Source organism: Camelus ferus, chromosome 25 (assembly GCF_009834535.1).
Source record: "Camelus ferus isolate YT-003-E chromosome 25, BCGSAC_Cfer_1.0, whole genome shotgun sequence".
NCBI classification, from domain to species: domain Eukaryota; kingdom Metazoa; phylum Chordata; class Mammalia; order Artiodactyla; family Camelidae; genus Camelus; species Camelus ferus.
Window position 1 is genome coordinate 17,301,579 of NC_045720.1, and position 576,716 is coordinate 17,878,294.

A 576,716-nucleotide genomic window follows, 5' to 3' on the forward strand; every position below is an offset into this window, starting at 1 on the left:
GGTAAAACTAGTGTTCTCTGGCAGTATAGTTTTATAGTGAATGTCATCTCTTCACTTCTCCAACAAGAGAAACCTTTATTTTAAAAGGGTTAAAGTGGGAAACAGTTTATTGGTGATACTGGCCATGAAGCCAGAAGAGGCACACACATACCCACAGCCTTAGGCCTTGGCAGCTTGCCTCCGAGCCCTACCCCATCAGGAGACTTGGGAAAGAGCCAAGAAGATGGCCAGGTTGCAGAACTTCATGTTGGCTGCTTGGCCATAGGGCCACCTCATTACTGCAGGGACACTCATTCAGGGACAGTTAAAGAACTCTCCCCAGAGCCAAATAAATTGAATACTTGGTTGAAGGATTTAGTCTTGAAAAAGAGACCTAGAAAGCAGTAAACCTATTGAGAATAAGACAAATGGGCTTACAGAAATAAGATAGCAATTCTAAATGTATCCCTCTTTTTATTGATCATAAGCAGCATTAAAAAGTAAATCAAAATCAACTGATTGTAAAGAAAATTCCATTCTCCTGTTGGCCTGTAGCATTTCGAAGATGATTTAACAGGCTGACAGATTTTCAAGATGGTTTTTTTTCCCCAACACTTTAACTTAAAAATTTTCCTTTCTCTTCCCAAACCTCTTGGCAAATGTACATGACATTAAGTTAGGGATTCACTCATTCCTTTATCCATTCATTCAACAGGAGTTTAGTGAACACTTATCAATGTGTCAGGCACCGTGCTAGGTGACCAGGAAACAGAGGTGAAAAATAGATCATCCTTGTCCTTATGAAGTTAACTGTCCACCTGAGTCTCCTAGTGTCCAAGTCAACAGTAGAAATAAGACGGGAGCAGCATTACTACAGAGGCATGGACAAGGAGTGAGTGATACCAGACGTAATGATCAACTTCACATGGAGAGGATTCAATGATGGGAGACTTTCACTGGATACAGATTTCTTCTTCAGCATTAGTCAACATTGCTCAAGTGATCCATTTTGGGTCACATTTCAGTAAACCAGTTGGTCTTAAAGCAAGACTTGTCTTAAACCATCTATCAACTTCATTTTATTTTATTTTATTATTATTTTTTTAATAAACATTTTTATTGAGTTTTTAGAGACATTTCATTTTAATTAGCTTTGCTGAGATATGGATTTCTCCATTTAGCCACTCTCTCAACAAACATTTATTGCACACAATTATGTGCTGGGATAGGTAGGGAATTCTGGCTTCCAAAGTGAGTAAAGGAAAGAAGAGGTAAGGATTGGTTTGCAGGGAATAACGGGAATAATTGTGGGGCCAGGTTAATCCCGTGTTGGCAGCTAAGAGAACATTTAGGAGGCTGGGCTTCATATATTTAAAAATCAATTTCCCACCTTACGTTAAAAGACCAACTGGTGCACATCACTTACTTTTCAATTAAGGGAAGGATCTCAGTGCTCCCAAATCAGCAACTGAGCTTCCTCATAGAAACACGTCGATCACCATAATAGGAATGATCTGATTTAAGGCCATACATAGGCTACACACACATGCATAGAACACATACAATATGCTTATAGTTTTCTGGAAGTTGATTTATGATTCAGACAGAAAGGACAGACGGCAGGAACGCCATGGTAATAACTTGCCTGCATTTTAAAGAGGCAACCTTCTGCCCTGGCTGTCTCAAGCATGTTACCCTGAGTTCCACACTGAGGAAAGCCGGTCTTGGAAACAAGCCTGGAAGGCTAAGAGACCCAGAGACCCAAGTGGTGGGTGTAGTGGGACCAGTAGAATGCACCAGAAGCTGTCAGAATGTGATAAGGGGGCATTTATCTTAAGGGTGTGGGGAGAAAAATGAATTAGGCTGCAACTGGATTCTTCATTTGGAGCGGGGGTGGTGGGGCAGGAGTTGAGGGGTGCACTGGGCTCCTGTAAGGACTCTTTTTGTTTTTGTTTTTTAAAGAGCACCCAAGCGGAGAGCACGGAGATAGAATTTTTCTTGACACACCAATGTACAAGAAGAACATATATTTGGTAACGTTCGCCTCCCTGCACCCTGAGCAGCTGTTCAGCTGCAGCAAGCACTCCTCCTTCCAGGCAGGGAAGGGGAAGTGTGCTGCACGAAGTTTCTCCAGTCGCCAGTGAGAGTGAGCCCTGGGGCCAGGACTCCAGAACCGCCCCTCCGCTGCTCCCTGGCCAGGCAGCAGGGTGTCGGACACAGCCAGTGGTCGGGAAGCAAAGGCAGGGAAATCACTCCAGGGGAAGCCCTACTGGAGAGTCCTGTCTAATTTAGACAGGCAGAGCACCTGAAGTGCTGTCCTCTGACTACGCCTTCTTAAAAGCAGGGAGCAGGAAAGAGCATCTCCCAGAAGTCTCCCTCTTTGCTTTGTGAGACTGTAACTCCCCAGGCAGGGATTGGGGCTGTCAGGGAAATGTTTTCTGTCCCCTGGAGGTGAGACTTATCGGAAGTGAAAAACAGGATGTACCCACTTTGAGTCCAGCCACCCTTTTCCAAGGAGTGATAGGGTGGACATCTGGTTTCCTAGGTTCATAGTCACCTTCCTGACAATTTTTGACAGGTGCCTAGGATGTACAGGTGGCAGTGAGGCCTGGCCAGGGTAGAGAAAGGCCCTAAGTAAATGAAATACATGATCCAGTCAGGGATGGCGTTCACTGGTTCCTTTGTTTCCTTCTTCCTTCCTTCCTCCCTCCTTGCGTCCCTCCCTTCCCCCACTGCAGTGTCCTGGTGCTGCTCACGGTCTGGTCTTCTAGGGGCAGCACCATCACCACTTGAGAATTTGGTAGGAATACAAGTTCTCACGTCGCACCCTGGGATGGGCAGTCGCTAGGACTAGGCAACGTGACGTCACGTCCTAGCTGAGGTCACTCAAAGACTTGGCTAGAGGCTTGGATGTTCTCTGTCACTCACTCACTTGCTGTGAAGGAAGCCTGCTGCCATGTTGTGAACACCCTTTGCGGGAGGCCTCTGTGCCAGGAAACTGATGTCTCAGGTCCAGAGGCCACAAAGACCCGAGGTCCACCCACAGCCCCTTGAGTGAGCAGGGAACTGGATCCCATACCCCACTAGTCAAGCCCTGAAATAACACCCGCCCCTGACATTTGACTGGAAAGACTCTGAGCCAGAGAACCTGACTAAGCTGTGCCCAGATTACTGACTCCCAGAAACTGGGAGATGAGAAATGTTCATTGTTTTCAGCCTCTAATTTTTGGTGAATTCGTTGTGCAGTGGTAGATAACTAACAGAACTACTGAATGGGAAACTCTGCACATGGGGCCCTGGAATGCGTATTTTAACATGTTTCCTAGGCGACGGTCATACAAGGTGGTTTGAGAAGCACTGCTTGTGACTAAATTAAGAGTGGGGGCTTTGGAGCCAGAATGTCTGAGTTCAAATCCTAGCTCAGCCGTGTCCCAGCTGTAACAGCTTGAGGCTCTTAACCTCTCTGGGCTGTCATTTCTTCTATAAAATGTTAGTAACAAGAGTACATACCTTTAGGTATGTCAAGATTAGTTGAATTAATTAATATACTTAAAACACTGAGTGTATTGCCCGGCCACAATGAGTGTGGTAACTTAGTGATGATTCATTCATTCAACAAACATTTGTAAGGTACCAACTGAGGGTGAGGCATTGTACTGGCTGTTGGAGTTACGAAGATTAGTAAGACATAGTTCACTTCTCCTGGGACTCTTGTCCTAGGAGATGGGCATGTAAAAGAATAAACACAAGCAAAGGTTAAAATGCTGGGGATGACTTCTGGAGCCCAGAAGATGTCAGTTCTATGGTGGATGAAGGCATTAGGGTGAGCCATAGTAAATGGGGGAATTGGAAGTTGTCCCCAAAGCTTCACCTCAGTTTTTCTGAGTCTCTGCAGCTTCCTTTTTATATAGAAAACCGGCAGACCTGTCATCACAGACAGCCTCCTTAGACAGCATGCGGGGCTTGGTGTCTTATTCACAAGGCTCCGGCCCCTTGGTCCTGTTTTCTGCTCCTACTTGGGCAGCCCGTAGTCCGTCCGGCCGTCGGTTGTCGGCATCTGCTCTGCCTTCTCTCTGAAATTTCCCTCCCCATTTCCCCCTTTGCAACACAGGATCCTTCTCACCCTTTACATCTCTGTTTACCTGCTTCCCCAGGGAAGTCTTCCTGGCCACTCTGTTTAAATAATGCCTCCCTTTCAGTCCACTTGTCACGTCCCCCACAGCACTGGAATCTGGCACTTACTTAACTGGTTTACTTACCCGTATGTCTCCCTGGGTAGACTTTGCAGCCTTTCCGGGCTAACACTCGGTCTGCTGTTCTCACCTGGAACATGCCCAGTGCCCAGTGCCCTCCCTGGGACATAGTAGGCATGCAATAAGTATTTGTCATGGATGGATAAATGAATGAATGGATATGTCCCTTCACAGCCACCATAGCGCTTCAGCATGATTTGCTGAAATGCCAAACTTAATCAGGATTCAAATTCTGGAAGATGGAACCAATGAAAAACAGAACGTGAAACCAAGTCGCTTTAATTCCAAGGGACTGTGAGAGAGCTGGGAAGGGATGGAGAGTGGGAGGCCATTACAGTATTTAACATTTACAAAGTACCTCCTCCTAGGTGCTGGGCGCTGTATTAAGTGTTTTATATGCGTTATTTCACACACAGCCAAAGTAATTATCATCTGGGAGAGAAGATGGGGAAACTGAGGCTGAGAGCCCTTAATTAACCTGCCAGGTTGGTGCAGAATCATGACTGAACCCAGGGGAGGTTGGGCCCCAAAGCTCTTAGGTTTAACCACGCTACTCTCCTGCCCCCAGTGGAATGCAGCTCATTGAGCAAATATTCTGCACAAATAGAAGTGTACACAGCTGAACAGCTATATGACATTAGAACACCAGACCAGACAGGGAAATATTAGAAAGGTTTCTCGGGAGACGATATCCACCAAATAGGAGCTGGGCTATGGACAAGCGGTGGGTCATTCACCGTGGCCCCGCCCCCCACCCAGGGGACCCCACGTTGTGCAGTAGAACGTCCCACCACCTCCAAGTGATGTGAGTGTTCTCACCCTCGGAAACAGGTTTGGTGGTCTCTTCCTAAACCCCCAAAGGACTAGCATTCTTCTCGTCAAGGCAGCTTGTAATTTACAGCAATCGCAGTTCCTGTTGCAAGGGATTCCAAGATCAGACAAGCCAAGGGGAGGTGACAGGTCAGATCTGAGCTTAGATGGAGAAGTTGTTGACTTGTGGGAGGAGGGTAACGGTACAAGAAGTAGGAAGGAGGAGCCGTCTGCTTTGTGCCTGGAGCGATCTTTGACTGGGGGCTCCCATTAACAACAAGCCTCCACAGGCCTAAAAGAACAAGAAAGGAACCAGGCTTATCCAGTCTTAAACAGCACTAAAGTCTGCATTTTTCCCCTGTGATGAAGAATTATTGGGCCAGTAGCAAGGGTAGGTTCCTTCCTGGCAGAAGAGAACAATTAGGGAAAATGAGAATATATCTCTGTGGGCAATTCCCTTCTCAAGGCTCCATGAAAGCCAGAACGTGTATTTTTAGTCTGCTTTTTGCTTTTGTGACATTTAAATATTCAGATTTTCAAAGAGACAAAGCCTATGCTGAAATTTACATATAAATATATTGAAATATATTTAAATATGAGCCTTCTTCATACCTTGTTTCTTGGAGTTCCTGAGCTGTCTACACTTCCATAACAGGATCAGTCTGTGGGAAATGAAGAATAAATGTGTCTGAAGAGACAGAGGTAGAGCTAGACTTGCTGGGAGGTTAATGTACTGCAGTACACCTACAGTTATGTGGAGTTTATAATTCAAGCAATGGTTTTGTTTGTTTCTATTGCAAGTTTTCAGAATGAAGGTTTATCTCGGCCAGAGGGCAATCCCAGTTATGCAGACTCTGGTAGATTTATGTGTTCATTTTTACCGACTTAGAAAGTCTACCGGCTCCCGGAAACTGACTTGGAGACTTCCTCTTAAGACTTCAGGAATCCAGGATTCCTAGATATAGAGGAAATTTGACCAAAGAACAACCTTGGAGCATCATTCAAATAACTAGCACTACGGACCATATTATCACCTTGCTAATAACAAGTTACCCCATATACGAGACATGGGTCACCAACCTGAAATGATTTTGACAATCATGAAGCACACTTATATCACTGAAATAGATAGGGCTGGACATGATTTAACCTCCTGCGAGCGAGCTGGTAGGTATCGCAGGATCTTGCAGGGTTTCTTGTTTATCAGGGTGGACGTCAATAAAGACGGTACCACAGTAGCACAGAAGTGCCGGGTGATACAAAATTTTCAGTGGATAGAATATAAGACAAACTTGATTCTACCAGGCATCAGAAGTTAGTTTTTTTTTAAGTGAAGGGAGCATTGACAGACTATTGTGTAACAAAAAAATGTTACAATCTAATGGGGAAAATTGGCTTGAATTGTGGGTGTTTTCCTGATTTCATTACCTTCAATAGTTGACATTTGCATTTCTCATCTTCTCTCTGTTGCTTATCCATAAATGGATGTACAAATGTTAACAGGGACCCGCACACATTTAGCTTCTTCCTCCCCTAGTAAATTACACCATGGAGCCAGTTTTCTGGTGATCATTTCTTTCCATGTGGAGCTTAGGCTGTGTGGCGCATGCATGGTTATAGAGATGGAAGTCTCTGGAGAGAACAGAAGCTACCAAGACAAGCAAGCAGGGTAGAGCGTCTGTGTCTTCCACCAGGGGTCAGTAAAACTTTTATAAGGCTCCTAGGATGGCATCCAGACTGAGATAAGGGCAACTTCTTTGTCACCCTTTGTCTCTCAGAAAATACTCACTAACAAGAGGATGTCCTGTCACTGAAAATAGCAGCTAGTTCCCGCGAAACACACGTGGAAGACGCAACTAAATATAAATATATATGACTTGGACTATATCAAACATTAAAGTTAAGACCGTAGAGAAACTTCTCCAGTTTAAATGTGCAGTTTTAATAAATACTAAGGCAAGCTATCTTACCTGATTAGAAGTCACCGGCTAATTGTCCAGTGGCTTCATTGGCTTGACTTTGAGTGTCATTGTTTCTGTATCACAAAAACAGGACTTAAAAGTTTCCCTTCTCTCCTGGCTTGCTCTCCTGGCTTACAACCATTGTTACTGTAAGGAATAAAGACTTTTGAAATATATAGTAGATACATAAACTTGACTCCTTGCTTCTACTTTTGCCCTACCATCAGCTAGAGGGAGCTGTTAAAAATGGAAATCAGATCATACCATTACCCTGCTTAAAATCCTCCAAGGCTTATCCACCCCACGGAAAATAACATCCCAACACTTAGCCCCGCCTGCAGTGCCAGGACATGCTAAAGTGCCTGCAACTTCTCTGATCTCCCTCCTGCTCCCCTTCCCTGCCCTCAGCACACTCCAGAAAGCCTTTCTGTTGATGCTCTAACTCGGTGGTTCTCAAAGTGTGGTCCCTGGATCTGCAACATCAGCATCACCCAAGAAGTTGCTAGAAATGCAAATTCTTGGGTCACACCCTAGATCTACTGAATCTGAAACTCTGGAGTTGGGCCCCAATGGTTTGCCTTTGAACCAACCCATCTAGTGATCCCCATGCCTGCCGAACTTTGAAAACCACTGGTCTAATTCTTTGGATTCACTTCTGCCTCAGGACCTTTGTTCTGGCCAGACCCTTTGCCTGGTACAATCTTCCGAAGGACTCTCTTGTCACAACTGGATATCAGCTGAAAGGTTACCTCCTCACTGGTCATCCTTTTTAAAGGGAGCCTCTTTGCTCTTCCTCATCTCAGTCTATGCCATTATCCTTTTACTTCCTCCATGGAACTATCTCAAATTACCTTGCTTACTTATTCATTGCTGTTTGATGTCTCCCCTATTAGAATGAGAGCAGACACCCTGTCTATTTTTAACACTGTGTGTCCCCAGTGCCTAGAATAGGGCCTTGAACATACAAAGTTCTTAGTGAAAGTTTCTTAAATTAATGTCTATGAGATTTTTTGATCAGTCTGTCTTGCAGAAGGGAGATCAGCTAGATTCTCTAAAGGAAGCTGCAGGGTTGTGGCAAAGCCCTGGCATGGAGTCAGAAGATGAGGGTCAAATTCTAAATTCCCCACTTGGAAATCAGCTGACCTTGGGTAAGTCATTTAACTGGATTAATGGATTATGACAAGGGGTGATGTTGTCTCATAGAGGCACTTAGCAATATCTGAAGATATTTTAGGTGTTGATGGGGGATGCAGGCGGGAGTGAGGAGCAGTATAGGCACTATTGGGATGTGGCCAAACATCCTACAGTGCACAGGCCAGCCCCCTGCAATAAAGAATCACGCTGAGCGAGATCTCAGCTGTAGCCGGCTAAGAACGCCTGAGCTAGTCTTAAATTCTCACTAGTAAAACAGGGATAATGTTCTCCTCTGAACTCAGGGTTTGATGATGCTCAAGCAAAATTCTTCTCATGAAAGCATTTTGTAAATGACAAAGGACTACAGACAAATACCCTTGGTGTCTGGCACCAGGCCTTATGCAGAGTAGCTTCTCAGTAAATATTTGTTCAAGGAATGAATGAATGAGTTGCAGGAAGCCCCTTCCCAGGACTGAGTTTCTGTTTCCTCATTTGACACGGGGAATAAGGGTGGTACTGAAGTCCTAGGAACCTTGGGAGGCTCATAGAGACGATGTGCAGAAAGCAGCTGGCTCAGGACAGGGCACATCTGTGCCACAGTTGCCTGTAGTCAGGTTTCCTGGTTGGTTGCCCTGCTGGGAGGAGCCTGGGAGAGCCTCTCTCTTCCACTCCAGTTTTCTTTCCCTTCTCTTGTCCCACCTTCTACAACCAATCAGCGCACCCTCAGCAGAGTTTCCCAACCTTTCTGGGAGCCCAGAATGCTTACTGTTAGACAGCCCATCAGCATGTCATGAAAACATTAAAATGTGCCCACATCAAATAAAAATTATGGATGACTTTACGAAGATTGGATTGCCTTGACAGTCAATCTAAAGGTACATTTTAGAGAATTTAAGCATCTATTAATTTCAATATTTGAGTTTGTATTCACATTTTGGACTCAATCATTATTCTCCTACAGCAAATATAATTACAGACCCTTGAAAGGCATTTGTACCTTTGGTGCTTTATACATTACAAAACAGTCTTCTTTGCCTTTTGCCCCTCGGTGAGTTTTCCCTCTTCCCTTCTCCTGTTTGCTCACAATAGTCAATAACTATTCCTGTAAAGCATCTGGAAACTGTTGTGTCTTTGGTGGCTGATACTGCATGTGTGCAGTGCTGTCGACTTGCAAACACGAGCTCTTGCACGGTGTCCCTATTTCTCCAAGAGTGTGATGATCAAATCTTACATTTGCCACATGCATTCTGGACTGTGAAACACTTTCTCATATATTCTCCGTTTGTTCTTATTTGATTCTCACAGTAACCCAGTGGGCTGAGCACAACATATATTACAGTTACTCCTGATTCCCATTGAGAATCTGAAGCTTAGGGAGAAGTGACTTGCTCAGGGTTATAAAGTAAGTGGCAGAGCCAAGATGAGAATCCACAGCTTCTGGGTTCCATGGGTGCCATGCTGTTTTCAGGACTTTAGTCAGCCCGGGGGAAAGTTACTCCCAAAAGAGGAAATTAAGCAAGGCTTGAGTTACTGGGATAGCTTTAGCTTTGTGTCTGTATGTGATACTAGAACTCTAGCCTTGAATGTTCTCTATTTGCCCTACAGACAATGGGATCAAATTAATCAATTAGCTCAAAAAATACTTATTTAGTGATGGGCACTGTTGCAGGTGCTGGTGATACAGCAGTGAACTAAAAGACCGTGTCCTTGCCTCATGGAGATCACGTTTTAGATGCAACAGATAAATGATAAACTGACAAATCAATATTTACTATGCAGACGTCAATCAGTGTTAAGGAAAAATAAAGCAGTTGAAGGGATAGGAAAACTGGGGAGGGGTTGCTATTTTATTTAGGGAGGACAAAGGTAGCCTCAATAGTAAGGTGGCATTTGAGAAGAGGCTTAAAGGAAGTGAGGGAGTGTGTGGTGTGAATACCAAAGGCAGACTAGCCAAGCATGTGCAAAGGCCCTGAGGCAGGGCCATGTTTGGCATGTACGAGAAACAGCAAGGAAACCAGCCTAGCTAGAGAAGATTGAGTAGACTAGGATGCAGCAAGAGAGTTATTGGCAGAGAATGAGGGGAAAAGGGCCTGGCCAGGAGAGGTGGGGGCAGTTAGGGAAGATCCTGCAGGACCTTATAGGTCCTTGTAAGGGCTTTGGCTCATATTCTAAGACAGGGATCCCTTGAGGGCTTTGTAATTCCAGAGAACTACATGATCTGACAGTTGTTGTTAAAGGATTTATGATGGCCTGATTTGCCTTATGTTAAGATTGTCCTGGTTCGTAGTATTTCCACCTCGAACAAGGGACTCAGGGAGTTCCAAAGAATACAGTAAACAAGCAAGCAGCTAAAGGATTTCAGCTAATGAGAGGGCTGGGAAGAAAATAAAACCAAGGGAGACACAACGACGACGTTTTAGGGGGCTACTTTAGATTCCAGTTGGATTCTGAAATGTGGAACTTAGGCAAAAAAAATTACACATGTAGCACAATGTACAGTTTCCCGATTCAAAGAGGCTGGACAGACAAACATTATTCTGCCTTTTTAAACGAGAAACTGAGATTCAGTCAGCTTAAGCCATACACCCAAGGCACTGGTAAATGATGGATCTGGGGTCTGGATCCAAATTTTCTCTCATTTTCAGCTCCAAAGTTTTTCTCACAGTATCCACCACTAGGGAATGTGACAGTAGGACTGAGTAACCCTGGAGCGTGGGATGAGGGAATCGGCAATGGTCAGGCAAGACAAGAAAAATGTGTTAAAGCAGAAAGAGATGTAAAAGAACAAGGGACAGTAACCAGCTCCCATGAAGGTCACACAGGACAACTGGTAGGGTGTAGAGGGGTGGCCATCCCCTCGGCCCCAATGCCACATATAGGGCTGAGAAAATCTGCACTCTGATCTCAACAGAAGGATCCCGGCCTTGGATGGCTGCTCTCAGCAACCCGGGCTAGGGGAAGCCCTGGGTCGCATGTGGTTTCGATCACTGCATTTATCAGCATCGTTGTCACTGTATTTGGAATATGACTGAAACCTCATTTCTGCCCCAGGCCTGTCCAAATTCTGCAGGGGGTACAAGTCAAATCTGGAAAAGCTATCTCATCTTTGGCAGACCAGAAAGAGGGAGAGACTTCAGGAATGTACAGTCATGTCCCACCCACGCCCCTTCCCCCTTTTATTAAAAACAAATCTGAAACAGCAAATGTCTAAAATTTTCCACTTGATCATTCACTCTGCCTTGTTATAACCATGCCCTTTGTCCACACCCGCTGGAGTTTTTTGCAGCCTGGGGGAAGCTGGGAAGTGTCTGTCCCTAGCTTTCAGTCACTCCCATAATAAACAATCACTAAACAGCTCGCTGCCCTAGGCAACTGTTTGTCCAGCTTGGCCAGGCCCTGAGACTCAGGCTGGGGAAGGGGTGGGAGGTACTCTCTGGAAGCACAGTTCAGGCTCTGAGGCCAGGGAGCTTGGCTTGGACTAGAAATACTGTTTGGGAGTTAGCACAGCTTCGCGGGCTTGGAGGGCCTGCAGAGGGACTCCAGATCTTAATCCGAGTTGTCCAGGGAAGTTCCCTGGGGGTAGCAGGAGCTTGGGGCTGGGGTGTGGGAGGGCAGTTGAAAGAAGGACTAACAATCTTGTACTAATTGGAAATAAGGTCATTTCCTGCCTCAAGTCTCTCATCTACATCTGGGACAGTTGGCAGTTCTGCTAGTCATCCAGCCCTAAGAGACAGCTCCTTAAAAACCACCACCCCACCATCACGAAAAGAGAGTAACATCACTTTAGGTACTAGGAGCTCAAATTAACCGGGTTCTCCTTCAGCTATTAGAAAATCTTTTTTTCCGCTGTGATCGAATCTCTTGGAAGCTCTGTTCAGAATAAGCAAGGGGCTTCGGGAAGCAAGGAGAGGATGTGCACAGGGTTACTGAGGGTATGGGATCGGTGTCTTCTCTCAGCAGAGACAGACATGAAGAATAGCAACGGTTCTTCTTGATTGTAATATTTCCTCTTTATTCTTGGGGAATTGGGGGTGTCTCCTTGGGGAAAGGCTGTGTAAGGAATAAGGAACCTGTTTAAATGCTTTGCATCCTTTTGGTCGGCGGTTGCTTTCTATGAAGTCTTTCTTTCCTCCCGCATCCCTCGGGCTCGCCCCACTGCTCCAATTTTCAAGCATCCTTCCCCAGGAACCCGTACACTCTCCGCCGCCTGCTGGGGAAGGCGTTCCCGGTAGGAAGCCAAGGAGACGGGATTCTTGAGGGCGCCCAGGGCAGCCGGAGCAGCGGGGCCCGGGGAGCGCCGGCCGGTTCCCGGTTCCCCGGCTGCTGCGCGCCCGCCGGCGCCTCTGGGAGGCGCTGGTTCCCGGCGCGGCGGCAGGAGGCGGTGCGGCCCAGGCCGAGGACCGGGCCGGAGAGCGCCAAGGGGCCGCGGGGCTCTCACGGGGCTGCCCCGCGCCCCGCCGGCCCGCCCGCCGGCCTCGGCCTCGGCGCCCCGGGGCCCCCGCGCCGCCCGCACCCCCAGCGCCGCGCCGGCGCCTCGGCCGGTGGCCGGGGGTTATGAATGGGCGCAGCGGAAGCACCGCCCCCCCCGGACGTGACGCTCGGCCAATGGCAGCGCGGGCTGCGTGGATGGATGAGGTCAGCGCTGTCGTGTCGGGAATGGAATGTGTAAGTGTAACATTCAGAACCGGGTAACATTCGGCGACCGAACGCGGCGGTCGGCAGCGATCGCGCGGGGGCCTGCGAAGCGCCGCTCGGGGCCGGCACTGCCCGCGGGGAGGACGCGCCGCCGCCGTCACCCAGCGCCGCCGCCGCCGCCGCCGCCTCCACCAAGCCGGGCCGCCGCGCGTCCCGGGGGCCGGCCCCGCGAGCGCAGGAGTAAACACCGCCGGAGTCTTGGAGCCGCTGCAGAAGGGAATAAAGAGAGATGCAGGGATTTGTGAGGTTACGGCGCCCCAGCTGCAAGATGCACTAGCCGGCTGAACCCGGGGATCGGCTGACTTGTTGGAACCGGAGTGCTCTGCACGGGAGTGTGTGGATGAGTTGAAGTTGCTTTCCCGGGGCTCGTTTTCCGCGCTGCCGAGAGGAATCCGAGAGGCAAGGAAATCACTTCGTCTTGCCATTGATTGGGCATCGGGAGCTTTTATTCCCCCCTCTCTTTCTTTTCCTCCGTCTTGTTGCATGCAAGAAAATTACAGTCCGCTGCTCGCCCGCCCTGGGTGCGAAATATTCAGCCCCGCTCTCTCCCGTCCATTGTGCAACCCAAAGATGAAAGACCGAAGGGGAGAAAGTTAAAGAAATCGCCCACATGCGCTGGATCAGTCCACGGCTTGGGGAAAGGCATCCAGAGAAGGTGGGAGCGGAGAGTTTGAAGTCTTTACAGGCGGGAAGATGGCGGACTGGAGCTGAAAGTGTTGATTGGGAAACTTGGGTGATTCTTGTGTTTATTTACAATCCTCTTGACCCAGGCAGGACACATGCAGGCCAAAAAACGCTATTTCATCCTGCTCTCAGCTGGCTCTTGTCTCGCCCTTTTGTTTTATTTCGGAGGCTTGCAGTTTAGGGCATCGAGAAGCCACAGCCGGAGAGAAGAGCACAGCGGTCGGAATGGCTTGCACCACCCGAGTCCGGATCATTTCTGGCCCCGCTTCCCGGACGCTCTGCGCCCCTTCGTTCCTTGGGATCAATTGGAAAACGAGGATTCCAACGTGCACATTTCCCCCCGGCAGAAGCGAGACGCCAACTCGAGCATCTACAAAGGCAAGAAGTGCCGCATGGAGTCCTGCTTCGATTTCACCCTTTGCAAGAAAAACGGCTTCAAAGTCTACGTATACCCGCAGCAGAAAGGGGAGAAAATCGCCGAAAGTTACCAAAACATTCTAGCGGCCATCGAGGGCTCCAGGTTCTACACCTCGGACCCCAGCCAGGCGTGCCTCTTTGTCCTGAGTCTGGATACTTTAGACAGAGACCAGTTGTCACCTCAGTATGTGCACAATTTGAGATCCAAAGTGCAGAGTCTCCACTTGTGGAACAATGGTAGGAATCATTTAATTTTTAATTTATATTCCGGCACTTGGCCTGACTACACCGAGGACGTGGGGTTTGACATTGGCCAGGCGATGCTGGCCAAAGCCAGCATCAGTACTGAAAACTTCCGACCCAACTTTGATGTTTCTATTCCCCTCTTTTCTAAGGATCATCCCAGGACAGGAGGGGAGAGGGGGTTTTTGAAGTTTAACACCATCCCTCCTCTCAGGAAGTACATGCTGGTATTCAAGGGAAAGAGGTACCTGACAGGGATAGGGTCAGACACCAGGAATGCCTTATATCACGTCCATAACGGGGAGGACGTCGTGCTTCTCACCACCTGCAAGCATGGCAAAGACTGGCAAAAGCACAAGGATTCTCGCTGTGACAGAGACAACACCGAGTATGAGAAGTAAGTGGCTCAGCTGACGGGCCTCAGCGGGTCAGACCCCGGCCCTGCCCACCTGGTCAGGTGTGAGATTTGGGGGATGGGGGTGGGGCAGAGGAACCCTCCGGTCCTCTTCCTCCTGCTCTGAGGCTGGGTCTGAGCAGCCTGGTTCGGGCGTGTGGCTGGGAGCTGAGGACTCAGAGTGTGAGCTCCTTGGGCAAACTGGGAAGCCTGGAGCACTTTCCTGGGCCAAGTAGGTGACAGTGCCTCCCTCTTGCTTGGAAAACCGTCAGGGCGATGTGTCTCCTACGAAGGGTGTGGGTTTGATTCACGTTTGGAAACTGCACTTCCCCAGGGGTTCCGGGAGGGTGTTTGTAAGGGGGTCTTGGGACCCGAGAGTCTCTGAATCCATCCACAGTCTGGGGACCTTACCCCAAGATTGATTTTATTTGCTTTTCTCATGAGCAGGGGGCAACTGCTTTCCCAGGAATTTTCCATCCTTCAATTGTCATCTTTCTGTAAACCTTAAATTTGAGTTAGCAGTGGAAGTGCTTTAATTTTAACTATGAAACTTTCTGTGTCTGCTTCTTTACTCCCCATGGCATTGACTTTTATGAAGGGAAACTGTAAGCAGGTTGGGGCCTGTGATCTTGCATTCATTCATTCATTCATTAATTCATGTATGTTTATATGTCTCTATCCTGCCTCCTCAGGAGAAGCTGTTTTTAAAAATCTGGGCCTTAGCTCCACTGCTGTAAACTCCAGTTGCTAATTTAGATTTCCCTTTCCCTTTTGTCTTTATCAATTTGCATGTAAATCGGAGACTGTTGCTTGCTGAATGGGCGTGAGATGCCTCCTTAGTTTCTGGAGTGAAGCAAGTTTTGTCCAGTTGCTAAGTAACTGAGTTGGATACTTTGTAACCCTTCTCACTCTTCCTTTTCCTTCCCAGTGACAGTAACTGGCACACTGGACTTGGGGTCAAAACAAGTTTCCTTGAACCTGCTGTAACCTGAGCTTGAAGAGTCAGTTTCCTGGTAGATGGGGTGGGAGCCCCAGACTCTCACTTCTGTCTGGCTGAGAAAGAGTTAGTGAGCTCCTACGGTGCATTTCCACGTTACGCCAGTTAAAAACCAGAGCAGCCTTGTGCTACCCTGGGAAGGATGGGGAATCTCTCAGCTGAGTACAAGAGGAACTGGCAGAGGCTGGCGGATTTTGCAATTGATTCATGAATTGCAGAATAGGGGAAACGCTTCGCAGACCTGATTGGAACAGGAAGGGGCATGGTGGGGAAACGACCCTGAAATGAAAGGTTTGATTGTTGTCTGCGGATTTCCTCAGACACTCTGGCCTCTCTGCAGGAGTGATTGGGAGGGAAATTAAAGTCCTCCTTGATCATAGACACTGAAGGAGAGAGTATCAAACACTGGGATTCCCCAACCCCTCTTGCTTTTCAAGCATTAGAAAGGCCCGAGGCTGTAGGGTCAATTATGACTCTAAATTTTACTCTGTTTCGGGGACAGTTATGTGTGAATGTTGGGTGCATTTGCAATGGATTAAAATTTTCTGACAAAAGAAACAAACTGTGGTTAGTAATGAATGCTTTGTTTACACGACATTTACATTGACCTATTCCTGTGGGTGCTTGTAAGAAAAAAAAATGCTTATAGCCTTTGAGGAATTTCTTTGTCTGGTTTATGGTGGAGTAACTCGAGATGAAGTCTAACCTTTCAGCATCTTATAAAGCAGTCTCATAGCATTTTGCAGAAGGATCATGATGGTCTTCATTCTTCTAAACGGCCTGGAGCTGAGATCTTACCTTAAGACATTTGAATTATACATTTATTTGGGAAACACTCTCAATCTGATACAACAGTCATGTCTGCTTTATTCTCCTAGTCCCCTAATAAATATTAGATGTCTCCATTCTCTGCTGAGGCTTTTTCTAGAGATTGGCAATGAAGGGAGGAGGGGTTGGTTTCCTAGAAACTTTAATTTTTGCTAATTAAATTTCACTCATTTTTGACCTCTTTGTGATTGGGCCAAGAAATCTGACACCCACGCCCTTGTTTTGGTGTATGTTTAAAGACCACAAGGGGTCAGGCCTCAGGATTTTGTCTCCTCTGAAGAGTGGCATTTAGTTAGGAAAGTAAGTTGCCTCTTTTCTCCCGAGCAGGGATTTCTTTCACAGAATCACTACTAGATTTTCTCCATTCCCCTTTTGCCTGCTTTCCAGCTCTACCCTTGTTTCATAGGACAGGATGGCGCTGCAGAGTGTTTGCATTCCTTAGCCTGGTCTACCTGGAGTTTTAACTCATCCTTCTCCCTGCATTATCTGAATGCTTTGTCTCTGAGACATTGTTGCCTTTTGCCATTGACTTTGGAAGATAGGAACTTTGCAGAATGAGCCCTGACTTGTGAGAATGCCCATGTAGCAGGCATCCCGTGTTGTCCTCAAGTAAGCGCAACTCTTGTACTTTACTACTTAACACTGATGTTAGTCCGCCTCGCGTGTGTCAGATGTGGAACTCCTCAAATCAAATGCTGATCTCTCTCCAGGCTTGTAGTTAGGTCTGTGGAAGTCATCTGTCTGAGTCTGACTTCTCATACTGACTTCATCTTGTGACTTTTGATCGATCACCTTGAACCTCAGTTTATCCTTCGGTGAAATGGGTTTTAGACTGCTTCAGGGAACCCTAAGCATTCATTTGATAATGGCTTGTAAAAACGGGATCAGTTTTCATTTACTTCTCTCCTTTATTAGTGAGTGCCTAGGAAAAGGCTTCCTAGGTTTAATTTGCTGCCACTAGCGACCACATATAACTTTCCTTTGGACTTCTGGGATCTGGTAATTAGATTGAAAATTTATGGTGTCATGGTTGATTTAGGATACTATAGAGTATGTACAAGCATATCAACTAAAAAAAATTGCTTTTAGGGAAATTTAGCTTCATGTGGCAATAAAGATTTAGTCAAGGACTTTGGTCTCACCTGCACTTTTGTGAAAATCAAACTTGTATTACTAAAGATAATAGAAGAGCTACATGGAAAAAAGGAAAATACTTTTCTTTAATAAAGGAGCCGTATTTCTGACCCAGACTTTCAGGATTGTATTAAAACATCCATTTTTATGACGCCCATAATTAATTTTCATCAGTTCCATATATTAACAGACGTAGACGACACCAGCTAAAATAAGTTGCTGCAGTGATTACATGATTTGTAATGAGGCTCTCGAGAAATTCTCTTTTACATCTTTTGAGCTTCTTATGCATCCTTACAGAATTACTGGATTTTTGCATGAACTTCCTAGTTCAAATCCCTTCAAAGGGGAAACTTCAAATTTGGTTTTCTGAAAGAGAAGAAAGAGAAGGAAATGAGAGGTGGCTTCTATCTTTGACCCCTCCCAGGAAAGCAGTGGTGAATATTTTAAGCAGCTCTTCTGGGAACAGGCAGGATTTTGTGCAGACCTTTTGGACATCTTTTCCTGTGTTTGTTGAAGCTGTTCCTCACAGTCCTGGTATTTTTAGGGTCTTGAAGGTAAGTGATCATTCAGTTTCCAACATCCTCATTTTACAGATGTGGAAACTGGCGGATAGAATGTTAAAGGGATTTGTTTAAGTTCAGCAAGCTGGTTAGGAGCAGGGGTAGCCCTAGAAAGCAGGCTTTCTGCATTTTCCCCTTTGGTATTCCATCAATTACAGACACACTTGAAAGCTCTCCAGCCAGTGGAAGATCCATACTGATGATGTTTCTTATGGGAATTCTCTTGGAGTCATTTGGAAAGCTGATAAAGACGTTGGACAAACTTTGCAAACAAAGAAAGCACATACACGCACCATTTGTCACCTAGTTTTAGGGCATTGTCAGACTTGAGAACTCTTGCTCTAGGGCCTGCATTTTTCTTTTCATTGCTAACTAAGGTGGAGGTCCCCGGAGCTGTTTAATCTAAGTAGGAGTTTTTTGGACCTTTCAATTTAGCCCTACGCAATTTAGGGAATAGGCTGTGAATTCACTGAATGGTAAGTTGAATTCAGATGCATTTATCGCCAAAAAAAAAAAAAAGCATACAAGTAAATGATTCTATGTTTATATTCCCCATCATCCCAAACTGTATTACCCGACACCTTGGGCAAGTGTGATCCAGCAGTGAACCCTGGAGGAATGAAAGGTGGAAATTGTGCTTCTCAGGTTTTCAGTGTAAAATATTAGCACCTTTTACCCCCACAGGTATATGGTAGCACAAGAGCATTTCTAAAATAAACCACATAAGCACAGTTTTAAAATAAAGACAGGGCCAGCCCTTGCCAGATTATGAAGTTGGCGATCTATCTTCTTGCACTGAGGTTCTGATGCTTCCTGCTCCCTCGTTTCTCACCTGCTCTGAACTTGCTTTCTGGAGCACACCTGAGAGCATTTACAAGGAACCCCTAAAGGTTGCGGTTTGGGGCGCTACTTCTAGGGACATTTGCGAATTGATTGAGTCCAGTTCACCAAGTGACACTGGAAAGAGGAGTCTGTGACCTGAGCTGGGAGCCTGGAGGAGGCTGTCCTTCAGAGAATGCCTCGCTGCTAAGATTTGGGCAGGCTCCACCCGTGGAAGGCCCCCTTTGGTCCCTGTGACTGTGACGGCAGATTCAGATGCCACAGATTTGGCCGAAAGGGGAACTGTCATACACACAGGTGGTGATTGTTCTCTTTGTCCAAAGGCCTGTAGATGTGCCCTGCCAGGGCCCAGTGCTGGGAACACCTGCCGGCAGTGATCTTGGTTGGGTTCACTAACGTCGCACCGAAGGTGCTTGACAGGGCCTGGCTGCTTGGCTCACAACCACCTTGTCGGACCATTTTACAGGTGTGTAAACTGAGACCAGCTCTGGTGAGGTGGACTGTCTTCGGCTGCACAGCTTGTAAGTGGCTGACTGGAGGCTCCAGCCCAGATTTTCTGGCTCCCATTCCTCTTGTCTCTGTGAGGCCTGCTGCCCCCTCATCACAATCACTTTTCGTCACAGCTTCTTCAGAGCAAACCCATTAGGCTGAGTGGTTACAGATTCCGCCGTCCCCCAAGCATGCTCGTGTTTGGACATGAACGCTAACGACTGATTGTTTTTCCTTCAAAGCTCTTCCTCCTGTGACCAAATTCCTTTAATGAACAGGGACTCCTCCCTCCAAACTGCAAGAGATTTGTTCAAGGCCTGGTGTGAAAGTACCTTTCTTGGCTCAGTGCAGCCTTACGACAACTGTGTGTAAAATCCCCATTTTACAGATAGGAATCCTGGCCCCCAGAGGCGAGAGGAGGAGCCGTGGTCACGGCTGGTGAGAGAATGGCAGTGTTGGAGCTGGGCGTCCAGGATTCCAAAGGCCACCCTCTTTCCTCTACAAAATGTTGCCACCTTCGAGAATCAAAGGAAATTTCTACCTGTTGACAGTTGTCTTTAGTGAGTTTATTATGAATCGGGTGTTTGTATGTCCTATCTTTTTTTTTTCTCCCCCACCGCTTTCATTTATAAACACGTTTCCCCGGGAAGAAATTTGGCTTAGAGATGTGATCAAGATGGCCCGTTGTTTTGACATTTAAGCATTGACCTCTTCAACTGCTCCATTCAGCGAGCACTATAACATTGTCTCCGTAGATTCTGCCCTTAAATCTCTCCTGGAGCTCGTCTCAGAAAAGGGAGGAAGTGAATTGTGTGTGACCTCTGCCCTCACTGATAGCACCTTGCAGGGGGTGCCCTGTACTAGGTGTCAGTGAACCGGTGAGATGGGACCGGAGTGACTGTTGCCCCAGGTGGAAGGTGTGATCCGAGGGAAATGGGAGGCCCACTGGCAGATTCCATTCCCGACAGAAGGGGCCAGGCTTCTGGAACGTGGCATATCACTGCTGCCAGGCCCTCGGGCTCCCCAAAGGAAGAACAGCCCTTAAAAGATGTTAGAAGTCACAGAGAGCCTTTGTGGAAAATTAGGAAAATGCAAAAGATATGACTATGAATATAAATTTCTCCCTTAGCCCCCCTGATAAGAGCTAACCACTGTTATTAAACTTTGGTAGTTGGCCTTGTGATTATATCATTCTATCTCTACAGATCCAAGTACATTGCATAGATATGTTAATTATTATTTAATTAATAGTCAGTACATTCAACACATTTTCCTGAAGTGCCTTGTTTGTGTCAGACACATAGGTGTTGGAGCTGGGGTGGCCGGGAGTGAACAAATGAACAAAACAAACTCTGGGCCACTCTCATCTGTCAGTTTTATAAAGTTGAGGTCAGACGTCAAATGTATTTTGGCACGTTGCTTTTTTCTTAACATGTTCTGAGAGCATTTTCCTCCCCTACTAAATAGGAAAATCCTATTAAAACTGAAGTGGGATTTTTAATGGCTGCATGGTTTTTCTTTTCTTTTCTTTTTTTTTAGTAACTCAGAGCTGTACCATAGTTTATTTACATTTTCTTAGAGATTTAACTTGCTTCCCAACTCTTGCTTTCTGTTATTATAATTCTGTGATGAATTTCACTGTACTGAGGATTTATTTTCTTCATGACTAAGGTCTCAGAAAACACAACTTCCTTTCTCCCCCAGCCCCCAACCCAGTCCCTTTTGAAGGAACAGCTAGTTTTGAGGTGTGTCTGAGCACCATTTTAGTGAAGGAGCCACCATTAAATGACTGCTTAGATAAACACTTGTAGGTGTTAATTGGTCCTGCGGGGGGTCTTTGAAGCGCCCACAGCTTCTGTTCCCTTTGAAATTTTGTTTTCGATGGAGCCAAAAACCTCTGTTTGTCTCTTACTGAGCAGACTTCTCCCTCCCCGTGCTCTGCAGCCTTTCCCGGGGTCTCGGAATCTGAGGGCCTAGCCTGGGTAGATGTCATTTTTTAAAGCTAATTGTATCAGCTGATCAAAGCCCCGGTTGCTTTGCTCGTCGGTTGTTGAGTCTGTGGTCCTTTGGAGGTGGCTTTACCTCTGGGGCATCCAGGTCAAGTCTGGGAGTCTAAGTGCAAAGGAGGCACTGTTCTAAGAGATTTAAAAACCAAGACAGAAAGCACGGTGAACCAGATATGCCTAGTTAGTTCAGGGCTTTCTTGGCAAGGTGATTGCTCTGAACAGCAGTAAGACGGAGGTGGGCCTCCCCGTTTCCTGTACCCTCTTGTCTTCTGGGAAGCCGTTTGGAAGGGAGCAGTGACCCTGGATTGGGGAGGTAACTGACTCACACACGTTCCTGGACTAGGTGCTGAACCTCTCAGCCTCAGTTTCCACATCTGCGGGTGGGGGTCATAACACCTCACGGGGTCGGGAAAAGGTACACATGAGGTAGGGTGGGCAAAACCTTAGAAATGCCTATGCGTTCTGCAGGGTGGTGGTGTTACCAAAACCCATCTTCCTGCCATCTTCTAATCAACCACAGAGGTTTGCTCACAACCTGGTTCTTAACGAAGCCACAGAAATAACTGCTTGCCTCTTTCTTGATGCTTCATCCCCAGGAAATTGTGCTAGATGCGCTGGAAGCCCAGCCGTTGTTTCTGAGGGCTGTGGAAAGACCTGGATGGGGCCTTGGCACTTGCAGGTGGCATGGGAGCAGGTGGAGGGTGGTCTCTGGGGCAGTCAGGCACTGCCTTGACTCTGTGTCTTCCATGATCCCTGGGTGGCTGCTCTAAGAATGCCGGTTGTCCCTTTTGCAAATGACTTGGAAATACCCTCACCGGTTGAGGGTGACAGCTGGAAGGATACCTTGTATGAATGGGCTGGTTCAGCAGGCCCTTAGGTTGGGAAGAGCAGAATATCACTCAGGCCACCTTAAGTCACAGGATTTTTTGTGAGGGGATGTGGAGCAGAAGCTGGACTGGAACTGTTCCAGTAAGTTCCCAGGACCCAGCACAATACCTGGGGTCTGCTCCTTTCTTCCTGCCCTGGGATCTTCATCTCTCCCCTAGCTGGCACCTCTGTCCCCGTGTGAGTGTCTGCCGACCACTGGCTGGCCTTCCCTGAATTCTCTCATCCAGGCCCTGGAGGAAACCAGCCTGATTGGCTTTCCTGGGGATCAGTGCTCCTTCTGGGGAGAGCCATTCATGTTGGGCTATGTCTCCGGGTATGGTGGTGACTTCACAGTTAAAAGGCTAACCTGTCTCATGGCTGTACTTGATTTACTTGGTGGCCATCCTTTTGCAAAGAACAGCCTTACAGTTGCTTCCTGGGGCAGGGGCCTGTGGTTAGGGGAAGTTGGCCGGGGCAGGCACTGCTGAAGCCATATCCTGTTGGCACTGACATGTTTGAGCCTGGTGGATGATGGTGACAGCAACTCATATTTCTTGAGAGTATACTATGTGCTGCGTAATGGGCGGTCTCTGCTTTAGTCTTTCTCTCCACCCCAGCAGGAAGATACTCATTTGAGATGCAACACGAAGTTCAGAGAATCTTTAAGAGCGACTCCCCTTAGAGCCCACAGCTCAAATATCAACCGAGGGCCGCCTGACTTTGGAACCACGGCCCCCGTACTGCTTCTGCACAGCTGGAACCGAGGTCACAAAGACCACACACTCGTGAACAATAGTGTGATTGATTTACGGAGTATCACTTGTGTTTCTCACCTCGAATTTATTTAATCGTCTGGCAGAGAGACAATCCCTAACCAGCTGGGTAATCTGGTTTCTCAGCCCACGGCAGATTAAAAGCAGGCAATTGAAAGGAGAGAGGGATTCTTGCAGGCAGATCTGGGAAGAAGGGACAGCTGGCAACCTAAATGGAAGGAAGCAGGCCCGGAAATGATAAAATGTAACACCCAGGTGAAGTAACGCAGCGCTGCGGTCGGAGAGCAGCTGGCCCCGAGCCTGAGCGTGTCCCACAGACGCCTCGGGAGCGTGCCTGTCAGCCCCGCCGCCTAGCACCGTGCCTGTCACCAGCTGGGCTTCTGTAAATATTTGATGAGCTACAACGCAGTACAGCCCTGACTGCGAGCCATCACTGGCCTTTAAGAAAGTAGAGGAACAAGTAATGGATTTTATAAATTTTTGAAACTCATATGGGTTAAAACAAAAATATTTTTGGTGCCCCTGAGAAGAAGCTCTCCATTTGGAAACTTATCTACCAAGTTTAGCAGATTCCTCAAGGGCTCCGGATACGTGGGGTGTCCTTGGAGTTCGCTATCAGAGGCCTGGTCTTAGTGGCTAACTCCGATTTCTGGGTGTTACGATGCATATCGGTGCGTTAATGAGAACTGTAGTTTTCTGGTGGTGTGGGCCTGGAATGCTAGTCATTCTTGGCTGACTAGTGCCCCCCGAATGACTTCTTGGGCCTTGGGCTCAGGTAGAGGTAGTGGCCCTGGGCCAGGGCTGGCCTGCCCACCCCAGGTGTGGGATACGGAGGCTGGGATTGGAGAAGGGACATCTAGTCTGTTGCTTGGGGGTTGCCCTGGTAAGTATAGCTTTCTTTTTCCTACATCCCTAGGGGTGCCCGGGGTGGGAACTGATGGGTGGAAGTCCAGAATGGGTTTCACATTTTGTGCGTGTATCTCAGCACCCTGGCAGATGGGTAGAAATCATCCACAGCATTTCTGATAAAAAAATATGATCAGGCCACCATCCTGAACTCACCCTGGAGCCTTCCCATAGTTCATTCATGTGATATTAAGGTGGGATTGGCCCAGCTCTACCTGACTTCCCACCCCCAGGCCCTTGGCAGAGACCACATTCCTCCTCCTCCTCCGTCTCCCCACACGCCCTCTTCTCTCTTTCTTGGAAAGCTGTCCCCCAGCTCCATTTTATTTCTTCCAGAGTCACTTCCTTGATGCCTCAGACTTGGTCACATTCTTCTGGGATGTGCTGTTAGAAACAGTTAATACTTGGCCACAGCTGTGGTTTTTTTTGTTTGTTTAACTCTGTTTTTCTCTCTGTCCAGTAATTGTATAGGCCCTGAAGGGAGAATCCATATTGTTTTTTCACTAGTTTACTCAGCAGATACTTATTGAGCACCAACTGTGTACAGGCACTGGGGATTCAGCAGTGAACCAGACATGCATCCCTGCCTCAAGATGCTCACAGTCTAGCGACTGGAGGCTGAGACACGTCAGTTACGGCAGGTATGAGAGGTGCTAGATGAAAAGCAGCGTACGGAAAGGGCTGGAGGCAGTGGCTCTCCACCTGGGGAGCTTCTGGAAACAGGACCTGGGCAGTCAGACTCTCTGGGGATGAAGTGCAGGTTTTTAGAAAGCTCACCAGGTGGTTTGGATGCAAGGTGAGAATGGGAGTGGGGGCTTTACAGCTTCAATATTGGGGGAGGGAAGGTCCTGTTGGGAAAGTGACATTGAACTCACTCACTGTCAGACCTTCACCGCTTAGCACCGTGCCTGACCGACCCACACTGGGCACTCAGTTTTTGTTGGATAAATGAAAAAAAAATTACATTTATTTAACTGATCAAAATGTTACCACTGTTGACCGTATAGTCAAAGTATGGATTCTGTGGACATCACTCTCTTTGGTTCACAGCACAGGCCTCCCTGCGCTGCCCCTAAGTTCATCATTTGCCAGTTTACCCAGAGTTTCTTTTCGTTTTCAAATGGGACGTGTGTGTTTTCCAATAAACTTTTTTTTCTTTTTCCTCCAAGGTAGTTTCTTTTCTTTCTTTTTTTCTTTCTTCTTCTTCTTCTTTCTTTCTTTCTTTTTACTGTTCTGTTGGAGATGAGTTTCTGTGAAACCAAGTTAAAATGAACTTTAAACGGGCTTTACTGCATAGTATCAATCTACCGAATTTATTGCTACAAGAGAAACCATTATGGTCTCTTTGTCGTTTCATTTTAACAGTCTGTAGATATGGGGATTTTTGTCCCCCCTTAATTGTTGCCCCCCCCTCCCCCAGGTGGCTGGTTGCATATAACTTTTTGGCTTACATTTTCTGCTCAGGTCACATCGCAACTCTGTGAACTGATACTGAAGCATTGCCCCAGAGTATAGAGTAACATACTGCTTAATTGAGCTATCAGGCTTCTAATGAATTCATATTGAGATTTATTATTTAATTAAAAAGCAAAGAAGAACAAAAGCAAAGGAAGGTGTACAGTTGTTTCTCCCAGTGGCCTCTGTTTCCTGCGTTTAAAATCTCCTGGCTTGTTTGTGTTCGCTAGTAGAACTGTGTGGATATTGCATAAAAGTATTTAAAGTGTATAGACTGAAAAAGGAGAACACACTGTATCACAATTACTTGCCTTCTTAGGCCTTAAAGTGGATTCAGATTTGCTGGCAATCATATGACACTTGATTAAATGTGAATTATGTTTTATGTTTTCACAAAGCTTAGGAAGGTCATTTTCCAGAATGATTTCTAGGTCTGTATATCTGAACCAATCTGAAGATCTAATCAGAGGGGATCTAATACTGAAACGCTTTAGCTTTATGGAGAGACAGAGAATACATTTTTCTTGAAAACACCATTTCTTATATGCTACATGCTCCTTTAAAATTCACACTGCATTTAAAAAGCTACCTTTAAGCAACACCTTTTATGATAACTGCATTTCTCAGTATGCAAGTGTGATGTTGCAAACCTGTAAATGTAGGGCCGTCAGTCCTTTACTGATTCAAAGGCTGGAAATGTATAGTATTTTCTGTATTTAGATTGTAGAGTTATATTACATGTTTTTAAAAAATTGAACAGTATTTTATGCTAAGATAAAATCTGAGTGTTTCCTACACTTCAAAGAAGGAGTAGTGTTTTCCTGAACTTACTTTAGACTTAGTCATTTCTAAGGGGTAACCCAAGAAGGGTAAAAGAGGGCAGAAGGATTAACTATCAAAATAAATCTTTAAAAAAATTTGAGATATAATTGACATATAACATATTAGTTTTAGGTGTACATCATAATCATTTTATATATATATCATATAAATTGACAAATTATGATATATAGATATATTTTGAAATCTCATATGTGTATATTGCAAATGATATGTGTGTATTAGCAATATACGTATATTGTGAAATGATTACCACAGTAATTTTAGTTAATATCCATCACTCCCCATCGCTTCAAATTTTTATTCTTGTGATGAGAATTTTAAAGACTTAGTCTCTTAGCAACTTTCAAATATACAATTCAGTGTTGTTAACTCTAGACCCCACACTATACATTACATCCCCAGGACCTACTCATCTTGGAACTGAAAGTTTATACCTTTTGACCACTTTTACCTGTTTACCATTTCTACCCTCCACCACCTCTGGCAACCACCAGGCTCTTCTCTGTATCTGTGAGTTTGGGTTTTTCTGGATTCATAAGTGAGATCATATGGTATTTGTCTTTCTCTTTCTGGCTCATTTCACTTAGCATAATACCCTCAGGGTCTATCCATGTTGTCCCAAATGGAAGGATTTCCTTCTTTTTTAAGGCTGAATAATAGTCCATTGTGTACATATACCATATTTCCTTTATCTGTTCATCCGTTGATGGATACTTAGGTTGTTTCCATGTCTTGGCTATTGTAAATAACACTGTCAAAATAAATCTTAAGTCTCTATAAAAATAAAGCTCAGAATTAGCACCCTTAAATTCTAAGTATGAAGTAGGTGTTCTAGGGGGTGTTGGGGACTGTTTGAGCCTCCTTGGGCCTCAGTTTCCCTTAACTGGTTTTCCTGCACAGGGTCCTGTGAGCTCATCACCACTTGGGCTATCAGATCTGCACACGCATGTCTGTGTCTGTGTGTCTGTCATTTGTTTGAGGAGAGGAGCACGGTGTTCAGTCATGCTGTTGTGGTATCAGTTTTATCTGGGGGGACGAGAAATTAGATCATGGAGGTGACCTTAAAGGTCTAGTGTAACTCTTGCATTATATAGATAAGGAAGTAGAGATCCAGGAAAGTTGGGCAACTTGCCCAAGGTCGTGTAGCTGGTTGTGACAGTGGGGGATGGAACGCATATCTCTCGACTTCCAGCCAGGGGTGGCATGGAGGTCATGCACACGGGCTCTGGAAATTGTTGCCTTGAATTTGAATGGTGGCTCTGCCTCTCGCTGTGAAACCTTGGGCAATGTACTTCTTTGCTTCCGTTTCTTCCTTCATTGAATGAGGATAAGAATAATGCCTACTTCAAAGGGTTGTTGCTGTGAGAATGAAGTGAGATTATATGTAATATGCTTAACACAGTGCTTGGTACCTGGTAAGTACTCAGTCAGTAACCCCTGTCACTGTCATTAATCTTTCTGTTCCATTAAACCATGTTAGTCTTGTACGATTTCAGATTTACTGTTTGTATTTACCATTGTTTTCATTTTGTTTCTTTCATTTGACCCATCAGTCGACAGCTCGTTATAACTGTAGCGTCCACTATGATACAGTAGCACGAGACGTATGGAAGCTCAAGGTGGTTTGACGAGTGCCCAGAATTCCAAGCACTTGTGCCTGTTGTCAAAATACAATAGACTGTCATTTCCCAGTTGTTCAACCAAGGGTGCAAATCATTCATTCATGTGACTTTATGTCTTAAAATTTTTTTTTTCCATTTACAAAAGTACGCATGTTTCCCCCCAGTTCTGCGAAGCTAAGCCATCTCATGGGTCTGCTTGTTCCTGCCTCTTGAAAAAGCATTAAAACCATGGGAGATGTGCCGGTGGCATCACCTGAACTGACTTTTTGAGATAGAGAAGATAATACTATTTCTTTTTTCTTTCGCAGTTCAAGTAGGCAAAGGAGAGCCATCCTGTCACAGTGGGGTACTTAGCAAATCAGAAAGTGGTAACAGTGGATATCTTTCTACTTTTCCACAATTTGCATGGCTGTTAACAACTGATGACTTTTTGTAGGATGACATTAGCAGCTGCAGCAGAACCCAGACCTCAGTACCCTTTCTGCATGCTAAGTTTAAGCAGCGTGTACCTATCCTCGATGATAAACTTACGACAGCAGCCAGAGCGAACGTTAGGGAGCAAATTTTAGCCTGTGTTCTGAAGATTTGTGAGGGTTCAGACACATCATAATTTATATTTTCATTCTTTCTCTCAGGAGACACAGCTGCAGTGATGAACAAACATGCTGTAAGAGCTTTTCTATAATAACCATTTCTGCCACCAAGCCCAGATGTGATCTGATTCCTCCTGGACTCCACACTGTAGCAGCCCTTACTATGCTTGAGATGTGCCACGGGTCGTAGTCTGTCCCTTAGCGCTCCACCACATCCCCCCCAAAGTGTATTAGAATGGGATTATATCCTTGTCGTAAATCACAGAATCACACAGAATGCTCTCTAACATCAGCTGTAGAAAAAGAGACTCCAGGGAATACTTCATTAAGTATAAGTAAAGTGCGACCTTCCTGCCATCGCCTCAAACATGATACTTCCTGGCTCCAGACAAGAAGCAGGTGTGTGTTTTATGCACAATAGTGACTATAAGCCTGTATTTATTTATATGTGGAGTAAATATTCAAAATCCACCCCCCCCGGGAACATTACTGGATCAGTGTTGAATATTGGGTTTGTTTTTTTTTAAACCAAGAATCAGCTGCTTTTTCTTTTTCCCCCTCTCATTCCAAAGGACTGCCACAAAATAAAATGTGTCCTTCTTTCTCTCAGTAAGCTGACTTGCAGGTTCCGGTAGCAGCGAGGTAAAAATACCGTATTGTATTTCCAATTAACTCATTTAATTAGATGAGGTGAATTAATTGGATTTTTTGACACGTCTCTTAAAGTCTAAAATACTCCCTTTTGGAATTCCCTGGTAGAGTGGCCTGGGAGCTCTATCCATCTGGCCCTGCTCCGGACGTGGTGTAAGACCCAGCATTTGAAGCCTGTCATTTGAGTCTCCCTTGGGGGTGTAAAAGTGGCCCGGCGATTTTCAGATAGTAGCACATAAGTCAGCAGGCCCAGGGCCTTCCCTGGTTATCACCAGGCTCATCAGCAGAGGCTTGGATTAAGCATTTCTCTGTCCACACACAGCAGGTGAGATGGTAATCGAAGGGCTTGTTTCCATCCCGTGTGGATGGGCCCTCTGACGCTTTCCCTCCCCACACTGTTCTCTCACCCCGTGTAATGTTAGGGTTCTGCGAGCTTTGAGGGACCTCCTTTTATCCTGTCATTCCAGGGCCCGGGGGAATTCTGGAATTTAGATTGGGGCTGTTTTAAACCTTAGATCATTCTACCTTGCATGATAATTATTTAGTTTCTGGCTCTCTAGGTGTATTGCTGGGTGAAGCTGGCTCATTCTCCTCTGTACCCCAGAGTTCAGCCCCCACTGGAGTAGCTGCCTTGATAGGTGCTTAGTTAAAGTTACCACATTTGATTAGCCCATTGTAGTCCTTTCATTGGTCTAGAAATTCCAGAACCCAAACAGATGGAGGTTAGACTATGGCATATACTGGGATTTTTCATCTTTTTTTTTGTTGTTTATTGTTTTTAGTTTTCTTTTTCTTTCATATCTATCTTTTCCAAATATAGAACAAGGAGCCAGCCCCCACCAAATTATTGGGATCAAAGCACCCAGCGCCTCCCTTCATGGTGGAAAAGTGCCTCTAATAGGCTCTTTCTGCACCATTTGCCTCCAAACATCTTTTGATCACCAAGTTATTTGGATGTTTTACACTTTATATTCTACTTGGACTTAAATCGGTGAGTCTTGTCTCAAGACTCATGTATTTGTTTTTCATCTGTTTCCCTGATATTTCCACAGTGCTGAATGTATAGTGGCTTCTCTAGAAATATTTGTCAAATGAATGTCTTTTGGTCACAGTGGCCTGTAAGTGCAGAAAGAGACTTTTGGAACTTCACAGGAGTCTTTCATTTTGTTTGGATGTTGATACAAACATCATGGGATGTTGAATAGAAAAAATACGTTTAGAATTCCTTGCCTGAAGTTCAACATGGGAGGAATGCAGCTAGAGGGTCACCAAAAATCAGGTGATGATTTGCAGCTTTGAAATAACTTGCGCCTTTGACTGTCACTTTAGCAATGAGTGGGTTCCTGGTCATAATTCAGTAATACCCTTAACGCCTGCTTTATGGACCTTGAACTGTATTGTATCATCTGAGACCTCAGTTCTTGGCCAGGTACTGTTGCTGTTGCTTCAAAGCTCACTTCCTTCTGGGGAGCAGGCTGAGAGGGGGAAGTCGTGGAGGAGAACGGTGGTGGAACTCTCCAGGCAACTCTGCTTGTTTGGTGTTTTGGCTGCCCCCTCCCAGGAAGGGACCAACTGTGCCGCTGAGGAACCTCAGTCCCCACCGTCTGCTGATGAATGGGGCACCGCAAGCCATGCTCAGCCACCCACTTGTAGTGCCATCAGCATTCCTGGGCTCTAACCGCAGAGCAGAAACCACAAGCAGGAGGCACAGGGATACAGGTCTGTGGCATCAGCCAGCAGGGGCGGTTTCCCACAGGCGGGCTGCAGCTTCCGGCTTCATCCCCGGGCTGCTTCGTTCCTTTGCAGGCCTTCCCTGGGTACTTCTCTGCAGAGCAGCTCCTGGCCCCTGCCGTTCCCACTGACAAGGATGGATTTTACACACCTCTTTTTCCTAGGCACTCTCCAGCTGTTAACAGGACCATTAGAGGCATTCCTTTGTGGCTGTTCACGAAAGCCCTCCCTCCAGTCTGAGTCACCTCTCCCTACTCTCAGCTTGTGTTGACTTGTGTGCGTATGTGTGTGTACACACACACACACACACACACACACGCACGCACAGGGACACACACGCACAGGGACACACACCCACCCACACACTTCCCCTCTCTCTTCCTGTTCCCTGACTCCATACCTTACGTCAGGCCTCCTCCTGCCATTCAAGTCACGCCGCTGTAGCTCATAGGGGTTCCCATCTCAGAAGCTCGAGTTTACATTTAACTTTTAAGATAGAGCCACCCCAGGGAGAGAGAGCATAAACCACAACCCAGTGAATGTTTTGGGGGGAAATTTTTTTTTTCAATTGTGATTACAGATTGCAGAAGTAATACTTAAGCATTATTCAAAGTTCAAGCATTATAGAAAGTGAAAGTTACCCATAATACATCATATATCACATTGAACAGTTGAATATATATTTCTTTTTTCTAGGCACATAACATATTATTTATTTTCTGGAAAATAGGATTATTTTTAATATATATACATCTCCTCTTGAAATTTCTTTTTTTACTTACTGAGTTTTATACATTATATATATAGAAAAGCATTATATATATATATACATATATATATAAGGCGTTTTTCCATTTCAACACATATAAAATCTCTCCATTTTAATAGCTATAAGGTATTCCATTGCAAAAATAATTCTTTGATTAGGTTACAGTAGAGTATAAAGTGTGGCATTTGATTCCTGATCACAGTCTGTCTTTCTGGATATTCATCCTTGATTCTTGATCTGGGAACAAGGGGTACTCTAAGTATATTTTTAGCAAAATGAGTTTTTTTTTGGGGGGGGATAATGAGTTTAAATATTTTATTTTCTCAGTTGTCCACACTCATTTAAAAATCTATTTTAAAGAGGCTGAAAAAACCTTAGGATTTTAATTGCTTTTTTAAATATAAAAATAATAGTTTCATTTTTTGATTTAACCAAAAGACTAAAGTCCACTAACCTGAAAAGACATACCAGTCTCATGTAAAGTGATAAAAGGCAAGCTTTCCCTGAATCAGGACTATTCTGAGATTCAGAATTGCAGACAGGTGGAATTTGGGGTGTGACCCCTTAAATGAGTGTGATTTGGAAGAGTTTGTAGATAATTCTTTGTGGGAAGTTGGTTGCCAGACAAAATTGCAAGCTGTTTCACACTACTTCACATAACGCTTTCAAAATGTCTGTTTATTTTCTCTCTTGGCACAAGTGAGTAGAAATCATAACTGGTTAGATGATATCAAAGTCTGGGACCAGGGTGGAGAGTGGGTCTTGCTCTGATCTGATCAAAAGCAAACAAGAAAACAAAAGCAAATGGGAAAAAAATGAAATTTTTCTTATTGTGGGTCTAAAATGCTGCATGCTGAATTTTCACTTTCTTATTAGAACTGACAGTTGAACAGATACGATTTATGTCTTTGGGGTCAGGGAGAAACTGTCATATTTTAGCTCTTTTCTCTGTCTCCCCCTCCCCCCACCCATTTCTTCCTGCCCTTCCTTCCTTCCTTCCTTCCTTCCTTCCTTTCTCTCTTTCCTTCTATCTTTCCTTCTTTCTTTCTTAAAGCATGGCTGTATTAATCAGGATAGCAACCACTGTTTGACATGTCCTTCTGCGGTGTTTGCAGATTAAGTCTGAACCATGCCAAAAATCACTTTGCATTTTTCTGGATGGAGCACAAATGAACCTGATTCATTCCATCTCAACAGTTTTACCCAAATGGATCAGGATAGACCTGCCTGATTTCATAAAGGAGGATGAATGTGGAGTGTGGTTTAATACAGGTGCCATTAAAACACTTTTCTTTCCCCTCACCTCCAGGTTGTATGTTTCCATGAACATTGGCCTTAATTTACCCCCGAACAAGCCTATGAATGACCTGCTCTAGTATCTCTTACTGATTTCAGCTCCCAAGGAATAAGCCTGGGAATGTTTTCTTGCTCAGCTCAGCCAGGAGGGGAAGGGGTCTTCTGCGGTTGCTTTTTCGATACATTTACTTTCTACCTGCTGGCTTCAAACAGTATTAATTTTTATGTGCTCTTTGTGCATTGTGTTTAATTAAAAGCAGTTCTATTCACAGAGGTACTTGTAGGATTTTTTTTCCTCCTGAAATGAATAAAACAAATAGACATCTGGTATTTGTTTTGTATAACACAATCCCTATAAAATGAAGAGTAATAAAACATAATTATCTGTAAAGGCTTGTTTTATAAGCCCGAGAATGGGCTTGCTTCTAGCAGGTTTTTAAATTCTACTCATACAATAAAGAATTTCTTTGTACAATAATGCATAACAACAATAACAACAAAAGCTTCCCAATTACATGCATGAATTCAACTTATCTTTATTAAACACATTTTTTTTTTCTGGTATAGCGCAGATGATAAAAGTTCGTCATCACATTCCTTCTAGGTAAATACGTTAGGCTGAGGGAAAATCTTTAGATCCTGTTTGATATTCTGTTTAATGGGTATAGCTATATTTAGGATTCCTCCCCACCCACATAATTAAAGAAACAGTTTTATATCCTGTGATTTTTTTTTTTTTTTAGGTTACACGCCACTCTGGAGATTCTAAAACCTTCCTTTCAAACAAAGTACACATCAAACTTTTACATACATTTTTATAAGGTTTGCAGACTTTCTTATCCTTGGTTAAAGACTCCTGCCAATGCCTGATAATTATTTTGAAAATGGTACTTACCATCTGAAGCTAAGGTGTTAGCTTTAGTGTATGAGTATCTGATGAAAGAAATTGCTCAGCGGTTTGTAGCATTGGATTTAATTTCAGGGTTGAACGTCTTTCTAGGAATGGAGGAATACTCTCATCTGAGGAAAAAAAAATCCCTCAGATTGTGGGAAGTATAAGAATTATTAATTCAGAGGTGGACTTGCTGTCAGGCTGGATGGCGGATCCTCCACCCCATGGGCTTCTGTTCCCAAGACTGTTTTTACTGTTTCTCTCCGGTGCTAGGGGCGAGCCTTGAAGTGGCAAATTCATCCTCTGAGGTTGTGTGTCCATTGCTGCAAGAATAAAAGAAGCAGTAACAAAATCATGCAGTGCAGTATTTCACGGTGACAGTTTTATGTGGTTGTGTGATGTTGCAGAGTCTTGTATGTGATATCGACCCTTTTCTTTTGAATCAAATCACAGGGTTTTATTGGAGAAGGGAGACTTCGGAAATAACTGAGTCTAACACAAAATTAAGCCCCTATGTAGTTATCCCATTCTGTTATTAAATTAATTGCTTACAGGAAGTAATAAAGTACATATGTATGTTATATAGTACGTATATTTATGTCCAGTTCAAGTAATGATTTCTAGTTTTAGACTTCTCTTTTTTTTAACCTAATCTTTTGGCATTGAAATTATACTGAAACATTTATATGATTGTGAGTGCGAGGTGCATTAGACAGATACTTGGTTCCTCCCTTCGTGTTGTCATCTATTGGAGAATAAATAGCTTAAAATTAGAGCGTCAGTTCTCCATCCAAAGGGAGGCTGAATATTCCAGTTCTAGATCAGCAGTTACTTTGCGTGCTTGTTTGCAATACCATTTTTGAACATACTTGGCAACTTAAAGTACCCAATTAAAAATCTCTGTGGAAAGAGGAAGTCTGTGGATGTGCAATTAGTCCTTGGGATTCAGAGCGTTTCCTTGATGTGTGGAGGGCCATAATATGAAATCACCGGACACAATAGCTTTGTGCCAAGAGCTTAGAATAGAAGGCATTTTCAGGATATATTATTTCTGTACTCTTGTTCTTAAAATGGTTTACCTAAAGAGGCTTCCAACTCTGTAAAAATACTGATGGTGTGGGAAAAAATGTGCCTGTGTGAAAAAAATGTGGCTGTGTGCTTTCACAAAATTTTAGGTAATTGATAAATCGTAACTGGTCATGTAAATGTTGGACAGTACATAACCATTATACAATGGTTGCTTAAGTTCTTAGACTCTCTTTTTATCTGATTGACAACCTCCTCCTCCCACTTTTTATTTTATTTTGTGAAAGAGATGAGGATTAGGTGCCAGAGAATTTGCCAGATGTGGTGTGGTTCCTTACTAAAAAATGAAGTCTTACTGGGTAGAGCCAGATAAGCTGAATATTCTGAGATTATTTATAGTGTTTATGATAGAGACCCAAACACTAAGAATGTAATAGCTTTCCTTATTTACAAGTCAGATTCATCCAAGGGATATTATTCTTTTATTTTTCTGGTGCTAAATGTTCCTTTAAAATAGATTATCAACGACGATGCACAGTGATACGAAAATTTGTTGGCGGTAAAAATGCAGGACAGATAAGCCTTTTCTTTTTAAATGCTCTGGACCCCAAAATGTCCATTTAATTTAAGTGAAAACACGGCTTTTTGCCTAAGTAAAGTCACAGACACACACATCATATAGGATACGTAAGTGAATGGGAGTCTGTGGCTCTTATATCCCGATTATGTAATCGATGCCTTCCATGAAAGCTTGCAAGGACGTGAATGTCTATTAAGCAAATTAATTTTCCCCAGTGACTTCTACTGTAGAAATGGTGTTGCCTTCCACTCAGCTGTGAATGAACTATATTCTCAGGTAAGAAAACCAAGAGGAAAGAAAGAGAGGGAGAAAAGAGAAACTCTTTCAATACCATAAATCTAGAGGCAATATGAACTTGCTGATGAAGCTTTTGATGATGCTCAAAGTATTGCCCCTCAGAGTGTCACAGTTAAGCTATAGTATGTGACTTTAATAACAAAATGGCGATACACAATCGTATCACAATTCTGGAGGTGTTCCTCGTTTGCCCCACCCTTCCTCCCACTATTCCCTTGGGAGAGAGAACCGGCGCCAAGGCTTTAAGCAAATCAGTTATTTTAATAGCCTCAGCATCCTTGTCTCCATACTGTATAAACTTGACCTCCAAGTGTTGTTTTGTGAATAAGCTGAATATACTCACCTCTTTGGAAAAACATTTTCCCCTACCCTTTCACCAATTTGTTACAAGATCTTTGCAGTAGGAGTGTTAGCAGGTGGTACATAATGCCTAGCGATTGTGACAGCCACACTTTGTTAGCAGCAAAGTCTCATCCCAGTTCCTTTCAGTTCACATCTTTTGGGGCGCGATATGGACTGTGTATAAGGCTGTGGGCTTTGGGCTCCCACCAGCCCAAACACCTGACATGGATTTGGCACTAACCGTGGAAGGAACATCATCTGGAAGGAACTATGCTTAACACACGGTTCCATCCGATCCTTGCGAAGGCCCCACATAGTGTACATTAGGCCAGTCTCCATTTTACAGGACAGTGAGGCTTAGACTTGTTAAATGACTTGCCCAGAGTCACTCAAAGAATAAGGCAGAGTCCCTATTTGACCCCAGCTCAGACTGGGCTCTGGAGCCTGGACCCTCACTTATCACCACACCCCAAGTCTCAGCCTGGGCTGTGCTTTCAGAGTCATCCAGGGACTTTTCAAAACACCGATGTGCATGGACTCAGCATCTCAAGGAGGTGGGCGTCTGTATCTTGAAGTGACCCTGATGCTCTGCCGGGAGGCTTGGCAACGACTGAAATCCGTAACACGCCCAGCTTGGTTTCTTGCTTGGTTGTTGAACTGCTGAACAAAAATCTGATCCCCGTGGTCTTTGAGCCTGTCGTCGGGTCAGAGAGACTGATGTGCACACAGCCAGGCCTGTGCAGGACGCATTATGACAAGTGCTGGGGTGGTGTCTTAGTCTGTTCGGGCTGCCACAGATTGGGTGGCTTACAAACACCAGAAATTTCTTTCTCCCAGTTCTGAAGGTGGAATCCAGGATCAGGGTCCAGCATGGTCAGATTCTGGTGAAGGCCCTCTCCTGGGTGGCAGACCGCCGTCTTCTCACGGTGTCCTCACAAGGTGGAAGGGGTGAGGGGTCTTTCTGGTGTCCCTTTTATAAGGTCACTCATCCCATTCCTAGATCTCCACCCTGCTGACCTAATAACCTCCCAAAGGCCCACCTCCTCATTCTGTCCCCTTAGTGGTTACATTTCAACCTAAGAATTGGGGCCGTGGGGGTGGGGGTGGGAACGCAAACATTCAGACCCCAGCGGGTAGTACAGACTTGGTGCTCTGTAATAATTCTGGTGCGAGGGCTTACAGTGGACCAGGAGTGGTAGCATCTAGAACACGGTCACTTCAGCAAGTCCTATTTATTTTAACTCAAAGAAGTTCTTTGCTCCTTACTCTCTAAACCCTACAATTACTTTGGTCTAGGGTCTCAGGAAGGTCGTACTCAGAGATCTTGAATGTTCCTCATTCAGTTTGTCTGGGAAAGCCTGGGTGATCAGACCAGTCATTTGTATATTTCTCCTCCCCAGAGTAATGGGTGTGGTCCTCGGGTCCACCTTAATGGCATTATTAGGTCCGGGATAAGTTACCAGCTAGGACTAAGCAGGCTGGTGTGACGGGGTTGTCTTTTACTTTTTTCTTATTGAGAGACACTGAACAAAAACTAGTTCTTGATCCCTGAGTTTAGAAAACCTCTGTTGAGCTTATTTTATGCTGGGCATGGAGGACACCAGGGTGAGAGTGACCTTTTGGGAACCAATTAAATTAGTGTAGGTTAGGAAGAGAGGTGTTGAGGTATCAACCAGAGCATAGGCAGGAGATCTAATGATACTGGGATTTAGTTCTTGGATTCATGGTATTTAGAATTTGGATTAGGGCCAGACTGGCATCGACAATCAGGATCATTAAACACTTACGGTGACTGTTGAGTGATTGGCCACATAGTAAGGAGATATGTTCATAACAGCCAACAGAAGTGGGGGCTAGAGGGAGAGTATTAAATAGTACAGTGTTCTCCTTAAAGGTTCTTTACTTGTGGAGAGGGTTGTTCTGTAGATTTATTCATTCATGCATAGACTATGCATTTATTAAGTGCTTTCTGTGTGCCAGGCTCATTTAAAAGTCTTTAAGTATCAAACTTTTGGTTCTTAGTTAACTCAAGTTCAGAGTTTAGCTAACGGCTTTGTTTTATCCCGAGAAAGAATTTTATCAAATTATATGCTTAATGTAAGAGGGAAGGTCTGTCTCTCCATTCCCCCAAACCCCACCACCAGTTCTCCTGTTAATGCATCTTTCCAGTCAACTCCAGGAGGTATAAAAATTTCTTGAGCCATTGTGTATCCTGGTAACACAGACTGAGAAATTGAGAAGAGAAGTTGGAAGAGAAGTTTAATCATTAGTGCTAGCCTCACCGTTCTGAGAGTTCAGGTTTCTTTCCCTCACCACCAGCTTAATTCTTTCTGTCCTGTTTTCAATTTCAGAAGAACTTTATAATGTGTGAGAAATTAAAGTGAAGTTGGGAGAACCATCCAAGATGCCATTGGTGATGTGGATAGGGGCAACTTATGAGAAAGTTACTTGAAAGTGGATTTTTTAAAATGTGGTCAGCTCAGTATGTCATACATAATTACATTTAGTCCCAAACGGGACAGACAGCACTTGGGATGCACTGTCTGTATGTTTGGAGCTTTTTGGTTGAAGAGAATATTGACACCCACATTTTAAAAAATTAGCCCTTCTTTTTCTTGCTAAAAGAAACCATAGGCATCTGATAAAATACCCTTGTTTTAGCATACTCAGTCTTACTATGACTTTATAATGGTTTTATATCTGGAGAGTTTTATTCACATTAATATGATTGAGAAAGAGCAGATAGATCTTATGGGGGAAAATGTAGAATTTTTCAAATAATAAAGTTAAAAGGTTTCCAGTTGTAATTTTAAGCTGTCCTCCCATGGGATCTGCTTTTAGAAACACATTTTCCCCCCAGGCGTGAAGAACAATGCTTCTTAGGAGAATGGTGAGACTTACCACATGGGACTATGAGACTGTTCTTGTTGCATCGTGTTAATGTGCATGATGTGAAGGTTTAGAAATAAACACACCCCTGGACTCAACAGGATTCAGTTAAGACATCTACTATTTTTAATGTATTTTGCTATTTTGGATCTGTCATGTTATCTTAGGGTGAGAAAAGCCATCCACTTGCCTTAGTCTGAGGTCATGGGTGGCCCTCAGTTCTCTGTAATGGACTAGATGATGTTACGGTTTTAAAATAACTGAAAATTAGCATTTTTTTTGTCCCCAGGGTTATGGTGGCAGCCGTCTATCAGTTTTATGCTATTAATCAGGCTCCTCTTTTACAAGAACTCCATGCCCCCTCCCACCCCCACCGGAAGTTAAATGTCATAATTTAATACACCTAAGTAACCTGGCTAATAAAATCCTGCAGTGTTTTGTTTTGTTCTCAGCTTCTGTGACAGTGTGAAGAGGGAAGTGAGTAGTGTAGGGGTTGGGTTGAAAGAGGAGAAAACGGAGCAGCTGGAATCCCCCAGGGACAGGGTAAGCGATTGTTAATACATCAGCAGTAGGAGGGCTTGTGCAGAAAATACGACTGTACAATTAAATGGGGCCATTAAAGGCACACCTGCGTCAATTCATTAAGTGACAGTCGTGATTTCTTTGTAAGTCTCTTTTCGTCTCTCTCCTCCTGGGACTCAGGAACACAGAGACTGCCAGGGAAGAGCCACTGAGATACCTTCTCCTTCGCTCCCTGCTTCGTGGGTTAACTGTCTGATGAGAACACTTTATGGAAGGAAGGCCCCCCAAATACCTGTTCTCATCTGTAGACATTGGGAATGAAAGCAGGGCGTCCTGGGGGACAATCCGGTACTGCATTCCAAGGCATTCTTGGCTTTATAAGCAGATAACTTCTGTAGAGGAAATCTGCTTGGAGATAAAACAAAGTGAGTTTGGGGGGAAATTTTGGGTTCAAACCTTCTTACTCTAGAAGAATACTGAATTCATATTTGTCAATCCTGTGTAAAAAAAAAAAAAGCTGCAGAAATGTTTCTTTTTTTAAGAAAATGATGTATTTTAAAAATCATTTGGAATCTGATGACCTGCATCACTTCGTGAGAACTTCCAGGCTTAAGTTTAGCGGTTAAGCATGTTTTATGCCAAATGGTGTAGTAGAGATTCTGACCTGGTTAACTTTTTTCCACGTGACTTAACTATTTGAGAATATCCCACCCCCACTTCCTGCCCTGTTTCCTCATTGGTAAAATGGGATGCTAGTAGATGTCTTTTTATAGTTGCTTCATGAGATTAAATGAGATAGAGAAGGGAAAGTGTTTAGCAGGTGCCTGGCACAGGAATAAGTGCTCCCTAAAAATTAACTAGTTTCTTTATCAATGTAATTTTAGGACCAAAAAAAAAAAAAAAAAGGAGACTTAGAGATCTTATCTATCTATTGAAGGGTAAGACTGTGAGGAAGCTCAGAGATGCTCAGAGATATGTGTTAATTAGTGGAAGAGCCAGAATTAGAGTTCAAATCCTACGGCCTTTCACAGACTCCAGTGTCTCCCATAGTGTGGGGTTCTTCTGTATTTGGTAAAGGAGGGTGTGCCCTTAACGAATTCTGCCTCATTTTCCTGGGTATTACACAGCTTACAGGGACTGTATGGACTTCTCCATTTGGCCTCAACATTTTTTCTAGCCCCTGTTATTACATATGAGACCTGATTTATTTTACTTTGTTACTGTTTTTTTAATGGCGGTACCAGGGATTGAACCCAGGACCTGGTGCGTGCTAAGCATGCGCTTCACTGCTGAGCTGTACCCTACCCCCTGAGGTATGGTTTTCCTATATTTACGAATAGAGTTTCAAGTTTTCCATTGTTCAGGTTCCTTTGGGGGGCAGAAATCCCTGCACTGTGGAAGGTATTATCATTGCGTTTTAAAGGAACCACCTTTAGAGAAAAATTCATCCTTTACAATGATGCCCGAGGCCTGTGAAACACCATTTAAACTACAGGTGATTAAAAAAAAAAAAAAGGGCAAGCATTTGATAGAAACCAATCTCCCTTAAAGACTAATGTTTCAGTCTCCATTGGGCCTTCTTCAGGGGAACTTCAGTGTGTTTTGCTGATGGCCAGATCCAATATATGGAGGAGGTTGAAAGAAAAGGCAATTATTTTCTGAATTCATCTATTAACTTCCAGACTTGATATAGTGAATCTAAAAAAAATGATGTTAGATAATAGAAGTCCAAGTGCTTAAAAAAAAAAAAGTATGACATGTCTCATAGGTCAGGGAAACAGATATGCGATCAGATTGCAGGATGACAGGACATTCTCATTGATACCAGGCAAGTGGCATTTATCAGCTGAATGACTCAGGAAGCACGGATGATTTGAACCAGTGGAGGCATCCTCTATACAGTTTTCTGCATTGCCTTGGTGACTATCTAAAGTCTCTACTGAATAGACACTGATATTCATACGTCCAGTTCAAATCATAGCATTTGCTGTTTCCATGGCCAGCTGTATAAACCAGCCTCACCACCAGCCTGATTTTTTACTCACTTTTATCTCTTTCAAGACTCAGCTGTAGCACCTACCTCTAAGAATGTTGATGTACAGAGGCCCCTCTCTTTGGGGTTCCATAGCACCCTACTCTTGCTTTTTCCCCTGGCCCCTACGGTGCAGTATTATCATTGTATTACAACCATTTATTTAGTGGTCTCTTTTTCCTAATAATCTTCGAGCTCTTTGGGGACAGGGACCCCTTTGGTCTTTTCATCAGTGCCAAGCGGGGTGCCTGGAGGTAGGAGCGATGTTCATTGAACAACGAATGAATCATTTTCTGCCACAACCTGGCTTCAATGAGTTTCTATGCCCCGGTAACCTTTTGTAAATGAAACTATTTTTATATTATTAGCCATTTCTAGTCTTCCTTTCTACTGCAGTAATTTTTGATTTCCACGTAAATCTTGTACCCACTGCCCGCTGCCCCCTACACCCAGTGTGGTTCACGCTTTGCTTTGCTTTTTTAATTTTTGGAGAGGTGTAAAGTACAAGATAGACTATAATGTGGGCTAAATCCCGGGGGCTGTTCAACTTGACAAGACCCTTTTAGCCTTCCAGAATGTTGAGAAAGTAATTAGTGTGGGGGTAGGGGGGGAAGTATTGCAGAAATGGCCAGCATTCTTTGTATCCGAAAGAATGTTTCTCCTTGGTGATGAGGTAGGCATTGTCACCCTTCTGAATACGTCCTTAAGCAAAGCACAAAAACACCAGCAGGGCCAAACAATGACCAGCGGCTCTCCCTTTGGGGTTGCAATCCCTTGTATGGCTAAGTTCAGAAATGGGTTTCCTGTTCAGATTTTTGACGAGTCATAATGTTGAGTGGCAGGCTAACCTTTGAACTGTCTGGGTTTTTGACATCAAAAGGAATTCTATGCTTTACGAAAAATGTTTTATTCAAGGCATTAATACTCTTAAGGCACAGAGGGATGTTAGCATTAGACTTGTGGATATCGTGGACAAATTAGTATCTTTCATTTGCTCAGTTTATTTGGATTATAGTTTTTTGTTCGTTTGTTTTTGTTTTTTAAGATGGAGAGGTCAGATTTCCCTAGTTTTTCAGTATGTTGCTTTTAATACCCAGAAAATTACTTTTCCTGTGTAAAATTGCATTTGATGAAAGCGGTTTTTTTCTTTTTGAATGACTCAGATATTGCCCTGATTCTCCAGTCCGTCGAATGGTGTTAATTTTACTCATGAAAAATCTTGATTATGAGGGACAAGTTTTTAGTGACATCTTTATAGCATATGACAACTTGTATAGCAAAAATATCAATCAGTAAGTGTGTGTGTGCTTTTAGCATTACTGCTCCCTTCATGGAATTTAAAATCTTAACTCTTGTTTTGGCAGCAAATTTTTGCACGTAGTAGGTTCTTAACATTGTATTAAATCCATTTGGACTGTTCTTTCTGTTCTCAATATCTAATCTGTGTGTTTCAATGTCACTCCAGAGTTGTTTTTTGTTTTTTGAATTTTTCGCTGTGCATTGGGAGATATAGCATGTTTGGTTTTCCTTTCTTAATTTTCTTTTCTTTTTAACTAAACACATCCGTTACTCAGCATTTCCCTATTTATGAATAAGGGTGATTTAAATCTTTTCAGCGTGGTTTGATATGATATGTATTGTAACCAGAGGTCACTATTTTTTCACTTTACTTTCTTAATTTGTCCTTCATTTTTAGAAAAATGACTTACATGCTTATTATGTAAAATGCCTTTCGTAATGACCTTTGGGGCTGAGACTGTTTTCTAAAATGGTCTTGACCTAGGAAAGGCTTATTATGAAAATTTTAAAATTAAAAATTTAATCAAATGCCTCTCATCCTTCAGCAGATAAATAGTAAGTTATATAAAGAAAGGGTTGGGAGGGGAACTTGTAAAGTCAAAAGGACTTAAATGATATAACAACTTCTGTTTTAAAAAATGGGCCAGACTAAATCATCATGTCTAGGGGAGGCATACTTGGGTGATAAAACTATAAAGAAATGCAAAATACGATGACTGTTAAAAGCAGTCTATAAATATGATGCCAGTAGTGCATAGAGTGAACATTCAATTTATGGCAGAAGCATTTTGGTATTTGTAAATGTTCTAATTTTTAAAGAAGACACAAATGAAATCACATTATAGGCTACAGATACAGATTTTAATTGTAGCTGACTTGACAGTACTGAGTTCTTAACAAAAATGAGGACTATTTTCTGAGGTATGGACCTAACAGAGACACTAGGTAGAAAGGTAACTCCTTTTTTTAAATTGTGAAGTATATTTCTTGTCACTATGTTTGCTATTTGTTACTAGAGTCTCTGTGTTAATTTGAGTTTTATTGCTTTTCAGAATAATTAAGACCTAAAAGTCTCCTGCTGAATTCTGCTTGATTTTGTGATTTCTTTGGCTTTGTTCATTCATCCTATAAATATTATTGAGCAACGTCACAGTGCCATGTCTTGCGCTGGGGCTGCAATGATTGAATACAATAAGGTGACCCGGTTTCTAAGGATCTCCCAGGACAAAGTCTTGAATAGTGAGTAAAAATAATGAGTAAGATTCATTCTTTTTGCTATAGAAGTTGCTGGAGCTCCATCTACAGTGCCATTACTGGGTTATATGGCCTTATGCGTTGGGTCCCTGTTTGGTGGGGTTTTCCACAGGGTGATCTCCGCGGAATCTTCAATAGGGAAGCCTCTGAGCTGGACCCGAGGGGATTGTGCAGAGCCTGGTGGTAGCTGTGGAAGGCTTGAGAAAGCCCGAAGCCAGAAGCCCACTGCTCGCTGGTTCAAGTACAGCACCATCCTTGGCATTCCTAGCATACGACCTTGAAAGACAGTTTATTGCCTCCTAGGTATTCTGGACATTGGAGGAATCATTTGTTTATATTATTTGTCAAAATAAAATGGAAAAGGCACTTTCTGGAAGAAAAATGAACCTGTTTACTTAACTGCAATCACTTGGACTTTTCTAGGTGTTGTTTCTGTAACTGAAAATTCTGTCTGGAAACTGATTTTTCATCTCCCTTCCCTCCTCTCTAGTTTTAAAAGGGGGGAAATTGGAACACTGCTTTCCAAACATTTTAATACAAATGACCCCCAGAGTGAAATCTATATTATTATTATTATTATTTATTCTTTCTTCTTCTTCTTCTTTTTAAATTTTTCTGTAATTGTTGCTTTCCTGCTTGTATGAAGTCAGATGAAAATTACTGTATAATTTCCATTTGGTTGCCTAGTCAATTTTGTAATCTGATTACAAGATAAAAATAATTTCAGTAAATGATTTTTCTAAAAGGGAGGCTCATCTCTAGCTCTGAGAAATTCCGTCAAACATTCATTAAATCAGATACTTCTTTATAATAGTAGCTTATAATTTGTTGAGCACTTACTCTGTGCCAGGCACTGGGCCTCCTATGGACACCCAAGCTGTTCTGGGGCATGAGGGTGAATGACGGACCTTTGGCCTCCAGGAGCTCAGAGATGGGAGGGTCCTGTGGGGAGAGGGGCTGAGACAGACTCATTCGCAGGAGGAATGATTACTGAGTGACGACGAAAGTGCATACAAAGACTTTGAGCGCAACAGAGAGGCACCCTGAAAACTTTTTACTGTTTACATTTGTTGTTAAAATTTCATCCAAAGCAGCCAACCTTGTCTACGTTCTCCGGAACGGAAGTCCAAAATTGATTACAGTGGACAGTGTTCAAATCTCCACGACTGACACCACTTCCTTTCCCTTCTAGAATAAGAGTGTGAAGGAGAAAGTGAAGTTTGTTCTTGAAAAGAGGGTAACACTCGCGTTTAAAAGCCGTTGGGTTTGTGCTTTGTGGACTCGGGGATCCTATAACTCTTGTATTATCAACTGGCGACTTTTCTTTGAGGATCTTTTGGAGTAATTTTATGTTTTGTTTCAGGAAGATGCTTCCTTGGCCCCTGAATTATGGGAGTGGGGATATATAAATCTATCCCCAACCTAAAACACAAACCTGGTTGTATTTATTCTCTCCTTTTGGTAGGTAAAATGTAAAAGAAAACAGAATAATTACACCCTACAGTACAAATAACAACTCCTTCTTCCAAAGGAACTTATTTCTTTGTTTAAATAAGGAGAAACTTGGGTGCTCTGACAGTAACATTATTTAGTGTACAGCGCCCCCCCCCCCCCCCATTTCAGACATTTCCGTGCCTCCCAGTGCACTCCTGAGGCTTCCTTAAGATGGATGGATCAGCCGCCCTTCCATCTGTCTGTCCAGCCGAGGTGTTAAGAGTGGAGACTAAACAACCAAGGTTCCTAACATCACAGACGCTTGGGTCAAGCCAAGGCTTGGAGTTGGAATTCCGTGGCTCTGTCCTTTGTCAGCTGCAAATACTGCACAGCCTGGGCTCTCAGAGCCCAAGACTTGACGCTTTCTGATTCTCTTGCAGATGCCGCTGGAAAGATGTTGTAGATAAAAAATGACTGGGTCTCCATTTTCTGGATCGAGGTAGATGATCTGTTTTGAGAGTTTGGACTTGAGCTGAAGCATGACTTAAACCAGTAACAGCTGTCAAATGTTAACCAAGCCATTATATTTGAAGGGGGAAAGGAAAACTTGTAGGAGAAAAGATGTCCTTTTGGAGTATGAGGGTACTTGAAACCCCACTATTCCAGTATCGTTTTATTGCAGTCATTGGAAATGAATGGGACTGGTATCCACACCTACTGGAATGGATCTAAGTAAGACACACAGCCAGCTCTCCTCTCCCTGCAAATCCCAACCTCCTGTGGTCCAGATTTTCACATTCCTCCCAATTTGCCCCAGAGCATGCTGTGACCCTCATCCATCTTTTTTGCGTTTAACAAAGTTGTAAAGGGATTTATTATATGCTTTCCATTAGTCTTAGCAAAGCTGCTGTCATGAATATTTAATAGCGAGCACAGTTTGTTTTCTTTTCCTTTCTTTCCCAGTGTCTCCCTTCCCCCACTTGCTCGCCTTCCGCTAGCTAGGAGCAATGTAAAGGTCTCTCAGCCCCGCAACCCTGGCCATCCCAAAGTGGCACTGGGTTCTCTCCATTCAAAGCGTTGACCCTATACGGCAGAGGCTCCCCCCCCCCCCCCGCCCCTGCAGCGGTTTCTCCTTCCTCGCTCTCTTTGGAATTGAGGTTCGTTTTGCGGCGTTTCGTGGTGGCGCGGGACCAGGACCCGCGCGCGTGGGGCTCTGCCTCTGCCAGTCTCGTCTCCCGCTGCCTCCTCTGGCGCTGCAGCCCAGACACCCCCACCCTAATCGCCTGGGACCGAGGGTCTTTTCCTTTGAACTTCACTGAAGCACAATGGCTGCTCTGCAGCTTCGCTGGGACTCCCTCGGATGCATTCCTGACACTTGCACGGGTCGCTGGTCCCTTTCTCTTTGCAATAGCAAAAAGGATGAATGTCTGGGACGGAAAATGACTTTTGAAGACACGAAAAGATTTACCGTGTGTAGAGCAACCTCTGAACTTCGTGGTGGTTATCTCGGAAAAGTGCATTTTTCCTTTTGGTGGCTTAGATCGTCTCCCCCCCCCCCCCACTTCCCTTCTTACCCTCATCCCAGCATTTACTTAGGGAATTTTCTCATTTCGTTTTCACGCCGTCCCACCCTCCACCCCTCTCCCCGTTTCCTTTATGCTTTGTCTCCTCCTGGGCCCGGGGAGTGAGTCTCTAAAGGGCAGGCTCAGCGGGGACTGAAGAGTTAAATCGTTCTCCGCAGGGGAAGGTTAAGGGCACTGAGTGGAGCCACTCTCCCCCTCCTGAAGTCAAACCTGCCTGAATTCGGGAGCTGGGTACCTGCCCTAAAGTGCTGTTTGAAAGGTTGGAGGAAGAAATCCATACAAAATATTTAGCATAATATTGGATTATAGTAATTGCTCAATAAATATCAGCTATATGTTATAGTTAATATTTTTATACACATTTACTTATTTCCCTGAAATTTCTCCTTGTGGTCTCAACAGTTCATATGGGTTCTAAATCTTTTCCATTTAATTAATTTTAGTAGAATGGAATAATGTTAGAGGCACTGAGCTAGATTCTGTTTATCCTTCATATCTGTGTATATGGTTTCTTTTTGCCTTGGTTAAAAAGCTAAGGAGTGTGAACTTAGATTTTTCTTTATTTCAGGCTTTCACTTTTTGGCTTTTCACTGTCTCCGTGTATACAGGGCCTCTCTCCTTCCTTCCACCTGTTGGTTCAGACTTTAATTTTGGTTCTTTTTGATGTGATTTTACCTACTAAGCACATTTTATAAAACCACAAAAATATTGTTTCTTCCTGGTCCAGAAGGCAGGGGATTCTGCTGGCACTTCCGCGAGTCTCCATTCTTCTCCAACGTCTTCTGCATATAACAGTGAAATCTCACTGTGCCTCCTTCTACTTATGATTGCAGACACTATGTTCCAAGTGATATCTGATCTACGTTTTAGTTTTCCCAGTGAAACTTTTTGTACATCTAGTAGTGGAACCAGGCCCGTGTGTAAGTCAACTTTATATTGGAATATCAAGGAGTTATTTCTTACAGAGAAAAAAAAAAAGGTCACCACAGCTGAGAAAGTCACCAAGCAAATGTTTACCACAGTCTGTGTTCATCTGGCCTTAGGCTCCTGTGGAATCATTCTGTTCAACGTCCAATGAGGATCCTTGTGCTAATTGTTACCTGGTGAGTTCAGTGCACCAACCATTCAAATGCACGTGGAGGAACTGAATGGGAACTCCAGTAAGATTTATCTTCCGGCAGCTTATTCATCTGTAAAAGCTAGAAAACCATGTGGCAGGCCTTGAATATAAGTGGTTCCCTCTTTCTTGAATGAATTATTTTTACTAGATCCTGGATCTTAAGTGCTTATCTATCTCTGATGAACGCCTACCACCTTGCGCTTGATTGATGGGAGTGCTGCTTCATTCTCTTCGGGTAACTTAAAATTTGAATTTGTTGGCTTGCGGGTAACCTTAGCTCACTAATTCACAGTATAGTTAACAGTCAACTAAAAATAGTCTGAAAGATTTCTACAGGGGCTACTAATTAAACATATCCTCTTCTCTCCAATTTGGTAGACTTAACTACATATATTTCTAGATTGAATTTCTTCCTGATAGATGTGGCCCCCAGTTCTAGCTGATGAGATAATTTTGGATTCTGCCCCTGAAATCTTTACCAGATTCTCTTTCGCAGCTTCAGGCCTCCCTCGGGTTTGGGCAGCCTGTCGCCCGTGGCTTTGATGGTGATGTTGACAGAGCAGTGGCCCTTCGATTAGTCTCCGTAGACCTTCTTGCCTTGAGTTGCTACAGGCCCATTAGTAGGTCTCTTTGGGTAAAGGGTTCCACTGAGTGCTTTCCTGCCCATTACTTTATCATGCTGTGAGGCTGACTGGAAAGTTCTTTTCAAACGCCTGGCTAAAATCCTGACACACTTGTGAGGAGACGTTGTTACGGATGAGCAGAAAACAGGTATAGCCAGCTCCATCTCTAGAACAAACCAATTTCCATATTGATTTTGACCTCTTCCCGTTATGTTTTCCCTAAGTAGGACTTTCACTATGAATATTAATTGATATGAAGTTAACAGGTGCCGAGGGTCTTGTCACCAGGGGCCAGGGAGTGGAGAGGGAAACGAAAGGGGGTCTCTCTCTTGGAGTAAATGAAGAGTCTTGTTGAGTCAGACAATTAGGTAACAATGTAAGGCAATACAGAATTAAATGCTGTATTATGAAGAGCAGATTTTACAGGATGGGAAAAATGATTCTCTTCTAACATTTCTAATGTCTTGAACACATTTCAGAACTGTTTCCTGCAAGCCTTTCTTCTCTGTTCTGAGGCTGTTCACTGCCATTGAGACTTTTCAATGATAACAGTTACCATTTTCTGAGTACTTACTGTCTGTCAGGAGATTGGCCTAAGAACTTAACTGATCTCAACTAAATCGACTCACACCACACACCTCTGAGGTGGTTATGCTTCTTGCCTGCATTTTATAGATGAGGAAACCAAGGTGAGGAGGCTCATACCTGCCCAAAGTGAGCTCTGATGAATCCCTTCCTCCTTTTGCTATGAGGGTAGGTGAGGGGAAGCAGGGCTGCATTCTGGGAAGAGAGAGAACCTGGATTTTTTTGGGGGGGGCGGTGGGGAGGTAATTAGGTTTACTTATTTATTTTTAGAGGAGGTACTGGGGATTGAGCCTAGGACCTTGTGTATGCTAAGCATGCGCTCTAGCACTTGAGCCATACCTTCCCCCGAGAACCTGAACTTTTAATCCTTGCTTCTTTTTACCGACTCACCTGTGTAGGTAGGACCCTGGGCGGGTTGCTTCACCTGTCAGAGCGTCTCAGTTATAAAATGGGGGTGGGGGTGGTGGTTTTCTGGATTTAAGTGCCTTCTATGCAGTAGATGCTCACAGAGTGGGAACTCTTGTTTATTAAAAGCAATGATATGAATATCATGGTCACATTCTCCGCCCAGAGAGGCCTGTTAGAACTGTAGAGAAAAGGAGCATGTTTGTCTTGATAAGTTTTTAAACCCCAGTACCAAGTATATTGTTATAGTCCTTTGTGGAGTATTTATGGAATGGATGGATGGAAGGACAGACTAGGATAGGGATCAGAAGGGTTCCTGCAGCAGACAGGAGCCATGTCATTTCGCAGTGGAGTTATTAGCTTTACTCACCATTTGTTCATTGAAACAGCCCTTGTCTTAGCCTTACTTTCCACCATTTGCGACGGTAATTGTCACCACCTGACTTCTTTTTCTTCAGAAAACACAAACAGAGCTGTCGCTTTCTGTCTTGGAGATTTTAACAGTAAAAACTCACCATATCATTAACTCCTGCCTTGTAATCCAGACAATATTAAAAGGACATTGTACCTTCACAGTGTGTCAGTGCACACAAAGAACTATGGGGTAATTTTACCCCATATTAATGCATTGTCTCAAGGAAGGTGCTACCATCAGATGGCAATCTATAAAAAATGGCCCTTGAGACCAAATGCTGGCACAGTTATTTATTCTTCAATTATTTATTCCATCCTAAGGATGGGAATGCTGACAGACACTGCAAAATGCACTACCTACCAATTTATGGCAATTGAGCGACGACGGAATCACTGGCCGACTGAAGTAGCTTTTTATTGACACTATTTTTATGTATTTAAGTTTCGCATCTTAAGTGTGTTTACAACACCCACTGAGATGGCTGGAATGAGAGGCAGTTTTGTTCGTAAAAGCTGCGTCAAAACAAATAAATTAGCGTTTAGTCGGAAAGGGTCAGATCACAAATGGAGGTTTTTCCAAACAGCCTCAGGAACATTCAAATCACATGCTTAATATTTTATATGATTTTATATTTAGATTGGCAACTTTATGTAAAGTCTTTTTTCCCTTTTTAGTACTTGGGCCTCTTGAGATCCCTTTTCTAGCTGAGAGAACAGTTACACTTAGTCTCCATTTGCAGTAAGTAATTTCAATTTAATTTATGTCAAGGGAGATTACCAGAAAGTTCCTGCACTTGTGTCTTTCTTCTCCACTTAATCACATTGATAGATACTGTTCTTATGCTTCCAACATATTATTTGTACATGATAAAAATATAATTCCTATGAATTTGCACTTAGCGGTCATAAAAGAATTTGTTTGGACTTAAATCCTAAAGTTTAAGAGATTATTTATATTTGTATTGATACTGGAGTCCAAAAATTGAATCTTTTGAATTGAATGGCATAGCTGTCTTGGAGATCAGTTTCAGTTTTTCTTAAATTGGTTATTTTCAGTTTTGATTTTTCAGACTCTTTGGTTAATCTCACCCAGTTAATCTCATCTTCTGAGATTTTGAAAAGAAAAGTAATTTTAATTTACATTAACTTTAAAATGTCCTTATGCCAAACACTAATCGATTTGAGGGGAATGATTACATAAACAAAAATCCCAAGAGCCAGAAAGGAAGAACTTAGGAGATATATATATATATATTTTTTAGATTCCACATATGAGCTGATCTCATATGGTATTTTTCTTTCTCTTTCTGGCTTACTTCACTTAGAATGACATTCTCCAGTGACATCCATGTTACTGCAAATGGCGTTATGTTGTCGGTTTTTATGGCTGAATAATATTCCATTGTATAAATATACCACATCTTCTTTAGCCAGTCATCTGTTGATGGACATTTAGGCTATTTCCATGTCTTGGCTATTGTAAATAGTGCTGCTCTGAACATTGGGGTGCAGGTGTCATTTTGAAGTAGGGTTCCTTCTGGGTATATGCCCAGGAGCAGGAGATATTTTTTGAAATAACCATAATGCTTACTCTGGGTGTATGCCCATGTGTGCGTACACATGCATTTTTTATGGGACATGCAAACCCATATGTAGACATTTAAGATATGCTTTAAGACTCTTGGGATTATCGGGAAAAAAGTTAAGTAAATAAACTAAAAAAATTTCAAAACACATTCCTGGAGTACCTCGAGTGAAAGTGCACCATCAGTGTTACATTTCTGTATAAATCAAATTTACTGACATTTCCTGACACAAAACTTTTATGATCACTTTAAACTTAGATAATAATCAGGTGCATCTACTTTTGACAAAGTGACAACATGTAAATGATCAAATTTTTCCTTTAAAGCCTCATTCTCATGGGGAAAATGGGTATGGATGGATATCATCTAATTCATAAGGTTCTTGTCAGAACAGACGGGGAATCAGGCTAAAAATCACCTTGGCAGGCAGCTGTTAGTGATTGACTCTGCCAGAGTCCAGGTGTGAGGCTGCCCTTTGGTTCTGTGTGAAGAAATCTTAATCTCAAAGTGATGATGGGCTGTTGCCTCACTTTGGATAAAGTGTCACCCGTGGGAAGTTAATCTCAGTTACAAAACCCTGATACAGAGACGTCATGGGCAAGCGGGAAGATCTCAGTGGCTTTTTTCCATCCAACTAGTGTGTCCTTTCTCATCCTCTCTTGAAACTTGTCCATTTCTTCTAGGTTGTCCAATTTGTTGCTGTACAGTTGTTCCTTTCTCATTCTCTCTTGTTTCTTCGCACTACTTGCTTCTTTAGTGAATCCAAGCTATGAGTCTCTAAGTAAGAACTGCTGTTTAATGGATACTTGCTGTGAACCAGATTCAGTGCTGGCAGGAGGCATTCATGGAGAAGTCCTTCCAGCCAGGCTCACTTGGCCTTGTTGACATGGTGGCAGTGTCCCGGAAGGGCAGGAGTGAAAGCTACAAACTTTTTGCAGTTTGGCCTCAGACTGAGCAAATAAAAGCAGCAAAATAATAATGGTCATAGTAATAATGCAAACAGCTCTTCTAGGAAATTTAAGACAAATCTCTTGTTTGTTGAATATCGAAAATATTTACCATTAAAGATTATTTTAAAATTTCTCTGAGACAGTGTCCTGTTGTTTCATGGTCATGTGGATTTGGAACATATTTTTGTAACACATTCTGCCACCTAAAAAATGGCAATTTTTTTTTTCCAGATACAGGTGTTATGCAAGTTTATCTTTAATGTTACTGTATTATCCAAACGATTTAACATGTGGATAAAAACCAATATGATCTTTCTTCAACACAAGTAAGATTTCAGAAGTATATCTACATTTTTTTAGCTTTCTTGCAAGATGCCAGTGAGAGCCTGACCACATTGTTTAAGAACCCAGACTTTGGAGTCAACTGGGCCTGGGTTCCAGGCTCCACACAACTTTACTGAACCAATTTGCTTAGCTACACAATGAAAATAATATGTCTGTGAAAGTCTCTATGAAGATTAAATAAAGCCATTTGCGGCAACTTGGATGGACCTAGAAATTATCATACTAAGTGAAGTAAGTCAAATGGAGAAAGACAAATACATGATGTCACTTATATGTGGAATCTAAAAAAAAAAAGATTTAAATTTTATTTACAAACCAGAAAGACTCACAGACATAGAAAACAAACTGTGGTTACCAGGAGGGGTAAGTGGGATTGGGGGGGGAGTGTGGAAGGGACAGATTAGGAGTTTGGGACTAATAGATACACCTTATTATATATAAAATAGGTCAACAGCAAGGACCTATTGTCTAGCACAGGGAACTAGATTCAGTTTCTTATAATGAGCTGTAATGGAGAAGAACCTGAAAAAAAAATTGTATGTATGTGTATAACTGAATCACTTTGCTGTACACCTGAAACTAATGTAAATCAACTACACTTCAATAAAAAATAAGAATTTTAAAAAAAGATTAAATGAGAGTGTGTTTCTAAGATCAGAATACTGACGGGGGCCTACTTCAGGGAGTCAGAAAATTGTAGTTGCAGTTGCTGCCGTTACAGATAATGCTCTGGAAACAGGCCGTGGTGGCTTCTTTTTGTAGATGGTGATTAAGCTCCCCTTCCACTGTGAGGAAATAAATGATTGACTTCCCTTTCGTAGTTGCCACTTGGTTGACAGCCTGGTGCTTGTGAATCATGGATCAACACAAGTGTTAGCAAGTCAAAAGAGAGTTTAGCAGAAGTAGCCAGTGTCAAGATAAGGTCTCGGATTTAATGTGCAATTTCCAAAAACCAACCAGCCTTTAAATGTCTTATCCTATCCCTGCCAAGACCTCTGGATAGTTGCTTTGCAATTCTAGTAATTGGGTGAGGATAATTCCCATAATTTCCAATTAGTATTGATCTGACCACTGCTTTGGCCTGGGATGAAACCCCTTTGTCTTGGTCTGATTTCCTTAACTGTGGTGTGCACAGTCCAGTTTAAATCTAGGCTCAGTGATGTGTGGGGTCCACACTGGAGAGTTCACTGGACAGGGAACAGCCAATGAGCACGGTAGAGCTTACTTCTGTTCTACTAGTGTGTCCTCTCTCATTCTTTTTATTCCTTGCTTCTTCCAGCCAGTCCAAGCTCCGTCTCTCTAAGTCAGAACTGCCGTGTAACGAACACTTGCTATGAGCCAGACCCTGAGCTGGTAGGAGTATACAGACTCCAGGAGGGAAACCTCAGACTTGTTCATGTGACAGCCACATCCCAGGAAGGCAGTAAGTGGAAACTGTCAGCTTCTCATAACTGAGGCTTGAAAGTCTTGCAAAATCATTTCCACGACATCTTTGGGTCAAAGCTAGTCACCTGACTAAACCCAGCGTCAGCGAAGGAGGAGGCTTCTCAATGTCGTGTGTAGGGGGGGAAGGTTATCATAGCCACATGGCTGAGAACCTACCAGAGACTTAGAGATAGCAGCTGCTGTTTCCCCACGTGGCTTCATCATTGACGAGCGGACATTTGTCCAGTGGAAATTAGGGGGCAAAGCATCTATGGGACTAGGTTTTAGCTTTTTTAAAATAACTTTTCCTTGAGAAAGTTCAGCTCCATCTGCAAGTAGTTGATGAGCACATCCATAAAATTATCTAATTTTTAAGCAAGTGCAATGGTTAAGGCTGAGACCAAGAGAGATTTCAGTCCCCTGCCCAAGGTCAGAGCACGGACTTCAGCCTCTTTCTGCTGCCCCACCATCCATTTGGAAGAATTGGGACAAGAGGAGTATTTAAAAAGTGCCTACTCACTAACCTTTCTCTTCCTAATTTTCTCTACATACAAATATGCTCAGATTCTTTTTTGTTTTTATTGAAATAGAGTTGATCTGCAATGTTTCAGGTGTACAGCAAAGTGATTTAGTTATACATGTATACGTATTCTTTTTCAGATTTCCTTTCCATTATAGGTTATTACAAGATGTTGAGTATAGTTCCCTGTGCTATACAGTAGGTCCTTGTTTATCTATTTTATGTATACTAGTGTGTATCTGTTATGGTCGAGTTCTTAAAAACTTATCATTGGTTGTACTTGGTTTGCAAAATGTGTGATTAAAACCAACCTTTCTTTAGGAAATTCCCAAGGTATAATTTCAAATGAAGAGGCTCTCTTTTTTTTCTCCTCTGAATGCCTCACCACAATATGCAGTTTTATAACACATCCCAGATTCTCAGATTCATTTGGTGAAGACAGTGAATTAAAACCCTTATGAATTTTTCTGACTTGAAGCTGGAGAAGAAATAGAGGATTGATATAACTCTGTGAAGTCATGGTGGTCCTGCTCTTTCTGGTCTGTTTGTTGCTACCATTTAGTTCCTTGTGTCCACTTTTGAGAGTCTCTGGAATGCTACTCTTAGACTCCTGAGGAATTGAGAGTCTTTTCAAAAGACTCTGTCTGGAGGCATATTTAAAATCATATTTAAAAGCATGTAGCTCCTGTCTTAAGTGTATGTCTTCATTCATTAATAGTAATTTAAGAACTGAGAAGTTAATACTTCAAGTAAAACCTGCAGCAAAACGGTCTCATACTGGGCTTGTGGTCTCACAGGTGAGGCCAGTTGGGAAACTGAAGGCCAGAACTTGGGGCTAACACTGCACTGTTATTTGTGCCAGGGTGTTCAGTTTGTCTTGGTTCAACAGACTCCTCCGTCTTCCCACAGAGAAGTCAAAAGACCCAAAACAGCAAAACACCTGCATGTGGTAGGAACATCAGCAGTAAGGTGAGTTTGGTGGTCACATCCATCGCCGTGTTCAGCTCTGTCCAAACTGTGATTGTGTGATTAGCACTTAAGCAAAAGCTTAGGAAAATGCCTCATCCCCTTTTGTGAGAGGTAGAAAAATCTCTAAGTAGCTGCTTTCATTGAACACTGCAAGCCTCGTTGAGGTGTACACCTTTTATACAAAATCCTCTAGATGAACTGCAATGGAAAATACGGGTTTGTGATCATTTTGAATGATGTGTGATTGCCTTGATTAGCACTATAGTTACTAAGCAGATAAGCACATCTTTGTTTTAAAGGGAACTTGAATTTTTTTTTTTTTTTTTTTTACTATAACTGCCAGTTGCTTAATCTCTACCATCTTTAGTCTGTTTAAAAGAAAAAAAAAATTTCCACCTAATCTGTGCTTGTCAGTGATGGCAGATTTCAAAAGTAACTCAAGCTGAAAAAAAAAAAAACACTCTATAGAAACCATCATCAGTCAAAAAGTTTGCATTAATATTTCATTTCAGATAAAAATGAGACATTTCCTGCTTCTGTTTTCCAGACTTGCATGCACCTTTGATGTTCCATAAAGCCGGGCATTCATATTATATTGAGTTTATTAATTCATAATGACCTAGTAATAGTTATGGGGTGATTGGAAGGGATGGGTAAGTCACAGAAAAATGGTAAGCAGAATAAATTGCACATTCTTATTTTGGACAGATAGTGTAGCATACAGTTTCCCTGCTTTCTTCAGTTTACGTAAAGAACTTCTCTTCCTGAAACACTGATCCAATTAGGCCAACTTCTTGTTTAAAAGCTTTCTATGCCTGCCCCTTGCTGTAGTTCAAAAAAAAAAAAAATCAGGCTTTGAAAAAATCAGGCTTCTGATGATTTATGTCAGCTTAGGTCAGATGCCCTCACTTTGTTGAGTCTTGAGATGATGCCCCAGGTAAGGCTGACCCGGTCAGTTCCTCCTCTGCTTCCTGAGTCCTTGAGGGATCTTTTTGTAAAGCGTGACTCACCCTGTGTTGGAAGTCTGTGTCTACAAGTCTGACTCCCTCCCGTGGGTAGAGCTTACCTTTGGAAATCGAGGCTAACCAGGGCTTGACACATATTAGACCTCTGCCTGTATACGGAGCAAGTCCATGGATGGCCTTCAGTGGAGTGGTTGAGCAGGCTCCAGATGATCTTGTCATGGAATCTATGTCGACTGTGGAAGGACTGCTGAGATACAGAGACCACCGTGATCAGGAAGCCCGAAAAAAGTCATTGAATGTGTATAGATGTCCCTTCATTTGACCTCTAAGAATGAATGAATGCTACCTGAGAATTTTTTGTTTAGTTTGTTTTTAATGAAAATTGGTATCTTCTTTCTTCTTCTTCTCCTCCCCTTCCTCCCTCCCCTCCCCCTCTTCCTCCCCCCACTCCTCCTCCTTTTTTAAATAAAGCTTGCCAGTACAGGTCATTTTCTCCACGTTTCCTCTGGAATTTTTTTCGTTACCAAGGTAATAATACTTTGAAGTTTTGAAATTTTAAAATCCAATCAAAGCATTTCACCTAGTGACTCAGATTTTTATCCTATAAAAATGGGCATAATGTTTTTGCTATTCCTAATTTATTTTGAGGGAGACAGAATGGAAATCTTACTTGATCTACACATCTTTTGCAAAGTTGAACAACTTAGTCTGTTGGACTTTTTGCTAGAAACCAGCCTGTACTTTTTAAAAACCTTGGAATGTTATTTGGCTGATCAGCTAAACATACAAGTACCTGACTTGGCTTCCACCCTCTTAGCTTTTCAAACTACCCCGAGACTTAGCCAGTGTTGCCCCTCACCCCGTGGTGAGCTGAGCCAGTCGCGGTGAATTTACATTATTTTATGTTTGAACATTTGGGTAGAAAGCTGCCGGATATTGAACCTTGTGGGTTATGAAATGGTTTTAGGTGTGTAATGAGGCACACCACGATTCTACACAGATGGACAATTTTACTAGCACACTTTCTCAGAGATGTATTTGCTGGCTACTCCTGAACCAAACCAAACAGTTTCCAAATTGCCTTGCGTACCACCCCCAACTTAAAGACTCTTGATTTATAAGCATCTCTCTTTCACTGGAGTGGCTGCCAACGGATCCCCTTCCCTGTTTTGGTTGAATGTGCTTTTAGTTTTGGCATGAATTGTCTTTGTTGATACGAATAAAACAATAACAGTAATTTGAGGCTTTATTGGACTTGTGCGCCAGCCCTTCTGCCAAGCGCTCTGCAGGCGGGGTTTAGTTCATTCTCACTGCAGGGCTCTTGTGATGACTGACTTTAGATGAGGAAGTCGGGGCAGCGAGGGGGGAAGTAGCTTAACTCCGGTGCCACAAACATGGTTTGCAGAAATGGACTTTCTGTGGCGTTTCTGTGTGTCTCTACGATGCTGCCTCTTCCTTCCTCTTTTCAAGCTCAGAAATCTTGCCTGCAAATCACTTACACTTGAGAACATCCATTGTGTAGCCATTTCTGCTTTTCCTCTCACCTTCTCATGATGTAAAGAAAGAGAAAGTGATACTAGGCGAAATTTTAAATATATCTTCCTCAAATGGCTCTCCTCAGTGAAGAAGAGCGGACGTGCTCCCAGGGCTGTGATGGTGTGCTTTGTACCTGTTGCAGCTGAGCTGGGTGGGGTTGCAGCTTGTTCTCGGACGTGCTGAAACAGCCCCTTCAGGGCTCAAGGTACATACCTCTTCTGAATCGCCTCTCCTTTGACATGAGTTCTCTGCTTACTGGGACCTAGAAAATGTAGACATTTCCAGCAACCCACAATGTTAATGGCCCTCACCAGCAGAGACCAGTCAGAACCACAAGTCACCCACTGAGACACATTCTAGGGTGAAACGAGGGAGGAAACGCAAGCATCACACGAAGGCTGCCTCTTTGAGCTTCTGAGGCCCCTGGTACCGGCTTCTTAGAATACAGGTTGGTGGCTGCAATCTCGAACGTTTTCAGGGCCCAAGCTGTTACCATGAGTGGAGTGCAGGGTGGGAACCGAGATGGTTATCTGCCAGGAAAGCGGGGCTAGGGCAGGAGTGGGGCAAGAGAAGTTGGAAATGAGGAAATTTTAGGGGAGATCTCCCAATTTTCAAAAATTCTAACCAGTTCCACCCTTTGGAAACGTCTGAGGGCCAGACACACAGTAAATGGACTTACTAGTATTTGACTAAATGGAATCTGAGAAAGATTTATCTTTTGGGTAGGAACATAATTCACAGGAAAGAAGTCACTTAGTCTTCATTTTGAGTTGCAAATATTGGAAACCCAGCGGTCCTGGAGCACTTGATGCCTGGTAGAGAGCCTTGATGATGGCGGTGGTATTTGCTGAAAGGTCATCTGTGTGGAGCTGTAGGGACACATTCTTTAAGGAGTAGTTTCTTGGGCCCCATGGCTCAGTTGCATGAGATTCCAAGTGATTTCATAAGTGGATCCATAGTGGGCGCAGAGGCTACGGACTGAGGTCTTTTCTTTGTATTATTCCATTCATGAAACTAGTTTCAGACAGAGAAGCAGAACCATGGTGGGTGTTTTGGGATTAAGGGTTTTTTTTTTTTTTTTTTTATAGAAATTGCCCCTTCCTCAAATATGAGAAGAACTGGGGAAGTGAAGTCCTTGTAGGGGGACTCAGGATTAGAGACCTTTCCACCTGGTCCCAAAAATGGGACTGCAAAGGGGAGGCACATGAGGGTTCTCTAAAAGCCATTGCCTTTGTTTCTGTATAGTTCCCACCTCTGTGGCCCACAGTCAAGTGTCTAGTGATGGGCTGGGGGTGGCCATTGATTGGGATGAGAAAGGTGTGAGAGCAGAAGCAAGGACAAGCTGGGACCCACCGGGCACCTTCCATCTGTCCATCTACCTCCTCAGAGTAATGAACTGGACTTCATTCTACTTTCCGAATCTCGCACACACTCCTCATATGGCCAGCTTTAACTGGACCATTGGAGGGAGAGGATTACATCAAACTGGAGCTCCCACGTATCCCAGCTGACAAAAGTACCGTCGGCATACTTTATGAATAAGAATGACTATGTCCTTAGAACTGAGCTACTAAAACTGCTGAATTGTTTCCTCTGCCCCTAAAAGCCTTCTCACCCTGAAACTCAGGACTTAAATAACATATTTTCAGGACTCTTGCCTTGGCCAGGCCAAAGGTGTTTTTCTCTTTAGGGTCCTCCTAGCATTTTATCAGCCATTTATCTGTACATTAAAGTTAATTGTTTTATCTGGTATTCCTGACAAATTTTAGTCTGGTGGGTTGGAGGAAAGAGGGGTATTTGGGACCATCATACAGAGAAGCAGAGGGCAGAAAGAAACTTTGGAGGTTAGGTTGAAGGAAACTGACTTCAATTTTGCCTTGGGCCCAACACACAAAAATCTCCTTCCTACCTTGTAGTTTGGTCTGCCTGCCTGTGGTCTGCCTGTCAGTCAATCCATTCATTCATCCATCAACATCTGTATTCATATTGGTCCATATATATATATATCCTTGTCTATGTATTTATCTGAATTTATATGCAGTATATTTATCTAATCTATATCCTGCTGTAAACGTACATTGAAAGCCTTTTAATGGAAACTTTTATGGGTTTTTGATTATCTTATGTCAAAAATATTCTGTAGCAGAGAGATATAATAATCCTCTTTAGAAAGAAATTTTAGTTCTGGAAATTCTTACACAAAATAAACTTAAAGCAGTCTTAAATGTCAGCTTCTTATCAAGCCTTTCGTGAGATAACTGGTTTCTCTGCATATGAGGAGATGCTCGGATAAGTGAGAACCCGTGCTGCTACCTAATTGGTCCATCCTTTGTCTCACCACAGAGTTGTGAGAGCGCTAAGTCTTTGCAGTGAAGGGAGGCGTGTTTGTAAGTTTATGGCTGAAGTTGGCATTTTTTGCCAAAGTGTGAGCTGCTTTTAGGTGATACCTCAGCTTTTTATTGAAGAGCTGGCTACCTCTATGTCTTGATTGGTAGGTAGTATGACTGCTGAACAAGATAAGGTAAATTACTTTCAAACCTTAGAACATTAATTTGGAAGTTACCTAGCACACAGCGACAGGTTTTTCCTTCTTATTTCCCATAGCTGCAACTAGACTCTTTCTTATCACCTATTACCAATTTAGTAGATACTTTTTAGTCAGTTTTGCTTGCCACAGAAGTGACCAGACTCCATCTTTCCTCCTGATGGTGTAAGTTTCTGGTGTATATTTATGTGTGTATGTGTGTGGGTGGGGGTTATGTGATGTCGAAGTGCTGAGAGATAAATTGTCATCAAAGACTATTCTCCCGAAACAGCTAAACATTCTGGGTAGAGATAGTGGTCTCCTCAGGTGCTGATCACTTTAGATTATTTTTTAAAAAGATATCAGGCATGTATTGAACTCCTCCATGTTCTGGGCACTGACCTGGGTGCTTGGCCGTTCTAGGTACTCAGTGGGAAGATTGCCTACTGGTCATAGCCGAGGTGCAGAACAAAAGGATGGAAGCTGAACAGTCTTGAATGCAACCCATCCCATTCGTTAATTGACCACATATTTATTGAGCCTCTATTTTATGTCTCGGGAATTGGGCTGAGTGCTGAGGATTTAGTGGTGAGCAGAGACAGCCCTGTTGGAGCGTAGAGTGCAGCTGGGAACAGACAACCATCAGATGATTATACAAGTAAATATAGACAGTACTCACTATGGTAAATGCTCTGAGGGGACTTAGATGCTGTGATAGGAGCGTGAATTGGGAGCGTAGGCACGGGGGTCAGGAAAGCTGGTTTGGAGAAGGCAGGGCTCTGGGGTGGAGGTGTGCTGTGGGAGGAGACTGGTCTGTCTGCCACGCCTGCATTAAGCCGTCCTGCCGCCCTGTGCATGCTGTAATTGGAAGGAAGAGCATCTTTGGGGATGTTTTGCTCCACATTCCATCCCAGGGCCCATTTTAAGTCACATCTCCAGGGCTGTTTGGTAACAGGGCATAGTTGGCTCTTGCTCCAAGGGGCTGTTCTCCTGCAGGCTGACTGAGTCAGCCTCCTGGGCTCTCCGACCGCACCTGCCAAACCCACCAGGCACTTCATTCCCGGCCAAGTTTGGAAACTCACACAAAGTTCCCCTCCAGGCCCTCTTCTAGGAGAACTCCTTGACGATTTGCCCTGTCCTACTGTTTTTTTTTTTGTTTTGTTTTGTTTTTTTTCTGATCACATCAATCTAGTTAGTGTGCCTGTCCTCTCTTTGTGGGAAGCTTGCTGTGTGTCTAGGCCAGACCACCCAGTGCCCGATCCCTCCCTGGCCTTCCTCGCAGATGGTCACCCAGGCTCAAATCACAGAGCGTGCTGCTTTTTCACCCGGGGCCAACTGCTTCTCTCCTGAACACTCCCTTTTTAGACTTGCCTGCGCACGTACCGGTGGGATGTTAGAGGCCAGGTGCACTGGGGAGAGGGGAGGGGAAGTCAGTCAGTATACAAGGAGTATTTTTTTTTCCCAATTCAAAACTATCTTTTATTGGAACAGGATGTGCATCCATAGTAAGTGCTTGGTCAGTGTCTGCTGAATGACCAAATGGTGTCCGGGATGAATTCGCCAGCTCCCAGTCCAAATCTGAGGACTCTGGCTGGTTGCCACCTAGGCTTCGATCAAACAGCTGTATCTGAAAGTTTTATGTTAGAATAAGGATCCCACACGTTAGATTTCTGCAGAATAGGTGAGCCCCAATCTCTAGCTCCCCCAACACCCCCGCCCCCCACAGCCACAGCAGTCAGAGAAAGCTGGGGAGTTTATTAAGGGAAATATGGCAAGGAGGATTTATCACAGCCTTCCTAGAAACTTGCTGGGGTTCCCTAAATCCACTCATTTGCTTGCCTCTGATGGGTGAATAACCCGGCGACTCACAGTGCGCTACTGGTGCGAAGGCTGCAGCATGTTCCCACTAGTTTTGTCCTGTAAGACCTGGGGAAAAACGCTTCTATTTGATGTGTTTTTAGGCACAATGTGTCAATTCTTCTGAGACTTTTGTTTAACTTTTTTGTTTTTCCTAGAGGAGGCACGGTTTATAAAAGGTTTGAGAAGCCCTTTGTTAGATGGTCTTTTGTTTGCCGTCTGACTTCGAAGTGGCAGAGTGATCACTTAAGGAGAAATCAGTCTAGAGAAATTCGTCAGGAATAATAAGAATTTCTGTTTGAAGTCCTGAGGGGGCTTAGTCATTTTTTACAGTAGATATTCATATTAACAGTAATAATACCCATATGTATTGAATTCTTACCATTCACTAGGGTACAGAAGTACGATTGTACATGGATTATGTCATTTAATCTTTATAACAGCCCTATGAAGGAGGTCCTATTGTCTTGATTTGATACAGCAGGAAAGTGAAATAAGGTTACATTATTACTAAGGGATGGGTCCAAATGACAAGACAAGCCATCTGTCCTGGGAGAACATGCTTCTAGCTCTTCAGGCAGCATGCACTCAATAAGAGAGCACAGTTTTGTTTCTCTCATCTCCATTTCCTTATGCTGGAAAAGGGTTCAAAATCGAACACAGCTTTGTGATCTGGCCAGATTTTTCTTTGGAGATGGACGAATTTAAAAGAGAACGACAGCTTGTACACGGATGTTCATAGTAATTTTATTTGTAATAATCCTACACTAGTCACACCATCAATGCCCCTCAACCCTTGGATGGAGAAGCAGTGGCATATCCATGCAGTGGAGTCATATCCAGCACCAGGAGGGACTAAACTATTGATACACACTAACATGGGTGAATCTCACGATGCTATGCTGAATGAAAGAAGCGAGAGGGAAAAAGGAGTGTGTATGCCATATGATGCCATTTATATAAAGTTCTGGGAAATGCAAATTAACTTACACTGACAAAAAGCAGATCAGTAGTTGGGGACGGTGGTAAAGAGAAGACCAGGAAGAAACTTTCTAGGGTGATAGATCATTAACTTGATTTTGGAGATGGTGTCATAAGCATGGATATATTGTCAAACTTACCAAAGTATGCAATTTAAATATGTGAAGTTTATCATAAGTCCGTTATATCTCCAATAAGCTGTTAAGGTATGTACACTAGGGGAAAGCAAAAAGAATGATGTGTTTATATGTGAGGGAAATAGAAGAGAAATGTGTGCAGTGGGAGCCTCATTTACAGAGTGGCCTCTGAACCCCAGAGAGGTTGTTACTGTTGAATGCATCCATCAGTGAGTGTTTGTTGAACATTCTGCCAGGTAGTTGGGGAGTATCGGAGGTGTGGGTGAGACACAAGCTTGCCTGAACTTGGCAATGGGACCCCTTCAGAAAGAGCCTGAGCTTTGGAGTCAGTTGGGTGTGGATTTGAATCTAGGCTCTCCAGCTTCTTGAGGATGCAGCCTTAGAGCTCCCTTAACTTCTCTTAGCTTCAGTTTTGTCACGGAGGAAACAGAGACAACAGTATCTTTATCTCATGGTTGTCTTAAGGATCTTAAAGATACAGCAAAGGCTTGGCCAAAGTATGAGGCACACGGTAGGAATGCAATGATGTTGATCATTATTATCAACCCTGCACGCTGACGATGCATTTTAACTTTGCAACCAGAGGTCCAAATTCTAGGGGAAGGAAACAGTTGCTGTGTGCTGGTCTTCTCAGGCAAAACTTCACTTGAAATAGCTTTTGAAACCTGTACAGGAGTTAGATAAGTGAAATGAGCCAAGTAAAAGTGCAGAGATTGGGCTACATAAATTGGTATTTTGGAGTAGGGTGGGGAGGAAGTCTGGTTGGGAAGAACAAGAGAGCCTGCTTGCTGGGAAAGATGGTTCCTAAAGAGTTTTGGGCACAAACAGCATAGAGACTTGAAGGCAGTGGTGAAGAAATGGAATGGGGGACTTACTGACACAACAGAAACAGAGTCACAGACATGGGAAACAAACAGGGTTACCGGGGGGAAAGAGGTGGGAAGGGATAAATTGGGAGTTCGAGATTTGCAGATACGAACTACTACATCTAAAATAAATAAACAAGTTTATACTGTATAGCACAGGGAACTGTATTCAATATCTTGTAGTAACCTATAATGAGAGAGAATATGAAAAGGAATATATGTATGTATATGTATGACTGAACTATTAAGCTGTACACCAGAAACTGACACAACATTGTAAACTGACTATATGTCAATTGAAAAAAAAAAGGAATAGAAGAAAGAAAGATCTGTGTCATGAGGGCTCTTACCTGACTGTTCAGCATTATTGGCATTTTGGTCTGGACAATTCTTTGTTGTGGGGCTGCCCTGTGCGTTGTAGGCGGTTTAGAAGCATCTCTGACCCCTGCCCCAGGGATGCTGGTAGCACTCCAGCCCCTACCTAGTCACGACAATCACAAATATCTCCAGGCTGCAAGTGTCCCTTGGGGGCCACTGAAGACCACTGCTCCAGGGGCGAGACCAAGTGTGACTGAAGACAGTATTTTCTTTTCCATGTTGGAAGGGAGAAAGGATTGGAGCTCCAACAACGATGGAATAAATTATTCTAGTTGCAGAGGTTTGGAGGTAGAGTGGTTCAGAGCATTGATCAATGGATTCAGGTCCTGCCCCTGTCACTTAGGAGCTGCATGGCCTTTGGCAGATAACCTATTGGTACTTCAGGTGCCTTATCTGTAAAATGGGGTGATGATGGTACTTTCCAGTGGGGCTGTTGTGAGAATAAATACATTGTAACTGAAACCATGAATCATTTGTTTGAAGAAAGCAGCCTAGCGCTGCTTCTTTTATTCAAAAGACCGGGAAAGCCGTGTATAGGAAGACAAGGATGTCTTCCTGTCTAGCCATCTTGAGTTGATTTTTAAAGTGCCCCTTCTCTTGAAAAGACCAGTTAAAAAATTAGTCTGAAAAGAAGGCATTGAGAGAGAAACGTGGAAAATGCTACTTTGTCTCCATGCTGATTCTTCCTCCCTGAGCCCATGGAGAGATCCTTGTGATATTATGTAAAAGACAGGTGTCCTTGAGCAGAGCCGAGAATGATAGCTAAGGCTTGAAGTGGCTGTCATTGAACTGAGTGGCTGTGTGCTGGAAAGGAACTTCTAGGAGTGGCCTTGGCCTCGGGGAAATCTCCTTGTTGGCACTGCAGGAAGGACATTGCAGACACCAGAGCGGACCGTGAAAGAGCCTCCCCTCCAATGGGACTTTTCAGTGACACCGGAGACCCCGTGTGATGGCCAGATTGCCCAGCCGAGTCTTCTGCTGCATTTACAACATGCGAGTTTCAGAGGCTGCTGAGGAAATGCTATCAGGGATGTGTGAGGCTTCAGTGAGTGAGAACTTCCTCCCCGCTGCCCCAGCGACACGAGAGCCTAGGGCCTGGCAGCATGACGGGTGCAGTGGCTTATCAAGCTCATGAGTGGCGGCTGGCCCCACTGTGTCCCACAGTCACAGAAAGCTCCCCTAACACTGCGACAGTCCAGGATTCGCTCCCAGATTCCTCAGATTCCAAACACAAAGAGGTGCCCTAGTGCTGGAGTGATGGCCCCAGGGGAAGGCAGGTTATTTTTTTTAAGCCCTGGTGTTGCCTTCACTACAGACAGATGGGCCTCCTCTATCCTAAATAGAGGCTCTTTAATAACATTTGCTGCTTCTTATTAACTTAATTTACTCACCTAATCTCATGAATCTAAAGTGCTTTGGAACATCATTTGAAATGTTCCAAAACAAAGTAGGAATCATTTGACTCAGGACTTCCATTGGAGAGAAGTGACTATTCAAGGAGGTTTAAAGAGTTTTTGTTTTTGTTTTTGCGAACCTTTAAGAGAGTTGAAGCTTCTTCTGGGGTCTAACACATACCATTCTGTGAGCACCATGCTTACATTAGGTCAGTGGTCTTTAAAGTATGTAAAATCCTGCCAGTAATTCAGGTTCATTTGATGTGCTGGTTGAATTTATTGTAGGTAGGGCCGAGTTGAAGGAGAAAAAGAGCAGAGATACAAGCTACCCCAAACAAAACCCTGAATAGCAGACACTGAAATAAAAGCAAGATGTTCATCCGTGTCTTGTTCTGACCTATTGATTGAAATAAAAAAGTGTAATGATTTAAAAAATCAGAATGCAAGTGTTAGGAGAAAATGTTCTGAGGATTTTTTTTTTTTTGACAGTCTTTCCTAAACATTTCAGGCTGATTGACAGAGAATAAAAATCTAAGATATTCCCTACTGGGCAGTGTTTTGTGATACCTTAGTCTCTGAGTTCCAGGAGAGGCTTTAACCATGTTCACTTGCCAGTCCTTTACCCATTGTTAAAGGTTGGAAAATGTTAAGGGTTAGTTGACATGATTCACATACAACCTTGATATAGAAAGACGTCGAGCGGGCAAAGACTTCTACTCCTGGCTTCTAAGTCTGGTTCCTCTATTCCCCTCAAAGCTGTTTCTGACACTTAGAAATGCTCCCACGCCCAGCATACATACACTTTTCAGGAAGCATGCAGTATGGTAACCGCCTTTCCAAAGGCCAATGGCAAAGCCACGTCTGACTTCAAAATGTGGTTACTCTTTACGTTGGGAATGCAAAGCAGAAAACAGCAGGCCAGCCGTGTGCAGAAATAAAGCCAGGAGAGACAGTATATTTTCAAGAGCAATTTAGTGCGTGATTGATCTTACTGATACTGCTAGTGTAGTGTTTATAGCTGACTGGCTTTGCCCGCAGCAACTGGCCAGCACTCCGGGTTTACGAAAAATCATGGGAGAAAATACATTGATTAGTTGGTAAGTTAACTCCACTCTCTAAAATTAGGAAGTCAGCCTGTCATTTCTAACTTGGAAAGATGTTCATAATGTAATATGTCTAACTAATCACTGGCCAAAGTCGCCTTTGTTTTCCTGGCCCAACCAAATCATCTTACTTTTGTGATTTTCAACTGCTTTTACTCAGTCTTCTTTTCCCATCAAAATACCTGAGAGGCAGTTGTGCCCGGGAAGCAAAGTGAATTTACAGGATGCTTCAGAGACTTTAAAAAACAAAACAAAACAAAAGATGAATTTCAAAATTGTATGCTATATGTGGACTGGAGTTCATTTTATTTTAACATCACTCTATCTGCATGTATGAATTACCATTCTCTACCAGTGTCGATGGCTGGGCATTTTTTCACATTCTTTCTGTGTGGTGTGATGGAGAAGACACTTGTCCTGTCCTGAAGTGGGAATGGAGGTTTTAAATGACATTAAACATCACAGGACATCTTCCCCTGATTCTCTCATCTAATTCTTAGGGCAGTATAATCTGTCTTCCTCTTTACTCCTTGAAAAATTAATCGAGATGTTATCTACAATCAAATGCCTTAGAGCAGGGCTGGCAAACTATGGTTCAGAATGGCTTTCCCATTTTTAAATGGTTAAAATAATCAACAGAAGAAAAACATTTTGTGACATGTGAAAAATTACCTGAAATTCAAACGGCAGTGTCCGTCCGTAAAATTGTATGGGGACCCAGGCAGGCGTGCCCGCTCAAGTGCTTGCTGTCTCTGGCTCATCCTCCCTTACAGACTGGAGTCCTTGCAACAGAGACTGGATGGTCAGCACAGCCTAGAATGTTTACTCTCTGGCTCTTCACAGAGAAGGTTGCCTGTCCCTGGTGTGGAAGCAGGTTGAAAATGGAGAACCATCAGTGAGAGAAAAAGCAGGAGCTTTAAAGGCAGGCAGGGTGGACTCCATGCCTCGGTTTCCTAAAAGTAAAATGATTACAGATTGTTCTATTTTGGAAGATTTTGGTGAGGATGAAATGAGATAATGAATGTAAAGCGTGTGTGTGTGTGTGCATACCATATACGTAATATATAGAATACTTTATGTAAACATACTATATATGTATAGATGAAGTGGAATAATCTGTAATAATATATATCTATTAGTATAATAGGTATATTAGATATATGTTATATAATAATATTTACAGAATATAATAATACATACAATATGTGTGTGTGTGTGTATACACACCTCATACTCAGTGCTTGCTTGTGTCTCTCCCTTCCAGTGCAACCAATTTTTCAAGTTCATCTTCTTCCCTCAGGTCACCTGTTCAGACACAACCGTAGCAGAACATACCCTTTTCCAAGCCTGACAGTGGCTGACGAGCAAGAAACTCCTTTCTCACTCCCACCCTTCTCCTTCCTTTATTCAGCAGCGTCTTTCTTTCCTCCGCAAAACTGGTGGCGTTCAGCCCAGCGAGGGCAGTGAAATGCATTTTACCTTGAGATGACTAGGTGTACAGAATTGGTCTTGACCTAGAATGAAAGAAAAGCACTGCCAGGCATCATCCGGTCGGTGGGACTCCAGAGAAAGCACCCGGCGAGAGGCACCTAGAGCACTGACGTCGGGCGGAGAGTTTCGCATGTGGCAGTGACATTCTGAGCCCAGAGCCCAGTGTCTCCCCCGCGGACCCTAGGGAGCCCCCCGCTGTCACGTGGGGCCGCTTCCACCTGCCGGGCTGTGTTTTTTTCGGCATTAACACGCTCCTTGTTAAGCCGACTCGGTTGCTTTCTAAGCCGCATCTCCACCCGCCAGAAAGAAACACAGAGCCGCTCAGCGTGAAGGTGAAGGTTCTTTGGCAGCGTCTTCCGCTTCTCTTAGTGAGCACGGCAAACAGAGAACTCCCTTCTTTCCGACTTAAGTTACACATATTTTTTTTTCCTCTTTTTTACTTTCAAAGCTGGCAGCCTCATGAGAGCGGCCATTCACAACGGCTGCGCCTGGGATGCGGGGCGCCACGCATGGGGCCTTTCTGGCCCTCCTGGCCCCCTTTCCCTTTGACCTGTCTCTGTACCGTGTATTATTAGCCACCTTGCGAGGTCGGAACTTTGCCAGCCGCTGGCTTCTGGATGCCGGAGGTCGCCGTCTGAATCTGCTGCCTGTCCAGGAAAAGGAGTTAGTTCCTACTGTCAGTACCAAAAAATAAAAATTAAAAAAAAAATCAGATTGTCTCAAACTCTTTTAGGTTGTTAGTGTATGTGATAAGTAAACTGGAAGTAAAACTGATGCTGTGTGCCCATTACAGTTTGGGTTTTAATGTGAATTTTGTTCGGATTGGTCAATGATGTGCCCATCTGACCTTTTACTTTTCTTACTGTTAAAAAAATGAGCACACACCTTTCTTTCTCCTCTTTTATCAATATTTTCTCCTGACCCACCAGTCCTAATGAGTTGGCGGTAAAGAGGTTGAGGGGTATAGTTTCAAACCTTTTGATACTTGGCATTTTCCGGGGTGGAGTGAAGAACCAGCTTTAGTTCTTGTTATTGGCTTCTGGTGACCGTCTGGAATTATTTTATAGATTGTGTTTGGCTGCCAGCGTGGTGCTTGGGTGTGATTAATTTGTGCAGTTTGCCATTGGATAAATAATATTCATCCCTTGGATCCTTCCTTGTTCAGAAGGGATTAGCCAAGTGAACTGGAAACCATGCCTTTGCAGGGAGAGCTTCTGCTGTTTGTGATAATCAATGAACAATCTAGTGGCTGATTTAATTCATTTCTTACAGAACTAGCTGACTCATTGGCTCTTAACGCTCCTTAACTTCTTATGTAGTGTTTTAATCTTCAGTTTCTTACACATCCACCAATATTCTCGTGGATATAGTTCAGAATTTAACATTCCCTGGAAACCTTGCTCTGGGAATTCAAAATAAATACCTCTTGAAATGAGATTCAAGAAAGTTGTCTTTCGGATGGGTCTGTTTTTCTCTGCTTTTCTTCTCATAGAAGCAAAATGCTTTGAATAAGTGCAATGAACTTAGTGTTTTTGTTTTTGTTTTTTTAAAGGAAGGGTTAAAAGAAAATAGAGCAAAACACAGGACACACTAGAGGTCTGTATGCCATAGAACTCTCAAAGCCCATAACTGGAAAAAAAAAAAAAGCCCATAATATGGCTTTGGGTTTTGACATTGCATCATTTATAGGCTAAATAATTTATAATTACGCTTTTGCCCTGCGGGATGGTCGCAGCGTGTTCCACCAGGAGGCTGGGGTTTCTGTTCACATCTACAGTTCACTTGATTAATGTATCAGATAAGTGACTGCAAAACAGAGGGGTCAGTTTAGGGAAGCTTTCTCCCTTCTGGCCATCCTTTGCCTTTGAACAGTTGCCTCCTGCATTTTGTTCATCTGAACACTGCGTTAACTTGCGTGAGGTAGGGGAGCTGGCTTGTTGCTCATAAATTGTAGTAACGTGTCTTTGGGCTGCTGAGAAGTGAAGCGGGAAAGGTCTCAGGTACTGATTTGTGTGTGTGTGTGTGTGTGTGTGTGTGTGTGTGTGTGTGTCTCCATGGACTAGACTCTGCTTCCCCACCTCCATTTTAGCCTAAATTTCAATAGCAGGTGAAGGTAGGGTTGCAAAATTTAACAAATAAAAATACAGGTGGTTTGGTAAATTTGAATTTCAGATATACAGTGCATAATTTTTTATTATATTGTATTGATTATATTTTATCATATTGAGTATGGTGTTTTATCTGGCGACCCTAGGTGAGTGTTGTGGTGCTAGGTTTCTCTGTGTTGAGGGCCCCCAGGTTAGACTGTGTGTTCAGAGGTAACTGTGAGTGGGATGTGAGAATGGGAAAAGAGGATGCCGTTTAGTAAGCATTTTTTATATCAAATCTTTCATTGTTAGTCCTCAGCTCGTGAGAAACATATAGTCATCCCCCAGTATCTGTAGAGGATTGGTTCCAGGACCCTCATGGATACCCAGATCTGCAGATGCTGGAGTTCCTTATATAAAATGGCATAGTATTTGCATGTCACCCATGCACACTCTCCCTGATACTTTAAATCATCTCTAGATTGCTTAAAATACCGAATACAATGTAAATACTATGTACATAGTTATAAATGCGATGTAAATGCTATGTAAATAGTTGCCGGACACTTGTTGCCGGACACATGACAAATTCAAGTCTTGCTTTCTGGGATTTTCTGGAATTTAAAAATTTTCAAATATTTTCGATCCTCAGTTGGTTGAATTCATGGATGTGGAACCCAAAGAGATGGAGGACTGACTGTATTGTCAACCCTTTATCCCTTTGAGGATAAAAATAGCTAACATTTAATGAGTGCCTTCCATGTGCTGGGTGCTGTTCTGAGAGGTTTGCTGTATCCTCATTCAGGACTTGTAGTCACCCTACAAGGGTTAAATACTGCCAAGATTCTCATTGTACAAGGGGAGAACTGAGCTGAGGTCCTGTAGCTTCTAAGGGATTGTATGGAGTTGAAGAAAAAGGGTGCATGGGGAATGTCTTGCACCAGGTCACGTAATTCGTAATTAGTGGAGCCAGGATTTACACATGGTCCCTTCACTCCAGCAGTTTTTACTTTGGCTTCACAATGGACCCCCCCCCGGAAAGCTTTAAAAACTACAGATAACCATACCCAGGGCCGACCCCCAGAGAGTTGGATCTGCTTGGTCTAAGATTGGCTTGGCTCTCAGCATCTTTAAAACTTCCCCAGGCAAGTCTCGTGTGTCGCCAGGACCTAGAGCAGCTGCTTTAGGTCAGTTTCGGAGTAAAATGAATGACTCTCCTTCGGAACTCTAGTCACTCTCTGTGGCCATTCCTTTAGTTCCTCCTCCTCCACAGAAACTCACCGTTCCAAATCTGGCAGCTAATTTTTCATGGTTTTTGTTTCTTCAAAATTATTTTCAGGAAGTCCTGGTGAATATATGTCGGGGTAGACGCAAACCACAAAGAAGGACCTCTTGGGGGTATTCTGTTGATGGATTTTCTGAGCCAGCGTTTCTTTTTCATTCATCCATTATACTTCCTGGAGGAGAGGGGTAGCCCTTTGTTCCTCATTTAGCTCCAGCTGGGTACCAGGCTGGGGATTGGAGGAGGTCCACAGATGAATAAAGCAAGACCACGGCCCTCCAGGGGTTCTCAGTTTGGGAAGGGAAGTCTATAAATGGAGTTTGAGGTTTAATTTTCTGAAAGTCACTTCGGAAGAGTAAAGAGTATTAAGGAATTCGGAGGTGGCAGAGGCAGGGGGAGGTGGTGTGGGGAGTGGCCTCCGCAGTCTGCCGCCTTGGCTGGAATTCCTGCCCCACCGCTGATAAGCTGCCCTCTCCATCTCCGTGCCCTCGCTGGCCCAGGGGAAGTTCCAGTCCTTTGACGGGAGGCGAGAGTCAGTTAGTGCCTGTGGAGTACACACCGCCAGCCGGCCCGCCCGGCCCAGGGTGAGAGCTCTGTCAGTGAGAGCTGCCAGCTCTACGCATTGCTTTACTTTTTTTCAATTAAAAAAAATTTTTTTTTTTTTCTGTGCAGCACTTTAAGCTTTCCAGCTGGCCTTGGCTTTCTGCTGATGGGCCTAGAGCCTGCATCCTAGGTTACTAAACTTTATCTCTTAGTCCTTGAATTCACAGCGTCAAGAGTTTCCTTTCGTTTGGCAGCCCATGAGGAGTCAGGAAGGTGCGTGAATAGGGAACTGGACCCAGTTCTAGAAGGTAACTGGTGATGCAGTAGGAACTGGAGTGGGATGCGATGGGACCCCAGGACCCTGGCTTAGCTTAAAATAATAGTAAAAAAAAAAAAAAAAAGATATCTAAACCAGAAGACAGCAGACATAGAAAGAAGGGAAAGCTTTTGGTACAAGGACTCAGACACATATTACATGTGGTGGATGGTGAGAGAGGGACTGAGCTGCTCAGGCAAAGTTGCATTACAACTTCATCGCAAGCAAAGCAATGCCAGGTTCCCCGTTATTTTGTGCGTGCTGTGATTGCCCGTTTGGGGATAATGTAGACTCTCTTTCTGTCTAACCTCCACTGATTTAAGAGCTTGAATGAAAAATGCCTCGCACCACTACTACCATCCCATCTGTCCTTTATGTTGAACTTGTGCTTTCTTACCCTAGTTTGTGTAAGTCTTAAGTATAATACTTTGCATAGAGAATCGATAAATCTTCTGTTGCTGTTTGACCAATGGGGCAATGTCTTTTCTTACAGACAGTTCTGCAGGCAATAAATACTTCTAATAGTCTGAGTACGTTTACTTCTAAATGGGAGTTAGAGTCGTCAGGCGTCTGCTAATGCCAGGCTCAACTTACAATTCCGAAACAGAAGGCAGATGACTCGCAAAGACTGTTCCCACTCTAGATTTTTAAGGTCGCTGGAAAGCTTCTGTTTTTGCTACAAGCTCTGTACTTTGTGTACGATGTGTTGAGACTTTTAGGAGATTGCTGTGACTTCAACATTTTAGCTTTGCCAAGGTAGCCTGGACCAGGGGTTGGCAAACTTTTTTCCTGCGAAGTGCCAGATAGTAAATATTTTAGGCCTTTGTGGGCCATAGAGTTTCTGTCACAGCTACTCACTCTGCTTTTATGACATGAAAGCAGCCACAGACAGTATATAAACAGATGAGCTTTGCCATGTTCCAGTAAAACTTTGTTTACTAACACACGTTGGGGGCCAGATTCAGTCCCCAGACAGTCATTTTCTGATGCCTGGCAGAGTGTGTGGCCTGGGGGACCCAAAGCTTTTGGTCTTATTGACCAGTTCTTAGCTGTGTGACTTATCCTCTCTCAGTTTTCATTTTATCAGCTGTAAAATGGGGTCAGTAGAAGAACAGCTTCCTGGGGGTAATTTTGATACTAAGTGAGATCACACAAGTAGTTTGGCAGAGTGGCCGGAAATAGTCAGGGCACAGAAAATGTTAAAGGAGAAAAAAAAAAGAAAAGAAAAGAAAACACTGGTCTGTTTCAGTCTGTGATATACAGTAATCCTGAGGTTTGACTGCAGTCATTTTAAGGCAAGGAGAGACCAGTGAAATAAAATTGTTGAAGGATGGGTTAAGATCCGCAATGAACAGATGTAAACTAGTTACATATTGGCTTCTCACAGACTAGAAAAGTTGATGCGATCATGGAAAAAGCCTCACATGGCCAAGGTTGTTTATTCTTTGGTTTTTCTTCTTGGAAATCTCGTGTCATTCCCTTTCTGGAAGTAAGCTTAGACTTTTACCTACTTTTTGATGTAGATTTGGGCTCCCCTCCCTCAAGGTGAGGTGTAGGGAGGCACCTCTAGCAATGAGATGTAAGAAGCATTTATTGAGCACCTGCTGTGTGTTCACATTGTGGGAGGTGTTGTGACTGCAGAGGGAGTTTTCAGTAATCATGGAGCTGACAGCAGAGTCGGAAGAGAAATGCATGCATATGTGAACCAGCCAGGCGCGGTGCAATACAGTGTATAAATAAATGAAGGCTTGCGTGATGCAGGTGGGTCATGTAAAGGTACTGAGGGAATTCAGTGTGAGAAAAAAAGTCCTATCAGATGGTGTTAACCTGTGGGAGCTTCGTGAAGAAAAATCTGGGTGGGGCCCTTGCAAGTGTAGTCCACTCGGCTGGGTAGATCTATTTCCTAGGAAATAATTCTGCCCTGTTCCACAGAGGCATCGATTTTTGATGGATAAACTGTCTCCTCGTTTTAAAAATGGCACCAAATCACCAAGGCAGTGACGTAGAGGGTAGAACTTTGTGGTGACAGCCCAGGGAGCAAGAATGGCTTTAGGCATTTGCTTGGCTTCACACTTCAAAGAACCTAAAAGTGAAGGGTGATTTATTTATTCATGAAAACATGCCACACATAACTGCTCCTTATGCCTGGATTTCTTGTTGTGTGTGGTCAGGCTGATCTGGCGAGAGCCATGGCAGACAGAGAGGTGAGGGGCAGTCCTCCCGCTGGGATGGCGGTTCCACGGAGCAGGCAGGCATTTGGGGCTGTTGGGTTCATTGCCATCTGCCTGGCATATTGGAACAGCGTGTTTCATAGAGTTGGAGCTCAAGAAATAGTTTCAAAAGAAACAGTTGAGGTGTGCCGGTTACCCTAAATTTGAGACTGGGCATCTAAGCGGAGTAGTCTAATGACAGAATGACCATAAAACAAGTGAGGATAATCCAGTAGGTGGGGCTGTGATCCGTGTTCAGGCGGGAAGACATAAGAAAACCAACTGCCCATCTTGGATTCAGGAAGGCTTCCTATGTGCAGTTGTATGAACTTGGTCTTTGAAGAGGGGCGGACTTATGTCAGGTATATCAAGGCCAGAAGAACAGGGAAGGGCAGACCTCCCAACAGGGGTAGTTGGGCAAAAGGCATGGTGGAATTAAAGAACAAGGCAGATTCAGGGAATCCATAACAAGCGCTTTGTGATTAGAGTGAAAGGCTCAAGAGAAGGGTCATTGATACACATACTCGGAGGGTGTGGATAGATGATATTTTAGATGTGCTTTGATGCGGGGACCACAATTTCTTGGAGTCCCTTCTTGTGCCCTAAGTATCAAAGACCATATGAATGTCTCCATCCTTAAGGGGGAAAGTAAGTTCTTTACCAGAGCAAACACTGGGGAAAGAGGAGAGGGAGGGGCCTCACCCATGCCGCTGGCTGGTTGGCTGCATGGGTGCATTGGGCTCAGTGGTGCCGGGAGTGGTGCCAGATGTGACACTTGCCCAATATAGCTGTCTTAACATTTTTTGTTTTGTTTTGTTTGTTTGTGTTTTGTTTGTTTTTTAAATACATCTAGCATACTTCCTCCAGCTTGTAGGAAGTCACATTTTCTGCTTTAAAGAATGTCAACCATTTATTAAGGGTACGTGATTCATGTACCAGACCCTGTTCCAAGGGCTTCACCTCCAATGCTTGGTATGGAATTCTTTTAATAGCCCTATGAGATAGGTATTATTTTAATCCTTTGTCTGTTTTGTTCCCTGCTGTATCTCCCATGCCTAGAAAGTTTCCTGGCACGTAGGAGATGCTGGATTTTGAAAAGATGAGTCCAGTGCAGACATAATTTGGCCAAGTCATACTGGTTCTATGTAGGAACCAGAGACCAATACTGGATGACTTCATAGTCTGGGTTCTTCACCCCTCTGATGCCTAGAGGGGGAAACTGCAGTGTTTTCCAGACTTGAGGTCTCCTTTTTAATGTTCTAGTTGTGGAATGCCTCTCACAGATACTTTCGGTCTTTCTCTAATTTGTTTTGGTTAAAATATTTACACTATATCAGGTACTGTTTAGAAATGGCTTTGTACTTTATCCATTTAAAACAATGTGTGAGTTTATTTCTCCTAATTTCCATCTACTGATAATGCTTGTTTTGCGCAAGAGTGGGGTCCCTCTGCAATAATTTAAATTCCTTTTCCTACTTTCTCTAGAGTGTTTTTTTGAGGCCAGTGTTTCCTACTCTGGCTTGAATATATCACTTGGGGAGCAACATTTGGATGGCAAGATTTCTTCTCTAGAGATTCTGATTGATTTGGTCTGGCTATGGTAAAGCAGATTCCAGACACAAAAAGATAAGAAGAGGGGGATATGATAAAAGTTACTTGGGAGGGTATTGTAGGAATAGGGGACAGAGCTGGCAGAGTCTTGCAGGTTCAAAAGAGCATTGGAAAAAATGGTGTGGGTTCATGTGCCTCAAGGGTGTGGGTGGTGGATGGGGTTGGGAAAGATGAACCCCAGGAACTAATAGACAGACATGATCAAGGGCCTTGTGTTCAAGGCTCAAGAATTTTAACTTCATCATGGGCCCAATGCCTTATTTAGTGGGTATGTTTTTTATCCTTATCGATGATCAGAAAAGTAATACTTGTCCATGGAAACATTGTAGAATAAACTGACCCCAAAAGAGAAATGTTCTCATAATTCTAACCTGCCCAACTCCAAAGAAATTACTACTGTAAAGTGTTTTTGGTGAATCAGATGAGTGACTTGGAATTATAGTGCTGGTGGTGGATAAGATGGGGAAGGGCTCAAACAAGATGTTATCCAGTTCCAGTATCCCAGGCAGGAGATGACTGAGGCTCTGAACTAAGGCACAGGAGGGTGCAGAAAAGGAGAGGCAGTGGAAAGAGATGTAGACGGTGGAATGGATAGGGTGTAGAGGGGGGCGAAAAAGGTAGAAGGAATCCGAGGGACCTCTGTGGTTTCTGGCTGGGTTAACTGGCTGGATAGTGGTGTCAGTGAGAAGGCTGAGGAATCTGATGGGAGATCATATCGCTGGGGACATGTCAACTTTGAAGTGCCCAATGGGGTGTGCTTATGAAGAGGTCGATTAGCCAGCTGGAATTACGAAAGTGGAATTTAGGAGTGAGTTGGAATTTACGAATGTGAATTTGGAAGCCAGGGATACATGGGAAAAAAGAGAGAGAGAGAGAGAAAGGGAGGCAAGAGAAACAATAGTAAAATGGGTCATAACTGCTTGAGTGTTTTTGTTTGTAAAGAACTTCTCATGCTGAAAAAGTAGAAAATTTTAGAGAAGCCATCATGTCAACTTTTTTTTTTAAACTTTAAAGTAGTCCAAATACAGATTATTTATGAATTTTAGAGAAATGTTCACTTTAGATTCCAGGTAGGGTCATTCCCAGAGCTTTGTGGTGAAAGAAATCGTGTTTCTGAGGATACTTTTTAAAATGTTGCACTGAAAAAGCGTGACTCTTGTGAGTTTTGAGTTTTGGATATTGGGGGTGTGCATGTATGTGTTTGAACTGAGTTCATAGAAGTTACATCTGAAATCATTCGTCTTCTGGGCCACCTTTTGGTTTTGGAATACATTAAAAAAATTTTTATTCCTCTAAATAGTCTAGATGAAGAAGAAATGCCAAGCATTATATCCTAGTTTAAAAAGTTTGAACTTAAAAAAAGGCAGATTTTTAAACATTTTTTTATTGATTTATAATAATTTTGCAATGTTGTCAAATTCCAGTGTAGAGCCCAATTTTTCAATTGTACATGAACATATATATATATATATTCATTGTCACATTTTTTTTCTCTGTGAGCTACCATAACATCTTGTATATATTTTCCTGTGCTATACAGTGTAATCTTGTTTATCTGTTCTACATTTTGAAATCCCAGTCTATCCCTTCCCACCCCCACCCCCTTGGCAACCACAAGTTTGTATTCTATGTCTATGAGTCTGTTTCTGTTTTGTATTTATGTTTTGTTTGCTTTGTTTGTTTGTTTGTTTGTTTTTGTTTTTTAAGATTCCACATATAAGCGATCTCATATGGTATTTTTCTTTCTCTTTCTGGCTTACTTCACTTAGAATGACATTCTCCAGGGACATCCATGTTGCTGTAAATGGCGTTATGTTGTTGGTTTTTGTGGCTGAATAGTATTCCGTTGTATAAATATACCACCTCTTCTTTATCCAGCCATCTGTTGATGGACATTTAGGCTGTTTCCATGTCTTGGCTATTGTAAATAATGCTGCTATGAACATTGGGGTGCAGGTATCATCCTGAAGTAGGGTTCCTTCTGGATATAAGCCCAGGAGTGGGATTACTGGGTCATATGGTAAGTCTATTCCTAGTCTTTTGAGGAATCTCCATACTGTATTCCACAGTGGCTGCACCAAACTGCATTCCCACCAGCAGTGTAGGAGGATTCCCTTTTGTCCACAGCCTCTCTGGCATTTTTCATTTGTGGATTTTTGAATGATGGCTGGTGTGAGGTGATACCTCATTGTAGTTTTAATTTGCATTTCTCTGATAATTAGTGATATTGAGCATTTTTTCATGTGTCTATTGATCATTTGTATGTCTTCCTTAGAGAATTGCTTGTTTAGTTCTTCTGCTCGTTGTTGGATTGGGTTGTTTGTTCTTATTAAGTTGTATGAGCTGCTTACATATTCTGGAGTTCAAGCCTTTGTTGGTTTCATTTGCAAAAATTTTCTCCCATTTCATAGGTTGTCTTTTTGCTTTACTTATGGTTTCCTTTGCTGTGCAGAAGCTTGTAAGTTTCATTAGGTCCCATTTGCTTATTCTTGCTTTTATTTCTATTGCTTGAGTAGACTGTTCTAGGAGAACATTTTTGAGATGTATGTGAGATAATGTTTTGCCTATATTTTCTAACAGGAGGTTTATTTTATCTTGTCTTATGTTTAAGTCTTTGATCCATTTTGAGTTTATCTTTGTGTATGGTGTTAGGGAGCGTTCTAGCTTCATTGCTTTACATGCTGCTGTCCAGTTTTCCCAACACCATTTGCTGAAGAGACTGTCTTTATTCCATTGTATATTCTTGCCTCCTTTGTCGACGATTAGTTGACCAAAAGTTTGTGGGTTCATTTCTGGGCTCTCTGTTCTGTTCCATTTGTCTATAAGGCAGATTTATTTTTAAAATTTACAATAGCCATGTTATTTGTCAGTGGACTTGTGGCAGATTCTAATAGTGTGGTTCTGGAAAGCACACTGACTTTTCATGGCTTCAGATCTGGTTTGCTTCCCAGCGCTGCCCCTCACGGGCTTTGCACAGGAGACTTGAGGATTAAGTTACACTCTGGATGAAGAACTAAGCACAGTTCTAACCTGTCCAGGGTTAGTATTAGAGGAAACACTTGGGGGTGGGGTAGAGCTCAGTGGTAGAGCACATGCTTAGCATCATCATGAGGTCCTGGGTTCAATCCCCAGTACCTCTGGTAAAAAATAAATAAATAAATAAAAATTGTCCCCTTTCCATTCTTTCCTCTCCCGCTCCAAATGCATGCTCTGTTTCTAAGACCCTTTTGTAACGTTCTATTTTAACATACTAAACATATTGTCAGAAACCGTGTTTCCCAAAACATATGGTGTAGTTTATAATTTCTAATTTAGCTTTTTCATTAAAAATTGAAAGCTTTTTCACTTTATAAACTTCCTTCTACTATTAACGCCTATGTGGGGGTAGTGGTATTCTCTTTCTGTTTTTCTGGTGGTAACTTTCCCAGCAGTGTGTGTCCTGGGTCCAAATAGAGTATGATAAGTGTCATGCTTTGGCCATTAGCAGAATTATTTCTCTCGCCTCTGCAGCCTGTGGCAAGGGTAAATCAGAGAGGTCCCTGGCCCAGTCCCCTATTTGAATCGGTGGTCATTCTGAATGTCACAGCAGCTGGGAAACATAGGCCCCATTGGGAAAGCAGCAAGTGAGAGTCGTGTCCAGTGCTGCTCTGTTCCACGGTGCTGCGTGGCATCAGGACTGTAAGTCCGCGCATGAGGCGGAGGCCGTCACTTGGCCATCTGTGTGATCCAAACGCCAGTTTGCTTTTCCATCATTGTCGGGTCTGCTGTTGTTTCTATGCCTGAAAGTGTAGCCTCCAAGAAAAGCCCACAATCTAGAACTCTGAGAGGTGCTATCAGCCTTTATCCCTTTTCTCTTTGAGAAGAAGATGTAGACTTTGCTCAGCTTCTAGAAATGTCGTCTGAAGATCGCTGGAAGGAAGTGTTTGGAATGGCACATATGCTTGTGATCCTGGTAACCAAGGAAACATGTCCCTGCTGCAAAGCTTCCTTTAAAAAAAAAACGATAGTACCTTTAGGGGATTGTCTCAGAATCACCCACAGCAGGATTCCAAAGGGATCTGAAATCAAACTAGGTCACTTCCAGAAGCCGTATCAAGAATTAACAAAGTACACGAAGAGCTGCCTTTTTAAAAATCCACTGTTTCGAAGAGCAACCTAATACATTGTGGATGTTATGTTCTACCGTGTGAATAATCTGAGTCTTATATCCATTATAATGGATGTTGAATGAATCTTACTGGAGTGAGCTTTCCTCTGTTTGTCTTATTATTTGTCTTATTATTATTATTATTATCATTGTTTTTAGTTTGTCTCCTATTCCCAGTGAATCTTTAGATTCTCTCCTCCCCTTTAATAACAGTCAGTGATTAAAATTATACAGTGAAGATCCAACTCAACAGCGACCCAGCTTTCACATGGATTTTGCTAATACATGCATCTTGGGTAGAAGCGTAGAAACTGGAGTTGATTTAGAAGATAATCAGATACAAACTTTTCTTTCAATAAACTGAGAAACTGAATCTATAGGAAGGGTTACTTAGAGGCAGAAGGCACGCCCTGAATCTGAATGTATGCATTTGGGTGACGTTCTTGACACAAAGACCTGAGAGCTGGGACAGGTCCTGCATGATCACCAGGACCACTGTAACGTTTATTTTTGTTAATATTTGAGATTTCTGAGCACTGGACAACAGGAAAGCAGTACTGAAATCACAAACAGCAGAAGGATTAGGACAGTTCTGTGGAATGCAGAGGCCTCAACCTCATATGCTACAGCGGCCAGACAGTCTTTACAAGTATGCAGACTGGTCTGGCGTAAAAGAACAGGGCAGGTATTTGGCGAACTGCAGGGGGCACAGATACCTGAAGTTACTTTACCTCTGGAAGGACTCTTGACAGTCAGAGGGGTGGCCACCCGGCCCTAGACTTTCTTGTGATAAACTGTAAACTGAATTTGTGCTGCATTTTTCTCAAGTGATATGTTTCATAATTAAAGAGGTTGAAGTGGAAAGAAGTGTACACAGAATTCTCACTTGAGAGCAAGTTTTACACCTGATGCCTGGTTATGAATTAAATTTTATACCTGGGAATAAAATTTCAGCTTAGCTTAAAAGTTAAATTCTTACCGTCTGTGAAAGACACTATGAAGCTTTGATGGGATTTTAAAGATACCAGATGATTAGGGTCATGAAACACATCTGTGTTGTCCTGAAGCAGTGGTTCTCCACATTCAGTGCACACCATAGTCACCTGGAGGGCTTCTTGCAACAGATGGCTGGGCCTCACCCCCAAATTTCTGATTTACTAGGTCTTGGGTGGGACCTGAGAATTTGCATTTCTAATAAGTTTCCAGGAAATGCTGCTGCTGCTCCAGAAACTGAGATTTGAGGACCAGGGAATGAAAGGAAACCCAACAATTTCCTTAACTTAATATCAATATTGCATTGAACTTGGTGCTTTTATTTTCTTCTTGACCCACGTGCTCAGCCAGTCACTTAAAGGCTGTGGCACCTTAGACAGACTCTCAAAGAGTGGTCAGTGTTTAACAGTTGGCTTTCGGGTTGAGGAGGAGCTCTATTTTGTACTGTTGCCAGTTTCTGTGGTGTGAGTACTCTCACCATGGCCTGTTTAAAGCTACCAATATCACATCAGCTGCCTGTGTAAATTTCCTGAAAATTTAACGATTGTCTTCACCACACCTGTGAATCATAAGGAAGTGTCAAAGGTCACAGTGAAATTTGTGCACTGTTGGTGGGAATGCTGGTACCACCATTATGGAAAATAGTATGGAGGGTCCTCAAAAATTAAAAATAGAACTACCATATAATTCAGCGATCCCACATCTGGGTATATACCCAAGGGAAATGAAAGTTTCTCAAAGAGGTAGCTACACTCTGATGTTCATTGCATCATTTTTCAAAATAGCCAAGATATGGAAACAACCTAAGTGTCATAACATGGATGAACCTTGAGGGTATTATGCTAAGTGAAATAAGCTAGACAGAGAAAGACAAATACTATATGGTATCATTTATGTGCAGAATCTAAGTAAGTCATAACTCATAGAAGCAGAAAGTAGAACTGTGGTTGTCAGGGGCTGGGCGTGGGGGAAATGAGAAGATGTAGGTCAACGGGTACAAACTTTCAGTTATAAGATGAGTAAGTTCTGAGGATATGATGCTCAGCATGGGGACCTTAGTTAATGATACTGTATTGTGTACTTGGAAATTTGCTGAGAGTGTAGATCTCAACGGTTCTCACCACCACCATGAAAAAGGGTAAATACGCAAAAAAAGGAAAAAGAAGGAAGGAGGGAGAAAATTACTTTAACCTTACATGAGACAGGCTTTTACCATCTCTTTGAGGGTTAGGTACGAAGAGGGAATAAAAAAAAAAACTCTTGTTTATGCCTGGGCAGTCCGATGAAGGTGATAGTTGTCCAGGGGGTGTAGACACTATAGTTTAAAGGTCAAAGACTGGCTGTCTACAGAGGAGTTTGATTGGCTCTAAAGCCTTTTAATTTTGAGTTAGTTGCTGACTTGAACTGAGGTTTTTTTCATATGAAAAGAAATCTAAATTTCTATCTTTTATTGGATGAAAAGTTAGAAGTTGTGGCAAGTCCAGGCTCAGATTTTGCTCATCCACCATTAGCTGGAGCAGAGTACCAGCTGTTTCCTCCTCCACCTGTTCCCCATATAGGCTGGGCGGGACCTTCCCAGTCTACCCATGTCCCCAGGCTCTCAGCTATGCTACCCTTGGACCTGCTTCATCCAGCTCCGTCCACTGGCTGTTGTGCCCTCTGCACCATTTGAAGATACAGATCCAGGAGAAGGTGTATCCTCCTTCATGGGTGCAAATTCCAGTGGGGAGAAGGGAAGTATTTGATCACCTTGAAGGACCTTAAAATTATTTTTATTTTAGTTAGATATTCTTTTTTTAATTTTATTTTTTATTGAAGTGTAGTTGATTTACAGTATTTGTTTCAGGTATACAGCAAAGTGACTCAGTTATACATACATATATAAATGAATTTTATTTATTTATTCTTTTTAGTAGAGGTACTGGGAGTTGAGTCCAGGACTTCCTGTCTGCTAAGCATGTATATGCTCTTCCACTGAGCTCTTAACCCCTCTTCCCCGGTAAAAATTTAAGAGTAAAAGTGGTCAAGTATCTCTTTTTGTTGTTTCTTTAATGTTTTCATCCCCCTATCCTCCCTTTACTTGGGGAGGGGGAGAGGAGGAAAGAGAAATTACACATTCTAGAAACAGAAGGCAAGACCCAGAGAACCCTCTAATTTCTCTTTCTAAACCACAGACCTGAGACCTAGATGAAATTATTCCTGATAAGAGAATACTTGCTCCCAGGTGGTTTAATTATTGTTTAGATGGTATAAACACTTTTCTTTCCCAAGTCCTGTTATTTATTTGTCACTCTGGTGTTTCTTTTCCCATTTTTTTCTCAGCATCTTGAGTCTGCCCTGCCCAGGTTGGTTTTTTACATCTTTAGCTTCTGTTAGTATCGGGAAAACCCACAGCAGAAGAAAACCCTTCTCATACAATCTTTGACCTGCCTGAACCACACTGTGGTTATTTTATTTGAGGGTGGTGGCATGCGGGGGAGATGTTCTAAGAGTCTGAGAGAGAAAGGCACGGATTTAAATCTGATCATTATCAGATTGAGAGCTGAATACCTTGGCAACTTTCACGAGGAAATATCCCTGGGAATTTTTTCTGGATAAACATCATTCTTAAGTTTTGACAGCATGCAGAATTGAGGCCACCCACATTGCGTGGAGTACAAAACCATTCAGTGACGTTTAAATGATGTGTTTCAAGAGTTGGGTTGAACTTGTAATTTAACCTGGGGGAGAGTAAACAAATACTTGTGGGAAAATATTTGTGCTCAAAATCAATAAGGAATGGGCAGGAAGTTGCCTGCATTCTGAGAGCTCTACTTTGCAGCTGAAGTTAGTACCCAGTGGCATCTGTCAGTTGCAAGGAGAGAAAAGAGCAGCGATGCTGACTCTTGGTTGGGCATGTCGACTCGCCAAGGATCACTGCTTCTAGCTCCTTCTCTTACGGTGTTCAAGGTCAGTTTATCCACAGACCAATAATCAGTAAGATTTATTCAGCATTTCACTTTGTGCCACATGGTACAACACAGGAATTTAGCACTCTCAAGAGTCTCACTTGTGAGACAGAGAAACTGACTCTTCGAGGAGTCAGTCAGTCTGTGCTGGTCACACAACTCACGTGTGAAGGAGCCAGGCTTCGGGTCCAGCTCTACCTGAGTCTACCTTTTGAATCACATATTATCTGTAGAAGTCACAGCCCTTAGGAAAGGATTCCTTATAGGTTTTATTTTTCCCATTCATAAATGTTGAATCTACAAACGCATCCCTAGAAGAGTTTCTTATTTTTTTTTAAATTTATTTATTTATTTATTTATTTATTTATTTATTTATTTATTTATTTATTTATTTGTTTGTTTGTTTATTTATTTATTTATTTTTAAGAGTTTCTGATTTTAAACTCCTAACTCCTGGGTACATGCAGTTCTTTGTGTGTTGCCCAGCGTGTACTGTCTATCTAATGGAACATGAACATATCTTGATTTTAATACATATTGATGTATATATTAGGGTGAGTTTATCTCCCTTTAACCTTTATTTTTTTCCTTGTAGTCATTTCACCCACCACCCAGCCAAGTATATAAGGAAATAAATATTTTAAACTTTGTTCTTTCACTTAGAAAATGAGAAGACATCAGGTTTTGGATACCCAGCTAAATAAAGTAGGCAGATTCCTATATTTTGTAAACAACCACAGCATCTGGTGGATGGAGCATGTTAGAATTTCCATTGAACTCTCACATGTGTCAGTTTTCTGCGAACACCTGGTACTCTCCCAGGAACCCGGAAGTGTGCTTTTTATGAAGAATTTCTTTTTCCTCGAGGCCAGAAGCGTCTTGTCTTTTCTCTGATGTGGCTCTGGGCCATCGGTGGAGTACTGGCAGCTCTGGGAAGAGAATGGCTGCTTCAGGGGCCCAGGCATTGGGACCGTCACCATCTGTCCAGGGTTGCAGGCTCTCTTCCCTTTAGATGTGGTCCTCACCACAAGGGCCTTTGCGGGTTGGAGCCACAACCCTCCTTCTTCTTCTCCAGTTACAGCTACCTAATTGGTTGTAAAATGTTCACTTGTAGGTGAAAACTCATTTTGGCAACCATCAATTCCCACTGTAATTCACTTAGAAACTACAGCGTTTCTATTAATGGAAAAGTAAGCCCAAGCATCAAACAGCCTGCCTAATATGTGCTGATAATTGCATGTTGTTGATAACTGTAAACTCTGAGATTGCGTTAATAAAAGGTAATAATTTCCCAAGACAGCCTGGAAGGGAACTGGGGACGGCTTGCAAATTCAGCCATTGCCATTTTGCCGTGTTTGGCTGTGCTTTTAGTTACTGGGAACTGATCTGAGTGCTAATTATGCACTGGGAAAAAATTTTTTTTGGAGTAAATAAGGGTGGTTGGAGATTGAAAGCTTTGTGTCGACTTGAGGATGGGGTGACTGCTGGTGGGGCAGGTGGTTTTCTCAGATCACTGTGAAGAGCTCAGAGCACAGTGGTGAGGGCTTCTCCGAAGACTGCAGCCCAGCAAAAACCTTAGATGGTCAGTAAGGAGTCTGCTTGCCTTTCAGATCCACATTTCATGTCAGCTGATACTCAGAGCAAGTGCTTGTAGAGAGACAGGGGGCTGAGGATAATCAGAAGACTGGGACTCTGTCCCTTAATTGAATGCCCTGGACCAGATCCATTCAGTTCACTGAACCTCAGTATCCTTGACATTTGCAGACTGTAACTAGTCTGTTAGGGCTGTTATGAGCATGACATGAGATAATGTAGATAAGGGAGACCACTTTGTAAACTCTCTAAGCATGAGGAAACTGGATACCTGCCCTTTCTTAATTTCCTGATGTGACAAATCGACCCAGGGAATGCAGCCCTGGAAATCTGTTCTGTGTACTTGAGATTCTTTCAAAACACCACCCCTGAGTAGTGCTTGTAGTTTCTCTCTCTCTCTTTTTTTTAAGATGATTATTAAGAAATCAGTTTATGACCTATGCCTTGGGGCTGGAAGTGCCTTTTTTGGTAACAGATTCCTGCGGCTTGCATTGGGTCATTACTTTGGGCAATCTGATGCCTAAGAAGATCTTGCTCTCCGTGTTCCAAATGAACCCTCTTGGGCTTGGAAAGACACTGTCTAGATTGTGTGACTAACGGACTGTTGAAGGTGTTAGACGTGGCGCAAGAGTCCAGTGAGTCAGCGGCTGACTGCCGTCTTCACTAGCTAATGCCATTTTTTCCCCGCAAAGATAAAAGACCTCCCCTGCCCCTCAAACCATTAAGTTGACTGTAATGGCGTTTATGGCAGAGCTGAAAATCAAATGAAAATCAAGTTACTGCTACTTTCTAAGGGATTTTTTTCACTAGTGGCTCAACATGGGTCAGACTGCTTAAGAGAAGGAGGATGACTAGATTATGTCCTTCAAGAGAGATCTCAGAAGTTTATGGAACCCTTTTTGAAAATTTGACAGTTTATATGCATTGAAAACCTATAACTAGCAGGCAGGTTTGTTGTATTTAATTGCATTAAAGGAAGTAAAAGTAGCCGAGTTGGAAGAGAAGATTCTAGAAGAGATTGTCACCTTTTATCAAGATTACGCCATAGACTCTGAGTCAATAAAAAGTAATCACCCAAGCCTTTCCTTTTGGGATGCGAAGGAAATGGATGCCGTGTTGTCTTCTACACTGTCTTCTCTTCCAGCCCACACTTGAACTGAGTGCTGAGGGTATTGTGGACGGGGAGTGTGCATCCTCTGTGGGCTAGAGTTCCCTTGGCAGAGCCAGCGTGGATCCCAAGAAGATCATAGGGCTCGTCTTGGACCCCTGTGTCTCTTGCTGCACAAGCGGAGACCTCTGTGTATTTTCATCACAGAGATGGGGATGAGTGGTGTCTCTTAAGTCTCAGCATAACTGCAACCTCTGTAACTCAAGAGACAGTCCTGCAATAGAGGGTCATCCTTTCCCATCCACAGCGTGGCATCTTTCTTCTGCATGTGCTTTTGTCTCGCGTCTTTGCTCTCTGCAAAACTTCCTCCAGCCAGAGATTGATGTGCCGGGGTGATTTATGGCAGTGATTGTCGGGGACTTTTGAAGCCCATCCAATTTCAGGATTTGGCGTCTCATTTCTTGTCATTTATGGCACATTTGATGAATTCTCGCTATCGGCTGACATGTTTCATAATTGTCAAAACTTTGATTGAAGTGGTATTTCTGGAAAAAAAAAAAACACAACAACTATGAAGAGGGGAAAAAAAAAGCTCCTTCACCACATTTTGTGTGTGTGTGTGTGCCCGAAACTGCTTTGCGTGAGGTTCACAGCCCCATCATTCAGCCACGCAGTGACTTGCTGACCTTGCAAACCCGTCTCCTCACTCTCCTGTTATAGTCTTGTTCCCGCATTTATGGTGCCTTGTATTTTGCTGGTTTGGGCCTTTCCTCATCCAGATGGTAAAAGCTGTTGTACATAGCACTTTGGGGAAAGTTTCTAAGCTTTTCCTTCAGGCGTCTTTCAAGGCACATCTGAGTGGGGCTTGCATAGATAGTATCAGCTCTTTCCGTTATCTTAAACCCGGTGTTGGTTTATTTTGTTTTTGTTTTCACTCCACGAGCCAACATTCTTTGGCTGGAGTGTCTCTCCAGCTCTCTAAGTCGCTGACTGCTTTCAAAACCTAGCAGTCTGCTTGTGCACTGGGGAGTCCTCCTCACAGTTAAGGTGGCAAACATCAGGAACGGATCGAGTCCCCTCATACATAGAGTTGATTTTGTTGTTTATTTTTCTCTTATTTTATTATATTTTTGTCCACCTCAGTCTTGTGCATCTTCCGAATTCAGTGAAAACTGTTTATAGCAACTGACTTCTTTTCTGGCCCTCTCTGTCCCCAGAGTCCAGTGACAATGAAGTCTTTCTTTTACCCTAGCTTATTACAGTCTGTCACTTTCCTTCCCCAGCAGCCATCACTAATACCAGTTTCTTTTGTATCCTTTTAGAGCTATTCCACACACATATAAGGATTCATTAACACACATACGTAGAAACACACACATACATACAGACATCAATATAAGGTTTGAACTCATAAAGCTGGACTTCTCTTGCTACTGTTTAAAACACACCGATATCTGTCATCTCCCTTGGGCTCATCAGATGAAAGAAAGTCTCCTTATGTCCTACCAGGACACGCCTCGTGGGATCTGGTTCCCCTCTGACTCCGGCTCCTTGTCACCAGTCTTCTGGTGAGACTTTCTCTATTCTCCAAGCCTGTCCCGTTCTTATGTTCTTCTGAAGCCTTCCTTGGTCCCTCACATTACATCAGTTACCCTGATACATGCTGCCTAGTGTCCTGGACTGCTCATTTATAGCGTTTATCACGGTATATAAATTCTGTATTTGTATGATTATTTGAATAGCGTCTTTCTTCCTCTACTAAACTACAAGTTCCATGAAGACAGAAGCTTTTCTTTTCTTTTCTCTTTTCTTTTCTTCTTCCTCCCTCCCTCCCTTCCTTCTTCCTTCCTCCCTCCATTCCTTCCTTCTTCCTTCCTTCCTTCCTTCCTTCTTTCCTTCCTTCCTTCGAAGCCCTTTTTATCCCTGGAGCCTGCGCATTGCCTGAAATATAGTAGGGTTACCATAAATAATGGTTAGATGAATGGACAATGAATGACAAACAAATGGCTGGATGAATGGGTGTATGAGGTGGAAGCTTCCTTTGGGTCAGGAGGAAAGGCTGCCTTTTGGAAAACGGTTGTACTTTAGTATCAAACACATTTTTTGCCTGTAAACTCTAGGCACTTTCGTTTTGTTGTTTCTAACCAATTCTTAAGCAGTCAGCCATTCTAGAAAGGTTGACGACAAAGCACTGTCAAGAAAACCTTGGCAGTTAAATAGGATATTACCTTAGAGCACTCACACATTCTCACCTTTCTGGATCTATTCTGGTTTTTTTTCTGGTTTATCTTTTTAAGTGTAAACATGCCTGTTTTTATTTGGAAAATTCATCTACCTTGTCATCTGCCAATGAGGCATCCAGAAGATAAGGCGGGGTAGATTGGAGAGAAGAGGGAGGGAAAGGAGCGACTTCCATGCTGGACCTCGGGTCCAGTGAAGGGAAGACCACGTCAGATATCCGTGTTCCCAGCATCTGGCACAAGTTTAGTACTTGGTACCTGGTGTGGAGCTGAAGTGGGACGATGAACAGATGTACAGGCAGAAAGGAAGAGATGTCACTGCTAATTCCGGAGCTGACATTACCGCTAATGAGCTGCTCTGTTTCTTTGCTCAGGTCTCGCTTCTCATAAGCTGCTGGACATACGTATGACTTACGCCACAGCCACTTTTTCTTTCAAGTTTACCATCACTTTTTTCCTTTTTAGTTTTTTTTTTTTCTTCTAACTCTTGTGTTTTAATCTTTTGTCTCTGAAAGAGACAAAAAAAAAAAAAAAAGAGGAAGTGATTGGGGCAGGGGTGGGGTGATGGATTGTTAGGTACAGCTCTGCCTCTAGACTTGGACTCATTCATTTTTTTGAAGGCTGAGGATTTAATTGACCATCACTGTATTTCCCTCGTAGCCTGGGATTCTGTTTACATTTATATCGGTCTACTTCTTGCATCTCAGATGATCCAGAGTCAAGGTTTTCCTATTCTGAAGCTCCCCTTCTGCTGACTGAGCTTTCTTCTAAACCAGAGTCAGGGTAGGTGTACTGGCTGCTGATTTCCCATGGTGCGGATTATGGCAGCCCCATACTTAATTGCCAATGGTCAGGAACATTCCTTCTTTTTTTAAAATATATTTTTATTGAAGTATAGTTAGTTTACAGTGTTCTGTCAATTTCGGGTGTACAGCACAATACGTCAGTCATACAGGAATATACATATATTTGTTTTCATATTCTTTTCACCATAAGCTACTACAAGATATTGAATATATCTCATCTGTGTTATACAGTATAAACTTGTTGTTTATCTATTTTATATATAGTAGTTAGTATTTGCAAATCTCGAGCTCTCAATTTATCCCTTTCCACCCCCTTCCCCTTCTGGTAACCATAAGTTTGTTTTCTATGTCTGTGAGTCTGTTTCTGTTTTGTAAATAAGTTTGTTTGTCTTTTTTTTTTTTTTTAAATATTCCACATATAAGTGATATCATATGGCATTTTCTTTCTGTTTCTGGCTTACTTCACTTAGAATGACATCCTTCAAGTCCATCCATGTTGCTGCAAATGGCATTATTTTATTTTTTATGGCTGAGTACTATTCCATTGTATAAATATACCACAATATTGACGGATGACTGGATAAGGAACATTCCTTCTTCATAAGAGTTCCTGAGTTATTTATAATTAGCCCACTGTTTTGTTTGTTTTTGTAGCTGAAGTGTTTGAAAATCGCTCTTAAGTAAAATTGTCCTTCTTTACCTTATTCTCTGCAAACTTCCTTTTTCCTTGGCTAATCACAAAAGCCAACCCAACCCTAATTCATCCTAAGTAGTGAAACTGTTTTGCTCTTTCATGAAACATTTTCAATGCTTATGTAACATTTGGTTATTTTCCAGGAAAAAAAAAATGGGACCTTGCCCTGAAATTTTGTGAGGCTTCTGATTTGGTTTCTGACACCAGATGGAAGCAACAGACTTAAATCCCCGACCCACCTGCCCCTCTTTTCCTACCCTTTATTCATTTGACTTTTGACTTTTGATACAGTTCTCACATGTTAAGATATGCCTGGGTTCCAAGCCTTATGCTATGAATGATCCAGGGTTCAAAATACTTGACCTTCACCCTTTTCCCAAGGCGTTTACCTCCATAAACGATAGGACACTCTTTCCGTCATGAAAAGTAATTGGTTGTTTCTTTTAATCTGCACAGCTGCATTCCAGAAAGTAGTAAATCTCTGGAATTATTGAAATAATGAGCAACAATTAGAGACATTATTGGGTTGACCTTGGGAGCTAATCTTAAGGGAGATTAAGAAGATATCCTTTTTTTCTATATCCCTTCCCTATTCTTTTCCCCCCATTATATATTCATTTCTATCAGCTTCACAGATACCGAACACGTTATTGACCTTAGGTAACATAACCAGTACCTAATGAGAAAGTCGTGACGGAGGTTTCACTGATGGTCAGTTTCCCCAGAACTTCATGAGTCAGGAGGCTGATGAAAATTCTTGGTTTTCAGCCAAGTTTCTATTTTATTTCAGATGGAAAACCCCAATCTCCCTCTACACTCATTAAAATAGATTGATCAGGGCAACTTAAAGTGATCAAGAGGACAAGGTGGTTTCCAGATAAAGTGAAGAGCAAAAAGGTGTGGACCTGAGAGCTACAGGTTGCAGGGAGCTGTGTAGGGTGTGGGCAGGTGCAACCTGGGCTTGCTCGGCAAATCCCAGAACGATGGAAACTTTTAAGCTGGAAGGAAGCAGTTTGAGTTCAAACAAAAGGAAATGGAGTGTCTGCCCAGAGGATAACAAGCATCTCAAGCTCATTATCTCCAGCACCTGTACCGTCTGAAATGTCACGATATGTGTTCAGGAATGATGGAGGCAAAGCCCAGTGATGGCTTCTCAACATCCAGGCAACGTTTGGATAGCACTCCAGCCTCTGAGTACATCATTAAACAGTTCTTTTGTCCAGAGTTATGTTTGGATGCCCTTGTCAGACATACAGTCTGGAAGAAACTATAGACTTCTGGTCTGACCCAGGGTGACAATTTTTGTGCTCTTAAAATTGGCCATCCTCCAAAAGTGTCCATTTTACTGTGTTCATATCTCAGTACCTGAACTTCTACAGAGAAATTTTATTTGAGTCATAAATTTTTAATGTCAAAACCCTCCTGACAATTATTAGCTAAATGTTTAATCCAAAAGAGAGATTAAATACATATATCTTATAACTTAGCTACCAAATGACTTTAACCCAATGAAGATTTTCTGTTGGAAGCAGTTTCATAAGACTTTGGGGAGAGACACCTGAAGATCACATATTTTAGTGGACATAACAAAACCTTTATAATACATTATTAACTGCCCACTGTATGAAAAATATGTTCACAGTAGCTACCCAAAGTAAATAGTTAGGCAATCCTTACCAATTAAAGCCTCCTTCTTTTAAAAAAAATTTTAAATAAAAGTGCATATTTGTGCAATAAATGATTTATAGAGAAATTTTAATGTGTAAGCTTTCCACCGAGTCTAACTGAAATTGGAAAGCTTTGAAATGAACTCATAAATATTGTTCTAACATACAAAAATATACTGGAAGCTGTAAAACGTACAGCAGTTTATCACTGAAAAGTTAGGCTGTGTTAAAAGATGTAGATCTGGTTTAACTCTGTCTTCCCCACAGGGCTCAGTAATAACTTTGTCTATACTGAACATTTTGCAAAGTACTTTTTACATATATCATTTTATTTGATCTGTGGAACCACCCCTTCAAGTCGGAAGAAGGGTGGGTATTCTCATCCTGGTTTTAAATGCAAGGGAGCCGTGGTGGAGGGTGGCTAAGCGACTTGTTAGACGGTCAGTAAGATAACAGAGTGAGGACCTAAGAACACACAGACTCGATGACTCACAAATCCAGGTCACTTTCCCCTCAGCCATGCTAACCCATAATATAACACTATTCCATCGGGTAGAGTCCTAAACTAACCTCAGACTGTGCCTAATACCGAAGGGCACATGCTACATTTTAATAAAAGAAGACTATGACAGCAAGGGTTAGCTTGCACTCACGCCTTTCTGTAATGCTGGGTAGCCGACTATTTCAGAAAGCTCTATGTTTGCATCTTTGATCAGATCATACACCGAGTATTGTTTTATAAAGGATCATCACAGCATCTGTAGTGTGTGTGTCTTAGACAACACAATTAAACCAGTTCTGATTTCACTCAGTGCTTTCAAAACCACTTCTGCCTCGGACACCTGCAGTCAATACCTAGGTCTGGATCGAAGTGTAGCGCAAAAGTTAAAAGCAAAGATGTGTAGAGAAAAGACCACGAGCTGTCTCTTTCTAATTCTAGCAAGGCTGGGGGTGGAAGGGGATTTGTAAATAGAATCTCTGATGGCATCAGAGTGAACGCTAATAGTTAGAGTGAAATGTCTAACATTTTTTGTAGCTGTAGGAACTGACCAGATGATTGAGTCTGTTGGCCATCTCTAAATGAAATTTTATTAAAATTCTCACCAGACAAGCATTTTGGTAAGGATAATAAATAAAACCCCAAGTACAGATTTTAGGTTCTCTTCTTTTATAAAAAACACAACACATTTTTTCCCCCAGAGGCCATTGGAAGAGCATTAAAATAGTAAGTCCTGATGAAGGCTGTGAACAATCCCTCAAATTGATAACCAGGGCTGACTGGCTGGCTTTGTTGCAGTATCTTTTCCATGCTGGGCTAGTCAGAGATCTGAAACATGAGACTGTAAAAAGCATTCTTCGTGCATTGGATGTATGGCTTTTGATTATTTATTTAACCACTCTTATTAGAAAGCAGTGTTGATGGTGGTGAAGATGGCAGAATCTGGAACCTGGATGCCTGGGTTCCAGTCCTGGCTGTGTTGCTTACTAATAGGGTAAGTCATCCTGGGCAGCTGTTTAACTTTTGCAGCTATAAAAAGGGGATGTTAACAATATTGAGTGCAAAGCCAGTATTTAAAATAGTACTTGGCACACAGAAATCTTTGGTCTCTTCAGATCACTGTGTTAAGAATGCTTGGGTTTCTTCCTTGGAAAATTGCTTGTTTAGGTCTTCTGCCCACTTTTGGATTGGGTTGTTTGTCTTTTTTTCTTATTAAGTCATATGAGATGCTTATATATTCTGGAGTTCAAGCCTTTGTCAGTTTCATCTTTTGCAAAATTTTCTCCCATTCTGTAGGTTGTCATTTTGTTTTGTTTATGGTTTCCCTTGCTTTGCAGAAACTTGCAAATTTAATTAGGTCCCATTTGTTTATTCTTGCTTTTATTTCTATTGCTTGGGTAGACTGCCCTAGGAGAACATTTTTGAGATGTATGTCAGATAATGTTTTGCCTATATTTTCTAACAGGAGGTTTATTGTATCTTGTTTTATGTTTAAGTCTTTGATCCATTTTGAGTTTATTTTTGTGTGTGGTGTAAGGGAGTGTTCTAGCTTCACTGATTTACATGCTGCTGTCCAGTTTTCCCAACACCATTTGCTGAAGAGAGTGTCTTTATTCTATTGTATATTCTTGCCTCCTTTGTCGAAGATGAGTTGACCAAAAGTTTGTGGGTTCATTTCTGGGCTCTTTATTCTGTTCCATTGGTCCATATGTCTGCTTTTGTACCAATACCATGCTGTCTTGATGACTGTAGCTCTATAGTATTGTCTGAAGTCTGGGAGAGTTATTCCTCCAGCCTCTTTCTTTTTCTTCAGTTATGCTTTAGCAATTCTAGGTCTTTTTGGTTTCATATAAATTTCATGATCAATAGGCACATGAAAAAATGCTCAATATCACTAATTATCAGAGAAATGCAAATCAAAACTACAATGAGGTATCACCTCACACCAGCCAGAATGGCCATCAATCAAAAGTTTACAAATGACAAATGCTGGAGAGGCTGTGGAGAAAAGGGAACCCTCCTACACTGCTGGTGGGAATGCAGTTTGGTGCAGCCACTGTGGATAACAGTATGGAGAGTCCTCAAAAGAGTAGGAATCCCACTCCTGGGCATATATCCGGAAGGAACCCTACTTCAAAAAGACAACTGCACCCCAATGTTCATAGCAGCACTATTTACAATAGCCAAGACATGGAAACAGCCCAAATGTCCATCAACAGGTGACTGGATAAAGAATAGGTGGTATTTGTATGATAGAATACTATTCAGCCATAAAAAATGACAAAATAATGCCTTTTGCAGCAACATGGATGTCCCTGGAGAATGTCTTTCTAAGTGAAGTAAGCCAGAAAGAGAAAGAAAAATACCACATGAGATCGCTCATATGTGGAATCTAAAAAAAAAGAACATAAATACAAAACAGAAACAGACTCATAGACATAGAATACAAACTTGTGGTTGCTGAGGGGGTGGGGGGTGGAAAGGGACAGACTGGGAGTTCGAAACTTGTAGATACTGACAGGCATATGTAGAATAGATAAACAAGATTATACTGTATAGCACAGGGAAATATATACAAGATCTTGTGGTAGCTCACAGTGAAGAAGAATGTGACAATGAATATATGTATGTTCATGTATAACTGAAAAATTGTGCTCTACACTGGAATTTGACACAACATTGTAAAATGACTATAACTCAAAAAAAAAAGTTAAAAAAAAAAGAATGCTTGGGGATGGGGGGTGGGGGTGGGGGTGGGAATAAAGACTCCGGGCACCTCAAGGCCTGGGAGAAACCATTCCATCTCTATGGAGATGTAAGGATGCCTTTCCTGGGTCCAGATGATGTGAGATGAATAATCACGGGAAATGCATCTTTTCTGCAGTAGAACCTAAACCCACCATTTACTTATGGTTCTACTGACAGTTTAATGCTGGCTTAGTCATATTATTCACTATTCCTGTTCTGACAAGCATGTCTCTGATTCATCTTCTTTCTTCCTCTCTCTCTCTCCAAACACACACACACACACACACACACACACACACTTTTTTTGAGTGTAGCATTTTGGAGAACTCCTTAGCGTTACATGCCCTCAAGACTTCGATCCCCCTCTGTATAGTAGTCTCAATCTATTTCTTCCATTTCCACCTCCTTTTTTGGTACTGCCTCACCTTACTCTTTCCTAAATGAAAGGGAAAGGAATTAATTAAAGTTAGAGAAATTAATTTTAGGTTGGGTTTCAGAAATGAAGAAACCTGGATTTCTTAAGCAACTCACATTAAGCGAGGTTATTTCATGTATATTAAGTTTGGGTTTTTTTTTTTTTTTTTCCTTTCTTTCTTTTTTCCCTCTGCCTCTGGAGCTACCCAAAGCACATTGATCACTTTTTACAACTTCGCCATGATAGGTGCAGGAGTTGCTTTTTTATTGAACCATAGATTGCAGCATTATAAAACACACTCATTCAGAGGAGTAATGAAGGCCATTTTTAATTGCACTCGGGAAGCAGGGCACTATTATTAAATTATACCTGCACCTGTATTGGAAAGAAGAGAGAGGAAACCAGATCATGTTTCTCGTTGCGATTTGAGGTTTCCCAGAGCTGAAGTGAATTCAGGGCTGTGTGACAAAATTTGGAACTTCAGCCTTTTGGGAATGTGAGTCAGAATTTCCCCAGTCCTGTTATTAACCTTGGATACTCACAACTGTTGCAAGTCAAACACCCAAGGGGTTAGTACTCTATGGTTATTTACTGGTGGGTGACTATACATGCACAAATGGGACACAGGGGCACAGGAAGGCTTTTAGTTAAAAATTCTGTATACGTACATTGTATTAGTTTGCTGGGGCTCCCACAGCGACATGCATAAACTTGATGGCTTTAACAACAAAAACCTCACAGTTCTGGAGGCCAGAAGTCCAAGATCGAGGTGTCAGCAGGGTTCCTTCTGGGGGCTGTTAGAATCAGTCCCATAGCTCTTACCTAGCTTCTGGTGGTTTGCTGGCAATCTTTGGTGTTCCTTGGCTTATAGGAGCATTACCCCAATCTTTGCTTTAATCTTCACATGGTGTTTTGTGTGTGTGTGTGTGTGTGTTCAAATTTCCTCTTCTTATAAGGATACCAGTCAGATTGGATTAGGGGTCCACCCTGTTCCAGTATGAACTTGTCCTATCTTAGCTAATTACATCCACAAAGACTGGTTCCAAATAAGCTTGCATTCTGTGGTACGAGGGTTGAAACCTATGCATTGAGGGGGATACTAGTCAACCAGTTTGTCTTTTTTGGTATATGTATGTATCACAATGTTCTGCTATAAGTTGTTGAGAATTTCTAAGAAACGTGGAAATTAGTTGCAAGAGAGAAAAATTCCTTCTGCGATGAACAGCTCTAATTCCCTCCTTGACATTTCAGGGACGCATTCTGGAAAGTGAAGTTGCTCTGAGCTAGTGCCTGGAAAATCCTGTGCAAGCGATCATTCCTTTTGTTGCGTGCTTCCAAAGAGTCTTTTGGCAGCCCTGTGCTTAGGCCAGAGGCCTCCACGTCCGGCGGTTTAGGCATGTGTATACACGATTGTGTGCAGGGTTGTGTGAAGCCAATTATGGTTGGAAACAGCCGCTTAGCCGGCAATTAGTTTCCTCGTGATCTCGAATTATGCTGCTTTAAATTAAGACTGTGCAGATTTGAGTGGTGTTGGTAATTTACAAAAGACATTTTGGGGTTATAACTAGAAATGTAATCTTCCAATTAGGTGGTTTTCTATCTGATACCTGTTTTGTTCATTAAACTGAAGGCCTAGTTTTAGTATATTTCATCTACTTTCTAAAGCAATGGTGAGAGTTTGCACGTCAACCAGGTGAATGGGGATAGGGGCAGAATCCTGAATCTTTGCCTGCACCCTGACCCCAGCTTTCTTGAGTACCCAGTTTCGGCTTTATTACTGTTTACTTTAGCAACTCAGGTAAAAACAAGCATCAAATAACTCTTCCGTTGCATATAAACCCTGAGGTTTTGCAAGAGACAAAAACCTTTCAAAAATGAGATCTGTTGTTTAAATAGGAAGCAGTGTTCTACTATTAACCCAGGCCAGCCAAGACATGCTCTTTAATTAGCCTACAAAAGAGAGGCTAATATGTAGGGAGAATGGAATCGACTTTACTTAATAATGTCTTAGAGGATTAAAATGCATCCTAAGGTGATCAGATTCAGATTCAAGGAAACAACTGGATAGAAGTAATTTAAGTTCAAGATGATGGACATCTTATCCTTATAAATACAACTGCACCAGTCCATCTGGGGGAAAAGGATGCTAACTGATGCATTTTCCCTCTTTCACTGGAAATTTTATAAACGTACTATGCCTGCAGAAGTCCACACGTCACAGGCATGCAGCTCGATTATTCTTCACAAAGTGAACTCCTCTGTGTAACCAGCACCCAGAACAAGAAACAGAACCTTGAAGTCAGGGAGGGTATAACTCAGTGGTAGTGTGTGCTTAGCATGCATGAGGTCCTGGGTTCAATCCCCAGTACCTCCATTAACAACAACAACAAAAAAACTAAATTAAAAGAAAAAACCTTAATTACCCCCCCCCCCAAAAGGAGAGAAAAAAAGAAACAGAACCTTGAGAGGCTGTCCTGTCCCTTCTAGTCACTAATTCCAGGTTTTGTGATTACATTGAAAATTTTTTTAAACTTTTTTTTTTATTGAGTTAAAGTCATTTTACAATGTTGTGAAAACTTTTTTTTTTCTTAACCAGCAGTCAATACTGATAATTTTTGAGAGCACACTTCCAACGTGTTGCTTTAGTTGTCGGTTAATTTTTACTGGGAGCATTTCCATGTTTCTTGTACACCCTCCTGGAGGTTGGGTTTAACTCCTGAGAGTGGGGCCTTCTGGCTGGTGTGACACAGAGCCGAAGGTGGCATTTACTGCCTTGCAGCCACGTCCTCCAGCCACGTCTTGCCTTCTGGTCTCCCCTCCAAGCTGAATTCCTGGGGCTCCGTGCAACCAAGGCCATCTCCTCCTTCACCTCCACGTCTTGCACTTGTGGTTGCCCTGGCCAGGAGCCCATCCTCCCCCATCCGCTCACTCCCATCCTGTTAGTTTTCTAGGGTTGTCAAGTATCACACACTGGGTAGCTTTAAACAAGGAAATTTGTTCTCATGCAGACCTGGAGGCCGGAAGTCCAAAGGTAAGCTGTTGGCAGGGCCGTGTTCCTCTGAAGCCTCTAGACTTCTTTTCTTGTCTCTTCCAGGGTCTAGTGTCCCCAGATACCCTTGGCTTGTGGAAGTCTAAATCCAATTTTATCTCCACTTTCTCATTTCTTCTACCTTGGGTCTGCCTTCACTCGGCATTCTCCTCTCTGTGTCTCTTTTCCTCTTCTTATAAGGTTTTTAGTCATATTGGATCATACTCCAGTATGATCTCATTTTAACAAATTTTATCTCCAGTCTTACTTCTGTTTGTTTATTTACTTTACAAAATTTTTTGGCAGGGGTAATTAGGTTTATTTATTCATTTAATGAAGGTACTGGGGATTGAACCCAGGACCTCATGCATGCTAGGCATGCACACCACCACTGAGCTATATTCTCCCTCCTTATTTCTGAAAAGGTCACATTCTGAAGAATTAGAATTAGGACTTCAACATCTTTTGAGGGGACTCATTTCAAGCCATAACACCTACTTTTCCCTCTTTGTTGGTTTGAATGTCACCTTCTCCAGGAAGTCTTCCATGATATTCCTATTTCCCAGCATCTGGCTTTGATGTCCCTTTTGACACCTGAACTCCCTCGTTGTAATACTCCTTGGCATATCTTATAATTGTTCCTTTGTTTTCATTCTCTGCTAGACTCTAAGCAGCCTGATGTCAGGGATAATTTAGGGTATTTTAGAAATAATTGTTTTCAAATTATTGGAAGTGTTACATTATAGGAGTGGGGCGACATTTACGCCTTTTGAAACCATTTGAAATATTGATACCTGCGTCCTCTTCATCATTTCTCTTCTGGGGGAGAGGCAGTGGTACTTACTGGTAAGAGCAAAGGCTTGGATTAAACATTGCCCCCCTCTCTCGAGTTTTTGCCATCGTGGATGAACAGTTTCTAAATCCTTGGTTTGAAAGCATATGACTGTCGAGCAGATGTGGTATCTGGTTCTCTCCAGGACCCTAAGCAGCTTACTGATCCAACAGTTTAAAGACTGTTTACTGACCGCGGTAACATTACTTCTGGTTGCCTGTCTTAATTCATTTTAGATTAATCTGTCTTGTAGTTCGAAGGAAAATGAATTGAGTCAGTAACTTCAAGAGTTATGTAAAATCTGTACAGTGCTAAATAATTGAATGGGGTTTTATGTACAGTCTTGAAATTGGAATGTCAATTTGACACAAATGCTCCAAAACAGAGTTAGATGAGCTGATCTGCTCCTCCTGTAAAAGCTTTGAAATGTCCATTGCTGTGTCATTCCAGAATGTGCCATCGCTCTCCTTCGTGGAATTTTCAGGGCCCATTAATTTTCCTTGAGGACATTAACTCTGGGAGGTGAGTTTGCAGGTTAGGCGTGGGGTTGAGGTTTTAGGGTGATGGTGTCCAAACCTCAGTGTGCTTAAGAATCACCCAAGAAGGTCGTTAGGGAGGATGCTTTCTGGGTCCCATCCCGGAAACTCTAATTTGGTAGGACTGTGCTTGGGGCCCAGGAAAGTCCTTTGCAACCACTGGTGGCTCTTAGGCTGATGTCCTCAAGCCATATTTTAGAGAAATATTGGTTTAGGGGATGTGAGGGGGAGAGTATGGGAACTTGAGAAGAAACTCAAGACAGTTTCCCATCAAATACATTTATCACAACCAGGCGGGCCAAAAATTACTTTTTTTTTTGAGTGGGAAAAGGGGAATGTTGCCAAGCCCCCCAAAATAAGTTTTTGAAATTTCCCTGGAGATCTGTGGGAGGAAAGCTAGTGTATGATTCTTACCAGAAGATATATGTGAAGTCTCTTATCAACACCTTTAATCCCATTTTACGATGGGAAAGACTTGAAGCTCAAAGAGCAAAGACGACGAACACTGGGTGAACACCTACCAAATGAAACAGCAACGATATTAGTGGTTATTACCATTATCTTTATGTCGTGTGCCCCACAGAACAGCCCTGTGAGGTGTCATCACTGCCATTTACAGATACAGAAAGTGAACGTCCGGTAGTTCAGGTAACCTGTCAGGGTGACTCGTTTAGTTTGTGGTCGAGCTGGGATTCACACACAGATCTGTTTAACTCCAAAATCCATGTTTTCCGTTTTTTTGTTTTTTACTACATCAGGTAGATTTAAGATCCTTGTGTGGCTATAATTACTAGGTAAGATGCAGAATGGCTAGTTAAATTTAAATTTCAGCCGACCAATGACTGTTTTTAGCATGGAGCATAAAGTCGTTGGATACACTTACACTAAAAACTTAGTGGGTTATACTAAGACTCTAAAAATCAGTGGGTCTCCCTAAACTGTAAACCACATTGTTTACTGAGATTCACATTTAACTGGGCATCCTGTACTTTTAGTTGCTAAATCTGGCAGCCCCATATATGGCTAGTGGGTTTCAGGTTATAAGGTCACAGCCTCCTGACTTCTGACTCCAAGTCCAGCCCCCACTCCTTTCTGAGTGCCGCATCCTGTCTACTGTCAGGTGTTCCCCCCACTTCACTTTGAGGCTAAGTGAATAGCTCGTCTGCCCTGCTCCTCTCTTCTGAGTTGGGTAAAGCCCAGCTCAGGTCAGAGCAGAGTCTGCCTCAAACCAGCGAGCGCACAGACGTAGCCAGCACTTCCTTCACTCTACAACCTGGATATTCTCATTCACTTAATTTTAGAGACAAGACCAAGGGCCAGGGTAAGTTTAGAGACAAGAGTGAGAACCAGGGTCAGCTACTTTCTTAGTGATGATAGAAAGAATCAGGCCACCACTCTGCACATCACATTTAGGCAAAGGCTTTAATTTTGGGTGTAATTAAAGTTAGAGCAATAAGGGTGAGTTAAAAAAAATAGATCCTAGGATAACATTTTTTGTGAGAAAAATAATAATTATTTTTAGGTTAATGTTAGATTGAGTGCCTGATAATAATTATCTTTTTTTGGTTAATGTTAGATTGGATGCCCATTAGGTTGGGCAGTTTACGTACATCATTCTTAACAGGCTGCCCTGGGAGGTAGTAATTATTATCACCCCCGTTTTAAAGATGCGGGAGCTGATAGGGAAGTGATGTACGCAGCCGCAGGTGTAGCACTGGTGGCACACAGACCTGGGATTTCAGCCGGGTGTCTCTATCCTACAGCCCTGCTCTTATTTGCCCTGTGCTGGCACCAGTGCTAGAGCTCTCCAGCTGGGCTCAGGCCTTCCACAGCAGACTGCCTTGTCAGGTGGCCTTGTAGGAATCTGTTCTCTGGCCGCCGGAGGCCCACAGCTCTGAAGGATGTTGTGCGCCCCACCCCCATCCCCACCGGTGTGCTAGTGAAGGACTCAGGACTGAACCTGCAGCCACCAGCCGTTTACCCACCCCAAATTTTAGACGTACTTGCTTCCCATGATCAGGGTCACTCCCGACGTGACTTTGGATACCTCTGGCATACTGGAAGGCCACAGTGATTTTTCAGGAATAGACCTTGGCCCAGGGGAAACACTGATATGTCTTACATGTGCTGTGGAAGCTTCCAGCATGCCTTCTTAACTCTTGATGATTGCAGAGTTACTTTGGAATTAAAACCAGCATCTGGCACGCACTTCAGTAAAGTTTCCCTGCTTTTGATGAGAGCTTTTGGAAGCCTCCGTCTGTGAGTTTTCCTTTATCAGTAAATGATAACAAGGCGCTTTAAAGAAAGAAACACGTTCATGACGGCAGTTCTTGTGTGAAGGAGAAGCACGGAGACAGAGCCAGTCTTTGAAGCACGGTACCCTGTGCTCCTGCGGCTGCATCTGTGAGCATCTCCCCTCGCACCAGGGCCCACTGCGTCTGACGTTCTCTCATCCTATCTGGTACTCTGATGGCGACAAATAGCCTCCTTTCTAGAATCATTTATAAAAACAGACTCTTCCCATTTCTAAAGTGATGAAAAGGGTTCCTTGAAACAGTGAGATCAAAGATGAAGTTGGGAATTTGTCCTTAAGTGAACATTAACTGCATGTCTTGGAAGCATGGCAGATGGAAGCCTGATCCTTTGAAACGCAAATGAAAGCCTTATGAGCCAGAAAAGGGGGAGAAGTGGGAGGTAGGAGGTGCAGGGAGTTCTGGAGTCAGACAACGATCCCCTTCCACATATGGGATTTAGGGTAAGTCATCTTTGCCTCTCAGAACCTCACTTTATTTACCTGGTCTGAAATAGTATGAATAATGCTGATCTCAGAGAGTCCTGGCAATTAAGCGAAATATTGCATATGAAAGGCCTGATGGGCATATATAGAATAGATAAACAAGATTATACTGTGTAGCACAGGGAAATATATACAGGATCTTGTGGTGGCTCACAGCAAAAAAGAATGTGACAATGAATAAATGTATGTTCATGTATAACTGAAACATTGTGCTCTACACTGGAAATTGACACAACATTGTAAAGTGACTATAACTTAATGAAAAAAAAAAAAAAAAAGGCCAGGATGCTGACTCGGACCCAGTATTTGCTCAGACCTTTTTTTTTTTTCCTCCTCTCCACATCACAATGGGTAGTGGGAGATGGATTTTGATTTATAGAGATCTCATTTTATAGACAGATTTTTGTTTTAGGGGAAGGAGATAATTAGGTTTATTTATTTATTTAATGGAGATACTGAGGATTGAACCCAGGACCTCGTGCATGCTAAGCCCTTGCTCTGCCACTGAGCTATACCCTCCCCCGACCCCCATAGGCAGTTTTTTAAATGAAAAAAAAAATTAGCTGTTGCCTGATTCCAGCTATTCATTCATTACTGTTTATGGCAGAACAATTTCATGGGCACCTGCGTTATTCCTGGGACTCTTCGAGCCACTGGGGATAGAGTATGAATGGGACAGGCTCAATTCACACCCCTCTGCGGCCTCCTTCGTGGATGATAGGCCAGTCAGTCTGCAGATGGAGTGTACTTGTAATGTCGGGTGATACCAGGGTTCTCTGGGGAGGGGACTTTTGAGCGTAACACTTCCTTACGTAACCTTCCTTAGCAGGTGAGTGGCTGCTATGTTGAAGATGAGGAATAGCCATCACTGGACAGTTAAGTCTTTCCTCTGTTGTGTGTAAGTTTTCTTTCTTGCATCTTTCTGGCTCTCACTTTTCCTTACCCCTCCTCTCTCCTCTTCTCTGCCATTGTCCTCCCAGCATCATGTCACTGGCCAGAATTGAGTTACGCCACAGAAATCTTTCATCAAGGTGGCTCTTCCATTGGGATGTTACTGTAAAGCTTGGCAGCATGAGAGTTGGCTGCGGAAGTAGCTTCTAGCAACAAAGGAAACTGAGATGGGATAGGGTGAGAAAAAGTGAGATGAGAGCTGAGAGAGTTCTTAAAACTTTCATGAGGGTCCATGAGCCAGTGAGAACAGGTGGGGGCCCCTCTGTTGCTCCTGAAAATTGATACCTTCAGCCCAAAGTGATGGAAGGCGCCTTGTCAACTGATGTGCTCCATAAATATACTCCTGATAGTCCTGAATGCTCATGTCAGAGTAACTGCTCTAATGCTTCTCCCTTTAAATAGGTGAGATGGATTTTGGGAGATCAGTGTAATGCATTCAAGTAGAATTTATGTTAGTTTTCTTTGTCAGCAGCTGCAGTTGGAATTCTTTCCAACTAGTGGTCCAAGTACTGTTCTTTCCTTGTTATTTTGCCGAGATTTGCTGAGAGGTAGAGGTTGGCGGCAGGGTGGGGAGGTGGAAAGTAGGCCAACAAGTCTGAAAATATACAGGGATCTTGCCAGCTCCAGATCCTAACATCTGTCTTTTGACAGGCAAATGAAGACACTGAGGGGCGAAGATTGCTCCAATTTATTTTTCTTAGAGCTTCTCCTGCTCAAGGGTTCGCCTTCACTAGCACTTAAGCCTGTCTGTATCTCCTAGAACTCGATATTCTCACCAGCCTCTCCCTCCCTTTGTTAGGACTCAGTGTGCCTTCGGGGCAGGCAGATGTGGACCCAGTGCTGGTGTGTACGGCATGCCTTGCCATTGCCGAGCCTGCAAACATTGGCCGGTGTCTTGCTTTGACCCACTCTTTCTCCATGTCCTTTTCTCGAACTGCCCTCTATGGACCAAAGCCACGAATCTCCTATGACCTCATTTTCTGGTACTGAAAATGGGGACTTGTGATGTTGGCCAGGTTTTGGATGGTTCTTCTAGGATTGAGAGGTAATCTGGAAAATGTAGTTTGGCTGCCAAGAATTGGGTGTTTCCAGGACATTTTGGTGGTTTATTAGAACAACGGAGAAGAGTGTTAGAACACTGGAGAAGAGTTTTAGAATCTGGGAGGTGAGGTTACTTTCCCAGAGCAACCCAGAAGCCACTCTCACCAGAAAGGACTTGCAAACTTCTGAAGTCCCTGTTATGACCTTTGGCCTTTCCCTCCCCACGCGAAGTCATCGGACACCTCATTTCTCATGTTGTTTTCCCCAATCTTCTGGGATTTTCATCATTAACATCCCTTCCCCGTTTCTTATTGTGTTTCAATTTTGTTTTGTTTTGGGAGGAAGGTAATTAGGTTTATTTATTTATTTTAATGGAGGTACTGGGGATTGAACCCAGGACCTTGTGTATTCTAGGCATGCGCTCTACCTCTGAGCTATACCCTCCCCCGCTTCCCCATTTCTTTTTAAATGTTCTTCTGGTAGTTCCACTACGGAATTTATTCTACAGATATACTTACGTGGGTATGAGATGACCTATATGTAATTAATAATACTCACGCTTGCTGAGCCCTTACCCGGTTTCAGGAACTAAAGATTTTACATATTTTAAACTCATTTCATTCTTAAAACAACTCTGTGAGGTAGGACTAATACTGTCTCTATTTCTCAACACGACAATGGAGGCAGGAAGAAATTCAGTAACTTAACTACAATTTTTATTTTACTATAATTTTGTTTTTAACAACAGAAGATGGGAAACAACCTATTCAATGTATGTCTAAATAAATATGTAAATGCTTCATTCATACTATGGAGTACTGTGTCATCACAGAAAATGGTATTGACTATCGTCATGTAGTCATATGTAGAAATCTCCATGAAACAGTGAGTGAAAACAAGTCTGTGTATGGAATATAAAGTGCTAATCGTCTCTAGAATTGGTTGGAGGGGAGATGTGACATTTTTTCTAATATTCAACTGTTGAATGGTAGTGATCATCTATGACGGGAAGGGGCCCGCGTGGAAGATGAGAGACAGAGGTAAAAAGGAAGTTTTTCCCCCGCTATACTTTGATACCTTTTGAACTACCTGACTGTATTATCTATTCATGGTGACCTAAATAAATGTAAAATAATATTAGAAATTTCTGCAGTACAAGCTATAATGGACAAAACATAAATGAACCAACTCACTTTGTAGTCAAAAGAGCAAAATGACAGTCATCACAGATGTTTTTTGGCCCAAGCACTTGCCGTATGTGATTTGTCCCCACCAACCCTTGCAGGGTACTTGGTATTAGCACCATTCACGGGTGGGATGCTGAGGCTCACGAGAAACAGTTGCTGGGTGAAGGCCCAGCTCTGACGCAAGGACCGTCTGATTCTAGAGTCCACTGCAGGTTTTTTCCTTCTGTCTCTGTAGACTCTCTGCACCTACTAGAAAAGGAACCTGGGCTAATGAAGTTCAACTCGTATGATCCAGATACAAAAACACATTTTACCAGGTTTATTGGAGGCTCCATGATGAGTTAGTTATGCTTTAAAATGGAAATCTTAAATTATGAGACTCTCTTGCTGGTGTTCTAGAGCTATTCTTTAGTCCTTTGAGACTTCCTTTTTTTTTTTTTTTGAGTTCTTAATATTTTACTGGAAAATCACTGTGACATCTGTCAAATAGAGACTTTATTTTTATGAATAAAACTAGGGAGTCCTTTGGTCTGGCGTTTCTGCTCCAGATTGTTTTAGCAAGAGTCAGAATCCCAGGAAAAATGCTGTCTGAACCGGGGTGGGGGGGCATGGATGGGCTTTCAAGAGTTTATGTAGCTCCAGGAAACTTTTCCGTGTGTTGATTTGCGTGGGGGCATTTTCCTTAAGTTGGAGGGTAGTTTTAAACCAAGTTATCAAAGATATTCACGATCCCCTGGGTTGTTCAGGATTTCTCCTTAGACGGTGCAGTGATTCTCATGGAACCTGCAGACAGGTTTTCTACGTCCATCCAGTACTTTTCAAAAAGTGAATCAATTGCCAACTCTAACAATTGGGAGACTTCATGTAAAAACCTGGGCTCAGGGCTTAGGTAGAAAAGTTGGGAGGCTTGACAGCGTTCGGCTTGCAGTTCTGTGTACCGCGGTCTGCGGGGCCCTTTAACGGGGTGTGCGCTCTAGTTTGCCTCAGCCCACGGAAGTCAAGGCCAGCCGGAGACTACATGGCATTGACTTGGCCTGAGGAGAAGTGGGTTTTGGTCTCTTTCTTCCCCAAAGCAACTCTTAAAACAGTGTGCATCATTTTTTGCAGAGGATGACAATGAGACTCAGGTTAAACGCCATCACCTCCCGTTACACACTGACGTGGATCAGGAGGACGTGGAACTTGAAACCAGATTATCTGACTCTATCGTAATATTTTCTCCACTGAACCACCGTTGTCACCTGTTACTATTTTATTTGACCCTCATATGCCACTAGCGCTAGGTAAAGAATTATATCCATTTTACAGATGAACAAACCAAAACTTAGTCCAGCTCTGAGAAGCAAGGTCCTGTGTACCAACAGGCCGAGCTGGCATGTGGTCCCAGCTTTTCTGAATGCAGACACTATACCCTTTGAGTTGTAGGTACTCATGAACTACAGAGATTTGTATTAATTCTGAGGTTCTCTGCAGCTAAGACATTAATGATTCTAACATATTTGATTCCAAACAGAAGCAGGAAAGGTGGAGGGACCCCCCCCCCCCCATTGTTGATGTTGTTTCAGAACTGGTGGAAAGTTCCTGGTGTCAATCAGACGACGACTTATAAAAGACTCATTTCCTGCAAGGCACTAACTGGTCTGGGAGCTGTAGCACATGGCTGAAAACTAGGAGAGATGTTAAGTGGGGTAACAGATTGCTTTCCAGAGTCCTATAATCTTTAATGGGGAACTAGCTGTATACACCTGAAAGGATGTAAGCACCTTTATAGAGGCTAAACCTCAGTAAGCACAACGAGTCACATTCTTTTAACTGTGTTCTCACCAGAGAGCAAAAGGGATGCTGTGCTGTGTGATATCAGTCAGAGACGACTGCCTGATGGAGAGCCACTGTTGAGTGGTACTGGGAACGTATTCATGAGTGCTGTGTGCTAGCCGGTAAATCTGTAAGGTGGAGGTTCTCTGCTACGACTGAGAAAACTTAGGCTGTGCTGTTTTCCCGGATGCTTCTTGACCCGTTGAAGAGTTTGCACTCAGCCTACAACCTTCACTTACACGTAATATAGAAGCAGAGGTGCAGAGAGGGCCCGTTATCTCCAAAGACGACAAAACGTGGTGAAGGCCTGGTTTAAGTGAACCAGGGTTTAAATCCTGGCTCGTCCACTTACCAGTTTGTGTGACCTTAGATCATTAATTTAATTGGCCTCTTACTGCCTCAGTTTTCTGCTCTGTAAAACCCAGAGAATAAAAAATTCATAAGCCGTGGAGCTGTTGTGAAGTTCAGTGAGTTACGTGCGAAAAATACTTGGGACCGAGTCTGGCACATGCTGAATCCGGGCATAGGTGTTGGTGGCAGCGGCTGCTGATGCTGTTTTATCATCGTTGAGATGCTGTTTCCTGCCTTGCTCAGGTGTAGCAGAAAGGGCTTGCGATCTAGAGCCCAGAAACTGGTGGGCGCAGATGCCGGGAAGGGGCACCCTCTGGGGCTCTCTTTCCTGAGCCTTAATGTAAGGACATTAGACTAATTCCCCAGAGTCTGCCCTGCTGCAAACAAGTCTGGGATGCCCTTCCATCATAAGAAGCATTACTAAGTGCTTGGTGGTCTGTGAGCCTGGGACAGCCGCCTGCACACAAACCCCTTGTTGTCAAAAGACAGCTGAACTTGGGGAGGACTGTGGGCTTTGACTCTGAGCTTTGACTCTGCTGCTCCAGCTATAGGATCTCATGCAAATCACTTGTTTCAGGGCTTTTGTCTCCTCCACGCCATATAAAAGTGGGATAATAATATCATCTTTCAGGGTATGTATGGGGAATGAATAGTTTTTGGTAAATGTCCTGCAGTGTGTGGTGGCCTAGGAGGCACTTGGGAAGTGGCAGCAGCTCTCAGTATTGTGATGAATGAAAAATTCTGGTCTCAGATCCCATAAATCAAAATACCCTAACTCCTTGGGTAAGACTGTTGCCTAAAGTCATCGGCATATGTGAAAACAGATACATACTGCTGATTGCATATTACTTGAAGAATGTGGGTAAATTAATTGCATCCAGAGAAGGGGGTGACTTTCTTGAGATTAAATCAAAAGGAATTTCCTGGGTTTGTGGTGTAAGGGAAGTTCACAGCCATGGCGGCGGTTAGAATAGTGTGGAACTGAAACGCCAGATGCAAGGACCAAGAATAGTGATTCCAAGTGGTTGCAAAAGTGATGGAAGGATTGAGCAATGGACTGAGTTTAGCTGGACATCTACCATGTTCCATGTTCAGTTTCCTTCCTTTAATGGCTGAAATATTTCGAGGTCAGTGCTCCTTCCTCCCCCAGCCAAAAACAGCTTCTTTTTTTGTGTGTGTGTGGTATATTTCTGCCCACCCTCTCTGTTTCTGGCCTGCATTTGCTGATTCATTCAATAAATATTTACTTTGTATCTACTATGGATACAACAGATCCTAGAGATGCAACAGTAAAACACACATGTGCACACGTGCACATGTACACGTACACACATACGGGCACACGTGCTCATGAATCCCTCCCTTTGTGGAGTTTACATTCTATTTGAAGAAGACAGAAAAAAAATTTAAAAAGCGTTCGATAAAATATATAGTTTGTTCTCCTTAGGATTGTTGCGGCTTTCCCCACTTTTTTTCCCCTCGCCTCTGCTGTTCTGGAGGTTGTGTGTTCTATGTCTCCCTCCCTAACCCATCTTTTTGGATCCCCTTCTCCAGGATATGCTGAACTCCTAGCTTTTATTCTGTGGACTGGGAGATTTTGTTGTATACGGGGCAGATCTCCTTCTTTGTGCACATGGAAGCACAGTCGGTCTCTCTCTGTCTCCTTCCCTCTCCCCCTCCCCTGCTTGAAGGTAATAATCTAACTTCAACATCCATGATATGATGACTTGCCAAACGCTCTATTTCTAGTAACAGTTACTAAGGAATTGTGAGAAGGCTTCGGAAAATGGCACTTGGCCTCTGCTTAGCTTTTATTCAGATCGGCTGTTTTCCAAGGCCCCAGAAGATCAATGATACATGTAGTACGAACGGGCAGTTGCAGGGTCAGGGTGTATTTATTGCTTGCTGGGGCATGTTATTGACCAATAAGAAGTCAAACAGGGCCTGGCTACACCGGCTAAGACATGGCCTCTGAGCCAGTAAGACAAGAGATCACCTCAGGCCACTTCCGTTTACACGGACAGGTGTGCAGACGGACTCAATGTTTGCTGCTCTAGGCATCCGTGTGTCCGCCAGGACTTCGGCTCATTTGGTCCCGGTGGAAAGGCTTTGAAACTTGTGCACAAAGCTGTGCATTTTTTAACTCAGCCAGTCTCAAGGTGTACAAGGATTGTTCATTTTGAAACCTCTGTTAATACACCCAAGTTCACTGCAAGGTTTTGCTGGGTGTGATGTACCAGTTCTGTTTCCTTATACTGATCGATCGATCGATCATCTATCATCTATCACTTCTACCATATCTCTGTCTTTCATCTGTCATTTATCTTTATACACACAAACCTATTTATAATGTTCTCTCCTTTGATAGTATAACTTGGCATTGAATGAAAGGGGGGACAAGAGAGGTTTTGATAACATGTAATGAAGTACAAGCACAGTGCACATATGCTTGGATGAATCAGGAATCCCAGAGGTACATTATTCAGGAAAAAATCAAACTCTCTCTCTTTCTCCCTCTCTCTATATAGTATATATTAAAGAAATACGTAGTGAAAGATCTCCTTTAGCTTTACGTTGTGTTCTAAAACTCAGCTCTGAGGTTTATGTTCTTGCTGTGAAAAATAAAACAATTTTATGAAGTTTTAAAAGAGTATTTCTCTTCCTTTTTCTTCCTAGGTGTCAAAAGTACTGTTTTGGTCAACTATTGAGTGAGGAAGGAGAGGCTGGAGCAAGGAAAACAACAGGAGTCCTCCCCGAACCCACAGTGAAATCGTCCTTTCACTTTGGTTCCTTGAGCTGAAATAGCATGGAGGATTAGGGTTGTGTGAGCCTCAGACAATCTGAGATTCATGTGTTTCTCTAACCACCTGCCTTATAGTGGACATTTTTAGCATGTGTTTTGTGTGTGGGAGGACTGATCAGAATGGCATTAGGCATTCAAAAGAGTATCTAAAATTAAAGCACAGATGTATTTTGGATTCTATGATTTAATCACATTTAATGAATCTACAAAAATGTTAGTGACTTAAAAGCGGGGCTCGGGGTGGGGGTGCCAATCGTTGTGACCACTTGCACTGTCTGCAACGCTAGTCTCTATATGGTCCTATGATCCTATATGTAGGAGTTAAACTGCAGAGCTTCTCGTGTCATTTTAACCAGAATCATCTCTCTTTAAAATGGGAATCAAATATTGACTCATTGGTTGGTTGGGCATAATTAAATTAACTTTTCATTGTTTTGGGTAGTGGGGAATTTTTTGTGCGGAATCTGGTTGTTTTCAACCCAAGAGTTCGGCAGTCCATTATTTAGAAATAATTCTGTGAACCACTAAGTTAGAACAACCAACTTTATAAGTGATAATACTGTGTAGTCACTGTTGGTTTTTCACATTCTCTTTTAAAATCTCATCCCAGAATTTCTGAAAAGATGAGGAGGAAGTAAATGAATATTTCCCCAGGACCTGCTGTGTCCTGGGCATCGTGTTGTACAAGACAGATGTGCCCTCCTTTCTTGGGCCCCTTGGGGTGTTAGGCATATTACCTTCCTTTCCGAGTGGAGAGAGAGGTTAGCTAACATGGGCAAGGCCACCCAGTTAGGGAGCAGTAGAGCTGGAATTGGAATGTAGTGCTGACTTCTGGACCTGGAATCTTCCTGCATCAGTTTTAGGAAGATGGGCTCATTAGGATTTATCTGGGGTTTCACCAGTTAACCTTTGGGAAGATGGGCCTAGAAGACTTTACCATATTCGGTCGTCTTGTATCTGTGCAATAACACTTTCATATTTGTGGCTCCTGTTTGCAAGATCAGCATGATTCTACAACAGGAACAAACTCCCTCCCTAAAAATGCAGATTTTACCATTTGCACAAATGGCCGTGGATTCTTGCTCTCAAAGAAGATGCTTTGCAAAAGCACCAGACTGCCAGTCACAGAGGATACTCCAGGGAAGGGCTGCACAGTCAGGATGTCTTCCCTGGGGATGGGGGTGGTGGGAGCTCCTTGCGGAGCAGAAGTGAGCCCTGGTGAAACAGAGCTGTGTATTCAACCGCAGGGGTTCAGGGCAGGAGTGTTCAGTTCAATGACTGTTTACTCCTTACCCGTTGCTTTTCTCTTCCCCATTTTCCATCCTGCTTTAAGGAATGTAGGAGTAATACAGTTTTGCAAAGGGTCTTCAAAAGTTCTAGTAGGAAAGATTGTTTTTCCATGTACTATGACTGCATCACAAATTACTCCAAAATTTACTGGCATAAACAGACATTTATTATGTTGATGGATTCTGTGGGTCAAGCATTAAGACAAGGCAGAGCAGAGATGGCTTGTCTTTGTTCCTTGATGTATGGGGCCTTAGCTGAAGAGCTCAAATGCCTGGGCTGGGAATCATCTGAAATAATGCTGTCTAATAGAACTCTCTATGGTGATACAAAGATTCTTTATCTGCACTGTCCAACATGGCAGCCACTGGACATTGTGGTTATTGGGCAACTGAAATATGGCTAGTGCAGTTACAGATCTGAATTTTTAATGTACTTAATTTAGATGTAAATAGCCACTAGAGGCTACCATGTCAGACAGTGCAAATCGGATGGCTTGTTTACACAGTGAGGTATATACGTACTGTCCAGTATGGTAGCCACTAGCCTCTAGCTGAGAATTTAGTTGAGGCTGTCTCCATTGGAATAGCTCTCCACGTGGCCTGCTCTTTGTCATCACGTGGTGGCTGGGTTCCAAGCATCTTGAGAGAAAGAGCCAAGGCACCTAGGGCAGGAGTAGACAGTGTTGCTTCCACCATATTACATTCATCATGGCATTTACAAAGTCCCACCCAGGTTCAAGCGGAGGGGCAATAGGCTCCATTTATTGACGACAAGTGGCAAGGTTCTGGAAGAGCATTAAGACTGGGAATATAACTTTGGCTATTTCTCCAAAATATAATCTGCCACAGGAGTTCCAGGTACCCAGTCCATTCACATGTTGATTCATTCAGCAGACACTGAGCACTACTCTGTACCTGCACTGCGTTCCTTAGGGGATGGCAGTTGAAGGTAATGATACTAAAAACGAAGTGGAAGGGGTGAGCGGGGAAGGCACTTAGTATCTCCACGGCAGTGTGTTATGTGCCGGGATAATATGTAGAGAGCAGAGACGATTAGCTGAGACATGTAGGAGTCTCTTTGAAGAAGCAACGTGGAAACTGCATCTTACGGTCGTGCTGGGCTGACTGAGGAGTTTACCAGAGAGACACGAGTAATTTAAGCAAAAGGGCAAGCCTGTTCACAATCGGAAGGGCGAAAAGCTAACTTTTCCTGGGGATGCCTCAACTCCCCAGTGCTTGTTCCAGAAAGAAGGCTGTGCAGTTACCCTGCCGACCGCATCCTTGATTTTGCCTGTGTGTCCCCACCCACACCGTGCATACTGAGAACCAGCCGCAGACCCAGCAGGTCTCCAATCCAGAAAAATCCATAGCCCAAGGGGATATCATCGATGAATTACCAACAAGTTGCCTGTCAGCAGGAAACATGGATTGGATTAGAGAGTCCTCATACCGCACTGGCTTTTCTAAAGAAGGTCTGGCTCTGAGAGAGGAACAAAGATGCCTGAACACATGGTCAGCATTGAAAGCAAATATTGATTGTCCCCCGCTGGGGAGCCCAGCTAGAGTGGGTTAGAGTCTGATGTCAAAAAGTGCTGGGGTGTGGAAAACCATGAACTGTGCTGATTGACCAGAATAAAAGCTCCATCTATTTTTAAGAGCTCAAAAATGAGGGTGAAATATTTAAGAGAGTGGAAGGGCAAAAGTGATGGTTAGAACCCAGGCCTGGGCTGAGGCGCTCTCTCCGAGTTGGCCTCTGTTATTCTGGCCATGGGTTTTGGACCATCCTCTCTGTCACCTGTTCTGCATAGTGCTTTTCTGGACCTGTGACTGCTCCTTAAGCCTGTGCAAAATTCACTTAATTGAATGTGACTGTCCAAACAGCTGATGTTCAGTGCTGTTCAGATTTAGGATTCAGACCGTCTGCTGGGTGTTCTTATTAAACTGAGAGAAAAATGCTCTGGCTGTATCTGATTGCATCTGACTGTCAACTGGGTTAGAAATACCCGTCACCACCAGATGTACGAGATCCTGGGGAAGGAGCATTTTCTGTAGCAAATTAGACTAGCTAGCTCCGTGGATCCAGATTGACTGAAACAGCTTACTGCTTCAGGGATAAGGCTGGGTTGGGTTCAGTCATCTCTTTTAAATAAAGTCTGAGCTAGAGTCTCTTAATTGAAGATTTTCAAAATCTGCTCCTTGACTTTGAAACCTGTGATTTGTTTGCAGCATTTTCCAATAGAACTTTCTGCAATGCTGAAATGTTCTAAATGTGCACAGTAACTATTAGCCACATGGAGATATGGAGGACTTGAAATGTGGCTAGGGCAACCATGACGGAGGAGCTCAATTGTTAAATTCTATTTAATTTAAATGTGAATAGCCACATGGGGCCAGTGGCTGCCCCAACGGGCAGCACGGCTGTACAGTCTGTTTTTCGAGATGGTCTATGCTGACACGAGAGTGAAAGCTTCCCTGACTTTCTAGCTGTGTAACAGGGTCTTAACTCAGGAGTCAAGTCTTTGCTCTCACAGCAGTCTATGGAAAGAAGCAATAGCCGGGGTGCCCTTAGCAGACTGAAGGCTTGGGATGAGAAAGGAGAGAAAGGGCCACCAGGCCAGTGGTGACACTCGGTTTCCCTGTAGCCTCTCTGCAAGATAACCAGGGTATTGTTAGTGGATTCAGTAGCCAACGAAATTCGGGGAACGGCCGAGGTTAAATGCAATTATGCAGGTTCTTTCTGAAACTTTTCTCAGCCTTAAATACACTGGTGTGGATTGTGACTCTCCAGATAAGGCTTCAGGGCCAAATATATTGGATCCTCTTTTCTCTTTCTGGTGTATTCTAGGAAGCATGCTTTGGGAAATACTGGTTTAAGCCATGACTCTTTCTGCCATAATGGCGACTAAACTTAAAGTCTATTGTAGGCAATGAATCTGTCCCTCTTCTGGGTTTCTGCAGAGTTGGAAATCTGCATGTGTGCTTTGAGCCTGATCATTCCTTGGTGGTGTTTGCATGGTTCATTAACTCTTCAAGTAGGGAGATAGCTGGGCTGGCCTGGCTAGACTGCACGCCCTGCAGGCCGGAGACGCAGGTGTCTGCTTTGGACAGTTGTCCTTTTCGTTTCAGACCTGCTTGAGCCCAGCGCTGTAACAGCTGGCAGGCACCTGCCCCGCAGGCCCGAGTGCAGCTTTTTCTTTCCTCCCCTGGGAAAGGGGGACACTTTGTACCTCCACACGACTTGCCTTGGCTGCCCACTTTCTGAGTGGTCAGGTTTGGGTCTTGTAGTTGGAGGAATGCTGGCGTTGCCTCCATCAGTAATTCTTTCCTCCCTTTTCTTTTCTCTGTCCTTGTACAGACCCACACCTGAGTGCATGGGGACTTCTTTCTCCAAGTCCTTTTTCTTTTTTTTCCCTTTGTTTTTAAATAACTCGATCAGCCAGCAGGAGACAAATAGAGCAGATCAGAGCACCCTGTTCATTTAATCAAGTGAGTTACTAAAGGGAGAGAAAATGGAAGAGAGAAACATTTCCACCCCTTTCTCTTTCTCTTCTCTCTCTCTTTAAAAATTGCTCAACAAGTCATCTGCAGAAAACATCTGTCTCCCCAAGAATAAATGTAATTTAGTTTCTGATGTCGGCATGTCCCCCTCTGGTTGGAAGGAAGAGTTTTTGCCACACGGTAGAAGTGAAATCAGCAAGATGCTGTCTGTTGGGAGGTTGAAATACTGAGCTTTACGAGATGACAGTAAAGTAGCAATAAGTGGTGTTTTTCTGCCTGACAGCATCCCCACTGTGGGATAAGAAAGAATGCCGGGAAGAAGGGACTTGGAGATGCTGTCTGTCCCCATGTCATCCCTGGGTCCCTCACGCTCACTGTCACTGCAGGCCCACTATGCGGGAGCAAAAGCATCCCCAGTTTCTCTGGGGCAGTGGTTGTCTGGCTCGTACTGATTATCTTGTCAGGAGACAGAGGGTCTGCAGAGTCTGTGCTGTGGGGAGTGTCAACAGCGACTCATACCTGAGAGGAGCGGGCAGCTCTGAGGACCTGGGAGAAAATGCGGGGCTAATGTACGAGGCCTGGAAACCTCTTTTTTGTTAAGAAGATTCATGGGTCTCAGAGGAGTGGAGTAATCAGGGCCAGGGGAAGATTTGGGGCCAAGCCTTTATATCCTACATCCATCCACTTACAAAAATTTTTCATAGTTAGTTGAAAAAGGGAGGTCCCATGGAGGCATATTTGAACAAATATTTGCTCTCCCTAATCATGTACCCGCAGCAGCTCTCCTGAATGTTTCATGCAAACCTTAATGTTTACAATAGCATAAGGAAGAGTTTATAATGTGTCTGGGAGGCTTCTGAAGTTGGGGCAATAATTCTTCTTTGCACTTATCTAAGACTTTCCTTCCTGAGAGACCTCAGCCATATTTACCTTAGCCACCGTTCACAGGGCCAAGTCAGGAGCTGAAACTCCAGAGAAGCGAGGAACTACCTTGTGCAGCTGCCAACATGTTTTCTAGGTGAGACACTAGTTTTTGCCAAAAGTTTTGTGCCAGCCACAATCCTTTCTTTCTGAGTTGGAATAACAGGCAAGTCAGAGCTTACAACTCCCTCCTGGTAGTGGGAAGTGGGATTGTGAGTGTCACATTGGGTGGGTGGGGGGCAGGCTGGGCTGTTGACCCTGACGGTGGTCTTCTGGCTCAGTCCCTCCTTTCTGATGGGTCAAACCATCTCTTTATTAGTCTCAAGATTTAGTGAGTCTTACTAGGAGAAGACTTGAAGGACTTATCTGTACGTTGAAGACATTGGGGTCTAGAAGTACGGAGTTTGAAACCTTCCTCCACCCTCTGGTAGGACCTTGGGAAGATTAACTTCTCGGCACCTCAGTTTTCCCATCTGTAAAGTAGGCATAATAAACACCATTCACGTTTGGAGTGATGTTTAGAGGAAGCGTGAGTCTAGCTCCTGAGCTGGGTTGGACTCTGGTGCTGGGGCAGTGGGTACTACTTCTGACCTCACCTGTAGAGACTTTCAATACCTGAGGGCCACCTTCATTTGGCAGGTTCGATAAAGATGGCCTCTGAAGCGACTTCTAGAATTTTTTCTCTATGCAATTCATGGTGTCCAAAACAACTCAAACTGGATAGCTACGTATTTTTCTGCAAAATGAGTGACAAGAAAAGGGGATGTTCTGCCTAATTCAAGTAAGGTGATGAAGCACATGAATGTGGCCAAGGCCTCTAGGAAATCAGGCCATGGGCAGCAAAGGCACGGGTGGAACCTCCATCCTCCAGGACTGGATCTGTAGATTTAACTTGAGTTCACCATCTCAGGATTGCGGAAACAGCTGCCGGAATAGGTACGAGAGCTACCGAGCATTCTGCTGTCAGGGAGACCATATATTTAGGTGAGTACGTATAAACACTCCCTTTGTAGGAGGCTGCAATGTGTCAAGATGTCTCCTCCGCTGAGGGGTCTGCTTTCCTTTCTCCAACTCTGGTTCAATCCGGTTCCATGCATGCTGTGCCCAGCTATCTGGTGGTCTCAGTTCTCTGGAATTTGTTTAAAGTAAAGCCAGTTGTTTTTTATCCGTTGTCTTGAAACAGAATTGCTCTCCTGTTCTTAATTGTTATCATCTTCAAGGGCAGGAAAAGATAACTTCCTCCACAGAAAGAGAGGGAGACCCCACTTGGCTTCCAAGGGGTCATTTGATTTGTTTCCCATTTTCCCCCTGCACAGATGCATTTAATTTATAACATCATAGGTGTCACGTGAGCTGTGGAGGTGCGAAAACTCCAGGCGTCTTCTGGCAGGGGCTGGCATCTGTTCTTGGGCACTGACTGCACATGCCAGGAGGTAACATCTCAGCCAGAACGATGACTGTTGATGCTGAAAGCTGACTTCCTGTTCTGGACTTTTGAGTGGTTGAGTGGGGGACTTGGTGGTTTGTAAGTGATGCTCAACAGGGCTTCTCCAAGTGGTACTTCCACACGAGAGGAATGGTTACCAAACAGAATGGACTTTGGAGTCGGCCAGTTAAAAAGAACTGTTGAAGAGTGTCAGGCCCTGTTATAAGGTCTGGGGCCATAGGGAATAATAAAGAGCGAAGGGTCTTTGTTCTCTGGAAGTGGGGGCAGGTGGACAACAAACATGACAGCAAAAATAAACAAACATAAATAAATAAGACTGGGGAGGGGACTGGAAGCAGGGAGACCCCTTGGGCTTTTGATGTCCTCCAGACTATGGTGATGCTGCGCAGAGCTGGATGGGAGCCCCGGGGAGATGGGATATTCGTCTCTAGTTTGGCGGTAGATCCAAGGAAACCTGCTAGGTCTTGCCTCTGCTGTGCTTTGTTATTTAACATCTCTTTAAAACCTGCCTTTTATTCCCTCTGTAAAAGGGAGATAATAGTAGACTTACTTTACAGAGTTGTAGTGGTTAAAAATGCATGTATGTTTTTAGTTGTTATTGAAGTACTTACATGAGAGCAAGGACCTCACACTGGTTGTCAGGGGAGAGCACTGCCCTGTCTTTGGATGGCCACGTGTCTGGCTCTGAGTTGGACCAGCAGGAGTTTGTGCTCTTCTGTCCGCAGGGACCGGCTTGGTGTTTGGCATCAGGAGGCAGGAGCTGCTTTCCTTGCCTGCTCTGCAGGTGCTGCTTTTCCTGCTGCCACCTCTGCGGGAACTGCTCCTTACTCTGCAGGGCATGAAGGAGCAGCTGGGGTGGCGGGGAGGGCAGCCCTGGGCCTGCACAGGTGTCCTCCCTCTGTCTGGTCAGTCTTCCTTCTCTCACTTCCTAGCATCGCTTCCTAGCCACTTCCCCACCTTCCCTGATGCGCTGTGCGTATCCCCGGAGAGCAGTGCTTCTGTCCGCGTGGTCTGAGTATCCTTTGCAGCAGAGCCACCCGAGATCATTGTTAAACCTGCAGGCTCCAGGCTGTCCCCCAGACCTCCTGAATCAGAATAACTGGGGCTGCTCCCAGCCATCTGCACTGACTGATAAGCTCTCTATGCCAGCCTGTATACATGCTACATTCTGAGAATCCCTTGCTCAGAAGATGTGAAGTAGCTAATGTTGGTTGTAGGTTTATTCTGTGACCCTGCCAAGTGTTTTCCATGCACGAACCACATGAGCTCGATTCTCATCATCTGCTTGTCTTATCAGTGGGTAAACTGAGGCATAGAGGATCTCAGCAATTTGCTCAAATACCGATTAAAGAGCCAGTTCCTGAACCCAGACCCCGGGCTCTTGTCCTCCCCTCTTTCTCTCAGCCCCTCTTACGTAAGTGATTTCTAGGAAGGCATCTCCTTAGTTTCAAAGGAGGACTCGGTGACCTCCTGTTATATACAAGGTAACAAGTGAAACATGGACTATTTTTAAATGGAGCTTTAATTTACATTAAAGCCTGGGATTTAGCTCAGCTCTTGACTTCAGTGTCCACCCTAAGTTATTTTAAGGAATGTTCCCTTTTGTTCACAAAGGTAAATCAGACCTTGTTGGGTGGCCCCGCTTGTCTTGTAAACCTTTACCCGCTGTGCGCCTGCGTGTGCCAGGAGGTTGTGCTGGTCTGTGCCGGCGCCTGGGAGGCTTTCTGCCGATAGGCTGGCACCTGTGCGGGTTGGACGCCACGTGCGCACTGAACGTCACGTGCACGTTGGACGCCACGTGCACGTTGGGCGCCACGGTTCTCCCTCAGCCCCCTGACCGTCCGTCTGCTTCCTGGGAGGCTGTGCGGAGAGACGGAGAATCTGGGGTTTTCCCCCTGTCTGGAGGTCGCTGAAGGTATTTGTTTTTTTCTTCTTAGTGATTCCAGGTTAGTTAGTGTCTGAGGAAAAGTTGGCCATCAGAATAGGACCAGCCCAAGCAGGCTTGAAGATAAAAATCAATCATTCCATTCATACTACTTTTGTACTGCAGACTTCTGTTGCTTCCAACTCCGGGGAGGAATTTGCTAAAGAAACGACCTCCCACATCACTTAAGGTGGAGAGAGATTTTCAATATGTATTGACTTGAAGTTTGTTAGAGAATATTATTTCGAATAGGATAGGTGGGGAGAGGTTGCGACTAATATTTTATGCTTTCATCTCAGGTTCTGAAAACCTTTCAAAAGGTGCTCTTTGTGCATTTCTGAAAGCAGTTTTCTTGGTTTTAACTCTGAGTTGTGATCACGTTGGAAATCCAAAGCCTAATCTTCATGAAAAAGGAATTTTAAAATATGATGGTCTTTCACACTAAACATTTGCAAGTTTGGTTGGTTTGTGGCAACTTCAAGATTTACAGCTAATTGTTCCATTAACTACTTGCCCAATGTTTCCACATTGTGGGGATGCATTTTACCAGCTGTTGAAAAGAACTTGTGACGTTTTCTGGCCAGTTTCCAGAAAACAAACCTGTGACCAATGTAGAATTTTCTGAAACTCGTATCTCTTGGTTCATTTGAGTGTCCTCTGTGCTGAAGTGTTGGGGCTTGAACGCACAATACTGGAGAGATGTGATCACAAAGAGACTATACTTCCACTGTGTTCTGGATGAATGGGCTTCTGTCTTTTGTCCTGAAGTTAGTCATTCTCTGTAAAGGGAAGTTAATAAGAGGCATTTCTGAGGTGGGACAGGGACACCAAAAAGTTTGAATTTTGTAGAAAAGAGGAGTGCAGGGCACGGAGAAAGACCCATTTCTAGGCAGAAAGAGGAGGCTTTGAGCAAAACGTGTGTGTGTGTGTGTGTGTGTGTGTGTGTGTGTGTGTGTACACATGTACATGTGCACGTACCTAATTGGTACCTAATTGTAGGATTCATTTGAGGCATCACAGAAAGAACCTTTTATTCCTGGAGCTGGTGTGGTATATCAACTCTTGACTGTTAATTGGTTCCTTTTTTTTTTTTTTTTTTTTGTGAAAGAGTTATCAATGCTTCCTTCTCATGTAATTTTTTTTTTAATTGAAGTATAGTTCTTTTACAATTTGTTGGTTTCTGGTGTATAGCATAATGATTCAGTTATACATTATATATATATTCTTTTTCATATTATTTTTGATTATAGATTACTACAAGTTATTGAATATAGTTTTCTGTGCTATACAGAAGGACATTGTTTTCTATTCTGTGTATAGTAGTTTGTATCTGCTAATCTCAAACTCCTAATTTATCCCTCCTGCCTCCCTTTCCCCTTTGGTAACCATAAATTTGTTTTCTGTGTCTGATTCTGTTTTGTAAATAAGTTCATTTATGTCTTTTTTAATGATCTTTTTCTTTTTCTTTCTGGCTTACTTCACTTAGCATGATGATCTCTAGATCCATCCATGTTGTTGCAAGTGGCATTATTTATTTTTTTTTTATGGCTGAGTATATTACATTGTGTATGTATACCACAGCTTCTTTATCCAGGCATCTGTTGATGGACATTTAGGTTGCTTCCGTGTCTTGGCTATTATAAATAGTGCTGCTATGAGCACTGGGGTGTGTATATCTTGTTGAATTGGAGTTTTCTCCAGATATATGTCCAGGAGTGGGATTGCTGGATCTTATGGTAGATCTTAATTTATTTCTTTTTTATTTTCACTCAGAGTACTTCGGGTTACAAAGAGTCATAAAGTGTTTAGTACCTCTCTTAAAGGAATAGTGTAACACAGGAGTCACCACTATCCTTCAGCAACAAGACAGGTGTATGGTAGGCTTCTGGAAAAGAAGAAATCCACGTTCCAAAACTGCGGAAGTTGTGACACGGTGTCGAATTCTGTTGTTCAGGTTGAGGAAGAATAGGCTGATTCCAATATAACTTATTCCAATATTACAGGAAAGTGATTTGTGAGTTGACTCTAACATTTGAGATTTGTTTCAATCATAAAAATGACAAATTAGCCAAAGAGCCAGCAATTGATGTCATCTCATGTTACATAAATTTTGACTTAAATGAAACAAATGTAATCAATGTGGCTACACCCCCATCACTTCCTCTTTACACAGTTTATAAAGTTAGAAAAAGTAGCTCACATGAACAGAGTTTATTTCTTTAATTTTTCAGCTGAAGTTTTTCTTACATTTTGCTTCGAATGACCTCTTAATTTTTTCACCCATTTCCTTGAAGGCATAGAATCCGTTTATTCGTAGAGCCTCTGGAATGTGTAGTTGTGTAGACGTAGTTGTAATGTGCTTTTCCTTCATGCTATTTTGATGTACCAGAAACACTTTCTACTCCTTGGGTCCCATTTGTAGAGCTCTCCACGAAGAGAGAAATCTGCAGATATTGTACTGTGCCCGTGATCAATGTCAGGAAGTCTTCCTAATTTAGGGGCTGACTTACAAGGTGTTAACAGCAAGATCGGTGCCTTCTAGAGGCCATCTCCCTGGTATCATGGAGCAGGCGACTGAAAGGGCACCTGTGGGCACAGGAAAAGAGGGTGTGGAGAGAGCATGTCTTTGAGAGCATCTCCAGCCGCCGCCGCCCACTGCCTTATTTTTCCCGGTTACCACTTGCTTATTGTTTGTTTTTCCCGTTAGAATGTGGGCTCCATAAAAGTAGGGTAGTTCTCAAATTTGTGAATTAATCTACCCCTGGCACCTTGACCAGTGCCTGGCACAGAATGGTGGTTTAGTTACCGCATAGTGAAGTGACTTTTTGAGTTTTCCATTTCTCAACTACATACTCTCTGAAAATCATAATGGGAGGGGAGCCAGAGAAGACAGACAGACCCTGTATACAGGATAAGGCAAGGCAGATCAATTCAGAGTATGAAGAACAGGCAGGATATGTCATCATGACTAAGACTACTCTGCTTTCATGTTGTTAGCTCTGGAAAATAACGCAGCTCTTTGTGTAGCTTCTTGCAGTAAACACACACATACCTTAAATCGTTAGATTCTCCTAAAAGGTCCTATTAAAATGATGTTCATTGTTTTTAATGGCTGTAATGTTTGTAGTAGAACTGCCTGTATTTTTATTTTTTAGGGAAAGGGAGGGTGTTACGAGTACCAGGAGGTGGTTAGAACACGCTTGCATCATGGCATCTGCTACTACTTTGCATGTTGACGTTTGGAGTTTTCTGATATTTTTCATTGTAGTAGTTAAGGCTGGTAGCCATTACTCCTCCTCCACTCTGACTGGTGTCACTTATGTGGAGAAGAGAACAGACAGGCCTTGTTAGCTGCCTTCAAGGAGACTAGAAATCTTGTTTGATGGGGGGAGAACTGGGAGAAGTGGTGTCTTAAAAGTGTTTTATTGGCCTTGTTGAAGTGTCAAGAACATTTAAGTCAAGAGCAGGAGAATGGTGCTGATCGGGAGCAAATTTAAATTTGTTTTTCATCATGTGAGAAGCATCATTAATTTTGAACGAGGCGTTAGGCAGAACTCTAAAATGGCCCCCAAGATTTTGACACCCTGGTATACATGTATCTTACCCTGGCTATCTAATCAAACTTTAGGGAAGGTGCTGCTCTGAAAAGATTGTTGCAGATGTAGTTAAGGTCCTAACTAGCCAACCTTAAGATAGGAAAATTATCCTGAGTGGATCTGACCTAATCAGAGGAGCCCTTAAAAAGGGACTGGACATTTCCTCAAGATAAGAGCCAAGCCTCGACGAGGATGCAATCTGAGGGAGCTTCTCCTTTGCTGGTTTTGAAGATAGGGGGTGGGCAGTGTGGGGGATGTGGCCATCATTTCAGACGGCCTGGCCGTCAGTGGCTGGAAGTGGCCCCAGACTGATGGCCAGTGAAGAAATGAGGACCTCAGCCCTGTAACCACAAGGAACTGAATTCTGCCGCAGCCATTTGTGCTTGGAAGAAGAGCCCAGGTTCCTGATGAGAATGTCGCCCGACTGACACCTGGTGAGACCCTGAGCAGAGAAAACACAGGCCATGGCAAAACTTCTGACCTGCAGAACTGTGTGCTAATAATAATAAATTGGGGTTCTTTTAAGCTGCCATGTTTCTGGTAATTGATTACAGCGGCAATAGAAAACTAACACGGAGGGAAATCTCATTCAGATTAAATCTGAAAAAAATCAAAAAAGAAACTAAACTTTTTTAAATGAAATGCAGTTTGCTTTTTGAAGGAAAGTACTTCTTTTCAGTACGAGTTGCCAGCAAACACAGCCAGTGGGATCAGGCTCAGGGCTGTTGCCTCACTCCTTTGGGTCCTGGCTAAGTAAATAGATAAAAAGTTTTTGTAATTAGTAATCAACTGTTTATAAATTAATGGGTAGCTCCAAAGTACGAGCGGAAACCTAAAATAGTTTCTGCCAAGAGTTTTTATCTATTCTTGGAATAGCCTTATTTATGCATTGTAATTTGCTTAGCAATCCTTTCTTCGTAGACAGGGCAGAGATTAGTGTCAGCCCTCCTCCTGCCTTGAATACTGTAGTTTCTGAATTAGTAGAGCTGGAATTCATAGTCTGAGAAAAATAAATTAAGAAAGCACGTAAAATCCAGGGCTGCTAGCTTCACGTAAAGAGGGAGCCTTTGATGAGGATTGCGATGCCCACAGACGTTTTTCTATGAAGGCAGATTTTAAAGTGGGTTTGCGTAAGTGAGGTCTCTCCTGAGACGCGAGGGAAGCATCTTTATGCAATAGGCTGGAGAAGTGCCGTCAGTAAGCTCAGGAAAGTGGCCCCTTTGAAAGGACGCAGATGCAATGGTGGGCTGGCTTTGGCGTGAATAACAGCGCAGTCAGGAAAGCAGACGCTGGCTCCCTCGGCCGGCCGCCGGTGCACACGCCGCATGGGGCTGCCCTCCCAGTGGGAGTGTGTGTTTGTCCTGCCGGCTGGGGACTGCGGTTTGGCCTCATTGTTTACAAGAGACAAGACAGCAGCCTCTGTCCTCCAACTGCTGCGAAAACAGTGTCAGAAAACCAGAGCGAAGTTTCCACTCAGGAGCTCACCCTGGAAAAAAACTTGCCGAACAAACCAACCTTCCTTAATGAAAGGCCGTCTGGGTGAGCACGCAGACCAGCGGGCCAGAACCCGAGGACAGGAAGCGCGTCATGGGAATCGTTGTTGTTGAGCAGACTTCCCAGTGGGATTTCCATGGACTGCGCTGGCACCGGGCCCAGCGGTGAATCGAGGAAGCTGGGAAGCAGTGTGGACGGTCTGTAATGGAATCGTAGTGACGGATTCACGTGCGGCTTGGGTGGAGAATCCCCCTCTCTGAATGTCTCCCCCAGAGTGAAGCAGGGGCTCAGGGTCTGGCTGGGGGGATTCACCGTATCCCAGGAACCCGGCTGGGTTCTCAGTGAGACGCTGGTGGAAGAAGCCCGCTGTCCCCACTTTGGTGGATCTGGCGCTTTCCTGGGGGAGCTAGGAAATACTGATTATTTTAAGTTGGAATTTATCACTAGAAATTTTGCTGTGATACAGAAGAAACTGACCGGGTAACAGTGATCCAAAAAAGTGCTGGCAGTGGGCAGTGGGGATAGCACGGTGACACTACAATGTGGAGATCAGGGAAGGCTTCTTAGAGGAGATGGCACGGAAGCTAGTCAGGAATTCAGGATGAATCAGCCCATAGTTAAGGGAAGAATATTCCTGCTGGGGGAAACATGTGCTCAGCCTGAGTCAGGAGGGAGCTTCGTGTAGTCATGGACCCCCAAGGAAGCTCGTGTGGCCCAGACAGTGATCAGCAGGCAGGTGTCACCTGATGGGGATGGAGAGGTAGGCTGGGCTTCTCTGCACAAGGTCTTAAGTGTAAGGTTGCAGGGAAGCCATGGAAAGTTACACAACAGCGGATGTGTACGTGCCCTGTTGTGCATTTAAAAAATCTCTCTGCTTCCTTTTATGAAGAAGGAGAGGAGCAGGGCAGGAAGGCCAGTTTGGTGGCAGTTCAGGAGAGCAACGATGGGGCTGTGAATTGGGAAGTGACAGCAGAGGTGACCGAGGAGGATGGATTGGAGCAGTCCTTTGGAGGAAGACTCAGCAGGACTTGGGAGGGGACAGCATGCTGAGAGGAGGAAGAGGTGAGGGGGAAAGGTCAGGGTGACCCCAGCACCCCCACCCCCCCTTTCTCCTTTGCCCAGCCCTTTTCCTCTGTATCACCATCGTGGGAGAAAATGAGACCGGGCTTGTGAGACAGTTGCTGTGATGAGTTAGGGCCAGGATCCAGCAATCTAGAATTCTGCGCAGAGCGCTTGGAAGCCTCTGGACGTTGACACGGAGTGTTGGCCCACTGTGAATTAATAACAGAGCCAAGCTATCTTAGACGGGAAACCAGTTATTTCCACCACGGGGGTCTCTTCATTACAGCTTTGCTGCCTTGTACCTGGTATCTCCAAGCTTCACACTAAAGACTTTGGTCCCAGTGCCTCGCTGAAAACACCTGTGTTAACCCATAGCGGTCTGGGAGAACTATGGGGAAGCGGACATATAATGAAATGATTTAGTTAAATGGTAATTAATCTTCTAGTTTTGTATGTCACTCACTAAAGGCACAGTGGTCCAAATAAATGCTGTTTTGTATGTATGTTTCCCCGCAGTGCTGTGTTCTCTTACAGAGCTTTGCAAAGATGGAAGGAGTCCCTTTATCCATGCAAAGGTAGAGATTAGGAATCAAAACGCGGAGCGCTTTATGGTGGAGCGTGTGCATTTAGTGTGAACTGTGTGTTGTGTGCTCTAGTTATTAAATGGAGGAGGGGCACTGTCTTTGCCGTGTTCTTGTTACTCCTTTTTTCGGTATCTGTCTACCACCATGATACCCTGGGGGCTTCTAAAGGCTAGAGTACGTTTTTCTCTTTTTTATGTTCTTCAGGCATCAGAATCAATTCTAGAATTTTCACTACCTGCCTTACCATGACTGGCCCCCATTATTACAAAAATGTGCCACAGTAATGAACAGTGAAGACAAATAAATGGCAAATGGGTGCCCATGGAGACTAAATGGTCCTGTTTCCTTTTTGACCCAACATAGTAACGTCCTCCTCTTGGAGCCAGGACCGGGGGGGCTGTAGCATGAGATGGGGGAAAAGTCATGTCTCTTGGAGTCATTTCCACAGGGCCTGTGCTGAGCTCTGCTGGTTACTAGCAACAGAACCAAGCACAAGTAACCCGTCAGCTCCGCTCTTCTGTTTCTTTGCGTGGAACATGCTAATAACAACGTAGATCCTGCCTCCATTGCAGATAGGAGTGAAAAATCAAAGGCGAGGGAAAATCAGACCTGTGGTCAGTTGCACATCACTCTGTCACCATCTGTGGATGTTAGTGTTATTTCTGGACCAGTCATGGGAGTGTGGGTAGACCCCCCCCACCCCAAGACTAAACCCAGCCTTTCCGTGGTCTTTTTATTTGGTGGCTATCAGTGCTTTCAAACAAGTACCACTGGGTCAAAACTAAAAGTGTGAATCATGCAGCTCCAACACATTTGAAGAAAGATAAACCTCTCTGGGATGTCCTGCATATGTCATCCAGAGGAGGCGATCTCTCCCCACTCCACCCTGCCGCATCCTCACACAGACACATAACCCAGTCTGGCTTTTTTTCCCCCTCAGTTTAGATAAATTGTGACTTTTTTTTTAGAGAGAAAATTTCAGATAAGAAATTTTCACATAGTTAAATGCGACCTCTAGTTCCTTTTTGTGTCCTAGTATTTGTATAAAATTCCAAAGGGGTGATGTCGTGGCTGAAGGAAGCTGAGGGACAGGGCATGGGGAAAAGTCATTAGCTCATTACTCGGTTTTTATTTTGTAACCACTTAGAATAAGTATATGTGTAAAATGTGCGCATGATGACGTGGTTTTAGTTGGAGCCAGATGTGGTCGTTCAGAAATAAGTAAGCAAAGGGTTGCCAGAGATTGACACGTCACTGGGCGTCCTGTATTGTTGTTACTGATCTGACAAGGCTGCCCATGAAGTGAGGTGTGAAATACCTGACCCTTTCGTCGCAGGGAGGCTCCTGCACTTCCCGGGACAGAGTGGAGACTGGGCTTTTCTTCCACGGCCTTCATCCAAACAGATGCTCCATTAAAGATCCTAGATCCTGAGTTAAGGCAGCTTCACTGTTAGTTACTGTAGTCAGGAATTCTTCTCCTTGAGAAGAGACCATATCTCAGCTCTACCTGTTTCCTCATTAATTCTTTAGTTAAATGCCTGGGTTACGTATAGCTCCCCTTTAGGGAGCTTAGTTTGTTGAAGAAAGAAAAGCAAGTGACTAGCTTCACTGTCCGGGTCCTTAAACTTGTATTCTTTGTGGCGTACCTCCCAGGCCACTGGGCCTGAATGCTGAGCACGAGATGTTTACCTGGATCTCAGATCCTCTCGCCTGATTCTCCATATGACCACAGCCAAGCAGACCCAAACCCAACTGAAGTGTTTCGTTTCATGCCAGGACTATTCTGCCCTTTCTACCGTCTGTGTTCCTTGCCCTTTTCACATGTGTTCTTTGTATCAGGTTTACAGACTTAAAATGGCTTGTGGTCTACTGTGAGCCCCACATCATCTTTACTTCTCAGATTAACTAGCTCATTCTAACTTCATCCGAGCATCAGGCAGCTGCTTTTCCTGCTAGCACTTTCTTTTGCTACTCTGCCATACATACCACCTGGTGTGTCCCCACTGAGGGGCACTTGGGTATTTGATAAACTGTATGAAAAATCTCAGGATTAAGAGTCCTCTTAAACCTGAGTGTACTAGGTAACGCTGGGTTCCCTGGGTGATCAGTTCCAAAAGATTCTGCTCATAGCATCCAGGGATGCAAACACTAGGAGCTCAGTGTCTCGGGCCCCTCTTCCTTCAGGGTTCAGGCCTGGGATGCCTGACAGCACCTTCTTTGCTGTCACTCCTCAGCTCATCTCAGAGGGTCCTAATCCCTCTGTCCCTACCTCCTCCAGGATCTCCATCAGCTCTCTCTTCCTGCTGTACTATTTTAGGATTAAGTCTCCCGTTTAAGTTTGTTAAACAAACTTACTTAAACTTCCACTGAAGTATAAACTTACATAAAGTGCCAAATCCTAAGCGTCCAACCTTAAGAAACTGTGTGCGTGTCTACACCCATGGGATTACTACTAGGTCAAATACAGAACGTTTCCAGCAGCCTGAAATATCCCTCGTGTGTTCTCTGGAAGTACCTTCTCTTGCCTGTTTGCCTGCTTGTTTGCACTCTTCAGTTAGATTTCTTTTAACTCGGCATTGCTTCTGTGAGATTCATCCATGAGGTTGTGTGTCTCCCTCTGGTTCACCCCTTGTTCTTGCGGAGCAGTATTCGTTGTAGGAATATGCCACAGAGTGTTCGCCCACACCGCTAGGGATGAGCATTCTGGTTGTGTCTGGCTTGGGGCTATTTATGAATAAAGCTTTTATAAACATTTTTATGTGTATCTTCTGGTGCAGACTCTTATGTGTGTTGGCTGTGTGGCCACAAGAGGAATAGTAGTAGGTTATTCATCTGAGATTTTTCAGTCGGGGGAGACTGACTTTTATATTGAGAAGTATGCTGCATAGTAAACCTTATGGGGTATGTTTTTCCATAAGTTGAAAAATAGATCTCATACAGGTCTGAATACTTTTTTGTTTGGGACTCCGGGAGAAACTATTTCTCCAAGTTACCAATGTCATTTTAAACATGAATTCAGGTGTGTGTGTGTGTGTGTGTTAACTCTGAACCCCCTTCTTCAGGCTCATGTTACTATTTCCTATATCAGTCTTTTCTCAGCAGATTATTTCTGAAAAGTAGTAACATGTGGGTTCAGGATCAACACTGTCAGAGTCTTTCTTGTAAAATTACTCCTGGCTTGACATCGAACTACAGATGACAAGTTTGCCAAATTGTATGAGATAAAACTCAAACTAAAGTGAAGAGGTTAATTTTTCAGGTGCATGTGTTGGGGCAGCAAGCATTTATGGAGCACTATGTGAAGCCATCACTCTGTCAAGTACCATAAAATATTGCCATTATTTGCAAAGGGCTGATAGTTTGGTGGTGGGGGGCAGAAAAGAAAACCAGTGTTTTCAGTGTCCTTTAAATATTGCTTTGCATGTTAGAGGGGAGGGCGGGAGGACCTGGGGGGTGGAAGAGGGTGGGAACATGGGTGCATGGATGTAGGGCACCTGAGTCAGACTGAGACTCATAGAGGGCTTCCTAGAGGAGTAGATTTTGAAGGGAGAGAAAAATTTAGATATTTGGGGAGATAAGGTAGCGTCAAGGGCTGGTATTCTAGGCAAAGGGACCAAACAGCCTATTTAAAGGAATGGAGACATGGAACAGTGTTATCTCTCTAGTAGCCAATTTAAGGGATAAAACATGTTTGCTGGTGACGGTACTATTGCTGTCTGCATTTTTGGAATGACTTTCAGAGCTAATTTTCAAACAGTACCAGGAAATCACTCCTGATACTTTAGAACTCTGACCCAAGTGGTATTCCACAGCTGGAAACTCAACACATTTGTCTCCTGAACACTCTCGGCTCATTCCAAAGAAGTACGGTCTGTCTTCAGAAGGTTTAAGACTTCTCACTACTGAGAACATTGAAAAGGTTGTGTGTGCCCCAGAAATCAATTCCAAAAGGCCAGTTGTGTGCAAATAGCACTTACAATTGGAGTAAGTCTCTAACTTCCTAAGGTTGAGGTTCAGTTTATTAAAGACTTGGCTTTCAACCAAGTTTCTATTTTAGAGATTTGATGTCAAAATTGGACTGTTTTACGTGAGAGCCAGTGGATGTGCCTTATACCAAGTCCAAGTGCTTTTGGAGGAAGAATGCTATTCCTGTAATGTCATCACTAGCCCTGGATTTGGTGAAACTGGCCTGTAGACCATAGGAACAGGGTCATCTGGGAGAGAGCATCAGGGAGCAAAAGCCAAGTCCAGGTGATGATGGTCTGTGAGGTCAGCCGCACTGGGGTCACAGAAAGGCAGGTCCGTAAAGCTGTGGAGCTGATGGTGAAAGATGGGGGAGGACCCATCAGAATAGAACAAGAGAAGAAGGATCGGGAAGGCAGGAGGTGGAATCTGGAGAGTCAGAGAAGCTGGCTCAGCTCAGACAACAAGTGCTCTGCCTCTAGCTGAGTATTCTGAGTTGGCCTTTTCTTAGTTCGTTAACTCCTATGACATGTGAGCAAAAATAAACCAGAAGCCTTCCTTGTGTCAATATAGATTGGATCTGTGCTTTCTCATGTATTTAGTTAATCAACCCTAGTTATTTTTAAGGATGAGAATAGTTTTATGGCTGAGGGAGCTGTGAGGGAATTGGAAGAAGAATCCACTTTTTATCTTAGGTAAAGACCGTATTTAATGAGGGATTAACAATGGGGGCTGGTCTACACTGGTCTAAATTGGGTTTACATCTTTGTTTCCACTGCTCCAACAGTTCACAAGAGTTGTTATCTTTACTTTGGCTTAAACAGAACCACATATACCACATGCTTTTGGGTAATTAGGTTCCCAAATCAGTTTTTGCTCAAATCTTTTTTTTTTCCCCAGATATCTTTATAGACTTTACTGTTTAAGGTATAAAGGCCTTTCAAGTACTAAAATATGAAACTAGCATAACAACTGTTGATTTGCAAGGAGCCGTAAACACGTGCGGGGATGCAGATCCTGACGGTGGCCAGAGTTTTCATCTGTTTGTCCCCACACATCACATATCCTCATACAGTTTTGGTTAGAACCACACTGAGGATCAACCAGTGTCCCCTGAGCCAACGTAGCAGTTGCAGTGGGAGGGGAGGGACTTAATGGTGATTCCCCTGCTCCTGTCATTTTAGCTTGTATCTTGTAAGGCTGGCTGTCAGTTTCAGGAGGATGTCCACATGGAATCAAGGAGGAGAGTCCAGAGAGACTCCACACTTCAGTGCAGAAGCACTGGCACTTAATTTCTCACGAAAATAAAATGCTTTGCAGTGGTTCTACAAGTTCTATCACCACTGCCACATAGTCTGAAATATTGTTTCCGCCTTAAGGCAGCATCCAAACAGGTCTGTTCTTTGTTTTCAGAATCTTTCTTTGGCTTCTAGTGAAACGCAAGAAAACTATTGAGGAAAAGTTACTCGTGTTTGATTTTGCGTACACGTGTGTGCGGTGAGGGAGTATGCTTCCCCGCCCCCCTAGAAAGGGAGAAAGGCACTTAGAGCATAATGAAGTTGCCCTCCTGGTACCTCGTCACCTCTTCCTACCACCTGAGCGAGAGTGGTTTCATATATTCTCTTCCAGCAATTGACCTTCCTGCGTCCACCTGTGACTCACTAATTTTATTTGTGTCCGGCACCCTTGCCACAATTTTGCTTTCCAAGAGGAAAACCGTAAATATTCCTCCACAACGTTTATTGCTGTGCAGAATAAATGGGCAGCGGTTATAAAGTGTTGCATAGGGCACAATGGGTTCTTCAGCTGCTCTCTGGAAATCCAGGAGCCTCTACCGGTGCCAAGCTTGGTTTCACTTTTCTGTCGTCCAAGTAGTCCTCTGTTATGAATGGTCCTCTTGGTGATCCTGAACACATTGGCACAGACCTCAAGAATGTCTTTTGGGGGGAGAAATCAAGAAAGGGGGTAGCATTTGCAAAAAGAGTCAAACCCGGATGATTGTGAGGCATCGGTCATTTACGGGCCACCGTTCATTCGGTGGGTTTTCTAGGGGAAGAGGAGGGAAGCTGCACACTCTCCCCCTCCGCATCCCTGATGTTAATCTGAGTGGCCTCTTTATATCCTTGCTTAAGTGCCTTGGTTAAGTCATTAATAATCATGAAGAGTTTATAAACTCTGGATTTAATCTTCATTAATATCGAAAACTCAAAGAGTAATGTGCTTTGAATAGAAATAGACTGTTTCTCTAATTGATCCTCAAAGCTACCTTTCTCACCTTCAGTTTCTGCGGTCGCCTTCACTCCAAGAAGGGAGTGCCGTGGCATGATTTGGATCAGGGACCGTGCCTCGGTAACTGTTTTGTGACTTGGGGCCCCTGCTGAGTTTTATGGGTTGGCCAGAGCTGATCACACCATTTCCACTCCAGGAATGCGCCCCAGTTAGGCAGGCTTTGGGAGCAGAGGAGGTGGAGTCGTATGGTGGCAAGGGTGGAGGAGATGCGTTTTCCTGTGAATTTCTTTAGGGAGTGAAGTGGTTCGGTTTGAAATAAATGCAGATGGTGGCAGGCCGCTCCCTTTCCAAACAAGGCAAGTTAAGGTCATTCCGCTGTCTCGGGAGCTGAGGCTAGCCTGCGCAGGTGAGAGGCAAGCGGGACGGCCCCCTGGGGGAGCCGGGACTAGGGCAGACCAGCTGCCTGCAGTGGTTCCCCTGGAGGGAATGGGTTCAGGAAAAGACGTCCCAGGTGGAGGACCCTCTGTGAACCCAGAACAGCACTAGGTGATCCCTCAAGATTCCTCGTCCTTCCTTCTGAGAATCTGGTGAGAGAAGCCTTCCCACCTTTATCTTTTCAGGTGGAAAAACTGAGAAAACCCAGGATTGCCCTGCTCTAAGTAACAGAACGTGGCAGAATTGGAGCCCTGGGTCTTCAAGGATAATCCCGAGCGTGCCCCTCTCATATGTGCTCTCAGTTCAGTTAAACTGGACTTGCAAGGAATTTTCTGTCCACCTCAGTCAGGTTTGTAGTGGCTCCATCATGATGCCAGCACCCAGATGGTCAAGAACTTTAGCTGGATCACTGTTTCCTAGAGTGTGGTCCATGGACCACAGGCCTCAGCATCCCTGCTGAAAATGCTGATCTCTGGGCCCAGCCTCAGACCAAACAGATCTGCAGATCTGAGGGTGGGGCCCAGGTAGGAGCTCTCTGGGAATTTCTCTGGTGCCCCAAATTTGAGAGCTATGGCATGTAACCTCTCCATAGAGCTCCAGTATAAAAATGTCTTAGCGATGGGAATGGCTAAACCAGTATGTCCGCAGGCAGCTCGTTTGTGAATTCTGCCTCAAGAGCGTCTGGTTTTATCTCCTCATTTTATACAAAAGGAGACTGTGGTTGAGAGGGTTTAAGTGATGGTTAAAATTCTCATGGCTTGTCTGTGGTAAAGCTGAGACTAGAACCAGTCCCCCTTCCTCCACACTGTAGCTCGCTGCTTCCAGCCTTTTAAAAATCAGCTCATCAAGGAAACTTGGATCCATTTCAACCCTGTCAGTGACCCTACACTCGACATAAAAGATGAGTCCTGTGAGAACTACCATTCTGATTCACACTCATTTGAATGCTGGAAAAAACGGTTCATTTCTTCAGAGTTCTCTGTAGGAGGTGGAAAGATTCAATAAGCCAGCTAAAAAGGTTTCCATCACACACACACACACACACTCTCTCTCTCTCTCTCTCTCTCTCTCTCTCTCTCTCTGTCTCTCTCTCTGTCTCTCCCCCCCCTCCCTCTCCCTCTCTCTCCCCCTCTCCCTCTCTCTCCCCATCTCTCTCACTCACTCACTCTCTCTCCCCCTCTCCCCCCTCTCCCTCTCTCACCCACCCATACAGCCCAGACCAGTCACAACATGAGGGGTGGGGACTGGCAAGCATTGAGGCAAGATTTTCACGGATTTCTCAGTATTTGGAGGTGATTTCTTAAACTGTCCGTTAAAACAGTTCCATAAAGATTAAGCTGGAATTTCACTATGGCCTCAGAGAGAGGAGAATTTGCATTTCTGGGGTTCCTGTGCATATTTTAACATGAGACATTTTCACTTTATGTCCTAAGGAGGCTCTCCCATGATGGCTGACGTTTTTAGTTTGCAGGGCTGAACACACTGGTTGCCTTACAACACTCGAGAAGCAAAAGGTGGAAGAGATTGCTTTGGAAAACTGTTCAATGAAGTTAAGAAACACGTCTCTGAGGACAGTTTACTTGTTTGTTATTTATGGGTTCTCTTGGGTGGGGGTCCACGGGGAAGAGGCCAAATCCTGCCTGTTGGCATTTTCACTTTGGCTTCCAAATAAAGAGGTTTCTCATAGACAGCTTGGACCCCGCCCACAGCCCTCAGTCATCAATGCGGCTGCTTTGTTTTGTTACCTAATTGTTTCATTTGTAGAAGTTGCATCTTCCCAGTAAGGTTGGTGAACGTTTTTTGGACCAGGTGCTTTTGGCATTTTACTTCTGTCTTTCCACACCATCACAGTATAGAACCTCCTTTTGCTTAATACTTCGGGGCATGAGAAGAGATACATCTTTGTTCTTTCGACATATTATTATTGAGTGCCTTCTGTGCTCAATATCATAGTGATTCTCCATCCAGATGACCCAGCACAGACATATATAGTAGGTAATTTATAGTCAAATATTTATTGCTTTATGTAAGGCAGAGTGAGGAGTGGTTAATTCAGAGCATGCACCTTGGGTGAAGCAGGCTGGAGTTTGAACCCCAGCAATGATTCTTGTATTGTCTTGGGAAATTTGCTTCACACCATTCTGCCTTAGTTTACTCTTCTGTAAATTAATAGTAACTCTCAGTGATGGTGTGAAGATTAACCAGCAGACTGCCCGAGCAGGCAGGCACTCGGTAAGTGACAAGTGCAGTGGCTTATTATTATTATTAGCAAGGACCATAACAGTAGGAGTCATCTCATTCTTGAAGATGTGGTTGTGCTGAATTATCTAAGTGTTCATCTTCTGTGATTTTGACCTTTGGAAGGAACAGCTAGGTATAATTTCTGGGTTTGACCCCCCCCCCCCCAAGTTTGGTTTATTCAGCTCAGATCCGTATTTTATGATGTTTCCATTTTAATCATCTTACCCCAAGTTAACCAAGTAGCAATTTTAAGCATGGAAGTCTGAAGATACCTCCTTTTCTGAAAGGATTTTGTTGTTGATGTTGTTAATTTAAAGACTACTGCTGAAGTTTTTAGCTTGAGGAAAGGGCAGCATTTCCTTGGCTGTTGGCCCAAAAAAGGCGTAGCAACAGGAGCTGGTGCCCGAACAGAAAAGTGGAGTTTGCGAGTGAAGAGTTGATCATCTCGACAGCCCTCCTCCCTCCGATGTTCAGGTGCATTCTGGGAAGGTTAACTGAATTCAAAACACTCACCTTGGCAGGGTCACCTTTAAGTGCCAGGCGCAAAGCTCTAATGAGCTTCCTTTCTCATAATTCTTCTTTTCATGATTTTCTCAGCTGGATTCTTCAAAGGATTATTTGTGAAGACCTTTATGGTGTGTTATGATTTAATCAGATGTAGCTTGAATTTCCCAAGATGTGTTAATTATCTTCGCCACACAAGTGCAACAGAGGAGGCAAAATGTTTTTCATTTGGGCAGGTTGAGGGTTTGTTTAAAATGTACTGAGGGCCATTAGGATCAAATCAAAATATAGTGCATGGTAATTATGCATGAAATAAAAGATTACCCACTGTTTAAGTAGCTAGTTTCCTGATAATATTGCAGTAAAGTCTTGAGAGAAAATTGGTTTCCCGATCACAGTAGAACACCTTATTTAAGGGACAAAGTGAACTGTCTTAGATTGAACAATGAAAAAGAGATGGGGAAAAGAAAAAATAGATTTTATCATCAAAATTAACAGTGGATATTATCCTCAGTCTTAATGAAAAATTGTTTTAATCTTTCCCTTGATCAAAATGGAGACTGATTTGTTTGCATTTAGATAGCAAATGGAGTTGGTATATTTCAAATTTGATTAGAAACAGGAAAGAATATATGTCTCATGTAAGAAAGGAGGGGCATATATTAGCGTTGGTGTTTAAGAGTAGTTGAAGGCCTGGCTTCAGAAAGCAGACAGATCCCGAAGTTGGAATCCAGTCCCCACGCTTACTAGCTGCATAACTTTCTCCAACGTTACTTAACGTCTCTGACCCTCTATTTCTTTATCGGCAAAATGGGGTTGTTAATAGAACACACCTTGTTGTAAAGATTAAATGAGATAATGTATATAAAGCACTTAGCCAGATATATGTACTGTATAGTGGTGATAAATTAATATTAGCTGTTGTTATTAACATGTCAACTGAGGCTGTGGCTGATTAAAAATAGTCTGAATAGCAAGGGGAAAAGTTTGAAACGTCAGAATTCTGAACGTAGGTCATGTATGTCAGGTGGAAATCTGTGTCGGAGCTGGATGCTGCTTTGTGAAACTGATGGTGAGGGTGATAGGACGTTCACAGACGTGCTGAAATGGAGAATTTTCAGTAGCACGCATTGGATCGTTACTTTTTACCTTTCGAAAATTAAATAATGAAATAGACCTGTTCGTGATGATCTGGTGATTCCTGCAAAGCAAAGCAGATGATTTCTGCAAAGGTTTTCCTGCCACAGACACAGGTGAGGAAGACGTAATCTTGGTTATCCCTCCAATAGGAAATTTGGACATTGCCATTTTGTTCCTGGTGGGAGAAGTTTCTAGTTACTCCATGTATCTAAACTAGCTGTGTGAATAGTTAACGTAAGCTTGGGGTTAAAAATTAACTAGTTACAGAAAGTCCTCTTTTTTAATTCTAAAAAAAAAAAAGGACTTGGGGTATTAGAGAAAAAATTCGAGAGATTCACTGAGTAATATTTATCGAGCCAGTTACGTAGCTGGCACCGTGTTGGCGCTTTCAGATTCTATCTGATTTAATCAAGAGTAGCTGGAGGGGAAGAGGAAGAAAAGGATTCTTATTCCATATGTGTTAGAAAACTATCCTTTAAGTTCCAAGGGTTGAATATAGGCTTCTGAGTTGCCTGAGTATCAGTCTGCATGTCCTTGAAGCTATTTAACCAGAGGCTTCTGACCCCACAATGCCAGCATCAATTTTGGTGGTCTTTGGACCTAATTTCCCCTTGTTTTTCATGTGCCCGTTGAAGAGCCAAATGGAGATACTTGGTGCTCTTCTGCCCAGGGAGTCCTTGAGTTGGCACACAGTTTGGTTCCAGGTTGTTAACGGAACAGTAGCAATCAGCCTGGGTGATCGCGAATAGTTCGATGCTGCTGACCGATGCCTAGGACACCCTCCGCAATGGAGTCGTTCTGTACTCAAGACTGAAGAAAAACAGCTCATCATTTAGGCCGTGTTTGATCTTTACCCTCACGTTCCAGAGGATACATATACCTTCCCGTGGACCAGTTGACTCTCACACACCTTATGTCTCTGACATGAAGGAGACTTAAGAGTTAATTATGGTGAAATCATTTATTTCTGACTCCTCCTTTTGCTCCATTCGTTTATCCAGCAGTTAGTTACTGAATGCCCACTGTGTGCCAGGAGACATTCTTCTAGGCATCTGGAATGCACCAGCGAGTAAAACAAAGATTTCTGTGTGGGTGAAATTCCCACCCTTCTTGAACAGAGGTGGCTGGGACTCTTTACGGTGTCCTTGGCCTCCTGTTACTGTGTCTGGGAAGAAGAATTAAATCAGAAGGCAAAGTACTCTACAAATCCTATTTTGATGAACTAACGTCTGTTCCCGCTCCTCCCTCGAACTGCCACACCTGCGCACCTCTCAGGGGGCAGGAGGGGAAGACAGGATAAAATTTACTGCACACGGCAGTGTTTGCTCTGATCATACCGAAGGGCTGTGAACTCAGTCTCCTGGTCTCAGTAATTGGCATTTTCTAGAATCAACTTTGACCATCTCCTTGTGGCCCTCACTGGACAATTCTTCATTTGCTTGGTCCCAGAAGTTCTCCCTTTGCCACAAATGTACAATTATGGTAGTTATTTTCTTCTTTCTTTTTCACGTGCAGTACTGCAGAAGCCAGTGTGACAGCTGACCTCAGGGGATCCTTATAAAAACCGAGCAGCCAAGAATTATAAGCACCTCATTGGAATTCTACTAATTCTGGATTTCAGATCAACTGGGAGGGTTGTCTAGACGGAAGCTTATCTTTGCTTTACATTGCTATCTTCAAAGATAATGTAAATTAAAAGGATAGAGGGGAAATATTTAAAGTATATAAGTAAACAAGTGATAAAAAGCTCTGTAATTCCCCAAAGCAGGTTCTTTGAGAATGCACAATGGTTTGTACTTAAAATTAATATTCCGTGTTTAATAGCTTTCACCAGCTTTAATCAGCATAGCCATTTTATCAAAATTATTGAGACTTTCATCAAATGAACCTGACTCCCCAGGGGTAGGGAGGGGAGGTGGGTTGCATATAATAAAACTAATTTATATTTGCGGATAAACAGCCACACACCTCATACTCTTGGGACTAAGGTAGCTAGCAGTGGCTTAATTTGGTGTGCCACATTTACAGAAGCTACACACGCAGTTTCTGCTTTTCATAGCATAGATTCCTAGAAAGAAGAGTATTCCACATGGATAATGGCTTCCCACAGCCACTGTGTGGCCTGCTGTACCTTCTGCCAGAAGGTGGTGGTTCCTCCAATTCAGGAAGCTGGCCCTCTGATTTTCTGGTAACTGAACGAGGGAGAAAGCAGTGACCAAAACTGACAAATGGGCCTATATAAATGGACAGAATTTGAGGCAACGGAAAGAAGAGATGATTCCCTTGCTGGTTTTTTCCCTTCTGCACTGATCATTCCTGATTAATATCTGAGACCTCACTAGGACAGATTTTGCATCACTAACTCATGGATGGTCCAGAGTAGGAAATGCATAGTTCACCCAGGAGAGTTGGGAGATCACTAAGACCCTTTTCAGCTGTGGGATCTGCAGTTCTGTGCACAACCACCACAAAGGGAAGAGTTGTGTAGACACCATGTTTCAAGGCAGTGGCAGCTCAGCCTGCCACGTAAGGGCACTAGTCCAGGCGCATCTTGTTGTAACGGTCCTGCAGTTTCTCTTGGTTACCCTCCTGACAAAGATCTATCTGTCCAACGGTACAAGACCAGAGCTTATTTTCTGCAGCGACACTTGTTCTCAGCAGAAGCTAGCCAAAGATTCTCACTTTATATGTGATTTCTTGAAATAAGTGAATGTGGGTTGCATGTTTGCAAGTAGCATGCAATCTGAAGAACTCACTTTAAAGGCTTTTAGGAATTCACAGGTGTAGACTCATAAAATGTCAACTCATCTCACAATGAATCTTTTGGTACATCCAGATTTCTATATGCTGGGTTTGCTTAAAATTCAGTATAAATCTTAATTGCAAAGCATATTCAAGTCAGTGATTAATGTCAAAGATAACTATTTATCCTCAGGCCTGAATGCTAGGATTTTTTCTTCCTCCCTCAATTCCATATGCTCCTTCCTTGACATCTGCTGCAAAATCAAGAAATGCTCCGGGACAAGTAAATTCCCTGAAATTTGGTCAAAGTTAGAGTCTCCTGAATACCAGAGAGAATGGCATTGAGACTATGTCCCCACTTAAAAGAAAAAAAGTTTGTGAACATCAGGCAGAGTCTTACAACCCTTCTGGTTTTCTAGCTGCTAGAATCACCAGAGTTGGGGCGGAGCACAGACCATCACAGCAGCTTTCCCCCCTGTGGAGTTCTTCCTCGTTATGAAAAACAAAGGATTCCTGGTAGTTCGTCAGCGCACTAACACTCACGTAATTTGCCCCAGGCCTCTCATAATAGCAGTATCCAAAATTAAATGTCTGATTTCATTGCTTAAACCTCCTCTGCCGGCCGGGCATCCCGGACGCTCCTTATCACTTCTCCAAGGTGGCCGCCTCGGGCGGGCGGTTCAGCCAGAACCAAACTGTAATTAAACCGTCCTGGTTTTACACACCTGTGCTCACGTTCGTCTCCGTTTATCATGCACAGTGAAAGTTCCTCACTGCACAGATCCAGGTACTCATAGTCATGCACAAAAGAGGCAGAACTGTTCTCTAAGATTCATTCTTTTATGTGATTCCCTTTGCTGCCTCATCTCAGTTGACTGCCTCTGAGATGAGGTGATGGGGGTCGTGAATAATTCCTTGTTTGGTTTAGGTGAAGAAACATTGGAAGAGTCCATTAAGTTTGAAGATTTTGTAAGCTCTTGAAGAAAGTAAAGACCAAATGCTGGAGGGGGGGGGCACATTGTATTTAGATTACTTGTACAAAATAGCCTTAAGTTTTACCATGAAAGCTGAAAGTTATATTCATTTTCCAGATTAATCCATAACTTACATTTTATATTGTATTGGATATTTATCCTGTGTACTCACTGTGCTAAATCTAATGTTCTATCAAATGGACAGGTCATGCCAATACCCCATGAGTTCACATGGGAGGTTTGAGATGTTGAGTAACTTACCCATGGTTACAGAGAAAGTAAGTAGCAAAATCGGGCTTCCAGGGCAGAGGTGGGGAGTGAACTCAGACATTCAGCCTTCTTTGGTGTGGGCTCCCAACTCTGACACCAGACCCCAGTGCCTGATTCGGCATGACCTGGACAACTGTGTTATGAAGAAACGTTATGATGCGTTTATTATGATCCTGGGCTCTGGAATCAGACAAATGGGGGTTCAGTCTCATTCCTTCCCTAACTCTCTATGACGGCCAGCGTTCTCACCTGTGAAACGGAGATAATGAATCGTTACTGTGAGGGTGGTTGGGATGTGAAGGGAGATGATGGAAAGTGTTTATCCAGCATCTGCATCAAGCAAATGAGGAGGATGACGGTGGTGAAGCCAGAAGGATGGCGTAGGTAACAGCTTCAGTTACCTTTCCCTCCCTAAGTGGTGCCCTCCTCCCTGCGTAGTCGCCTCCCCGCCCCCCGCCATGGCGACAGCTTGAGGGCTCAGTCCTCCTGGTGAGGAGTACTAGCTAGCAAAGGCACAGAGGATGAAACATCTTTATTTTGGGGGAGCCTAAGGCAGAGCGGAGTGATGGATGCTCCACATGCAAGGCAGTGATGGGCAGGGGCCAAGGCCAGGGAAGGAGGCAGGAGCCTGGGCAGGGCGGGCTTGTGTACCTGGCATGAGAGTTCCACGTCCCCAACAGGAAAACGGCCTGCTCCTGGAGGGCTTTCCCCGGTGACAGCAGTGTTCCTGGGCCCTAGCCAGTCTTAAGCCCTTCCCATTCCCTCGCTCCGGGCACAGCCTGCTTCCCAGGTGCAAAGAGGTGCCAGTTGGAGGAGGTGCCACACGTGTGGCCAGCTGAGCGTTCATCTGGGCGCTTTGGCGGACAGGCCGCAGCTGACTGCAGTGAGAGCTGGACCACGTGATAAAAGGCAGTAATGGGGGATCAGAGAATTCAGGTAAACTCATCCCGTTGCTGGCTCTCAGCGGCTTCAGACGAGAGGCTTCCACTTGGACTAAAATGAGCATGTTTAATAGAGAAGCCAGGATAGTAAGTGCAAGGCCTGTGGAGGGAAATGAACAGGTGTATTTAGGAAAAAAAGTAGATCTTTGAATCTATTTTTAACTGAATGATTTAAACCCCAGTAAGTTACTTATTTTTGACTGGGCAAATTGAAAAAAGGATTCACTTCTACTTGTAGGGGCTAAAACTGGAGCCTTTGGGCACATAGTTAATGCTCAGTAAGTATTTGCTCACAGTGGACTCGAAGATTATTGTGTTGCTCCAATATGAAATTTCTAGAGTTCAGCTTATTATTATTGTCTTTGGAAAGCTAGTAAGCAATCTAATAATTACATTAGAATTAGCAATTTAAATAAGAAAGAAATAGGGGTTTTTAGTCTAGATTTGATTCAGAGACTATTTTGATGACCAGGTTGTGTTTTGGTTTCTGTGTGGGTTGAGTGTCAATGTGTCTCCATTATCTAACTGTTGGGGAGGGTGGGCGGTGATCTGTGTTTAATTCAAGTGTGAGACACAGGACACAAGTCTGCTTTCTTTTGGAAGTCAGGTTGTCTCTGGGAGTCGGGGTCATGTCTGGGACTGTGGCGACGTATCTCTGGCTTTCCTTTTCCGAGCCCGAGCCACACACTTCAGCACTGCTTCTCACTTTTCTCCACCCGTGTTCTGTGTACTTTCAAGTCTGGATGTTTTCCTATGAGGCTGGACTATTGCTCACAAAGAACTTGTCACCTGAGAAAAGGCTTGAGGGATTCCCCCTCTGCTTTAACATGGTCCGCATTTCAGTAAGTTTCAGAACCTTTGAAAGTAAAATGCACCTATTAAGACTTGTTACCGGGAACTGTGCAGGTGGCTGGTTTTGTTGAAGGAGTTAGAAACTGCTCCCTTCCCTCCCTCTCCAGAATAACCGCTGAGTTCCACATTCACTCGTCCTCTTACTTTTAGAATGAGCTGGCTGTAATAGTTGGTTAAGATAAGATCTAAAGGCGTTATTCTAAGAAAGCCCATTTCAACAGAAACATAGTTAAGTATCTTGAACTACACAGATATGCCTTTGACGCCGAGCTGAATTGAGCATTTTCATTTTCTGTAAGACTGGGCAAAGAGAAAAGGAAAAGAATGAACTTTTTTCACTCCCCCACTCCATTAAAAGTTTAAAAACAAGTGCAGATATTCTCACATTCCTGGAAATTCTGTACTGTGCCGTTTAAATGTCTCCGAGTGTGTAAGTGAGACAGGGCTTTGCTGTCTCAAAGACTTTCCCGGCGAGACCTCGAGGAGTCTGCGTTTCTCTAACATCCCCCCAACCCCCACCACCAAACACACACCATACACACACCTGTCTTGGTTAAATCCACGGTCCTTTTAAGATAAGTTTAGGACCCTGCAGGCACAATTTTACAGTAAGACACAGCCCTGATTAAAACATTGTGTGGTACCTATTAAGACCTGGGTCCCTTTACCCTTTCAATAAAAGTCTGGATTTTTTTGTTCCACAACTTTGGTAAGAGTCCATACCAGAGTCAGGGTGTGCACCGGATGCCTGATCTAGGGGAGGAGACTCAAGCCAGGTGAGTGGGAGTGACTTCTGCAGGGCAGGGCCAGGCTTGTGCCAAGGTACCTCATTTCCTATTCCAAGGTCTGGCCACCATTTAACCCCCCACCCCCAGAAAGACCTGCCAATGAGGAAGAGCAGCCTTTCTGTCCTGGGCTGGGGTGGCACGAACTCCTTGGCGCTGAAGGAACCATCAGCTGGAGTCTCTTTTGATAGTTTAATTTAGTGGCACTGTTTTGCTGGTTGACGTTTTTAACTTTGTCAGAAGTAACGGATTTAACCAGTTCTTCTGCTTTCATCTTGGCATCTTAGCAGTCTTCGAAAAACATCAACAGTAATGAGGTGACGTGGAATATTCTCACAACCTGCCCGCCTGGGACCCTCTGCTTTTCGGGTTTGCCACACTCGGCACTTCTCTGCACTTCTGGGGCTCTCCCCCTGGGTTTTGGGTAGAACTCTGTTACTGTTAGCGCTGCCCTGTCGCCGAGACCCAAAGCAGGAGAGAACCACTTTTCTGAAACTGTCAGATGGTTCGAGTTAAAAAGCAAGCTATGACTGTGTTACAGCCTGGGAAAAGTGAAACAGCGTGTTTCAAACTTGCCACAAGGTAGAAATTGTCTTGGCTGTACAGTTGAATTTGGTGAACAATTTCCGATTCTCAGCTAATGGCACCCTCCCCGGGGAAGCAGCTGTCAGGAGCCCACTGTCCAGACTATTTCTGCCCCTAGGCCCCCTCTTTCTCACCTCTGTCCCCCATGGGGAATATATATACATCTGTCCATAAGTAAGGAAACCTCCCTTAGAATGCCGCTGCCTCCTACTTTAGAATCTTAAGGTGAGAAAGCAGAGGTAGCCCTTTTCTTTGTTTTAAAATGCTTTCTTGGAATCCTTTGTGTCTGCTCACGGGACGGCAGTTGGGGGTCTTTTAACAGTAGTAAGGAACTACTATTTTTATTTTCCATTTTGGTATTTTAAAAAATCTATGCTTGTCATTTTGGGACCTTTTTCTGTAGCGTCATTATTTATTAATAACCGCACTTTAAAGATGCCAAGGGGATTGAATTACCTGTAAACAGCAGATATCCTAGCATCATTCTGATGTACTTTTGTGGTTATTTTAGAATTTCAGCTTCTTTGAGTGTTGTTGATCAGACTAAGAGAACTGGTCATGTCCAGGGCACCCTCGGGGTGGACTGTGGTTCTCAGGGAGGCTGGGGTGGCGGTGATAGACTGTTGGTAGCACATTTGTTTTCAGCAGTTCCCAGATGCAGGGAGTTTGCAGGGTGGTAATGGAGTTTTGGATTATAACCCCTCTGAGCACTGGTGGGGCTTAAAGTACTGCTCCAGATTCAGGCCTGGGTTTGCCCCTTTGGTCTGTTCATTGTCTGTGTCATTTAGCCAGGACATATATTCAGCTACCTAACAAGCATACAGCGGTGGGAGGGCTTCAGACTTGGCGCATGCGTAGGGTTCCTGGTACTTTACACCCTTCCTTGTTGCCGTCTCAGCACACTTGTTCTGGTCACAGGTTGATTCTTACCACGTCAGGGCAAGGCAACTTCTAGAAGTTTCTTCCTTGGGTCTCCTCTAAGGAGCAAGGAGACTTTTTCAGGAACCCCATACTGGACCCCCTCGCATCTTCCCTCACCAGAGAACAGACGAGCAGCACCAGGACTGGCTAACCCAGCCGGGAGTGTACTCTAAGGGGGGTCAGAGCAGAGCCGGGTTAGTCTCCGCCGAAGCAAATGGCTCCAGGAAAAGAGAAGACATACAGTGGGGATTCTTCTAGAAAGGACGAGCGAGGCCAGAAATGCATGTTGGGGTGACAACAAAGATGCTGACTCAGCCTGAGTTTCCTCAGTTGTAAGATGAGGACAGCAGCACTTCATGAGATGATTGCGGGAGCCGAGTGAGTTAGTACTATACAGCACCTCAGAGGTCCGGTTACATAACAACTATTCAATAAGTGGTAGCTATTGTCACAGTATTGAAAGCATTACAGTTTATCAGCATTGTAATACATGTTAAGTTTAAAAAATGATCATAAAACAGTGGAGTTGATGATCATTATGTGCCTAGGTAACCAACTACAATCTGAACTGGATGCAAAGCTACCCTTTGGTCTAGATCGTTTGGGGCTGGTCACTTGTCACATTGAGCCATGAGCATTTGGGGCTTTCAGGATGGCACTGTCACCAGAAGTATGGGCCACGAGATAGGTTTCAGCTAGGAGGAGCTAGACAGAGCAGCTAGCCAAGAAAGAAGGCAGGGCGCTGATTAGGTTGTAAGCTTTATTGGGGTTCAGAGCACCAGAAAATGCCTTTGACAGAATCATAGGAGCAAAATGACCACTTCCCCCCATACTCTGGGGACCCAGGCACAGTTTTGCTAGCTAGATGGTTTTATGAGGAAAGATTAAAGCGGTGAAACATGGATTGGTATAACTTGGCTAAGTGACAGCCGTGGGGCCAGCTGGGTTAGAACTCAAAATAAGATCATAGTCTCCAAATCCTGGGAAGTCCTGGGAAACAAGAGAGAAGTGTTATTTGGGGCACAGTGGGGGGAGGGGTGACAAGATGAAAGGCAAACTAATTAAAACACACTCATCCTTGCCAGAATTAAAAGCTGTTACCTCCTTGGTTTTCTAGCTATATTATTCAGTCATTTGCTAAATGTGGCTTCTGATACGTCAGCCGATGGATAACCTTTATATTGCTGTAAAATGGGTGAGCCTCTTTGGGGCACACAAATCCATCTTCCGTTCTTCGGTGCCTTACCTCATTTCAGCCAGCTCAGAATTAAAAGCAGGGAAGAGAGTGCTGAGGCTTTATGATAAGATTATGTCTTCTCACCCACATTTTTGTTGAGAGTTGGTTTTGTTTCCTAATAAGTTGTAAATTCCTCTAAGAAATGGTGTCCACTGCATCCCCCGTCATACTGTTTAGTGGAATGACGTACGTACTCTGTACATGTTTGCCAAGAAGGTGCTGAAGGCGTGAACCAACTATATTTTAAAGGTAACATGGTGCTCATTTTGTGCTCAGATAACAATTTGGTGTTTCATGCTTTTATACCTGCACAACTAATGCACATGTTACTTTGTGCAGACAGAACGTGGTGTTGTGTATTTTTTTTTAAAAAAGGATGATTTAAGATTAACTTGTGGGGGGCATTTGTCCTAGGATGATCACCAAATATGCTCCATCAGAAGCCACTGGAAGTCCCATCTTTATGTGTTCTAATAATTACGTTAATAATTTCTGATACTGATTTAATTTACTCATATCTTAGATAAGGTCCAAACCATCTAGATCAGGGGTTAGCAGACTTTTCTCCAATCAGCCGCTTGGTAAATAAGTTTGGTTTTGTGGGCCATATGGTCTCTGTCATAACTACTGAGTTCTGCCTTAGTAGTGTGACGATAGCCACAGATAATATTTAAACGAAGGAACGTGGCTGTGTTCCAATAAAACTATACATGGACACTGAAATTTGAATTTCATATATTTTTCTTCTTTTGATTCCTACCCCCCCCCCAATCATTTTTTAAAAATGTGAAAATCATTCTTAACTTGTAGGCTGTCCCAAAACAGGCCCTGGGTTGTAATTTGCAGATCCAAGTCATCTACTAAGTGTGATGTCAGCAGAGGAAGTGGTCTATGTAAAGAGCATAATTTTTAAAAATCAGAAGTAGGCAGGAGAATGGCTCGTGTATCACCATTTGCACAAATGTCTATTATGGCCGTAATTCCACTGGTTCTTACTATTTCTTTTTCCATGGGCAATACGTGTCCCCTGTGAAGGCAGAGTTCTGGCCCATTCTTCTCTGTACCCCAAGGGTCTAGTGCCTATGAATGAGTGAACAAAAGAATAAAAGAATCCACCTAATGTACATGTCACAGTAGGTGCTAGGTTACTGCATCACAAAGGATGAAATTTCTTTTGAGAAAAACTCAAAAACAGGAGGCCCACAGCACTGCTGTCAGTTTGCCTAGAGACACTGAACATCATAAATAGGCTTTGTAGAACATATGTTAGAGTGACTAGTGAAGGAGGGGTGTTTAAGTAGGGAAATATGCAAATCATTTTAGAAAGATGCCCGTTCCTACTGACTTGAGGTTGCCAGGGAATTTTGGTTCATCTCTTAAAAATGATCACTAATGATACTCTAAAATGCTAACCTCTTCTGCTTTCTGCCTTTATAGAGAGATTGCTTAACCCTCAGGAAAGGTTTTTGTGAAGAAATGATATCAAATAAGATTAGATTTTTTAAAACTAGGAACCATCTTTTTAGTGTGTTTGATACCATTATTTCTGATGATGATTTGATTTACCCTTAATTAAGTTCCAAAATTTGATAAAGCTCCCCCGAGATACAATTGCCCCCTTAAAAGTAAAGACATCCACATTTTTTTTTTTCACTTTTCTGTTTTGTTTCTCCATGGATACAGTGTAGAGAGCCAGCAAAATCCTCCTGTTAAACACCAAGAAGGGGCTGTCCTCAGTCTGGGTGGTTTCTACTGAAACAATCAAGGTGAATTTGTATATTTGAGCACAATTCATAGGCCATCCATTTAATATTCCCATATACTGATTCCCTCCCCCACTTTCTCTATGTTTGTCTTTTCAACCCATATCTTACTCCAGTGTCCGCATCCCTGGTTCTGTCAGGTTAAGCTGATGTAAGCTTCAAAGGGACAATTCAGACTTGACCAGGACACGGGCACCAGACAGTTTTGTTCCTATTATGGCCACATTCGTTTAGCTGTTGTGTTGTGATATTTTGACAGAGTAAAGGCTCATTGTGACAGGAGCTTAAATAAACAGGAATTGGACTCATACCCCATTTCCAGGAAAAATGGGAACAGCAGGCAGTATCTGATGTAATTAAAGTGTATTGAACCCTGAACAAAGTCCTCAGTGTAAATCCCCATTTGGCCCTTACAACCAGCTGGCTTAGAACCGGTGATATGAATTGCCTGCTGGTTGAAAGGTCTGTGGCCCCTCCAGGGTCATGTAGAGTATATGGCGAGCCTATTAGCGATTTCCTTGACAGCAATTTTAGAAGGATACTTAGATGCCAGCTAGTCTCCCCTCCCTGAGCCCCAGTTACCTTGTCTACAAAATGGACATAGTTTTGCTTCCCATGTGGGACTGATGTTGGTTGGGCTTTTAAAAAAAAAGTTATTACTATTATTTAGTTTTTTGGGGGGGGTAATTAGGTTTATTTATTTATTTTTAGAGGAGGTACTGGGGATTGGACCCAGGACCCTGTGCACACTAAGCATGCGCTCTACCACTTGAGCTATACCCTCCCTCACAAAAAAAAAAAAAAAAAATTAAGTACAGTATTTAGCAGTTTCTCAGATTAGCAGATCCTCTAGAAAGTGACTCTTGCTGCTGCTGCTTCTCTTTTCCCCAGCAACCCCCCCCCCAAAGTCTTAATTAGTAAAAGAATTCTTTTTTATCAGATTGAAATCTTACCAGACAGCCTAGTTCATGTTTCATGTTGTTGGGGACTTTCTGGGATATTATTTCTTACTTGTAAAATAGTTGAGCTCTTATCTCAACCCATTTATTTTGTAATTTTTTTTCACAAATGACTCACTAGCAAGCCTGCGAGAATAATTTCCAGATTTTCACATTTCTCCACCTTGATACTTATGTCATTCATGTATATGTGTGTATTTATATTTTTATTTTTATTTTTTATATATATATATATATATACACACACACACACATACGTTTTCCCTGTTTAATCTACTTCGATTTTTGAGTTGCTGGTTTTGACATATTTATACACATAAATATAATACACATGTAATTTATAAATCAAAAGAAACAGGCAGTGACATTGGATTTATGTTATATAAATATGTCAACTGTCTCTTCGCGTCACTGTGACTTTTCTAATGCTCTAAAATGTTTCTAAAGCTGTAAGTGTATAGTCTTATGTTAGATCCCTTGACTTCAAATGGATGTTTGTTATTCAACCTAAATATTATTCAGCCAAATTCAATTCTCTTTTATCTGGATTAATTTTCTCTTTCTTCTGAGGGTGATCTTATATACAAATTGCTGACATATTTAAGATGGTATGAGTAAGAAAACTGACTGGTACTTTGCAGAATCATCTGGTTCTAGGTGATAATGAGAGTTAGGGATCTTTATTTCCTAAAGATCCATTAGCCTACCTCTTAACCACTCAACAAAGAATATTAGCATCCTTAGACAGCATTTAAAATTCAGGCGTATCCGCCCTTCCAGTTCCAAGTTGGAATAGAGTTGTCTTCCACTGGGGAATAATTTGTCTCTATTAATTGAGAACAAATGTGCATGGGTGTTTTAATTACACAGTAAATTAGGAGAATATAAGATGCAGAATATGTGGAAGCCAAGAATTCAAAACCAGCAACTCAAAAACTGAAGTAGATTAAACAGGGAAAACGTCTCAGCATATGTGTGCAAGCAGGTCCCAAGATAAAGAAGGGGAAGAACAAGATCTAGACCAATTATTCGGGTTTTACCAAAGCTCCTTTCAAGCTGAACGATTCTGATTTATGGTTCTAAGCCATCGTTGGCTGGATGTGGCAGGTGGGAAGAAACCATATTCATCATGGGGTTACTTCAAGATGTCTGGCTTCAGCCAGTGGCCCTTTTAGGCATCCAGTGAAAAATAAGCGTTGCGGATTTCTTACGTGAATTTAAGTGTTAGAGAACTCCCAGAGCAAGTATCCAATCTCCATCCGTGGGGCTCTGAGAGTATATGCAAAGTCATGTGATTGTGAGCACCTGCGGGGAGAGTCCAGAACTTTACTTAGAGTCTCACTGGAGTCCATAATCCTAAAATGTAGGAATTGGAAGCTGCTGCTTGAATGATTTGTTGACTTCGTTCTCTTGTTATTTAAGATTAACCACAGTTGCCTTCTCATAAAGTGTTACAGTTTCTTTTTTGGGGGGCGGCGGAGGACGGGCAAGGGGCATTAGAAGGATTTTTTATATCTTTTTTTGTTTTAATTGCCCTGAGCATATGAGCGTTTATTGTAAGCTACCTTAAATCTTTTTTGGAAGCAGGTGGGATATGACAAAACATATGCCTTCCCAAGATCTTGGAGTATTGGATGATTGATTACAGGGTGAGAGAGGAGAGGATGTAGGCATTCCCTCAACCATCACAGGGGACAGAAAAATCGTCGCCAGTTGCTTGTTCTATGGATGGTGGCTGGGAAAAGTCTTCTTCAGATGAGAGGCTCAGGGAGGGAGGAATGAGACTTTGGTTGACCTCCGAAGTGAAACTAAGATAATTTCTGCCTGCCCAGCACAGCACAGTGGAGGCTAAGTACTCAGATTACTTACCCTGTTTTTAACGCTTCCAGTAGGGGTTGGGTTCTTGCTCCTGCTGGTTCACCGTGTACCCCCACGTGGACTTTGAGCTCCTGAAGAGTGAGGCCACTCGCTCCCTCTCTGCTGATCACAGCTGTTCCTTGGGCCGTGCCTCTCACGCAGCAGGCAAAGGGTGGTTCAAGTTAGCGATCAGGACAGGAACTGCCCGTGAACCTAACGCTGTCTGCTCTGTGGGGGATCCAGAGAGCACTGTGGGGTGGTTTGTGGTGAATGTGTCATCACCTTCCAGAAAATCTCAGAACATGTGCCAGCACTCAAGAGATAGACATCCCCTTCTAAATAGAGGTGACCGAGTTTAAGTCATAGTAGTGGATTGCTGACAATTATAAGATGCAGTTGCGTATTTGGCATATAAACATTTTCTCAGGAGACACTGGTGACCCTGGATAGGTATCAAGTATAACTTATGTGTTTAAACCCTGAACCGACTGCTAGATCTCTAGGCCACTGGATGCAGAACATTTTATCCCTTACGGGCAAGTGTATCTACCCCTCAGAATGGCTTATTTCCTAGTTTTTGTGCATTAAGCACATCTGTGTATACTTGTGTCTGCCTTTTCCTCTCCCTCAAATCCTAAGTGGAATTAATCACTTACTGTGGCCTCTTTAAACAAGACAGAACAGATCTCTGCTTAAAGCTTAGGTGGTTCCTTTATAACAGTCCTTGGCTCAGGTAGCCCATCTATGGCTCAAAAACACGTCCCATAAATGTCTTGAAATCGGCTTCCAAGTCATCGAGGCCGTCCTCTGTGAAGGCTCGTGAAGCAGTGTGGAAGAAGGAAGAAGGAAGAATTCTAAGGAGGGGTCAGAAGGTGATTCTTTTTTATTCCCCAATGTAAGTTTCACTTTCCCCGAAGAGGATGGTGGAAACTCCCCCAGGACAGTGCCAGGTGGCAGAAGGGCCGATGGTGAAGTCCACATGGGAGCACGAGACGTTAATCATTAAAAAGCTGTCGGCCTCCCAGCCTCCCCTGGATCGATGCCTGTTTGCTTTGACAAGCTTGGGCCCACTCCTGGCCCTCATACCAAGGCTTGGCTCTTCTTGTTGACGAAGCTTTTCGTCTGCCTCCCTTGTGATCCCTGGTTCTGGGCCGGCTCCTGTGGGTGGTTCACATCCTTGGCTGTCTCTGCAGGCCCTGGCCTGTCTCTACCTTCCTCCTGTGCGACCGGCTTCAGGCCCAGGCCCCGGAGGGTGCAGAGGGTGCTGGGATTAAGCACGACATTGGGTTTATGTTCCTCTTTCCTGTGTTCTAGTGTTCCGCGTTCCCTTCTGCTGGTCCTTGCTTGGAGCATTGAAGTCAAGTACAGAAAACATTACTTGGGCTTCGATGCCAAACGGGAAAGAAAAAGAGGTGTGTCAAAAGTGCCTCACACACAACTCCAGATTAAAATGGACTCCTGCTAAACCCCAGTCACACTTTTTAATATTCGAGTGCCGTCTCCTCAAGTGTGACATGGGAATCTTACACTCGACCAACACGTGTCAAATACTCTGTGACGCTAGACTCTTAGGGGTAAGTCCAGCACCTAAAAGAGGAGGATGGGGTCCCCCAGATCTATTAAACTTGGCCCCCTCTGTCTAAATGGCCTCTGAGGGGAAATCCTGGAGTCCAGCTTGGGAAAATCTCCAGTGTATCTAAGTGCTCAAATGAGCTCACAGAGAGAGGGCTGCTGATTTGTTTGAGGAAAGTGATGTACAGGGTTGGGAGTAGAGGGTCAATTTCTTTCTTTCTTTTTTTTTTTTTTTAATTGAAGTACTGTCAGTTACAGTGTGTCCATTTCTGGTGTACAGCACAATGTCCCAGTCATGCATAAACATACATATATTCGTTTTCATGTTTTTTTTTCATTTGCAAATCTCAGACTAAGGGTCAGTTTCTCACTTTGCCAACTTGCTAACTACACGATCGTTGTTACTTGACTTCTCCAATCCTCAGGTTTCTCATTAGTAAAGTGGGGACAATAACATTGCTATCTTTGTTGTTGCTGTCATTAAAAAATCAGTAATAGTTGTACTTTGAATTTGGGGGAGTAGATTTAAAAATAGAAATAGCAGCAGTAATCAACATTGCCTGTTCTTGTAACGTGTATGTTCTTCCTTGGGAGGCATTCCAACCATGGTCTGAATTTTTCCAGCTCAAAAGTCATGGAGCGGTTGTCTTTAAACCTGTGGTGTGTGTCATTTCTAAGAAGAGTCTTAGATGCACCATAGTTGTAGCAGGGCAAAGCTGTCATCTCATGAATTTTCATTTCTTCACATTCATCAAATGGGAAAGAAATACCAAATCGATCGCTGTAAAGAGTAGAAAGAGAATGGTTCAAAATAACCCAGTTTCAGGACAACCTACCGCCCTGGGGGAATTCTACACTCCATACTCATTCCCTTTCTTGTAGTTAAAGGTAGAATTGGGGGAAGGTTTAACTAATAAAAACGAACGCACACCCCTGATCTCCCTTATATCCATTACATCTCCCTTATATTCCTCGTTCAGAGATGAAGGGAGTTTCTGAGAAATGCAATTGGAACTGAGCAGCCAAGAGATAAGAGAGAGTCACCTAGGGGACAGACAGCAGGGGGAGGCCAGACAGCTTGGTGAGGTTTGCAGCAGGGACCTGCCGGGGCCTCAGTATAGGTTATCCTGCAGCCAGAGCAGCAGTGACACTAGGAACACGAGGCCTGAAGTACCGGCTGACCATCCAAGGAGATGGGGAGATGGTACCCTAGCTACCCACTTCCTGGCGCATGGGAAGATATTTCACATGGCAAGTTAGAAACAAAATTCATTGTTGTACACGTAATAAATATCAGCGGTAAAAATAAAAATCACCCCTCCGGCCACCCCTCACCTGTTCCTGTGGATTGTGATCTGTGTGCCCTGTGAGCGTCCTTTCTTTTGCAGGAATATCCTTCCTAACTTCTTTTACCCAATGTTCTACTGTAGGCAGTTTTCCATTCTATTAAATATACGTCTATAACCTTTTTCTTTCCCCTGTATGTGACTGTGGAGTATTCCTTGGCCTAGATGGACTATAACTTATTGAGGAACTTATTGTTGGTCATTTGGTAGTTTGCAGTATGCTGTAATTGGTGCTGTGATTATAATAAACAGAGCCATTTTTTTTTATAGACCTCCCAATTCACTTTTGGCTATTTCTCCATAAAAGACCTCCCAATTCACTTAAAAAGAATTTTTTTTTTTTTGTGGGGGTGGGGGCAGGTTGGAGGGAAGTTGGAGGTAATTTGGTTTATTTATTTAATGGAGGTACTGGGGACTGAACCCAGGACCGCATGCGTACTAAGCTGTACCCTCTCCCCTACTGGAGAGTTTCTAACCCAGTGAATTCATGTTCTAATGATTCCCCAGATGCTCCATATTTTCCCAGAATCACTTGAACGCTGCATGCCCAGGGCTAGGAGTAGACCCCAGGCCATCTGACTTTATCGAATGTAGATTTTGTTACATCAGCAGAGCTTGGTCAATTTTTGAGTGTAGACAGTTTCCTATCATTACTCATACCAGCCCCAGGATAGGCTCTGGGGATGTAAAAGGCGGGGCCGAGGCTGCCCTGTCCCATTATAGACTCACAGGGAAGAGACCCAGGAGACTGGGGGTAGATAAATATCTCAAGTGTGCAGGTGCTGCACGAGCATCCAGGGAGGATGAAGAGGACAGTGTGATTCACTGGGGTGAAGACGACTTAATAAAGGGAGTGAACCCGGAGCTGAGTGTAAAGCAGTGGGGAATTGGGGTTTAATGGGTCAGTGCATCCCCCAGGTTAAATCTGATAGTTTTGGACATTAATGGGGAGAAGGAGGCAGTGTGAGGTGGCGGCAGGATCACAGGCTGTGGAAACAGTTTGCTGCTGTTTGTGTCCTGACTGGTAGAACAGCACAGTGAGCCTCGGCTGTCCCGTTCGGGAACAGGATGATGATAAGCATTGAACGTGTGGCGTGTGGCATTGGGACTGTAGGGCGGGCACGGGGTGGGGCAGGGTCAGTGGCAGGCAGAGATGGTGGGTGTGGTAGTGGTGGCACTGACCGTGCGGGTGACACCCAGGGAGAGGCTGAGACTCAGCCGCTTTGACAGTTCTCACCTGTGTCACCAGTCGGACGGTGTGCGGCTTAGAGCTATGATTTCCACCTTGGGTTTCCATTATAAAATGAGGGGGCCCCTGAAGAAAAGGGACAGTGGGTTTGGTGTGTGAGGCTTTCCAAAGGACCCATTCTGGGATAGCGGAGGATTTGGTACGAGGGTGTGGAATGGATTAGAACAGAGCCCTTCTGTGCCAGCTCTCTTAGGAGGCCTTTGTGAGGTGTGGGCTGAAAAAAGGTTCATTTACCATCAGCTCATTCTGCGCTGTGTGTGGTAAGGGCCTCAGTTTACTGCCGCTGTAGCACCAGCTTGCACGGCGTGTTGCTGTTTTTGCAGCTGCTCCCTCCCTCCCCATTATGAATCCAACCTGTTGCCAGGTCCCATTGCCGCTACCCTAGGTCCAGCCTTCCTTCCTGGAATTTGCTCAGACCACTGGTTGTTCTGAATGATGAGCCCAGCCCAGGGTCTTTTCTCCCTCCCTTGGGTAATAGTAGCCGAGCCTCAGAATTCAAATTTTGTGAGTTAGGCACCGATTTCCCCCTCCTGCTCTAAAACTTTCCAGTGACTTTGCATCCTGCGTAATAAAAATGCAGGTACATGGCATTTGATATTTACCTGTGCACCACCTGAATCACCAGATGTCCACATCCCAGCCTGCACCACTGGACAGTCTCTCTTGCTTGGTTTCTGCTCCCCTACTTACTGTCATGGGTGGAGGCAGGGCCTGCAGTGGAGAGTCTTCTGCAGGTGATACTAATGGAGGGAGGATTCGTCACAGAAACCAGTGAAGGCGTGAAGGAAGCAGGAAAGGGCAGGCAAGAAGCTGTGCAAAGACAGACACGAGTTCCCTGCAGGCAGACTTCAGCCTGGGGAGCTCTGCGCGGGACTGGCCCCACCGAGCATCCCACCTTGAGGCTAGAAGGCGGGACTTCAGCTCCCGGGATCAATCAGTCATTGGCTGCAGGCTGCCCTCGGGTGGGGGAGGTAGCCATCCTGGCATTTCCGGTGGAGGTGACACTTGTAGCCCCCACTACCAGGGCAGTTCTCTGGAAATACTGGCAGCCAGTATTCCCAGCGCAGGGATGACTGTACTGGCCAAGTAAAGGGAATCTGGTCAGGCCACCGGAAGCTTCCAGTGTACCTGCCAGTCAGAGTCCTGCCGATCCTTCAAGACCCAGACAGATTCTACCTATGTTAAGCGTTCCCCGCCCGGGAGTCCTCATTCTGAATTAACGACATAATCTGCCATCTCTGCTTTTTCTTTATGCCTCATGATAGGCCTTTGCAAGGTCCACCTCACATCACTGTGCGTTGGCTTACTGTGGGGCTCCCTGCTAGACTAATGAGTTTCTTCTGGAAGGCACAGCGTGTTTTAATTCATCTTTAAGAGGCTACTCCCCAGACCCCAGGACTGTCGCTCTGTAGCTGTTTAGTAAAGGCCACTTGAATTGAAATGAGCTAGAACATTTTTCCAGGCTGGCCTAGTGCTTTGACCCTGAGGGAACGTTTCCCCAAGCCTTCCCAGTTTGGGGGCGAGGGGTTCCCTCCCGGGAACGCTAGCCTAGCTCGCTAGTCTTTTCTCCCCAGGATGCCATCGCCATTGAGATTTTACAACCCGATGTAAGGTTTTTTTCTGGGCTAATTTTTTTTCACCTCCCCACCCCAACCCGCGCCCCCGAATGTCACCCTGCTTCATCCCCCTAGCCAGCCCAAGCAGGAAGCATACTGTCATCTGCTCCCTACATGGAGCCGGGCCCCAAGGGGGATGAAGTTGAACTGAGCATCACGTCTTGGATGACACTCTGGCTGCCCCTCAGAACCTGGCCGTTGGTAAATCCTGCCTTGTGTCATTGATGTCACGGCTTCTTGGTACAGCTGTGAGAATTGTCCAGAGGACAGCAGAGACAGCTCTGACAGACCCGAGAACCGTTTCTGGCGATTGGAAAGGGCTACTGCTTTGTAGTTCATTCTAGAACTCGATTCTGAATGTTGTGTTCATAACCCAGGAGGCAAATGGAAACATTCATCCAGTCATTCACTTACACCACGGTCTTTTCTTCCTTGTGTTCTGTTTGCTGTGTGCTGGGTAGGGGGAAATGAATGAGAGGTGGTCTCTGCATTTGAGGAAGTTGCAACCCAGGGGAGGAGATGGGACTGAGACAGGCATGTCCGTAGCTTGCAGTAATCAAAGGAACCCTGGGCTGTGCACCACAAAGAAGGAGGCATTCAGGGTGCTGGTGGAGAATTTAGTCTCAAGTTCCAGGGCCCTGAGGTCACATCCCAGCTCCCTTATTCCTTACCTGTGGGACTTTGGGCAAGTAGTTTATTTTCCTTGGCTTCACTTTTTCATCCATCAAATGGAAAGAAGAATAGTACCCACCTCCCAGGGTAGTTTGTGAGGATTAAATAAGCTGATCCATGTGAAGAGGGAGCCTGGAAGAACTGGTAAATGTTCGATATTATTGTGGATATTATTCTCGATGGGCCAGTTCCTATGGAAGGGCCCCGAGAATAGGTGGTATTTCAGTGAGGCCTTGAGATTTCACAGGCAAGAGGGGCTTCCAGTGGGGAAGAAACAGGCTGAAAAAAAGAATGAGGGGATACTTTATTTGGGAATTAACATGTGGCCTGGATGTAGGATGTACTGATGAATACTTAGTGGGTTTCTGAGGGAGCTGAAGCTGTAAAATCGGCAAGGTCCAGTGCCTTCGCTGCAGGTGGTGAGCCCTCAGTAAGTATTTCCCACATCTCTTTGATCTGTGGATCTTGAATTACCTTTTTGTGTTAACATTCATTTATGTTAAAGGATGCTGTTAGGCAATGGGTCCGAATTTATTTTATTGCAAAATAAAAAAGAATTATGAGGGTACCCCCTTGAACAAAGAGGGGGTTTTCAGAGGTCGGCGTACTGAAATCTCCACTGTCTAGGGCACCAGCCAGTGCGAGTCAGGTGGGGCCACTGAGCGCTCGAAAAGTGGCTAGTTTGGCAAAGAAACTGAATTATTAATTTCATTGAATTTTAATCAGTTTAAATTTAAGTAGCCCCAGTTGGCTGTGGGCTACCAGACTGCACAGCTCCGCAGTCTAGAAATCATTGTGGCTGTCCGCTGAGGGAGTGTGCAGACATAAGGCCTTGGGTTTGGGTCGGCCTGGGCAAGGGAGATGTTTCCTCTGGAGGAGTCTGGTGCTGTCGGCCCACAAGGCAAGGACCACAAGACAAGCTGTTTGCTTTGATCCTGTTGTTTCAGAGTATTCAGGCAGTCTGTGACTCAGGGAAGCAGTGCTCCGGCAGAGGGCCTTGAAAATACGAGGCTGATTACTGAGCCCCGGGAAGCAATTGTCATAATCAGGCTCTGTTAATAAACCATAGACCACAAGCCAACGTGTGTTCGCCTCTCCCTGTCTTTCTCTCCCTCCCTCCCTCCCTCTCTCAATCCAGTGCTCACTCTGGCACAAAGTGCTCAAGAGTTATTTTTTGCCCCAGCCTCAGATTTTAAACAAATGGGAGGTTGCTCTGAAGCCCATTGAGTACAGGGGAAAACCTTACAGCCTTTATTGTGCGGGAACGGCTAATGAGGAACCGCTTGACAAGAGCTTGCTTTGTGTCGTGGCTCCTGGCCCCCAGCCAGTGGATTCGCTCGCTCGCTGGGACGACTGCATTCAGGCTGGCTGAGCTGAGCAACAGGGAGGGAGGGGGCAGAGTGAAGAAACCCAGACTTCATAAATCAGGACGATTCAGCAAGATTCCATTTGCATTGAGTCTGGGCCAGGGGCCTGAGTGCCACGGAGTGTCTGCGTGGAAGCCGACATTTTAATGATTTGATTCATTTAGGAAGAATATTTTTATGGGTTGCGTCATCAACTGTATCAAGGATGGAGTGAAGTTGTTACATCACGATGAACTTCCATCACCTTGGAGGTGTCCGCATCCTCTGGGTGGTGATTTCAGACGAGACCCTCAGGGTAATCGCGTGCAATCCTCTTAAAGAAAGCGCTCTTTAATGACTAAAGCTGTTAATCATATTAAACACACACAGCCGCTCTGGGAAAAAGTGCCAAACAAGCATAAATTTTAAAAAAGGGTTCTTGAGTTAGCTAGATGGAGTGTTTCCGGAGGGATGTTGGGTGGAGGGAGCTGTCACGGGGGAGGGCACGGAGGAGGAGGTGGAGGAAGACGGTGGTCATGGACCCGGTTATTGGTCTCCTGTGTGGGAGGCGCCCAGTCAGTGAGTGTATCGGACCGCTTTGTGCCACACGCAAGAGACTGTCCACTTCCAGGTAGTTTAAACAATTAAAGAGAATTTACTACCTCACATGAAAAGAGGTGACAAGGCAGGCAGTTCTAGGCGGGGTGTCTGGCTGTGGTATTTGGTTTGTAAATGACCAGGCTCATGCTGTCAGGGTTCCAGGTTGACTTTTTTTGTGGTGAGCTTGGTTTTTCTCCAGATTTGGTCATTTTTGACCAAATGGAGTTTTATTTCCCCACTGGAGTTTCTTCTTGACCAGTGGCGGTTTATTAGACTAACAGGGTGCCTGGGATGTGAGGAACCCCAAGTCGATCCATTTGGCATCTATAACATGGGATTTGGAGATTCTGGATCCATATTCCTTCTGAGGCATTGGTGAAGGACAGGCTCCCACCCTCACTCAGCCAGAAGCCATTCGGGGAAATTTCAGCCGTGAAGGTAATCCCCTCCCCCCACCAACCAGCCACCTATTTGGGGTTTTTTGCAGACCTCTCAGTGGAGTTAGGTTGCTGAGTCAGACCACCATTCTACTTGAGCAAACATGGGAGCCCAGTTTTCCAAATACAGAGGTTTTGTGGGGTGATTCACTGAGTTGGAGGAGCAACCCTGCTTTCTCCTTAGCCCTTGTGTTGACTAAGGCAAGAATTTATAAAAGCAGCTTCATTGACTCCCATCTGCCTGATGTTCTTACGTAAACCAGAAACAGGGAGCTTTGAACATAGCATTGTACCGTAGAGGTTGGGTTTCATTAAATATTAAATACTTGCCCTTAGAGTTGGAACCTAGTGTTTCGACAGCCCAAGTTCTCCCTGTACCTGTGGTCTTCTGTGTTAAGAGGCTATGGCAGGGGCCTAAACAATAAAAATAAAATTAAATTAAAAAGCTGTGAGTTACAGAAATATATATATTTGGATTGGGATACTCAAGACAATAGAGTTTGGATGCCTCGAGGTTGTAAGAGTGAGAGGTGACTGAGCAGGCTTTCATGCAGGAAAAAGACCTGGGTCTGAGAGATGAAACAAGGGGTGAGTGGAAATGAGGGGCCCTCATGGTGGCAGTGACGGTGCTGGCTCCGTGCCCCTCCCACTGCTGTGTGGTTGCCCGAGAGCCACCACAGGTGGGTCATAGGCCTCCTAGCGCTCACCTGCATTGACTTCTCTCCACAGTCCTAGGAAGTTTGCGGGTCTTCCTTTTAGAGATGAAGAAATTGAGGCAACTGGAGTCTAGTATGCAGCAGAGTGGATTTTCAAGCCCAGATCTGTTTCGTAACTAAGCTCCTATCCTTTCTCCCTAACGGTGCTCTCAAAGCTGTGTTCTGCTGAGGCCTGAAGAATCTCCAGGTTAGATGCACGTCTGGGATCAATTCAGGGAGAAAGGACCACAGTGGCTTGGGGACTCCCAGCCTCTGCTTCTCATCAGATTTACATCTTGCTTGTTAACGTTGTGAAGGAAAAGTTCCCGTGCTTTAAAAATTAATAATAAAGGAAGTAGAAACTCACAGACTGCTGTCCTGTCCCTCAGTGCTTGATGCCAGTTTGTATCCTTTTATCTGTGGAGGGAGAGACCGGAGGTCGGGAATAGCCCTGGGTTTTGTGAGCACCCAGCTGGCTGAGTCCCCGGGAAGTCACTGTGTCCCAGCTTTCATTCTGCAGCCAGAAGCTGAAAGGCCTGATCCCTTTGAAGAGATAGAGGAGAGCAAAGAGGGTCATCGAGATGAGAAAGGAGGGAAACGGAGTGTGACGTTCCTCGGAGGAAACTTCCCCACCGGGCACTGCCTCCAGAGCTTCTGCACTGAAGCTTAATGGAAAACCGCGTCCCCGGCCCTGTGGAAGCCCTGGGGACCTCTTCCCATGCCTGGGCCGACTTCCCCGGCTCCCCTGGCTCTCCTGGCTCTTCCATCTCTCCTTATTAGAGGCCTGGGGCTTGCTGCCTCCCTCCTCTCTTACAAAGCCAGCTCCCTCCTGCCCTGTTCCTCTGCCTCCCTGGACCCCTTCGTCCTCGCTCTTCCTGAAGGCAAGTAAAAGAGCTTTTCTTTCATTTAAGACAGTGAGCGCTCTGGGGAAACAGATGGAGGAGAACAAAACGAGCTCTCCACGACCTGCTCCTCCCGTGTGTGAGGGGGATGTGGGCTCTGATCATGGACAGTTGTGTTCCACACTGAAGGGCTTGCAGAACGTTGTGTCGAAGCGATGCATGTCAGAGAAGGCACAGGCGGTTCTGATGGGAAAGACAACCTTTGTCCAGAATCGGCGGCGGGAGGGCAAGTTTGGCTGGTGGGATGGTGGCACAGGTCCTGGGAGCTGCAGCCAGGGTTGGGTGGGTCCGTGGTGTGGGGAAGAGGGCAGCTCCAGGTGGAACTCGGCCAGGTGGTGGGGACCCCCTACTCTCCGAGCCTGTGAGCGGGAGTCTGGACTTGTTCACTGAAAACAAAACAAGAAGTGTGATGTGACACTTTCAGAATGCGGATTGTGGACAGCTGAATAAAAGCAGCAATGCTCTCTTCTTTCCATGCCCCATGCTTTTCTTCCCTCATTTGTTCATTTAACAAGTGTTTATTGATTAGTTACAACAAGCCAACCCTGGTCTAGGCACATGGGACACCAGTGCAAATAAGACCAAGAGGGACCCAGCTCTCTTGGTCTGTAGATGGAGTATAAACAAGCTAGCCGATGCTTGATTAAAATGCCCCCGAGTGACTACGGCTACGCAGAGAATTAAAGTGGTTTTATGATGCGCTAGCAAGTGACTGGACCAAGACCAGGAGGCCTCTCTGAAGGGGACTTTCAAGGTGGAAAATGAGTATAGAATGGTGCCGGTCTTGTGAAGTTTGAGGAAGAACATACCACTGAGGGAGACTAGCCAGTGTAAAGGCTCCGAGGCAGATGAGAGTCGTGTTCCAGAAACAGCAGGAAGACCAGTGTGGCTGGAGTTGATTGAGCAAGGGAAAGAGTGTTAGGAGTATTAATTTTGTATCCCTGCTGAGTGTCCTTGAGCAAGTTCCTCAACCTCTCTGGGCTTTTGTGCCCTTGCTGCCAGCTCTGGGCCTCACATACTGAATTTTGAGTGTCCTCGGATATGAATCCAAGTTCCTTTATTTTGTGTTTTCATTGTGATCATAATCTAAGAACAGTCCTGAAAGCTTTTTCTGGGTCATCATGATGCTCCAAGCCTGAGCAAAGCTGTGGATTCCATTACTGTTTATGCTGGTTTTGTGCAGTTGGATCTGGGCAGGCAGGACCACGTGTATGTTGCAGGTAGGGGTCCCCTTTTCACCCGTCAGCTTGCCAAGTTCATGCAGTCTGCTCCCAGACTCAGTAATTGGATTAGATACCATTTAATGCAGCTTTCAATGCCTCAGAACTAGCCTTATCTTCATTTGAACAAAACACCTTTTCAGATTTACCCAAGTGACTGCTTGGTAAAATCAGCACGGAGGGACTGCTCCCTGGTCTACATTTGGAGAAGCTGAAGTCTGATTATCCTGAGCATGTGAACAAAACTTTGAAGTTCTTAATCACTTTTTGTTCAACCTGCTTAATGGAAAAGGAAGTTAAAGCCCCCCAAAACAGAAAAACAACAACAAACACCCCCCCCCCCATTAAATACAGAACCCGCCAGGAGCTCTGTTTCTCTGCTCTAAAACTCAACATGGGTCAATGGGTTTTAGCAAAACAACCCGATTTCAAATGAAAATAATTTAAAATTCCTTTGGTTTTTAAAATTTTGTGTTTGTGCCCAAGGACTCACATTTCAATAAAAGTAATTTAAGTGAATGCATTTACTTAACACGTTTTCCATGTAGACCTTTCCTTCTTCATATGTGATCCATGTTAACTTAAGTTTGAGATCCACTGCTCCAGGTTACAAGCTAGCTACAGAGTATTTCAAGTGGTCCAAAATTTAGGACCCAGATGGGATGAATGCAAAGCTTTGGGATTCTGCCTTTAGCCACCATAGGAACCTTGAGAGATGAATATGGTTATTGGTAAAGGAAGAGGTCTGACAAAGGAATAGGATTTTGCAGTGAGAAGCCATTCTTTATTAGTATATCTGGGGACAGGCCCTTTGGAAGCATATTTTTGAAAATAGTTATCTTTAGAAAATACTTATCTCCATGCCTTTTTATTTTTGGATTCTGAAAGATCGATGATCTCGGTCAAACAGTGGTCTTAATATCTAGGTATTTGGATTTTCCTAGGTATTTGGATTTTCCCTCCCTCCATCCCACCCTTCTCTCCTTCTCTCCTCCCCCTCTTCCCTCCCTCCCTTACACACACATGCACACACCCCATATATTATAAATGTAGCTTTAAAGAGAATCAGTGTAGCTATAAAGATTTACCAGTTCCTAATATCTCAGTCTACCCAGGAAATGTACCCCTATAGCAATCTGCTTGGCTGTTGGAGAAGACTTTGTCAACTTGTCATGTTGCTTATATAAATATAGACGTATATATTTAAAACTCGATAGACATTTTGCCATCACATTCTCTTCTCCTCTCCCATGTCCTCAAGCCCTAATCCATTTTTGGAAAGAAGTTTTGGTGGTAGGTGGATCAGATGTGGGATATTCAAGAGTAAGTCTATCAGTTTTCTAAACAGAGATGTCTTCGACACCTTGATGGCGTGGATAAATGTTCTAACCCTTCTGAATATATGGTTAAAAGAATTCATTTGCATTCAGTTGCCTAAATGTGTCTTCAGAGCCTGGGGCGAAGTGGCAGTTGTCACTCGAGGTCCCCTCTCCTTTTGCTTGGTGCTTGCTCTCTTCCTCTTGATGTGTGAGCATTTCAAGAAAGATGTTGATTGGCTCACTGGTGGGAAAGACAGTGACTGACAGGCAGTCTCGCACTTCTCAATGAATGACAAGATCATCCATTTGGCCAGCTTTCCACCCTCCTGTTGAACACAGAGCTACAGCCAGAGACCCATCTTGAGAGAAGCATGTCAATATGGCTGTGTAAGCTTTGCAGTTACGAATCACTGGAAGGACCTTCATCTCTGATACACTTGCTTCAACCTCACCCCCATCACCCTGTTAGGAGCAGTTCTGGGGAATCTGGCATGGATCTAACCAGAAAAATCTATTGAGCTTGCCTCGAGTTTTTTTATTTTTCTTTCCTTTTCTTTTTCTAGTTTTGGTCTTTCTTTTTCATCATTTCATTCACTCAGCAAATACGGAGCTCCCACTCCATGTCCATTGACGGCATTACTGGCTAGTCTGTGAGTGTGAGAATCAGTGGACCATGTGTATGGTCTGTCATCGTGTCCCCTGTGTTGTCCACATTGCATAGCATGGAGTCGGTGCTGTTTGGAGTGACTGGGGGAAGTGGCTCCTCTTAGGTTTAGGTCACCTGCCTGTAGACCATCTTTTTTGAGCTTGTGTCTGGTGTCTCCGTCTTTGAGGGAGCTCTCTCTTCAGCTCAGCATCTCAGGTACTATGATACAAAACACTGCTTGGTCAGGCTTAACTCATAAACAGCACATATTGAGCACTTACTGTATACCATGCACTGCATGTGTATGAACTCATTTCCTTCTCCCAGTGACTTCCAAGGTGTAGATGTCCCAAGAGGACCCCCATTGATGAAGCCAAGGATGGAAAGGATGCAGGATGTTTCTTTAATCCACCTGGGGCTCAGTCATTTCAGTTTTTGATTTGGCCTTGGGCCTTTGGGTTATTTTAGTGGGAGCGTAACTCAAAGTCCTCAGCCTTACACTGCACATTTTAGCCCATGTCACAAGTGCTTGCTCTATAAAGAAATGGTCTCACTTTTACTTTTCTCTTAAAAAACATCCTTCCTTTGTAATGCACTGGTTTAATCTTTTTGTTTTTGAAATATCGACCAATGTGTCAAGCCCTGCAGACTCTGAGCACAGGCATCTCTTGTCATGTCTGACAGATGCTCAGGCCTTGGCCTGAGATTTCACATACTTGAGGGTTACCAGGAGGGGAGACTTGTTATGAAATTCTGTTGGATGTGGGATCTGAGCCAGTTGCCAGTGAGATCTCTCCGCCCTCCTCGATTGTCATGTTCTAAATAAGTTTTCTTGCTCTTTTGATCATCCTGATTGTTTTGCCATCCTTGTTTGTTACTTTTCCAGGGAGGCATTCCTTCCTTGAAAAGAGAAAAAAAATTAAAAGTTTAAAAAAAAATCTGAAGATTTTCAAGAAAGTTTATGTAGAGAAAACTTCAGAATTTTTAGATTCTGTGTCTCCTGAGATATAATTTACTCTGTTGCCTTTTTTGGTTTGCTCATTCATGAACACATGCATACATACGTACGTGAGTTCCACCAGATATTTACTACCCGCCGACAGTGTGCCAGAGAGTCCAGCAGTTGTCATCAAGTCGAACTTCGAATAGTTGAAAGGGCAGTGGCCTTGGTTTTATCCCATCTTCCTGGAACGAACCATTCTTTGGTGAATCACCCAAATGTCTGGGTCTTCACCTTCGAAATGAGGCCATTGTCCTAGGTGTTCTCCGTCAGCTCCAAAGGTCGAGGACGCTTATGATAAGGGGTGGGCCTGCTCAGCTACAAGCAGCAACATCATTCATATCAAGCCATTCAACAAGGAGGAAGTTGCCTTCTCAACCCAAGGCTCCGCTGGACAAATAACACGCCCTCTGCTGCCTCTCGGCTTTGACTGTGGCAGTTACTATGAGAGGGAGCTGTTGATAAGCCAGAGAGACGAACGTTTGCAGGTCTTAGCCTGCAAGCAGGACCAACTACATGATTTACAGCGTCCAGCACAAAAGGAAAACGTAGGCTCCTAGTTCTAAAATTGTTAAGACTTTTGAGGCACAGCAGAGCATTAAGCCAAGCTTGCGACCTTCCTGAGAGTACCGGGGTTCTGTGTCGCAGCCTGGGCCACATACTTCTGAAGCCAGACCACCCTGCGAATGAATCTGGTGGAAAGACAGAAGTGTCTTTCTATTCTGTAAGCAGATTAAGTGGATATGCTACTGTTTCACAAGTGTATAAGTTATTTTTGTTATTATTGCTATAATTATTATTTTAAATGACACAGCTCCCTCTGCCCATCTTCTCTTATGAGAGTATAAACCCCCTGAGACAGGGATTACAGTTTACTGAATTTATGATTTCTGCCAGCCGGATAACTGGCATGAAAATCTTTGTTGAATGCAGTGAATGAAATGTTTACTTGTAAAAAGAAATTCTGATTTTTTTTTTCCCCAAGAGACCACTTCTTCCAGTGAAATGGGTTTTAAAACTCCACTTTAAAGATGTCAGAGTAACATTTAAAATGGTGTGTGTGGGAAGTTAAGACAGACAGCTTGGTGAACTGCTCGGACTTAGAACCGAGCCTATGCCGTGGAAAGGGGAAGGGCCCTAAAACAGTGAGAAGCATTTGTTTTGGTTTTGTTTGATACCCTTTGGATGCAACACAAATCAGTGTTTTTGTTGCTAGTTGGCACTTCTTAAAAGTTGGTAGCCGGATGAGGTAGAGCTGAGGCAATCAGCGAATGAAATTTACAGGCTTGCCGCATTCATAACTCTGCATTTATTCTGTGTGATACTGTAAATGTGTGTTATGTCTCTCGTTATTACATATCCCAAACGTGGCAGAGAATCCAAAAGAGGGCTCATTGAGGGAGTTACAAATTGCACGTATAAACCAGTGGACTTTTGAGTGTTGATAAGGCCTCCGAGGTGAGATTGATGAAATACATTATGATGTTCAGGGCTTTAGTTGCTCGTTTTCTTCTAGAATTTTTGGCAGGTCTTTAACCAAGAGATATCAGCAGTGCAGTTATTTTCGATAACCTGGACTCTCTAGGAAAATTTAGAAAGCCATCCAAGCAGAAGGTAAATAAAGATGTTTATAGGTAATGCCTTTTCTAGAAGCATTTTTGTTGGTCTCTAAACTGATGGAGTTGAACTGTCCACGCTCTTGCTTTTCGTCATTCTGTTTGACCTCCTGTATTGTCACCTCGGCTTCAGTGACCCTCCTCCTTCCCTCCTCCTACCCCAGTTTTTTAGAAGGCAGTTGTATTCATGAGCTAATGCACTTAGGTGTTTGAATTTACTTGGTAATTTTGGCAATTAATGACTTTCTATGGATTCAAGTCTTAGGCACCCCCCCTTCCATCCCTGCACCTAGCTGTGACTCTGCATTAGTGATGAAGCCTGAATGACGACCTGGCATACCGTGTACAAGAAAGTAGGGGAAACTTGTCTGAAGAGCAGTCAGTTAGGTGAGCATTGATGTGGAGGCCCTATCAGGGGTTTTCCCTGGTCTGTTTTCCACAGAATTCACGTGGGTCCTGATCCCTAGGGTCACAAGCTGGAAAGCAGTGGTTTTGGATCTTTCTAAAATACTTTAAATAAAAAGGAGTTCTACCACCCAAGCGATCTAAAGAGCAAGATCAAGTGTGCCGTGACAGTTGCACTGGGACCGTGCTGAGGTTTTAGACTGTGTTCTTGGGAAGAGGCTCACAGTTGCCCCATAGAGTGAGTGTCAGCGTGCTGGAGTGCAAAGGAGACGGAACCGGGAGCAGCCTGCCTGGGGTCTAGTCCAGGCTCTTCTGTGGTCTTGACTTAGACCTGAGGCAGCTTGATAAACCCTCTGGGTCTCAGTTTCCCTAACTTTGAAATGAAGAGGCTCAAAGAGACAACATGGGACACGGCTGTTGTAGGACACTGGGGATGAAAGCAACGTCTTGTTTTTAAGCAATGACAGATAGTCTCATAGACCTAGAGTCACGTGCTTTTTGTAACTGGAAGAGGCTGTGAGGTTAGGGTTTGTCTTTTTGAGAAAAGATACTTTTCAAACTTCTGCTCCAGTTCTGAAATATGCCACCAGGCCTCCCCATGCACTGATAAGTTGTGGTTGGTTACTTTGGTTTGTTTTTGGGTTTTTTGTTGTTGTTATTGTTCATTGATCTATTCATTCTTTCAACACTTAGGTGCCAAGCGCTTTATTAAATGCTGTGAAAAGAATGACGGAGAGACAAACGTAGCTCCTGCCCTCATAGCTCTTACAGCCCTCTCCTGTCATGTGAGGAGGGCCACAGAATACAGCTTAGGGGGTGGGGCGTGGGGTGACATTGTATTTAGAAAATGTTTCTAAAGCATTTCCATTTCTAGCCTCAAGATATCCACTACAGCATTGGGATGGCATTGCCATAGTCCCTTCTTACCTAAAAGATTGCAAATCTATCTTTTGGGATATTTTCCTCCATGGAAACATGTCTCTACATTCATAATGAAAATCATTTTTGTCAAAAAGTAACAGAACCCTTGCTTTTGAGTTTTTCTTGAAGTGGGTTGCAGACTTGTAGGCATCCTTTAATGAGCCCATCACGTGTCAAAAATTGGATACATTTCAAGAGCCATTATATGCACTATTAATGACGCCTATCTGTGATCCCCTTTGAACCAGCAGACACCAGTATGCAGAATAAAGGGATGTTGATTTTGCCTGATCTTTCTCAGGCTTGGGTTAGGTTTTGTGTCCTCCTGACCCACAGCGGACCAGATTTTCCCTTCTCCCCATGCCCCTCTTCCCTCTCTGCCTGTTGTGCAGATGACAGTGCTTCTCTGGATTTCCTCCTTACTCTACGTGCCTTGGCCCGTAGTGATAATTACCTCTCTCTGAAACACCTGATGTAACCATGGAGGCCAGTGTGAGGTCAGTAGTACCCACATGGCACCGTAATTACTGGCAGCTGCTGATTGTCTTTGTGCTCAGAAGATTTGGAAAGATGTTGCATAAAGACGTAAACAGATAATTTCCTTTTAGCTTCAGTTAACAATAAGACCTAAAGGGGTTCCACTCGTTTAGCATTTTTTCCATTGGTTTTTTATAGCAGCCAAAGATACCGCCCACTGCCACCCCCATGCCTAGGGTACTACTCTAGGGGGTAGCTGATGACATACAAGTAAAGCAAATGTCTTAATTGTATGTGAACCATATAGATCAGATCAGCCAGTTCCTTGTGTGTGTTCTAATAGCTCTAGCCCAGTGCCATGCACAGAGAGGGTGTTCAGTAAGTATGTCACCAATACAGTAGAAATAGAGAAGAGAATTGTTCTTGCATCAGGCTGTATGAATTACCTAGGTATTTCTTAAAATGCAGGTTGTGATTCAGTAGAGTTAAGGCAGAATCTAACGTCCTGTGTTTCTAACAGCTCTCGTGCGACACCAGCTCCTTTGATCCCAGAGCCTCCTGAGTGCAAGTCAGGCAGGGCTGGGACTGTTTAGCTAGCTGCTCTAAGGCCCCATCTGGGAGTCCTTTCCAGTACATCAGTGATGGTGAGTGCATATCCCTGCGTTTTCCTTCTTCCTCTTATGTGGCCCCTACCACTGATTGACTGATAAGTTCATTCCCTGCGAGTCCCCGAGATGCAGCATCAGAATCACCCTCGGCAGGGTGCTCTGGGCCCCAGTTACTAACTGAGTAGACTTTTATTCCCACTCATACTTGGGGGAGGGTGGAGAGAAGAGGGACATCCTTACACTCCCTGTTGCTTCTCTAAGTCAATTAAACTTACCAATGATCCAAAGCCCCAACTAGCTTTAGCATTGAAAAATGTTACCTCTTTATCCTGTGATAAGTTTAGTGAAGATTCTTTGCAGCAAACTGTAGAAACTGAGTCTAGGTGAGCTCACCAGAAGAAGAAATTACTGAGGAGTATTGGACAGTTCACAACGTTAACAAGGTGGCTAGGACTAGGCCGGGGATACTGGCTGGAAGCTTCACTGGGACCTTCTCAGAAGCAGCCCAGATACACTGGGTGCTGGGCAGTGCCACCACTGGATCCTGAATGCTGCCTCTGATTGGCAGAGAATTCCTCCAGTTGTAGAAAAGGGGACCAGTTATTGGGCAGCCAAAGAGGTAGATGTCCACCGTAACTTTCACGCTCATAGAAAGCTACTTAGCAAAAGTTCCTAAATGAAACTAGAACTCGACTACCAACCAACTCTAGCAACCCAGCCACGTGCCCCTCTGCGCTTTTAATTGCTGTTAATTGCTGTTAGGAATCAACTGACCTCTTCAAATGGATGGCGGCATCTCCTTTCTTTAGGAAGGGAGAACTTGGGAATTGCAGGAAGGAGCGTAGGGGGCGGAGGTGCTGAGGGCTGTGTGGCTCAGGTAGCCTGCGGCGGTTTCCAGAAGACCTGTCTCCTTCCAGGAGTTGTTGCCTTTGAACCCAAATGGCTTATCTCCTCCTGCAGCAAATCCAATTGACAACTGAATGTTTGCAGTTCTACCAGGGATTTCAGTGAAACTTTTGAAGCTGCAGTTTTTGTAACTGGGGTTAGGGAAGAGAAAAGAAAAGAAAAGAAATCTGAATGAAGCGAGATAATCCTATATGGAGTGTGAGCATGTAGTTTGATTTCTTCTATCGTGAATGCTTTCCAGGCAGATGAAAAAACTTTTTGGAATGTTGAATATATGCGAACATTACAATCAAGGCTGTCTGCTGTGTCTGTGTGCTCCGACTCTCGTGTTGCTTTCCCTTTGTCATGTTCTGCTGTGCCCTATAGGAATGTGATCAGACACTCAGAAGTAGAATTTGCATTTGGGTAAATCAGGCCCAAGCTGTTTGGAGGAGAGGCTTCCCGTCTAGGGCTCAGTGCTTGGAGATGGCAGTCTCACATCTAGGTTTGGTTTAGATCATGGAAATAATGCCTTTTATTTGTCCAAACATCAGTTTACTCAGCACCTTTATATCTCTTCTTTCATGTGATCGTCACTCTAACCCCACGAAGTTGGCTGCATGGGAGTTGTTATTCTCATTTTGCCACCCAGGGAGTGATGCTTGGGGGAGAGCACCCAGATGAGACGCTTGCAGGTGGCGTCCGGGTGACGTCCTCTGGTGAAGTTGTTGGTACCCTGTCACGTGTGTGAACTGGCAGCTGTTTTCGCCCTTCGTGACTGGGACGCCCCTTTATGTGTCTCGGTGAGCTGCCCCACGAGACTTAATGAGCGGCGTCTGTAAGGAACAGCAGAGTCTTCAGATCAGAGGAGCACCTGTTCACGCTCACTGTGAAGCAGTGAGACTTTCTGAGTAGCTGCTCCCTTGTGGGTGACACTGGCCAGAGGAGTTGCTGGGGCCTGAGCGTTGCCTGAACCCTTTAGTCCCCGTTACCATTGGGAAATGCAGCCCTGCCTGGATGTTAACTTCCTAAGCTGTAAGTGCATTTTCTGAACAGAGAAAGGAAAATAGAAATCACCTTCTTGGATGTAACATGTTAGAGGATGACCTTTACCGTTGCTGCGCTCCCGAGTTCTACATATTTGAAGATACAGGTTTGTTCCAAATTGTACATCTTTTGTGTTTTGGGGTGGGAGGTGCCTGTAGAGCCCTGCTAGTGGCGGGGTCTCGCTTAATCTTTCGGAGAGGCAAGTGGGGCTCTGTTCTGCACCAGCCACTCCTGTTACTCCAGGACAGCTATGGATGAGGTATCTTAATAGCCACAGGTCTGTTCCTCCTCCCTCAAGTAGCCCCTAAGATGATAATGCCAACCCTGCTTCCCCAGGCATTTGGAAAGAGTGACTGAAGTAAAGGAAAGGCATTCGGAGTGCATGACAGCAGCTGGAAACACCCACTGCAACAACGAGTAGGAAAGCAATGTTTCCCGGGAGGTCGTGTATGATTCTTTTCCATCGTGTTTTCTTTGCCAAGTGAGAAGGTGGCCCATGCTTGGGAGATACGGCAGGGAAAGAACGCACTCGACTAGGATTGAAGAATGTGTTACTGATTGGTGAATAATTTTGCTGTTAAAATTTCACTGATACAGTTAAAACGTAAAAAGTTGATTTTTTCCGCCTCTTCTGTTCTCTCTCTCTCCCCTTCACACATTCCCAGTTCCTTCTCCTCCCACTCTTCCCCCTCACCAAATCGATGGTCAGCGTTACAGCGTTATGTGGTGTGATCTGGCCTCACATGAATCTGAGAAAAATAAACCAGAATTTAAAAACACGTCTAGACACGTAGTAAATATGTAAAACCTACATTCATTGTTTATAAGCTGTCATATTAGATGACCTTCCAAGTGACTTCAAGTCAGTCATTTTAACATGATTTGGAATTTGGACTTGAACTACATAGTAAGTGGTTATTTCTTTAAAGGTCAGGAGTCATCTTAATTTTCACTTTAACAAGCATGAAAGTAAAGAGAAGTTCTTACATTTTATTATTTTTCTATGGAGTTGAAGTCTCAGTTCTCCAAGCTTATGCAGGACAAAAACAAGGGTCTTCCCCACAGTAGAAGTAGCTGTTTTGAATTCAGCAACCTATAGCTTTTTTTTTTTTCAAGATTTTTGGATGGCTGTTATTGTCATGTTCTACTGCCATGCGCCTAATGCATCATGTCAGCGATTGTTCACACGAGTTATAAGATGCCCCTAAATGCAGTTGCTTAAAACCACAGTTTGTAACTTCTCAGAATCCTGTGCATTGACTGGCTTGTTCATCCACTTCAGTGGTGTCCACTGGGGTCACTCATGTGGCCGTGTTCAGCTGGTAGCTCAGCTGGGACACCTTGGTTCACCTCCATCCATGTAGCCTTTCTCTCCAGCAGGAGAACTTGGACTTCCTTACAGCATGGTAGCTGGATCCTGAGAGGCAGGTTCCCAGAGAGCAGAAGCAGAAGTGCCAGGCCACCTAAGGGCCCCAGTCAAAACAGACAGGGTCGTATTTGCTGTAATTCTGCTGGTTAAAGCAAATCGCGAGGCCACCTGGATTTAAGAGGAGGGGAAATAGACTTCACTTCTGGAAGGGAAAAGTAGCGTACGCATTCAGAGAAGGGGAGGGATTGATGGAGCCGTCGCGGGAGACTGGCACAGGCCTTGTGCCTGTGCGGCAAAGTCATTCCGTGTCTATTGGGCCATAGTTCTAGGCGAGGATAGGTGGAGCATCTTTGAGGCAGGAACCCGTAGTGTTCCCGTGTTCCTTACAGGACCTGGAATCGTGCCTGATGCAGGGCAGGTGCTCACAACCGTTGAATGAAGGAACATGCTGTGAAATTTTAGAAGGTTGAGTATAATATCAATCCTAGGTTAACATGGCTGAGAAATAGGAAATACCAGCTCCATGTTCGGTGTAGTGATGTCTCTTTTGTTCCACCACCTCATGCTGTTTAAAAGCCGCATCACAGGAGGCTTTGATGCTCAGAAAGGAAGTTGTTTGGTGGATCGCAGTGTTCACTGGTGGCTTCAGTAGCCTTCCTGGAAAGGGCTCAGGGCCCCCCACTGCCAACGTTCAAAAGGGCAGGATCCTTGCTGCCAGGCCCTCACAGTGTGCTCACCAAGCCGTGCAGGGGCTCCGAGCACCTGGTGGGCACTCAGTACCTGCTAAGTCAGCGAGGGGCAGCGAGTGAGAGAGGAGAAGCGAGGGGATTTCGGTGCTGTGCACACAATGCAGATACACCAGGCATGTACCTTTGGGGTGGAATGTATGATTGCTTGTCCAGGCACACCCTCGTCTCCTGTTCTCTCTTTTCTTCCTGCAAGAGACCATTCTACTGGGCAGACAGAAGGGATGTCAGTATTACATGCTCAGGAGAAGGTGCAGATACGTTCATCATGCCAGGTCCAAGGAGAGCTTTGAGTCTTGAGGCTATCCCATTAGCTCTGTTGAATAAGTATTAGATCATCCACCTCAAAACTTTGGGGTGAGAATTGTATGAAATCATCTTAACAAGGAAGATGTTAAAGAAGCATAAGTAGGTTTTTAGATTTTCCTGGGAGTATTAGGATGAAGATAAAAAATGATGTTAGCAGTAGGCAGCTACTTAGGAAAGATGCTTTTACAATGTGGTAGCTCATGAAAATCCTTTTCTCTTCTTTAATTTCCTTCCCAGCAACGCTATTACTGATACTGCTATCTTGGTAATGTCTGGAGAGAAGGAATTGATTTTGATAGGTGTTCTTGAATTATTTGTACTCCCTTTTAGCCATTACACTCTGAAATAGTTTTTTCTTAAACAATATTGTTTAGACAGAAACCTAAATTTTTTTTTTGTTAAGTGTCATTTCTAACTTTAATTTTGTCATTTTAGCCTTTTCTCTGCTTTGTCATGCATGCTATTTTGCTATGTATATATTGTCATTCCAAAAACTAAGTGGCAGGCCTCTATCCTGAGAATTACACATCTCTTAAAGAAAAAGAAAGAGGAGGCCTAGCTGGGTTTCCTGGGTAATGGATGTAGCTCTGTGTGTGTGTGTGTGTGTGTGTGTGTGTATACACATGTGCGCGTACGTGTATGCTGTCACTCTGGGCCCTGGGGACTGGTATCAGAATTACTCTGACCTAAAAGTGCACTCTAGATTTTTACATACCCCCAGTCAGAGAGAGGAGAAAACATTTGCAGCATGGAATTATCAGTCCCATTACCACCCAGGTGTCAAGGAAATGAAGCTTTTCTATTACACGATTGCAGTAAATCACACAAGAGGATGACAGCCTCGTTAACATGGCTAAAGTTACTGTAATTTATGTATAAATAACTTTTCTGTGTCAAGACGTAGTATCATTCAGTCCCTCCAGAATAACATCTTTTTCCGTCGGGAAGAAAAAAGTGAAAATGCCAAAAAAAGCCATTTCTATCAAAGAAATCCACAGAAGACAGTGGTTTCCTGCTATAAAACTGGCTTCGACAAAACCACAGCATCTCTGCTTTATAATTTTAGGTTTTACATTCAGCCAAAACAGGAAATTTCAGGCCTTATCTCAAAACAGTGATGTGATATACAGTGGACTCTGATATGTAAACTGGCCGGGAACCAGTTTAAGGGCAGGTTACTATGTAAGGATCTCCTGGGTGTTCTCCTCGACCCAGCTCGGTCTCTCTTAAGCCCCCAGTTTCCCCCTCAATAAATGTGGCCACTGAAATGAATCACTTTCAAGATCTCTTCTAGCCTTGAAGGCAGAGAATTTTAAATTACTTTTTAAATATAACATTTTAGTTGTTTTTTTTTTTTTTTAACACAAAATTAGTTCTTGATCATTAAAATAAACGGAAGAGTAAGGAAAGGAATAAAGGAAAAAGCAAAAATTTTCCGACCCTCTCCTTAGGTCCCAAAATACATAATTTTAAAGGGGGCCGTCTCTGGATCTGGAAGAGATGATTTCTTCAGATCATTCCTAGAGGTCATCTCTAATGGTGACGGCGTGTAGCCCTGTGAGATTTTCTGGGCAGTATTCTGCAGTGTGTAGGGCTGGACCACTTCCAGGGAAGCCTTCTTAGCTTAGGTCTTGATCAAAGAGCCTGTTGTATCTGTTTCTACCATCTTGCCTTTAGTAGTCTTTGTTTCTTCTTCACATGTTTGAAAAACAATTCTCTTCTTCCTCTCTCATCTTCTTTCTTCCTTCTCCTTTTCTTTCTCGTCCTGCGCCTCTCCCCATCCTCCTCCTTTCCTTGTCTTTTCTGCATTTCTGTAAGTATCCTAAAAAATAACTATTCCTTGTATCTCCCTGTGAGAAAGGTGTGTTGGTATTGCAGATTGTCATTGTTTTTAGAAAATAAAATATTACTGTTAGTCAGGTCCACAGGATTTACTGAGTGCTTGCTCTGTGTAAGACATCAAACTGAGTACTAAAACACGCTGTAATAACGTGGTGTTAAAACCATATTTGCGCCGGCCAGCACAGATAGAAATCTTGTTCCTAAACCAAAGTCTGATCTGCTCACCTGCTGCACAGGGAATCCAGTCTATGAACACTGGGTTATGATGAAGGAAAGTACAACATTTATTTACAGGGGGTCAAGCAAGAAGACTGGGCAGCTCATGCGCAGAAGACCCGACCTCTCCAGTGACCTTCAGGCAAGGGTTTTTGAAGGCAACATTAGGGGTGAGGGTGCGCGATTAGTTTGTGGACATTCTTCTGATTGGCTGGTGGTGAGGTTTCAGGAAACTTAATCATCAGCCTTCTAGTTCCAGCCAGTCTGGGGTCTGCGTGCTTGTGTCAGTGTGGAGTCCCCATCCTCCACTGGGTGGGGGTGTTAGTTGCTGTAGAACGACTCATAGATACGTGTCAGACAGTTGTCAGTATCCCTTCAGGAGGAGCGAGGATTCTGGTGACTCTGCTGTTCTGATCATTAACTGCTTGAGTCTGCTCATTGAGCTCAAAAGCCAAACGGGAATCCGGGGACACAGTAGGACTTGTACCCAGGAAGGCTCTGCGGAGTCCTACCGGGTTTCAGTCTGAGGGAGGCTGGTGTCCTGGAACCTGGTACTCTTTGCTGAATTGTGAAGAGGAAAAAGGTATAAAAAGGAACACTTTTTACAAGCTCCCCCTCAAAAGTGTATGAGAAATGTAAAATTTAGACCCACCATTTGCCTCCTCGCCAAGGCCAGTTTTCTCAGAGGGGGTCCCCATTTGCTCTTCGCTCTTGATTGGCTTAGGGCTGTTGAGTGTTGCTTTTTGTTGATGGCGGCTGTAGACATTTGCCCCTCATAAGTGCTTTCTTTATGGTATTTAGACTCAGTTACCCACTGGACAGGGAATCTGAACAGACCATTCAGACTGAGTTTCATCTGTTGTGTTACTGTGGGTGGAGAGATCATGGTCAGAGTCTCTGCTTTCTTTGGTGGTTAGTGGAATGTGCTTCCTGGCTGCCCCACCACGTACCAGGGAATAGGAAGTCTTGGCCGTTGTCTTAAGCTTATTTAAGGCTCATTTGTTCTGTGATCCTTTCCTGCCTTTGGTTTGAACACAAATGGGGAAGTTTAATCACAAAAGAATTTAACTTAATAATTCAAAAATATGTACTGTGTACCAGGCTCTGGGCTAAGCACCCACTTGTACCCAGAGGCAAGTACTACTATTATGCCCATTGTAGAGATAAGGAAGGTGGAGTTTAGAGAAGACAAGTGATTTCCCAGAGTCACTCAGCCAGTGAGTGATGGAGTCAGAAATCAGCCTTGGGCAGTTTGACTCCAGAGCCCAAGCTCCTCCCTGATTCCTTCCAGCATCATCCACCCCTGTAGCCTGACATCTCACAGATTTAGGTAGGGCTCACCAGCCTGTTTGTGATTTCATTCCATGTACCAGTGACATGCAACAGTAGAGCTATTTCTCAGACACACACCAGTGCGCTAATGGACTAGCTTGCGTCAGTGGTCCAGGTCCATGGTCTTGTAGACCTTGCCATGATCTTGCAGAAAGAGTTCTCAAGGTGGAGTCAAAACTCTTGGTCCTGTAGCTAAACTTTTCTAAGCTCTGGTCAACCCTTCTGTAAAAGAAGGACAGTAACACTTGACAAGGTCGTGGTGGTTGTTAAGCTGCATGGCATATATGAAGCCAGAGACATAATTGCTCAGTTTACTTTATTTCCTTTTTTTCCCTCCCCACCAATTCCTCTTCCTCCCTTTATTTCCTGATTTTTCTCTCTTGCTGTCCCAGTAATTCAGTGTGTCTGTTGCTGGGCTGTGGTTTCCCGTAGCAAAAAAGTAGAACTGGATGTGTATCTCCATCCCAGGCTCTCAGAGTGAGACTGTAGTGTTTGGAAGCTGTCGGTCAGACCCCACGCCATGTGGACCATCTTCCCTGGAGTTCTGGAGAGGAAAGAGGGCCTGTCAGTAGACAAATGTGTCACAGGAGGAGGTGGCCAACTAGGGGAATACACTTTCGTTCTGATATGTCTTTCTCCTGGGAGTGATTTTATCTTCATCAGCCATCGTCTTGACCTCCCAGGACTTGCCTTGTGTGGTCTTAACTGGAGCTTGTGGTAATGATGTGTCTGACAGAGGCATTTAATCCACTGTAGAGACACCGTCCTTAGAGGACACGGGATGCGGTTATGCTCACCATGGAAAAAACGTATCAGGCCCCATCCTGGACATCTTGTAATGAATTCCTTCTTAAACGTTCTCTAGCAGGAGTTCCTGGGAAAGGGAAATCATCTCAGAAGTGGTGATGATGAACGAATGATGGCACATGAATAGAGTGTCCAACTGTGGTCTTTTTCTTTTTGAAATTACCAACAGCATAAAGTGAAAATAAGTTTTTAAGAGACGTAAGTCACCAGCAATTATAGGACTGCAAATCAGCCTTACCTTTTTTAACTTTTTATTTTGAAATTATTATATACTTAGAGAAAAGTTCCAAAAATAGTATAGAGAGTTCCTTTATATCCTTCACCCAGCTTTCCCTAAAGTTAACATATTACATAATTGCAGTATAAATATTCAAACTTAGAAATTAGCACTGGTACAATACTGTTAGTTAAGCTACAGGCTTTATTTGGACTCCATCAGGTTTTTTCACTGCTTCTCTCTCTGTTCACGGATTCAACCCTAGATCCCACGCTGCCCTTAGTCTTCATGTTTTTCAGTCTCCTCCAGTCTGTGACCGTCCTCACTCTTTCCTTTTCTCTCATGACAGGCAGTGATTATTCATTCTAATGCTCCTTTTCAGTCGTTATGTCTAATTTGTTTTATAGCCAACATTGTCCTACTGTAGTTATATTTTTTCATTTAGCATCGCAGTATAAGCAGTTTTCAATGTATGGCATATTAAGTGGCAGGAATTTCTCTCTGCAGTAAATTTCAGGATTTGGTTAGTGACTCACTTATTTAAAGCTTCACAGTCACAGAATGAACAAGCAAAAGGACTTCTGATCATTTTCTCCAGCCACCCTTGTCATGCCTGCAAAGAAACCAAGGGCAGAGAAATAAACAGACAGCTAGGGACTCACAGATGGTGACGGTTAGGGGAGAACCCAGTCTCAGCCTGTTATCCTATGGAGTCTTCCTTAAAGCCCCCAAAATGTTCCCATCACAGTTGGAGGTGAATCTGGTCCTGTTACTATTACTGTGGTCTACCAGGTAGCCTCAGCCTGCCTCCCCCGCCTCATCCCCACTATTTCCCCACCTCCCTCATTACTTTCCAGCCACACTGGTCTTCTCTTTTCCTCAGACATCCCAAGCTCATTCTTCCTTCCCATCTCAAGACCCAGATCTGGAAAGCTGTGTATTCCATTTGGATTCTCGTGAAAGCTTGTCACTATATCCTTGATTTTAATGATAAATATTGGCTAGACAGTAAACAAACCTGCCTTTCGAGTCAATAAACTGGCCTTTATATGTTCAGTTTACTTTAGTAAGTCTTCCCTGAAGTGCTGTCCCTAGTAGAACGTGAGCTCGGTGAGAGGAAGGACCTCAACCTGCCCACAGCTGTATCCTTAGGTCCAAAAGCACACCTGGCATCTAAGAAGTAGCTCAGTAAACAAGTATCTGTGGACTTGAGTGAGTACATTTTCCGAGCACTATGATCGCAAGAAGAAGAAAGCTGTTCTTACCTTTCTTCTGGAGCATGTGAGAACACATCTTTCGTGGGTCACCTGGTCAACGAGAATTCATTGGGGGAGGGGTCTCCACACCTAGCAACACAATAGAGCTTTTGTTTAATCTGCCCTTCCCTTTTTTTTCTGTTTAATTGGAATAGTGTAAGCGACAGCGAAAAAAATGAGCACTGCAAAGGCATTTAAATCAGTGTCAGCTCTGCCAGTTGGCCTTTGACAGGGCGCCTTCCATGAGGACTCCACCCCTTGCCATAAAGGTGTTATAGGACACCTCGTTCCCAAACATTTGGAGTAGAATTAGTCTTTAAAGGATAATAAAATGCCAAGGTTTAAATACATTTCTGTTGCTTTCTCGACAGCTTTATTGTTACTCTGTTGTCATGGGAGTGGCCGAGGGGGAGGGTTTCGGGTGGGGGCTATGAAATGGTCTTTACCAGCAGATCAAAAGAACAGGAAGGCCTAAGGCACCTCCGGGTTCACCAGCCTGAAACAAAAGGACCCTGGTTGCCTTTGCTAAGGCATTGCCCCACCCCTCTCTACACTTTTTATTGTTAGATTTGGATCAAGACCTGTTAGATTTGAGAGCTTGGGCAAGCTTTCATTAAAAACTTTTTTTTTTCTTTTGAATTTCCTTAGTCAATTCATTTGGTAGGGCTTACAGAGGCACCTATTGATAAACCTGCTGTTGTGACTAGCAGTGAACCAACTCTGCGCCGTCGGACATTTAGAAATGCCCCATCAGGCCACTCAGATGCAATTAGAAGTATAAAACTATCCTTTTCACTTCCAAGAAAAAAAAAATCACTTCTAGCATATCATCTTTATCATAGTATCAGTCCATTCACTGATGAGAACTCTGGGGTTTGAAGAGATCAGGTAGTGGGTGATAGAAGATGAACCAGGATCCTAAATAAACTCACCTGCAAAACACACAGAGTCTCAGACATTGTAAATCAAGGGGAAAGGAGATGGGAAGGGATAAATTTGGGAGTTTGAGATTTGCAAATGTTAACCACTATATATAAAAATAAATTTTTAAACATTTCTTCTGTAGAAGCACAGGGAACTATATTCAATATCTTGTAATAACCTTTAATGAAAAAGAATATGGAAACAAATATATGTGTATATATGCATGCCTGGGACATTATGCTATACACCAGAAATGGACACATTGTAACCGACTGTAATTATAGATAGTAAATGTATTTGATTCTGCTTGTGGAACAGTAGGCATTAGAGTTGTTTGATTTAGGAAACTGGATAAGTGACGAGTAAATTCTAAACAGGCTGTTTGGTTTTTATTCTCATTTTGTTTTATATTTATTTTATGTTCACGAAACAACCGAATTTTGGCTGAGCAGGAATTCCTGAAAAAGGAGGACCAGACAGGGACCCAGGAAGCCTGGGTAATGCCTGCTCTTCCTCTGTCACCAGCTAAGCTATTTGGAAACTGGGGCAGAAAATACCCTCTTTAGGCCACAGTTTCCTTTACCCGGCTAGTTCTAGGTTATTATCATTGTCTGACCCTATTGTAAAAATCAGGGTTTTTTTTTCCTGTTTCAGTTTTATTAGGTAGAATTATTACAGTTTGACTGCATATATACATTATATTGCATGTAAATACATATACACAATATACTGCACATTTTTTAGTTTACATATGTGTACTGATTATTGTTTCTAAGAACAGATTAAAACTTCAGCTTTATAAAAATTAGGTTTTTAAGAAACTGATTTGTAAGAGATATACAACAGTTTTAAATTTCATTTCCCCGCCAGGTTTGGAAAGTAGTTCTCTTCAAAGAACAAACATCATTCCCCTGAATTCTATATTATTGATAACTTGTCTTTGCTTCAAGAGACTTTTTGGTGCACAGTATTTAGTGGATACCAAATAAATATTGCCTAAATTAGTAGAAACATTATGTTTGGCCAAAATGAAACAAAAAGTCATTCCTTTAAAGTTTAGACCATATTTGAGAAAAAGAAATGTAATCCATGTTGGTAAGACTGTCTCTTGGCATTACGGATCCTGAGGAAGTAGGTATATGCCTCCTGAAATATTTTCTTGCTAATGCTATCTTACTATTCAAGGTTTAAAAAAAAAAAAAAAAAACCCATCACGGGTGGCTGGTGTATTTTATGGGCTTTTAAATACCAGAACTGACTAACAGGCTGATCAGCAGGCTTTATAGTTTGCTTTAAAAAGTGAGAACTTCCTAATAGGGGAGACATAGTTCCCAGTTCATTTGTTTTTAAAATGAGAATTTCATCAGGAAGACTTGAGATGCATTTTCACCAAATGAAGTGTGGCATGACAGTAAACTTCATAGCACATTTTATTAATTCATATGTAATATGGCAGAACGAGTGGCTACGGAGAACAGCAAAGCAAGAGGATATTCCTCATTCAGAGTATCTCATTTTCCATTATTAATAATTAATAGAGCTTTTCATTTTTAAGTGTCACCACTGAAAGCTCCAGTGTGCTCAGCAGTAGGCGATTAGAGAGTGTTATTTTAAGGTAATAGTGTTCCTGCTAACAACAGAAGCCAGGGGCCGGGCAGGAAACACACTTATTGTCAGATGTGGGCATCATCCTGAAACAGACGCAGGCTTTGTGGATTGTTCTCCAACTATTTGCACACGATTCTGATGCGAGGTACTTAAAACAAGCACTTTATGGTGTTCAAAGGCTTTGAAAAATAGGAGTCAAAGTGGAACGAGGTTGTTGATAGTGAAAATGGCTAGACCCTTACTTAGATGAGCTGGTTGTTTCAGCTATTAAAATGCCCACAGTTCCCTGTTACCTGTTTGTGTTTGGACAAGAAACTGGATACTGGTGGACTTGTCTGTGTGAACGCATTTGCTTTGCTAAGGTAGCCTTGTTTGATCCGAGAACTGTTTGAGTGTGTGGGGTGGAGGATGTCAGGAAGGAATTCTGTGGGGCATGCTGTGTCCTTTAAGGGAGAATGCGGGGCTGCTGTGGGTGAATGTGCAGGGTCAGGCATGGTCTGGCTCATCACCGCACCGAGGGATGAGGGAGATGTGCTAAAACAAGTGGGCTCTCTTGTTTCTTTTCTGCACTTGAAACTCTGCACAGTTTAAATAACAATTGTTCTGTATTAGCCAATAATATGGGATGGGTTTGTGGGGGAGGAGTAAGACCTGTATGACATGACCTCTGCCTTCTGATCTCAGAGATCTGACACCTGCTAATCTCACTGTCATTCTCCTTAAAATAGGTGTAAAACACATGTGCACTATTTTTTCCCACAGAGACGAGTTTTCCCTGTATATTTATCATTCATTTATTTTTCTGTTGCCTGTGGTATTTTTTTTTTTTTTGAGGTATACCAGTTGTATATAAAAAGCTTAACACACAAGGTATGAATGTTCTGTGCTCTGAGGAATTACATAGGAAATAGTGCATGTGTTAAAACAGATTTTGGAAATGTGTTCTGAGGTTATGAGGTCTTGAAGAGCTGTCATTCAGGAGGCTATTTACCCCTGGGGATGACTAATGGATTTTAACAGATGGCAATTCAGATCAGTTGGTAGTGGCTCCCTGGTCTGCTGTGTTGAGAAGGATTCTGAGGACTTTTTCATTCAATGGGAAGGAAATCTCTTTCTTATGTCTGTCACAGTCATCAACCTTGTCATTTGTTTTGCCATTCCTGGTTTATACACTCCTCTGACACAAGACTGAGCAGGGACTTAGTATAAACCACTATTTAGATAAATAGGTTCTGAATCAATGTTCCAAAATTAAATCAAGTCCAAGAATTATTTGTTGATCAAAATTAAATCATTGTTAAGCTCTTACCGTGTACTGTATTCTGTGAAAACAAATATGCAGAGTTAAACTGAAAGGTAAGGCACTGAATGTTGGGAAGTGGTCAGACAATAATAACTGCTGAAAAAATTAGGAAGAGAAAGCCAGGTAGAGAGACGGGAGAATCAGAAATAAAGAATGGTAAAGGGGAAGCCATTCCTGCAGGGAGAGATGGTTTTATGCAAGCAAAGGCAGCTGGCAAGAGGTGTAGCATTTTCAGAGGAACGGGGGAAACCAGTCTCTGGAGAGATTGTGATTTCCAGAAAATGGGAGCCGCCAGCTAGTAGAGGGCCTCGGAAGTGCATTGTTTTCATGGTTTCTTCTTGCTACTTTGTTCTAGATTATAGTTCCCTAGAAGGTAAGAAGTAGGTTATCAGTCATCTTTCACTCATCAAAGTTTTATGAAGCTGCTCACCCTGAGCCAGGCACCTTATTAAGATGACAAAACTTGGTATGAAATCTGACCTGGAGGATTTTTCAGAGTGGAGTGGAAATAGCGAAGGATGCAATTACCCATTCACACCTGCATGCGTCATAAGGAATTTATCATTCACTCCATCATGCAGAAGAGAAAACCGAGGCTCAGAAGTGTTAACTTGCCCAAGGTCACCCAGCAGAGCTGGATTTAGGATCTAGGTCTTCGGCACTTGAATTTTGCCTTCTTTTCCCCAGAGTTCTCATAAGAACAATTTGATGAAGTGGTATATTTGTGGTCCTTTCTGATTTGATTTCTCCTTTGCCTAGAGTTAGGGAAAGCATGTTCTTGTAGTTTGTTTTGAAAGACATTTAAAGTAAGCAGTTTTTAAAGAAGCATAATACGCATACCAAAAAAGTCCACAAATCGTAAATGTGCAACTTGACCAGTTTTCACAAAGTGAACACGCACTTTATAACCACTACCCAGAGAAAATTAGTGTATTTCATTTATTTGAAGTGAGTGGAAACTGACCATAGGGTAATTGACTATTGTGCATTTCCTCTTCTTCCCTCCTTTTCTTCCTCCCCCTCTCCTTCCTCTTCTCCCATTCCCCTCTCCTCTGCCTCTCTTCCCCCGCTCCATTTCCTCCAGGCTGAAGTGTTTCCTTGGACTTCTTGATCACAGAACTTTGTCCCAAGGACTTACGTGAAACTGCCTGGTGGGTTGGAGGGGACAATGCTTGTCTTTTGCGAATCACTTCAGTTATACAGACTGAACAGGAGAAGTGCCAGCAATCTTGAGTGCTGATTTAATGTTATTCCAGCCACATTCTTCTCACATTTATCATACACCTAGAATGTACCAGACATTGTGATATTTTAAAGAATATTTTCATGTCAATTTTCACAGATGCACCCATTTTGCATATGAAGACACTGCAATTCAAAGAGGTTAAGTGACTTATGCAAAGTTATGTATAGTCTAGTAAGTGGTAGATTTCTGTACACTCACCCATTTTTCCTTAAAATGCAACATGGTTGCCTGCTTTTACCTTCACTCCTTGCTAAACTAAGTTTGCGTGACTAAAAATAAAACTAAATTAGTGAAAAAGGGCATAGACACACCAGGTTTGTTACAGGAACTGCTTCCTCCCCCCACCCCTTTTCTTTTTTAGAATAAGAACTCTGATTCCAGATAATTGCAGTCCTGGAAATAGGACACAGTCTCATATTTTGAGAAACTGTTCTCACATTTCCAGATCTCTGTAAGAGCCTGTCTTTGCAACCTTGTTTAGTTACACTGTTGGCTTAAAGCTAATGCAACTGGTTTTCTTAGACCCAGAAGTTCCTGAAGAGATACTAACAAGAGATAAATAGATTTCTTTGTGTTGTTAGTTTTAAAAAACAAATTTTAAGAACCGCAGGTCAATTACTGTCCCTTGAGTACACCCATGTTTTAGGAAGTATTTACAATGCCCTTTGAAGATTCAGATGAAGTTCAGGGGAAGTGCATCTAAGAATTTTTTTCTGACTTCTGTCATTAGAACAACCCTTACAGTTCGAGTTTTTTGGGAGTGAGAGTCTCCTTTGTTATTTTTAGTTCCTTCTCATGCCTTTGCAAACCTAGGAATACTGACATGTTAAAATTGATCCTGTCCTTAGATTATTGATTAGAGGCACCATTTAATTTGCTATTTTAGTAAAGACAGTCTATGTCAAGTTTGTAAGACTAACTTCTCTGTGTGAGTGTCAAACAAGGAAGAGGACATGAGAGTTGCAGTACAGGTCATTGGAGATTGAAAATAATTTTTAAGACTGTAGGACTCCTTTTAGGATGCCATTTTGATGCATGATCAGTTGGATCTATGATAAATCTGTAAACGTTTGTGTTTTTAAGAGTCCATCCTAACTCAAGGGTGAGCTAGGAAATTTATAAAATGTTCTGATATGTTCACAATAAACACAGTTTTTGAAGTGAACAATGAAAGTATTTTCTTTCCCTCCATCACTCATCAGGGATTTGGGCTCATCCAGGGACTGTGTTCTGGCGAATCGCGGGAGCTGAATTCACACCCCTCCCTTTCCCTGTTTTTTCCTTAATGTCTTCAGGAGTATTAGAGTTTTTGCCTTGGCAACTTTTTACTACTTCTTTTTAGCTTGAGCCTTCAGATAACCCTGAACATAATAAAACAGTGACCAAATAAGTGAATGCCAGAAGGAAAGGCACGTGGTTTTATGCTTCCTTTGTGCTGGGCATTGTTTCTAGACAAAACAATGTTGTGTGCATATAAAGAGCTGAATAAATATGGATGGAATGAATGAATGATTTATGACAGTGAAGATTGCATAGCTCAATAGTATATACACAGATCCTGGTTTCATCTTTCTGGTTTGTAGAATAAAAAAGTGAACTTTCCTTTATGAGGTTAGAGATTTGATGGGAAAATCAAGGAACACCTAAGGTGCTAAAGAAAAATCCCTTGCGCCCAGATTGTTGAGTGTATTTGTAATGTCCCTCTCCCTGTCTGCCGATGACAAGGATTCTATTTAAATATAGGTGGGCTAAATCAAGAAACTGAGAGGCTCCTTCGCCTTAATAGAGGAGAAAGGAAAATGTGAATGGGAGAAGATGGAAAATGAATTGTTTTGCCCATGGGTTCCCCCCTCCTTCTTTGCACAGGGTTACCGGAGGCTGTAGCGGGTGATTCTGTTGTTCTCTTAATATGTTTTGCCATCTCCCTTGTTTGGCTGGGAAGCCATACCAGTGCTGGGGAGCTAATTATCCGAACTGCATCAGGTACTCTAAAAGCCAGGGCTCTGGTGTTGCGAAGCATTGCCCTGGAAAATTCTAGACCCAACACTGCTGGATTTCATTTATTGCAGAACAGAATTCTGACTTCACTAGGACTTCTTCCTGGATCTGCTCTGCTTCTACGCAGGACTGAGTCGTCGCAGAGTTGACAGTGTCGACCTGAGTAGGAATCAGACGATGCTGTCAATGGCATAGTAGGCTTTGGGGTCAGACAGATTTGTGCTCAACCCATGGTCGTTCTGCTCACTAGTCGTGTGTCCCTGGGCTTGTTACTTAACCTGTGAGCCTCATCAGTAAATCTGGGGAAGGTATTACACACTTCCTGAAGTAATGATGACTTGAGGAGACATTACTACCAATGAATGGTAGCTACTAGTTCATACTAATATGAACATCCCCTTTTCTCCTGATTTTCCTAACCCCTCATTCCAGGAGCCATCAAATCTATTGCTGACAATGAGTCACACAGGGATTATGAGAGTAGGGGTCCTGGAAACAGCAGATCGTGTCATGGAGGTTGGGTCTCCAGCTGACCCTAGACGTCTGCTGTTGAGGAATTCACCTTGGCAGCTGCAGTGAGTCAGTATGTGCTAGTTGTCCCTGTTTGCCAGTCACAGGAATGATTGCAGGTGGAGTGGATTCCTACCCCAGAAGATTTGCAGCAGACCCCAGCCTGCAACAGTGGATTTCATGGCATCAGCCACGATGCTCAGCCCACTACACAGCCATTCCACATCTTGAGTTGGGATGAACTCGGGAAGCGGCCATGCCCCGGGTATTCTCTGCCAGACAACAATGCAGTGAAATTGTGTGGAACTTACTTTTAAAAACAGCGAAGAACATCCTCATAGGATTTTGATAAGTGAGAAGTGTACATTTATTGAATCCCATGCTTCCGGAGAATTAACAGTGCTGGTGTTGCCTTAATGAACACTGCTCTGCTCAGCTGGGTGCTTCAAGATGAACACCTAACTCAGGCCACCTTTCCTCATCTCCAGGTGGGAGTTTCCTCTTCTTCATGCCCCCACAGAACACTTTTCTCAGAGCACCCACCACACTGTGTAGAAATGAGGACTTACCCTGCTAAGACTTGAGCCCCAGGAAGGCCAGGACCCTCCTGAAGTCATCACGGCACATCCATCTCCTAACCCAACACTGAGCATGACGTGGGAGCTTGATCCGTTTTGCTGTGGTTGACCTGAACTTCACCAGGGCATTTAAAGCCTCTCTTCCTCTTGTAACTCCAGTTTGAATTTAGACAGTCTCTTAGGGTGCACACACACAGTGCAGGGAAAGATACTCAGACATGGAGTGTTCCGTGCTGAAGTCGCCACAGAGAGAGACCACTTTGCTCAGACATCTACTTTCCTGATCCTCCAGCCCCAAGAGGAGGCATCAACTCCAAAACCCCGGCAGCTGATAAGCTTTGATTTTATGCTGGTTGCAGTTATTTTGCTGGTTCTTCAAAACATGGGCCTGTGTTGCCTTTGAAACATCCCCTCTGGTCTTCCCCGTCCCTCCAGAATGGATGAATAGGTGTATGTAGCTGAGGAACACATGCTGCCTCAGAATGCTGGTGTGTTAACCCAGTGGGAACCTAGCCGATCCTTTTGAAAGCAACTTTTAAGAGAAACTGATGCCCCATGAACACAAGCTGTCATTGCCACTTCGTCAGCAAGCTCGCCTTGGAGCGGCTGGAGACTCATTTCAAGACTGCCTAATTATTTATGTGCCCACATCTCTCTCCCTTCCAGTGATAGGCCGAGACTGAGCTGGTTCTTAAATACAGGAGGATATGCCGTAAACGCTTTATCATGAAAATAGATCGCTTTTCTGTTATGTTTTCCCAAATCTTAAAGCTCGCATTAGATAATTGTATTTCTACCAGCTTCTGGAGATGTAAAACCGTTCTTTCAAAATCTTACCTTTATAGTGTTTGCAAATGTGAGTACAGCATGTCTCACCATCAGTTTAAAATGTGTGTGTGTGTGTGTGTGTGTGTGTGTGTGTGTGTGTGTGTGTGTGATTAGACAGAGAATGCAAATTTAATCCCAGTAAGTGCTTATTCTGTAGACCATCTTCTCTCCAGTGTAAACATGTGCTTATCAGTATGGCATAAATATATTCCAAAAAAAAAAAAAAAGAAATAGAGTAAATGGCCTTTTATTCAAATTGCACTTTTTTTTGATAGTGGTAAAAGCTTTATTTATCAATCATTTCGGTTTTTTTTTTCCACCTACAGATTTAGAGGGTAGGGAAAGAAAGCATTTGAGGGCCAGTGTTTTGAATCAAAACAAATTAGGAATTGGCAAAAAATGTGGTTTCCTGACTATTTACTGACCTGATTGGTATCATTTTCTGAGCTTGGGAGAGCAGTAGTCATTCATTTTTATTTTACGTCTACAGACTGAGTTTAGTAGGTAATGTGGAAACCATCTACCATAAATAAATTGCTGCAAGATAACAAACAGAATTAGAATCCGTGCTTGCTTTTGTCTGGTTCTTTTTTTTTTTCTTTTTCTTTTTTCTTTTTCTTCCCTTCCATCCAGTGCTGCCTGGAAAGGTCTGTAAGACAGCTTTTCAGAATGTTTGATAGTCTAACTTACAAAGCTTCATGTGGCCCTCAGCCGTCCAGGCATTTTACAAAAGCTACAAAGGGGCCACTTGAGGGAGGAAGTTACGATTAAACTTGTCATAGAGGCATAATGTAACAATAGCTGAATCAGAAAGATGTGATTAAAATCACACTTCAGAATGTAAATATATCACGATTTTGGGAAACAGACTGCATTTCTGAGCCACCGCTGTCGAATTCAGCATTTTCGTGGCTTTAGAGTCCCTAACCCCCTCCACCCACTGAACCTGCAAGACTGAAACTGGAAGATAGAGTGAATGTTCAGAACATCCCCATGATGGCTTTGTCTAGGGCGGTGCCTGGCATCCATGAGGAGGCACCTCCTCCAAAGAACTGGCTCCCCACATATCAGTCGTGAGAGAAAGTAAATCAAAGTAGAGACTCCAGTGTGGGGTCATGGAAGCCCCAAGAGTGTGTGTAGCTAATCTCATGCTTCGGTTGTAAAACAGTATAGATAACTTCCTTCTTGGTCTTTCTTCGCACAGTGTAGTTTCAGGGGGTGATAAGAGGGTGTTGTGCTTTGGAGTCGAGACAAATGAGGGAGCCCATTGACTTTGCTTCCTGGGAGGATGACTTTACTTTTCATCTATAAAATGGGTATAACAACGACAGTAATGGCTCAGAGATCACTTTTGTGTGCCAAGCCCCATGCTCAATAAAAAATATTCTTCCATTCAAAGAGGGGTGAACTTCGTATGTAGAGTCTAGAAAAAGAAAAAAGAAGACAAATGAACTTATTTACAAAATAGAAACAGACTCACAGACAGAAACAAACATGGTTACTGGGGGGAAAGGGGGTGGAAGGGATAAATTGGGAGTTCGAGATTTGCAAATATTAACTACTATATATAAAACAGATAAACAACAAGTTTCTTCTGTATAGCACAGGGAACTGTATTCAATATCTTGTAGTAACCTACAATGAAAAAGAATATGAAAACAAATATATGTATGTATATTTATGACTGAAACATGCTGTACACCAGAAACTGACACATTGTAAGCCAACTGTACTTCAATTAAAAAAAGAAGCAAAAAAGCCCAAAGAGGAGTGAACTTGAGGCTTAAAGATACTAGGTGACTGGGCAAGATGATGTTCTTGGAATGCGGTGGATGTAGGCTATGAGACCACCGCCACACCTGTCACCTGGTGACCGGCCCCTTTTGAAATCACCTCCACTCGGGTGGGTGATAAATGTGTCTGTCTGTGCCCTGCTGGATATGGTTTAATATTCTCATTTCTGTATTAGGGGGAGTTTTGACAGGTTGTAGGTAACAAGTGAAAAAGCCACATGCAGCTAGTTTGGTCCAGTATGGAGAAAACAACTAGTCTGGCTGAATTTTTTTAACAGGCTGCTGCTTTGGCGTCTTAGAAACCCAGCCTTAGCTTCATACTCGTTTCCATCAAAAAATATAATGTAATTGCACAGCAGGGACAGAATAGCTGACAAGGGAGGGCGCTTTTGGAGCAGGGAGGAGGTGGAACACTGTCCTTGAAGATGATGGGGCAGAAGCTAGTGGGTTGGGACCTGAGGGGGGAAAAGTCATGCACAGAGTTCATCTTTCTCCCTGGAGATAAAACCTGTAAAAGTGAACCCTTCATTTAAGGGCAGTGAATTTAGAAGGCAGCTAATCTGTTTGTCCACTGTTCTTTCTCTCAGTGTAATTAAGAAGACTTTGAAGAAGGAATATTGTGCTAAAGCTTAGATAAGAACCCGCTCTCCATCCACCTCCCCAAATCCCTACAGCCTCGTTTGGTTGTAATATTTTTCTTTTGGATTCCACTTTGCTGCCATGTGAGGGGCAGCAGGTGGGGAGGGTAGAGAGGAGGGTTCCTGGGGAAGCAGAAACCCTTGTGGGAGCCCGTTTTTAATCTGGATGATGGCTGGGTAATGTAAGCAGTGAGAGTTGGCAGAGGAGTGAAAACTGTAGGATTAATGGCCTTGAGCCTAATTCCCTGATACCTTTTAAAAGGCCAGCTAACCAGCTGGCTTTCTCCTTTTGCTCCACATATACTCTCTCCCATATCCCTAGTTTTTTCTTTTCTCTTTAGCCGTTTTTTTAACCCCTTCTCTGAATCTGAATTTTTAACATCAGATATGTGTCAAAAGAGAGCGTTGGATGGATGTATATGATCATATGCATCAAAGATGCTTAGAAGCTCATATACTAACAGAAAGACTTTGTCATAAAATACAAGAGATGACTATTTGCACTACAGAGTTACCTGGGGCTTTTTTTTGGGGGGGGGGTGCAAGTTTTTAAAAAAATATAACCTCTTACTGATGTGAGTGTGTACACATGGTCACGTGCATTCATGCAGATGTGTGCGTGGACGTGGTTTTCCAAGTTTTAACCTTTGGGATGTGTATTTTCTTATGTAATTAAAAATAAAACCCAACGAATGTTACCAATTCTTGTGCTGTTCCAGATACAGTATAAATGCATACCCTTTCTCATACTTTAAAAATTTTACTGCTTTACCCAAGTGCCCAATCTAATGTCTTTCTGAAGCCCACGTGATCTCTAAGACAGGCAGACCAGTGTAGCAGTAAACAGCTGTGTCGCAGCACAGCCATGTGAACCCCTACAGGTGTAAGTGCACGGGTAATGACCATTACTTTGGGTGCGAATGGAGGCGCCAGGCAGGAAGCAAAAGGAGTGGGACTGACTCCAGCAAACAAGAACTTGATTACTGTTTCCAGCATGAAACCTTTGAAGTGGGTCAGTGGGAAGGGGACAGAAAGGCGAAGCAGTCAGACTGCGAGAAGAAGAACATTTCTTGTTGCCTAGGTTATTCTGGTCGACTTGGAAATTCCCATCCCTGTCAGTTTGGTGGGCAGACATTCTCGTTATTTTCTGTGATTTGCATTATTATTGGGAGGTAATTAACAACACTGACATTTTCACGTAACACTCAGACCTGAATGGGTCTTAAGGACATTCCCTTCTGTCCTGTGGGAAGTTGTTTACTGTTTGATGTTTGAGTGCCTGAGACGGCTTAAGGTTCGCTCTGGCCGTGAGTGGACTCTCCTGGGCCTGCTGCGTCTTGTGATCTGATTGCATGTGCCCTGCCAGTCTGATGGGCTTCATTCTTTCTGCCCTGTTCTCTCTAATGCCTGGACGTTGTCTGCCGCAGTGATGATAGCGGTGGTTACGGCATTCGTTGACCCAAACGTGGAAGCCTTTTTCTAACTTGTCGTCATGGCTGGTTCACGTCCAGAGACAACATCTCATATTTGGGGATCGTGGAGGGCTTTTCCCAAATCACAGGTAAAACCACCCCAACGGTCCCTATCAAAGCCGAACCAAGCAAGCCGAGATGTTATCCAGTCGCTCCCGATAACTTCACAGCCGTCCTTGGTTTACAGCCGTCTTGGATCATGCCATCTCAGATATCCCATCGACAGTGGATTAGCTCATCCATCCAGGCTTTTGCCAGTTTGATAGAGCAAGCCCATGAAACCTCTAGACGTCACACTCACCAGCTGATGCTTGATCCAATCAACCTGTTCAGATTCAGTTCAACACTCATGTCTACGCATTTCCACGTTTATTTTTGGCCCTTTTCTCCATCGCTTCCTATCATTTCCCTTTGCTGTCCTCTCCCCTCTCCAACCCCCCAGATGTGGTGCGGTGGTTAAACTGGACGCCCTGATAAAGGAGGCAGCATCATTTGCAGCGTGTTTCTTGTGATGCATTTAATCTGCCCCAGTCAGGATCAGCCGAGATCTCTCTAACTACAAGTGACAGAGGTGGCAGTCTTGGGGAGGAGACACAGACACTGTCCGTACTCTGCTTTGAAACAGGGCCCTGGTTGTGGCCGGAAGAACTAATTCAGAGGCAGTTTAAATTCATTCCAGTCAGGGATTCCCATATTACTTAAAAAAACATTGAAGGTGGGAAGGGAGGGAGCAGGCAGCATTCGGAACAGAAGGACGAATAGGGCTGTCATTATCTCTCTGGAGTACTGATCCTGTTCATTTGAACAGAACTGTGCAAGAGAGATAGAGTCAGGATCCACTGCCTCTCCCGCCTTCCCGCCGGCCTCAGACACCACCCAGCACGACCGCTGAGGCAGAAGTGACTCCAAGAGGTATTCACTCGGCTGCTCAGTAAACGTGAACCAGAAGGACAGCAAGGGAGCAAGAGTTTTGCCGCCTCAGAGCGTGGTCAGTGCCATGCCGAGGTGAGAGCAGAAGGCACCGGGGATTAGGGGCAGGCTCAGATGGTAGGCACCACACGCCGGCTTTATGGGTCCGTTCAAGTGCAAATCTCTTGAATTGATGCTGCGGTACCCCAGGGAGGTCAGCCTAGACGCTTCTTGCCTCACTGCCCAAATTCCATTTGCACCCAGCAATCCTCAGAGGATTCCAGAGACCTTTTGTTTCTTCATGCCATTCTCCCCGTGAGCCTCCCATATGGCCCTGGCGTGGGACAGGCTGATCTAACCCAGTGGTATTAACAACGTGGCTTTGGTTGCTCTCGGAGACCTTTGCTTCTGTCCAAATAGCTTTTTTCTCTGCCTCCTCACTCAAAAGATTAGAAAATGCTGGTATTTTTCCCTTTTACTCTGTATTCTTCTGTTCTTAGTTATTTTGCAGAAAGTTCATATTGATAAGAAAGATGGTGTATCATAGCCATTTCTGTTCTGAGGGAAGTGACCCACTCAAGGAAAGAGGAGAGAAGAGTATATCGTCCATCCATCAATCCAGTCTCATCTTCAGCACACGCGCACACACACACACACACACACAAATATATACACATAAGCCCCTACATATGTGTGTATATATATGTGCCTGTATGTGTGTGTGTGTAAATGTGGTTCTAATGTGTTGGATGCTTTTTCAGGAATGTCCAGAAATGAAACCAGCAACACAGTTTTCAACACAGACAGTTATCTTTTGGAATAACGTGTCTACAGCCCAGCTACCTGTTCACCCTCCCTGCTGCTACGTACCCTTCCCATCTCAGTAGAAAAAGCAAGTCCTTTCTCAGTTGCTTAGGACAGAAGCTTTGATCTTGCCTTTGACTCCTTTCTCTCATAAAGCATGTCCAGCTCACCAGAGCATCCTGTTTGTTGTAACTTTGGGAGACATCCAGGATCCAGCCGCCTCTTATCTCTGCATCTAAGCCATGGTCACCACCCGCCTGACCATTGCCGTGGCCTCATGGTGCATTCAGGCAGCTAGAGCAAAATGTCACTGACTGGGTAGCCTTTTAACAGCAAATGCTTACTTCTCCCAGCTTTGGAGGCTGAGTCTGAGGTCAGGGTGCCAGTGTGGTTGGGTGAGGGGCCTCTTCTGGGTCACAGACTCCCTGGCTGTGTCCTCACATGGCAGAAGGGACATGGGAGCTCTCTAGGGCCCTTTTACAGACACATTAATCTCATTCACGAGGGCTTTGCCCTCTTGATCTAATCCCCCTCCCCAAAGACCCCGCCTCTTTAATACTATCACTTTGGACATTAGGATTTCAGCAAGGATCCTGGGGGGACACAAACATTCAGACCGCAGCAGCCTCCTGACCATCCTCCCACCTTTGGTTCAGTACAGATCCTTCTTCACACAGCAGCCACCAGAGGAAGCCTTTTAAAAGATAAGTCAGCCCTCACCCACCCTTTGCTCTCAATCTTGAGTGGCTTCCTGTCTCATTCACAGTGGTACCCACGGCCCTTCCCCAGACCTCCAGGACGGCGGAGTCTGATGTCACCCCCTCACACTTGTTTTCCCCGCTAGTCTCTCAGTTGACACGTATTCTCCAAACAGCAGCAGCAGCAGTAGAAGTGGAGGGAGTGGTAGACATAATTTTCTTGCCAGATTTAAGCTGGCTTTTGCTGGCCAGAATCCTCCCATTGAAAGTTTCCTTACAAGATCGCTTCCTTTGGGCGTTTTCCTCGGTGGCTGCATTTGAGACCTCACTGATAGGTCCTGAGGCGACGCCCAGCAGTGGGCTGTGTAGTTTTGAGGTTGCTGGAATCTCCCACTGAGAGTCCAAAGCTCAGGAGTTGGTTAGACTGGATAGCGAAGGCATCATCAGGGGTCAGCCTCTGCCATCAGCGAGCTTGTGCCAAGAAGGCCTTCTCGCCCCTCACTCCCGCGTGGGATGTTGTCTTCAGCCAGAGTCTCTGGGATGGGGGAACGCTCCTTTGAATATTTTCTATGTCTGGATTAATGAAAAGCAAAGTAAGCCCCGTGGCATCTGGTGCTGCCGCTGCGTACGAGAGTGCTCCGTGACTTCATTTGACTTCATATGGAAAACGTCTTTAAATGTATTGAATCCAGGGTGATGATGTTGATCACACCCACTCTGTCTTCCTGACTTGGAGCCCCCCCCCCCCGCCTTTTTTTCCCCTCAAGGGCATTTCCAACAAAGGAGTCTAGCTCTCACATTTGTAAACTGCCACCTTATTATCCTATTAGTCAATTACAGTTGCTGAAGAGCAGGGTAAGTGACAGTACAGCAGATTACAGCAATTTATTTGCCGTTCTCATCGTCTTGTTCAGCAGATCGTCAGGCTGTTTAAATTTAACGGTAGGACTTCTACGTGTGTTTCAGAGCAGTTAAAGTTGTAATCAGAACATTTAGGAAAACCCCTACTGACCCGCGTAAGTGCCGCCTCCTTCAGTGTTGCTGGTGATGCCTTGCCATCACTTTTATTAGCCAAGCTGACTCTCATGAGGAGAAGCAACCTGTTTGCAAAAGAAAGTTGGGCTCTTGCGGGCGCATGTGCACAAAGCTGAGGAAAGATGTCTCAGAGTGAAATTTCTTACTCGGTGAGTGTGCAGATAGCGCCAGGTGGCTGAGTCCCCCCGAGCAACTTGATGGAGTCTGTGGGAATAGAAGAGGCTGTGGGAGTGAGGTCAGGATGTGCAGTGGTGTACAGCGTGGTGCGGGGAGTAGCTACTAGCTGGGAGGAGGTGGAGCTGTGGTAAAGGAGGAAAAAATAACTGCCCTCTGTGACATCTGGTTCTCTTTCAAGCTGAGGGCGATCGTTTCTTGTAATAGTGGCTGCGGTGAAACGAAAAGAAAATCTCTGTAAAAAGAAAAAAGGTTGAGTGCTTGCTTACAATCTTTGGATCTTATGGGCCAGGAGGAGGGGGTGGAGGACTGTTACCTTGCACTTGTTCACGCCTTCAGCTTCATTGGTGGATGTGAGGAGCTTTTGTTATTAACGGAATAAAGGGAAGACCCCCCCCCCCGACCTTGGGGATACCCAACTTATTCTAAACTTCACTGAACTCTCTCGTCCGCACTGATGATTACATACTTACTTCAGTTTTACTGAGCTCTCAGGGTACTTTGTTAATTGTAAAGTCAACACAACCTTGCCTCCTAAGAATTTAAGCTCAAGAGTTTTAATACTCATACTCAGGGTTTCTCAACCTTGACACTATAGACATATTGGGCTGAATAATTCTTTGTTGTGGGGGCTGCCTTGTGCATTGTAGGGCTTTCAGCAGCATCCCTGACCCCTACCGCAGGGATACCAGTAGCACCCACCCATCACACAATTTTGACAACCAAAAATGTTTCGAGATAGTGCCAAAGGTCCCATGGGAGGCAGAATCGACTACTCCTTGGTGATTCAATCTTTGTCACTGGCAAGTAACTCAGACTTTTGGTACATACTTAACGAAAGTTGAGTAAATCTCCACCTGTGTAAGTCAGCACAGAAGATACTGAAGTACAATACTATTCTTACTGTTTTGTGAGTGTCTAGTACCTTGTTGGTGTAAAACATTGCACCCCAAATTTCATAGTAAGTTTGGGGAGGCAATTCTCTCTTTCATTTTTAAATCATATGTTCTTTGAAAGTTATTTCCAACGGTTTTGTAAGATAAATCACTATTTTGTTTCTATAAAAATTGTCCATTATGTGCCAGAATCTGGCTATAGGTTTTTCACCGTTGGCAGGGTAATTGACTAGCCTGGGCACTATATGCTGTAAAGCAGAAAGGTGGCGTTGCTTGAACTTTCGCATGCAGTTAGATGTGAAGGTGATTTCAGATTTTTGGCACATGGTGTTCCTCCCATAATGTAGGGCCGTTGAATGCAAAGTATTTCTGGCGTACTTTTCTCTGGGGGTGGACTGAGTCGTTAATAGTGGAAAGAGCATGGGCTTCGGCAGCCTGCATTACTTACTAGTTTATGGAGCAGAAGGTAATTAAGTGATGATGATACCAGAATTCAAACAAAGCGTGATACCAGGGTCCAAGGCAGTCCAGGAGGGCAAAGGGGAGGAGGAACTGGGACTCGAACAGGCCTTGATAGAAAGATAGAGCTCGAATAAGCAGAGAAATGGGGAAACCAAACAGAGTCTACTATAAAGAGACACCTCAGCTTCTGTCTGCCTTAGAAGCCTTAGGGCATTTCGCTAAGAGAGAACAAAGAATGGCCAGTTACCTTGGGTTCCAGCAAGCAATCGTTTTCTCCAGACCACTTGCCTCACCCTTAACTAATCACGTTGCCGTTTCTAGGATATAAAAATATGGTAGTGCGACCGTATGCAGTGATGGCCTTTAGGATTTTGAAGAATGAGACGTATTACGTGATTTCATTCAGCCTATTTCCCAAGCTGTTAAGCAACTGAAAGATCTGAGACTCATGCTGTCTTCATCTACAAGGATCATGAACCTATATGAATGTAATTGTAGTATTTAATCTATTATTGTAACTATTTTTATTATCACTATAATGTTGAAACATTTCATGACAGCGTAAAATGACAACCTCCGTGAAAATGACTTGACATGTATTTCTAGTAACTTCCTATATTTGTCTGGGTACCAGAGGTCTGCAGAATTTTTGCTTTGATTGTGTTTTTAAAAATAAGTATTCTGAGAAATGGCATTATATTTGAATAGTCTTATTGTTATCAATTTTTGGGCAGTAACCTTCAAATTGTGGCTATTTGATCAAAAAGAGAAGTCAGATAAGCAATGAGAAAGAAAGAAATAATTGAATGAAAAGAATAAGAAAGAGATTGGAGATGTTCCGGAAAACTTGTTTTGCTTGGTGATGAGTCCTTAAAATATTTTTTGAAGACTGAATATAGCATGGTCTTTCTTGGTAGAAGTAAGATAAAGAAACATCACCAAGTCATATAAATACCATCCTGAACGAGCCTATAGCTCTATCTAAAGAATTATTAACCAATAGATGCCTTAGAAAATTAAGGTATGGCCTGGAAAATAAACATAACAGTGTTTGTTATACATTACAGAGGGAAGACAAAGGTGATCCTTTTTCACAAAAAGAAAGCTTTCTTGGTCGAACTGTTAAGCAAAGATTATATTATCAGTAGCATGCTTCTGTGATTTATTTTATTCCTATCTTACAGATGTGTAGTGGAGGCACAGAGACTAATTAACATACTCAAAGTCACAAGCTAGTAAGTTACAAAACTGGGATTTTTTGGCAATCCAACTTCAGATTCTAAGCTTTCTTTCCCCCTAAACCCTAGAATTTTTATCACTATCCTATATTATATGGGGTTTCTAACTAGAAATATTGAAGCCCTTGAGTAATGTTGCCCATGTAAGCAAGGGAAACAGGGAAGAAGCCCAACCTTCTGAAACTGGTAAATGAGATGACTATAATTGGCTTGATTATCTTGAGCACAGAATGAGAAGACAGAGCAAGAGGTAATGATCTGGGAATTTCTGCAGGGTCTTGCCCAGTGACTGGTGGATGTCTAGTGTAGCTTTCCTTTGGAATTTGACTGTTTTTTTTCCTTGTGCTGAGCCAATTTGCAGGTGAATCCGTCATATCTGTCAGCGTAGTGCTGGCAATTCGGTTTAGTAAATGTTTACCAAGTCAACAGCCTGGATGCTTTGTCTTTGAGGGTGGGAGTGCTCACTCTCATTCGTGTATGGAGGACACAGTTGGTAGCTACCAAATATTTGTGGAGTCAAGTTGACTGACAGGTCACTTGGGCAGTGTTTCTATTATCACTCACAGTGAGACGGAAAGAAAGTACCACTGAAACGCTAGTGACTGGCATTCCCATAAGACTGAATCCGGTGCACTATAAAGCGGTCCATTTTGTACTCCACGCAAGAGGGTTTCATTGCTGAAACCTCAAAAGAACTTTATTCTGAGGCCAGCTCACTTACAAGTTAAATTTTTATATATAATGTTGTTGCCATTAAGAAAAATCTCTATTCTACACCTGGTATTCAACTAATATATCATTTCATAACTACCTCATGAGATATGTATTATCAGACCCATCATATTAACATGAAAACTGAGACTTTGAGAGAGGTCACACAGTTGAATATGTACACAGTCACCCGACTTTCAACTGGTATATGAAGCCAGGTCCAAACTTCTCAGTTCATTCTACTATTCCCTAGCATCTCCCACCAGCATTAGATAAACAATCAAAGGGCCAGTGTCCACTGGAGAAGAGAACAGAAGTATTTATTTTGGGGAGACTGTGGAGTTGGGAAGGCCCCTAGTACACACACCTGGATTAGAGTGAACCATAAGGTGGGTAAAAATCATGAGTGAATTCCTTCATTATGTAGCCACTAAAGAGAAGCCTTCCACTTCCTCAGAATATGTGATTGGCTGTCAGAAACGCAGAGGCAGGACAGGAAGGTAAGTTTTGATGGGATAAGTTGGGTGGAGTAAGAGTCTTGCCAAGAATCCCAGCACTACATTTTGAGCCAAGAAGTTGATTTTTTTCCTCCTTTCCTGGGATTCATCCTTTTGGACCTGTAAGAGTCGCTGATGTGTCTTCATAACTGTACCTCAGAGTTGATAGTCTAGGTTTTTTTCCTCTATTCCTTCTCATTTTCAAGGAGAAAAAAAACTATTTCAGGGTTCCCTTTGCCTCCGCTGCCAATATTAATACCAATATTGGTAGAACAACGTTAGATTTTAGATATTAAGAAACATTGACTTAATAGAACAATTTGATTTTGCTGTTTAATTTACATGTAAATCTCTAGGCAAGCTCCCATCTTTTAATATTTACTTAAAATATTTACTTTCACATGTATACACGACACTTGGTAGGAATGCATTTAAGATGAGTGTTCATGTATTTGGTTTGTTCTTTAGGAGAGAAGCCGTCTGTATTGAAATGAGTTGGAAGGGGGTCATTACAGCAGCTAAGTCTTCAGCCTAAAGAGTATGTTGGCACCGAGGCTATGCCTTGACACCATTTTCTGTACCTTGATAGTGTTATGGTAGCTTTCAAAATGAACACCTATTTGTAGCTCATCTCGAAGGTAGCATTCAAGCAGGGGAAAATAAACCTCAGCAGACCTTGTATTAACTGGAAAGCCACTTGTGGGTGCATTTCCATCCATTTAAGCTAAAGCTGATTAGCACTTTTTGAAAAGTGAATCTAAATCCTTGTGGTAATCAAGGGAAATTGAGCCATGTTGTTACTCCAGAAAGCCGGAGAGAAGAGTGGATGTAATGGCAAGTTTCTTTTTTATTAATCATGCAGTATATAGCTTGGTTCCACGCCTACCCCCTTCCCAACAAACACCTCTCCTAAGTGCTTGTTTAATAAAGTAACCCAGCAGGTGAATATTTAGGTTTTAGTGGAATTCTGATAGTTTCTTTTCAGTGCAGTAGAGAGAATAGAAGAGAATTTGGGGGTGGGGCCGTTTCCAGCATGCTGTTAAGGAAAGTGTGCAGACTGGTGTACATTAATGACACAATCGTAATTTTCAAGCAGGATGTGTTTGTGGATTGGCTGTGTGTGTTTACCGTAGTTAGTGGCTGTTCATCCTGGGGTGGTGTTTTAAGATGCAGGTTTTGTTATTATTCACGTATGGTGAGGCTGACAGACCAGGAGATGATTGCTATTGAAAAGATAGTGTGTTATTGGCAATTCCCAAAGGGAGGAGACATGCTGTGTTACTCAGGGCCATGCGGGGAAGCACCTGGGTTGGTCAGGATGCAGAGGGAGCAAGGGGGAATCCCGGATACAAGTCTTGTGGTTTTGGTGGGATGGAAAGGGTGAGTCGGGATAAACAGGCTTAGAATTGGGTAATTTGAACGCTTTCAGCTGAGTCTGGATCTCAGGGGCTATCTCTGATTGTCTGGTACCTGGCTTTAGAGAGATTAGGGCAAGAGAATAGTGGCCTGGTTGTAAGATCCTGATAAAGGAGGTGGCTGGAGGTATGGGCTCTGGACTGATGGGTTTACTATCTCTAGGAATTAGCTAACTCTGGGAGGGGCAGTCCCTCCAGTGTCCACAAGGTCGCAGATGCCACAAGCACCAGCAGAAAGATATGTGTAATACAGGTGGTAGGAAGTTGACTGCTCTCATACATCTAGCATTGATGGTTACATCTAGGAGGAACATTCATCTACTTCTGCCACCTCCAGGCGGGTGCAAAAGTCAACGGCTGGGCAGGCCCGAGATAGACTTGACTTGTAGCTCATTTCATTCTTTACCAAGCAGTTCCACCAAAGAGGCATCGGCTAATCCTTTTCCCCCTTCATTTTCCTTTGGGGACTCTTGGAATTTGTGAGATTCCTATTTGTCTTTCTGCTGCCTAATATGGAGCAACTGATGCCAAGGAATGGGGTGGAAAAGAGAGAGAGAGGTAAGATAATATTTAATTTTGTTCTTTTCATGCTTAAACAGATTCAAGGAATTTTCAGAGAAGAATCTTGTTTCAAGGCGATGGCCAGTTTTCAATTAGAGTCACTTATTAACTTCCTCTTCCATGAGCCGAGGCTCCTGAATCTCTTTGAAGACCCAGAGAAAAGATTTCTTCTCTCTCCAACCCTCTTCAAATCCCCAGGGCTACTCCTAAGCTGGTTGAAAAGCTCACAGATGTGAAGACAGAAGCAGATTTTCACCTTTATCGCATGAAAACTCTGATGTCTTCTCAGAAAGAAGCTACGCTGTGTAATTCAAAATTTTAAATGTACATTCAGATCTGACGTAGTTTACCTGCTAATTCTGTTAAAGGGATGTCTGGCCTGGACCCCAGCTGGTCTGTGGTCTCCAAAAAGCCGCACAAAGCCACTTGCAGAGCTCTGCACCCTCCAAAAGGTGGGCACCTTTCCAGGGTGCACTCCACTGCAACCATTGCTTAGCTGCGGGACGTTCCTGAAGATAGGTCTAATTTGGGTTCGTCTAGTTGTGTACTATTAAGGTAACAAGGGATCTCAGAAGGCTAGAAAGAGAAGTGGTATCATTGGAAGTGCCTTTAGAAGGGAGTTTGAATTGACTCAAGTCTTAACTCCAGCCGTTCAGTGTGGCCAGTGGGTGTTTCATGGCCATGATGGTTTTGATGAGCTTTTCTTGTTGCCTTTGCTGGCAGCATCATCTGGGGCAATAAGGATAAGCGCTGTCTGGAGAAGAGCAGTTTCTGAGATTATTTGGAAGTGAGTTGTAATTTCAGGAATTGTAGCACAAAAGCCAAAAAGAAGTTTATAAAGGAAGTAGAAGTTGACCAGTAAATGATGCCAGACAAATGAAACCTTGAGATGATTTTTTTCCCCCAAATGCTGGGTACCCAAGACCACTTTTAAATGTTCCATTACTTAAGAGGAAAATTCAAAATCACATCAGTAGACCCTCTTTTAAAAAGAAAATATCTGTGATTGAAGATAACATGCATAGCTTTGGGTTGTGTTAACTGGGTTAGAACCTTCACTGAATACTGAGTGTTTTTAATCTCCATTGCTTTCTTTTTCTTTCTTTTTCTTTTTTTTTTTACATCTACAGTCAAGACAGTTTTAATTTTTATTTTTTTATTGAAGTATAGTCAGTTTATAATTTGTATTAATTTCTGTGTACAGCATAATGATTCAGTTATATATACATATTCCTTTTCATAAACTTTTTCATTATAGGCCATTACAAGGTATTGAATATAGTTTCCTGAGCTAGATAGTAGGACCTTGCTATTTATCTATTTTATATAAATATATAGTTTTTTTTTTTTTAGTACTTGATAGTCCATGGGCTTAGGCCTTTCTTTCTCCCAGACAGTAAAACCTCTTTAAACAAATATAACATACAATGCCATACTGTATTTTTATACCCAGAGCACCTAACACAGACTGATAGGCATGAAGGACTGACTGAGTAACCCTGCTTTAAAGGCAATGAATTGCCTTATAGCACCTCTAAAGCTGCAAAGTAATGATTCATGTTCTTATTCTACTCTGGGGATTTTTCTGAGGCTAACTGTGAATTGGTAGAACGAGTATTGATTGGGGTGGAAAGTCTTAATAGCAGCAACATTAAGAAAATAGGAAATTAAAGTAGCCTGCTTGACACTGCCTCTCCCCAAAAAACAAACAAACAAAAACGAACAAACCTGCCACTTGTCATTTAAAATAAACTAAATAACAGCAGTAAAAATCTTGATCACTTGGCTTTGTCCTGCATATAGTTCCCTTACTAGGTTTTGGTCTTGAGTTAAGTATAAATTGGCAAAAAATGCCCGTTAGGTTTGTCACTGCTTAATTTCTTAATAGTGTTTCTCATCAGAATAACAGTTGGGAAAGGTCCTTTGTGCCAGGTCGGTCCCAGGGCATCTCTGGAAGAAGACATGTATTTTTTGTGTGTGGCAGCAACTGTAGTTTGGGAGAAGCAGTGGGCGTGGTTTTGTGGTTTCCTTCTTTTCCGGGCTGCTCATCACTTCAACCACAAAATCACTGTCAACCTTCAGAAGGAGAAAGAAATATTGGCCAACCTACAGTTTCTTTTTTTAATGACAGGCAGTGGCTTGGGTTCTTAGAGACCGGCCAGGCAGCTTAGTTGTGTCTGGAGTTCCCCAATATAGGCTTCGCAGAAATGTGGGCTGGTTCCTATGCTGCTACAAACCAGTCCTCTGCATTGGGATTGGCCTCTGTCCTGGAACCACAGAAGTGGTTTGCTCTACCCGTTGACTCATTCTGCTTGACTTCTATGTCACCAGGAAGAACCAGCACCCTCCCCAGCTCATGACGCTGTGAGACAGTGAACATTGAAATGAGTGGTAAAAGCCAGCCAGCCTGCGTTGAAGATCAAGTCATTCATTCAGTCATTCACTCATTAGGTATTTATGGAACCCTCCCGAAATTAGCCAGGTGTTGGTCCAGGATCTATGGATATGGTAATGAATCAGACTGGCAGTTGCAAACTTTTTCTTTGATGTGTCAGATAGTAAATATTTTAGGCTTTGCAAGCCTACTGTTCTTATTACAGCTCTTCAATTTTGCCTTTTTTTTTTTTTTTTTTTGGCAGAGTAGTAGCCATAGCAGCATATAAATGACTATTAACTACACTCTAATGAAACTTCATTTTTAAAAACAGGTAACATGTGACCCATAGTTTACCACCGGCTGAACTCAACCATAATATTCTTGTCCTTGCTGAGCATACATCCTAGTAATCTGCATTTAATTTCTACTAGGTAGTTATATTTTATAAGGAAGGTACATTCCTAAACATCTCACCTAACTCAAAACAAGAAAAACTGAAAACTTGAAAGTTTGAGTTCGTAAGCTAAAAGATCCCTTAAGAGGTTAAAATGTCAATATTGACCAGCAAACAAAAAGACTCACGTAAGAGTCAAAACAAAACAATATTTTAAACAACACATTTTTTTTTACTGGTTCATTAATAATGAGTAATGGTTACTAACTATGGAATATAATTTCTAGATATTAAACATCCACAAAAAAAACTAAATCATCTGTAGCTTTTGATGAATGGACCATTCCTTTAATGCTATGAAGACAAGATGGAAACTTGTCAGTAACTTCAGAAATCTTAAGTTTTTAAGATCACCCCATCTTGTCATGTAAGAACTACTGCAAACTCCATAAATGGCTTAAAGAAGCAAGTTGTTTATAAATTTATTGAATGCAGAGAAGTGTTCATTCAGTCTGCTGTCTTTGGTGAACTGGCCATTCACTGATTTGGTAACTAGGCATGTTGACTTTTGACAAAGGAATCTAGAACTGATCAGCATAGTTCTGGGTACGTGTTGTGGCTTAAAATGCTCTTTAGATGAATGGCTGCATACTTGATGAACACATGCATGTGGCCAAACTTGCTGGCAGAATGGTATTATCAGATTCCTACATAGCAAAGGAATTTCATTCATGATTCTATGTAGAGAGTGTTTGCTTTTGGAGCTCAAAAATTTAATTCAGTTCTGGGCTTGCTTATAATCCCCCCCCAACATTTTATTTATAAATTAACATTGATACATTTTCAAACATGTAGAAAAGTTGGAAGAATTGTCCAGTGAACACCTTTGTGACGTGAATTTTTAAGAAGTGGTAGGCTCTCTGTTTCCAAAGTAGCTAAAAGAATATCAACTCAGATCTTTTTTAGGATCATGTCTTTTCAGGAGTGGCCAGAGACTGAACTGAACCATTTCTTGTTCTCCTTTGTGTTTCTTAGGAAGAGTCGTAAGATATTCCTTAGCTCTAGGTTGTACATGCTCCTGGACTTGCTCATGCTCACTTTCAAAGAGTTAAAAAGGAAAAAAAAAAAAAAAAAAAAAAAAGCCAGCCTTAGATTTCTGTAGTGTCATAGAATCCCCATTGCCAAGCCTTACAGGAACTGAAATCAGCGTCAAAATTTTTAATGCTGGGTGTGAAGCAGAGCGGCTGAATACTGAAGTTTATTTCTCAGCATGTTGATAAGAACCTGAGAGGCTTAGGGTGCCCTTTGGAGTTGCCAAGGTATGTCTTCCCAGTGTTATAATTCCAATTTAACTGCTGCAGAATGAAGATTCGAGGCGTCTGTTACCCCAGCCCTGTCTCCTTCCAAATGGCAGTAGAAGGTTATCACGTGGCCCTCGGGAAGAATTTACTAGCTGCAGAGTGAAATGCAGTCTTCCACACTGTAATTTCTTGAGTTCCTTTTCCTTCATGTGGAAAAGAGTGATTGAGGGGGAAGAGAAGCCGTTTGACATCTAACCACAGAAGGGAAGAGGAGCCTCCTCCAATGCCTCTGGGCCGTTTGTGTTTCATTCCGCATCCTGTGGGCTTCTGAGGAATTAGGATGTGAAAGGGAGTGATTTCCTTTTAGAAGACTCGGTCACCATTTAATAGTAATCACAAGTTCGGGAAAACTGAAGGGTTGGAAAAATTTTCTGCGTCTTTCTGGGTAGTCGGCTACACTCTGATGGGTGCTTTGACCAACCCATCAATGATTATTTTGTCGGCCACTCCTGCCTTGAGATAATAGTATATAGGGATACAATATATGCCCTGTTGACCTCTAGCTGTGTTACCTGTTTTTGGCCAATGAAATTTGAGCTCAAGTCACCTGTGCCATTTAGGAGGAAACGCTTAAAGAGTCATTGAATGGTTCCACCATTGTCTTTGTTCACTCTGACCTGAAGGCAGTAATGGTGTCCTGGACGAAAGCTGCCTGGATTCCATAGTGAAGATGTGGAATACAGCCTTCAGCTGACCGACAGTGGCCGTGTTATTGGAAGCCATTGATCTGGGTGCTGGGGGTGTTTATTATCGCAGCATCGCTCAGCCAAGCTGGCTGGCATCCCACCCTTATCATACTGTAGTGCCTGTTCATAGTTCTCTGGTTCTGGAATGAATCATTGAAAGATTGTAAACCTGCACTTGTGTGATTGTGAGAGGGTGGGGTGGGGTTGGGGGGCTCTGAGCCAGCTGCGTTTAGAACAGTGGATTTTTCTGCCTATAGTAATTGTTGTTTTAAAAGTCCTCTTTCTCCTTCCTGGATTCTCTTCAAATGAGCCCTTGGAGAGACTTTAAACGGAATCCCAAGCAACTTGTCCATCCTTAATTAGAATAAAGCCTTCATGCGGGCAAGAGTTTGTTTTCATTGATGTATCTCAAGTGCTCGGCACACAACAGGTGCTCACCCAATATTTGGTGAATGAATGAACAACGTGATTTATTTCCAGTGGATTTCTCTTTGGATTTGACTTTAGTGAAGAAGAGAGGATTATCACATTCCTTAACGATGTTTCTGTGCCTCTAATAGAAGATTGGACTCTGGTTAATTGGTTGAATATTTATTTCTCTTAATAAATTAATTGACATCCCAAGGTTAAATCACCAGGCGTCATGACCTTAGTTAATGATAGCCAAGGTGTTGTCAATTACTTGAAATATTGCCTTTGCCTTATTTGGGGGGGAAAAGTTAACTTGTAGTTGAAAAGGAAAAGTTGATGGTGAACCTTCCCAAAATTAGATTCTGCTTGACTTCAGTATTCTGTTAACCGAACTGGATCAGAAACGAAACACGTGTCACCACATTGGATTCCTGGCCACTCTAGGCCTGGCCCTGGTTTCAGGATGAGGGTATTTCCGCGGACTTAGCGCGTTCAGTCAATTCCTCTGCTTTGTCATCGTTAGTCTGGATGTAAGTAGCATTACTGTAAAATCTCCCACCAAGAAATTTCCACACAAAGAGGTTTTCTGATGTCTTTAAAATAAAATGGTTAAAAATAGACCTTGTGGGAACAGTTTTCCACTTCCAAAACAAAATCCTGCAAAATGTTTTAATGCAGATTTGGGACCTAATTATTTTTTCTCACCTCAGCTTAGCAGTAGTTGAGCTACAACGAGAACAGTGAGTCTTGGTTTTACAGGGTCTGGCCAGCGAGGCCCTCCCTGTCCTGTGGAGCTTTTGTGTTGACTTGGCCATGGCCCGCTTCCCCACCCCTCCCCGGGGCCTTGCTAGGGGCAGTGGGTCCAAGTTTGAAGCCCTCTGTCTAGCTCCTCATTAATCCACTGACCTTCCCTGAGGAGGCCTATGAAGGCCCAGCCTTTTCAGCTTCTCTGGCTTCTGGTGATTGCAAACACTGAAGTCTGCGCTGGGCAAAGGGGAAAAGACTAAAAGGAGAACAGGACACAAAAGAGACTCTGTAATTAAGATCCAGGGTCTTCTATTGACTCGGGCTGGTTAAATCAAGCCTCTGTGACATGCCCAGGGCCTTGGTTAGTTTGTAGCACACAGGGAGCCTCTATATATAGAAAAGTCTGGGCAGGGAGGGTATAGACCAGTGGTAGAGCGCGTACTTAGCACGCATGACATTCTGGGTTCAATCCCCAGTACCCCCATTAAAAAATAAATAGATAAGTAGATAAACCTAACCCCCCCCCAAAAAAATCAAAGATATTCTTTACAAAAGGGGAGTGGGTGTAGCTCAGTAGCAGGCATGAGGTCCTGGGTTCAGTCCTCAGTACGTACCTCCATTGACAACAACCGGAAAAAAATTCGACTCCTGACTGGTCATGTAGTTTTCTTATTTCACTGTCATTCCCTTTCCCGCAGCCTGGGAACCCCCTTCTCTGAGTGCTCGTGACATTTCTTTACAGTTCTTGTTGCTGTTCCTTTATCTCTGTAGTTCTGACGCCTTAGAACAGTGCCTGGGACTTAGCATGTGCTCAGTAAATGCTTGTTGAATGCGGAATGAATGTCACACTGATCGGTGCATCTCCAGTATTACAAGTGACTAGTAATTGTTTAATTCTGCAGCAGTGTTTAGTCCTTTACCGCCTGCTGGGTGCTGTATCAGGAAAAAAGACTTAGACAGAAAGTTCCAGATGTTAAGATCGTTTGTCATCCAACGTGACCCACATCCATCATTGTTACGATGATGATGACTTACCCTGTGCCCTTACTACTACTAGCAGGTGGAAAATTCTCTGTAAGAAATGGCAAACAATCCAAACTCTAGCGACAAGGAATGGAATGCAGTTCTCGAAATTCCCTTTGCTCCTGTGTGCGGCATTTCTAAATAGCAGTTGTATGAGACTCCGTCCCTAGCCTGTGGGTCTAGGGTCTCATATCTCTTAAAATGAATTAGAATGTTTCTGAAATAAATTGCTCTGTGCCTCTCTTTCTGTTACAAAGTTCTCACTTTTCTCTTTTGTGCTCACTGCTTCCATGTGTCTCCCTGCACAGGTGTATTCCTCCTGCCTCTGTCCCAATAATCCTGTCATTCTTTAAAATTCAAGTGACACTTCCTCTGGATATGCCCCCCCCAGTAGATTAGCTGCTTCTCCCGAGGTGCTCTGAGTACACTTCCAGCATATAGTACTCATCACCTTTCATTGTTGCTGTTTGGTTAATAGATAGATGGTTAGACCTTTAACTCCTCTCAGCCAAAGCAGAAATATTATTCATCGCTGCGTGGTGGGCAGTTGGCATAGTGCCTGGCACCATTAGGTGCTCAGAATATTTGCTGCGTGAATTTAATAGTTTATGTGTTGAAGGAAGTTTCAGGTAGATGCTTACAGTCTTTAGCATCTCTCTTTACACTGGCTAGTTGCCCTTCCCGCTGCCTGGGAGGTTTAAATTTAGGGCTGGATTCAACCGGCTGGGGCAAAACCCACAGCCACTGCCCACTGCTGTGTGGGAAAAAGGGCCAGTGGGCGTTGCTGAGCAAGAAACCTGGGATCTCGCATCCTGATCCATGTTTTCTTGGTCATTGTATTCTTCCCTGTCCTTTTTTTTTTTTTTTTTTCCCTCCCCTCAACTCCTCTCCCCCAGAGGCAGGACTTGACAACTGATTATTTTGCCCTTATTTTGCCCACTTAAGCATCATGGACATATAACAAATAAAGGGGTGACCCTGGCAAGTCACTAGAACACAGCTGGAGCATTGCCTGAAATGGCTACGCATGTGGGATTAGCAGTCAGGGCTCTGAAATCACAGCTGTTGCTCGAGAAACAAGAGGCAGGAAGGGATGATGGTGAGGCTTCTTGCCGCTCCGTTCCCTGACTTCAGCTCTTCATCCGAGACGGGTGATTCCCAGCCTTAATATCAAAACATCAAGAAGGGTGCAACCATTCCCCTTGGCAGTGTCTTTAGATGTCTCATGCATAGAGAATCTGACCGGCATCTTTATTGTTTAACACCTTTATTTTGGTACGATTCCTGTGCAGTAAACTACATCTGTCCAACATCTTAATAGTCTTTTTTTCCTCAAGCTGCAGTTGAGATTCTTTCTCTCTTGCAGCTTATATATGTAGGAAGGAGAACGGCTGGCTGACCCTACTGTCAGATCTCCTATCAGACCTCGGAGAGAAGGAAATAAGGAAATAAATAAAGCAGTGTTAAAAAGCTGGGTAAAGCAATTTTTAAAACGCAGTCACCTGAATCTGTGATGTGACGCTAAGGATGCTGAGGAGAAGGCGTGTATTAATTAGTTTCTGTGATCGTCAGTGTTGGAATCCATTGGGACGTGAGACCTTTTGAAGTTCATGATGTCGGTGAAGGGCTGCCTACATCTTTGTAGACACGTGAGTAAGAGAGCAGATCAGTTGGCGGGACTCCATGGTAGCTCATTCAGCTAACTGCCCAGGATAACTGGGGGAAAGGGACAGGGTTCTTACTCTAAGGCTGTAGTTGAATTTGAAAAAATGAAATTGTCAAGCAAACTTGCCAGTGTATATCCATTCATAATCACTCATTATTCAGGAATCTAACAAAACCATTTTGTACCTCTCTGCTCATTTCTATATTAAAAAGAAACAATTATTTAAAATTTGGGAATTTCTCACAAGCTGGACTGGCTCATTATCTCATTTACTCACCTACTGATTTACACTTAAACGAATGCCGAGGTTGACAAGGATGAAGAGGATTGAGGCGTCTTGGGCAAAGGAGATGCCTGACAAATTCTCCCAGGCCGCTTGTGACCTTCCGTGTACCTAGCTACCTGGCTTTCAGGATGGAGGAAGATAGTCTTCGAGTGTTATGTTTGGGTGGCATTCTAAACAAATAAATCAGAAATGCAAACCAGAAATCTCTTTTGAGTATTGACCCACTGGTATCTGTATGAATCCCTCTGACCCTGTTTTCTTCTTACAAGTGAGAAAGAGGTCAATATTGGTCTTAACTGTGCTTGCTTATTTTTCCCTGTTCCTTAAGTCCCAATTTCAGTGGAAACTATATAGTTTTACTTTCAAAAAGAGTTTTGCATTCGTAGATTATTCTTTTAGGGAACTGTTTTGAACTCACTGACTGAAGTATTTACTCTAAGAACTCTAAAGCCCTCTCTCTTTAACTTCTTCCTCATCCCTGCTGTAGAAAATTCAGATTCTATTACACAAAATTCCATCTTGGCTTTCTCAACCCTAAGTGGACGTATATTTTCTTTTAGTTTTTTTCTCTGCTCAGTCTTTGATCTTAGAAATTGAGTGAACAGAACTTACAGAAATTAGATACCAAACTGCATCTCATGAATTTGCCATTTTTTTCTTTTCCATATTGCTAATATTGAAAATAATTATCTTTTGAATAAAATACCAACAACAGCAGTCCAGCTTTTCTTTTAATGCTGCACAATTAGCAGCTATCCAAACATCACATAGTAAACACATTAAAATCCACACCCGTATTTTTAGGTAACAAAATGTGCATTGAGATCCTCATCATTTTGTAAATTAGGTAATCCTGGTAATGTTTGATAGTGTTATTCTCAATGCTTATCTGTAGCTATACAGTCATTGAGCTGAATAAAATGTCACGATGTAGCAATTAAGAACATCCTTTTTTTTTTAAATCCACAAGTTCAGTAAATTACAACTTGATTGTCTGAGTAAACAATGTTACCTGCTGTGTCTGCTTTGTTATAGAATGGAGTTCTGCATGCAAATTAACAACAGTTAGTAATTCCCAGGATGACAGAGCATATTTTTCCTATATTTTAAACTTTCCTTCTCCCATCCCAGGGAAACAGATTAAGATAAACACATTATCCATATTATTCTCTTTCTCCAATTTCATGGCCCCAGGCAACCATGCCCAATCCAGCCCTACCCTAGGGAATACTGTGGAAGGACACCCCTCTGCTCTCACAAGTGCATTTAGCAATGCTTCACCAAAGCGTCCACAGCCTAATCAGGATGGAGGAAGTGTCAACTCATTTCCTCATTAGGGGATAGAAACTTGTGTGGACCAGACACATTACGCATCGTCATTCTTGCATGGGGGTAACCTGTGGTATTTCAGGGAGGTCCTGCTCTTGTGTACTGCATATGGTTTACTGTCAGATAATTTAACACCCAAGAAAACCTCCCTTGAATAAATTAGAATATATTTGCAAAGTAATTGGTTAATTAGGTTTTAGACATCTCCGGGGGACTGAGCTGAAACAGATGTGTTGAGAGCCCGTCACAGAGCTGGGGACGAGGGCTTCTTACTGAGCTTTCTGAAGGAAGAGCTCTCCTCTCACTTGCTCCTACCCATGGCGCCAGAGTATTCTGCTGCGTGCATTTACGCACAAAGCAGTGGAACATTTCTGCCTTGGACTTAATTGTTACAGGGACATGCTCAGAAGGTGCCACGTTCTTCAAGTAACTGTACGGTAAAATAAAGCACTATTAGAGTCGATTCTTTCTTGGTTATGTCAGGAACCATATGGGGAGCCACTTAAAACTAAAGGAGGACGAGGTAGGGAGTACTCTTAAATACTTCTGTATGACATAGGTGGTGCCTGTGAAAGTACCGTGAAAAAGCCAAAGCTTGAGCTCAGGCCTCGGAGGTTGAAAGCAGCCAGTATTTGTCCTTTTCCTTTTATTTTCTTTTATTGTATTTTCCCTCTGTGTCTTTACCGTTCTGTAGAATATCAGTTGGCATTCCGGTAAATGCTGCCCATAATACTAACGTGGCTTTTCTCACTGGATCATTAGAATAAATTCCACTTTGTTTATTCATTTTTTTCATGAAGCATTTATGGTAGACCCCCGGGTCCTAAGATGGATGCCAGCCACCAAAGAGAATGACACAGCCCCTGCGTTCAGTGACCTCTTGATGCTCTGTGGAACAGTGAGATTGGTTTGCATATTTCCTAGCCCTTCCAGTGGGAAAAGGTAGCCCATTCTGGAGCAACTTGCATGACAGGGAAATAAATTTAAAGTTAAAGACTGAGTACAGGTGAGCCACATGTCCACAATTCTGAACTGACTGTAGCAGAGCCACTCTCTGGGAGCGGGTGTAGACTGCTGGGCCAGGTGCTAGAATCTGGAAACAAATGGTGTAGCCAAGACGTGAGTCTCAACATCAGGCCTCCCCTTCTTCTTTCTGTTTGACACCCACTTGTTACATGGGTTGTCAGCTCCCAGAAGACACTTTGGCGTCTCCTACCCTTGGAAGAGTTCCTCGCAAAGAACAGACTGACAGCAAATGTTGAACGTGAGCAGATGCTTGGACCTAACAATTCTCAGATGTTTGAATGAAAGAGAGACACCCCTGGAGAGTCATCGGGGAAGACGAAAAGTCCAAGATGGATTTTTAATAAGACTCTGCATCCCATTTTACCTTGAGATTTGAGAGATGTGTCATATTCTCACAGCTAATTGCTTCACTGTTTGTTTTGCATACATGGTAAGAAATGTGTGCTATCAGAAATAACTTAGGAATAGAATAGTTGGATTGGCTTTTAAGGAAGTTTTTTTCTTTTTCTAATACTGATTTTTTTTTTTAAGTAAGAGGCAAAGCCTTTAATGTACAGAAATGATATTCTTACTTGAAATTAGTAGTATTTCAAGCTTGGAGGCCATTGCTTCTTGTCATAAGGGCTAGGAATTGTCACCACATACTGTATTTTTTATTCCATGTAAATGGGTTTTTCTCCCCAAATCTTAAAAAATTAGTTCACAGTCTAAAGAATTACTGTATTTGATTGGCTTTACTCAGAACGATATTATTAAAAGCACTGTTCATCTAGCATAACCTTATTTCAAGGAGAAATATATATATTTTTTCAGTGTGAGAGAAAATGAATCTGTATAGCAAAATAATTTAAACTCTACCTTTCTTTTTCAAGCAGAATCCATTAAAATGTAGCTTAATCAAATAAAGTTGCTTGAAAATTGGAAACGTATGTACTGGTGGTGTTGATGTTTGACACTGAGACAGGGGTACCATACAATGAAATGTAATTTTGTAAGTGGACTTTGTTCCTGCCGTGCTGTCCTTCAGTTAAGAGCTGACATTTTCAGAATGAAAGAAAAAGAAATTCACTAGGTTGGTTTTATTCTAATTTCCAGGTGTGGTTTATGGGGGGGGGGGCTGGGTGGAGGACCTGGAGGATTTCAGAGATTTCTGGCACTTGACTTCATCATGCACGTGGGACCAGAGTACCCCCTGCGTCCTGTGCTCTGGGCCCCGAGCTGCCCTTGAGCAGCCCTGCTCCGAGAGGAGCTTACAGCTGGTCCTTCCAGTCCTTGGGGTTGAAGAGACAAACCAAACTGCTGTTCATGTGCAGGGCCAAGCCTCTTCAGCTGTTGGCGTTTCTGTTCTATTCGGATACTGTGGATTGGCAGACTGCGTTCCTTTCCTTAAGTTCTTCCCCATCCTGGATGTGAAGCAGGCACGGGCCAGTTAATCGGGGTTCACAGAGGAGACGGGAGCCTGGAGAGAAGCCTTCCCTAGTGGAGTGGGGCAGGCGCCGGGAGTGGGGGCGGCCTGCGGGCCCTGGCAGCAGCAAGTCCAGCCCGCCGGGCAGAGCGCACACAGCCGGGAGCACAGGGTTGTGCAGAAAGTGAGATTTTGGGCAGGCAAGTGGCCCTGGAGAGGTCCTGAGGGCCCCAGGGCAGGTGAAGGGAGGAAGTTAGGAGCAGAGCCGTCAGGAGAGCGCGGCCTCCCTGCCGTCAGCTGTGAGGCTGCCTGACGCTGGTTCCTGGCCCTCCTTCTTGAGTGAGGACTCTGGCAGGACTCTATAGAGTTTATTCTGAGACGTGGCTTGCCTTTGTTTTTGTTTTTGTTTTAATTCTTATTTCTTATTGAAGTGTAGTCAGTTGTGAAACATGTTCTTATTGTAACATACCACTTGGCAGTGAGGATGTGAGGAAGGATCTGGGTAGTTCCTCCCTACCTCTGTTGCCGGGACTAGCATCCCTGACTGAAAGAACCTGACCAGAGGAAGCAGCCGTATTGGCTTAAGTGGCTCCCAGTGCCATACCTAGGGTACCGTGGCCTGGGCTGTGCTGATGTGCCGCATGGCTAGGAGTGGACTAGGTCCCCCACCCCCCAAAGGACTGTAGCTCCTCCGAGGGGAACTGGATGTAGGCAAGGACGGCAGCGATTATCCAATGTCAGAACCCACAGGGATGACACGTGTGCTTTGGGTTGAAATCCACCTTGGACTCTCCTCTGTGAGGCTGTCCACCCTCGTCTGGGGCTCCGTTTGTCTGGAGAAGAACGTGGGCAGATGTGCCGTTGGCAAGTGTTCGTCCCTGGAGCCACGGTCCTCAGATTGGAAGATCAAGTATGGACTTCATGTCTGGAACAAGGGAAAAGCCCAGTTACAAGAAGTTGAGATAAAAACCTAAAAGGGCTAACGGCATCAGTTGTGTGCTGAATGCCTCAATCTTGAACCCAAGCTTCTCAAGGCTTCTCTCTCCAAAGTGGACTAGTTTGAGAACTTCGCGTGGAATTAAACTTGCAAGGTGGCTGGTCATGTGTTTCCCAGTGGGGCTTTGAAGACAGCACGTGAAGGGGACCAGCAAATTTATCTGGCCGAGCATACAAACTGGTTATTACTGGGTTGGTTGATTAAGAGGTATGTTTATGTTCAGAAGAACATACAGCCTCCAATTAGCAAGAGAGCTTTTTGAAAAGTAAAGGCAAAGAAGGAAGGAAAAAAAAAAAGATATGTTGAGGAGAAGTGGGGAATCAGGGTCTCCAAAGATTGTTAAAGGTAAAACTCCAGTCTGGGATCCAGTGGTTGGTGACTGAAAATCATTATCACATGACCATTCACTGTTTGGTGGAGTGTTTGAAAAGGGCTTGTTAATCCCATTCCAATTCACAATGGGCAGGTGGCCAATTCATACGAAACACCTTGACGGTCCGCACTAATTGGTTTGTCTCCATGGAGCAGCCACATTGAATTGTCCATAGAGATGGATGGATGGTTCCTGCAATCCATCCCCCTCTTACAGCTCTCCTCCTCTCCCTAACCACCACCACCCACTACACACACACACACACACACACACACACACACACACACACACACACAAATGCACAGGAATGATTTTGCCTTTAAGTAGCATCATTTTTTTCCTACCCATCTTTCTGGGCTGTAAATTTCCCCAAGCTTTCTTTTTAAAAGAAGGAGTGGATTCGAGATAAGGAAAGTAAGCTGAATGTCTTTGGGACATTTTCAGGGTCATTTGTGTTTTCAGAGTTGGTTTCACTGCTGAGGATAGTAAGAAAAAAGTTATCTGTGAACAAAGCAGAAATGGACTTCATGTTTTGGAAAGCCAGGGAAACAAATTCCTAGACAAAGATTCATGCAGCCTAGAAATCATTTCAGAAAGATCTACTGACCCACAAAAACTTGTACCAGCCCACAGAAGCATTTCCAAGAATGGCTAATCATGTACTTTTGAGAGACAGACCCAAAAAAGGATAAAAACAGGCGTTTATGTAACTTCGATTGATAGCTGGTTCCTGAATAAATAATTACCCTTTACACCTGAAAGGCGGCTTACCAAGCCCTGACCGCCTCTGAGCTCGGCTGATGCTCTGGGCATTTCCAAGGGGCAGATAGGACCGATCACATTCGCTTCTTTCCATAAATGTTCTGTTCAGTCTAGCCGGGCCAGCAGTGGCATTTGGTGGCAGTTAATTTTGAGCTCTGGAGCTGGACTGAATCCTGGCTGTGATCCTGACCAGCTATGTGACCTTGAGCAATCCCTTCACCTCCCTGGGCCTCAGTTTTTTAATCACCCATCCCTGCCGTAGAGGCTCTGCTTAACTGAAAAGTATATTTTATAATGAACATGTTTTTAGTTTTCAGTTTAAAATGACTTAACTTTTGGTGCCTTTGGGTTTTACATAAGGGAGAGAAACTTCCATGTAGTGAAAAACTGTAATATCTGCTTCCTTTGTTAACGTGGCATTGCCCACCCCTCCTTCTCTACCCCCTCCTCCACCAACTGAGGGTAAATTAAAGCAATATAACCCAGTGTAAACATTTGTTAACCCAAATGCATTTCCAGACATTCAGTGTGTGCAGACACCTGGTTATACGTTTAGTGCCATCATCTCTAGGTAGGATGAATTTCGAGGACCTGCTTCTGGTAAGCCTTGCTGTGAGTTTTGACAGTCAGAAATAAACAATCTTACCTATAATTATCTCTGTCTGCAGAATGTGGTAGATAGGGAACAATGGGTATGAAATACTCCAGCTTCCTAGGGTCCAGGAGGGGTGAAAGAAATAGAGAAAGTTTTTATAAAGAGCAGGACAAAAGGAAATCGTGTCTGAATAAGCCATTTGATATTTTTCTTGCTCTGTAACCACCACTGCATGGAAAATGAGCTGATAGGCCCCTCTTCACTGCTCCTTGAGGGTAAAGGGAGGTTTGATTTGAGCCTCCTGGCCTCCATGAAAAGTCAAATAAATAGGAAGTGAAATTTACAAGGGATTCCAACAAAATCAACCAATGTTTGCGTAGGGTGGACCAGCACATCTCAAGCACTTGTTCTGGCTCTCAGAGGTTCATTTGGGTTTCCGTCATGGTAATTGGTCTTTTATGCAGATAAATATGATGAATGTTAGATGCACGAAAACTATACAAGAAATCCCAGCTTCTACTCTTTTGAAAAGTCCTTGTATCTTTGGAGAAGAGAGAGGAAAGTGAGGAATCTCTGTAGACTGCCCTAAAGAAAACCTGCAAGGCTTGGTAACCCAGTGCTGTCCGCTAAGTTAGTAGATAATGTCAAGGATACTTTTAATTTGGGGACAACAAAAAATGTGTAAACCTGTTTCCCAGACTGAGAAAGAAAGGAATTTTAAAAAAGGTTTCTGACGTTTGTGTTTTTGCTGTAAGTTTGAAATATGTTCTTAAGGTTTTTTGTTTTTTTTTTTTTAACATTTTGGTGCATTATTGCTTTCCCTTTTGAGAGGATGGGGTAGTTATGAAATTGTCTTGTCATGATGTCAGTGTAGTAAAATTCTGTGCAGCTAGTTGCTTGTGGAAGTGGTTGGAATAAACTGTTGCAGATCCAGGCTGACCGGCAACAGAAACTTTTCCAGCAACATGGGTGACAACTTCATCTTTTGGAAAATTGTATCCAGGTCGTAAAGGCTGGCAGTGATTTATGCTGACTCGGCTTACGGCTCCTTCTATGTGTATATGAGATACCACCGGATTCTACGGGGCTTCTTAAAGAACTCCACTCGGTCCACTTCTTTCATCCTTCTTCCTCAGGCTGCCTTACTGACATGTCTGAAGTGTGATTTGAGGGTCTGAAGGAAGAAGGAGTCAGGATCCGGAGCCATCTGGAGCCTGGGCAAGTAAGCACAGGGTGAACATCTGTTTGAAACTTTGTGGAGATATCTAGCGCCACTGATTGATAGTCCTTTGGGGAGTCTGTGTACAGAACCCAGACTCAAGAGGAAGCTGGCATCTGGCAAGAGTTGGGGTACACAGTTGTGCTTGATTATCAGGATATGACAAGTCTGTCTAGCCTACATTCATTGCCAAATTGTAGATTTCTTATTTGGGCCACATTGGTCCTCTCTGCCACCAAAACCTTAAAAAAAACCAAAACTCAGACTTATCATACTCACATCAAAGTATACAGAGTAATACACACATATCATAATGAAATGATGCTTCTGAGGATCATTAGAGTATAGAAGCTAAGGGTATGCACTTTGGAGTCAGGCGACTGGAAGTTCCAATCTAGGCTCTGGCATATAATTAGCTATGTGACTATGGGCAAGTCACTTAACCTCTCTGTGCTTTTGTTTCCTCATCTCTAAAAAGATGTTAGTAATGCTTACTTTTTAGAGGTCTTTTGAGAAGTAAATGGAGTTTATATATCAAGGGACTTTAAATAGCACCTGGAAAAATGAAGCACTATAGAATTTTGTGTGTGTTTTCTTTCCCTGGAGTGTATTGATTATGCATCAAATCCAGGGACACCCACTGCCCCGCCAGAAAAATGCCTTCAGTTGTATCAGTTCCCTTCCTTCCACCTCCACCACCACCACCCCACCCAGACTGGCTTGGTTTCCCTTGTTCCTCGAGCATGTCAGGAATGTTCCAGATTGGAGCTCTGCACAAGCGGGTACCTCTTCCAGAACTGTTCTTCCCACGCCCCCTTTAGGATGCTGCCTTCTCTTCAGCTTTCAGGCTGTTTCAAGTGTTGCTTCTTCAGAGAGGGCTTCCCTGACCACCCAACCCTGACTCAGATGCCACCTCCTACCGCAGTCACTCTGATATCTCCTGTCCTTCAGCCCCCATCAGGGTGCATAGCTGCAGATGATTTGCATTCCTTCAGGGTCCGAATCCCACAGTAGATGATGAACTCCACGGGGAGCACATCTCACTGATGTTTGAGTCCCCGTTGTAGAGCCCAGTGCAGTACTTAGTAAATATCGCTCCAAAGTAAGTGGCTGGCCGCCTGCTGGGCTCTGTTAGTCTGTTCAGGGTGATATGGCTAATGCGTCTCTTCTGAGCTGGCCAACCCTGATTCCCATCCCCCCGACCCCCATCCCACCCCTTTTACGTATATTGGAACAGAAGTCAAAGAGAAGTCAGGGAGAGAATCAAATGCCTCTTTTAGAGATGAGGCGTGTCCTCCTTCTCCCCACTTGGTATTATTTTGACCATCTGGTTGGGAGCTAAGGAGGAGGAAGCAGGACGTCCTTTCTGATCAGGTGAGTTCAGTGGGGACACTTGCCGTGTGGATGTGCCCCATCTACTGGTTGAGTCGAGTGGCTACATCCTTAAGGGATGGTAATACCCTGTGCAGGTAATGCTGGCCATCCAGCCTCTAAAAGCAGCTGAGACTGGGGTCTCTATCACACGTCATTACAGCAGAATGAAGGGTAGAGCCTGGTTTGTTTGTGGGGCACGCATTTTGCATCTCTAGTGTCTTAAATTTTCACCAGGGTCGCACACATTCTGTGGTGTGGGCTTTGCAAGTTTGAAGGGAAGAGTTTCACACTTGTGTCCACAGGTTAAAATCTGTAGTTTAACGTCAGTGTTCACTGTTTGGTTGTTCCTCGTGAATGTTATGTTGACCACATTTGCAGCATTTAGGGAATACCTTCTCTGCAGAGCATCTGAAGGAGATACAGACATCACACACACTTTTCAGTCTTCCGTTAGGGACTGTGGGTCCTTAAGATAAAAGTTTCAGGATGAAGATAGACTCTCTTTCTCTCTCTCTCTCTTTCTCACACACAAACACACACACACAGGCGCGCGCACACACACACAAATCACAACTTACATCACCTGCAAATCTCAATAAATAAATTGGGGAAGATGGAATTTGTCGGTTTGCTTAAAGAAACATAATTATTTTAAAATGACAAATGGTCCCTTTGTCAATAAATGATTTATATCTTAGCTTCCATGCCTGGATACCTTGTGTAAATTATGAATTAGCTTGTAAGTGGATTTAGCCAGGGGTACCCAGCAGGTCTCTGGGCTGAGGGCTAAGTGGGTAGCAGTTCTGTCACACTGCTTTTCTGCTGCTGTTGTGTCGGGATGCAGATGTCTGAACGTGAATTTGGGTGAGTGTAGCTTTAACTTGTGCTCCTTTACCAGGACTCATCCATCCAGCATCTCCATCCAAAAGAATCTCCCCTCGCACCACCCCTGCCAAACTGCAACATCAGAAGTAGCGAGAAGAACATAAAACCATCTTAATTCAATCACTCTCGATTATGGGTTTATTTTTTCTTTTTGAAAATAATTAAGTATTTGCCGATTCTTCCTCACTATTATTCTGCAGAGCCTCCCAAGGGAAGGCTTTGAACAAGTAGTTGGGGTTTGTGCCTGTATGTTTGATCACTGAGTTATTTAGAACTAGAGGATTTCACAGTGACAAGCGAAACTGCAGCTTAATTTGGTTTTTCTCCATTCAGAATGCTTTCAGGCACCTGAGCGCATGTGCCCAGCACCCTGTCAGAACAGAAATGAAAGAGGGAGGGAGGGAAGGAGAGAGAGAGAGGGAGAGAGAAAGGCAGACTGTGACTGCATTAACTTATCCGGAACGCAGCAACCAGAAAAACCTGGCAGTCAGCCATCTAAATGTCTGCATACATGTAAATTCTGTATGTTAAGGGTTAGTCGTATTTTATTTGAATTACCTATTGGAATGAACACCCAGTATTTTCAGTGCTCAGTGCTTTGAAAGATCGCATCTATGCCTCTTCTTAAGACATCAGAAACTGCCAGTGCAAAATCCCAGTGAAGCTGGCGGGTTCCTGTACTTCAGGTGCAGAGACCACGTTTGGATTTTAATTGTCCGTCTTTGCTGGCGGTGTAACTCTGGGCGAATTACTGGGCCTCTGGCAGATCTCGTGCTCAGCTGTGAAGTGGGGATAACAGTACCAACCTCAGACTGTGATGCTTGGATGGTGATGCTGCCAAGTGCTTCGCTCAGTGTTTATTGTATGAGTGTGCTAAAAGTTGTGACGCTTGTTCTGTCATTACCATTATTGTTACTTCTGTATGTGGTTATTATTTTATAAATATATTGTAGGTGTTTTTTACTAACAGCCTTTCCTTGGACATTTACATCAGCTTTCTTATTCTAGGGGAGATTTTGATTTAAAGAGTGGAAATGTATTTTGTGAGATTGAAATATATGTGTGTGTGTGTGTGTATATATACAAATGCATATTTTTTTCCCCCAACTTTGTCTTCTAATTGATTTTCTAAGGGATTTGCCACCTTACAGTTACAGGCGTCTGTGGTTTGCTCTGGTCTGGCCTCACAATACGATCTGTATTCTGCTGTGTGTCTGTCAGAGGTTGTGGGCAGGGCCTGTAATCCCTAAATTAGCCTAGGAGGTAGGTGGGTAGTCACAGTGTCTTTGTTGGGTGAACCCAGCTGAGGCTTTTCTTTTGTTCCCGGCCCCAGTCCAAACTAATGCCTTAATAACTGGAATTCCCTCTGTGGCCCCTCTCACCTTGAGGACCATTAAACTCAGTGGGAAGGACTCATCACAGTGGCAGAAAGGTGCCCTCCTAGGGTCTTTCCTGGCCAACAGGCCCCGGCCCCACGGTGGTCGGTACTTGAGCTCAGGCCCAGGCCCGGGTCCTTGGGAGCTGCTTCCAAGCACACTGTCCCGACAGAAGCTCCGGCTTCCTTTTCCTCTCAGGCCACTTCCACTGCATCCTCAGTCTGCCTCTTTCTGCAATTAAGTCATTTCAGCCTTTCCTCTCATGGTGTTTCTTCGCCCTAGAGATGTTCGGTGTTAGGGCAAAAACACAGGCATTGAAGCTGCTCGTAGCACTAAGGGAGTTAGGGAATTTAGATTTTAATTACTATGAAAATATGATTATTTAGGGATTCAGCACCATCTCTACAGAGCGTGTAGGATTTTGCGGCAACAGGAAAGGGGCTCATAAATAAGTCTAAAGTAGGGGAGTTGATAGGTACGGAGGGTGGGGGAGAGCAGGTAAAATGAACTGCAGCAGTCCTGTGTATCTTTCCTTCACCCTCATCGAGATGTTAACCCTCTTTTCTGCCACAGCTTTCTTCTCGGTACCACGGGTTAAGGTCTGATGCTGTGAGCTGCTGCTCAGCAGGTGTGTGGAATCCAGGATGCTGGTAATACGATCAACATGTTCAACAGAAAGTGCTTATCTGTGCAGACATCCAGTCTTGAATCCTCCTTTTCCCAGGCAGCAAGCAGCCCCAAACCTTTGTTTTACATACCATCCGATGGATTTAGTCTGTGTCCACTTGTTGAGACGATGAGTTGTGGTATGTGAATTTCACTGACCCGAATGTGTTTTCAGTCTCGCGATGGTCTTTGACAGCTGGCTGTCAACACTGCTCACGGTACCTCATCTCCGTCCGAGTCCTGCTTGACCCTTACTTATCCTTTAGGCTTCAGCTTAATCCCCTCCTCCTGACTAGGTCAGATTTCTCCTCCATGTGAGGTCCCTTGGGACCATTAGTCTCTCCTTGGATCACTCACCACCAAGACTGTTGATTTGATTGTGGTTAATTATTTAATATCAGTCTCCCAAACAAGACTAAATTCCATAAGGTAAAGAAACATCGTCATCATCATTATCTTCGCTTACCATTGAATTCCCCACTCCTGACAGTAGCGTGCCTGGTACAAAGAGTGTTCACAGTAAGTATTATTGGCAGATAGGTGGATGGATGAGTCTGCCAGTGAATGAGTGAAATGTCACTGTCTCCGACAGGATTTATTTTCTGTCTCTTCCCTGTCCTGTTCACATGGCCTTGGGGACCCACACACGTGGTAAGGGCTCCACACAAGCTTGTAATATAACTAAAGCATGTTGTAGGTCTTAGTGCCAAAGCCCCACAGTAGACTGGAAAAGTGAAAGTTATATAAATTCTTAGGAAGAGGCCGTGAGGATTCTGTGTCCCAGAAGTGGTCTTGTCGGGGATAAAATATGGCAAATGAACAGCCATTGGTTTCTCTTCTGCTCTACCTACTCCCCAGGACCTGGGAGTTTTACTTTAGATGGAGGCTGACCTCGGGAAGGATAGCTTCGCTAATTCTCAGCCAGATAAAAGATCTGGCATGATGCTAGGCATATCTCTGGTTAGAAGGTCATAAATCAGTCCAGTAGATTCCACCAGTGGTTCTCATGGTGACCCTCAAGACAGAGCTCATTTGGCTAGTCCATGGGACACCTCCAGAAAGCATTATAGAAGGGAGGCAGTGAGCCTGCTGTATAATGATTAGATCCCTGCAGTCAGAATGCCTGAGTTCAGATTCCACCTGCCTGCTTATAAAGTTTAGACAAATTAGGTATAATCTTCAATTTCCTCTTCTGTAAAATAGGAGATAATATTACCTACCTCCTAGGGTTGTTGGAAGAGCAAATGGCCAGACACCAAAAGTGTTTTGCAGAAGGTTAAGCATGTAATAAGCTGACAGTAAATGTTAGCTATAATTATTATTGCCATTTTTATTGATTGCAGGAATTTCCATTGCAAGCCCAAGCCAGTCCCCACGACTGCTTTTCCATTCTAACCCTTTCGGACTGTACTGGGACCCATGTTTTCCCCTGCCCTTTCTGTCCCCCTTGCCTTTGGCTAAGATGTTTCCTAGAAGGACCCAAACACAGTGTCCAAGGATGGCACCAATTATATTGCATCTTTATTCTTTATGCTACTTTAACCTGCACTGTAAAAGCCAACTTGAATTGCCTGAAAATCCATGCTGTACAGTGATTTGGGAGGTATGCCCAGGCATTAAATAAACTAAATAATGCTGACTGTGTGTATGCGCTTCCAGCCACATTGCCCTGCTTTCTTAAATCATTTAAGCACACTTAATCTAATGGAATGTGTTATGACTTCAGCAGCTTCTGAATAAAAGTTGGAGGGGGAAAAAATTCTGAAACGTGGCACCAACTAAAACCCCTATACAGTTATTTAAGGCAGCTTAAGCACTTCCACAGAAACTGGGCTCCGTTGAAGAAATTGCCACTCCTCTTACAGAAGGAAACTTCATTTTTTTTCCTTTCTGCCTTTTAAAATACTCCTTCTTTTATTTTTAGATTTTGGATGAGCATGGGACTACAAATCAATTTTCAAGCTGTTTCTTCTCTTTTCTGCTTGCTCAGAATAATCCTTTTTATCTTGCTTCTGCCCCTGCTGGTGTCATCGTGGGCAAGGTACTGGCTTTGCTTGCTTCATCTGGGTGTTTTCACTGGGTGATCTTGGTGGTGCCTCTCAGCTGTTAACATTTGTTTGATTTCATGATTTCTCTCCCTCGTTACTGTAGAAAGCACAAGAGTTGTGCTTTAAGCCTAAGATAGGAAGGTATTCATTGATCAAGTTGAAAAACCTCCACATTCCACGTTCCAGGGCTCTGAATTTGGGCTCTGAGAGTTAGTGGTTTTCAGGCAGTTTTTGTGCAAAGGGTGGTTTGGAGTTTCTTTTCTTTTTTCCTTAGACTTTATTTGGATGTCTGGCTATTTGATCTTGGTAGAGAATACTGTGTCTTGACACACACCAGTGCCCTCACCCTTGGCATGTTTTGGAAGCCCACAGGCGGGGTCCTAAGGCTGCCTGAGTCACCGTTAATGAACCAAACTGCCTGAAATGGTCCAATGGTTGCCTTTTGGTGCTTGGCAGGAAAATCCTTTTCATGTTCGTTTCAAGGTTGTCAGATATCATTATCCCCAAGTATTAAAAAATTTCAAAGAAAGGAGGCAGCGTGTTTGATTTATAGAATAATTATCTAGCTTTAGCTCTAACTTGGCTTTGGCAATGGTTTTGCAAGCACTCGAAAATTAAATCCATTTTTTATGGCACTACAAGGTATTATCTCACAGCAAATGATAATTAAACACCTGTGAAATCAATTAGCCCTTTAAACAGGGGGGGAAAAAGTTTCCAATTATGTTTTTGCACCTCCAAAACTTTTGTAATTCCAGAACCAGCCCTCGTGGAGAGGGATATGGTCAACTGGAGCTACTGGGTTAACTTTCCATAAAGATCATCCCGAAATTTTGCTTTGCCTTAATCCCGAGGAAGGCGGCTTGTGGTACAGGCTCCCTTCCAGAGAGGATGCACTTGCGTTTGGCGCTGACTCTTAGCAGCTATCCATCTGACACACAGCTGAGCTGTCAGCTCCTCTACAAAGGAAGTTACTCACTTTGTGTTTTGATGCCAAGTTTTACTTGACAGTTTATTTAAAAGCCAAGATACCTCAATGGAAACCAAGCAACAAGACGTTCCATGTGACAGAACTGCTCTCTCTTTAAGGGCCCTATAGCCAAGAGGTCTGAGCCACCTTCCTTACCAATTCATACCCTGAGAACAGGCTGAGTGGTTAATTGCTGAAAACTAACACAGTGGAAAACTGGCACTCAGGGCAGGCCTTTCAGCCCCAGAGGATCGTGTGTGTTTAATCATTTGCTCTGGTAACAAATTAGCTATTCCAGATGCCTCTTTTGGAAAATGACCTGCACTTCTGGAGAATTGAATGGATTTAGGATAGAGGCCATGACCATTTGAGACTCAAGAAGAAAGAAGAAGAAACGTAAACAGCGCCACGCGTTTGACATCCTCTGCATTTTGCCTCATATGTACAAAGGTCATTCCAAAAACACACTTGCCTCATCCCTGCTGAAGTTCATATGTGCCTTAATTTGCGTGGTACTCTCATCTGTACTGTTCCATTATGTCCTCAGGAGACGTCATCATTAGGTAGGCAAGACTAGTATGTTGTCTCATTTTAGAGATAAGCATGTGACAAATCAAATCAAACAGTGACAAAGTCAGGACCAGAAACTACGCTTTCTAGGTGTTTGTGCAGGTTGCATACTGCCACTTCCATAATTATCTCTTAAAGACATTCTTTTTTAGAAAAAGATATTTTCTGAAGACTTTTTTAATGGGATCTTGCTTTCGTAGCAGATGGCATTTGGAGAAATTGATGAATCTTAACGTTAACGAGAGATACCACCCTGCCACCGCATAAAACAAAGATGAAAGACAACTTCTCTTATATCCTTTTAGAAACTTGTCCCTAGAATTACCCTTGTGAATGTGGCTGCCTTGTTGGCCACTGTATGACTGCACAGGCATCATTCACTGAGCAATAAGGCGATCTGGCATTCATTTGACAAACATTTCTTAAAAGATGACTGTGGTCCACGCACAGGTCTAGGAGCTGGGGTCACAGTGGTGGATAGCAGCAGGAAGGCCCTGCTTTCAAGGAGGATACATTCTATTTAGGATGTAAGCCAGGGAGACAAATACACGCATGGGTTCTGACAGTGGTAAATCCTGGGACTGAGATGAAACGGGGCAATGGCACAGTGAGTGCTGGGACCACAGGCTGCTCTGCGACTTTCTGTCTGAATGCTGATGTGCATCTTCAGGTAGCTCTGGGGGAAGAATGTTCCAGGCAGAGGGCATAGCAAGTACAAGTCCGTGATGTGGTGATAGATGTGGTGTTTCTAGAAACTGAGAGAAGGCCGGTGTAGGTGTAGATGGTGAGTGAAGAGAAGGGTGGCTGGAGCTGTGGGCCGAGTGCTGGGGGAGCCCTGGCCAGGGTAGGGGGTGTGATTGTTAGTCTTAGTGCCATGAGGAGTCGTTGGAGATTTTCAGCCTGGGAGTGACATACTAAACGGGTCTGGGGTTGCTCTATGAGAGACAGATTTTAGGGGGACAAGACTGAACCTATCCTGACCTGAAACTAATAAAAACCAGGGGGCAGCTCCCAGGGGGCTTTTGCATCATTGATTCCCCAGTATTTGGCGTGCCACCTGGTATAGAGGAGACACTCCATTTTCATTTGTCCAGCAAGTAAGTGTCAGGGCATGAAGGCCTCCTGAGGGCCATCTGGTCTACCTCTGCCCCATCAGCTGTTCAAATTTTCTCTGTGTCCCATAGCCTCTTGCCAAAATGAGGCCACCTAGGAGTTGGCTAGCTCCTTAGCTGCTTCTCAGGGGAAACAGTGCTGAGCAGAGCTGGCTGGAGGGGTGGGAGGAGGGGTGACTCAGAGCTTTGCAGACTCTCTCCCCCAGGGCACTGTTGTGCTTCTGCCAAAGGAAATGGCAAAATCCAGACTTAACAGGCTTTCCCAGTCTCTAACGACCAAACCCCTCATGGGAGGGTGACCTGGTAAACAAACAATATGTGGCATCAGATCGTTCATCATCACACAGATTTTTATGTCTCATGGACGCGTGTATGCAGCTGTACATTTATATATTCACGTACCCAGATGGGAGAGATTGAGCTTTCTGTAGACAACCAGCTTCACGCAGCTTTCGTGTAACGCTGGTGTCCTATAATTTTTTGAGGTTGCACCGTCTCCGCCTGTGCAGAGTTCTGAGGTCTCGTTTGCTTTGCTTGTTCAGTGCAAAAGGCCCAGGAGTGAGCTGGTCCTGACTGTCACAGTCAGAAGGTGGTACCCAGGGATGGTAGAGGTGGGAAAGGAGATGGGGAGTGAGGGCAGCTGAAAGCAACGTCATTTCATTAGCAGTGTGTAATTGGATTCTCGAGGTATTTTATAATCACTTAAGTGCAGGGACCCGACAAAGGCTTCAGCGCTGACAAAGAATACAGTGTATGTCAAATTTCTCCCCGGACGGCCCCTCCATCATGCCTACTCTGGTGACAGAACAGCCCAACTGGAATTCCAAACACCCTCCTAATCCCAGCACCGACTCAGGTTGGCTGTGCAGGAGAGAATGTCTCGGCTCAAGAAGGGAAAGGGTCTTTGTGGGGTGTGGAGTCATTGCCCTCGCCCCAAAGCCGTGTTTATCGTTACAGAAGCCGGGAGGAGTTTCTCCAGTATTTTTCTTTAGCTCAAACGGAGGAAAGCCAGGAGACAGTTCAGTTGGCGTAGTGCCATGGGTACGTTTAACTTGATTTGCAAATAATGCTATTTATCAGGGCTGGTGAGACACAAATCCCCTCCTCCAACCCCTTCATCAGTGTGCAGAGAGGAGGTGAAATTCTTAACAAACTGCCAAGCCTTTGGAAATAAAGACAGAGAAGGGATAGAAAATACACGAAAGGCAGACACTACATAGAAAAGACACTATTTTCCATTCGCTCAGTCCGTTGGACTCAGCCTCAACATAGAGTGAAAACCATCCTAGAAAGACCTGGCATAATCATGAGCTGGATGTATTGTCATCAGCCAAACAGAGGTCGTTGTCACAAAAGCCTTGCGCCTCTTCTGTGTCTCTCTGTTGCTTCCTCGGAAACCGGTGGACGCTGAGCACTTTTCTTCTATTCAATACCTGTGTTCTGAGTGGCCCCTGTAGGCCAGGCCCTGGGGGTGGGCGTCAGTTCAACAGAAAGGAGGACCGTGGTCCTGCCTCCTGGAGTCCAGTGGAAGGAAAACAAGAAAGCAGGCAACTTCATACAGAGCAAGCAGTGGACAGGTCAGCCTGGGTGCTGTGACACGGGGATGGGGAGCGTTTCCTCTCAGCTGGAAGTGAAGCAGAGGAAGGGAGGAGGGGTGTAGGGGAGAAGTGCCCCATGCACAGCCGGCCCCTGAGGAGGGGCTGCTGTCCAGGCTCGGCACCCCACGCCGCCGGCGCCTGTGCTGGGCTTCTCCGCTCAGTCCACACTCCTGGCCCCACTCCACTTGGCGAGTCTTCGTGGCGCAGAGCCTGGTGAAAGGTTAATGGTAAGATAATGACCTCAGGCTTCCCAGTTTGCCCCTGGGCCTGCCCCAGACATTTAGCTCCTGTAGCCAAGACCTTCGTGTGCCTCTTCTGGACTCGTCTATCCTTCTGAGGTCATGGTTGCTGCTGGCTGCTTAGTCGTCGCTCCCATCCCTTCCCCCCTGGACCCAGCGAGCCCCTTATTTAGCCTGTTCAGAAATGCTTCATTTCCACTCAGAGAGTTTGGATCTGCATGTCCTGGAATGGCACCTGTCTCAGAGCAGTTTGAAATCTGGCATTGCTGAGCACAAAAACTGGTGCTCCAAGACCTCGCCTCCTTCAGATGGCTTCCCAAGATGAACTCCACATCTTTCATTTTCCCTTTGCCTTGGTGGTGAGGCTCGATGAGTCCTGTAAATTTTCACAGACCGTGGGAGCCTAGACTTTTCCTTATGTTACTTACCAGACAGCAAGTAGAGTGGTGGACAGTGGACCCATTTTTCAGCTAAAAGATTGACTCCCACTCATGTTTCTCAGTTCAGATCTGTGCCTTGGGCCAATTTCATATTTTTACATGCTATGGACTTGGGGTTTTTCTCAAAAAAAAAAATTGAAATTTTAAGTGTTAAATCTGTAAAGTCCAAGAAAGGGCCTATGGCAACATAGTTATTAAATAACTGAGCACCATCTTGGACTGAACTCCTGGTGTGACATGGGGCAGACTTTTGAGTAAGGGAGAAAGAGTAGTTGTAAATGGTAGCCATGTGTTGCCGATGCTTGGAACTAGGTGAACAGTTTAGGACTTCACTGCATAAGAAATGTTACTTTCAGACACTGCATGTGGGCTGCCCGAGGAGGCAGCATCATATTGTGGAAAGCAAATGCCCTTTAGAATCAGGAAGCCTGGAGTTGGAGCCCTGGCATGGCTGTGCCCAAGGCTATCTGAACTTAGTGCTCGCCTCTGAAGTTGGGTTATACCAAGTCCTAAGAACATGTCTTTCTTCTGTTTGAGCCCTTCAGTGACTCATGATCACCTGCACAGGGTAGTGTCTTGAGGTCCAGGAGACATCTTCCCAGTGGGACCCTGCCCCCTCCCTGCCTCCCCCACCCCATCCTGTGGGCAGTTTATCTCACCTTGGTGTCTTTATTCCCGCTCTTCTATCCCCAGAAATGCCGATCACCTCCGCTAGCTCTTTGCCGGACTGATTCTTGCTCTTCCTCTGATACTTAGCTCAAAGTCTCCCTTCCTCCAGAAGGCATCCCCGCTCCTCGCTCTCCCCACCAAAGCCAAGCTGTGGCTGTTGTTTCTCTTCTCTGCATAACCCCCAGCCCTTGCCTCCATCCTGCTGGTTCCCTCACTGAATAACAATCATTTGATAACACATCTACCTTTTCGCTGGACCGTCAATTCCTTGTATAGTACTTGACACATGGTATGCATGCAACTACTGTTTGTTGAATGAAGGAAAGAAAGCACAGAGGAGGTGCCAGGGAAGCTATTTTATTTCCCTTATCCTAGAGCACTTGGTGCAAATCCAACAGTCATAAGATGTTTGGGGGTTCTTTGTTTTTTTCTTATGGGATGTGATTCCAACCTGGGGGTAAGAAAAGAAGATTAAGTGCTTATGAGGATGGGGGCCGAGAGGGAACAGATCAGCTATAGATGTTAACTTACTTTATAAATAAATACTTGAGACAAACTGGAGGAACATCATGGGAAAACTCAAATTGTGTGACTGCAGAGATGAAAGCCTGCATCATTTGCTTCTTCCCTAGCTTCTTTTTTTTTTTTTCTTTTCTTTTCTCTTCTTTTTAATTTTTTTTTATATTTGGTGGGAGAGGTAATTGGGTTTACTTATTTATCTTAATGGCAGTACTGGGGATTGAACCCAGGACTTAATGCATGCTAAGCATGCACTCTGCCACTGAGCTATGCCCTCCCCCTTCCCTACCCTCTTTGATTAGCAAAAAGCAGGCTCATGTGGCAAATGTGCCTGCTTCAGAGGAATTGTGGGACGCACCGGAGGACCCCTGGGCACCCTGCACCAGCAACACCCTTGACTGTGTAGCTTTCGATAAGAAGGCAAAATCCTTTCAATTAGAAGCTGCTGTCGTGATTCACAGCTTCAGTTTTCATTTTATTTTAAAGGATCTGCTCCACATTTCTCCTTGGCTCTGTCTTTGGTAATCTGTTCTTTTTTCGTTTGTTACTTTTTTAAAAAATGTTTTTATTCCTTTTGTCTTGATATAATCCATACAAAAACTTACAATTGCATAGTGCATTGCCATGTACCCTATATGTACACGATCTCATTTAATCTTCACATCTTGGAGGCACAGAGAAGCTAAGCAGTGTGCACAAGGTCACACAGAAGTGGTAGATCCAGAACCCAAATACTTCAACCCATGTCTTCTAACTTCAGGCTGACTCTGTTTTCCATTATATTCTGTTGCCTCTCTTCCGTTATAATGATCATTTGTGGATTGCTTATAAGGTGCCCATACCTCCATTAAAATTATCATTTAATCTCCACAGTAGAAGTATTATGCCCATTTTGCCAACCAGGAAACCAAGATCTAGACACATTCAATAACTTTCCCTAGATCATTCGGCTTGTAAGCAGCCAAGCTGAAACTGGAGCCCAGGTTTGGCTGCGTCCAAAGCTGCTTAACCACTAAGCTCTTAATGACTAAGTCCTTAACTACCATGCCAGTGGTTCTTAGAATTTAGGGTGCATCTTCATTACCTGGAGGGCTTGTTAAAACACAGGATTCTGGGCCCTTCCCCCAGGCTTCTGGTTCAGCAGGCCTGGGTGAGGCTGAGAATTTACATTTCTCCCAACTTCCCAGATGATGCAGCTGATGCTACTAGTTGGAAGGATGTGCTTTGGGAACCACAGCACTAATGCCACATTGCCCCCCACCCTTTTCCTGGCTGCAGTGCATCGCTGCCAGCAAAAAAAAAAAAAAAAAAGTGTTTCATATGGAGGGGAAGGATTTCAATTATGCAGTATTACATGGCCCATTTTAAATGAGGTGTATCCCGTACATTATTCAATGCAACTTTAAGGAGAAAATTATGACGGCCGTAGAATGGCTTGGGTTTCTAGGTTAAATACAGGGTCATGTCATTTTTATTGCATTTTTCATTGCAGTAGTTTATGGAAACTGGTATATCTTCTGTGTCATCACCTATCAACAGGGGACTTAATGGCCATCTGAAAAGGGGAACAAAACCATTTATTAATTAAAGCTGAATGTTCCCTGAAATTAGTTGCCTCCCTCATCTAGTTACCTTACTGCTTAAGATATCCTGGGTTCATTATCTCCGGTTTTTAAGAAGTTTATGATTTTGATGTGATTTATATTTCTAAACTTAAGTCATAGGGCAGAATTAGTCTCTAGAAAGATTGTTCCCTCTCACTCGGCCTGTCATCTCCCAGTCTTTTTTCCCCAGCCCCGACTGCCGGTAAGCATTAATCGGTTCTCCATCCCTATAATTATTTCATGAATGCTATATAAATGGAATAAAGCAGCATATGTCCTTTGGAGATTGGCTTTCTCACTTAGCACCATTTCCTTGAAGTTGTTCTGTGTCTCAGTCGTTCATTTCCTTTCATTGCTGAGACGTGTTCTAAGCCCTACACGTACCACAGTTGGTTGAATGATTCACCCACTGAAGGACCTCCGCATAGTTTCCATTTGGGGCTATTAAGGATAAAACTGCTGTGAACATTCATGGACAAGTTTCTGCGTGAAAATAAGCTTTCATTTCTCTGGGATAGATGCCCAAGAGTGCCATTTCCGGGTCATATGCTAAGCCCATTTTTAGCTCTAAAGGAAACTGCCAAACTGTTTTCCAACATGGCCGCACCACTTTACCTTCCCACCAGCAACGTATGAGGTTCCAGTTCCTCCACAGTCCCATCAGCAGCTTTTATCATCTGTCCTTTTGATTGCAGTCATCCTAGTGGGTGTAAAGTGATACCTTGTGGTTCTGATTTGCATTTCCCTGATGGATAGCAATGTTAAGTATCTTTTCATGTGCTTATTGGCATTTAGTATATTTTCTTCGCAACAATAGCTCTTCAAATCCTTTGCCTGTTTTTAAATTGGATTATTTGTCTTTTGATTGTTGGGTCATAAGAGTTCTTTGCCTATTCTGGATATAAGTCCCATATCAGATATGTGATTTGCAAACATTTTCTTCTTTCTATAGGTTGTCTTTTCACTTTCTTGATGGGAGTTGGTGGGGAGCGTACTTTGGACTGTACTCGCCTAGGTTAGAGCTTCTATAAGGGAGAACTGGTAGGGGTGGTGATGGAGCAGGTCTTGGCTCAGATCTCACAGATGCTCACAGTTCTTGCTGAGATTTGGCAGATTTTTTTTCTCTTTTCTTTTTATTGAAGTATAGTTGATTTACAATGTTTCAGGTGTACAGCAAAGTGATTTGTATATATATCTATCCTTTTTCAGATTCTTTTCCATTATAGGTTATTATAAAATGTTGAATATAGTTCCTTGTGCTATACAGTAGGTCCTTGTTTGGTAGATTTTCTTGAACAAATGTTGTTCCATTTGTTGTCATGCCCTTAGGACAATTTCCAGAAAATGTAAATGAGTGTTCTTATCATTTGTACCAGTTAAATTGTTGTTTTGCTGGGAAGAGTGTCCACAAAATCCCACGCTGTGTCATTCTGGACCACCAGCCTTCCACAGTGTTCTTAATACAGGTACCCTCAGGAGAGGTCACGCCTTACATCTTCATCCGCCTTTCCCAGTTATCCAGTGATTCTTTGATAGGTGGAGCAGCTGGAGGAGCAGCTTCTCTGCACATCCTCTGCAGGACTAGAACAGTGCCTGGAACATAGTATTTCTTGAAAGAATGACTGAATACACGAATGAGTTTAAGCTCCTGGAAGGAGGGAGCTGTGGGGCGCGTGAGAACATCCGAGAGAGGAGTTGTAATACACCGGTGATTTTTAGGCTCACTGTCACTAGAACCAAAGAGAGAGGCTGGTCCCTGGGCCAAGCCTCGTGAGAAATCTGAAAACCACTATGTTAAGTTATGCATGCTTATGTTTCTCTATGTGCCTTGAATGTCAGTATAAATACACATGTTAGAGATTGTGTACAGAAGCAGGTTTCTATGGACAGACATACACACATACGTACAGTCAGGGGTTATGGAAACTTTGGGAACAGTGGGATATTCTCATGGGGACATTCATACTCCTTACCTAAAAATGATAACGTAAAGCATAATGGAATATCCAAACAGTCCTTAGTCCTCTTGCTCACCTGACTCATTTTGCAGATGAGGAAACTGAGGCCCAGAAAGCTCACTGTCTGGTTCTTAATGTCACCGGTTACCCAGTGGGTTCCTGAGTCCAGCAAGAGTGCTTGCCCCCCGTCTCTTCCCCCCTGCTGTGTGAATAAGCACAAGCTTCAGTCAGGGGGGCTTCATTCACTCCATCAGCAAATCCGCCTCCTGTACGACCAGTGCAAGATCAGCACCTTGAATGACTATCGTCTGAGTTCTTCCTAAAAGTTTTCTGCCTTTCCTCTCCGTCCACTCCCTCCCTAGAGGAAACTCTGCAACTGGCAACTATGAAACTTGTTACAGTCCAGAACATTAATGGGGTTTTACATTTTTAGCAGCCTAATGATGAGGCTGTACGAGCTTCTGTTCTAGTCCCTCAGGGGTTTCTATTCTGGGCATTTATTAAACTTTGCTGTAGCCTGAAAAATAGTTAACCTTTTTATATTAAAAAAATTTCAGTTTAAACTTTACGTGTGTATATATATATATAGAGAGAGAGAGAGAGAGAGAGAGAGAGAGAGTGAGAGAGTGTATATTTCCCTCTTCTCCAGATACTCAATTAGATAGGTATTCAGACATTATCAACAGTTGAACTTGAAGATACTTGTCAATTACTTCCCTATGTTTGGTGAGGAAAAGAGAAGCCATTACCATCATAATTTAATATATTTTTTTATTTTGCTGAATTTGAGCCCTCTTAAAAGTCTTTTCCACTTTGAAGTCTATTTTGCAGTTTAATTAATGCAGCAACGGTTTTTTTTTTTTTATTTTACTCTCAATGGAGATAATCTTAATCCATTCACGGTGACCTTTTCTTGTGCAAATTAGTTGTACACGCTTGTTTAAGCAAATGGTCCTTTGCATGATGTCTCTTCTTAATGACGGGTTTATAATTGAAAATTGGCTTACTCGCATATGCCTAGTTTGTATGAGAATATAAAAATAGATGTGGACTTTAAAAATATAAACGTATATATCAGTATCCCAAAAAGAGGAGGGAAGAATCCAATGCCTTCAGGCTATGATTAAATTAGACTATTAGAGTCAGAAGATGCTGGCGACATATGCTGCTGTCAAAGTCACACCTGTCTGACGAGCGGCGGAAGCTCTTGAAAACGGAGAGTGATTTCATCCCGACTGAGAACCTGGGCCTCCGCAGGCCGTGAGCCGCCTCCAGTTCCCCCAGGTTTTCTGACACTCCCAGTGAACTTTCAACTGTGTGCCTAGGAATGCGTTTGGGGAAATCGTTTTTAGAGTGAAAGCCCTAAACACAGTGGAATGCTTGTCCCCTTTCCTTCACTTCACCTGCGTGAAGAGGTGACCTGCATGGTCTGTTTTGCATTTTTTTAAGTGCAAAACAGTGTGGTAAACGCTAAATGGTATTTGAATAAAAGAAACAAACATCTCTTCTGCAGCCTATTTGCTGCACCCCCTGCTAATTTTCCTTCTCTAGTTCTTCCTCTTTCCCCATTTCTTAGGCCCGCTCCTTCTGTCTCACCCACTCTTTCCCCCATAAGTCACGTCAACCATTCTTGCACTGGGGTCTCTGTCTGTGGTAACTGAATGTTCTCGGTTAAACGTAGGGGAGAAAATGAATGTTTTGCACGTGTAATGGCAGTCTCCTGAGTGGGTTTTAATACCGTGGTTTTGCTGGGTGGAAAACAAGGACAGGCTTCGTTGTCCAAATGCTGTGTCATTAGAAAAGAGCAGCTAGCAGTGATGATGGTTTAGGCTTATGGGGCAGTCTGTTTCATCAAGACTCAAACATCTGATTTGGGAAGCAATGGCTGGGCAAGCCAGTGTTACTGGGACCATCAGATTTGTCTTGTATGTACTATCTGCAAACGACCCTAACTTGCTTTGTCCATCGTGAAGGCTCACATTTGTCCTCGCTCATGCCACAACCCTCCCCACCTCCCCCCACGGAGAGGTGAGGCTCGCCAGTGCTCTCCTGTTGCTCTGGGTGATTTCAGGCAGGTGCGCACCCCCAGGGGTTCATGCATTCCCCCGCCCCATTCCTACCAGCTCTTTGTCTGCTACTGACTCCTCCTCTCCTTCTAGGTATGATTATCGGGAGATGCTGCACAATGCCACTTTCTGTCTGGTTCCTCGCGGTCGCAGGCTTGGCTCCTTCCGGTTCCTGGAGGCTCTGCAGGTAAGAGACCCCGGAAAAGTCCCCAGAACAGGGCTGAGGACTGACGTCAGACGGGGTGGGTTTACCCTTAACGTTTCTCCTGGGATCAAAACAGAACCCGTGGTTTATCTTGAACACCTGAAATCTGTTTTCCCAAGAAAACCTGCAGTATTTTTTATGATCTGGGGGCGGAGGGCCGGGGGGATGATTTACTCCCTGCCTTTTGACCCGAGGAGATTCAGTGGTTTCACCAGGAGAAGGGAGGGATTCTTCAGAGACGGGTTTGCAAACAAAGGACACATCTGATCGCCCGCCAGGCAGCCGAGCTGGGCTCCTCGCAGACTCAGCCCTCCTCCTGGAAGCCAGTCTCAAGAGCATGAAAGTGGCTGATGGTGCTACTTCCTGAAAGCACAACTGCCTGTTCTGTCCCCGTCTTAGTCGTCACCCCGGTCCTCCAAATTCTGAGTGTGATGCCCAGCAAGGTGGCGGCACTCACTCAGCCCAGCTGTTCAGAGGCTCTGCAGTTCAGAGGTCCCGAGCAGCCAGACGCTCTGCTGTTCACCTTGACTGCAGATGCGCCTTCACTGCTGAGACAGTTGCCTCCACTTCCTGCCTGGAAGTTGCAGCCTGCCTTCCTTGTTCATGAGAAAGCCTGTCCTCAACCTCTCTCCTCCAGCACGCCTGGACCCCTTGCTGCTCTCCTTTCCTCCTCTGTGCTCTGCCCCTGGCCTGAATCTGTGGGTGCTCTCTAACATGCACCTTTCTGTCACGTCCCCCGACCGGAGAGCTGCCTTCTCTTGAAAGTCCTTTCTGGCTCGCTCGGTGCGTTCTGCAAAGTGTACCATCACCTAGCCTCTTGGGATGTGGCATGGAGCAAATTGTTTTCTGATTTGGGTTATGAGTGATTTGCAAGCAGAATTGTGTCATTAGCCTGGTGTTTCTTGGCTCTTTGGTCACCGTGCGGGTAGTAAATTGGCACAGCGGTGCTTGGAGTCCCTCCACCCTAAAAGTTCTGGTTCAGATGTTTGCACACAAGGAAAGGATGAGCATCCTAGCAGGGTTAAGTCTGCAAAACGCCTTATCAGGAGTGCCGAGCCCCCTTCTGCTCTGTATTGCCCACGATGTAGGGGTGAACCACTTTCCAAGTGGGACGGTGGCAGTTACATTGACAAGACTGTGTATGTTCAAAGTTGGTTTTATGCTAGGATTTTGTCGGTGAATGATTTTGTGACATCAATAAAACTTCTTCAACAAGACCAGTCATCTCCATGGAAATAAGGTCAGCCAAACCGTGTACTGGAATAGAAATGGGGATTTAGCATTCTAGGGCAAGACACAGATAGCAAAACCTCTGCTGGATACATACAGCCTTCATGTATCTTGATAACTCAGAAAAGCCCACTTTTCTTCTGACCTAAGCGGTCCAGGATTCATGCCACCTAAGATGTGCCAGTAATTGAATTTGTACCAATTTCACCCCTGGTTGAAACAGCTCCTGCTGCCGCTTTACTCACACTCACGAAGTCCCCTTTTGTGTCCAGGCTGCCTGTGTCCCTGTGATGCTCAGCAATGGATGGGAGTTGCCATTCTCTGAAGTGATTAATTGGAACCAAGCTGCCGTCATAGGCGATGAGAGATTGTTATTACAGGTAAGGAAGGGGCAGTGGCCTTCAGCAGATCAGTGGATTATTGCTGCCCCCATCCAAACTTTCAAAGAAGATGAGCCAAAAGTTCAGCTCTATAAAAGAAATTTTATCAGGAGAAAATTGCCTGTGTCGTGGTGAATATGAAGTCATTTAACTTGACACCGTCCACTTCCCGACACACACCCTGCCCAGGTCCAGAGAATATATTCAGAAAGGGAGGAGTTGCAGGTGGAGGATGTGAACTTTGATGCTGAGAAGAGATATGTATCTGCCCCCGTCAATATCCAGAATGTTTCAAAATGATGCCAGCCTGCACTTTGTGTTCCTTTCCCCTGTTTCCATATTTGCCTTCAGATTAATTTTCAGAAAAAGAGGTCTCTAGGGCTGATTCTTTTCACTAATGTTTGCTCAGATAATCTAGCCTAGGCACCTGAGTGACTGTTTAAAACATGTATTTTAAAAAGCAGCCTCTCATGAAAATGTGTGGGTTTTAACGTATTTTTGGCCATTTCAATTTTTTTTTCCATTTAATGTTACTGTCGTAAGAACACATAATATGAAATCTATTCTCTGAACAGATTTTGAAGACTTCTCATTCTGGTTGAGTATAGGTGCCAGAAGTTCTGTAAAGCCTATTCATCTTGCTTAACTGAAACTTTATGCTTGATGATTAACGCTTAACTTCCCATCCCCCAACCCGTGGTAACCACCATTCTACTCTTTAATTCTATGAATTTGACCATTTTAGATACCTCCTGTAAGTGGACTTGGCAAGTATTTGTCCTTCTGTGACTGGTTTATTGCATTCAGTATAGTGTCCTCAAGGTTCATCCATGTTGTCCTGTATTGCAAAATTGGGACTTAATATCATTGGAACATCTGTTACCCAAAGTGATCTACAGATTCAAGGCAATTCCCAGCAAAATCCCCAGTGGCATCTTTTTTTTTTTACAGAAGTAGAAAAACAATCCTAAAATTCATATGGTGCCACAAAAGACCCCAAATAGCCAAGTCAATCTTGAGAAAGAAGAACAAAGCCAAGGCATCATAGTTCCTAATTTCAAAATATGTTACAAAATTACAGTCATCAAAACAGTATGGTGCTGGCATAAAGACAGATATATAGACCAACAGAACAGAATAGAGAGCCCAGAAATAAATCCACGCATATACCTCAACTAATCTACAAGGGTGCGTCATAAAAGTTTGAACTTCTCAAGAGCTGCCTGGGAAGGGGGATCTGATGCTCACAGAGAAATCCAAGGGCAGGAATTGTTGGTCACTGAGGATTTCTAAAGCCCCTTTGCAATAATGTTTCAGGTTCAACGTAAATTGCTGTGCTCTTTTCTCTAAAACAATGGAGTATTTTAATGCTTTTCTTTTGTGGCATCATGTACTTTATCTTGAATGACCACAGATGTTTGTAGAATGATATTTTTAAAATGTCCTTGCTTTCTTTGCTGTCCAGAAAATTAAGTTTTTATCATTGGTTCTTCTTCTGGGCTGCTGCCAGTCTGCTAGCTGGCTGGTGAAATAACTCAGTACCCTCCCTCAAGTGACAGGCAAAATATGCGTCACCAAGAGGGCTATGAATTAGGCAAGCCATGCTGAACTCAGCTCCCAAGACAGGCCTTGTGTCTGGTACTCAGGTCTGTGATCTCCAAGGCTCCTGGGACCTCAGGTGCAAGAGAGGAGCCCTGCTGTAGCACAGTCCTCCCCGTGCAAGATGGTGTGTGCCAAACACATCCACGCATGAAAGGCCAGACGAAAGGATAGTTGTGGTTGTTTTCCATGTTGCCTTTTTCCTTCCTCTTATGATTTTTTAAAAAGATAATGCATGCTCATTAAAGGAAATTTAGGAAAGATACAGAATAAAAAAAAAAATACCAGCCATAATTTCTCCATTTGTGTACCACTGCTCCCCTGAGTTTGATGTAAGTTGGAAGTTTGTCTTTGAGATGGAGAGTACTCCAGGATACTGACTGGTGGCTGTCCAGTTTCTGCCATTTCGCCAGAAGCATTTCACCTTCTGAAGCGACTTTTTGGCCTGACACTGGGGCTGTCGTCTTTCATTCCGCACCCACACAAGCTTGCTGGCATGTTCCTCCCTCACATGCAGTCTGTCTTGGCACAGCTGCCTCCATATTGAACGGTGACTGCACTGTCATTGATAGTGGTTTTAAAGAACTGGCACCCAGCCTGCATGTCTGCTCTGGGAAATGTTTTTTGTTACGTTACCATTTTTCATTTCCTGTTTTAGAACGTCTCGGATGTTTTTATTTGCATATGTTCTTGTCATGTCACCAAAAGAGCTTACTGTTGCTTTCCTATATATATTTTGGTAGATTCCATTAGTTTTGTGACCAAACATGACCTTTTATTAAGACTTCACTGCATTCTGCAACTTCAAACAATCTGGCCAAATTGAAATTAATTTATCACTTGCCCATACCTGTCTCTCAGGACAAGCAGATTAATAACCAATAGCCAAATGTCATTAAAACTTGGAACTCTGTCTTTTCAATCAATTGGAATTACCTTCCAGAGCACTTTACAGAGCGCTGTCAGACACTTGTATAGTATGCAGACAGAAAGGGTGTGCTTCGCATGGTGTAGTAACATCAAAATGTGGCTTACATCAGAGAGGAGAATGTCCTGATAGGCTAATCTGCAATGTTCCCTTCCTCCCTTCCTAACCGCAGCTACTCAGTTTTCTGGAGACCACACAGTGATGATAGTATTTGACATTTTTCTAATGGACTGGTTTCTCGTGACCATGATAAATCATCAGAGTCAACCCGTATGACTCTTAGAAAATACCCCGATGTTCAGAAGAGGGTAGGATTATGACAACTGAGGAGGATCATTTTTTCTACTCTTCCTTTGGCAATCTAGGAAATTTTCTCAGTAAATAAAAATAAATGTTCTTTGACTTAGGAGGGATCCATGATCCAAGTGGTTTCTCTGCCTTCTCCAAGCATGTTTTACTTCCACTTGACCTTGAGCTCTGACTTCAGGCTAATGTTTGCCTGCCAGTCTTCCTCCTTCACCTGTTGGCCTCCATGCTGCTTTGGTGTTGGGAATCCAGATAGACACTTTGGGGCGACAGATTCAGTATCTGCTTTTGGACATTGCCAGGGCAAGCAAGCTTGTCCTCATGTGCGTATGACAAAGGAGTTCTATTGCTTCTCATAAGAGTTAGTCTTGAATCAAAAAATGCACTATTACCTCCTTCCCCATCCCTGGAAATACAGATGTAGTCTGAGTCACAATGCCATGGGTAATTTTCTTATGAAAGCAGCTAACAAGAGTATTCCTGCTTTGGCCCAGACCCCCATGTCTGTCCGAGTAGTTCCACATTAGCGAGGCAAGCATGCAGAAAGAAAAGGGCAGTTGCTAATCACAAGGAATCTCCCCTAAGAGTATAGGCTCCCAAGGTCTAAATGTAATAGACCTTGGGCTGTAGGTGAAGAGAGGGAGCAAGCCAAGGAAACTCGCCAGAAACCCAGGAAGTACATTTCAAAGCTCCAGACCCAAGCAAGTTCACAGGCTGACATTAAGCAATTGGTACAACTTTGAATATCATTTACCCTTAAGTCAATAATAATAGTAATAGTAGTAGCTGCTTTCTTCATTAAGCTTCCCATGTGCTAGGCACTGTGCAAAGCACTTATATGACCTTCATTACACCCTTATGATGTTGGTACTATATCTCCATTTTATAAGTGAGTAAATGGAATCTTTGAGAGATGGAGTAACTTGTCCAAGGAAGCACAGCTAGTAAACAGCAGAGCCAAGCATCCCACCTTGGTCTAACTCCTGTGTCCCTGCATTTGACCATTGAGCAATACTGCCAGCGAAAATAACGATGTCCCCGTGGTGGCTGCAGATGGCCATGTTCAGCTCCACTTGTATTTGCTGAACACCTACTACAGGCGTCCCTCATGTACTGTGCTTTATTGCACTTTGTAGATGCTGCTTTAAAAAAAAAAAATTGAAGGTTTGTGGCAACCCTGTGTTGTCACATGATGGGTAGCATCTTTTTTAGTAATAAAGTATTTTTTTAACATTTTTTTGAGTTATAGTCATTTTACAATGTTGTATCAAATTCCAGTGTAGAGCACAATTTTTCAGTTATACATGAACATACCTATATTCATTGTCACATTTTTTTCGCTGTGAGCTACCACAAGATCTTGTATATATTTCCCTATGCTATATAGTATAATCTTGTTTATCTATTCTGCATATGCCTGTCAGTAATAAAGTATTTTTAATCAAAATGTTTTAAATTGCATTTTTAGCCATTTTGCTACTGCACACGTAATACACTATAGTGTAAACCTGACTTTTATTACACTAGGAACACCCAAAAGTGCATGTGACTCATTTTATTGAGATACTTGCTTTGCTGCGGCACTCTGCAGCAGAACCCGTGGTAACTCTGAGGTAAGCTTGTACAACAGAGCCACTCTCCTAGCTTGAAAATGTGTAGCAGGATGGACAGCAGAGGATAGGACATCCCTTAAAATTGTGCAGCCTATGGTGGCAGGGAGCAGTGATGGCTCAATGTGTATGACACGTCGTGTTAGTTTGGGGTAAGTGCTGGAGCTGAAAAGAGAAGTGTGGGAAGCAGTGAAGCTCTCAGGGAGCGGAAGGAGATACGAGCACACAGAAATGACCAACCCCAGCTGTGTGTCAAAGGGAGGGACTCAGAGACAGTCCCTGAAGAGCCCTTTTGTCAATCATTTGTAGTCCCTGGCGTGGCATGTCTTAGAAATACTTGGGGGGACGATGTCTTTCAGCCTTGCCCCAAGGCTTGTATAACTGGGCTGTCTGTGGGCAGGATCCAGGATCTGTGGGACTCGGAGACCAGAAGACAGCAAAGGCTACTGTAGAAACGCTCTAAGCAACTGATGAGCCGCTACCAAATCTCAGATGCGCTCTCTAACTCCCATGCATTAAAGGTCATTAAAGCTGAGTCCCAGTAAGTGCTGTTTGTAGCTGACACCTCTTAAGGGCGTTTCGGTGCAGAGGCTGGTGATTTATAGTAGGTCTGTGTGCTAGAACCTGCATGCTCTGAAGAATGAAAGCCTCGGCCACATGGGTTCTTTTGATCGAATGGCGTCTCGTTGTTTTCCAGGTATCGTTATTATGTGTGTTCACCTTGTGTTACAGATTCCTTCTACAATCAGGTCTATTCATCAGGATAAAATCCTAGCACTTAGACAGCAGACACAATTCTTGTGGGAGGCTTATTTTTCTTCAGTTGAGAAGATTGTATTAACTACACTAGAGGTAAGTGAGAACACTTGGCTCTCCGCCTTGAATGATGGTACTTTATACATTTCTCTCAGCCCTCTCTTTTGCTGTTAGTGATGTGTCATTGGTCAAATGGGGCAAAACCGAACTTTCTGTGCTTGGGTTTCTCAGTTAACCCCCTTTTACCCACCCTGCCCTGCCCAAGCCAATACCTCCTTTCTTGACAAACTCCACAGAGGAAAGCTGACGTAGGAGAAATTACCTCCTTGACACAGAGATCGACTGTCGGACACCATTTCAGGGATGGGTAGCTAATGACTGTCCTCCTGTCATTTACACTCAGAGGCATCCTTTGAAGGCATATTTCTGGAGCCCACTTAGGGACCAGAGAGTGACCAAGTAGAGGAAAATCTTCTCCCATTCTAAAAATACGAATAGTTTACCAGGTACCACAGTCCAGTGGCATTCGGGTACAGCAAAATTAATTCTCAAGACACACACCACCCAGCTAGCATCAGTGTGGCAGGGATGCTTTAAGGAAATGAGGATTACACCCACCTGGGACAGAAAGTGTTAAACTTTAGGAAATCAGAAAATCTTCTAGGCAGATGGGTGCCCATCTTCAAGTTCCTTTTTTTTAAAGGCAGGAGGCAAAACGGGAAGGGAAGCATGATGATTAAAACCCTTGGAAGTAGAGCAGATAGCCGTGGCCTGAGGCGACACCAGAGTAGCACAAAGAACTAAGAAAAGATTGAGGACTCTGCACACTCACGGATGAAGGGCTGACAGGAAGGGGAGCAGAGGTCCTCAGGTGAAGCACAGCATCGGGGTGATGCTGCAATGTCACCACAGCAGACGGGGGTCATTTGTGGCCTCACTTTTGAAGTATTTTCTTTGGAAAAGTGATCGCTGTGCCAAAAGCGAATGTAATGGGGAATAATACACCACGAGGAGTCTAAGAACTTCCAGGAAGTTCTTCCTGTTTTGTCCACACCACTGTTTTCTTGCCCTCCTGGGTGTCGGAGGCTGTGCTGGGCACCTGGGGCATTGCCCTACCCCTGGCCTCGCCGGGGCTCCTGTTCTCAGAGTGATGTGTCTTGAACGGCACGTTGTTTTCATCCTGGAACTAAGTTGAAAGGGCTGTTAGGACCCAGGCCCACCCATGAAATGGGACAGGGTAGAATGTCTTCCAAAGGCTTCCTTATAACAGGCAGGCTTCCCTTATTCCTCCGGAAGCACTCTCCTCAATGAAAGTTGTGTTCACTTCTATTCCAGGCAGCAGATTTCAATCTGTAATAACTTCTACCCTTTTCTTTGATCCCTTCCTCCATCTAAGACCCTTCAAGGAAAGTTGAATGTCATTTTTTTTTTTTTTGGAATGAGTGCTTTTTATCAAAGAAGTGCCTGTTCATTTTATAAAATAATAGAAAATACTTATAGCACAGAAATAAAATAATCTATCCATACAAATCACCATTGACATATAAACATATTTTTTTCCTATGCAAATGTATAAATATGTTGTCATTTTTAATATAAGAAGGAATCTTTCCTTACTTGGCGTATAACTTGTTTCTTCTGCTTAATATTATATTAATATTATCTCATTAGGTTTTTCTACAATTATTTTAATGACTATATAATATTCCATTCATGATATCACTTGATTCCATCAGTTAATCCTCAATTTGAGGCCATTGTTTCTGGTTTTTCCATTGTTATACACATCATCAAAGCAAAGAACCTCAGCATCAAATTGTCGTGCAGGTTCAGGGTTTCTTCCTTAGGATAAATTCCTTGAATTCAAAGTCTTGGTTCAAAGAATATGCCAAAGGTTAAGATTTGTAATGTGAATTGCCAATTTTCCTGCAATAGAATTGAATCAAGTTGGATTCCTTCCAGCTTATATGAGTGGATCTGTTTTAATTATTTTTGTTTTTTTCACTTTCACCATATTGGACATTATATCCTTAAAAATGGTAAATAACTATTTTCTCAATTTCTAGTTCTTAAGACCTTAGTAAGAATGAATATTTTTCATATATTTTTTGCTCAGATAGCTTACAAAGGAAGAAAGAAAAACAGCCACAAAGTTGTCTTACTTTTCTCATTAATTTTTAAGAACTTATTATGTTAAAAACATTAACCCTTTGATTCTTTTGTTGCAAATACTTCCCCTGAATTTATGGTATCCCTTTCAATTTTGTTTAGAATTAGACAGTTTTTTTTTTTTTTATCTGTATGGAAAAGTAGCTTTTCCATTTGCTACTGTTTAGAAAGGACTTTTTGACCCATCGTTTTATTTATACACACAGCATATGCGCACACATTCACACACTTTGTTTTAGTACTCTCGTGGTTAACTTTTTATATTTACCTATTCAATCCAATTTACTTTTATGTATTATCTATGTTGAAAAAATCTAACCTTTTTTTTTTTGACAAATCATTGTGTAGTTGTTCTAGTACAGTTTTTAAGTTATTCTTTCTTCTGTGGTTTCACATGTCACTTTTATGAATCTTTGGGAAAACATCCAGACCACACACGTGTTTTCATTTTTTGTTCCTTGGTGAACCTGTATTTATTTAACCAATCTGTTCTTGTTAACTGTTAATGTTGTTTCTAATTATTTAATTTTTATAGATAGAGATAGAGATGCCTTTATCCAAGCAAAGACTTTCTGCATGTACCTTAGACTGTCGCTATTTCTTTAGAATGGAGTCCTTGAAGTGGGATTATTCAACCAAAATAACTAATGCTCATGACACATATTGTCAAATTATTCTTCAAAAAGGTTGTTGTATCAGTCTGGGTTCTCACAGGCTGTCTGGGGGAGACCCTGTCTTGCTGCACCCTTTTCAGTCTTTAGGATCACAATTAAAACACACACATACACAAACTTTGCTAATTCCCCAGATGAAAGATGGTATCTCATTAATTACATTTCTTCTGAGTATGGTTTATTGCATAGCTCTGGTCTCTTGCCTATTAAGTTGCAGTGCTCAGTTAGCCTATAATAACAGTCGGATGTGTTAGATTCATCAGAATGGGATCTTAGGCTGTTTTCATCTCTGTGCCTGGAAAGGCCTTCTTCCCCTTGGATTTAAGCCGTGCAGTTCTTCAGAGATGCAGTTGTTTTTAAAACACTCCAAACCATACGCTTCATTCAAATTTATAGCAACTGTCAAAATCTCCTTGTATGGTTCCAAAATTGGATTGTAACAATTTGACCTCTGAACTGAATTGCGTGAGAGATACCATCCGGTTTCCCTTTCTAATTCAGAGCTCAGATTACCCCAGGATCCAATGTAAACAGAAAAGCCGAGAAAAAAGCGGAAAATGCCATCCACAGGGACAAATAAACAGCCAGTATGTTCATACGAACGATGTAACTGTCACAAATCAAAGATTCCTACTTGGCTTAGAACTTAGACATTTAAGTCCTTGCAGTCCCTGCTGAGGGCCCACGGTCTGAGGCTCCTTCAGTCCCCCTTAGACAGCACAGGTTTGAGGATCCCTTGCTTTTGGAATGTTCTGCACTCAGGCTCCTCCTTCCGTGCTGTGTTCTGGGTCACGGGAAGGGAATTACTTGCTCTTCGGAGATTATGAGCTTTGGAGCTGCAGGTCGTGCTCAGACACAGCTGAAAGCAGGACGCCTCACCCCTCTGCCCCGTGCCCGGGCCAGGCAGCTCGTACATTCGCTCGTGCTGCGCTCTGTCCTGCTGGGGATCTGGCTAGTATTTCCAGTCTGATTGAAATCTCCTGATTCGGTGTCTCGGAATTAAGGAGTTATTAAAGAAGAGCTGGTAGGCTTTTTGGAGCTTATGTTTTTGTTCGAGTTGAGAAGTGCTGGTAAGGACAGTGATAGAGTGCTGCAATGGCAGGGTTCCTTCGTGGATTCCCTTATCTGTGAGAGTATTTCACGCCAGTAACACCTGGCACTAAGGACTGAACCCTAGGAGCTCGTTCAGAATCAGGCTGAGCAAAAGAAAAGGACACAGAATTGTAATAACATTTGAAAACAGCTCGTGGTAGCTTGGAAAGCACATTTTTAGTGGAGTTTTATAAGCTCTTCTCCAGCTCTCTCCTCAGTCGTCTAACTGTACATGTTCAAACCACAGTGTCGCTGGTGCTTTTGTCAGTGAACGTTGAAAATCAGTGAGAGAACAGAAGTAGAAGTTTGCTTTGGTTTGGAGCGAGGTGGCACATGGCAGCACTGTGTGTATTGGGTAACATCGCACTGGTCAAAAGGCCAAGTCAGGGTCACACAGAGTGACTGTAGCCTATAACCAATAGTCCATTATTTTAAAAACAGATGGCACATAAACATGAAAAATAAGGAGCCTGCCGCTCTTCCCTTTGAATTCCCATTAGTAAGAAATATTTTCCGTATTGAGGGTGCCATTGGGGCAATTAGGAAAAATTGTGTGTATGTGTGTGTGTGTGTGTGTGTGTGTGTGTGTGTGTGTGTGTGTGTGTGTGTGTTTGCATGTATGTGTGTGTTGGTTATGTGTGTGCTGATTTTCTCAGTAGTCCCCGACCTTTAAGTGTGATGTCTTCTTCACAATGATCAGGGGTGAGCACTCAGTGCCAGGGAGGATCCTGGGAGCTGTCCAGTGTAGCAGGAGGGAGAAGTGGACATTAGGAGAGGGACAAAATGACCTTTCTGTTTGGTGAAATAAGATCCATCTCCTTTCAAACTGTTGATAAGGCAAGTGGACATCAATGTTTCAGAAAGACGTTTGGCAGTACACAGGAACAGCCTTGAAAGTGTCTGTGCCGCTTGACAGAGCCCTAAAGCATCAGTCCTAAATGTGGGAAGTTTTAACTATAAAGATGTTCATTGCTTTGCTTGGAAACAGTTACACCATAGTTGGTCACTTAGGATAAGTAAACCATGAATACTGTTAATAATATGGAAAAATATCTGTAATATAGGATATCTGTGATATTATAGCTGTATAAAAATGGGAAAATCCGTACCTAGAAAGTGAACAAAGGAATGAGATTTTTTGTTTTAAGGCAAAAAAAAAAAAAATCCAGCGTCATGTATAAAGACTTAGACAGCTATTCCTAACAGATTCTGAGAGGTTGTTACAATTAATCTGATATCTTCATTGCTTATTACACATGAGGATAGTGAGACACAGAGGTGGCAAATGGCTTGACCCAGGTTGAATTCAATGTTTGCTGTTGCTCTTAAACCTTTGCTGATACCGTTCTGTCAAGATCCACTGGAAGAGAGTATAAAATGCTTTTTGGTATTTCAGAAGAATACTATAACTGATCATATCCCTGAATTCAAAAAGATAACAGTTTTGTGACACTGAGCCAGAAAGAGTCTGTGACACTGAGAATCACACCACACAGAGTCCCGAAGTGAGTGGTGACCCAGCGTGTGATGTCTCTGAGTTCCATGTCATTTGTATGTAAGTCGGACTTAACGATGCTGTCGAATGTCAGTGTGTCTGTATCTTGATATTCAGTCGTATTTACATGACCACATGCCAGAAGGGACATAAATTTGGAAAGCAAAAAAAGAAAGGATCTAAATGAGAAACTATAAAGGAGAGTAAGTAGACAGTAGAATTGGAAGGTACAAATAATTAAAAACTGGGGAAAATGATGTACAAAGTGAAATTGCTAAAACCCTTCACAACCATGACAGTTTTCTTCTAACAAATGCCTAGACAACAGCATTTTAACACATCTCCATTGTACCACAAAGAGCAAACATTAACATTTTATCTAGGTTCCTAAAATCTTCCCCGAATTAGAAACCTCTGCCAGGCCATTCAAAACGAGCAATTTCGATCTGGGGAAAAGAAAAAATGCAGATACCATTGAACTAAGATATTTGAGTTCTTCTAAATTTCCTCCCTGCTTCCTTTCTTCTCTCTCATTAAGAAATATAAACATGATAAGGTTTGCAAAGATAAGTGTAGTTCACTTTATTACTTGTCTAGTCACCATGTGGGATGAGATGAGAGTGTTAATAACCTTAGCAAATGATAAAACTCCATTTAAAATGGTCCGTCCTTAAAGTCACATTGCATTAAATGGGGACCTGGAAAATGAAGATTTTGGTCTTAAATCTCTCGAGACATATGCCAGGCTTTTTCTTCTTTTTTTTTTAAATACAAAAAATAATTGCTGAAAACATGAAATTCTGTATCAAGTTAATTATTTGCAGAATCATACCTTAATGAGTGGATGGTATAATTATGAGAGTTTGAAAGTAACAGAGAGAAATCTGTAAAGTGGACTAATCACATTCATCTGACAAATGATTTAGGACGGGAGAGTGTTTGACTCTAAATGTAGAATTTAATGATCTGCAAGGTCTTAAAGTCCAAAGAAACTAATGAACTAGCTTGGCTATTATTAGTCTTCCTATGCCACGGTTCTTGTCCTATTATGTAGGATGTTTAGAGCAATTGTTAACTCACTGCTTTTTGAGATGAAAGATAGAAAAAAAAACTTCAACTAACTAGTACCCCAAAGTCCTACAGTTGAATTTGAAAGGACACTGAAATATGTCAGGCAAATAAATCTGCCTCCTGAAGTAAAGGAACAGCTCAAAACCTGCATCTAGAATGTTCCATGCCCTCAGTCTGCTCCCAGCGCTGTCTCCACATGCACATCTCTGTGCACTGGGAGCACATCTTCCTGAGGTGGATCTAGAAGAGCTGCTAGACGCTCAGTCATCAAGGAAAGTCTTCCACACACTCTACTTTGAAATGAGCATGGGCTTATTATTGTAGAAAGACGAGATGGACTTCATGGGGAAACTGAAGTCTAATTAGGAAATTTGGTTAGCCATAATTCATCTCTCTCCTCTCTCTCTCACTCTCTTTCCATTGCTCTGGCACTTTCTTTGTGTCCCAGACATTTTATCAGTGGAGAATGGGGTGGGAGGGGAGGGGTGGTTACCCTACGTTGAGTGCCAGCATCCTTCAGATTTGGATGAGTCGGATTGACTCTGTTTCTTCTCAAATATGCTCAGGGTCTCATCCTCGCCATGCATTGTTTTCATTTTCTAGATTATTCAGGACAGAATATTCAAGCACATATCACGTAACAGTTTAATATGGAACAAACATCCTGGAGGATTGTTCGTCCTACCGCAGTATTCATCTTACCTGGGAGATTTCCCATACTACTATGCTAATTTAGGTAAGTGAGTGCCTTCTAGGCAGCTACTCCTGCTCACCCTCCAGACGTTGTCCCTTGAGTTTCCTTTGCTGTGGTGGCATCTTCAGAACATCCTGTGTTGGAAATTGCCTTCGAGAGCCCCATCATAAATGGTGTATTGAGATCAAGAATTCTAGATCCAGCCAAGCGTTGCAGAGTGAGAAAGACTCCTTTCTTATCTGAGCAGCTCGACTTTATATTCAGTGAAGTCATTTCTTCTTGAGAAATAGGCTCCCCAAATTACAGATCACTTCGAACAGTTGACAGTGGGTTAGCTGTCATTTCAAGTCTCATTATCTATAAAATGGAGCTAGAAGAGCTCTCCCTGTTTTTTTTTTTTTTTCTCCCCACAGTCCCCAGTTTCTCTGTCTCATACTGAAGGATAAACAGAACGAATAAAGGGAAAGGAGAACAGATTTAAGACCCTACGACCAGGGGCAGACGTATTCAGTCATTTGGCATCCACGGTGTCCTTTTCTGGGCCATGTGAATGCAGCGCTAGCGGGTAGAAATGAAAAGTCAGAGGAGTTACAGACTCTGCTCTCAAGTAGCCTTTAGTCTGGTCATAATGGGGAAGAGGGGACGGGCAGAGGCAGAAGCTTGACAAGAGGCTCCTGTTCCTGCCACAGACAGTTAGGTATTTGGAGCCCCACCTGCTCTAAGTGTTCATAACATCTCAGACATTTCCTCTCACTCACAGTCCCACATTTGAGGAACCCTGGGATAAAAAGCCTTTTTCAAGTTGATACGGCCAAAAGACTCCCGCTTTTGATGTGGAGTTAGTGGTTAGAAGTGTGCAAATGATGCTTCTTAAACGATCACAGGTAAATCTAAAAGCAGCGTCTTGTCCTCACTGGTCAAAAGGGAAGGCACGCCCTCCATTATGTTGATTTTTCCTACTTGGCAAAGCGTTGAGTGCGTATCTAGAGGGTAGGAAAGTTAGCCTCTTTCTAACCTGCAATCGGAGTACTAGGTGGATGATACAATTTGCTCTGCAAAACATCCGTATGATCCTTTGACGTGTATACACAGTCTGACTCTTTCCTTTATCCAGTCACCGTCCAAGCTTCCCTCGAATGTCCCTGCACTCCCTTGTTCACACTTAAACTACTAGAATGTGTAAGTAGTGGGTCTAAACGAATGAAGTTTTCAAAGACTTTTCAGCCTGTCTCCAGTTTCTTGGCGAGTTCTTATGGAAAAACTCATCTAGGGGAGAATGCCATCCCACCTCTTGCTCTTTGGTGGCAGTTGCTGTTTTGCCCATTTATGTCCCCCTCCTGCCTGGGGCTTCCGGGCACACGGGCGGCAGAGGCCTGGATCACAGCACACAGAGGGGCTCCTGGGAGGGCGGCGCCTTCCACCCCAGACGAACGGTGGTGATGCCCGTGACGGCTGTGACGGCAGCAGTGAGCTCGCACTGAGCACCTGCTGTCTGTTCTGTCCTGTCCTAAGTGCTTTGTGTGCATCACCTCATTTGATTTAATTCTCATAACAACCCCGTAAGTTTGATGCTCTTGCCATCAGCTCCACTGCACAGCTGGAAACACAGAGCGTGAAGAAATTTTTCCAAGCTCCCACCCACCATTAAGTGTCAGAACTGGGCTACAGACCTAGACAGCCAGGCTCTGGGTGTTCTTTCAACCTTTCCTACCTGATAGTTAATGTTTGAAATAGTATGAGTCAGGCAAAACCTCCTTAACTACAGAATTAATATGAATCAGACATATGCAAATACCTTGGAAGAAAGAGCACGTTTACTAAAATCCAGACTGAGATGTAAGTGACTGGAGTAGAAAGTAGGGTGTGTGTGTGTGTGTATGTGTGCGTGCATATGTGCGTATTTAGGCTTTGGGGGCCTAAAAAGCAGAAGGGAGATCAAAGATGCATCCTCAAGGGAGGAAGGGAAAGACTATCAAAGGGGGAATCTGGAAACAGGGCATTGAACTGTAAATTATCCAGGTCCCTAGACTCAGGCAGCAGTTAACTAGCTGCTTTTCACCTTGTTTCTGTTCTGTCGAGACTTAAGAGGCGGAGGGAAGCTATGTGAGAAGCCCATCAGCTCCAGGGTGAGGCGGCAGAGCAGGGAGGGACGCTTTCCTAAGTCTTGTTTTTTCAGGGCTTCATTAGGTGCTTCATCTCTGCCCTTTCTCTTGCAGGTTTAAAGCCCCCTTCCAAATTCACTGCAGTCATCCACGCGGTGACCCCCCTGGTCTCTCAGTCCCAGCCAGTTTTGAAACTTCTCGTGGCTGCAGCCAAATCCCAGTACTGTGCCCAGGTGAGTGGCGGGAGGGCAGCAGTGCCTGCCTCCTCAAGCTCAGTGGACTAGAGACGCCCACTCCTTACCTGCACCACACTGGGCTCCCCGGGACTCATTTAACGTCGTGCCTGTTACCCCCCTTTCATGTGTCATGCCTTGTTGTGCCCTTTTCTTCAGCTCAGAGGTTCTTGGAAGTGAAATGTAGTACAGGTAAGGGGTGGGTTACAAAGAGACCTTTGCCTGTAAAGTTACATACACCCATCCATCTGTCCATATATACACACCAAGATATTCTTTAAAGAATAGATAAGCACTTTAATAATAAAGATCAGGGAGGAAATAAATAAAATAGAGATTAAAAAAACAATAGAAAAATCAATCAAACCAAAAGCTAGTGTTTTGAAAAATTGAATAAAATCGACAAACCTCTGGCCAGACTCACAAAGAAGAAAAAAGAGAGCACAAATAAGCAAAATAAGAAAGGAAAATGGAGAAATTACAAGTAACATAGTAATACAGAATATCATACAAGAACATTATGAAGCAGTATATGGAACCAAAATGGATAACCTAGAGGAGATGGACAAGTTTCTGGAAGCATACTGTCCACCAAGACTGAACCACGAAGGAACTGACCACTTGAACAAACTGATCACTACAATTGAAATCAAATTAGCAATAAAAAACCTCCCTACAAATAAAAGTCCAGGACCGGACGGCTTCACCAGGGAATTTTACCAATACAAAGAAGAACTCAAACAGATAAACAAGGTTACACTGTATAGCACAGGGAAAATATATACAAGGTCTTATGGTAGCTCACAGTGAAAAAAAGGTGACAATGAATATGTATATGTTCATGTACAACTGAAAAATTGTGCTCTACACTGGAATTTGACACAACATTGTAAAATGATTATAACTCAATAAAAAATGTTAAAAAAAAAAAAAAAAAAACTCATACACTCATACCAGTCCTTCTCAAACTCTTCCAGAAGACTGAGAAGGAGGGAATACTCCCAAACTCATTCTATGAAGCCACCAATCACCCTGATACCAAAACCGTGCCAAGACACCACCAAAAAAGATAATTGCAGACCAATATCATTTCCAAATGTCAAAATGATAAAGTAGCATCAGAAAGGCTACTGAGAGGACCCAGGAAACGTTCCAACAGCAGAAACAGACTGGTTGGTGTCAGGAGGCATCCGCTTTTCTTTCACAGTGACCGTGACTAGTTATAAAATAGGGAGCAGAAGATTATATCTGTGGTGACAATGTTTTCCAAATTAGCATTGCTCTCATACTCTGAGCAGTGGTTTTTCTGAATTGTAAACTGCACGAGAAAGTTCATGCCCGAGAAAAGAGTGGACTTACGGTGAAGCATGCATTGTTGAGCTAAATGCATGCATTGGAAATAATTAGATCACCTAAAATCAGCAGCCATCCTGGAGAATCCAAAACATGAGCTCACTCCAGTTCTGACTTGAATTCTCGTCTCTCTCCCACGTTGCCTGGTGTAGCGCAAGCTCGTAGCAGATGTTCGGCGCTGCACTTCTGTTTAATTTGATCAGGGCTGTTATCTCAGTGTTGTTATCTTACTCGTCATCATAAGACAGCAGAATTTAGGAAACCACTTTAAGAGCCAGCCACCCTGAAATTGCTTCATTTCTCCCCAGCTTTCTCCTACCCGCTTGACACAGCTTTTTCTTAGGTTACTCTTTGTGTCCTCGCTCTCGTTGTTAAGTGATCAGGCTCTGAGGTTTCAGTGGGACTGGACTCGCTTGAAATTTAGTTCTGATGCCTGCCATTCTGCCTCGCTTAGATCTCCATATCCCCTCTCTCTGTCTGTAAGAAGAAACTTTGGGTTGGAGGCCTGCATAAATCCAGTCTTACCGAGCCACCTAATGACCCCCTGTCCCTTTCAGATCATAGTTCTCTGGAATTGTGACAAGCCCCTACCAGCCAAGCACCGCTGGCCTGCCACTGCTGTGCCTGTCATCGTCATCGAAGGAGAAAGCAAGGTAGGACGAGCGGGGGCTGAACTGTGGGGTCCACGTGGACTCTTTGTTCCTTCCACGGGGCCCTTTGGGTGTTGGCCTTAGATGTCTTCCTCCTGCTGCTGGGTGGTGCTGGCCCTGGACTGTTTTTTCTAAAACTGAACCTGTCTCTGAATGTCCTCAGCGTGGACAGCCATCAACTTTAGAATCTGGGACTCCTGGGTCCTAATACTAACTCTTTAGGAGATGTGTGACCCTGTCTCTGAGCCCCCATTTCCTCATGTACAGGATGGAAATGATAACACCTACCCCAAGAGGGTACTATTAGGAATAAATGAATTCAGGGCCTGGCAAGACTCGTCTTTCTAGAAATGATGAGGATGAAGGTGAGGCCGTGATGGTGCATGAGGTTTCCTTCGCTGACTGATCTGAGTTAGTTGTGTCTTTCAGAATAGTGGTTCTCCCTCACACTGATCTTAACAAGGGCATTTCCACCTTCATTTTGTTTTGATGTCTCCATCAGAGACTCTCAGGACCTAGCTGGACCCCTGCTTCCATACTCCAGCTCATTTTTCCTAGAACCAAATGATCTTCTCAGTCATCCCATGGCCCTTAAGGGACTCTTTTTGCTGATGCTTTACATTCACACTTGAGTCCAGGTATATATAGTCTGGCCTTAGCCAGCCTTTCCGGTCTTCTCTCTCATTGCTTTTCCTCTACAAATGTGATCATTCACAGTTATCTGACCTGCACTGTGTCCCTTCCTGCCTCTAATTTTTGTCTTTCCCGTTGGCTGTAAGTCTTGACCATCCCTTCCTCTCTGTTGTCACGATTCCCATGTGTTCTTTAAGCCCTTGCTCATATGGCTACCACCCCTTTGAAATATCACCCACTCTTGGCAGCCGGAGATCAGTTCTTTTTTCTCAAGCTTCCGCTTGTTGCTTTCTTGTAGATCTTACCCCCTGGGCCGGAATTGTCTCTATCAAATGACACTGAGACTGATGAAGCAGTTTCATCTAAGAGACTTTCCCTCTCAGTCCCAGAGAGTTAGGTCATGGGAGGTTGTCTCACACTAAGTAAAACCTCTCTGAGCCAGAGTAAAAACTGTCCATTTAATTTGGTTGAACCATTTGAAATCATCCTTTGGGTTGCTGTCGGTGTCGGTTTCATATTGTCCAACAAGATCCAGTGAGAACTGTAACTGTCGTGTGAACAAGGTGATCAGGGCATTGTCTGTTCAGTTCCAGTGTAGGGCTGCCTGCCGTGGGCTGGGCACCGTGCAGCATGTCAGAATACAGGGAGGAGTATGACGAAGCTAGTCACAGCCTCATGGGACTGGAGTTAAGCCATGGGGTTATCAGAGGGCTGCTTGGTAAGCATTTAATGAGGAAAGGTGGGAATAGAGTAATCACATACCTCTTGGCGTCAGTCTGACTTCCCCTTATGAATCCATCTTATGAACAGGTGTGGTTTCACATAAGGGACTGGCGCACAGAAATCTGCCTACAACCCCATATGTCTGTCTCCCCAGTTCCAGTGCCTGAGGCCCCGAACAGTGCTCAGATGCTGCTCTTCACTTTGAACTTAGGAATTCTTTGTTTCTTATGCTTCTGCGGGTGACTAGCTCTCTGTCCGGTAGATGAGTCTTTCTTTGACTAGATCAGGATATTCAAACAGGAGCCAGTCTGACTCCGAGGGTTCATGTTGCATTTTTATGCACAGACTCAGTGATGGACTCTGTGTTTTCATTCCCAGTGAGCATTCCCGGTGCCTGTATTTATACGATTATGATGCTGATAATAGCACCTCTCTCGCAGGCTTTATCAGATATGTCTTGCAAGGTTCCTCACGTTCTCCCAGCCTTACCTGCGTCTGGGCTTCTGGCCATGTGTTGTGTCCTAGCCTTCAGCTTGGCCACTGGCCTGCGTGGGCCACGACCTCTGTATTTCAGGGAACCTGGGCTAAGACTTGCGCCCATTTTGAGGATTCAGTGAGAGACTGCATTCCAGTTGTTCAGCGCTGGGCCTGTTACACAGTGAGGTTCAGTGAGTGTCAGCTACTCTTCTTGAGAGGTGGGGGGCAGCATGGTCCTGGCTTGTCTTGTGAGCTCTGGAGTCAGACCGAAGGCCAGGTCTTTAACTCTCTGTGCCTCAGTCCCTCCTTCCGCAAATGGGAGAAGCCCTTATACCTAACTAACAGGTTAGCTAGAAGGGTCACCTGGCTTGATACTCTCCATGGAGATAAACTTAGGAGGGTGGACGCACCTGGCAGGCGCCTGATGAATGGTGACTCACTGTGCTTTGTGCTGTGACTTATTTCTCACTGTCCCCACTAGACAGGAAAACTCTCGAGTCGTGGTCATTTCCTAGTCATGTTTGTTCATTCTGGAAGGGTTCGGGCTATCACCTGGTAGCTAAATATTTCTTGAATGAGCCAACAAGGAAACCCCAGTTCACTCAGGACTGGCTTTGGAAGGACATTGGCTCCTTTCATGTGCGTCCATTCAGCTTTCGGAATGTAGCTGAGCCAAGGCATTGGAACGCGAGCCTGTTTCCTGCACTAGCACGTGCAAGCGGCTGGCTCGTGGTCTCTGAGCTCTTGTTGACGAAGCTGGTGCAGGAAAAGGAAATGGATCCCTTTAAACTCACTGGTCGGGCCTGGAACTGGGAAAGAAGTCGTATGTCCTCTGCATCCCCCATTTTAAATTACTGTGTCGAGCCTGGAGTTTAAAACAGATGCGTTTGCTGCTTTGGCTAGGAAATTCTGTTTTGAATTTATAGGCCCTGTCTTTGCAGCTTTCCCCCCGTAGGCTTAACACGGGAAAGGTCAGGGCATCACTAAGCTGGCACTAATGGCTTCTGCGTCAGTCGGTGGACAAGTAAACAGGGTCAGGAGAATCGCTGCAGGCTGAGATTTCGGAGCCCTGTGCATAAAGGGTTGCTGAACGCTCTTGTGTTTTATTTTATTTTGGAAGCCAGAGGAAGAAAAAAAAACTTGACCCAGTTGACAGATGTGTGGGAACAGACCCTGGAGCCATTCATGCTGCAGACATGCCCCTTGAGCCCCCAGAGATGGGTCATGGTAGGCACTTCCCATCCTTTAATGTGCAAGTCCTCCGGTAGCTTCTGAGGCCTGTAAACCGAATCTGAGATGAGGCTTGTGGATGAGCTGATTTCCTGATGCAAATATAACTTGGGCTTTTTCTGCCTGAAAACAAGACTCTAAGTGCACCTCTCTTCTCCTTGCTTTCTCCCTCCTGCCGCCTTCTCCCGACTCCCAGGTTATGAGCAGCCGTTTCCTGCCCTATGACAACATCGTCACAGACGCCGTGCTCAGCCTGGACGAGGACACCGTGCTTTCAACCACGGAGGTGAGCACCCTCACCCGAGGAGGGGCGCGGGGCCCTGCAGGCAGTTGCCTCCGACCCGCAATGTGCCGGCACCTCTTCTGCCCTCACCTTGGCCAAGCCCAGCCCCGAACGGTTTTCAGAACTTCCCGCAGAGTTGGGTTTAATCAACCCGGTTCCCGTTAGCGCCTTGCCACCACCTGGCACCCCGAGCAGGCATTTTTTCCCTTTATTTCCTCTGCTAATTGGCTCCTCATTTGCATGGCTCTGCCTCACCTCCCCCCTCTTGCCTCCCCTTCTTCTTCTTCTTTTGGTTTTTAAACAGCACAGCTGCGGGCAGGTGAGCAGAAGGACCAAGGGGCAGCAGGAGGGGCACCTGCTTAGCCTTTTCTTGAAACCACGCTGCCCCGAGCCCATCTTCCCCCGGTTCTCCTAACCCTGTGCCGGTGTGCATTGCCTCTGTAGGGAACCCTCTTCCAGGTTCCAACGGCAGCTCTTCTGTCTTGGTTGAAAGTACTTATTTTCTTTCACCCACACAAGAGCAAACAGTTTCACTTTAAGGCTGAGCTGGAGAGCCCTTCTATTTCAGATGTTCAGGTTATTTGTGCCAAAAATAAGATTGCACAAAGCATGTGCGAGTGGGAGAGAGAGAAGGGGAAAGATAGATATGATAGAAAACCAATTTTTACAACTCGAATGAGCATTGATCTCTGAAACCTCATTTAAAACCGTAGAGGGGACCAAAGACAGTTCCATAAAAATGTGCATTGGAAAACATGTGATTAACGGGAGCCGCTAAAAAGCGTGGAGACTTGGCAACTTACACCATTCGCCTTCTTTTTTTCCTTTTTACTCACAGTCACTGGCACTTTGCTGGCCAGTCTGACTCTAACGGCCCGTTGCCCACTTAGCCAGGGCTCAGTGTTAGGCTAGCAGCCTCTGTGTCTGCAGATTCTACGGACACTTCCAGTTCCCATCAGATGGAGGTGAGCAGGCGTGATGCGTAAGGGCAGCATCAATCACCCCGGGACAGAGCAGCCTGGGCCTCACCTTGGTAAAAGTCTTTCTGGGCAGCCCAAGCTCTGTAAATACTCAGTGAATGAATGATATTGGAGGGGTGCATGCTGAGCAGATTAAAGTGTGAACACACAGCCAATTGAGTCATGTGTGAGTCGGCAGGAGGGGGGAAGGGGGAGATACACTTAACGTTCAAAGAGAAAGACTGCTGTGGACCACGGGGCATGAGACCCTCCAGCTTGCCTTTCTCTCCCGCTTCCCCGTGAGGAAGGGCGGCATTCCTGGAGCACATTCGTTCAACAAGTATTTTCTGAGGAATTTCTTTGTCCGGGTCTCCATGCCAGGTCCTCTGATTACACAGTTCCTGCCTGTAGCCATCAGAGTCCTGGCAGCAAACAGAATTCAAACCAGGTGATGCAAATGAAGGGCTTTAGGATGCCTGGGGAGGTGGGTGGGGCTCAAGGACCCCACAAGAGATAGAGAGGCACCTGGGGAGTGACGAGGGCCTCACAGGAAGAGTGGAGAGCGGATCCTGGAGGCCAGTGCAGGAAGAGCAGCACACTGCCGTGGTGGAATGTCAGGACAGCCACGGCATATCCATCAGTCGTTATCCTATAACCTGAAGCGTTGATTCATCTCACATCCTCCCCTGAGCACAAGGCAGTTGGCCTCCCTCTAGGATTTATTTCTCCCTGTCCCATGGTGAAGTGCCTTTCAGCTGCCTTGATGTATCCAACGTCTAGGGAATTTGTTTCCAAAGAATAGCAGTTCCGGCCCCTCAGTGCCTGCTGGGAGGAGCACGTGTTGTACGTGGAGCAGTTAGAAGTCAGCGTGGTTTGAACATGAGGTGTAAATTTAAGAGGCTGGCAGTCTGTTCACCTTTCTGGCTGATCAGTGGAGTGGTCGTGTTGCCTGAAATGGTGGAGGGACAAGGATCTCTCTTTTCTCTTTTTTTCAGAGGAATAGATGTGGGTTCACTTTATTTCCTCTCTAAGGAGTCTGAGCTGGTTTAAATGCCTCTCTGTCGTATTAAGGATAGATTTTGAAATGGTGTCCTATCAAAGGTATTAGATACAGTTGGTTTATAGTTATTTACATTTATCTGGCTTGCTGCAAATTCTCAAAAGAAAACAGATGTTGGTTTTTAAGAGAAGAGGCCATAAGCTGACCTTTGCCTCCTTTGATGTGTTAATGATCTGCATGAAAGCAGAACTATCACAAGAAGCATAGTTTTATCTGAATTTACTTTTGAGTTCCTTTGAAATGACTTGAAACGGCTTTGAGATAGTAAGGAATTCATGTGATGAAAACACCCCATCGGGTTCTATCGGAGTTGCCAGTGTCTGTGTCTCCTTTTCAAAGGATAATGGAAAACCCCGAAGCCTGCTGACAGCCAGGCTGGTTCTTTGACAACAGGCTGCATAAGGTGCTGTCCCATCAGTTGGCACCATTAGTCCTGAACACCAGTGACGATGTGCAGGTTATCACAACCTGGTTTCAATTTTCTGGCAAATACTGTCCACTCCCCTGCTGTCTTTTAACTTTGAGATGCCCCACACCCCACCATGCTTTCTTACGGTATGTTCCAACACCCCTATCTTTTCCCCCTCCGATGTTACGGTTTGGGGAAGCAATCTATATTTTTGTTAAGGCTTTCTTATCTTTAGTCAGGGCACCAAACTAAATCTTCATAAAAATTTAAATTTATGGCTGTTTACAAAAATAATATCTTCTAAGTAAGCCCAGAGAATTCAGAGATAAAAGGACCCTTATGGATCACCCAGGCCAGTGTTTTCCAAACCTAGGATTTCACTGACATGTTTACCTAGGATAAGGCTAAAAAAAAAAAAAAAAGAGTAGGCAGTTGGAAGACAAATATTAACCAAGACGTTGAATGAGTGGTATGGTGGGAAAATGGCAAAAGGAGAGGTGGTGTTCATGCGTATGGTGGAAGCGTGAGAAATGTGGACCCAGGTTTATTTGCTTTATGTTGTAATTCAGGTAAGATACACAGAACATAAAATTCACCACCTTAAAGTATATAATTCAGTGACATTTAGTACCTTCACAGTGTTGTGCCCTCATTATCTCAAGGAAACTCCACACCCATGAATCAGCCATGGAGCCACCAATCTGTTTTCTATGGATTTGCTTATTCTGGACATTTCATGTAAATAGAATCACACAATGTGGGGCTCTTTGTGTGGGTCTTCTTTCACTCAGCATGATGTTTTCCAGGTCCAGCCATGTTGTAACCTGTGTCAGTATTTCATTCCTTTTCATAGCAGAATAATATTCCATCGAATGGATATATCATATTTGGTTTCCTCATTGATTAGTTGATGGTATTTGAGTTGCTTCCACCTTTTGGCTATTGTGAATAGTTATTTGCTCTGCTTTTGAACGTCTGGGAGGTCAGAAATTGGACTTACCAACATCACTCAGTCCCCCGGCAACCGTCACAGTGCCGAGACTTAAAATACCTGTGGAGTAAATGAAGTTTCCGTTTGCATTGCTTATCAAGAAGAGATAGGGTTGTTGAGAGAATGTGTAACTTGTATGAGATAAATTGTTTTCGACACTGTAGCAACAGAGCTAAAAGGGAGGCTATGATATCAGTGCACACCAAACTGGAAGCCAGACAGCGTGGGTTCAGATCTTGGCTCTGCCACTTACTAGCTCAGAAAAATGGCTTGAACCTCCATAGCCTTAGCGTCCCTCTCTGTAAGTTGGGGCCTCTGAAATTACCTGCTGCACGGGGTTACTGTTAGGATTAAATTAGTTAAAATATGTAAGTCCCTATAACCATGCCTGGCACGTTACAAACATTCCACAGTTATGAGCATTATATGATTGTTTGCTGTTACTGTTTGTATTTTTTTACTTTCTATATATTGTTTCATTTATCATTCATCAAATAATTGTAGAAAGTCATACTCAGCCATAAAAAAGAATGAAGTAATGCCATTTGCAGCAACATGGATGGACCTGGAGATTATTATACTAACTGAAGTGAGTCAGACAATGAAAGACAAATATCATATCACTTATATGTGGAATCTAAAAAAAATGATACAAATGGGCTTATTTACAATACAGAAATAGACTCACAGACATAGAAAACAAACTTACGGTTACCAAAGGGGAAAAGTGGGGGGACAGATAAATTAGGAGTATGGGATGAATAGATACACGCTACCACGTATAAAATAGATAAACAACAAGGACCTACTGTATGGCACAGGGAACTGTATTCAGTATCTTATAATAACCTGTCGTGGAAAAGAATGTGAAAAAGCCTAGGTATATACGTATATCTATGTATAACTGAATCACTTTGCTGTACACCTGAAACATTGTAAATCAACTACACTTCAATAAAATGTAAGTAATTTAAAAAATAATCATCGTAGAAAGTCAGAAGTGAGCTCACACATTTGAAAACAGACTATTTGCTAATTATAAATGTTAGTTTGTAGCAGGCTCAGAAGTCCCTGCTCTGGGTAATTTTCAGCACAAGAAAGTCATTTGACTGCATCTCCTTTAAAATAATCCCGTGGCTTCACCTGGCCTCGTCTCCACTCACTCGTGGTAATTTTTCACTGTGGATGCGTTTTCTAAATTTACTTTGTGCTGTGCATCTTCCCACCCGGGAGACCTGAATCCCTGTTCTTTATGATACCTGCTGGGTATTCCTGTTGGAACCTGTGTGCTTTTTAAACACCTTTTCTCTGGCTCTTAAGTGGATGCTTTTATTTTCGTCGTGATGGCTTTCACTGTATGCTGGTTATGATGTATGCTGTGTATTCATACTCTGGGTGTATATAGAAAATCTGCTTCTGTTTATAAAACAGATGCATTTGTGCCTCCCATCAATCAATGGCCACATCTCCTTTGAGGGAGCAGGGGTGGGGTGGGGGTGGAAAAAGCAACTGCTTTTTTGACTTTTTAGCCTGAATAGACCGGCTTTCTAAAGGACGTATCCACAAATGTTGTTTGTTCTCCTCCTTCTTTTGTTTTTGCACTAATCTGAAGTTTCTTTAACAGAAAACATTAAGTGTGCATAATTATGGGGCAAAATGTCAAGCAGTCAGTTTAATTTGCTGATGAATGCATGTTTCACAACAGTCCTGGGATTTCGCATTACGAATTAGCAGGGGAAGGTAATGTTTTGTTGACATTTGTTAACCTTGTTGATTGCTTGTTTGGCTTGTGTTCTGCCTGCAGGTGGATTTTGCCTTCACCGTGTGGCAGAGCTTTCCTGAGAGGATTGTGGGGTACCCTGCGCGCAGCCATTTCTGGGATAACTCCAAGGAGCGGTGGGGGTACACGTCCAAGTGGACGAACGACTACTCCATGGTGTTGACGGGAGCTGCTATCTACCACAAGTGAGGAATCTGGACATCATTTTATATTGCTCCTTCGTTTCTAGCTGCTATAGAAATGAGAACTCGGGCCAAATCTTGTTGGTTTGCATCCCTGTTTCAGTTCTGTTGTTGTGGCCAACATGTGTCTTCGAAACCAGTGACACCTCTTGGCTTATTGTATTTCTAGAAATTATGGGAGAGCAGCATCTTCAGTGGGTCTGAGGTGTGGAGATGTACTCAGAGTGTACTGAGTAAGTGAGTGTTTAGAGCAACAACAAAAGTAAACACTTAATTCAGTACCTCCCAGCACTATTTTGGGTGTTTGGGATTTACCACCAAGTAAAATAGGGAACAGTTATTTGCCACGCAGGTCTTAGATTCTAATGGGGGGAGTCACGGTATACATAATAATGCTATAATCTGTTAAGGAGGTAAGTAATGTAGCAAAAAGACAAAGCAGAGCAGGGTGAAGGATCAGGGGTGCCGAAGGTGGAGAAGGGGGCACTCAGGGGTGATCCCCACTGAACAGGTGAGATTTGAGCAGAGACTGAAAGAGAAGAGGAAGTCAGCCTAGAGAATTTCTGTAGGATGAGTGCTCTGACGTAGGGAAGAGCTAGAATAAATGCCCCGAGGCAGAATGCTGGAGAGATATTGAGAAGACCCGAGTGTGACCAGAGCGAAGTGAGCAGCAGGCAGGTGAGAGGTTGTGGGAGCCCGGATGCAGAACCTTGCCATCCATCATGAGAACTTTTCTCTCTTCTAAGTGCCACGGGGAGCCAGTGCAGTGGTGTGAGCAGAACATCTTATGTTTTAGGCATCCACTCTGAAGGCTGTGTTGAGGATAGACTCTAAGGGGGCCAGGGGAGAAGCAGGGAGACCTATTAGGAGGTAACTGACATTATCTAAGCAAGAGATGATGGAGCCTGGGATCAGGAAGTGAGCCACCGAGGTGATAAGCAGCGGTCAGATTCTGGGCATGTTTTGAAGATGCTCCAGCATGATGTCCTGACAGACTGGATACAGAATTTGATGACTCTAGGGTTTTTGACCTGAAGAACTAGAAAAATAGAGTAAGCCATTAACAAAGTTGGGGAAAGGTGTCGATGGAAGAGGTATTAGGGAAAATGCAGGAGTTCGGTCTTGGACACATTAAGACATTTTAAAAAGTGTGTTGAAAAGGGTCAGGAATGGAGATATAAATTTGGGAACTGTTTGCATATATTTGGTCTTCAAAGCCAGAGGACTCAGGTAAGATTGCCAAATTAATGAGCGTAGACAGCTAATGTTCCTGACTCAGTCATTATTGAAGTCCCTACTCCTCTGCCTTAGTAAGGTAAACACATTAATCTTAACCTAGTCTTTGTTAGTAAAAAATAGAGAACGCTGTCATCTCCAGAACAGAGTTGGAAATGCACAAGGTATAAGGACTTAGGATGGTTGAATCTTAATCTCAGGATCATACCTCTTAAGAGTTCATTGTTCCCTCTTCCTGCTACCACCACTCGATGAATCTGATTCATTCAAGTGATTTTTCCTATAAATATATGCGATATGTCCCTCCCTCCAAAAAATATAATTCAAATTAATTGTGGGTTCTCCATGATGACCACCATCAGATTAATTAGGGTTTGGCTCTGACATTGTTGAAACATAGTTTATAGGCCAAAAAAGTTGGAATGGTTATATTGTTGGACTTAGAATTATGAGATAGTATTGAATACAGTTCTGGTTAAACCAGTAATTAAAATTGTCAAGCATCCTGTAATGATACATAGATCGTGTGTAAGTAACTTCTCTTGCCATCTAAGTATTCAGTTTCTAACCAAGCAGCCTGATATTAAAGTTAGACTGGCCAACCACTATCCTCATCTATATGTGTCTCTGTACCTTGTTTCCTTGTCTGTAAAACAGGGATTAATAACAGTACCTACATCATAGGTTCCTCATGAGGATTAGATGAGGCATTTCTTATAATGCACTTCAGAACATGAGCTGGCAGATAGTAAGTACCGTATCAGAGATAACTATCATCATTATCACCATCCATGATAGTGTAGAGATTCGAAGAATGGGTGTGTGTTTTCTGTCAGAGAAGACCACTTGTTATATAATGATGGCCCCCAGTGAAACCTGTCTTTGATTTTTACAGATATTATCACTACCTTTACACCCATTACCTGCCAGCCAGCCTGAAGAACATGGTGGACCAATTGGCCAACTGTGAGGACATACTCATGAATTTCCTGGTGTCTGCTGTGACAAAATTGCCTCCAATCAAAGTGACCCAGAAGAAGCAGTATAAGGAAACAATGATGGGACAGGTAAGAGAAAGCGAGCTCTCCTCCCTTGCTTTGCTCACCCATGGCTCAGTCTGTGGTAATGAGGACTCCCTGTTCTTCTAGGAAGCATAATGGGGAAATTACCAGGGGAAAAAACACATCCAAAAGCTCTGAGGGAGTGTGTGGTTGGCACATGGGTAATTGGGAAGGTGTAAGTCAAGAGTATCTTTATGTCGGGAATATAAGAGCTCTCATAGGACCTACAAGGTGGCATGAGAAAAATGTCTCTTCTCTAAAGACCTGCAAAGAATTTATGTGAGTTTATTGTAGGTGTTTTATTTAATGAAGCACTAGTAATACTCTCAACCCAGCCTTCCAGTGGTTGCTCTTGAGTTGGATGGGCATCACGGAGGTAGACCAGGAGTCCCAATACCTGATTTTTTTTTTTTTTCAATCCTAGAGCTAGTATTTATCAGCTGTAAGCCAGTCAGTTACCTCCTGAAACTCAATTATCTCATCTTTAAAGTGGAAATGTTGGAGTCCACTTCACAGGGTTGAGATCAGATGTATGAAATCGTTTATCAAAGTAAAATATAATGTTGAGGCATTAAAGTTCAGTTCTAAAGATACGTTCAGGGAACTATAATCCAACTTTCTCTTTTTACAAGTAAGAAAACTAGGACCCAGAGAATTTAAGCATGTTGCCAGAAGTCACCCAGGATTAGAGACAACTCAGAGTTGAATCTCAGGGTCTTTTTCCACGACTTACTCTTCTACACCCCAGCGTCCTTTTATTCATCTTGAACAGAGCCTAGTACTCTATGTAAGAAATCAAAAACTGTAAGATGTTTGGAGCTATCCAAGTTAAATCATGGGGAATCCAACAGGATTTGGATAAAAGAATATTCTTTACATGGTTATAGCAGTTAAATTTGGGGGGTTTCCATGTACCTTGTTCTAACAGTTACTGAACATCATACATACATCTAGCTTTTGCTAGGAAAACATAGCCAGGCCTCATGTTAACACAATGGATGGTTCTTCATTCACTAAATTTAGTAAGAGAAAAAAATTTACAGGATTTTAAGTTTATAAAATTGTCATCCAATATTTACCAGATGTGTACAGATTATCAAGGATTATTCTAGGTATGGGTTATGACAAAGCTGCTGTCCTTAGTGAGCAAAGAGTCTAGTGGGAGAATTCTGTTCCCTCTAACTGCTAAAAGGACAGGCGAGAGGATGTGCAAGAATTTGTAATTTTGAAGACTGAAAGACTATTCAGATTCAAGCAAAATGTATTGAGTACCCAGGCATTTTCATATTTATTATCTCATTTAAGGACACACCATTCCTTTAATTTTGTTTGCTCAGCAAGTCTATGCACTCCCCTGAGGTTATACACAAAATAGGGGTGGAACACTAATATGATTTCTTAGAGGTTGGTTTTTTACCTTTTTCACAGATTTGCCTTTCTACCAATATTTCTAGTGACTTTACATATCTTTTATAACCAATCTAAGTTTAGTCTTAAGTCTAACCAGTTGTATCTAGTTAGATGTGTACTGTATTTGCCTCCCTCGTCCCATCATAGACACTACTTTACTGAATGTTTGTGTGACTGGTGGAGTAAATGGATATCGTGCTCTGAAATTATGCCTCGTAACACAGGAAAGATATCTCTAATACGCTGGTTGACCCAAAATAAGTGTTAAAATCTAGCGGCAAAGAAGAGACTTGAATGACTCAACCGGACTCTTCTCTTTTCATTTATAAGAGAGAATAAGAATAAACTTAAGCTCTTGACAGTGTTTCCATCTGCATATGTGATCACTTGCCAGATGTGGAGGGTCTGGCCCTTTGAGAACCAGTGGCCAGTCAGAAATGGCCTGCACGCCCATCCCAATGTAGGAGCAAAATGGAGGTACCTTTGGGACTGTCGGCTCTGATACGGACTCGAGATGGTCAGCTGGAGTTGATACTGTCTCTGATTTACCAAGCAGAGTTCTCCTAGTACACGTGGGAAAGAACGAAGCCTGACTTCTGCCCCTTCCTAGCCTTGAACAAACAGTTTAAACTTCCTTGAATCCGCTTCCTCATCTGTACAGTGGAGCTGTTATCACCTGGGAGATAAGTTACCAGGTTGTTGTGAGGCTCAAATGTGCTCATGAAAACACTTTACAAATTGTGTTTTGTTTCTTGTTCTGCTGCTGCCTCAAGGTAACCTGACATTGATACTTACCTTCGACGGTTACTTTCAAGCATGTTGACACTCGTGGTTTTAAATGACTCTGAGTGATTTTCGCAGCAAAATGTACCTTCCTACGAATGTATTTTCTCACAGTGCATGAGGATACACACACACACACACACACACACACACACACACACACACATCATTAAACAGTTGCCTGTTGACATAAATGTTTGTTTTTTCCCACATAAGCGGGCAGCCCACCTTTTCCTTGTTTCATAAAAACAGGATTTTAAAGACATTATGCTTAGTTGGTCTATGTAAATTTCAACACTCAAGTCATTTAAGGCTTTCTTTTGAATCAATATCAGTCATTTCAATGGTCTAAAAATATATAACCAACCTAGGGGCAACACAGAGAGCCAAAGAGATGACAGCCTTCTTTCCACTTACCCCAAATCAACCAAGTTAACAGGAGGATTTTAGAAAATTATCTTTGAAGCCAAAAAAACAAAAAACACATTGTTAGTCGAAGTATTTGATCCCAAGTGCCAAGAGAAGTTTTACATTTAGTGACCACAGCAGCTGAGGTTCAGTTGGTAGATGGTTCTGCTGGACCAGGGAACGTGTCGGTCGCGGTGGATCTCTGTATGTTTCTGGTGTTGAGGAACGTAGCGTATCTTGGGAAAATCTTCTGGCGAGGCTGAAAACCAGGATCAGTGCTTGCATCTTCACCAGACACGCGGACGGGGCGGCGGGGTGGCCAGCCCCGAGCTCCGCCGCGTGCCCCGTGCCTGCCTTCGCTTCCGGCTGCGCTTCCATCGGGTCGCACGCACCGTCTCATCGTCTTGCTTCTCTCTCTCCCTTTCCCCAGACTTCTCGGGCTTCCCGCTGGGCTGACCCCGACCACTTTGCCCAGCGACAGAGCTGCATGAATACGTTTGCCAGCTGGTTTGGCTACATGCCGCTGATCCACTCTCAGATGAGGCTCGACCCCGTCCTCTTTAAAGACCAGGTCTCTATTCTGCGGAAGAAATACCGAGACATCGAGCGACTTTGAGGAACCCGGCCGAGTGCGGGAGGGGAAGCGAGCAGGGACAGGGTCAGCTGCTCTCTCTTCCCAGTGCAGGTCCGCTCAGCAGCGGAGCCGGATTGTGCCAAGCATCCAAATAAACTGGGACGAACAAAATGACAAAAAGAAAGAAAAAGAAAGGCCAATGAAAACTCTACTCCTGACTCCTGGGACTGCACAGGACTGCTCCAGACTCACCTCACTGGCTTCTATGTCCCAAGACTAGGTTGTGTACAGTTTAATTATGGAACATTAAATAATTATTTTTGAAATGATTGCTATGCAGGTTTAAACTTTTTTAATGATCAAAACTATTAAAAACCAGAGTTCTTTCTTTAATCAAAATTGTGTTGGTTGTGACTGTTTCAAAGCTGCTACTCCTCTTCCCACAAACAGCATTATGGTTGACGAGGCAGGGTTTCCTGCAGTTGCAGAAAGCTCAGACTTCGTAGAAAACACCGTAAGTCACTCCACCCAGTGTCAAGAAATAACCGAGCATAATTAAGACAAGTTCATCACTCAGCTTTGCCAGTGCAGATTGTTTTTCATTTTGAATTTGCAGATTGACTTGAACTTTTATCTCGAAAATGTTGCTGCATGAGATAAAGTATTATGACCTCCAGGTAGACAATTCTAACTGAAAGCTTTATGTTTGAGATAGATAAATATGATAATCTTTTTTCATTTGGAGGGTGGGGGGAGTTAGGATCAAGAAAACACTAGTATAATTAAGAAATGTTCAGTTTGCACACAGAACCATGCAAACGATCCACCAGAACGTTAGTTGAAATGTTGAACCCACAACAGTACTCCAGTATTTTTCAGGGAGGTGGGCTAGACTGTACATTCAACCACTGACACACGTCCACTTAGAGCTAGAGAAAGGCTTTGGTGTAGAGGCAAAGGAAGAACGAGTGTATAGATGGCAGACCAGGAGTAACAAGAAAAGCTCTTTCTTGGCTGTGGAAACCTCAAGTTTCAGAAGCATCTCTATTGAAAAAGAAAGAATGATGCATAAATTCTCACCATCGAACGTAAGGATTGCTAAGAAGTGATGGAGGGTGTACCTCACCATTGGGACCCTGATACCACTTTTAGTCAAACATTGTTTTGAGTCAGATTCTGGCAAACCAAATAATCAGAAACAAATGTGAATACTGTTTTGCTTCATTTTAAGTATGCAGAATCCACAGTGTACTTGTGCTTCTTGTTGAAAAGAACATTTCTATCCCTGCAGATGCTGCTTTGAGCTTCTGATTATTATAAAATTGCAGTTACAAACTGAAAAAAAAAATGTACCCCTTAACTTCATTGTAAGAGATGGAGACTTCTATATTAAAAGCTTTCTTCTGCTTGGAAGAGGCAAGAGAGAACAGACACAAGAAAGACGTTATTGCGTCCTGCCACCTCTTTTGCCAAATAAACAAGAAGCGCTTTATAATTTTTTTTTTTTTTTTTTTTTTTTTTTTGCCCGTAAGCTCTCATACATCTCATAAATCTTTTCCCAGTGTTGGGTTAGAAGAAAATCTCATCACAGAATTATGTTCAGATCACTTCAGGTGCCTGGCTTAGGTCAGTGGAAACCATATATCCAGGAGACTTTAACTGATCCTAGTTTTGCAGACATCTGAAAGAGAAAGAGGAACTTGCAAAGGGAGTGCAAGGAGGGACAGCACTGTGAATGCTGGAGAGGTGACTCCATATGCTGCCTAGCGACAGAACGGGGACCAGAGCCCACATGTCCAGATGCTGTGTTGGGAGTGGTGCACAGGCAATGAACTTCAATGAAAGACAGGTTTTTCTCTGCAGCCTTGTGACTCAGAAGAGCTCCCTAAATAATCCTCTCATCCAATTTGACCCAGCCTTAGCCCACTCTTATATGTGAGACATTTTCTGTCAAGAGGATGTGACTATCTCTTACGTATTTGTTGAAAAATAATTCTTAGGTCCGTGGTACTTGCACGAAATGTTTCCTTCTATAAAATAACCAGTCCGATGGGTTTCATACCATTTAAGCTGAAGCTCTCAGCATCTTAAAGTGTTAGCAATTAATCCTAAATCATCTGGCCTTTGCAAATTTGTATTTAATTTTCTAGGTTTGCCAAATTCTCGTATCTTTCTCCTTTGCAAAAATGAATGCAATTTTTTGTTCAACAACCCCAAGTCAGCCTGAAACTCTTATTGTCATCATGGCCTGCAGATCTGTGTCCCTCATTGTACCAGTCAGTCACACAAATGGATTCAGGGAACTGATTTGCCAGATATACCAATCACAGAGCTCCCAGGGCATGTTCTCCACAAACAATGTATGTCATGTGGTGGGGAAAAAGATGGTAAATATAAGTGAGGATAAGATCTGACACACTTTTCAGCCACTTGAAGTCTCCATGGTTTCATTTTAGGTCATTCTCAGAATACACCTCTTTGGAATGCTGGCTAGTCTGTTCTTTTCCCATTTGGAACCTACAGCTGGGAATTGAACAATGCTCAGCAAATCACCGAGGCCCAGCAGTAAGATGTAATTTTAATTCACTTAGGCAAGAGTTGTGTTTCAGCGCAGCAAGTTGACAAATCATAACCATCTCTGTAGGATGTCAGGAGTTACCTCTCAGTCAACTTTAATGATAACAAGAGGTCCCTCAGTCGGCCAACGTGAACTGGGAAGAAGCCAAGACCAGACAGTACAGTGCCAACCACATAATGAATTTCATGCAGAAACTCCATAGAGGGCTCAGGCCACGTAGGATTCCCACGCAGTATCTTTTTCCAGCTCCATGTTAGGACATATCTTAAAAATAATTTTTTGAAGCTGGCTTATGTATATATTCATGTGAAAAGGCTTGTAAAAATCAAATTAAGTTTACATATCCATGAAACATATCACCTTTGTTGGAAACAAAATGACCCAAAATTAAGGCTGTAGAGAAAAAAATCCATGAAACAGTCATTGTAGTCATGTTACAAAAGATAACCTAGCTGGGTAGGCCTACCTGGACATATCATGTTGATGAAGTTGACATGCTGTCCAATAGGGTGCTTCAGAAGAAAGTGCAGTCTCTCCTACCTGCTGTCTTATGTGCATTACAGTTTAATTTCTTCTTGTTACAAATGGTGCTCAAAGAAGGATCAATCTCGGTTGCTTCCTTCAGTTTTCCTTTTGGAGTGATTTTTGTTTTTCATTGACAGTAGGCTATGTTAGCCTTTATTTTAGTGGTTCTGACAACCTGGTCACTTACAGGAACATTATACCAGTGGCCTTTCATAAAGGTTATTGAACTTTAATCAGGGGTGAGATGAATGAATGTGAACAGATCTATATACTATGAGGGGAAAAAAAAGAGCTCTTGATTTAAGAAGTAATGAAATTTTAATCAAACCTGTTCAAAGGGTGGGAGTGAAGGCAGCCCCGCCAGCTTAGAATCTGAATGACTCTTGCTGGATGAGCTGAATTACGGATGCAAAAGCCAAGGCAAGCTTCCCAGGCCTGAAAGTCATGTTCCCTCAGGTCTCTGAGAGCTCCACTTTTAAAAAGGGCCAGTTGTTACCATGAACTCTCAAATGTCCTTGCCTTCTAATGGTTAAGATAATCGACATGCAGGTAGGACATCAGGGCTTCAGTTGCTGAATTCATTTAGTTTCCACTGGCAGCGACGATGGACAAGAACCTTTCAGATGGCTTTGTCATCGTGGCCAGATTGAACCAAGAAAGCTCTTCCGCTGCTGAGCTCGTGTTCTCAGGCATGGCTGAGGGGGGGAACGTTGCTTTGGCTCAGTGAATAAGTATTAATACCAGGCTTTGCCAGACTTGTCTCCTTCCGTCTTAGAACTTCAGTGAGTACACATCCAATTACTCCTTGACTCCAAGTCTGTTTTTTAAAAAATGGCATCGCGCGTCCTAAGAACACAGTCTCTCCCATCAACTCAGTAATGCTGTCCAGAAGCCGTGACTAGAAGAGCTGCTGTTTGCAATATAATCTTGATAACAAAAGTGACCCCTGGAAACCGTCTCCCTTTTTTGCCCTTTCTAAAAGTCAAAAGATTTTATTTCCGTGATTGGTATGTAGCAGGGACTGTCTGTAGTTGTCATTAATTTAGAGTTCCAGTAGGTTCCATGTCAGGAGCCTAGATGAGCTACCCAAATTTGGGATTTCCATCGCCCAGTTAAATAGGGGAGGGAGGCTGTAGTCTCCTCTGGAAAAGACATAAGTGGGAATCACTGGGAGAGCCCTCAGATTAGCGGGGTCTCACCCTCGTTTAAAATCAAGTCAGGCTAGCCTTTCAGGAGCTCTGTTTTTGTAATGATTTGCCTTTTAGGTCTCAAAGGCCATTTGGTTTCTGCAATAGTTCTCTGTTCTTTTACAGGAATGCATTCCTATCCTTTTGGTTGTAATTATTACTAAATTTAGGGCCATGCAGATGACCTGGTTACCATGTAATGAACCTTGTATATTTATTTTGAGAGAAAAATTTGTATTGGATATGTCGAGGAGGTGGAAGAAAGACATGGAAAACTGAAACTATTTTAGGGGGCAAGTTGTAAAGCAAAAAAAAAAAAGTATACCTTATTTTGTCTACAATGTACACTTGGGATGGTTTTCTAATATGTTGCCAATATTCTTTTTAGTATCATCACAGGTCTTTTCTGAAGTGTTTTCCCCATTTGTTATAGATTATTAATGAGTTAGTACAGTTAAGCCCTGAATTGTGTGTGTGTGTATGTGTGAGTGTGTGTGTGTGTGTGCACATGCGTGTGCCTGAGAGAAAATACAAAGCCATAGATCTTGATTTACTTCACTGACCTGTGTAACTTTATGTCTGGGTTTTGCCATCCAAGATAGATTGTTTTATAGAGAGTGTCACCAAAGACTTTTTCCTTCCAATTTATAGAAGAAAACAAAAAGAAATTATTAATAAATGACATGACTTTTCATCTGTGTGGCTTTCATTCCATCTTTTCTGTTGGCTACAGAAATATGTCATTTCTCAGGATTGGATGTGCTGGGGAACACAGAGCCCGCATGGAGACTCTGGGGGAGATCGGCAGATGAGGTTGGACCATGTGCCCTGAGTGGAGAGGTCTAACTCTCCTAGCCTGGCTGCAGCCCAGCACCCAGCCTCCTGGGGAACATGGCGCTGCTGGCAGCAGCCATCTCCTGGGCCAGATGCAGCTAGTACTGCTGGAAGCAGGCCAGGGCGAACTGTGGTGATGTGCCCAGTTCCCAGCATTCCTCCACATGGATGCAGGGGCAACGTGGCAGGGCCAGGCCCCAGAGCATCTGGAGCCTGACAGCTGTGGCCATTACCTCCTTTGGTTTCAACTGCTGCATAAAGCTCATGAATTACCGGCTGGCGAAGCATTTATTAGACTGGCATTTTGCAAAAGAATTTATAAATGGTTCCAGGTGTGAATGCAGCTCCCTGATTCGGGATGCTGTAGTAAGGTTTTATGACAGTAATCAACCTCCTCCTCATTCTACTCTACCCTCCTTCCTTTCCAGTGGCTCTTCTCCCGTGTCTGTTACGCTTCTTCAACCCTCTTCCCTTGGACATTTTTAGAGAAAGGCTATCAGCCATCGATTTCACGTATTTGCAGGGAAGCAAATGCCAAATTGCACTTGGGGGTGTTGATTGGTTTTAAGACATCAATCAGGTTTTATGTTTTGTTTTTTGGTTTGTCCATCTGAATGGTGGCAAAATGGTGACTTCAGAATATTTCTTTACATATATTTTTTGAACAGTTACTGTATTCACGAATCACTGTGCTAGGTACATCCGAGGGAATAAAGATAAGAAAAAAAAATCCTACTCTTTGTTCTCAAGCAACGGAGAAATGTCAGGGTGAGTCTGGACAAGGCAAGTCTAAGGCAAGTCATCAGATGGGGCTCGGAAAGGAGTTGGCCAAGTCCCTGGTTCCAAACTGGGACATGATTGTGACAGTGCTACTTGTAAAAGCTGGCCCCACAATACGACTGATGACAGAATCATTCCTAAGCATGAGGACAAATGAGAAGGCTTGTTGGAGAAGCAGCTTTTAAATTCGGTCCAACACTACCTCGCAGATGTTTCAACAAATGCCATAGACTACAAAAATACCTTGAGCAAACCGACTTTATAAATAAGAGATGGTGTTGCCGTACACTCTGAGCATCTCCACCTAGGCTGTTCATGACAAGAGGAAACTCGAAGTTATTTGTGGACACCTGAGTCATTCTCCATTGGCCTCCCCTAATGCTGTGCAGATGCTGATGTGCAGGGACCAGAATATAGGAGGAACAAATTAAGCTACGTTACCTGCTGTTTGAGGCTCAACTCTGCTTTGGAGGATACGGTGAAGATACTTCCCTACAACAGCGGATTCAGAATTTTTATTTGCTTTTAAGTGGGCTGGTTAAAGTCACTGTCTTTGGAACACAACTACTTGGGTTTGAATCCTGACTCTGCCTCTTGGCAGAATTCTGATTCTGTGACCATATAGAAATTACCTGTCCTCTCTGTGCCTTGGTTTCCTCAGAAGAGTACTGGTCTATACCTCATAGGGTTCGCATGAGAATTAAATGAGTTAACAAATACAACATTCTTAAAGTAGCACACGGTATAGAGTAAGAAGTATGTAACTCTTAGCTGTTATTATTAGTCAGTATTTTTCCAAAATGGTTGATATTAAGAATCTTTCCCTTAGCCTGCTAAAGAGGAATCGTTCTTAGTTTAATATTTAGGCTGCTAATACTGACAAACTGTGGTTCTTCTGAGTGTCACAGGCACCTCTTGTTTTCAGTTGAAATCATGTTTTAATGTCTATCATCATGAAATCATCCTAGCATCCAAGAAGGGGCAGTGCATCAGTGGAAACTATGTGAAGTTGAGTTTTTACTTTCTGACTGAACTATGAGGAATGGTCTGTTTTTCATTCTCCTTTAATGGAATATAGTTGAGGCAGCTCAGGACAAAAGTGAAGTTTGGGTGCCAATAATTATAGTTTTTTTTTTTCTGATGGCTTCAATTATATTAAGAAAGAAAACATGCTCTTGCCAATATGTAAATTATTTGCCAAGTTTGAATTTCTGTTCCAAACTGAACTGCAAATCACCTGGTTTCCTTGGCTAACTCTACTTGTGAAACAAACCTAAAATGTGTCTTTAATCAGGCAGAACCAGATCATTTCTTCTGAGAGTAGAAGATAAAAGGTTAAACTATGAAGAGGGAAACTTGGTGACTATTTTAACTGCTCCCCAAAGATCCATATATACATGTTCTTTCAGAACATGCTTTTAAAAATTTAACATATAGTGAACATATTTCCATGCACTAAATCATCTTGAAGAACCAAGTTGTAACAGATGCATAGTACTCCACTGTCTGACCATCCCATATTTTTTTTTATCTAGTTCCTGACTGTTGGATATTTAGGTATTTTTAAATTTCTTACAATTACGTGATAAACATTATAATCATCAATTGATCAGTGTGGTCCATGCTGTGGTAAATATTCTTAAAGATAAATGTTTGTTCCCATCCGTGACCATTATCTTAGGCTAAATCATAAACATAAAACTGTCAGGCCAGATGTTACAAACATTTTAAAAGGCTTTCGCTGCATATTAATAAGATATTTCAATATATTATAATGGCTACTGGAAGAAAATTTGAATTAACCCAATGAAAAGTTATCTAGAAAATATTATAATAATTGCATTTGGCAGCTAAAATGTTTTTTTTTAAATGGGGCCCATACAGGCAAAACTAACAAAGTGCAATCTTCAGTGTTTTAAAAAAAGTTGAATATTATTATTCCGGAGGGACAAATTTATTGGAATTAGCCCTCTTGGTGGACGTTGGAAAATTTTTTTCCTAAGTAACATATCCCTTGTTCCTTGTCTTTAGGTTGAAATAGAGAGTAAGCATAAAGCTTCCTTCCCAAGTACTGTCTTCTTGCTTCTGGAAATATCCACATCAATTAAGTTTTAATAAAAGCATTTAAAATATCATCCTCATTCTCCTGGGTAGCTGGTGCCTCTTCTCTTCCAGTATCAGCCTGTTTTTCTTTAGGGGAGCCCACCCTTCTTTCTCTTTTAGGTCCTATGATGTGTACGATGCCGACCCCACCCCTCATCCTGACTCCAGGGGAGTTATGTACCTGTAGGTCATTGAGACCCAATTCTAGATCATGTGTTGGCACTTTTAAGAAGGAGGTGCCATCTTTCCTTTAGCATTATGTGCATAAAATAATGCAGTAAGGATTAGATTACGCTGATAATATAACAAGGGTAGATGTGTTGGAGAGCAGGCATTCAGCATGTCTCCAGTGGTGAGGGAGAAACTTCACGGAAGATGTACATTTAAGTGAGATCTTGAGAAATAGGAGCAATTTAACTAACAGAAACGAATAGAAAGGGCACTACTTACAAAGTGACATGGACCCAAACACCTTCCATCAGACAGATGTACAGAGGGAAAGTGAGAGCCTAGATCTGCGTGAAAGACATCCTCATAATGAAGATGCAGTTGGTTTGGCTCAGGATGACTGCTTAGCTAATGGTGCATATTTCCACCAAAAAGTAAAGTAAGTAATAATAACAGTAGTGATAGTAATTGTTGCCTTAAGTCCCATTTTCTTTGCTCCTAGTGCAAAAGTTCCAGTGCAAAACATTGGAATTGTGGGTCATATTTGATTCTACTGCACTTATCAGAGAAAGGATGCAGAGGGTAGCAGAAAGCATGCTCTTTTCAAAATCTTTAGGAAAGATCCAGTGCTGAAGACTTTTGAAATGAAAAAATTGACTTCTGTTTCAGGTTAGGATGTGAAAAGTTGCAAAAGATTATCACACTCATCTTTACAATGAGTTCAAGTCCAATAAGCTACAATATCATGGTAATCTAAAGCCTGACGGAGACCTGAAGATGCAAAGAAATGTAAATGAACTGAATCTTAGGAAGAGACAGTCCATTCCTGGGAGAAGAGTCTCCCACGGCTGCTTTCCTTACAGCAGCGTCAGAATATTACCCCATCAGAGAGTCGGGTAAGGAGAAACCAGGTGAACTGTTAATAACCTGTTAGTGGCCATATGCGGGCTGGTATGAAGGATTCAAATTCCTAGGTGACGCAGTCACAGATGGATCTGTTCCCACCTGCCAACAATTCTTTCCCATGAGATCCTCACCAGTTGTTTGCATCAGGAAACTGAATGCTGAATGCAGAGCAGGAGGATGGAGAGAAATCGCCTTGAGGCACCCTGGCTCTACATTGGGTAGAAGGAAGTGGCCCACCAATATCTAAGGGAAGAGCAGGGACACTGAGAGAATCCCTTCCATCCTGAGACGTAGAAAACCAAAACAGCGCAAGGCGGTGGTGCGCTGAAGGTCAGGGGAAAGCAGGAAAGCTGAGAGGCACCCTTCCTGAAGCACACAGAAGAGTCCCCTCCAAGATTCACTGAACCCGTGCTGAATGCGTGGCAGTGGCCAACCAAAGGCTGGGGGCAAGACAAGACTGTTAAGAAAAATCTCTCTCACATTCACGGGACCCTTACCAAGTATAAGGCAACAACTTCCCCAATCCTGGAAGGAGAGCATGAAAGCTGAGAGTCCCTTCATGGTGCATAGGACCTGTATCAAAAAGCAAGGTGATGGCTTCCTAGGGGTTGAAGGCAGGGCAGGAGAGCTGAGGTAGATACCCTGAGGTGCACAGGACCCTTAAAGAGTGAGATTCAGCATCTCCCTGAGCGGAGAAGGCTGGGAGCAATGTAGCAGCCTGGGGAGAAATAGATCTCCCAAGGCGAGAAAAGACAGAAATAGAGGTGAAGAGCAAAGGGAATTAATTCCTCAGTTCCCTAGAATACTGGCAGCAGAGCTGTAAAACAGAGCAATCTGATGGAGCCCAGAAAGCTGGAAGTTGGGCTGTAAGGCATAGAGAGGGCGTCAGAATCTGGTGGTGCTGGTGCTCACATCCAATGCCCATGGAAGGGAAAGTCTTGGACCCATCCTCAAATATTTGAAGCCGGTGGTGAACAGAATCTAAAGATGAAATAAAGCCCAACCCGGCTCAATTACAGATCAGACTGATTTAGTCTTTACACTGGCATCATAACAGAAGAGGAATGACAATTTCTGGGGACAGTATTATTTACTTCAGCCACACTATTATTTTATATACAGTGTCTGGCATACAATAAAGAATTATGAGACATTGCAAAGCAACGGAAAAATGTACCCATGATAAAGAGGGAAAAAAAAGTTAATAGATAAAATTCCTGGAAGAAAAGCAGGGGAAAACTTCCTTGATATTGATCTTGGCAATTATTTTTTTAATATGATACCAAAGACACAAGCAACAAAAGCAAAAACAAGTGAGTAGGAGTTCATGAAACTAACAATTCTGCACATCAAAGAAACAATCAGCAAAATGAAAAGGCAGCCTATGGAATGGAAGAAAATATTGTCAAACCGTATATCTGATAAGGGGTTAAATATCTCAAATATATAAAGAACTCAAACAACTCAATAACAAAACAAAGAAAAACAATCGACCTTTTAACATGAGGCTTAGGGGTACCAACTCCCTGCACAGTTGAAAGTCTCCATCTAACTTTTGATTCCCCACCTCAAACTTAACTATTAACAGCCTGCTGTTGACTAGAAGAAGCCTTACCAATAACATAAACAGTCAATTAATATGTATTTTGTATATTAGATGTATTATGTATTATATACTGTGTTCATACAATAAAGTAAACTAGAGAAAAGAAAATGTTATTAAGAAACATCATTAGGAAGAGAAAATACATTTACAGTCCTGTAAAGTCAATACGATAGGTTTATGTTGTCTGTTTAAAAGATGAATCTGACAGTGCCTCCGTCAATATTGTCTTATATAATACAAAACACCGTAGGTGTTATGCAGATTACAACACTAGACATTGAAAATGAAAGAATCATGTGACAAATAAAAATACTTATTTACAGGTATAATGATTCATGTATTGATAACGAAGATGCAGTGATGTGATTGCTTTGTGGTTGCCTAGAGTAATTGATAATGCTTGTTTCACAGTAGCATGGCTTCTTCACTAATGAATGAATCATAAAATTTCTATGGTGTAGAGTATTGTGGTCATATTCATAATTCAATATTAGAAATATTAGATTAAAAAAATGTGATAATGAGTTGATATGCAGTTTCTCCAATTATGAGAAAGAGAGACATACTGTACAGGTAGGTAATTTTTTGAAATTGTTTGAAGTTATAAAACAAAACTAACATGTTCATTTTATAATTAATATCACTCACCTTACATCTATGCCAGGATGAGTTATTCACTTCAAGTCTTGCACATAGTATTCTACATAAATATTTAGTGATGATGATGATGACACAAAAACATCTCATACAGCTCTTGCCGTACAGTTAGTAGATTTTCACATGAAGACACATACACACACACAAATGTTTGTGAACTGTGTGGCATGATCATTATTTACTGTTCATTAAGTGGAAGTGGGTCATCATAAAGGTCTTCATCCTTGTTGCTTCACGTTGAGTAGGCTGAGGAAGTGGGGGGTTGGTCTTGACTCAGGGGTGGCAGAGGTGAAGAGGGGGAGGAGGTGGAAGGCGGGCAGGAGAGGCAGGCACATTCAGTGTAACTTTATGGGAATACTTCATCATTTCTGTCTGACGTCTTTGCTTTCTCATTTCTCTAAAAATGTTTCTATATGGTACCAATCCTTCTCCCACCATTAGCTTTAGTTTCAGTGTGTGTATCATAGAAGGGTCCATATGGTAAAAGAAGTCAAAAGCAGTCTTGAATAATCAGAACCCTTCTGCAGATTGTCTGATGTCAGTTTGTTTTCTGGCGCTGCTTCTTGTGTGTCTTCTTCCTCATCATCTGGCTGCTGTTACGGAAGCACTCATCCCCATCAAGTCATCTGCTGTTAATTCCTCTGCTGTGGTGTCTGTTAGCTCTTGAATTTCTCCAAGATCCATATCCTGAATCCCTTTACACACCCTCGACCCCCTTTTGCCATATTCACAACCTCTTTCCTGATTTCCTTGATGGGCTCTGCTGTAAATCCTATGAAGTCACGCACAACATCTGAACACAGGTTTCTCCGGCAGGAATTTGTTATTTCAGATTTGATGGCTTCCATGGCTTTTTTTTATAGCAATGATGGCATCTTCAGTGATGTGATCCTCCCAGACCTTCATGGTATTCTTTCTGCTGGTTCTCTTCCGTGGCACTGACAGCCCTTTCCATATAAATGCCGTGTGTGATAAGCCTCTTTAAGGACCTTTAGTCCTTACGACCACCTAGTCTAGAGGCTGAATTAGAGATGTTGTGTTTGAGGGCAAGTAGACCATCTCGACATCTCTGTTGTTGAACTCATGGGGTTCTGGGTGGCCAGGGGCATTTGTCCAATATTGAAAGAACTTTAAAAGGCAGTCCCTCTCTGGCAAGGTACTTCCTGACTTCAGGGACAAGCATGATGGAACCAGCCCAGAAGAAGGTCTCTCACTGTCCAGGCCTCCTTTCCCTACAACCAAAACACTGATGGCTGGTGTCTACCTTTCCCCTCACAGCTTGGCGGTTAGCGGCTTTGTAGGTAAGGGCAGTCCTGATCACAAGCCCGACTGCATTTGCACAAAACGGTAGAGTTGGTCCACCCCTTCCTGCCTTAAACCCTGGTGCTCACTTCTCTTCCTTACTAGTCAACGTCCTTTGTGGAGTCTTCTCCCGAATAGGGCACTTCCGTCTGCATTAAAAACCTGTTCGGGCGGATATTCTTCCTCCTCAATGCTTTTCTTCATGGCGTCGGGGAACTGGTCTGCTACCTACCTCTCGCTTAGCAGAAGTTGCTTCTCCTGTCTTGACATTTTTAAACCAAACCTCTTTCTAAAATTATCAAACCATCCTTTACTGGCATTAAATTCTCCAGTTTAGATCCTCACCTTCCTTTTGCTTCAGGTTGTCACATAGCGACTTCACTTTTTCTCAAATCATATTGGAGTCTAAAGGGATACCTTTCTTACAGCAATCCTGAACCCACATAAAAGCCACATTTTCAATATGAGATAAAAAGGTATTTCACAAAATGTGCAAGGGTTTCACACCCGCTGGCACAGCTGCAGTGACAGCTTTACGAGTTTCCTTTTCTTTTTTTATACAGTGGTTCTTACACTGGATTCTTTTATCTTGAAATGGTGAACAACCGCAGCTGCAGGCCTCCGTCTACAGTATACAGCCTCAAAACCTTAAAACAGACCTACGATACAATGCAGCAGCCTCACTTCTGGCTGTTCTGAAGGGAATGAAATCAAATGAAGTCATAAAAAGACACCTGTACCCCCGTGTTCACCGTAGCATTAGTTATACCAGCCAAGATATGGAAACAACCTAAGTATCAATGGATGAATGGATAAAGAAAATGTTTTATATATATATTATATATAATATATATACATAAACATATATTTAATCCAGTCTTAAAAATAAGGAAACCCTGTCATTTGCAACAACGTAGATGAAGGGCATTACGTTAAGCGAAATAAGTCGGACAGAGTAAGACAAGTAATGTATGACCTCACTTACATGTGGAACCTAAAGAAAAAAAACTCATAGACAGAGACAATAGAAGGTGGTTGCATGGTGGGAAAATGGGGGAATGTAGTCAAAGCTACAAACTTCCAGTTTCAAGATGAATAAGCCCTGGGGATGTAATGTACAGCATGGGGATTGTAGCTAACAATGCTGTGTTTTATATTTGCAAGTTGCCGAAAGAGTAGATCTTGAAAGTTCCCATTACACACACACACACACACACACACATTTTAATGATATCAAATGATAGATGCATTAACTAACCTTATTGTAATCATTTTGCAATATATTACGTATATCAAGTCATTGAATTGTACACCTCAAATTTATACAGTGTTACACATCAGTTATATCTCAGTAAAGCTGGGGTGGGGGGAGGTCAACATATCAAAATTAATGCCATTTAAGAAAAGATTGGAGACTATCATTTGATCTTGGCCTTAAAGTAAGCAAAATTTTCTTAGGATTAAAAGAAAATTACCAATTAGAAAGAAAAAAATGGCCTTTATCAAAATTGGAAGCTTCTGTCCATCAAAAGACACCATTAGGACAGTATTTTTTTCAAGTTTGAAATAGGGAAGACTAATATATAGTGATAAAAATAAGAACAGTGGTTGTCTCTGGGTTGGGGAAAAGGTGAGAAATAACTAGAAGCGTTATGAAGGAGCTGCCTGGGGTAATGGAAATCTTTCTATGTCTTGATTTGGGAGGTAGGTATACTGGTGTGTATAATTTTCAAAAGCCAAAGAATTATTCACCTAATATCTGTGCATTTTATTGTATGTTATTTATACCTCAATCTTTAAAAAATATTAAGGCTATGAAAATTCACTAGCAAAAAGAGAAATATAGTTTTGCAAATAATTAAAATAACATATAAAGATTCCAACTGTGGCTAATGGGGACCTCAAATATTAGCCAGCGAGAAGGCAAAATGGCACCTTTCCTAAAAGCAGAGTGAATGCAATGTAGTAAGACACTTGGAACTTAGAAACGTAGGTTTTAAGCTACCGTGGGATGCTAAGGCAATTGTTTTTCAAATATTTGGGGTCTCAGATGCCTTTGAAATTCATTCAAAGTTATGATCTCTGGCCCAGAGCTATATACAAAAGCTGTATGCACACAGTACTTTACATACTGTAAAAGAGTTTCATGGAGGTGGAAGTTTCATCGGATTTCCTGGAGGCTATCCATGGACTCCTGGGATTCCACTGATACAAGGTAAGAAATGTTTTCATAAATCCTCAAAGCCATAGAAATTTACAGCACCCAGAACCTGCCTTTTACTATTATATAAGATGGTCATGTTTCCTAAGTGCTGTCTCCAAATATTGGATTGCAGTTTTGTAAGAATATTTCATCTTCCAGTTTATGACATTTCCACTAACCTACACCATGTCAAATCCCACCAAACCTTTTGTTACTTTTTGCTATCCAAACTGGTGGGAGTGCCCATGGTTAATGAAAATTATCAGTTACCTGCGGTCTTAAATCAGGGTTGAATTCATTGGCCTGGGTATTGTTACTGGGAAAATGAACCCCACCTCTAAATTCAAGTCACTCCGAGTCAAAGGATCCACCAGTGTATAGACATTACCAAGAATGTGATTCATGCCGTGAACCACTTGATAAAAATAATTGCCTGCATGGTCGTGATGTGTAAGCCTGCTCTTGAAAGTGGGAGGATACGGAGTGGCAGACATCTGTATTTTTGACACATGTGGAAAATTATCTGTGACTAATTAATTTGTTTTTCTTAAAGATCCCAAACCATTGGCTGGCCTAGCTCTATCTTAGACTATCTATGAATGGATGTAATCTGACCTAAATTTTCCAATAAATGAGTATGTATTCCACCCTCTTCCTTAGGTAAGGAAGATAACATTCAGATTTTTCACTGAATATTATATCTATGACCTATCTGTTTCCAACTTTTTTGAAGAAAGAAATCTCTTTAAGCCAAGCATATCTCAGAAGTATTACATGCTAGTTTCTTCCTTTCACTCCCTAACTCCTTATTTATAGCTTCTAGATATTGGCAGGAACACATTCCTTCAGCTATTTTTTGCATAACATTGTCTAAGTACTTTATTTTGAGGTCCCTTTTTCCCTCACCCATCAACTTGTAGTGTCTATAAAAATAAAGCCTCAAGCTGCTTAAAGGTGACAACTCTGCAGTATATCCTTGAATCTTTAATTACAGTAACAACTGTCCTCGTGTTATTTAGGTGAACACCTTACATGGATGCTAAAAACTACTTCCACGATGGCCACCCAAAAGCTGAGTACACTTTGGTAATTGGCATGGGTCACAAGTCACCTAGGAGCATAACCCCATTGCATTACTCATGGTAGGTCATGGCCCTTGCATGGAAATTATTTAGTTATGTTTACTCTGTCGTAATCTTCAAGAGTAAGGCCACATTCTTATGCAAAGTTAGGACCTCCATTACGGGGTGAGGTCATTTATGATGCGGATAAGCACAAAGAAACAGAAAATAGAAGCACAGGGGTGAGTCCCCTGTAGGCAAAATAAAGGTCTAGCCCTTGTAGTCCTGACCAGTGGCTCTGGAACTTACCTGCCTCTCAGCACTAATATAGGGGATTTAAAAATAGATGCGGATTTCTAAGCCCATGCCCAGAGTCTGATTCAGTAAGCATGGGGTGAGTCCTATAATCTGAGTATTGAAACTATGATCAGACATTTCCTGATACATGTTCATATTTAGTATTACTTCTTATTCCAGTGTCCATAATCCTTTTTCATCGTTGATGCCTTTCAGAATCTGATAAAAGCTGTGGGTCAGCTTCTTAGAGAAATGCACATATACCCCCCACCAAAAGTATGTGGAGTGGATCGTCTAAATAACGTGTCTGATCACCTCTCCACTGCCTGCAAGTGCTCAATGATTCTCTAGTGCCTGAGTGAGGCAGGCTCCTTTACATGGCTTTCTAGGTCTCCCAAGACCCCCTCACCCCTGAAGTCTCTGTGTCCTTCCGAGTCTCCTCTCTTCTTTTAAGCAGCAGTGAGCTGTTTACTGCTACTTCACGTATTTTGCTGTTTTAGCCTCTTTACCTTTGCTCACGTGGTCCTGTGGCCGGGGATCCTACTCTCTTTCCTTCCCAAACCTATACCAGGTAATTTTTCACTGATGAACGCAGCCAGTCCTTCCTCCAGAATTTCTGATCCATTCTCCCTAGTCCCCTTCCCAGTGTACTGGGTCCTCTGCACCTGTTCTGTTGTAGCTTCCTGTGCATATTTGTTTCATAGCACATGCCATACTGCGCTGGAGTTTTCTGCTTAGGTGCCTGTCTGGCACAAGAAGGGGAGATAAATGAGGGCAGGGAGGAGGTCTTTGTCGTTTTGTGAACCAGCCATTAGGTAGTGCCAACCCAGAGTTAGCACCCAATGAATGTTTGTTGACTGAATAACTTGGAAGAATTTGGAAGACTTAGGAAGGTTAATTCAGGTGGGAGTGGTTAAATATGCCCTTTATAGCATGGAAGCAGAGTAGGGAGTTGGAAGCACCTTTTTTGTGAGGATCATGTGTTAATGTAACTGAAATTTTGAGAACAGAGGGAACACTGTTTCTGGCTGGTTACAATACCTAATCTCATGCTTCTTTCGTTTTTCTTTTGTTATCCCCCAACTTCAGTACAGTAATTTTCCATCATACTGGCCCTTGGTACTCCTGTGCCGTGGGAAATCAAGGGCAGAATCTACAACAAGGGCAAGAGGCTGAAATGGATACTCTCCATCCTCCCACACTCCCCAACTGGGGGGGCGGGGAGGGTCTCCTTTTTGTGCCAGTCTTAGGAGAGCTGATGTTTTGTTCTGTTTTGTTTTTTGGTTGCCATTAAAGAAGGCATGCATGGCTCCTCTAGTCATTCACTTATTCACATTCATTCATTCAAAAATTATGCATGAAGTGCCCATCAATACTAACACTTGACTAACTTAAGTCTTATCCTCTCTAGAAATAGCCCTTAAGCTACAAAATTTAATTTTAAAAATCATCAGAAAGTTCTTTCCCATCTTCCAAACCACTAGTACACACATACACACTCACGCGCGCACACACACACACACTCTCTCTCTCTCACACACACGCACATTAACTGGATCTGGCTGCAGGAGGCGAGGCGTCAATAAGGAAAGACTTTCTTATCTGAGGCCCTGATGCTTTTCTGTTAATGCAGACGAGTTCTGAGGCTGCATCTGACATCAATCTTGGCAAGCCTAACACTCAGGAAAGAACACTAACAGGTGAAGCAGGAAGCTGAGGCCCTTTTGCCTCCTCTGTTTTTTGACATTTACTTTCCTCTTCGTACCACCAGATGGGTGGTGGTTCATCAGTTGATATATTTAGCAACCTGGAACAAAAATTACTGCACTCCGGAGAGAGGAAGGGGTGAGGATGGATGGTACTTTTTAAAAACTCAATTTATTATTATTAGAGAGGTTAGATTTTTCTTCTATTTTGGTAGTTGTTATGCAAAGCAGCAACCTTAAAACTGTGCAATTAATTACGAATCAGACTCTGAGAGCACAGAGCAGCCATCTAGATAGGCCTGGACGTGCTTCATTGTTGTCTACTGCCGTGGGTAGGTACAAAGGACATAAGGTAGGTGTAAAGATATAAGGATGGTGCCTTATAACCTTACGCTGCTCCTGAGACCATGGTGAGCTATGAAGGAAGCTCTGTCTTAACTTAAGGCTTGGGACTAGATATCTCCTAGCAGGCTGTTTGTCTAGGGAGGCCAGAAGCATAGACAGTGTCCACACCATACACAAGGGACATCATGGTCTTGATAGACCAGGGATATTGTAGTTTATGTCAAAACTGCAGAGCATGTGAAAGGACAAGAAGATTCCACATGATGCAGATACATCAGAAGGTAAGAGAACAGGGTATCAGGAACAGCATATACAGTGGTGGGAGCAGTGATAGAAGTCTGTGGACCTCACTTCTGTCTTTGGTGGTGGAGCTTGAAGTGGACCATACCTACCATCAAGACAACTAGAAAAGCACAAAAAAAATCTGTTTGGAAAGGTGAGTGAGGGGCCTAGATTGAGAGGAAAGGGGAACTTAATGAGGGAAACACAAAATTCTGGGCCCCACTTTTCCCTGGGGAGCATTGGCCTAATCGTTAAGCTTTGCAGGATGAGAAGCTGGGCAGAGAAATGTCAAAAGAGGCAGCACTCTTGGAAATCTCATGGTGTTGAAGAGACAAAAGTTAGATTTGGGACCATGAGTGTAGCCATGACTTGAGACAAGATTCTGGAGATAAGATTCTGAAAAGAAGAGAAAATGGCCAGTAAACTGATCAAAACCAAATTTGGGTAGCCTCCCAGTCCTAAGGAGCCATGAAGGAAGAGGGGTCCTGTTAAATACCCCAGATTCTTAGTTGGGAGCCCTGAAGGGCTGAGACTAGAGGCAAACAGAAATAGTCAAAACCTTCAAAGTCTGAAATCTGACTTTGAGGCTGCTCGTAGGAATGAGACGATCTTGTTCACCAGTTTCACCACTCTTCTCTTACTGAACCTGCTGGATCAGTCATAGGTGATGCAGGTGACTCTCTGGGGCTTCTGAGGCTAAGACAAAATAGTGTTTTACCTTCCGTCTAGGCCTTCTGGAATACTCTCTATGAGCATGCCCACTCTTTGGGAAGCCAGTGGCTTCTCAAGACATCCTACTACTATGAGACCACCATGTACGGAAAGTGATTCCAGTTAGCTCTCACCTACACCAGTTATCCCAGCCCAGGAACAAACGTGCGAGTACAGGAGCCAGGCCCCTAGAACATACCACATGGTGAAGAACAGAGGCCCCACACATATGGTTCTATTTGATTGTCTTAATCATCTCCAGCTATTTGAACCATTGCTGCTATGACCCTAGACAGGATGGAACAGAGACAAGATATTCCTGCCAGATTCTGCCTGAATTCCTGGCCCGAAGATTCTGGAACATGGTAAAGTCTTATTTTCTTATGGAACTAATTTTTGGAGTGTTTTTGTTAAGCAGCAATAATTAATGGAAGTATGTCCTATTTGGCTCCCTGCCATATGATTGGGTGAGTAACATCATCTCTGCAGGAAAATGACATCATCCAAAATGTTTACAGGTTTTCCTATGTAATATCTGGCATTCAATCAAAAATTGTAAGTCCTATCAAAAACAGGACAAAGACAAAAATGAACAGTAGGACAGAACTACAAGTGATCCAAAATTGGAATCAGTCAGATATAGACTTTAAAATAACTGTTATTGGAAAATAAATGACATTGAGGAAACTTTCATCAAAACTCTGAAATCTATTTTTAAAAAGAATTAAATGGAAACTGTAAAACCAAACAACACAATAACTGAATTTAAAAATTTAAAATATTAATTTAGCACCCGATTGAGCACAGGTGAAGAGATTAGTAAACTGGAAAATTTAAGCAAGTAGAAAAAGTCAGATCAAGAGTGGAGAAACAAAAATATAAAGTATGGGAACAAGCATAAAAGACACAAAAAGACAATAAAAACACCAAATGTATGCATAACTGATGTCTTATAAGAAATGGAGGGATAAAAACTGGGCACCACAATATCTGAAGAGAAAATGGTTGAGAATTTCCCAAAATGGATAATTGATATCAACCAAAGATACAAGAATGTATATGAATCCCAAGCAGAAGAAATACAAAGAAAAGCACACCTAGACACTTCAGAATAAGTTGTTGGAGGAAAAAAAACAAAACAAAACAAAACAAAAACAGGGAAAAGAGAAACCTGAAAAGCACCCAGGATAGAAAGGATCAAATATCAAACATTACTTCAATTAGATAATCAGCTGACTTCTTAACAGAAAGCATAGAGACTAGAAGGCAATGGAAAGAATATTTCCATTTCTAAAAGAAAATGATGGCAACACGACACTTTACCTGGAAAAATATCCTTTATAAATGAAATGAAATAAAGACATTTCAACACAAACAAAAACTGAGAAAGTTGATTTTCAGTAGGTCTGCATGAAAAGAATGAGAATTCTTAAAGAAAAAAAAAAAACCAGACTCCATGCGTAAACATAAAAATGCAGAAATGAATGAAGAAATATATTCACTAATTCAGTCAATACCATTTCATGTCTATTTTGGGGGAAGACCCTACTATATGTCCATCTTTGCCTCAGAGCACAGTCTTTGTATTCAGGAACATTCTGTTACTCAGCCTTTATTCATTCCATTCAGGTCTCATCTCTTTTTTTTTTTTTTTTTTAACATGCCTGGACAAAATTCTGCTTCAAGGTCTCAGCATTTTCTGTTCCCTCTGCCTTGAGTACTCTTTCCCTGAGATAATCTGCATGGCTGGTTCCCATTCTTCTTTCACAATTTCATTAAGTTACCATCACAGTTGGTACTTTCCTGAGCACTATATCGAAAATGTCAAATCCTTCATGTGAGGACTTCCTGTCCCCTTCCCTGCGTTATCGTTCCTCTTTACCACTCACCACTATCTAATAAAGTACAGGTTTTTAGTCTTAATATTGTTTCCCCTCTAATAAAGTGCAAACTCTAAGCAGGGGATTTTGTCTATTCCATGCCTTCGTTATTGTATCCCTAGTGTCTACAGCAACAACAGTAGTCTATTCAATAAATATTTGTTGAATTAATGAATAGATGAGTTGAATACAGTAGGAAAACTATGGCTTATATTTGAAAAATAGAAGTGTGAATGCAGTAGGAGAAAGATAACACCTTCTGGGGCTTCAGAAGATGGAGAGGTCGTAACTGGTAAGTGTGACCTCCAAGGCTCTGGCATTGGAGCTGGATCTTAGAGGATGGATGGCAGATGGAATTGGGAATTTGAGTGATCTCAGGTACAGGTTGATTCTTGGGTAGGAGCTGGAGAGGGAAATGTGAGGTGTTTTTGAGGAACCTGAGAAGCCCTGTATGAATGAGGCCACACAGAGGAGGGTTAGAAGGTGAAGCTGGAGATGTTAGAATACCGAGGATGTCAAATGCTAGGATTGGGACTGGGGTTTATTTCTGTAGGCAGAGAAGACTCATTGAAGTCTTCGAGCAGGGACATGACAGAATGGGAGCTGTGCTGTCTGAATATCAAGTCAGCAGTCAGGAGAGTGGTTTGGACAGCAGAGAGATGGGAGGTAGATAGACCAGTTATGAGGCCATTTTAATAATCCAAGCAAGAGTTAATGAGGATATGAATTAGGGTGACAGCAAATAGAATGAAGAGGAAGAGGCAAAAAGAAGAGGTGTCGAGATAGAACTGACAGGTGTTGACAGCTGCTTGGGAATGGAGGGCGAGAGAGGAGACTCCCTCATCCTGACTGTGAGTCTTCAAGCTTGAGTGATGGGCAGTTGGTGGAGCCATTAATAGAATAAAAGAACTGAGGGGAAGATCCTGCTTTGAGGGTGGAATTGGGATTTACATTCTTGACTGGATTTGAGATTGCTCATGGTACCGTTATCTTCTGGGGGGTTTTCCCCTTCTCCTTCGTGAACCATGTTTCTCTGTCCTATAGAAGCCCACAATTTCTTTTTTTATTGATGTACAGTTGATTTACAATATTGTGTTAGGTTCTGGTGTACAGCATAGTGATTCAGTTATGCATATATATATTCGTTTTCATTATAGGTTATCACAGTCTACTGAATATAGTTCCCTGTGCTATACAGTAGGACTTGGCTATTTATTTTGTATGTAGTAGTTTGCATCTGCTAATGCCAAACTCCCAATTCATCCCTTCCTCCTTTCCCCTTTTGTAATCCTAAGTTTGTTTTCTGTGTCTGTGAGCCTGTTTCTGTTTTGTAAATAAGTTCATTTGTGCCATATTTTAGATTCCACATGTAAGTGATATCATATGGTATTTGTCTTTGATTTACTTCAATTAGTGTGATAATCTCTAGGTACATCCATGTTGCTACAAATGGCAATATTTCATTTTTATGGTTAAGTAGTATTCCAGTGTGTGTGTGTGTATAATATATATGTATATAAATATCACATCTTTGTTCAGTCATCTGTCAATGGACATTTAGATTGATTCTATGTGTTGGCTGTTGTAAACAGTGCTGCTCTGAACATTGGGGTGCATGTGTCTTTTCAAATTGGAGTTTTCCCCAGATGTATCCCCAGATGTATGCCCAGGAGTGGGATTGCTGGATCATATGGTAAGTCTATGTTTAGTTTTTTAAGGAATCTCCATGCTGTTTTCCATAGTGGCTGCACCAAATTACATCCCCACTAACAGTGTAGGAGAGTATCCTTTTCTCCACACCCTCTCCAGCATTTATCAGTTGTGGACATTTTAATGATGCCCATTCTGACCAGTGTGAGTTGTAGTTTTGATTTGCGTTTCTCTGATAATAGCAATATTGAACATCTTTTCATGTGCCCATTGGCCATCTGGATGTTGGAAGTGCACGCCTTCAAGCCTAACCTGATGTATTTGGTGCTCAGGTGCTGTGGGGTGTTTGTAGAATTCGCACAGTGGGCCCTTCTGGGAGGGTCTCAAGGTTTGGTGAAGCCTAGTTTCATCGAGCTAACTTCTTCATTTGGCTCACTTGCTCTCATGCTGCAAAACCTACAGCGGATAATGATTCTCTGAACCAGATGATCGGAAGCAGTTTCCTGGAGGATTAGGCTCAAAGAAAGCAGCCTCCTGTGCCCCGGCTCCTGTGGAAGGAGCTGGAGCTTCTCCAGCGCCCCCACCGTGCCCCCGAGGATGCTCAGCAGCTCAAAGCACAAGGTGGGCAATTGTGATGGCTTCCTCCCGAGGAAGCTGGCTGTTCATTTACCAAGCTTTTGTTAAGTGTAATGGGTCTACCTTAACGAGCAGCAAAATACTGTTTGTAATTTCATTATTTAGTGGCTTCTAGGTGTTCCTAGAGTAGCCCCAATTACATTTCATGTACAGAAAGGTGGGAGAAGAGGGGGAGATGGTTTTTATACAGAAAGCTCTTGCTTGATAGTAATGATTTATTTTTGAAAGTTCTAGGAAAATCAGAACTTCCTATGTTGCAGCCTCTTATAATTATTAGTGAGAAATTCACTAAAGAAACCATGCTGCCATTCTTGTGTAAGAAAACAGTTGTTTAACAGTAGGACTAACCACTTTCTGTTAGTTGGCTAATAAGTTTTAAAGTGTTTTTCAGATAAGAAATAGCATGGTAGACAGGAAAGGGCATGGCCGTTGGTAAGAGGCATACCTGGTTCATGGTCCAGTTGGGCCACCGTAGTGGACATTGTGGATTGCTTATCTCACATATGTTCTGCCTTCCTCCTTATGAGAGTGGCATTTTTCTGGTTGAGGAACATGCCCGACTGGCTTCCAAGAATCCTAGCCTCCTTCTGCCAATGATTGGTTGATCACTGGGCATGTGAACCCAAACTGGGCCACTGAGAAATAGGGTGAGGTCTGCTGGGGATTCTAAAAAAGTTCTTGCTCACCCTTCAGGGACACTTTCTTAAAAGTGACTCTTTTTGACCACTAAATAAGGAGCCACCATCCCATGACTGTGAAAGGAGCTATCTCTTTAGGGTGACACTGAAACCAGTGAATGTCTAACAGAAGGAATCTGAATCCTTGAGCATGCTCCGGGGCTTCTAGATAGGGTAACCCTAAACTGAATGCCACTTCTGGACTTGCAGTTCTGTGAGCCAGTTCTCTCCTAACTGCTTGAATCATTACTGCTGTTACTTGCCTGTGAAAGCAGCTTAATTGATACAGCCACTAACTAATCTAGGACTTAGGCAGATTGCTTCACCATGCTAGCCTCAGCACCCATATCCATGAAAAAAAAAAAAAAAAAGAGGAAAAAGAAAAAAAAAAAAGGATGGAGAGCCTTAGAAAAGATGGCCATGTACCTGTTGAGCTGGGGTGCTTGCGAGTCATCAGAGTTGACTGCTCTGCTGTTGCATTTCTGCTGCTGGCCGTGGGTTCTTCCAAATAGGTTGAGAGGTTTCTAGTTGGACAAGACTCAGTGACATGACCATATAATTGGCATCTTTGGCTTCAGAGCTGAGAAGCAGCTGCTTCTTTTTATGTTCTTGATTCCTAAATTGCCCTGGGCCTGATTCCAATGGATGTCAAACTCTTCTGCTGGAATAATGATGCCTTTGCCCCCGAGACATTTTGTGCAAAGCATCTCATGAGCCTCAAGAACGGCAAGAGCTGGAAGTCCCTTGAACTTCCAGACCCGCTTGTGTGGCTCTTTTCTGCTGGCTGTCAGTATCTGGTGTGGCTGGATGTGGTCTGAGATTAGCTCTCTTTAAAACCTACTGTGTGCCAGACACTTTTTGAGGCCTTAGGGGTTGTATTAGTTTGTCGGGGCTGCCACAAAATACCGTAGGTGGGGTAGCTGAGACAACAGAGATTTAATTTCTCACCGTTCTGGAGGCTGGAAGTTCAAGGTCAAGGGGCTGGTGGGCAGGGTTGGTTTCTTTGGAGGCGTCTCTCCTGACTTGTAGATGGCCGTCTCCTCCTCCTGTGTTTGTATGCTCTTTCCTCAGTGTGTGTACGCGTCTGTGTCCAAATTTCCTCTTCTTATAAGGACACCAGTTTTAGCTCAGGCCCACTCTAAAGACCTCATTTGAACTTAATTACCTCTTTAAAGACCTCATCTCCAAATATATTTACATTCTGAAATAACGGGCTTAGGGATGCAACATACGAATTTTGAGGGGGACTCCATTCAGACCATACCAAGAATACAGCTGGGCACAAGAAAGACAAATCGTGAGAGGTAGCTCCTCCAGAATGTAAGCTGTCTGACTGCTTGGTTTGTTTCCTGAGCCACCTCTCAGTGAGCTGATGGCCTAAAGGGTAGCAAACAGATCAATTTTCAGCAGCAAAGGAGTTCTTCTAGATGGGGTCCTGAATCCTTCCATTTCTTTGCAAGAAACCCTGATCCTTTAGAAATACATGCCATTACTTACTGACAGTACATCCTATTACTGTTTTTGCTGATTCTAAGCAAAGTGATAAATTTAGCCTAACTCCTTCTGAGTTGTAGGTAAAATGCATTTAGAATTACAGAGGAAGAAATAGTAAGTTGTCTGCAAAAATGTATTCAGTGGCAGAGTGCCTATAATTCGTGGAGATCATGTACAGCTGAAGCTGTACTGCAGTTGTGTCTAGCCTTCCTTAGGCATTTGTTCTGTTGCAGGCTCTGTGCTAAAGGTGTTATATATGCTACCTCATTACACACACACACACACACACACACGCCTTGATACCGTCATTCCCATTTTTTCAGATGAAAAAATTGACACTCAGAGGTCCCTTTGCTTAGGTTGGGGACTGTACCTGGACCTAAAGTCTGTGTGTGTGCAGCACTGCTAGGAAAAGGTGGCATCGATTTTTGTTTAGGGAGACGTGGGATTGGAAGGGATAGCCAGGAAGCTTTGCTGAGCTTTAAATTACATAACTCGAGCCAGAGCGGACTGATGCGATCATCTAGTCCTTGATCAAGGACGTACCTTGAGTGAGTTAAAAAGTTAGAACTATAGTTCTGGTTTTTTGATTCCAGGAGGTCCCATCGATTCTCCACTTACTGTATAATGATCACAAGTATGACAACAAAACCATAATGTTGTTTCTGGGGTGTCTTTTGGGTCTCAAAGTGTGTCCACCTGCTTCAGTTTAAAACAAAACATGCTCTTTAATTGGCTAAACAGGAGGGGGCCTGCGCTCCTCCAGGTGAAGGGAGTTTAACCGTGATGAACGGGAAATGTCTTGGCAGCCATATTTCTCACCAGCGCGGGTTGGTTTTAGCGTGGATCCTCCTCGTTAAGATTGGCTGGAAGGGGCAGACTGTAACCCTCTTGTTCGTCACCTTGAGGCAGAATCGGGACCCGAAGGACTGAGTGCAAAGAGGAGAACTTCTGCATGGAGGAAACACAAAGAGAACCCATTCCCAAGGTAAGGCAAGAAATGAAAATATCACTAAGTATTCTTGGTAACAAACAACAGAATCCTATGCTGGCTAAAAATGGGAGGAAAAAGAAAAAAAAAATATGTTGTCCTGTTATAAGGTACTTCATAGGATAGAAAGGAAGGTGGAAGAAATTAAACTTAAAACAGAGAGGAACCAGGAAACGGCCGATAGTCTAGTCTCACAAACTAGAATGAGTATCTTGTATTATGGCTTCATTTCAACTGAGAATTAAAACTCCAGAAGAGAAAGTCCAATCGGCCCAGCTTGGGTTACGTGCCTGCCCTTGGCGGTATGGGGTGGGCAGTGATGGCAAGCGCAGCTTCAGCTGCCAAAGTGGAAGGGCAGGCACCCGGCTGTTCCACCCTTCCCTCCAGGAACACAGTACGATCTCAGGACCCCTTTTTACTCTTTAAAATTAGTAAGGACCTCAAAGAGCTTTGGTTTATGTAGGTATCTTATTAGAAATTGTAACTAATAAATTTTAAAATATTTATTTATTAATTCATTTATATATCACAACAATAAACCTATTTCATATTAACATAAATGGCATGTTTTAAAAATGAAAATAATTGTATTCTCTAAAACTAGAAACCTTAATGGGAAGAGAGGGGTGGGTGTATATTTTTGCAAATTTCTTTCTATCTGGCTTAATAGAAGACAGTTGAATTCTCATACCTGCTTTTTGCATTTTGTTGTGACATTTTTGTTTTGGTTAAAGTCTATGAAGAAAAGGTAGCCTCACACAGATGTGAGGCAGGAAAAGGGGGGAATATTTAAAAGCCTTTCAGATAACTGTGGAAATTCTCCTGTGATGTTATACCCAAAACTCAACGAGTCATAGTTTCTTAAAATCTGAAACATTGTCAATAAGCTTTTCATGCTCGGATTCTTTAAAATCTGTTGAAGTATCTCCCCTACTTTGAATAGGTCTCTTACCCACACGTGGCTTTTGTATTGTCGTGCATTGGTCATTTGAAAAATCCTGATTCACTGAATTATGCAGATCTTCCAACTCTTCCCACACTTCACTTATGATGCACAAAACTATTGTGATCCGTATCACCCCCGTCTTATCAAAAGGTATGAAGCACTGGGACACTGGCATGCTCATGGTAGCAGATGTTAAGTTTTTCTATTTCTAATTTTCATATGAAACCTTGCATTTTATTAGTAGCAAAAATACTATCAGTTGTTGCCCTTGAAGTGACAGTCTCATTTCACTCATTTTTGAGAAAGTGCCCAATATTCAGGTCTGAAGAACCAGCAGTATGTCTGTCAGTCATTCTTTCAAGTCTAAACGGAATTTCATGGGAAAAAACCCCCAGTTAATGCAGCTCACACACAAGCAATTACACAAGTGCTTCCACTCAAGACAACTAATTGTGGACTCCCCATTTCATCACAAAAAGTATTAAAATAGCATGTACCCGGGGCCCAAGGCTTAATGAATTAATAATTCATATTGCTTCATCACTGACACTTTAAAATGAAACTGCCTTTTAAAAAGAATTGTATGTGGTAGTGAAGAAAGAAATACAGTGGCTACTAGTATCTTTGTGGCACTGCCTGAATTTGTGTAAAAGTCCTGGTGGTCTGACTCATTATTGCTTTTTTGTGTATCACTTTTTATCCAGAAATAATTTTAAACTTCAAAAATTTTTTAAATTAAAATAATACAAAGAGCACCTATATATTTTAATTTTGATTCACCATTTTTAATATTTTGCTCTGTTTGCTCTATCATTTGCCCTCTCCCCCACTTTTTTTTATGAATCACTTAAGCGGAAGTTACATATATCATTGCCATTTATTCCTAAATATTTACTTATTCCTAAATATTTCAGTATGCATTGGCTAATAAGAAGAATATTCTCTTCAGTAACCACAGTACTTTCTATCAACTTTATAAAGTTGCTTGGTGGGAGGTTAGGGGTGGGTCATAGCTCAGTGGTAGAGCACCTGCTTAGCATGCATGAGGTCCTGGGTTCAATCCCCAGTATTTCCATTAAAAAAAATAAATTTACATTGATAAAATATTTTTATTGCCCATCTTCCGGTTTTGTCAATTGACCTAATGAGGTCATTTATATGTACTCAACCCAGTGTGGAGTCAGGCACTGCATTTAGTTCTCTTATTTCTTTAGCCTCTTTTAATTTGGAATATACTTCCACAAACTTTTTTTTCTTTTAAGACACTGACATTTTGGAGAGTGAAGACCACACTCCTTTATGCTTCCATTTAAAAAAAAAAATCACCCAGCTTTATTTTATATTTGTCTAATGTTTCATTGTGATTAAATTTCAGTTATGCATTCTTGGCCAGATTTCTGCATAGGTGTCCTTCTCAGGACCGCATCTTAGGGTCCACGATAGTCATGTGTCTTTTGTTGATAGTTTTCATTGTGATCCCCAGTCAGGGTGTGGTCTGAGCTCTCCACTGTGTAATTACTGTGCTTTATTTTCCTCCGTTACCACAATAAGTAATCTACGGAGTGATACTTTAAGACCATGCAAATACCCTACTTCTTATCCATGGATAAGATTTAGTATCCCCTGATGATTCTTGCTTGATCTAACCTTTGTTACAAAGTGATGATGCTCCAAAGCCAGCACTTCCTTCACAGTTCCCAGCTGGCCTTGGCATTCTACTGTAGGCAAGAGCACTCTCTCTCTCTGTCCCCCCCCCGCCCCCTCTCTCTCTCTCTCTATATATATATATATACACACACACACACATATGTATATACACACACACATATGTAATTATATAAAATATTATATATATATATAAAATCTGTCTATCTATTCATCCATCCAAAGCTGTCATCTGTCTACTTTTTTTTTGATATAAACTCACGAATTCTTAGTTTTTCAATTATTTATAGTACATTCCTGTACTTAATTATTTGTGTACTAAAATTATCCCAGCCCTGGCCAGCGGGAACCCTCTCAGCTGCCTCCTGTGTCTTTGTGACATGTCCCAATCATTTATTCCTTCCTGAGCGCTTTCTTACTTTCTGGCACAAGTTCTCAGCTCCTCTTGTACCTACCCTGCCCCAGTCCCCGACTCAGCTATTTCTTCAACAAGGCCTGATTCCTTTTGGATCTCGCAGCTTCTGTGCTAATGTCAAGTGAGAGGGGCCAGTAAAGTCTTAATGTTATTAACAAAAATAGTTTTGACCTCTTGGATTTCCTGAAAATGTCTCAGGGAATCCCAGAAATCTGTGGACACTTTGAGAATTGCTACTGAATATAAATTACGCTGAAGTTAACTATATGGTAAGGTCTTCATAATTTATCTTGTATAATATGTATTAAATCAGCTTCATTGGCGAGCTGAAGATCCCCACTTAGCAGGTATGAGATCTTAGTTACTTAGCCTCTCTGGGCTTCGTTTTCATCATCTGGAATTAGGGGTAATATTACTTCCCGGGACTGCTGAGGAGTAAATTCAATAACTCACCTAAATGCTAGATGCAAGGCCTAATATGGAGTGAATATTTAATACATGATGTCTTTAGAGGGCAGATAACTTGTTTCTTGAGTTCACACATCGTCAGGTAGAGGAACAGTACTCAGAGAGGCAGGCAAGGAACTTCACTCACAGCTAAACCTTTTTCAGTTGATGAGCTTCTGGACTTTGGGCAGATACTGTGATGGTGGGAGATTTGATGGTCTTAGGAGAAGGGATAAATATGTTTTGTATGTGAGAGAAAGGCAAAGTGTAACCAGAGGGCAGACTGGTGGAATGTCGTTCCCAAGATGGTCACAACAAGATCTCCCATCCCATGTGCCCTTTTCACAATGAGAAGAGCCACTCCTTTCATTGAGAAGTGAGGTCTGTATTCCCTCCCCTTGAATCTGGACAGGCCTTTGGCTATGGCAGATGTGATGCTAAGAGACATTTGAGGCTATGTCACAAAAATCAGTGCAGCTTCCAGTAGTTTCTCTTGGGATGCTCACTCTTGGATCCAGCTGCGTTCTGCGAGGAGGCTCCAGCCACAGGGAGGGGCCAGCATGTAGATGTTGTGGCAGACAGTCTCAGGTGAGGTCTCAGAGGACAGCACCAACCACTAGGCTTGCAAGTGAGGAAGCCTCGACAGTATCTTCAGAGCCAGCCGCTCTCTGACTGCAGCCACATGAGGGACCTGAGCAAGGACTGCCCAGCTCAGCCCAGTTAGCCCTCAAACCACAGAGAGATAATAGTGGTAAGCTGATGTTGTTGTTGTTGGAAGCTGCTACATTTGGGGATGATAAATCATAGTGCCGACATGTAGGTGGGCACACTAGAAACCAAGAGCAGGTTATCTAGACTCCAAACGTGAGCGATGGAGTGGGTCCCAGGTGACGTGCAGATCTCATGCAGAAAGACTCTTAGCAGACTTACGCATGACAACTACAGCTGTTCTGGAACCATACTGTAGAGTGCAGGGTAAGTGGTTTCTGGCATTGGTGACACCCCCTGGGTGCACTTGAGGCATCTGTAGAAGTCCCCCCACTCTTCCTTTCCTTTGGGCAAGTTATCTTTTCTCTCCCAGCCACACTTCCTCCATCTGTAAATTGAAATTAATACTACACAGAGTCACTGAGGTGCTCAGACGGCATGATTAAAACATTCAGCACGTTGCTAGGCACACAGAAGCTCACAATCCATGTTGATTTGCTTCTCTTTCTTTAAACACAACCAGAGTTTTCTCCTTTGCTTACTTCAGAGCTCCTTGGCCTCTTTCCCTGGATAATCCCATTTCACAGATGCTGTTTTGTTTCCACTCATGATTTGCTCTGCCAATACCCCCAGCAGACCTACAAATTCCAGATGCTGTGAGAAAAGCGCTTGGTTCAGGCTGAATGCAAGGATGATACTCGCTAAAATGCAGATGGCACATTAGGTACCTGTGGGAAGCTTGTGTACTGGATTGGAAACAGGCAAAAACAAAATCTCTTGGCAAAAATGGGCTCCTGGTAGAGGGTAGGCAGGAAGGAGCAGAGGCAAATGGAGATTGACTGATGTCATCATGTTGCCCTTCTGGACCTGAAAAGTTCACCCACAGCCCAGGTACAAGTGACGATGCCCCAGGGAAGAGGGAGTGATTTATCTGAAGGATGTGGGAAGGGGAGCTGGAATTCGGGGAGAGGATATCTTGGAGAATAGAGTTGCACCCGCAGGGTGTTTAATTACCCATCTTTGTGTCAAATGGTTGTGCAGGTTAAATGGGCCTGATCTGGAGATAAACACACAAAGTCAATGGGAGTTTTGAGGGCGGATCAAAGGCACCACTAGAAAAACTGAACTTTCCAGCCAAACATGGGCAAAGGCTGAGTCAAATAATGTTACAGGACACTGCATATATCTGGACATTTCCGAAGTGCAGAAAATGGTAAAACAGGAAATTATGTTTTTAAAGACCATTGCAATAACCACAAGGTAGCAAATATTACTCCGGGGTAGGGGGCAGGAGCCATTTTTGTCCAAGGATCCTCTCTGACAGATACTTGTATTTCTATACAAATCTTTCCTTTTTAGCACTGATTTCTATTTTCAAAATTCCAATCCAAGGGCTCACAGATTGGACTCACAGATTGCTAGTGCTAAAGAGATCCTTAGATGTCAACTAGTTCCACTCTGTCATTTCTTGGCTAAGATTACTAAAGCCCAGAGAGGTCTAGCAAATTCCCCAAGAATACACAGCTCGTCTGGAAGTCAGGCTGAGACCAGAAGCTTAGCTGCCTGGCTCCCAGTCCAGAGCTCTTTTTCAGTCTCTCTTTTCCCCTTGTCTTCTCAAAAATTATAGGTTCTGCCCTTTCTTTGGTCAAAACCACTATTCGAATAGTTATTAGAATCTGCCACCAGCCAATCCTACATCGACATTTTTGCCCTAAGTGATGTCATTTCCCACTTCAGGGAGATACCTAATAATCTGAAAAAGGAATACTCCAAATATAGGGTATAGTTCAGTAGAAGCTGTTTATACATTCATTCAACAGATATTTAACAATCACCTGCTATGTACCAGTTACTGTGTTAATCATCACGCTTTTTGTAATCAGCAAAACACACAACTACAGAGAGCAGAGAGACTCAACACATACGCATCCAGTAGAAGACCCGCCATTCAGGTTGACCACACATTTCATACAACATGGGGAATGAAAGGAGTATGTTCTGTGAGGGCTGGGAGGTGGTTATTTTTGCTATGAATTAGTCAGATCTTAGAATGTCTAATTTGGCTCATAAAAACTGTTGACGAATCAGAAAAAAAAAGACTATTATAGCGGTTTTTAAAAAGGACTCTCAGATTCCTATAAGAACAAAAATAAATGGGAGTAGGGTATTTAAATTAGAATTTAGAAACTTAAAGATGACTTGAAACTAACTTGAATACAGGGAAGCATTAACTGGCCATGCTCTGTCTTCACAGAGTGTTGCAAAAGAAAATGAGCTTGCGGCACAGTGGGGGAGATTGTGGTTGGACATAGACATTTCTTAACACGTAGGTCTGGGGATCAGGGCGGAATCTGTAGAGGAGGGGAAACTCCTTTTCTTGTTGGTCAGTTGTCTCCTTCCAAGTTCTTGGTCAGAAACTGTGATGATCTTGTTTTCATTGTTTTCCACATGGTTTGGGCACGTTCATGAAATCCTTGCAGCCTGGTGGCCCCTGGGTTTCTGCTCTGCCCTTCTGGGCCTGTCCATAGGCATCCAGTCCCGTCAGACCCCCTGTGGTGGGAGCTGGCCCTCCAGGTCACAGTGCCCGTGAGTCTGTCTGGTTGGGCGGCCCCCAGCCACGTTCCCCCAGCCCAGAGAGCCATTTGGGATCTTGTCCTCCAACTGTGCTTCTGGGCTTAGTGGGGACAGCACCACCCCAAACCAGTGGAATCAGAATCGGTTTAATACGATCCCCAGTGACTGCTATGCCTATCAGAGCGTGGGAAGCTTTGTTCTAGAACACTGGCCACTTCAGAGCTTGGCTCAGCTATCATCTGACTCTGCACATTGGCTAAACCACCTGCTCTGTCTGAGACTCCGTTTCCTCATCTGGAAAATGGGTACCAGAGTTCTTGCTTCTCAGACTCCCAGAAAGGCCCTTCCTGGCTACCTTGCTTCACAAGGATCTTTCCTATTATCTTCACCTCCGTTCATTGTATTTTTCCACGAGAGCAATTGTTACAACTTGAAATGACTAGCATCTATACTGTTTAGAATGTAAGTTCCATGAAGGCAGGAACCACGCCTATCTTGTTTGTTAGATATTCCTGGGACTTCGCACAGTACCTGGCACCTCAAGGGTGACTCAACATTTGTTAAATAACTGAGTATTATGACAGGTAAATTACATAATGCAAGGGAAACGTTAGCTCAATGTCTGACTTGGAGAACATGTTCACTAAATGGTACTTATTGATAAAACTGGTTGCCTCGTTGCGGGGCCCAGTGCAAAATGAAGATGCAGGGCCCCTCGTTAAAAAATGGTTAAGAATTTCAAGGTGGTGACAACAGAGCATTCAGCCAAGGGCCCTTCTCAGAGCTGGAGCCTTCGTGATGATTCAGGCTGCATGTCCAGGAAGCCGGCCCCGAGCATTAATAGTGTTACTGTTGCTGTGGTAATTCTGTGGGAGATATTGCCGCCCAAGGACAGTCATGTCCCCTTCCCCTTGTGCTGCTGACATCAGGCCAGGAGCCCCGCAGGCTCACAGTGCCTTCTGGGACTCAGCTCTCTCTCCTCCACTTGCACAGGTGAAGAGGCCAAGAGAACCTGAAACTCAAGACAGTACAAAACCGACCCTGTCAGTGGTCCGGCCCTGAGGTCTTCCTCACAGCAAAATGCCAGTTTATACCTGATTGGTGAATGTGGCATTCACTGAATCAGCAAAGGCTCTGCAGATGTGTGTTATACAGAATTTTAAATGTGTTTCCACAATGCATGTACATATAATGTATGGCTTTTAATTTACTTGATAATGTAAAAATACAGTCTGAGATGCGGAACGAGGCTGACAGTCACTCAGTTCTAATGTAACCACTTTTCTTTATGAGCAACCAAAAATAAGGGCAGGGCTCAGAATATAAAACAGTCATGAAGAATTGAAGCTAGAGACGAGGAGAGATGAATTCACTCAAAAACACCCAGCATGGCACTGGTTCCAGGATCTGCTGGATGGTGGGCATGTTATGACCAAAAGCAAAAGCAAGGTGTTTCCAGGGGTCCCAGTACTGCTCCATTTAGAATGACATCCTTAGTGGGCTAAGTTTATCCTCCCAGATCCTTGGTCCCTTGAGCTGCTAAGCAGGGAAAATCACCCACCTCCTGGTTAGAAAGGACGTTGAAAAGAGGAGGAAGAATATTGTCTTGTGAAAATGCTTTGTTCAATGGTAACAGTGTACAAAAAGCAACATGGTGTATACCCCAGAGAAAGAACACTAGCCTGGAAGTTTAAAAAAAAAAAACAAAAAACAGTTTCTGACACAGATTTTCCTACTTATTAACCGCCCACTTTGGAGCCTGGTAGCTAGGCCTGAGTGAAAATTCCAAAGCTGTCACCATCTGGCTGTGTAAACTTGGGTGGGTCTTTTAACCGTCTCTGAGCCTCGGACTTCTCATTGGTAAAATGAGCTTGAACTAAATCCAAGGGAGGACTGAGTGCACCTGACACCTGGCAAGCCCTCAACAACTCTCTCAGCCCCACTCTCTCTTCTGTTGATTGGGATGTTAGAGAACTTCCAAGCACTGTCCTGCCACACGATCCCCGTGTGTGCTTCATTCAGGTTGGTGATGCCTGTTGCTCCCGCAGCTCCTTGTCCTCTCTCCCACTGGCCCCGATTTCCAGGCAGTTTTCTGGTTCTGGTGCTGCAGAGTCTTTTTGTTCAGACTTACTTGTCAATTACACTTTCCAGTGATATTAACTTGTGGCTATGGTGGGAGCCCTCCCCTAGGGACCTGTGCTTGAACTGAGAGATTTTGAAACCAAAAGAACTTTCTAGAGGCAAAAGAGCAACAGGTGGGTGGAGTTAATATTCGGAAACACTGGCCCTCCTGAGTGTACCTTCCAAACCTATGGCTCAGGCACCCTACATTCATGAGGGCCATTTGATCCAAGGTCTGAACTACGTATTTGGTTAGAAATGCAAGTATATCTTAATATCTCTGCTCAGCCTTAATGACTGTGTGATTTTCGATAATGACATCCATTCTGCCATCTATAATTTTATTCTGCACCATTCTCAGCATTACATGTAAGTCTGCTTAGTAGACACAGCCACCGTGGCTGCACAGTTTATGATTTTTCCCAGCAGCTATGCATGTGGTTCCCCAGCTTCCTCCAGTGCAGACACCACTCTACTCTAGCCAGCCCTGTAGACCCAGGACCTAGACTGACCCAACTGCCATAGCTTCCCATCGACCATGCTGAATGGCTCAAGAGGTGGCCATGTCACTCGAGACAGGCCAATTTTGTCCTTTCTCTAGATTTTTCCAACAAACTGCTGAACATGATGAAAAATGTGATGCCAGAGTGGTCTGCAGCCCAGTTTCCCTGTTGGCACACAGCTATGGAAACGAGACAGATGGACAGTCATAGAGCACACTGATGATGCTGTAGCCAGGCCATTCCTGCCCTTTCCAAGGTCATGTCACTCAGAAGTCCTCACTGTGCAATCTGATTCAAATATCCATATGGATGAGCGTCCAAGGCGTCATTTCTCTCAGAGTTATGATAACAGAGGTGATGTTACAGCGGGTAATAGAGTGCAGGGTGGTGATTAAGTAGAGGCCCGTGGGTACAAACTACTCTTGCAAGAATGTTGGTGGGGAGAAGAAAGAAAGAAGTCAGGCAACAGTAGGTGTGTTATTGTGATATGGTAAGAAATGCATATTTGGTCTTTCTCCCCAGTTCTTGGCATAGAACTTCTAAAACCTTTGGAATGTCTGAATGACAGAAGTGAGAAGAGTGTCTTTTGTTACTCTTAATAAGCTTTTAAAAACATATCTGAGTTTCTGCTAATGAGGTCACTCTTGGGGGACTCCTTGATAGCTTCGGGTAGGGGGCTGGTTACCAGGGAAACCAACCAGGTGATTAAAGGGTTGGAAATTTCAGCCTCACCCTCTGATCACTGGAGAAGAAAGAGTGGCTAGAGATTGAGTCGATCACCAGGAGCTGGTGATTTCATCAACCATACCTACAAAATGGAACCTCCAGAAAAACTCTAAAAGGGGCTCTCAGAGCTCCTGGGTTGGTGAACGCATCCACATGCCAGGAGGGTGGCACACCCCGAACTCCATGGAGACAGAAGCTCCTGCACTTGAGATCCTTCTGGACATTGTACACCTTCATTTGGCTATTTATTTGTATAATTTATATGTATATTATATTTGATTTAAAGAAATAGTACTAGTAAGTTAAAAGTTTTCCAGAGCTTTGTGAGCTGTTCTAGCAAGTTACTGAGCCCAGGGTGGGTGTCATGGGGACCCCTGATTCAGTAGCCCATCGGTCAGAAGTACAGAAGGCCTGGCCTTGCGATTGGCACCTGAAGTGTGGGCGGTCTTGTGGGACTGAGCCTTCTGACTTGCAGTGTCTAATGCACTCCAGGTAGTTTGTGTCAGAATTGAATTGAATCACTGGACACCCAGTTGGTGAACTGAGAATTGGTTATTGTAGGGGGAAAAAAAACCCTACACATTTGGTGTCAGATGTGTCCTGGTGTTGTAAAAGCAGCAGATCTTATTAGTAGGCTGGCGGGCTCAAGGGAAGGTGTGTTTTTCAGGCTAAAGGAGACTTTCAACTGCCTGAGTTCTCCCCCCTCTTTCAGACAGGGAGAGGATAACCAGTGGAGCGAGGTCTTGGGAGAAATGCAGGAGTGAGCGCCGGCAGGGGCAGTCACACTGGTCGATAAGGGAGAGGCTTCTCCTTTGAGGGCACAGTAGGGAAAGAGAAGAGAATAGAGAAAATCAAAGAAATGGAGAGAAGTCACAGGCGCTCGTGCGAGGGTGGCCATGGATTTCTCACTGCAAGAGAAGATTTGTGGGATGAAATTGCGTCTGGACAGAGATGGGTCCCCCTGGGCCTGGGGCTATGCTCCCGCGCCCTCTTGAACTAGCCAAGGGCCAAGGAAAGGAGAGGGTGGTGGCAGAAACAGGCCTCAGGAATGACAAGGCCTTTGGGGTTGATGTCTACATTATAATTGATGGGATGGCACTGACTGTCGTCTCTCAGCCTCCTCCCAAGGCAAGGGCATCTGTTGAGGCTGTGGGAGCTTGCTGTGCACATGGCTCTGGAGAAAAGACAGGTTCTGTTAAGCCAGTGAACCTGACAGAGCAGAGGGAATCACTGGGCTGTTTGCCCATGTAATCTTTCTTTCATCTCCTACTCAATTGCTGTAATGACATCTCCCAAGGGGAAATTTTCTGATGTCCTGGCCCCACTGGGATTGTGGAGAGTGGTTGTCCTGCACCGCCGTGACTCTTTATTATTCCCTGGTCCCCGAGACAGCAGGCTCACATGAAACCTTAAGGAAGTGTTGCTTGCATTAAGAATATTCTAGATTATACTCACTGTTTGCCAGCTGAGCTTTCTGTTTTTATTTTAGCCTTCATATATCTAGCTGAGAGCACATAGCATGTAGACGTTAAGGGCTCTGGTCATGCAGTTAGGTGGACCTGGGTTTGACTCTCCTTGCTACCTCTCATTATCTTGCATGACCTCTACAAAGTTATTTAACCTCTTTAATACTCAATTCTTCATCTGTAAAAAAGAATAATAAGAATACTGACTTAATATGTTACGTATGAGAAATAACATACATAAAGTGCTTAGATTATAGCCAGCACATAGTGGATACTCACACAGCTGAGTGCATAGATGGCTAGAGAGAGTCCAGGGCTCCTTATTCCTTCTTACATCATGAGGTTTGGGGATTTTTTTGGTTTGTTTGTTTTTGGTTTTTTAACGGGTCATGAGACTCCAGTGTAATCTGGGCAGCTCTTTACAGTGACCCAGGGAGGTCAATTGAAAGCTTCTGTTGTTAGTTTTATTTTTAATTCAGTGACTTGTTGAAAGGCAAAACACTAGGTCTCTCTGGTCAGTAACTTTTATTTTAGATTAAATCTAATCCATTGGTATCGACCACCTGGGGCATGGTAATGAGGATTTTCTAGATCAAATTGGAGGAGTGCTATGATTGATTTGTGATGTCTGCCCAGGACACGGTTAGGGTTGTGACTTAACCTGTTCCCTGTATGTGCTGACTCTGTGTAGACCCTGAGGTCATGGATCACAGATGCAAGTCAGAAGCCAAGGATTGTGGCATCACTTGCAAAATTGCCACTGCTCATGGAGAAGGTACCTGCTAATTTGAAGAGGCTAGAGAAGAGACTGTCATTAAACCCAAGGTCATGGAACAGTGGATAGCTATAATGAGAAAGAAACATTGCATTTTGCAGTCTCGTACTTGGAGAATGACAGTGCAGTGTGCATGTGTAAATCTGGAGCCTCTAGAATTGACAGGTTTAAGACCGTGTCTGCACAATCTCAGGGAAACTGTTTATGAAGTTAATAGTGCCAGTCAACTCATTGATGACGTCAGGATATACCTGATTTCCTGCTTCGCCTCTGTTCCTCCCCATGGCTGGAACCACTTGGGTCCCACCTGCAGTTCAGCTGGTGCCACCACATACCCTGAGTCCAATCCTTCCTGCTGACAGCAGAGATTTTAAGAACTCTAGTGGGTTTCCAGGTAACCTAGCACTGCCCACCCTGGCTTCTAAGCCAGTTCTCATCTGAGACTGGTCTTGTTGCCTTGAGTCCTTGAGGGATGAGAACCACCTTTTTGACGTCCTTGTGTGCAGCCCTCTCGTCACCCTGTTTGTCCAGATCTCTGAAATGATTTTTCCACTGGATTCTATATACACCTGTCAGGGTGTCCTGTCACCTGTTACCTCTTCCTTTCACATGTCAAGCAAAGCCTTTCTTATTATACAGCCTGCATCTTATTACTGAGGCTTTTTACTTCCACGGTGATGGTCAGGCAACGGAAACAATGTGGGCTTTGAAATCAGTCAGACCTAGGTTTCAATCCCAGCTAGGCTTTTTCTTAATTATGTGACATAGACATTTGGGTCAGTTTTCTCATCTATAAAATGAGGATGATAACACAGCAGGGTATGATACCCTGCAGGAAATAGACAAATGTGTTGGAGGACAGTAGCACATAGGAGTTGCTAATACATGAACAACGACAAAGTAACACTAACAATAGCTTTTACTTATTGAGCACTTATCATGTGTGAGGCAATGAGCCAAGTGCTCCTCATAATAAAATTAATACTATGATTCACATTTGACAGACAAAGAATCTGAGGCTTAGCAAGGTCAGTAGCTTACCAACATTACCCAGAGAATAAAGGGCAGAGCCTGGATTTAAGCCAAGATCTGCTTACCCAGTCTATAAAGCCTGACCTCCTTTAGTCACATGACACTGTCCACAAATGATATAAACATCTTCCACACATTTGGGTGAATGTTCCCCTGTTCTCTGAAGCTGGGTTTGTCCCAGACAGTTACTGTGCCCCTCTGGACATGAATGATGACAATTTTCTTCTTCCCGCTCCCTTCAGGATGCCTCATTCCATTCCCATGGGACATTTTATGGCCGACCATGTCATAAGATATGACATCTTCAAGTCTATTATGCCAAACAAATTTGAGTTTTAAAATACTAAATTGGTTTTAGATACAGCCCTGGGAGTAATTTTCAAATCTGGGCTCCCAACCAACAAGGTAATTTCCCTTCATTAATGGGAAAATAAACATCTCCTATGAAGAACGCTTTCTTCCTTCCACGGCTCTTGTCCTCAGACTTACAGGGCTGAGTGGGCATCATTTATATGTGAGACCAGGTAAGAGACTGTAGACCCAGAGCAGACCTTACGTATGTCCCTACTTGGCCCTGCCCTGTGATTCTGCTTCCCGTTCCCTCAGTTCCTATTTGAAAGTTTTCATTAAAGGATAGGCTGGAGTCATGGGTGGGGAGACTCCTTTTGTAGGGTGGCCATAGCAAGCCAATGTATTATGAGGAAGTAGTTAAAATTTGGCCACTGAAATACCAAATGACCATGAGGGTAATCTGGCAGCAGAGAATAGGAAAAAAATGTAATTAATTGATCCAAATATTATCCCAAGTATTTTGTGTACATTATCTTCTTTAATTATCCAATAATCCTGGAAGGGAGTCATTATTATTTCCATTTTTACAACACTGTGACTCAGAAGATTAAATAACCTGTTTCAGACTAAACAGTTACTAAATAATGGTATAATGCGGCACAGTTTATCATACAGACCTACCTTTTGAACCCGAGGTTCAAATAGTAAATAATAAATGTAAGCTCTCAAAACTGGTGTCAGAATTTCTCACTGATTCAATACCTATTATACCAGATGCATAATTAGAATCTACCCAAAACTGATGTGAATTTACAGCCAGAGCCTGAAATTGAGAGATGCCGTTCATCTATTTGCATACAAATAGACTACAATTATTATGAAGGATAGCCCATTACGGAATTCAGTTTAGCTTGCATTTTAGCTAAAACCGTAAAGTCAGCTAGGAAAGAGTTAGCTTTATCAATTACATTTTTGTAAACCCGGTTTTGTTTTTTAAGGTTTCTGAATTGATGTGCTCAAGGGTGAAAAAAAAAAAATATCCACGGGCTAAAATTGTGTAATCAACACTGTGGGAAATGAGACTGAAGTTTTTGAAAGTTTGGGTCTCTTCCTCAGGAAATGTGCCAGAAATTTCAACTGCCATTTAGATTTTGGCTCTGATCTCAGTGTTGAATCAGTGCTTGATTGCCAACCTGTGAGACAAGCTTGAGGTAGTATGATCTCCTTGGAACATCAGGAGGTTCCTGGATTCCTCACTCACCACCCTGACTCTCTTTTTCTTTCTGGATGGTCATGGAAGCCATTCTGCCAGGACCGACCATAAGACATAATGCATGGGATTTAGAGTTAGAAAAATATGGGCCTAAAAACCGACTATGTCATTACTTACCTGTGTATCTGTGAACAATTTCTTTTACCTGTCAATATTTTACAGCCTCATCTGAAAAATGAGAATTACAATGGCATATACCTCAGAGGGGTACTGTAAAAATTAAGTGAAATAAGAAGACAAAATTCTCAGTATAGCTCATGGTACGCGGTAAATCACTCAGTAAAAATCATTATAATTGTTATAGGATTAACATTTAATGAGTATAATCTAATAAATTCAGTGACGCATGTGGTCTAATCCCAGAGTTGTGTGTCACAACCAAGGAAACAGTCCTACACTAAAGGCAGTTAAAAGCAATAGAAATCTTCTATTTGCATTCCTTGGAGAAGATCAAAGGGAATCCCACTACTAAGCCACCTTGACACGTTGTAACATCCTTTTTTTATCCTTTTTTTCTCCAATTCCCTTACACCCTGTTGTTGCTCCAGTATCTCTTTTTTTATAACCCCAATTCCAAAAAACCTCTTCCTTGATAACAAGGCTAGGAAGTTTTTTGATCTCTCATCTCCTTACCCCACTTTCTATCACTTTATTATGTGGGTCAACTCAGCTTCTCTCTCAGTAAGCAAAAATCTTTTCTTAGTAGAATTGGGATGGAGTGGGAACTTAGCCGGCAATGCAGGATTATTTTTAAGGGGCTGGAGGTGGCGTGGGGGTGGCTGTGAGCGCTCCTGGACCAATAACTTGTTACACCACATAGATTTAGTCTCCAGAACAAGGAAAGTTCTGGCTGCTAAGCCGTACACCCTATCCCTGAAGCCCTACTTTGTGAGGAATGCTGTCAGATTTAACTATGTGAAGAGGGAGAGATCCAGGAAGAAAATCCTCGGTGTCAATGAAAGATCATTCCATGTGAACTGGCAAAAGAAAAGCTCAGGGATGCCCCGATAGCTGCCTTTAGAAATTCAAAAATGGCAACACTGGAATCAATAGAGTTGGGAGGAGTGGACTTTTAAGCTCAGTTTAATGATGAATGCTCTTGTAGTCAAATCTGTTGGAAGATGGAATGAGCTTCCTTGGGAGGCAATGCGTTATCCAGCTCTGGAAATATTTAAAATAAGGCTGATGACTTTAGGCAGACATACTGTAAATGGTGTAAAGCATCCGGGGAGTGATGGATGAACCGCAGAGATCTCTTTCCCTGCTGAGATTCCATAGTGTATTAATCAGAACAGAGTTCAGTCCCTACTACCAATATTGACAACTTGCAGTGCCTACTCTGAGGTTCATTCGCTCATGGCATCTGAGAAGTAATTTTTTATTTTTTATTTTTTGATGGGATTCTGTGCTCTAGTGCCTTCTCTGGCCCTGTCTCTTTTTCCCTTGGCTTTAGTAGCAACGTTCTCATACTCACCCCAGTCCCTGTCTAACTTCTATGAAATGGTTGGTATGATTTCAAACATCATTGGTCTCTTCTTGCCAACCTAGATGGTCAGAGGAGGCATCGGTCCAGCAGAGCAATGTTGTGGGGGGTTACAGAATGACAACGTGTCTAGACCTTAGGCGCTCTGGGCTCTTGTCTAGGCTCTGACACTAATTCTGTAAGCCTCATCACATCTCCGAGTCTCCATTTCTTGTCTTTAAATGAGGTACAATAAGACCTTCTTTCTAAGGTTCCCATGATTCTTTTAACTCATGATACTATGGGGCTAAAGTCACTCTAGCAGGAAGTGAAATGACTTGAGAAAATTGTTAGGAAACTGGAGCGGCATTTGGAACATTAGCATTTCACCATTCACCAAATACTCATTATGCACCTACTATATGCCACATGCTTTTTTTAATCTATATTTTATTTTCTTATTTTTTAATTGGAGTATAGCTGCTGTACAATATTATGTAAGTTACAGGTGTACAAAATAATGATTCACAATTTTTAAAGGTTATATTCCGTTTATAGTTATGATAAAATATTGGCTATATTCCCCGTGTTGTACATAATATCCTACATAATAACCTTGTGGCTTATTTTATTCTTTTCTTGTCTTTATTTATTTATTTTGGAATTTGATAATTTTTTACATATATTCACTTTCATATTTTTTTTTCCATTAAAGGTTACTACAAGATACTGAGCGTAGTTCCCTGTGCTGTACAGAAGAAACTTTTTTAAAATCTATTTTTATATATAGTGGCTAACATTGTAAATCTCAGACTCCCAAATGAATCCCTTCCCACCCCCTTTCCCCTGGTAACCATAAGATTGTTTACTAAGTCTGCAAGTCTGTTTCTGTTCTGTAGATGTTTCATAGTGTCCCTTTTTTTTGGATTCCACATATGAATGATGTCATGTGGTATTTTTCTTTCTCTTTCTGGCTTAGTTCACTTAGAATGACAATCTCTAGGTCCATCCATGTTGCTACAAATGGCATTATTTTATTCTTTTTTTGCTACATGCTCTTATAAGACATAGAGGATGTAGTAGCTGGCAGGGTAGAGAAGGTGCCTGGCCTCACAGAGCTTACATTCTGGGAGCTGTAGAACCTGTAGACAGGTAAATAAGAAGACAAGTTCGTTTCATATTATGAAGAAGATAAAGTAGGATGTCATGTTTGAAACTGACCATGGAAGTCAAGGACAGCTTGTCTGAGGAAGTCCATTTGAGCTTACTTTTGAATTACCACAAGGGCCAGTTATAGCAAGACATGGGAGAGAGTGAAAAAATGAGAGCAAAGGTTTTTGGTTTGTTTAAGGAGTGGAAGGAAGCCTGCTGTGTCTATTGCCTGATGGTATGGAGGGACCAAGATGCCCAGATCATCAAGAAAGATTGGAAGAGTTTATATTTCATTTCATGTGTCCTGGGCAAATGCATTTCTTGGAGAATATCAGAGAGAATCCTATTACTAACCACTTTGACACTTTGTAACCAGCTGAAGTGGTCATAAGAAGTTCAGATGAAGGGCTAGGATTGGCACGGTAGTGACTGGGGCTAGGTGGCAGGAGAAGTAGAGAGAAGAGGATGCTGTCTGAAACATCTCAGTGGAGCCAGTATCACCTATGATGGAGTAGATGTGAGGTGGTGGGAGGCACGAGGCAAACTAGAAACCCAGAATTATTCTCTCTGAGCACTTGACAATGGATGGGTCATATGGGAGGAACAGGTACGATGAAAAATAACAATGATTATCATTTCTTGGCCATTTATTACTTTTGGAGGTACTTTTGTTTGCTTTGTCTCCAGCTCAGTACATTTGTTGAAAGACAGTGGTTGTCAGGTACTATTTTAAGAACCCTGCCCACATTATTTTATTGCATTCTTAATAGATATTGCTTTACACAGTGACTCGGGAAGATTAAGTAACTTGCCCAAGGTAACACAGCAAATAAGCTTACAAAACTAGGATTTGAACCCAGGTTAGTCTAATTCTGAAACCTGGTTTCTTAATGTCTATAAATTTATTTCCTAATATGCCAGACACTATAAAGGGTGGTGCTAGCCAGTTCTAGGGAGCTGAGTGGTTTCCCGAAAGGCCTTCTTGGATAATACCATCACAGAAGCCTGACTGCGAGGAATGACTTAGATAAAAATGGAAGAAGGCTGGAAGTTCATTTGAGGATCTGAATTAAAAAAAGCTTCCACCCTGTGGACCCCCCTTACCACAACAACATAGCAAGGCTTTATTTAATGTTGTCTCCAAAATCTGGTTTGGAATTCCCCAATAGTACAGGCACACAGTGAAGCCCAAAAGATGGTTTTGTAAAAACCATCTGTAAAGTAAATTTAAAAAAAAAATCTGTAAAGTAAATAATGACAAATCTAGTCAGGGGGGTAGCCGGCTTTTTTAACAGAAAACATTTCTTCCTGTATAGAAAGGTAGCTGAACATGTAGTTTCAACCATCTACTGATATCAAAGAGAATTTTTTTCTTATGTGCACATATTTACCACTGTCTATGCATACTGGGTAACCTGTTCTGATTTTCTGTAATTCTGCAGCCAGTCACATCTTCAGAAATTAAAAATAGCCTTTAAGAAGGGAACTTCTAGGCTGATTCCCGGAATTGGAATCAAAGTGAAGGACCATGTTTAGCACATTAGTTCTTAATTCTAGGAAGACTTACTCCTTTCCCCCCTTTAAGATGTCTGGAATAACAACAAAAATTGATGAAGACACAAAAGTTAAATCAAGTTCCATAGTGAGAAGTTGGTTGTATTGCCAATTTCTCACTATTTTACCATCATCCATTGACTGCCCTTCAGGGGCTAATTAAAGTTGGTGAAGCTACAACTCTTACATCTTTGCCAGCTCCTCATTCTTCTGGATCTACTTTTATTTCTGGAACACTCTTCTGTTGTACTCAGCCAACAAATTGCAATGCTATATGATTCCATGTTTGTCAGCGTTAGGCTATGAGCTCTTTGAGGATGGTTCATATCTCATTTATCTTCATACATTCTATGAGTTAGAATGTGTAAGGTCACAAGCAACAGGAAAAATAAAAATCCTCAACCTTGAACTTAAGAAAAGGTACTAGATTGCATAACTGGAAACCCAGACATAGAGCATAAAGCCGAGTCAATCTGGTGAGACTGACCCTGTCTCCCTATAGTTCTTTTGGCCTTTGCTTCTCTGTCTTCAAACTGGTGGCAGGATGTGAGCAGCAGTTGTGAACTTCACATTCGTTCACGGCCATAACCAAAGCAAAAGGGAAATGTCTTCCTGAGATGGTTTCTTCAGACCAAGGAAGAGCTTTCCCAGAAGCCCCCAGAGAACCCTTTGTAGTCTCAGTGGCCACTTAGGGACAAATCACTAGCAAGATAAATGAGTTTACCATGATTGGCTTCAATGAATCAGCTCCCCTAATCATGCCTCTGTCGCCCCGTGGAGGACTGGAGGGAAGGACGGAAGGCTGTAAAGAAGAAGGGTCATGATGCCCTCCGCCCACACCCAAAGCCTGGTACGGGGCTCGGCGCCAAGATATGCTCATGCGCGTTTGTCGAGTAAATGAGTGAATTGCATGGCCCACCGCCTGATAGGCCCTTCTCAGAACTTCTGTATTTTTAATCTGCACCATTTACTTGGCACTTAATTATATACTTTCTATTGTTCTTTGATAATGTCATATGTGTCATATGTGTGTGTTATGATAATGTCTTAACAGTCAGATATTAACTATCTAAAGGCAGGGTTCATGGCAAATAAATGCTAGTTGATTAAAAATGAATACTGCTTTCTTGGTGTCCTCTCAAGTGTGGAGACCAGGAATGGACAAGTAAGGCATGTAGTGGTTTACTGGTATTTTAGTCTCTAGTGAAGAGCAAGGCATATATTTCTTTGATAGGAAACCAGTTCAAAAAAAAAAAAAGTACCTTTTGTGTTTAAGGCTCTAGGGGGCTCAGTTTAGATAAGTTGACGTCAACAAGAAATTAACCACCGGGTAAGAACAACTTAGCACTTACTGTACTGCCTTGCTCTGCACAAGGCACAGTGTGTCTGCGTGACAGGAGTACACGCTCTCGTCTCTGTCTGCTGGAGGGAACTGAGCATGCGTGGTCAAATGTGAAGCACCTGGAAGAGCAGCGGCACTGAGGGATGAGCAGCGGTGGGTGGACTAAAGTGTCCGCATGGCCGTAGAGGTGATGGAAAAATGCCTCCCAATCGCTCACATTTATTGAGCAATTCTACGGTGTCAGACATTGTTCTAATTTGTTTTTTATATTAACCTTTTAGCCTTCTCAACAGTTCCAGAAGGTAGGTGCCATTATGAACGCCATCTTACAGTTAAGAACATTAAGGTTTAGGGAATTAAAACAGCTTGTTCAGGGTCCTACCGTGAATAAGTGGTGGTGTCAGGATTTGAATTCAGGAAGGCTGACCTCGGAGTCTGTGCTCTTACCTATTACTGGAGAAGGTCTGGAGTTCAAGGCTAAATACGAGCAGCAAGGAGAAGTTAAAAACCAAGTTTCAAAAGGTTAAAACCAGGAAAAACCTTTCAGGAAGCAAGAAATAAGATGAGTTGGAGCAAATGGTTCAGGACTCAGTAGCAAATAATGCAAAAGATTGAACGAAGGGCTTCTTCTATTTGAAGCCAAGTGTATAATATGTTGGGGGAACCTGTCCTAATGGCCTAAACTTGTTACCTAGAGCTGGAGGGTCTTTGCCCTCGTACAACCTAGGATCTAGCTAAGAAGATAGGATTTCATATATATGAAAAATATTAGTAAATTATATAAGAAAGTAGACATTCAAGGGCAACTGAATGGATGTGTGCATTACACAGAGATTGCACCAGAGGTCTTTTTCTCTGTTTGCGTCCTTTGGTGTTTTATACGGGTTGGATTCACAGGCAAAAACTGGGCATTGTCTTCCCTGGAGTCAGAAGCTCCAGGTGCCGAGGGATGTATTTCCCTGCAGTCTATGGACCTGCGTTTACGAGCAGTGCTTTGAGAAGGCAGGAGCGCAGCAGCTCTGGCTTGCTTGGCTGAAGTTCGTCCAACACTGCTGCATCATGGAAGCCTCCTCAGCCTGTTTGCAGTGTTACCCGACCCTGGTTGTCGAATGCCGTTCATGTGGGCCTTCTGTGAGAAGCCTTATTTCCTTTACTGTATTTGGCTAAGACAGCAGTACCGTGGGTGGCTTCAGTATTAAGTTTGGAACAGAGGAAGTATTGCAACACATGCCAAGAATTGAATTTTATTTTTAAAAGCTGCTTTTTACAGAGTTGAATATCTTGACCCTCCCTGGTTACAGCAGACCCACACATGGGAATTGGTGCAGGGTGGGTGACTGGGGCATCCTTTAGTGACAGGTATGTGTTCTTTATAGGACCAATCTCGGGGAATAACACTTCCTTTTGGAAGCCCTTATAATCTCTCCAACTCTGTCTTAGGGCTTTTCTCCCTGTCCTTGTTTCTAGCACTATGTTTTAGCATCATGACAAGCTTTGTAATTGAGGCAGATTGCTTTGCTTTGTGAAAGAGAAGGTGTATTTTGTTGTTTCACACTCAAGTGTCCTGTTCCTCCATGTAACCACAAGGAGGAGATAGTTCAAACAGAAATCTGGGGAGTGGAGTTGATGGAGCAAATCAAGACCACCAACAGCTTGCCCTGTGGCCTCAGAAAAAGCATTCACTTATCTTCCACTTCAGATGGTTCTTGACAATAGATGATGAGAGCATCCTTGGAAGATCTGGCGAGAGATATGATGCAGCATATAAAACCCTGGAGATGTCTGCATGAAAGAGGCCTCGAAGAATCAATGGCACCATCCTCCTCCTACCCCACTGATCCTCAGTCTTAATTTCTTAAGTTGCAACAATGCCTTGATTTTTAGGAGATGAGTACACTGGTGACTTAGAGGCCAATGGTTGGGAATTCCAGATCTCAAGAATGCAAAGGCTGAGCTGACTCACTGAGTGTGAGGGGAAAAGGCTTATCTGTTTTTTTCTACTGTAGCATGGGGATCCTCATGTAGCTCTGTGAAGGCTACAGGCAAGATCAATGTGCTAGTGTGTGTATGGCATTAGGGAAGTGTGACATAGTGGTTTTGCTTGTACCCACACACGGGAATTGGTGCAGGGTGGGTGACTGGGGCATCCTTTAGTGACAGGTATGTGTTCTTTATAGGACCAATCTCGGGGGATAACGCTTCCTTCTGGGAGCCCTTATAGTCTCTCAGACTCTTTCATCCAGCTCTTTTCCCTGTGGCCCACCTTCCCCCTTTCTCAGCTCTGGCTCCTGGACTTGGCGGCATCACTCTCTAACAAGACTGGGGATTGCCAAGCTGCCTGCTTAGAAGGACTTTGGAAGAGTTACAGAGCAGTGTCTTCATTAGATACCTGCCAGGGCAAACCTTGCTCAGGATTGCTGTCCAGTTGGCTGTGTCTTCCATTGAAATGTGCTTTAAGAACTGATGTATTTGATTTTTGACTTTGCTTAACATTGGGTATTAACTCAGTGCTCAGTCTTGTTAGTGCTCTGAAGACAGAGCTGATGCTAATTTGGAGAGAAGTCCTCACAGTAAGGACAGGGCATCCCAACACCCAAAACAGTTTTAGAATCTGCCCTTACCCAGGTGCTTGAAATGGAGAGGGATGTGAGGTGCAACGAGAGGCACCTTTGCCTCTTCCCTTGAAGGCTTAAATTTTTCAAAATTTTCAAATGATTCCAAGGATATTTTAAATTGATAGAAAAAATAGCACAAAAAGGTTGAGTCCCAGAGAACAATGAGCTCTGAGTCCAAAAAATCAAACTTATCAACTAAAGGCAAAAGGATATGTGTAGCTCTGGTTATTATTCATATATGTGTGTATTTATTTGTTGATATCCACCTTCCAGTAAGAAAAACATAAGAAAGAAAAGTGAACATATGAAGATCCTGGAATTCATTAGAAGATAAGTCCTGTTCTCTTTTCCCAAGACAGGACCCACAGAGGACACTGTGAGAGATGAGGCACACACACACCAGGAGTCAAGGTCAAGATGGATGGTGAAGGTCAAGCATGTGATAGATACACATGTGATATGATAGGAAAACCAGAAACTGTAGAGCAAAAGTGCCACAGATCAAAACAAGGTAGCAGGCCTCGGGTTAAATGTAGCTTCAGAGCCATCTGGACTCTGAGAGATGCTCATAGCTGGTCTCCTACTCCAAGCCCCAAATTTTACCCTTAAGGAGAAATGTTGGTAAAGGATTAGGGCCAAGGTCACCATGCCAGAGGTTGGAACATCTTTTCTAACAAATAAAGGGGTTGAACCCTGGATCCCATGTGGTAGGAGTTTCTCTGTAGTCCTCTAGCATCTCCTGGAATGTTCTTCCCTCTTTTTCTTTCTCAAGACATATGTGGAATGAAGCCCAGAAGCTTCACCTGTTTGGGGACTGCCCTCCTCTCGGAATGCCCTGCAGTTGACCACTAGACCAGCTAATGAGGACAAATGCTAACTCTCTGGCTTCTTTCTCTTGGCCTTTGATGTGATTTTCCATGGATGTGATTTGTCTCTTCATGGCTGTGGGTCCAGGGGGAGAAGAGGGGACTGCCTTTCTCCTGGACAGCCCTTCACCTTGTCCAGCTTTGCTCACTGGGAACTAGAGATGGAGATTGATGTTGGGGCTAAATTCTCATGTAATAAAATCTGTGTGTTTTAGTGTTCTTCTTTGCATACATCTTCTTGGGTTCCTTATGGAGGACATTTGTAGGAGGGCAGGATTCAAGGATTTGGGATTCTGTATCTCGTCCAAAGACAATTTTCTCAGTATCTTCCTGTCATGTCATGATTTATGACCCACAGAAGCTGAAGAGGCAGAACAAAGAGTTTGGACATGGGGGCAGGACGACAGCACCTGGGAAAACCATAGAAATTAAGAAAAACTGTTCATTTGTTCTCCATCATTCAAAGAATACATATTGTTGGCACTGTATAAAATGGAGTTGCCAGTTTACCTTAGATGAGATCCCTTTTATCAACAAGCTCACTATTTAGCAGGGCAAACAGACTTACATATGAATACTTATGCTCCGTGGGAGGAGTGCTGTATTAAAGAGGAGTATTAGTAGCAAGTTGCAACCGTTAGGCAGAAGTTCAAACTGTTTCTCTCTCCTAAAACCCCACCCCCATTCTCCACTCCTTCCTTTCTTTCCCTCTTTTGTCTCTTTGTAGTTATCACTTTTAGTATTTGTAAGTATGGAACACATTTCAATGGAAATTCTGCTGCTCAAAGCTTTTCCACCTTAAAAAGCCATTGTAAGGGTGGTGGATGGTTAAGGCCAGTCCCACCTTGGGCTGTGTTTTCCTTTAGTCTCCTTTTGGACTTGTTTCTTACCTTCAGAGGCACTGGTAAGATGCACAAATAAGTAGTAGATGTGGTTCTAAGGGGAAAAGAGGAAAGGACACTATATGGGGACTGTAATACCAACACAGGGGACATTCTTGACATGTCTTAATGATCTACCCTAGCTCACCAAGAGTGAGTGCTGGCACCTGTGGCCCAAGACTCAGCCAGTAACAGCACTGCCTCTTCCTGGCCCTGTCATCCCTGTGGACATCAGAAGTATGGCTGGAGCAGGACAGGGCTGGGTGTTTCCCTTTTGGGGACTCCAGCTCTCTACTGGGGCTGAGGCAGGTGGGCTGTGACTGGAGATAAACCAGGGATGAAGATCTGTATGGAATGTGGCGTGTCACAGAGAATGGGTTTGTTTGGCTTTCCTCCCAGAAGAGAGGAGTGACTGGGAGGTTGGGAAGAGAATGTCTAAAGACTCTGGAAAGATGATGAGAACCCCTTTATCCCTGCAGGTAAAAAAGGGCAATCCATGAGCATAAAGTCTCAGTTAAGCAAGACGAACAAGCTCTAGAGATGTGCTGTACCACACATTGTACCTCCAGTCAACAATAATGTTTGTACATTTAAACTTTTGTTAAGAGGGTAGATCTCATGTTAAGTGCTCTTACCACAATAAAATGAAATTAAAAATAAATAAATACATAAAGACAAAGTGGTGGGGGGAAAGAAATGCAAGGCCCAGGCTGTGAAGGTGGGTCAGCGATGCCTTCCTGGTGTAGAGGCAGTGTGTCCTGGGTGGAAGAGGTTTCAATGGAAGAGTACTGGTTGGAAGCCCAGTTCTACCACATACTGGCTGGAATATCTGAGGCAAGTGATGTAATTTCTCCAAGACTCAGTTTCCTCGTCTATTATATAGAGTTATTTCTTTTCTCACAGAGCTGTTACATGGACAAAATGATATGCTATATATCTAAGCATATATACCCTGGTGCTTAGAAAGAACTGAATAAATGAGGCTTTTGGCTGATGTGATTAAGATGGCCTTGTTGGGAACAGCAAGGTACGAGCCAGCCTTCTCAAACTCTCAGTGTAGGTCAAAGGCAGGCTTTCTTCCTTTTGATGGTTCAGAAAGGTGGATATTGGACTGGAAAAGCAGTGTGCTTCGCATCTTTGCTTGGTGCTATGCTCAAACTACTATTTTTATCTAAAGTTACATAACTACCCCAAAATAGTGACTTAAAATGACATTTATCCATTTATTCATTGTGCTGCAATTTGGACAGGATCTAGCAGGATCTGCTCATCTCTGTTCCGTGTCACACTGGCTAGCATGGCTCATCGGGAGAGGCTCACCTGAGACTGGGGGATCTTCTTCCAAGATGGTTCATTCAGTCAAGAAGGCCAGAGAGTCAACATAGGCTATTGGTGGAGAGCTCAGCTGGGACCATCAGTGAGGACCTCCGTTCTCCTCCACATGGTTAATCTGGGCTTCTCACAGCATGGCAGCTGAGTTTTGAGAAGTTGTCTCTCCAGAGCAAGCATTCCAAAAGGACAAACCTCTCTTTACATCAAACTTGCTAATGTCCCATTGACCAAAGCCAGTTGCATGGCCAAGCCCAGATCGGTGATGGGATGCAGGAAGTAGGGAATGACACAAGTCATGGATGCAGGCACACATGGTTCCTTAGTGACCACCAAAGTGAGGTTCACTTAAAAAAAAAAAAAAGCAAGATGTAGGAATTTACAATCCAAATTCTGTGAGTTCAGAGTAGATTCTCCATCCACTAGGTCCTATTCTTCATTATAACAGATTCTTTTGAATTATTATTTGAATCAACGCACACATGATCTTCAAATAGCCCTGGAAGGCGCCAAGCAGCCTTTGCTAATGTGCTGCTTCCCTGCCCTCCATTTTCCTAAATATAAACACTTTAGATTAATGTACAAGGAGTCCAGGGCTGAGTGGATCAATGATTCCGGTCTCATATATGCAGTTTTTGTGAATCCGAGCTGAACCATCTAAAAATGCCCTCAGATCTGCTCACCTCCCCCTGTTCACCCTGCATGAACAACTTTTAAAAAAAAGTTATTGACAAAAAGCGAATTCTCTGAAACCAGCAGCAGAACCATTGTATTTTAGTGATGGGTGCATACTACCTGAATAAATGAATAAAAGGCTTTATTTTCAAGAGAAAAAAAAATCCATTTAGTGACTGAAGCAACTTGCTCTTTTAGAGCACATAGTATTAATTAGCCTCTCCCTTTCTCTTCCCTTTTAAAAAGAGCATATTTTCATTGTTGTCTGTTCCATAGCCCTTGTTTCATGTCTGCAGTTTCCAAATTGATACAGGGCCTGCTGGTAAGATTTTAAAAATAGGCTTGTATTACTTTTGAGAAAGATGATTTTCAATTAATTATAAATGATTTCATCTCAAAACTTAGGCACCTACTGTGACTCCTGAACCTAATACTTATCTTTTCTAATTGCATGAAGGGGAATGCAGAAAGAAATTTGGTTGACTGTGTGATTGTCATGCTTGTATTCAGGTTACTGTTTTAGCCTGTTTAGGCTTCCCCGGGGAATGTACTGAGGTCTCTGCTTCCACCGAAAGCTTTTGCATTCTTTGGCATCAAGTGGTTGAGAAGTGGAAATGTGCAGACAGCAAGTGGGGTACCCACTGGTGGGCTGCAGGAAGGGAAGGATGGAGCCACTCTCCCCGGAGGTCCTCTCCAGATGTCTGTGTACATCAAGTCGTGCTTGCAAGTGTTCCATGTTGCTGATTTCTCCCGGAACTAGAGGCTTGAAAACAACCACAACATTCCCTCACAGTCCAAATTGTGTTGCTTTCTCCTTTTTCCTTCCAGCTGAACCTCCTTCTTTGTCCTAGATCTGCCTCAGCACATGTTACTCCAAAGCACGGTATTGCAGCTTAAGCCCTCACGAGGTGCCTGGGATCAGGCACTACTACTTACCCGCAGCATCTCCCAAGTCTAAGAAGTAGATGTCATTTTTCTTTTACAGATGTGGGGAACAAGATGTCGAGAGGTTAAGTGATTTGTGTAAAGTCACACTGCTTGGTCCTGAGCTTAATTCTAAAGTCCTTTTTTTCCCCCCAATCATTGCATCATTGCCTTTCGTGGAAGTAAGAAGAAAGTGACCAGGACACATAAGGCTAACTTCCCTCGTGGAGGTAACTTCTCTAGGGGAAAGGCATGCTTTAGAGGCAGTATAGCAAGGTTTTGAGAGCGTGGTTTTGGGATCAGCAGATACCAGATCTGTCTTTGGTTGTCTGTGTGACTTTGGGCAAATTATTTCATTTCCCTGAGCCTTAGTTCTCTTGCGTACAAAATAAAAATAATAATACCAGCGTCAGAGAGGAGCACAGTATAATGGTTCAGATTATGACCTATTTGAAAATAAAATGAAATGAAGTGCTAACACCTGCTACTACACAGGTGCACCTTGGAAACATGATGCTAAGTGTCAGAGGCCAGTCATCAAAGACCAACTATTACATGATCCATTTACATCAGATGTCCAGAAGGGTTGATCAATAGAGACAGAATGTAGATTAGTGGTTGCCTAGAGCTGAGAGAAATGGGGGAAATTGGCAGATGACAGAGTACAGAGTTTCTTTTAGGGGTGGGGAAACTGTTCTAAGATTGATTTGGTGATGGTTGTACAACTCTGTGCATATACTGGTAACCATTGAATTGTACACTTTGAATGGGTGAGTTGTATGGCATACGAATTATGTCTCAATAAATCCATTATATATATAAAAAATCGTGTGGTGTGGGGAGCAGAACCCTTGTCTGGGTTCCTATCAGACCTCCCCCAGTCAATACCCATGTGATGGTGGCCCCATTAAATAACTCAAGACCTCAGCATCCTGACTAGTAAGACTGGGATCAGAGTACCTACTCCATGGGGGGTTGTTGAGATTTAAGCATTAAAGTGTGAAAAGAGCATGGAACAGTGCCTGGCACCCATAAACTCTTAATAAATGTCATAATTTCTATTATTGTCCTACTGTTATTATTAGTTGAGTCCCGCATTTGACCTACGAGAAGTGCTTCATAAGTGGCAGTTACTGGCAATAGCAACTGGGATTCACTATTTAAGAGAATTACCTCAATTTTAGAAATTCTGTGATAGGACTGTTTTTGAAAATCAACCATAACAGACTGCAGGAGTTCGCTGCTCATCCTACCGAGAAGCCCTGAGTTTGCGGTTGGTTCTAGTTCTCTGTTGGCTCCGTGCCCTGGGTCACATGATTTGGACAGAAATTCGAAGATGTTTGGCATCATCATCAGGAAAATCCCAGGGGCAACTTCATTCCGTCACCTGCCGTGGCTTTGTGCACGTGGGACCGCCCACTGCCAGGCTGGACCAGAGAGTCCTCTCACTGCACATGAAGCTCTCTCAGGAAAGGGATGCTGAAGCCGGCCTTCCAGATTCTCAATATTTGAATTCCTCAGCGCTGACTTGCACACGCTTGCAATCTGTTCCTTTTTCTGGCTTCGCTTCAGGGAAACTTAAACCCAACATTTTGCCCGAGAATGATAATCAACTCAGTTCAGGCTACGAATAGCACTTCTTCCTTCTGTTTCCTTCAGATGAACTGTGCTCTGTTTTATTCTTTAACAGTTAGCATTGTTTCTCAGATCCTATCAAGAGCAGACAGTGATAAAAACCTTAACTTAATGAAAACATAAACACTTAGAAATCCCAGCTATGTGATACTTTAAAGTCAAAACAATGTAAGGGGAGTTATTTTTTTAATTCCTTAATAGGAGGGTCATCCAGAACCTACATAGATGACTCGAAGCCAAAGAAAGTTTAAGGAGGAGGAAAAAAGATGAGGACCCAATTTCTCCCCTATGTTCTTGAAACTTTGGGAGACTTGAACATCTGAGCCAAGACAGGACATGTACATCCTTATCAGCTTGTGAGATGGAGAACCGCTGGAAGCCTGTGCCTTTGGTGCGGCTCATCGCTTACTTTGTTATTTGCCGGGGAGAGAAGTTGAATGCTGCACGCAGCATGATTGGCAGACCTGGTCTTTTACTGGACTGCATTTTTTTTTTTTTTTTTTTTTTTTGAAACGAGGCAAGTTCCTGTGAAAGCCTTCGTTCCTCCCATGGCAGTTATGAATCATCACTGGAGCCAGATCTGTCATGGAACGCCAAGAGCCTGATACAGGCTGATGTGTTGCCTTGGCCAAAAAATCTGGGAAAGCAGCATTGTGATAAAGTTTCTTCTGATTTGACTGCCTTTCTTTTTAAAATAGAAACTTCTGTTACTCACAGGAAGGTGCCAGAGGCTGTTTGCGTCTCCTTTTCTGTGCAAAAGTGCTTGATTTTTAAGCAGCCTATTTTTAATCATCCTTTCCCACCATTACCAAGACTTCATAATGTTTTGAGGGTATTGGAGTAATGTCTTCTGAACTTGAATGTTGTTGGTGGGCTGTGAAGCTGAGGGCAAAGGGATGGACCATGTGGTTTGCTTGGCTTCTATCCTATTTGGAAACTGGAGAAGAAGTTAACATTTGCAGTGAAAATTAGACTAGCTAAACGTAAAACAGATGCTGGACCCATTCCCCCTGAAACTGCATTCATTTCAAACACTTGTACTGAGTACCTACTAAGGACACGTGCTGTACTAGGGCCATTAAAAATTTGATGTGGTCTCTGTGCTCCAGTGAGGAGCTAATGGGGAGGTTATAAAGGAGACAGGCATGTAACTAACGTGTGTCAGTTACGTTTAGGGTGCAAGGGAAAGTGTGGTCAGCTCTTCCTGTGGCGAGTCAGGGAAGTCTTCGTGTTGGAAGCGATACTTCAGAGCTTTAAAGAGGAATAAGTGCTCATCTCATGGATAGGATCCAGTGATTCATCCCAATGTGATATCAGGGAATGATTTTCCACAATAAACAACAACAGCAGTGCTTGACATATCCTTGGCTCTCTGACCTATTAGATGGGAGTCAAAGCTTGACAGTAGGGTTTGTACTGTAACAAGTTAGGACCACGGCACTGTGGACATTTGGGGCTGGATACTTTCTTTGTTAGGGAGGGGCTGTCCTGTGCATTGTCAGATGTTTAGCAGCGTCCCGGGCCAATACCCAGTCTATGCTGGTGGTACCCCACCTCCACCAGTTGTGATAACTCAAAATGTCTCCAGACATTGCCAAATGTCCCTTGAGGAGCAAAATTATCCTCAGTTGAGAGACACTGAGCTAGAAAGACGGGAGCTGAAGAATGGTAAGGGTAGTTAGCAGAACTTTAGAAGCACTTGATATTTGCAGGCGTATATGGAGATGCTTGGGAGAACTGTTGGCTGTTATTATGTAAATAACTCCTTGGAGCTGCTCACCTGGAGACCTGCTTATCACCTGGAGAGCGATGTAGAGTATGAGAAGCAGCTTGATGATACATTAACACCTGTGATTCACCACATCTGTCCAAATGACTTTCCATTTGGAACTCATAATTGAAACTGCCTCTGGTTTCCTCAGTCTACAGAGTCTTCACACACAGAGTGTGTGTCTCCCAACTGGCAGCCAAACCAGCTTTGTGTTGCATCCCATATCATCTTCTCTGAGAAGTACCAGCCTTTGTGAGGTGACCTCCAGAGTCTCACCGAATGAATTTCACTTTTAAGTCGGATCATTAGAAAATGTACTCACCAGAGATGTCCAGATTCACCTGGGCATTTCTACATGACTTGGTAAGCTACAGAGAGCAGTTCCATTGAATTAAACAAGTGTTAAGATCTCTTCAAAGCATTGACATAGAGACTCTTTTTTAAGAGCCAACACATTACGGGACATATAAACACGAGACACACATAGTCCCCGTTATACAAGAGTTCCCGGAGCAAAGATTAGAATTCATGGCGATCTGAAACAAGTTAATTAACCTCTCTGTGTCAACTTTTTCCTTTGTGAAATGAGGCCATATAAATACATACCGCTTTGCAGGGTTGATGAGCATTGAAAGGAGGTCATCTGAGTAAGCCGTCAGCAGAGTGCCTGGCATACAGGAAGCACTTCACACACAGCTGCACTTTATTACCACCAGTGTTTAAATGCTGTCATGATATGCCTGGAAGCTCCGGGAGCGTTGAGACGGAATCTAATTGAGAATGGGGAGTCAGGAAGGGCTCTCGGTAGTGGGAGAGACCCAGTAGGAGTCCTGAAGAATGGAGATTTAGAAGCTGGGCAGAGTGAGCAAGGCAAGGAGGGGTTTTCAGTCTTGCTGTTCCCTCTGCTGGACCAGCCATCCCCAGATATCTGAAAGACTCATTGCCTTCCTCCAGCAGGATTTTGCTCAAATTTTTCTTCTTTCTCATTAAGACCTTCCACCCCCATCCTATGTAAAACTGGACTTCTCATTCTTTCACACCCCATCTCCTTTCTTACTTTATTTTTCTCCTTGGCGCATGTCACCATCTGACATCTTACTTATTGATTTTGTTTTTGTCTGATAGAACATAGGCTCCAGGAGGACAGAATTTTTCTTAAGATGATTCACAGCTGTATAACTACCATCTAGATTCCAGAACAGTGCCTGGCACAGGGCTTGAGTTTAATAAACATTGGTTAAATAAATGAATTCTAGGCATGTGGGCAGAAGCATAAGGGGGAAGGGGAACACCTGTTCAGGGAAATGAAAGTAATTTGATATAGCTGAAGTGTAGAATGTATGCTTTGGGGAAATAAGAAGTTAGGCTGGAGAGGTAACCAGGGACTTGGTCACAGAAAGCCTTCTTTGATCTTGCTCTTTAATCTGAGGACCCACAAGAAGGTTTTAAGGGAGCAGTCATATTTTCATCCTGTAAAGCTCACTCTAGCATCAATAGAAGAGGAAGCAGACTAAGGGCAAAGGGGTCAGTCACTTGACTCTTGTCTGTTAAGATGGAAAAGAATGAGGGCCTGGCCTGGACGCAGATGATATGGATGAGGAGACATCCTTGAAGTGAGGAGGTTGAAGTGGCAAGATGTGACAGTTAATTGGATGAGGAAGGTAAATGACGAGTGAGGAGTCCACGATTATTTCAAAGTTTTAGACTTGGGCATTGCCCAGGCGGAGTCCATCCGATACTCCATTCTGAGACTTCAAGTCTGGAGACAGGCACGCAAAGACGGCGCCCCTCTGGAGTGTTTCAGGACCCCCGAGTCAGCAGCAGTGCCCTGCAGAGCAGCAGAGGTAGCCATCCTGATGAGGTGATTCTGATTGCTTTTCTTCCCACTTATTTGCCCCCTGACTCTGCCGTTGTCTTGGTTTGGATTAGTCCCAGAAGTAGATCCTGAGCCTAGGATTTGAGTACATGTAGTTTATTAGGGAGAACAGTCCTGAAAACACCAGTAGAGGACTGGGAACCCCAAACAGGGACGGGAAAGAAGTCAAGAAAGAGTGCGTGATTGAGCAGGTTACCACTGTGAACATCTGGGGCTCACTTCCACTAGGTGCCTCTGGGAGACTGGGTAGAAAGTGGTTCTTGAAATACGGTCCTAGGACCAGCAACATTGGCATCACCCATGAAGATGTTAGAAAATGCAGGTTCACAGGCTCCACTCTGACCTACTGGTTTAGAACATCTGAGGATGGAGCCTGTTAAACTATTTTAACAAATGCTCCAGGTGATTCTTATATATATTAAACTTTTAGAGCCACTGGTATAGACTATGCCTTAGAGTGAGCCCCCATAGGCAGCAAAAAGTTGGGTGTATTTTTCTACCAACTCTGGGTTCCTTTGAGCCTTTAAAAATAAAAGGAAAGATTATATGAGAAATGGATGGTTTTACTATAACCTTTAGTGAATTGATTTTTTTAGGTACATAATAATTCTGTGCCATGAAGTGCTTTCCACAGTTACACCCGAATTTGGCTTACAAGGCAATGTTTTCAAAGCACGGTGGGAAAATTTGAAATTGGCCTCATTCTATTTTTTCCCTTACTGGAGCCCTACCTCACCAGCTGTCACATATTTCTTCTCACACTGGGACCTCTTTTCCTTGTGCTTGACCTGTGGTGAGTTGGGCATCATTTATAAGAGTCATAAAGAAAAAGGAAGAGAAAAAAGAGAACAAGAATAGGTACATACTAAAGTTGGCATATCTGAAACAAGCTGAATGATGAGGACCAACTGGCTCTTAGTGTGAAGTTTTGTCACCTTGGTTGGATGTCTGAAAAGTTTCAGAAAACTTCATCGACTCAGAAAATTTGAAATGAAAACACTTGTTGCCTAAATACCAGGCTAGGGACTGGTAAGCTGTTTGGTATTTGGCTCTTACTTTTGTGATTAACTTACTGAATTTCCATAAAGCTTCTGAATGGTAGGATTTGATAGCTACTCTCTGGCTCCTCACGTGAAGATTTCACTTGGTTAACAGGGCTGGCGAGAACATCTAACACTGCAGATTTGCAGATGGCACTCACGGGGAGACACACCTAATACCCAGAAGTGAATAACACACACCCAAGAGACTATTTCTCTACTCTCACTTAGCAAGGCTTCTTACATCCCAACGTGCTGTACTTTTGCAGATGAATTTTGGATTCAGGAGAGAGATGGCCACTGCGGAGGTGGCCTGGAAAAGTCCTGGGCATCTTCCCTTCCTCCACATCCTAATCCCATCCTCTTAATTGAGAGAAAATCTGTCCATTATTCTTTGAGGACTCAAAACCAAGCTCTCCCCAGTGATAATAGTAGTTAATTCTGGTTGTAACCAGATCTCACGCCTTTAATCTCTTCTCTTCTCAAGTTTCATTCTCCCTAGGGGATTGCCTCACTCACAGATCTTTAAATACCACCTACATGCTGATAAATTCCAAATTTATATCTTCTTCTCAGTCATCTTTTCTTCTGCTACAGATTCTGATATCCACCTGCCTGCTGACAGCTCCTGGCAATGGCTCCCAAAGCTAACTTGTCTAGAAGGAGGCTCCTGATCCTCCTCTAGGGTCCTGAATGTGCTCCTTCCACACAGTTTTCCATTTCAAAAAGCATACCTCCATCCACACAGTGGCTCAAGCCAGAAATTTGCAAGTCATCTTTGTCAGTTTCTTTTCCCTCATCCTCTGCATCTCTTCAATTACTTAGGGTTGTTGATTCTAACTCTAAAATTGTATCTTGAAGCCATTCACTTTTCTCCATCTCCATCGCTCCCACAATAGGGCAAGCAATGGCCTCTGTACTGGGCTCTCAGGAGCCTGTCTGCAGTCCACCCATTACAAGGCCACCAAGGTGAACTTTATAAACACAGATGTGATCATGTCCCTCTCCTGCTTAAAATTCTTCAGTGATTTTCCATTGCTTTTAGGATCAAGTACTAAAGATCCAGAAGGCCCTCTATGATATAACTCTCCAACCTGGACTCCTACTTCTCTCCCACTCAGATTCTCTCCTGATTCAACATCTTTCTTTTCCCTACTCTCAATCTGGGTGATTCATATCTCACTCTAAGTGGGATTTTTTTTTCTCCCAAAGGAAGTCATCCCTCATTCCACTGAACGGGTTACAATTGTCCTGCTCCTCATGATGTCCTGCTCATTCAACTTTTCTTTCACAGAATGTAATCAAAACTGCAGTAAATTATCTATATGATTATTTATTTACTGTCTATTGCCCAGATGAGGCTGTAATTTTTCAAGAACAGAGATGATATCTGTTTTGTTTACTGTTGAACCTCGAGGACAGTTTACAGAGCTAGACGCTAAGTGAATACTCAAGTATATGTTGAATGTATGGATGAGTGACGTTGGCAAAATAGTTAAATTCTAGGGTGGTTAAAAGTGACAAGATAATTAAAGCGTCCAGGAGGACTCAGGAGAGAGGACTGGCATGGTGAGTCAGTGTGAGAGGCTGGAGATAGAGAGGCTAAGGCTCTTCCCTCCTCTGTTTTTTGTATTAAACTGTAGAGGAGAGACACAAGAATCACCAGACAAATAGGACCGAAGTGTATACTTAATGATGCTAAGCATGAGTCAGTCTCCTACAATTCACAGCTCCTGGTAACCTTGCTGGACCAAGAACCTTGGGCCTGCTTCACACACCCAGTAACTGATACTGTTACCGAGCCCAAACAAGTTCTGCTCGCCGCACCATAGGCCAGGAGATGAGGTGTTAAGGCAACGAGTAACAACTTTATTCGGAAAGCCAGCAGACCAAGAAAGTGTGGGACTATATTCAGGCTTCTTTTATACTAAAAAGGGGAGGGGGTGTGGTTGGTTGTTGCAAACTTCTTGTTGTTGGAATCTTTTGTTCTTGCTGCTGTCCACGTAGGTCAAGTCATGATGTTTCTGTAAGCCTCCAACAAGACAAATGTACTATCTGTTCTGCAACTTTTTATCTCTGTATGAATGGAAAAGGGTTATACACCTAAAGGTCAGAGCCTTGAGAATGGGCTATCCTGTATATTTCAGGCTATAGGTAACATTCTTTCACAAAAGATGCAGAATCAGTATGACTAAACAAAAGAAACAGCACAGGGTTAGAGCTAAAGGAACAGCTCTAGTATGGAGTCACATTTGTTCTTCCCTATTATAATACAAAGTGGAGATGGAGAAGGAGATGGAGATGGTGATAGAGAAGGGAAGGAGAGAAGGAGAGAAGGAAAGAGAGATCCCATGTGGTGGAGAGGTCCTTCCCACACTGAGCAAGATACAAAGAAGAGAGACCCTTCCTGCCTGAGAGCCTGAATGTCTGAGGGAGCAAGAGGCCGCTTTGAGGGGCTTAATGAGTAACAACTGACTAACTAGCCTGACTACTCCCTCTTTTTTGGGAAGAGAGTAAACCAGCGGCTGATGGAATAAGGGGGCTAAGCGCTCAATCTCATATACCCACCTTATTGGAAGGAAATAAAAGCTCCTCTTCTAGTGAGGAGAAGAAATATAGTTTCTCCCCTTGAGGCGAGGAGGTGAAATATTATTACATGCCCTACATCAACAGAGAGGATCCTGAGAATTTCCTCCTTTCAACTATTAATATGGTGATTTCTCTTTATACCTTGTATCTACATTATTTATATCCCTTATATTATTAAACAGCTGTTATCTTTGTGAATCATATCTCCCAATAGTCTTTGAACTTTTTGGAAGAAAGACCACACTTTTTCACTGTTATGACTTCTAGGTGTATGAAGATTTTTTGGCACATTTTATACTCAATAATGTTTGCTAAATGAATTTGCACATGAAAAAAAAAGTGGTCAGAATCTGAAGATGATGAGATACCACCCGTAATAGACCAGTGTTTAGGAGACTCCCCGTCTTCGCTGGTACTTGTGTAGCTCCCATGCTGTTCTGAATCACTAAAGTTAATCCACAGTCATTACAATTCTATAATTCTCCAAATAATTATAAGCATATATTTTAATACCTTTTTCTCCTTAAATAATTCAGGGAGAGACAATAGGAAATCCTGATTCTTTGTATTCAGAATCCACAGAAGTTTGCAGGACCATCCAAGTTTGCAAAAAATCTCTGGGGGTTGTTGCATTATTTACAAATATTGAACCAAAGTGACTAACCTCTTCATGTGTGTCTGAATGAGATTATCCTTCTTATTTTTTGACCAAGGTTGTATGTGTGTGTGTGTGTGTGTGTGTGTTGGGAGACACTTGGAAATTAGAATAACTAGTACCCTGCTTTTAATGAGGACCCAGAAATAATGAGATCATAGAACCAGCAGGAACTTGTTGCTACACAGCTAATTTAGTCCAAGAATTTCTGTGCTACATAACAAGACAAAGGGCTTAAGTGCCACTGAGGTCTCCCTCTCTCTCTCTCCCTCTCCCTCTCTCTCTCTCTCTCTCTCTCTCTCTCTCTCTCTCTCTCTCTTTCTCTCTCTTTCTAATGGTGGATTTCCCAAAACACAAGGGTGTATGACACAACTGCTCATGTTCAAACTAAGAACTATGTTTTTCTCTTTGCTGTGTGATCAGTGAAATGTGTCAGTCTCTAAGAAATGACCAAATAGTATAAAAGCAATAGTGAAAATGCAGACAACATCTGCATAACACTTCTTAAAGCCACCAGGAGACTATTAAGAGATCTGAGACTAAACACTACAGTAGTAAGATTCCTAATAGAGGAAGCTTAGTTGTTATGAGAGTCACATCTGTATGTTGAAAAGTGGAGGGTTGTTGCATGTAGAGAAAAGAGAGAAAAAAAGCATACTGAGGGATTCAAAGAAGGGTTCTCAGGGATTTTTTTTTGAAAATTGTTGTTTTAATTTTGGATTTTTAAAAAATATTAGATATATTTAAAATATTAGATATTTAAAAATTATTAGGTATTAAATATTTTTAGATATTTAGATATTTTAGAAATTACATTTTAAAAGGATTGGGAAGATACTGTGACACTGAACTCTATGAACCAGGTGTCTATACTTCTGTATGTAGGGTGAAAAATGGAGATCTCAGGTGAGCCTAAAAGAAATTCAGGATGTCTGGGTGTATCCATGAAGTGGTGGGGGCAATAGCATTCAGCCTCCTATTTATATGAGGTGATTTATGTGAGATTGAGATAGTTTCTTTTAAAAAGAGATTGATACCTTGCTCCATTAAAAAAAAAAATAAAGAGGATTTGAGGACATGAGGGGAACATTAGTGTATCAGCACCCAGAACCATGATTCATATTGGTGCCCTGTGGGGTGGTGCAGGAAGGTGAGGTGGTGGGCAGGAGTGGCTAAGGGACTGCTCTGCTAGAAACGAGAGGACCCATTTCTACCAATGAGACTTGAAAAGAAAGTAGTCCTGTTTGGGGGAAATCTGAGATAATGATATGATGGAAACTGTGAAAAAGAGATACCTTCCTACTTCTGAAAGACACTGCTTTGGTATTATAAAGATTTGCTTGTGGATCACAAGGAATTAATGCTTGGCATGGACATCAGTGTTAACATGACCCTGGGTGACTTGTTTACATTAGAGACCTGATATTCCTGGAACACTATGACAAATGAATGTCCTATAGTCAAATCTCCATCCCTTGAACAAGACTGTATGGACCAGGGTGCACACCGAGCATGTCACCCTGCTCACACTTTCTTTCATGGAAACTCTTAGTGTGTCTCAAAAAATTCCAGTGCTCAGGTTGAAAATCACCACAATCAATACAATTAAGATGGCCACTGTTGGTGATACTGAAGGTGACACTGATACGTTAACCACCTAAATTCAACAAGTGTTCTGCACAGATTGAGAGTACATCACAATATCGTGAGAGGACCTCAGCCTTCTTCAGCCCTGTTCCTCCTTCATCATCCTCTCCAAACAGGAGGATGTTGATGTGAATATTAAAGTGGGGGGATTGTTAGTAACCATGGTGTTGGGCACAGCCTCTTTCTTCCTTGTGATTCCTTTTCCTCTAACATGCAATACCCCTGAGAGGGGTAAACTATTTAGTCATTAATACTGAAGACCTAGGATGATATGAAAAAAAAATGGGACCTTGGGGAATGGGGCACTTGATGAGGAAGAAAGAATGCAGGAAGAGAAAGGATGGTATAGATCACAAATTTTGCTGACATTACAAGTTGGTGTAGGGCAAGCTTTGTTCACAACATCCTCTGTTTTTAGTGTGTTACATCCATCTTTGGAGTTCCCATCTAAAAATGTGATTTTTCCATCTCTGACCTTATGTGTTCAGAGCAAATGTATTCCTATGAAACTTGAAACCAATAACTTACCGCACAATGTGGATTTTCCAACATGATCAATTTTGGGTTTGTGCTGGGCATTACACAGGATCTTTTGTCCAAGCATGACAAGGTACTTTATACCCAGTCTGTATTCTCCACCTTCTGCAATTAGTGGAAAGAAAGGTAGGGATATGACTGACTGGCTAGAAAACATAGACAGAGCCAGAAATAAAACTCAGAAGTCTAACTTCTTTTTTTCACACTCTTTCTAAAATTATAGGACTATCTCCTTCCACCTCCTCCTTGTCCCATTGCTCTTCCCGCTTGTGACTGTTGTTCACACACTACTTCACAGAAATGACTTCTCTGGAAGTAAAAAAGATAAAATTTTGATAGCAAATCCTGAATTTTCAACAACCTATATTCTTGGAATGCTAGAGTAGCGTATTTCTTGTCATTCAGAGAGCTGTTCAGAACTCATTATTAAAGTGTTACCAAGATGTTCATACTCATATCTAAATCAGATATTATTGGATTACATTTCCATACGTTAAAACTTAATGTTATGACCTATAAAAATGGGGGTAAATTTCCATCCCTGGTAAAATTAAATGGGATAATTTATATTAAATGCTTAGCCACTTTTTATTTTATGGCTTGTAGACCAAAGGAAAAAATGGGTACTATCTTGAAACCTTCAGTTCAACACAATTCAAATAATTTCAGCTTTATAAATATTTCCTGCATACCTATTTTATGTGCAGAAGTGCCTTCTATTCCCAGGGAAGATAAGGTGATAATTGAATTATATCAAATTTTGGTTCTGTGTGGGTGGTTTGGGGAACTCTTGTGGAGGAAGACAACAATAGTATTGGTACCATCTTTGCTGGATGTTTCTTTAACATAAAGGTTGACAGCATAGATTCCAGATCTAAAACTACCTTAGATCAAATCCTGCCTTTGACCACTTCTAGCTATGTGAACTTGGCAAGTTTCTTAATCTATGCCTACTCTATAGAATTGTTGTAGGGATTTTAAAAGTTCAATTCATGTAAGACATTACAAGTCATGCTTAGCTTGGTGGTAAGTGTTCATTTACTGTTAATTCATCCTTATTTGTTGCAGTTTGACCAGTCAGGATGTACTGACATCTAGAAGATTTGGCGGGCTATCATCATAGCTTCATAGGAGGAAGTACCTTGCTGGGTCACCGTGTTCTAGAGTCTAGTCCTCCATTTACACATTCAGACTCACAGTGTTGTAAATGCACTGAAACCTATACATCTGAAGGCTGATTTATTAATTTGCCATAAAAATATAATAACCCCTGTGTACTGTAGTGATTTAAGGTATGATTCCAGAGACATGTTCTAACCTAGCTTTGGCTCATACATTGTTGCCTGTTCTTGGGCAAGTCACTCATCCCATCCAAGGTTTAGTTTCCTCTCCTGTAATATTAGGATAATAAGTGTACCATTTTCTAAGGAATGTGTTGAGGATACCATGCTATAACTTAGTACACAGGGCAGAAACTATGAAGACATGCCAGTTTCTAGTCTCTCCTTTCTGAGTACTCAGGGAGACAACATTTCTCAGCTTTCCTTGCAGTTAGATGTGACCATATGACTAAATTATGACCATTGGAATGTGAACACAAGTGATGTGCACCAATTCCAGACTGGCTCAACAAACCTCCACATGCAATCTCTGCTCTCTTTCTCTATCTACCAGCTGAATTAATAAGTCTCTGAAGACTCAGGGGACAACAGTACCAATGATAGAAGAAGCCTAGGTTCTTGATTTAAAATGTGGATGAGAGACTCCCTGTTCTTTCCAACCAAAACCCACAGTCTGCCACAAATGAGGGAGAAATTTAAAATTTTTTATTGGCTTAAGCTGCTGTAATTTAGATTTTTTGAAACAGGGCTTTTAGCCTACCCTGCGCAGCACAATAGCTGGCTGATGAAAATGATCAACAAATGTCAGCTAATAACCATCGTCAGCAATCAGACCATGATGCTTATGGACACAATTGCCTTCCCTTTTGGCTCCATATGAGAAATTAAATAAGGCCTCTGTAAATTTCTCAAAACATTTATGAACAAAGGAATTAGAACAAAGGGATGTGGTTATTAGACCCAAAACAATTTCATCTAGGCAACAGTGATACTGACAAAGAACTAATAAACAGTAATGCAAACTCCACTTGTTCCTCAGTAGTGAACTTCTATTGACTATAATACTTCTACTTTCTGATCCAGTCAAGACAAGTCTAGGTAAACATTGATACATTTGTCGGCTTTGGAATAGCATTTTAGAAATGGCATGTGCATCATCCAAGGTGCTGACATATCCTTTCATCAGACAAAATCCAGTGCAGTTGATGGGGTATTAGCTCTGACCAACTTACCAAGAATCAATTCTTTTGTTGCTAAGTTGGTTTACTGTGATGTGCCAAATTGATGCGATGTATGCAGTTGGAGATACATCAGTATAATTTATGCCTCCTTTTGGCTCTTCCCTGGTCACCTTGTTTGGAATTTTGAGCATTTCCCCAAACTCTTTAAGAACTGATTTGTTGACGTTGATAAATGGCTTGGGTCATATTTTAGGGATAGATTTTAGTAGTTACTTTTCAGAGAATGTAAGTTTTTAAGTTCTTGAAGTCATCTGACTGTTGCCCATTCTACTGTCTGACTGTTTTGATTTCCATTATATTTTGTGCCCTTTACGCCTCTCCTGAGGCCACTTGTTATCACTGGACATTCTTTTACGTCTCAGTATTCCCACGTATCTGCCAGTCCCTGGGCTCATTTGGGGTTGGTACTTTCAGAAGCGTGACTAACTCCATGTAGTAGCTGGCATGATTTATTGGCCCAGCGCAATGGAAACAATGGATTCCTAGAGATTCAGCATCTGGACTGCACCATCAGATGAGTTAAAGAGAGCACTCTAAAAGGGAAAACGTGAAAAACTTATGCCCTCACATTACTGTAATTCTGTACAAGTCAGCAATTACATATTGAACATCTACTAGGTGCCAAGAAATAAGAATATAATTATGAATAAGTTACAGATTTATGCTGGGGGAACCCGTAAGCTTGTAGGGGAGAAATAGGCATATTATTATTACATGATTATCGTTTTTAATAGCTGACTTATTTTTGTTTGCTTAAAGAATGCCTATGTAATGCACAAATTTTGTTTTGAACCTTTTAACTGAGACATAATTTGTATACAGTGAAGCACACAAATCTTAGGCATAATGCTCAATCAAATTTTACATATACACTCATGGAACTGTCACTCAGTTCAGATATAGAACATTTCTAGCACCCCAGAGGCTTACTCATGCCTCTGATTAGCCAGTACACACCATCCAAAAGGATAACTCTGACACTATAGGTTAGTTTTGTGGTTTTGAATTTCATAGAAATGGACTTTATGAACCTGCTTGTTTCTAGCTTCTGTTTCCTATTGTTGTCTGTAAGGTTGATGTTATTGAGTGTGGCCACAGATTCATCCATCCTGCTTTTGGATGTTTTAGCTATTTCTAATTTGTGGACTTTATGATAGAACTATAATTAATATTCTTGTATAGGCATTTATTGGCTATAAGCACTCATTTTTGAGGGCTATATACACAAGATTGGAATTACTGGGTCATAAGGACACATATGTTTGCTTCAGTAGGTACTGGTAAACAGTATATCAATTTGTATCCCCTCTAGCAGTGTCTGAGAACTCCAGTTGTTCTCTATCCTCACCAAAATTTGGTTTTGTTAGTTCTTTAGTTTGAGTCATCCTCATGTACATGTGACGGTATCTTATCATTGTTTTAATTTTCATTCCTTTGATGACTAATAAATTTATTTGTGTATTGATATTTTTATATTCTCTTACATGAATTGATTTTTAAAGAAATTTACTTTTTGAAAAGTTGGATTATTCATTTCTTTTTCTCATAATTTATAGAAATTCTTTACACATTCTGACTATTTTTTCGGAGATATATACCCACACACACATATATATACACACACACCACACACACACATATAGACACACACACACACACATATATATACATATATTCACTGTATTATCCTTATAATTTCTGTAGGAACCGTAGTGATGGCTCTCTCTCTTTTTCCCCCTAATACTGTATTTTTCTTTTTTTTTTCCTTGATCAATATTATTTGGAGTATATCAATTTTCTTAATCTTTTAGAAAACATTTTTTTGCCTTTGTTGATTTTTCTCAATTGCCTTTCTGTTTTCTATTTAATTGAAGTCTATTTTTATTGTTATTACTTACATTTTTCTACTTACTTTGGGATTAATTTTTCTTCATTTTTTAGCTGCTTAAAAATGAAATCTTAGAGCAGTGGTTTTAAACCTTTTTTAATTTTTCTAATAAATGCTTATTTTAGCTTTATACCACTCATTTTAACATGTGGTATTCTCATTGTCATTCAGTTCAAAATAATTTTTACTTTTCCTTATGACTTTTCTTTGACTCTCGGATATGGTTGCAGATTTTCTTACTTCTTTTAGTTCTGTCAACTTTGCTTTATATATTTGGAGGCTATGTTAATTCAGTATAAATTTCAGAATGCTATATCTTCCTATTGAGTTGTCTGTTTTACTATTATGAAATGCTATTCTTTAACCCTTGCCTTGAAGTCTACTTTACCTGATATTAATGTAGCAACCTCAGCTGTCTTTCAATTAGGCTTGTATTATACAGCTTTTTAAAAATTCTTTTACATTTTTTGTGGACTTATATTTAAGTTGTGTCTCATATATAGCATGTAGATTTTTGTTTAATCTAATCTGAAAAAAATATATGCCTTTTAATTTGATTTTTAAAAACCATTAACATTTAATGTAATTACTGATATAAATTTTATGCTTGCCATCTCAATTATTTTTTAATAACTTTTTTTCTTTATTCTTTTTCTTGGCTTAGTCAGGTATATATTTTGTAAATACATTATATGTTATAGACTCCACAAGACATTACTATTGTTGTTACTTTAAATAGTTAATACTTATGTTTTGTATTAATAGTTGTTACCAGAATTTTTCTAATAAAAGCTTGGAGTCTGGGTGGGACCAAAATTACTACTGTCAAAGGAAAGGCTTTGCTTAATGCTTGATGAAGGGGGAGAATTGGGGTGGAGCTGGAGCTAGTGAGATGGCAGAAGGCCAAGAACTCTCTGATGTGATCTCTCCTTGAAACTCCTCATTGCCAGGTCTTTTGTAACTACTATAGAAATACTGAAGTACTTGCTAAGAATGTACTTTTTATAAAATAATTTATTCATTTATTCAACCAGTTTTTAGTTCATCTGTAAAATATCAGCTGAGCATGTACTTAGGTACTGGTCTAATTGCTTAGTATAAAATGATGAAAATAAGATAGAGTTTTTGGTTTCAAGGGACTCATAGTCTAGTAGGTAAAACATATATAAAAACAGATATGAAGAAGTTCTCATTTTTTTCAGACAAATGGTTTGGTAATTTGATTAAGTCATCCACATCTCTAAAATCACCAATAGATTTCCATTAGACTTAGGAAAATAGAATCTATACCTTTGGACATGATCTGCCATTACCTGTCTCTGTCTTCATCTTTCATGGCCACTCTCTCACTTACCTCTTTCCCAGGACATGCAGAATTCATTGCTGCCTCACAGTTTCTGTCCTGCTAGTTCTTTCAGTTTATAACACTGTCTCAAGCTCATCACAAGGCTGATTCCTTCACTTCTTCAACTCTCAGCTCAAATATCGTCTCCATAGACAGTCCACACCTGGCCACTCCACCTTAATTCTGTCTACCCCACCAAGTAAATTTCACATGGCCATAACCTGAAATCATCTCATTTATTAATTGTCTTGTGTCCCTTCTACTAGAATGTAAATTTCATAACAGTAGAGATCTTGTCTATTTTTCCTCATTTCTGTATCTGTGTCCCAATTTCCTCACATACAGCATAGGTAATAGTTGGAGTAAAGAGGATAGTAGAGGCAGAGTGCTACACGACTTGACTCTTTTGATGCCTTTCCTTCCAAATTATGAGACTCATGAATACTTGATATTGATTATAGAAATCAAAGCAGTGTCAAATTTCATCCCAAAGTGGTCTGATGATAGACGAAAGCAGTAACAGAGGAAGCTGAAGCTTGAGAGATAGAAAGAGGAGATGTAAAACCCTTGGTGTCTGGCAGCACCCCACAGGTCTGCAAGTCCTGTACCTGCCCAGCCTTAAGATCAAAGAAAGAGCCAGGAGTCAGCAACAGAGACATCAGTGGTTTAAGGGATGGGGAATCATATGTTTGAAGCAAGGTTCCAGAGTGATACCCCACCATGTGCGACAGAGGGCAGGACATGGAGGCAGTCTTTGCTACTGGAGTTGGGGTGGGAGGTGGAGGTTACCAGTGAAAGGGGGGATTGAAGTCAGATTGGCTCATCGGTTACCAGGGAAACCAGCAGGGAGCATGGCCCTCACTGCCCCTTTGATAAACTATCATGGTGGAGATATTATGACGTAAAGATTAGAACAGTCACTAGCTGGGCATTTACTGACTAGGCTCTATGATTAAGAAGAGAGGCCAGTCATGGGAATAGAGTGTGGGTGAGGCAGAGACTGATCAAGCAAGGAATGTACAGAGAGCAAGAGAATAGCCATCTTGAGTGGCCTGATCATATACTTTGGAATTAGCAGAAATATTGAAGGGGCACTTCCTGAGGCCATGGAAATGGGAAGTTCAAGGAAATTTTGCCTGGCTCTCAGAGGGTACGGAGATAATGATGGTTAAAATCTTTAACTTTAAAAGATTTCTAAATCCGTAAAAAGATATTCTAAAATGTGGAGGAAATGATTGAGAAATGATATAGATTGTCCATTGGATGCGGGAAGGGGCTGCTCTGGAAAGTTTTTTCATCCTGTATGTAATGACTACATCTTGAAGAGTCAGTAGATACTTTTCAGGTAGACGAAGTAGTTGTGAGTGAAGAGTGTTTCAAGAACAGAAAGCGATGTGTATAAAAGTATAATGGTGTGAATCAGCATTCATTAAAAAAAAAATCATTCCCTCAACCTCTGCTGAGTTCCCACTAACTGCCAGACTCTGGGCCAATCAGGGAACTGCAGGGATTCAGATTGGCTGGCACGCGGGCAGCCGAATGGGATAGAAGTTCTGAGCATAGGTTTTGGTATCAGACTTGAGTTCAAATCTCCACTCCTTTAAAGGAGTAGCTCCACTACTTTAAATGGAAGTACTGGGAATTCAACCCAGGACCTCTTGCATGCTAAGTGCGCTCAACCACTGAGCTATACCCACCTCCCTAAGCTCCACTACTTCTGTGTTGTGCAGACTTGGGCAGGCTATTTAATCTCTTTGTTTCTTGGTTTCCTCATCCATCAATACCTGCTGTGAGTATACATAAGAAAACATGGTGAACGCTTTGCCCAGTGCCTACGTGTGATCCAGTGCCAGCCACTAGTATTTCTTCCATGGTGCTAATTTGATACAAATGAGTACAAAATACTTGTATGGATATAGAAGATAATAAACTGTTTATAACCACTGATAGGTCTTTCATGCACCGTTATGGGGAAAGCAAGAAGCTTTTCCAAACTCTTCTCCTGGGACCAGGGGTGGGGATTCTTGATCTCATTCCACTGGTTATGGAGAGTTTTCACACAGAGGCAAAGCATACTTTGGCCTCTCTCCTGAGTCGGGGGCGGGAGGGGAGAGTTGCAGGGTGGAGACATCTGCATCACAGCTTTTCTGGGTAAACTGGTCACTCCCTACTGATTTGTTATCATGCTAAACGTGTCTCCTCCCTTCCTTTCTGGAGCTTTTGCCGCTGTTCCTGGAAGGAGACCCAGTTGAAAGGGGTAGTTATGGACCAGAAACAGCTGGGATCTTTAAGGATCTGTCAGCAGCTCACTGCAAAGTTCCAACACCCTGAGGTAATGATGAGGGTGGTGGAAGACTCAGAGGAGGGGCTGATTATGCAACAAACTGAAAGCGCCTTTGAAATCTGGTGACACAGCTATTGAGAGGCTTGCAGGCTGGAGAAGGATGTGGGGAAGGCTGATGAGAGGAGAGTTTCTTCTCTAGGGATGACTTGAGGGCAAACAAATGAGATCCTGTGGGAGACTGCCAGTATGGGCAGTGGGAGAGAAATCCTGGGGCGAGGAAATTACAGGCTCATAATTAGCTGGTCAGAGCAATCAATAGTCACTTCGATTGTCATTTGCTTGCAAATTGCACACCTGGTGTCTCTCAGAAAATCTTGGCCACAAGACTCAGATTGCTGATTCTGAAAGTTATGAACAATAATTACTCTTTATCCCATCACCCATCACAGTATCAGTCCCAAGACCCTCGGTCTCTGGATTCTGAAACAGGGTACAAAGGACTCAGTATGTTAGTATGGAGACGCTGGAGGCAGAGTGATGCTTCCTCTTGCATTGTCTGATGGCCCCATTTTTTCAGTCTTCAGGAAGAGGAACAATAAGCTAAGAGATCCAAGGCCTTGGGGTTTAGTCCCTGAGGGGGGTTGCTATTTTTAAATTGCTTCCATAGCCAGAGAATACCACTCTGATTTTCAGGCTTTGTTCATTTGTTTGGTTTTCTTTGGTTGCAAATGACAAAAACCCAACTCAAATGAATAAATGAGAAATGGTTTGTGTCAGTGGAAATTTAAGTCAGAAAGGGATTTTGTTTGTTGGAAAATTCAGAGGATGACAAGCTTTGGACATGGCTCAGTTCAGAAGCTCATGATGTCTTCAGGACTCGGTATTTCTCTATTGTCATCTCTCATTTTTACATTTTTCTGCGTGATTCTTTATGTGGGAGGTTTCCCCCAGAAGATGGCAGAGAAGCCTTTATTCTACTAGCTTCCACAACCCAACATAAAGAGGGAACCCCTTTCTCAAAGGTTTCAGTGTAAAGGACTCTCATCAGCTAAACTGCAACGTGTTCATCTTGGAACCAGTCTTGGTGCCTCTTATTAGCAAAGCCTGATTCACAGAAGAGTCTGTCCTTGGAAGGGTTATAGTGTCATTCCCATCCGAACAGCATGAATGGAAGTGAGAGTTGTGATGATTCCCTAGTGGCAAATTGGGGTGCGGCAAGCAGAACGTGCATGAGTATGTGCTGGGAAGGCGAACATTCCAGATGTTCTACTCCATACTTAAACTAGGTTTCAAATCTGTATTTCTCTTCCAATCATAAGTCCCTACAACAGAGGATAGAAATTCTAGTTTGATTCAATTCCACAAATACCTACCAAGTGCTTAGTATGTGCTAAGATCCGTGGGAGGCCCTGGGAAAGCAAAGATGAATGAAGCATAAACTCGCTGTCAGAGGTCTCACAGTTGGGTGACTAAGGCTATAATAGCGTGGATGAGGTTCTATAGTGGTGGGATGGACAAATCCCATAAAAACACGAAGAAGGGAATCTTTAACAATGATCGATGGCTGACTGGGTGCTGAGAAGACCCCCTCAGAGGGTCTTCAAGACTTTGAATGTTGAAGTTTGAGGAGGATTTTGTTGGAGGAACTAGAAGCAGGGGAAGCATTCCAAGCAGAGGAACTGGCATGTGCAAAGGTACAGAGGTGTGTCGTATGGGTAAACATGGATGAGACAGAACAGGGAAAGAAGGCTTGTTAGGTTGTGGCAAAAGCTTAAGTAAAGTTATACATCCCTGGACTGGGGCAGGGGTGTAGGCAGATTCTAAGATGATACTCCATGATCATTTCTTTTGAGTAATCTCCTCCTCTTGGAGTCTGGTTGGAACTTGTGAATATCATGATGTCTTATTCCATGATTAGGTTATGTGACATGGCATGGTTGACTGTAAGAAAGAGAGACCTGGTGGGCTAGGCCTAATATCATGACCCCTTTTAGAGCAGAAAGTTTTCTCTAGCTGGTAGCAAAAGAGGAAGCCAGAGATTTGAAGATGAATGTGATCACATGGAAAAGACCTGAGGGTGGCCACTAGCAGCTGAGGGCAACCCCCAGATGGCCGCCAACAAGAAAACAGGGACCTTGATCCTATAACCACAAAGAGCTAGAGTCTACCTACAACCAGAAAAGACCAAAGTGGATTCTTCCCCTGCAGTCTTCAGATAACAGCTCAGCCTGGCTGGCATCTTGATTTTGGCCTTGCAAGACCTTCCGTAGAGAGCTCAATTGAGTCTGCCTGGTTTTCTGAAATACAGGATTGTGAGTTCATAAGTAGATGTTGTTTTAAGCTGCTAAGTCTGTGGTAATTTGTTCTGCATCAATAGAAAAACTAATATAGATGAGAACAACGAAGAAAAGTCACTCATTCTGACTTCCCTGTTCATCATTAAATTGTAGCTGTTTGATTCTAAGACTCTCACAGAAGTGTAGACTCCTTGGGGCTGGAATTGTGTCTGTTCTATTTACCAGCGTCTAGCCAGCACCCATCATTTTGGTACACAGAAGACAGAAAACAAAAAACAAAAATCAGTTGAACGAATGGATACATGAGTGATCAATTCTAACTACCACTAGACAAAGGCTTCACTTTGCACACCCTCCAGGTGCTGGTGAGCATGTAGCCTGTCTGTGTGTGTGCCACACTGCCCACAAGCCTGAATTCCCAAGATTACCCAAAAGTAGTCAAGTGCCCATTTCCTCAGCCAACAAATTATTTTGGGATAAATCCTACACACCTTACTGTGCTAGGCGTTCCACAGATACAACCCAGATGTGGAAGTATCTGCCTCCTGTCTTCAAGAAGATTGCTGACTTACTGGGGAGTGAAGATCACCAAACGGAATATAATTAGAGGCAGTGTGTTATGGGAAGATAAGTGATGGATTTATAATGAAAGGACCTGAGTTTGAGACCTGGTTCTGCCTCTTACTAGCCATGTGACCTTAAGCTATTACATAATCCTTTCTGAGCCTTAGTTCCCTCATCTCTCGGGGCACAATGGACAATGGTAATATTTATCACTTACTGCTTTTGTGACACTCATGCAAAATGCTTGAGAAAAGCAATTTGCAAGCTGTAAAGTTATAAACCCACATTAGTAACAGAATGAGATCCTTGGGGTGTTAAAGATAGCTCTAGAAATTGCTAGAGGGAAAAGCAGAGGAAGACGCAAACCCCAGGGACTACTCAGGCAAACCCAAGGACATCAGGAAGTCCTGCAGCAAGTCTGGCTTGGGTGGGTATTTCAAAGAAGTCATGGGTGTGGTTTGGTAGAAGGAGGCAAGGGCATGGAAAGGGGTGGGGTGGCTCTGGGGCAGAATTGTATCCGGAATTCATTTTTTGAACCATTCAATGCACAACCTTAAAAGGCTTTTCTTCTTTTGGGAGCTAACGGTGTTCAACAAGTGCTAAAAAAATTAGATAATCTAAGAACACAGAGACCTCAATATTCTTGTATTATGCAGGGATTCCATCTTTTCACAGTGGCTGGAGCATACAGTGCTTCCGAAGATTTTAGAGAATAACTCTGATCTCAATAAAAAAGCAGATTGCTTAATTAATTACCAAGTGCTTTCTTGGCAGGCTGATGGGGTCAGTCAATAAAGTCAAAGCAAATTTCTTTCCTGCCAGAAAGGAATGCCTAGAAGCAGCGTTCCCTTGTGTGGCATCCCCAGGGACTTACTCTGATTACTTTAGACCCCAGGTTTGAGGTAGTCAGGAGACATAGCAGCTTCCTAAGTCTTGAGATGCCTACTCCCTTTCTATTTGGTAAACTCCTAACCATACTTTGACAGTGCAGGGAGGGGCTGGGGCAAGGGGAGAACCTGAAGGAACATTTTAAGGTGACTGTAGCATAATACTAGCGGCAATAATATGGTAAGAAGAAATACAGAATGGTGAGCATGCCGGCCAAAACTCTGAGCAGACTGAATGGAGGCGGAGGCATCAGCCAAACATGGTGATGGACATCTGTTGGTTTGTATGTTCTATATCCTTTCCCTCTTCTGGTAATATAACTCTTCTTTTCTCTGGAGCCTGAGTGGGGCTAACCCGGGGGCCCTCTCCTCTAGCCACAGTGGTGGGCAAGTGACCTAGATACGTTCAGTAAAATATTCAAACCTTTTGCCATAGTAATTCAAGAGTGGACACATGTCCCAGGCTGGATCAGTAGATCAAAACACTCCCTGATCCCCTTTTGACATAGATATCAGGGAACATGTCTTTTGTTAGGCTGCTGGAGTTGCTAAGCTAGATCTTGCTACCAGAAACCATCATGGAAAGAGACACCACAGAAGGCATGCCTAGAACTGAGTCCCGATGACTTCTTGTGAACCTCTGGGTCCAGTAACATCTAAAGTCGCTCATTTGACTTCCCTGTTATAGACACTAAAATTGCATTGTTTCCCCAGAAGTTAGTATTGCTTGCAATTGAAAATGTTTTGATTATGTAAGTACCAAGTCCAAAGATCAAAAAGCCTCCCACTTAGCAATACTCAATTAACTCATTAGTCCAGAGCCACTTGGGAATTAAGGACAAGGCATTATTATGGATATTAACAGCTTCCAAGATTCATGTAACTATCCGTCAATAGGCATTACTGAGGTACTTGCATGAATCAGATGCTTTGGATGCAGCGGTTATTATGACACTTTTTTTTTTTTTTTTGCCTTCGAGGACATCACAATTTAGGAAGACATTCACATAAATCACTAAAGTCCACAAGTGTTTTGAGAGTTCAGAGCATGATGCTTCATAGTTAAAGGTTACTTCCAAAATCAGATAGAGATACAAAAATCTGATTAAAATGTGTAAACATGGTCCTTGCTGTTACTGAGTTTGCTGTTGATAAGGAGGGAAAGGCATTCAACAAAACAAAATGAAAACTCACAAGCTAGAAAGCGGTGTGGGGTTGAAACCCTGTGTCAGGTGGTATAGCCAGCTGCTCTGGAGCTCAGACCAGGGAGAGATCCTGGAGGACTGCCATTCATTGGGAGGGCTTGATGGACAAGGTTAGCCTTGGAAGAGGCTTTCAAGACTAGGTTGGGTTCTGATGGGTTGCAGGTGATGCAACTGGGGCCTTTAAACCAGTAGGAAGGCAAGTCAGTAAGAGTGTCAGCAGATCAGCCTTTCCTGGTGGCTGGGAGCCCTTCAGAGGAGACTGAAAATCCTAAGGTAAGGATTTGTCATTAACAAGCCTGGATATTCAGAGATCCCCTAACACCTCTGTATTAGATCAAATTTATTTTCATCTGCAATGATGAAAAAAGCAAAGACCTAAAATATCAGTGGTTTAAACAAGAGAGAGATTTATTTCTCTCTCCGATGACTGAACATAAGCATTTGGGGACTGACATGGTTTCTCCAGGGTTCAAGGTCTTGTTGTCTGCTTTCTGGAGGGTAGTGCCCTTGTCCACGTTGTCTGGGATGGCTCACCACTATGTTTGAGTCTCATACAGGAAGTGGGAAAGAAGAAAGAGGGGAAGCATATCCCTCTTCTATACAGGCAGAACCTGGAAGTGCATTCATCATTACTGCTCGTATTCCATTGGCTCGAATTCACTCACATGGACACAGCTAGCTGCAAGAGGGGCTGGAGTTGTAGTTTTATTCTAAGCATCCATGTATTAAAACCCAGGGGATAGATTAGGAGTTCGGGTTTAATAGATACACATCATTATGTGTATGATAGATAAACAACAAGGACCCACTGTATAGCACAGGGAAGTATATTCAATCTCTTGCAATGAGCTGTAATGGAAAAGAATCTGAAATATATATATGTATGTATACATGTAACTGAATCACTTTGCTGCACACATGAAACTAACATTGTAAATAAACTACACTTCAATAGAAAAGTAAGAATTAAAAACAAACAAGCAAAACAGGGATTCTAGACTTGAGGAAAAGAGAAGCATAAGTGTTAGGGCACAACCAGTCTCTGTTACAACCTCCTTTTCCAGGAGGCCATCGAGGAGTTTATGATTAAGAAACACACACACTGAGACTCTTAACAAAGGCTAATTAATTTTTTTCCCCCTTTCCAGCCCCACCCATTTGCCTTCTAGTGAAATTGGGAAAATGTAAGGTACAGAGTTTGTTGAACACTCTTCTAGGAAATTCCTGCAGCAATTTAATCTTCACACGACCATTATAAAATAAGCAATTTTATCCCCACTTTGAAAATAATAATTTGAGGTTCAGAAACAAGATACAGAGGTGGGAAACTAACATTATTGACCCATTAAAAAGAACCGAGTGCTTTATAGTCATTAAGTATGCCCAGCATTTAATGTTTATTAACTCATTAAATCCTCACAATTCAGTCAGATAAATATTAGTATTTCCTTTTACATATGGGGGCACCAAAATTGGGAAAGATAAGCCTGGAATCTGAATTCAGTTCTAACTCCAAAAACCAAAATATTTCCATAGTACAAACATACTACTTCCCACGACTGTCAGCTACAGCTGCTTCGGTATGAGCTGATTCCTTTATTCACTTACAAATTAATTAATCAAGCCATCACTTCAGCAGAAGTTTTTTAAGCACCCAAGAGATGTCAGGCTCAAGCCTCTGACCTCTTACAGCTCATATTCTGGGTATGGAAATTGAGTCCGCATTGAATCTATTGAAACAAAGACTTACTGTATGCTTATTATGACTAAGACCGGTGTTACAAAGATAAATACAATGCTTGGCATAATGTAGTACTCAATAAATGTTGAATTAATTAAAGACACAATCCTCAGGGACCGCGCAGTCTATTAGTTCAGATTCAGAGCAACGTGAATTTGGGAAAGGGTGTTCTGAATGCTACTACGTGGCTACAGCTGTGAACGCAAAGGCTGTCTTTGGGTTTGCTGGGTGTAGAGAGCTGTCAGAGTCAGGCCTGTCTTCTCAGTGTCTTGCAAGTGCCTCACTCCCCTTCTCTGAGATCCCTGTGAGTAGTGCGTGCCCTGAAGACCACGCATGCTGAGAACCCAGGCAGGAACAGGCCCTGAACCTGGAGCCAGTGACTAGCAGATGAGTTCGGTCCTTGGCCTGTAGGGGTTGCCTTTTTGTATTAAAAAACCTGGTCATGATTTCAGGGTGACTAAGGGCAATTTGAGAAAGAGGGAAAAAAACAAGAACCCATTAAATACATCTGTATCAAATCATCTCTGGATTTGGTTACGAACACAAGGCATTCCTGAATCATATGGGCCCAACATGGGGAAATGCTGCTGAATACGTTCTGTTTATGACCCTTTCGGTTTTCCCTCCCCCTCCTATCTGCCTCCAGGGCACTTCTGAACCACATATCTAAGTCTTATCTAGGCTAGAGCCAAGGGTAGTGATGGCTTCCTGATGGAGATTTCTTAAAAGAAAGTATGAATTTTAATGTCTGGATGGAGGCCCAGATTGGGAAAAATAAAAGTATGAAAAGGAGGAGGGAGCATTGAAATAGAATATTTCTAGAACAGAAAGTGAAGTGGGAGGGTGCAGGAATTCTCATTATTCTAGGCACCTCTATGGGGCTGCTGGCTTTTTAGTGGAATGATCACCATCTCTATTCCTATCTGATGGCTGGATTGTTGACAGTTGGCAAAAGAATTTCTGATTCCAAAAGAGGAACAGTGGAGGTGACAGCAATTCTTGTTGAGCTTGGGGTCATCTATTAACTCATCTCAATGCGATTGTGTTGCGTTGGGAAAATGGTTAAATGTGATTTCTTTAGGGATGGAAACTTTTAGTCACAATGTGGGTGCACACCTCCAGAGTGGTATCAAGCTTGGAAGATCTCTAGGGGGAGAGGAAAAGAATAAAATCAAGCAAGAAAAGCAATCAATCCAAATGTTTCTATCCAAAAGCAAGGCACCATTAACTTAGTCATCTCCGAAAGTTGCACACCGATTCCTGTGAAGCTACCACTGAAACAGCATTTTTGGAATCTTTCTCATTTTCTTTTCTTCACAATGCCTTTACAGCCATAATCTGTGCGCCTCAGTAAAGTAATTCTCATTGCTTTCTAGTTCTTCTTTGTTTTCAAATACGTTTGCATATTAGGAAGGGTGGTAAAGGAAAGAGAAAGAAATATAGTTGGTATCTTGGCATAAAAAATAAATTATAGTCTTTTAAATGATGAAACAACCTATGTTTATTGTAGGAAATGGAGAAAATTAGGATAAACACAAGAAGAAAAAAGAATTTTCCTGTAACCCCAGCACTCAATGAAAAACACTTGTAACATCTTTCAGACTTTTTAATGCATGCATATGTGGCAGGTTTGATGACTAATTCTCGTGGCTGAGATGGGAGAGAATAAAAAAATAATTTCCCTATTTCTCCCATCCCACCCCTTCCATTTCTACCCTTTTCTTTCAAGACTCTCACATTCTTCTGAGATTAAAAAAAAAAAAAAAAAAGCAGTCTTGCCTTTGTGTTCTAAGGTTTAAGCTCATCTATGTGCAGGTGTGTGTGTGTCTTGAGTGTGAGGGTGCCTGTGTGTGTGAATTGGGTTTGAGGGATAGAGATTAAGAGTTCATTTGGGTCTTAGGGGCCTGGGAAGAAATAATCAGCTGCAGCTTTAGTTTGGAAGATTGGGCTTGCCATGGAATTAAGGCAGACTTGTGCTACATGGGGAGGAGAGAGAGAAATGTGCTTAACTGTTAAAGGTAGAGTGGCCTTAGAAGATAGCTGATGGGTCCAAGGGAGGGTGAAAGGAGAGATTGAAGATTGAAGGGGTCAGAGATCTGCACCCCTTTCGCCCAGCACCTTGGAGTGGTAAAATCTCTGGTGATGTGTCCCTGGGGAGAGAACACTGAATATCACCATTTTGAGATCAGTGGCAGAAATGTCCTGTAGCCAAGTCCAGGGCTATGAGGAGCATCTCTCGTCCCACCTCCAGAACTGCAGACTTTGTCAATATCAAGATGTCCTATGAGGAACGGTGGCAACAGAGGTACCGGCCGTGGTCTAGAGATAGGCACCTCTTACAGTTCTTGGTACTATATTAGCCCTGGCTTCGTAGGAGGACCCAAAGGAAAGTGTGTATGTGTGAGAGGCGGGTGGGGGTCAAGGGGAGGGGTATGGACCAACAGTCGCTGACATGGTTGTACTTTGGCCAGGCAAGACAGATCTCTAAGCCAGATTTCATCCAATGTAGAAAAATAAAGTGGTAATTCTTACACCTGTATCGAAGGAGCAAATTCATGCCCGACATAGATGTGTTTTTCAAACACAGTAAGAATGGAATCACACTGTATAATGTATCATGATCACTCCATGCTGTTAAGTATTCTTTTGCAACATAATTTAAAATAGCTGCAGAATAACTCATTGTGTAGCCGAAGTATAATTTGTCTACTTCCCTGTAACTAGATATTTAGATGGTTTCTAGTAATCATAACATTTTCTAATACTATTTCTATATGTCTTTACACACATCCCTTATTTCATTAAGATAATTTCCAAAAGAATTCCTGAGTCAGAGGTTTTACAGAATTCTAAAGTTCTTGAACTCTTAATACATAGTAACAAATTTTCCCACAGAGGGCGTGCCTTACTTTTCACCAATAGACTGGGAAATTGCCCATTTCCTGGCACTCTGTTCAAGCCTGGGAAGTAACATTTTTAAAATATTGGTAGTTGGATTGGTGAAGAATGGGATTGCCATCTTTTAACACTCTTTTTAAGATAAAAGGGCAATCATTTCTGTTCATTACTCACCTTTGTTTCAGACTTTTGACTGATTTATAGACCTGATCTTCCTCAATAGATCAGCGTTTGCCCTGCTGAGGACAGACCACAGGACGTATTGCATGCCTTCTAGTAAGATGGTTCCACCTAGATGCAAAGGAGTTGGGGGTTGGGGGCGGGACAGGAGTGTCTCTGGCTTAGCAGCTACTTCTCAGCTATGATTCGCCATTACAAAGGAGGCACCGGTCTTAGGGGTCAGGTAGACATCTTTGTGACAACTACTTACAGACTGTATGCACCTGGGTGCATTACTTCATCTCTCTGTCTCCATGTTCTCATTTGTTAGAAGAGAAAATAAAAATATCTACCTCCTGAAGTCATTGGAGGACTAAATGGGGCAGTTCTTACAATGCTCTGAGCACAGTGGTTGTACACAGTAGGATCTCAGGAAGTGTCAGCTGTTCTTCTAAATATCTAAGTCTTCATTTTGGGATCTTATGTTGGGATTCACCCTTTTTGAATTGTAGGCATTATCTGTGCTTCATTTATCTGTATACATATGACTGACTTGTTTTCCTTAATAAAATTTTAGTTTTTCAAGAAATGTACACTACAAAAATTTGGAAGTTTAAAATAGAAAAAAAAGGAAGAGAAAAATAAATCCAAAACTATGATTCTTTTCTGTATTCTTTCTGGTCTTTATTTGCATATGTTCACATAGCTATAATTATCCTGCATGTGTAATTTTATACCCTAGTTTATGCATTTATGTTAATTTTATATCATTGGGTTTTTCTATTTGTCCTTTTTTGGTGTCTCTATGTTGTTCCCTTGAGTGAATGTCCTGTAGTTTCTGTGATGATTCCTTTAATATCAGACATTTGGGGGTGTTTCTAATTTTTTGCTAAATAGCTTGATTGCAAACGTTGTCTTTCACATGGCGTTTTACACATTTTTGACTCCTTAGGATTTAGGACCAGAAACTTATTGCCAAGTTGTATTTACCAACTGACAATGCCACCAACACACTGAAAATACATTTTGCTGGACTCTAGGTAACAGGGCTTTCTAGCTTGGTTACAAATACTATGCAAACTTGTAAAGTGTAACCTCGATGCCTTTTGCTTTGCATTTCTCCCATGACTTGTGATGAATGCGTTTCTCTTTTACTTTCCAGAGCTAGTTATTCTTCCTCTTTTGTGATTTTTTTTTTTTTAGAACCGTTATGATACCTTCTGGAATTGAATTATCTTAAAACTAGTTTTCTCTCTATCTCAGAACACTATTACATTGTCACCAATGGTTATTTAGTACCTGCCCTGTGGACAGAACTGTCTGGGCATTTGATTTGGGTATAATAATGGGGGAGAGCTAGATCAGACAATAATGTGATAGACAGGCTTGGTCAGGACGGCAGATGCCACCCAGTCGGGACGCAGTGAGCCTGAATATCTTCTCAGATATTTATTGGCCTTTGATTTATTCTTTTGTGAACTGCCCTTTTAAGTCATTTGTCCACTTTTCTATTTTTTTCTCGAATACTCATGGGTACTCTTTGAATATTCTGAGTAAGTTTTGAAATGTTTTGTTGTATGTGTGTGAAAGACAAAGGAATCTATGTCTAGGTTGGATTAGTTCACTAGGGCTGCAATAGCAGAATGCCACAGACTGAGTGTCTTAAACAATAAGCATTCATTTTCTTACAGTTCAGGAGGCTCCAAGTCCAAGATCAAGGTGTCTGCAGGATTGGTGTCTCCTGAGGCCACTCTCCTTTGCTTGCAGGTGGCTGCTGTGAAATAATAGAAAACACATGTATTGGTCTCTGCTCCCCTGTTACTGGCACAGAGCGCTTAAAACCCTTGTAATTTCCTAAGAGATAAGAGCACTAGGAGCATCTTTTGTTCTAACGTTTGGTTTTTGACTCTGCTTCCTGACACACAGCTCCTAAGGCCCTTGGAATTTCCTGGGTGATAGGAGTGTCTTTTGTTCTAATGAGGCAACTCTTGGTGGCCTCCTGGGCAGCTTTGGGATGCAGACTGGTCATCAGATAGACCAAGCCATGCTTAGAAGCCTGGAAATTTTAGCTCCATCCCCCATCCTCTGGGAAGAGGAGTGGGACTGCAGATTGTGTTAACAATTAATCATGACTCCGTGATGAAGTCTCTATGAGAAATCCCCAAATAGGAAGTTTGGAGAGCTTCCAGGTTGGTGAACACATCTGTGTTCAGAGAGGGTGATGTTCCCCACCTCCACGGGAACAGCAGTGCCTGCGCTCAGGGCTCTTCCAGACTTTGCCCCACGTATCTCTTCATCTGGCTGTTCATCTTTGTCCTTTATCATATCTTTCAGTGTATAATAAACTGGTAAATGTGTTTCCCAAAGTTCTGTCAACTGTTTTAACAAATAATCAAAGTCAAGGAGGGGTCATGAGAACCTCCAGTTTGTAGCTAAGCCAGACTGTATTTGTGGGAACCTGGAGACCTACTGCTTGGGATCTGACGCGGGAGGCAGTCTTGTGGGACAGAGCCCTTAGCTTGAGGGGTCTGCTCTAACTCAATTTAGTGTCAGAGATGAATAGGACACCTGGCTAGTGTCAGAGAATTGGTTGATATGGGGGAAAAACCCACACATCTGGTGTCAGAAATATTGTGTATGAGTAAAGGAGAAACACAGGGAGTTTCCCGTAGGCAGCTGCCTCCTCACTGTGTCTTCACATGGTTGTTCCTCTGTGCAAGTGTGCCCCTGATGTCCCTCTGTGTGTCCAGTTTCCTCTTCTTATAGGGACACCAGTCAGATTGGATTAGGGACCACCCTTATAACCTCATTGTGACCTAATCACCTCTTTTAAGGCTTTATCTCCAAATACAGTCCCATTCTTAGATACTGGGGGTTAGTACTTCAATATATGAATTTTGTGTGTAGGGTGACACCATTCTACTATAACATACATGTGTATGTAATATATGTATGCACACACACAAATATGAATATATACATAAATTAAAACATCTTTTAAAATTTATTCATGATATCTTTCCATATAATACTTATTTACATGTGTCTCTAGTTAAATCAGGTGTCATGGTTGAGTTTCCTAGAAGTAGAGGCGAAACAGCAGTTTGTATACATGTGACTTATTAGAGGAAATGCTCTCAGGAGAAAACTGTAAGTGCAGCGAGGGAACAAGGATGGGGAAGGGGAAGAAGCAAGGATGTGATCTGGGGTTAGGTCCAGCCCTAGCTTTCAGGGGAGGAGGAGAGGAGCTTCCAGCAACTTTGGCTCAAATCGACACTGATTGATTCTCCAGAGAACCTTTTGCAGCAGTGCTTGCAGAAGGCAGGCTAAGGCGCTCCCACGAGAGAACAGATCTCGGGGGACCTGGACCAAGTGCCAGCAGCGTCTACAACATTACCTTCTGCTTCGTTCTGTCTGAGACTTGGCCCATAGGTAGAAAAATGGTCTCCCACATTTGCTCCTATTTATTTTATTCTAATATTTTTATGGCTTAAAAAAAATCTACTTGGAATTTATTTTCCTATCTGGTGTCAGGTAGAAATATATTATCATCTTTTCCCAATGGCTAATGAGTTTTCTCAGTGCCAGTCACTGAAACAGACCGTCAGGGCCAAACAGAGGCCATAGTAAATGGGCCATTGCTGTTTGTGCCAACCTCGGTAGAGAAGTTGAAAGCACAGGCTTTTTGCCCCCCCTTTTTTTTTTTAAGGAAATGCAGTATTTTATTTATTCTGTCCACTAATAACTACTATTTGAGAATATTTATAGTATTAATGGAATTTAATCTAAGAGAATTCAAGTTACTTTTTTTTTTTTACATTTCAATCAGTGAGATAGTCAAAATAATTATGGTCAAAATTATGTTGAAAACTTATAATAAATGTTTGATGTTAGTCTGTACATAATTCAGTTTTTGATGTAAAGTTCTTTGGCGGCAAGAAAAAACATTTGCTTTACTCCATTAGTAAGAATATCTTAATAACAGGATGGCCTCTACTGGGTATTTCTTCTGCTGTTGGTTTTTACCATCGTTATCTGTGACTGCATGAGTAGAGCTGAGTGGAGCACTCATCATGTTTATCCCAAGTAAGAGAACATAACCAATTCCTCTAGTAATGAGGAGGTACATGGACAGTAGAACTGCCCAGTATTTTTGAGGCCAATAGGTTGAGCCTAAGGGTCTCTGACTAGTTATTCTTGGTCTAAGACCAAGTGTTCATCCCAGCTGTGCCCCCAGAATGAGCATGTAATAGAGACAGAAGTGATGGAACTCCATGGTTACGAAGGGGGGTTATATCCAACCTTAATGTTCAGCTCAAGTAGTGAGGTCCTATCATCATGTCAGAGGGTTGTTAGGGGGACTGTCAGGTCCCTGACCTCCTGGAATTGAAACTCGGAGAAGATGGAAGATTAAGGCTCTCTCTCTCTGGCCCTTGTGCCCATAATTGCTTCTTTTCCTCCTCAGGAGAACCAGGGATTCCTGGCTTGAGTGTTTCCACGTGGACTTCTAGAGTCTCTTCTTCCTGGAGATGTTCCTGCCCCAGTAGTTGTCACTATTGCATTTTCTTCCTGAAGGAAAGCGCTTCTGCCTTGACTCACAGTGTATTTTCCTCCTGGGTGAATGCTAGAAAGACACATTCATCCATCTTTCCTGCAGTGTCCAGCTCCTCTGGCAAGTGACCTTCCTTCCAATCTCAGCAAAACCCTGCTGAGTCCTTAGTTGACCTCTTATTCCTTTTATAGTGGAAAAAAAAAAAAAGAGAGAGAGAGTTGTTCTGTTAGTTATCTTAACTTCTCATAAAATCTTCATTTTATCTCTGCTTCACCTTTCTTATCATTTTGGTGCACTCCCTTCACCTCCGGTAAACTTCCCCTTCCTTCTGGGAAGGATACCTGATGTGTATATTTTTATAATTCCTGGGGCTTTTTCTTATCTTTGATTACTTCATGTTAAATTAGCTCAGTCTGGCTGGGGACACTTATACACATGATTGCTTTAGTGTTACAGCGACCTTGCTGGAAAGATCTCCTAGTATTGCTGATGAACTATCTGAAAAATGCTGACTTTGGCTTAGTCTGTGACCTGTCAGGGATGGGAGTGGGACTTGTCCCTGACTTCAGACCTGTAATTTGCTTGCTCAGTTGAGTCTCTCAGAAGCTAATGTAGTAGGGAATAAGGTCTCCTAGCTATAGTAAAGAAGGAGGTAGGGTTACTTTCAGTGGTTAATTATAGCATGCAATCATTAAGTAGGAAAATGGTTAGAGACGTTGATGAATTTCAAAATCGATGCTTGGTTTCTTTGAATCAGGCTGCAAATGACTTTGTCAAGGTCATAATCAGTGGACAAGAGGGGGTCAATGGTCTTTGGGCCTAGCCATGGGCGCTGAACACCAGCAGAGCATTCTTCCTGAAGCTGCTTGTCGTGAAGCTTCCTGAAACTGAAGCAGTAGGTCAGAAAGGTTTGGGAGATAAAATCAATATACCTATTGGATCCAGTCTCTAGCAATTTAGATTTGTCTTGTTCATTCATTCATTTATTCATTCACTCATCTTCAGGTAACCAGTCCAGGTCAACCCTGGACCAAAACTATGAAGTAAGTAGTCAGCTTTTCTTGCGCCTATGCCCTCCTCTTTAGGAAGCACTCTGCTCCTCCTCTCAGTGCTAAGGGCCATCATATTTGCTGTCTCCTTCTTTCTAACGTTCCATTGCCTCTCTTTTATTTTATTTTATTGAAGTATTGTCAGTTTACAGTGTTGTATCAATTTCTGCTGTACGGTATAATGTTTCAGTTATATATATATATATATATATATATATATATATTCCTTTTCATGTTCTTTTTCATTGTAGCTTACTACAAAATATTGAATATTGTTCCCTGTGCTATAAAGAAGAAACTTGTTGTTTAACTGTTATATATATATTATAGTTAGTATCTGCAAATCTTGAAGTACCAATTTATCCTTTCCCACCCCCTTTTTCCCCTGGTAACCATAGTTTGTTTTCTATGTCTGTGAGTCTGTTTCTGTTTTGTAAATAAGTTCATTTGTGTCTTTTTTTTTTTTTTTTTTGGATTTCACATATGAGTGATATTATATGGTATTTGTCTTTCTCTTTCTGGCTTACTTCACTCGGAATGTCAGTCTCCAGGTCCATCAATGTTGCTGCAAATGGCATTATTTTATTCTTTTTACGGCTGAGTAGTATTCCATTGTATACATATACTGCAGCTTCTTTATCCAGTCATCTGTCAACGGACATTTAGGTTATTTGCATTACTTCTCTTGACTCTTGCTACAAAACATACCCCTCCATGGTTCTGTTTCCACAGAACCCTAATGAGTGTCTAGTTGGACAATCTGGTTAACCGTTCATCTAAGATGCTGTAATATTGCAGTCTTAATAGTAAATGACCAATATGAGAATTTGTGGCATCAGGGGAGCTGTTTGGAGAAGTTTTTTTAGAGGGTGCTGGTGCTGGAGGCAAATTGAGGGGGTCAATGGAGAGTATGCAAGTGGCTGCCTACTTTCAAAACATATTTTTTTGAAAAACATAATTTAAAAAAAGTTTAAAAAAGGACTTTCACATAAAATACCATGAATTCATGTCAAAAGTGTATTCAATTCACTAATGAGGGAACCAATAATATTAGCAAAACTAATTCAAGGAAAACAGAGGAACTAGGAATCTATAAAAGTCTTAGAATAAGATTGCTAGGCTAGAAAAAATTGTTAGATAAGTTACAAAACTTTGAAATATCCTATAAGGCAATATAACCATAACCTTAGGGGTTATCTATATTACTGGGTAGAGGTCATTTGCCTGTGTATTGTCTAAAAATATACAGGTTAACTTGTGAAAGTGTCTGAGCTCTAATCACGAGCAAGGAAAGGTCAAATAGAGGTATATTCCCTGGGTGATTAAATAATCATTGGGTAGGCCTGTGAAGCAGTGTTGTAGTATGACTCTGACAAGGACATGCTTTCTTCAAAGTGTTGAAGATACAAACACACAGATGTTTTGTATCTGTGTGTATGTATATATGTGTATATGTGTATACTATCTATAGTACATACAGTATTATCTATGCTAGATATATATATATATAATATAAATATTTATACATATGCCTACATATATACATATTTCTTCTCTCTCTCTATATATGTGTATATATATACATATTTCTTCTCTCTATATATATATGTGTGTATATATATATATATATATACACACACACACACTACATAACCTCTTTTTTTTAATTGAAGTATTATGGACTTATAATTGTTATATTAGTTTCAGGCATACATCAGTGATTTGGTATTTTCCTGTGTTACGAACTGATCATTATGATGACTCTAGTAACCATCTGTCACCATACAAAGTTACTACAATATTGCTGACTCTATTCCCTATGCTGTACATTACATTCCTGTTACTTATTTTATAACAAGTAGAATAATAATAATAGTAATAATAATAGAATAAGTAGAATAATAATAATAGAAGTTTGTACCTCTTAATCTCCTTCATGTATTACTGCCATTCCCCTTGCCTCCCTCCTTCTACTAGTTTGTTTTTTATATCTTATGTTTTGCTGTTTGTTCATATGTTTTATTTTTTAGATTCCACACATAAATGAAATCATACAGTCTTTGTCTTTCTCTGTCTTATTTCATTTAGGATAATACCCTCTAGGTTCATCCATATTGTCACAAACAGCAAGATTTTGCCCCTTTTCGTGCCTGAGTAATATTCCACCGCATATATTCTTGGTTGTAAGTTTTTTTTTTTTTTCCTTTCAGCACTTTAACTCTATTGTACCACTCCCTTCTGACCTGCAAAGTTTCTGCTGAACAATCAGCCTATAGTCTTATGGAGGTTTCCTTGGATGTGACTAGTTGTTTTTCTCTTGCTGCCTTTATAATTCTCTGTTTTTAATTTCTTCCATTTTAATTATAATATGTATTGGTGTGGATCTTTTGGGGTTCATGTGAAGATGAAGGCAGAGATTGGGGTGATGCTTCTACAAGCCAAGGAGCACAAAATATTGCCAGTAAACCACCGGAAGCTAGACAGAGGCACAGAAGAGATTCTCCCTCATAACTCTCAGAAGGAACGAACACTGCTGACACCTTGAACTCATACTTACCTCTATTGTTTAAGCTACTTAGTTTGTGCGCTTTGTTACAGCAGCCCTAGAAAGCGAATACAGGAACCCTGAGAGGACGGACTCAATGCCTCCCCTTCTGTTTGTCCCTCATGCACTATAGTAGTTTTCTCCAGTGTGTTCCTTGGAGATGGGAGCTTCCCTGGAGTTGCCTCAGGGGCCAGAGGAGGCCAAGTCAGTGGGCCTCCAGGCTCCCCTTTCAACAGAACAGTCCTGCATTTAGTGTCTTTATACCTTAGGTCTCCATGTAAAATTTAATTTGCAAAAACAATTCATTTGCCAAAAAATTAGAAACCCTGTAGCCACCCTAACAATGGGGACTACTTTTTTCAACACTTTGTGAACCATCCAAATTTTGTCCTTGTGCTAAGTGTTTTCTTAGTCTGTGCGGGACTGTGATAAATTTCATCTCACGATCACTGTTTTCAAAGCTGAACAATGGACCTGCTTTTGGAAATGTGAGGTCAGGAAAGAGGAAGTCTCCAGGCACTGAAACAACAGAGCTGTTTTCCCCTGCTCCAGAAGGCCAGGTTTCCACCAAGCCCTTCAGACAGCAGAGCCTGCGAGCAGCATAGCTAGGTGGGGGTGATTCTAGGTGGCAAGAGGAGAATGAGAATGGCATGACTTGTCCTGACCCCATGATAGTTTTCAAAAAGCAGTCTTAGCTGTCTTGAGTTCCTGCCTAACCCCTCTGATCCATGGTCATGCTCACCACCTTTGTTATCATCCGTTGACACTGCTCTTGTCTCTCCAGAAGCAAGGGCTCATTTGCTGTATTGTGGGGTGAGTGCTTTGGGCCACCTCCACTGTGGCTGCTACAGGCTTTGAGGTCTACTCTAACCTTCCTGCCGGCCTCCCAGAAATCTTCACTCTTCTCATTGCCCCCTGGTGCAGCTACTCTGCATCACCCACTCATGGAACAGCTGATGAGGTCTTAATGTTCAAGGGTACTTTTGTGATTACACCTGTGAACACAGGCAAGAAAAAGCTGAGAAGCAGAGCAATCTCAGTAATAAGAGATAAAAATTAGCCCTGTGCCAAGCACGGTTCTCAGTGCTTTTGCCACAGCTCTGTTGGATAGGTACTATTATCTTCATCCAACAGATGATGAAATTGAGGCTGAGAGGTTAAATGAGTTGCCTAATTTTGCATGATCAATAAATAGCAGAGCAGGAATCCAACCCAGGCAGTCTGGCTCCAGGGCCCTGATCTGAAGCACCATGTTACACCAATCTTAATGGATATTTACAGTAGCAGGCCTAAATTACGGGCCCAGGAGAATGTATGTCTGGGTGTGTTTCTGAGATCTAAGACAAAGCATTGAAAATAGTGGGGCAGGTGAAGGTTAGTAGTAACTCACAAATTAACAGGGATGTTTTCTGCTATACAAAGAGCATAGTAAAGATTATAGTAAGTACTGAATTAAATTACTACAGTGAATTTTTTTTTTTTTTACCAAACAAAAACAAATGGCAGATTATTTCATCTTTCCTTTGGGCCTTAGGCCAACCTAAAGGAAATGTTAAAGTATTGAAAGGGACCCCTTGTCTCAACCACAGTAAGGTGGCTCTGCATCAGTAAGGAAGGTGATAAATATCTAGTACATTTTATTGTCATTTCTAGTTCTAATTTCCCTGGGAAGATAGGAGCCTTTGCCAAGAATTTCCTAGAAGTGAATGCAAACAGAGAATTATTTCCTATACTCAATGCATATTTTTCATACCATGCTTGTATGATCCTTCCTCTCCAGGTTGTGGCATTGAACTACTCTGCTGGAATGATAGCCTTTGCCACTTGCAGGGTTAGCTGTCCCAGCCCTCCTCTGGGGGCAGGGTTCCAGTATGATTTCCACGGCAGGGTCCAGGCTTGACCTCCAACTGAGAGCCCAGGTCACACTTGATTGATGGCCACAGCTGCCTTGCTGTCTGGTGTAGGGGTTCTTACTGCCCCCCAGAACACCAGGCTCTAGCTTTATGGAATGCCATTCTTTGCTTGTCCTTGTACTGGTGGAAGGTGCAGTGTCCAGCTTCAACACATGGGGCTGCAAGCTCCCGTTCAGCCAGGCTGTGCGCCCATCAAGTAACCGAAGCCGGAGCCTCTGCTGGGCATCCACTGCCGTGCTGGCCAGGGGGTTAAAATACACGGATGCTAACAGGCACTGAAAGCAGTGCTGTCTCCCTGGAGGCACGAGGAGCTCGCACAGGAAATCGATGTGGCAGAGATTATCCCGCTTCTATCACTGTCCCTTTTCACCAAGACTAGCTAATGGGAGGATGTCCCCAGAGCACACTATTAATATTACATAGAGAATTGGAGGTGAGACCAGAGGAGGCAAGAGCCCCCCTTTCAAAGTGCCTTCTGCTGCGGACTTTTGATTATAGGACTATTGACCAGTCTCTTCTAGACAGAAGATCTTCCTTTAAAAAAAAAAATCCTACATGAAAATTCAACTTATGAAACAGAGACAAGCAAATGTAGCAGGAGTCCTTGACCCTGGTTCCATGTTGCCTTGGCCCAGCTTGAGTTCACCGGCCGAGGTGGGCAGTTGGTGGACATTCTTCTCTGTCCGTGAGTTTCCCTCTGCAGTCTCTACGGAAGCTCCTTCAGCTGGCCTGCAGGGTCCCATGGAACTGAGGGTTTGTGACACCCCCAGGGGCCACCCTCAACCAATGAGGTTCCAGACATGGTAGAAAAATACTTCAGTTTTCAGTCACTCATTGGGAAATATCTGAGGTGCATTCTACCCAAATCTTCAGAGGGTCTCCAACAGGTTATGCCCCCCGCTGTCCTCAGAGATAATCTACCTAGGAAAATACCCTTTGTTGCTTCTTCTCCCGTCCCAGTTTCTCCATCCCCACTTGTGCTTGCTGCGATCATCTTTCAATATACTCCCCATGCCTTAATCCTTTTCTTCGAGTTTGTCTCTGGAGGCACCAAATCGAGACAGCAGAGCTGCTCTGGTATAGAAAGGGTGAGGGGCCCAGAGCTAGACCATTTGGCTTCCTCCTTTCCCTGCCCTTGGCCCCACCCTACTCCTGCAGTTGGTCCCTGAAACTCCCATGGAGCTCCAGGCATACTGTTGAAGGGCTATCCACCCCTTTTTCACACTGAAAATCCCCAAGGCTGAATGATATGTTCCCCCAAGTCCTGCTCTTTCCCTTGCTTTCCTTATCTTTGAAAATGGCCCCACCATTCCTTCAGTTCTCCAGGGCCAGAAGCTCTAGTCTAGTCTTATACTTCTTCTGGTCCATCAGCTAAACTCGCCACCTCCCCAAATACAATTGGCTGTACGTTCTCTCGGTTCTACCATCTAAATAGTTCCTGAACACCCCGCTCCTAACCACCTCCACTACCATACTTCCTTCAGACCCCAAGTGTCCTGGGTGGGGTGACTGTCTGACGTTCCCTGTGGTACATGCTGTTGGTGTCATACCCAGAGCTCCTCTACAGCTGCTGGGTGAGAGCAGTGAGTGCTGCGCCTAACACCTTACACCCGTGGACTTCTATGCAGACTTAACCCTTGGTTTACAACCCATCTAATCCAGGGACGCTGCGAGGTTACACCCCTCACTCCCTAGGAGCATCTGATGACCGATGCAGAGGTCACTGACGCCCAACCCCTTATCTCCAGGTGGGACAATTCTGTGGTGCGATTTGGACTCCAGCACACTGTGTGGATCAGGTCAGGGGTGGACTTTATCTGGGACTACATTTTTGCTATGTTTCTGTCTTTTCCGTATCATTTCCCCTCACTTCTTTTCTATTTTTTCTAGAGGGCAGCCCCTTTAGTAACTCATATGTGCCAGAATGCCTCTCTCTGGCTCTGGCTTTAGGTAGCCCAACGTGAAAGTCTTCATGAACTAAGTTGCAGTGACCGTTTATAAAACACTTTCTGCCGCAGTCAGATGTTTGGGAAATACTCACAGGCAGTGTTATCCATTGTTTGCTTCAAACCTTCTTTGGAGGAAGTTTGTCACATTTCCTTTTTGCTACCCCCTTCTTGAATTTTCTTCTGCTCTCTTTCCCCTTTAGATCAATAGCCCCATGGAAGCATAAAATTTTGTTGCTAAACTGTGTTAAGAATTTTTGTATCTGTTTGCAGGATACTGATATTGGTCTATAGTTTTCTTTTCTTGAAATGTCCTTGTCTAGCTTTTGTATCAGAATAATGCTGGCCTCATGGAATGAGTTGATAAGCAATGTAAAATTAGTTTAAGTTCTTCCTTAAATATTTGGTAGATTTCACCAAGAAAGCCATTTGGGCCTGGAGTTTCCTTCCATTTATTTTTTCTTCTTTCTTTTTTTTTTCCCCCCTCCCTCATAGTCCGTGGGCAAGTTCTGCTCACCCTCCACTCTCCAGGTTAGTTTTAGGGTACAGGATTTTCTTAGCCTCTGGATTCCAGAGGATAATGCTTGTCCTTCTCCCAGAGGAACAGGGACATTCCCTTTCCACTCCCACAATGCTCCATGTGGAAGTTCCACTCAGATAGCTGTGTGGTTGCCAGTGATCTGCAAAGCAAATCATGGTAAGCATGTAGAATTTTCTGCTGTGGGTTCCCACGCCCCTCTCACTGTTCTTGTCCTGAGGCTCCCCCAGCCAGGCATGGAGATGACAGTGGTGTACTAGTGCTGCCAACACCTGAGTGGTACCTGCCCGCTCTGGATACCCTGTGTACAGCCACAGCTGACATGGATTTGAGATCGGGGCCCAGGAAATCCAGGGCTACTAGCACCCATGATCAGTGGAGAAACTCCGTAGAGAACATACCGCCCCACCCGTCTCCAGCATCAGGAGATAATAAAATCTAGTTCCCAGTTTGTGTTTCATTCTTGACCTTGGTGGACAAGGCAGTGAGGGTGGGGGATGACTCTGCTCTGGCTGTCAGAAAACAATCTGAGATTTCTAGGAGAGGTGAGATACATTTGGGTTCCTCTCCAGGAGCCAAGAAAATTTGCCTTTACTTGAATCTAGAATCTATAACTGGAAATTTGATATTTCCTGCCCAGGGTGAACCAATCCTAGGATTATCTGCAGTGTCAATATCCATTCCGTTCTGGAGAAATACCATCTCATCAAGCAGGATGGTGTAGGCCTATGGTCAGACAATACATCACACAATCATCCAGCTCTGGTACAATTCTCAAAGTCTGCGTTATTCAACCTTATGTTGCTACATAAATATAAAGTGCTTAGTTTAGGGCCAATTAAGATCATCATTGGTAAATTGTAACTCTTGTTACTGATTGTTTTTGTTGTGATGATGATGATGATTTTTAAACAGCATCCTGGTGTTAACCACTCTATACCTGGCTTTGCCTTTCCTATCTTTCCTCCATTCCCAGCATCTAGCCCCCTCTGAATTCTAGAATGCTGCAGGGTCTTCTATGGCCATGTTATTATGCTCTGGGACTCATTTTCCACATTTATAAACTGTGATGTGTGTGTGTGTGTGTGTGTGTGTGTGTGTGTGTGTGTATAAATGTCAAAGTCCCTTGCTGTGCTGGCATTCTGTGTTTCCAAGATGGATTTGCATGCCCCTTGTATTTTTACCTATTTAAAGAGGAGGATTTTCCATTCACCCTTGGTGACCGAGAGTCCTGTTATCTCCTTGATTGATATAATAGACTCGGCAGCCACACTCCAAGTATATAAACATCAAACAAATATACATTTCTACTGAATTATTTACGTTGTGTTATAAGCATTAGTGCAAGCGGTTTTGTTGAAATGGAATTACAAGTCAAAAAGCAGTGGTAGACGAAGGGAGGGGAATCTCTCCTCACTTCCAGTTAGTTGAAGGAAATGATTTCTGGGAAAATTGGAGGTTTCAAGGACTTTTGTACTAGGGCAAGAAGACGGCCTGAAGGCATTTTGGTAAAGAGAAAACCTCCCAGTCATAGGATGTAGAATAAGAGGAAAAGTAAGATGCAGGAGAAAGAAATGGTGACTTTGTTTGGCTAAGTGGGCTCTGTGTATGCCCTGAGTCAAGCAAAAAAACAGAGACTCCCCCACGGTAGGTCACATTGCATTCATATTGAGACCCGAGAGTATTATGTGCTTCATAAAGAAAGTGAACAGGAAATATTATGGCAATAATAATAATGATGAACCTAAGTATAGTCAATATGTGCTGAGTGCTTGGGCTAAGTGCTTTACATGCATGACCTTGTTTAATCACCCCAGCATGCAGATGCCAAAGGTAAAACCATGATTTCCCCTTTATCCATGAAAAGTCTGGAGTGTACTGTTGCTAGCAGTTTTCTGAAGGCCATGCAACTATTAAATATTCAGATTAAGCTGAAATTGAAATTAAGGTCTGTCTAACTCCAAAATACTATACTGATTCTGATGCACTGACATAAATACTGAAATAAGTAATATTCCTATCTAGAACAAACTTAACCCTGAAGAGATTGACTTAGGTCTCTACTTGGGGTCACCTTAGTTCTTAACCTTGAGATTTTCTCTCTTCTTTTTTTTTAACTCTTATTTTTTTTTTATTGAAGTGTAGTTGATTTACAGTGTTAGTTTCAGGTGTACAGTAAAGCCATTCAGTTATATGTGTACATACATACACGTATATATACACCGTTTTTCAGATTCTTTTCCATTATAGCTCATTACGAAAAAATGAATATAGCTCCCTGTGCTATACAGTAGGCCTTATTTATCTATTTTATATACAGTAATGCATATCTATTAATCCCAAACTCCAAATCTATCCATCCTCCCTGGTAACCACAGTTTGTAGAGATTTTTCCCTCTTCTTTACACAAACTATTTAAATCCTCAAGACAGTCTAGAGATTCAAACTATTTTCTCAGAAATTGGCTGTTTCCTTTCCTTGATGAGAATTGCAATGGAAATAACTTCATCACTGGTAGCCAAATCTTTCAAATTACAGGTATAAAGAAATGTTGATGTGGTTGTCAGAAGACGAAAGGTCATCTTTTTTATTTTTTTTAGTATTTTTTCTATCCCTCCCTCTTTCCCTCCCTCCCTTTCTTTTTTCCCTGCTATGCCAATTTGAATAAAGTCTATCAGTTGCCTTTCATGTTCCAAAATGAGTCTTGCCTTACAAAAGGAATAACACCTTTATTTTGAAATAAAAATTCACATTTTTACCCCAAAATGATATTAGAAGAGCAATTTTAAACAACAAACCTGATATCATTTCTTATGAAGTCACTGTCAATAACTGAGCATTTTTAATGTGTCAGACACTGTACTTAGCACATACATTATTTCACAACATCTTTTGGAAATAAGCACTATTATTCTCACCCGGTTAAGTGATAGTATTCCTTCCAGATTAAAAAGGAATAAACTGAGGTTGATAGAAGATAAGTCACTTACCCAAGGTCACACAGCTAGTAAATGGTGGAGGCAGGATTGAACCTAAGCTGCCTGATCCCAAGGACTGTGCACTTAATCATAACAGCATATTGCGTGTCACCAGAGGAAGAGTCAGTCCTGCAAAATCCACAGGAGACATGAATAATGGTTAACCTTACAGTCTATCCATCTCTTTGTCTGTTCTTTCATCCATCCATCCATCCATCCACCCATCCACCCACTCATCCATCCATCTATCCAGAAAGTATCTATTACTTGCAAACAATTTCCTAGCTTTCTAAGCAACAGGGAAATCAACTGCTTGGACTTTTACATCCCCTTAATATTCTGTGATGTTTCTAAAAAAACGTAGAACTAGAGGAAGGATGTGCTGGAAGAGAAAAGTCAAGAGCCGTGTTTCTCCAAATAATTAAGATAGTATGTGGCATAAATAGGCAAAAGCTTAAGGGACTGGACAGGACATTAAAGGTGGGGGAGTTAGAATGATGCATCTCTTATTCTCTTGGCACTTTCTTTTAACGGGGACAGGAAACACACACAGTGTGAGTCACTCACTTTGATCCACTTTCTTCCGGCTGTAGCAGGCTCAGCAGATTTTTCCCTGTAAACCCTTAATTCTATGGATTCCTTCTACCAGGAATATATTCAGCAATATCTTGTACCTATTATGTGCCAGGCACTGAGTAATACAGAGTCCCTTCTCTTCAGCAGAGCTCAGTAAATGAATGTTTCACCACGCTGTGCTTTCACAACTGGGCTCATCAGAATCACCAAGGGAGTTCTGTAGCCATCACCTTATATTTTTGACAAGTAGTAGAGCAAAGTGATTGAAAGGAGACTCTGATGACTGACTGCCTGGTTCAAATCCCAGCAGTACATGTCCTTAGTCATTACTTAGCCTCTCTGGGTTTTCGTTACCTCATCATAAAGAATGATAATAATAGTTCCTAATATGTAGAGTTAAGAGGAGAGGATTTAGAAAGTATTATACATAAAACACTTAGAAGGAGTGTCTGCCAAATACTAAGTATTATAGATTATCAGCCATTATTATCATTAAAAGTATAAATCATGAAACTCTGCTTAGATGGACTGGATGAGAATTTTTGAAGGTGGGGCCCAGGATGTTTGTTTGTTGTTGTTTTTGTTGTTTTGGTTTTCCAGGTGATTCTGTTTCTGGGACTTGTTACAAACTTACTGATGCAGAGTAAAATATTCTTAAATGCAAGTCTGGGTCCTAGGTCTCTTTATCTCTCTTCTAAATCAATAGTTTTACTCCATGATGTCCAATTAGAATGTCATTTTTTCCAAACATCTTTTTCTTGTCTGGATTCTGTGAGTTCCCCTCTTACGATATGAGTTGTTCTGAAACTACTACTCAGAAACTAGCAGCTGATTAAGTCTTTCCCCGGCATAGCATCCATCTTCCCTGGTTGTTATTCACACAGTTTGGTTGCCCTTGGGAGATTATAAATCACTTGGTATAGACCCACACATATGGGTTTGCACACAGTCAGAGCTCAATAAATATAAAGTTCAGTAATGACCCAGACATGCAGTTCAAGCAGATATTCTGATTAGACCTGCCACAGTCATTTACAAAGTCTCTTTTCAACTGATGAGTGTACTTTTCTTGACATCAGCCATAATAAATAAGTAACCATTCTATTTTTATAAATTAAAAAAATATAAAACCAATGTGAAAAAAAGTCACATGGTGAATAGAATATCATGTAGTTTGGTTTACTTGTCTCATATATTTCAGACCCATTGTTTGTGTGATGTTAACCACACAGCCTAAGTAAGACTCAAAGGAAACCAGGGGAGTTCTAAGAAAAGTAAATTGATTAAGCATGCTTGCAGACTGTGTGCCCAGTGACTCCAGGGTGAATAAGGATAGCTTTAGAAGATACAGGTTGTCTTCCTGGTCAACAATGAAACCCCTAGGGCTACAGAGCAGCTGTTCCTCTCCTGTTTGAACCACTGGTTTTAGAAGGGGCAGCCATTCTGATTTGTCCAAGATGTGGACACAAGACCCATGGTGGGTGTCTTACTTTGGGCTGCTATAACAAAGTAGCATAGATTGACTGGTTTATAAACAACAGAAATTTACTTCTCACAGTTCTGGAGGGTGGAAGTCCCAGATCATAGTACCAGTGTGGCTGGGTTCTGGGGAGGGCCCTCTGCCAGGTTGCAGATGGCTGACTTCTCATATCTTCACATGGCAAAAAAAAAGGATGAGAGAGCTCTCTGGGGTCCTTTTATGAGGGCATTAATCCCACTTATATGGGCTCTACCCTCATGACCTAATTACCTCCCCAAAGCCCCATCTCCTAATGCCATCACACTGTGGGGTTAGAATTTCAACATAGGAATTTGGGGACACACAACATTCAATCCATTGCACTAGTCAAGTAGAGACCCCCACTGGGAGTTCCTGAACTGAAACTGCAGATGAAGGTCACCTAGATCTGCTATGGCCACACCAGCCTCAAGTAGTTGGTGGCTTAGAGAAAAATCCAGCAGGCAGAGAGATGAACTGATGAGAGATATTAAAAGGGAGGGATGGAATCATAGCAGCATTTGAGGCCCTGATTTTAGTTCTTCCAGCCTTACTCCAACCCCATCCTCTCTGCAGTCAATATGTGAAGTCACTGCTTTCTCTTTTTTGCTTATGTTGCTATGAATTGGTTTCATTTGAATGTTACGGAGTTTTGAGTTAGTAAAGGGGAGTTAAGTTTAGAGTTGAGACCCTGTAAAACTTATTCTTCTATAAATATAGCTGTATCATGTTTAATGGCACAGGCAATGTGCAGTGTTATGTACAATGCTTTATGAAATTAAAACAAAAATATTATATGACAAAATGTTAAAAATGGTGAGTTCAGAGCAATAGGAACATGGGTAATTATTATTGCTGTAGACTGAGTATTTGTGTCTCCTCAAAGCTCATTTGTTAAGTCCTAACCCGTCAATGGGATGGTATTTGGAGGTGGGGCCTTTGGGAGGTGTTAGGTCATGAGGGCAGAGCCCTCAAGAATGGGACAAATGCCCTGATAAAGAGATCCCAGAATGCCCCTCACCTCTTCCAGCCATAAGAGGTTATGGCCAGAAGACAGCCCTCTGCAAATCAGAAAGTGGGCTCTCATCAGACATAGAGCCTGCTAGCACCTAGATCTTGGAATTATCAGTCTCCAGGATTATAAGAAATACATGTATATTGTTTAAGTCACCCAGTCTATGGTATTTTGTCATAGCAGTCCAAATGGGCAAAAACAATCCTATTATACTTGTAATTTTCTATATTTTTAAAAAATTGTAAAATATAGTCCTTGGTACTCCGATAGCAGCACCCATCAATGTAATTGACCTACTTAACTCATTGAGAAAGCAAATGAATTTGGTTTGACACGACAAGTTCAGTACAGACTGGCTAGATACCCCCTGACCCCAATTTTCTTCTCAGGCATAGAGGAAGGTTACATTTACCAGTGTCCCTTGCTGTTGGGTCCAGGCCATGTGACTCCATTCTGGTCAGTGGGATGTAGATCTGATCATCAAACTCCTTACATGATCCTCTATGCTCTCTCCCCCCTTCCATAGTGACAGTGAGGCCAAGGGATGAAAAGAGTTACCCCTCAGAAGACAGCCATCCTGGGCAGCTGCCCCACCTGCATCAGACTATGGTGTAAATGACTGATAGACCTCGACAGTGTTAAATCACTGAGAACCAGGGGATTACATTTCAGAGGTTAGTGCTGCTTGTCCTTTAGATGCACTAACTATTCCACAAAGATTTATTTACTGAGAGAGTAATATTAAAATGTTAAAGGAAAATAAAACATAACATTTTACTATCCTAAATCAGCTTTTAACACTTTTCCCTTTTCTCTTTCCATTATAATCTGTAGACACATTTAATTAACTTGTTGCAGAATAACTTGGAATAATTATTCCCTAGGAACAAAATTTTGAAAGAAATCTTTTTTCCTTCTTTTGAGAGTTATTTTAGTATACATTCATGAGATACATACATATTTAATTTTTTTCAAAATAATTGTATCAATTTGCAAACCATTAGCAGTTTTCCTGCAGTGTTATGAGTATTAGCTTTTAGCAATTTTTTTTAAATGAAAATAGTTGTTCCTTTCTGTACATTATAAAAAATTATAATCTCCTTTGGGAACTTCAGATAATACAGAAAAGTTTGAAGAAGGAAGTAAAAATCATCCATATTGCCACTATCCAATACCCATTGATGATATTTTGGTGTGGAATCCCCTGTTACGGGTGTATGAATACACACATTTACATGCACTCACAAAAAAATTAGTTATAAATCTGCATATAACCTGCCTTAGAAGCAATATATTATAGACATTTTTTATGCCAACAAATAAAGATCTATGTTATTTTAAATATAAGCTATCCTCTTCAGAAGCTAGTAAATATGGCTATTTAAATTTAATCAAATTAAATACCATTAAAAAGTCAGATTCTTGTCACACCATCACATGTCAAATGCTTAATAGCTGCATATGGCTAGTGACAACTATATTGTACAACACAAATGCAGAACATTTTCATTAATGCTGAAAAATCTGTTTGTGCAGCACTATTATAAATTTATAAAGATTTGCCTAGGTTTGTTGAACAAATCCTCTGTCTTTGATATTAAGTTATCCCTAGTGTATTCTTTTTTATGAAAACGTTTCATAGCAAATCTTACACTTTAAGTGCAGTATTTGGTTCTTATAATTTGGTGATATTTATTTATTTTTTATGATTATTATTTTGTCTTCCAGTTTATTGAGATGTAATTGACGTACAACACTGTATCAGTTTAAGTTGTACTGCATAATGATTCGACCTACGTATACCATGAGATGATTATCACAGTAAGTTTAGTGAACATCCATCATCTCCACATCATCTTTATGCATTCATCTGTTGATAGGCACTTAGGTTGCTTCCATATCTTGGCTGTTGTAAATAATGCTGCTGTGAACATAGAGGTACATATATCTTTTCAAGTTAGTGCTTTTATTTTCTTTGGGTAAATATCCAAGAGGGGAATTGCTGGATCATATAATAGTCCTATTTTTAATTTTTTGAGGAATCCCCATACTGTTTTCCAATTTACATTCCCACCAGCACTGTACAAGGGTTCCCTTTTCTCCATATTCTCCCTAATACTTGCTGTTTGTTGTCTTGTGGATAGTAGCCATTCTGATAAGTGTTAGGTGATATCCCATTGAGGTTTTGATTTGCATTCCTTGATGATTCGTGATGTTTAGCTTCATTTCATGTGCCTGTTGGTCATCTGTGTGTCTTCTTTGGAACAATGTCTATTTGCATAGGTTTGTTGAAAAAGCCTTTGTTTTTGTTATTAAGTTATCCCTATTGTGTTTTTTCTCTATTTTAAACAACACTGCAGGAACATTTTTGTAACAATTTTTGCGAAGATTGGTGATCACTCTCTGAACTCTGAGGTGGGGCCTAACTCCAACAATAATGGCACATGCCAGTTTCATCTCTGACCCAGCTCTTGCTACATTAATTTCCTGATTTTCTTTCTTTGACTTTGCTTCCTCACTCTTAATCGTATCTGGATTCCGTCTTAGTCCTTTCAGACTGACATAACAAAATGCCATAGACCAGGTGGCTTAAACAACAAACATTTATTTCTCACAGTTCTGGAGGCTGGGAAGTCCACTAGCAGATCAAGGTCTGGTGATGGCCCACTTCCTGGTTCATAGATAGCTGTCTTCTTGCTGTCAACTTATGTGGCAGAATGGGCTGAAGGAGATTTCTGAGGTCTCTTTTATAAGAATACTAATCCCATTCATGAGGGTTGCACCCTCATGACCTAATCACCTCCCCAAGATTCCACCACCAAATTCAATCACACTGGGGATTAGAGTTTAACACATGAACTTTGGTGGGGAAACAAACATTCAGTCTATAGCATACGCTCTCTCATCTCATGTTTTAACTGTTGTTTCATAGACCTATTCAGCCTTCATTGTCTCTAGGTATATAAAACAATTATTGTCTACTTTCTACTCTTTTCTGGAGTAAGTTTTCAAAAAACATTCTCCTCATTTACTTTTTACTTCAGTATAAGTCAGTATTGGCTAAGTTATGCTGCAGTAACAGGAACTTCGATTTCTTAGTGGCTTACTACAACAAGGTTTTATTTTTCACATATGCTGTATAGCAGGTGACTGGGGCTCTGTTTCAGTTTGTTCTTACTCCAGGATACAAACTGATGGCGTAGCCACCATCTTCCATAAGGTTGCTGTGATACAGGGAGAAGGAGGTTGGCACATTCACACACTAACTCTTAAACTGGCCTCCCAGAAGTGATAATATGACTTCCACTCACATTTCAATGATCAGAACATGTCACACCATCCCATCTAACTCTAAAGGAGATGGGAAGTACATGTGCCTGGGAGAACAATCAGAAATACTTGGTAAAAAGCATTAATGATGCATCCAATATTTATCTCTCTTCCATTGTTTGCAAAATTTTTGCAAATTTGTAATAAAATATGGATGATAATAATATGTAACATTTACCATGTGCCAGGCATTTTGGTAAATGTTTTACATCTTTATCTCACTTAATAGTCACAATCTTTATTTTCTTCACAATGATTACCCTTATTTTAAAATTTAGACATAGAAAAAGCTAGTATCATGTCCAAGATTTCATAGCTACAAAATGGTAGAGCTAGGATTCTGATTCTAGAACCTACATGCTTGAAGGCTTCCTACATTACTTTGTGTTATCTTTTAGATTTATAGTGATAGTTTTCTCCTTACTCATTTTTGAATGGGGGCAATTCTATCCAGAACTGCTGTCCCTAAACAACACACAGGTGAGCTTCCTTCTGTGGTTATTTGGCTGCTACCTGGTTTCTCCCCATGGAAAGTAAGTAGAAGCCTGGATGAAGCAACATCATATGAGCATAAGTCTTTATCAATCTAAAAAAGGTAGAAAGGCCCCATGAGCCAGGGACATTGAAAACCTGGGTACTTTGGATAATTTTTCTCCGTTGAAACTACTGCAGAAGTGGTGTCTTCCTGAGCTGGGGGAGTATCTAGTTCCTGGGGGAGGATTTTTCCAGTTCTGTACTGAGCTTCAGGCTGTTAGAAGTAATTCAGTTAAGAGGAAAAAAAAGCCTTTGGCCTACGGGTTTTTTGCTTGATATGACTGCAAGTATATTCTCCCGAACAGCTGCCTTTCCTTGTTATTTCTAGTTGATTAATCTCCGTTTCTCTCACAGTATGCGTTTGCTTCTAGACCCTTCAAATCAGAAGAACTTCTCCCCCTCAAGCCCATATTCATTTGACTAGTGTCTCTATTAAGTTACCAAATGTGAGAAGAATGGCACGACAATTTCTCTTGTCTTCTTTTGCCAGCAGAGCTGTGGCCTGTCCCTAGCTACAGAGAAACTGACTCCAGGTGTGGCCATCTTCCATCTGCTCTTGACCTGCTCACAAGCTTCGTCATCATTTCCCTCCTTTCCTTCCTGCAACTGCCTTAGGAGAAAGGTAGTTATTGCTTTTCACAGTTGGTACTGAAACTGGCAGACATTCCTCACTTTGTGGTTCAGATGTGGTTGGCACCCTTCCCTGGTTCGCAGCGAGCGACTCTGCATTCCCACCCCTGCCCTATCTCCCTCCTCCGTGGTCATTTCCATGATTTTCCTTGGCGGCGGGGAGTGGAGACTGGGTTTATGTTGTCATCCTTCCTGTAAGTCTGTTTTCTATTTTTTCAAACTTTTTTTTTTTAAACTTAGCAGATGTTGCAAAATTGCTTAAATTTGCATTTCTTGATTACAAGTTAGTTGGAACATTTTCCCAGACATTTGTTTTCTATTTGTATTTTCTCTTGTGTAAATTTTGTTTGTTTGAGACTTGATCGTTTAGCTATTGGAGTCCTACGGGTAGTTTCTAAAAATATATGTATGCACCGTGAGATCATTAAGGAATTGTTCCTTTCTCTCATTTTTTGATGGAAATATTTTCTTTTTCAATTATGTTTCTTCTTCATTTCATGTACATTTTATAATGGCTTTTTGATTTTATTATCACTCTCCAGAATTGTTTTCTTTCCTAATCTGTTTACCTTTTTAGTGCCTAGCTCTTCTCCCTAGAATGTAGGCTCTTTAAGGGCATGGACCCTGGTGACCTGCTTACCACTGATTTTCTAGTACCTAGAACAGTACATGGCACAGAGTAGTTGCTTAGTATGTATTTATTGTCTAAAAATATACTTGATTGCTTCCAGCCTTTCAAAGTGATCATCTCTTATTAATGGCATAAATGTTTAATCTGGTTTTTTTTCCAGATTATTTGATTAAATGAAAAGTACTTCCAATTTTACCGGAACATATCTTTTTTCCTTCTTATTATTGTCTTAACCCCATATGTTATGTTTTTCTCCCTTTCTTTGTAGGAAGTATTTAAAAATCATATATTAAATTATTGTGTTCCATGGATTAACTTTTCTAATTTTGAAATATTACCATACGGTTTCCATTATTATTGCTTAAAATAAGTTTTAAAATAAATCTCATAAATTTCATTTTTCCTCATCATTCTTTTAAGAATACTCTTGAATAATGATACTCATATTTTTTTATTTTAGAATCCTTGAGGGGTTGTTACTGATGGCTCCTCATAATTGCTGCCATCTTTTCTAAATGTTGAGCAACTAGACAATTGTTAATTTGGTTGTGGATTAGCATCAAACTTACCTGTTTGCTATTTCCCACATCCACCTTTCCCCGCTTCTAAAACTCTAAAGATCTTCCCATCTCTGAACTTTTAAATCCTCTTCCACTTTTCATGATGGCTTGAATATTAATAACAGTAGCTTTGAGATTGCAACTATGAGTTTCTTTAGTATCCTGATATGCAGTTCTCTTTGTATTATTGATTCAAATGTATTAAACAAATAAGTGGGTTTTAAATTGTTTTCACTGATACCTTAAGTTGTCATTTCCACCCCATGGGCATTCCACCCTTCTAAAACTTTAACCATAGTTAATCAGAAAACTAACTCACTCCTCCTTTATATAATCTGTGTAGCCATCCATTTACTTTCTCCACTCATTCAATCAAAAAAGTACTTATTTTCCAGATTCTGTGCTAGGCTCTGAGGTTATAGTGATGACTAGAATGGACTTTGTCCCTACTCAAGGAGATGTGTTTGTATCTCTCAACTTTATAATATCTACAATAAACAATTTGATTCTTCTAAATTCTATTTACGGATTTTACAGAAAGAGCTCCTGGGAGCAGGTATGGTAGGGGGAGGGGGTAGTGAAGCAGATGGGGGAGAGTTCATCTTGAGCATCAGAATTATGAATACCAAGGACACTGTTTTAGAGAACTTCAAAGTTCATGTTGAAGATTTAGCCACATTTGCTGTTTATATAACCTGTTAGAGAAGAAAATGAGTGAAAGGGTTGGGGAATACCCTCCTACACTACCCTTCTAGGAGAGGATGATAGATTCTTAAAATGGAATGGTAGAAAGGAAGCAAACAGAAAGCAGTAAAGCAGTTTCAACTGGTAAGGAACAGAGAAATGAATGGTAAGAATTAGGAAAGTAGAGGGAAGGAAGACTGAAGGAAAGATAAGTGGGGAAAGCACAACAGAGTTTCCTCTTGGAGATTAATTTCTTACCTCCTGGTGAATTAAGACCATCTGGTACCGACTATGAAGAAGAATTCAAAGGTTCATACTTTTGGGAAGAACACAAGTAATTCCTTAAAAAGGAAGACATTCATCCAGGTGGTTCTTAAGTCCCTTCTATGGTGCTCAGACTTGACCGACCAAATATGGAGCTTTGTGATCTTGGAACATATACCCATATGTGGCAGAGGGTCTGACAAGGCTCACCAAGCCCACAAATTGCTACTGACTTATGGTGATTAACTGTAGAATTAATGACAAAATTGGGGGGAAAATAACTGAAGTATATCTAGAAATTCTACTGTTCTGGTTAGAAATCTGAAGGCTAGAAAACTCCAATGGTTTTCTGTCTTTTATCCCTTTCGATCACTTCTTCTAGTTATTTCTGGGACTGAAGAAAGAAAAGACCTCAATGTTTAAGCTACATCAGAACAGGGACAGAGTGAGATGGTGATGGATTGGAGTGATGGTCCTGGCTGAGGGAACAAAAGAATATAGATGCCATATACCACCCTGCTGTATTAAATTTGCGCCTCTATTTTATCATAAAAAAGTTGAAACTGAGAGCCACTTAACATTGATTGTTTCTATCCAGTTGCATATTGGAATTATATTACCCTATAGATCAGAATACTCTGAGTCCAATGGCCCAGGCTCTGTTCTCCTTGGACAGGGCTTGGCTGGGCACTGGGCACTGCCAATATTGGCCTTGATGACTTCCTTTTTTGTTTGTTTTTGTTTGTTTTCATTATGAAAACAAACCATCCCCCCTTTTCCATCCCCAAGCCCAAGATTGACATTATCTCAGAGCTATGATAATCAAATAGGTTACCTCAAAGTTCTGTTGGCTTAAAAGCTATCCTGCCTCTATCAAGGGTCTCCACATAAGTGTGTTTTGACCAATAGTTCTATCCAAAGGGCCGCTGTCCTACAGTGAAGGCCACCCACCAGGGGAAATATTTATTCATATTCAACTATTGTGATTACCTATAAGAAATGGTACAAATGTGATTGTAGCAGTTGAGGGGAAGTTGATTCTGTTTTCTAAAGATCCTTTAAACCACAGACTCTTGCTGAAAACTAGAAGATAATTTGTCAGAAGATAAATATAAGAGTTGATATAGTTCAATGGCACAAAGCCTCTGAAAGGAAGATAAAAATGTCAAGAGCAAAAGATTTGAAAGGCTATGGCTCTCATTGTATGGAAGGGGAAAAACCTATCTTTTGGAGACTCCTGGCTCACTACCACTGCAGGAAAATCAGGTCATGCTGCACTTTAAAAACTCTTACATGACCTTTCTGGCCTGTCAAAATTAGTGAAGAAAATTTTAATGATGCTCAGATCTATTGATGTTTTATGTGCTGAACTTTCTTGGAGAAATCAGGGGACAATGTGCCATTATAAGTTTCAGTTCTACTACTTCTTACTGTCATAACTTTTGATCACACCTATTTTTTTCTTTGCCTTTTTTTTTTTTAAAATGAAATGCTTTAGAAAATGTCATCCTTGAGAGTTTTGGTTGATGTTTTTAGGCTTGTCATTTTTATTAGTCATCAGATGGCTCTGTGTCATTTATGTCAATAGATGAGAGTAACTGACCAAGAAATTTCATTGACTGATAATGCGGATCCTTCATACACACACATCTAGACCTCTCTGCCATCATGGATTTTAGGATAAAGCTTTCCCTGACTCCTCATGTTCAGCCCCTGAGAAGTAACTTGCTCCTTAGGAGTTCCATGATGTTTGACCTCTCTGCCTGAGGGAAATGAAGAATGACTTGTCTGTGGGTAACCATGAAATGGTCCTTTGGTGATGAACTCATCCAGAGTTGACTGGCCAATGTTTGTGTAATAGATACAAAAGGCCTCAAACACTGTGGGTGTATTGAGAGGTATCTGGGAAATGTAATGTACTTTAAATTACCAAGAAGTAATTTGATCTGAATAAGGCAACTCCAAAGAGAGCTCATTATGTTTCACCAAAATGCAATTGCAAACTGTAATTGGATTTTTTTTTAAAAAAGATGAACAGCAAACCCAGGGAAGTGGTGCATTTATCATTTTTGTCAATCCCTTTCTAGAACTTGAGCACTAGGGGTGATGGCAAACAGTGTCCCCCACTAAGATCAGAGAGTATTCCATAACTCAGATACGGTAGCAGGCACTGCTGTTGCCCTCCTTCTGTACATAACAGCCAGTAATGTGTTTTGAGCAGAGGAGGCATTAGTCAGTAGACATTTTTAGAAGGTTAATCTGAGAGCAGTGTTTGGAGAAGATTGGGTGTCAGAAAAGAAATTTGAACAGGGTAGGATATGAGATTGTCATACTTGTCCAGAATTGTCATGTTGGGGGGCTGGACCTGGGTAGAGGTGGTGGGATTGGAGTGGAAGATGTGGGTATGAGGAATAAGTCAGTGCCACTGCACCCGGAGCACTTAGTAACTAGTTGTGTGATGAAGATAGTATGTGATGAAAACAGCCCTGGTCTAAGCATCAGAAAGAATAAAGAGGTTTTCAGAGCAAGGCTGAGGCTTAGTTTTCTATTTTATAAAAGGAAGGAATTGAACTACAATGATCTCTAATTCCTTTCCAGGCCTAACATTTTAAAATAGAAAGATTTTAAGGCATTGCCACTTTGCCCTTCATCCCTGTCAGGAGGCTTAACATCAGGAAAGAGTAAACAGTACAGTTGCTAGTTGATGTATCTCTGACTTCTCACTGGCACCCTGACTCTCCAGATGGATCCCTGGCTAACCGAGGCCCTGGGTCTTTACAGCCACAGCAACCCGGCTGATCCCTCTGCAGAGTCAAAAATCATCTGTCTTAGACGTACTTCTATTGGTGGATTGTATCTTGTAAACTAATCTGTAGTAAGGAATAAATAGCCTGCCATGGCTGAAGAACTTTTTCTTAGAGATGGTAATATTGAATCTTTGTATATAGTTGGCCCAATTTTGATATTTTGAATATTCACATTTTCATTTAGACTTCTCAGAAACACTGTGAGGTACATAAACATTCATGGTATCAGCATGTCTGTTTTACAGATGAGGAAACTGAGACTTGGGACAATTAAGTTGCACAAGATCACACAGCTAAGAAGAGGCAAAGATAGACCAGAATACAGGCTTTCTTACTCCAAGTTCATTGCACTTTCCATTCTATTAGCATATTCATGGAAATGTTAAGTCCCTGGGCAAGAATAGAGAAGAAATATTTTGGGGCCAGGGGCATGTGCAACCATCCAGTGATCACCATTTGGTCTGTTTTTCTGCTTTCAAATACATTCCCTGCAACCATCTCCTCTGGCATAGTTCTGGCACTGCTCTACCTAGTAATCCTCATAATGTAATCCTAGTAATGCTCATAATCACACGTTCTCCCTGACCATCCCAAAGAACGCTTAGCGTATTAATGTTGTTAGTTAATCTTCATGACATCTTAGTAAATGAAGCAGATTGCAAGTAGGATGTCCCACTTGGCTGACTGGGAAGCTGAGGTAGAGAGCAAGGTTATAGAGCTGCCTCAAGGTGAGAATAAATCAGCAGAGCTGGTGAGCCAGGAATAGCCTTTTCACAGCTGAAGCTTAAAAGTCTATTGGGAAGGGGCTTATGCTATTCTCCTTAGAAGATTACTGTTCAGGCACCAGAAAAGAATTGCCACTTTAAAGCCAAGCACTTCTTTGCTTTGTTATTTTTTGGTGCTTTTGAATTTGCTATTTCTCTTCCTTTGGGGTCCCCATCTTTTTGCAGGTGACTTCATCTTTCTCTCTTCTGGGAGAGCATACCTAATTGTCCTGCAGATGACAATCTCCTTTACCCTTGCAGTGTCACCTCCCCATCACCTTCTTTGAGACTGGGGCTCTCCAGTTTTTAATGGTGTCTCAGGAATTTGTCCCGAAGGTCCCTCCTTCCTTTACTCAGGGACCTGGAATGGAGTCTTGTCTTTACAGCACACACTTCTCCATTGGGAGGAAGGGTGGGTGTTTGTTTTCCATGTTGTATTTCAATATTTTATTTTCATCAGAGAGAAAGAATATTGAGTGACTTCATCTCTCTGTGTTAAAAATGATGATTGTGTCTATAACCACGTGCTCAGTCCAAGCTCTGTGTGGTTTCTGTGGTTACTGCAGCACTGGGGACCGGCCCTGGTAGCAGTGACTGATTGCCCTGTGGCAAAGCTAAGGATGAGAGTGTTGTTTCTCTGTGGCAGGGAGTCTGGTTACACTGGGGGAACGGGAATGGGATTCCTGTAGGCTGACAGGAAGACCATAGTTATCTGTGGGAAAAGGAATGATTATGTTGCTCTCTTGTTGGGAAATGTGGTTGCCTTTAACCTTGAGCCCAACCAAAGAATCCTGTTATGATTTACTTTGACACTGTATTTAAACCCCCTACAATAATTAACTATCTTTCAAACATCACCAGGATGTGACTTATCAAAATAATATTACTCTGATGGTAAAAGTATCCTTAAAAACCTAAGTCACTTAGCTTAGCAAAGATTCAAAGGTCAAAGCCCATGCCTAAACATTACCAGAATATTTGCTGTACCTCTTTCCAAAATCATTGTCTATGGCATGTTCTTAAAAGCATCATGAGACCCAGGCAGGTAGTATAGGCATGGGAAATAGCCCACGTAATTTTTTTTTTTTCCCTACAAAGTATTTGCCCAATACTTATCTTCTGTGACTGGAGACAAATGAAATGGTAGAGGAGAAGATTAAAATGCTGGCAGAGTTCTTGCAGCTTCAAGGGCAGGCATGGGAAATAAATGCTATACTTGTTGCCACCTGCCATTCTCAAGTTCATGGCAGACATCACTAATGGATCACATCACTCTTCCTGCTGAACCTGTTCTCAGCTCTCATGGCACTAAACATAGTCACAATCAAGTTTCAGAGCTCGGTTCCCCAGTTGAAAATCTTTTACCCTCTCTTATTTTAGAGCAAGCTGATTAACCTTGCTTTCCTCCAGAACAAAAGCAAAGGTATAAAGAAACAGGGCATGCATGGTGAGTAGGGTGGATGGGTATTAACATAATTAAGGTATTTTCCAAGAGAGCTAGGCTAATCTGAAGTCTGCAGCTATGGTAGAATTATCTCCAAATTTAGGACACGTAAAAATACTGCATCATTAATGAAAGAAATGCCATTTAAAACATCAGTGTTTTCCTTTTTGAATGAAAGTTTTGATAATACAGAGAGTTTGGGGAAGGACTGTGGAAACATGTAGTCTCATTCCCCTTGGGAATTTTAGGCGGATACATATTTGGAGGGCAGTTTAGAAGTATCCAAAAAATTAGATGCACGTACCATTTATCCCAGTAATTCCATATCTACAGATATCTTTCCACAAGTATTTAAGAATATATGTTTAAAGGATATGTGTGGCTTTATAATATATTGATTGCAAAATGATTGAAACAATAAAGATAAAGGTTACCATCTATATATATCTCCAAAGAATGGGACAGGTACAAAATAGTAAATGGCATTGTTTCTTTATAGTTACTTGATTCCTTCTCATCCTAGCTATGTTCCTATGCCCCATTGTCTTCATGCTTGGTCATATGCCAAGCCTTGCCCATGGGATGTGAATGGGCACGATATTAGCCACACTCTAAAACGTGATTGGCTACCTGAGCTGGGACTCTTACACTCCATCTCTCTATCATGGGAGCATAATATCACATAGTGGCTACTTTATTAGCCTGGGTTCCAAAATGAGAAAATGAATTAGATAGAACTTACTGGAGCAGAGCTAGATGAACCCAACTAAGTCAAGCCAAGCCTAAGAACCACAGCCAATCTACTAACTCTTATGTAACATACACAATAAGTAAGTATAAGCTGTATGCCACTGAGATTTTGAGGTTGTTATATAGCGTTACTGCAGCAAAACCTGACTGATACACCCAATGTAGGAAAAAAATGTCGGGAATATGCTAAGTGAGAAAACCTAATTATGTAATCAACATACTCAATATGATTGCCATTTAAAATATCTATCTGTTTATCTGTCATCCATCCATACATCCATTTTTGCTTGTACATGTATAGAAAATATTGTGAAAGATACATAGAGAACCATCAACAGTAGACCCCCTCTGGAGTGGTTAAAGACCGGGGGGATAGAGGGAAGAGGGACTTTGTACTTAATTCATATTTTTACTGTTTGAGTTTTTCACCAGAATGGGTTACTTTAATAATAAAAATATTAAGAAAAGTTTTCATTTTTAGTATTTGCTGTTTCTGGTATTTTTGCTCATTTTGAACACTGATTCTATTATGTTATCATATCTTTAGAATCCTGAGTTCTGGTGGAAAAAAAAATCCGCAAGAAATGCCCAAGCTCTGATAAGGAAAACACAAGTGGGTTCTGTATCCATTCAACAGAGACGTAACTCAACCTGACCTCAGAGATCAGTCCCCAAAACCGAGGAGGTCAGTGGAGAAGACTTGGCGGGGAGGGAGCAGTGATGAGTTGCTGCCTGGGTTTGTGTTTCTTTGTCACCAAGGCAAAGGCAAATACTGAAAAGTTTGAAGGCAGAGTGGCAAATGCTCTCTCATTCTCTTTTTCTCTCTTTCTCCCCCACCCCCCTTTTTATTAAGGCCAGAATTGTCTTTTTTCCTGTGGAAAGCAAGAAATCAAATTCATAGAGTGTTTAACTTTTTTTTCTAATTTAAAAAATAATGAAAAAGACTGATCCCAGACCAAATGGAGAAGTAATCCTTTCCCTGCTCTATCCCAGGCCAGGAAAAGCAGTCTTCCCTTTGTCCTGTTCCTCAGTGATTCCTTTGTGGGAAAGACAAGATATCTTCTCCCCTGAGGCCCTTGTTTCACCCGTTTCTTCTCGGAATATCCCTCCCTCACCTGTACCTTTTGCCTCATTAATTTCTGGTGGCCTTCACAGCTCAGATGTCACCTCACTTAGACACCTGCTGTGTCCCCCAAGGCCAGGAGTCGCCCTCCTGTGTGTCCGGTGTCATCGTGTCTGTAACAGAAGTGCGGAGCCCTCACGTTCTGCTGTCAGTGCTCATTTACTTGTCTTTCTCACCATTAAGCTCTCTAAGGTCGGACACTCTGGCTTATTTACTATCATATCCCTAGGAACCCATCCTGGGCTTGGAGTGTAACAGGTGCTTAATAAACATTTGTTGAGTTGATAGAAGAAAAAAAAAAGAGTGTTGATTTGATAAAGTCAAATGTCTTGCCTTTTAGGAATGTCTGCCTTTTACTAGAAAAAGGCAGACAGGAATTTTGGATTTTTCCATTAACAGGCTGCTGAGGGGCCTGTTTTTTCCAGAGGAGTCTTCCAATTCATAAGGTGACCAAGTGTCTGGATTTGGCTGGAACTGAGGAATTTCCCAGGATGTGGGACTTTGAGTGCTAATCTGGGAACAGGCTTGGGCAAACTGGGATGACCGATCCCTCAACTTTTAGATCAAACACATAAGAATTACCAGGTCTTTTTACACACAGATCAAGGCCAATGGCACCCTCCCCCTCTCACTAGAATTCAGAAAGACCACCACCATTAATATGCCATTGCCGATACGCCCATTTCTCCCTGCCCATCAGGGATCATCACATCTCATTTATAACTCACGTGGTTTCTCACTGGACACATAAAAGATACAGATTGAAACCTCCATCCCTTCCTGCTGTGTCCACAGAATGTTTCAGTCAGTGTGAGAAACTTATTAAGAGACTAGGTACTTAAGGGCAGGGGCTATGGCTGTTTTTATAGTGCCAGGAATAGCACTGAACCGATGCTCCTTTTTTATCAGAGCCTTTTTATGCCAGTAGTGTGATGAGAGAGAAAAGGGTTTCAAGATTATCAGGCATTCTCTGAGTTACCACAAGTTATACAGTCTGACTAAGAGTCAAGGACCCTTATGCAAACACATCTTAAATAGTCCTGCAAGCAATGTTTACATGCTGGAGTTAAACAGACAAGCCCCTGCCTTTGTCAGATTTCTAGGTTTCAACCAGAAGTCAGACTGCCTTTGCCGAAAAAGAAAAGGGTTGGCTAAGGCAGCTGGTGGGCACAGCTGTGAAATACAGGAATTTCCAAATTCCAGACTCTGTCAGGCAATCAGCTCTCTGGCTGCAGGCAGCTGTGCTCCAGCTGTGATGAAGCAGAAAGGGCTACCCCAGAAGACAGCTGAGACTGAACCCAGATCCCTGCTCCCAACTGCTCCGTCTTCTCCAGAACACTGATGTTTTCTCTGGAAGTATCAGATTACACCAAGTAGGGATGTCCTCCAACCTGTGGCTTGGCCTACCTTTGACCTTTGCACAGTCTTCCTCTCTTCCCTGTGCTTTCCTCTGAAACTTGTGTTCTGGACCAATTAGCGGCCTGGGAGAAAAGAGATAGAAAGAGCACATCAATTCAGAAAGAGCAGTGCCTGGACCATCTATCTGCAGGCATCACTGAGCTCCTGCTCTCACTTACGGTTCTCTGCGGCAGTGGGCACACCATAAGCGGTTCTATCTCTTTGCTCATTTCTGTCTACTGAGTGAGGCTCTTGAACTTCGTTATTGCTACCATTTGTTATAGCCAACCCTTTTCTTTTCGGGCGAAAGCAGTCTGACTTCTGGTAGAAACCTAGAGATTTGACAAAGACAAGAGCTTGTCTGTTTAACTCCAGCATATATACATTCCTTGGAGGACAATTTGAGATGCGTTTGCATAAGGGTCCTTGACTCTTATGCAGTGTCTACCTAATGATCTTGTTTGTCCTTGGGAAGAACAGCGAGGTGGTGTGTTTCTAGGTAGAAGAACATTCTACAAAAGGGATGTATTCACAACACCTTTTAAAAGATAACACGTTGACAGGATGATTATGATAGCTGCGATAATAAGATGTTAGCAGAAGCAGTATAAATGTAAGATAGTGAAACACAGAGAGCAGGAGGCACAGGGAAGGGCATTAAGGACTGACTGTGTAGCCCATCCCTTCCTCCTTTCCCTACCCCCACCCTACACTTGAGATCCTGATGTTACAACCTGGATAAGCCTCTTATTCCAGGGGTGCTTATGATACCTGCCTTTACTTGCTTTTCCTGTGGCTCTTGCGAAGAAGTGACCCCTTAGAATGGGAGTGATAACCAACCATGAATGGTGCCATGGCAGGCAACATCTGTCCCTACAGCAAGAGAAAAAGGAGTATCTCCTGCTCCAGCGGCTATGGTTGAGTAACAAACCACCTGAAAACTTAGTAGCATAAGGCGACCTTTTTTTTCCCTCACATCTTCTGTGGGTCAGGAGTTAGGACAGAGCAAAGCGGGAATGCCTTGTCTCTGTTCCACTATATCTGGTACCTCAGTTGGAAAGACCTGAAGAGTGGGAGTGATGTGATAGACGGAAGCTGGAATCATTTGGTGGCATTTTTACCTACATCTTTGGAGGTGGATGTTGGCTCTTGACTAAAATCTCAGCAGGGCTGTTGGCTGGGGCACTATGTAAATCTCCTCTCCATGTGGTTTCTCAGCATGGACTCATCAGAGGCTCCTTAACACATGGTGTATGGTTTCCAAGACCAAGTGTTCCAAGACAGCAGGAGTGCCTGACGTTTTTGATCTATCCTTGGAGGTCACTTGTGTCCTTCCGTATTGGTTGAGGCAATAACAAAGTTCTATCCAGGTTCAAGGTGGAGGAGACATAGACCTCATCACTTGACAAGGGGAATTTTAAGGTCAAGTAAGATGAGCATGCAGGATGGTAGGTATTGTAGTCATCTTTCAAAAATATTATCTGCCACATCTTCCTAGGTTTAAAGTTTGAGAAAGGTGGTTAGAATTTAGGCAGGGTTGGGGGACTGGAAGTCATGATTTTTTTTCTTTGAAAATTCTCCTGACTTTCTGAAAATGCTCTACTGATGAAGCCTCCATACCTTCGCCCTTGGGTTTCACTCCACCATGAATGCACTTTCCTGTCTTCTTTGTCAGATGTACTTTGATTTAATGTAGCAGACATAATTCCATTGGTAACTCATTTGTATAATCTTCTCTGGTGAACCAAGATAGAATTAATCACACACTTCTCTGTGCTCCAAAGAATAACTAATATGTAATAAATACTTCTCTATAGACCAGACACAGTTCCAAGTGATTTACATGGTTTAAGTAATTTATCCTTCCCAGCAAGCCTGTAAGATAAAGAACGTTATGATTATTTTAACTTTACAGATGAAGAAACTGAGGGACAGAAGGGTTAAATAACTTGGCTAAAGGCATACAGCTTAAAAGTGGTGGAGCCGAGGTTTAAGGCAGAGCCAGGCAATATACCACACCTAGAAGGACTATGGGGAGAAAGACTTCAGAATGATGTTTATAGAAAATATTTACTAAGTAATTTGCCCAAAGAGTGTAGGTAGGAAATGGAAGAAAATTCCAGAAACTTTGGTCAACTCAGTCCTTTCAGGAACCTTAGACACTTCTCTCCATCATGGTGTCCAGTGAATCAAAGGTTCAGTTTAGATCAGACATTGAAGTACTATCAGAAAATTTTTTTCCAGCAATGTAAACCTAATTTTTAAAAGAGGAGCATGTAAGAAGCCTGAAAACCCACAATTTAAAAATCAGTATTTGATAAATATTTCTGTCAAGTCTGGGAAGGGTTAAGGATGTGATTGTTTTTCTCCTCATGGAAGAGAAGCAGAATTTTAAATAGCACCTCTTCCCCAGCTTGGCAGTGTTCTGGCTTTGGAGGATGCCTCTAATTGCTCAGAAACACAGCCTTCTCTCCTTGAGAATCCTGGCAAATGATTTAGGCACTTGATTTTTCACTTTGCAGCCTTCCTTGCCTTCCCCACCATCCTTCCGCCCAACACACGTCTGTGCATTCACTAAGCATGAACGTGGGTTTACCTGGCCTGACTTCAGGCACCCTTTTTTGAAGAGTTTCTAAAGTAAAAGGGCAAGAGATATTCCAAGGTCATTGGTCATTCATTTTTCTTGAGAGAAAATAATGTTAACTGTAGTCTGATTACATGAGTAGTTAGCATCAAATATGCAAATGCCTGGTTTGTTTGGAGAGAGTTAGTACTCAAGATGCCTGGGATTGCAGGAGACCCAGGGAGGGGAAACTCAAACTCCTCTGATGCAGAGATTTCATCCAAAAGTAATCCCGGACTTTTACTTCTTGTAAGAGGCTTTCTAAAGCCTGTGTGGTCCCATTTTTCTGCTGCTCTTAACTGCTATGACTGCTCCAGTCCTGAACTCCCCATCCAATGTCTCTAAGGAGGTTATGGGAAGCCATGAATTGTTTCTAACTTTGGAAATCCAACTCTCACTCCCGGTCAGGGGTCTGCAGAGTGATCCGGCGTCTAGGAGGCAGGTTTAAATGGTTACCTTAATCCGTGCTGGAGGAGGTCATGAAGAGGACATGCCAGCCAGTTGACACTGGAGCTAGACCTGGGCAATTAGAGGTCTCTCACCCACTGCCCTCTTCTTGGAATGTGTGTAATGCCCACAGTTCCCACAGTTCCCTCAGTGGAAACTGTTCCAAGGACGTAGGCTTGACAGAGTAAGGTACTGTTGAAACCTTAAGGATGGTATATGTGAACCCAGTTAAGGCCTCTACATAAGCTTAAGATTCTGGTGGGCAGCTGCAGACATCTATTCTTCTTGTGGTGCCTGGGACAAGCCTTGTACTGAGTTCCCTTGCTTGTTTAAATTGCCACCTACCAATGTGGAGTGGCCCACTTCTTTCTTTAGTCCCTCCTTGCCCTCCAATGTCTGAATACTGCACTATTACCCTATTATTCATCTTTTCTTTTTTTCATGGAGGTACTGGGGATTGAACCCACTACTTTGCACATGCTAAGCACATGCTCTACCACTAAGCTATACCCACCCACTCCCCAACAATTCATCTTTTTATAGCCTCACTTTCTACGATTTGCCTGTGATTGAACAGTGGAAGTATGCAGAAATAATGGTTCTATGCAACTGTGGGGTTTTGAGATGGAATATGTAAGAATTTAAGATTTACAGAATTTTCAATAAGTATTCCCTGAGGGACCCATTAGCCTTCAACACTGATCTGTAGAGACCAGCATTTTCTTCTTGGTGAGTTTCCGTCTACCACTGACAGTCTCAGCCATTTTTGTATGCTCCTTTTCTGGGTCTTTGTGAATGGATTGATTGGAAATGTGTTCTTTGGTCTAAATATCATCAACATACTTTTGTTTTCTGTCTTAATTTTTTTTTTTTTTTTTTTTTTTTTACTATTCTTTTGAACCTCAAGAAGAATGTCAGATCCATCATACTGGCTCTGCATGTGGCTACTTCATGCTCAACTCAATCCAAAGATCCGGTTTTGGAGAAGGGACACATGGCAAGAAATGTAAATTGCTGTACTCTGCTCCTCGGCCATCAAACATCCTTTGTTAACATTCTCATTTTCCACTAAATGAGCTATTGTTGCTACAAGTCAGTGGTTCCACTACAGAATTTGTAGCACAATAAACAAAGTGTAAAATGTATGTAATGAGGACTGCCTCTAATTTCCCTTAATTGCACACTGAATTACAGCCAGCTCGACCCTGACACCAACATTACTTCCTCAATACATAGCCTTGATGTACAGCAAATTTTTCTTCTATGACAGGTTTATTTCTTTGTTGAAGAACTGTTTAAGAGGTATTTCATTGTGTGTTGCAAAGATATAATTGGGCTCTGGCTGGTTTAGTCGCTTAATAGGTATGGTAATAATTATATGTCTCTTTTTAGTATACTGGCTCCTCATTCCTTTCCAGGTTGATTGCTCTATCTAGGAGGCATCAACTGGAGTCACTCCAAAGTAATATTTGTGGGTCGATGAGCTGCAGATTTATTTCTCCCTGTAAGTTCAGGGCTTCAGGGAGGAGGGTATAGCTTAAGTGGTAGAGCACATGATTAACATGAGGAGGTCCCCAGTACTTCCTCTAAAAATAAACCTAATTAGCTACCCCTACTAAAAGAAAGAAAGAAACAAACCAGGTCCAAAAAGACCTAAACAGACATTTCTCCAATGAAGACACATAAATGGCCAAGAGGCACATGAAAAGATGCTCAACATCGCTAATTATCAGAGAAATGCAAAGCAAGACTACAGTGAGCTATCATTAAAAAGTTCACAAATGATAGATGATGGAGAGGATGTGGAGAAAAGGAAACCCTCCTCCACTGTTGGTGGGAATATAATTTGGTGCAGCCACTATGGAGGAGAGTATGAAGGTTCCTTAACACACTAAATACATCTGGAGGAGACTCTAACTCAAAAAAAAAAAAAAAAAAAAAAAAGTCAGGGCTTCAGTATGTTCAGAGAAGAATGGCATCTTCATCTCAAATAAGGCTAAAAAAGGAAGGTAGTGGAATCTATGAATAAAATTATTTTTCCTTAATGTTTAAAGTACTTTTCTTGAATGGCAGGGAAAATCTATAGCAGTATTAACTACTTACCAACTAACTGTGAGACACAAAAAGAATGGTGTGCTTTGTGCTTAAGTTCCCAGACAAACATCACTTATGGCATATCATTTAATCCAAAATTATTTTTTATTTTATATTTTGTACCACTCCAACCTTAGTCTTAACTGGTAACCCATCTTGAGTACTGTTTTTCTTCTTGTCCTATTTTTTGTGTCTCCACTTGCTTTCTCAATTGTATGATGAACTCAAGTTGTATTCATCATAAAATTCAGAAATATCAATGTTAAGTACTGAGGATTGGGTAGATTTGAGAGAAGAAAAGATGTGGGAGTTTGGAAGGGACAGGTGATTTGGGCATAGCACAGTAGGACTCAGTGAAAGAATCCCCAACAGTGAGCTAATCTGATGGGACATTGGCTCAGGTGATGGCAAAGCGACATCGTTTGAACAAGCATAGCACGGTAACATTGGTGATGACAGGAATAAGGCTGGCTGTGGTCATCAAGGGTGGCTGCTTCAGTGACCCTGTGGCCCCATATTTACCCTCAGCATTAGCAGCATCAACAGCAGAGCCTTTGTCAAACAAAAGCAGTTGCCATGATGCCTTCAGTGGGTACCAATGGCATGACTGACATTTTTAGTGTCAGGAGTGACAGAAGGTTATCACCACAGTAGTTAAACAAAGTGGGGAGGAAATGAGCTGAAACACTGTGGTCTTCAGTTAAACTAGTGTTCCAAGGAAGATACCCACTGTAGACTGTCAATGGCTGAGCGTCAGGTATGGGGTGAAGAGGCTGTTATTCCAGAAGAGTTGATAGGAGTAAAGTCAGAGAGGACTAGTATGTATCTGGTTAGGCTGTTCTATTAAATGCAATAGAAGGGTGTAAAGCAGGTAAAACAATGCCGGCACATATTACAAATTAGCTACTTCTATTAATATAATACTTTCACAATATTATTGTAATTCCTCTTGTTAAGTACTTAGTAAGTTCAGGGCCTAAAGTCTTTATTTGTATAATACAGACATTTTTAGTGACACAATTTTAGTTTATGTACTGTTACAGACTGAGTTGTACTCCTCCCCTCCAAATCCACATGGTGAAGCCCTAACTTCCAACGGAGCTGTATCTGGAGATGGAGGTTTCAAGGAGGTCGTTGGCTCAATGGGGTCCAAAGGGTGGGGCCTTAACTTGATAGGACTGGTCTCCTTATAAGAAGAAGAGACACCAGAGCTCTTTCTCTCTCTGCTCACACAGGGAAAAGCCCAGTGAGAAGGCACCTGCAAGCCGAGAAGCGAGGTGTCCCCAGAAACCAGCCCTGCTGGCACCTTAATCTTCAAGCCTCCAGAACTGTGAGAAAATCAGTTTCTGTTGTGTAAGCCACCCAGTTGATGGTGTTCTGTTATGGCAGCCGGGGTAGACTCATACATACACTAAAAACAAACATAAAAACCAACCCTTCCCCCCAAATGCTTTATTTTCCATAATTCAGTTTATTTTCTGTGACTTGACTACTTGCTCTCCTGCCCTGCTGGTGGGAGGAACACCTGATCTTGCCAGTTAGCGTTTTCTCGGCTTTCCGGCTTAAGACAAACGACTGCATTAGTCACTCCCCTCCTTTGTTTTCCCGAGGTGGCACCTGGGAGCAGAGGAACTCTTCTTTCTTCTTGCGGTGCTGGGGCGTGAGGTCCTTCTGGGCTTCTCCTGGGAAGGGGTTTGTGCTGTATCCATTGCTGACGTGCTGGCCATGGGGTAATTTGTTTGTGTCAGACTTAGGGCCTGGTGATTCCCCTGTGGCGCAATTGGGCTTCACCTTAGCTGTCCCTCGGGTTGGGGCTGGCTGTGACTCCTGTCCCCTACCTAGGGCTCCAGGGAACTTCAGATCCCCTGCAGACCTTGAGAATGGGGTGGGGGCAGGGTCGAAGAGGACAGTCTCTCAAGCACTTTTACCTGCAGCTTTCCTTGGTCTCTTCTACTCCAGCATCCAGAGACTCAGGTCATCTGTAAAAGGCATGGCGATCCCTGGGGAGGCAGGGAATAAGCATGTTACTTGGTGTCCCTTGACACTAACTAGAGGTTTTTAGATTTCCCCCCAACACTAACCTCAGAGGAACAGGGAAATGGGGTCACTTATATCTGTCCTCCAGCTTTGCTTCTCCCCCCATTCTCAGGCTCTATCTGCTCATTTTCCACTTAGACTCCAGTGACAGAATCCGCCCTTCAGTGCAATCCTTCCCCTTCCCCACCTCAAAGCTGATGCTAAGACCCTGGGCTCTCGTCTTTCTAGCTTTGGCTCTTGCTTTATAAAGCTCAGCTTTTGGAGTTCAAAGAAAACACCTCATCAAAATCCTAGATTCTGAAAATTAAAGGCACTTGTCTGTAGCCTATTGTCCTACAATGAACAACAGCAACAAATCTACATTTTTAAACTCAAAAGCCAAGCAGTGATTTATGTGATCTAGGAGATTCTATCTTCCCCCTAAAAGAGCGAATGCCTCCAGGGTGACAGGGAAACGAGCGATAATTAAGGGTTTAAAAGGAAAGAAAATATATTGATTCCATATTTTCAAAATACTCCCCGTGCTGTACTTTCTTGTTAGTAAATCTTTCCACACAAAGTATCTTTACCTTTATCTTGCTATAGCCTTCCCTTCAAAGCAGTTGGGAGCTAAGGTCTGTCTAGATTCCCTTTTGAACCCCTTTTTCTCCACTGAGTTCAATCAGTGATAGCAAGCAGAGCTTTTAGAGGGAGCAGAGATAAGCTGTAAAATGACCTTGAATTACTAGAGGGTGATAAGCAGCTTCTTTGGTTAAAATCTAGAGAAAGTGAAGAGTGCCACTCTGACCCTCAGTCCCCATCACCTCCCAGCCTGAGTTACTGTTTGGTCTCTGGCCTCAGGAAGCCAAAGGGTGGCACTGGCTGAGCAGAGGCTACCAGAGAGTGAGAGCAGGCTCCACGCCATAACCTTAAGCTTTCTTCTTTGTAACCCAAGTTGTGGGTTGTCTTTCCAGCCTGATGTAGGAATCTAGTTTCTTTCTCTGAAACACAGCCTGTCAAATCCCTGAACTAGCGATGTGATTTGCAGCTCCTAGAATCACCTGCCCCTTTTCAGGAAAGGTTTTGGTTCTTTCAAAGATTTAGATTTTAAAAAATAAACTTTAAAGTTGCATCACCTGTTCATCCTTTTCTTCTTTCTCTTGGTTACATCTGCACACTGTTCCTCAGTACATAAAGAGAGCAGTGCTCCAAACATAGGGTTTGTGGTTGGTCCGGAGTCCCTACTTCACTGACTGGAGAGATATGGGGGAGATTGACATTTCCTCAGAGAAACCCCATTATGTGCAACATCCAGTGTCCAATGCGGTAGCGTAAGCGTGGCATAGCCAGGATCAAGGGATGGGCTTGGTTGGTGAGCTGCGGGTAGCCTCCCACGGTCTTATGTGCTCTAGTATGGTATGAATGAAGCAGAGAAGGGTTTCCCAGACTCTCAAGGTGGCTACAGAATTGAAGAAAGGACCCGTGGACAAGGAAAATGTCTGAAGTCAGGAAAAGGAACCTGAAAAAGGCGAGGATCTTTTGACAGAGGCACTGGCCAGGATTGCTACGGAGACATCACAAAGAACAAGCAGGACCAGCTCTGTCTGAATGGATGACGAATCAGGATGCCCAGGGCTTGGTGGACCCAACTTTGCCAGAACCGAGGAGCAAGGGTAGAGACCAGCCGCCAAAGGCCAAGCGTGATGAGATGCCTCAACTGCAGACCAGCAAGGGTTAGAAGAAGGTGAGGGGCAGTAGGGATGCCTTAGAAAAAGCAAATTCTTCCCCAGAGAGTCTAAGATTTGGATGGGATAAAGACTGAGAACGTTAGGCTTTAATTTGGTTTTATAAATATCACTGAATAAGAATGGACTATACTGGAATGTGATAAAAAATATCTTTTGCTATAGGCAGATTGGCAGTTTATGCATTAAGGTGGATTTATGTATTTTTTAAGAAGTTACTTTTTTTTTCAAATCTGAGTTTTTATACTCACCCACTATACTCATTTAATACTTTGATCAAGCCTGTAAGGAAATTAGACTCAAAGAGATCAAATAATTTGCTCAGGGCCATAGTTAGCAATTAGTAGAGCCAAGACGTTAATTTATCTGGTATCAGAGTTTGTGTCTCAAACTACTATCCTAAACCTCAGAGTTATATGGTGGTTATTTTTATCTTCTGTATAATTTTTAATCCATAGGAGAATATGGCCTGAAAAATGAGTTATGACTATATCCTGTTGTAAATATTCTTTATTTGCTTTTGTCTTTTGTTCTTGTATTTTTCCCCTCTACTTCATTAATCTATCTGGTTTTGTCCCTTTTATCTTGTTAGTCCTCCATTTTGTCTTTTTTTTTTTTTTTTTACCATTCCACTGAGCCCCCATGGTTGAAGGTCTCTGTCAAAGTGTTCTTTGCCTACACCAAGCTGTGTGGCCCCCAAGAGATAGACCATATCACATGGAGGCCCCTGGCTTGGCATCTTCCCAGACCTCAAGAAGCAGGACCTGAAGACAGCACTGTCTTTGGATTTGCAAGCCTACAAATTGATTTCATTGAGTTTGAGAGGTCCAAGAGGACTGAGTTTAAGATGAATGGTATAATCATCTTCCAGAGAAATAAATTTACTTGGCAGGTTTCCACTAAAATGGATTTTAAAAAAATGTCAGATGGAACTAAAACATTTAAGACATATGGTGCATTAACTAAATGTTTAAACATTTGCCTTTAGCTGCGTGAACATATCATTGATGAGATGAGCTCAGTGAGCGATGTTGAACATCTTTGACTGAATCACTGTCCAGTAGAGAGCTCTATTTCTTGAATCTATTTAATATAAACCATCCCCAGATGCTTACAACAGATACCAAATATGTGTTATAATTTCACTGTTGAATGCAAATGCACATAAAAATGAAAGATCCAAATGAGAAAAATCTATCTGTAATCTCAGTCGTTACCTTTTATTTGAAATTCGTGCTCCAGAGAAGGGTGCAAACGAGAGTGTCATTAGGCATGAAACAGTGAAAGTCACTGGGATGCCCTCAGTCCATCCTACTGTCCTCCAGGAAATCCCTTAATACTTTACTGCAGGGTCAGCAAACATGCAGCAAGTATGGGAGTGCTCCCCCTCACCCCATGTCCACAGCAGACATTGTTAATCAATCACAACACTTAATTTTCCTGCTGAGCCTGCACTTGGCTTGAGCTTTTTTCTCCACCCAGCACTCCAGGCAACCACTGCCAATAGATCCAAGTTGGCACTTCAAATGTAATCTATTTACAATCTCTAGACACAGAACAATGATAAAGCAGTGGGGCGTTTCTATATCTTATGTATCTGATAGATGTAATAACTGTGGGTCCTTGGCCATTGGATATTGTTAGGGTTTATTCCTTAAATTAAAAGGATGGTTTCAGGGCTCCTTGGGTTCTAGAAGAATCCACTAGGTCTTAGGCTCTATTCTAGTTGTATAAAGGGCCGGAATTCTGTCTTCTAGGCAGACTGACGCCACACATACCTGCATCCTTTCCTCCTTCACACTCCGAGTTTCACAAACTCAGGATCCTCAAACTGAGAATTCTAGACCCATTTGAAATAGAATGTCAGGAACTACCAGAGAACCTGAAACTAAGGTGATCACTCAAATTCTCGCTACTGCAGAGAACTTCCTGGAGTAAAGCTGTGTGTATGTTGGTTGGGGTGGGAGCACAGAATTTGTATTTAAAATCTGATCTCATATGTATTCACATGTCCCACATAGGCTGTAAATAATAACAGCTACTGTTTATGTAACTGACAGGGTGTTAAGCACCAAAGGACATGCACTTTCATTTAATCTTTATAACATCTCTTGAAATACAACATCCCCATTTTATAGATAATTAAACTGAGGCTTACAATGCTAGGGATCTTATCTAAGATCACATAGACATATGTCTGTATTGGACACAGTCTTGATGGAAACAGATGGCAAATTCTAAAAGATAAGTGAAGACAGTTTAATGAAAGAACTATTACAGAGGCGAGGGTAGGATTAAGGGAACCAGTGAAGAATGGTTCCAAAGCCTCCAAAGATGGGCAATGATTGGAATCCTTTTGCCACTCTAGACACTGTTATTGAAACAGCAAAAACTCATGTGAGAGATCCCTGAATGTGAGTTGTTACCTTAAGGAGAGGATGTCCTTTACTGCCCAAACCAACTACGTCTTGACTGGCTATAAGAGATGGGGGAGAGAGCCTGTGCCTCCCAATAGCCAGATCCAACTGGAAGCCAGAGGTGAAGGAGCTCAGAGGTGAAGGAGCTCAGAGGTGCAGTCCATAGAGGTCAGCACAAAGCACAGAAGGCAATGAGAGTAATGTGCTTGATGGTGGACTGGCAGTCAAACCCAGTATTGCTCTGAGCCCATTCTCATAACTGCTACTTTATATTTCATGCCTTGCCTAGGGTTTAGGAGTCCAAGTCTAGAAGTAACAGCCAATGCTTACTTTCACTCCAGAAAAGAGAAGAAGAAAAAACTGAAGTATCCTGAGTGCACTATGGCAGTACACACTGTCCTTGGCATCTGACAGGTGTTCAGTGAATGCTATGGATTACGATTTCTTCCTCTTCCTTTTTCCTTCTTTCATCCAGTTCTCCCTTTTTGTGCCTTCGTTCCTTGACCAAAGTGATGGTACTCAGGGCAAAGGAAGTTGATTTGTAATTTCCAATGCTTTACTTACAGTATTTTATTTTTAATGAGACACATGTGAGGTGGGTGGGTATTTATTCCCAATTTCCAGAAGAGGAAATTGTACTTTGCTGATTTGAAAGCCAGTACTCATTTGTGCTTGAAGTCTCCTGTAACAAATCAACAGTAGCAGACTCTGATAGTTTAAAACAGTGACTTGAAAAAGAGAAGTTAGCTATTTTAATAACTGTTAAATTTAACCCACGATTTATCAAGGCATCGATTACCTAAAGCATGAGCCATAGAAGGTTCTGGGACCACCACTCATTCTACATTTATCTGTCTTCTCTCTTCCTCAGTCTCTCTCCTACATTTCCCCCTGTACCCGCCTCACTCTTCCCACCATCTCCCACTTCTCTCCATCTCCCTTGCCTTCCCCTCCTTCTCACTGCCTTTTCTCATGTTTCTTTCTCTTCTTCTTTTATTTCCACTCCTACGCTTTCACCAGTGTTGATGAGATACAGCTTAGGGGTTACAGTTGCAAGCTCTAAATGCAGACTGCCCGGATTCAAGTCCTACTTCTGTCATTATGAGGAATATAACTTTGGGTAAGTTATCTGATCTCTTAAAGTCTCAGTTTCCTTATATGTAAAATAGGAGAATAAAAATACTTACTCGTGGTTAATGTAAAAATGAACAATGAACGTAAAAGACTTACAATCACAATTATTATTTCTCTCTTCCTTTGTCCAACTTTCCCTTCCACCTTCCACCTTTCTCCCAAAGCTATGATCTTCAGTGTCAAAATGTTCCCTGACTCATAAATTAATAAAAAGTCAGGAGATTGGTGAATTCCATGACTCAGGTTCTAGAAGAAAAATGCAACGAAGCAGCAGGCAGCATTGGGAATGTAAAGAATGCTTACAAATGAGAAGCTGGTGGTTCATGTGTATTTTGAAAATGTTGATTTCTGTGGTTTGAGAGACTTCTTGAAGGCAGTGTTCCTGTTGCATTCAGTTGAGAGATGGCAGCAGCCGCCTCGAGGAATAGCAGGTATCACTGGAGAGACATCCTTTTGGATGGGAGCTGCAAAGACCCATGGGTTGACAGAAGAGTTGCATAATTGTTCAGGATTTAACTCTCCCTGGAATGTCTCAAAGAGGGAGCTATATGTGAAGTGAACTTGTGGATAAATAACTCTGGCACAGAGCTCTGCACCATCTGCAGACATTGCAGAAATGAGCAGGGAAAGCCAACGAGCTGTGAGTGACAGAGATTAATCTTCAGAGTCACAAAGGCATGTCGTTCTGTTTGGAATTCAGGCAACACTGGAGAGCGTCACAGCCACGGAACATTTCTTTGAGGCAATGAAGACATTTATCAGCCATAACTCTCAGGTGACTGTGGGTCCTGGAATCCTTGATACCGTCGAATCAAAAGAACCCAGAAGAAAGACACTTCCTTTTAAAAGTAGGAGAGGCAAGAAGATGATCATGTTCAATTCTTCACTTAAAATGACTCACTGTGACGCCTTAGATGAAGCTGACCTACCCTATCCAGAGGGCTGGGGAGGACACAGATGGGATCACCACACCCCACAGGCTGCAACTCTTTAAGGTGGCACCCGGATTCCCTGTTTGGGATGTTTGGGAATTACGCTTTTTGGAATGTTTACTTATTGATCAATACATCTGTCTTTATAAAACATATTTATATTTATAAAATAGTTCCGTTAAAAAATGTTTTCAAAAATAAAATTTTTTCTAAATATAAATATAGCACATATCCATTTATATCCAAACAAAATAAAAAAATCCTTTACAGTGATTATTATGTTGATTATATGAAACATTAAAAGTGATATTAAAAGAATAACTATGCTTGATATATTTCACATACATTAATCAATTTCTTGGTATTAACTGTTCCTAATACCATTTTTCTGTTATTCTCAAAAATGTATTTCTTCAACATGGTCTCATTAAAATTTTTTTCACAAAATTGCCTGTAGTTTTAAGTATAGTCTATGGTTAATAAATTTTAAATTATTGTCATATTTCATAAACTCATTTATGGCCCATAATATTTTTAGCTGAGAAAATACTTTCCTTTCAGATACAGAAGTACACGGTAAGCTAAGAGAAAATACTGCTAAAAGAGTGTATTCTCAATTCTGTTTTTAAAATCAAAGTGTGTAAATATGTCAGCCCAAATATTTTCATGCATCCTTTTTGCCTTCATTCAGAATATCTTTCTTTGATAAATATTTTAATCAAAGTTCTTCAATTAAGTTGTCTCTATGGTGTTTTTGAATGTTTCTCCAAACTCAGTTGCTGTAAAATCATAGGTATTGTTACTTTCACTCCATCTCAGTGAAGAATAACAATTTATCCAATATAAGTGACAGTTCCATCAAGAGTCTCACAAGTTGAAACATTCCAAACTGCATTATAGAATTTCGAATGTGACTATTATACACAGCAAGAGGGTTCATCCTTTTCATTTGCTCACTCTTTCTTTGGTATTTTAATGGTAACTTTAGTGATAAGTTTCATTAAGTCATTACTTTCAGGAAAACCTGCACAAAGTAACTGTTAGTGTTTGAAATTGACATGGAGGTTTTTTTCAGTAGATTAGCACTTTACGTTTTCACATGGTCACAAATATCATTAGGGCTCGCAAGTTAGATGTTAAATACCGGCAAACATTTTGTGCAAGTTGTGTGTTCACCTGCTTTCTTAAGAAATTCAGTACTTGAATTTTTATTAAACATGTGATTTCTTCCCCCTAGAATTCACTGCTGCTAATGAATTATCTGAAAAATGTTTTTAAAGTTACCAAACAATAACATAAAAAGTTGTAGAGTTAGAGCATATAATAAATGATAAAACCACAGCAGAAGGAATTATTCTCTACACACTCTATGGAGGGACTCTCAGTCTCTGTTTCCCACACATTTTGCACACACCTAACCTACAGTTTCCCAAGTTTCCGCTACCTCTGTGGCCTGGTACTCTGGTGGCTTCATGCATCTCGCAGTCTGCAGCACTCGCCACAGCATCACTTGTCCATGTGCTCCGTTGATGTGGAAGGGGCAGTGGTGCTGAACACTTTGGCTGCTAACACCACCAGACTGAAGGAGTTTGCTGCCCAGACCCCAGTGTACAAGATCACTTTGTTGCCTTCCAAGGGAGATGATATTACACTGCATCTAGAAAGAATAAAGAGAAGAAAGTTCATCTCTTGTTGTTTTTCAAATAACCAAGTATTAAATTGAGAACTCCCTTTAGGGTATGTGCATTTCACTGGAGACTAGGTGAAGCCATGGCAGAAGCTCGAAGTAAAAGCAGAAGCCTAAAAAATCTAGCATGTTTTAATATAACTATTAACAATAATACTTTTATAAAAATGAAAAATCTGAGACACATGCTAAAGCAGATGGAGTGCCAGGAATACTAGACAGAAACAGGTAGTTCAGACACAAACCTGGATATATACTTGGCAGTTAGGAGCCCGATCTTCAGACCATCCTGGACCAAATTCTGTTGTATCAATGGATAGTTGCATGATTATGGGCAGATATCTACCCTCAACCTCCTCTTTTGCAAAATGAGAGCAAAAGTGCCTGCCTCACTGGGCTGTTGTAAGGAGGAAAATGTATGGCATGTGCCAGGAGAAAGGATCAGGTACACAAAACAGCTGCTCACTACATGAGACAGAGCTGTTATTATTACCACCATGCTCACCTCACCATGACTTTGCACTGGGTACAAATGCTGTGGGATGATTGCTAGTCAGGCTGATTTTTCTCATGAAAAATGAAGCAGGATCAGAATCAGGGAGAACAAAGGAGGGAAGAAAAGAAGGTGGTCAAGTGGTGTAACAGCTCTGCAGTATTGGTAAGAAGGTTTAGATTTGTGTTGTTCTGCCGTCAAAACAAGAGGAGAACCACTGTTCATTAAATACTTCCTCTGAGTCCAGCCTTGGAGCAAATGTTTACTCCGTTTTATAACAGGGCTCTCTCATTCTCACAGGTGCTTTCCCTGTAACCGCCACACTGGGCACAATTATTATTAACTCCATTTTACAGATAAGGAAACTGAGGCTTTAAGAGGTAAGAGAACAAGAGCTAACACGGATTAGAGATAAAACCCATGCTCCTAAGCCCATGCTTTTTATCTACATTACTTCTCAGTAACCCAGACACTAAATGTGCCCAGTTAACCCACGTTTGGAGTGTCCAACACACAATTCTAATTCTGTTCAGCAACACTCAATAGGATTTTATGAGGAGATTGTGTTGTCCTTTCTTACTAGCAACCTCAAAAAATTAGAAATCCTTAAAAAAATAGTTCATCTCTTAATTAACTAAACAGTTTTCTGAGCCTATTTGTAATTTTTAGCAATTGGCAATAGCAAGTTCTATAATGTCTTATACAATAAGCATAAACCAGCCTATGCTGCGGTAACAAGTAAACTCCAAATCTCAGTCACTCAAGGTAGCAAAGGATTATTTCTTGGTCATGTTACCTGTCTGTTGCAAATCCTCAGGGTAGGAGCTTGGGACATCAGATTGATAAGATAGTCACTGTCGGTTACCAGCCAGAGGGAAGAGAGCACTGGAGGATCTCATGTTACATGATCCAGCTCAGAAGTGGCACACTCACATCCCCAGAAAATTTACTGGGCAAAACTAGCTGCATGGCTCTGCCCCAGCACAAGGGAGCTGAGAAGTACAATTCTGCCATGTGTATGGGAAGGGAGAAACGAAAATACTTGGCAAACAGCAATAATCATTGATATAAAGTTATTGCAAATGTTGTAAATTATTATTTTATCTTAATTTTTATAAAATGCCCTCTTTCAAGCTTCAGGTGGTCCCCTCTACTCAACATACTCTATTATCAGGTAATAAATCCTTGCTCACATATTTTAACAAAATTTCCACCTTGTTTCCAATGGAAGAACATCAGGTTGAAGAGTCACTTCTGTCTTTTCTAAAAAGTTCTTTTTAAAAAGTGACATCAACGCCTAGCTAAGGGGGATTCCTTAAGGAAATGTGTCATTTTCTTGTCTAGAAGTCAATGAGCTCAAACAAAAATAAGGGTAGGGCTGAAAGGATGTGGAATAAAAGACCCAGTTAACGCCTAAAAGATGCCAAATTGGAAAGTGTTACTGCTCCTTGTATCATCCATCACTGCAAATGGCTCAGCAGGAAAAAGACTATCTCAGGCTGGCAGTCTTGCCATAGAAATAGATCATTTCAATAAGGGTGGCAGAATTGCAGAGCACAACATGGCCAGTGACATTCCATTGACTAGTTAAGAACCAAAAAAGGTAAGAACGGAGTGAATGAAAATTCAATCAAGTCCTTATCAAAGTAAAGTTCAATAAATCTGGGAAATACTCTTGTCTTGGATTTTTTTTTTTTGGCCCCTAAATATTAATCAGCTATAAATTACTTTCAAGTTATCCATTCAGCTTTTAAAAATGAATTGGCCTTTTCACAGAAATCTGTATTCAAAAGTAAAGATGGAATTTAATGTCCTTGGTTTAGATGTACTTCATGGAAGTGAGCAGTCTTTCTTGGCTGCATTCTTAGCACATAATAAAGAATGAGAGTGCGGGAGACATTTCAAGGGAGTGGGGCTGGAGGCATGCAATGGAGAGACTGGGAGCAAATTCAGCTTTCAGGGTGTTTAACACCACACACAGAAAACTCTTCATTGTGTCTTTATTAAACTCCTATTTGGTAATCAAGAAGAAGTAGGATAATTCAATTCCAAAAATAGTTATTGAGCACCTACTAATATGCCTAAAAGTGCTTTGCATACTTCTGTGAACCATATGAGAGAAGTATTATTATTGTTATGGCATCATATTTGAAATTGCAAAGACAACACAGGTCAACAGGAGCAGGTGATGAAGAGAAGAGTGACAGAATAATCAATGGATAGATTAAAGTATTGATCATGGTTTGTATTTTCAGAGTAAATGGAAGTCCAAAGTAAGTATTGGTTAAAAATCAATGATTCACTTTGATGTCTATATCAAAGCACATTTTAAATATCACAAAGAAAACATTTAAACCTAATTTTATATCTATGTGATTCTAATTTCTAAAATACTTTATCACATCAGCTAGTTAGTTAAGAAGATTCCTTTATGTGGTATTAATTTAGTTGGCATACTTAGGTTTCATTCAAGACACGGACATGAAGCTAACACAACTATAATCAACTGTACAATTGTAAATCAACTATACTTCAAAAAAAAGACATGGACATAGTTGTGTGTTGATTAGCAGTTCGTAACTATTAGATGATTTTAGAGACATAAAAATATCAGATGCTCTTGAATAAAATATCTTAATGAAAATTAAAAATTTTTATGTTATAAAATTTTAAATTCCCCAAATTATTATTATTATTGATATAACAATGGCACATCAAATGTAAAAGAATCTTAATAAACTTACAGTATTGGTTGAAAATATGTATGATTTCAGCTAGCTGATATAATTATATTAATATCTGACAAAATGTATTTTAAGAAAAAAGTATTACTAGAGAAAAAGATGACTATTAAACAATGATAAATTATTCAATGTACCAGGATGTAATAATTCTAAACTTGCATACAGTTAATAGCCTCAAATATATGCAAAAAATCAATAAGACTACAAGAAGAAAGTGACAATTTCACTATCAAAGTCTGAAATTTTAATATTTTCTCTCAGTTGACAGATCAAGCACCTAAAAAAACCCAGAATGCTGAAGACAAATGAAAACTGACAGATTTATAGAACACTGTATCCAACAATTGCAGAATATATATCATTTCCAATTAAACATAAAAGATTGTTAAATATTGTCCTTGTCTAAGCCACAAAATTACTCTCAACAGATTTCAAAGGATGGGAGTCTGTGGCAAATATTAGCTAAATGTTTGCTAATTTGTATTATTTTTTTAGATTCCATATATATGATATCATATAATATTTGTCTTTCTCTGTCTGACTTACTTCACCTAGTATAATAGTCTCTAGGTCCATCTGTGTTGCTGCAAATGGCAATATTTCCTTCTTTTTTAAGGCTGAGTAATATTCCATTGTATATATACACCACATCTTTATCCATTCGTCTGTTGATGACATTTTGGTTGCTACCACGTCTTAGCTATTGTAAATAGTGCTATGAACATTGGGGTGCATGTATCTTTTCGAATTAGAGTTTTCATCTTTTCCAGATTTATGCCCAGGAGTGGGATTGCTGGATCATATGCTATCTCTATCTTTAGTTTTTTAAGGACTCTCCATACTGTTTTCCACAGTAGTTGCACCAATTTATATTGCCACCAACAGTATAGGAGGGTTCCCTTTTTTCCACACCCACTCCAGCATTTATTTGTTGACTTTTTAATGATGGGTGTTCTGACCTGTGTGAAGTGATACCTTATTGTAGTTTTGATTTGTGTTTCTCCAATAATTAGCAATGTTGAGTATCTTTTCAAGTGCCTGTTGGCCATCTGGATGTCTTTTTGGAGAAATGTCCGTTTAGGTCTTCCGCTGATTTTTGATTGGGTTGTTTGTTGGTTTATTATTTGATATTTTGATATTTTTGAATTGTATGAGCTATTTATATAAATACTAGCCCCTTGTTAGTTGCATCATTTGCAAATATTTTCTCTCATTCTCTGTGGTATCTTTTATTTTTTTATGGTTTCCCTTGTGCCAAAGCTTTTAAGTTTGATTAGGTCCCATTTGTTTATTTTTGCTTTTATTTCTTTTGCCTTGGGAGACTGATTTAAGAAAATATTGCTATGATTTATGTCTGAGAATGTTTTGCCTATGTTCTCTACCAGGCGTTTTGTGGTGTCATGTTTTATATTTAGGCCTTTAAACCATTTTGAGTTTATTTTTGTATGTGATGCGAGGGAGTGTTCTAATTTAATTGGTTTACATGTAGCTGTCCAGCTTTCCCAACACCACTTGTTGAACAGGTTGTTTTTTCTCCATTGTATATTCTTGCCTCCTTTGTCATAGACTAATTACCTGTAGCTGTGTGGGTTTATTTCTGGAGCTCTCATTATTTTTAATGTTAATATTTAAGGTGATATTTTCCTCCTATAAATACTGTTTATGCTATTACTACACATCTTGATAATTAGTATTTTAATTATTATCCAGTTTTGAGTACATTCTAATTTTCATCATTATTTATTCTTTTACCTGATTTGTTTAAGAATGCGTTTTTAAACTTCCAGGCTTACCGCTTTTTACTCATTATTATTCTCATTATTATTTATGCTAAATTTTTAACCTAATTGGAATTTTCTCAGAGAATGCAGTTTGCACAATACTATTTTAGTCAGCTACTTGATAGGATGAGAAGCTTTAAAAACTCAATGGCTCGGCACACACAAACTCGTTTCTTACATAAAGCTACCAGTCAGTGGACTTTCCTGAGTGGCTCTCCTCTAAGTAACAACCCAGGGATCCAGGCAAATCTAGTAGCTGTACCTCACCGGACACCCTGTCACCCTGAGCTGGCTGGTGAGCGAAGAGAACGAGTGCGTAGAGATCACGTAGGACGTGTTCAGGGGTCAGGTCAGAAAACAGCATAATCACTTTCACTTGCTTTCCTTTGACCAGCGCTAATCCCATATTCCCATCTAGGTGCAAGGAGATTGTAAAACGTGGTTTAGCTGTGGACCCAGGAAGAGGACGCATCCCTTAAGATGTCGCCAGCCCCCTGCCCTGTGGTTTCCCCTATAATTTATTGTCCCCTGACCTCCATCCAGTGCCAATGGGAAGGCCTGGCGGGGAGGGCTAGTCACGCAGCTTGGGCCTGTCTGGAGTAGTGGGTTGCGGGGCCTGCTCCTCCCCCAGCCCCTAGGCTGTGTGGCTGCGGCTTCAGTTTGGCCTCACTGATGCACAGCCCCAGGAGGCTCCTGGTGGGCTGCTTGGCCACCCTGCCCTCGGGCACGCCAAGGCTCGGGAACCTGTCCCGGAGGTCCCTGCACATCGGGGTGGGCCTCAGCGTGAGCCTGGAGGCCTGGCAGGCTCTGGCGCCAGAGCAGGCGGACGTCGGCTATGGTCTGGATGTCCACCGTCTCCTGCACAGTCGGGTCCCTGACCCGCAGGCTGAGAGCCGCAGCTCGGGGGGCGTGGCCATGAGCAGGGGCAGCTGCGCGCCCTGAGCGAAGGCACGTCCAACGTCTCGCTCTGCCACGAGGGGCGACGGCCACGAGGCGGGCGAGGGCCACGCCTGTTGGTCCAGGTGAGCGCGCCCAGCTCGCGCACCAGCTGGATGCCCTCCTCCACCGCGGTCTGGAGGCGTAAGGGCGGCTTGGTGGCCCCGAAATGCAAGAAGGACCCCCAGCCCCTGCGTCAGGCCAGCAGCCGCCAGGTAAGCAGCGTCTTGCAACCGCTCCTCAGAAATTTGCTCAGGAGTTGAAGATGGCGTCGCTGGTTAGGTCGTCCAGCAGCGCCAGTTCCCTGGAATTCAGGGACAGGCTCTGGCCCCTCTGGTCACACCCCTGGAGGACCCAGGTGGTCGTGGGCTCGTTGGGATTCTGCTTGAAGCGCTGTGAGATGGCCAGGGTCTCGGTGAACCTGTAGTAGCGGTCCCCTGCCCCGTCTGGAGCGCTAGTCCAAGGCCGCAGCCACCCTGGGGGCGCGGAACGGCAGGGAAGCCGGAGGGGCCCTGCCGCAGGAGCAGGAGGGACCACCCAGAGGGAATGCCCAGGCCCTCTGACTCCTGTTGGAACCACCAAAATGGGGTGGTGGGCAGCGCCTCAACTGGAAGGTACACCCAGCCCTCACTCTCTCCAAGGCCCAATTTATGTAACTGTTATTTTGTCGCTTGTGCTTTTGGTGTCATAACTAAAAACCGTTGCCTAATCTAAATCTCAGAGACTTATACCTGCTTTTTTCCGAGTTTTAGGTACTTCATTCTTTTTTTTTTTAATTAATTTTTGTATGTGGCATAACATAGTCCAGCTTCATTCTTTTGCATATGGAACTGCAATTGTCTTAGCATCATTTGTTGAAAAGGCTGTTTTCCCCCCATTGAATTGTCTTGGCACCTTTGTTGAAAATAAATTGACCATAAATGGGTCTATTTGTCAATTCTGTTCCACTGATCAATTTGTCAATCCTTATGCCAGCACCACAAAATCTTTTGTACTATTATGTTTTGAGATTGGAAAGTGACAGTCTTTTAACTTTGTTCTTTTTGGATATTGTTTTGCCTTTGCTGAGTCATTTTCATATCCATGTGAATATTAGGGTAAGTTTGTTAATTTTAGCTGGGATTTTGATAGAGGGTCCATTGAATTTGTGGATAATTTGAGCAGAATTGCCGTCTTAAAATACTAAGTCTTTCGTGAACACAGGTGTCTCCATTTATTTAGGTCTTTAAATTCTTTCAATGATGTTTTGTAGTTTTTAGTGTACAAGTCTTGTACTTATTTTACTAAATTTACTTCTAAGAATTTTATTCTTTTGATGCTATTATACATGAAATTGCATTGTTAATTCCATTTTTTGGCTTGTTTATTGCTAGTATAAAGAAATATAGTGGTTGATTTTTGTATATTGATCCTGTATCCTGCAATCTTGCTGAATTAGTTTTATTCATTTTAACAGTTTTATAATGAATTCCTTAGGATTTCCTGCATGTAAGGATGATGTCATTTGTAGGTAGAGATAGTTTTAGTTCTTTCTTTTCAATATGCAAGCCTTTAAAAATTTTTCTTGCCTAACTTCCCTGGCTAGAACGTCTCCTGTTATGTTGAATGGGCTTCCTTGTCTTGTTCCTGATCTTAGAGGGAAAGCACCCAGTCTTTCACTGTTAAATATGATGTTAGCTGTGGGGTTTTCATAGATGCCCTTTATCATGTTGAGGAAATTCCCTTCTGCTGCTATTGAGTGTCTTTATCCTAGATGATAATAATGCTAGATTTTGTCAAATGCTTTTTAAGTGTATGGAGATGATTTTTAAAATCTAATTTGGTGTATTACATTGACTGATTTTATATATGTTGAATCAACCTTGCATTTCTGGTATAAATCCCACTCGGTTGTAGTGTATAATCCTTTTTATACGTTGCTGGATTCACTTTGCCTCTATTTTGTTAGTGAGTTTTGCATCTATATTCGTAGGGTATATTGATCTATGATTTTCTTTTTTAGTGATTTCTTTTTCTGGTTTTGGCATCAGGGTGATACTGGCCTCAGGTAATGAGTTGTGAAATGTTCCTTCCTCCTATTTTTTGGAAAAGTTTGTGAGGGATTGTTACTAATTCTCTGTGAACATTCGGTAGTATATACCAGACTGGCCCTGGGCATTTGTTGGTGGGTAATTTTTTTTTTTTTTTTATTAATTCAGTCTTTTTACTTCTTTTAGCTCCGTTAGACTTTCTTTTTCTTTTGAGTCAATTTTGTTAGTTTGTGTCTTTCTAGGACTTTGTTTTATCTAAGCTATCTAATTTGTTAGCACAATTATTCACAGAATTTCCTTACAATCCTTTTAATTTTGTAAGGTTAGTAGTGATGTCCTGTCTTTCTTCCTGGATTTTAGTAGTTTTAATCTGCTCTTTTTTCTTTAGTGAGTCTAGCCAAAATGTTCACTTTATCTTTTCAAAGATACAACTTTTGTTTTACTGATTTTTTAAAAATTCTTGATTTCATTTATTTCCACTCTGTTCTTTATTATTATTATTATTTCCCTTCTGCTAACTCTGGGTTAGTTGGCTTTATTGTTTTAGATGTTTAAGGTGGAAGATTAACTTACTAATTTGAGGTCGTTCTTCTTTTTAAATATAAGTATTTATAGTTATAAATTTCACTTTAAGCACTGCTTTAGCTGCATACCATAAATTTTAGTATGTTTTGTTTTCACTTTTATTAATCTGTATGTATTTTCTAATTTCCCTTGTGATTTTTTAGTTTGAACCTTTGGCTATTTAGTATCATGTTGTTTAATTTCCACAAATTTGGAAATTTCCCAATTTATGTCTGCTATTTTAGTTTTGTTCCATTGTGGTCTAAGAGCATAATTTGTATGATTTCAGTCCTTTTAAACTTACTGAGACTTGCTTTATGGCCTGACATAGGGTCTGTCCTGGAGAATGTTCCATGGGCAGTTGATAAGAATGTATTTTGCTGTTGTGTGGAGTGTTCTATAGATGTCTGTGAGGCCACCCAAAATGGTGGTTCCCTCCGGAGGGGAGGAAGGGAAATATGATTGAGGATGGGTTCACAGAGTAGTAAAGGGGTTCTAACACTGGATATCTAGAATCTTTGGTGAGTACATGAGCATTTTATTATTTCTCTCTAAGATATACATATATTTTATTCACTCTTCACTGCATATATTTTACTGTAAAATATATCCAGCCAGCCACGAGACTATATGTGTCAGTCCTACGTTCTGCTTACAGAGAGTATGGCTTAAGGATCAGGAGAGGCTGCAGTCATTCTGGATGTTCAAGAGTGTCCGGAAGAAAATGAATGTTTGCAATGAGCACAAAACTGGCTTTTGCACCTGCTTTCTCACAGCTAAATGAGATGATGTTTTTAAAAGTTAGCTTGAGAAAAGAAGGGCATGTTAAAGGAGATATTCAGTGAATTCTTGCAGTAGGATTAGAATCTGAGCAGACCTTACTGTCCCCAAGAGGATTTGGTGTCCGGTAGCATACCTAAGGCTGTGTCACTCTACAGGCCCCTCTGCAGGTGCAAAATGATAACCAATGCTTGGTGCTGGTACCTTTTATCTAAATCGATGACCCCACTTTCCAGGGGGGAAAATGGCTTCGACACATTACAGGTTTAGAGAATGTTTCCAGAAGCAACCAAAACATTACAGACAGAGGTAAGAAATGTTTGCAGTATGACCAAGAGAGCATAGAGTTTTACATCCTGGGTAAATCAAGAACCTGATGATGAGAAAATTAATGTCCCAGGAAAAGATAGTTTCCTGAAGTGGTTTTTGCAGGGTGAAAAGCATTGAGATAACATAGGACATTAAGTGAAAATTTCAGAATAAATATCTAAATGAGCCAGAGACAGTTAGATTAATATCAGATGCCCTTGCATTTCATTCCTGAGGACCAGTCTCCATTCAGAATTCTTTTGACTGCTGTGATCAAAGGAAAGAGATCCTTTGACAGACCAAAGAAAGCTTGATGTAGGCACAGCTTAAGAAATATGAATGAGGTCCTGGACATGCAAGTGTGAAAATAAAGGCTACATCTGGGCTTCTGTGCAGAACTGGAAATTTTGCTTACAGATTACACAGGCAGAAAAAAATTCTCTGTGGAAAAAATGTGAATCAGGAAAAGAGTAACTAAGATAGAGGTTGGTTTCTAATTACAGTGCCGCAAATTAAATAAGAAATCTTTATATTTATTTACAGCACTGCCTGGGGCAAGTCAGCCAACTCTGTTGACAGGAAAATTTGGCACAAATAATGCTAACTGACAGAAGTTTTAAGTAGCATATTGTATTAACATTTAAAGGTGATTTTTCCAGGTTTCTGGGGTAGGCACACACAAATGACAGAAGAACTTTTTATTTACTCAGCACTGTTGTAAGTAGTGTGGCAAATCAGATGAACAATGAAATATGTTTCCTGCCCTTATGGACTTTATATTCTAGTTAGAGAGACACCATTGGGGTGAAATAATGAGATAAAAATACAAGGCAGAATCAGGGCACTTGCTCTTGGGGGCCATTCTCAGTAATCTCACTTTTTGGGTCCTGGTAAAGCAGTAGGCGGCTGGAGCATCTCCTACCTGACCGCCCAGGGATCCTCATCCATTCTTACCGATTCCTAATTGTGCCCCCTTTAGCTTATATGCAAAAATTGAAATGACTCCTCACAGAGCTTTGTTATAAAGCTTTCTACAAATTAAAAACAGGAACTTAAAGGAATGAAGATTGCTTGGTGCAGGAGCATTGGAAATGATAAAACAGCAACTAACAGTGAGAAGGGAAATAAAAACCCTTTCACATACATGACTTTGAAAAACAGAATCAGCTGAGAACATTTAGCAAAGGAGCAAGCAAGCCTTCCCCTCCCAGGCTTCCCTCTGACCATGGTGTTGCCCAGTGCGATGGCTGATAGCCATGTGCTGACTTCATCATTAGTAGTATGTTAATAGCTTTTGTATATATTTGATTAAGCTGGAAATTGTGTAATGCTTTTGGGAAATCTTTCCATCAAAATTACACTACATTGCAGACTTTTGGCATGCAAAGGGAATAAGCCTGAGTTCTCAGGACAGGTCACAGTGTACTACCTCATTACCCAACCATCCTGGGATATGAGGCATTACTCTGTATTGTTGAACCTGGCATTGTATGGTGCAGAACATTTTTTCTATATTATTATGAAATAAAATTATAATATTATTTTTGCAGTATCACAACTTTTGCAGTGGTTTCTAAGGTGGCAACTTAGCCAAATTTTAGGCCCAGTAATGGAAGGATCTTGTAGATCAAATGGCTTGTTAAATAGATAACTCAGATGAAAATAAGTATATATTTCATATAGGTCTTCTGTTTTAATAACTGTGAGTTCTCCTGTGTTCTGGGATAGTGCACAGCACAATAAAAGGCTGTGACAGTGAATATCACTCCCCACACATATATGTATTATAAAAGGAAAACTGCGTTTAGATTTTTAATCAGAACAGAATCTGAGGGGTGTTTATCATGTTGGCAACATTGATTTTGGAAAAAAAGAAGATGGGGAGGGAACAGTAACTCAGGCTTAAGCAACAGCAGATTTTTCTTTTATTGATTATCCATTTATTTTGTGGGATTTCAACAGTGTAAGAGACCTGTGAAGCTATAAAATCAATCCCTCAAATTGAATTTGCAAAAAGTGAATCATCTCTTGCACCCACCAATTGGTAGTAATTAACTTGGTGGCATCTCAGTTACTCTTCCATTAAGCAGTTCTAGGAATCGAACTTATTTTAGTTTACTTATTGGATTTATCCTAAGCACTCAAGGTGCTTTTGAAGGATATGATGCAAATTGTTAGCATCATTTAACATTTATTGAATTACAGCATCACATGACTTTGAGCAGACACTAGACGTAATGAGAAAAACAAGATGTTCCCACTTTATAGAGATAGTAACCAAGACAGGCAGGTAGAGGAAAGACTTGCCCAAAGTCAGACAGAAAATATTGGGAGTAGGGACCAGGTAGGTTATCCTTGGTAGATTGCTATTTTCACTTATACATAAGCTGAGTTTGCTGGAAAAATATATATATATATGCTTAAGCATAAATATCTGGAGGGGTGGTGGCTAAACCCCTGTATTGACTTAGCCATCATTCTGTTTGCATTTGTCAGTCCGTCTTTGCCAATTTGTGTCCATCACTAGTCAATGAGAGAAGGGAGGGACAAGAAGGAGAAATAGTAAACCCTGATTATCTTTCATAAATATATGAATTAATAGATATGGTAGATTTTTTTCAATGTGGAAACTTAAAGTTCTGTGCTTAGTTCTATTTCAGAAAACATTTTGGTTGTGTCAATAGACCCAGAGCCAATGGATTTATTTAAAATCCTCTTTTCTGATTGAAATGAATAATAGGGACTCGTAGACCACAAAAGGATTTTAGCCTCCCAGTTGGGACTCTCCACACCCCTAACGTGCAGGCAGAGCTGACTCTGAGCTCCTTCTGTGCTGTCCTTCTGTTCCTTGTTGATGGCTGCCCACCACTCTGTTCCCACCCAGACTCTACTGTGATTTGGACCATATGTCTCTGGCTGAAGCAGCCTGCTTAGAGTCCTGGGTTGAGGTTTGTGTATGTGGAGGGGCAAGTGTCTTTCTTTTTTCAGTCTTGGCCCTGCCATTAAGTCTATAAATAGGATTCTAATCCTCTGTGCTTCTTCCTGGGAAATTCCAATTTTGGCTGGAATGTTGTATTTTTGAATTTTCTGCCAAAGTAATTAAGTCTTTTTGGCCTCCTGTTCTCTACCCCCAAGTCTTGTTTTATCCTTTTCCTTTATTTTAAATAAAGGCATTTCTACTGAAGGAGAAAAGAAAATGGGAATAGGGAATGATGAATACTGGAGGTCGATTAATGTATTAAAACCAAAAATGATTACTTTTGATTCATGACTTCTGAAAATATATATGAAAATTCTTCAACGTCAGAAAAAAGATGAACAAAGAGAAAATCTTTATTGTTTTATTGATCTTCCTTAATTGTATTCTTTCATCTCAGAAATAAGCTTGCACAGAAGCTTCTACTTGTACCTGTTGGATAGGTGGATGCTTCTGAATCCATATCTTTCCTATTGCTTTTGCCATTCCCCAGCCCTTGTTAAAGGCAGCCTCTTCTAATGCAAACAAAATCATACAAAACATCTGAAGGTCTTTTGGTTTCTAAATAGAGAAGACTTTGTTTCTGAACTGAAAGGAACTTTTTTTTTCCTTGACAAAGTCTGATCATTTCAGAATGAAACATATGACAGGTCAGTATTGCTTTCCTGGTGACAGTCCTCAGTGTGGTGACCCAGCTAAAAGATCCAGTGACAAATTAAAGACAAGAGTAGAAATGGTTACTGTGCTCAAGCACAGGAGGGGTGATGAATACACCAATAGTGTTTCTGTGTATTCCAGGTATGATTAATACCATAACATATTGACATATATTTGCCTTGGAGGAGAAAATAGTGAATGTTTAGGGGATCGAGAAGACTTTGTGAAAGAGAAGGCTTTAGAGAGGTTGTAAAAAATATCTGAGAAGGAAATAGAGGTTGGTAGTTCCAAATACAGAGGTGGTCAAGGTGTGTGTGTCTGGGGAAAACAAGTTGTCTGATTGTGGGATACATGAAAGAGTGAAAGATGAGACAGGAAAGAAGAGCCTTATTGTGGAGATCTGAAGCATTTGTACTTGAATTGGTAGGCAGTGGTTTTTAAGAGTGAATGTTAAATGCAAATGGCCAAGAGGCACATGCAAAAAAAGCTCAATATTTCTAATTATCAGAGAAATGCAAATCAAAACTACAATGAGGTATCATCTCACATCAGTCAGAATGGCCATCATTAAAAAGTCCATAAATGATAAATGCTGGAAAGGGTGTGCAGAAAAAGGAACCCTCCTACACTCTTGGTGGAATGTAAATTGTTGCAGCCATTATGGAAAATAGTATGGAGATGTCCTTAAAAAACTAAAAATAGACTTACCGTATCATCTAGCAATCCCACTCCTGTGCATATATCTGGAAGAAACTCTAATTTGAAAAGATGCACATACCCCAGTATTCATAGCAACACTATTTACAATGGCCAACATAAGAAAGCATCCTAAATGTCCATCAACAGATGAATGAATAAAGAAGTTGTGGTATTTATAAATATACACAGTGGAATACTACTCAGCTATAAAAAGGTATAAAAGAATACCATCTGCAGCAACATGTATAGATCTGGAGATTGTCATACTAAATGAAGTAAGCCAGAAAGAGAGACAAATATCATATGATATCACTTACATGTGGAATCTAAAATAATGACACAAGTGAACTTATTTATAAAACAGAAACAGACTCATAGACATAGAAAACAAACCTATGTCACCAGGGGGGAAAAGAGGGAGTAGAGGCATAAATTGGGAGTTTGGGATTTGCAAGTACTAACTATTATATATAAAATAGATAAACAGCAAGGACCTACTGTATACCACAGGGAACTCTGTTCAATACTTTGAAATAGTTTCTAATGAAAAAGAATATGAAAAGGAATATGTATGTATATATAACTGAATCACTATGCTATACACCAGAAATTAACACATCATTGTAAGCTGACCATGCTTCAATTAAAAAAAAAAAGAATGTTAATAGGTTTGAAATTTAAGAAAATTGGAATGTGGACCAGAAAAAACTAGAAGGAAAGTAGAATTGGCACTCAGGAGAATTTTGTAGTAGCATAAGTAAGAAATAGAGAATCTAAGCTAAAGGAAATGCCCAGATTTCATTGGCTGTGTCTTCATGAAGCTAACATGTCTAGTGATTGAATAAGCCATCGATCCTTTAGGGAATTTAGTAACAATCCCTGGAAACCCTCTAGAAAAATACCACATTTGCACATGCTCATAAAATGTTGCCTGTAATTTCAGGGTATTAATAGATCTCTGGGAACCAGGGACCATTTAGGAATCTATGGACTACAAGTTAAGCATCTCTGAGCCTAACTTATTTGATTGGCATTAAAAACGAATCAATCATATATCAAAAATTGTTTACCATTTTGACATAATTTAGATCAGTATTTTACACTTAAAAAAAATAACCCAGTGCAGAGGTTGTGGTCAAACAGTTTTGGCAATTACTGCATACCCTATTATCCTCTGGAAGATGAACATTACATCTTGTCATGTTAGAAGAACACTGACTTTGTTTACTCCAGCTCTTCTAGATGTTAGTCCAGTGGTTGTCAGAACCTGTCTCTGGTCTTCATCCAGAAACACCTGCTAAGCAGTTTCACAGTCTTCAAATATAAATGGAATGTAGGCTCCAAGGACATGAAGTCCCTTTGCATCTGCCTTCACATCTCCCAGTCCTCCTTCCTGTGAACCAGGATATAGATATTCTGGTCTTTACCAACTAGCTATGTAATCTTGGAAAAATTATGTGCTTCAGAATTCTTATCTGTAAAAGAAGTGTGTGAATATCTGTGCCCTGTATCAGTGGTTCTCAAATCTGAGTATTCATCAGAATCACTGTGAGGGCTTGTTAGAGCACAGATTGTTGAGCCTGGCATCAGAGTTTCTTACAATGAAGGCCGGGCCGGGGCCTGAGAACTTGCAGTACTGTGGTGTTCCCAGGTGATGCCAGTGCTGATGGTCCACGGACCAGACTTTGAGAACTGCTGCTGTAGCATTTTTGAGATCCTGTGAACTCTGAGACTCTTTCCCATACAAGTCGTTTCCTCTCCAGAGCTGGCTACTTGCTCCTCTTTCGGGTCTGCAGCCCCTCATATTCTCCATGCATTATTTTGTATAATTGTTGTTCTTGCTGTTTTCTGAGGAAGATTGTATCTTTGTCCCTACTGCTCTCACCATTCCCCAGCCCTTGTCAAAGGCAGCCTGTCTAATACAGACAAAATCATACAAAACATATTAATGCTTTTTGAAATTTCAAATGTGTATAGAGGGCACTAATGAAATGTGTTGCCATGTGGCTAATGTGCTATAAAGCAAACTTTTTTTTTGTTACTACATGTTTGATGAATCAAGCCAACAGGCAGTTAGACCTGGCTGTACAAAGGACCTATTTACATGACCTTTCTGTTAGGGCAACACTGCTCTCTTTAATGTATGTGTTAGTGTAGGTGCTGCTTAGACATGGAAAGGATTCTTCTGTTCAAAATGCATGTGAGCAACTTCTGCAGAGCCAGTGCTAGGACAAAATGATGACATTGATAAAATTTGACTTTGGGGTCCCTTCACTCTGTGTTCAATCATTTAATAAATATTTACCGATCGTTGGCGTATAAGGCATTAAGCTGGATGCTTGGGGGATACAAAGATAAATCAGATCAAATCCTTGCCTGCAGTGGAATTTATAACCTAGCATAAGACATAGGATGTGTACATTCATGAGGACAGTGAGCGGGGCTGCTGCATTATCAGCTGGGCTCAAATGACAGGAAATCTAATTACTAGTTACATGACCTTGGCCAGTTTATGTAACCCCTTTGAGCCTCAGCTTCATAATGATAGATAGGTGAAATAGTGCCCCATAAGATCAATTATGGCTTCATGGTAAAAACCCATATGAAATGCTTTCTACCATGTTCAGAATATATTATGTGTTCAATAAATGTAGCAGTTTTTGAAACTATCATCATGAAAGTAGAGAGTGATAAATATAATAGATTATTTTTGAATGCTTAGTATGTGTTGGGTAGTCAACTGAGAGTTTATCATGTATTAATTTATTAGTCCTACAATAGCCCTTAAAAAACTGATAGTATAGTTTTCTTCATTTTTTTAGGTGAAAAACAGAAGTCAGGGACCTTAAGTAATTTTCCCAAGGTGCTGCAGCTTGTAAATGCCTGAGATGGTATTTAAACAACAGCTTTCTGGTTCCAGGCGTTGTACCTTTAATCACTATGAATACTGCTACTTAATAAATGCTGCAAGAGGGCTAAACGTGATATTTGAGGAAGTCGGAGGAAGGAGAGAAAATTTCTATGTAGGAGGAATTGTTAGTATGATAAAAGCTTAAAATACAAGCCAAGACTTGAAAGATAGGGAGATTTTGGCTCTGCATGTTCTCATCTGCCCTTTTCTTATTCAGCGTATTTATTTATCCCATAAATATTTATCCAGCACTGATTTTGCACCAGGCATTGTGGTGAATAATCTTTACCTTCAAGGCAGAAGGTCATTAATCCACTAATTACACAAATAGATGTGAAATTACAAGTGTGGAAATTGTCACTGAGAAAAAAGATATATAGAGTATATATATTTCAGGGGATCCGATCTCTTCTGCAGGGATCAGAGAAGCCTCTCTGAGAAGTGACATTTGAATTGAGACCTGAAAATGAACAGGAGCTACTTAGGTAAAGAGAGGAGAGAGAATCATTCTTGGCAGACAGAATTAGGATTTCAGACCTTCATATGGTGGCAGAATCACGAGAGAAAAATCTTGGTTGGAGGGAGGGAAGAGAGAGACTTCTGATCATAGAATGAGGGCAACTGCTGACATAAAGGGCTTTCCCGGGTGTGAAGGCATATTCTGTGCACAGGTGCTGCTTGTGTGTCTTCCATTATCTTTGTGTACGTCTCCCTGAGGCCTCAAAGCTAGGGTGTCTAAGGCTAAACTCTTCATCTTTCCCCAGATCTGCCCCTGCTTCTGAGCATCCCATCTTGACAAACGATGGCTCTGAATTTGCGTTTTGTGTAAGCCAAAACCCTTAACGTCATCCTTTCCTCTTCCTTCTTCCTCATCCCCTTCGTCCAGTCAATCTCCATCAATTGTCTCATTAATATCTCTTGCAACTGAGTGATTGCACTTCACTCCCACTGCCTTAGCTGAGGATCATCACCCTGCTATCCCTGCTCTGTGCATACTGAGCTAACTTAACAGTCTTTTAGGAAGCTGCATGTTTCCCCATCTCCAGGTTTTTACGCGTATCTTTCCTTTGTCCAGAATCATCCGTCCCTCCTTTCTCCCCATCCTCAACTAAGGAACTCCTGTTCATCCCCCAGAATGCCTCTCTTTGAGAAATTCTCCCTGGCTACCAGGGATGGAGAATAGGTTGGCTTTTCCTTCTTCATGTTCATTCTAACTACGTCGTGCTTAGCCCTGTCAATTACCTATTTATTCATCTGTCTAGACCTGGCTGTCCAATATTGTGGTTGCTAATTACCATGGTAATAAACATTTGAAATGTAGCTAGGACGAATTGAGATATACTTTATGTATAAAATACCATATTTCAAAGATATGGTACAAAAGTGAAAAAATTTAATTAATAATTTTTAATGCTGCTTGCATGTTGAAGTGGTAATATTTTGGATATAACAAGTCAAATAAATATATTATTAAAATGAAATTCACCTGTTGCTTTTTACTTTTTAAAATTTGCCTACTAGAAAATTTAGAATTATATATATGGCTCCCATTTGTGCCTTCCACCTTATTCCTATTGGATGATACTGGTCTAGACTCTAAACAGCTAGAGCAAGGGTCAGCAACTATGGTGGGCCAAATCTGGTTTGCTATCTGTTTTTGTAAATTAAGTTTTATTGGAATACAGCCATGCTCATTCACTTACATATTGTCAATGGCTCTTTCCCACTACAGCAGCAGAGTTGAGCAGTTATGATAGAAACTGTATGTCCCATAAGCCTAAAATATTTACTCTTGGCCCTTTTCAGGAAAAGTTTGCTGACCTTTATCCTAGAAGGCTGATGTTGTAATTTAATCATCATTTGTATCTTCAAATCATTGTGTAGTACCTGGCACTCATTAAATGTCTACTGAGTGAATAAATGTCTATCCAGTAGATGTTTGTTAAATGACTACATGTTTGAAAATTATATTGGCAGGATCATCTCTAAAATTAGTTTATGATCCACAGCCGTGGTGACCATATGACTAGAACTAAAAATTGAATTGAACTCCTGGATAAGTCATTATATAACTGGATAAAAGTCATACAACATTTAAAATTGAAACACCCTGTAAAAACCCAGAATACATGGTCCCCACTGCCACCATCATGAAATATCTTGATTTTGGAATAGACAGAGATATTTTAATTATGCCTAAAACAGGATGGTGTGTTGTCTAAGTGAGAAAGAGAATTGTCTCATAGACTGGATATTTGAAAGGGTTTAGGTCATAGCAGCCTTTATTGTCCTATGTGACCAGTCACCCTGATAAGGAGCTGTGTGCTCTACTGAACTGTAGAAGGGAATCTGAAAACCAGAAGGTGGAGTGATGGTGGAGGCTAAAGACCAGCAAAAAAGAGACTCCCGGGACTGCAGTATTTCAGTCTTTTTGCAAGAGTCCCTGATCTACCAGAAAGGATATTCCTGGATGTAACTTCCCTATAGATTTCATACCAGACAAGCTTTCTACAGGCAGTTTTTTGCCTGGAAATTTAAAGCAGTAAATCACATGGAAATCTGAATTGGTTTGTGTACATGGGAATTAATTCTTATATCTTAAAAATAAGGCTGAGAATGAGTGTTGGAAGAGAATTAAGTACATCTTCACACTTTGATCCAAATATACTCCTGTCATTTACTCTCTGCTCACAAATCTGCAGCTGTTAGAAGGCACCAAATCATTTTCTTTTGCTTTTTCTCTGTCAAATTGTTGATGAAAATGATTTTACAAAATTGTAACATCCGGAGTTACCATAGATGAGAATCAAATTTCAGGTCTTGGTTATGCAACATCATCTCATCTCATAAGAAACAGTCATTAAAAAAAAATCATAACATTTCTCAGTGTTGAATTGGATCTTTTCTTTTTTAGTAATTAAAGTTGTAAAAGCAGCTTGATATATTCATTGGATTAGGTAGATTCCACAGGGCTCTTGGGAAGGGAAGCAGAGAATTTTCTTTTATTAGAGCATATTTGGGAAGCAAACAAGAGAAGAATGAGAGTAATATTCATTAGTAACATATGTGATCAGTATAGAAAGAGAATATTAAATATTTGATAACTTTTACTTTAGCTGGTTCAGAGAACTAAGGGATTGTAATGTTGGTAAGATCATAGAGCTGAACTGGTCCATCCCACCCACCCACTCAACTGTCAATCTACCAACAACTGCTTATTAAATTTATTAAGTTATGCTTATTAAAGTACTATTTGTTCAGGTCTGTAGTAGGTGTTATGGGGGATACAAGGGAAATAAAAGGCAATTCTACGAATCTAAGAGGATTCATAGAATTCTCAATATGAAGATGATGTTATTGTAATTCAACACTGTTTTTGAGATAAAGAAACAATCATTAGATGAATTGTGTAATGTAATATTCAAAGAATTATGTGGTGGACCACAGACCCTAGTACCTAGTGTAATGATTTTTCTATTGATACCAGTTGTGTAAATCAGACATACGTATCTACATAAAAAGTTAGAGAACAAATAATTCCAGGTCATCATGCAAGTAAAGGTGGGGTCACTGGATGTGCCTGATCTATAGGGCTTTGAAGAATATCCATCAATGAACAAGGTAATAGGAAGGAGGTGAGTGTGGAGCTGGACTTAAAGGAAATGCAGAGCTTGGAATCATAAATGGTGGAGAGAAGACATTCTAGGTGTGACAAAAGAAACAAATGCAAGGGGAGAGGAGCTGAGCAGAAGAGAAGGGAGAGACAGGTTAGATAAGAGTCAGCAGAAGTGGTGGAGGTGGCCTTAAATGGAGCAGAGGCCACCATGGAGCAGCTGGTAGGATGAGGTTGGGTCAGTGAGGTGAGAGCATCGATGTAGGAGGGTTGAATGCCTGCTGGAGGAATGTTTTTGTATTAGTAAGAGGCTAAAGTGTAGGCCGGGTTTTAGGAAGATTTATACACTGCACTCCCACTCTAGAGAAGGACAAAGTATTCCTTAAGGACCCAGCAAGAAAAAACCCACAAGGAAGGAAAATCATTCTGGCAAATTAAATAAATATGGCAGTAAGTGTATCATGTTTCCTTTTTCATATCTTTATATTGCACACCACTTCCTGATGTTTGATCAAAATTTAGCAGTTTGGTGGGAAAATCTAAATGAGAATGTTTGAAAAAGCCCATGGAAAACTAATAACATTAAGGAAATGCACACTTTTATTTTCAGGAATAGCCAATTTCTACTCCACTGGGGTTTGGATTTTTTTTTTAAGGTTTTGATGTACTGCTCAAATTATGGTTTATGCAGGATGAAATGCATCCTTAAACACTACACTGTCACAGTAATACTTATAAATCACTCAAAAGACCATCACTGGCAGATAGTAAATATTTCATATCTTATTGAAAAATAATATTTTTTTCTTAAAAAGTATCGGGATCATATTCCTTTTAAGCTCTTCCCCAAAATCTCCCTTGAGAGGCTTAAAAAATAATCACACCTAAATCTTCATCATACTAATTTGCCAGGGAATTTTCAGGGCTGGAGTTTTTGCTTTGGATTTTAACTTCCATGGATTTTGCATATCAGATTCTGTTCTATATCATCACTGAATATTGCTGCTGAGTATGTATGTGGAATTGGTATGGAAAAATAATCTATAGCTCTTCACTTCTTTTTCTTTCTCGTTTCTTATAATGTAAGTAGAAAATTTATCTCTCTCTAAATAATACCAAGCTTTAGCTATTTATCCAACTCTATTTTTATGAGTCTGCAAAAGATGTCCAGTCGTTGTGACCAGGCTCTTTCAATGGCACAACAGTTGCTGCCTTTATTTGCATAAATAACTTGCCTTTGAGATATGAACAGAGGGAAAACATGCACTTTCACTCCCTGTTGTTACTGAGAAAATGAAGTTGGAGACGATAAGCAGGGATGTGATTTTACCCTTTATCTCCTAAGGCCGGCGTGAGAAATTGGCTACCTTAATACTTCCTTAAACATTCTTGTTCCTTTTCAAGGACTTGATAATCTAATGAGGGACGCAGACATGAATAGATTGACTTGTACAATAGAAGTGCTATAAAGTGGATTAAACAAAGCATCATGAACATGTGGGATTTGCCCCCTTTCCCAATTTGATAGAGAAGATTGACTATTCATTTTAGCTTCTGCACACTCTTCTGAAAATAAGCAAATTTTGTCTAGACTGTGATGTGGAGTTACTATCATTCTCCTCATCTTCAAATATGGACAGGGTATCTGAATAGACGATGTTATGGATGGCAAGAAGACGTTTCCATGCTCATTCTCAGTGTGGCTGAGGGTGTGGAAAAGTGGGCACTCATGCTTTGTGGCAGTAGGGTGGTGTATCAGAGGATATTGGTAGACTCTCTATATAAGCATTTTGGTAGTATGCTCCATGAAGGTGTTGTGTATCTTGATTACTACTCAATCCCTAATGCCTAAAATTCAACTTGGAAAAGTGAATAAATTTATAAATGCCAAAATCTTTTAAATTTTGCATATGCCTTGATGCACAAATTTTAATTATAAGAATTAGCATATGAGTTTGCTATTAAGTTTCAGTTATAAGAATATATATTGTTGTTTATCATACTGAAAATTCAAAACAGCTCAGTTAGTTTTAACACTATAGGATTGAGTGAAAATAACATAACATCCCTACTGTGGACTCTTAAACAGCCACAAGTGATGATGTTGCAAAAAGTATATATAAATGATACAGAAAAACACATGAGGCTGTTTTATATGTAGGTCATAAACAGTGTAAAGAGTATTAATCCATTGTTATACAAAGATAAAATAAGACTTTTTAGAAGGATGTCAAAGAAGGGAGTTTACTAGAGGCTCAGGCATTGCCTTAAATAACAGAGAAAAACTCCAAAATTTTAGTGGCTTAAAGCAATAAGTATATAACGAATTGGATTTTGTGAATCAGCAGGGGAGCTCTGCTTATCGTAGCTGCTCAGGTTCCCAAAATGAAGCGAGCATCACGATCAATGCTGATCACCATGCTGTATGGAAAAGAGCTCTGGAAAGTTTCACACTAGAAATTAAATGCTGTTACGTGGAAGTAAAAGATGACGCTTCATCTGCTCTCAACTCATTGGCCAGATCTAGTCAGTCACGTGTCCCACCCACCCAAAAGGGAGCAGGGAATTATAATCCTCCCTTGTAATTGAGGATGACAGAATTAGAAATATTTGGTGAGCAGCACTAAGGATACGCTTATGGTCATCAATATTCATCTCACTCGGTCTGCCCCTAGGGAGACAACCCCAAAGTCCTATCCAATCAGGGGATCAAACTCTAAGCCTGTAATTTCTGGGTGGTACTTGATGGTCTAGATGTGGCTTCTTTTGATCTTCAAACCAACTGAAAAACATAGATTATTTCTTCCCCCTACACATAGTACAGAACTGTAAAAACAGGGGCCAGGTGTCTATAGCGTTCCCGTTTGGAAAGAGGAAGTTGCTGGTTCACATCAGTTATGAAGTTGCAGGTTCCAATCCCCGGGGGTAAGGAAAGTGTATTGGTTAGATTCTGATTGGGTTCCTGGGAAAGGCTCTCCACTCCATTGTTCCATGTAGCCCTTGGACAGTCCCCTTTGGAAGTCTTTCCCTTTATTATTTGCCTTTGCTCCATCTGAAAAGTGCACTGCAGAATGGGCCCTCCTTCAAGGATGAGTGGCTTAGCCTGAAAATGTTCATAGACCCTCATAGGCCCAATTGTTATTAAAGTTTCCATCTTCAGACTATAAAAAAACTGTCACAAACATTTTTAGAAGGCTCATTGTTTCTTTGGCTGTACAACTTTCTAAAAAATTTAATCAGCTGCTTTTATGGTTGATTCTGGTCAGTTCATTGTGCCAGTAGCCACACACACAGTTCTTTGTTGACATCCCTTTCTCTGTTTCATCTTTGCTACAGTTATCTTAAACCAACCAAGCTGCATTGGAAGAGGCACAACTTAAGTCTTTTTGTTCGTTTGTTTGTTTGGGCTGTTTTATCCAAATGAAAGGTCAACTAAGTGCCATCCAAACTTCATTCAGAAATTTAACAGTGGTGTGAAAACCATACCCTTGATTCACTCTTGGACACAGGCTGTGTTTTAATCTTTCAGTCTTTCACCAACTGCTGATAAGAAACAATTGCCTCTTCTAATCCTAACAGTCTCCAAACTCTATGGACCATCTCTGTTACCTTCCACACTTGCTTGCAAGTCAGTTAAGTGTGTTCTTAGCTCATTGTTTTTATTGTAGCACCTTTCTAAGTGCTGCTAACATCCGTTAACACCGACTAGAAAAGTTGTTATCTGTAAAGCTGCAAGTTTGTGAAGTATATTACCTTCCTTTTAAATTACCACAGGTGACATTTTCACAAAATAAATAATCTGTGCATAGATTGTTATCTTTCCAACTGCAACTGAAGATTCTTTGCTACCTGCCACCTGAGCACTGACCCACATTCTTCAGGTATCTGATCCAGGATTACTCCAATTCTAAGTACTTATTTTGTATTTACCAGAGTAAGAGAGATCTTGTCCTCAGTTTTGTAGGTCCCTGAAATTTTATTGTCATCAAATGATTTTGTCCCAGTTTGAATGGAATACACACTGACACTCATAAGGGATTATGAACAAAATTGCTCATTTGTTAATTTAAAATGTAAAGTCTACTTATGTGACTAGAATCTGTGTTTTCTAACCACAACATATTATTTAGAGTCAAGAGATTCCAGAAACCATTATTGTAATCTGAGTTTTTCTTAGTTACTAAGTGTTAATGGATTACTTGATCATGAGTGAGTATCATTGTGGAATAATACATCCAGCCTCTATAGAAGCTTGACCTCCCTTATGTTGCAATAGAGCTCAGCTCTTTGTTGAGTGGGGCACTTTGAGACAGGGCTCTCTTCTTGTAGCTTACATTCTAGAGCGTAGATGCAGACAAATGGTGAACACAAAGTAATACATTACATAATGCAAGTGCATTTTAGATAGTGAAACTGGGTGATGGGATGTAGTGTAACTTGGAAAAGGAATGGAGGAAGGTATTGTAGCTAGAATGGCCAGTGAAAGTCATTCTAAGGTGGTGACATAAGAGCCAAGACTCAAATGATGGGAAAGGGGTAAACACAGACGGTCTGATGAATGAATATTCTATGTGGAAGGAACAACAGGTTCAAAAGGCCAGTGCCATGAATGAGCTCAGTGTGGTATAAGGATAGAAAGAAGGCCTGGGAATGAGGAGAATGGTGAGGAGAAAGGTATGTGGTCATGTCTGAGAGACTGGCCAGGGATGCATCACTTGTGGCTTTGTTGGTCATGTTATGGGATTGGTGTTTACACTAGATCCAGGGGAACCACTGGAGGCTTTTCTGATCTGTTTTATGCTTTTAAGAAGATCACTCCTGCTAGCTATTTGGAGAATGAACTCTGGCAGTAAAAGAGTGGAAACAGTCCATTGCAGCCAGGGTGTGAGATGTTCACTTGGATTAGGGCTGAAGCAGTGGAGATGGTATTAAGTGGGGGGATCTTGAAGATATTTTGGAGGTAAGATTTGCAGATAGATTGTTTTAAAGATGTGAGGACAAGTAAGAAAATGAAGCTGGTTTCAAGTTTTTTGACCCAAGAAACTTGGTGGTCATGATGCCATTAACTGTGATAAGGAAGACAGCTAGGGGTAAATCAAGAATTTTATTTTGGACATTTTAAATTTGAGACATCTATTAGACAGCTAAGAGGGCGATGTCAAGTAGGCAGTTGGATATATAAATCTAGAGCCCAGGGGAGTGTTAGGAGCTGGAGATAGAGATTTATGAATCATCAGTACAGAAATGTTATTTTAAGCCAAAGAGGAGGATGAGATCACCTAGAAAAGGAACTTGGAGAGAAAAGAGGGTGGACGACAGAGTTAAGGGTTAGAGAGGAGGAGGAACCAGAAATGGAAATTAAGGAGGAGCAAAGTTGAGGCAGGAGTGAACAGTCCTGTGAAAACCAAGCAGAGGTATTTCCATGAGAAGAAAGCCAAGTGCTGAAAGTTGATGAGTGCCCTAGTCCGGCTTCCTGCTTTGTGTTTCTCCCAAACACCCACAATACCATTCTCAGCTCGCTAGCATTTAATCCTGCTGGAAAGGAGGCTAATTACAGAATAGTAATTGTGTTATTAATTCCCTTTTGGTCAGTTACATTAAGAAGTGGATGAAGTGGCATCTTGGTGAATCAGGAGGGTCTTGGGTCTGTGCTTCGACACTTACTAGCTGTGGGAAGGTGGGAAGGTTACTTAACCTCTCAGAGCTTTGGTTTCCTTATTCGTTATCTGGGGATGACAGTACCCAGAGTCTTGTTGTGGGAATTAATATAATAAAATAATACAAATAAAAAATAAAATAATAAAACGCGCTAAGCTCAGTGCCTGGCAAAAGGTGATTAGGTCACAAACGGTAGCTTTTACTATTTTTTTCCCAGATACTGATTGGCTAATTATGCAAATAGGTCACTGTCAAGTAATCCTGGAAAGATGAGATTGGTTAATTGTTTCTAACTATGTTGGAAAGGGAATGTCTGTATACTGGTGCCACAGGCTAGAAGCAAGTCACTCAAAGTATAATTCTGTGCTTCCTGCTCTTCCAGCCCCCACTACTACATTCTCATCCTTTTGGGTCAGGATGTGTAGAACTCAGACAAGTGATGTTTTAAGAGGGGGCTTATCAATGATAGAAACATATCTCTGAGCTTCTCTGTGAAGAACGGTCCAGATCTGGTGGTGTATCTGGCTGCTGGTGAGCAGATAAAGTGGGATAGCGGCACCTGCAGAGCCGAGAGAGGGGCATGAACTTTGTGAAAATTAGCAGGCATTACTCCACCTTCGGGCAGCTCACACGCCTGTCTTATCCTCTGAAGCAAGAGAGAGTTGGGTCAGGGATATAATTGAACAAGTATCTCAGGTTCATTTTGCAGAAAATGAGGCTGTTAGCCCTAGCTGCTCTCTGAGAAGTTTTTGTTAAACATAACAATTCCTCTGAAACGGTTACGGTTCCCCTTGTGGGCGCTCTGTGGCAGTCACGTTCCTCTGTGAAGGCAGTGGGGTAGCGGTGGCCGCCCTGGAGTGGGGCAGGGAGTCAGTGCTGGTGGAGCCCCGCCAACTCCCTTCCTCCAAACTAACGTGCCCTACTCTCTGAGGGCGTCTCACCTCGGGTTTTGACGTAACACTTTCACCTCCCTTAACTCACATACCCAGTTTTCAGTTCAGATTAACCTCTTAAATTAATTTTCCCTCGAGGGGAGTCATCACTTTGGCCTAATTATTAGAAAGATAGGACCCGAGGTGTGGAGCTGGGCTACCTAGGTTTGAATCTTCAGTCCATCCTTTAGATCTTCTTAGATCTCCGTGACCTTGATGAAACTAATTAATCTCTCTAATCCTGTTTCCTCATCTACAACATGAGATGGACAACTGTGGCATAGCCTATTGTGTAGACTAATAAATTAATCCATATAAAGAGCTGCCTTAGCATTATTTAACTTCCTTAGTACTAGTAGGTCTTTAATAAATGTTGATGGGCTATTTTGTCCATGTTATACAAGAACACCGAGAAGCTTGCTTTGAGAGACTTCTTCGTGTCCTTACTTTCACTAGTGATATTTTACGTATCGTTGGTGGTTTAAACACTTTATTCCATACTCTCTGATGCTCTGTAGAGAGAGATACCATGTGGGAAGCATCTAGGAAACTAGCTTTATGATATAGTAGAGAATAATGACACCTCCTCTAGTTTTATATTTATGAGAACAGCTAACCCATCAAACAAAATGTCAACACAGAGCTGGAGTCATTTAACTGTGTGTGTTTATCTTTAGGGTGTTTTCAGCTGCATGTAACAGAAAACCGTGATAGAAACTGGCTTAAATAATAAGAAAATGTATCTCACAAAGCCGAGAGTCCAGAGATAGGGTAAACTCAGCCTGTGCTGAAGGCTCCACTGTTTGCGCGTCTGTGCCTCATCATCCTCCAAGATTTGTCCTTCCTTTCAGACTTCTCTCTCTCTGGTCACAGAACGACTGGTAGAGCCCCATGTAGATATGACCATGTCCAGAGAAAGAAGGGCCATCTTTCCTCGTGTCTCTTTCTGACAGGGTCCTACTGATGACTGTAAGGAACTTGCTGGCATTGGCAACCTTCTGAGCGATTCCTGCGATTTCCACTCACACAGCAGCTCCCTTTGGCGTGTGGATGGTCTCAAGAGTTCAGCATAAATAGTTCAGCAGCTTGGCAGCCCAGCATCTCTGGGGTTCTCTCTTCCCTCTGCCTCTACCTTTTCTCACATGGGCAATTGCACATTTTAAAGTCTGTTACTTGCAGAACCTCATTCCTGGTTCCAGTTGTTTCTATCAATTTGAGTTATCTGTCACAAGCAGCAGAAGAGGATTCTGGTTGATTAAGGCAAGAGATAAATTTATTTAAAATGTACTAAATTTATTAGTTCCAGAATGATCCTGAATTTTCCTTTGCTATAAAGGACATTATGGAGACACTTGGAAAATTCTGATTAAAGTCTGTAAATTAGACAATAGTATTGTATTCACATTACTTTGCTGGTTTTGTATGTAAATTGTGCTATACTTATGTAACAGAATTTCTTTTTATTAAATACACAATGACATTTTAGGGGAGAGATATGTCTAAAATTTACTATGAAACAGTTTAGAAAAAACACACACACAGAGACACAGAAGGATGAAGCAGTGTAGAATAGTATCAACATAGGGAAACTGGCTAACAGGGATTCAGGAATTGAACTACTGTTGTGACTTTTGTGTAAGTTTTATATCCAATTAAAAAAATTACTTTTTTAATGATGGAAAGAGATACAGGGTAAGGTTACAGTGCCTTATCAATTGCAACAACTTGCTTTAATAAATCTCTAAAGACAGTGAGGAAGATACTTAGTGAATATCTCAAGAGTGGCCTCAATTGCAAGAGATTTGGGCTGAAAGGCATCAGAACCAGAAGCCATGCTCCAAGTTGCTTCATGGAGCTCAACTCTTGTGGGCAGAACCGCCACCTCCGTGATGTGCTGTGGACGTGGCAGTTTGCACAGCTGCTGGGGCTGGTGCTTGATACTGTCCCACCATCAGCACAGTTGCTGCTGCTGCTCCCAGATAATCCTTTCACCACAACTGTCACTGCCAGGGACTTGTCTGTGGGACCTTTGCGTTTTAGCTTCACCACGTTAAATTCAAAGTCCACGATGCAGGAATCAGACTGATAGAGCCTAAGTCATGGGCTTATACTGAGACACAAGTTAGACTTGTACAAATGAGTATCAGGAATTTTCAGTCTCTAGAGTGATGCACAAGTTCTGCTTTGCTGCAATGGGAGGGATTCTCCAAGGAGAATGGGTTTCAGACATGGCACGACTCACAGGAGTGACAGCTGACCATTGCAAGGTAGTGTTTGCCATTCTCTTCCTCAGGATGTCAAAATGCATCCTGGGTGTTGTCCCACTGAAGGTAGGAGCGAAAGACAATGTCTTTCTCTCAAAGCGGAAGGAGTAAAATGTTGACAGATGTTGGGTCCTAACTCACGTGTACTCATGGTGGGGGTTAACATGGAAGGAATTATCCTTGATGACCCTTAAGCACCTGGGACATCACATGGAGAAGTTGAACCCTTCGTTTGCAGTTGGATTGATTTCATTCTCATTATTCTTTATTCTGGATATTGATTTTTTTTTTGTTCTCTCTCACATGCTTTTTTTAGTTTTTCCCTCTTCTGTTTCTTTTTGTGAAAACAACTGGGTTATTTTACGTGAGGTTGTCATTTTGGCTTCAGAAGATACTCAGTTCCTGTGTCTCAAGAAGAAAACACAGTCCAGTATCTAGTGCAAAACAGAGAGTCAACATGCTTTTGTTTCTTTCTCAAACCTTGTTTTATTATATAGTATAAATGTAATTATATAGCATATAATATTGAGGCCTTAGTTCTGCCTAGTAGTGTGTTAGGTGCTGTTTGTGCATTAGGCATTAAGAATAATTTCTTTTGCTCTTCATATCTTATTGGAAAAGATGCATGCTTCAGTTAAGGAAAAATAGCAGTGTCATATAATTCTTAAGAGCATAATACTTTATTTTTATAAATGTTCCCCGTAAAAATGATTAGAAGAAAGTAGAAAGATATGAGAAATTGTACTCTAAAAGTACATGACATCTGGTTGGAACTGTAATGTTACTTGATTATCCAAAGTTTTGACGGAGAGGTTGAGGGAGTTTCAGCATCTCATTTGGCAGTCAGATCTGGAGCTGAATTTAACTGGCCTTCAGTTGTGCTGGCCTGTTCCCGAGAGAGAAGTAGTTGAGAGGGAGGAGTGGAGAGGAAGAAGGAGCCTTTACTTATACTCTTTGGTTCAGGCAGACAGTCTGAATTATGGGACCTATTGGCAGCAGGTAAGCCTTGCCTGAGTGGACTACTGCAAAATGCTGGGGACAGCCTTCAAAACCACTCATCAGTTACAGGTAGTACCCAGTACAGTAGCATGAGTACCCTCGAGGGCTTTTGTCCAGGAAATTTGAAGAAACCCGTTATCTCTGCCTCCTCTAACTGCCTCTTCCTTCACGGGTGACGCTTCCTACCAAAAAGACCTCAGCTGTCACGGACCTGCCACTCCAAACTGTGTATCAGTTATTAAACAGCACCCAGCGCGGGACAGTGACTTTAGTCTCAGAAATGGTAAAGACCAACGTTTGTCTTTGTTGACCCACTAAGTGATTCTCTGGTCTCCCGTCACAGATGAAAGAATCAAATTTGGGATTTCTAGATACCAGAATCACATTAGGGTGACGCAGAACTCTGAATTTTCCCGGAGTTAATTTGGCTATAGTTGTTACTTATGTGAGGCAGGAAGTAAGATGACGTATCCTAACACGGTTGAACTTGGTAGGCAGATGAACTCATCTGGGGCAGCAGATTGCAACTGTCCCCATTTGGGTTCCTGTAGTTACTTATGGTAACTTGGATCCATGGATAGATTCCTGGAAGGTCCATGGATAGATTCCTGGAAGGTCCATGGAAAGACTTCAGGATATTCGTGAGTCTACTCAAAGTTTAAGCAACATTTGATTTGTATTTTCTTATTGCATTTATTTTTTCTGAGGAATAGTCATAGTTTCTATTGGATTCTCAGAGGGATCCAGGACATGGAAGGTTTTGGAGACATTGCTCCCTAGTGAATGGCACACGTCTCTCTAAATCCAAAATGTCTCTACTTCTAGGCAAAGCTAGGTTCAAGGGCTGAACAGAGCCAGCTTCCTTGAGGGCCCTCTGTAAGGACTACAAAGACATTACTGAATTAAGTTGAAAAATGTGAATTCATCTCACTCCTAGACATTGCCCTTGAGTGAAATTAAAAACTGAAACTTTTTTTACTTATCCTTTTGAGCATTTTTGGAATGCTCCCATGTAGTCATAGCCAAAACTCTGGAGTTAAATGATGTACGTGACATTAAGTATTCTGGAGACCTAAGTGGCTATTTCTTCGAGGAGTCATAGTTAAGAACTAGAGTTGAGTAACCACAAATAATAATAAAAACGATTTTACTCATACATCTTGTAAAAATGAAAGAATATCCATGTCATATCTTACTTCTCATAGCTTCCAAGTCCTTCATCCCCCAGCTGGTCCTTCGCAGGGCAGCTCTCTAAATTCTCAGTCCCAGCCCAGGCTACTTACTCTCCTTGCTGTGGCCTTCTCCCTTAGCCTTGCTCTGTATTATGTAGCTCAACAGAGTTGCTTTGTCTTTGTCTTTCTTCGTGTCTTCTCTTTTCTGGGCCTGCCCCTCTCCACCCACATCCCACATTCTGCCTCACAAGTGTTCTAGTACTTGGGCTGGAAGAGACTCCCTTTGAGAGCAGGAGAGGTGGAAAGGTGGGGAAACAGGAAACACACACTCCTAAACCTTGTTCTGGTTGCACCCGACAGAGTGTGGATTACAGGAAATGAGTGACGTATCTCATTGCTTAACTTTAAAATCACTCTGCATGCCTTCCAGGCAGTCTTCTGATTTGGAAAACCACAAAAGAAAATTAAAATGTTTAATATGTTTACTGCTTTCCAGAATTCTGCTTCCAATTGTGGAAATGAATTTGTCAGTGAATCTGATTCTGTTTGTAGTTTTCATGAATATAAAATCTGTTTATTCTATCTCCACTCAAATTTGATGGGCTCATACAAATCTTTCCACCTGTGCCAGAGAGCATGCTCGACCCTGGTGAAGGAGATGAAAGACTTATCCCAGCTTTCAAGGACTGACTGACTGATACAGACAGATAAAGGGATGATTACAGTATGTGAAGGTAGATGCACCAGTGGGGCTGTGTATATTGGGCAACAGGAACCGTCTACATTTGTATACAGGAGGTGAGCCTTAGAATAACTCCTGAAAAGTGAATAAGCTCTAGTGAAGATGAGAGTGTAATTGCAGAGGGCACACTACACGCACAGAATGAAGGCAGGAGAGGGCGTAGGAGGCATAAAGAGATGGAGCTGGAAGAAAAACATGGAAACCAAATGTGACAGTTCAGGTTCCCTTTAGTCCACACAGTAAGGGATCTTGGTTTTCCTCATAGGGAATTCAGAAACTTTGCATCACTCCTGTAGCCACCATGGCAGTGGTTCTCAGGGTGGTAGGGTGGCTAACGGGCTCAGCTGAGAGGTCAGACTGCCTGGTTTGTCTTCTTCTTGCTAGTAGAGTGCCATTGGACAGTGCACCTGGCTTCCCTGTGCATCACTTTTCTCATCTATATCATAAGGATGTCTCCTTCCTGGGGTTGCAGTGAAGATTTAATTAATCTGCATAAGACATTTAAAATTTAGAATTGTACTTAGTATAGACAGAGTATAAAAAAAAAACCCATGAACTGTTTTGTGCATTCCCTTTCCAACATTGAAATATTGAATGTTCTGCCACTTTCCAAAGTTTGATCTTCTAACAAGGTTGGCCTTGGGAGTAGCTAGGTGAATCAGACACCTCTGTACGTTGCGGGAAGGATAGTGTCAGCTATTCTCTGTTCTACCATATTTCCCTGACTTGGAAAAGTCATGATACCCAGTGAGTAAACATGACTGGTATCTGAAGATAGCTAGTAGTTAAACCATTATGAAGCACTAATATCTGGATGTGATAAAGTTATCAGAAGTAAGAGCATAGCCTAGAGGGAATAGGTCACAAACCTGGTCAGTTGAAGGCACAAAATGAAAAATAAAGAAATAAAAATTTTTTTTCTGAAGCACAATATTTGATTTAAGCCTTATTCACAATATAAATACTGTGTATTGTTTATAAAACACTTTAACGTGTTATCTCATTGGACAGTTAAAATTATCCCAAGAAATGTAGGTAGAGCATCTTTTACTGTTAAGAATGTATCCAAAATGAGGAAACAACGGCACAGATGGAGACAAATGTGGCAACTTTTGTTCTACTGCTCCTTCTCTATACCTTGCTCTGCAGTGTGTTTGTTGAGAAGGGAAGAAAAGTCTAAAATCCATTTGGAGACCTGTGTGACCTCTAGTGGGGCACTTGCTGTATTTGTCAAGAAGTTGTAGTCACTGGTAGTGTCTGCTGCCTGGGGCGGGAACTTGCTTGGAGTACATGTATGATTCATGTTCATAGGCTAGCCTGTTGTGATGAGACTTTAGAGTTGCTGCCTTATGCTTATAGACACATAGCAAGAACAAGGGGAAAAGATATGGTCTTGGCATTTATTCCGTGAATATTTGTATAGCTTATACTGTGTGTAGAGTCAGGGAGTGACTCAAGGACCTCACAGACAAGCTGAGGAGGTGTGAACTGCATATATAAAAGGTTAAGTGAAAATGCAATGAAGATGAAAAGAAATAAAATGAATGAAAATATCTTTAGGAACCATGTTTTCTATAGCTACCATCAAATAAATGATAATAAGTGGCTGATGGAACATCTCCTAAACTCGATTCCCACTTAAAAATATGCACCCTAAACTCATGAGCCTACGAATCTCTTATGACTCAGCAAAACCATTATAGAATAAGCATATGGAGAAGGAAAAATACAGACCTTGATGGAGACACCAGAGCATAAGCTCCATGAATTCAGGAACAGAGCTTGAATTAGTTGCTGAATCTCCAGGGCTCAGTATACTACATTAGTAGATACTCAAAAAATATTTACTCATTTAATGAATGAATAGTTGCATGAATAAATGGCAGAGACAATCATAGGGCTGAAAAGTATATTGTAATGTACTCCAAGGTGGGTGCATTTTCTTTTCATATTTTCACACTTGGTATGTAGCATATAATAGGTGTTCAATAAATGCATAAGGAAGGAAGGGAGCTAATATCGTAGGATCATAAGACTGGAAGGAAATTGTGAGGCCATTGGTCCTTTTATTAAGCCTCAAGAAAAAGTCAGAGTATAGGGCAAGTCCAGTCAAACAAACAGAAAGCCTTGTAGAGGTGACATTTAGAAATGTTAATCAGCCTAACAGAAAGAAGTAAAGGGCCAGAGTTTGAGAGAGAGTTTTGAATTGAAGTCAGTTTGAAACGGGGCTTTGCCAGTTTCTCCATCTGTGACCTTGTACAAATTGCTATACTAACTGGGCCTCAGTTTTCTTATCTCTTCAAGGGGAATTACTGTGCTATAGAATTTTATAAAGATTAAGTAAGATAGTATATTAAAATGTGTTCAGTAGCATGGTAAATGTTTGTATAAAGATAGTTCTCAAATATGTTGAACTCTTAAATGTTAATAAATATGCTAAGAAATGGTTTTTCTCTGGAATCTTTCAAGAGAAATGCTAACTAAAACTCCAAGTATCTTTTCTTAAAATTTAATTTATGGAAAATCCTAGTTCTTTTGGTTGGTGGCATGTCTCTGAGGATTTTGCATACTTAGGAAAGTGCTTAAAAATAATATGTTACTGTAAATTTTCTGGCAATAGTCTGTCATGTTGTGCCACAAAAATTCTTCAATATTTAATTAAAAACTCCAACAACTTAAAATTCAATGTGTCAGAAACATTAATTGGGGGTATAACCTAGTGGTTGGAGGACTTTGGCTGTCAACTCTAAAGCCAAACTTCCTCTTCTGTTTCAGATTACCGGGAAGGCTTTGAAAGAATGGATCCAACTATTATAATAGATGCTTATGGTTACAGCAGGAAGTGTAGATATTAGTGTCTCTTTTGATGTGCTGTCCGTGTCTGAGTTCCAGGAGAGGTCTTTTGGAGGGTCAGAAATGGAAGACAATGAGAAGCCTGTCAGAAGTAACAGCCCAAGAGTCTCTGGGGGTTGTGTGAAGGGTAGCCTTCAATCCTACAGCAGTTACAGCTGTGCCAAGAGAAATGCAGAGTTTTAAAAATATTAGATAAATGGAACCAATCCTTTCATTTCTTATACTATGCACAGTGCCAGCTCTGGGCTCAGGGACAAATCCACTGACAAGTGATTAATATTGGGGAGAACCACCCAAATCCAGAGACATACATAATTCTGCCTCCGTCTGTTCTTGGTCGACAGTCACTTGGATAAGACACAGTCACTTGGAGAGAACATGCCAGCCAGGTCAAGTGTGGCCATGGCACAGGCTGAGTTCCAGTTCATCCTTGCCACCAGTGCTTTTTCATTTGGGGATCCCAGAGGGACAGGGGATTTGTTTTCTCAGACATTGTCTTTGTGAGCTAGGAATGACAGTTTCTCCCTCTTGACCCTTTAATGCAAGTTGATCATCAAGTCATGCAAGGAAATATTCAGCCACCTTATCCCCAGGTCTCCTTCCACCTACTCTGAGCTTAAGTAACCCCAGCAGTTAACTAAAATCAGAAAAATAGGAACCAGAAAACCTTAACAGCTAGCAAGGTCCATTATGATGATCCAGTCACCTACCCACACCTCATTTTACAGATGGAAGAGATGAGGAGTTGGGAGAGGATGTAATCATGTAGCTGGCTTCATATGATCAGAACCCAAACTAGATTCCCAAACTCTTGACAGCCAGGCCAAAGTATTTCCTAGCATTTATAGCCTGAGAAGCAGGATGCTCTGAAGATGTTGAATTGAGTAGCAGAAAGGAAGGAATCTAGGAAAAACCTACAAAGAGAAAGTCTGAATAAGAGATATTTGCAGACTAAGTACAAGTCTAAGAAATCAAAAGAATTTGATATGCGTGTGAATTAAGTGAAAATTAAAGGAGTCTGTTAATGTTTAAATGATATGAAAAAGATGAGCACTGATGGCCCTCCAAGGAGATGAATGAATGAGTGAGTGAATGAACCAGAGTTTTCTTTGTCTTGATATTTCTTGTCTTGGAAAATCTGGTACTGAACTAGGTCAGGTATATAAAAGAGAGGGACGGTAGTGAAAGTCTGTGATCCTCTCATCTCCATGGGCTTGAATCCATTAGATATCAGACCATTATGGGGAGCATCTGTGCTGGATCCAAAGATTACAGTCTGTCTGCATAGGGCTTCTCTAGTGTGAGGAGAGAAATCAATGGAACTGAAAAGAAAATGGAAATTTGACTTTGTGTTTATCAAGAATTGCTGAAGATTTGAGTTACATGAAAATAACTCTAAATTCTCTGGGATATGCTGACTGTTGAAACATCTCAAGCCCTCTGGTTGTCCATGAAGCCTATTCAATCAGCCAGCCAACTGGTCAGCCATTCTATTAGTGGTCAGTGCAGTCAAATGGTTAACTGGTAGGATATGATGAATATAACCGTCATGAGTGACTTTTTTAGATAAGTGGTAAAATCTGGCAGTAATCCAGTATTGAATAAGGAAGACTACTGAACTACGTAGACTCCAGACTAGACAAATCATGGGAAAATGTGCTTTAGAATTGTGCCTAGGGTTGCAAGCCTCACACATAGGCTGACTGGTTTAACTCATGGCACCGTCCTTTACTGGGTCTTTGAACAAGTTACTTAACCTTTTGCTATGCCAGTTTCCTTACCTGTAAAATGTAGGAATAGTTCTCCTCTCCTCAGCATACAGTAAAGATAAAACTAGGAAATATTTATGAAGGGCCTAAAAGATGGCTTAGCACAAAATAAGTGCTCTATAAATATTAATATTATTAATTAATGCTAATGATGAATACGAATTAATATTATTTAAATATAGACAACCCTGTTGACATAAGGTAATGGTGGATGAACATGCTGTACACTTTAAACACATATGCAACAAAGTATAGATATGATGTCAGATTGTTGATGGTAACAGTAATATTACTAGAGGCAGTGATTGAAGAAATACTTGCATGGATTCTTTAGGGTTATTTAATCGCCCTAGAACACCAGGTGATAATTAACTGGGAACTTGGCACCATCTAGCTTTTACCTTGAGGTTTAGGCAGAAGGTAGCCAAGTCACTGGTTCAGTGGGCACAGTAATACAACTACAAATACCATTGACCCTCTACCATAAGCTCAGAGATGGAAGATAGAGATAAAGTATGGTTCCTGCCATCAAGGTGTGTATAGAACAATGAGGGGAAAAACACTTAAACCACTGGCTATAATCCCAAGAGAGAGAACCATGCTATGTTCTCAGAGAAACCCACCTTTGGCTCTAACTCCACCCCCACCTCATGTCTGTCCTCCTTTCTCTTTCTCCACCTACTGTAGGAATCTGTATTGTACGTTCTCAAACTCCATGTTCTTATCCTTTGTAGTCTTTATCATCATTGTAACTAAAAATATACATTTTTGCAATTTTACGTTTAATGTCTGTCCCATCCCACTTGGCAGTAACTTCCTAAAACCCAAGACCATGTCTTTCTGCTAACTCTCCAATGCTTAGTACAATGCCAAGCACAAAAGTACTTCATAACTGTTTAGAGAATAAAAAAGGAGGGTCCTGCCTAGTAGAACTGGGGAAAGGTCCACAGGAGAGGAACGGAGTTTGAAGGTACAGAGAAGTTCAGAGGAGGAAACACATGTTTGAACCATGGTTTAAAACCAACTGCATGCTTCCAAATAACTAAACTACCTGTCTTGTTCCTACCACATGGGCTCTCATTTACCTGAATTTTGCAGTTAATCATTTTCACATTTTAGAGAAATATTTATTAAGCAAGATAAGCAGACTGCTACAACTGGCTCAGACATCTGAGTTCAAGTTCTGTATTTCTACTACTGAGGAGCTCTGCACATGTAACTGAGCTCATCGGAACCTCGGCTTCCCCATCTACATAATGGAAATAGCAACATTCATCCCCACTGAGCTGTTGCGGGGATTGAGCTGGTACACGAGGGGGAAACCTTTTGCACACAGCAATCATATGTGAGACCTGCTTATTAGCCTGGCCATAACTGTATTTGCAAAAGTAATAACCACAATGACACAAACAGCTCTTAACAACTGCCTTTCATCAAAGGAGGTCCCAGAGAAGCCCCAATAAGTGGCAAGTCAATGTGTTTTACAAACCCGGGTTCTCTGTTAAAGGGAGCCAGCTCATCAGCAGGACAGGAGCTTGTCGGCTTTCCCTCACTCTGAATCTGGGCCAGGTCCGTTGCTGGAATTTCATGTAAAATAATACAGGCATTGACATTAAATGTGTTACCAGGAATTAACAACCTATTCAGGGTAAGATACTGTGGCACAGCAGTCCCAAAACAATATGTGTTTTTAAAAATACGCTTAAAACTGCAAGTGCTTTGTGTGGCTGCTTTGCAAGATCACTAGAGCTGAAGTATTTGTATTTTAATGTTTATCCCCAAACTGGCCTGCTGTTTTCAAATTGCCCAGGAAATGAAATGTTGAAAATGGATGGAAACCAGCACAAGCTACATTTAGAAATGCAGTGTTAGTGAAGCAAGCTGTGGGGTTCTGATACCTTAACAGCACCATAAAATGCTCATAATTAAATAACTGTTTTTCTTAATCCAGCTATTCCTACTTTTCCCTCAGCCACTTACGTAAAAGCATTTAATGTTCATTCTTTCATTACCAACCAGAGACTCTTGTAAAGAGGTAACTGGTTCCAGAAACTGTTAAAAATGTTTTAATAATGGTGTCCTTGACAAAGAGGAAAAAATGTTTTAGAAAACAAAATCAGGCTCTAGATACTTCCTGTGGTTATTTTCACTGGCAGTTGGCCCACAAGTAATGATTTATATGGAGGAATGTCACGCCATGGGGCTACGCCATCAACAGCACTGGTAAAAGCAAACCAAAATGCATTCTGATTATCAGTGTCCCAGACACAGTGGCAGAGCAAGAGGCTACCAGTAGCTGAAAAGAGGCAAGTTTGCCAGGAAACCCTAGGAGGGAGCAGCTAGGCTTCCGAATACGGAAGATCCCTGATTACGATGGTTTGACATATGATTTTTTTGACTTTATGATGGTGCAAAAGTGATATGCATTCAGTAGAAACCATTTGAATTTTGATCTTTCCCAGTGGAGTGATATGCAGCATGATCCCCTCTCCCCTCATGATGCTGGGCAGGGGCAGCTCCCCGCAGCTCCCCGCCAGCCCCACGATCACGAGGGCAGACGACCAGTACACCGACAGCCGTTCTGTACCCACACAGCTCTTCTGTTTTTCACTTGTGGTACAGTATTCAGTAGATTACATGAGATATTCAACACTTTATTATAAAATAGGCTTTGCGTTAGATGATTTTTTCCCAATGGGAGGCTAATGTGAATGTTATGAGCATGCCCAAGGTGGTGAGGCTAAGCTTTGAGGTTTGTTGGTTAGATGTATTAAATGCACTTTCAACTTATGGTAGTTTCAACTTGAGATTCATTTATCTGGACATAACTCCATTGTAATTTGAGGAAGATCTGTAATGAAACGGGAGGAAGGAAGGGAATGGGACCAAAAACAAGCTAGGATTTGTAGTGCTCTTACCATGTACTGGCATAATTCATACAATGTTTTGAAAGCCCCACACCAACTGTGTGAGATGAATATGCCACTGAGGCTGAGACAGCTTAAGTAACCATCTCAAGGTTGAGTGGGTAGGAGGTGGCAGAGGTGGGATAATGTCTCATGTCTGTGTGACTCTCAATCCCATTTGTTCTCTATTATTCAGTAAACAATATTGAGACAGCAAGTGAAGCTATCAAGGCTATAATGAAATGGGGAAATGTTCTGAGACTGGCAAAATCCAAAGGAAAAGGAAAATGCTGTACAGTGATATTTCTCGAAATGTGGTCCTGGGTCACCCACCTCAGAATCATCCTCACAAGTGTGTTAAAAATGAAAAATCTTGGGCCTTCCTACTTAGACTATGGAGTCAGAATCCCGAGGTGTGGGGCTGAAAGAAATGAGGGTATTCATCTGTGCTTAACTTAATGGAAGTGTTCTCCAGATAGATATCTCTCATGACACTGTTGTTTAGTCTGACACATGTTGAGAAATGCTGGCTTATATTTATGCGATTATAAACCTCTCTGACTTATCCATTATATGAATAGAAAAGTCCTAGAAATATGAGTTTGAGGTTGTGCATTTATTTTCTGTGGTATGATGGACATTTATGACAGCCGTTCAATAAGTGTTTGTGTTCCTATACCCAAATGGGAAATATGTTTTCAGCTCACACTCTAATCAGGAAGTAGCTTCTCCCACAGAGTGGTGTATTAGTTATCTGCTGCTGTGTAACAAATCACTGCAAAACTTAATGGCTTAAAACAAAAAAACAGATGGACCCGAAGGACACTAGGAGGAATGAAAAATCCAAACTGCAAAGATCATATATTATATGATTTAAATCATATACCATTTTTGAAATAACAGAATTATATAGAGATTAGAGATGGGGACCAGACTGGTGGTTGCCAGGGTTAGGGATGATGTGTGGGATGGCTATTATGATAAAGGGGTAGCATGAAGGATATCTTTGTGGTGATAGAGCAGTTCTGTATCTTGATTACTACAGTGGTTACACCACATACACAGTGGGTAAGACGGCATAGAACTATACACAGTGTAGTACCTGGTTTTGTTTTTGGTTTTGATATTGTACTGTGGTTATGTGAGATGTAACCACTGGGAGGAACTGGGTGAAGTGTACATGAAACCTCTCTGTACTGTTCTTGCAATTTCCTATGAATCTATAATTATTGCAAAATAAAAAGTTAAAAGAACATGTTTTAAAAACCTATAAACAGTTATTGTCTCATAGTCCCCATTGATGAGAAACAGAATGGTGGGTATGTCTGGTTCAAGGTCTCTCTTGAGCTTTCAGGGGAGCTGTGAACTGGAGCTGAGGAGTCACCTGAAGGCTAGATTGGAGAATAGTCTGCTTCTCAGCTCATTCATGTAGCTCTTGGCAGGATTCAGTCCCTCATGCATTGTTGGGCTGAGGACCTCAGCTTCTCATTGGTTGTTGGCTGGAATTCTCTGTCAGTTCCTTGCCAAGTGGGCTTCTCCATAACTCAGCTCACAACATGGCGGTTGGCTTTTCTTAAAGTGAGTGAGAGAGAGTGGGTGAGCGCCCAGATGGTAGTTATAGTCTTTTTAGAATCTAAACTTAGAGGTGACATCTCGTCCTTTCATATTCTGTTCATTAGAAGTGAGTCCAAAAGCCCAGCCAACACTCAAGGAAAGGGTGTAACACCAAAGCATGAACGTCCAGAGGTGGGGCTCATTGGGACCCATCCTGGAGGTGGCTTACTGCAAGGGAAGGTTAAAATGTCCTTCTTTTTGATGCAGGGTGGGGAAATGTTAGCTAGAACACAGACAGTGATCGTATCAGAGGAAGCCTAATAGAGCTCTAGCAGTGAGTAGCCATTCTGAGGCTAAGAACCAAGGCAGTCAACCTGTATTTTTCAGTCTGTTAAAGAAGCAAGCCTCCATAGCAATGACAATGTCAAAGACTATACTGCAAGGGACTTCAGTAAACTCATACACAAATTCATAAGCAAATATCAAAGATTTCTTGCAATAGTAGTAGAGGCCCTGATATGAAGAGTAAATATTATGGGTATTTATTTCAAGATCTGCCTGATTATGCCTTTGCAGGTCAGGGAGGCTGAACCAGGGTGAGGACAACCAACAAGGAGTGTATTCCTCTGCCTGATTTGCTGAGACTGTTCTCATGGGAACTGGTCTTTGCAATAGGTGAGACACTTCTAAAGCCTTAGATTCTTACAGGCAAGATTGTCCTACCATTGTCCCAAGATGTAAACCTCCATTTTCTATGGCCAGAGTTGAACTTGGGCTGGGAACTGGAATAGGGCTGCCCTGCCACTGGTAGGCTGGGCGGGCCCCTGGTGGTTTTGTGCTGTACCCTTAGGCTGCTGACAGGTGTTTGAGCTGTCCCCAAAACTTGTCCCCAGACTTTCACTGTATCTACTCCACGGGAAAGGCTTTGTTCAACTCTTTACTCCTAAGATGCTCTATCAGCAATGTGACACGTCACCTAATTGTTAGCTAAACTGACTCTGAACAGCCTGCTCTAGAGCACTGAGCATTGAGGAATAGCTGGTGAATTTTCTCCAGAATGTGTTGCCCGAAGTATTAGATATACTATCGTGATCTTAGTGGGGCTCTGGAGTGAGTCTTCTCTTCAGTCAGTAGGTGCTGAATGTAGTGGAGGAAGGGGCTTGCTGGCCAAGGGAGCCAGAGTCCTGGTGGTAATGGCAGTCAATGTATGTTGCGTGTATGTGTCTGTGTGTGCACATGTGACGCATCTGTCCCATGTCAGCCCTTGCCCACCGTCCGAGGTGATCGGCGTTGGGATATAAATAGTTACTTACTGGTTATAAACTCCCACTTAGGCCTGGAAATGCGCTGTAAGCAGTGGCCCCCTGCTCATCTCTGCAACCACATGAAGTGCCCTTTCCCCTCACCCTTCCATGTTACTCTCCGATGCCCTCCCCGGGGCTTAGCTCCTCGGACATGCCAAGCTTTTTCTCGCCAGGACATTTCCAAATCCTGTTCCACTGTGTGTTTCCCCCGTAGTCTTTATCACAACTTACAGCACTTTCACCTGAGTACTGACATTTTTTTTTGAGATGGTGGGTGTTTCTTCCCTCGTAGACTGTGAATTCTGTGATAGTGGGACTATGACCCTCTTGTTTATCATTATATTTTGGCATATGTTGGACATTCAGTAAATACGTCAAATACATTCTTGAGAGTTTCACACACAATTTCCGTTCTTTTAACACCCAAAGGCTGAGGGTCAGGGCCAGGTATATGATTGACAGCTGAGTTGTCTGTGCTAATGTGGATAGGCAATGAGATGGATAGAAGGCATAAAACCAAAGGGGAACCAGTGAAGGAGGAGGCTGGGCATACCTTGTCAGGGTATTCCCTGAGCCAAAGTGCAGGTGTCAGCCTTAACTTCCCATGATGGCAGCCATGTATATGATGGGTGTATGGAAAGGCGTGGCCAGAGAAAAAGAAATGACAATTTAGTTAAATCAGACAGTTCTCAAGCAATAGAAACGTACTTTATATCAAACTATGTTGAAGCAGAGGTGTTGAGAATAGCAGAGGTATTTTCAGTGTGACAGTTGTGAATTGTATTTATCACTCTATTAACAATTACAGGCATACCTGGGAGATACTACAGGTCCAATTCCAGACCCCCGCAATAAAGCGAACATCATAATAAAGTGAGTCTTACGAATTTTTTGGTTTCCCAGTGCATTAAAAGTTATGTTTATACTATACTGTAGTCTATTAAGGGTGCAATAACAGTAAGTCTGAAAAACAACGTATATACCTTAATTAAAAAATACTTTATGGCTAAAAAATGCTAACCATCCATCTGAGAACACAGATTTGCCACAAACCTTCAATTTGTTCAAAACTCATTATCCGTGAAGCACACTAAAGTACAATAAAACGAGGTGTTCCTGTATTATGATCAGAGAACCAACAAAAAGTAATGTACTGCAAAAACTGGGAAGCCTAATAGCTAACCTGTACTCTTTTGTTTCCAGAATGGTGAGTGTTATGAACACCTATTGCTGAGATCTGTTTGTCTCAGGAAGAGGTGGTGGACTAGCTGCCTAGCACTGCCACTGATAAAGACAGCTGTGTGTTTTAGAGAAGAAAGGAGAGTCAGCGTCCTAGAGACCCCTCCTTCAGCGGTCTGTTTGAAGGTGTCTGGAGGCACGAAGGAGCATGACCCTTAAGTGGGAATTTCACAGCTGTTGGGGCAGCTGGTGCTCACTAGTATGATATCTTTGCTTCTTCCTTTCTTTCTGGCCACAGTATTGAATGACACTTCCTAGACCTTCTACTTAGGTGGAGCCACGTGCCACAGTGTGGGAAGAAGGGAGGGCTGCCACTTCCTGCCCTGACCCAGAAAATCTTGCGCGCACGGTCTTCTGCCTGTGTTGCGAATGAGAAACAGACTGTTACTGTGCTACGCCACGGAGACTTAGGGATATTTGTGACAGCAGTTCGCCTTCCCTGACTAATACAGCCATTGTTCCACAAGACAGGGTCTAAAATCAAATATTTTCCCAAAATATCTGATGGCTCTGAGGTCACACTTCATTGCCTTGGATACAGGGACACACTGCAGGATGGCACCCAGCTTGTATTTACAAACAGAAAGCAGCTTAACGTAAGTGAGTGAAAAGAGTCAGTTCACACTGTCAAGTAATCCTTGGTTTCGTGTGCACACGTGTGTGTGCACCTGTATTCGTGTGAGGCCAAAATCTTAGTTTGATTAAAATGTAGGCATTTCACAGTACTTGCTTACAAGGGCAGTCGGTCATAATATGTAGTGTGAGAGACATTGTTCTCAAAATGTCCTTATGTCATTTCAGACCATTGCTTCCATGAAACATACAGAGCTGTCTTGAATCTAAGATTCAGGGGTAGTAGGAATAGTGGTAATAGACAAGCATCTCATTTCAGTGTAAAAGGTAGAAGGAAATACAGGCATTAAGGGAGAACTGGAGGAAAGACTTACCTCATCTTGCACTGAAGGGGAGGGCAACTGTGCAAAAAGTCTTAGCAATGGATGTTCTTGGCAAGTGATGGGAAGAACTACAAGAATTTAGAGGTGAGTATCCTGGGTCAGTTTCTCTGGGAGCTGAGAATGAAATGGAGATTCTTGTGCAAGTCAGTTATTGAGGCTACTCTCTTAAAGCTACCTGTAAGGAAGTGAGAGAAGCAAGATCAAGCAGAGGAAGAAGCTAAGCAAAGATAGGGTTTCAGGGGAAGTCTAGCCCCATCTCGATCTCCTGGAGTGCTCTGAAGCATCAGTGATACCATAGAGTTATTCCACCATGAGGCACCAGTCAGTCATTTACTGTGGACCGTCACCCAAGGTGAGGTGTATAACTTCCCAGACATTCCTGTGCAAGGTCACTCCCATGGACCAATGGCAGTTCTCCTGAGAAGGCTGGAGCGTATTAGTAGCCATCATTCACAGTATCTGGGAGATGTGTGCACTGCCGCTGTGAAGGGGATGTAAGTGGGACTCCTATCATCTTGGCTTGTCCCCTGCTTGCATTGTTCAGGTCCACCTGATTCTCACATTATGTTTACTCCACTCATGCAGAGCTCCTCTAGGATTCTGACAGATCATAATTTCTAGGGAAACTTAAATTAAGTTTAAGTTTCCCTTAATTAAACTTAAAACTGGGTTAGTGAAGGTGGTTTACCAATTATATACGTCATCCCTCCTCCGCTGCCCTTTCTAGGTTCCCCTCCCTCTCACCTTGCATCTCTGCTGGTCAGGATGGTGCCTGGAAGGGTGACCCACGTTTTCATCCTCAGGGGTTCTAAACCTCAGGTTCCCGGACCCTTATCTAGCTGTGGTTGTCTTCCTTGCCTATTTAAACCTAAAATTGAGCGTGGTAGTACCAAAAGGTGCCCCCCGTTTGTCATCTGAGTTATAAACATATTCTTACCTGTCCTTATTATGTAGCTGCTGCTCGCTCTCTTCATAATTAGGGTCAGCTCCCTCTGTCCACGTAGCAGATCCTTTCTATTTCTGTTGGTCTGCTGGTACAAGGAGCCCGAAGTGGGCAGGAGCAATAGTTTTAAGTTCAGCGAGATTCTTAATGTATCCCTGATGGAAACATCTCTTTGGGAACCAGGACCTCTATAACTGTACAAACTAAAGTTACAGTGATGAGAAACACAGACTCCTAACTAGGTCACTGCAAGCGATGGAGAGCAGGACCATTCATGCTTTCATTCCTTGGCTCCGTAAGCACCATAGCTCTTTTTGCCCTTGCACTGGGATTTGATGTTGTTTTTTAATTGCAATCTTGGCTGAGAGGTTTCCTCCAATTGCTAAATATGTCCATTCTGATTATACATTCAAGAGCCAGGGAAATAGCATTACATGGTTCCATCTTTCCAGTGGGCACATTGTGAAATTGCCCTGTACCAGTTTATTCATTCTTGGTTCCCCGTGAAACCATACATTGTTATGTGGGCCAAGTATTCAGGTATCAGTATCAGCTTGAACGCAGCATCCAACAGCCCTCAAAAGATCTGGATATTTCCCTTTGCACAATATATTGTTACTCAAGGGAATAACTTAGGTCATTTTGGGGAAGGACTGTATATACTTGCTGTGGTGTCACCGTGTCCTTCTCCTTTGGCTGTTGCAGTCTACCTTTGGGAACTGGCTCCACTCTGGAAACTGGGCAAAGGGATCGTGGTTTTTCTTTGGGGCAGTTGACCTCGGCCTTCTGCTTATCTATCCTTGATTTATCTTGATTGTCTGTATTAAGCAATATCCTTGCTGGTTGTCCATCTATTTTATCCTAACAACACCTGTTCTTTTAGCCATAGCTGTGGATCCCTGTGTTCCAGGACCTCCTGGCAGTAATTCCAACCTGCATGCCAATGAAGGCAATTATGCCCACCTTCCTTCGGATGGTTAAGTGCCACCACCTGGACTCTGTAATTCTGGACCCTTGTCATCCCCATTGCTGCCAGGGGGCACAGTTCTGTAACAGCGTGTCCTACTGTCAGCCCTGATATACAGAGGACAGACACTGATGAACTTCTCAACAATGCTGCTGTCCCCATCACTAGAGCCTTGGAAAAAATAAATTATTCTCTGAGTCCTCCAGAGGAACATAGTCAGCTGATGGGTTCCTGGTCAGCTGATACTTCCTTGCATGCTTGCTCTGAGCTTTTTGATCCTTTCCTTTACACTTTGCCACTGAAATTCTGGCATCTCTTCTGCATTTAATATGGCCATTACTTTCTCGAAGCTCCTGAGAGCCGTCCCTGCACTGCATCAGGAACAGTGCTCAGGCTCCTACCAAGATATTAAGTTCTAAGTCATGAACAGTGTCCCTCTATTGATCAGTTAGCCCTGCCCTGCTGTGTATTTCGCCTCCCTTGACAGCACCCTCAGGACTCTTTCCCAGGCTTAGTCTCAGTATCAAGGTCCAACTTTTTCTCTGTAAGTGTCCTGACTTTGGTTTAGGATCCTTGTCAAGGCTGAGATTCAGTCCCCTCTGAAGTTTTCCAACTCTTACAATTAGATTTGGGGCTCAGTATTCAGCACAATTGGCCCTCCAGCAACAGGAGATATTTATATTTTTAAATATCACCGAAGAGGCTATTTGACATTCAAACCTTGCTTTAAGTGATGACTTACCTACCTAAATCTGTATTTTCTTTCTTCACGCAGCAGCTACCAATTCTACAGTCCTTAGGATGATTACTTCCGCGGTTTCTGTAAGATGCCAGGGGTATCACACAGAGACCTGTGCATGCCCTTTTACCAGTATCATAGCCCAGTTCATTCCAGGTGAAAAATGCAAGTATGCCGAGGACTCTCAATAATCCATCTGCCTCTGAGGATGGTGCTGTCATTACCATCCAGAGCTGAAAGTGGGATTCTTGTGCAATTAATTAATTAAGGAAGTGGTCTTAGGAGAAACCTACAAGAAGTGGGGTACAGGGTATAACAAGGGATAGAGCCAAGTGAAGAGGAGGGTTCAGCTAAAATAGAGTCTAATCCTGTTTCCACGGGGAGCTGTGGTGACTGAATGACAACACAGAATTGCTCCACCTCGAGGCAAGGGGAGCAGACTTGTATCCTTGAGTCATCCTGCCTTTGGCTGGCTGCCACTCCCAGGGAGGGGTTATGTAACCTCCCAGATGTCCACAGGTGAGGCGGCTCTGTCAGATGAGGACAATTTTCTAGAGAACGGTACAGCTATGTGCCCTTAGAGGCTGACACTTGCAGAAGCTGGAGGATGGGTGCACCAGCCTTGTATAGGGATCTGGGCAAAGTGCCAACAAATCTATTCTAGTGAGAGAGGTCTCTGCAGGCTGAATGGTCAAGGAAGCTGCCATAAATATGGAGAGCCTCAGACTCTGTGTCTGAGAAGAGTATCGTGACCATGGTCCTTGATGTGCTAGTTAGTTTGGTGATGTATTCATTCATTCATGCATTCAGTTATGCATTTATTCAGCATATACATATTGCATGCCTGTTATGTGGCAGATGCTGACTCTTGGCACTGAATATATAGCAGTGAAATAGAGGACAATGTGGTGTCTAATCTTAAGGGTCTTACAGCCTAGTGAGGGAAATAATTGCACCACCATCTCAATGGGGTTGCACTGTGTGTGCATTAACAATCATCAAACTATATGCACTCAGAACAAAAGAGATCCACCAATTTAGATGGGGTGGGCTCTTTTGCCCAACATCAGCTCAGTGAATGCATTCCCTGAACTTAGTAGGAGATGGGAAGTGTCATGTAGCTGTTTTCTGACTCACAGCTTAGCCTGAACAGAATCTAACTGCTATGTTGTATATTATTCCACTGAAATTAATTAATTTTTTTTCAGTTTAATTTTTCAAGTTAGCACATTCCAACTACTGTTTCTAAAAAATGAGAACACATTGTGAGTGGAAGAGTACCCATTTCCGGAAGCTAAGTAGGTCTAATGCATGTAGCTGGATGTAAAATTTCCGCTGGATCTAGGTGTCTGTAATCCAGTCTGTCAAATGTTCATAGGTGCCAGCCAGGCTCAGAACGGTATTGGCCCTGATCTGCATTCTTCTATAAGTGCAGCCTGTGTGGAGCAGTTGGAACCCCGGAGGGGGCAGACTTTAGGTAGAGGGAATGCTGGTTTCTGTAAGAGACAGCATGCAAATAAGCCCTGTTAGTTTTTATCAAGCCCAGACTGATCTGCTGATTCTGGGTCCTTGGCCTTGTGTTCCACTGGAGGGAGAGAGCTCAGTCTTTGTATTGATTGGTTAAAGGCGAGTTTGAGTCAGCTGATGTGCAGCAATGGTAGTATTGAGTTGTTGAGTTGTATTTGTGGCTTGCCTAGAAATGAAAGCTTTTTATTGGATTATTGTGAGGATGGGTAATGAAAGCAAGTAGTCCTCAAAGTTATTGATGGCTTTGTGTTTGGAATCAGTAACTAGAGTACACAGGGCTAGTTGCTTAGCTAGATTTAGCCATCAGGTATGAATGAGAATTAATTGGTGAAATGCTTGTTAATAGATCATCATAATGCATTCTTTCCTTGTTTATTGGAGAGAATTTCAGCCCTTGAAAAGGAATTTAGAAAGATCGATACTCTGTTTGAAGCATATTTTTACAAAAAAATCTATCAGGGTCAGAGAAACTATGGAGTTACATGACATCTACTGACAGTGGGGAGTATCACAGTTCAGTCTGAGCTGGGAGCTTCTCTCTCCCACCTATAAATATTTGTGGCAAATATCTGCATGTGGAAATATTATGGCTCCAGCCTCTGAAACTAGAAACCTAGTGCCGAAGTTCCCTAGTCAGCTCTTACTCTTGCCAGGGATTGACCTTCTTTCAGGTTGAAGGATGATACCAGCAGCCTGCTTCTAGCCCTGCCAGAGAGCAGCCTGCAGGAGATTTGTGGGCTGCACTGTACACAGGAGCAACACACATCACTGTCTCTCTAGCAGAGGGGGGCTGCTCGTTCTCACGGCCGAAGTCTAGCACAACTCAGATAAAGCTCTGAACCCTGTATCTAGTCAGAGAAAATCAGAGTCCCAGAGTAGGAAAGGGATTACGGTTCCTGCCGTATCAGTTATCCATTGCCACAGTAATGCTGCATGGAAACAACTACAAACCTCAGTATCATGTATTAATAAACATTTCATTTTGCTCGTGCATCTGTGGGTTTGTGAGGTGGTGCTGCTCATCTGGGTCAAGCTTGGCTGACCTCAGCTGGGCTCACTCGTGTTTGTGGTCAGCTAGCAAGGTATCTGGAGCTAGATATCCGGGATGGACTTGGCCGGGATCCATGTGGCCTCTTGTCTTGCAGCAGACTGATCCAGGATCATTTGCCAGGTGGGGCTGGGTCTAAAAGCAGAGGGAAGCACTCACAGCCTGGGGAGGCGTAGGCTTGGAACTGGCAGGCCTTTACTTCTTGTGTGTTCTGTTGGCTGAGCACATCACAAGCACAACCCAGATTCAAGGAAATGGGAAGAGCTTCAAAACCATGTGTAAAGGTCATGAAATCATGAAGGGATGAAGAATTGGAGCCATTTTTGCAATCAGCTTATACTCAATTGTGCATTAAAGTTCCAGGTGAAAAGATAATTGATTACTAAGTGGCTCATGATAAACCAGTCAAAATCAGAGTAGACCTGTGTAAGAGGAATCAGTACTTCCGTGTCAGTCCTTCCTGAACTGAATTTGTAGAGTGATCACCCTCTGACATAGGCAGAGTTTGTCTTCACTACCCTGCTCACCTGTCTTTGATCTCTCCTTTAGATATTTTCCAATTTTTAAATCTGCTCTTCAGCAGTGTTTAGGAAAGAAGCTTATAAATTACTTCCCACTGGGGTAAAAATGACTGGTAAAGGCAAAATACATTTGAGCCTCACTGTGCCTTTTCATGGAGTGAACCAAAAGGAATGGAGTGCCAGGTGTAGAGTTTTAGGTCTTGGACAATAGGTTGTGCCAGGCAGGCAGTATCCTTCTGGAGTTGCCTCCCTGTGGAAGAGCAGGGCTCTGCTCCCTGAGATGTGGGTTCTGATGGAACAGAATGCTCAATAGAGGCATATGTTTTTGGCAGTTTACTTGACCTCTCTGAGCTACGTGTACCTTCTCCAGTAAAGTAGGAATAATACTATATACTTCAAGACTTAACGTAGAATTGTAGGAGGTAATATAATGGACTCTTTGGTATTCCTGGCAAAGAGTAGATTCACAGCAGAGTCCATTCCTGTGTCATTCCATCCTGTGTGACCCTGTACCTTTGGCTCAATGTAAAAGGTTGACTCTGGTTCTGGCTGAGAATCACTGCCAGGGTAAGGGAGAGCAGCAAGTCTCTATTAGGTATCTCCCTGTCGGCACATACTGTGTTTATTGATCATTGAGAGTATGAATATGTCTGTGGTATGGTCCCTGCCAGCGAGGAATTGTAATTTGGTGGTGCTTAAGAGTAAGACTGAGAACTTGAGCCGTTGGCTAAAGGGTTCATCGTCACATCTCTTCTCACTGACTTTTTCATGACCTTCACTAAGAACCTATTTGTCTAGAAAAAAGAATGCCTCCCTCTGAGAACTGGCTGAGTCCATTCGTGAGTTCAGCAGTGGCAGGGCCATAGAGATGGAAGAGGAGATTTGTTGGGTAAACATGAGTTAGTAAGGTAAAACTCCTAACAAGATGCCTAGTAGAGAGAAGGCCGTCAAAATGTTAGCTCCCTTCCTCTTTCCTGTAGTGGCCTCAGCTGAAACTCAGGAACATCAACTTGAGTCCCGATATAACTAATCCAAAGTTTAAAAATGCCAAATCATTCAAACAACTAAACTCTTTGAAGGCAAAGACTTATCTTTCTTCTATGTGTATTTGGAGTTGGCTTCACTATACTTTTTAAAAAAGATGAATTATTTTAAAGGATAGCATGAGTAAGTTCTCTTGTAGAATTCTGGATCTTGATTGGTTGGTGGTTGTTACACAGTGTATACATGTGATAAAATTGCACAGAACTGTATACATACACACATATGCAACTGAAATCCTGCAAAAATTGGTGTAATCTGAACAAATTCCATAGACTGTATTAATATCAATGTCCTGGCTTTGATGTTGTACCATATTTATGTAGGATTCTCCCATTGTGGAGAGCTGGGTAAAGGGTACACGAGACTTCTCTTGTACTATTTTTGAAACTTACTGTGAGTCTAATTAATTCAGAATGAAAAGTATGTTTAAAATATATTAGTATTATCTGTGTGCTCTTACGGGAACTGTGATTACTCCTTCAGTATGACTTAACCTATTGTTTGTGTGTTTTTTCCTCTTGAGTTCCAGAACTCAGTCTTGCTTATACCATTGTACCCCCAGGTCGAACCTGGCATTCAGCAAACGGCTGTCAAATAATTGAATGTATACTTTAATGAATGAATGAGTGAATCTCCCTTTTTGAGGAATTAATTAAGGCCAGTAACTAACCTGTGTTAAGGCCACTTGCCTAAGTTCACACAGTTAGTTAGTGGTGGTTTGAGAATTTCCTGGCCCTACTGCTCTGTACTGTCCAGGAAATAACTACGTAAGGAAGGGAGGTCAGTTCTCTGATATATAATGACTGTATATTAAACTGGAATGAGTGCTCATCCTGACTGTTCTCCATGGGATAACATTTATCTGAAATTAAAGTGAAGAAGCAAGTAAACCCTTACTCACGCTGCTGATCCCCCCAGAATGGTCTGTGTTTTCCTACAGCAGCGGGCAGGGCTGAATGACCTGATATGGGGAAAACACCGCAGGAGAAAAGCTGGCCCTGAGGCCCCACCGCTTGCCACTATGCACGCAGGGTCGTTTCAGTAATATTCTCCATTTTGCTTCCTCTCCACAAAACACTTTGCATCCATTAACTAATTACTCTTCTTTGATCAGAGCCGATAGCTGTCCAGTGCGTTGCCTTTAAATATTTAGCTATGTTCAGAAAAGAACAACAAAATCCCCAAATTGGCAATCACATGACATCATCAAATGCCAGATAACACTTTCCATTTTCCTCTAACCTGGATTACGATGCTTTGGAGAGCAAAGCCCTGATAGCATAGGAGATGCTGTAGGAAGCAGAGCAAGATTACCTGATGATCATCCTGCTCCCAGCCTAAAACCTCTAGTGACTTCCCTTTGTTCTGAAAGTGTACATTTCTTGCCAAAGCTCACAAGGTCATAAGTTTCGGTGCTTTGCCTCAGCACCAGGTTTTTCCTGTGCCAAGTTGTTTTACACACTCTGGACACATTGGTCTTTTCTGGCCCTTCCCGTATTCATCTGTCCCTTCCCACATCTGAGCCCTTTCTCTAGGATGCCTTTCTGCCTTTTCCTTCCCTTCCTACGACCTTCTCAGACCCCACATACCTACCTACAACAGCATGCTTTCAGGAAGGACTTTTCTGACCCATCCTGGGCTAGATGAGCATATCCTATTTTACACTCTCAGAGTAGTTGATACTTCTTTTGCTGTCATTATCATAACAGTATTTAAACAAAATTAATATATAATTATCTGTTGATCATCTGCTTTCTCCTCTGCATTATCAGCTCTATGTAATTAATTCTGCAGAACTAGTATGAATAATAAATCTTTGTTGAAAAAATAGATCAGTGAATGAACCAATGAATTAATATCATGGATTGAGAAAGAGGGTGGGAGGAGGTGGGTAATGACCTCCAGAGTAACATTTCACTTATCCTCTTAAGCTACTGAGTCAGCTACCTATAACAAAGTTAAAATGCTTCTGCAGTAAATGCATAAATAAACATGGTACATCTGGACCATGGAATATTACTCAGCACTAAAAAGAAATGAGCTCTCAGGTCATGAAAAGGTGGAGAAAGCTTAAATGTGTATTACTAAGTGAAAGAAGCCCATCTGAAAAGGTTGCATACTCTGTGATCCCAACTATATGATGTTCTGGGAAAGGCAAAACTGTGGAGACAGTAAAAAGATCAGTGGTTACCTGGGGTTGGGGAAGGGGGAGGGACGAGTAGGCAGAGCACAGAAGGGTCTTAGGGCAGTGAAAATACTCTGTATGATACCATAATGGTGAATACATGTCATCATGTGTTTGTCCAAGCCCATAGAACATACAGCATCAAGGATGAACTGTAAACTGTGGACTTTGGGTGATGATGATGTGTCCATGTAGGTTCATCAGTTGTGACAAATGTACCACTCTGGTGGGGGGGTTTGATAATGGAGGAGGCCAAGCACCTATGGGAGCAGGGACATGTGGGAGATTGCTAAACCTTTTGCTCAATTTTGCTGTGAGCCTAAGACTGCTCTAAAAAAAAAGTCTTAATTTTTTTTGAAAAGCTGATTGGTGGTTGCCCCAGGGGCAAAGGGTAATGGGGACTACTTGACTACCTGTTAATGGGTATAGGGTCTCCTTTGGAGATGTTGAAAAGGTTCTAGAAATAGAGGTGATGGTTCCACAACACTGTGAATATACTAAATACCATTGAATCATACACTTTAAAAATGGTTGATTTTATGTTATGTGAATTTTACCTCAATAAGTATAATAATAATAATAAATGCCTCCCCAGAATCCTTCCTAGAAAAAATTGTCCATGAAAACAGTAGTTGCCTCATGCTATTATATATATGGAGATGAAGTTAACCTAAAATTTTAAGGGAGAATTAAGAAAAGAAAAATGCAGACTATCATTATAAGTAAATTCTCTGTGGTTTCAGGGCTCCTGGCTTGCCTCTCAAAGAGTGAGTTAAATGGGCTGACCAATATTCTCAGTTATAATTTCCTACTCAGTAAAATAGATAACCTGAGATGTAAGCATGTAATTTTTAACATGAGTCTCAATAGAGTTATTTTTACTCTGAGTGAGAAAATATAAAGCATATCAATTTTAATTTTTCTTGAATTGGCACTGGTATAAAAAAGATTGCTCACAAAACTGTACCATTGCACACTAATTTCTTCCTGATCACACTTGTCTTCTTTCCAGCCTCACTTTGCATCTTAAAAGTCTTGTGCTGAATTCTCTCCAGGAGTCACAGTGTCACTGAAGACCTTTCCTTTAAGAAAAAATATTGTTTTCTATGCATTTGATCTTCCTTCTCAGGTCTCACAAGTACAGTTTTGCTTCCACAGAGGATTTTTATGACAAGAGTAGTTATTCTTCTCATGTTTTTGCCAGCTTTCATCTCTGAATGCCCTACTTCAACTGGAAAAATATAAATAGAAACATGGATAATAGTATTAACATATATGGGTGTCTTAGTCAGCTCAGGCTATATACCATACACTGAGTGGCTTCAACAGGCAGACATTCGTTTTCCCACAGTTCCAAGGCTGAAGGTGTGGGCTCAGGTACCAGCAAGGCTGGGTCCTGGTGAGGGCTCTCTTCCTTCTCGCTGTGCCCTCACACGGCTTTTCCTCAGTGCATGTGTGCGTTCCTCTCCTTCGAGGAAGGAAAAGAGATTCTCTCTCTTCTTATAAGGCCACCAGTCCCACTGCATTAGGACTCTGCTGTTAGGACAGCACGTAACCTTATTTACTGCTGAAAGCCCTACCTGCAAACACAGTCGCAGTGGGGACTGGGGCTTCAACATACGAATTTGAGCAAAGGACACAATTCAGTCCATACAGTGGATAAAGTTTCCCAACAAATTCTTATTACATTCTTTATGTGGTTTTACTTCATTAGATATTTCCAAAGCATTCACATACGTTATCTCATTTGATTAATGATTGATGTTTATGTGTTTCATAACACTGAGAACTAAGAGATAAAGTGACTTTTCAAGACCCTGTGGCTAAGAAACGGCATAGCAGGGCCTGGAACTCAGAGTTTCTGATTCCTTATCCTGAGCTCTTTCCACTGCAACTGTGTTTCCCGATCTTATCTAACCAAGGAACCATTTTTTCTTGGACTATCAATGAATAACCTTAGAAATCCACTTACAGTAACCTGTATCTAAGCCCATAGGTGTGGACCTTGTGGAAAGAGGCTGAACTCGAACTCCTCCAGAAAGTGAACATCTGAGAGCAGATCACTCTGGGACCATGTTCTGTCTTCATGAGAAACTGGCAAATCTGCTTCTAAGATCTCATGTTGTATATTTGGGCTGGCATCCTTAGGAAAGTGTGATTTGTGGCACTGAGAATTCCCTTCTTTGTTCAGAATTGCCTTTTTATTTAGCCATGCTGCCAGACATTCCACCTGGTAAAGAGGTTCCATCCTATTCCAGAACTTCACACAAGCATCCTACTTTAGTCTTTATTCTGTCAGTGAAAACCCTGAAACAACACTGCTTCCGCTCACCACCCGCCTTTGATCTGACGACCCGCCACGTCTGCCTGGTTGAAGGTCTCCTATGGCTGGATCCCGTCCTTTCTTTCCAGCTTTAATCCTCACCACTTCTCAGCACATCCAGCGAACATTCTGAGTTACATACCATTGTTCCCTGTGAAGAGCACTGGGGATATCATTCGTGTCTGTGCTCCCCTCTCCTCCCAGGGCACCTTCCCCACTTCAGCAGCTTTTGTCACCCACTCCTCCTCTGCCACATGCTTTGCTTGGTGCCTGGAAAGCTGTGCCTTTTGTCATTTCAGTGGGTTTCTGTTGACTTGACTCAGTAAATCCCATTCTAGTCAGGGTGAGCTCATCTGATAACTGGTGACTTTGAATCCAGTTTTCTCTGCAGGTAGATGTGAGGTCCTATAATCTAATTCACCTATTCACCAAAAAGTTCTTGAGTACTGCTATGTCCCCTGCACTTTGCCTTTCATTTGAGATAAAAACAAAAATAAAACACAGCCTCTGAGCTCATAGAGACAGTCAACTGAGTACCAGGCCTGGCTCTGATGGTCACTGCTGTGTGACCTCAGGCATGATGTAACCTTTCTATGCCTTGACATCTTCATCTGTAAAAGGGAGATAATAACATCTAATTTAAGCACTGTTGTGAAGATTAAATGAATTTATATCAAGTGCTTAGAGCAATGCCTCCTAGCCTGAGATAAGTTCTCAGTAAATGGCCGCCATTGCTGTTAGTACCGTAGTATGCACTTCTGCAAGGTTTCTGGTTACTGAAAGGCTCTCCAGTGGAGAGGGGAAGTGCTATTAGAGCCATATCCATTGATATTCATTGGTATTTTTTGCTTTCCAAATCCCAAAGCATATGTGAAATGGGCAGTTAAATTTTACACTGTTTTGAATTGGCTTTTTACAAAAGCATGGTGAAATCTGGATTCTGGTTTGGTTTTCTGAGCATCTCCTTTAGTTAACCTTTAGTTAACCTTTACTGGTCTCGGTTTCCTCAACATGAAGAGAAGGCAGCTGACCTCCCCTTGAGACCCAAAGATCACTGGACATGAGGTGTATCCACCTGTTTCAGGGTCTCTGTCCAGCCTCTGCTTCTCCCCACTAGGGAGGCAGAGGTGCAGGGAGACCCCAGTTGGCCTCCAGTCCAGGGCACTTGGCCTCATTATGAACAATGTTCTAGGCTCCACATGTGGGCAGAATCCATGCTCATCTTCCCTGTTTCAGTCTCTTAAACTGGAAATTTCCAAGAGAGACTTTAAACCTACTCTCAAAAGTAATTTCTTTCTGAGTAATAGACTATATCCTATAAATTAAATATTACCCAAGTTACTAAATAAATTAAGCATTGTGACTAGTTACAAGCTCAGGACCTCAGTGTAGTCCTGGTTTGGGTGGCCAGTCCCTCCTTTCTGGATCAGGGTTTCAGTCCAGGTTCTGTGACCTCTTGATCTTGAGTTGCTTTTCTTTTCTCTTTCCTCCACATTGTGGTACAGAAGACTTCCCACCTCCCTCTGTAGCTACCCAGTACACAGGTTTTGCTCTCCTCATCTGTCCTGAGATGTTCACGTTCCTCTCGTCTGTTCCCTCCTCCCCGGCGTCCACCTCCCCAGCCACTGCTCACCCCATGTGTCACCCTAAATGACTTAGCTTTGTCTTCCTGCTTTGGATTCCACGTGCTGCCTCATTTTCTTCTGGCCCTCTTTGTGATGCTGGGCTTGATCCCCATGGCACAGCATTTGTTTTCCAGTCTTCTCTGAGGTTCTACTTGGCAAGAGACAGCTGTCTCTTTAGTGTCTGCTTGTCACTCAGGGACAAGGCTTCTCTGCCAGATCCCAGCCTGGATGACTGGACCATCAAGCCCATCTGGCCACGGATGACTTCTGTTTGCTGTATTCCTTTGTCTGAATGGGATGGGCTTATTCTTTGGGATGGAATGAACTAGCTTTCTGGGAAAGGCCCCCCCCCCCAAGAAGACCTTACCCAAACCAAAGCAAATACTTTATTGGAGATGCTTATGAAAGTCCTTAAAGTGGCTCTTTGTAAAAGGTTGACAGGAATCAAAGGACCAGGCAAGCCAGATGCAGCAATAGCATGAAACCCTCCATATATATAAGCCTTTCTTACCCACTTCATATCTCTTATAAATGCATTTTGGATACAGAAAGGGACATGTGAGCATAGTTGTTTTCTTCACAGAGAATCATTTTTGTATGAGAGTTGAGTCAAATTTTACTTTATTTTATTTTTTATTGATATACAAAAAACTTCACATATTTAATGTATATAATTTGATGAGTTTGGACATATCCATATATCCATGAGAATCATGTATGTTTTGAAGATTGTACTTGGGAGAAGAAGGAGAAGCAGAGAAGTAGAGAAAATATTTGAAAAGAGGAATCCTCCATTTTTCTCTTGGCTCAGAAATAGAATTTCTCAGCTTTGGAGAAAGTATCCAATGTCCTGACTTTATAGTCCTTCAAATAGGAAAAAAAAAAAATATATATATATATATATATATATATATATATATATATATATATATATATATACACACACATTCTCTGCTGAATTGTAACAATGGCTAACAATCTGTTGAGTGCTTATATACCTGACAGTGTCCACTGGGCTGACCTCCTTATGGAAGTTTAAACTTGACTTGAAAGGCTGCTGTCACTCTAGCTGCAAATTCACATCCTCTCAGTTGGCCCTGGGTCGTCAGCAAGGCGTATGGTACTAGCTCTGCAGAAACCTGGTAGTGCGCCGGCAGGCAGGGCCTGTCTGTGCAGCTTTGCTTGTTCACAGTCGGGGAAGTGGCTGGTGGGGCTGGCTTCATTATTCTCATTTTGTCTTGCCATTTTCCTTGGGTGCAGTATCCTGCAGTGTGATGCTATGAGCTGGGAAGCAGAACCTCAGGCTCCAGTGTCCAATGTCATGGCTGCCAGAGGCACTATCCCTAGGATGTTAAATCAAGAGAAGGAGACTGCGTGATTGGGAGAGCCTTCTCTCTGTGGGCCCTGGGACTGACGCGAATCCAAAGGCAGCTGTAGGCAGCTATTTTGGATTTGATGCCAATGTGAATCACAGTCTGTCAGGAGCTCTCTGATTGTGATTGACATATTTACTGTTGACACTACAAGGTGAACCCTGCAGTCCTCTTAGATAGGTGGCCCTTTGCCTCATGACAACGTTCAGGGTAAGAATAGAATGTGAGATTTTGTTCCAGATGCACATCTGCCTGGGTATTTTTTTAAAACTCTCTTGAGAATTCTCCAGGCTTCTCTTGACTGACAGCTAGAACAGAAGTCTTGTCATCTAAACATGTAAATCTTCTTGCAACTGGCACACGTGTTGTTTACAGACGGGGTTTGAGGTCTTGAGTGTGATGGCTCTTTATAACTGTCGGTTCCTTGTACCATCACAGTTCTTTGTGAGTTTGGGTTCTTCTTTGACCAATAGGATACTCTCTGACCGTAGCTGGTGAAAGTGCACATTCTTGAAATCGTAGTAACAAAGGATAATCTGGAGAGGTTTTTTTCTACTTTGTCAAGGTCCAGTATTCTGGCCAATCTAGAAGTTTCTAACACTGAATTTTTCAAGACATGCAGTTTGCAGAATAGGTGAGAAAAAAGAACCTGTCGTCAAATAAGTTCAGTACACGGGAGGCTCACAATGCCTCACTCTTGGAGTTTCTTGATGCATGATAAAAGTTCTGAGATACTCTGAGTTATACGAGGTGCTTGTATAACTTCAGCCACATCATCCCAAGTAATTGATTGCAGAATTCTTTCCAGTAGCGTCTGTTGTATCCTGTAACATCTGTTAACATTGTGCTAATAAGCATTTTGGAAAATACTCATATAGGAAAAAGACTTTCATTCAGTTCACTTAGTGTGCTTTCCCAAATGTGGCCCAGCAACTCTAACTGTGGAAAGATGTGGGGCTTGCCTGGAAAATGCAGTCCAGGGGCCTTGTGAGCAAGTGAGAGAACAGCTGGTGATTTAGTGGCTGTGCACTTACTGTGCAAGGCTCGGCTCAGATCCTTCCTGCCTGTGATGGCTTCTCTTGTGACCCCACCCCAGAGCCACTTCTGTTTCCCGCTCATACCTCTCATTGGCTACTTGACTACACTGAATTTTATGCTTATGATGAGTAAGCTTTTGAAACTGTCTTGAAAAACAAAAAAATCTAGCCCTTTTGTTTTAAGTGGTGGAGAACCAAAGTAGATTTTTTTGTTTGTTTGTTTGGTTTGGTTTTGGGGGGGGTGGTAATTATGTTTATTTATGTATTTATTTTATATTTATTTTAATGGAGGTACCAGGGATTGAACCCAGGACCTCGTGCATGCTAAGCATGCACTCCACCACTGAGCTATACCCTCCCCCACTGGAGTAGATATTAAGTTACTTCTTTATAGGCATAGATCACTTTACCATATGTGTCCATATGTGGAATTATTGGGTAGAGGGGTATGAATTTAGTGAAGACTTTTGGTACCTATTACTCAGATTAACTTTCAGAGAAGTTTTACCAATTTACACTTCCATTGGCTGTGTATGGAGCTGACTCTCTTGGTGACAGCATAGACCTTCACCTATTATGAAGTTGTTATTATTATTAACTCATAATGTGAGCATTAGTTCCTGAGAACAGGGAGGAACCAGTAGGCTCTCAGCATATACTAGAGGCTGCCTCCTCCAACCCCCAGGTGGCTCTGGGGCTTTTGGCTGAGGATGGCTGCTGGGTGGTGGTGCTTGGTGGTTGTATGCTGCCATCAGCTGGCTTGGGAGTAACCCAGTGTAGAATCCAAGAGCTTTTTGGCACTTCCAAAAAAGCATTTTCCTGGCCAATTCCCACCTAAACACTTTAACTGGGTCTGCACAAGGCAGCCTGATAATTGCCTGACATTTACATGTGTGATCACCTCACCCTGCAGATCCAGGGGGGACTGTCCCTGAGGAAGATGTGCCAGCAGCCAGAGGTGTCTGATCTTGTTATCCAGGTGGGCATTCTGTTTGTCAGCCATGCAAGCCCTTCCCATAAGTAGGACCAAGGAAAGGGTGTGTCCTGTGGGTCCTGGTATCCCCTAGACCCTGTAATGCCAAAACTAAGGAAAACAGTAATACGGCCAACATTTATGGAGGCCACACCCTATCCCAGACCTGTGCTAACTACTTTTTATGCATTCTCCAGCAGCCTGAAGGGTCCTTTTAAAACATAAGATTATGTCACTTCATCATGAAATTTTCAAAGCTTTCCATATCACTCAAAAACCAGAGTCCTTCTTATGAGCTTCAAAGGCCCTACCTGGTTCTCCCACCTGGCCTCCTACCTACCCTACTATAACCTGCACAAACTCATCCCTTTCTCTGTTCCAGACAGACTGGACCTCCTTACTTTTCCTCAGACACCTCAGGCATACTTTTGCCTCAGAATCTTTGCATATGCTCCCTCCCCTTTGCCTAGAATGTTTTGACAACAGATATCTCTGGCTAGTACCCATTTTCTTCTCATCTTTACTCAGAAGTCACATTCTCAATGAAGTCTTGCCTAGACAGTTTTCCAATCTATTACTCAAATCTTCCTTTCTTGATTGATTGATTGATTGATTGGTAGCACTTAACGTGATCTATATGCTTAATTCATCTGATGCACTGTCTCTTTCCCCTCACTGGAACATAAGCCCCTGAGGGAAGGAATTTGTCTCTTTTTGTCACCAGCACTTGGTAGAGTGTCTGGCATATTGTAGGTGCTCAGTAAATAGTTGTGTGTAGTGAATAAACTCACCTAACTCTCACATCAGCCCTAGGGGAAGGGAGCTACTGTGTTCTTCAGTTTTTTGGATGAAACAAATGTGACTGAGAGGTCGAGTAATCGGCCCAGGAAGCAGTGGCCCTGGAGTTTGAGCCCTGATCTCAGCTACTCTACTCCATCTCTCTCAGAGAACTGGGAGGAGCTGAAGTCCTCCATATGCACCTGATGAGGTTCAGCCTCCATAGCCAAATACCCAAGACTCCTCCAGCCAGCCCCAGCCTAACTTTCTAAGCATGGCGTCATATTCTGCCCTCATATTCTGACTTTTAGCCAAACAGACTTTGGTGTTGCCTCTTTTCTGCCTTTGCTTCCACCATTCACTTCTCAACTGATTCCAATCCTTTCTACACTTCTAGGCTCAAGTCAGATGCCACACGAAGCCCTCTGATAGTCATTCTCTTGTTCATAGTAGCCGCATGTCAGGGTCGTCTTCCTTCTTCAGCTCTTAAGGCAGAGGCCATGTCTGTCTGATTTTTGTCTTTTCTACAATGTTGTGTGGAGACTCTCAACCCCAAAAGTCTGTTTACCAAACACGCAGACACCTCTTGCCACAGTAGAGTGACGTATTTCCAATCGGGGGCTATTTCTGAACATGGACATCCCAATAATCTGTGAAATAGAGTTTGGTGCTGGACATGAAGCTGCATTTAGGCAAGAGGTAACTAAGTGGTGCATTAGGCACCTAAAAACCTCTGATCCACTTAATCAGCACAATTTAGGAAAGCAATCAAACCAGGTGTTTGGTTGTTTGACATTTGTAGACAAAACAACAAGTAGTAGATTGAATTCCCTGCACTTTATATGGTGATTTTTTGCTGTTATATAGAATGTCCTTAGATATTTAAGCTACTCTACAGACAATCTGTTACTTCTTTCAGAAATACGTAATTGTTTAACAGTTTGGGGTGGGGAATGAGAAACAGGAGTAAGGGAGGACATATTTAAAATAGATACACATTTAATGATATTTCACATGCTAGTAAATAAGGATGTGCTTTAAAGCCGTGTGTGTAACTTGACTGGGCATGCAGCAACAGCAGAATTTAGTGTATTGGGTCACAAGCAGGAATTGGGAGGCTTACCTTTTCTGGTGGCTCCCTGTGTAACCTTGGGTGGTTGACTCCTTGAGTAAGCTTTGTGTTCTCAATGACCAAATGAGGACACGGAACATCCATACCCAATGGGACAGGCATCTTCTAAAAATAAAAGATATTTAAAAATGAAATAAATAATAAGGTCATTTACGAAAAGACTAACTTTATAGCATCAGAAATACCATAAAAAGCCAAATGTAGTTTTTTCCCACCCCATAAGGTATTGCTTGGCATCACTAATTAATTAATTAACAGATTAATTGATTAGTTTAATTACCAGTCACTTTAACTCCTGCGTTGTTCTCACTTTTCCTTCTGTGCCTTCTTTTTCTTGTTCTCCGGTCTTTTGTGTGTTGCCTCCTTGCTTCTCCCTTGAAGTCCAGACCACAGACTGGCAGGGCTGGAGGGTTAGGATGGGGATGCAGGTTGAGCTGGAGGGTGGGAAGCATAGTTAGACTTAAGCATCCTGAGAAGCCCCCACAGATCCTGCCTAGATGAAATACGAAATCAGTGATGAGAACTTTTATGAACTGCGTTACTATTTCTATTGCCAGTGCTATTTTTAAAAACTATATTTTCTAGTAAATCAAAATATGCATTTTCAGATGTCTTAGTGAAAGTCTTGTGCTTTAGACCAGGAAACCATGATGACCAGCCATTTTCAACCTTGACACACCTCCAAATAAAACCGAGGGTCTTAATTAAACCAATGTAGTCATGCCCCAAGCACAAATGCTGACATATCATTAATATACTTTTAAATTGTTTTTCCTCTGCTCTGGGCATCAGGAAAGCTTTAGCATCTGTTTCTGAAGCTATATCCAAACCTAGGTCTCCAGGCCATTATCTTTGTGGACTCTTAATAAAAGTCCATGAAGAAAAGTGTCTATTGACAAAATTGATTGTTGAAATACTGGGGAAGACTCAGTTAAACATTTTTTTTTTTCCCCTGCAAAACTTCTCTGAGCCGTTAGCACGCCATGCTAGGCATTGTGAATCTTGGAGGGAGAATATAGCATGTAATGTTTCTGGAAGTTTTTTGACCATGGACTCCCCATTCCTCTCCTTTTTCAAGGGTGTCTAAAAGACTGATTTCTGTGGGACACATTTTGGAGAATACTGGTGAGAGGTATAAATTAATGTGGATGATTTCTGTGCGAGAAATATGAATACACAGGACTTGAATGGGGGAGGAGGACATCCATGAATGAAAACTCGGGCACCCATGGTCCTTAGGAGGCAGATTTGAAGTGTAAGCCCAGGGAGAGCCAAACAAAGAGATCCAGACTTTCCTAACAACACAAGAGAGAAAACAGGACATCGGGTTCAAATTGTTAACTGAATCATAGTTAACATGGAGTTAATTATAATAAGTGTGAAGTCATAAAGGTTGGAGCATGAGGAAGAGAAGACTGGAATCTGCTTTTACATGATCAGGATGGAATAAAACCTTTTAATTCTCACCTTTCTTGCAGAAATTAACTACCACTTCGTTTCTGTTGAGATTCCGTGTGATGACAGCTCTAGAAAATGCAACTTTAGCATCTACCTAGATACGTTGCTATTGAGACAGATGCCACATGGGCATCTTTTTGTGTCTCCAGTTGCAACTGGTCAGGGTGACTGTCTGTTCTGAGTGGCTGTGCTCAGTGTGAATGGAAGATGAGCTCTGATCTCCAGCTCCTCCCTTCCTACACTAGAGATTTCACACCTTTCAATTCCCAGTAAGTAACCTAACTAACTACTAAACAGTCCTTTTGAAAATAGGTTCATTTATTGAGTTAATGGCTCAGGGTGCATTCTTTGCAAATTCAGCCCTGAGGGCCCAATCAGAAGATGAAATATGTCTGGCTTTGGCCACTGCAGAAATTGATTAAAGGAGGCTGTTGCTTGCTTCCTGTTACTCGGAGAAACAGAAATTAAAATGCAAACAAGATGTTTTAGCATTAGCGATTGCACTGAGAGGTTTTCCTCCTACTAAAGTAGAAGTGACTGAGGCCAGTTCAAAAGGAGAACTTCGTTTTAAAAAACAGATGAACAAAAAAAAATAAAGATTTTCAAAAAGGTGTTATTTTGAAACAGACCTGTGTGTTTACAAATAGGTCAACTTTGCAGGGACTGAAATGAAAACTATGCAGTGCAGACTGGCCAGTTGAAGTTAGGTAAGGCTACTCTGGGTCCTTCCTCTGTAAAAATTGGGAGTAGAATTAGATTGTCTAGAAAGTATCCTGATCACAAGGACTCTGTGATGGAAGCTGCAGGGAGTGAACTTTTCCTCTCCTTGGGGCTCCTACTGAGACCAGAGAAAGTGGGATCTTCACGACTGAGGGGCTCTGAAGACCCCACCTGTCTCTTCTATATCCTGTCTCCTCTGGGATTATGAACTCCGCTCAGTGTCTCACTTCAGCCTAATCCACAGCATTAGAGTGGTCCCAGGCACAGAGATAGTAAGAGTCAGAACTCTGTGAGTTTCAAGTTTAGAAACCCTACTCAAACTGATTTTAAAAGAACCATAATAGCAATACCAATATGGAGAGAGAGATCGATTTTATTTTCACTTGTAACTAAAAAGTACAAGAGTACGTTTCCTTTAGGCACAGCTGTATCTAGGTGCTAAAATGTCTTCAAGAGCATTATCTTGTGGCTCTTTTGTCCTCTGGTTTGGCTTTATTCTCAAGCAGTTGCTCCCTGCATGGGAGGAAAATGGCTACCAGCAGCTCAAGACTTAATTCCAGTGTAGGGACTGCAATGGAAAGGGAGTGTTTCTTTTTTCCTAAATCCCAGGGTTCATTGAACATTCCTCAAACAAGTGGTGGGAGAAACAGCAGTGGGCAAGACAGGAGAAGCTTCTGTTCTTGTTGGTTGGCACCTCACTGGAGTAACTTAGATGGAGTGTGTATCACTGAATCAGTTACTTTGTTCAGGGGACTGGGGGTGCTATCTAGCCGGGCTAAGCCTGGGTGACCCCTGATGCCATCCAGCAAAGCTGATATTTTGGAGGAGAGCTCTCCTTTGTCCCCAGCATCTCACTATCTAAATGACACTTTCTGTTTCTCTTCATCACAAGGCTAGAATTGCTCAGGGCAACCTCATTATCTAATCCAGTTTAGGAAATAATGATAATGACAGTAAGTGTTTATTGAATGGCTTTGCGTACATTACCACGTGTAATCCTCACCACAACCCAGCAATTACATACACCGATGATGTCCACTTAAGGATGCGTAAACTGAGGTACAGAGAGGTGCGGAATGTTACTGTGGTACCCAGGCGATAGGGAACTGTGAGGCTGGTAGTTACTGAGAACAACCTAGGAGTTGTTACTCCTTTCCTCCCAAATGATTCCTTTCCCATAGTGAGGGGAGAAGGGGAGTTAGAGTTTAAGGGAGAGAGAGGGGCATCCCTGCTAAGCAGCAACCCCGTGAGGTGCATTTCACCTCAGGTAATAGGTATGTTTCCGAAATATGTTTGAAAATCTCCCTTCTGCAGATCAATTCCTCTCTTCCCTTTACAGCCTTTGATAAAACACCTGATGAGTATCAAACACTGGTTCCCTTTAATGGAATTTTCTTGAATGGATGATGACCTCAAATAATTGGACACTGTTTGGAGCTTGGGAGTCTTTTTATGAGATGATGGTTTTTGCTACAATGGATGCTTGTTAAAAACGGATTCTCACCTATCAGCCATCTGTCTCACCCTAATTGATAAGTTGACTCATCTTTTATGACTGCTGTGCTTGTGTTCCTACAGAATTGGCTGCCCTCTAATTTACTCAAAGGGAATAGTATTGCTTTACACCAGTTTTGTGGATTTTTAATATCTTTTCCTCATCTGGGAAACATACTAGTTTCTTCCTAGCCTGTCTGTAAAGGTCACTTGTATTCTTGTGATGCTTTTACTAGAATGAACTTGAACTAAAGATTAATCAATGTAATGCTATTCCCAGCTAGGTTGGTGAACCCAGGTGACTGCATTGTCTTGAAGTGGCCAATTACTGAGCCTCTCAACTAGTTAACAATAGAAAAATGAGGGGAAGTAGATTGTTAGATACCCACTGGCTTTGACCTACTCTTTGAAGTATTGATTCTAGCAACTGGTTTTCATACATTACTGATACAGCAGACCATTTCGATGTGCAGTAAGCCAGTTGCCAAATGTAAGGTACTAAACCAAATGAGTAATCATCTTGTAATGGATACATGAAAATAATTTTGTCCTTCTTAAGACTTTTAGTACAGGCAGACAAAAGGTTTTCAAGAAGAACTTAACATTTGTCAATTGATTAGGAAAATAAAGGATGTGTCCACCCTTCCTTCAAAAGAGTTGATGTTTCTTGGAGCTTTGGAAACGAAAGATAAAATACCTTTGATCATTAGGTCATCAATTTCAGAGGCTGTTTTCTGGGTAATTAGAGTTCAAGATTTGTTATGTTTGACAGTCATTTATAGCTTCCTTCTGAGTAGAATAGATTTTCAAATTATAAACCATCAGGAAAGCATTAAACTGAGTGTGAAAACCAGTGACCCATCATGGTTACAAGCACATAGATTGCCACGGCGTCGTGAATAGACCATTGCAGAGAAGGCCATGCTTGAAGAAGAACAGACAAGGGCAGCTTTGTTTACCCACTTCTTATCTCTGCCTTTTGCCCCCACCACCCTGACCCGCCATTGAAACGTGTCAGTGAATTTAAGTCAGGTAACAGTCTGTGACTAATCTATGTGCAGCTTCTAAGCCATTTCCTCCATTTTCGTTCAGCAGAGGCTTCTGCCTTCAAGAGCTTCCCTCCCTTCACAGAGACCCTTCCTGCCATCCTCACTCACATCAGGGCTTGCCTTGTATCCTCATCCCTCCCCACAGTGCCTTATAGCCCTGAGGCTCTGCTGGCAAGAAAACTGAACTTTTTTCTTTTTTAAGGTCTTCAACTGGAAGCCTGTGGCTGCACAGTTAAGAAAGTCTGAGTTTCTTTTCTTATTATTTGTAACAACAGCTACTGTTTCTGCAAACACTTTCTATTTGCAGACACGGTGGTAGCATGTTTGAACCTGGTCTCATAGCTTCTCTGGAGGTATCTGTGTGGTAGACATCATCTGTCCCATTCTATAGACAAGGAGGCAGAGCTTCAGAGAAATTAAGTAACTTGTCCAAAGTGATTTAAGACCAGGTCTGTACTCTCAAGCACAGCACAAACATTAGAGATTCACAATTTTCACCTAGAGTTGAATGTCCCTCTTGATAGGAATTCAGGAAATCCCTGAGTTTTATGGGATCTCTGTTTAAAAATTTGCTTCTTAAATAAGTTTTTGATTTTAGAATACCTTAGGGTTAAAGAAAAGTTACAAGGATAGTACAGAGAGTTCCTATATATTCTGAACCCAGTTTCCCTTGTTAACATCTTGCATTAGTCTGATACATTGATACAGTATGATAAACTTATCACAACTAATGAACCAGTATTGCTACATTATTATTCACTAAATTTTCATCATTTATTTGTATTTCTTTGGTTTTTGCCTAATGTCCTTTTACTGTCTTAGGATTCCATCCGGAATACCACCTTTCATTTAGTTATTGTGTCTCCTTAAGGCTCTTCTAGACTTTGACTGTTTCTTAGACTTTCCTTGCTTTCGATGACCTTGACAGTTTTGAGGAGTAGTGAGCAGATACTTTGTAGAATGTCTTTTAATATGAGTTTATCTGATGGTTTCCTCTGGGATCGCAAGACTGTTACACAAACACACGATAGCTTCAGCAGGAAGATTTCTTGAATTAGCTTTGTATTGTCAGAGCCTAGGCACGTTCATGAGGACTGGAGTTCTCTGCTACTCCAGGGTCAATTTTAAATGTGTCATTTAGGAAAAGCATACAAATGTATAGCAAGGACAGCTACATACCTTTAGATGAATGAATAGGACATATTTCTGAGAAATCCTTCACCTGAGAAATCTCTCACACACAGACACACACACATGGCAGATATTTGTAAAAAAGTTAGAAATATACAGAATAATAAGTTGGGTGAAGCCATGGTTTCAGTTAATGATAAAATTGTCGTTGTAAATAGCATGTTTGTGGCCAACAAAAACAGATGTCCATAGAACAGTTTGGAGCCATCCAATGCATAAAGCAATTTGTGGATAATCTGCTAAGCAGATACAGTATTAAAATGTGTTCATTGTCAATTAGACATACATCTAGGCTGTATGTCTAATTGACCAGTTAATTTCTAGGCTGTCTCAGGAGCTACTAAACATGGTTTAAAATGGAGCCCTTGGTACTGTGCCTCAGAATGACCTAATGTTGATAAACAAAGGAACAGATTCCTCTGCTTGTTCAAAGTACAAAGAGTTCAATGTGCTGCATTCAGTATGCAAAATCAGGTGCCCTCATCAAGCTGCTGTTGACTCGCGGTCTGAATTGGTAATGAAGTGGTGGAATAATGTGTCCTCTCAATTGAAATGGCTGGTGACTAAAACTATTATAAAAAAGATGTCTTTCACCAAGATTGGAGACATGGACATGAGGTCCAAATATCCAATCATACCTAAGAAAAAGCCCAGGGAAGCTTTCTTATGATGATTGTTCTATGAAACACACCTGATTTGGCCCATTTGCACAGATCACAAAGTCCATCTCTGTCTTTTCTTCCCCAACTCATGGCTTCCAGGAGGTTGTGTGTCAACTCTGGGTGTCCAGATGAAAGTTGTTCTCAGTTTCATCAGTGGATCACGTCCATCGTCTCTTGCTTGGATAACTGCAAATAAAAAGAACTATTCCAATTTCTTTTTAAAGAGGAAAGAATATTCGTTAGATTAAATAGACAAGATTCACTGCAGCAGGAATATGGTATTTTTAAGCAGCAGTCAAGGTGGGTTTTCTAAACATCCCACTGACTGTCGCAGGCTCTTTTTGGCGAGGTCCTCTGCCACTGCTCCTAGCTGCCACTGAGGTGTGTGCGTGACCCTGGAATGCAGCCAAAGAAGGAGGTAGTAGAGGAGGGGGTGGGGACTGTGACGCCGGGCAACATGCAGGCTTTACCTTCACTAAGGGCTCTAAGCATTCTTCGTGGGACTTGGTTTCTGAAGCCCCTCGTCGTCTAGAAGCCTGCAAGGCATCAGAAGTTGGAAACAGTCTGTTATTGATTGCAGCTGCGTCCTTGTGTGGCCGAGGGAGAAGGGTGTAGAAAGCAAATGTAGTCCCATTTGGCAAGGACATATTCCAGGTGAACAACAGTCAGGACAGATGTCTGGAGGCAAGGTTACAAGCCTCAGAGACAGAACTGACAGGCCCAGGGTGGATAATAAGTGCCTTGTCTTTTAAAGGGAACTTCCCTCTCAGAAGTAGTGAGAACCAAAACCAGCTTCCCGTGTACCCTTTACTTATTAGGACCTAGGGCAAATGTGTGCATGTGTGTGTGTGTAGTGTGTCTGTGTGCGCGCGCGCATTACAAGCCCTTAGCAAGCTTGCCTCACCTCTGCACACACTTGCGTTTTAGAGGCTCAGTGTATATCACACTTACCATCAATTACTCTCTCGCTTGACGCAGAGAAAACAAGTCCTGTGATGTTCGTGCTCCTCCACCTGCCTCCACGCCTGAACTGGGCTTACAGGGTGATACTGGGGGATTAACCTTGGAGGTGATAGCCACTCACAAAACCCCTAAAAATTCTTGATATGATGATCTGCCCCTTAAAAATTTTTTTTTAATTGAAGTACCATGAGTTACATATGTCAGTTTCTGGTGCACAGCACAATGTCCCAGTCATGCTTATACATACATATATTCGTTTTCAGATTTGATCTGCTCTTCTGCTGAGGCACAAATTTGAACTTTCTCCTGCAAGGTTTGAGTTATTTATCTACTGAGTGATCTTAACTGCCAGCTCAGCAAGCACATCACAGTGGAGTTTTGTTGTAGAAGAACAATAGCTCTTAAGATAGAATAATGACATGGTTTCTTTGTTGAAAACAAGAAGTCCTGAAATGTAAACTGAGAATGGCAACGTAGAGAAAGTCAAGAGGACTTCAGGTTAAATGTGGACGATTACATGTAAGTGTGTATCTGCTCTCCTGCTTGAAATGTCACTAAAGCCAAGGCAGGGAATTTATAAAGTGGAAACTAATAAGAACCAAGAGAACAAAACAAGAGGCAATAGGAGGCAAAGGATGATAAGAGATTTTTGAAAAATAGGAGTAGATTAAGGAGTGGTGACTGACTTAGCAAAGCAGAGGAGGTTATATGCTGAGTGCCCAGGGATGCAGGTACTGCGTGAGTTAGGCACCCAGTGTCTCGGGAAGCAGGATTGAGGCACAGGATTGAAAACAGGTGGACTGATAGAAAATGCTGTACTATGCAACTGAATTCCCAGGTTCTTTTCCCAGACCTTATAGCCAGGTGTTTTCTCCCCTGCTTGCCCCCAACACACACACACACACACACACACGTTTATTCTTTGGAAAAACTTAACCATAGGAGCAGAGTGAAACAATACAGAGCTGAACCACAAAATGGAATCAAGCATAGCAGAAAAAGTGGGTGAAGGTCAGGCTGCAAGTTGAGGAGGGGGAGCTAAGTAAAAGCCTGCAGAACCGAGGGACTCCTTACCCTCCCCAGTCCTAGGATCTCCACGGACCAGCGTACAACCAAGGAAGAGATGCAAGGATTTGCCAGTAAAGAAACTGAACCGCTCCAGAGAAAAGACTTAAAGATACTGGTGCATAAAGACCCTGCAGTGCTTTCATTCAACTCCCTGCTCCATCACCCTGTGGTAAAGACTGCCAGTCAACAAGCCGCCACCTACTCCCACAAAATTGAGATTTTCATACCTTATCCAAATATTGCCTACCATTTGAGGAAAATCTTCAACATGAAAGACTGAAACCAAAATAATAAACAGAAGAAAGGAACTGGGATGAGAGTGATATGAGTGGAAAAAGAAATGCTGAAGAAAACACACATACACACTTATTTGCCTCTGGGAGATACAAGGATATATTGCTTCCCTGCTTTGGGAACAGGAACAATCAATTTAAAAAATACATGATTGCTAAAATTAAAAATTCATTTCAAAGTTTTAAAAATAAAGTTGAAGAAATATTCTACAAGACAGAATAAAAAAATGAGATTAAAATTTAAGAAAAAATTAAAAATCCAATACAACATTTAAAAACATCAACATGTATAAATTCCCAAAGAAAAGAGAGAAAATGAGGAAATAATACAAAAAAATTGCCCAGAACTGAGTAACCTTAATTTCCAGATTGAAATGGCTTATGCAATGCCCAACAGTGTGAATAAAATAAAACCCACACCAAAACATTTATGATAAAATTTCAGATACAAGGTATACAAAGAAGCAGCTCCTAAAATCAGAGTGAAGTTGGGTCTCCCAGGAAAAACGCCAGAAACCATCCCAGAAGACAACAAAAGGACATGACAAACATTCTGAGGGAGTATGTCTTCAACTTCGAATTCCAAATCCTCCCAGATCTTGATCAAGTGAGAGAGTAGCATGAAAAATACTTTCAGATATGCAGAGACTCAAAAACTTTACCTCCCAGGCAGCAACACGTAGGAAGGTACTGAAAGATGTGCTCTTGCTAAAAAGGTAGTAAACCAAGAAAGCTAAGATGTGAAACCAAGAAACAGGCCATTGAGTATAAAGATGAGATGAAGAGAAGTCCTGGATCTGCTAGAGAGCTGGTCTGGAAGGTAACAGCTCAGATCTGGGCAGGAAGAGGAGGATCCAGGAAGGAGTTGGAGCTGACAGATCATTGGATGCATTTGACCAGGTGGAAAATAGTGTGTGTTGTGTGTGTGTGTTGGGAGGTGGGGTGATAGAGTGGATCTGCCAGAGCGGTAAGGAAGATTGATTGGCACATAAGAAAATTAACCAAATGAATAAAAAGACGCCTGTAAACTCCAGGAGAAATCAAAAGTCATATAAAAAAGGAAACTGCTTAGCAGAGAACAATAGTCATGTAGTCATAAAATATAAACACACAGTCTGACTTTACCAAAAAATGTGGGCCGAAATATTTTTAAAGGGCAGGTGCGTAAGTGAGACTTTGTGTGTTAGTGTCTGTGAGGAGGGGAGCTAACCTTTGTAAACGAAAAATATTGCAAGCCATATCAGTAAACAAAGAATGCTGTGACCATCAAGTCATCAGCTACTTGCTACCCTGCAGCAGTGAGCTCAGGATGCAGACGAGCAGGCAGCCCCGCCTTTGCAGCCACCCCCAATGGCGTCCCCTGAGGGACATGAAAGAACAGGAGGCTGGCCCTTGATGGCCAGATGCATGTCAAAGGAATGATTTCAATGGGCTCACATTTGCACAGCAAATGTTGCACCTTCCCATACATAGAAGAGGCTAAATTCCTTAACTTGAGCTATCGGTTTTCTTTAATTAACAGTAATCTTCTGATGTTCGGAGTACCTGGTCTTTGCTGTAAAAACTCCTGTATATCCTGGCTCCTCCCCTACCTCTTTGGAGCAGTCCCTCAGAGCAATCTGAGAGGCTGTCATCTGGAGCCTGAGGGGTTGAGTCCTCAGAAATGTCCACCGAATAAAACATAATTCTCAGGTTTTTTATTTCCATCACTACCTTTATCTGCCGGAACGTAAGTAGTCAGTGTCTCACATGGATACGTGAAAAGTAGAATCAGTACGTTATAAAATTAAGGAGGCATATTCTAGAAGAAACAGCTAAGAGAGTCAAAAGTGCTTTCTACTGGGCAACAGAATAGCTGTTTTCTTTTATAAACCTTTTTCTACGATTTGGCTTTTCAATAATGTTTATGTGTTGTTTTGATAAAAATAAAAATTAATTTAAAAATAGAGCATTGATAAAAATTTTAAAAAGGTATTAAATAGATCTATTCAATTGATGACTGGTTCTTATCCACAGTATAGAAGTTTGGGATAAATTGAAAAGTGGAATATGCTGTATTTAAAAAAATTAGCGTCTGAAGGTGTCACTTAAAGTATTCAGTTATACTTTGTTGTATTTTATTGGGTCAGAAAGCAAAGAATAAGTTATAATGACCTTTCTGCATTTGGAATTCTTGAAGATCTCTGATTATATCCCTATGAATGTCAAAGATTTATTGAACTACATCCAAACTAACTTTGTAACTAAATTACAAAGAGATTTTTGGCATCAGGAAGAACTCTAGTTTTTTTTGAAGTGTTTGCGACGATTCCTTTAAATAGCAGCTTCCTCTGGTACGTTGAAGTGTTAGTAGATATCATCCTCTGGTGAGGAATCTCTGGAAGATCAAAAGAAGAGATACTTAAATCTAAGAGCTAGCAGTTGCTGCTGTTCCCTGATTTCTAAGGAGATAAGATAAAGCGGCTCTGGTACTGCAGTGTGAGTTAGCGGGGAAAAGACCTCCTGCACCAAAGTTTGACATCTGCGCTTCTCGTGAGTGGCAGACCCACTGCTTTATTAAGCAGGGTGCATATTTACAACCCTTGAAGGCCATGACCAAGCACGTGAACTCTTCTCAGCTTGACTTGGAAACTGCTGAGATTAAGAAACTTCCAAACCACTGAAAACATTTTTTAAAGAACGAAAAATCAGTCCCCTTGAACACAGCTAAAGGTGAATTTATGTCACTTTTGAAAAATTTCTGACCCTTCTTGTTGCAAAAATAATGTAACTGTGAGAGTTGCCTTTACTGGCAGGAGAGCGGCGTCCTGTACTGTCTTGAGGGAGTAGACGTAAAAGGTAGGTCATCTTGCAGCCTCATTAGGCAGAGCTCCGTATGACAGAGTCTCCAGGACTCTTTGAATGGATGGCGACACCCAGCCCCTTTTCTCTCACCTGAGCCTGAAAATTCATCTCCAGATGATAAAGTGACAGAGCTGGTTAAAGAGCAAGGCTGAGAACAGCTCCTTCTTGGTGCATTTTCTCATCTTCGCTGACTTCTAGAAAGCTACCACCTCCACCATCAGTATCTCCAGCACATCCTAATGTCTACTGAAGCATCCCCTCTGAGGTGAGGCCAATGCATCTGGCTCCCCCAGAGTGTTTGGGGGAAAAGGACAAGACAATGGGAGCGGCAGCCTCTTTTGTTGACATTACGGAACAGAAGGACATTTTCATATTTAAGGCATCTCACCAGGAAGAGAAGAGTCCAGGGTAACAGGAGGGAGGCCAGCAGTGTTCTTCAGTGGATTTAGATTTATGCAGGGCTGGTGAGAAACAGCTGCTGCCTCCATCAGTGCCAGCAGGACATATGAACCTGGAGCAGCAGTTGGACAGCTTCTTCTTTCAGGGAACCTAGGATGAGGCCTTCCTGTGTTTTTCTCCCTTGTGAACCTGGGCAGCCCCTCACCTCACTTCCCTTGCTAATTCCAAAGACCCTTGAAGATGCCAAGGCCAACAGCCAAAGGTTGCTGAGAAACTTCAGCAAGAGAAGAGCCCAAACGATTTGGGGTGATAATTCCTTCTCCTTTGACTGCTGGGTATTAATAATAGTGACTACTTCATGGGGTTGCTGTGAGGATTAAAGGAGTTATCAATTAAATGGAAGACAATCAGAAGAATGTGTGACTCAGTGAGTGTTAGCCATCTTTAGTAATGGTAGTCATGGTAGTAGTTGAAAGATCAACAAGAACATGAGAGATGAAATTACACTTTATCAAAGGAGGCAGCTGGGTGACCAGATGACTCTATGTTATCTGAAGTGAGGTGTCACAATTCAGAATGAGGACTTCTGTGCTGGTGGAAATGGGTCAACAGAGCCCTGCAAACAAAGCCTAGAGAGGTTACAAAAACAACCCACTGGAATTTGGGTGTTGCTTACAATATCATAGGACACGGGAAAATAAATGTTATTTATTCATTTATGAATATTTTGGAAACTTTGGTCCAAAGACTTGTTGAATAGTTGAGAACATTGAAAGATCAGGTTAGATCAACTTTCTCTAAGGACATGCCCCCTAAGAAAGGAGGTCCTCAGAAATTTGTTCATTATCCCACCCCATGTCCTCCTAAGAAAAAAAGTTTGCAGAATGGAGTGCGCATTCTCCCTGAGTTTGTGGCCAGTTTTGAGCCTTGACATTTATACAGATAGGACACAATCTGGCTCCTTTAATCAAAGGTAGAGCAGTGACTTCCTTACACATGTGAAACTTGGTCAAGTATGGTACCTGCCACTTAGAATTGTGGGGATTACTGTGCTTGACCCAGAACCAGCTGACCATTAAGTGCCAGCTCCTAAGAGGGATTCCTACCAGCTTCTGTGGAATGCAAAGAGTATTGTCAGGACTGGGATTTGAACGCAGGACTCTCAGACTGCAAAGCCTGCTCCCAGACTACACTATAAGTAGGCAGGTGTGGTGCAAAGCAGAACCGAAGCAGAGAGATGGGGAAAAGTTATAGCTCTGGATTTCATGTACTGCTGAACTGTTCACATTAGACCCCAAACTTAAGATAGTGAATTAAATTCTTAAGTTGTCACTGTGGTTGGAATAAAACACTAAATATACTGTTTTAGGGCCCATTCTGGACTGGTCTGAATTGTCAGCATCCTGCTTAGTGCACAGGGGAGCCCAAGAGAGAAGCCAAGAGTGAGATTGGCCCAGGGGTGTCGAGGTAGAAGTGAGAACTGGCTCTCGACCTTCAGCTACGATGCTCCAGGCATTCACTTTGCATGTGAGAGCCACAGTCCATTCAGCGAAAGTCTCTTGTCAAGGATGAATGGGAACAACCTCTTTGGAAAAAGATGACAGCTCAAGAACAGGAGGGAAATCAGGGCTTCTGGATAACAGCTGGGGCAGAGCTAGGGTGCTGCGGAAGTGAAAAAAACTCTCTTGTGCAGTTAAGCAGTTTGCATCCTTGGAACAGAGCTAGATCCAGAAACTTCTCATGTATGATTCTAGAGACTTGGTGTCTTTCCTGCAAAGGCATGTTCCCCTCCCCTCCAATAGCTCAGCATTCATTCATCCGACAAATACTACTTGCGCGTAGCCAGGTGGAGTTCTAGGTGCTGAGCGTATGATAGTGTTTGGGTGTTTGTTTTCTTTGGTTTTAATGTGGACAGAGCTCAGGGGTCTTACATTCTGGAGGAGAAGAGAGATGACAAGTGCAGAAATATATAACAAAACACTGGGCCATGGTGTGAAGGAAAAATAGACAAGAAAAAGGAAATGTTTGGAGATTACTGTTATAAACTGGGCTGTTAGGGAAGGGCTTTCTGGTGGATCAGAGACTGATGGGAATAAGCAGACAGGTATTTGGGGAAAGAGAGTTCCATGCCGAGGGAAAGGTAGGTGCAGAAGCCCAGAGGCAGGTACATGAGGGAAGTAGGCAGGGGCTGGGGCACCAGAGCAGAGCGAGTAACAGGGAACCTGTAGGAGGAAGATCAGACAATGCGGGAAGCTGAGCGAGCACATGGGGCTTCGCTGGCAGGGAAGCTTGACTTGTGTTCTGAGATGAGAAGTCTCACTTCTCGTTTATGCTATATAGTATTATTTCATCCAAGATGAAGGCCAGAATGTTTGGTTCCTAAATGGTCCCAAAGGAACAGTTTGTTAGTGCTGAAAAGGAGACAGTAAAGAGGAGGGTCCCTTGCAGGAGAGGGGTGTTTACAGTCCTTCAGATTTTCAGTGAACACAATTCCTACACAATAGTGGTCTGCTCTCAAGCACGATAGGATAGCTGTCCATCAACCCCTCTCTGCTGTGGGGATGAAAAAGGAGGAGGAATTGTGATGTAGAGAATTCAAAATAAGCAGGAGTTCATTTGACTAATGTCTGAAAAAATCATTTAGAAGCAGTGAAGATAGAAATTAATTAGTGTCTATGGCTGAGCAATAAAGGAGGCAGGAGCCCGGTGGTTGGCCTGGGAAAGTCACACTAGTATTAAAAACTCCCCAGAAATGGTCCACAAAGTAGATAATCCACGTGTGAGTAACAGGTGACTGAAAAACAACAGTGAGACAGCAGTTGAGAGGAAACAACCTCCAGAGCTTATGAAATGATTTTAAAAAGGAAACAAATTAGCTTGAGCCTCCTAAACAAGGCATACTATGGGTATGATGATCTCTGGTCTTTTCCTCCTCGTTGTTGCGCTGGTTGTAAAAACGTGGCCTCTAGATTGATGATTAGGGACAGCTTTGCTTTTAACGGCTCAGAATCATCCCCATACTGCAGCCTTGGTATGCAAGATCCCCTGGTATTGTGACACCTTGGGACCTTTGAATCTCTGACCCACCAATTTGTGCAGTCCTGATGCCTGGACTCTTCTACCATCATCATTCTCCATCCTGAAGCACAGGCACTGGGTCTGCAGAGCCAGGCTCAGGAATTGGACTGTCCATGTCTACACCCTGGCACCAAATCCTGGCTCTCTGTTTGCTGGTGGCTTGGATGTACCTACATTTCCTCATGCATAAAATAAGTGGGAATAATAGGAGACTTGTAAGAGCTCATTGTAAACACACATGTGCATGTGCACACACACACACACACACACACACATAGTGGTGCCTGATAAAAAGAGTTGCTTAATGCTACTGATATTATTAATGACATCAGCTTATTATTTGGTTATTTTTCTTTAATTCATTCCTTCCCTTTTTGCTTTTTTTTTTTCTTCCTCCTCTTGAGATTTCTTTCTTGTTTCTTTTTTTCCTTATTATCATTAATCCTCATCCGGTTATCATCACTATTACTAGGCTGTAGACCCACTTGATTTTGGTAATGGTAGCAAATGAAATTTTGCCATGGTAGCAAATGAAATATCGGTGGGGTCAGTGTTAGGACTCCAGAGGTGATGTAAAAGCTAAAAAACACACCTTCTTACAACCCCTTACCCAGAAGGAAGATGGGTGGAGGTGGGGACAAGGAAGGGGAGGACGAGGAATTGTGAAAGAGGAGGAAGGAGGGGGAAGGTGGGAAGAGAACAGAGTGGAGAAGGGCCCCAGAAACTACTGAGGGGGACATGCCCACAGTGTTAAAGAACAGAAACATGAAATTATTTCTCAAGGTGCTTTACCATCTTACCATGGGGAGACTTCATCCTTGATTGTAACCACTACTCTGGTTAACATGAAATAGAAATACGTGCATTAGGAAACCCGAAAACCTGCTTTTGTATGAAGGCGGCCCTTACAGGCCACCAGACAGGCCAGGAAGTTGTAAAAATGGAGTGGGAAGTGGAAACCGAGAGAAATGTGGAAGCTTTAGGGAAACGAGAGGAGCAAGTTGACACAGTATCAGCTAATGGGGTGCATCTGAGGCAGATAAAAAGAGCGCTGACCCCCAGGAGGAAAGTCCTTTGGGGGAGCACCCACGTCACCCTCTCTGTGACACGCTCCTCTGAGTCATGCCGGTGCTGCATTTTAGAATGCTGGACAGCGTCGATGGGAGTGAAACATCCTGCTTTTGGTTTTTTAGGTGACACCAGGGACTGCGGAGAGAGGTCTTGATCTGGAACTGGGGAGTTGGATCTGAAACGCAGAAAGAACTGAGCCATTACCTGGAGATCATGGAATGAGCTCTGGCTGGAGAGGTGTGGGGAGATGGACAGCCAGTGGGGACCCAGACTTGGGTTCTCCCCCGAGCTCTGCCGGCTCCATCGGTCTCAGGACGAGACTGTGCACCTTCCTTGTGTCCTGTGATCTGACCCACAGAGGAGGGAGATTTTGTGTTCGGCCCCACCTAGCCACGTGAACGTGGGCAAACTGCTGATCCCTTCAACAGCTCCGCTTCCTCATCTGCAAACCGAGTGATGGGAGAATGACTTCGGATCAGGTTAAGTGTTCAGCAGTGTCCTTTGGAAGCCCTTCAAGGACAAAGGTATGAGGGGTTGGGGAGAATGGGGAAAGGGTGGGTTTCAGCTTTCCTAATATCCGCCTCGCCTGGTCCAGAACAGCTTTCTTGCATGAACTGTATTTGCACTGCAGCGCGATATTAGATCTGAAAAAGGCTTTCAAGGCTGAGATTGAAAACCTACCGGCTCTGGCCATCTCTCTGATTGCTTCTGCCTCTTATTTTCTGTTTCTGTTTCTCATGAGGTGACATGAGAATATGTGGTGCTGAAGACATGGTGGGAAAAAAGCCCAGATAGAAGTAAATTGGAAAAATGAGTGTGCAGAGGGCGCAGGGGCTGTGACTGAGGGGACCCTCCCTGGGCATGCTGGGCGAGGCAGAGGAAAGTCCTGTGTCTCACGGGAAGGGGCCGTTCCTCCTACCTCCTTAACATTGATAGCTCTCAAATGCAAAACGAATCCTTCCTACTTCAGATTATAGGCCGAGTCCAGTTTGAAGCACCTGTTTCTTATGAAGTGTGTGCTGTGTGGTCTGTAATTTAAGATCTGTTACCAAAGACAGTAGGATAAAAACAGGTGTGGCTGATTGTCCTGGTTGGGATACCCACTGCCAGCTGTCTTTATCTCCAGTTGACACCAGAGGTTCAGATACTAGCGTGTTGTTGTAATGGGTTTACACTGATGAGATTATTGGTGTCCAAAATAATTTGGATTCTAGAAATCTCAGAAATAGTACAGAAACCCCTCTGGCACTTGCACAGAGCACAGCAACCCAGGGAGCCCAGCAGTCTGCCCTCTTCCCAGGGCTGCCCGCAGCTTGCTTCCGAAACTACCCTCTGTCCAGCAGTTGATTCTGCGACTGCCTGATCCATCCTCTAAGAGGAAAAGGATCCCTGCTTCCAGAACTCCATCACTTTGGTTTACGCACAGGCATCGTCAAAACACTTAAGAGGGCAAAGTGCCGGGAGTTGATCCCGTGTATAGAGCAAGTCGTACACCTCTTTTGTTCCTTTGCAGAACTTTGGTTTGGGGCCAGTTTCCAGCAGAACCCGAGAGCAAAGTTTAGGGCGCAGAAACAGACACCTTTGCTGCTCACATGGGGTGTGTGCAACCGGCAGCACAGTTATCACCTGCGAGTTTGTGGCAAATACAGAACCCGGCCCACCCCAGCCCTACTGAGTCAAAATCAGTATCTTAATGGGATTCCAGACAATGCGTGCGCACATTAAATCTTGAGTTTTGTTACAGACTTCACCCACCTCTGACTTTAGATAGTTATTGATACCAAAAAGCATCCCATAATTGTGAGCAGGAGATTGGCTTAGGTGAGTTTGCAACAGAAAGCAAGATGGAGAGAATTTCCAAGGATTTTATACTAGGTCCTTCTGCGAGGGGCTTAGAAGGAAGGGGAAACAGAGAAGCAAGGAAGGAAATAAAGCTTAGTGGAGGATGCAAACTCTCCTGCCTCCACGGACAAGGCCAGTAAGGGAAAGCAGTTAAGGGGAGTGATGAGAACTACTAAGTTCTGGAGAATTTGTGTTTCTTTGAAAAACAGCTACTGTCACTTAGTTCAGGACTGATGCCACACAGAAATGTGGGCCCAGTGTTGTCAGACCTTCTGACCTTCTCAAGAGGCCAGAATCTACATTTTAATGGGAATTTCCCTGATTTTTATTCAGTGAGGCCCAGTAGACTAAATCTAATTCTATCAGCTAATAACAGCTGAGCTTACTCAGTCGCTAACACCTTACAAAGGCTGTGGCAAGTCACTTCTTCTCTTTGTATTTCTATTTGTGTGTTCCTTTCATGGGCTATTATTAGAGAACATGTAATTTCCCAAATCCATTAGAATAACAATGATGTGCTTTGGAGACTGGAGCCAAAGGCTCTGAGAACACATCGCTGATTTCAGCCAGAGGTGATCTCCCTTGGAGAGCTGGCAATCTAGTTTTCTAGTGGGGTCTTAATTTTCTGACGGTGAATCCAAGGGTTTGGAAAACACACTATTTAACCATCCATTGCTATGTAAACAGGTAGCTACTATAAGCTTTGCAATTTGGTGAGAGACAACTGAGTTTAGAGTTGAGGTGTTTGATGTATTTCTCTAGGGAGACACTGGGCGCTGGGGGTGAGCAGTGGTAGACGGTGGGGGAGCTCAGAACCCTCCGGTGAGTGCAGTGAGTTGCTTCCCTGGGTATGTGCCTCAGAGTGGAATAATTTTTAAGGTGCTGTCTAAAGATCACCTGCATTAAAATTAGAGTGCATTTTTGAAATGCAGAATCCCAGGTAAATAAAAATCCAGGGAGTGAAGCCTTGAAAAAATTTTAACAGATACTCCAGATCATTTTAATATTTAATATTAAAGTTATAGAGCTATTTCATTTCAATGAGATGATGCTAGGTGGTAACTGTTTTCCATTTCTACTGAGGATGGAGTAAAAAGTGCACTTAGTCTGCTGCAAAAAGAATTAGAGTGCATTGGGAAGGACAGTAGGATTGAGATGCTTAAATGGTAGGTGTGTGCAGGTGAGAGTGCCCTCACTTAGAGCAGGTACGTGTGGTGTGCTGTAAGCTAGTTCTCTGTGGGAAAAGTGCTCTGACTTGTAGTGTCTCCCTATTGCTGTGGTGCAGACACTCCCACCATGACCAGTTTCTTGCCACCATCATGTCACCACTCAATGAGAAGTTGGAAGCAGTGTGAAGAACTGGCTCGCATGAGCCTGTGGCTCTAGGTGACCACAGACAGCGCCTCACCGAGCAGTCCCAGAGGGAAAGGGAAGTGCAGGGAACAATGGTAATGCTACATAGAGGAATGATACATAGTTTAACCACATAGAAATTTGTACTAAATCCCAGCGTTGTGCTCCAGATAGGTCAGTTGGACCAGGTGCAAGGCTTTAACTTAATGACATCAGTTTACACACCTGCGCTGGGCTTCCCACCTTGTCCATGGGAATCCCCTGTGGATCTTGTTGAAGTGCTGATTCTGGTTCAGTAGGCTCCAGGGCTTGGCCAGAGTCTGCATTTCTGATAAGCTCCCAGGCGAAGCAGCTTATGCTGGTGCATGGACCACGGAGAACGTCAGCCTAGAGACAAAGCAAGTTGACTCATTTTGCCCCTTTCCCTTGAACACTGACCAGAGCATCAAAACTTAGATCTCAAGGGGTAGAAAAGTCATACACCTAGTTAGCACCAAAGGAGATGGAGAGCTCCAAACATGAGAAAAATTATCCTGGTATTTGGCCAACCAGTTCCACAGTGTTCTTCCTGAGGAAGGGAGCAGTTGGAATGGGAAGAAAGGCTTCTTTTGTCTAGAAAACAGAGTCAAAGGGCAGTTCCCTGTCTGTGTGGGTGACTGAAAATGGAAATCACAAGCAAAAGCTGACTTTGAAATCTGCTTTACTGGAGATGATTGCAGACATGAGGAATCAATTGCCTGTAGAGGCCACACTGGACTTGGGATGACCAGGGACATCCATTGTAATTATGGGTTCTACCTGATGTCCCTCTTTTAGATGTACCCCTTTAGGATTCCTAAAATATCTTCAAGGAATTAGGACTGACTCTTGGGGGCCAAGAAAACCAGTCTTGTTAGTGAAACAATAAATCTCTTCTCCCATTGTCTAAACATCAAGAGAGTATTTTTGAGTGTTTATGGGTGTTAAACATTGTGCTAGATGTTTTGTCTGCTTTTCCTTCAAATCTTCCATCAACCATGCAGAGTGAATATCACTGTCCTAATTCTCAAGTGAGAAGTTGAGGCACAGTGAGATGATATAATATGCTGACATCAAGGTACAAGTATGTGGCAGAGCCAGAATTTAAGCCTCAGTCTGTTTCAGCCTTTTCTCTGTGTGTGCTTTTTGCTTCTTCTTATCTGTGAAATCTTGAGAATAAGGATTATTCTTTCTCTGTTTTCTTCATTTGATCATTGAATGACCAAGTAGGGGTGTGTCTGTGTGTGTCTGTTTATATACACACAAAGTCTAAACACAATGCTTTGTTTCTTGGGGTTGTGGGGGACTGATATCTGTGCAAATGAAAATAAAAATGTTAAGTCCACCTTATTCATGTAATTAATGTTCATTCAAGTCAATGTGTTATAAATAATTACATTGCATATAATTTTCAATATGCAACTCATAGAATTCACTAATGATGTGCAAGAAAACGTGTATGTAGTATGGTATGAGAACATATCTGGACCACTCAGGGAAAAACCAACAAATCCAACAGAAGAATGGAGTTGAAGAGTCTTTGTACCTTGCAAGTGAGCACAAAACTGAAGGACATGTGAAAACCTAAGTTAGATCAAGATGATGGAATAGAAGGATACTGAGCACACCTGCTCCCACAGACACACCAAATCTACAACTACACATAGAACAGCTATCTCTGAGAATGACCTGAAGACTAGCAGAACAGATTTTCTACAACTAAGGATATAAATAAAAGGCCACATCGAAGTGGGTAAGAGGGTTGGAGATGTGGTCTAGTCAGAACCCACACCCCCAGTTCAGTGACACACAAGCAGGAAGAATATCACAACCACAGAGGTCCCCACAGAGTGGCAGGGGTCAGAGGCTCACAATGAGCTCACAAGCCCAGGGAACCTGCACTGGGGAGATGAGCCCTCATAAACATCTAGCTTTGAAAACCTTGGGGGCTTAAGTCTGGGAGAGCCAAAGGTCAGTGGGAAACTGAGACTTTCCTCTTTACAGGCTCATGTACAGACCAAGCTCAGTCTTCCTGAGTTCCAGTGCAGAAACAGTGCTTGAAGAGCACTGGGTTCATACAAGAAGGAGAATCACTGACTAATTTTAGAGCATGTGCTGGAGGGGCCAGTATCTGCTGGAACTTTCTCTAGGTATGGAGGCACTGGCGGGTTTTGTGTGTGTGTGTGTGTGCTACCCTTCTACCTGGTGGGTATTTCTGGCTGGTATTTCTGACTCTCTCCATCGACCTTACTAGCACAGCTTGCCCTGCCCTGGTGTTCACCTGAGGACTTCCCCAGCCAGCACTCCTCCAAAGTGTCCCCTTGCCATTCCACAGCTGGTGGGCAGTCTCAACCAGCACTGGTACCCCTCCAGAGCAGCTCCTACTCTGAGGGATCAGTGCTGCTTACCAGTGCACTCACAGCAGTCACAGCCAGACCTTGTAGACAAGTGGGCTGGGGACCAGCCCTGCCCACCAGAGTGTCTGCAGCAGTTGTGGCCCAAGCACGATGAAAACATGCATGTAGCCTACATAGCTCTAGTGACCAGAGGAGATTGCACCATTGTGCCTCACAAGACACTTTCTACTTAAGTAAGGCCATTCTTTCAAGACTAGGAGACTTAACTTATGTAACTAATGCCTAGGAACAAACACAGAGAGTTAGACAAAATGAGGAGACAAAGGAATACCTTCTAAATGAAGGGACAAGCCAAAAACCTCAGAAAAAGATCTAAACTAAATGGAGATAAGCACAGAAATACAAAGGATTATAAGAGATTACTGTGAATGATATGCCAACGAATTGGACAATCTAGAAGAAACAAAGTCCTAGAAACATGTAATCTTCTAAGACTGAATCTGGAAGAAATAGGAAATCTGAATAAACCAGTCACTAGAAATGAAATTGAGTCAGTAATCAAAAAACTCCCAACAAAACTCTAGGACCAGATGGGCCCAGGTGAATTCTGCCAAACATTTAAGCAACAGTTAGTATCTGTCCTTCCCAAACTGTTCCAGATGATTAAATTGAAAAGAAAGGATTGCTTCTGAACTCATTCTGTGAGGCCAGAATTACTCTGATTCCAAAATCAGACAGATACTACCAAAAAAAAAAAAAAAAAAAAAAAAAAAAAGAGAGAAAAAAGAAAATTACAGGTTAATATTCCTAATGAACATATATGAAAAAACTTTAACAAAATATTAGAAAACTGAGTTCAATAATACATTGAAAGGATCATGTACCATGATTAAGTGGGATTTATTCCAGGGATGCAAGGATGGTTCAACAAGCGCAAATCAGTTGACGTGTTATACCATATTAACGAAACAAAGGATTACATGATCATCTCAATAGATGCAGAAAAACCATTTGACAAAATTCAACGTTCATTTATGCTAAAAACTCTTCACAAAGTGGGTTAGAGGGAATATACCTAACATAATAAACACCATAGTTGAGAAGCCTTCAGCTAACATCGTGCTCAAAAGTAAAAGCTAAAATCTTTTCCTCTAAAATAAGGAGCAAGACAAGGGTGCCCACTCTCACCACTTTTATTCAATATAGTATTGGAAATCCTAACCATAGCAGTTAAGCAGGAAATAGAAATAAAAGGCATCCAAGTTAGAAGAGAAGAAGTGAAACTCACTATTTGCAGATGACATATTATATATAGAAAACCCTAAAGACGCCATCAAAAAACTCTTAGAAGTAATAAATTCAGGAAAGTTCTAGGATACAAAATCAGTACACAAAAATCTGTTGCATTTCTGTACACTAATAGCTATCAGACAGGCAAATCAAGAAAACAATCCCATTTACAGTTGCATCAAAAAGAATAAAATAACCAGGAATAGACTTACTCAAGGAGGTGAAACACCTATGCCCTAAAAACTATAAGGCCTTGATGAAAGAAATTGAAGAAGACATAAATAGAAAGATATGCTGTGCTCATGGATTGGAAAAATTAATATTGTTAAAATGTCTATGCTCCAAAGCTATATGCAGATATAATGCAATCCCTATCAAAATACCAGTAGCATTTTCCACAGATCTGGAATAAATAATCTTAAAATTTGTATAGAATTCATATTTCAGGTAAAAGACCTCAAATAGCCAAAGCAGTCTAAGAAAGAAGGACAATGCTGGAGGTTATCACACTCCCTGGTTTCAAACTATAATACAAAGCTATGGTAACCAAAACTGGATGGTAGGGGCACAAAAACATACACATATATCTATAGAACAGAATAGACAGCTCTGAAATAAACCCATGCTTGTATGATCAATTAATTTATGACAAAGGATTGAATACTATACAGAGGGGAAAAGATGATCTCTTTGATAAAGGATATTGGAAAAACTGGACTGCTACATGTAAAAGAATGAAACTGGACCACTTACAGCATATACAAAAATAAACTTAAAATGCACTAAACACTTAAATGTAAGACCTGAAATCAGAAAGCTCGATGAAAACAAAGCAGTACACTCTTTGACATTGGTCCTTGAAGTATTTTTTTGGACCTGTTTCCTGAGGCAAGAACAAGAGAAACAAAAGTAAACAAACGGGACTACCTCAAACTTAAAAAACTTTTAAATAGCGAAGGAAGCCATCAACAAAATGAAAAAGCAACCTACTGAATAGGGAAGATGTTTGCAAATGATATATCCAATAATGGGTTAATATCCAAAATTATAAAAAAAAAACAACTCACACAACTCAATATCAAAAAACAATCTGATTAAGAAATGGGCAGAGGACCAGAATAGACATTTTGTTTCTAAAGACGATGTACATCTGGTGAACAGGCATATAAAAAGACAGGCACATCACTAGTCATCAGGGAATGTAAATGAAAGCCACAGTGAGATACGTCAATGTGGCTGTTATTAAAAAGACAACAAATAACAAATGTTGATAAGGCTGTTGAGAAAAGGGAACCCTTTTGCACTGTTGGTAGGAAAGTAAATTGGTGCAGCCACTATGGAAAACAATATAGAGATTCCTCAGAAAATTAAAAATAAAACCACTCTAAGATCCAGCAGTTCCACTTCTGAGTATGTATCTGAAGAAAATGAAAACATTAATTGGAAAATATATCCGCACCTCTTTGTTAATTGCAGCATTATTTACAATAGCCAAGATATGGAAGCAACCTAAATGTCCATCAACAGGTGAATGGATAAAGAATATGTAGTATATTTTTACAATAGAATATCATTCAGCCATGAAAAATGAAATCTTGCCATTTGTGACAACATGAATGGACCTAGATGGTATTATGCTGAGTGAAATAAGTAAGACAGAGAAAGACAAATATCATATGATTTCACTTATGTGTGGAATCTAAAAAACAATCAAATACAACAAACTCATAGATACAGAGAATGAACTGGTGGTCATCAGAGGGAAAGGATGCTGGGGAGTTGGGTGAAATAAGTGAAGGGAATTAAGAGGTATAAACTTTCAGTTATAAATAAGTCATAGGAATGTAATGTACAGAATAAGAATATAGTTAATAATATTATAATAACATTGTATGGTGACAGATAGTATTTACTAGCGTTATCATGGTGATCATTTCATAATACATTTAAACGTTGAATCACCATGTTGTACACCTGAAACTAATAATGTATATCAAGTATACTTCAATAAAAAGGAAAAATAATAAAAGAAAAATTATACAAAATTGATTTTAGGATTCTCGCCTCCCTAACTGTGAGAGAATAATAACTCTTATTGTTTTAAGCAAATAAATGAATGAATGAATAAATGAAAATAATAATAAAAGTCTGGTAAGCGCCTTGCCCCAGTGAGAAGTCTGAGTCAAGCCAGGTGTGAGATGCCATCCCAGATCCTATCTTTCTCAGATCCCAGGAGTGTGGATTCAGCTCCAGCAAGGCCTTCCCAAGGGCAAGTCTGCATGGCTCCCTTGAGAGCTCAAACTCAAGTGACACTTGGGAAAGGGAGTCAGATCACCGTGCTCTGGAGAGAGAATCTTAGTTCCATGGCCATCAGCAGCCTTTGAGGCAGCCTTTCCTTTGATCTTTTAAGAACAGAGTGCGGGTATTAAAAATTGTGGACTGGAGCCATCTGAGGGAAGGCTTTCCTTCCTCATGCTTCTGCGTGCTGTGGGGTAAACGGTACACACTTCTTGAAGTGAGAGCAAGCTCTGTGAACCTCTGACCTGTGAAGGTGTGCAGACATTGTGGATGTTGTGCCAATTACGATTCTTCACGGCATCCTTCCTGCCAGAGCCAGCCTCCACTGACAGTGGCTCAGATGCCATATACCCACCTGCCCAGTATCCCTTATGGCTCCAGGTGGTCATGCAATTCATTTCTGCCAAGTTATGCTTAAGGAGAAGTGCGTTAGGGGGTTCAGGGTAAAATTTTCTTCCCTAATGAAAAAGGGTACTGCAGCCAACTAAGTCCCAGCTCCCCTCTACCTTGCCTGTGGTCTGGTGATGTAAACACATGATGTCTGTAACTACGGCAGTCATCACACTACCATGAGACAAGAAGCCTGAAGACTGTAAGCCAACACATCAAAGATGGGGAAGGATGCATAGAGCTAAGGTCCTTGATGTCTTCATCATTACTCTGCCGACCCAACCCTGAGACTCAGACTTCCAGGGGGATAACTTGAAGTGTTTTTTTGTTAAAGCCATTGTTAGGTATTCTGTTACTTGTGATTCGAAGCATTCTAAGTGATACACAAGTTATGTGATCTCTCTGAACCTAAACTTTATCATCTAAAAAGTGAGGCCAGCGCCACCTAGGAGAACTGGGCTTAGCTAAATAGTTTGATCTACATAGGTCACCTGACATAATGCTGCTTCAGAATAGGTACTCAGCACATTTTAGTTAAATGTGACAGAAAATTTGGGAGTGTGAAGCACTTCTTTTGGCTGAATATGAACATTGCCACAGCTATTTGATGAACCTTCTAATGTACAGAGTGAACAACACAGTGATTTTTTTTTGCTTTACATTATTTGTAAATATCGTGTATGTAAAGACGCCTACCCACACTTCTATGTTTTTCCTTCTAGCATCTTTTTCACTGCTTTGTTAGGGAGCAGAACATTTCCCTCTTCTCTGAGAAGGGAGGGAGATCATCACAGTAGAGTTTAAAGGCTCAGAAAGCAACCTGGGTACTTACAGTAGCTCTCCATTTAAGAGCTCTCTCTATAGCTGTCTAGGCTGGTTTAAGCCTTATCATACCAGATTTTCCTGGTAACATTTTCCAAGTTTGTATAAGCTTCAGCAGTCCACAGAGTGTCCCAGAGCCTTGGACAGGGTGCTCGTTGATCTACTGTAGAAACATCCTGAAGCCTATGTTCCTCCCAGATGGAGGAAGTGTGCTTGCCGGTGCAGCTTCCTCCCTTTTGTTCCCCGTCTTTGTCCTTTCCGAAGTGGCTGCTCTCACAGACTCTTGGGTGGTTGCTGAAATTGGCTTTATTTTTCCGCTTCTTAGAAAGCAATCAACTTGTCTATGAAAATCATCTTCCATTGTCAGGCCAACAATGGCTCTTGCAGCTTCCTCTGTGTCTTCAAGTGGAACTCAAAAGGCATCAGTCTCTTCCAATTCCACAGGGCCAGAAAGCAGCCGAGGCAGGGCTCCTGAAGTGCCTGAGTGAAGGATGCCGGTATCTTCCTTCGTTTTCAAGAAACTGTGCAAAATGGCCTTTCCTTACTGGAAATGTTCAAGAGGGGTGGAATAGACATTCTTATAATGTTCCTCTTATCCACTTTTTTGCAACACACTGCACTTCAAGATGCAGAAACCCATGTCTTTGGTAAAAGTGGCTGTGGGCTACTCTGGCACAGGTGATGCTGAATTGCACCAGCTGCCAAGGAGGGCAACCCCGGTCCATCTACCCACATTTGTCATGCAGATTGAGGTCATAGGATGGTGACATCTCACTCAACTCAGAACCAAAACGTTGCTCAAAATGCAGCTTTCACAAGTAATGTGAACTCCTGGAGACAGATGCTCAGTACGGATGGTCCCTGACTCACGACTGTTCGACTTTATGATGGCGCAAGTGATACTTATGCAGTAGAAGCTGTGCTTTGAATTTTGACATGTGGCATGTGATACTCTTGTGATTCCGGACAGCGGCCCCAAGCCCCAGCCGCTAGTCAACCACGTGATCATGAGGGTCAACTACTGATACACTTAGAACCGTTCTGTTCCCACACAACCTTTCTGTTTGTCACTTTTGGTACAGTATTCAGTAAATCACAGGAGATATTCAACATTTTATAAAGTAGGCTTTGTGTTAGATGGTTTTGCCCAACTTTAGGCTAACGGAATTTTTCTGAGCACATTTAGGATAGGCTAAGCTAAGCTATGATGTTCAGAGGGCTGAGTGTGTTAAATTCCTTTTTGACTTACGATATTTTCAACTTGTGGTGGGCTCATCTGGGACATAACCCCATCCTAAGCCAAAGAGGAGCTGTACTTACTTTCTAGAACATTCTGGAACATACTTAATCAGAGTTACTCCTTCAAGAGTGGCAGTGAAGCCACTTATGGTTCTTATGAGCATACGTTTCAGTCTAAGATTATCTGAATGTCCCCTAGGCAAGCTATTTCACCTCAGTCTCCTCATTTGTAAAATGTGGGTTTTAATGAAACCCACCTCATAGCAGTGTCTGTAAGGATTAGGTGAGGCAGTGGGTATAAACTGCTTGGCACAGATGTTAGTAAGTGTTGCATATTACTTTCATAAATTCTTTATAATCTTCTTATGAGTCATTCATTCAAGAAGTATTTATTGAGTGCCTATTACGTGCCAGGAAAAGTCCCTCCTTGTTGATGTTCGAAATGAACCATTCACCTTGAATGCCCTGTGGCCTGCAAGCCCCATCACAAGTCAGCTGTCCTTGTCCACTGAGCTGCTGCTCTTTCTTTAGCAATTTCTTCCAGAAATCACTGCCCTGGCTAAAGGCAGTCCACCCCTACCAGGAAGTACAGCCCCTTCTCAGCCAGCTTTTGTACTCTGTAACCAACCATGGCTTGTGAGAGAGAGCATTTCAAACCCTGCAGAGCGCGCTTGGAACACAGGTCTTACTGAATTTTTAGCTAACAGGCTGCACAGAGTGGAGTGCTATGTTCAGCCAAAGTATTACTCTGATTTGCTAGATGCATTTGGATTCTTCTTATGGTGAAATGCCTTGAGTTTTCCCAGTGGCTTCTGTGCAAGTATAACTAGAGATAAGGAAAATAGATGAAAGAAAGTGCGAAGGTATCTGGGGGCAGGAAATATAAAGGGGGATGATATTAGCTCTGTTTTTTCAGATACTACATTCCTTTTCCCTTCCCTGACCTGCTTGTTCAAATAGTCTTTTACAGAACAGCAGAAGAAGAAAATGAGATTAAGGATTCTGCATCTACTTCTGGGACAGCAAGCAAGATTCCATTGTTCTGTACTAGGGACTGGTCATTCCATTCCACCAGGAGGGAACACAGGGGTGGCAGTGCTTGGCGTTTACCAAGTGCTTGTATAAACCAGGCCCATGCTAAGGGCTGTAGGCATATTATCACATTGTGTGTGTGTGTGTGTGTGTGTCTGTCTGTCTGTCTGTCTGTAAGGGTTCAGCTGATGGCTAAGATGAGTTCAAGATCTAGGTCTTCCAGAGGCATTCAGATTTTAATACCACACACATATTATGTCCATGTCTTGTAATCCATATACTAGTTAAGGATGAGGACTTCAGAGCCAGACTGAGATTTGAATCCAGTTCAGCTACTTCCTAGCTGAGTGGCCTGGGGCCAGTGATTTAACTTCTCTGGGCTTCGGCTTCCTGGTCTGTTAAGTGGGAGAATTAATTAAATAGATCCTAATTGATGAAGTTGTGCAGACTAAGTGGATTATTACCTGTAGATCAAGGCCTGGCACACAAAATCTTTTATTTTTGTTGATTCTCTGTGATTAATTCTCCAAGGAAAAATGTATTCTTTGCTTTCAGTCCTCACCCCCTTTCTTTTCTTGATCTGTAGAAAGGGAATATTAATGTCTTTCTTGTATGATTGTTTTAATGACATAGTGACTTAATGTATGTAAAATATTACTCTATATACTGACTGTCATAGAAGGGCCTCAGTAAATGAGTTTGAACTGCTCTTGAAATCATAATGTAGAAGCTTATTCTAAGATTTTTGGCTTGTCTTTAATTTTATGGGTATCAATCATTAATAACAGTGCTTTTGTGAAGGAAAAGCTGGGCTGGGCTAACAAGATAACTTACAAATCTAAGTATTGGAATACTGATCTGAGTTCTGCTGGACTAACTCGTAAATCTAAGTTAATTAGTGTTGGTTTGCTGTTCATGTTTTTTGCTAGCCAGCTGGATTTTCAGAGAGATATATCTGGCTTTGGAATGTTGGTTTGCTGCCTCCCTGCCTCCACTTTTGTGATAATGATGCTGCTAAAGCTGTTCCATGCCTATTGGCCGAATATCCCAAGCTTGCACTTTACCTATAAAACCTCATGCGCACGTCTTGGAGGTGCTCAGAGCTTCGGAGCAGAAGCCCCTCTGAGCGCACTGGTGTAATACATCTGACTACTCCAACCCTCCGAGTGGTGCTTGTTTCTTGGCTGGCCTGTCGTTTCTGTAACACTTTCATTAATATATATATTTATTCATTAATATAGAAATTACTTTGACCACAAAAGTATTGTTTCTTGCATCAAGTGTAATAAAAAAAAAAAGAAACAACTGCTTAAGGCAATGTACAAAATACAAAGTTCATTTCCTAATCAGTGAGAACTTATGGCCTAAAATGTATTTTGATTCAAGCAAGCTTGACTCCTGTTAATTGATTGTATGTGGTCATAGCATTGTGTTGGGTGCAGGAAGGGGGGAAATTAATTTGAATCCCAGGGAGCTTTCCATCTGCCTGGACAGACAGAGCCCATACATGAAGCGGAAACATAAGAGCAGAAGGTGGGGTTATGATTGACCCATGAGTTCACAGAGCTCAGAGATATTGGCAGTCAGTGTGGAAAGATGTTAGGGCCTCTAGTGGGTTTCAGATGAGCTTGAAGGATTGCTAAGAATTTAACCAGATGGGAGGAAGGGAGGCCAGGGCATCCAGTTCAGGAGGAGGCTAACCCTGGATTCGCCACCATGAGACATCGGTAAACTAGAAGTGGAGCCTCCTGAAGGGCAGCCATTGGAGCTGCCTGGGTGTGTCTCTGGGAGGTTAGCGTTTAGAATAAAACGTAGCTAGAAATTGGAGGCTGACTGGACAGAAGTGATGGAAGGAAACACATGGGATGGAACAAGCTCAGGGTAGGCTGAGGAGGTAGGGCTTTGCTGACAGAGAAAATTAAAACGGCAGTGCATCTAATTGAGATTTAAATTTTCCACTGAGTGTGGGGAAACTTTAGTGCTGCTTTGTTGGAGGCAGTTGGAGGAAGACCTGGTTGTAGGGCGGAGGAAGTAAATGATGATGAATTTATCCTCCCATCTTTATTTTGGACTGAACTCCAAGCAAAGATAATGATATCTGACATCTATGCATTCCTTTCCCCTCTCTGTGGGGGCACCAAACTAAACCCTCATCTCATGTCATCCTTGTAATTGACAAAGTTGATTGTTAGGTGAGGCAGTGGTAGATTTTAAGTATTTAGCTCTTGTAAACATAAACTTTCCAGTTTTAAGAGCTGTTTAAAAGTAAAATCCATAAGAGAACATACTATTTGTCCCTTTTACAGAAGGGGAAACCAAAACATAAGCTGAAAAATTTGCCCAAGGGTCCAGCTGGTAAGCAGCAGAGCTGGGATGCAGAGATTTTATCTCTGGGTCCCCACTCTCTCCACTGTTCAGGACTCAGCCTCATAGGGTGAGAATTCTCTAGGAGCCGAGATACTTCTCTCACCATCTGGAAGGAGAAGACCCTTTCCTGTCAACTCCCATCCTCCTTCCCGACAAATGCAGAGAGTCTTGTAAACAAGTGAATAACCCAATACTTGTACAGAAATCCTTCAGAGGGTTCAGGAGAAAAAAAAAAGTTCAGAACAGAGAGGCTAGCAGCTCCAGGAATTGCCCCAAACTCTCTGACCTCACTCGGCCAACAGACTGCATTGCTACAGCCTGGCATACAAGCAGCGTGTAGGAATCCATCACGATGGGCGAGCAAATAAACTTGCTACAACTCTGTTTTATGCTTTAGTTATTTCTCACCTGGACTATTGTTGGTACCTTGGCAAGCCCTTTTTGTTCATCCGTCTTGCTTTTTACTGTCTATCGAAAACAGAAACACATTTATTTTTTCCTCACCAGCTGTAATTCTCAAACCACCCTTTTACTCAGGCAATTATACCAGTTTTCTGTCTCATCACAGAATTCAATTTAAAATTTTAGTACCAGTGGTTAAAATACTTACTTCATATATAACTTCAAGTTTGTATGGTTTTAATTCACATTTATGTTTCTGTTTACACTTTGCATTCTTTAATTGATTTATTTCTTAGCGATGCCATCTGTAGATTTTAAGTACTGAGCCTTGTACAAATTTCTTCCTCCTCCTCCCAAAGCTGTTTTGAAAGCTATTTCCCTCACCTCACGGCAATTAAAGCTGTGCTACATTCTCATTTCCGGACCTGAACATTTTTATAGCATTGCCTTCTTGTATATTTAGATCGTTACAGGTCTGAGCATTCCTAGCCATAACTTCTTAACCACAGAGATATTCTTTAGGTGTGGACTCCCCTGGGAAGGAGACCTCTCACTTGAGCTCTGTGATCTGCGCTAATAAAAACAGATCATTGGTTCTTTGGGTTGGTTGGATGGTGAGCAGCCAATTTGTGCATGTGGAGAAATCCCCTGCCAAGCCTAGAGTTTGTGTGTATGGCATGTCTTCTAGCTTGTGTTCCGTAACCTTGGAGCAAAGGATCCTTTCCATCTTAGTATACCCAGCTCCTAACCTGGTGCCTAGAATCTGTAGGTGATCAACAAACAGGTGTTAGATGAGTAAATTATAAATCCAGGCTAGTTATCTTACCAGTGTAAAACAAGACCTGGCTGCATTCAGCATGGAGCAGGGAACAAGTAGAAATGTCATCTTCCTTTTGACTTCACCCAGCCTTTTTTAATGTCTTGGATTATTATGACCTAGAAGGATGGAAGGTGACGCATCAGTCCCCTTTTCCTTTGCCTCTAGAAGTTGTTTACTGTATGGTGTTTTCTCTTTTATTTTCCCTAAGGGGTATCTGATTGTGGATGACGAGAGGAGGGCTCTTTGCCTGCCACCCAAGAGTGTAGAGTTAGTCAAGTATCTTTACATTTGTGTATAGGTGAGTTAGGATTTTGTCCTCTTGAAGATCTTTGCTCTAAGTACTCAACTATTACTGGAAAAATCCGTCCCTCAAGATGCTTTCCATGCCTATAAATCTACATACAGCAGTGGTTCTTACCTTGGCTGCAGACTGGAATCACCTGGGAAGCTTTAAAACACATGGGTGCCTGGATCCCACCCCAGAATGTGGACTTCATTGGCCTGTTGTGTGGCTGCAGCACAGAGGACTTTACTGTTTCCCCAGATGACTGCAGTGCTCAGCCAAGGCTGAGAACTGCTCATATGGAGTATTATTTTTCAGTACTCAAAAGGCTAGAACTCTAAGATGTCATAAAACATTTTGTATCAATACTGCTATTTTTGAACAGTTTTTCATGTTAAAATACTCATAATGACTATCACTAAACTGCATAGAAAAATATTTTTTCAGCATCAGTGACAGATCTCCTGGAAAACTTGTTATTAAATATGCAGACTTTTAGACCCTACCTTAAGAGATTCTGTTTCAGTAAATTTGCGCTAAATCCAAAATCTGCATTTTTAAAAGTGCACTCAAGTTGATTTCTGTGCTCCCTAAACTTGAAGAGGTACTGCCTCAAAAAGAGGTTAAGGTTGTTCTAACCAGGAGCGTGCCACTTGATCTGGTGATCCTGTGTCATAGAAGAATAAGACCTCAAAGTACAGAGAAAATACAGGTTTTCTTTGTAAGTTTTGAGCTGTTTTTTGAATCCAAATTACATATTGTAAACAGTAAAAATTGGGGAGAAGAATGCATAAATCATCAGTACATTCATACATTTATTAATGTAAATACATTTAGTGTACAATTCAACCCAATGTAAAAATATAAACTTAAATATATTAACTCTACTTCTTTAAGTTAAAAAGATATGAGACAATTCAAGATTGCTACCATGTTAAAAAATGTGTATATATATATATATATCTGGAATATCTTTCAATTTAGGCTTAAAAAAATCAGTCCTTGGTCCACAAATGTTTTAAAAGAATAGGAAAAAATGTTAAGGCATCCAGTTGGACAAATTTAAGAACACTCAGGATAACAAAGGTTTTTAGCTTTAGGACAAAGCATACATTTTAGTTTAAGGCTGAAAGATTCCTGTATCTAACTTAAGCTTCCTTGGGAATTTACGGAAAGAAAATGAATTACTCAAACTGGAACTATATCAAAATGTCAAGTTAACACATTTTGGCTTGTAATGATGCCAATGGGGCTAATGTCTGAATGATCAGGGCCTTAGGTTTCTAAATCATTTTAAAGATAATTTCATTAGCAGGATGCTGGAGCTTTCATTTTATTTTTTTCTTCGCTCTTTCCCATCTCTGCTTTAACCTATGCAACACTAACCAAGACCTAATAAGATCACGTTGCAGTTAATTGAAACAGCCGCCAAAAAAACAGCTGCAAAGAAAAATGTCAACACAGAAGTCCACAAATTCAGAAAAAAATAAAATTAACAATTTTCTCAAGATAGTCAATGATGCATTTAGTTTTCTCTGAACTTTTCTTGGGTTTTTGAGAGTTGAATAACTCGTATTATCTAAGATAGTATTAAAACCAAGGAAGAACATCAGTAGACTGTGGTTGCCAATGTTTTATGTTTTTCTTACAAACTTTTCTGATTGGTGCTTTTTTTCCCTAGTATTTATTCCTTGCTCAGTAACTTTTCCATGACTCCCACATCCAATTCCTGGCCACAGAGATGGGCTTATAAACTGGATGAATCTAATCATAGTACCCACTCACACAACAGTTTGTCCGAAGGTTGGTGGTATGACCCGAGCTGAGCTAATCAGGGTCCATTTAGAGCAAGAGGAGAAGTGGCCAAGCTTCTGTGGTCAGGGTACCGAAAAGACAAAAAAGCAAGCCAGTGGAAGACCATCTTTCCTTCCATTTGGAAAAAGCCTGTCTGCAGTAAGAGAGAATGGAGCAAAGATAGAGTGAAAATTAGGGGTGGGCAAAGAGAATCCTGGGGCGTTAAATCTTGATTCTAATCCTTGAAGCCTTGGTTTTTGTAGTTTTTCTTTGCCTCTGTGAGCTCTTCTCAAGCATCCTTTCTTGCTACAGAAACTAATAAATTCCCTTTTTGGCTTAAGCCATTTGGAATTGGGTTTCAAACATTTGCAGCCAAAATTCTAACACAGAATATAAGCTCGCCTAATCCCACATATTATTTTACCGTCAAGAATACTGAGATGTCCTTGCCCAAGATCACACATCATGATTGAATTGCCTTTCTGGCTCTTCAGTCTACCATGCAAAGACTCATACATTGAACACCTGTTAAAAACCCTACATGCACAACAGGTGATAGGCTAAGTGAACTATAATACCCTTAGATGCTGCAGACTACTGGGGTAGACTGAATTATTGGTCCTAATTCTTCTTGTCATAGCTCCACTAACTTGTACCTTCTGCTTTATAACTGCTATGCTTCCCACTGTGGGCAGAAACAACCCCCTACTCAACTAACACTGGGCTTGCTCAGGAGAACTTGCTCTGATGAATGTACACTTAGAGGGTCTAAAGCTGCCCCCGTGGTTTGGCTTGTCTTCTTATGCTTCTGCCACTTGTTATAGGTGAGAATCTGTGTAACTAAAAAAGAAATTTTACCTATTTTTTGAATAGGCCATATTTGCACATGCTATAAAATTCCAAAGGTACGAAAGGGTATACAATGAAAAGTAAACATCTTCCTTACTCTCATCCTCAACCACCCAGGTCCCCTCCCCAGAGGAAGCTGGTACCCTCCAGAGAATCCATATCCAAGAGAAGTCAAATAGCCTGAGTCAAATCCAGGCCAGAAGGCAGGGGGGCTTCTGGATCAGGCTGGAAAAAGTCCTTTCTGAGAAGAACCCGACTCTCTTACTTGAGGATACATTATTTATAATCTGAGAGACCAGCTCCTCCTGTAGGCAGACTACAAAGGACTTATTACTGTAGACTGACTGCTAGTCTACAAAAGCACTTGTCATATGGAGCCATATCATTTAAACTCTGAAAAATTCACTGTTTCCAAAATGTGCTTGAGATTACTTTAGGATATATCTGAAAAATCAGATAGGGGATAGCTTCTTGACCAAAAGTAGGTTAGCAAGTAAGCACATACTGTTATTTTAGTTTGTGCCATCTTCAAATTATTTTTCTCTCCTTTTAGAGGCAGATCATTCCAATTCAGACCAAACAATTGAAAACACAATAAAAGTAATTTTAATTTTCATCTACTTAAAGCAGTATACAAGGTACCTGTTTTCTCATTTTAAATTGTTTGAGACTCAAACTAAATTTAAAAAATTAAGCTGAAATGGTAATTTACATGTTTAATTCTAATTTGTACCACTGATTGACTGTACTTGATATTTTCATCTGCAAAAATGTTTAAAACTTTTTCCCTAAAAGGGTAATGAAATGAACAGAACAACCACTGATCAAATTTATAAATTTATAAAACTTGTTTTTAAAAAAGAATTATTCATGAAAATTAACCAAAAATAAACCCTACCAAAGTTTATTACAATAATCTTTCACAGAATCAATAGCTTAAAAAAAATCCCCAGTGAATACTTTAATGTAAAACCACAATGTAAAAAATAGGAACTTTAATTCTAGTGACTAGAATAACAGCAGATAAATAATCTCCTTCAAAGGAAAAAAAAAATACTCGAGGGGAAAAAAATGGTGTAACATGTGTAAAGCCGGAAATTTAAATATCAGTTTAGTTCCTCATTGCTAACATGGCATTTATATCCCAGATGAGATTTCGTAATTGATCCATAATTTGCTTCAGCTGTTGATTCTTCTGTTTGAGTTTCTGTAGAAACAAAAGAATTTATCAAAAATGTTTCGTGAAATATAGACCATGAAGTTAGAAGATTAAAGTGTCATAAGTTAGAATGCTAATGATCCAGACAGAAATTAAGCTTTACAAATACTTCCTTAAGGCAGAAGGTCTCAATCTTTTTCTGGCCACAGATACTCACTAAAAGGCTTAATGAATTCCAGTTCAGACCAAGGAAGCCTGTGGCTCCAGCCCCCACCCCTCTTACCCCTCCACTTCTACCACCAAAGAAAATAAGCTAAATATTTCATTGTCATAAAACCTAAGTACATAGGTTTTCCGAAACACCGCATAATGTAATGATTAAGAGCACAAACCCTAGAGCCAGATTCTCTGGGTTTATACTCAGCTCCTTCACCAACTAAATATATGATGTTGGCCAAGTTACTTACCCTCTCTGTGCCTCAGTTTCCATGTCAGAAATATGGGGATAACAACTCTTATGAGGTAGGTTTAGTTATTATGAGGATTAAAAGATTTGATTCATGTAAAGTGTTAGAACTGTACGTGGCATATAAGCAAGCATTCAACCAATGTTACCAGTAGGCACAGAACATAAACCATCAATACAGAATATAGAATATAATAAAAACGCAACGCATGATGCAACTGGTCTTTCAAACATGTGGCAGAAGTCACGGAGCACAGCATGTAGTGCGACCTGTGTCTGATTCTGGAAACTGAAGACAAGGTGGCACAGCCCCAAGAGGATCTTCACAGCTAAGGCCTGCTGGAGGCCCTGAGTGCGCATGGCTGGTGTCTCTGCATCTCTAGGTCTGGGTTTTTACTAGACCACAGTTTACAAATATACTTTCTTCAAATCCAATGTCTGCTTAGGTAAAACAAGGTAAAAATAGAGACTTTCTAGTCAAAGTGTTTTTGCTAGTTATTATGATAATCATTACTATTAAGTAACCTTTGGAAACATTACATTGGGAAATAATGTATTGAATCAGCTAATTTTAAAGATACTATATTAAAATACCTCCAGATAAAGCAGTACATGTTCTTTATAAAGAGACCTAAAAATCTTAGTTTGCTCTTCAATGAAATAAAAAATAAGATTAAATAAGTCAGTTACTCATATTACCTCTGTCTAGAGTTAGAGAGGTAACGGGAGGTAAGAAACTAAAAGGGAGAATGAAGAAATTCTTATTGGAAAACAGGAAAGCAATTTGCAGAGACTTTAATGTTTAATATTAATTAAATTTAATTCATATTTGAAAAAAGGATTAACACAACACAGTCAGATGAAACATGACCAGACAGTACTCAGGGTGTGTGTTCAGTACACAGAGCCATAAAGCTAACATAGTACTGGGGAGAAAGAGACTATCAGGTAGCATTTTAGGTACTCGGTCTCCTTGTTCAGTTCTCACATGGCCCATCTTCTAAGTTCTTTTGTCATAAGTATGTGGTAGTTTTTTAAGCAATTGTAAATATTACCTAACCAAATGGACCCAGATAACTGGGTGAGGTGACGAATGACTGAATGACCAGTACCAAGCCCATAAAGTCTTTGTCATCCTAGAGAGCAGGAAACTTGACCCTTCTGCCAGCAACAAAGGGTAGCAGCAGAAGAGGAATATGAGAGTAAATGTGCTGTGCTGGGAGGCTGGAAACCTCAGGTCTAACTTTGCCTCTAACTTGCTATGTGATTTTAGACAAGCTCCTTATCCTCACTTTTCTTGTCTAGGAAATGGGATTATATAAGCTACTAGGCCCTTGCCAGTTCAACTCTACACCCGCATGTAAGATCACAATCAGTTACACAGACACGTGTAATGAAAACCAGTAGCTTTAGTTCAGGAAACTAATTCATGGCTTCAAAATGGTTCAAAAGTCAGCTGCCCTCTTCTACTGAGCCATCACCTGCCTAAGCCATGAGAGACTTCAGTGACCATGATTCCCTGCTCAATTCTAATTTTTTGGGGAGGGATGTGGAGAAGAACAACTGATTAAGACTAAAAGGAACAGCAAGAATATAAGTTGATTTTAAAAAAAAAAATTTATTTGAATTAGTACTTTCTGATGTATCTTGAATATGGCCTTTTTAAAAATTTCAAAACTTCCCTTTGGAATAGAATTCTGAGCGTGTAATACATTTTGTTCCATAAATATTTACTGAGGGTATGTGAGGTGCCTGGCTCTGGGTTAGGCATTGTAAGGGAATTAAAATGAGTAAGAAATGGTCCTTGCCTTGAAGAAATTCAGCATCAAGTAGGAGGAAGATAATGCCCCAAAATAGACTATAATCTGGTTAAGGCATATGGTGGAGGAAACATATCAGATGCTGTGGATCCCCAGCTGGTAAAGTGAGAAAACAAGGAGAACACTTTTGACTGGGGTCTAGAAAAGATGGTGAGCCAAGAGTGGAAGGAGCATAAATTTAGGCTTGTTGGTGGGTAAGCGGGACCCAGAACAATTCCTGACACAGGAGAAATACGAGTTAAACTGCAACAACAAAAAAGACTAACTGGGCAAATGTGTGGGATGGCATCTCTTAAGCAGTTTCAGTGGTGATGAATCTGTGCCCACGGGGAAGAAGAGGAGGGGTTTCAGTTTTTGAAACAGTTGAAGACCATTCAAAAAAAGAAAGGCCAAGTCTGGTGAAACAAGCTTAGGGATTACATTTGCAGTATAAATTAAGGAGCAACTAGAAGTAATAAAATTATCTTCTTGAGTGGTTAAAGTATGAGACTTTCAAATCAACATCAAAACAGAGGTTATAGAAGGCTCCCACAATGGTTGCATCATTGGAAAATGTGGGATATTTTCAAAATAATATTCAACTCTAGGGAATAGTAAAAATTTTCTAAAGTATGACATAAGGCATTTGGATAGTTTGTCTCAAAGAGTCCACACAGTTTTAAATTTAAAAATTAGCATATAAGTAAAATAGCTAGAGCCAAAACACATCATGAACATATCAACAGCCAAGGTGACAGTTATGCTTATTAGTGGCTAAATTGTAAATAAATTTTCATGGCATGATACAGGATTTAATATATACAGTCTTGCTACTGATTGATTTTAACAGAGGTTGACAGCGCGATTATCAAAATCCATCAGCTGTGCCTAATTTGTTATGTTAACAGGTGAATGTGTAAGTAGAGTAGATACTTAAAAAATGTTTATGCTAAGTCATACATGTAATTTAATATTCATACAAAGGCTGTGACAGGTGGTCAGAAATACTTTAATTTCAAAATGCATGGACTCAATTTTATATCAACTCTGTAAAAACCACCCACATATCTCTGAATTTCACTTTACCATCAACAGAATAGTTTTAAGCAAAATAGAACTCATTCTGCAGCCTTAAAACACAGTCTCAAACAAGTGTTCATCTTTTACTTGAGTATTAGGGCTTATGAATTCCAGGACATACGAAGAGAAAATAAAGTATTTTAAAAAGCCAAAAATATGACTATTAAACTATGCATCTAGTTCTGTCATCTGATGATTTCCATCACATACTGATTACAAATTTCATGCCCCAAAGTCTCATGGCTTTTTGTTAGGCATTAATGTTATAGATGTTGTTAGAAATCAGACAGACCATATAGATTAAATAGTAAACACACCATCAATTATGTTGTTCTGTCCAATTTCAAGTACACAATGATATACAGCTAACCCTTGAACAATGCGGGGGACTGGCTCCAGGACCTGCCGTGGTACCAAAATCCAGGGGTGCTTCAGTCCCACAGTCAGCCCTCTGTTTCCATCATTCTGCATCCACAGATTGAGTTAACTGTGAATTGTGTAGTACTGTAGTATTTTATTGGAAAAAAACAGCATTTAAGTGGATTCACAGAACACCTGTTGTTCAAGGGTCAAGTGTAGCTGAAAAAATTAAATCAACGAATTTAGACTATTTTTAATAGCATCTATGTGATTATGAAATTAGATTAGGCCAACATTTTACCATCTGAAGGTAGCTATTAAACATTTCCCACAGAAACACTCAGGTGTGTGTGCCATTAAGGCAGAAAAATATATTAATTGATCATGAGCTTACTCAGTGTTTTAAAATTTTTCAAGTATATTTTAATCTTACTTTCTAGAGGGAGGTACAAAATTGGAAAAAGTTGGGGGAAAAGAATAAAATACATTAGTAGCACTGATTATACAAGATAACTTGGTTAACAGTCAGAATATGTATTATATTCAATTCACATTTATGTTTTATTTAAGGAATGAATTAAAAACCTCTTTGGGTCAAAAATCCATTTGGCTTAGTTTTTAACTATTAACTTTATTTGCTTCTGTTTTTTTTGAGAGGGATTTCAATTTGAGTTAACCGAATCTTAGTCCTCTCTCGTTTTTTTTTTTTTTTTTTTTTTTTTTTGCTTCTGTTTACCACTTAGTTCTCCAGTTTTGTTTCAAGTTATTGTAACAATTGCCAGGAAGTAAGAGAGAGCCCTGAGGCCCATCAAATAGGTATTTCCCCTGCTCCTCAAGGGGGGATGCTTTCTCTCTAAATTCTCTTTTAAAAAACTAATTCCCATAGAAATACAGGGCTAAGCTTTAAAGTTTAATTTAAAACATTTAATGAATTATTTCCTCTTTGTAGTAATCTTCAGTTTGACACTATGTTAACTAAAATAAGGTTTACCCCAAAGTTAGAAGCACATACAACAGTAAATTCAGCAGACTGAAATGGTATGATCAAAACTGAAGAGTTCTCAAATGCCTGAAGCATAAATGGGAACACAGAATTTAAAATACAGGCTTTTATTACATAAATAGGTAAACCTTCAGAAATACTGTCTATTCTGTGTACTGAAATAAACCTGTTACAGATAAACACTGTGGACTGAATACATGTGTTTATCTTTTCTTTTTTCTCAGACCCTAATAAAATGGCAGGAGGGGAATGAAAAAGCTATAAATCCATGTGATGTGAAAAATGATCAGAATGGAGGCAACAGTAGATGCCAGGTGGCGCATTTTAAGATGAAAAGTAGAAGGGAGGAGTAAATGATGTGGGAGGAACTACTGTACAGCCCAAGTGATGCAGGAAGGATGCCACTGAGAACAGAGCTAGTCCTCCGTGGAGAACTGGAGACGGGTGACATTGCAGAGTCACCATCTGAGGCCCAGGGACGAAAATGGGAGGGAAATAGCTTCAGGGACTAGTGAGAGTCCCAGGTGCTCACCCCCACTCCTCACCAACAGGTGACTGAGCACCCTCTCCTGTGTCCTGCCCCATCTTTCAGGGAACAGGAGGTTTGTTTCCTGTGAAACTAAACCAAAACAGCTGTGGTTTCAGTGTCAGCAGCACAGCAGAAGGCAAGTGGACAGGAGAATATCACCCTATGTAGGGCACTGGAAGATTCTTTTCTGAAGAAAATTAAATAGCCCTAAAGAAAAAAAACCTCAGCAAAGGCCAACTTGCTTCCCAACCTCGCTTTGATGAAGCTAACTCACAAAGCCTGTGATTAGCTTTCTCCTGCCCCACTCCCAAATATAAAAGGCTCATGCGTTTAAGCATCAGATGCTCACCAGACCTTTTAGAGCCTCCATCTGCAAAGACAACAAAGCAGAACAGACAGGGGTTGGCAAACTGTGGCACAAGACCTGTCTTTGTTAAGGCCCATGAGTTGAGGATGGTTTTTACATCACAGCAAGGACCATGTGTATCTCACAAAGCCTGAAATATTTACTATCTGGTCCTTTAAAGTTTGCCAAACCCTGTATGAGAAGATTATGGAAGAATACCTTCTAATTTCTGAGGGAAATGAATTTACAACATAGAATTTTATATCCAGCCAAATGATCAACTGGACAGATAAGTGGAGACTAAAAACTTAACTCCCTGCATTCCTTCTGAAGAAGCCACTGAACTTACCAAGAAGGGAGTAAATAAAGCAAGAAAGAGGAAGACAGGAGATTGAGGAAATAGTGAAAGCAACAGAATAGGTGAAGGAAAGGCTCGGGACAGTGGCTGAACAGCAGGACTAGAGAGCTTTCAGTCCAGACCTGGCAAAACAGACGACTCTGGGGGGAGGGAAAAGGAATCTGTAAGTCGTCTAATAATTCTGACCCTGGGAAGATGGAAAACAGTACTGAGGTGCTGCCACAGATGCATAAAGAACTAACCAAGATTTCTTTAAAATACAGAAGTTAATTATTAACTCCAGGAAAACAAAAAGATTGTTCAAGGAAATGTTAATGTTAGTTTACTATGTGGCTTAGCAATAAGCAGTATTTATGTGCTATAATAATATGAACACAGAATATTTATCAAATCCCAATTATGGCATAACTGCATTGAAGGGTTGGGGGAAAGGAAGTATGTAGGTGGGTCCAGGACAGAGAGAGACTGTAAAGAGAGCTACATCCTCATGTGGAGAAAAATTCTTTTATATATCATATCCTTTGTATCAATTGTATCCTTCATGAAAATTCACAAAATTCTAGGTCAATAGCTAGTAAAAGTTTTTTGATTATACACTGTCAGAGTATCACCATATTCTGATTATGTGAAAAGTCTTTCAAAAAAATGAAGAACAGTTTATTTTTTAAGCCATTGTATTAGAAAAAAGGGGAACTTAGAGAAATGAAAAGTGAAATGAAACATATATTTATAAAAAATTATACCTTCTGAATTTACACAAGCTTTTTTTCCCCAAAAATATTACAAAATCGTATGTAGTAGAGAACAAATTATATTTATGTCACATGTGGTACTTTTAAAGTTATCATTACAGTGGTGGTCTATTTATATATACATTTCATTGCATTTTATAAATAATATCCTTACTACAGAGAAATATAATAGGAGGCCTCCATTGTGAATTAATACATAGATTACCAACAGAAACATATAACACTTCTTAATAACTGAATGTCTCATATCTCTGGATGACTAAACACCATTTATTCTTCAAGGTCTAAATTTAAAGTTCCTAATCCCCTACCAATTCTCTGCTGTAAATTCTTTATGCTCACTACTGTCAAATTTGCTGGAAACAGTCTTCTTAATTTGTATTTCTCCTTAAAAAAAAAAACTAAAAATTTTCTTTTATAAAATCTATCCCTCTTTCTTTTCTCCTAAGTTTTGACATACATTTTTCTTTTAATTTTCCAATATTTCGTTTTGCAGGTTTTATTGTAAACTCCGAAATTCATTTTGACACATGGTATAATGTAAAAGCTAGCTTAATTTTCTGCAAAATTTCCTATTTTTAAAGCCTAATTTTTCACACAATCCCTCTTCTGTCATATTAAATTATCATATACAATAGGAAGACAGGTTTTTTTCTATTACTTTACTAACCTGTCTATTCTTGTGCCAGTATTTCACACTTAATTTTTTTTTTGTAATATGCTTCATATCACGTTTTAATTTTCGGAGCAAAGAGTTCTGTTTTATTACTCTTATCAGAATTAAAAATATATATATTTTGGTATGCTCTCAAGAAAAAATAATTCCAATTTGAATTTTATTTGGATTTGTTTTTTGATTGGTGTTGCACTGAAATCTCACTCTTTTTGTGTACTTCCAGGAGAATTCATATTTGGATTTAGATTGTTACTGCATTAAACCTAGGAAATAATCGAGACTGGCATTTTTAGAATATTGCCCACACAGAACTTAATGTGTTCTTTCAATTATTCAAAACTTCTTTTATGTATCTTAGTAAGTTTAGCCACATGTATCATCAAGATAATTCCTAACTACTTAATATTTGCTTCTACATCTGTGAACAGGATCTTATAGTCTAATTGGTTTATAGCATTGTAAGAAAATGACATCAGTCTTGTATTCAGCCTAATCTAACTGGTATATAGCATTCTAGGTAAATGGTATTAGTCCTGTATTAAGTCCTTTTATCAAACTCTTACTAATTCTACTTGTTAATCAATGAGTTTCTTTGAGGTTAAGAAGCTTGAGTTATGATGTTATGTACAAGATTAACAAACTTAACAGTTCCATACATAACATTATAAACCCTGTTTCCTAAAGTTTATTTCTGTTTCACTGTCTATAACTTCTAAAACAATATTAAACATAGTGGTGTAAGGCATCTTATTTTATGCCTGTTTTTAATAGGACTAGTCCTGTATTTCACACCTCTATGAAAAATGTTGGTTACTTATCTGAAATAAAAAGGTTTTTTTTTTTTTAAAGACATCTTAATAGTTTTAAGCATTCTTTGAAACAGCAACAAAACTGAATTCTATCAAACCTCCTTTAGATTTGAGAAAAACATTTTTTCCAATTTAATCTACTGATATTACATATTATATATGTAAACTGCATTATCCTCCCATACCTCAAGAAACCCTCTATGGCTGTGGTGGATTAATTGTTAATACCCCGATGAAATTCTACTAACTAGCATTAAGAATTTCAGGAGAGGGCAGGAGGCAGGGTGTGTATTTTTAAGTGAAAGAGTGAAATTGGTAGTTATATTTAGTGTGTTGGTTAGGTTCTAGTAAGCCTGGGCCACGTTTCCACCACAGAAGGGACTGACAACACTTCTTATTTCTCTCTGTTTCATGAGAACTATCTGAACAGTACCTTCTGGACTTATGAAACCATTCAGCAATAAATTCAAGTTAAGTACTCGAGCAGTGGACAGTGGGATAGGGTGGTGCTCTGACAACTCTGTCAATTTCTTACTCAGATGTTGAGACATTCATATTTCTTATTTGTAAATTTTTATCATTTGCTGCTCCAGATACGCTGTAAGCTAGAGAGCTGCAATGCTGCCTAGAAAAGGAAAACGTAAATGGGTTGTGACTGAGCCGCCTCTGAGGATTTTGTAAGAGTGCTGTTGCCTGAATTCCGCGGTCTCACGTCTGACTGTTCAGGTGGTAATTTCTGCCTCCCTTTGAGTTCTGGCTTGTATTCTATGTAGGCTGAATTTGCCACAGCCACAACTTCATGTAGTTCTGTAATTCACATTATGTTTTTGAGTTACAAAGACTTCCTTGTAATTTGTATCAATAATTCAGAAACAATAAAATACATAGACTAACAACTCACTTTATTTACTTCAGCAATTTCTCGCCTCTCTTCACTGGCAAAACGAGGTGGGCCAGCCCGATCGTCATTCTTCGAGCCATCTTCTTCCACATATGGAATAAGTTGCTGGGAGTGACATACAGAAGTTACAAGTCAAAAATATGACACACAATTTCCAGTAATACTGGTATAGATAATGCAATTCATCTGATTAAGGTCAATTTTTCTACTTTTCTTTTAAGAACATAAAAATGCATCTTAATTCAGATGATGGCCTAAATGACAGCATTAGAAGTCAGGCATTTCAGTGCATTCTCTACAATAGTTTTCAGGTTTCTTTTGTAAAATAGTCCTTATAGTATGAGACATCACATGCAGTTAAGTAATATCCTACTCACTCAATTAGCAAATATTTAATTGCCAGATACTAGGTGAGGAGACACTGCAAAAATGGTGACAAATAAGTTATGACTCCTACTCCAAGGAAACTTACAGTCCATTGAGAGAGAACAGGTTTTCCTTCATCTATACTAGGAAGAAAGGAACTTCGTGGAGGTGTAATGTACAAATGTTATTTACTTGCTATCAAGAACCTCCATGTCTACATAGGTTTCTAGGTATCTTATGTCTTTCAGTTGGGAGAATATTTTTTTGTAAGAGAAAACATTTACAAATAAATGAAGCTTCTAGCAGAATTATAATTAAATGTATGGTTTGTGATGAAGTTTATTTGATGCAGCCCCTTGCAGACGTGACAAGAGACTTCAGGAATCATCTAGTCTCTACCATCTTACATTACCAATGCAGGAACAGGCTAGAGGCAAGTAATTGGTACAACCAGAAGTCAGTCTGATCAAACTTTGAATTTGTGGGACAAATATAAACTTGCCCACATCCACAACTACTTTATTCCTTTCTGCTCTCCTATCCTGATGCAAGCAGAGGGGTCCTTCCTCCTGAAGACAGTTAGTCTCCATTCCTGCTGTGCCTAGATTCCTCTGCCCTCCTGGTCTTCATTATTCATTCCATCCAACTTCTCCCTACTGTTTCCTTCCTTTATCATCTAAACCTCGAATGGTCTTTCCCATTTGGAGGAAGAAAGCCCCAAATCCTCAGTGCCATCCCTCCTTTCATCTACTGCTCTCCTCTCTCATTTTTAATTTAAGCTTCTTATAAGACGGATATCCACTTGCTGCCTCCAGTTCCTTGCTTCCTGTTTAATCTTCAACCCACTGAGATCTGACTTCTTGTTGCTACCATTTCACTGTTTCAAATATACCAACAATTTTCCTCTAGCAAAATCTGCTGGACAGTTCTCATTCCTTATTCTCCTTGACTTCTCTGCAGCATCTGTCAGTGTCAACTATGTTTCTTATCTTTCTTTCACATCTTTGACCACTTATTCTCAGGCACTATTGCAGTTTACTCTTTCTCTGTTCACTCCTTATGTGCTGATCACCCAAAACAGAAAGTACTGATCATGTGAAATTGTTCTTCATTTGTCACGAGAGAACAGCCAAACCTCCCCAACTACCTCTGGCAGCAGAGACAGAACTTGTCAACAGGAAAGGGCCAGCTATAAAAATATCATATACTTAATTAATTAAAATGTATCTATGACCTGAGATTAAATTTGAAAAATATATTTTAAAACTAGAGTGATTCCACTAAGCTAATCTAAATTAATAGTGATAAAAATATAACCTTTTTACCTGTAAAGAACTTACATGAAAACCATTTTTAAAGTATTTTACAGTACTATTAAAACTCCTAATAAAAAAAATTAGGCACTGATTTGATTAAAAGGAGACACTGACAAGTATAAAAATTGCCACAGGCAACCCTCTCCTCCCAACAGCAAAAACTCACTATAATCCTGGATGTTAAAGTCTACAAGAAGTTATTAACATGAAAAGATAGTACTAATTCTCCTTCTCTATATATGTGTGTGAATGTATATATGTGTGGATGTGTGTGTGTGTATATATATATATACACATACAATATTTTCATCTTCTCTAGTCAAACACCAATATAATACAAAATCTGGAAATATTGTGAAAGTAGGAGAAAGAGAGAAAGGAAAAACCTGCCGGCGTCTGGAGACAACCTTACACCCCACATTCCTCCTCCCTCCGCCGAACTTGCCTCCACTGGGATAGGATCCATCCCTCCGCAGTTTTCATTGCATTTGTCATAGACCAATCTCAGCTTCCTGAAGAGGATGGAAAGTTGGCGAAGGTGATCCTGGAGCTTTGCTAACCGGTCTTGATAGGTTCCAGTATGATAAGTGACACCATTTGGCAGCTTCTCAGACAGAATGAAAATGTAAAGTAATGAAAATCAAGATTTTTTTAAGTAAAGCTAGCAAACAGAAGCATTTCTAAAGCAATGCATAAAAGAAACTGTTCCTCACAGTTAAATCAAGTGCAGTTTTAAGAATTTAAGAGTAATAACACACTCATTAATTAATTAGCTCCTTGGCTAGTTGTAGGGCTGCAAAGCAGCTCGAGAAAAGACTGCGATAAGCCTCTCTAACCAGTTGAAATACTTTCCCCTCTGATTTTTGACTATATTTATATTACAACTTTGTATTATAACTTTAAAAAGAATGCACAATTTTAATAATACTAAACTATTATATAAAGGCAGCAAGCTGCTGAACTCAACCAGGAGGTTAAAAACAAAATACAATTTAAAGAAAAAGAAGAAAAAAGTGAGTATCAGGAACTTTTAGCAGAAGAAAAAGAAGAAAATACCTTAACTCTGGTAAGATAATTGATGGTTAAGGCATGCATTACAACATAAATCTGCCACCAAAGGTTTTACTTTAAAAAGAAATCAATAGCAGGAGATACAGGTACAAATCAATCTGTACTTGAAAGTCATGAATAAATTATTACAAGTGACTGCTATGTTCATAACTCTGACTTGGATGCTTATATATTTTTAATTCAGGGATTTTTATCAAAAGAAGCCAAAAATAATACTGAAATGATAAAATCACAGATAAATGAAATCAACTACTACTTATTCAGAACTAAATGCACTCTTTGTGCAGTGCTGAAACTCAGGAACAAAATCTTCCTTTCTCTGTACATCTTTACAGTATTTTATTCCCACAATTTGACCTGTGAAATCATCCTAAAATTAGAATTAACAATATTTGTACCATGTTTTATAGTAAATGAGGTAATTTCATTATAAGTGGCTTAAAACCAAGACCCTAATTACTAACAGCTAGAAGATCAGTCCAGTCTTTCTAAACCTCAGTTCATCATTTTTTTCTTTTTTAAACAGATGAGGTAGGAATGCAAAAAGAAAAATAATGCTCAATACAATGTCTAGAGGAAAAAGAAAACAAGACACACTAGCGTTACATGTAGGTGAAACCATAAACATGGGAGAAAAAAAGACTGGAAAGGCCTATACATAGTTATTTAAAGGTGTAACAGTTGATAAAAGATGTAATAGGGAGATAGGCCTAATAATTCATTTTCTTCTTTTCTCTCTTTTCCAAATTTCCTGTAATGTTATGGTTTACAAGTTAAGAAGACAGATCTTCTGAAATTATTTGAAATCCATTTTTATTGGGATTTTTAGAAATTCTGAAGTATTAAAACACTCTGAGGATGATACCTCAAAGAAATGTGGTAAAATACCAAAGACAGAATTAATCAAAAGAGTTTAAAGTTAAAGAGTTCTCCCCCCAATACAATGTAGGGTTTCTGATGACCTTTCGATTTATGAACTTTCACAAACATTAACAGATCAAAGAAGAGTTTCAAAGGGTCCCTGCTTTCTGTTTTGTGTGATGTTAAGGAGTATAATAAGTCTGGGTATTAGTTTTCATATAAAGCACCAGCTTCTCAAGGGAACAATACTTTAAAAAAATTTATACTTTTCATGTGTCAGGCACTGTTCTAGAAGCTGGGGTGGAGCAGTGAACATAAAAGAGACAAGTTTCCTATACCACAGAATATGAGTTACAATAATACCTAAGATCTCTTGGTATACATTATAATGTAGATATTTAGCTAACAAGCACATCAATAACCATCTCACTCATGAATACTGATGAATATCTATAAATAAATATATAGTCATACCTGCAGACACTAAAAAGGCATTCAACTAAATTCAGCATCCATTCTTGAAACAAATACAAAACTCTTAATAAAAATTCCTCACCATGATAAAATACATTTATCTCAGTTAAAAAGTTAACACCATGGTTAATGTGGGAAGGTTAAAAGCATCTGCACTAGAGTCAGGAACAGAACAGGATGTCTACCAAGACCACTAATACTATCAGTGAACACTTATGGAGGCACTGGCCAATGCAATTAGAGAAGAAAAAAAGCTGAAACATTAAAAAGGATGTGGTATAATCATCACTATTTACAAATGACATGATGAAGTGCTACTATCAATAAAGGAAGTCAAGAAAGATGGATACACAATTAATACACAGAAAACAATAGCTTTGCTTTCATATATAAAAACAAAAGAAAATGAGGAAGGAAGAAGACCCCATTTACAACAGCAACAATAAAGATAACATTTCCAGATAAAATATTTGACTTAAAAATGTCAAGATAAAGATGAAAACTTAATTTACTTCATAGGGACACAAAAAAGGATATTGCATGTTCTTAGTTAATAAGACTGAACATCATATGGATGTAAAGTCTCTCTAGGTTAAGTCAACTGAATAAAAACACTAACAGGTTTTTCTCAGAACTCATAAGCTTATTCTAAAGTACATGTGAAAAAATAAGCAAGAATAGCCAGGGCAGTTTTGAAAAATAAGTGTAAACACTTCATAGAGTCTCAATAAATATAAGAAAGTTTGTCATTGCTACATAAAAGAAGGCAGCCAAGTGGAACACAGCATCCAGAAACTGATTCATCTGTATGAAGTAGCATCTGAAATCAATGTGGGAGGAAAACGAATTATTCAACCAACCTTTTGGGAAAAGTAAGGCTGGGGCCATGCCTAACACTTTATACTAGGATAAATTCCAGGTGGATCAACGTTTTAATTGAAACAAAACAGAATTTTTCCTGATTTTGGAGTTGGGAAGGACTTCCTAATTTAGACATTGAACCTTAAAAGACTGATACATTCGGCTACCTTAAAAAAATATATATGTATGGCAAAAGGTAAACTCAGTTTCCTTAACTGTAAAATAGGGATAAAAATACTTCTTAGAACTGTTCTTCTAACAGTTTACCTGACCAAGAAAAGTACTTGACCAATATTAGCTATTAGCTCTACTAATTCGACTTCAGTACTTTGCATACATCAGGTTAAAAATAAATATTTGCTAAATTCTGAGAGATCATTTAATCCATACCTTAATTATTTAAGATATTAATCTATTAATTTTTAAAACAATTACCAAAGATTTCATATCTTCTCTTGGATTCTCCTTGAATTTTATTTCACTGGCTTATTGATAGTCTTAAAAGTGAGACCAGACTTAAAAAAAAAAAAAAATTACATAGTGTATGATTCCATTTATATGAAACTCTAGAAAATGAAAACTAATTTATGGTGCCAGAACGCAAACCAGAGATTGCCTGTGCATAGAAGGCCAAAAGTAAACATTTCAAAGGGGCATGAGGAAGCTGTGGAGTGATGAATGATGGTTTCAAAAGTATAAACATGTCAAAATTTTAACTAAATGCATTTTACTATATGTCAGTGATACCAAAACAAAGCTGTTTTACAAGAGTTTTCTTAGAAACTACAGAATCTGGTCGAATCTAGAAAATATGGCTCCAACCTTCCAGGAATCCGGTCTGGAAAACACCATCTTTACACTGCAGACTCTCGGGAACAGACACGTCACTGGCGAACACTTCTCAATGTAAATGGGGCAGCCCTATGACTGACGTGTGCAGAGGGCAGCCGCGCTGACGCCCAGGGGACCCACGTAGCGACCAAGCCAGCACCCCTTTCCCTCACAGGAGCATCCTGCTTTCTCCACGCACGCCCTCCTTCCCACCTGCATGTTCCTCAGGAGCTGGAAGATCTCCATGGTGCGGTACACGATGTCCTGGACCGTCTCCTGCCCGATCCGGCAGAGCGATGCCGTGTTGACCTCCCGGGCGGCCTGCTGAGCCTGGGGCCCGGCGAAAGGGCCGGGCGCCATCCCCGACGCCGCTAACGGAGGGGTGGACATGGCCCGGCTGCGAGGTCAGGTCAGCAGGGCCGGAGAGTAGGCGTCAGTGTGGCCGGCTGACCCTGGGCAGCTGCTGGCCTCGCCGAGGGTAGGAGCTTGGAAGACTCCGGCGGTCTGATTTCAAAACAGCGGCCGCGACTTCCGCTACCGTGACGTAACGCGTCCTCAACGTCACGGGGGCCGCCCCCTCGGCGAGCCCCTGGGAACCTGTCTCCGCGCAAGGCCGGCCGGGACTGGGCTGGAGGGCCCGGGCGGGGGCGGGACGGACTGGTGGAGTAGCCAATCACCGACTGCTCTCCAGGCAGGGGGGCGGTGCGCGTGGTAGAAGGCCGATGGGCTTTCCCACAGTTTACTTTCCAGTCTCAGCCCGTGGTTAGAATTCCTAGTAGAGCTTACTTTGTGTTAATTTCCTTGCTGAGCGTTTTCTTATAACAAAAGCTTGTAGTATTGTCCGTTTACAACTAGGAGGCAGGCTCAGAGGGGCTAGTCTGACTTCTTTAGTCGCATACATCTTGCAATTGATACCCTGCGAGTTGAATTTAGAAAACGAAATCCCTGATCTTGCATGCTTCGCTGTGGTCTGATAACGACTCCCCATTTGTTGTTAGTCCCCGCTCAAAAGTCGAGAAGGTATCCTGATCACCGGAAGTATAAAATTAACACTTCTTTCTCTCTCGCACGCACTCCCCCTCCTCTTCCCCTTTCTGACTTTGGCACTTGTTACTGTTCTATATAATTTTCGGTTTGTTTACTTTCTGACCTCTCCTTGCCTTATACACACACACTAGAACGCAAACTGTGAAAAATCAGAGACTATGCATTTTATTTGCTTACTGTATTGTGAGTGCTTAGTGGCTGAAACACAGAAGGTGCTCGGTAAATATATGTCCCTTCTACCACCTTTACAGCCAGCACCAGCCACTGGAACCTATTTCATGATGCTCTCTGAGGTTCTGAGCCTTCTGCCTCCTTCTTCCCTATTTAAGAACCCTTTTGATTACATAGGGCCACACAGATAATCCAGGATACATCTTTACTTTAAGGTCAGTTGGTATGTTACTTTCTCTCCTTGCCATGTAACATAACATACTCACAGATTCAAGGATTAGGATATCAGCTATTTTAGGAAGGAGAGGAGTGCATTATTCTGTCTGCTGCATGCCTCTAGTCCAGCTGTCCCTGAACTTCAGACTCATGTACCTAATTGCTTATCTGACTTCAACAGCTAATTGGCATCTAAAACTCAACATGTTCAAAACCAAACTGCAGATCCTCCCAACTTTATTCTGTGATGTTTCCCATCTCAGTAACTGGCACCACTATGTGCCAGTTGCCCATCGGACTTCTATCTTTCTCACCCCACTTCCAAGCTATCAGGAAATATAGTGGACTCTAACTTTCAAATATATCTTGTATGTGACCCCTTCTCATTACTTCACCTCTTCCACCCTAGTGCAACGTGTCTTCTTTTCTTATTTAGATTGTTAAGTGATGATCAAAAATGCTTTCTAAGTGGACTTCCTTGCTTCTACTCTTGCCCTATTCAGTCCACTCTCATTACAGTACTCACAGGGGGTCTTTTAAAAGCATAAGTCAGCTTGTGTCTCTCCTCTGCTGCCAGAATATCTTTTCATCATGTTTAGTATAAAATCCAAGGCTCCATCGCCTACAGAGCTTCCAGCCCCTGGCCTCTCCTGCCATCTCAGCTCCTGCTCTCTCCCCTCCCTTTAGCCACACTGGCCTCTCTGGCCTTCTACATTCCAAGCACCTCTCACTTCTGGGTCGTTCCTTTTGTGATAGGAAAGCTCTTCCCTCAGATAGCTGTCCAGGTCTCTGCTTAGAGTGGTCATACAAGACCACCTACTTAAAATAAACTTCATTAGTTTTCTATTGCCTCTGTAACAGAATACTACAATTTAGCATCTTACCACAAATTTATTAGCTTATGGTTCTGTAGATCAGAAAGCTGGTTCTGGTCTTGCCAGGAGAGCCTCAATGTATTGGCAAGGGTGGGCTATTTTCTGGAGATTCAGGGAGGAATTAGTTTCCTGTTCTTTCAGGTTGTTGGCAGAATTTAGTTCCTTGTGCCTGTAGGACTGACGTCCCCATTTTCTTACTAGGCTATAAAATGAGGGCCATTCCCAACTTCTATAGGCTGCTGTAGTCCTTGGTTGTGGCCACTTCTTCCATCCTCAAAGCAGCAGTGGTGGGTTGAGTCCCTCTCAGGCTTTGAATCTCTCCTACCTCTTCTTCCACTGTCCCTGTTATATTTCTCTGACTCACCCTTCTGCTTCCTCTTTCTCTTTTAAGAGCTCATGTGATATTATTGGATCTGCGTGTATAATCCTGGATAATCTCCCCATCTCAAGATCCTTAACCTTAATTCTGCAAAATTCCTTTTTTCATGTAATGCATCATCTTCACAGTTTCCAGGGTTTAGTTGGCCAGGTCATTGTCTTTCTGGGACCATAATTCTGCCTACCACTTGGTGCTCTCCATCTCTCTCTGTCTACTTACCCTGCTTATTTGTCTTTATAGTACTGATCAAAAACTAATGCTGCTCGTTTTACTGTTTGTCTCCCTAACTAGACATTGAATTTTATGAAGTCAGAAATTGTCCTTTTCGGTTACTTTGGTAGATTCAGCACCTACAGCACCTGGTACCGCAGTAAGTGCTCACTAAATAACTGTTAAAAGAACTTTGTGTTTACTCTGGGGTATCTTGAGTTTGAAATCCTATGAGATAGCTAAGTAGAGCTGTGCAGTAAGCAGTTGAGCATATGCATGGGAACTGATATTGTTTTGATTGGTGGGGGGCCAGGGGGAGATGTAGTGGTAAGCTTACAAATGTAGAGTCAGATATCCTGGACTAAAATTCAAAGCTGGCACTGCCCAACTGTGGACAGATCACATCAAACCTCCACGTAAAGCATGGCAGTAATAGTGTACCTATCTTTGGGATTGTTGATGGGATTAAGTGAGATTCTACACATAAAGTGCTTATAGTTCAAAGCATATAGTAAGTATTCAGTACATGTGATCATGTGTGAACAGTGAGAAGAATAGGTAAAGTGAGAAGTGAGGAATGAAGTTGACCCAGAACAGAGACAGTTGGAACACTAAGGGACAGAAAGAGGAACAGAAGGCAATACTAACAACAAAAGTTGAGAATAGCCAAAAAAGTTAAAGGAAAATCAAGACAGTATCATGCTGAGGAAGTCACAGGAAGCATAGACTGTTTCAGGAAGGAGCTCATGGTGCACAGTGTCAGATACTGCCAAAGGGTTAAACAAAATAACCCACACAAAGGAGGTATTGATGTAAAGAATAAGAATATTCAGTGGAACACTCTTACTCAAAGTTCCATTGCCAGTGAGGAAGTGAAACAGAGACTATGATTTCAATCCAGTACCTGTGCTGCTTTCTTCCTTAGCAGTAGAACGTTGGTTTTAACGGACATCCTGGGTAGAGATATGTCTCAGTCGTCCTTGCATGTTGGCAAGGTCGCTTCACTGGGTTCTAGCCAATGGGCTAGAAGCATGGTTGACATATGAGACTATTGGCAGTTCTGTCTAAAAGAAGAAAGCCCTCTGCACAGCACAGTAAACAGTCAACAAAACAAAGAGGCAGCCTATGGAGTGGGAGAAAATATTTTGCAAACCATATACTTAGATAAAGATTAATGTTCAGAATATGTAAGAAACTCATACAACTCAGTAGCAAAAAGACAAATAATCCATTAAAATGGGCAAAGGATCTGAATAGGTATTTCTCTAAAGAAGACAAAAAAATGGCCAACAGGCACATGGAAAAATGCTCAACCTCACTAATCGTCAGGGAAATGCAAATCAAAACCACAAAGAGGTATCACCTGACACCTGTTAGAATGGCTTTTACCGAAAACAAAAGATAAATGTTGTCAAGGATGTGGAGAAAAAGGACCCCCTGCGCACTGTCAGTAGGAATATGAATTGGTGCAGCCACTGTGGAAAAAAGTATAGAGGTTCCTCCAAAAATTAAAAATAGAACCACCAAAGGGTCCAGCAGCTCCCTTTCTAGGTATGTAAGGTGGTGCAGTTGTCATGGAAAAGAAGGGGGCCTACAGTTTCCCCTTCTGACTGACTGGGATACAGATACCACAGGAATTTTTTGGTCACATGCAGCTTACTCTAATATTAACTGTTGAAGTGGCAACTTTGGAATTTGCCCTAAGCTCCATGTAGTTCTTCCTGATACCAAAGTAGGTTGTCCTAACAGTGATTCACCGTCTCTGCTTTAAATGACCCACAAGGCAAACTGGAGTCCCCCTTGACCCAGCCCACTATCCCCTGCAGTGCCCCAGGCTCTGATGCAATTGCAAGATTGGAGCTAGCTTTGTTTATGTTGTCACAGAAAGTGCTAAGTGCTGGCCTTTCCATTTCCTAGCACCTGGGAGACAAGTGAACGATTCTGGGATGGTTTTGTGAAGTCAGGACTCTGTGCTGGTTGAATCAAAGCCAATAGGCCACAGTTGTTTGTCTGAACCTTAAAGTCAGTATTTAGAATACACTGAATGGAAAGCAGTGGACTTTTGGGGTAGGAAAGAGAAATATACATTACAGAAAAATACAGTGGGAGGTAATGGAAGGAAAACTCCTGTAAAATCAGGACTTGCTTTGTCTTCAAATAGTTTGGTGGTCCTGGACTGGTTTATAACCCACCTGTTTCACTCTAAGACTCTTGTACTTTTCATTGTATTACACATGCCATGAAAAAGCTTCAAAATAATCTAGGCAGATTTGGAACTATCACTGCATGGGACCTAGCCAAGGAAAAGTAAACCATCACTACTGTGACCTTGGCCTTCCAGTAGTGGTGTTAAAATGCCCCAGTTTATGTACAATTTATTCATGACTAATAGCCTATATTTTTCAATTCAGCCACTCATGTCAGAAATATTCCCTCTGGACATAGAATTATTGAATTTAAACAAATGCTTACTGGGCACCTATAATTGGTCAAACTAACAAACATTTAGGTTGATTTAGACTATGGCCTACATCTAATTAGTATTCCAGTTTAACAAACTGTGCTAACTGGTCCCTGAAGTTTCGTTAGTAAAGGTTTTCTTTGCTTCGCAAATGCTCAGTTATAATTCCATACTTAAAAAATGCACGAATTAAATCACCACTTCACACTCAAGAATGGTTCCTCCCCCAAGTTTAGAGAATTTGTATGCCCTGGTCAGTTGTTTTGGACTATTTCAGCACTTATGTCTTTTTTTCCCTTTAATGTCACAGTTATTGCCAACCAGAGTCCAGTATTCAGACATGTTTAGCCAGGATCAAGAGATATTTGTAAATACCTTTAATGAGGGAATGAGGCTTTAATTAAACAAACATGGTTTGGGATTAAAAGACTCAAGCTGTATATGAATTTGCTATTATTTGTGGTTGATTGTCTCACACCTACATGTCCTGATGATGGATGTTCCTTCATTGTGCTGGAAGTAAACATTCTACTCCTTTTTAAGTTTTATAGTCAGCAAATGAACTAAAAAAAATTATTGTAAGAGCTTTGTGATCATTGATACTTCAAGGTGAGTAGTAAGTGAGGCAGAATAAAGTGAGTAATTCACCTGCCAGAATTTCCAGTACCCTACTGTGCTACGACTTCTCTTGAAGTTTTGTGTTTTTTTTTTTCAGACTTTTTCATAGAGTACTGCATGGAAATGTCTTCTGCATTACCATTAATGGTCTAAAGTGTAGTCTTCAGGTGTCTCAATGCATTGGAATGATTGGATACTTGTTTTAAAATACTGGTATTGACTACATTCACCCTGCCCCAAACTGCACAAAATCTACTGCTTCAGTATCTAATGGGAATGCCTGGAAAACTATTTCAAATTATGTCTTTTTGTTTTCTCTCTCACCCCTTCTTCCCTTAGCCTTTCAATTACATTTGTATTTTGATATATTTTCTTTCCCTCACCTCCTACCTTACCCTATTAAGAACTTCTGATCTAAAAAAACAGAGCTCTTTGTCAGAAAAATAATGTTGATTACTTTAGAGAGAATTGTCTTACACCCAATTTTGTTGAGTTAGGGTTGATGATGTAATGTGAAAAATACCTATATTTTAAAATATTTGCACACATTCTGAGGGGTGAAAAATAAAGGTATGATGAATCAAGGTATTTCTCTTAGAGGGACATCATGTACAGAATGAATTTTGAGCAGATTTTTGAGAAAGGAGTAACAGGTAATGTTGAGGCAGAGGAAGGCATCTTGTGTATTGGCAGAGGATGAAACAGACAAATCAAGGGTGAGGAATCACAAATGTTCAGGATAGAAATAATGTTGGAAAAAAGTATTTACTTGTTATTTGCCAAGTTTCCACAAAGGACAAATTATGACAAACAGCTCCTACTTTCACTCACTCTTTCCCAAGGTCAGAGAGCTGACTGCATGAAGAGACTGGGTCTAGGATCAGTCAACCTCTCTCTCTCTCCCGCCCCTCTCTTAGCCCCGTCCTGCCACAGAGCAGGTCCTTGCCTCCTCTTCCTCAGGTGCTTCCCCTACCCTGCCTGGGACTGGCAGTCAGCTCAAAAGAAAGGCAAGGATAAACCATATTCTGTCATCTAGCTTTATCAAGGATAAGGCTGATACTTTACCTTCATCCTTTTGATTTTTCTGTAACTATTTATCATCACATTTGATCTGATCGGTTAAAAGAAAGGCATTATTATGACTTTTAAATCTCAATGCATGGAGAATTGCTTGTTTAGGTCTTCTGCCCATTTTTGGGTTGGGTTGTTTGTTTTTTTCTTATTATGTCATATGAGCTGCTTATATATTCTGGAGATCAAGCCTTTGCCTGTTTCATCATTTGCAAAAATTTTCTCCCATTCCGTAGGTTGTTGTTTTGTTTTACTTATGTGCAGAAGCTTGTAAGTTTAATTAGGTCCTGTTTGTTTATTCTTGCTTTTGTTTCTATTGCTTGGGTAGACTGCCCTAGGAGAACATCTTTGAGATGTATGTCAGATAATGTTTTGCCTGTGTCTTGACATTTATTATTATATCATCTGTTATTCCTTAATTGTTGTGTGCATGCTTGGTTAATTTCTACACTGATGAAAGCAGGGCTGGTGACTCATGCCGCATAGCCCCTCCTTCCCCAGAGTGCCTAGCACAGTACCAGACATGTTATGAAAGTTTAGTATATATTTGACAATCTAAAACAAGTCCCTTTCAGTGACTACCCCAAAAGACTGAGATGTGGGGTGCTGTGAAGTTCCAGAGACTCACCTTTAAGTCTCACACATTAGGAAAAAAGCTCTTCCTGAGAAGGAACTGTGCTCTCCGTTATCACTGTCTTAATGATTAAGAACTAAAGGCCCACAGACGCAGAGCCTGGCAGTAAGCACTTGGGGAGTTCGGAAGTCCATTTTCAAACATAGTTCACATATATTTTTCAATGAAAACGTAAACAGACAACTCGGACTTGCTTTATGCTTTGATTGCTGATAATCAGGTTCATTGGTTACTTTTGCTTGAACAGAGTCATGTATGTTGAGAAAGCCCTGCTTGTTCATCCAAAAAATAGACTTTAACATTTAGTAGCATAAAATTCAAAAGTATTGCTTTTAGGTCTACTTTTTAGATGTGCTCTGCCTTAATTTAAAAAATTGTTACTGTTTTATCTTTCTCTTATCTCTACATCTACATTATAAAAATCTTTCAGAGTAGGCACCATATATTCTTTTTTCAAACAAGTAGTGTTTATGATTTTAATTTTACTCTTATCAAAATAAAATTTATAGTCAATAGAACTACATATATTTCAGGTGTGCAATTTGATGAGTTTTGATGTACGCTTACAGCAGAAAACTATGACTGTAATCAAGATACTAAACATTTCTAACACCTCCAGAATTTCTATGTGCCTTTGTATGTCATGCCTCACTTCATTCCTTATATCATGTAATCACTGATCTATTTCCATATTATAGATAAATTTACATTTTATAGACTTTCATAAAATGTAAACACACAGTACATCTCTTTTTATTGCCTAGATTGTTTCATTCAATATAATAATTCTGTGAGTCATTCCATATTGATGCGTTTAGTAGGTGGTACCTTTTGGCTGTTGAGTATCATTCCATTAGATGGTCATACCATATTTTGTTTGTGCACTGCTGATGGACATTTGGGTTATTTCCACTTTTAGAATATTACAAAGGAAGCTGCTATGAATATTTATAAACATGTTTTCATATGGAATTGGGTTATAGATGGTGTATATTTAAATTTTTAAAAATCTGCTGAACTGTTTTCCAAAGCATTTGCACCATTTTACATTCCCACCAGCAGTTTATGGGGACACATCACCGCTAACACTTCGTATTACCAGTCTTCCTAATTCTATTTCCAAAGGTTTTTAGTGGTATATCATTGTTTTAAATTTTTCTCTTAGTGTTAAATGATGATGAACATTTTTTCCTATGTGCTTATTATCCAGTTGTGTATCTTCTTTTGTGAAATTTCTGTTAGATCTCTTCCCCTTAAGCTGGAAAGTTGTTAGAGTTCTTTATATATTCTAGATTTGAGTCCTTTACCTGATGTAATTTTTAAATATGTACGTTTAGCTTCTTCAGGGGGAATTTTAGATCACTGAGAGTGTGTTGTATTTTTCTGGTTCTTTGTATGTTGAGTAATTTTGGATTCCATTATGAACATTCTGAAAGTTGTGTTGTATAAACTCTGAGTTCCATTATATTCCTCTGAGAAATTTTGTTGATGTTTTCTCTTTTTAACCATTAATTAATCAGGCACGACAGAAGCTATAACTCTTTTATTGCTTTTTGTGGGTAGTAATCTAAATCTTAGTTAAATTATTTAAGCCTTTGTTATATTGCTTTGACTGTGTCCTACACATGCATGGTTAAGGTGTCATCTGAACCTTTTTTTTAGTTTTCGTATGTAGAATTCGGGGATTTATTCCTCCAGCTTTCTCCTTCTAGGATTCTCTTCTCACTCTCCAGTGGTGGATATTGCTATCCAAACTTTCTCCTTGGTTCTTCCTGCAAGAAAGATGACGGGACTTCTCTTTAACTGCAGCCCAGCTTTGGGGCAAAGCCATAGGAAAACACAAAATACAGCCCCATGCTTGTTGTTGCTCCAAATTTCTACTTCCTTCCATAGTCTGCCTGCTTTTGTTCACCCTTCAAAGTCCTCAGGTTTGTATTTTTTCCCCAGCAACTATAGTTGTTAAGAGTGGGAGGATTGGTCTGTAAGGGCCATACCTCCAAACCAGAAGTGGAAATCCACCATATCTTCTATTATCTCTTTTATTTCTTGCTCCAGTCTCTTTAGAGCCAGAGTAGGGGGTTAGCAATCAGGTCACCATTTTTCTTTCTGTTTCTTCATGAATGTACATAACTAAGACAAATGAGACACATACAGGAGACAAACAGAAGTTGGGAGGTTGGGGATGTGGTTGGGGGAGAGATCAGAAGTATCAAAGTTTTCCTAAACATCACAGAATAATTATTTTGGGTCTTAAGTGGGTTGCCAATTTATGGACTATATCCGATTTTTTTTTTCTTGGTTTGTTTATAATACCTACCGTTGTTGAGTATCTACTGTGAGTCAGGTGTTGTGCTTGGTGCTTTACATATATTATTTTGATCCATTTGTCTACAACAACTGAAGATTTTTTTCAACTCTATTTCCTTATGTTAGAGAATGGGTCTCAGAAAGGTTAAATACGTTGTTCAATGTCACATACTTTAGAAGTAGTAGTGCTGAGGACACAAATCCTTTTCTTTCTGTCACCAAAGCCCTGTCCCTTCCCCCCATGACCCTACTTCTCAAGCTCGAATCTATTCTAGTGTCTTTGCCTCTCTATATCATTTTGACATGGCGTCATTTTCTTTTGTTGATTTAGGGGGCTGTTGATCCCCCCAAAGGGGTTACCATCTGTGCAACATATGTCCAGATCTAAACAAAAATTGGGGACTAAAATACAATTCTTCATTTGTATTACAAAGGGAAAGCCAGTCTCATTTCCCTTTTTAATCAACACAAGTCTTCAATAAATGCTTGTTGAAATGAATTGAGTCCTTGGGAAAGTGTTTAGGGAGATCAAGTGAATCACTGAAGTAACCATGACAGTTGAAAATCATACACAACTTAAGATCTATTAGCACGTTCACTTGTACCTTAACACATACATTGTAACAACTTGAAACTAATTAGCAGCTTGTTCTCTCTCTTGTATGATCAATGGTTCGCTTTTCACTTACAAGTTTTTTTTCTTGCTCAGCTTCCCGAAAGGAAAGAGATGAGGACTAATGGATAAACATACCAAAATCAGGGAAGTTTTATGCATTCTAAAGAATTTTCTTAACATTTCTTAACATCGTTTGGAGTTAAAAACATAGGGGTTTATGTCCATGAATTCTTTTTCAAGATCTAACCCTGATGTTGAAATATGGCCTCTGTACCCCTACTTACTGACATGAGAACAGAGTTTTGGATGAAGTAGAAAAGCCAGCTTTATTTCTTTGCCAGGCAAAGGAGGCCATAGGGAGCTAATGCCTCTAAAACTGTGAGCTTGCTGGGGAGAGAAGGCAGAGGATTTTATAGTCAAAGTTCAAGAGTTCAAAGGGCAGAGCTAGTTTCCTTAGAGATTGCATTCAGGGTAACAAATTGTTGCAGAGCTATTGTTGTTTTGCAGATGCGGCAATCCCTTTCCCTCTACTGGATATGAAGTTCACCTCCGGCTTTGGAACTCCTTTAATACTCTTGTACCTAGAACAAAGGATACATAGGAACAGGGTCTGTGGAAAAGAGCTATAGAGAAGAATTTGTGCAGTTTAAAGTCAGGCTGATAAATCTTTTTAGCCTTTTAAGCAGGCAGAGGCCTGGGACCTCCTGTTGCAGTTTGAGACCTGCACTTTAAACAGCAGGATACAAAGAAACCACAAAGGGCCAAAAATAACTACAGACATTAACAGCTGGGACAAGTTAAAAACAACAAGATGCATGAAACACCCAACTGCTGTTTCTGAGGTGTCAATGTCAAGAGCAGGGCACTGGGGGCAAAGGTAAGGCACTGAGCAGGATCCCTGCATGCAGCCCCACGAGGGGGTTGGGTGGACCACCCAAGCCTCCCTTCTCTGCAGCCCAATCCTGGTCAGTAAGAGCATGAGGAAAACCCTTTAAACCATTATACAATTAAGTGGTTACAAACACCATTACAGATATCAGATGGTCACCTATGACAATAGGGTCCTGGTTGGTTACACTAAAATTATCATTCTGTCGAGTCTGTGGACTTGGTTATTTCTGAAAAGGCTAGGGTTTTTTCTCCCTATGACTCATTCAGTGTTCATTTAGTAAATATTTACTGAGCACCTTATATGTTCCAGACACTGTTCTGAGCGCTGGAGCTAAGGCAGTAAAGAAAATAAACATCATTGCCCACATGAGCTTACCTTCTAGTCAGGGAGACAGACAATAAACTAATACATTAATAAAATACTGAACAAAAAAGTAAAATATATACCATGTCAATGATTGTAAGGCCTATGGAGAAAAATAAGTCAGAGAAAGGAGATAGACAATGCTATTTAATTAAGATGGTCATGAAGGCACCACATGGTAGATAATCTCTGAGTCAAGGCCTGAAGGAGATGAGGGATCAGGCTATGGGGTATCTGAATAAAAACACTCCAGAGGGCTTGGGAGTCATCCGCAGCTTGTCATCTCTCTCACATTACTAATGGTTTGAGGGCCCTGAGCAGGGAGGCACTGAGGAAGGAGCTGCCTGGCACATTCAAGGCCCAGCATGTAGGCTGGTGGGGCCAGCACACGCCAGCAAGGGGGTGGGGGCAGGTGGAGTGAGATTGCTGTATCACGTAGAGCACTTGTTCTGAGTAAGACCCAGGGGTGGAGGGTAGGTTTGAGCAGAGGAGGGAAGTGATCTGACTTTTATTTTATCAGGATTTGTCTGAACAGAGTAGGACACCCAGATCAGAGGGGAGAACAAACAAACACTAGAGACAATTAAAATAATTCAGAGGTAGGATCCTGAAAGATTGGACCAGGGTAGTGACAGGGGAAAAGCTGAGAAGTGGTCACACTATGGATATGTTTTACAGGGACAGCTGAAAGATTTTGCTGAGAGGAATGAGAAAAAGAGAAGTCAGAGATGCATCCAAAATTGTGGTCTGAGCACCAGAAACAATATAATTGTCATTAAGTGAGATAGGAAAGGCCTTGAGAAGAGTATATTATGAAAGAATAAGAGTATAGTTTTTACATGTAAAGCGTAAAATGTCCATCAGATACCCAAGTAGTAGGCAGTTGAACAGAAGAATCCAGAGTTGGGCTAGAGATGGAATTGTGAGAGTTTTCAGAATGTAAATAATATTTAATACCATGAGTATGGTTAAGATTGCCATTGATTTCTGGACTGCTGTAAAATTAAGAGATCCAGGAGGTGAGGAAGGGCACTAAGAAAGTATGGCCAGTGAAGTAGGAGGCAGATGAGGAGAAGAGAGTGTCCTGAAAACCAAATTAAAGAAGTGGGCAATCAATAGGTCAAATATGGTGACGAACAACAGTATGGAGGTTGCTGAAGATCATGATCACATTAAAACGGTTCAGTTAGAGTGAAGGAACCAAAAGACCGAGTGTGAAATATTTTAGAGATAATTAGAAGAGTGCAACTGTAGCTGGTGAGTATAAAAAATGCTTTCCAGGAATTTTCCTCTTAAAGAGAGGCAGAGAAATAGCAGGTAGCTAGAGGCAGCTGGAGGGGCAAGAGAATTTTTATTTATGTAGTAAGATGGGAGAAATTACAACATATTTGTATGCTGCTGGAAATAATCCCACAAAGAGGGAGAAGTGATGGTGCAGGAGTGAGTGAGGAAAATTACTGACAAAAGGAGCAAGAAGGGATGGAGTCTGGTGCACAGGTGGAGGAGCTGGCCTTGGATAAGAGGATGGACAGTTCACCCAGAACAGAGGGGAGGGAAGTCTGAGTGTCTTGGCAGCAATACAGGTGCATGGGGAATTTTCCTTCTAATTGCCAGCACTTTCAGTTGTTAAAAGGAAGATTAAGCAATTTAAAACCATGTTGGCACATAATATAAAGGCATAGTAAATATTATTGATTTTACTGGGAGAAATCAAAGCTGAAAGGAGTTGGCTTCTCAGGTCTTTCATTTTTCAAGATGAGGAAACCATGGGCAAGAAATTAACAGCTAGTTGCTGCCAGATTTATTGCATCTCATAATCCTGTTCTTAGCTCACTACATTCTGTTAGTTGGTTATTTTAAAAGTTACCATCTCCATTGGTAAAGATACTTTAAATGGAGTATCTGTCTGTGAAAAAAAAATGTATTTCAATAAACAGTACGTATACCAAGTAAGATATAATAACAGGAAATCATAAATTGCAGTCTTCCATTATTATTTTATCCAACCATCACAACAACCATGAGTTATGCATTATTGTTAACAATTTTGCAGTTAAGAAAATTGAGATCTCAAAGTACTTAAGTAACTTGGCTAAGATTATACAGCCATTGGTGGCAGAACCAGATCTGAAATCCAGCTTTTCTGACTAAAATCCAATATATTCTCTAATATATTTTGTTATTTCTAATAATGAAATCTCTAATCATGCTCCCGAGTTATCCAAAAGCTTCAGTTATTATTTTCAATACCTTGTTTTAAGGTCAGAAAACATGTAAGTCAAATGCAGTTAAAAATGAATGTTTTAACATGTTAGGGAGTAAATTTCCGTTGTCTGAAGGTATCACTCATCCAGAACTACCTTTTTCCCAATGATAGACAAGATGTCCAAACACAAAAGAGAACTGATGATTAGAAGGCAACAGATGAAAATAAAACTTTTTTGGGGTGAATTCAACTTAAAACTCAAACAAGCTAGTTTAAGAGTCACTGATCCTCTGAGGTATGGAAACATTTTTAAATATTTCTTAGACCTTGAGATATCACTGGTGGAAAGAAAAGCTGGTAATTTGAGAGACGTGATTTAAGAGAAGATCCTGACTCATGGAACTTGCCACCCACCCAATAAGCCAAAAAATCCAAATATTTTAGAATCAAAATTTTTGCATTAGTTTTGTTCTTGATACTCATGAACCAACTAATGTGAGCAAAAGCTATACTGAAGCTAGTTTTCTCAGGACAGCAGAAGTAGAAAGTTGATTGGATAACATTGCCTGCTTCCTCTCAGTTAACCTTGGGACACAAGCTATTATCCTCAGGTCAGTTTATCTCAATCTGGGCGCTAGACTCTTCCTCTGAATCTCTTCATACAATTTTTGTTGTCTCCTGGGTCAATCCGTTATCTCTCTGATTGAGACTGAGGTTTTGCCATCTCATTGGTAGGAATGCGTCTCTTATCTGCTTTCTTGTCTTGGGCTTCTAGCAACTTTTCACTGTGGTGAAATTTTTTTTTCAAGAAGTAATAACAATAATGACAATTTATGGAGTGTATACCAGATGGTAGTCATTGTGCAAAACACTTTAAAAAATGTTTGTACTCGTTTTACTCTGCCGATGACCTTCTATAAGTACTATTTTCATCCCATTTATTACACATATGAGTAATCTGAGGTTTAAAGACATAGAGTAATTTGCCCAGGGCCCTACAGCTAGTAAACCCTTTTTGTGTAACACTGGGCACTGTTTCATGGTAGGAGGACCTAGGGAAAGTCTTGAAACTGTCTCTGTTTTTGTGAGAGAGGCCTCAGGGAGACAGGTGGAAAGTGAGAGGTAACAAGTCGACAGTACAGTCTTTTTAGTAGATGAACGTCTCTTTCTAGCTGGAAATCTCTGTAGTCCTCAGAAGGAGAATTGTTATGGGGCCACCAACTGGTCTGAGTTTTCCTTGTATGGCCCCATTTACAAGCTGAGAATCACTGTTGTAATTGAGTGGGTACTTCAATCTGGTGTTGGTATTATAGTCAGTGCCTTCATGGAAATGAAGGCTAGATGAGAGAAGTCAAGAGCCAAAGTGATTTGGGTTCCATTATCATGTTACATAGTTTGCTTTCCTATCTCCTGAAAGTATCCAGTTAATTTGCAGGGACGTGAGCAGCAACATCCTGCTGTTTTTCTGTTTCAAATTGAAAACATTGGGTTGGTTTCCCTAACTCTGCATGTCCCTGCTCGCTCAGACTGGGATCCACTGAGCCTTGCCCTTGGTTCCCATTCAGATGTACTGTTTCTGGCCTCCTTTGTCCTTTCTTATTTCTTGGCACTGCAACCCTGTCTTACATTTGCTTACCACATCTCCGAGTTTTTTCCAAGGGATCCCTATCTTACAAGGATTTTCTGGTTGGTTTGCCTATGCGGGTGCATCTCAACCCTTAATCACTTCACTTTGGCCTGCCTTCCCATCTGTCCAGGGCCGTAGTGGGTGGGTCTGATTTCAGCATTTGTCTACTTTTTCTTCCTCTACTCTCTTGTTTTGAATACAGGGTCATGTTTCGTTTCTGCAGCCTGATCATTCATTCATTCCCTCTTCACTTATTTAAATTAACAAATGCTTGTTGACTGCTTTCAAGGTGCCGGGTCTTCTGTTACCTCCTAGGCATGTATTAGTGAATAAAAAAGGTAAGATTCTTTCTAGCATTGAGGAATTCCTTTATTGGCGTTTCTTCCTAAAAATCCCTGACTTCCATAGAATTTCAATCAGGTAGCATCTAAGTGAAAAATATATCGTGGTGCATTTCAAGCTTTAATAGAGAATCTTAAGGAATCAAAATTTCCTTACAAGCTAGTTTTTATAAAAAGTCAACTAAATAGAAAAGTCAACTAAATAGGAATTAAAGGGAGAGGTTAAAGCTAGTTAAATAAATGCATTTTTAAGTCTATTATATTATTTTTTTCAGGTCTAAATATGACGAAAGTTGCAAATTTTCATAATTGCTTTGCATAGAGTACAAAACTGAGGAAACTGTTTCAATCCAACTTCTACCACCATCCAGTGGTTATTCCATGTCACATAATTTAAGATGTTTTCTTGTTTTTTTTTTTCTTATTTTTGGAGAGGGGTTATTTTTCATATGGCTGAAAACATAATCACGTCTGCCTTTTTTCATTCGCTAGGGAGATAAATTATGTATATGCTGAGGATAATTTAAAAAATTCACAGTTCCCCTTTCCCTCAATCACAGTCATTGTTGGAATACCTGCCATTGTAGGTGTATGACAGTGTCTTCCTGGACACAGCAATCAAGAGAGAGCATTAATGTGTTAGGGGCTTTTTTAGGAATTAAACATCTCTAGTTCAGACTGTGAAGTTGAAGTAAATAGACTACCTGGAAATCGATAGCATATGCATGATTTTTTTTTTTTTGTAAAATGTGTGATGTTTAGGATCCAGAGAATATAAGCAAAAGCCCTGTAGTTGTGCTTCTGAAAAGTGAGAAAAAGCAAATAGGAGACCATTTGGAGATAGAACACACAAACCCATCACCAAAACTAAGCAGCTGTAGCACCTTTTTTTTTTCAAGAACATATTAACGAGGAAAAAATCTTAAATACTTTGTTGTTAAAACATGCACAGACATGCATGCATGTGCACACACACACTAAAAAGTTAGTGCCGCTTGGGTAAATAATAATTTGATTTTTAAAAGACCCCTAGTCATGGCACTGTGCAATTACGATTTTAATAAGTAACTACAAACTTTAATTAACTAGCTGTAAAATGCAGACTGTCCTACATAAGCATTATTTGTTAAATACAACTTCAGAATGAAACTAGCCAACTTAATTCTAGTAATAAAGTTAATACATAAGAGATTCATTGAGTGTTGTCTTTTTCTACATTTTATTAATGGTTTGTGTAAAACTCAGCCACATAAAATGTAGAACTGCTTCAAAGTTACAGGCTATACCTCTAATTGAATCAAGAGAAAACAAAATATCTACAAAAGGCACAAACTCTGGGAAACAATATGCACAATTTAAATATGGTTTCTTGGTGTGTGTTTTGGTCTTATATTTTCTTCTTTATGTTCACCCTGACTTCTGTTTATTTTAGAAGTCCAGAATTTATACTCTGGGGATAGTATTCATAGAGTGGTGAATCTGAATTTAATGACTTAATACTTAAGAAATTTTTTTTCTTTAGAATGTAATCTATGTATTAATACTTTGGCATAACTCATTATAATGCCACATTTAGTATGGTGCCAAGAATACAGTAGGTATTCAATAAATACCTGTGAAATGCAAACTGATCTTGTCACCATCCAAATGATGATTGTCCTATGTTTCCTCCCCCTTTGCACATCTATGAAATGAAGCCTATCCTTATTGTATCTACGATGCCCTATAGGATACTCAAAACTCAGTGCATCCAAAGAGAAATTCATCCTCTTTCACCCATTCATCTGTGGTTCATGTCATCAACATCTGTCTAATCATGCAAGTCAGAAACCGTGAAGTTGTCCTGTTTTGCTCTTTTTCAGCAACTCCTGTCCATCCGTATCTGTCGAATCTGGCACTGCTTTTCCACATTCATGGCCATTGCCTTAGTTTAGTGCACCATATCTTTATCTGCCACAGCATGCTCCTAAATGGTCTCCTTGACTTTCTCCCCCACTCCCCGCCCATTCCCAGTCATTCTGTACCTTGTTCTAGAGTTATTTTCCTAAAATATGATTTTCATCCCTTCCCATTTGGAAATTTTCTCAAGTATCAGATGGAGCCTAAACTCTTTAGCATAACAGTTGAGAAACTCCACCATCTCCAGTATTCTGTCTGTTTCACTCCCATATGTAGCCACTTTCTCTGACACTTCCTTCAAGCTCACTGAAATTCTTGAAGTCCCAGAAACATGCTATAAACTCTATGCATCTATTCTTTTGCTTATAATATTTTCTCTGCCTGGTGAATTGCTGTATTTTTTTTCAAGCCTAGGTTTAAAAGTTACCTTCTCTGAAGATTTTTCTTCTCCACCGAAATAGGGATAAATGTTCTAGGTTATCTGCGTTTTAAATTATTACTCGAAATCCTATACTGTTATTTGTTTAGATGTCTGTATCACCTACTAGATAGTAAATGTGGCTCTAAAGAGGCTTTGCGTAATTCCCACTTCGAGGTATTTGTGCCCTGGTGGCCTCAACTTAATGCCTCACTTCTAATGAATGAAGTGCGGCACATGTAATAGGATGACCCTTCTGAGGTTTGGTGATCCAGAGCTGTGGTTTCTGTCTGAGGTGCTGAGCCTGTCTTGCTGTCTCTCTTGCTTGCTCTGAGGAAAGCCAGCTGCCATGTTGTGAGTTGCCCTACGGAGAAGCCCTTGTGACGTGGAACTGAGCATGGCCCCTGGCATTCAGTCAGTGAGGAAGTGGGTCAGTGAGGCCAATAGCCTGTGAGGAACTGGATCCTGTCAACAACCATGTGAGGGAGCTTGAAGGAAAATTCTTTACCAGTGGTAAAAAAAAAACAGTGCACTCTCTTTGTTATCAAGGAATCCACTGCATCACACTGTCCTTTGAGAATGATTTTTTGAGGTCTCCTATCATGTGCTAACCAGGCACTAAGCCAGATGTAATTCAAAAAATCGAAGTCCTTTCTTCTTCTTCGTGTCTTTCTCTCCAGAGCTACTTCCTGTCTGCTTATGGGCATGCTCAGGTCTCCCCTGTCGTATATAAATAAAAATGAAAACCCCCAAAACCCTGTCCTCAATACTGATACTTTTTAAAACTGCTATCCTCTCTCTTTTCGGTGCATGATGGGTCCTTAGAACAAAAAAAAAAGCCAGTACTACTTGGACACAGTAATAAAGGGAATAGTACACGAGGAGGGGCCAGAGGAGAAGACTTAGTAAAATTCATACAGAGCATGACAAGTCACGAAACAAAACTTGGTTTTATACCAAGTGTGATGGGAAGGCAGCGTCATCAGTGGTAACTAAACAGCAGTTTTATCCATTAGGCGCTACGGCCTTAGTGTCTAGACTAGTATATAAGCTTGTCAATAGCTTTTTTAAGATCTGGGAAAAAAATTCATAAAATACTTAAAAGCCTTTCAAAAATTTTTAAAGAAGCTATATTTAACATGTCGCATGGGTATATCTTTATACGTTTGAAATGATATGGGTCTACGGCCATACCACCCTGAACGTGCCCGATCTTGTCTGAAATGATATGGGGTGGTAGGCCCTAAACGCTAGAAACTAAGAAGGTCTCACCATAGCCATGGACCTGCTTGCAAACATCTAAAAACAGCAAAGTGTCTCAGGGGACGAGAATGAATCAAAAGATGAATAATATCTATGTATATTACTATCTGTAAATAATACCCTGTGGTTCTCTAAGATAGTAAAAATGCATGCATATATATAATATTGGATATTAAATATCAGACATTATATATATTTCAAGCAGCTGTTTTTTAATTTCTATACAAGATGTATAGAATCAAGACTTCAGCTCTACTATATATGTCACTAGTATATAATCCTGCCCCTTGAGTAAGGATCAACTTTATTTTCAATGTCATAACAAGATGTACCTGGCAGTTCCTAAAACTAGACCCAGCAAATATTTACTTGATATTTTCCTTGACAACTGTCTGAGAATTTATTTTCTAGCTGACTAGCAGACTCGGCTACTTTTCCCTTTGTTAATTTTTATACCATGTTGATTAGATACACACAAAAACACACACTCATATGCACAAACACACACAAACATACATATAAACACACAATTATAAAGATCAGGCATCTCACATCTCCACGGAAAATTAAAGTGAGATTTTTGCTTTTTCTTTATGTTCCAACATAACCTGGAACCCTGCCAGCCACACCAGAATTGGATACCATCTGTGAAATTAATTTAAATTTCACTAAGTTTAATTTTCTTGCCTCTAAATCAGCCATGGCATCCTTCCAAATTTATTTTTCTAAGTTTAGACTTTAATTTTACTCTGAGATCCTTCTCCTGAGTGTATTTTGATCCCTTTCACTAGGGAACCGTACATTTTACCATTAACCATTTATATTTCCTATCTTCCCGATATTTGAGTTAGTAGTTTGTGTCTATGACTAAGCCTTAATATAGTTAAGAAGGAATAATGTTTTTCAGCTCAGCAAAGAATCAAGGAAATAATTCCCAAGTCATTAAAAAAAATAACTTCAGTTGCTGTTTTTTACATATGTTCACCCTGATTTGGAAGTTGTACATGGCAGGGAAGATGATGAAGGGTGAGGATAAAACCCAAAGCAGCCTTTCTTAGTCTTTTTACCCTAGAAGAACCTTTTACATAATTTTTGGGTCTCAGAGAATCCCTGCATAAAATTATTATATTTACAGCTCTCAGTACATTAGTGGGATCAGTAAGTTGTACATATAGTAATCCAGTAATAACCTTCAATGCTTTTTTGAGTGTAGAAAGATATCTTTCTGTAGATCACTTTATTTGGTCAACTTCTGAGATACTCTTTTTGTATGATTCTCCCTTCTCACACTCTAATAATAGTCAGTAGTGAAGGTGCAGTAAACATCAGTTCTTTTGATTTTTAAATTCTTGCTTGATTTTTTTAAAACCTCATCCAGGTAAGCTTAAAAGTCATCACTACTTTCTACCACACAGTTGCTTAGGAGCTACTGTATATGGCAGATGACATGTCTAAGAGTTTTACTCCCTACTTAAAACTAAAATTATCTTTGTAGCCAAACTTTCTTTAAAAAATCTGGTAGTTAAGCTCAGCTTACTTTTTTTTTTTTTAAATTGAAGTATAATCAGTTATGGTGTGTCAGTTTCTGGTATACAGCATAATGTCTCAGTCATACATATACATACACATACTCATTTTCATACTGTTTGTCATTAAAAGTATTAGAAGAGATTGAATATAGTTCCCTGTGCTATACAGAAGAAATTTGTTTATCTATTTTTATATATAGTAGTTCATATTTGCAAATCTCAAACTCCCAAATTTATCCCTTCCCACCCCCTTTCCCCTGTAACCATAAGATTGTTAACTGAGTCTCAGAGTCTGTTTCTGTTTTGTAGATGAGTTCATTAGTATCTTCTTTTTTCTTTTTTTAGATTCCATATATGAGTGATATTATATGGTATTTTTCTTTCTCTTTCGGGCTTATTTCACTTAGAATGACAATCTCCAGTTCCATCCATGTTGCTGCAAATGGCATTATTTTATTCTTTTTAATGACTGAGTAGTATTCCATTGTATAAATATACCACAGCTTCTTTATCCAGTCATCTTTCAGTTGACATTTAGGTTGTTTCTATGTCTTAGCTATTGTATATAGTTTTACCTTTTTGAAATTATTTTTTTCTTTCGTTTTAATGATTTTTTTAGAAAACACATAAGGCAGAGATAATAAATTTCAATTAAATAACTGACTTAAGCCAGAAGAAGAGTTTAATTTGTCTAAAGATAGACTTGGTAGATGTAATTTAAATAAAAAATCTAAGTAGATTTTAAAGCATGTTATTTATATATGAAAAGTATTGACAGATATTATTAATACATTGGTTTATTATACTGATAGTGAAGCCTTTTCAACTTCTGATAATTGTGTATGTCCTAGCATTTTACTCACTTGAATATTACATGCTGGCATTATTAGGTTCTTAACAATTGTATTACTTGTACTTTTCTGAGCAGGATGTACTATTACTAAATAACTTGGCTTCCTTTTCACTGGAAAAAAATTATCTGTATAAATTGATATATAGATATATGTATGTATGTATATCTATGTACCTATAACAAAAGCATTGGCATTTCATTGTAGTGCCAAACTCTGTGTGTGTGTGTGTGTGTGTGTGTATGTGTATGTGTTTCACTAGTGCAGTGAAATGACTCTGAAAATTTTAAATCTTCATCAGCAGATGTATTGAACTTGTTTATAAGTGTAAAATGACACTTTGGAAATGGGTAACTGACTGACTGACTGGTAATGAGGATCCTATCCCTCACAGATAGCCCCCAACCCAAAGTAGTGCCCCAACTGTTAACATGATGAGCTAGGATGTTGAGCTGGATCGGGACATGTACTGGCCAGGGCAATAGATCAGGACTGGAAGTGTACCAAGAAATAACGAAGATCAAGACAATGGAATTGGATGGTTATTACTAAGTTGCATTGAATATCTTTGATAAAGAAGACTTCATGTTACACAGAAAAAGCTGAAGATTAAGCTCAAGATTTGACACAGTGGCTGACTCCAAAGATGAGTGAATATTCAAATGAGGCAGACCTACCATGTCCAAGTCAAGACAATTTGGGAAAACCTGGAACTCTGATGCATGGGATGGGGACTTTTGGCCTGAAGATTTGATTTCCCAGACTTATCTGGTATGCTGGCCTTGAAGAAGTTGCCCCCTCCCCCTCATAAGAGCTAGCACCTGCCTCCCCCAACTCCCACCAAACTGGAAGACTAGATAACAGGTTTTCCAGCTCAGAAGCTGCTCCCACTGCTTTCCAGACCCATAACCAGGGTTAAGTAGCAGCATAACCCAGGGAGGGATGAATTGCATCTGATAAGGGACAACAGAGTTACACTCCATTGGAGCTATAAGACCAGCCGTCATGGACCAGCAGGGGCTGGGTGGACCCTCTCGGTTTTTTCTTGTTATTTTTAGTTTTTTTAAAAAAAATAAAACTAGGAACATTTTTTAATGAATTGCAAACTAAATTACAAATAATATTAATAACAAGAACACTGAAGGACAAAAGGTAGGAGTAGAGAGACAAAATGATAAACAGAAAAAGAAATACTTAAAAAAAATTTTGCATCACAAACCCCCAAGGTGTGCATGGCAACAAATCTACCTACTCCCACTTAGAAAACTACTGTAACCTGAACTATAAATATAGTTGTTCATCCTTCTTGTAAAGAATTTTTTTTCCCCAGTGCCCCAACTCAGTAACAGCCCTGAGTGTGTGCTGGTGGCTGAGAGTGCTTGAACAAGTCCAAACACAAGATTGGTTATTGGGAGTTTATTGACTTGGGGGCACTTGTTTGGGGTACAGGATTTAGCAACTTGACACAGGCCCCAGGGGATGGTGTAAACTTGTGGCTAGGATGGCCCCTATGGCCTGAGTAGGGCAATGGCCCATACTGAGTGAGGTTGAAATACTTAACATTGCCTAGTAAAATACACCAGAGAAAGGAATTGAAGGTCTGAGTGAGGTGGGCACTCTGGAATGGGTACATTATGTGAGGCAAGAAGAATCTCCAGAGGATTTTGTTCCATAGGAGGGTCCCTAGAGCAAACGTTCATCTAGGCCAGCAGGAATTCGCTGGTGAGAGGGACATCGGCATCAGCAGGGAGTTCAGCTGGCTCTACCCTGTGGACCGGAGCCGAAGGTAGAAGAGACTGTCACTGAAATTGGCTTTGATCATTGCTGCTATACATTATGGGGTTTTATTGCTACAGCAAATTAATAAGGACTCAGATACAGAATACAGAGCTGTTGATTTGGCAAATGTATTTTCTCTTCTCTTTAAATCAGGAAGGAGGATCAGTAACAGACCCCCGTCACATAGAACAAAAAGCGTTACTTCATAAACTATTTTTCCCCAAGATGGAACTCTCACTCTCTTGGAATGTGATAATCAAATGAGCTCTGGACCCTGTGGACATCCTGCAGAACGTCACATTTATCCTTCCATGGATGGCATCATGTTGATCAGAGAGAGCAAGGGGGCCAGTATGCTGGAGGCTTGGAAGGGTACATGCACTCCAGAGAGTGGGAGGTAAATAGTTTGGACACTGTGGGACTGGCCATTCACTGAAGGTTTTGGGGGCCCAGGGGCCAAGGGTGTCCTGGGCTATCTCCTTCTGAGTACATTCCCGCAGCTTGCATCTGTCTCGTGCCACAAAAGAAGCATAGAGCCTAGTCGGCCACCGCAGGATCTGGAGGCAGCACAGCCTGCATATAGGAATACTGCTCTGACCCTTCCACTGAGTGATGGGAAACGCTGCCCATGCTGAGCGAGGCCCAGAGCAAGAGAGGATGTGTGGCAGGTCCAGGCTGCAGCCACTTTAGTCGGGGCAGAGAACACACGGGGTGAGGAAGGCAGACAAGGCAGGAGAGGCGAGTGGGTGGGCCAAAGTCAGGGCTGAGGGCCCTCAGTGCTCTTCTAAGGAATATGTTCAGCCTCTTATAGGCAATATGGAACCATTAATTTTTAGTTTTTTTTTATAAAATAATAGCTTAGCAATAGAAGTTTCTATGGAAAATTTGATAAGGTCCCACATACACAATAGACTAAAGGATGTTGGGTGCTCTCAAGAAGATAATCTAGCTTTTCACATTTTCTTGTACTTCCCCCATCTCACCTAACCATATTCATCCAGAACATTTGTCAAATCTAGGGCTTGGGACAAGAGGGTGACAATGGGACTGTATGCACGACCCATTCCACTTTGTCCCTGCTTTGATTCAGAGCTCTTTTTTTTTCCCTCACTGGTTAGTTTGCCACCAAGTAACTGTTTGATTCCCTGCTCTGAAACTCTGGGGAAGTCATTTCTATGCATGCCTTCGTTACTACACATATCCACTACGACCAAATTGCATGTCTTGGGTATTTCATTTCAATGAGCTTTTACCTGTATTTTGTAAGTGCTACATTGCCTGTAAAGGACTCTTGAATTCTTTGGAGAATGATGTTAGTATTTATTTTTTGCAGCTCTTTTAGAACCTCTTAAAACTGACTTCCAACTGACTGGAAATATTTTCTAACAGGAAGAGCAGTGAAACTGTTTCTAGACACAGAACAGTGAAACACTTGTAATAATCAAGATAATCAAAGCAAATGAGGTCTTTTAACATAAAATTTTGCTTCCATGATCAGGATAATGGTATTAATCCTTTAGTTCACTTGCAATTTTAAATATTTGTGGAATTAACACATTAATCATGTAATTCATCTTCGAAAACAGTAACAGTTTGCCAAATGTGTCTTAATTGAGGCTGCAAAGAGAGAGAGGAAGATTACAATTTGCTCTACAAACTCTCCTTTGTTAGTGAAACCTTGTATGGTTCTGAACTATATATAAAGATTGGCCTGGAGGTAACCTCATGGGTAGGTGCTTCTTGAATTTTTCTTAAGGGTAGGTAGACAGTCAGGAATTGCCTTGTAGGTTTCAACGTTTCTCCTGAGAGTTGGGCCAAGTTAGTACTTGCATAAGAGCTCCCTCCACTGGAGTATGAGCTGTAAAGCTTTTTTGCCTTTTATTTACCTTCCTTCAAGAAGCTCCCCTTCCTGCACCCCACCTGGTACTGGCAGCTTAAACCAACACAGCATTGAATAATGTCGCTGAGGAAAGCTGTGCATAAACCTATTTATCAATCCAAAGAGGCTTACCTGCAGAGAAAAAGAAAAACTCAGTACAGCTCTTCCTGTCATTCTCAGGTTGCGTCGGCTGCACAGAATATGTTCTTGGAAGCCTAGAGCATAAACTGACTGTAATCACATGCCTTCAAGGTCCCAGCCCAGTTTTTCATCAAATGCACCTTTTCATGAATTATTGCTTTCAAGAAAAAGTTAGAGATTTACATTCCGAAAGTTCTACCCCAGGGTCACTCTGCTTTCTTTAAGAAAGTTGACAAATTTAGAAATTTCATTTCTAAAAAATGAAAACTTGGTCTATTTAATATTATTTTAAGACATTTGGGTTAATCAAATATTCTAGTGAATTCTGAGTGCACCCCTTTTGTTCTACTTGGGTTGCATATTTTTAATGGATTGGAATAAAATAAGACCAGGTAATTAACACAGACTATATAGGCCATATTCAACCATTCTTGTGAGGTCTAGGGTTCACCATTATGAATATTCATTACTAGCTATGTAACCTTTATTGAGTTACATAAGCATTTTGAAAATATTTCTTCTAAAAACGGGACTGTTAACACTTTACCTACCTCAAAGTTTTGTAACAAACAATAAATGAAATAATGAATGTGAAAGCGCTTTATGAACCATGAAACCTATTATAGGAGATGTGGCTTTGAGATCAAGGAGTTCAGAGTGACTGGCAGAACACTGTAATAGAATTTGTGAATGAGTGTCATATGTGGAATTAATATCCCTTCTATAGACACACACTGCATGCCATATAATTGCTAACAGAGAGAGCTGGCTAACCATATAACATTTAGCTCTTTTAAACAATAGAAACACATTAATGATCTTTTCAAACAATAGAACACACTAATGATTTTTTAAACTGATCTTATTTTTCTAAACTCAGTTCTTTTCCATTTGGAAAGAAAGAGAAAAAGTGAAATTTCATCTTGGAAGGATTATTGTGGATTATATTTTTGAGTGAGCAAATGTTTCTAACCTACATAGTTTGATAGGGTCAGTGAAATTTGACTATTTTTGCATTAATTACACTGCCGAAGTCAACACACACCAATTGACGCATACAGTCCTCCAAAAAGAAATTAGATTGTGGGATCACAGTACTGCATGAATGTGTGTACGTAGTCATTTAAATTATCTACTCCCCACCAAGTTTCTCCTTTCCCCATGTCACAAATCCAACACATCAGTAGGAGCTCCATGAATCTTGATTTGAAGGTGGTCATTATTCTTACATATGATAGAAATATCAAGCTCTCTGGAAGAACGTTGAAATTAAATATTAGAATTTTTCAAACATTGAGAAAAATCAGAGGCACCTAGCATGGGGGCTACCAGAGTGTGTGTGTGTGTGTGTGTGTGTGTGTGTGTGTATGTGTGTGTGTGTGTATATATATATAAGGCGAATACTTCTTATCCACTGGAAAGCATTATATAATTTGCTCAATAAATGTTTGCTGATGAGTCCAATACTGAGTTATTTCAGAATTTATTTCATTTCCTATGATCAAAGAAGATGAGAACCAAACAATCTGTCCTTAGAGGTTCAGATTTCATTATATTTATATCTTTTTGACAGCTGTATCTCATTACTCCCATCTTTACCTTCTTACCTTGTCTTTCCTGGTAGAGTTATGGGCTTCCTTCTCAGAGTTCAAATAATTCTTTGTATATTCCACAACGCATTGAATCTTTCTTTAACTTCTTTTTCAAGGAGTCTCTGAACTCCTTGAAGGTATTTTTAAAATATTTTTAGTACCTAGCACAGTGCTGGTGTCACCACCGTAAAGATTCTCAATATACTGTTGTGTATAATGAAAGAGTAACGAAAGAAAATACTTTGATTCTCTTGCTGTCTTGTTAAGGTCCTTGAGACGTGACAAGGTAGTAAGTATCCTTGAGAAAATGTTCTTAAACATAGGGGCAACTGCTTGCTTGATTTAACAATTTGCTTATAAAGTCTACTAAAAAAATCTGAACTTCCCAGGGGATAAAAGCAAATGATAATTTTTTTATTGTTGTTGTTCAGGGCTGGAACATTTCAAATGAGCAGCTGGGGCAATCTCCTCCTTGCACTTTGTTCATACATAAGGAAAAATGAAAATTCTGAAAAGACATCTGTATTGTAAATCAAAATACATTGCTGAAATCAATGTTGAGTTGACATTCTGCTTGCAAATATTCTTTTGAGATTGGTTCTTGTAAATCTCTTTCCCATCTGGTTTTTATGTCTGCTCTGGGACTTGTATGCACAGAGTTGTCTAGGATCTGCTCAGAATGTTGAAATAAAGTACGTGGTTTTTAATAAAAGGTTAGCTGGGAGGGGAAGATACTGTCTTGGTTGTATCTAAACTGCTTATATATTTTATAGTTTGGCTTAACTTTTAGAAACTTTGGGATGTGTTTTCTTAGAATAAAAAAACTCACTTGAAGTCATGAAATAATCCTACCCTGCAACTTATATCTTTGTGAAGAACATTTGCTGGAAGGATAATTTTTATTTCTAAACACAGGAAGTACGAACAGCAGAGAAGAGTTGGTGATTGCAATTTCCTCTCTTAGCATAATTGCACTATTTCCATTAAATTAATGATGGAGAAGAACAATTGTTTATATAAAAGTTTCTATCCTTATTGAAAGTTAGTTAATTTGGGAATGTTTACTACTTCTTAAAAGACGAATTCAATGATGACAAAAACAAATCAATCTGAGATGTATCATGATTTTAAAAAGCCCAAGATTATAATTTAACATCTGGAATCGATATCCCTCCTTGAGTTTTATGAAGGACTGGCTTTGTGAATGGACTCTTCCAAGTGAGAGCAAAATCACCATCGTCCTCACATAACATTTGTTCAACTCCAGTCTCCAGTTGCAGATTGATGGTTAATCTTTATGCAGCAACCCATCTTGGATTTATTCAAGGGAAGAGACATGGTTTTACTCCTTAGAAGTATGAAGTTGTGGGTGTGGCAGGGCATCCTAGATGCAGATGGGAAGTCAAGAAAACAAGGAAGAAGCTCTGTATGACCCTGAATATCCTTTCCCTTGAGGAAGTAGCTAAACAAAGCTACTGGAGCCAGGAACTTTCTCTTTGAGAATAAAGATGAGGCTTTTGACATCAAGCTGGTCATTTTGAGGGGGTTATTCTTTTTGACTCAAGCAATACAGAGTAAGAAATTCTGGAAGGAATAAAGGGAGTTGAAACTTCTCCCCTTGTAGACCTTTGAGGACTGTTGTGTCCATTGGACATATAAGGGGACGATATTAAATCAACCTCAGCGTCTTCTTTCCAGCGGAGTCCCCTCATGCTTACGTTTACTGTCCAACCCTTCTCCACTCAAGTCTCGTAGCAACAACAAATTCACAGGTCTATTGTCATATAGTAAGGTTTTAGAATTAATTTTAAAACAAAATGGAATAAACCATTAGCAAAGCAGAATATTTAAAAATTCTCTACTGCTCCCTCATTTATTTTAGGGATTTCACAATTATCATGAAAACAGAATGGCTTTCTTGCCTTGACATCTGAATTTGGAGTTCACTTTTCTTTCTTTAGTGTAGATCAGTCATTTTCAAACTTTGATATCAATAAGAAGGAGGCTTTTCAATGGCAGCTTGTCTACACGTGCTTTTTACTTGTTGACTTAAGACTCCGACTTCTGCTTACACCGTGACTCCCCATGTGACGCTTTCCCAGGTCTCTATATCCTAGGGGCAGTTTAACAGGATACCTGCTCAGTGTCGGCCTTCAGGAGGGAGTTTGTGGCTGCTGTTCCACGTGAGACCATGTTCCTGTGTAACCTTCCAGTCCACTCTCCTTTACTTACTGTATGTGCGTGACAAATAGTTTCTGCAAAGCTCAGCAGAAAGCCCAGAATACAGTGGGCACTCTGTTCCTAAGCCTAAAAACAACAATATCACCACACATGTCATATTCCATATAATTAGGTTACAGAAATGTTAATTATACTTACTCTACAAAGCACACCTGTTAGATTATAAATACTTACAATTAAGACTCTCCACCATTACATAATAGCAAACTGAATAGACTGTGGGGCTTTCATTCTTAATTTTTAACCACTTCATCCAGATATCTTATGAAGTAAATATGTTTCCTGTGGTTATTTCTACATTCTGATTCCCCCTTATTCATTAGTCTGCCTTTAACTTTGGACTTTATCCACCTCACCTTTCTCCTATGATTCCATCCACTATTTCACATGGCACTTTTTTTTAACTTACTCTTGTCCATCACTAGAGTCACCTGCTCTTTCCGCCATAATCTCTAACTAGACATGGTGACATCGGCTATGAAATAGAATAGCTTCTTGTTATTAGTCACATCACCATTATCTGATACAGTGAGAGTGCCCGTGAATTTGTGCTGTACCAGGTGAATGTTGGAATGTTTCCGAGTATGTGTGTGCGTGTGGTGTGAGGGCACAGTAGGCTGTAGTGTGCCTCTGTTGGTTTAATTACTGATGTTCTAGAGCAGACTCTGTGCCTGTCTCAGGAGTTGTTTGGGATGGAATTTGCACAAACAAGTCATTATATAATGCCAGCTACTTTCCCTTTCTGTTACACCATGACATAGCCCTATTGCGATGGCTATAAAGACAATGAAGGTTAACTGAATATAGGTCATGTCACTTCTGAAGTGGTCCCTACCCAAGGTAACTGAAACCTCTCTGGACCATTGGGAAGAACCGTCATGTAGTATAAATGGTGTCAGTGGCGTACCACTCTTTGGAAACTGATTTATTTAAACGCATTTTATACAATGGAAACACCCTCAAGTAAGTATCCTGCTGTAAAGACTTGTTTGTAAACTGGATCCTTTTTTGTCCCTAAATACATGAATAAGTAGATAAGTATTCTGCCATGCTAAGCCTGGGCAAATGTGTAGATTGGTGAGAGGCACTAAAATGTAAGCAATAGGGTGATTCTTCTGTTCAACAGCCAGCTTCAAAAGATGGAGATTGGCGTCCAGTGAATGATCCAGCTATCACAATATTTTGAGACAAACAAAATAATGGTGTGGAAAGGGGCAAAAGGGAGAATCTATGGGTGTCTCATCAGGCAAATAGACAAACACCAATAAAACCCACATAAATACAGGGCAACTTTTTACACAGACTTGTTTTAGCAGATGTCCCTGCTTCTATCAAGATTCTGTGGGTGAAGATGCAAAGGACATTTTTTCCTCCTAGATTGATCTGTATATCAAGAAAAGTAGAGCCAAGACAATCTCTGTAATAACTTCTGGAGAGGCTCATTTGTCTCATGTCACAGAGTGCAGTTTCTGTGAGAGAAATAGAGGAGAGGAGAGCAGAAGGGAGGAGAAGAAATCCTGTGATATTCTCTAGCATCATGGCATCTCAAGGTGCTTAGGACTTTCTTTTTGTGAAGACTTTTAAGCTCTTAGTGAAATACATGTTAAAAGCCAAGGACAGACACTCAACATATAACAAATATGAATTCTAAGAGGTCTGCATCCAAGATGTGATGTGTGGGCACACATGTGTGTGTAAGAATGACAATGTGTGTGCATATAGTTACTGCCCTATGGAATTTAAAGTTCTTAAGATTAAAGGGAAATAATTTTGATTTACCTATTTCATATACAAAGACAAATATACTTTGTAGGTTTAGTAAATTTAGTTAAGTTAGATTTTTTTTAGGGCTTTAAGAATCGTATTAAGAATTTTGATCTTCATAAGGGACTTAGTATCTTTAAAGTGTTAAGTAGGGATTGAAATAGTCAGATATTAATTTGAATACTAAACTCTGGCTGCTGAGTAGAAAATAGATTGGCAAAGGACAGAAGTAAACGAAACAGAAGTGTTGGGAAGTTCTTTGGAGATGGTGGTTGGCTTGATCTTGGGTGATCGGATTGGAAATTTTGAGAAGTGAACAGTTGTGAGATGTAGTTAAGAAGTAGAATGGACAGGACTTAGTGATGGGTTGGATATGGGCTATGGGACAGGAAGGTGCCAGGCACATTTCTGGTATAAGCAACTGGATGAATGGTGTTGGGTAATGGAAGAAGAGCATATTTGAAAAGCGTGTGGGTGTTTAGGAAGAAAACTTCCAGCTGGGGCACGTTCAGTTTGTGATACTGGTGAGACAGTCAAGTAGACAGTCAAGTGGAGATTTAGAATGAGAAGTTGGTTGTATTTGTCGAGAAGGTCTTAGAAGAAATACAAAGTAAATTAAATGGTATTTGAAGTTCTAAGAATGGATGAGATGATAAATAAAAGTGAAGTAAGTTACAAGTCAGTGATCATGAGTGAGAGTGAAGACACAAAGAGGGCTAAGACCAAGCCTTAATGAATGTCAACATTTAAAAGGTAGATTGAGTGAGATAAGTTTCCAAAGGAGACTGAATGGAGTGGCTGGAAAGGTAGGAAGAAAATCAAGAGTGCTTGTAACTGTAGAATCCAGAGGAAACTATTTCTAGCAGACAGAAACTGCTGAGATAAGGACTGGAAAAGAAAAGTCCTTTGGGTTTAGAAACATGGAGGGAGGTCATTTGTGACTTAAGCAAGAGCAGGCATAGTTGAGTGGTGGGAACAGATGCCAGAGTGGAATCACCTGACAGGAAATACAACGTGTGGACATGAAGGCTGCTTGCAGAGACATTCTTTGGATAAAAGTTATTATTAGCGGGAAAGAGAGGGTTCGGTAGCTTGAGAGGAATGTGTGATACAAGGACGTTTTTACTGTTGCTATGCTGTTTGTTGTTTGTTATTTTAATGGGAGAGGCTGTAACACATCTGAGTGCATATGACAAGTGTCCAGGAGGTAGCAAGAATTTGAGGATATCACTGAAGTGCAGAGACAGCACAGAGGCACCTGAGCAGGGACATAGATGCCAGAGGCAGAACAAAAAGCTCCAAGGCAAACTACACACCACACACACACTCACACACACACAGTTTCTAAGAAATAAGTATCTGGTAAGAGGCATTCTGTAGGACACATTGTTCATGGTAATAGATACTGAATGTGCCCAGGACCGGGATAATTTATTTATTTCATCAGCCCAGTCCCACAGCACACTGGCAGCTCTTGGAGGGCCAAGATTTTTCTATATTTTGCTCTTTGCTATGTTTCCTAGTGCCTGGATCTGTGCTTGACATGCAGTAGGCCCTGCATGAATATTTGTGGAATGGGTTAGATAGGTGTGGCTGTTGCAGCTTTGTAGGTCTTTGTAGGTGAGGAGACTGAGAAGTAGATTAACTAACTTGCCCGATCAAGAGGCAGCAAGTAAGGACATCTGGACTTGTACCCCATCAGGGGTCTTGATTGTCATGCTAGGTTGCCTCCCCTTTTAGGTCATATTAGATGAAGCAAATTTTTTTTTTTTTTTAGAATTCTTGTGCTCTCACATGCTACCTCTATCACGCCAAGAGATTTTCAGATACTAGAATCAAGCTTATGGGAGTTTTAAAAAATTACTGACATTAATGTCTGTCAACCATCAGTTTGATTACCTGTGAAGAGAAGGCATTACCAAGCGATCCAGGCTCTTATTTCAAAAGCAGTCAGCAAGCATAAGCCCTGCCTCTCTCCCCTTCAAGCCGCGCACCGTGCTAAGTTCACATATCCCTTTGACTGCCGCCTTCTCTCTGGTGCTCAGCTGTGGGTGTACATTCTTCTTTCTCTTCTCTCAGTCCAGGCCTTCACGGTACCTTTGCCTACCTCTGTTAACTTGTGCCTGTAATAATCATTGTCTTTCTTTTTTCTCTTCTCTCTTTCTGCCTCTGCCCCAACTATGAAATCCCAGAGCTGGATTAAGTCCCTGGGAGCTGCAGAGAACTAGAGCTTCTGTCACGTTGGGCAGTGGACTTGATGATCATTGTGCATTTACAGTAGGAGATTTGAGAGGCAGAGCTGAAGCAGTTCTTGACAAATGCTAGTAGTCATTTCAGCAGAGGACAAAATGAGAGGAAAGCAGCTCAAAAGGCAAAGAGCAAGTTCAATGAAAAGTGAGACATCCTGATAAAAGAAGAAGAAAAATATTTCCTTTAGACATGCTGGGCTTCTTTCCAGTGAGGAAGATTTAGAATTCTGAATATTATTTGTAGCGTATATGATTATGTTGAGATTAATTCTATAGTAAACTATATTAGTTCTCATTCTCAAAATGTGAGTTTAATTCTCAAACAGCCCTTTTTCATGGTGATAAAGGTGCGTTAGAGATTGACTCACCTATTGTACAGAGATCTTTAACAGATTTCTCTACAACTGACTCCTCGAGTCAGGACGCTTATGACTAGTCCAGTGAACCATGTAAATAGCGCTCTTAGAAAAGTTCTGCGTGACAAAGTCTTATTTCTACCTGGATGTACAATGGGCCTCTTTAGACTTTCTTAATCCTCTATCTCTGAGGTCGTGAATATGGTCTCTGTTTATTTCTCCCTGTTGGCTTAGCTCTGTGTTTTTAGAACCTCTTACTGTAACGGCCGTGCCTCCCACTCCTGGATATTGCTATTGGCATGCTCACCTAATAAAGTTTTACGTGAAAGGCCTCAGATCTTCTGGAGAGGAGAAAAAACTGCTTACTTCCTCCCACCCTAGATTTATTGAAATATAATTGACAAATAAAAATTGTGCGTTTAAGGTGAGATTTGATATACATACACGTGAAGTAATTACCACAATCAAGTTCATTAACACATCCATCACCTCACATGGTTTCTTTTTTCTCCCCAGTGGTGAGGACATTTAAGCACTGAATGCTACTCTTTTAGTATTTTAGCATAATACTGCATTATATACCTAAAGTTTTAGCATAAAATTTAAGTATATAATACAATATTCTTAATTACAATCACCATGCTATACATTAGATCCTCAGAAATTATTCAGCTTATAACTGTAAGTTTGTACCCTTTGACCAAAAAAAAAAAAAAAAATGCTTTCTTTTAAAAGGTGCTTTAATTCTTCATAGTTGCCAGACTAGAATTTATAAATTTTACAGTTTTATGCTCCAGTGTTTCAATCTTTGATCACTGAATTATCTGAGAGAAGATTAAATTGCATTTCTAATTCAGATATTTCAAAATGGTTAAATGCCTGTGTGACTGGTGATGAGGTTCTTGTCTCGTTACAGAAAGAATTTTAAGAAAGCGAAGTGGGGGTTTGTTAAGGGATGGAGAGTACACTCTCAAGGGAAGGGCGGGTAGGCTCGGGAGCAGCTGTGCTGAGTTTCTTTGGCAAATTGGTTACATAGGGTGTAAAAATGAATGGGTGGAATATTCATTGGGGAGGGTAGAGTTTGGGGTCGTATTCCCTGATTTCCATCCCAACTCCACGTTCCTGAGGTGCGGAGGGACTTTTGTCCTTATTTAGTCTGGATCGGAAGTGTCATGGCATTGATACATGATGGGTACTTCTAATCTGCAATAATGAGCAAAAGGCTACATTTGGACGCTAGAGATTCCTGCCTTTTCCCACCTTTCTTTATTGGCTTCCAGGGCACTTGTCACCCCCAAATGTGTGATCACTTATCAGCTCAGAGGTTCCTGCCTTACCTGGTCTGCCTAGGGACCCCTGTTGTTTACATGTATGGTTACCTGTGTTTGGCCCCGTGCCCTTCTCCCTTTTTGCCCAATTCCTGCCATTTGGCCTGCATCCCCCTTTCTCTGCTCATATCTAGCTATCTGCCTGCTCTAACACCTAGAGCTGTATTAAATTCTCTAGTATGGCTTCTTCTCACTAGTTTCTGATATATAATCCAGTGGCTCTGTGTCTGTGTGTGTGTGTGGATTGTGAAATAGATCATCTTCTCTATGAGGAAACCCAAGGCTATTGGCTTTTATGATGTATTTACATAAGCTGTTGTAAATCTACCCTTGGATAATTTGGCTCATGAGAGAAAAAAACAACACATTTCTTCAAGTGAACAGATGTCTATACATAGATTTCTTTTTGAGGCAAGGTCATGGTAGGGCATGCTATGCATACTTCTATAGGAGATATATCTATTTCATCAGGAAAAATTGGCATCATATGAAATCCCCTAGGACATAGGACACTAGGAAGAAACAGAAAGGGACCAGGAAATCTGATGTCCAGGGCCTTGGGTAATTATTAGAGTTAGACTTCTAAAGCAGAGGGTGGATTATACAGTTTTTAGGAAAAGATAGTAATTATGTAGATTCAAACATAAAATTTGGGAGATGGGCAATGCTGATCCTATGAAACGTATGGAGATAGTTGGAGAGTGGTTTTTGCCTACCACAGAAAACTGTATCTTCATTTACAGCTAGAAGACGTCCTAAGTTCCCACCTGACTAGACCCTAGAGAGGTCAGTTCAAACATTGAAACAACACATATTTTCCTTGCTTTCGAATTTTCCCTGCATAATCGGTAGCCAGAGAAAATATTAGTTCTTTTTTAGCCAGAGACAGTAGCATAAAAAAGAGATATGGGTGTTTTTGTTTTAATGCCAATGTTTGTGCTATTGGAAAACCTTCCATTCTGCAAAATTGAACACTAAACATAACAGGGCCTATGGGGAAAATAAAACAAGGGGAGACCACTCAAAACTCCAGAATTTGAAGAGCAGAACACTAAGAAAAAAAACCCAGTTACTATGAAAAAATATATCCATATATACTGGCATCATTAACTCACTAATGGCATTTGCACCTGGCTTCAGAGTAGGTTGGCTATTATCAGCCCCAAGTCCTGGAGCTCATATTTGTTCCTTTGAGATGTAGATTTTCCAAAATGAACAATTTTTCTCAAAACTAAAAATCTGATCTAATGTGTACTCTTTTCATCAATCCATTGTTTTAATACAGGGATTAATTTCTTTACAGCATCTTAATCTGTGTTGGTAGCTTCACCAGTGAGCTTAACACGGTTGCACATGTAGAGATGTCCTTGAAACATTTTTTCTAAATCACATCATACATGATTTAGATTTTTTCTTTAATTGTGACAAAGCTTGCTATGAATAACTAAAACATTAAGCTGCTGGGAAAGTATGTAAGAACCAACATTACTTCTGTGTTTTAAGAACATCTTTCCCTATTTACCAGTTGTACATGAGGTAATTTACATCAAGGAATTGGCTGTTTTACAGAAACAGATTTTCCTAATTCATGTGATGTGTAAGGTTCCAACATCATCTCATGACTGCTGGATTAGACTCTATAAAGTTCTGTCTCTTTGACTATATTCAGAACCCGTTTCATCATAGTCCATGCTGGAGTTTTAGAATAATCATACTGTAAACAAGACTGTGCTTGTCAACTGACAGTGTAGAGTTGCCATGCATGGAGGAGGTGGGCTTTAATGAAGGGCGAGGTGATACCTTGGGAAAGAAAAAAGGAAACAAAAACCACCCCAACAAGCCTAACAAGTAGTTTTAACTATATAGTTTCAGCTGTGATGGTAGATTTGTTTGACATCAGTGATCATTGACCTCAGTGTTTCTTCTCCAGTTAGATGTTTCTTTCTTTTCTTTTCCTCTTTTCAAAACTTTTTCTTTCCTTGCTTTCTCTCCTTGGTTTTTTTTTTTCCTTTCACTAATGTTTTCTTTCATCTGTGTCTTTTTTTCCGTTACGTACTACACATTAAATTTCTACCATGTAGCAGGAACATTGCTGCATTCTGGAGATGAAATGGTGATGAAAACAGAGTTTAGAGTATTGTGGGAAGATTAAACACATAATCATACAAATAAATGTAAACTAACAGGTGATCAGTATTACCAAGAAGAGATGCTATAAATAGGTGTCAGAGGGGGAATATACCATAGTCAGATACGTCACCTCGGCTTCCCTGAGGAAATGAACTCAGAAGAATGAATGAGATTAACAAGGCTAAAACGGAGGAGAAGAACATTCCTGCCAAAAGGAACTGCTTGTGCAGTGACCTTGCAGCCTAGTGAAGACAGTGCTTATGAGAAAATGAAGGAGGGGGCCAGTGTGGTTGAATGACAGAGAGCTGGGAGGGGACTTGGGGTAGAGCCAGATCATGCAGAGCCTGGCTGGCCTGGATTGGGATAAAGATCTTCATCTTTAACACCAGAAAACAGGAAATGTTTCACTGAAATGTTTCAGAAACATTGAAATGTTTCAAACCATGAAATGGATGATATGATCAGATTGCATTTCGAAAATGTGTCTCTGGTTACAATATAATAAGACCAATATATAATTTTCGTGCTTGCTGCAATTTTGCATCTTCAAAATATTCCTGTGAGGAAAGAGCTACCCTGATGTTTGTGCATCCTTAATTCCATTTTGCAGATAGACTGAGGTACAAAGAAGGAACCATACTCTGTTTAATTAGGCCTCTTTTGTTCCTTACATTTCTTCTAAGGGATGTCAGTATCAGATACGGTGTGAAACAAAGCATATAGATATAATCATCTGAAATTTCTTTGAACAGAGATCACTGAGTCTCTCATTTTTCCTACTTTCAATCCAGAAAACAACTTCTACTCCTGCCTGAGATCTCCTGTATAAGCTACTTCGATTTCAGTTCAATTGGGGGTGTTCGTAGGTTTTCCTGCCACATTAAACATACACATCTTCAGGGATCTATCACCAAAAAAGGAAGTTTGAAAAGATAAGTAGGATTAGCCAAAGAATAAAGGAAAAAGAAATTGGAGTTTTGGCAGTAAGTTATCTACCTGAGGCCACATTGCCTCATTCCCTTGGCAACCACACTTACTATTAACAGTTTTCATAAATAATTCAAGCCTCCCATTTATGCTCTCCATAATCACTCTTAGGAGACAACAACACAGTGTGCTCCTTTATTGAGAGGTTTCTAGTCGAGCAAGTCACCCTCCCGCCCCTCCACCTTCACACAAACCATTAAGGCAAAGTATTAAGAGCCCCGGCAGTGTGCTAGGTGTTGTACAGAATCTAAAGGAAGCACTAGGTACTTCCCAGTAAATGTTACATCCAATCTGCCACCTAAGCTTCTGCTCTCGAACCTCCTGTATGACACATTCTTTCTCTTAGAAAACAGAGTTGCTCTAAGAGGGCACCATCTTAACAGCTAATGGTTTCTGAACAAACAATGATAACAGTCCACTTGGCAAGTTCCGGCCAACAGCAAAACTACTTGAGTTGAAAATTATGAGAGGTGGTTCCTGGGCCAGAAGCAAGAAACTGAAGGAGAGGGCGCTAGCTGTAAAATTTTCACTTGTCTAACAGACTGTGTTTTTAGGGTCAAGAAGCAGAGTAGCTAGTGAAGACAGATTGCATTTTTACAAAAGTGTTTGAAGGAAGAGTTCTCCTTAGTCTTTTGTCGTGATCAAATCTTCAAAACTCCCACATATCAAGTGGGCATCATGTAAACTTTCCTAGGGTTCCAGTCACTTTGAATCTGAAGCATGATCATAGATAGTCTGATGATTTAAAAACAAACACACAAAAACACAGTTTATCAGGTCAGGGCTCAGAGAGTTCTACACTGTATGCTATCTCGCATTCCTGGGAACAAACTCCAGGCATAGAAATGTTCACTAGGCAGCAAGTAATGAACTGACCTGGGTAGGGAGTGAGCCGGTTGGAGAACATTTTACAATTTTGAAAAGTTATTCCTCCCCCACTAAGGCAATCACTGACTTGGAAATAGGCACAGAGACAAAAAGAAGAACGATAGAATAGAGGAAAAGAAATTGAATGACGGGAGAATGGGAAGAGAAAGTTCAAAAAGTGAGAAATGATGAGAGAAAGGAAACATATCAAAAGGATGCTTCTTAAACCCAGTAAGAGTGTGAGAGACTGAGACCATGGGAGACTCCAGAATAATTTTGGTTGGGACCAACCCAAAGTGTTTACTAGTCTGATTATGCTATTTGTACTTATGGTGTATTGTTTGTAATCTGTTTCTAAATATGAACTAGAATGAGATACAGTTAAAGAAAATAATTAAAAACAGATCAAAAATGACATAATGGAAAACTATACCAAAAAATAGGGCAAGTAAAACAGATTCAGGAAGTAAAGAAGTGAGTAGAGGCTTGGGTGAACTTCTGTTACATACCTACATATTTAGCTTTGGATTCCTGTATCACAAGGCAAAGGAAGAAGTGATTTAGTACTTTTGAATGAAAGCAGCAAGAGCAACCACAACAACTAAAATAAACAACCTAAAATTTTAGCAGAACTTTAATGCTTTTTTTCTAGTACTGAAAAATAATTATTTACCAGGTAAAATAAAGGGCAGTGTTTTCATTATGATTTAAAAAAAAAAAAAAGAAAAGAAAAGAAACCTTATAAAAATATTTTATATTTATACAGTGGCTTATAACTTATCACATGCTTTAGTTATTTCACTTGATCTTCATAAATAACCCTGTGACTTGTATAAAGCATGTACAATGATCATTTTATAGATAAATATAAAACATAAATAGAGCAGTCTTGGTAAAATTGATGGGCAGTATACTAAAACTCAGGTCTTCTGACTCAATTCAATTCTGTCTGCTTCTTTGAAAGAGCTTTGGTTTGAAGGTAAACCATTGTATCAGTGATTCTGCTTGTTGGATTGCCTCAGAATTAACTGTGAAATTTTTGAAAAGTACAGCATGATAGGACCTACCCTAGACTTCCTGATACAGATTTCTGCCATTGAGGTCCAGGCATGTTCATTTATAGAAAGCTATGGGGATGATTTTCATGCAAATCAAAGGTTGAGATCTTCCAGAATTAAATCTTAGATCAGCAAAGACTTTGTTCATGGAACTTATACCTTTCAGATGAGTTCTTTGTGATTGGATTTAATACAGATGTAGAACTTGAAGGTCCAATAGAAATGTCCCTAAATCTCTTTCTCCCTAGTGTCAGATGTCTTTGGCAAAAATCAGAAGTAGAAGTCAGTTCACAGTTGTGTGCCCGAAATGCTGATAGTGCTAAATTGAGACTTCCAAATTAATATATTTGAAGTTCCTCATTTGATGTGGCTGAACAAGCTTCTATTAAAATGATCCTTCTGCAGATAATTATAACCTCTGGATAAAATACCAAAAAAAAAAAAAAAAAAAAAAAAAAAAACCCCAACCTGAAAACTCTAAAGAATGAATGGATGCAGACTGATTCTGAAGGGAAGTCGATGCTTGCTTGCAAGAAGGGATCAGTATGATGCATTTTTCTATTCGAATGTGTTTTTTCTGTTTTAAGCCTGTGGGAAGCCTGAATAGAGTGGTAAAACTCTAATAGAAAATTTACAGTTTCCCTGTTTTGAAGAACCAGAGGACAGAGTTTAAGGCAATCATGACTATTAGAAAGAAAGACAAAAATCTCAAAAAGAGAAAACTAGGGCAGTGGGCTATGGGAGGGGCAGCTCAAATTCTCTATATAAACTATTTAAAAATCTCTGGCTACCTGTGAACCATGTGTATGGAGGAGAAGACCACAGTCAGCCAGCTAAGAATAAAAGAACAAAACTGAGATTTGAATTGTTGCTCAAAAGGCAGATTTGGCAGTCTGAGTCTAATCAAGTTAGTTGCCTGCTAAAATAAAAATATCAACACTATTTGGAGGAGAGTGATGGACTCCAGAGACTTCTCAACATAATACTCATAATGTCCAGGATACAACTAAACATTCTGTGGTGTGATTGTTTTTCTTAAGAGTGTTTTTTCTCTTAAGAAAAACAATCAGTGGATGACCAAGATATTGAAGTTAGCAGACAAATACTCTAAAGCATCTATTGTAACTATGCTTATACTGAATGGAAAGATTACAACTCTCAGGAGAAAAATTAAAACTATAAAACAAACCAAATTCAAATGACAAAAATGAAAAATACATTATCTCACATAAAAAAATCACTGGATGACATAACTACAGAATTAAGATGACACAGAAAATAGTCAGTAAACAAAGAGGTATAGCTAGAAGGCCAGTAAGTAAATTAAAATGAAATTCTGAAAAATATTCAAATAAGCCAAAATGGGCAGGTAAAGAAAAATGAAGAAAAAAAGTGGGGGGACGAAGAAAAAACAAGTAATAAAATGGTAGACAAAAAGTACAATAGCATCAATAATTACATTAACTATTAATAAACTAACACTCCATGTAAAAAGACAGAGATAATTAGAATAGATTAAAAAAGCAAGACCCAATGATATGCTTTCTAAAAGAGACACTTTAATTAAACAAAGACACAAATAATTTTAAGTAGAAGGAGATCAGAGTACTTTACTAATACTATATAAATTATACTTTAAGACCAGAGATAGAAATTTACCAGAGATAAAAAAAGACATCTAATTATGAGTCAGTTCATTAGGAAGACATAAAAATTGTAAACAGAACTTCAAAATACATTAAGCAAAATTATCAGAATTAGAGGGGGAAATATAAAGTTCCCCAAATCAGACTAGGAGATTATATCACTCTTCTCTGAACAATTGGTAGAAGTAAACAACAAAGTAAAGTTATAGGTGACCTGAATAACACTATTACGCACATTGACCTAATTGATGTTTATAGAATACCACCTCAGAATTGAAGAATATGCATTCTTTTCAAGTGTGCATGCTACGTTTAAAGATATCTATTTGGGAGTCATAAAATATATTTCAAAATTTTTAAAATATTGAAATCATATACAGTATGCTCTCTGAACATAATGGAATTAAGCCAGAAATTAACACCAATAAGATATATATGAAAATCACACATATCTGGGAATTAAACAACATGCTCTTAAGCAATTTATGAAAAATGTTTTAAACTGATAATGAAAATATCACATATGAAAATTTATAGGATGTAGCTAAATTAAAGTAGAATTTATAGATTTTTAGTTATATATATATATATATATATATATATACATATATATATATATATATATATATATATATATAATTTCTTTTCAGATTATTTTCCATTATAGGTAATTGCAAGATACGGAATATACTTCCCTGTGCCATAGAGTAACTCTTTGTTGCTTATCTATTTTATGAATAGTAATTTGTTCCTGTTAATCCCATACCCCTAATTTATTCCTCTCCTTGACTTCCTTTCCCCTTTGGTAACCATACATTTTTTTTTTTCTTCATCTGTGAGTCTGTTTCTGTTTTGTATGTAGTTCATTTGTATTATTTTTTATATTCCACATGTAAGTGATATCATATGATATTTGTCTTTCTCTGTCTGACTTTTTTCACTTAGTGTGACATTCTCTAGGTCCATCCATATTGCTGCAAATGATAATATTTTATTTTTTTATGGCTGAGTAATATTATATTTTATATATATACATATATATGTATATATATACACACACACATACACACACACACACACACACACGCAGACACACCACATCCTCTTAAACCAGTCATCTGTTGATGGACACTTGGGTTGTATCCATGACTTGGCTATTGTAAACAGTGCTGCTATCAATGTTGGGATGTATGTATCTTTTCAAATTAGTGTTTTCATTTTTTCCTGATATATACCGAGGAGTGGAATTGCTAGATCATATGGTAGCTCTCTTTTTAGTTTTTTAAAGAACCTCCCTACTGTTTTCCATAGTGGCTGCAGCAATTTATATTCCCACCAATCGTGTACAAGGGTTTTCTTTTCTCCACATTCTTTCCAGTATTTATTATTTGCAGACTTCTTGATGATAGACATCGAATTTATAGTTTTTAATATTTGTATCTAAAATTAGTTATCAAAATTTCCACAGTAAAAAGCTAGATTAAAAAAAGAGCTGAGTTAACCAAAGTAAGAATTTGAGGGCAGAGTAACCATAAAGCTACAGTAATCAGATATGTAGTACAGGCATTAAGATCTACAAATAATCAGTAGAACAGAATAGACAGCTTAGGAATGGACCCCTACTTATATGGTTATATGATTTTTATGTGTTTTTTCTTTATTGTGACAATAACACTTAACATGAGATTATCGTCTTAACAAATTTAAAGTGTTCAGTACAGTATTGTTATCTATATACACAATGTTATATGAATTTTGAGAAAGTTGCCAGTACTATCCAGTGGAGAAAGAAAAGTCATTTCAACAAATGGTGCTAGAATAAAAGCTATATGGGAAGAAAATGAAATATACTCCTTGCTGAACATCATATATAAAAAATAAACTAGAAATAGCCCTAAATGTAAAAGCTAAAACCATAAAGATATTAGGGGAAAAAAGTAGAAGAATATCTTAATAATTTAGGCATAGGTAGAGTCTTATTCATTCACACAGAAAACAGTCATAAAAGAAATATCAATAAATTGAACTTCATCAAAATCAAAAGGTTCTACCCGTTAAAAGACAGTAGTAATAATATGAATAGGTAAATGACAGACTTGGAAAAAATAATGACAGAATATCTGTTTGATCATATAACTCAACGTCAAAAAACAACCCAATTAAAAATGGGCAGACGATCTGAATAGATATTTTTCCAAAGAAGGCATACAGATGGCCAACAGGCATATGAAAAGATGCTCAACATAGTTAATCAGCAGAGAAATGAAAATTAAAACCACAATGAGATATCACTTCACACTTGTCAGAATGGCTATCATCAAAAAGAATATAAAAAACATGTTGGTGAGGATGTGGAGAAAAGGGAGCCCTTGTATACTGTTGGTGGAAATGTAAATTGATGCAGCCACTGTGGAAAACAGTATGGAGGTTTCTCAGAAAACCAAAAATAGAACATATGACCCAGCAATTTCACTTCTGGGTATATATCCAGAAAAACCAAAAACACTAATTTGAAAAGATGCATGCATCCCCAATGCATATGTGTCTCTGTGTGTGTATATATATCTGTATATATTCTATATATGTTCCTTTTTGTGTATATATACATACATACATACATACAATGGAATACTACTCAGCCATTTAAAAGAACGAAACTTTGCCGTTGCAAAAACATGGATGGACTTGGAGGGTATTATGCTAAGTGAAATAAGTCAGACAGAAGAAGATAAATACTGTGTGGTATCACTTGTATATGAAATCTAAAAAAATAAAACAAACTGGTGAATATAACAAAAAAGAAACAGACTCACAGATATGGAGAACAAAGTAGTGGTTACCAATGGGGAGTGGGGGAGGGTCACGATAGGGGTAGAGGATTAAGAGATACAAGCAATTATGTATAAAATAAATAAGCAGAAAAGATATATTGTACAACACAGGGAATATAGCCACTATTTTAAAATAACTGTAAATGAAGTATAAACTTTGAAATTGTAAATCATTGTGTTGTACACCCATAACTTAATATAATTTTGTACATCAACTATATGTCAACAAAAATATATATTTGACCAAGGGCTGGAATTCAAGATACATGTAGAACTCATAAAACTCAGTGATGAAATAGACAACTCACCCAGTGTAAAACGGATGAAAGATTTGGAGACATTTCGTAAAAGAAAATATATAAATGGCCTATAATGAAAATATGTTCAGCATCATTCACCACATAATGCAAATTAAAATTATAAAAAAGTCTGCTGCACACCCACCAGAAGGGCTAAAATTAGAAAGACTGTAAACACCAAATGTTGGTGAGGATGTGGAACAAATGGAACTCTTATACCTTGTTGGTGTGGTTCTAAAATTTTACCATCACTTTAGAAAATGGCCTAGCAATTTCTTATGAAACTAATCGCACACGTATTTTGGGACTCAGCATTTCCACTCCTAGGTATTTATCCAACAGATATAAAAATATGTTAACAACAACAAGAAAAACTTGTATGAGCATGTTCACAATAGCTTTATTCATATTAGCTTCAGACTGTCCCCAAATATCCACCTATATGAGAATGGATAAACAAACTGTGGAACATTTATATAATGTGTTCAGTATCACTCAGTGTGAAAAAGGAATGAATCATTGGTACATGAGAAAACATGAATATATGTTAAGAAATTATACTGAGTGAAAGGAGCTTTACACTCTATACAATACACTGCATAATATATATCTACTGCATGATGTAATACTTATTAAAGCTGAGAAAATCTAATTTATGGTAGAATGCATGTGATGTGCATACTATTCAGATGGTAGAATGTTCATAATACAGTGAAAAAAACCAACCTACCTAGGCTGTTATTTGATATGCAAGAAGGAGTGTTGATATCCTAACACGGACCTTTGCCTGAGTGGAAAGCATTTCTGATGCTGTATGGGGATGGACTCCAGGGGTGGTTTGAAACTGCACAAACCCTTGGGTTAAGACACAACCTAGACTTCATGGCTACATTTGAGAATAAATGCTATCAGTCGTTCACCTCAACTGTAGGACATGAGCCTCCTATGTTGAATTGTGATTTTGAATGGCACATTTGGATTGGCCTCTTACCAGGATGAATTTGCCATGAAATAGGTTCAAGCATTTGAATATTTCAAATTGGTACATGCGATATATCGGTTTTGTTTACTTAGATACAGGTGTTTATCTATCTGTAGCTGAAGACAATGATTTTCATTTTAAGTATATTTGGTTTATCAATATCATACCTGTGTCCTTAGTAAATGTTTTTCTTCCTCTAGGTCTGTTTCCAAACATATCCATAGGTTTGTATAAAAACAAACTTATGATTATCAGAGGGGAAAAGAGGTGGGAAGGGATAAATTAGGAGTATGAGATTTGCAGATACTACTATATGTAAAATAGATAAACAACAAGTTTATACTATATAGCAAAGGGAACTATAGTATCTTATAGTAACCTATAATGAAAAAGAATATGAAAAGGAATATGTATTTGTATGTATATGACTGAAACATTATGCCAGAAATTGACACAACATTGTAAACAGACTATACTTTAATAAAAATAAGTCTATGCCAATGTAAAAACATAGAGTTCACATAACTCTTTGATCCCTTTTAATGCTTACCTAGCTTTTTTTTTGGTTTTTTTTTTGCTTTTTTCAGTTAACTCCTCTATGAACCAAGGCCTGTGATCTTTCCTAGATACTTATAGTCCTGTGAGTTGGGACCTTGTCTGAATTGTATATTTCTATTTCCTTAGTGCTTAGAACAGGTCATGGCACATAGTAGATTTTCAATAAATGCTTGTTGAATAAGTTAATAATAAAAGATGTATTTAAAAATATTAATTAGATGTTGTTAATATTCCGTACCCTCTCCTTCTAGAGAAGAGCATTTAAAAACTGTGCAACATTTTTAGATTACAAGTTTGACAAATGTCTCTGGATTTTGTATATATATATTGCATTGCTGAAAGGCCAAAAGTTAGTTCATAAACAATGTCCTTGAACTCTTGACTATAGATGGCATATATTATGTAAAACTTCCTGGGCAATAGAACAAATGTTACCAGTTAATAGTCCAGAAAAATAGATGCTCTCTAAAAATAGTCTTTTATACCAATCAGAGATATAAAGAACAATATCTGACTTAACCAGGAGTCAGATTTCCAGCGATCTCAAAACTGTCATAAATACCTAAAGGTAATGAAGGAGCCTGTGAATAGAGAGAAGAAGAGAAGACATTAATCCAATGCATTTTATTCTAAGTAAGAAGCATATAGCACCTAATTGACTTAGAAGGATGAAAAAGTTTGGGTTACTCATATAACAAGTCTGTGTATCTGTTTTCTTATGAGAATTTTTTGTCTGATCTAGGCTAAAACACAAAAGTGGGGAAACTAAAACAGTAATACCAACAACTATAACTGAGGGTGAAACAGAAGGTAGAGAATTACTGTAAAACCCACATCCTGGAGGCACTTAGTAGGACAAACGCCCGTAGGTGAAGATGTCCCCAGTGAGCATCAGGGCACCGTATAGTAGCTGAAGTCAGTGATGAGGACCTCAAGTTACTGAGGAGTGACTGAGGTTGCAGGCTGATTTTCACATGTGTTTCCTTTTCTTCCTGGGCTTCCAGCTATGCTTTCCCAGCTTTCCTATGCCCATAAGATTGAGTTCTTTCTAGTCAATAAAATATTAACAGAAGGGATGTGTGTTTCCTATAGCTCTGACCCATAAAATCTTTTACAAATGACCCTCCATGTTCCTCCCCAGTCTACTGTCTGAGTATTGATACTTAAGTGTGATTTGGAGAGCCACCTTTGAAGATGGCAGAGATTCTACCAGCCTGGATTTTTGAATGACTGTGATAATCAAACTTCCATTGCCTCTTTTTAAAAAAATATATTAATTTATTTATTTTGGTGGGGAGGAAGAGGAGGTAATTGGGCTTTTATGTATTTTTGATGGAGGTACTAGGGATTGAACCCAGGGCTTTATGCATGCTAGGCATGCACTCTACCACTGAGCTATTCCCCACCTTCCATTGCCTCTTATCTGATACTCCTGTTTTGAATTTTACTTGAGTGAAAGACAAACGTCGGTTCTGTTAAGCCACTGAAAGTGCTGTGAAGTCCACTAGCCACTAGCTACATGTGTCTTACAGTACTTCAGATTTAGCTAGTGCGCCAAGGTGAATTTTTAATTTTAGTACATTGAAATTTAAATAGCCCTGTGTGGTTTATGACTACCCTATTAGCACAGTTCTAGAGGGCTGGGCTACATTTATTTTTATTCCGTTTGGAGAAGGCTTGGACTAAGTAATGGCAGTTTTTACCAGTAAAACAAGAGCCTATATCTTATATATGGCATAGAATATCCATGGATAGAATATCTTATCCATGACATAGAAGTCCTCTGTGAACTTCCCCAGCATCCCTTTAACCATGCTTCACCTCACACACAATGCCGTTCACTCCCAAATTAATAACACTGTTTTCCTAAGCCACGTCCTTCTCTGCCTCTTCTACCTGACATGCTTTTCCCCTTCATGACCATTGGAAATCTCATCTTTCAAAATTTAGAGCTCATATCACTATGAACATGTTTTTGACACATTCCAGGGTGAATTGCTCATTTTCTGCTTTGTGTCACACTGAAACATCCTAGTTTTCTATTATATCACCTATACCACTTCACTGCATTTGTTACTGCATTTCTCTCTTTTCTTACTGGACTGTAAACTTTTGAGAATGGACTATGTCTGTCTAATATTTGTCTCTGTACCACTTAGGACAACAACTAAAATATAATTCATCAATAAAAGATACTTGAATAGGAAGATTGTGAAATAGAATTTTATAATAATCCTCAACTATTTTTCTTCTTTGATTTACATTGTCTCCCAAGAAGTTAGGAACTGAATACACCTGGACCAGTGTCTTCTGCCCTGTATTTATATTCAGAAGGATCTACTTCTGCTACTTTGCCCTCAGTGAGCACACAAATCAGTGCTTATGGTTTACAGAATGAAACTAGAATTGCACATTGCATTTCTTTCTCTGTTCATCTCAGACTACATGTCACAAATGTCCGAGTCTCTGATGTAACTAAAATGCATACTGAAAATCAGCAGACCAGATTCTGACATCTAAGGCATATGATCAATATGTTGTATGGGTCAATTTCATTGATATATTCTATCTTGTTGCTAAGAAATGGTCATAATGAAAATACATCTTAAAGTTTACAGAAAGCCATGAGTTAAAACATCTGGATATAGTCAATATTTCCCATGTTTTGGTATGATGGCAGATCTTTGAAAAATGGAGCCCTTCATTGAATGCTTCTGTATTTGATAAACATGAAGAATAGGTCAAATCTTCACCATTTCCTGTTATTTCCATTTATTCCTTTAAGTCTGTGCTTCCATCTGAGATAATTTCTTGTATGTGAGTCTGTTGGCAATAAATGCTTTTAGGTTTTGTCCTCTGACTCTATTTTAGCTTTTCTTCATTTTCACCTTTTTAGTATTTGCCTCTATTTTAAAGGGTGTTTAATGGTTGGAAACTTTTTCTTTCGGCTCTCTAGAGAAACTTTCATAGTTTCTAGTCGCAAAGTCTACTATCACTTTGATTTTTCTTCCTTTGAAGGCAGCGTTCCCTTTTTTTTTTCCTGCTTGTTTTAATATTTGCAAATATTAAATATTAAATATTGGCAAACTAAAGTAATTTTACTCTATTGTGTCTGTCTGTTTGTTTGTTGATTTTTTAAAAAGTCCTGCATGGGGTTTGCTGAATATCTTGAACTTTGTATTGTTGTCTTTTATCAGATTTGGAAAAATTTCAGCCAGCTTTTATTTGAACAGATGACATCTTCTTTCCTTCCGGAACTCCAGTTACACTGTGTTAGACATTTTGAATATGTCTCGCATGTGTCTTATTCATTCTTCTGGTTCAGTTCTTCAGTTTGAATATTTTTCTATTGAACAGGTTTCCAATTCACCAATCTTATGTTCCACTATGTTCAGTCTCCTCTTTAATTTTCCAATGAGTTTTTAATTTCAGATATTATATTTTTTAGATCTTAAATGTCAATGAGTCATATTTTCCTAATTCATCATTGAAATGTTTTAACTTTTCACCCATTTTCCCCATCTTTTGTATCAGTTAATATATTAATCATAGTTATTTTGAAGACTTTGTCTGCCAAGTCTAATATCTGTAATATCCCTGAGGTCTTTCACTGATTGTTTTCTCTCTTGATTTGCTGTTTTTTCCACTTTCACTTATCTGGTAAATTTTTATTTTATATTCTGGACATCAGGGATGATAAATTATAGTTGCTTTAGGTTATGTTATTAACCTCTAAAGAGAGTTATATTTTGTTTTGATAAAAATTTATATTAGAGGATTATCTTGATTCTGCTGAGACCTGCTTTCAGGCTTTTTTAGGATGGAACTATTGAACTTTTATTTTTACTCTTAGAGAGCAGAACTTACTCCTTTTTTAAAAACTTTGTTGAGATACAGTTGACATATAACATTCTGTAAGATTAAGGTGTACAACCTATTAATGGGATACACTTATATATTACAAAATAATTACCACCATAGCATTAGCTGACACCTATATCAAGTCACATAGTTACTATTTCTTTTTTGTGGTGAGAACATTCAAAATTTACTCTCTTAACTTTCAAATGTATGATACAGTATTGTTAACTATAATCACAATGCTGTACATTAGATACGCAGAACTTATTCATCTTATATGTGGAAGTTTGTAGACTTTGATCAAAATATCCCCATTTCCCCTACCCCACCCCCACACTACCCCCCACCCCTGTAACCACCATTCTGCTCTCTGTTTCTATGAGTTCAGCATTTTTAGATTCCACATATAAATGATATCATACAACATTTGTCTTTCTGTGTCTAACTTATTTCCCTTAGCTTAATGCCCTCAGGGTCCATTAATGTTGTTGGAAATGGCAGGATGTCCTTCTTTATCATGGCTGAATAATATTCCATTGTGTATGTATGTATGTATGTATGTATGTATGTATATGTATATACTACACACACACACACACACCCCACATTTTCCTTATCAGTTCATTTGTTGATGAACACTTAGGTTGTTTGCATATCTTGGCTATTTTGAATAATGCAGTGAATGTGGGAGAACAGATACCTCTTTCAGATCCTGTTTTCATTTCTTTTGAATATATACACAGAAGTGAAATAGCTGGATCATACGGTATTTGTACTTCTAACTTTCTGAGGAACCCCAATACTGTTTTCCATAGTCTGCACAAATTTACATTCCCAACACAGTGCACAAGGATTCCCTTTTCGCCACATGCTCACCAGCACTTGCTATCACTTGTCTTTTTGATGGTAGCCATTCTAATAAGTGTAAGGTGATATCTCATTGTATTTCCCTGGTGATCAGTGATGTTCAGCACCTTTTCATCTGCCTATTCGCTATTTGTATGTTTTCTTTGGAAAAGCCTCTATTTGGTTCCTCTGACCATTTTTAAACCAGACTAGTTTGTTTGTTTGCTATTGAGTTGTATAAGTTCCTTATATATTTTGGATATTAACCCCTTATTAGATATATGATTTATAAGTATTTCCTCTCATTCCATAGGTTGCCTTTTCATTTTGTTGATTGTTTCTTTTGCTTTGGAGACGCTTTTGAGTTTGATGTAGTCCCACTTATAATTTTTGCTTTTGTTGGTTGCACTTTTAGTGTCATATCCAAAAAATTTTTGCCAAGATTAGTGTCAGGGAGCTTTTTATCTATGTCTCTTTCTAGAAGTACCATGGTTTCATATCTTATGTTTAAATCTTTAGTTCATTTTGAGTTAATTTCTGTGACTGGCATAAGATAGGGGTCCAATTTCATTCTTATTCATGTGGTTAACCAGTTTTCCCAACAACCATTTTTTGAAGAGATTGTCTTCTCCCCATTGAGTATTCTTGGCCTCTTTGTGAAATACTAGTTGATCATACATACATGGGTTTATTTTGGGGTCTCAGTTCTGTTCCTGTGGTCTCAGTGACTGTTTTTATGCCAGCACCATGCTGTTTTGATTACTATAATTAGTATAGTTTGAAATCAGGAAGTGTGATGCCTCTAGCTTTCTTCTTCTTTCTCAGGATTGCTTTGGCTATTTGGAGTCTTTTGTGGTTCCATAAATCTCTTAGGATTATTTTTTTCTATTTCTGTGGAAAACACCATTGGAATATCTGAAAAAGAAATGAAGAATACAACCTCATGCACAATAGTATCAAAAACAATAAAAATTGGGGGCTAAATTTATCGAAGGAAGTGAAAGATCTGTACACTGAAAACTATACGACTGTGATGAAAGAAATTGAAGAAGTCACAGGTCAATGAAAACATATATCCATGTTCATGAATTAGAAGAATTAATATTGCTAAAACGTCCATACTACCCAAAGTCATCTATAGATTCAGTGCAACTCCTAATCGAATTTCTAATGGTATTTTTTACAGATATTACTCCTAGTGCATGGTCATTTGTCCTACAGTGTTCTTCTTCCATGATCCCACCTGAAAGCCTGAGATGTTTGCCAAAGTCTCTTTGCTCTGGTTGGGCCTGAAATCTAACATCTTCTCAACACTCTGCAGCCTCTGAAATCTCTGCCAAGCTCTCCAGCCTCCCAGTGGATTTTCTCTGCTAGGTCTTTTGGAATTTTACCTTGTAAATATGCAATTTAGGGATTAGCCAAGAGTCCTAGGAAGAATGTTTAAATAGACTTTGATGCTCCTTACCTTTGGACCCTTCCTGTGTAATAACCTGTCTTCAGATCCCGGTGTCTTGGAAGTGCCAAACTTGAATCTCTGTTTACACAATCCAGCAAGAATACCATTCCTTTTGGGTTTTATTTCTCTGTGCCATAGTTTAAGCAGTCTTCTCAGGGAGAAAGCCAGGACAAATGTGGCACACTCATCTTCATGCTTCCCTTCTTTCAGTGACCAGAGCCCTGTGTTGATTGCTAAATACAGTCTGCAAGCAATTATTTTATATGCTTTGTCCAGTTGCTTATGGTGGGAGGTAGGGTTGATACCAGATATTCTGCCATAACCAAAACCTAAAGACCCTACCAGTATCTCTTATTTCCGTGGCAGTTCCTTGTCTCTGCCAAGGTCTCATATTTTTTCTTGTTTCTTAACATTTTCCTCATTCTTCATAAAATTTAATGGCTTTCTCTCAAGAACAGAAGCATTCTACCTAATTTTTGTATGAATAGGTGATCTTAGGCAAGTTACTTAACCCTCTGTTACTTTATTCATCTGAAACAATGGGCAGTGTTTACCACAGTGTGTTCCATGTACCACCTACATCATAATTATCTAGGGAGGATTGTTAAAAATACAGATCCCTGGGATCCTTCAAGATTTTCTGAAACAGAGTCATGGCCAGATGGATCATGGAGATTTGTCTTTTTACCAAGCTATATGGATCATCCTTATGTTGACTTTAGTTTGAGAACATTGTAATAAGGCCCTTGTGAAGATTAAATAAGTTACATTTTATGAAGCACCTGAAACATAAGAGCTTAATAAGTGCTGGGTTTCATTTCACTATCTTCCACCCTGTATATTTTAGAAAAATATTTTAAATAGATCTCCCAATATATGAAATATTTGGATGCTACTCAGAGAATAGATTATATACATTCAGATTATTGCTGCTATTAACTAAAATACTCCATGATGCAGCCTTTGTTTTTTTTTTTTTTTGGTTATCTATTGGACCACTCAATAAAAGAGAAGTTCAGATTTAAATTTGATGTAAAATATAGAACTGAAAAGTCAATAGTCAGAATCCATCAAAATATTTCAACCTTGTGAAATATGTTGAAGGGTTACTATTTCTTCTCTTCTCCAGAAAATCTGAAAGGAAAATTAAGATTCAATGGGAACATATACAATGTATGAAAATAGGAAGCCAAATACACTACTTTTCTGACTTGTGTTTTTATCAAAGTGAATTCTAGTAAAGGAAGAAAATAACAAAAACGGAAAAAGTGCAGTGATGTTCAACTTCACAGTTCCACACAAATCTAATTGTCTTAATTGTTGCAAGTGATTTAGAGGTTCTTAACATTCATTAAAGTAAAATAAAAATGAATAACCCCCTAAGTAATATCCTCCTTGGCTTAATGACATAGAGAATCAATTGTGTGCAACATTTAACATGCATTTTTAGAAAATTGGCTTCCTTTTTAGAAATGGCATCCAAGATATAGCTGCAAGGCAATTACCATCAATTACCTGATTATTTCTGTTTTAGTTATAGCATGATTCTCACTGGAAATAGATTACATTGTTGGGGTTTTAAGGGAGTTGGTTAATCACGCATCTCCTGCCTCCAGTACAAGTTTGGAATCAACTGAGAGTATTTGCTAAGAATAAGATGGACAGGGATTAAAAATTCTAGCCTTGTTTTTAGTAAACATAGACTGGGAGAAGTTTATTGGGTCCACAGCCACACTTGGGCTTTCTACTACCTTTATGCCAAGTGGACCAACATAGCTGAAGAATTTAGATCTACCAGGTAGATTCACTTCCCCAGAATTGTTGCTTCATATCTGTTGAGCACTATTAGTGGTGACTGAGAGAGGCAGGCCTGTAGACTTGAATCTAGAAGAAATTTCTTGGTCCTGACCTATATGTGTGCTTATCTCAAGGATGCAGGCACAGAGCCCAATTTTTCCTCATAGGCAGGGATATGAATAAATGGAATGAGGGAGCACTCCAGTCAAATATGTTGGTTTCCTTTACTAAATATTATGCCATACATTTTTACTTTGGGGTCCAAGTAGGAAGTTGAGGTGTAAGGATAATAATTTATAATACTTAGGATTAAATATGGAGGTTTTTTTTAAAAGACAGAGTCCTATACTTCCTTGTCCACCTCCCTACTTCCCATAGGTCTGTCCACTCTACTGCCTAGTAAAATTCAAAACAACTAAGAAAACTTAGAAGAAATTGATAAAAACCAAATAGTGTCATAAAACACACAAATACTCATGCCTGTACCGCATTCATATTTGGGTAGATTTAAATGATATATATGTATGTGCCTACCATAGTACTAGAGACCTCATATGTGTACTACTATTATATGTGTAACCCATATGTGAACCTAGCTTTGCGTTTCGAATGAAGATGGCTCAACCCCCATCCAGTGAACAGTGGCAGAGACCCTTCATGTGTGTATGGATAAGTGGGCAGTGATGTTGGGGGAGTGATGTCTGCATCATCCTGGTTATCTTTGGTGCTTAGATTCTTCCTTCTGATCAAACAATTCAGTGTCTGGATTATTCTGTTCTACAAGTCCCATTCCATGATTTGTACATTGAATGCCACCTCTTCCTGCCATTTCCACCAAAACTGAAAATGAAAACATTCTCATGAGATATTTAGTGGATTCAGTTTCAAATTCAGTGCTTTACTGGTAGTTTGTGAAGATGGAGATGGTTTATATAGTTATCAAAATAAACTAAAATGGAATATTTGCTCTTCTCTTATTACGAAACCTTTTATTTTATTGGATATAGTTGGTGTACAATGTGTTAGTTTCTGGTGTACAGAATAGTGACTTAGTTATACATACATATTCTTTTTCACTATAGGCTATTATAAGATACTGAATATAGTTCCCTGTGCTATACAGCAGGAACTTGTTGTTTATCTATTTTATATCTGCAAATCCCGAGCTCCCAATTTATCTCCCACCACCCTCTTTGCCCCCTGGTTTCCATAGGTTTTTGTGAATCTGTACAAAACATTTTACTATCAATACTATTTTACTTTCCATTCTCCTCTACTCCTTTCCTTTTTCTCTCTTCCCAGTGTCCTTGCCCTGAGGAATAAACTCTACCCCTCTCCAAATTATTTTCATTTTATTCTTGCAGTTTTCTTGAGCTCCCATTCTGAAACTCATGCCCAGACCATCAAAGTCAAGGTTATGGACCACCTCCTTACGGTGTTACTTCTCTGAGCTATAGAGATATGGGAGCAAATGGACCACATGAAGACTCATTTCCCCAGTGATATGAACTATACCATAATTATGTAGAAGCAGATTCCACCTGTTTTGGTTTAAATATTAATCTTTTTCTACTTTACTGTATATAAATTAGATATCTATAGCTCTGTCTATTACTAAAAGGTTGTTTATTTCCACTTGTATAAAATTAACAATAGCTCTATACTTTGATACGTGCAATCACAAGCTCCGAAAGTCTCCATGGGAATATGATTGCTTGTGTAGTTGTAGCTGTATTCCAAGCATGCATTGTATGATTTCAGCGGGTATCAGGCTGCCTCACCACTACAGGACAAAACAAGAAAATTTCCATAGCCTGATCTATGATTCTCAATATTTCTTCAACCACAAACTAGAGTTGTTTCTTTTACATGGAAGTGGTTTTCAGACAGACATCTCTGAGGTAAATAAATTATATGATCTTTTTCTAAGAATAGGTTTTGGTCAGGAAATAGGTGAGCAGACTACAAGAACTCTGAATTCTTGAAAGGAAAGGATATCATTGAGTAAGAAGTGAGTTAAGGAAGCAGTTAGGAGTGATATGCCAAATTTCTCCTACCATACAATTTGTCTGAAGGCTACCTTCATCCAACTTGATAGCATTTTGGGGTAGGTTTAACTCTAGTGCCTTTAGTTCTGTTAATAGAAAGCTTTCAGACGTAAATCTGGGTTATATTTTCACTCAGTAACTTTTGACAAACATGTTCTTTCATCTTTGCGTTTTCTGTTTGATCCAAAATCATTAATTTGGATGCAGACATAGCAAACCACCTAACTGAGAGGGTCCCTAAGGAGATTGGTAGAGTAATTTCCTCAAGTACCTAGCAACTGCCGGGAAACACTTTTTGTGTCTGAGAATGCTGATGTGAGGGGTTCTTTTCTAATCCTATCCTAAAAAGAACGTTTCCTCTTAATTGGAGAAAAAGGTCAATAGATATGCAACATTCTTGGGGCAACTTTTAGCTTCCCAGTTGGTTAGTTGCATCCCTTTGTTTTTAGCATATGTAGAGATTAGATGAAAAAACAAGCAAACAAAGAAACAGCTTTGGTAACTTTTAATTATCAGTGGGATTCTAGAAGGATAACTAGTATTTTTCTTTCAACTGTGAGAAGTAGTTAAAAAGCCCCAAACTAGCAGCTAAGAAATAAGTAGCACAAATGTTTAAAATTCAACACCAGTTTTAAGGGTTTTTCTAAAGCTCTGTTCTCCAAATAGACATGATGCTAAGAATCACCTGGGTTTATTAAATATACAGATTTGTGGGTTTGACCCCAGACCTCCTGAACCTGACCCTCCATGAAAGAGCCTAGGAATCTGTGTGTTTAACAAGATCCCAGATGATTTTTATAAGGTAGATTTTTAATACACTTTAAGGGTGAGGGGTGCATAAGAATCTCTTGGGTGTGTCCCCCCGGATAGATTACTCCTCGAACCAAGATACTGAAAACATACCCCCATATCTAAGCAAACCACCAACATTAATTGGATATGTCGTTAATCTCAGGTATTTTGCTGGATAAATCTAGGATGTCAGCTGCTATTGATTAAGATTAGTATTAGAAAGAGCTTAAAAAACCACTAGAGGCTAGGAAGGAAAATTACCTTCCATGTTTTTATTTTACATAATGTTTATCTGAAGTATCACTATTAAATTTAGCATCCCTTATTTGCTTCCTCTGTTACTTTCTAAACTCTTTAAAGTAGAGAGAGTTCCCTAGTCACCTTTGAATCCCCAGCCCTAACTCAAGATTTGGCACATTTGTTATTGAATAAGTGAATGATTTGGTAAATACTAAAATTGCTATTTTAAACAGTTTTACTGAAAAAAACTTTGGTGCATAAGGATGGGATATTCTTGGCATACATTCATAAATAGCAACTACATACCAAGTGAAGGCATTTCAAAATTGAGGCTCAAACTGCAAAAAGGAAAGCCACAAGGTGACAGTTTCATGACAGTGGCTACACACATTTGATTCCATTGCTTAGACAAGTGAAAATTTCCCCAGCTGGGTCTTTACTTCAAATTAACCTTAGTCTCCAGCAGCAGAAGCAATTTTTGGCCCTGCATTTAGAGACAGGAAAAGGAAAGAGATTCTTCTTTCATGCCTCATTAGGCTACAGAATAAGTAACACAATACAAATGTCCCTGAAAGGATTAATGATACAGCTCAAGATAGCTACTATTTGTTCTAATTGGAAATACGATCATTATTTCCTCTGATCTTCAGATCTGGGGATGAGCAGGGATCATAGCTGAACAGTAAGTAAAGAGGCAACTGGAGAGAGGTGAAATCATCCTGAAGTCGGCTGTTACCAGTTCGTCCAGCACTGCTTCCCAAATTTACACTTTCCTGGAAGCAGTAGCCACGGGGCTGCTGGTGCAGTTCCAATGTTGGGCAGTAAGCTATTGTCCTAAAGACTGAGGTGCTTTGGGCATGTTAATAGGATCTTGCAAGGGGCCATTTGGTAATGATGAGAACCTCAGCAGTTGTGAAGATTTTGGCTGAAATTTTTCTTGGCTGATGTGCTCCAATTCCTACTA

The 576,716-nt window shown here is 41.7% G+C and overlaps 2 protein-coding genes, 2 long non-coding RNA genes and 1 pseudogene across 6 annotated transcripts; 2 read left to right on the forward strand and 3 right to left on the reverse strand.

Moving 5' to 3' along the window:
• Positions 1–12,798: 12,798 nt before the first annotated feature.
• EXT1 (exostosin glycosyltransferase 1) lies at positions 12,799–271,585 on the forward strand. Of its 2 annotated transcripts, XM_006186470.2 has the most exons (11): positions 12,800–14,573; positions 238,534–238,627; positions 240,148–240,255; positions 245,431–245,550; positions 252,559–252,691; positions 254,866–254,984; positions 256,895–256,990; positions 260,247–260,336; positions 265,557–265,717; positions 267,846–268,017; positions 271,043–271,585. In XM_006186470.2, the coding sequence occupies exons 1-11, from the start codon at positions 13,612–13,614 to the stop codon at positions 271,226–271,228; spliced, it is 2,241 nt and encodes a 746-aa protein (XP_006186532.1). In that variant the 5' UTR covers positions 12,800–13,611; the 3' UTR covers positions 271,229–271,585. The 2 variants fall into 2 exon arrangements, with proteins under 2 accessions (XP_032323767.1, XP_006186532.1); XM_032467876.1 differs by lacking the exon at positions 245,431–245,550 and having other exon boundaries at positions 12,799–14,573.
• LOC116659833 lies at positions 84,411–93,763 on the reverse strand. Of its 2 annotated transcripts, none has more exons than XR_004315196.1 (3): positions 93,680–93,763; positions 88,803–88,806; positions 84,411–84,420 (listed from the first exon to the last, which is right to left on the reverse strand). It is a non-coding gene; the product is annotated as an uncharacterized LOC116659833 (long non-coding RNA). The 2 variants fall into 2 exon arrangements; XR_004315195.1 differs by lacking the exon at positions 93,680–93,763 and adding an exon at positions 92,635–93,670.
• Positions 120,367–139,055, forward strand: LOC116659832. Its single transcript, XR_004315194.1, has 3 exons — positions 120,367–120,377; positions 135,094–135,099; positions 138,591–139,055. It is a non-coding gene; the product is annotated as an uncharacterized LOC116659832 (long non-coding RNA).
• Positions 271,586–409,100: 137,515 nt separating the features above from the next.
• On the reverse strand, positions 409,101–419,285 carry LOC102512137 (annotated as a pseudogene).
• An 83,311-nt stretch (positions 419,286–502,596) lies between these two features.
• Positions 502,597–518,580, reverse strand: MED30 (mediator complex subunit 30). Its single transcript, XM_006186468.2, has 4 exons — positions 518,245–518,580; positions 514,379–514,537; positions 512,252–512,356; positions 502,597–503,220 (listed from the first exon to the last, which is right to left on the reverse strand). The coding sequence occupies exons 1-4, from the start codon at positions 518,419–518,421 to the stop codon at positions 503,125–503,127; spliced, it is 537 nt and encodes a 178-aa protein (XP_006186530.1). The 5' UTR covers positions 518,422–518,580; the 3' UTR covers positions 502,597–503,124.
• Positions 518,581–576,716: the final 58,136 nt, after the last annotated feature.

What these genes read in the sequence shown, in the direction of transcription:
- EXT1 (XM_006186470.2), top strand. Translation starts at nt 13,612, where the DNA reads ATGCAGGCCAAAAAACGCTATTTCATCCTGCTCTCAGCTGGCTCTTGT. An exon ending in TCATCGAAGGAGAAAGCAAG is followed by an intron (nt 256,991 to 260,246) that starts GTAGGACGAGCG and finishes CCCGACTCCCAG; the next exon opens with GTTATGAGCAGCCGTTTCCT. An exon ending in CCGTGCTTTCAACCACGGAG is followed by an intron (nt 260,337 to 265,556) that starts GTGAGCACCCTC and finishes TTCTGCCTGCAG; the next exon opens with GTGGATTTTGCCTTCACCGT.
- MED30 (XM_006186468.2), bottom strand. Translation starts at nt 518,421, where the DNA reads ATGTCCACCCCTCCGTTAGCGGCGTCGGGGATGGCGCCCGGCCCTTTC. An exon ending in AGCTCCTGAGGAACATGCAG is followed by an intron (nt 514,538 to 518,244) that starts GTGGGAAGGAGG and finishes CTGTCTGAGAAG; the next exon opens with CTGCCAAATGGTGTCACTTA. An exon ending in AAATTGCTGAAGTAAATAAA is followed by an intron (nt 503,221 to 512,251) that starts GTGAGTTGTTAG and finishes TTGTTTCTACAG; the next exon opens with AAACTCAAACAGAAGAATCA.